At 36.3% G+C, this 407,987-nt stretch overlaps 1 protein-coding gene across 1 annotated transcript; it reads left to right on the forward strand.

Moving 5' to 3' along the window:
- The first annotated feature begins 9,926 nt into the window (after window positions 1-9,926).
- On the forward strand, window positions 9,927-397,626 carry LOC145672642 (adenylate cyclase type 10-like). Its single transcript, XM_081741804.1, has 17 exons — window positions 9,927-10,340; window positions 18,896-19,201; window positions 21,493-21,630; window positions 31,607-31,741; window positions 39,365-39,579; window positions 47,560-47,629; window positions 59,058-59,183; window positions 68,746-68,828; window positions 74,636-74,781; window positions 88,047-88,243; window positions 111,792-112,026; window positions 145,259-145,781; window positions 196,090-196,376; window positions 234,324-234,642; window positions 281,608-281,692; window positions 287,404-287,544; window positions 397,481-397,626. Exons 2-17 carry the CDS (start codon window positions 18,901-18,903, stop codon window positions 397,624-397,626), a joined length of 3,147 nt encoding a protein of 1,048 aa, XP_081597930.1. The 5' UTR covers window positions 9,927-10,340; window positions 18,896-18,900.
- Window positions 397,627-407,987: the final 10,361 nt, after the last annotated feature.

Here is a 407,987-nt window from a genome sequence, read left to right on the forward strand (position 1 = left end):
ATATATATTTGTAAGATAAGCATATTCCAGACACCATTTGGAAGTCGGTTAAAAATGCATCATATTCCCGCGACACGTGAAGTAAGATCTAGCGTCTGTGGCGTCGCGGGTGTGTGTCGAATATCAGTGACGCGATAACACAGCCGTGGCGCGTCTTCGACACAGGAAGTAGCGTTTCAACATAACAATAATTTCTTATCAATAGGTTGAGTTAGGTTAGGTTAGAAATGGTTTCTTGCATTTATAAAGGTAGCCTAAAAAATTCTATCGCTTATTCACTCACCCCCTTCGAACATCGACCTGTCACCTAAGACATACCTGGAAGATCAACAATAGTCCCCATCAGCATCGACAACTTTCTGCCAACGTTCTGGAAGGCAATGGATTCCATCGCGGAAAAACTTGGTGAGCCGTGAAGCGAAGAAGGTATAAGGTGTATTTTCCATCTCTAGTAAAGATTTGAAATGGCGCCCTCTAAGATAATTGTCCAAGAAATGAAACAGGTGGTAATTGGATGGTGCTATGCCCGGAGAGTATGGCGGATGAAATAGTGTTTCCACCCAAGGCGTAGAATGGTGTCTCGGTTCATCCTAGAGACGTAGAGCTTAGCGTTGTCCTGTATCAGGAGGACCCCTTTGCGATTCAGAAGTGCTGGCTCCACTTGAGTTTCGAGTTTTTCTTGAACACGGCTGAACTGCTGACAATACACAGTTGCATTGACCAGCTGGTAGATGTTCCCAATGCACGATACCGCGAACAGTCCACCAAACACACAGGATGACCTCCTTGTGGTGCAGTGCTGGTTTCGGCTACTTTGCAACCAGTTCATGGGATGCTAACCAACAATGATGGCGCCATTGAGCTTCGTACAGGACCCACTTCTCATCACATGTCAACAATCTGTCCAGAAATGGCTCCTTCTCCAGAGGAGACAGCAAAGAAACATAAGTGGCTGCTCGCGTTGCCTCCTGGCCCGGAGTCAAATCATGTGGCATCCATCGACCCAACTTGTAGTGCTTTCCAACTGAATGAAGGTGCTGCCGAACAGTTATCCACTCACATAGAATTGTAGTTCCAGTTCCTCACATGTCTGGCCACTATTCGCCTCAATTTCTGCCAGAAGATCTTCATTTTGTACATGTATTGGTCTTCGTGTGTTTTGTCATCGTCCTTAAGCTTGTTAAACCACCACTGCAGTGTCCACGTAATTACAATACCCTCACCAAGGGCCTGGCATATTTTCCGCCCCAGTTTGGACTCGTACAGCATACACGTCCTTATGATGCTCTGTGGAGATCCCATGTTTACTCTGTCCTTATATAACTTCACGGTGTAACTGAACTGCCACAACCAGGTAGTATGTTGGATATGCCCACATCAACAACTGACCTTCGCCTTATCTCCATTCGCATTCAACACAGGGTGTGAGGGCCAATTGAACACGGACCCCCACAAAAAGGGACAGAACCTTCTTAGTTACCTTTATACTTAGTACATAGGCTTTGCCTGGCTTGGCTTATCGCAACTTAAACCGCGATATCAAGTTATTTTTGCACTACCTTCGTCGCTAACGTACCTGCTCCCTGTGGACTCACCACGTGCAGTGACCCTCCTGCATTCCTTCTCTAACACAGTTAGATAGCATTCTCGTTATGTGTCAACCTGGCACAAACTGATTTGAGTTTTGCAAAGTCGTTTTTATAGCATAGACTATGTCCGGATGCGGTATTTATATCCTTAAAGAAAAGCCCTCTTAAAGTGAATCTGCACCCATCAATGCAACTCCTACCCTAAAGCCTGTCTCAGACGGGAAAGAAGTCAGGCTGCGATTCACGATCTAAAACTCACGACCTTACTTAACGATCGTGTGAGAGGTAACTTGCCCTTAGATCAGGTCGAAATTTTCTGCTGTCTTTATTTGGATCCTCACTTGGAAGAAATAGAAGCAGTTTCTATTTTCTTCTGGACTTCCATACAACTACCAATCAGAAAAGAGTAGCGCCTGACGACATTCAACTTTTTCTCGCTGTAGTTTCAAAACGATGCTGCCTTCTCAAGAGAAACATAAATAGTATTAATAGAATCATATGAAAAATATGAATTTTTTAGATAATGCGAAGCACGATTTATATTATTTTTAAAAACTGCAAGAATAAAGACCTTAGACAAGGTATGCAGTTAAGTAAGTAGTGTCCGCCCGAACACAACAGGAGTGAACAAATGTAATTACATCTTTTAAAAGAATAAAAATAGGTTATTTAAGTATGTTGTGCAACTTGTATACCAAAAAATGTAACATGTTTTAAAAAAGCGTGCAGGTTTACTTTTGGCGCACCACTCGAAATAATTGTTCAAAAATTAAAATTCCTTTACTAATTTCCTTCTTATTGCTTTCTGAATGATTTGTGCTGGGCGACATGAAAATATCCATAAAACATAGTTAAAATTCAAGGGGGTATCGTAAGCAATTGTTGAAAAATTATAATTCTTTTACTATTTGCCTATAAATACAGCGTACGGATGCATACATAAAAACTACAGCCCAAAAAACACATAACAACCTGAGCTAGGTCGCCACTAAAAAGCACGAATGCTATCTAACCGAAGCTGGAGGGCCCGAGTGTTAACAAGGGGGTGCGTCAGGGAAGATGGGTATCCGCATAAGCGAGGGTAGTGGAAACGAATGGGTTTTGCAATGATACGAGCTTCAATAGCATTTGTCATGGTTTCATACTAGTAGCGTTTCACTTCTTAAAAAAATACAACTTCTGTACACTTGTGCAGAAATTCACCGCCGGTGGAAAATAGTTCCTATACAGGCATCTTTCATATGAACTCACTTATTTTATCCGTCGTAAAACATTTGTAATAATTTTACACTAGTAATTCTACACATATAAACATGGGCGGCGATTAGGGGGGGCAAGAGGGGGCAGTTGTCCCCCCACTTTTTTGAAGTGACGCCCTAATTTATATAATTTCATTTGGAAATGTAAAGAGGGTGTCCATCCAATTTGAAGAAAAGATCTCTGACTATTCCCTGACTTTCCATGACGAAAGTTCCAGATTTCCCTGGCCCCTGAATAACTTAAAAATATAGAAAAAAGAAAGAAACCCCAGCCTCCACACTCCTTAAATTTTGCCTTGTTCTATTCCACTTCTGTTTCTTTCTTTTTCAATTTTCTTTCCAAAGGAATGTAAATTTACAAACATGTGCATTAGGCCGCTATTGATTAGGACTACATATTACACAAAATGTAAAGTTACAAACGAAAGTGTGCAGTATACAGAGTACTTAAGATATGAAAAAAATTATACATTATAATACCAATTACACAGCATTATAATATTGACTATAGTAATAAGCAGTTCATATATGATTTTACTGATTACACTAGTTAACAAATTTAAACTTTTTGTTTGTTACATGAGAAAAATCACCTGATCTTAAAGGAACTTTTTGCGCTGAATTCGAATATGCACTCGGTTTCTCTCCATCACGTACAGTTTTCCCGTAACAGAGGGATTTTCGGGAAATTCCCTCAAAAATTTCCCTTTTCAAATATTTTATTACCCTAGCTCCTGTCCCCTTACATATAGTAACATAGAAATTATACCTAAGTATACCTTGATTTATATTTAATAAACCCTAAAAGTTTCGTAAAAATAGCTTTGTTCTTTCTAGAGAAATAAATATATTTGTATGTATACTGTGTGCACTGTTTATTGCACCTGATAGTAATGCTTTCAGATCTCCTGAGTTGGGGTAAAAACGATTTGCTTTATTACTACAAACACAGACATAAAAATGAATATTTACAATAGTCAACAACACACTTGTATTGCTCTCTGTAAATTAGAAACGTGTATAAAAATAGAATGTACTTCCAAAGTATATATTTTTTAAACGTACAGTATATGTATATCTTAATACATATATATACACAATTCTCCAAGTTTTTTCGTTTTGTTCATGAAATGGTTATCAATATTTGTTATCAAATGTAACAGAATGCAAAAGAAAGAAAGAATGGAATACAGAATGCAGAAACGAACATATCAGTGTACAGGAAATGATGTTCAATTTCAAGCTATTTCTCAATGCAAGATAATGTGTGTGTATGTACGGATATAAATGGGTTGATGGCGGAGTTAGGAATTCCTTACGTTCCAGAAGAATGGAGGTTATTTATCGACGCGTCAAAGGTCAGCCTTAAAGCTGTCCTTTTACATAATGGAAATAAAAAACCTTCTATGCCACTTGCGCACTCAGTGAAGATTAAGGAATCCTATGACACCATGTCAACTTTGCTAAATCTTATAAATTACAAGGACCATTGTTGGCAAATATGTTGTGATCTCAAGGTAGTTGGTATTTTATTAGGACTGCAGTGCGGTTACACGAAGTACCAATGTTTATGTTTATGGGATAGCCGAGCTGATGACAAACATTATGAAGTGAAGGAATGGGATACTAAAGTGAATTACGTACCTGGAGAATGCAACGTCAAATACGCTCCTTTGGTAGATCCTAATAAGATATTACTACCGCCACTTCATATCAAGTTAGGACTTATGAAAAACTTTGTCAAAGCCATGGACACATCTGGTGAAGGTTTCAAGTATTTGCGAGATAAGTTCCCTAACCTGAGTGATGCTAAGATTTCAGCGGGAGTGTTTATTGGTCCCCAAATTAGGAAATTAATGCTTGATGATAGCTTTGACAGCAAGTTAAACAGTGCTGAGCTAGCTGCCTGGACAGCATTTAAGTGTGTTGTGCGCAACTTTCTGGGCAATAACAAAGCTGAGAGTTACACAGAAATCGTACAGGACATGATACAGAAATACAAAGAGTTGGGTTGTAGGATGTCTTTAAAAATCCACTTTTTGCACTCGCACCTCAGCTTCTTTCCTGCTAACCTAGGTGCTCTCAGCGACGAACAGGGGGAAAGATTCCACCAAGATATAATGTCAATGGAGAAAAGGTACCAGGGACGATGGGATCCTTCAATGATGGGGGACTATTGTTGGGGTCTTGTTAGAGAATGCAACATTTCTTACAAAAGAAGGAAGTAGTGTACGTTTTTGTAACCCAATGGAAGTTTCATATATTGTGATAGTTTTGATTGTCTTTTCATGACCTTTTGGTACATTTGTATTATTGTTTATTGTAAATTGTCACACTTGTAAATTATATTGTATTATATTTTATATATGTGTTTGTGGTAATAAAGCAAAACGTTTTACCTCAACTTAAGAGATCTGAAAGCATTACTATAAGGTGCAATAAACAGTACACACAGTATACATACAAACATATTTATTTCTCTAGAAAGAATAAAGCGATTATTACGAAACTTGGATGGTTTGTTAAATATGAATCAAAGTACAGTGAAAGTCATAAGTATTCGTACACCGACTGCAAGCTATGATTAAATGCTTGTAGCTCCGACTTTGTTGGAGATAGAGCATTGAAACAAAATGCATTGCATTTTCCATTAACTTCTTTATTATGTACAAAACCAACATTCCATGAATGCGAAAACATAGACACATAATGGCAAAAGAAACCAAAATGAACATGGTTTTGATGTGTCAAAAGTATTCGTACACTGAAATTAAAGGCAAAATCGTCCAGCTGTTCGAGCTGTTGTTCACGCCCTCTGACGGTTAGAACGCCCTCTGGTGGTTTACAAAGCTAAACACAACCACAGGCCAGCAAAACATCATTCAAGATCAAAGATTGATTTAAGACGAAAGACATAATGGGTCGAAAAGGGACAGAGACAAGAGAAGCAGAAAGAAAAATAATTATAAGGCTTCATAACGACTGCAAATCATTACGGGAGATATCAGGTATTATCGGAAGACTACGTTCGACCGTGCAGTCAATCATAGATGTATACTGCGAAACAAATACAGTCAAAAATATGCCGCGAAGTGGACGTCCACGGAAGATCACTGGACGATGTGAGCGGATACTACTGAATGAAATTAAGAAGAACCCAAGAATCAGTGCTCCGCAGATGGTGGCAGAAGCAGCCAAATCAGGTATGTCAGTTTCTGAAAGCACTGTGCGTCGTGCTTTCAACAAACAAGGGTATAATGGGCGTGTTGTTCGAAAGAAATTTTTTGTTTCCGAAGTGAATAGGAAGAAGCGGCTCCAGTTTGCAAAAGCTTACGTGAACAAAGATGTGGCTTTCTGGGACAAAGTGATATTCTCAGACGAGAGTAAATTTAATGCTTTTGGTTCCGACGGTAGACAAATGGTGTGGCGGAAGCCAAATAAAGAGATGGACCCGAAAAATCTGCAGCCAACCGTCAAGCATGGAGGTGGGGTAGTGCTAGTTTGGGGATGTATGAGTGCTTCGGGAGTGGGAAAGCTGACAATTATCGACGGTACTATGGATCAGCATATGTACATTGACATCTTGAAGAAAAATCTACGTCCTAGTGCTGATCAAATGGGCCTGCAAGATAACTTTATGTTTCAACAGGACAATGATCCCAAACATACTGCACACAATACAAAGCTCTGGTTACTGTACAATGTGCCAAAGCAACTGGCCACTCCTCCTCAATCGCCTGACCTCAATCCGATTGAGCATTTATGGCACTTACTCGAAAAGAAACTCCGCAAGCGCAGCATTACGAGTAAACGTTCTTTGTAAATTGAACTCGAAGAGGAATGGGCTTCTATAACAGTCGAAGATACGCGACGTTTGGTGCAGTCGATGCCGAAGCGCCTTCTAGCTGTAATTAGGGCCAAAGGAAACCCAACCAAGTATTGAATCATGCGCAATAATTTTCTTTTTGGACGTTTCGTAAGTGTACGAATACTTTTGACACATCAAAATCATGTTCATTTTTGTTTCTTTTGCCATTATGTGTCTATGTTTACGCATTCACAGAACGTTTGTTTTGTAAATAATAAATAACTTAATGGATAATGCAGTGCCTTTTGTTTCAATGCTCTATCTCCAACAAAGTCGAAGCTACGGGCATTTAATTATAGCTTGCAGTCGGTGTACGAATACTTATGACTTTCACTGTATACTTAGGTATAATTTCTATGTTAGTATATGCAAGGGGACAAGATCTTGGGGTGTAAAATAAACGAAAAGGGAAATTTTTGAGGGATTTCCCCGAAAATCCCTCTGTTACGGGAAAACTGTACGTGATGGAGAAAAACCGAGTGCATATTCGAATTCAGCGCAAAAAGTTCCTTTAAGAACAGGTATTTCCTTTTATGTAACAAAACCTTTGTTAACTAGTGTTATTAAAAAAATCACACATACACATTATGTAACACATACTTTTGCTGGTGCAGTTGTTAAATGCAACAAATTTAGAAATTTGTTTTCATACTTTCTCGCATAGTTTTCTTCTCATTGATCTGAATATCCTTGTCTGCGCAGGTTAGTTTTTTTTTCTTCCTCTACGCTGTTCCTGAATCCTCCGTTTCTCTCTCCTCTCCTCGTCTCCAGCATTATTTATCTTTTCTTTTCCAAATACACCTGATATTGCCTCATTGAACTTCTCACTGAATTTATCGTACCTCTTGTAATTATTAATCCTGGTGATCCACATATTCTCATCACAGAATCATATATGATCCGTTGAGCCACCAGAGATTCTTCTTGTAAGTTGTCAACAATGAGAATTTTATTTATTGTGAGACCACTTTCAAAAAATGGGTTTTTGTGAAAGAAGATAAAACACATTTCATAACTGTCCATAAGTCAACGAAGTTCTTCCCATTTCCTAAGACTAAGCAAAAACTCATCAAATCCAATACTATCTCTATCATTGGCTATGAATTCATTCGAGTGTGAGCTGGAGATACTATTTCTTCGCGTTCTCAGCCACTTGTCCAGATATCCTCTTGGCACCATGGAATTCTTCTAGAACAGCGTCTACCCTTTTGAGCAAATATGCCAGGATGTAGTTAGATGTGTTTTTCGCAGAAAATTAGTTTCAACACTATATCAGAGAACACGGACTCCCTCAATATCATCATTGAGAACACCACATTTTGCATCCAGTAACAGTAAAGAAATCAACCCTATTTCATAAATTCAGTAATTGAACAATGGACCTAAATCGATTTTCCCCTGACTTTCCCTGACCAATCTGCCATTTCCCTAACTTCACCTGATACATTTTTAATTCCCTGACCTTTCCCTGACTTTCACTTATTTTCCAGAATTTGGACACCCTGGTAAAGGTTTTGTATGTATTACTGTTTCATAGAAAGAAATTGTACCATATGATATTTGTCGTTGCGTGAGTACGTATTGGTTATTTGTCTTCGCATGGAGTTAAGAAAGCTACAGGAATTGCGTTTTAATTGCAATTCAAAGCAATTACTATTGCAATTGCATATTTCTTTAAATGTCATAGCATATGCTTGCAGTACTTACTGTATTTCATTTTCTAAGATTAAAAACATTCATTTAATGGCATGTGTTGAATTAGAAGTATAAATTTTTCATTAATTCCCAGTTTGAATTTAACTTCTGCAAAACAGCCGTCATTATTCATTACTATGATTAATATTATCCCTTCAATTTATTTGTTTTGTAAATTTATTAAATGATCTGATCACTGAATTTTCCAGACAGAATTTTAAGATGTTCATGAGCAAGAACTCAAATCTCTTCTTAGACTTTAGTTCTTTAAGAGTATAAAGGGCTAGTACCTACCTGTATTGCCCTTATGAATTTACCTAATAAAATAGAAATACTATATACGGTATTTTAAGTGAAAAAAGATACTATCCTATTAGTTATACAACCTTTCATCAAACAGTGTTAGAAACAACCAGGGAATCTAACATTGATATACAATTGTTCAGATCATGTCTTGCCCCCCCACTTCTAACGTCCAACCGCCGCCACTGCATATAAACACAAAATATTTAAAATTCAGGTGTGGTACGCGAAAAGTAAACCAGCACCAGAAACAGAAACAATGATGTGTGGCCTTCGTGCAATTTTACGGAACAGTTCTACAATGCTGACACAATACAGAAAGTAAGGGTGTTGTGCATGAGAGGAGCTCCCGGCGCGGTATAAGTTTACTTTATGGGTTATATGGGCATTTTTTGTGGGTAGTGAGCTGAGCGGATATACTCAGTATCTATACTAGAAAATTGCTCTATCTTTCTTTTAGCTTTCCGCGCCTGATAACTGTCCTCATTTGCATATGTGGACAAGTCCTTTGATTTTCAGTTCTACAATCTGGTGGATAGAAGGATCTACAAACCGTTTTCCAGCTGATACAGACTCCCTCTTGTTCGGAGATACCGAATTTTCGGAGTTACTAATTTTGAATACCGTATGGAATTCTGAATAGTCCACTCTGTAGTTTTTTTTTTCTAAGAACGAGGATCTTCTGTATGTAGTTCATTATTCACCATTGAAAATACGGAGCTTTACTGTGCATTATTGGGGCGTAGAATTCACTCCCTGACCAGCAGCTTCTCTTTACTCTTTCTCTCTCGTTTTTTGGGGGGAGGGGAGGGCGGATTTTTTGTCAACAACGGAGCAGATATCACTGCTACGGCTATTTCATCTTCGGATGAACTCATATTCTGAAATAGATAAACAATAATATTTACAATTACGACAGTTGATTGCTCTGTGCGTAACACATTCTTCAAGTGTTTTTGTCTGTTTAATACACCAACCACGAGAGGCTCTGCTGGTAAAACATACCTAGTTTTAAGGATCATCTGAGTCCCCTACATCACCTCAGGATAAGAGAAATTGTATGGAAGTTTGAGTTAAGCAACACTGTTAAGTTGTAGCCTGAATTGAGGACTTAGTTCAGATCCGTGTGAGACGGGCTTAATGCTTCAGGAGTATGGTCAACATCATCTTCTATCAGTTTCTAAGGAACTATGAGTGAATTTTGTGATGAAATATGGGACAAAAATAACGTAATAATTTCGAGTCTACATGATTTGCACGCATATTAGCAATCTGTACACAATTATTAGGGCATGTGCCAAAGTAATTACGATCTAGAACGTCTTTGAGAATCATTTGAAGCAAGAAAAGCAAACCGACTAGTCTGTACCATGATTCTTAGTTGGAAAAATTCTCTGCATCTGCATTTTATTTGAAATCAATGGTAGAGTCTTTATTAACTCGGAAACGTTAGACCTCAACAGTTCAAAAGCAGGGACTTGTGCCTTTTATCCGGGTGAAAAATGATAGAAGCTTGTATCACATTCTGTATGTTTGAAGAAATTTTTAAGAACCTAAGAGTTTAATCAGATTAAATTTAATTAAATTCCTAATTACGTTCCCCATTGCATATATCCGTACAAGGAGGTAAGTCTTCTTGAAATTTGTAATAAGTCCATATCATATTCGCAATAAGTAATGCTAGTATAAAAATTAAAACCTTTAACAAATTTTGTTACATATATTTCTAACTTGAGCACAAAGTATAATACGTTTCCCTGTTCGCTTTTACATACTTAAAACTTGTATGAAGTTCGTTCCCTTATAAACCTAAACTATCTTATTAATTTATAATTTTTAAAGCAATCATTGCATCCATATGCGATCACTTCTTATTACACAGTAAATACGGAAACCATTTTGCCACAGGAAATGGTAATTCACTCCATTCTGCTGTAAGTAGAAATGAAGCTATTGCAATATATTCTGTTGTGATTAACGAACTATTAAAAATAAAGTACAGGGTGGGCACTAAGTCTTCTAACTCGGCATTTATTCCGAAGTTGGTGGTCCGCCTGGTTTTATACAGAAGGGGTACTAGGTTAGTTTAAGTTAGGACAGAGATAAATAATCATGTTCAAAAAATGTTCCCTTCCTTGATGACTTCCGCCAGTAGCACTTTTCCCCATGTGACGATTACATTTCAAAGGATAAGTCTCTGTACGTTTCTATGCAGTTAGTTGTGTACCACACTTCCTGCAAGTAGTTAGATTTATTAATCCATGACTTTCACACAGCTTCAAAAGATTTTCCTTATCACCATATTGTCTCACAAACTATATTACTATTAACTAACATCCACGACAACATCTGTACACCTGCAGCTATGTTCAGAATACAAATGCTACTTACTTTCGCTTAATTCAACCATGTAACCTTGCGCCAAATAATTCTCCCCGCTTGCCAAATATTTCCATGTTTATAACCGATTATATAAAAAATAATCACAACTTCCGCTCTCCTTACTTATTATCAAGAACGCCAACGAGCAAATTATCCATTTCTCTCCGGCAAATTTTCAAAATTTTGCAAGAAACGAACGACCAAATTTGGAATTTAACCCCCTTGAAGTACTAAATATTCAAACTATGCAAACGTTAATTATAACTGTAGAAGTATACAATACAGAGTCAGTTTTATGTGTAATGGACACATGTTGCTTAAAGTCTAAATGTTTAACACACCAGTATGGGCTATATTGTGCTTCGGACACAAAATAATACGTCACCAGATTCTGTGGAACATTCTTTTCATCATTTCTGGATTAACCCGTTTGTAAGCAAGTAGAAGTTTCTTTCTCAATCTCCTCGTAGAAATAAGGGATTTCCATCGAACAAAAGAAAACATTTCTTTTTGGAGCTTCACTCCATGGCACATTAATCAATGAAAATATTTTTTCCACAAGATAGTGTCAAACACCTGAAAAAGTGCGTCACATACTTCCACTCTTCGGCTTGATCTTTCCACTTACACCGCGACTTCTCTGCATTGTTCCTCTCTTGTTAATGGGATACAACTTCGTGGTTTATCCTTAACAATGCCTATAGAAAACAGTTTATGTTCCCAAACCAAAAATGTTCTCTTTGGAGAGGGCTTTCGTCCGAATCGTAGCTGCAAATCCATACGCACCTGTTCCAACGCTTTTCTTATTTTGGGCCTGTGAACCCAAGTGCTTGTAACGATATGTTCTTCAATGGTATAATCACTTGTATCAGCCATTGTTTATACCTTAAATAAGAAAGAAATACATTGTAATTCAGTCACATATATTACAATTCTATTCTCGTTTCAAGTGCAGTGAATTACTGAAGTAGGGAAGACACTCGCAAGTACCTAGGACCTTCATCATCAATTGGAAGCGTCACTTTGAAAGGGAACGACAGCAGCGCCCTGTGCAGCCCATTTCTTAAATCTCTGTGAGTGTTACTATCTTGCAACATGGGAACTGTTTTTGGAGGACAGCGCTTAGACGCCGTGGAAAGATGGCGTGGCTGCTGCTGAAATCCATAGGCGACTTATGGCAGTTTGTAGAGAACATGCATCGTATCGGAAAACAGTGTACAACTGGGTAGAAGGTTGGAAAGTGGTAGCATCCCGACGAAAAAGGGGAGCAGCTCTGGAAGGAAAGTGACAGTGGCAACACCAGTCATTATCGCTGTGGTCAGAAAACAATTCAAGAGAAAAGTACATCACATTCAATGAAATAGCGGCTGCTACAGGAATAACCAGAAACACGTTATTGTGCACAACCACTTACAGTTGAGGAAGATCAGAACAGATGGATTTCAAAACTTTTGTTTGCAGAGCAAAAAGAATTGTGGACGTGTGAATGGAACTTTGTAATGCTATGATCATGATTCTGAATACTTCATGTCTAGGCTTGTGATTAGTGATGAGACTTTAGCTCCACTACCGTGAGCCAATGACCAAGCAGCACTCAATGCAGTGAAAACATCATGGCAGTCAACCGCAAAAAAAAAAAAAAAAAAAAAAAAATCGAACAACACCTTCAGCTGGGAAGCGTATGGCTAAAGTGTTCAGGGGAAACGAAAAGCATTATTCTAGTCGACTGGTCGGAAGGTGCACAAGAAACCGCGACTCTTACAGTTGCATTTCAAACTTACACACTCAAGTTTCTGATAGCTACACGTGTTAACTCTAAACAAGCCTTGGGAACAAGGGTGCCCATGTTGTGGTTTCCAAGGGGGGCAAGTATAAGCGACGTTTCAAAAATAGTTTCAAATTTTGCTGTAACTAATGTAAAAATTCTATTGGATTTTCGATATTCTGAAGTACAATTTCCTCTAGGGGGGCAAGCGCCCCACCTTGCCTCCCCTGATGGGCGCCCTTGTCTTCGAGTGTTTTCAAAACTGGCTTCAGAATTTGGTCCTTGAAGTACCACCCGGAGTCTTCTGGCCTTGGTAGATCGACCTCACACTCATCAACGTTTTCCCAAATTGCTGTGTGGTAAGGTAATGGGATCTCATTATATGTTATTTTAGCGCATCACTAGTTGGAGGTAATCTCTCCAGGCTGCATTTTCTTAAAAGAAGGAGGCTAGCTTCATCACAGGTCTTCGCATTAACCATGAGGAGCTTCGAGAAAAACAGTTCTACAGATTCAATAGCGCTTCCTGATAAAGGGATCTGTACTAAGGAAAATAAAAGGGCAGTTTTCTGACAAGGGATGTATGCGAAACGTGATAGCTAGATATTTATGAAAATTGATACCCTGACTAATCGTGGATCGCTAATCATCGTGGTGATATTCACTCAGTGCGGAAATGGCTTGTTGACCCGCTACGTAGACCGGATGACGCTACGCGAGTTATACCCCAAAAATGCCGGAAAAACGCAGAAGATAAAAAATGTATGCAGGTAACCTGATACCTACCGGAGGGGGGGACACAACCAAGAATACAGCAGTAGTGTCAGCCATCCTAACACAAAGTTATAGATTTTCAAATATAACGTATATCATTTTATGGCATTAAAACAATTGTCATAAAACGTGAAAGAAAATAAGCAAAAAGGAAATTATCAGTGTTGCCAAATATGGAAGATATGAGGTTCTGAAGTTGAGAAATTATGGAGTCCGTACAATGAAACAAACAAATGTATAACAACAACAAGACTGCAAAAGGTCCAAATATACAGTAGGGAGTAAGCCACAGCATGCACAGCATCCAGGGGCTTGATACGTCATATCAAGTGTGCGGCAAGGGCGAGAAATGTACTTATTTTGCGATACTATGTATAGCTTTTCTGTTGTATGTATTGGTGTATTATATTAAAATATTTTGCACCTTTATATTACTGGTAACCTGAATGCAGTATGTTTTATCTTCATCGTTGTCTCACATGCTAACTATACGTTCCTATCCTCTCGAGTGACAACTATCACAGTTCATTAATATTTGCGAATCGATTGTGACGTACTTTCTTGTTACAGACTTGTTACCTTTCGTGCCACAGCTTTTCTGTAGTTTTTTCAGGCGCTACGCCTTCGTTTCTGTAGTTTGGAAGGCATGCAGGATTTTATACAGTGTTGCAATCCCAAGAGAGTTCATTTTATTATTTTATAGCTCTGGGGAATGGTTCAAGATATAGATACCACAGAAACGCAATTGGATTTGATGCGCTACAGAAAGACTTGTTGTTGATATTTCCGGGTAATGTCTCATGGAACTTTTTCTTTCTACGGCAACTCTACCATGTGCCCTTTTTGGCTGAATCCTGTATCAAGCCGGATAGTCACTGGATGCTGTGTATGCTGTAGTTTAGTCTCTACTGTACATTTGGTCCTTCTGCAGTCTTTCTCTTCTTGTACATTGTTCATTTGTCTGTACGGACCATATAAAACTATAAATTTATATTAGGATGGCAACACTGTTTGTGTGAAACTACTGTCGTGTTCTTGGACACGCGTCCCGCTCTCGTAAGGAACAGTTTATCTCCATACATTTTCCATTTTCTGTCTTTTTCTCTCATCTTTGGGATAGAGCTCGGCATCGCCTTATCCGGTCACTGTTAGGTAGACCTATATGTATTATTTATGTGTATCGGATAAACAAGGCATTTTCGCACCGAGTGACTATCACCACGATGACAGCGATCCACGATTAGTCAGGGTACCAATTTTCATAAATATCTAGCTGTCACGTTTCTCATACGTCTCTTTTGAGTAAATACATTTTTGTGATCAGTGATGGGTATATATTAAAAAAAAATATCGGATACCAAATTGTTACCATGATTTGCCTTTAAATTTGAAAAGGAGAGCACTTTTGTCAAGTTGATGTCTAGACTAAAGGGAGATTATGTTGATAGGAGGACACATTAGTTGCTGTTAAACCTGTATAACTGTGTCTGATAAAATAAAAATGTAAATCATTATAGTGCACCCCTCGTAATTATGGGTAAGGTGTATTAATATAACAACAATTAATTAGTAATACAGAATTGGAAACGTTCATGTTAGTCTCATCCGGGGGCTGTCATCTGTGGAAGATTAACCCTCATGATTTCCCGGTGAGAATCGAACTCGGATCTTCCATGACGGAGATGAATACACTAACTATATAGCTACAAGGATCTCTTTTCGTAAGGAGGTTATCTGAATGATAGTGTAGGAATCGTCCAAGAACACTGGATGAACAGAAGAAACAATCCAGACTAAAGTTAACTACAGGGCGGGTACAAAGTCCCGTCACTCTCCTGCTTAATTATAAAATAAGCAAACTATGTCAATTGTAATTATATAAACTATAAATATATACGTAAACTATAAATATATGTGACTGAATTACAGACAGGTTGTTTTGATCGCTTCTGCCGTACTTCAGGACGCGAGACTCATAACGCCAGAGGACAAAAATCTTGTTGTTGACAGATTTAAGATACGAAGACGAAAAGATAAACTGGGTGAGAAGATTCAGAAAGAAAAGGCTCACTTAGGCCGGGCGATTACAAGTATCTACTTCGACGCAAAAATATACGCAACTCTTGTGCAAGAAAAAATTAACGGCAAACTACGAAGACGAGGGGTTACAGAAAAGCATATCACAGTTCTATCGGAGTCCGGTTTAGAATACTTGGGTCATGCCACACCTAAGTCAGGCACTGGCAAGGGTATTGCCTACTCTATTTGGAGCTTTTAGAGAAGAACCTGTACGACGTGTCAAGTCTTGAGGCAGTCGGCAGCGATGGTGAAGCCAGATGGGTTTATACCTTTTGCTTGGAACCATTTAAGTTTTTGTAGCGCCAACACTGAAAATTACAACGTTGGTTTCAAGCCTTCCATGAGTCATCCAATACCGCATCATGGATTGATTGTAGTATATTATAATGTGTGTAATATCTTCCCATGCTCAACTCACGTTATTCCATCTAACAATCGTACCTGGAAAGTGAGATTCGGTTCTTCCAATCTTAAAAGCATGGAAATCTGCAAAGTCAGGAGCTACAGACCCATTGTTCTCACCGTTATTTGTAAGCAGAATGCGCGTGGTGATCAAGCACCTAGTATGTTATTCGGAGTCATTTTCTTCGTGATCATATGGCTTAAATTTTATCTATTTTATTTGATGAACATTATTTCAGAGTGTGTGTTTTCTAGTCTCTCAGGCCCATTTCAGTAGGAAAATTTTGTTCTCCATGATAATATCCTTAATATAATACTACTTGTTGTTGCCAGCAACAGTGTTTCTATCTCAGATTCAGTCTTCTCTATGTGGCCTACTTTATGTTGTCAATCTAATCACTTATTACTACTAAAGATACCTTTGTAGTATTGCGTGTCAGCTTCAATTTACATAAAAATGTCTTCTTCACTTGTCGAATTAGACATGTATTTAATTTGTTAATCAAAATACTGATTGTGTGTATTTCTGTCACTAACGAACTTACTTATTCTGAACTTGTCCCTCGGTGGCACTCGCCTCTTATTTGTTACCACGGTCCGATTTTGAAGTTTAATCTTTGATCATTGCTGAAATACGAACCTTTCGTTACGAAGACGCGTACGGTAACTTTGTAGCTACGGCGGAGCTTAACTAAAACTAATCTATATTAAACAAAGCTTACGAATACTTGGAGCACCTCTCCTCCATGGTAGGGATTCGATAGTCCTAGTTCCTATGTAATTGATGGTACACGTATTACTTCGACAGTTCTGTGAATATATCTCTCTGCTAGTTATTTAGAAAATTCTTACTGTTACGCAAATGAAATTTGCGCCTAGTTGCTGTAAAAGTGGCAAACGAATGGAAATATCAAGTGTTATAATTAATATATCAACACATGTTAAGCAAACAACAAATATCAAAATAATTTCTTCGAATGATGATTTTAGGGGGTAATCCAGGCGAAACCCCCGAGGCTTATCTCCGATCATGCTTTAATATGGATTACCAGTACTACTTTTCAACTCCCGTGTATTGAAGGTCCTTCCCAGGTGAAATCTTTTAAAATCACCAGATTCCTCACATTATACTTACTGACTTTACGAGAGAAGAAGAAATTAATAGCGATTGGTATACAAGTACATACCATGGATATTTTTGACATAGTCAGCATGGATACCCAGACATTTTTGGTAGCATGGTACAATTCTGTATATATCCTCTATGTAAAACATTTGCAGCCCTGGAGCGCAACCAGTCCAGAACTGATATCTTGAGCACTTCACTTCAATGCAAGTCACTTTTTCGGCTGAAGAAAAATACATGAATCGCTGGTAGGGCTGATTGAATAGTTCTAATCGAAATCTTTGAACTGTCCCAACAGTATGCAGCTAGCTCTGCAAGGCGAACGTTGTCATGGATCAGAATTCCAGAGCGTGGCATTCCTCTACATCAATTTTTATAGCATGTCGCAGATTATTCAGTGCTTGGCAATACACATCTACTGTAGAACTTCGTCCTGTTTCCAAGAATATCATAAGAATCACACCCTTTTGGTCCTAAAACATGGTTGCTATGATTTTGTGAACTGACAGTGTTCGTTTGAATTTCTTCGCATTAGGAGAACCATTGCATTGGTCTGCTTCCACTCCTCAGTGCGTAAGATATCCAGATTTCTTCCCCCTTTCACTATGTGAGGTGAGTGGTCATCCTCCTCCTCCTCCTCCAAGCAAGTCAAAATTTACGAGAAACTGTCATTCCTTGCTCTTTGTGAGCATCTGTCAACAGCATTTTAGTACCCACCTTGCACATAGTCTGTGATAACTAACCTTTGTTAGTCACAATTCATTGCACTATTTTCACAGACACTTTTGAAGGTTCTTTGACAGATTCAGTTATTGTAAATTGACTATTGGATCCTATTTTCTCGTTAACGCGTATCACCAGTTCGTCCGTCTGAACACTAGGCCTTCCGCTAAGCTCAACGTTATGAACATTTGAAGGTCCTTCTCAAAATACTCTGCACTATTACTTTACCTACACTTCACTCATTATTTTCGGTCCGTAAATAACACACAATTCCGAATGGATGTCAGCTGCATTCTGTCGTTTGGCATAATAATTGGTATGACAGATCTCACTTCACATTTGGCGGGATTTTGTGTTATGGCAGCCATTTTACTCTATTGCTACTTGCACGTACGTAACTCCACTCAGACCATTCTACGTCTTACAAGCACAAAACACTAGGCCATGTAACTGGGCTTGCTGAACTCCATCAGTGTAGCCAACTCCTCTAAAAAAAAATATCGGATATTTTTTGTACGTGCGCCTCGTATAACGCATATACAGAATAAGGTTGTAGAAACTCAAAATATAGGTTTTAAGTTTGTATCGGCTTTCAAGTTTATAAATGTAATTTGCGTGTATTATAAAGGTTTTATATGCAATAATTAATACTATGAAAATTGAAATTCTTTAAAAAGATCAAGATTCTTTGGGTACAAAGGAATTTTTAAATTATCTGCAAAATTGACATATTAGAGCTACAACAGTCTTTTCTAAGGATAGATCTATGATAAGATTTATTAAATTATTAAATTTAGTAAACTATGTATTAAAATATGAAACGTTTGCCTGTTAAAACATGATAACGGAAGAGAATAACTTTCCGATTAAAGAGCAAATATTAATTATTATTGTTCTTATTACTATAAATTAGTTAATATTAATTTTGCAGACAAAATGAAGAGATGGAGTTTAAAGAAACGAAAAGTGTCTTCTCCAGAGAGGGAAACTGTTAGACAATCTACGAATCTTGATGGGAGTGGCCAGAACCCAAATGAATCTCAACTTTTATTTATGGATATTGACGTGAATGCTCCGGGAGCTTCTAAGCCTCAAGGGCCTAGGCTAACTATAGCTATGTATAGGCATGCTCACTGTTTGGGAACGCTACTGCCAGATGAGGTTCTCATATATTCCAAAATACAGGATAATCTGTCGCGAACCATTGACGTTGTTCTCCTTTTTGCTGATCTATCAGGTAATTTAGTTTTTTTTTTTTTTTTTTTTTTTTGTAATTGTGCAATCAGTTTACCGTTCTATAATGTAAATGAGAGCATGTTTATGACTGACAGCATGTTGACGACTTACAGTAGGACTCACGGGTATCCGGTCTAGTGTGGCGGAAGGGCAGATTGGATAAGAAAAATGCCGGATAGGCCGGAGTTCACTGTAGTACACGTAAAAAGAAACATTAAACCAGTGGCGTAGGAAAGGGCGAGCAGAGGGGCTAAAGAGGTCCGACGATGTACTTTGGTACTTTGATGTTTGTAATTTTTTACATATTTTTATGTTTATATATTTTTTGTTTGTAATTTTTCTATATGTACCTATAACAGCACTTGGCCTGCCCCCAAACACACATCTACGACGCTACGCTACTGCATTAAACATACCCTACGAGCAATTTACCAATACAGTACTGTACGTACTGTTCAGTTATAATCACGAATAGTGGCAAACGTACTGTATTGAGGTCCGTTACACACTGACGAAACAATAAACAAGGAGCGTAGTACGCTGCTCTTTTCCTGCCACAACTTGTATTTTGCACACGACACGTAGGAGAATCGTAGCAGACGCCCTCTTCCAATGCCTTGGCAATGTTGCCAATGCAATGCCTTGCCGTCCTCATTTAATTACCATAAAAGAATACTAGGCCGGATAGTCGCGATCGGATACTCCGAAATCTAATTTAATTCCCCTTCCCCAAAAAGGCCTTTAGAATAGCATCGACCTATTTTTTTTTTTAATCATGTTGTGTTTATAATACCTGACAACAAGAAGGAGTTGCATTCTTCAACATAAATATGTTCACAATCTATCCTTGGTAGTTAACCTTTTAAATAACTATACTATCGTACTATGGTATAGTTAGTTAAAAGGTATAGTTATTGTTTTTATAATTAAATAATAATGCTTTATAGTATTCCTTTCATTTCTTGAGACAATGCAGAAAATTGATTGGTTTGTAGAGTGACAATTCTCATTTGCTTTTATCTCTTTTAGTTTGCTTCGTCGTGAGACTTTCAGAATTCATGAATCTCTGTGTGAAATGCTCTTCCTATTACATTAAAATATACCTGTAGCTATTTCGGCCAACGGGTTTGTAGTCATGGCCAAACGAATTGCAACCAGGCCATTGAGGGCTAAATAAATTTTGTTAAACCTATTTAGGATAATTAGTAGACGTTCTCGAGTCCTAGTCACTGAAATGATCTTGGCAGATTTGCGCATCGCGCGCTCTCATCTTACGCATTCATTTTCAATAATGGCATCAACCCTCCTTATTGTGAAGATTGTATTGTTCCACAGATTATTCGGCACAGGATATTGCCTTAGAGAATATTGCCTTCTAATAATATTAGTCAGGTTTAGGGAGATAATCATGTCGCAATGACCGAATTCTCTCCTTTGTAGTGAGAATGAAATACGAGTAGTTAACTTTTATTTCGATATTTTGTCTGTTTTGTTTTATTATTACATTAGGAGAATAACCGTTCCTCGCACGGGAAGAGTATTTTCATTTTGGACATAAGGGCAACAAAACTCTCACCCTCTACTTAGGGACCCCTAAAACTATGAATTCGACACTAATATCGGTCATTTTTAATTATTTTTACATACCATTCCCTCTTAGGAGTACTAATGGGAGCTGCTTTTGAATTGAAACCGCATCGAAATGTCACTGGTCGTCTCAACGACCCCAAAACCTATAAATTTGACACTAATATCGGTCATTTATATCGTTTTTATGTATCTCCCCCTCCCCTAAGTTACACCGTCAAAGTGTAATGATAAAAAACATCCCAGACCCGAACCTCATTTATGTTGAAAATTTGATCGTGATCGATCGCGTTGTTCAAGAGCTATTATTTTATTTATTTTTATATATCTCCCCCTCCCTCCCCCTAAGTTGCATCGTGAAAGCGAAATAATAAAAGCCATCCCAGGCCCAAACCTGGTTTATACTGAAAATTTGATCAAGATCGGTCGTTTAGTTGAAGAGTCATTGAGTCAAAAAAATATTCAGTTTCATATATATATTAAAATTATTTTTCTTATTATATGGTCTCTATTTTCGTCGAAATTATATTTATTTTAGGTCATTGGCCTCATCGTGACGGGGATAAATAACTTGTAAATTTTTGAATTAAAGGGGGAGTCAGCGGGCAAGTATCATAAACAATCACTCTTCCTTATAGTTTATTATAGTATGTCAAACTTATATAATAATTATTAAAATGCTTAATATCAAATGGTTATCCTTAGGTTTTACAGCATTAAGTGAAAAGTACAGTAATACGGGGAAAGGAGGAACTTACCAGTTGACAGCGACTCTCAATTCTTATATTGGAGCTCTTGTCCAGGTCATTCTTTCACACGAAGGTGATGTTCTCAAATTTGGAGGTAAGTACCTTCCAAACCAGTGTTTTTTAACGTGCGGGTTAACACCCCGGAGGTGTGGTGGAACAAAAAGTGGTGATTGGCGTGTTACAGAATATTTAGGGGCGTTTGAGATTTCAAAGCCTATTAGATTTTCTCCTTACTGGGCGAAAAGGTTCATGCATTTAAAAATTAACAAAACCTTACACTGTTTACAACAACACACAATAATAATAATAATAATAATAATAATAATAATAATAATAATAATAATAATAATAATAATAATAATAATAATAATAATAATAATAATAATAATAATAATAATAATAATAATAAATGTCGGTCAAAGAAACATTCCTTGGTTCCTTTCTCTTAAAATGTGAGTAGGGCAAGCTTATGTTTTTTAAAAAAATGAAAAATACGCATTTTTCTGGGAGAAACTTTAGAAACAAAATTTCCTTTCAAGCCTTCAATTCTTAAAATAAAACCAACCTGGAAAAATGTCAGCTTGATTTTTAAAACTGATTTTTAAAGTTTAAGCTTGACTTTTAGAGTTTAAGAACTGAAGCTTTTTTCTGGTTCTTAAACTACTTCGTCGAAGTTTTATGCTCAGCATTGTGCATGAATGGATTGGGTTAAGGTGACGGCGGGGAACGCTCAGAGCAATCGCATCCACCCAAGAATGATATTCTCGAAAAGGTTGAGAACCACTGTTCTAAATACACAATTTCAAATCTTAACTTCGTTTAATAGCTGCAAAATGTCTAACAAATTATGGTAGCTTGTACTGTTATAGTCCTGTGTGAAGCCTTAAATGAAACAGTTGTTTTTAGTGGACGAATCTGTTTATATTAAAAGAAGAAATGATTACTATACGATACAAACTGCTGTGACACGTCTCATAATCACACAATTTAAGCTAAAGGAGCTGGATGATTAATAAAGTTAATGATTCTAAAGTTTTTTTCTGCATCTCTAGCAGAACTCGAACCAAAGACTCATGTGCTAGGCTAGCCACTAGCACGTGCGACCTCCTGTGACACATGTAAACTAACACATCAGTTATCTCTGCTCTGCTTGAGATGTGACCTTATTGGAGTATCTCACCATCAATACAAGAAATAGGAGCGTGTTTCTAATGTCAAAATTTATGAGCAAATGTTTAAGGGATCCCCAGTACGTCCCGTTTTGCTGTGCAGAAAATACGATATAATTCTCTCACAATAGTATTGCCTGACTCCGAGCGATTTTTTTACGTTGTTATATTCTGATTATGACAGTATTATTGTCAATTTATCCATATTTATTATATTTTGTTTCGTTGTTCATACGAAATGCATATCGATAATTATGTCCTTCCTTTTATTACTTATTTCGGGTACAATATTTTCAAATTTTGTTTGTTTCCTACTAGTTGACGCAAAATTTTCTGTCCATAAATAAAACTTATTCGTTTGAGGTTGACACTCGCATTACCACGGTATTCTGACTACCCCATTTTGATTTTTTTCTTATAATAATTATATCCTAAGAGCTACATACTTATGGTTTCATGACTTTGTCCTAAAATGATTGAAATTGTATTCGCACTTATGACCAGAGATGGTCATCCTCCCTCATTTTGCCCTGATGAGGGCCGCCCTCACCCTCAGTTTAGTAGTTGAGGGTGAGGGCGATAAAGTAATTGAGGGTGTGTGTGAGGGAGGCTGAGTGTGAGGGCGTCAATGGAGGGTGAGCGTGAGGGAGGGTGAGTGTGAGGGAGGGTGAGTGTGAGGGTGTCAATGGAGGGTAAGTGTGAGGGTGTCAATGGAGGGTGAGTGTGAGGGAGAGTGAGGGTGAGGGCGTCAATTGAGGGTGAGGGTAAGGGTTCATAAAATTAATTATCTTGCAATTCTTCATTTCTGGAAAATATGTTAGAAAATGTAATGTAGTTTTTTTTTTCTTAGAATTAATCGTCGTTCACAGAAAATCGTCATATCAATATTCCATCAGTTTCATACGCTTTTCATGCGCGAAAACAAGATGTTTCTCATAGCTTTATTACTTTTCTATATTTATTTATTTTCACTTTATAGAAATAATAATTAGGATATATATAAAAATATCTACTGCAAGTTTTTGGCTACAGAAAATTTCAAAATTTAACGAAAGTAACCCATTAAAAATACTAGAAGTTCTCAGGAAATAATGTTTTTTATTTATTCGTTCAGAAGAGAAACTAATAAATATTCATATATTTATTCATTCTGAAATTGTAACTAAGAAAAAACTTTATTTATTCTTTTAAGTAAGAGAAAAATATATAAAAAAGTACAAAGCTGCAAGCCGCAATAAATAACTTTATATTTAATTATGAAATAAAAAGATATTTCCTGCTTTTGGCTATATACGTACTTTTAGACTTCCAAACTACGCTATGCATACGAAAGAGAACGGCTGTGTCCGTCTGTGTGTCTGTCTGTCAACAGGTATCACATGAAAAACGGTAAGAGCTATTGACAAGCGGTTTTCGGGAATCGATTCAGCATCCCAATAATAGGTTGCACCTCCTTCAACAACCTCCTACTTAACAGGTACCCTCAAATCACCTTGGCTGTTAATCTGTTAAACCGGGAGTGGTAGAAATCGGAAGTTTCCGGTTTCAAATTAAAGACCACGAGTAAAAAACGGTAATAGCGATCCTCCTGCATTTCTACTAAAACTGGAAGTGGTAGGATCCACTACTACTTCAGGTTTTAACTTTTATTTTCATAAACTTAAAAGGGTAAGAGCTATCGACAAACGATTTTCGGGAATCAATTCTGCATTGCCAGAATAGGTTCCATCTCTTTCAACAATCTTACTTAAACGGGAAGTGGTAGAAGTCGACCATATCTGGTTTCAACAAACATATTCATAACTCATAAACGAATATAAAACATAGCTAGCGATAAAGAGTTTTCAGAAATCGATTTAAGGTCTTAATGGGACATATCACCTGTACTCTTGTATTTCCACTAAAATCGGAAGTGGAACCGGTATAAATTCACTACTACTTCTGGTTTCAATATTGGTTTTCCTAAACCTAAAACGGTAAGTGCTATCGACAAGCGGTTTTCGGAAATCGATTCAGCATCCCAAGAATAAGTTCCATCATTTTTACCAATCTTCGAGTTAAACCAGAAGCTATGTTGAACCACTTCTGGTTTCATCAATATTGGTCATAACTCAAAAACGGTAAGCACGATTGAGAAAAGGTTTTCGAGAAACGATTCGTCTTTCCAATAGTAGGTCCCATTTCCTTCGACAACCTAATATTTAAACCGTAAGTAGTAGAAATCAACTACTTCCGGTTTCTACTATTTCCAGTTTTACTATTGAATTTGTATAGTTTGGAAGTTTACCGTAGTTTCATACTGTAGAACGATACTCGCTTGTTCTATCATATAATTCTTGTGTTATCAAGTACTAGGTTTATTAACAGGTACTCAATAATATTTATATAATTTCCAATTATAGGACCTAGAAAGTTGGAAGATTATCATTTACTGTAATGTCGTATTTCTATTCATAAATTTAGTCAATATCATGGCTTAATGTGGAGTTAATACTTGATAGTGAATATTTGTTTAGAATGGAAAATTTTCAGAAATGGGAAGTTTTAAGCGGAAAATTTTCCACTTCACATCACTAGTTGCAGGGATGGTTTCAGTAGAGTAATTGTTAATATGTACATTTAATGGACGGAACAATGCAAAGGAGATTCTTTCTTCTAGGGTAGAAAATGTTTTATTTGTAGCTGTACTTTATTTGAAGGAGCGCCAAGTGAACTTTGTGGTGGACAAACACCGCATACGGTGGTTTTCTCTGGGATCTTCCGTTCCCTCCCACTTTCTTGATTCCACCATTTGATTCATTTCTCATCATCATCGTCTCTCTTAGCCTCGGAGCATACTTGTGGGACGTTAAACTGAATATTTCATTTCATTTTATTTGAAGGAGAACATTTCTAACCAGCGATTATCTGAAGCAGAGATCCCTGGGTTATCCGGGTTCGATTCCGTGCCAGACATAAGTTCCGCGATAGGGAGAAGAGCTCCATTAAATATAAAACATAATTGTATTTATAATGATTTTCATATACAATTATAATCCTAAATTTACACAGTTCAACTTTATTATTATTATTAAATTAAATATTTCCCTTTGTCTTTCGTGACTGGTGGCTTGTTGGCAGTGGCGTCACTAGGTCTAATTTGGGGTGTTCAAGCCTTCCCAATTTCTTACAAGCTCACTTAAATTTCACTATGTTACATACTTTTAGAAAAGAGGATACTAACAAGGCAGGGTACCTCGGTGTAACACGCCGATTTTGATAAGATTGCACAGACATACAGATCATCAAAAAAGAAGCGACACGTATTTTTTTATATCGGCCAACAAGCGTATTGAAAGGGTCAAATGGGGGCATAAAAATGGGGTCAAAATGAGATTTTATGCAATATAGCGAGAACGAGAAGAGATATCGGAAAAGGTTAAATGTACGAAATACTACCCATAGTTGACGCAAGCCATTGAGGTAGAACTTACCCATGTGAAGAAAGCAGAACATCCGGAAATGGACCAATAACATGTACAACATATTCATAATGTGCTACAGAAATGAGTGAAGAGGGTGGCAAGGAGCAGGAAGAAAGAAAACACGAAAATGAAAAATACGTTTTTTTGCTTTGGGTGCATACGTTATCCATATGCGAAAGAGACGCAAATTTATCTCACTGCACGAAGATTCATCTCTACAAGCATAAAGGATGCAAACGCCGTTCGTATAGGCAGCCAGTGAGACAATACTGCACAGTGGGTTGCATATATTGTGCAATGGGAGCAACGGTGAGATACATATTGGAAACGGGAATGTTTGTAGCTAGTAACACACACACACACACAAAATATTGCACAGTAGAATGTAATAGCAGGTGGTCCACATGTAAGATAAAGAGCAACAGTAATATCAGTTCTACGCATGAGTATCTACATTATATCATGAAAATACGCGTACATATGTACGTACAACATAAAAGTCAGCAGAGGTGTATGCTGAAAACAAGACGCTTACTCCTGATAAGTAGCACAAAAATGATATTTCAGGAAGAAATCGTCCAAACAAAAACAGTATTTGCACCACGAACACTTGATGATGGATAGGTTCTGGCACTCTGCTTCTTCGTAGACCAATGACGTCAACTGATGAAAACAAAACTCCACTGGATTTGGAAAATAATCTGGTCGTGATGAAAGATATCCAGAACAAAACCATGCGTATTGGAATAGATGTATGTACCTTGGAGATGAAAGTTGATTATGCACAAGGGATTGAAGTTTCAGTATATTGTCTCTGCTGTATAGATTGATGTTGAGTTGCTGAAGGCGTACCGCATCAGATACTTTGCGTACGAAGTTCTTCCAAATTCTGAAACCATACACATCCAGAGGTTGTATTAACCCAGTTGTGTGTGTAGGTATCGTCATAATGTTGCACTGCTTGTCCTGTGGCATTATTGTTGCCAAGTCGGATCGATCATAACCCGTCCACGAGTCGACTAACAGTACCGTTTGCTCATTGACTTGTGGAAGGAACACTGATTGGAACCACGTCTTAACGATCTGTTTTGTCACTTTCCCAGATGATGATGCACAAATATATAAGTTTTGTGGGCGGAACATTGTTTGCTGAATCCGTGGCCCAAACGTACCATGAAGTTCTTTCAAGACTATGAGCATGGGCGACAGCAATCTTCCACTGGCAGATATAACAGGCTGTATTGTGTAGCTATGTGTGATGGCAGGTAGAGATTGCATTGTTGCTGTAATATGCTTCTCGCCTCGCAAAGCCAGAGAGCGTCCAGAGTGAAATTCTAAAGCAAAGCCACTCTGATCTGTGTTATATACGTTATCCTCGCCATGAGCAGTAATGAGTGATTGTACATTTTGGACGAAGGTTTTAGCGCTTTCGTGCACTTGTGTGGCCTTCCTGTAATGCTATGTGTTACAAATTTTGTAACCTTGCGTGAGACGATACCGTGACGTGTTTTAAAGCGCCATAACCATTTCTTCGAAGCTTTGAAATTAGCAACGGCTGTTGTTTGGTTTGCTTCTAACGCCCAACGTTGCAAGTCTGTGTCATGGACAATTAAATGCCGCTGTTTTGCTGTCGCAAATTTTTCATACACAGTTCGGTCTATCACGTTTAGCTTTTCACGTTTGGTTCCACCTTCTGTGATCTGTTTCTCCCATCTATATAGATCTGTTCTGCATTTGACACGCTTGAAGTGTTTCTGTACAGATTTCCAGGACATCTTTCTCTTCTTCCCTCGTTTCCACAACGATACTGCCTTCCGCTTGTATCCCATGTCCACAATATCTCTGCTCTTGACTCCAGTTGTATGTACGTTGGAGGTCGTTGGGCCATCCCACTCATCCATCTCATCTTCACTTGCCATACTTGGGATGTCTGATCTATTGCTGCATAATAAGTCTTCTTCAATCTCAACATACATGTGCCCATTCGTCTTGAAACTTTCTAGGATGTTAAAAATATAGTCCTTGAGCTCCATTTCCGTTACCGTTCGTGGTGTCCGGACATATTGTATTGCCTGATATGCCTCCACTAGCATATCCACCACATTCAGGGGATTCACATAGACCATCTTGCGACCACAAACATCACAAGCCCACTTACACCTCACCTGAATTTTGTGACACACGCACAAATACGCACAAGCACACACCACCAGTTACACAACAATCAAATACCACTCCAGCTACCACACTGTCCAATGTTCACCACTAGGTCTCACAAGCAGTTAAACGTCGCCTTGCTTGTCTTGTTGAGAATAGTACCTGTGAAAGACACAAATGCACATACACTTTGCTGGCTCTACACCTCGCGTTTGGCAACTTTGTATACTCAAACCAGCTCGTATTGCATACGCCGCGTCCAATACTCTCACTGTTAAAACTGATTTTGTGTACAACGTCAACTTGCTCTTTCTTTCCTTACAGTACCTGCACCTGTCATAATGTGCTACGTCATCTGACCTCGTATTCCTTCATCTATTAGTCGTTTCTACCACTCAACTTGAGGTTTTGATCTTATATGCAACCCGCTGTGCAGTACTGTCTTGCTGGCTGCCTATACGAACGGCGTTTGCATCCTTCTTGCGTGTAGAGATGAATCTTCGTGCACTGAGATGAATCTGCGTCCCTTTCGCAAACGGGTGACGTATGAACTCAAAGCAAAAACACGTATTTTCCATTTTCGTGTTTTCTTTCTTCCTGCTCCTTGCCACCCTCTTCACTCATTTCTGTAGCACATTATGACAATGTTGTAAACGTGATTGGTCCATTTCCGGATGTTCTGCTTTCTTCACATGGGTAAGTTCTACGTCAATGGCTTGCGTCAACTATGGGTAGTATTTCGTACATTTAACCTTTCCCGATATCTCTTCTCGTTCTCGCTATATTGCATAAAATCTCATTTTGACCCCATTTTTATGTCCCTATTTGACCCTTTCAATACGCTTGTTGGCCGATATAAAAAAATACATGTCGCTTCTTTTTTGATGATCTGTATGTCTGCACAATCTTATCAAAATCGGCGTGTTACACCGAGGTACCCTGCCTTGTAAGAAAATCTACCGAAATTACAGTATTGACGAATTTGCACCCAAATGCAACAGAAGGTGCACACACTAGAGATGGTCATCCTCCCTCATTTTGCCGTCATGAGGGCCGCCCTCACCCTCATTTTAGTAGTTGAGGGTGAGGGCGATAAAGTAATTGAGGGTGAGTGTGAGGGAGGGTTAGTGTAAGGGCATCAATGGAGTGTGAGTGTGAGGGAGGGTGAGGGGAGGGCGTCAATGGAGGGTGAGTGTGAGGGAGGATGAGGGGAGGCCGTCAATGGAAGGTGAGTGTGAGGGAGGGTGAGTGGAGCGCGTTAATAGTGGGTGAGTGTGATGGAGGGTGAGGATGAGGGGCGTCAATTGAGGGTGAGGGTGAGGGAGGGTTAGGAAAACTGACCATCTCTGCTTATGACTAACTCATTTCTTTGTTTCTATAGTTATTATAGACTGTATATATTAACGGGGTTTTGAAGCTACCCCGCTTGGTAAGAAATGTCTTATTTTCTTATTTGTCACAAATGAAGGTTTTACGAAACATTTCTCTAATTCATCTTTATTGTTTATCTTTTTCACTGTTGAGTTTTACTATACATCCATTGTTTAGCTCAAATAACATATATTGTACAGTGTTGAGCTGAAATTATATGAGTCCAGATTTCAACTTTAAGTAAGGATGTCCAAAGGACTATGTAGAGAGGGTATATTGGAAAGTCTAGACAATTCCGATGACAGTGACAATGAAAATGAGTAGGATATTAACAATGAATTGAATAAATATATGGAACCTCTCAACAAAGACTATATCACAGTAGTAGATGAAGTTAAAGATGAAATATCACAAGATAATACACATTCACGTGAGCAAGTAGAGAAAGAAGCTAAAGACATTGGAGATGTTTTTGTTTCTAGAACTAGGCTAGAATTGTCCAGTGAACTACCAAAAGTTGGGCGGTGCCGACTTCAATATTTTGAAAATTACAACTGGCCCAATGAATAGTGAGAAAACGTCCAGAACAATAAGAGAGTCATTTCTGTTATTTATTTCACCAGAAAGTGTGAGCATTATTGTCGAAATAAACAGGAAAGCAAAAAGAGAAACTTCTATTTGAAATATAGATTATTAGTCCAAACTAATGTCATGGAATGATGCAAGTACAACTGAAGTGTATGCTGCATTAGCAATTCTTATTGCGACTGGTCGAACTTCCGGACATCGCACAAGCGCTTCAGATCTGTGGGTAGGTAACGTAGCTTTTCGACAGCCTTTCTTTTCTGCTGTCATGTCAAAGTGCAATTCATGTGAACTGCATTTTGTGCTAAAATGTACCTGAATGAACTCTTCAAAAATATTAGGGTCTATTTGTTATTTTGAGGATAAGTACTAGTTTACTGCAACTACAACCAAAATGTATACATTTTTTTTTTAATTTTAAGTATGTCCAATACTGAATTTATCTTGTTTATGATATAAAATTTACTGTATTTTTCATCTCTGATCAGCTTAAATATTTTTTAATAATTTGTAACACTGTATTTCAATGCTAAATAAAGCTATTCATTGAAAATATCAGAATCTAGAAAGAAATCTTACACTAAATCGTATTGGGTTAGTCAAAATAACACGCTTGGTAAAATAAAGGTGTCCAAAATCTTGATAACGAGAGGGTTAAAATCAATCTTATGCTTTAAGTCATCTAACGTTACTTCAATATTTTAATTGTAAAATTGACATTTACGAAACCTTGTGAACAAATGTTAAATGGTTTCAAACTATTATTATTATTATTATTATTATTATTATTATTATTATTATTATTATTATTATTATTATTATTATTATTATTATTATTATTATTATTATTATTATTATTAGAGAAGAAAGTATGTAATTATATATTTACATAAATATTATTCAAATTATTAAATGCAATACTTGCAGTTTCTTGAAGTACCGGTACTGTTGAAAAACTCTTCTGTGCTTTTCATTTTCTTTACTAATAACAGTAACTATGAGTTTTTACCATGACCATACCACATTGAGCTATTTTAGTAATGTTCAAGTTACTTCACTCCGAAGATAATTTTATTATGGTTCCAAACAGAATTGCGCCAAAACAGTCTTTCATTCCCTGATACTTTGATTCATATATTATATATTACAGCTTTTTCTTCATTCTTGATATTCCATCATAGTAATTTCTTTTAAGCTCAGATTACATTTCGGTTATTCAATATCAACATTATCTTTACTTAATGTGATATCTTTATGCTAAAATAAGTATTACATGTTCGAGTATATTAAAAACACTTAATTTTATAACACTTATTGATGGTAGGCGATGCATTACTTGCTATGTGGAAGCTTAAGAGTCCTGGTACCTCAGATGTGGTAGACAAGGTGATCGCTTGCGGACTGTGTATTCAGAAATACTTGGGCAGTTTTAATACAAATGTTGGTGTTGAATTGCGAGGTAAGTAATAATGATATAATTAAACTTATTTTCTACACTATTGTCTCCTATGAAAAGTGTTCGACTTCAACAGGTAGACACTTACAGAAGGTAGAGTATTTTGAAGCAAAATCTTTGTAGAATATAATATACGTATTTATAATACAGTAAGTAATCAAGGTGATAGTTTGTATCTCATAAATAAAAGAGGGTCTTCAAGAAAGAATGATGAGGTTTAGTGGATTATGTTATCAAATAATGATAGAACTTGAGCTGTTGAATTATAACTGTTTTCTTTTGTAACTGAAATACATTGTTCTCTTATCATGAACGGCTTGCAAGGAAAGTAGGTAGCACCGTGACGCAAATTCTCCAAAACAAGTGGAACGGCAAATTCGTACCTCGACATATTGGAACTGTTTGTTTTCTCACAAATCGAGGCCATGCAAACATTTACGTTCAAAATTAGCCTATTGAATCAATTTATAGTCAATGAATTTCAGTAATTATAAAATTGGCTTTACAATGTTGTTTAACTGAGAAACACCTAACACTCGTTAACATATATTCTTCAGTGTTTTGCCACTGTGAAGATATGTACTTATTTATTTATTCAAGACATTGGTTTCTACGCTCTCTTACAGCTTCCTCATTACTGTATACATATATTTGTTCACATTTTAATCTTCTTTAACATTTATATATTTTCTTTCCAGCATAACATTCTTAAGTTTATTCTTATATACTGTCTCCGACATCCCAAAAATTTTTATCAAGCAGCCTTTCAATTATATTGTAGGAACCACTCATCCTTCATATAGTTAGGAGAAGAGGGTTGTCCTTTTGCACCAAAATACTGGATATTATTATTTGTTATCCTATATTAATATTTAACCTGACAGAACATACAATTAAACTGTGGAAGTATAATAAGGTAGAGACAATCAATTTTACAATAACACTTTGTGTAAAAATAAATATTCCGTGTGTTCTTTCCCCTGTTTCAAAGTGTGCATATTGAAATTTTGTATTATTTTTGGATATGATTCGTATTTAAAATAGACGCCAGGTTTTTTTTTGTAATAATTAAGCAATTATATATTATATTTAATATATTAGTAATTATATTCGATTACTTTGACGATTTGCTGAACACGTAGCCAAAAACTAATGTGCATAGAGAAAAGAGGTATACACCGCAGAATCGTATATTCCAGAACCCAACCGAATAGAAGTAGAGATCGCTATAAAAAAATTCAAGAAACACAAATCTCCGGGTATAGACGAAATTCCGGCTGAGTTAATTTTAGCTGGAGGCGAAAAATTGTGGAACAAGATACACAAACTCATTCTCCTTATCTGGAACAAGGAAGAATTGCCACAAGAATGGAAATAATCAATCATTGTTAAAATTCACAGGAAAGGTCACAAAACTGACGTAATAAGTATCGAGGCATTTCTCTTCCGTCAAAATCCTATAAAATCCTTTCAAATATTCTATTAGCAAGATTGACTCCATACGCAGATGAAATTATTGGAGATTATCAGTGCGGATTCGAAAAGAAGTGGGAATACAATACCCCGGTACATCAACTATTTATTGATTTTAAAAAGGCTTACGACTCGGTTAAGAGAGAAATATTATACAACGTTCTTAGAGAACTTGGAATACCGAGAAAGCTAATTAGATTAATTAAGATATGTTTAAATAGATCCCAAAGTAAAGTCCAGGTAGGAAAATTTTTCTCCGAGCTTTCACGTCGAAAATGGCCTGAAACAAGGAGATGCGTTGTCACCATTATTATTCAACTTTTTCTGGAATACGCTATAACGAAAATCAAAGATAGCAACCAGGGCCTAGAGTTAAACGGTATTCACCAGGTTATGGCATACGCTGATGGTGTAAATTTAACAGGGAATGATAGGAGAACAATAGAAAGAAATGCAGTTATCTTATTAAACGCTTGCAGCGACATGGGTTTAGCAGAAAATGCAGAAAAAACTAAATACGTGGAAGTGCGTCGGGACCTAATATGGCAAATTATGGATGAGTTAAAATATTAAATAATACTTTTGATAAAGTGAATACTTTCAAATATCTAGGATCAATATGATCAGACGAAAATCATATTCACGAAGAAATTAAATGTCGACAAAAAGCAAAGAATTCGTGTTACTGTTCAGTTCAAAATCTCTTGTCATCGCGAATTCTGTCGAGGAACTTGAAGCTTAAAATATACAAAACGGTAATCATGCCTGTTGTTCTGTATGGTTGCGGAACATGGTCACTTACTTTGAGGGAAGAACATAGACTGAAAGTATTTGGGAACAAGATCCCGAGACGAATATTGGGACCCAAGAGGAACAGAGATGGGGAATGGCGGAAAATTCATAATGTAACTGCTCCAAATTTATGCTTGATATATTTTTTTCGCTTCAACGCAAATTCTGCGTTAGTGTGCTTTGGTGACGTTCATTTGGTTATCGTACAGTGCGTGATGTGTGTTCCTTCCGCTGATTGTGCTACCATCTGGTAGTATTGAAAGAAAGAGGAGTAGAAGAAAAGGAAGAGCAAAATTGAGAAAAACGTGTGTAGAGAAGCTAAGAATTTCTACGAATGTGTTGGTGTGTGAGATGAATCAGCAAAATTTTGTTGAATGTAACTATGTCTTGATACCATACCTCTATCCAAGATGTGAACTACGTAACATCTTTAAAAAGTTAAAGTTATATTTAATGTTTTACAAGTCATTTACAAAAGTGGTGATTAAAAAATATTAACGTATTTTGAAAGTGCTTTATCAGCTATTACTAAAGTAAAACTATATCACAACGCACCTCGCGATAAGAAGTGGTGGAGGACAAGATAATTTTTGGTGAACAAAGTATTCGGCGGGTGAACTATGTGAAGGAAAGGTGTATGATAGACAAATCTCCGTCAAAGTTACTGAATTATTCGAGTTTCTTCGACCTGATTGTGGAATAACACAATTATCATGTTTCTTCGAACGAATCGCTTTATAAATCGTCAGATGTGTCGTAAAGAACAGTTATTGTGAGAAGATTCATCAGATTTAGAAAATGGACTCACACCGTCTGATCACGAACGTTCGCGTGCTTCATCGGACTAAGACTTTGTTCTTGCAAGAAATTTCGAAGTATTTCTACGAACCTCAAATTGTCATTCTGTTGAATTACTCTGTATGTAGTAGTTTAGGTGTCAGCCCTGCTAATCTTCATTTAAATGTAAAACCAAATTACTCTGTGTTGAAGCATTTTGGTATTGTAACAAACGAAAGTTATGACGAAAACGAACCTGTAAATTGGGAAAATAAACTCATAATGGCTGACGATCGTCGGAATGAAAAAGTTAGAAACAGAAACGAGAAATATAATGCATTCCAGGAAGGAAAATATAAAATAAAAGAAAATGATTTGGTATTTTTGTTTGAATCACATTTGTGTTCAGCTGTAGACAAAAAGATTCGTAAGTTCTTTATGCTCTATAAAAATCCTCTGTTGTGTAAAAGTAAGACTTCGGATAAAGTATTTGAACTTGTAGATCCTTTAACTGAAGAATCTTGTGGTGTACACTCTATTGATCGTATGACAGTGTGGAGACCCACTCAGAAAAGTAGGAGCATCTGGTTAGAATTAGCTAAGAAACATATTCATGAAAAGGAATTCAATTCTGTAAAACAAAGCAGCGAAAAAGTTGTTTCTTGTGAACCTAAAACTTTGGTAAACGTGAATTTCTCAAAGGTAACCAAAGTTAGATTGTCTGTTTTCAACACGAGTGAAAGTAATAAGATCAATACTCAGTTGTTATTCAAAGAATTATTAAAATGTGGCACGTATTTGCAGTATTAAAATGATAAGCTAGATTGTCGATGACGTACACTTATATTGGCTTTAAATCATTTGTTAAATTCGAAGTTAAATAGACGTGACGTGTTAAAAAAAAAGTCACGAACATGATTGTACGTTAAGTGTTAATGTGTATGAAAGTATTGTTCAAAAATATTATTACATAAAAGAATTATGAGCTGAAAACTCTCGTTTACGTGAGTGGCCATATTGTCTCGCTGATATTTTTGCGACAAGTTATTGCAACTGGTAGTAAGATCTTAAACCACTCTCAGTATGAGGTGAATCGCTTAGCGTTTATGTAATGTTATTAGTGTAAACGATGATATACTCTAATTTTATTAGAGTGAAAGTAAGCTTTTGTGTGTCAGTGGAATATTGTTGTATAAGTATTGAATTATGAATGGCAACTCTCCTCCTCATTTTGTTTTTAACCTTAGGGTTCATTTTCTGTGTTGTTTTTATACTCATGCCTCACTAGAAGGTCTTGCTGTCATTCCAAATGAGTGGGAAAAATCTTTGAATGTATGATGGGGAAGGGAGACTTATAAATTTAAGTGAATAGGCGCTGATTAGCGTAAAAGTGTGGCAGACTTACTTCTATCTGGCCTCACTCTTATCGTAACAGTACGAAACAGTGGTAATAAACCTATTTCATGTAGTTATTATATTTAAATAATGTGTAATCCTTGTATTTGTGTGTAACAATTTTGTTTTATGTAACTTTGTTAGAATGATATAAGAAGTTCAAGAATGTTTCGTCATCAATATGCAAGTTTAAGTATATTATATGTAAAGTAAGTTCGTTTATTTCCTCTTGTGGAATATTGAAATGTATAGTTCTAATTAACGTGTGTTTTATCTATTTGTCCGATAAACCCAATAATTCGTAATGTATATTTGTCTGTGTTCACATTTTCTAGTTTTTGCATTTATTGTTGGAAAATTATTATAATTATAATTTATTTCCGTAGATTGTGTATTTCATAATAGTAAAATAGATAATTAATTCAGTTTACAGAAATGTTCAAACGTATTCACGAACTTTAATGAAGGAAATTGAAAATTTTCCTGTGTAAATAAAATAATAATAAATAAACAAAAATAAAAATTGTGATATTGTAAAATAAGTAATGTTAATACTTTATGCTTAAATAATGACATATTTCTGTATAATGTTTGTGTTATTATTGATAGTAAAAGCGCATATAGCAATATTGTAAGTAAAATATTAAAAGCATATCATCAGATTCATTTGGATGTTAAAATATAAGTCATTGCACATGTGATTGTTTAATTTAGTAACAGTGCCAAAAAAATGAAAAAGGACTTTACATACAAAAGCCCCATCAATTTTTATGTATGTGTATAAATGCTCCACGAGTTCGTTATTTTTCTGTGCTAAAATGAGACATTTTCATCTGATGAAGTCTTCGCCGAGCGAAAGCTCTTATAGAATTCCCAGTGAACTTGTGTTCTGATTGATATTGGAACACTGTTTATTACTTAAGTGAAATCACAGTGCAGCGTTCTTGAACGTTTATTATTGTTCAATAATGTACTTACATTCCTTTCGACCGCCAATGTAACTGCTCCAAATTTATGCTTGATATATTTTTTTCGCTTCAACGCAAATTCTGCGTTAGTGTGCTTTGGTGGTGTTCATTTGGTTTTCGTACAGTTCGTCATATGTGTTCTTTCCGTTGATTGTGCTACCATCTGGTAGTACTGAAAGAAAGAGGAGTAGAAGAAATGGAAGAGGAAAGTTGAGAAAAACGTGTGTAGAGAAGCTAAGAATTTCTACGAATGTGTTGGTGTGTGAGATGAATCAGCAAAATTTTGTTGAATGTAACTATGTCTTGATACCATACCTCTATCCAAGATGTGAACTACGTAACATCTTTAAAAAGTTGAAGTTATACTTAATATTTTACAAGTCATTTACAAAAGTGGTGATTAAAAAATATTAACGTATTTTGAAAGTACTTTATCAGCTATTACTAAAGTAAAACTATACCACAACGCACCTCGTGATCAGAAATGGTGGAGGACAAGATAATTTTTGGTAAACAAAGTATTCGGCGCGTGAACTATGTGAAGAAAAGGTGTATGATAAACAAACCTCCGTCAAAGTCACTGAATTATTCGAGTTTCTTCGACCTGATTGTGGAATAACACAATTATCATGTTTCTTCGAACGAATCGCTTTATAAATCGTCAGATGTGATGTAAAGAACAATTATTGTGAGAAGATTCATCAGATACAGAAAATGGACTCACACCATCTGATCACGAACGTTCGCGTGCTTCATCGCTCTAAGACTTTGTTCTTGCAAGAAATTTAGAAGTTTTTTACGAACCAACTATAATATTGAGGCAAAGCAACTTTTTTAATTTATACAGTGTTTCAGGTACGTTTAACTATTATTAATAAATGGCAGTGAAAGCATTTATGTTTATTTGTTCCTTTTCCAGGAAGCATGACTTAGGTAAAACGAGACTGAAATATTTCATGTAACTGATTTGTGAAAGTGATGATGCTCTCACCTATTTTCTTTATTACATCTTAGGTCTTCTCACACGCGAAACCGTCCGAATCTGGACCGTTGCGATAAACTGGATCGTTGGACGATTGTCGGAGAGACGAACCAATGGAGAGCTTTCGTGAACGCGGCATTGAACTCCGGGTCCCATAGGACATAGAGTTAGTTAGTTAGTTAGCTAATAATTTAGTAATTTGAAGGATTTTGGTTGTATCCTTTTAATTACGCCAATATGTTTCTGTGTTTCCGGTGTTCAAGAAAGATTCAAGTACTGTAAATGCATCCTCACAAAACAAAAGTTCAGTTTTATTACTATTCAATAATTTTTAATTGTTTTGTCTAATCTTGCAATAAAACTAATGTTTGTATATGGTTTACTTAAGTTGTTTCAATATGGAGGGTGAAAACTAATTTAGGATCACATACTACTCTTAGATAATTAATTTAGGTGACTCTAAATAATTTCTTTCAACAGGTTAGTCATGTTTAACCTCTTGCGTTCCAGTGACATCAATATGAATGTCATAAAATACTCCGTAGGAAATACCAATGACATCCATGAAAACGTATGCCTTATTAATGGTGGCATTAATCCTGGAGATGATTTTTTTTTTTTTTTTTGGTGCAACGGAAGAGTTAATTCTACTATTTCTCCTTTGGTTACAACACCTTACAGACAGAAAAAATGTTTTGTCTCAGTAGATGGCAGGCTTAAGGAAGTCATGTGTGTTTTTGATGATAAACGATTGGCAACACATGTGTTCAATTACGACACACATTTGTTTGTTTTGACTAAGCAATATGCAACTTTCTCTATCGTGTTTCGAAATGAAAGAAAAAAACCTTTGTCTTTTATATCCGGTCAGTGTTGCCAACCTGAAGCAGCATAAAATCCCTTCAGAACATCAAAATTTCCCTTTTTCAGTACAAATGTTCCGCAATGAAAATAATTGTTTTTATCAGTAATGTGAATTCTATTCTCATGCTCGCACAATAACTATGCCCTATATAACAATGTAGACAGTCTTTTAACAGTCAGTGTAAACCTGGTATTACAGCATGCACATAGGAAAATGACACCTGGAACGCAAATGGTTAATATTTTTTTCTTTAAATGTGAAGGGCAGAGTTTTACATTTATTCATATTCAAATTAATCTTGTTATTGTCACAGCACTTCTTTAGATGTGTCTCTTATTTTTCCAAAATGTATTTTTTATTATTTAAATTTGCAGTGAAAATAGCAATTGCAGCTGGGAAGATGACTTTTGCCTTCGTTGGCTCTGAGAAGACCCGCAATTACGTTGAACTTGGGAAGCCCGTTGTAGATGTCAAGAGAGCGGAGAGGTTAAGTACTTCAGGAGAAGTAGTAGTTTCACCATCTGCATGGGCTATGTGTAACTGGAAGAGGTACCAGTATACCCTCAAAACTGACAAGAAGCATGTTAAGGTATCAGTAATAAAATAATATTTAGTTGCAACTTACCTGTATTTTTGTTAATCCGTTACCTAATAAAAGTTGGTGGTCGAGTATGTGGAAAACATTACTATAATTAGTGAGCTATGAAGGTTCTTTAAGCGTTAGGTACGAATTAAGTTTAGGTTAGATTGGGTTGTAAGATTCAATTAAGGGTTCGGTGCACATTGTTGAATGTACTATATCTCCGAGCACAAGCGTAAAACAGATTTTTTAATGTGTATTTTACTGTCAGCTCAAAAAATAACAGATAACTATATATGTGAACAAAGGGGCCTAATGGTAATATCAACAAATGCAGGAAATGTTGTCAGGTCACAATTAATGCAATGTACGTAATGTATTAAAATAATTAATGCGGGTGTCTGAAAATTTCCCGTAACCATAGGTGTGAGATAAACCATTGTCAATGTAATTTTAGTTAGAGTATTGGTAGGTGACAGTGTCTTCATGGTTACAGATAGACTGTCTGGTATTCCTACGTTCAAGATGAAGTAGAGCATATCAGTTATGAAACCATAGTTGCAGTTACACAGCTGAGGAACGGTTAGTGGCATGTACAGTATGTGAGTGTACGAACAATAACACACAGGGCAAACAACTGCACAACTCGTAGAGCAACCATGCTTTACTAGGATAAACGTGTGTTGGCTGCTGGATATATCAAAAATGCATAATGGAAGTAAGAAGACGTGTTCTCCGATATCGTTAACTAATTTACTTGAAGAAAGAGCAACTGAACTGAATATAATGCGTTCATCCATACATAATGTGATACTCAAACGTAGAAGTACGAAGACTTCTTGTTTGAACACCCTGTATTGTCACTTAAGTATGAGACATTGCAGGCTCTTATGTTACTTGAAGACTGCACATCTTTTGAGTGGACAAAAATGTTTCTTGGTGTATTGTAACACTTTAGTTTTTCTTGTTAGAGAGTCAACGTATCGCCACATGTTCATTATTAAACTTACATTAACTTTTCTGCAACCAAAGAAAGATCTTACGATCTGTGTGAAGGTTATTAAGTGGCAGTGAAAATAAGTGCATTAACAGAAGACCAAACTAAAATATAACCAACAGAACAAAAACTGAAAACTGCTATGAAGAAAGAGAGAAAACGAGACAAAGAATCTGATGAATCCATATTACTCTTTTAATCTCCAGAATATTATAACATGCCCGAGGGCTAATATTAGTTCATTTTTTTCCTACAGGAACTTAAAAATATATAATATTACTGCTTATTATTTCATGACAAAGACGATGCAATCTGCAATATAACCTAAACTTATCGCTGGTCGTGGAGGTAGTGACCATACTAGAACAGTCTACGGAAGGTGTTACCATAGAAGAGAACGAAGTTAATGAACTTATCATCTGGTCGGACTCAAAATCGAAACTCTTAATTGTGGGTTTTTCAAAAAGAATGCACTATCACAAGTTCCAATGAGGTATTCTGAACCTGGTCACTCGTGTCTTAGGGAAGTAATTAATGCATACAATCAAATCAAGAAATTAATGGATAAAGAAGAATTTTGTTCACCTGTAAAACTACTACGATTTCTTAAGATGTTGAACTATCAAATACCGTTTAGAGTGATACAAATGCAAACCTTGGGTTTTAAAGAAGCTGCTGTTACAACTAAGTTACTCGATTACAAGCAAATCACCTATAAAACTATTTCTATCCTTACTTTTACTCGAACTTTACATTTTTCAGCTTTACCCACGTAGGTACATAAAGATCTTACCAGATGAACATCAACCTCACTGTGAAACCTGCTCAAAAGATCAGCTCTTTAAAAAATAGTTTCCTTCATAAGCAAAGTGTGCTGAAAATTAAAACAAAAGCACATAAGAAAGGAAAAAACATTTTACAGCTGAAGAAAAATAACGTCACATCCACAGCCTTGCTGTTGACAGTACCATTAAACTATAACCATTCATTCATTTTCCATAAGTGTTAATAATTATTTATATACATGTTTTTTCTTAACCGGCCACGAATATTATTCTGACAATAGTCCATTTTTTTTGTGTGTGTGAAGTGCTAGCCATAGGTTAGCTCCCTTTTAGAGGGCTACACCCTCTCTTAGGTGGGAGAAGTGAAGGTATTATGGTAAAGAGTAAGGCATGGTTGGGCTAAGAGTAGTTTATTAATTAATTTATTTGTTTATTACTAGAACTAGGACATTATGATCTTTTCGATCATAATCATACTTGAATGGTAGGTGTAGTTTTAATAACATAGGAGCTGTAACATAATAACAAGTATAATTGGACACAACATAAATATAAATATGGTAATCGTAGAATATATATAAGTGAGAAAACAAAGCAAAACATGAGAACAATAGAATTGCGAAAGTTAAGATGACATAGATTATATAAATAGATGAAAACATTACATATATATGATTGTTATTAATAGGAAAATAAATAAGTAAATAATCAGACAGTATATTATAAGCAAAGAACATTAATGATCATAACGAAGGATTAGGTATAGCATGCACGATAGTATGATATAGTAATGGGCGTGAATGATGTGGCGAGGTGCATACACAGGACAACACGTGGGTGATATTAGTTAGACAAATGAACTTATCTTCAGCCAAGGGGCGGCTCTAGGCAATGATGAAAACGAATGTGGCCCATGTTAGTAAATAATGGTAATCACTGTGCTGGAAATGATGGGTGAATGAGAGGAAGATGTTCATGAATTACGTAATCGGTGATGATAAGTAAAGCGGGATCTAGTGGTGGTAGAGTATAATGATATAATGTGAAGAGAAGCGAAAGTGGAGGATGATAGTAACGATGAGGTTGGATGAAATGCTAAGTAACGCATTGTATCCTGAAGTAAAGGATGACGAGTTTCGAAGCGCTTGGTGATATATGTGAGCCTCAGTTTTTCAATGTAGTACTGTAAGGTCGGAAAGGTAATTAGATTATACAGATCTTGTGTGGGACTAGGTAGCTTAATACGGAATGCTGTACGGAAAGTATGGCGTTCTAGGATGAAAAGCTTATTGTAGAATTTTGTCGGGGCAGCTAACCAAGCAGTAAATCCGTATGTGAGGACTGGTCGTAAGAATACTTTGTACGTATTTAGTATTGTGTGTGGTTTAAGGCCCCAAGTGGTACCAGTCCAGCGTTTCAATGGATTAAGTCTATTATAGGCTTTAGTAGTAACGATTTTTAGATGTTGCGACCAGGTAAGATGACAGTCATATGTAATCCCAAGATATGTAACAGTATTACTGAGTTGAATAGGCACCCCATCAACGTGTAGAGAGAGTTTACATGGATTTCTACGGAATTTGGAAGTTCGTCTGGGTGGTAAGAAAACTATCGCTTGAGTTTTAGCTGCGTTTATAGCAAGCCTTCATGAAGTACACCAGGTGTAGAAGTGATCGATAGCAGTCTGTAAGAAAGTACTGATCTGCTGAATAGCTGTTCCAAGTGCTAGTAGGGCCGTGTCGTCCGCATACTGGAAGAGAATGGACTTTATCTGGTAATCGGGGCATATCAGCTACGTATAGAAGATATAATAAAGGGGATAAAGCCGACCCTTGCGGTACTCCAGAGAAGAGAAGGATAGGATGTGATAAACTGCCTCGTACTGAGATATAGGTGATACGATTGGTAATGAAGTTGTATATGAGGCGAATATATAAGATAGGGAGCTGGAATTTGAGAAGTTTGTATATGAGCCCAAGATGCCAGACCTTATCGAATGCTTTCTCCAAGTCAAATAATACTAAGCAGGAAAGTTGAGCTGAATTATAATGTTGTGTAATGAGCGTTGTGAGTCGGAGTAGCTGATCATTGATAGAGAATCCTGGTCGAAAGCCTGCTTGTGTCACTGGAAGTAAGTTATGATCGGCGATGAATAGAAGTAATCGTTTAACCAGAATACGCTCAAAGATCTTACTGAAGGTGGAAGTAAGTTGGATAGGTCTATAGGATGTAACATTCTGCGGAGGTTTGTGTAGTTTATGAAACATAAGCGTCTTAGATGTTTTCCAAGCTAAAGGAAAGTAGCCAGTGCGCAGTATGAATGTGTAAACATTCGCAAGAAGACGCAGTAGCGAGATAGAGCATTCTTTGATATGGCGATATCTTACGTTATCGAGACCAAGTGCAGTATTTCTTTTATTATTAAGAACTTGAGTGATTTCGTTAACAGTGATGAGAGCAGAAACAGCAGCATTAGTAGGTAAGATATGAGTAATATTTGGTTGAAGTTGCGGCGATGAGGTATTAAGCCTGTCTGCAGCGTGAGTTGCGTTGTCAGATGAAGGTGTGAAAATTTCTTGTAAGTGATCTGCAAATGCATTTGCTTTATCTCGATCGATAGAAATAGGTGTGTCACCTAATAAAATAGGGTAGGGCGTAGTACTGAATTTCCCACACAATGCATTAAAGCCAGTCCAGAATTTAGGATGAGATGTTTCGGAAAGATTGTTGCATGTCTTCACTCAGGAGCGAAGTTTATATGCTTTGACGTAGTTGTGAACTGTACGTTGAAGTTGTTTGTGATGTCGGAGTGCTTCTGGATTGTGAGTGCGAAGATATTCTCGATAGAACTGGCGTGAACGTTTGATCATAGTGATGTATTGAGGCGGAAGCTTGGGTTGATAGGGAACGGATTGTGTGGTTGGAATGTATAAGTTGCTGGCTTCCTGGAATGCAGAGGTAATGGTGTCTACAGTCTGATATAAATCGTCGCTTGTGGTGGGGTCGGTTAGATCTCCGGTGAGGTCTGAAATATGTGTACGATATTGATTCCATTTAGCTCTATCATAACGCAAGCTCACTCGCAATGGTAACGAAGAACTAGTTGCAGCTAAATATGGTTTATAGACTAGCTTGATGGGTGCATGATCGCTGCCCAGAAGATCAAGGATTTCGACATTGCAGTGTGAGACAAGATTTGCTGACGCGATGACTATGTCAAGCTTGGTGTTTGAGATGGGGCGTGTAGCTTGCGGAAGATCAAGAATGATTCCAGTAGTGCGAGTCGTTATAAAGTTAACAAAATTGGTCCTGTCGCCATCGCTGCGGCTATGCATATTGAAGCCAGCCATAATAATATATCTATTGAAAGTGTTGGAGATATATTGTACGAACTGTTCAGGTAATGGATGGTTTGGTCTGATATATATAGTTGCCAGTGTGATTATGATATTTTTTAAATAAACAGTGGCTATGAGGTATTCGGGAACAGCTGTTGCAGTATAGTGAAGCTGGCGGAAAGGGATGTGAGGATAAATCCCTATGGCCACTCCCCCATTGACTCGAAGTGCAGGTAGAGGATTTTCAGAATGAAGCATGGTATATCGTGGTAAACGACAAGAGCGAGAGCTGGTAAGAAATGTTTCATTAAGCTGGAAGACTGTTACATGCTGCTCGAGAAGAAGCTGTTCAAATAAAATTTTGTTCCTTGGTAGTGACCGGATGTTGAGAAAGAGAAAAGTTAAAGCCATGATATTAATCGATAGCAGTAGCATGTGATTTATGGAAATGGAGAGTATTGCCTGAATATGTTGCAGTAAAATTGACATGAAAGTTTGTTTTTGCTGCTATAATGATTTGTTGTAGAATATGAGGCCTAATGAAAGGATGAATATTTTGCAGAGCTAGTGTTAGTAGCTGATCCAATGAAACAGGAGCGTGAATTGGATGTGGATTGGTTTGAACTGGCGTCGGTGGTCGCAAAGGAACGATGAGTTCAGGATGGTCCTGAATGGGGTCCGGCTTTGCCTTACACTTATAACTGTAGGCCGGATGCTGCTCATTACAAGTGGCGCATTTTGGTGGCAATTGCAAGTTGTTGCAAGTCCGGGTGTTATGCGGACCAGCACAGTAGCCACATTTACTTGTGTTTTTACAGTCTGATGTCTGATGAGCATTGTAAACCTGGCATCTCTCACAGCGGATAGGCATAGGAACTGGTGTTCGTGATGGCTCTACTCGGTGTCTATGATTATAAATGTAGGCTCCTGATGCCAATAGCTCATCGATGGTGTCTTGGTGGTTTGTAAGAGCACGAACCATATAGGTAGGGCCTTGGTCGTTTCAAATTCGTAGTACTTTTGTAATAGTATGGCCTTCTAGCTTGAGCTCCTCTTGGACCTCTTCATCTGTATAAGAGGGGTCAACCCCCGAATCACAACAGATAACAAAGGGGATCGTTTCGGTGGTGGAGGCTGCTTACATGTGGAAGAGTTCAGTGATTGAATCTTCGCATTGGGACCAAAAGTGTCAATAGGCACTTTGTTTTTTATTGTAGCGAGCAGAGTTGGGTCCGGAGTTTTTAAGATGATACCATTCCTCGTATGGACGATTTCTGATATAGCTGCCCGAGGGAGGTACTTGCGTAGTTGTATGGCGACAAACTTCGCATTGCTGAATTTTACGTCGAAATTAGTTAGTAACATTGAGTGAACGGAAGGTGAAGTAGACCCGTCAGAATGATGCGAGGATGTAGCTATGTCCATTGGAACTTGGCTTACATCTGGATTTGAAGAGAGATGTTGTTTATTCGTAGGTGGAGATTGTTGAAGCCGTTCGGCATAACTGTGTGTCTCTTCTGATGCATGTGGTGATCTGCTGTGAACAGAGCCAGAAGAAAGAACTGAAGTGCCAGAGGCAACAGGCTTGAGAACCTCGCCGCTGCTGAGATTTACTAAGAGTGGGGGTGACGTGGCTTGCATCCCTGCGGGTCCTGACCTTCGTGTTGTTCTCGGTTGGTCCAGCTAAAACTGGCGGTAATCCTGTATGCTTGCCTTTCATCGTTTTGCCTGATCCTATCCGTGGGTCCGCCATCAAAAAATCCGCCCTGGGCTGATGCCCAAATGAAAGGATATGTTACGCTTGTAGATGTGTAGTGAATAATGTGATGATACAAGGTGTAATGATGGTAATGATAGGTTCACCCTCCAGCACTGAAAAGCGCTGTCAATCCCAGTGAGAGCGTATGCGTGCTGGTCTCGATTGTGCGTGTGCTACACAATGTCCTCGAAGGCACGTTAACACTTCTCAGCTAGGCTAGGTTTTATACAAAAGACAGCTTATGACGTTTGGTACGTGTAGCTGATGAGAGAGTATGTTGAATAGTCCAAACCTGTATAAGATAATTAAAATTTGTACACTCAAATTCGTTCGAGAGATTTTATTTTGTGAGTGTGGTCTGCTATACACTATACGATAGATCGTAAGAAATCTCTTACAATTTATCTTCGGCAATATGTTACGACATATCTATTAGGAAACCCTACACTTTTGTGCCATACACATCAAGATTTTTCCTGTCTGACCTGATTACGTGCTTGAGAAGCTCAACATGCATTTCTCACGAAGTACTTAACTCAGGTGCATCGCCCACATATTTGGATTTTTGTGAAATACTCTTTCAAAATTATGTTACATTTCACAAATTTGTGAGACCTAAAATAATATAGCACTAGGATAACTACGCCCATGTTTGTCAGTTGTTAAATTGCTCACCTCTAAGAAAAGCATAGTTTCTCTCACGTGATGTCGCTTAAATCATAACCTTACGAATTTGCTTTCCGAAACAGAGCGTTCTTTAAACAAGAAAAATTTCGTAGGACCGTTCAGAACAGGACATGATGTGCGATGTTACGCCATACACGTTGAGATTTTGACTTTAGGAATAATGGTGAAATATTTCCTAATATCTATTCTAGAGTATATAGCGGCCTAAGTATCTTTTTTTTTTTAATTTAGGGTCTTATTCCGTACCAGCTTTCCAAAATCTGCGTGTAGTAACTGAACGCAAAACATGCAAAAATCAATTATAACCGCTATGCCTATTATCGCAAACTAAAACGCAGATTTTGTGTTGCGTTGACGCAAACTGTTACGGAATATGAAACACTTAATTTCTTTATTTATTAATATTTGGACTATTAAATGCAGGTAACTGGAATTTCAAGAGAATTTGCTATATCCAATAAACATGAAGAAATTAGAAACTTGTCAGAACTCGGTAAGTACAGTTCCGCCTTTGATATTTAAAAATACTGAGAATAGCCTAGATCTCAAAAATTATTTCAAATAGAAACACAATACTAGAAGTAAAACCCAATTGAATATTATTTTTTATTTTTTAAGTATTACATTAGAAAGACAAATGTAATCGTCAATGGAACACAGTAAGTTGTGACAAGTATACAACTACCGTATTATTCGCCACATCTAGGAAGTTTAAGGGGAAAAAGAGATAATAGTTTCAAGGCACTGCACTAAACTTATTTCCTCCAATTATTAGTACCTAAAAACGATCATGTCACATTGAAGTTATTACTGAAAAATTGTTTATGATCAAGATGCTGTAATAGGCATTCTCGGAAATCTTCGTCCTAAGAAAGCTCAATCTCGGACGTAAACCACCCTTTGTCAATCTTTTCATAGGAAGTGGTTAACATCATTTTGTAGAAATGTTAATGAAATGTTTCTTAATAAAATATGAATAATACAGGGTGCGGCACGTAAAACCGACCCGTCGTAATATTCTGGTATATTGTGTTTTTGGCAACACTTAAATAATCTACCTTCCTACCAAGACATGGCGTGTCGAGGTCGGGTCGACTTACGTGACCTGCAGCAGTCACGTGCAGCCGCAGCCAGTGAAACTTGTCGAAACCAGTTGAGAAAAAGGCCTCGTTGTGTTAAGCCGGGTGAGTGTCAGTGTGTGATAATGCCGTATTCGATACCCGAGCGTGTTGCCATTGTTGAAGGGTTCATTCTCACTGGATCTTTTGTGAAAACAAAGAATTTGTTTCGGGAGAAATTTCCAGGACGTTCTGTGCCAGCAAAAAGCACCATTCAGGAATTGATTGAAAAATGGCGGCGTACAGGATCGATTCAAAATGCTCCCAGGAACAGACGACCATCTGTCTGCACACCTGAATTAAAGATGCAGGTGGAGGAGATAATGACAAGAAGTCCTCGAAAGTCAACCAGGAGATTGAGTCAACAGGTTCATGCGAGTGAGAGAAGTTGCAGACGTGTTTTAAGGGGATTGAAGTTAAAACCGTACCGGATAAGTGTTGTGCAAGAACTGAAGAAGCCTGACCTGCAGAAGAGGGTGCATTCTGTTCATGGCTGTTGAGCAATGTTGCCAGTGGTTTCTTGGATCCACTAATGCTCATAATGAGTGACGAGGCATGGTTCCACCTGTCTGGGTACGTAAATTCCCAAAACAAACTACCGGTATTGGTCGACAGAAAATCCACACGCAATCCACCAGGTACCCTTGCATGATGAGAAGATTGGTGTTTGGTGTGCCATTTCCGCCACACGCGTTATTGGGCCCATATTCTTTGAGACAACAGTGAACAGTAACGTGTATATGGGAATCCTGGAGGAGTTTTATACACACTTGACCGAAGAGGAGCGTCAGTTATGTTACTTTCAGCAGGACGGTGCAACATACCACACATCAGCTGCATCATTGTCCCTTGTGCATGAGATGTTTACACCAGAGAGGACAATCAGCAAAGGCTTGTGGCCTCCTCGGTCACCAGACATGTCCACGTGTGACTTTTACTTATGGGGACTATTAAAGGGAAGAGTATACGAAACAAATCCACACACAATTGAAGAACTCAAGACCAGGATCCAGGATGTCACCAATAGCATTACAACACAAGAACTGACAAGAGTATATACGAATCTCCTCAATCGTGCTCACATGTGTGTTGAAGTGGGCGGAGGACACTTTCAGCACCTGCTGTGAAGGTGAGTAGTCATATTCAATACATTACATTTCATTTATGTGTTGTAATTAATCATATTCAATACATTACATTTCATTTTATGTGTTCACTTTACGGGCCGGCTTTACGTGCCGCACCCTGTATTACATGGCTTATAATTGAGAAAATTGCCTATTTCTCATGAGAAAAAATACAAGGTTATTATAGAAATATTTATGAAAAATGAACAAAACTGTCTGAGTCGTTTGCGAAGAAACACTTTCCAAAAAATTCAGCCCCAGGTGTAAACTACCTTTGTGTTCTTCTACGTGTAAAGTAACTGTCATATTGTGCGGATGTTAATAAAATATATGTTTATGAAACACGAGCAACAGTACAAGAGTCGTATTTATGAATATTATCCAGAAATAACTCAACCCAAATAGTAAAGGATTTCATGTAGAGAAATCATCATCACACTGAAGAGTTATTAATGAAATGCATCCTTTTGACAAATTAACAAATTGCCTGAGTGGTTTCTGAGAAAATTGGGTGAAAATTCGGAAAGAGTAACCTACTTCGTCTAGATTTTCTCGTGACAAATGAGTTACACCATACTATACAGTTCTTAATAAATCCTTGGGTTAAAATAAGAAAAATTACTAGTATGTTCCGATAATCAGTCGCTTTTTACTATCACTGAAGCGCTCTCTGATAACGGTCATTTTCGATCATATATATATATATATATATATATATATATATATATATATATATATATATATATATATATATATATATATATATATATATATTAACCCGGGAATCCTAGGATGGGTTAAATTTCACCCAATGACATTTTTGACTAGTTGCCACTAGATGGCAAGGTAATTTAATTAGTTGAGCAATTGTGTATTTTCATTCCAGCTAATGTAGATTCAGTCAATGTCACGTGCAGCTGTGTTGTGTGCGTAGTATACGCTGTGTCGGTAATTGTTGGGTGAAGTTTCACCCATTCTAGTAGTAAAGTAATTGTAATTCTCTAACTGTTTTGTCTGAACATGGTTTCTTTGCGAGGTTTTACAGAGGTTGAAATTTTAAAAAAATGTTAACGGATGAAGCAACGGAAGGCAGTTAAGACATAGACGAGGAACCAGCATTTGTCGTTGACTCAGAGAGTGATGTCGTTGAAGAAGACGACGTAGAAGACGACGAAATAGATGGCATTGATGACAGTGATATTGATCTTGACTATAAACCAAGTGATAGTTCTTCGACTGACAAATTAGATAGTGAGATAGTGGTGGCAGCAAAAAAAAAAAAAGAAAAAGAAAAAAAGAAAAAGAAAAAGAAAGAAGAAAAAAGAAAGAAAGAAAGAAACTTGAACTGCGTACTGGCGGTCTGGGAAGTCCTTCGTCTGAAATTACATCTATGTTTAGTGATAGTTATTGTCCCAGTGACGATTTACATAGCGAAACTGTTGTGATAGCAAGTAGGAGAGATGAAATGGTAGATGCGGAGAGAAGTGGTTCAAAATTACTTTCAGTTCTTACTATTTCGAAATCCGAGGTAAAAGGTAGGACTATGCTCGATATAGATACGATTTGCAAACCAAAACATAGTAATCCAAACATTCTTGAACTGCATAAGAAGGTTATTGTAGGCACGCTCTGCAAAATGGGCAAACACTGAACCGAAAAATAAGGGCAAAACTCCTGCAAAAAATACTGTTAGGAAAATGCCGGGTCCGAGAGGAGATGCAAGAAAATATACTTCTGAGTTGGATTATTGGTCTCTCTATTTCGACGATGATGCTTGAATCCATTGTGTTGCACACATATTAGGAAATGGCCGAAAATGTAGAGGTACAACTTGTTCCTGGACTTCCAGCACGAACGTCACGACAGGAAAGATGCCCCTTGTGCCGCCGAGGTCTGGACAGAAACTACGCTGTTCGCTGTTGTAAGTGCCAATCATTTGTTTGTGGTGAACACAGGGAAACAGTGTGCAAAAGATGCAAGTGACATTATATGAAAAACCCGTTGGTAGTAGTTCTCTAATGTTCCACTATTTCAACTGTATTTTTTCATCTAATGTTGTAAATTGCCTTTAAAAATCGTTGTAACACGTACACGTGGTATTTTATACTGGTTGTATCATAAAAAATGTAACTTATTCTACAAATAAGCCATGATGACAATTAGCCAAAATGCATTTTTCCGGAATTTTGTTTTGTACTATCATGAAAGGAATATCTACATTAAAAAACTTTCTGGACTATTGATTAGGACATATAAGAGAAGGTTATAGTATGGAAAATATAAGAATGTATTATAATAAATATCTTTAAATGTGCAGGTAAACCAAGATCATATGTACACGAGAAAAAGTAAGTGATTGAAATGCATTGATTTAACGTGAAATACAATTTATTTCTAAAATGTTTATAATGTCTAAGTGGAAAATCACATCCATAGAAATAAAGCTGTATTATTACAATTCGGTGTTTTTATATAAACGTAATAATAAAAATTATAATTAAATCAACGGGAGTGAAAATTCACCCATATCACTGAATTAAATTATATCCTAAAGCGTGCTTTGGCCAGCATAGACGTGCCTTCAATTTTAGAACCATCAGGCTTATCAAGGGATGATGGGAAAAGACCAGATGGCATCACGTTAATCCCTTGGGAAAATGGACAATGTCTAGTATGGGATGTCACTTGTGTTGATACTTTTGTAGCTTCTCATATCGTATCAACATCTAAGGAAGCTGGAAGTGCGGCAGAAACAGCGTGCAGACGAAAACATTTAAAATATAAATGCTTAAAAGAAGACCATTTTTTCATTCCCTTTGCTGTTGAAACAATGGGTGTTTTCAGTAATAGGCAAATAATCTAGTGAAATAAATACGTTTACAGTTGGTTGCGAAAACAGGATATCCGCGGAGCAAACAATTTTTGATACCGAGACTCAGTTTAGCAATTCAGCGGGGAAACGCAGCTTGTATTTTTAAATCATTCCCCTCTGCTCCTATTATGGAATAAGTTTTTTATCTTAAATAGTTAATCCGTTCCACGCTAGCCACATCTACCATCAAGTACTGCTATATGAAGGTTCAATTATATCACATTGCACAGCACAGTGTTGCCTGGAATTTCGTATATTATGTAATGCATTGATTCTTTGTACATCATTTTCTATATTTCGGTTAACTTTTTATTTATGACAGGTTGAGGATATTTCTTTTAATGTTTTGCATGTCTAATTTATATTATCTTCTTTGGTTTGTCATTTAATTTACATTTTTATATTATGTATGTCCGTTTATAAATTTCCTTTTTGTTAAATTCTAAATATAAAATAATTAGGCAAAAATTATAATATGTTAAAACATATTGTTAAATAAATAATATATCAGTGGTGCCCACCCCCCCTTATGTCCATGACGCACCCCCCCCCAATTGTCTATCCGTAGGTGTTCTTCCATGAAAAAATCTTCTTTTCGATTAATTTTACCCCCCCATCAAACATATTTATATAGATTTTTAACCCCCCCCAAATATTTCAATGACGCAGTTTGCGTCATAGCCCCCCCTTGTGGGCACCCCTGAATATATGGTGCCTTCCATTTCAATTCAGGCAGAGCATGTATCATCACCATCTCAGATATTGTTGAAACTTTTTTTATAGCAACTAGACATGTTTTTAAGAGACCCATATTTTTTTGTTTTGTCGAAAAAAAATTTCCCGCCAAGTAATGGGCCATCAAAGACGGGGAGTACAATTTATGAATTGTAGAAGACATGGAAAATGATCAATTTCGGAGCCTCACCATTCGGCTATGGAGACAGGTAGAGTTATAATTCTTGTTGTGGTATGTACATAGGGATATAAATAAACTATATTTTATTATAGTTTGGTTTGCGCATGCGTATCTTTTTGTACATAAATTAACAAATGAACGTCAATTTATCTGAAAAGTCGAAGTTTGCGAATTTTTTTCGAGCACTTCCGGTTCGAATTTTAAAATTCTGTTTTCACGGTTGGTAAGACCTAGTTACCCGCTTTCCCAAAAAAATTTTGTATCGCTTCTGTGGTCAACCGTTTTGTCGCAAAAAATTCGAGAAATTGTAAAATTTTCAAAAATCGCCATTTTTGGGCGCCATTTTCTCGAAAACACCATTTTTTAAAATTCTGAAATTTTGTCAGATGGTTCAACTTTACCTGAATAATAAACACACCAAATACCATTCTCGACCAATGCTTCATGGATTAACTGCAGCCTTTTAAAGTTATCGAAGTTTCGCTAATTTTGATGTCACAGTTAGCAACACTGGGAACAATAAAAGTGCAATGTTTTGATGATGTTTGTGGTTCATATTCATTAAATGAAGAATAAAAGGTTTTCTTGGCTGGTTTTTTATTATTTTGAACAAAGAGGCTCTTTGAAATAGTAAAATGAGCCCCCCCCCCTACTCCGTTTTCTTAAACTGAAGTAATCTGAGGTGGAAATTACGATTACGAAACACACAAATTTTAAGTTTACTTGAAATGGCCATCCAATGAATTCTGATGATCTATAAAAGGCTTAAACTATTACCTCAGTATGATTTGGAATGCTCCAGACAAAGTCTCAATTAAGTGCGATGTCATTACAGTGATCGAAAAATGACAAAAAGTTAAAAAAAAATCGAAACATTTTCTTATGCGTTCCAAAGAAATTTACTGAATTTTTAAACAGAACAATCCCAGCATAAAAATGGGTCACTCGGAATTTTATAGTATTCGACTAAAGTGTGTCGGTCCGCAACCTGAGAGGGAAGTGTGTGTGTGTGTGTATTGTGCAAAATTTAAGTTAGCTGCTACTGCGTTGCTACAAATCAAAGGTGCAACCTGTATTGAAGCTGTCATGAGTGACCTATTTCCTTTAGAAGTATGATCCGTAGAAAATGACAGCTGTCTTCTTCAAGAATGTGGAGAATGTCCTGGAGTGGAAGAAATAAGTGTGGTGTCTTTAATTATTGATCCTGATGAAAATGAAAGTGGTTACGTATGCCATATGGGAGAATAATGATCTCGTTACAAAAAAAAAAAAAAAAAAAAAAACTGTGCCACTTTCTGTTTTCGTATTGTACATTGCCGGTTTAACTGAAAGAATTGTAATTCATGACTACATCAAGAAAATCCAAAGAGAATCAATTGCTACCGAAAACCACCGTATAAAATTTCAAGATACAAATTCTATTTTACTTCATGTGGACTTCGTTGAAAACTGGACTGTTATTCTGCAAAGTGAAATTCAGAGTTATCACCGAAATATGAAACAATTGACGGCTCATGTACTCATAGTCATAGACAAAATTCTAAACATACTCGAAGAAAAGCGAAAATATATTTTATAGAAAAAGGTTTGAATACGTGAAAATAGGTGTCTACAATTTCCCAAACCGTGTCAGTGATTTCTGATGGTGCTGCATCCCACTTTAAAAATCGCTTTCAGATGTTCGAGATGCAGACAGGTCCGATAAAGCAGTGTTTTTGCAGTGAAACCGGCCATGCAAGGGTCTCTGCGACGGTAGTGGGGAAGGGGGGGGAACAAACAATGTGGCAACGCGCCATAGCCTTAGACTAAAACAGATACACAGTATTAAAACCGCAGTAGAAAAAAATGAAATGAAATCTTTAAGTTTTACGTTCCACGCTTATGCCGGTTAGGCTAAAGGAGACGGTGATTATGAGAAATGAATGAAATGGTAAAATTGCAGAACGTTACGAGCTGGGATTGAACCAGGGACCCCAAGCACCGGAAGTGAACGCTCTACCACTGAGCCACCAGGTCTCCACTAAAACCGCAGGAGAATTCGTGAGTATAGTGCAAGTACAAACTCCGGGTATTACTCTCGTTTTGTTACCTGGAACTGAATTCGACGACTTCCGGAAGAAAAAAGGGAAAGTATGCGACCAGTAACTGGTATTCAATGAAGTTATCTTTGGCTTTCGGAAAATTGCGAAGTTTTTATGGCAGTAACGGGTCACCATGAACTAACTTCATACTTCCCCCAAAATCGAAATTTTGCAATTCAAAGTGTAGATTTAAGAAATCTGCAAAAAGGAACTTTTGTTATATACATATATGTATGATAACCAGTGGTGTGTAGCAGAAATATTATGAATAAATCATGAATTACGTGAAGTGCTGTTTATGCTTCCACATGAACCTTCAGCAGGGTACAGGTTTCCAGAAGAGCATAAGAGAAGTGAAAATAAGTGTTTTGTGACTATCGACAATGTGCTACGCAGGGGCGTATCCAGGACAGACTTCTGGGGGGAGGGGGGATTGTAATACTGCTACTTAGAGCTACTTTTAAGAGCTCCAAACTCTGGGATGGGTTTTATTTATATATAAATAAGAAAGTTTCTTCTTCTGGGGGGGGGGGGCGCCAATCGTCCCCCTAGATCCACTCCTGGGTGAGTTATGAGTGAACCAACATCTATCGGAGCATCTGCACGGTTACATGCTATTAGCAAAGAAGACAACCACCAAGCAATAGATTGGTCCATGTAAAAAAAAAAAAAAAAAAAAGTGAAATTTTGTTTTCTAAGACCATTTTAAGTAAGTGAACTTGAAATTTGTGTGTTTCGTAATCGTAATTTCCACCTCAGATTACTTCAGTTTAAGAAAACGGAGGAGTAGAGGGAGGCTCATTTTACTATTTCAGAGAGCCAGGGGATATAGTTCATTTATATCCCTATCAAAATAATAAAAAAAAACAGCCAAGAAAACCATTTATTCTTCATTTAATGATTGTGAACCACAAACATCATCAAATCATTGCACTTTCATTGTTCTCAGTGTTGCTAACTGTGACATCAAAATTAGCGAAACTTCACTAACTTTAAAAGGCTGCAGTTAATCCATGAAGCATTGGTCGAGAATGATATTTGGTGTGTTTATTATTCAGGTAAAGTTCAACCATCTGACAAAATTTCAGAATTTTAAAAAATGGTGTTTTTGAGAAAATGGCGCCCAAAAATGGCGATTTTTGAAAATTTTACAATTTCTCGAAATTTTTGCGACAAAACGGTTGACCACAGAAGCGATACAAAATTTTTTTGGGAAAGCGGGTAACTAGATCTTACCAACCGTGAAAACAGAATTTTAAAATTCGAACCGGAAGTGCTCGAAAAAAATTCGCAAACTTCGACTTTTCAGATAAATTGACGTTCATTTGTTAATTTATGTACAAAAAGATACGCATGCGCAAACCAAACTATAATAAAATATAGTTTATTTATATCCCTATGTACATACCACAACAAGAATTATAACTCTACCTGTCTCCATAGCCGAATGGTGAGGCTCCGAAATTGACCATTTTCCATGTCTTCTACAATTCATAAATTGTACTCCCCGTCTTTGATGGCCCATTACTTGGCGGGAAAATTTTTTTCGACAAAACAAAAAAATATGGGTCTCTTAAAAACATGTCTAGTTGCTATAAAAAAAGTTTCAACAATATCTGAGATGGTGATGGTACAATTTTATATTTTTTTGCCTGTGTTGAAATGGAAGGCACCATATATATATATATATATATATATATATATATACAATTTGCAGGACTGAATTTTTATTTAAACGGAATCAGAATGTCACTGTTCATCTCAGAGACCCCGAAAACTATGAATCATTTTTATGTATATCCTCCTTTCCCTCCCCTAGGTTGCTCCGTCAAAGTGAAACGACAAAATAAAAACTATCCCAAGTCCGAACCTAATCTACATTAAAAATTTTATCGAGATTGGTCGAATGGTTCAAGAGTTATTAAGTCACAAACATCCAGGTCAGATCACGGGTCGCGAGGGATACCAAAAGAAGCGTATCATCCGCAACGTCTCCCCCTAAACGTGAAATATGGCAGCACCTCTATGATGCTATGGCCCACAATATGCTGGTTTTCAGTGGGTTTTGGGTTGATGCTTACCGGTCGCGTCACTGTTCGTGATTATGTCGTCATTTTGGAGGACCATGTGTATCCTATAGTCAAGAAGATATTTCCGCTAAATTATGCCATATTATAGGATGATAACGCAACCATTCACCCAGCTGGAGCCTTGTAGTATGGTTTGAGGAACAGTAGGGATGAAGTTAAATTCTTCCTCTTGCCTTACCAAAAGAAGAGGAAACGTAATTATTGTCCTCTTTGGAGACAAAAATCGGACGTAGATTTCTGTCTCCATTCTTTCTCATAGAAATGAATGATGCACTCCATGTGAAATGATATCCCATTTACTACCATTCATGACCTTTATGACTGCATTCCACGAAGTATCAGATCTGCGCTTAGGACAAAAGATGATAGAACACCTGATTAATCTATAAAACTTGCACCTTTTCAGATGTTTCCATTAAATTAGTAAGTGTATGTACCTTTGAAATGTTTTATGAAAAGGAAAGTGACAAAACTCACAATAAATTCACTTAAACTGAACAAGCGATGAACGAAACTTTGCTTAAAGATAATTTTAATGCTTAGTCAGAGCCGTCACTCCATGCCGCAAGCATCGCCAAAACCTACTGGCCCACTTGCCAGTAAATGCTGATCGTCGATATTGCGACTCATCGAAGGATTGCCACTGGTGTCCCACTGGCGGCATTCTTTCGTCAAGAATCAGGGTGTTGAAGTTACTACCGCGTAGCAACGAAGATTTCATTTTGATCCGCGCTCCTTCGATTTGTTGCGGAGAAGCGCGAAGGGAACAACACGAACTATCGCCCTTCATGTGCATGCGATTATTATTATATATTATTTTTCCAGACGAATTGTTCTTAAAGTGAGATCCAGGGGTAGCCCCTGCCTTTACATCATGCAGTGAAAAATCTTAAGTTGAGCGTATAGAATAGTATAAATTTAGATGGCAACTGTTGCCGATCGTTAGAAAGTGAATATGGGAGAACTATGAAATAAAGTAAAGGGAGAACTATGAATATACACGATAAAATGAGTACTCTGATTGACCAAATTAAAAAGACTTCAACTATTTGTGCCTCTACAAGCGAGGTTTTCTTCATCTCCTCGTAATGTCGCCTAGTAATCATAAGGTTGGTGGCTCGCGCCAAAATCGGGGTACTTTTTCTAGTGCTTTTTAGGCTCACTTTAATGTAAACAAATCACGCATATAGGCGATTTAACATATTTTGGGGGAGTTATTTTGTGGTTCATTGGCGTTTCTTCGCGTCTACCGTTGGTGGTATAATTTTCATACCGGAAGTGGGGCCACCGCGGATCGTCGCTGCGGCGCTGGCAATTTTTGGCGAGAGGTCGCTAGTTGCCCATCGGTGATCCACCGACGCTTACGGCATGGGGCCGTACTTTATTCAGTGCTGAGAGTATCTTTCGGAAACACACCTCTAATGTGTAAACAGCTTTGTGAAAAATATATCGACATAATATCGCAATAGATAAGTACTTAATAATGAAACATGTGCTTACACCACGTTGATTTTCAAAGAAATTTTGATTCAGCCCGCACAAATCCAATGTGACACCAAAAATATTTTAATCAAACTTATGAATGAGATCTAGGAAAATCACTTTTATGCAAGAATCAAAAATCATAATGTACAGAAAAGTCCTTGTTCTTAAGTAAGAAAAAAACGTATTCCTAGGTGTTTAGCATATGTAATTTACATATTGTTTTATTTTACAGAGAAACTTCTTCAAGAATTCAAAGAAACAATGTCTTTGACAGAAAAGCCAACTCCAACGAAAAGAAGAACATCAGGATTATCCGACATATATATGCGAATATCGGGATTTGCTCTTGAATCTAAATGTAAGTCCTATGAAATGGTTGATTTCTTTCTCAAAGTACAAGTTATATTTTGAATTAGTTAACAATCAAGAATATGAGTACGTTACTAGATCTTGTCACCGGGTTCTAAACATGTTCTACTGGTTTATTGGCCAACGAACCAAATCTATTTTCTTAAATGTTAACTTACCTGTAATTAATTATGTATGCCACTTATGTCTTATGATGAGAGACCGTCAAAATACAGCTCTTACTTTCTTAAAATATATCACAGCAGAATGGCTCTAAAAATTTAAAATATAGCTTTTATATGTAGCTTTTATTTTCTTGTTTATTTCCAATGCTTAATACATTTAGGTGACCATTTTCCAATCCTCTAAGACCTCTAGAAACAATACTCACAGATTAAAACTGCGAAGGTGCATTTTTTCAATAAATATTATTGTTCATTGAGTTTGTTCAGTATTTACTCTCGGCAGACACATTCTCCTGTTGTTTAGTACTTCAACTTTCAAAAGGAACGCTGAATGTCTGCTAATATAATTTTTATACATTTGCATGGAAACATGGGAAAACTTGTTCAACTACTTGGAATTGCCCCACAGTGTTGGTTCCTGTTAGTGTGTGAGGCACTACTCGCAGGAATTTTCACACACAATTTCGCCTCAGTTTTTTCCTTACAGGGCTAGTCCATTTGTGCGATGTGAACTCCTCCACTATTGAGATAGCTGTGGTTAGTTAAATGGACTGACTCTACAATGCCTTTATTATTTGTGCGATCTTGAAGTAAATGTATTCTGATTGAGATGAGCTGTCACTGAAGGAGGAGATTATTCTGAAAAATAGTCTTAGCTTTCTTCACACATTCAACATTATCCTCTAATTGTTCCACAACCTGCAAAACAATTGGACATATTCTAAGTTTATCTTCCTTTAGGAGCTGTTAAAATTCGACTGGATTCCAACATAACAATGAAAATATTTCTCCCTTCATTATTATCACTTCAACGTCATTGAGATTCAGTGTTCTAAACTGCCGTAGATTTGATTAAGCAACCAGAAAGAAGTGATTTATGGCCACAACTCCTCATTATTTTATGTGCAAATTCATATTGCATTCGGAACATTTAAGCACACAACTTGCAATTAACACCACTAGAAAATGATTTTTGAAATTTTGTACATTGAAACTGGTAAGAGGAAATGAGAATTGTCTACGCTCGTCTGTATTTTACAATTCCAATAAGAAGAAGAAAAAAAGTACAGAGGAAATAAGAATACCTTATATGCAAATTATTACGAAGTTTATTTTACCAGACTAGGAGCAGTAGTGTTTCGTTTTCATTCTCTAGCGAGAAGTGGAAACTATCTACATGTTCAAATTTGCCAGAAAATCGTCAAAATTGATTTTGCGATGATATTTTTTAAGCTGAGAACAAAGAAAAGATACCTGTAAATAAGACAGTAATAAATCTTGCTGACTGCTAGCATTTGTTTTGCTAAACGAAAAAAAAAGTCGTTCTACCACAAGACGTGATGTAGCTTCTGCATCTACGAAAGTTTCCTAGTCTGTGTGTGTCAATTGAAAATTATTCTCAAAAGTGTAATTATTATTTACAGGTGGAGTATTTTAACAGTTTTCACCTCTGATTTTTTTTAGATGTTTAGCATAATATGATCTCTCCGTGGTATTTCCCCGTCGTAGTAAATTTTGTTGGCTAAAGGTTAATTTCGTAGGCTTTTCCCGAAAAAAGAATGTTGTCCTGGCTTTTCCCCACAAGAAAGAATCGAAAAGAATCACTCACAGGAGAATGAAATTAATACACCTTAGGATAATTTTGCATAATATCGGCAATAAAAGAAAAACGTTAAAATTTCTCATAGATATTAAAATATAATTTAACAACAAATATTTACAGTAATGTAGACTGATACTTTGTATTTACCCTCATAGAGTTGGCTTTAAAAAATATTTGAATGGTTGTCGAGAAAATTAAAAATGCATACCGTACTGCAATTGCCCATATTTAAGAAAATGTGTGTGTAATATGGGCAAGCATTATGGATAAAATGAACAGTTGCCTTTTATTGGTATTTAAATTATCCCTGAGAAACTAAGAGCAAAATATAACAATGGATGAAATTGTAATAAAATGCTGACCAAATTTAAGCCGCACAATAACACTATAAAATACATGAAAACGTTAAAAAGAAAATACGCAATGTGCATTGTAATATTCTTAGCTACTTGAAAACTACAATGTTAAAACGTATAACTAAATGTGGTAAATGTAACTAAACGTAATAAGTTGTGCGTGATACAATGCAGACTAAATGCTCATATATTTCACTTTATTTCCAACGTAAACGTCATTTGCTATTGCATTAGGGTTACAAAGGCAGAGCGCGGAACGCGTTGACTGCCTTTGTCATATTTGTCGATTTTCACCACGCTTGTGATAAAATGTGTCAAAACCCACGTATAGTTAAAGGTCGACCATTGTGATCACGGATTTAAACACTTGGCTCAAATTTGTAATGTGCGTTCTTTCAGTGGTATTAAGAGAGATTTGTCAGTTGGTTGAAGCCAGTTATTTGAAGCCAGATAGAGGAGTACTTTGAAATAAAATATAATTTCTCCTTTACAATATTTTCAAAACATTATCTTTCAACATGAAAAAGGTATGTATAATATGAAAATGTTTCATTGTTTATCTGATAAGTGTTTAGTGCATGTTTATTATAACTGTCCATTTTGTACAAAATGAATATGCCCATATTATACGTAACGACAATGTTTAGGAATTTACAACACTGCAGTTAGAATGTAATCGGGCAGCTCCATCCTTTGTTGTGTAGTGATAATGCAATGTATTTAGATTATTATAAATGAGCTGACTTTTGTATTCAAAAGATTATAGTGCATGAATTCCTTATATCCATAACACTGAAACTTACAAACAACAAAAGGTGCAAATCAAATAACACATACTCACCTTTATTTTACAAAATAACAACACAACCGTCGTGCACATTTGTATCCAGCTTTTAACTGGTGTACACAATGTTGTCAACTAACAAATCCAGTTTTAGATTAATTCTGGTATTACTAATACTCTGAAAACCCTAGTTCTGCCCATATTACCCAAAATTTCCCTACGCGTATATTGTACAATATTAATTATCACTGCATTTAAATATTGTACTATTAACAGGAATACCGAATTGAAGTTAAACTAGAGCAGTAACATGTAAATAAAAAATTTTGAATATAGACTACACCTTAACTCAGTGGCGGCGGTTGGACGTTAAAAGTGAGGGGGCAAGACATGGTCTGAATATTTGTATATCAATGTTAGTTTTCCTGGTTTTTCTAACATTTTGTTTGACGAAAGGTTGTATAACTAATAGGATACTATATTTTCAGTTATCGTATATAATAGTTTATTAAGTAAATTGAGAAGAACAACGCAAGTAGATACTAGCCCTTTGTATTCTTAAACAACGAAAGTGTAAGAAGAGATTTGATTCCTTGCTCATGAACATCTTAAAATTCTGTCTGGAAAATTGTGTGATCAGATTATTTAATAAATTTGCAAAACAAATAAATAGAAAGGATAATATTAATCATAGTAATGAATAATGATGCTTGTTTTGCAAAAGTTATATTGAAACTGAGGATTAATGAAAAACTTAATATTTAATTCCACACATGCTATTAAATGTATGTTATTACTCTTAGAAAATGAAAGACAGTAAATACTACAAGCATATGCTACGAATTTAAAGAAATATTTGCTTCTGCAACTTCTTGAAATATGTTCGTTGCCATTAGGTGCAGTTTTCACTTTCTTGGAACACATCAAAACACAACAATACTTAGAATCAATCCACACTTCAGTTATAGAAAATAAACTTAAAACCTAGAATTATGTTCAATTTACTAAATTTTATTGTATATACACTCGTACATCCTTAAACACAACACTTCACTCGTATATTACACTACAAAACAATGGAAAAGGTAGAAGTTGTTTCTTATCACGCTCTTTTTAATCGATATTCCTTACTTTAGAAAGAAGAAAAGACATTTTAGAAACTGTCAATTTTTGTGCAATTAAAGAATAACTTGTGAAATAGGCCCTACTTTTTTTGCATAATGTTCTTTCGATTAGCTTCAAAGCGGCTCACTAACATATCGAGCCCTTGTAACAAGAAATGAAAGTATGCTGAAATTGTGCTCCAATAGGTTATTTTTTGGGGTTATTTTCTGTGGCGATTAAAACGCAATTACTGTAGCTTTCTTTACTCCACGGGAAGACAACCAATACGTATTCACGGAACAGCAAATATTATATGGCAGCATTTTTTCCTATTAATCAGTAACACATACAAAATCGTTACATTTCCAAATGAAACTATATACATTAATTGGTTACTTCAAAAAAGTGCGGGGGCAACTGCCCCCCTTTGCCCCCCCTAATCGCCGCCCATGCCTTAACTATATAAATCACTATTAAATGCAAATACACAAACTATTCAGTAAGTAGTTTGCAAATGAGGTAATACAGAAATGTCAATATTGAACTCAACTTTCCTTCACACTTTACCCATGTTTATAGATATAGACATGTTTAGAAAGCTGCTAATGAAGCTCGTTGTCTGATGTACTAGTTCATAGTTCTTCTAATTCGATTTCCATGCAGGGAACTAACAAACTCCTTTGTCACTATATACACAAAACCATTTGTCAACTGCTTATTTATCGAAAATATTATTCGTCATTATTCAAACTTCTGTATGTACGTTAATGCACGAATACACATATCCAAGTCTTCTGTTTCTTCGTAGTTTTGCAGAATTTTCTTTATGTTGTTATCCACACACAATTACATCTTCTTCCTTTTCTTTGGAGATATCACACTTACACCTGACTGAATTGCAAAATAGCTGCTACCTGCTTTATTTTCTAGATATTGAACTAAGAGGAAGGTGTTGGGGGTCTTACATCCAATTAGAGCTTTTAATTTTCGTATCCAATCCTGGAAAAATTATTGGGTTTGTGACCTAAGCAATTCGACTGAATAGTGGATTTTCTAACCACTATTCTACAAAATAGTAAAAAAAAAAAAAAATAGTTAATTTTTCACATTTAGGAGATATAGATACTAGTTGCAACCAACCATCCGAAACCTCTTCTAGGGACAAGAGGGATAAGCTTAAACACATCCTCCATGCGAACCTGATAGTTCCAGATTATTTATAATGTTTACTTAAATCAATTTCTTGGAACTTCCTCTATAGAGCCTGGCAGAAATGAGTTGCAATTGTTGAATCAATTTTCAAATGACTTAGTCTCAAGTTAGATCGTTAAAGAAAATTGTATTTATAACTGACAGCTTTTCTGTACTAAGAAACTATGAATGTTATAAGTGGATGGCCCCCCATTACATTTTGTCATTTATTATATCCCCGTAGTTTTCGTCTCGTATGGAATGATGCTCTTAAGTTGCAGCGCAGAATTTTCGTTAGCAACACTGTTCTTGGTAGCACAACAGCACCCTGTTTCGTAGCACCCAGCAGAAAGGATCAAGTAGGTGTTGCCGTGTCACACCCGAAACAAAGACAGTGTGATGGTGTGAGTAAGAGGAAGATAATAATCCCTAAAAATCTATTATTATCTGCAGTGAATTGAAGATTTTATGTTATGACAATTTCTAAAATGAATGAAAGACCGTAGTTAGATTGGATTATATCCATGTAGTGTGACAGTAACAATTTTTATTGGTAATTTAATATGAATCAGCATTATGTACTGAAGTGGGAGTACAAAAGGTGACATAAGCTTTGCCCTCGAGAAGAAGCGTGGTTCGCTACCAAGCAATGGTGTCGTAGGACGATTTTCAACGAGTTCTCAAATATTTAATTGTATAATATTTAAATATATCATCAAATATTTAATTGGTGAGTGTGCATCCAACATCGTGAAAATGAAAATATTAAGTACAAACACTACGAGATTAATTTTCAAATACAATCGTCCAACGATTGCATCTATTCATCGAAAATGATCGCCAAAAACTTAAACTTATTCACATTTACGCATAATGCCATGAGAAAACTGGAATAGAAAATTCTCATCATGTCGTCTTAAAATAAAAGTGCTTTAATAACATATTGATCCACAAATTGGATATTATCGTCTACAATTCCACTATTCCCCGAATTGTTATTAATGCGTGTGAATTAGTGAAGTAGGATTTTTAGGAATTTCGCAAGATCAAATGGAAGTGTTATATTCACAATTTAAAAATTCAGCACCGGGAATGCAACTTATCACAACCTCGTCAGCCTTTCTACTTGGTGCAGCCCTTTCACCTGAGGCAACACGTAATTTGTTAGTCGAGAAAACTAAAGAGTTAGATTTTTTCTTGTCACGTCTGGCCCTAGTCTCCGCACATTCAGCTTTTTTCTCCTTCGTGCGTCGTTCTCTATACCAAGAATAATCTATTGTTTACGCTGTTCTACTTCTTGGCGTGAGGTCGATTTACTAGAGAAGTTTGACACCGTTCTGAAATGTGGACTGGAATCGTTACTCAACTGTAACCTAAATCGCAACGCAAGGATAAAGGCCTCCTTTCCAGTTGATTCTGGAGGTCTTAGTATTCGTTCTAGCGTTCTAGCATTCTAGCGTTCTAGTATCCATTTTTAGCGTTCTTCTATGGCCCCCGGCATACTATTGAGATACTCCTCCACCAACTGAATGAGCCTCACATAGAATCCGATGTTCAAGACTGCATATCTGACTGGTCTAACCTAGTTGGTTTAAGGCCTCCTGAAATAACGAGCAGAAGTTCGCAATCAATTTGGGACAAGCCAATCACCAAATTATATCAATCAGTGTTATTACAAGAAACAGACAGTCAGGAGGGTAAGGCTAGACTTCTCGCCTCCTCATCATCAATTTCAGGTTCTTGGCTACAGGCATTACCTTCACACACCCTAGGACTGCACCTTCCAAACGAACGTTTTCGTATTGCAGTTACACTTCGCCTAGGAGTAGACATCTGTGAATCACACAACTGCTCTAAATGTGGTGCATCAGTCAATCAGAATGGTCTACACGGTCTGTCTTGTATAAGTAGCTCCGGAAGACATGTGAGGCATTCGAACGTGAATGACATTATCTGGAGAACACTCACATCGGTGGAAGTTCCATCTGTTCTTGAGCCTGTGGGGTATAACAGATCTGATGGCAAAGGACCAGATGGCGTGACGCTGGTACCATGGAAGATGAGAAGGATTCTTCTCTGGGATTTCATCTGCTCTGACACTTTCGCGTCATCTAATCTCACTCTTTCTTCATCTCCAGAAGGAGCTATTGCAGCTCGCAGAGAATGCAAGAAAAGAAGAAAATGTAAAGATCTGCTCGATAGATACATGTTCGTGCCCGTAGCCATTCAATCGAGCGGCATTTGGGGCCTCGAAGGGCTCAATTACATCAAAGAAGTAGGCCAACGTTTCTGATACAACGTATCAGCATAGCAGTTCAGCGAGGAAATGTAGCTTCCATTTTAGGTACATTACCTCCTGGAAAATTATTAGAAGAAGTTTCCCTTTTATAACTGACTGCTGTTCAGAATTTACTGTTTATCTATCTGTAAAAAATGTCAAATATATTATCATCTGCTATCAATCAATCAATCAATCAATATATATATATATATATATATATATATATATATATATATATATATATATATATATATAAGAAGCAAAAGCCGAAGTGAAATGTGTGCAAATATATTCGCGTAATTGAAAATATAAGTCGGCATTTCGATAAAATATTTTTTTTTTTGTTATTGAGCTTTTATTTTCTTTGTAATATGGGCTATCGGAAATATAACAATTTCAATATTCTTAAGCATGGTACGTAAGTATTTCATAAATATGTGAATTTAAACTCTTGAAAAATAAAATATATCGATTCATCCCACGTCTAGGCATTTGATTCAAACAGCAAAATCTCATTTCAATAAATATATTTTGAGTGAAATCATTATACATATGTGTTAAAGGTAAATATTGAGTGATTAATTTTTATGTTAGTGTTTTCCTAAATTGTTTCTTTCTTCAATCACGAAGTCGAAGGCATTAATCATACAACTGTACAATGGTTCAAATCCTGAATTCTATATGCAGCACGCCCAGATTTAACTTGAGCGAACGAACAGTGGTAAGTAACTAGTACGAGGTATAACGTTGGATTGATCTGGTGAATGCTGTAAGCCGAACCGACTCAGGTTAAAGAAATGCTGCACTAAACAGGAATCGAACCGAATCACGTAAAGAAAAAGGCGTACCGAACAAGAACGAATCCCTACCAGTTAAAATGTAAACTGAACTCAATGTAGTGCCATAGTAAATTATCTCAGCTACTCTATCGTAGTGTTTTGGCTACGATATACCATGTCACAAGTAATGATTATCAATATATATAAGGGAGGAATTATAGGAATTATATTATCCAAAGAAGCATGGAACAGACTATAGACCAATTAAGATGGTTGAAAGTTATTCTTAGATATCCTTAAAGATGTTTTTTAGTATGGATTAGAAATTACCTTATTTTTTGTTCCGTTGATTATTATGAAATGAGAAGTCAAATTGTTACAAAATGTTACTAGTGACTACCGTCAGACTGAAACTCGGAAAACCAAAAAAACATCACTGCGAGCATCTAAGAAAAGAGAAAGCCGTGACATTTTTATTTTTTAAGAAATAATAATGTTTTGCCGACTGAAAGGTGTAAAATCTATTTCTTAAACTACTAGATAGGCCTATCTACATAAGAGTATAAGTTTCATTTAACATATTTTAATCAAATTTAGCAATGCAGTTGGCATCACAGTGACATTATTAGAGTGTGAACGTATGCCTTCTAAGCAAAGATGAGCTCCTTCGTGGCTAAGCGGTTAGCGCACGTGCCTTTGTGTAGAAGACCCGGGTTGAATTCCCGGCGGAAGCTCATGTGTCTCTGGTTCTACGTTACTCACTAGGTCCATGTCGTATATAACCTCACTGTTGAAAGGGGTATTAAACTCAAAATCAACTTAACTCTGAGCAAAGATGTTAAATTACGTTGTTTATTGGACAGTAACAATTTTTAACAAATTATTAATAATGCTATAGGGTCTACATAATGCCAAAAGTGTAATCCAGAAATAATCAAAATTCAGAAAATCAAAAGGTGTTAATCTGTTGTTATATGTAATTTAATGTTGTTTTCAATAATGTATCTGTTTGAAGTGTAACTCCTCAGCTGCATATGGGATTAGATTCCAAACAGTATACCCAGCTATTTTACTTGCGCCTCGCACACAAAGGGACCAGCCAGTAAAAATGAAGAAGTTATTTAGGAGGTATATAATCACGACAGTTTCCTTCTGTAATGTAAAAGACCTTTCAATTCTACAGAAATCGTCACTATTATTATTATTATTATTATTATTATTATTATTATTATTATTATTATTATTATTATTATTATTATTATTATTATTATTATTATTTTCGTTTGTAGCTAGACCAAAATTGGAAGAAGCAGCCAGAACTGCGGACGTAGAAAATCTCAAAGTATTCCTCTTTCCGCCAGTATTAGACCAGGTAAAAATGAATTAATAACTTTAATATTATTAATAGAAAACGATTGTTTGCATTACATTGGATGTTTTCCCTTTGGTTTCCAAAAAATATTAAATGTGTAAGTGTTGTTTAAGCGTAAGATACATGATACAGATAAAGTCAGTAGTTTCAATTTTTTTTATTTTTCTTAACTTTTTTTTACTTTCTACTGTTTGTTTCTTCTAATTTTAATATTTAGTTACATATATGTTTTGAGTGGATGAATAAATCATCCTCATATGGAATACAATAAATGCTCTCACAGCATTATTTGAACAATGCACATGAAGTTATCTTCTACTGGGGGAAATTTGATTCTTGATTGGAAACAACATGTGAAATGTTAATTTAGTGGAGTTCTTCACTTTGCAAATGATAGATAAATTTTAGAGTGAAGGATATGTAATTGATAAACCTAAAAGGTATGTTAATCAGGATGAGCTCATGCGTCATATCATAATTGGAGATATGAGTTTACAAAGAATTATAGCGATACTAATCTTGCGAGTTTTGGAGTGCATGCTTATTGCAGACCCATCTTCACTCCTTGTAGAAAGGCCTTTTAAATTCTAGTGAAGATACCAGATTGAAAACGTGCACTTCTTGCACTTGTTTCAACTAAACTATTGAAAATACTACTTTTATTGATACTTTTTCTTTTAGTTTCAAAATATGATTCCCAGTTTCAATAAATTTCAAATCAAATATTAGTTCTAATTATTTTACAATATACAGGAATTAAGCCTAGGTGAGCTTAGACCTTAACCTTAAGGCTGTGTCCAACCCTCGGAATGCGTTGGGATTTCCCTATATAACATGGCATATTTCTTTCCAAAATATTATGAAAACTATTTACTTTGTACATTTCAAAATTCGTCCAAATGTTTGTTAGTATTAATATTGCATGTTTACTTTTACTTTTTCTTACTAGGGTAATATTAGAGAGCGCTAATTAAAAATTAATTTTCTTCCATTTAAAAGCTGTGTAAGATAATGGCTGCATTTTGCAACAGCGCAAACAGCAGATAGGAGGCTAAGCAGGTAAGTTTCTTTCATTCTTTGTCCCCCGCTAGGTCACGTGCGCGAACTTTGGGTTGTCTCCGGAGATGAAGAAACCAATGGAATGCAGATTGACAGCACATAAGAGCAAAGTCTGTTTTCTCTTTCTTCATAGATTTTCCAGATTCCATTGATTCTACATAAACATCTGCACGAATAGTTACCTGTAGAGGCCTATTGGAGCTAACGACGTACGAAAGTTTCAGAAAATATGTCTATGTTCCTTTCAAGTGAGGGAAGTTTTCATTTATAAAAGTAGTTTTGAACTGTATAGTGTAGAGTAAACTAGCTTATTTGTCGCATCAGTGATAAACGTTTACACAGAGATCGAAAAGGATTTATGCTGTTGTGATGTATAGCGAGCTGCAAAATAGTTAATATATGTGTAAGAAGAAAACGACCGAGAACTGCTTTTCGATATATCGTTTATGCTCTATGAACATCAATATTGAAACCGGAAATAGTAGTAAATTTCTAGCAGTTCCGGTTTTCAATAGAGAGATAAGATTGGAGATGGTACATTTTCTAGAGACGTTGAATCAATTCCCTAAAACCGCTTGTCGCTAGGTAATATAGTTTTTCGTTTATAGCAGTAAGTGGTCCATCTCTGTTACTTCCAATTTATGTAGAAGATTGACGGAGGAGATGGAACATATTCTTAGGACGGAAAAACCGATTCCAGAAAACCCTTCTCGATATCTCTTGCCACATTTGGTGTGATACCTGTTAACAGACAGACGGACATAGCCGTTCTACTAGAATAGTTTGGAAGTTACTAGAATAGTTCGTTTTGCATAGAATAGTTTGGAAGTTTAATAAACCCACGTAGAAGAAATAATATTCATCAAATCTATTTTCGTGCAGATTAAAAATATGGAAATTTCAAAAATTCTTTTACATAAGTTATTATGCCCTAAAGAATAACGGGGACCGCGGTGTCTCAGTGGTAGAGTGCTCACCTCTGGTGTGTGTGTGTGTGTGTGCTCCCGGTTCGATCCCAGATCGCACCAAGTGGGCTTTGTGCTGGATAAACATCATGTTCGTGAGTTTTCTAATTTTCTTCCACTTTCTTCACTCCATCATTTCATTCATTCTCATCATCACCGTCTCCTTTAGCCTAGTCGGCATAATCGTGGGACGTAAAACACTTCATTTCTAAATAATAACCTAATGCATTCTACAGTGTTCTGTTCTTGACTAATACCCCAATACTAGCACCAGATTGATGAAACACTTGCAGATTGATATGCCACAAAATCGATTATTATTCATGACAAAAAAGACGTTGTACCAATATCTGCCAGGTAATCACTACAATCAAGAATCTATCTATTTCGTTCAAATAGTGTTCCCCATGAGACGAGACGAGAAGTAAGGTTTTCTCGTCTCGTCTCCTAAATTTAATAGGTCTCATCACGTCCCGATCCTCGAAGACTTCTTTCGCTCTTGTCTCGACATTTTATTGTTCTGTTTTGGTAATTTATGTTTTTAAGAAATTATGCCCTATACACACGCACACACACACACACACACAAATATATGTATATATATATATATATATATATATATATATATATATATATATATATATATATATAATCCTGTAAATCAAGTTTTCAGTTAAAATCAAGTGAAAAAATTTCACTTGCTTATCTTTGGAATACCACTATCGGATCCAAATGATCTAGACTCTTAGAAATATTGTAACATTTATTTATCTCGTATATGCCTATTACTGTTATGCACATGCATGAAATACCATGATTTGTTCTTTCATCTTCCCAGATATTTCTTTTATTTTTTAAAGTTATATTTCTTATTTTGGAAAGCAAAATATTGATGATAATGCTTTTAGTTTTGCGATTCCTCTGACGTGTCTCCTTTCTTCACCACGCAAGAATCAAGATTTAGGATCAAAAATAGTTGAAATAGGAAAATAGAGAAAGCGCCGCTGTTTGACAAGAAGGCTTGTTACAAAATACAACTAAAAAGATATACAGATAGATAAGATTGTCTCATTTCTAACAGCAGCCAGTCTTGCCTCCCGCAACCTTTTGTTCTTCCGACTATATGATCAGGTTGTCAACGAACGTAACTTCGAAGATATGCACTCTCCGCATTTTTAGATAAACGATCTTCTCATATTTCGTAACTTGTTTTCCTTCCCTACCAACTTTTTGAAGATCACTGAGGAACAATGGTGTGAATGGATCAGGTATCTGCACCTCCATGAACAGGAAAAGAAATCCTGCTATATGCTTTTCAACGCTGTCATATTTATTTGTAAAAAGTAATATTAATGAACTATAAGAGCTAGATTAAAAATAAAAAAGTGATCATGTAGTACTGGGGTAGGCTAACATCTGGAGAAATTTTGAATTGCATAAGACAAATAGTTTTCATGATATTTTGGAAATAAGTTCACCATGTTATTATATAGGGATTGATGATCTCAGCTGAAAACGTTAAAACGTTAAACACGGCCTTAAGTAGTGACGCAATATTTGATATGCGACTTCATGCCTTCAATGCTTAAATGACAAATGTTCGCGTCTTATTACTGCTGTCCTTTAACTTCCATTGATTACAGCAGGTAGAAAATAAAATAAATCTATTGCATGCCGTTTGACTTTTCTGCTGAATTTCCAGATCCTAGTAGACAAGTATAAACCTCAAAAGTAAAAGTCGAGGTGCTGAATACGATTCTTGGATGCGTGAATTACATATAGTAAGGATTACGAATTGGATTTCTAGGCTTTCACCAGTGCCGTACCATGGATAATCAGCGCCCGGGACGAGAGTATACGACGGCGCCCCCCTTCCCGTATATATGAGTGAGGTCATCAGACCAGCCGCGAAACGCCACCATGGTTGGCGCGAAGCGTATGAAATTTTTTTTAGAAATAAACCCTGCTTTCCTTGGTTTTGACCACTATTTATTACTTTTTCCTTCCATTTTATATACATCTTTTCTTTTTTCTCCCAAATTTTGCGTCCCCTTACTTCGGCGCCCTGCTCGTCCCCCCTCCTGCACTGCACGGTACTGCTTTCAGCATCTATGTCCATGTTAGCCCGTCAAAACTGAGGGATGACGTTCGTTGGCGATCACACTACGCGAAGAAAGAGAAGGAGACGACCTGAGATCTCTACGTTAGGCATCATCCCAGCATTTGCCTGGTGTGAATGAGGAAAATACAGGAAAACCTTACTCAGGATGGCTGGCTTAAAAAGGCTTTTACACTTTATCGATCGAGTGCCCCGACCGGGATCGAACCTGGGACCTACATATGGTAAGTATTTACTGTAAGGACAAGTGTATATGAGGTGCATATAGCTTGCTGGTAGTTAGATGAAACGAAATTTATAAATTAACCTATTATGTCACAAACTGCCGAAGGCTTTCTACAAATCAAGTAGTAGGAAACAATATGAATGTTTCTTATTATATATATGGCAATCGATGTTGAAATTAGAAATTGTTAATATGTACTTCTTCTGGTTTGAATAGAGAGTTAACGGGGAAAATGAAACATATTCTTGAGACACTGAATCCATTCCAATCTCCACTTATTCATATCTATTACCGTTTTAGCTCTGCTGATAGATAGACAGATATTGCCGTCTATGAGACTTTTAATATTTATGCATATCATTGGTTTGGAAGCCTAAAAAAGGACCCGACAAAGGAATCAAGAAAACAATCAGATACTGATGCATTTGAAGGAAGACTTTACTCATTGTCAAAACATCTAGTTAGTAAAAAAGTATTGCTTTACGGAAGGAGTCATGTCACTAGAAAAATAGTGCGAGAGCATGTCAAGGATCATAGAAGAAAGCACGCCCATATACAGAGGTATATTATCAGTGGCGTATTTACGATTTTGGTTCGGGAGGGGCTTTGCTAACTTTCGGGGGGGAAGGGGGCTTTGCCTGGAAATGTGAAAATTCTGCAAGATATTTCATTTACTTTACTATACTAAGTAAGATTTCGGGGGGGCTTAAGCCCGGAAGCCACCCCCTTAAATACGCCACTGTATATTATATACGTTAATTTAGTCTAATTGAATTGATAAATATTGAACCTATGCACGAAGAGAAATTAATTTTATAATCAAAGATTTATCAATGCACCTTTTTACATTATTTTGTTTCATTTACCACAGATACCTCAGTAATGTATTTTTAATCAAACGCTGTCAATAATAGATGAAACAAATTACCGGAAATGTGTGATTGTTTCAATAAAATTCTAAAAATTTCATTATCCATCTGTTGAATTTGACTGAATTAATGATGGATAATTTTATCACTTTTAATATAGATGAATGGGACAAGACAAGGACCAAACTGTTACATTTTCGATTCAGTGCAATATGGTAGTTGGGAAAAGAAAGCATAGACTGGGTTATGTTTTATTGTTTAATGGTATTGTTTCCTTACCTTTCATTCATTCATTTCTTATAAGTTCCTCGTTTGAAAATGTAATCAAAATTTTTCTCTCATTGTAATATGTATTTATAGATTTGTCAAAACCATTTCCTTCCAATCCACCGGAAACACGGTTTATAGGAAGTAGCGCCGAGAGTTATATTTGACCCACCCATTCATATAGATGTTGTTACTTCTAGAATAATAATAATAATAACCATATGGATTATTTTTTGCAATTGCTGCTCCTTCATATGCGTCTTATGGTAAACTTTATGCATTAAAATGTTTGTATTTCCTAGGTGGAAGCTGAACAACCAATTGAATACCTGACAGAACTTCGTCAAGTAGTTATTGTGTTCATCAATGTCATTCCTGCCAAGGAAATTCTCAACGACTCTAACAAATTGGTTAAGCTCGCAGGCCAAGCTTATTGCAAAATATACAGGTAAGCTACTTCATTCTGAGTCAACAATTTGCCATAGTTCATTGTTTTTCAAATTGTGGTCTGCGGACCACAAGTTGTCCTAGAGGTATGTTTTTGTGCTCCTCTTATAATGAATATTAGTTCAAAAGAAACAGGAAAAAGACCAAGTGAATTGCGTACCATACTATAATTGGGTATTTCAAATATAGGTACAGATCATACAAGTAAAGTAGACGCCCGATATAACGAGGTTGCTGGGGCATGCTTTACTCCCACGGTGTATCGAAGTGTGACCGTAGAAATGACGAAAATCAATCGGTCCCGTTTCTTCTGAGAAATTCTTTGGGGTGCAGGGGTCGTGGTTAACGAGGGGATGTGGTGAAAGCGAGTCTAGCGGTAAAATTGTACTGAAGAACCGTTTTTTGCGGAATATTTACTGCAAATTGAACTTAACTTTCGAGTGTAAATTTTATTTCTTTAAAAAATACTACGGTATTCCTTATAAGGGAGCATACTTTCTTCCGCGTTATAACCGAATCTGGACCGTATATCGGACTTCTACTCTAATAGACTATACAAATTAATAGTTTAGAGATTATACCTATTGTAATAGTTTATGTAGATGTATTATTATAAAATATTCTTCATAGCCTTCCATTAGTAATCTCCATGCTTACCAGTAACATTCATGTGGATGTCATATAAACGCATCCCTTATTAAGGGTCGTATTAATCCTGAAGATGCTGAAATTTGTTAGCGTATGCAAGGCAAGACTTAGTTCTACTATTTCTCCTTAGGTGACAGCACCTTACTGACAGAAAAGGTAAACAAAACAAAACATGTCTCTGTAGATGGCAGGTCTACAAGAGCAATCAATTACAACACGCATGTGTTTATTTTGACGGTAAACAATTAGCAACTTCGAGATCGAAAAGGGAAGACCTGTGTCTTTAGTCTCTGGTCAGTGTTGCCAACCTGAAGCATCATAAAATCCCTTTAGAACATCAGAATTTTCCCTTTCAAGCCCAAATGGTCCACAATGCAAATAATTGTTTTTATCAGTAACGTGAATGCTGTCCTCACTCGCGCACAATAACTATGCCCTCTATAACGGTCTAGACAGTCTTTTAACGGTAAAAGAAAACATTTTATTACAGCACACACATAATGAAATGCCACCTGGAACACAAAGCGTTAAATAAAAAAAGTTTCATCTACAATTTTTTCTATTAATGCCAATATAAAATTAGGAATTTTTTTATTAACAATATTTTTGAAATATGAGTGTACTAATATAGTGGTATATGCTAGTAATATAAATAAAATGCGCCAAGATGAGATGGTTCGTACAACATTGTAACTAAAAAGCAGTCACAACTTACTAAAAATTTGAGAAATGTGTCCTATCGTTTTAAGAAATCTCGGTGTTATATTGGTTGATTGGGATAGAACAGGCAATGAATATAATCGGGTAAGACATTCGAACCTTCTTTCCTTATTTGTCTGAAGCAATACCTAATATTCCAATAATTTTATTATAGGATAACTCCTATAGATATGACTAAATAGTACACAATAAATGTTTCACTCATATAATGTATAAATGAATCATGCCAGTACAGTTTTTCAGTTTATATGAAGAAAGAGAGTTCTTAAAATTAAGTAACAAATTTTTACATACTGTTCTGGCTCCACTCGAAAATAAATCACACCTTTACAAGTCTAGAAGATAAATACGTGTAAGAACGCCAATGCCCGAATATAAACATGTCCCATATAATGTAAGAGAGAAAAATAAAAGATCAATTAGATTTAGGAAGAAAAATTTGACTTCATTTTACCATGTAGCATACTTGCATATCAAGTATTTGGACATCCACAAGACGTCAGTGTGATGTGAGAAGGTGAGATATACGAGGATTGGAAATTTAGTTATGGCAAGTATTTAACTCGTGATGTTGTACCAAATTTCTCAAAAGTAAATCCCCACTTTGAGCGGGTTTGCATCTCCAGGCTCCTAACTATGAAAACATTTACGATCACTCCAACTCGAATCATTTCACAGATTCAACCTGTTGTACATAAGTTATTAGGACGTAAAATTGAATATAATTTATACGAAAAAGACTTTTATGCATTGCAAGACCTGTAACTGCCAAATATTCACCACAAACTTATAGTCGTATCAACATAAACAAAAAGAAGTGTGGAGCAGGAAACTACTTTTACCCAAAAGTCAAAAGAGGTGCACTGAAGACATACGAAATGGTCGAGCGGTTTGGGTCACTAGTCTATCAATTACAAGTTTATGTGTTCAAAGCCTGAAGAAAGTATTAGTTCTTTTTCTTTGTTTTTTTTTAAGTGAGTTCCTATTTTCATCAGAGGACTGAGAACATTTCTTTAAATAAATCTTTGGCAACTACTTTTCTCTCAAATTCCATTAGAAGGGAACATTATATGAATTACAAATCTAAAATCCACAGCTGAGAACAAAATATTATGTTCAATATTTCATTATTATCCTTTGATTTGTAATGAAAAACTAATTATAAGCATTGACGATTTCAGAAGATTCTCCCCCGGTAATGGTCAATATATGAATGAGAGAAAACTGATAAAACATTATTAGTCCACTTTGAGCATGATCGAAGATAACTTATGGGCACGAAGGGGGAAATTTATGTCGACAGAGTCCCAAATTCTCCCACAGGTCATGCCCTGAAATCATCACTGTTTGAAAGGTTTCCTTAACAAATAGAATATTACATTTATTTCTCGTTCTACGTTTTGAAATGGAAAAATCATAATTTTAAAGTGAATTATAATACGATAAGCAAAAAGATTTATAGAACTAATGAAGTAAATATTCTTGTGTAGGTTATCGATTTGTAATCGGATTAAAACTCGAATATCCGTTGGCATCGCACTTTAAAGTAAATCCTCTCTCTATATAATTCTTACTGGAAAGTATGTTTAACTCCAATTACTTAATCAAAATTTTTAATAATATATTTTGTTGTAATACTTTTACTATTCAATGTTGTATACACTACATTTCCCAAAGCAAAACCTCGCAAATCTATAGTGGACTAATGAATATTATCAAATAAATTATCATTTTGTTTACGTAAATACTGCATCGCCTCATTTGAAACTTCGTACTTTAAATAATACAGTAATAATAATAATAATAATAATAATAATAATAATAATAATAATAATAATAATAATAATAAAATCATAGCGATACCTTTATCAGAATTTCAGGCTTAGTCAATAAATGAATTCAACGTGGTCTCGATTCGAAGTTCTATTTAATCGAATGCGATAGAAATACAAAGAGAAACTTCGAGAACAGGTAAAAGAAAAATATTACCTTGGTGTGACTTGAACTAATCTTTAAGAGTTCCTTTCAATTTACAGACAATTGCCTTAGGCACTTTGTTTCTTTTCTTTAAGTTAACTGATTCACCGAACGTATCTGAGTAACTTGTCTCTATTTTCTACTCGGTTATATACGTTTTTCAATCATTTCCGTTAATCTTGAACGACAGGAACACGAATACAAAAACACTTAAGAGAATTAAAATCCAAACTCCCCCACCGGGAATCGAACCCGGGATTCCATACACCTTAGGCAAACATGCTAGCCACTAGACTAGCGGGGAAAGGAAGTGGAATGCATTTTGTAGTATCTGAAGTTTACACCTATTTCATCCTGCTGTAATAATGTTTACCGTATTCGTTACTTTGAGGAATGATATATGTTATTCATATAGGTTCTATACGTATTCGTCCGTAAATATTATATAAATTATCAGAATTATTCATGATCTTCCATGGAAATTCTCTGGCGCATGCACATTAGACAGACAGTGAAATTGAAAGGTGAGTTCAACAAATATTATATATTTCGCCGACATTATTTAATAGCTATGTAGAAGGGATAGCAAAAATGAGTTTTCATAATGAAGACGGAATTTCGGTAGGAGATAGAATGATGAGGTGTATACGGTTTGGGGTTGATATGATTGTTGTTGCAGACGCTAAAAAGAAAATTAATAAGATGTAGAAAACTTGAGAAAGGCTTCTGAAGAATATGGGATGAAAATAAATGTTAGAAAGACAAAATCCATGGTGATTGAAACGAAGCGATCGGTGTCAAATATAGAAGTAGAAGCGGAAAAAAAAACAGGTGACTACTTTTTGATGTCTGAGTAGTATTATTAGTGATATGACATGCGAACGTGAAATAAAAGCAAGGATAGAAATGGCGAAAGAAGCCTTTAGGATGAAGAAAATACTATTTTGTGGGGCCTTAGAGTTGAAAAAAAGACTTATAAAATGCTTCGTGTACTGTATTTTACTGTATTTATAGGACAGAAACATGGACATTACGCAGAAGTGATGAGAAACAATTGGAGGCTCTCGCAATATGTGCATGGAGAAGAATGGAGAGAAATAGCTGGGTCGAGAGGAAAACGAATGAGAGGGTTGGAAATGGAAGGAGAAAAATATTATTAAGAAGAGGAAGAGAAACTGGTTGGAATATTAGTTAAGAAGGAACTGTATCATGAGGGATGTGCTAAAGGGTATGGTGGCAGGAAAGAGAGGGATGGGACGAATTAGACTATATAGAAACATAACTAGGCTATTGGCGATATCAAAACAGCAAAATCGTATGTGAAGATGGAGAGGTTAACAGAAGATTGTGGAGCATGGCAGCTTCTGAGCTGCGGTAAGTGACTAGTTGGTAATGGCGGAATACTTCTGATATAATGATGCTGATGATGCACAGTAGAAACAGAAAGATCCACTTTACTGTCATTGCTAATACGAATCACAATGCAAATTTCTACAAGTTATCAAAATGCCTAGCTCTAAGGGCCGTAGAGAACTATCTGTTAGTCTGCGAGGAGAAATTATAATCGAGTAAAAGTGGAACAAACTCTCATTCAGATCGCTTGGGTTTTGGGCTGTGACGAGTAAGCAGCGAAGAAATTGATTTAGCGGTATGACAAATAATAATAATAATAATAATAATAATAATAATAATAATAATAATAATAATAATAATAATAATAATAATAATATATTTCACAATTCATTTCTGCCAGTAGCTTTCGGCCCCTTACTCCCACTTCATGCTTAATCAGGAGGAAGCTGCGCGACCCCAGGTTGGGAACCACGACCTTCCATTAAGGAATTCTGATAGCCTGTTAGAAATTTTCATTCTGACTAATATCAGTAAACTGCATTCTTCTGTTTCTACTGCGCATGCACCAGTGAATTTCCATGGAAGGTCATGAATAATTCTGATAATTTAAATAATATTTATTAACGAATATGTAATAGAACCTATATGAATAACATATATCATTCCTCAAAGAAACGAATACGGTAAACATTATTACAGCAGGATGAAATAGGTGTAAACTTCAGACAATACAAAATGCATTTCACTTGCTTTCCCCCCTGGTCTAGTGGCTAAGTCGTGTTGTAGCAGCGGTGGCGAGGAGACCTGCGGAATGCGCTGTTGCTTGTTTATACGGCATACCTTCATACTTAAAGTTAGAATTCTTCTGATCGTCTAAATGGTAGTGAAACGAGTTAATACTTTGCGTGTAAACTTTAGTAATGTGCCTACTCGCCCAATTACTTATAGAATACATGAATTCATATTTGACAATTTCAAGTTATGCAATGACCAAGTTGTGAGTATTGAATTAGACAATTACCGACGTTGTGTGTTCGTTAAGTTAATATCCCAGCTTTTGTGTGAACAGATAATTCGAGATAATAGTACTGGATTACGATATACTGATGAAAATGGAGTGTATGAAGTGAGTGTGGAAGTTGCAGATAAGCCTGTTACTTTAGTTAAATTATCTTTAGTGCCAAGTGAATTGGACGATGAAGAAATACTAAAAGTGTTGACACCATATGGTAGTGTCAAAAATATCAAGGACGAGTTTTATGATAGTAGTCATCGATACCGGGTGCGTACTGGGCGGAAACTGGTGTACATACAGTTAGATAAGGCCATTCCATCGTCTATTGAAATCCAAGGTCAACGATACTTAGTATCTTATTTTGGTGAGGAACGTACCTGTTTTGCTTGTAATAGCCCTCAACATTGATATGACCAATGTGATAGACGTAATGTAAACTCTAAACCCATAGTGCAATCTTCAACCGAAGTTAACCTAGTCCGGACACTTAATTCAGTTACGAGTGTACAACCTGTTGTTTCATTACCTTCGTCTTTTAGTGACAAGGATTTTCCCCCATTAACTAGTGACAGTGATAAAGTTGTGTCACCTTCTTGTGCGGAGATAGTGAATGCTGACACTGCTAATGTTCCATCGGTAGCTTCGGCTACTTCTGAATGCAGATCTAATCCAGTACGTGAGCATACTTCGGATAATCAGCCACCTGTCGAGGTTCTTTGCCTCCCGCAATAGGTTCTGTTTCATCTCCAGTTATAATCAGTGTATCCGACTCGACACCTCCAGCGCTTTCTATTGCTGACGCTGCTGACTGTGTTTCTGACGATATAAGTGATGTGGCAGATGTTCCTATTACTATTGACAGTGGTCCATCTGAGAGTGAGAAATCCATTTCATCTTATAATCATACCTTCGTTTTAGCCTCAGTTCCCTCGCAAAGTAGTTCTAAAGAGCGATCCTCTCAAGATAAGAAGAGACGGAAAACAGTGAAAGACGGTAAAGTTTCTTCATCTGCTAGAAAACCTGATAAACCAGCTAGTGATGCTTTGTACAGGATAACTAGTGCTAATGTTTCCAAACAATTGTAGCTTGTTGCAACAACTTCGGTAGAAGACAGTTCTTCTGGATCTGTAGAGTCTCCACTTTCTGGTGTCACTGTCACCTAGTGATTCTTGTGTGTGTGACATGATATGTTTCCTAGTGTGTTTCCGAGTCAGTCCTCCCACTTCGTATCTACGTCATCTCATCATGTACTATCAAGTCTGTCTACTTCCCTACCTTTTCATGACAATTGTTCTTACCATTGCTAGTATTAATCTAAATGGAATATCTTTACCCACACAGTATCATGCTCTGTCTGATTTTTTGTTGAAATCTGAAATTGAGGTGGCTTTTCTGCAAGAGGTAGGTCCGGAAGTGGTGAATGTACATGATTCATATCACGTTTATAACAATTCAACGTATAATCGTCTTGGTACTGCGATTTTGGTTAAAGATGGGTTACCGTTTACGAATGTACAATGTCACCCCAGTGGTAGAATTATACGAGGTGATTTGTTTGGTATGACTATGATCAATGTGTATTCCCCATTTGGAACTCATAATCGTGGTGCGCGCAACACATTTTTTGCGACTGATGTTGCGACATCGTTTAGTTGTGCCTCAGACAATGTCATTTTGGGGGTGATATGATTTGCGTATTGAATAGAGCAGATATGGACCCAGGGTTTAATTATTGTGCTTCTCTTGATGAACTCATCTCTCGTTATCCCTTGTATGATGCATGGCAACTAAGGAACAGTGATCTGTTGGGGTACACCCTGATTCGCCAGAATAGTGCCTCGAGAATCGATAGATTCTATTCGACGGAATCTCTTAAATCTCAGCTTTTGATATATACCGTTATCCTGTTTGTTTTAGTGATCATCTGTCTTTAGTGATGAAAGTTAAGATTCCATGTGATAAAATTGTGCGTGGACGTGGTTACTATCATATGAATGAAACACTATTAACAGATGAGGGATTTCTTACATTGTTTCAGAGTAAATGGGACTATTGGAGACAGCAAGCAAAACGGTATCCAAATATCCTCATATGGTGGACTACCTATTTTAAACCTAACCTAATACGCTTCTGTAAATGGTACTCTGGTGAACGCTTTCGTTATCGCCTGAAATTGTATAATTTTTATTACTGATGTTTATTAGAGGCTCAACGAGATGCTCTTTCCGACAGAACATTGTTGTCCCTTGTTAAAAAAATATAAAGCAAAACTCTTAGATTTTCATAGGATTCAAGTTCGAGGTGTAAAAATTAGGAGTAAGGCTCTTATGTTTGATGTTGCTGAACAGTGTTCTTTTACTCACGTTTTGCAAGAAAACCGTCGTGGCAAGCGCCGCCTGATCAAGACGGTTCTTACTCCGGATGGAGATCCCTGCAAGAATGTTTTTGCAATTCAAAAGGTATTTTATGATCATTATTTAAAACTTTTTGGTGAATCACGAGGACTGGATGTTGAGAATTTTATTTTTGAAGTTATTCCTAACGTCATAACAGATGATGATAATATGTCCTTGACGGCGCCCTTTACACTCGAAGAAGTAAAGTTGGCAACATTTGCTGCAAAGCCAGGAAAATCGCCCGGACAAGATGGAATATCGGGTATATTGTATCAAAAACTTTGGCCCGTCATAGGTCAGACACTTACTGATGTGGTCAATGCTTGGTTTTTTGCTTCCGAACATATCTGTCGACCCAATGCTGCTGTCACTATTTTTATACCCAAAGTGCCTCAACCAACAATGGTTGAACATTTCAGACCAATTTCCCTTTTAAATACTGATGTTAAAATTATTAGTCGTTGTTTGGCTTCTAGATTAGCTCCATATATGAATAAGTTGCTGGGTGATTTGCAATATGCTGCAGTTAAGGGTTAGACTATATATCAGATTTTAATGAATGTTAGAGATTGTATTACAATATGTCAAGATTGTGAGATTACCGCAGCTATTGTTAATTTAGATTTTCAGAATGCATTTGATAACATTGAGCATTCCTATTTTTGGAGAGTTTTGACTGGTTTTGGTTTTAATGCTCACATTATACAATGGTTTAAATTCTTCTATAAAGACGCTGCGACTAAATTAAATATTAATGGTCATCTTACCCTTCCCATCAAAGTAGTTCGTAGTATTCGACAAGGAGATCGAATACTACTAATAGTCGAGTGAGATTATTTAATTTGGCTATTGCACCCTTCTTATATGATATAAACCGCAAAATTCAGGGTTTTGATGTTATTGCACGTCCTCTACGTGTGTGTGGATATGCTGATGATGAAAATGTTTTCTTGCATTCTGGTCATGACTATAACCTTTTAATGCAAAGTGTTGCTAATTATCAACAAGTGTCTGGAGCTCTCTTGAATAGAAAAAAATCAACCGGTCTTATAATATATAATTCTGAGGAGTTTAGTAAAATTCAGAACATTGCATTTCAATCGAGGATTAAAATACTAGGAATATCATTTATGAGTAATCTTGTTGAAACAGTAAAATATAATTATGACCTTGTCATTAATAAAATCAGGCATTTAAGTTTCTTGCATAAATGTAGGTCACTATGTTTATTATCTCGTGCTCGACTTCCCAACGTTTATATTTTGAGTAAACTGTGGTATGTTGCTAACGTCTTTGCCCTGCCTTCTACAGCAGGCAAAAAACTACAAAGTGTTTGTGGTTGTTTTTTGTGGAACAATTGTGTGTTTCGTGTTCGCTATAATGACATCTGTTTATCGGTAGCGAACGGAGGCATTGACATGACTCACGTGCAGTTCAAGGCTGAGAGTTTGTTTATAAGACGTAACTTGACTGCCTTAGTTGAAGATGTACCCTCTCCCACTAGACATTTGCTGCGATATTTATTGGATACGATCGATACAACACTGCCGTTGGCGATCGCTTCCTTCCCCTCCAGTTGCTCTTACTTAACTAATATCTTGTGTGCCTATATCTATCAATGTCATCGAACTCCCGATGTTTTGACTTTAACAAGTAAACAATGGTACATGCACCACCTACAACAGTTATCACCATGCAAATTAATAGAAAGAGAACCAGAATACAATTTGCATATAATATTTCGTAATATACACTCAAAATATTTAACAGCAGAAAATAAATCCTTTTGGTACATAGTAGTGAATGACATTGTAGATACGAAAGTAAAACGAAATAAATGTGGGTTTAGTGCTGATATAATATGTTCTTTCTGCGGAGCTGCCGATTCCTTGAGTCATAGATTAACAACTTGTGTGAACGGCAAACAAATCTGGTACCAATTGCAGCGATTTTTGGGTCTTATTATGCGCCAACCTCGTCGCTCAATCGAGGTCAATCTCCTGTTACGACCGGAATATTCTCTGTATACCAAAACGAAACACAATGCTGTTACCTGGCTTATAGCACAAACAATTACGTATGTGCTCTCAGTGGAAACTGCAGGTAATTCTTCGTTTTATATTGAATTTCTTCAAACTAATTATGACAAAATGAGCTCCATTATGAAAAGTTGTACTTTTGCTCGTTTTCTCGACAATACCATATATGCGTAATTAATTTGTACTCCTTTGTTATTCCAATGAGTTTTTAGCCATTTGTAAAACTTGTGCATATGCTACATACGTTCTTAAAAAAAAACCCGCACAAAATGTTCAACTTGTATCTATGCTACATAAGCAGTTTTTTTTCTCTTCCCTTGTGTTACATTGTGCATTATTAGCTGTATATATATTTATATTGTTCTGCAGTTGTGTTAATGATCGTATGTATCCAACTCTATTAGTTAATAAAAACGTTGTTAAAAAAAGTGGCTAGCACGTGTGCCTAAGGTATATGAATCCTGGGTTCGATTCCCGGTGGGGGAGTTTGGAATTTTAATTCTCTTAAATGTTTTTGTATTCATGTTCCTGTCGTTCAAGATTAACGGAAATGATTGTAAAACGTATATAACCGAGTAGAAAATAGAGACAAGTTACTCAGATACATTCGGTGAATCAGTTAACTTAAAGAAAACAAAAAAAAACTGTCTAAGGCATTTTTTGTAAATTGTAAAGAACTCCTAAAAGTTATTTCCAATCCCACCAAGGTAACATTTTTCTTTTACTTGTTCTCGACGTTTCTCTTTGTATTTCTATCGCATTCGATTAAATAGAACTTCGAATAGAGACCATGTTGAATTCATTTATTGACTAAGCCTGAAATTCTGATAAAGGTATCGCTAAGATATTATTATTATTATTATTATTATTATTATTATTATTATTATTATTATTATTATTATTATTATTATTATTATTATTATTACTGTATTATATAAAGTACGAAGTTTCAAATGAGGCGATGCAGTATTTACGTAAACAAAATGATAATTTATTTGATAATATTCACTAGTCCACTATAGATTTGCGAGGTTTTGCTTTGGGAAATGTAGTGTATATAACATTGAATAGTTAAAGTATTACAATAAAAATATATTATTAAAAATATTGATTAAGTAATTGGAGTTAAACATACTTTCCAGTAAGAATTATATATAGAGAGGATTTACTTTAAAGTGCGATGCAAACGAATATTCGAGTTTTAATCTAATTAGAAATCGATAACCTACACAACAATATTTACTTCATTAGTTCTATAAAATTATGATTTTTCCATTTCAAAACGTAGAACGAGAAATAAATGTAATATTCTATTTGTTAAGGAAACCTTCTAACAGTGATGATTTCAGGGCATGACCTGTGGGAGAATTTGAGACTCTGTCGACATAAATTTCCCCCTTCGTGCCCATAAGTTATCTTCGATCATGCTCAAAGTGGACTAATAATGTTTTATCAGTTTTCTCTCATTCATATATTGACCATTACCGGGGCAGAATCTTCTGAAATCGTCAATGCTTGTAATTAGTTTTTCATTACAAATCAAAGGATAATAATGAAATATTAAACATAATATTTTGTTCTCAGCTGTGTATTTTAGATTTGCAATTCATATAATGTTCCCTTCTAATGGAATTTGAGAGAAAAGTAGTTGCCAAAGATTTATTTAAAGAAATGTTCTCAGTCCTCTGATCAAAATAGGAACACACTTTAAAAAACAAAACAAAGAACAAACACTCCATTCAGGGTTTGAACACATAAACTTCTAATTGATAGACTAGTGACCCAAACCGCTCGACCATTTCGTATGTCTTCAGTGCATCTCTTTTGACTTTTGGGTAAAGTAGTAGCTCCACAATTCTTTTTGTTTATGTCGGTACGTGGTGAATATTTGGCAGTTATAGGTCTTGCAATGCATAAAGGTCTTTTTCGTAAAAATTATATTCAATTGTACGTCCTAATAACTTATATACAACAGGTTGAATCTGTGAAATGATTCGGGTTGGAGTGATCGTAAATGTTTTCATAGTTAGGAGCCTGTTTGTGTGAGTTTGTGCGTGTAGAGGAAAACCAAGTTGACGTCTCATTTTTGACCGACTTCAACTCCAGCATTGGGAATTGTGTAAGCGCTTCAATAACCATACAAATCATATTTTGTTGAAATGAAATAACTATTACATATGCAATCTTGCTACATATTGTATCTTTTAGGGGCTGGGGGTAGTTCAGTCCTCTTTTCAAGATTTATTATAAATCCAAGTAGTAAGGATCATTGTGGACCTCAAATATCCGCCATATTGTATCAAATTCAAACGTATAAATGAAAGTTCTCGTGGAACATGCTTTTCAACCGGAGAATTTATCTTACATAAGAGACTACACTTCTACTCATTCCTGTTTTTAATTTCTAATACTGATAACTGAAGACCATGGATAATGTTACCCAACAGACGAGACGAGACAGCCACAAATCCCGGCAACACAACTTTGGAAACGTTTTGAAGAAAACTTTCATAATACTCATCAAAATTGAATAACTTTTATGAAAATTACCGAGGAACTTCTTTTCCAAAATCTAGTGGAGTGTAACCCACCCTTTACTCTTCAATGAATTTAGTCCATCCAGATGAGAAGCGTTAAAGAAAATATTCACCATATTGTATCAAAGTCAAACAGTAAACAAATTATATTAACGAGAAACTTATGTATTAAACTTGGAGAAGAATTAAATTCAAACTTCCATTATCGGCCGATTTAAACCACAAGTTGTTGGCAACATCGGAATATCCTTTAAATAAACTTCACATTATGTTTTCTCGAAATCTGTCGAAAGTATCAAACATATACATTTCGAGACTCAAATAAAATTTACAGATTACTTCTGAATGCCCTTTATTCTCCGGATTTAAAATTTTCGTGAAAATTAGAAACCAGAGAAGTTTCAGACGAATTTTCTTTCTATAAAGTGTAGCAATATTTGACTACACGAATTAAGATGTTCAGGAAGATAAATATAAATATAAACCGGTATATTGTAGAATAATATATTTATTTAATCGTAAGATATTGTTTCCTAGCAGGTGTTCTTTTATATTTTATTTATGTATTTATTTTTAAATAGAGCTACTCATTCATCTAGAGGCTATCTGAATAAATTGTCGATGTTCGACAAAGATCTGATGTTTCTAGTGGTGTACGGTTTACGTGGGTATAAACACGATAACGAATGTCAAAGTGCCATGAGGTCTGCCTATTCTGCAAAGCAATCGCTTAAACAAGTTAGTGGAGTCCAAAATGTCTCTATTGGAGTAACAACAGGTGATTAATTATTTTATGTGTATGCAGTTTTAGATTTAACGTAAGAATTTACCCTACAGAATAAACAACTAATTATCAAAATAATGAACACCTATAGTTTGCATCACGTAAATTAGATGAAGTGTTAACCCTACGGAATCATGTACGGCCCCTGATCATTGTGAGTGGTGATAGGTGGTCATCTGTAGTATATAAGGCGGGGTACGACGTTGGTGTGTGGTTAGTTGGCCCAAATGTATCTAAGGTTGTTGCGTATTAAGTGTGTCGCGTGGCGATAATAGCCTTCAGGATTCATAGAAAAACGGATAGATGATTGTTGGAAACTCGTAATATAGTCCAAATAGTCATCTTTCCACTTAATTCTAACATCAGGCTGTGTTTATGTATGGCAGAAATCAAAAGAAATTTATATATTGAACTCTTTTATTCCTATCATGAAATACGGCTACTGCTTTGTGACTCTGTAGACTGCAATTTCCTGGTATTCAGCGGGTCCTTTGAATACGCTTACAAGGTGCCACTGTGTATGTGGATACTTTAGGTGGCTATGTGAATCCTATACTCCGTACATTGTTTTAGACCAATGAGTAATTTACCAAGAAGACAGTACAATGATTCAGAGTGCTGCTTTCATAAACATCCGCATAAACTAAAACAAATTTCCTCGCTGCCCGATCATCAAATCTCAAAATTTAATATTAAACTCCTGTGATCAGTTCTTGGCGGTGGATCAGAATTGCTCCAGGTAGCCTATTCTTCTCCAGATAGCCTACTCTTCTCCATCCATTCTAGTTCTCGACCCGAATTTTCAAGTCGAGCCGAGAATACTCGTAAAAATCTCGACTCGACTCGAATGTCTCGAAAATATTTCTATACTTTTTTCAACAACAGCGACGCGTCTTGGTATGGACGCAATGATCCTTGGTAGGTCATTGGAGAGAGTTGGAACCACATATGCACACACAGGTAACCTAATTCCCGTAAATTCCGGGGGGGGGGTCAATGCGCTCTGATGTCACGTTCAATCACATCCCAGATGTGTTCGATTGGTTTCAGATCCGGCGAGTTGAGGGGCCAGCATATCACTTGGAACTCGCCCCTGTGTCATTCGAACCACTCCATCACACTCCAGGCCTTGACATGGTGCATTATCTTGTCGAAAAATGCCACTACCGTTGGAAAACATGGTCGTCATGAAAGGGTATACATAGTCTGCAATCAGTGTAAGCCTCGGCAGTCACGTTTCCTTGCTCGAGCTCCACTATACATATGGATGCTTACGTGAAAGTTCCCCAGAGCATAATTAATCCGCCGCCAGCTTGTCTCCGTCCCGCAGTACAGGTGTCAAGCTTTTCCGTCCTTTTAAAAAATACCTATCTCTACAAGTGAAAGGTACCTATCTGTACTAGTTCTTAGCATCCAGGCAGTCCATTTATTGTAATATACTATGTAAAATAGTCTCGTATCATAATAAGTGATGTACAACAAATGTTACATTATACGAGGGCGGGTCCAAAATTATCTACACTTTTGTCACAACATTTCTTACATTGCGCACTTTGTCTTCTGTCCTCGCATATTTCATTGTTATATTGTTGTGGTAATGCTGTGAAAGTGAGATCCTAATTCGCCTTTTTTTCTTCCTTCTTTTGCAAATATAACATGGCTGTTCCATTAGAAGTTTACACCAAAGAGGAACAACGAACAGTGACTCAATTTCCCTGTCGGAGGGTGTCAAAGAGTGAGACATTCATCGCAGACTATAGGAGCGGATGTAAACGCCAAGTATAGTGGATCTTTCTTTCTATGAATTCTGGAAGCCCTCAGAACTTTCCCTGCTAGGAGTTGCAACACATAGTAGTTTATATAGGGATTTATGACACCTCGTTGCAGAAAATCAACCCTGCTTTCCTTCCTTTTTTCTGATTTTTTTTCATTTTATATTTTCAAATATTGAGTTTTGGTCATTTTGTGAAGAAAACGCAGTCAGTAACAACGTATACTCCGATGTGTTTTGTTCCAAAGATTTCGTGTCGTGTCGATGTATTAGTTTATCGATAGTATTGACAGAAAAAAATAAAACATTATTATGGTGACGTGTTATGGTTTCAGTTTCCTGGAAGAAGAGGAGCGAGAGTTTTAGTGAAGTGTTTGTTTCATATACTCATTTATTCCTTACTTGCGGGTAACTAGTGTTAACTGAATATTTGAAAAATGGATCGTTTTATATTGAGAACGAAAAAAACAAAGTGCAAAATGAATCTTCTATTTCAGTGATTGACAATATTGATAGTAGTGCTTCTATTATTGAGGGAAAGCAAGAGGAAATTTCAATGCTGCCTTCATCTACAGATAGATCTATATCAAATAAAAGAACCTTTCAGGTACATTGGCGTGAGAAGTTTCCCTGGTTGTTTTACGACGCTAAAGTAGAGGCGGCATTTTGTAAAATTTGCAAAGACGCATGCAAGAAAAAACTTTTTCAAGTTCCCATCAAAAATGGAGTTAACCTTTATTGAAACTAGAATTAGTAATTGGAAGAAAGCGCTGGAAAGAATGAGAAAACATGAAAGCTCTGATTGTCACCGAGAGTCGTTTTCAAAACTTCAAGTTCTGAACAGCAAGATCAGTGTATCTTCCCAGGTCTCTGATGGTAACAGAATTAAAATGGAAGAGAGTAGAATTGACCTAACGTCCGATCTAGAGTCCATTGTTCCTATATAGAGTAGTTGAGCCCCCCAATGTTTTCTTCGTATCGGCGCGTATGCTTAGGTTTATGGAAAGAATGCCTAAAGAATGTCTTGAACACTTCTTGGGTGGTGAACATGGACAAGGAAGTTTTGCAAGTACATACAACCCTTAAACCAGTAAATGGCCCTGATGGATTAGTAAATATTGTATCCGGAAAAATACCTTCGCACGAGGCAAATGTAGACAATGCTTACGAAATTGAAAAATCTGTGGTCTCCAAATTTGAGCAAAGTTTGCCAGATGGATTTTATGCACCTCTCCACAGAGGCGTTATCAAAATCAATGAAGAACCAAAAGTACCGAACCTAGAACATCTGTTGCAATAGACACATCGTTATTATATATATTCTAGGGTTATAGCCCTTCAGATACACAAAGATAAAAATACGCTTGACATTAAAATATGAACTTGCTGCAGTACCTCCATCGATGTTTACAGTTGATGGCCGTATTCGAGAAGCCAATGCCAAATCTGTTTTAAAGACTAGCATGCCATATCCATGTCAGCCAGAGTTTGTGGAAAACCTTCACTGATTGTTATTGATGGTTGTGTATACCTATGGGTAGTGAACTTTCAGCGAGAGGAACTGTCAGAGATTTCTAGGAAAACTTCTGTGGTAAAGTCATTGCACATTTGCCAGAAGCAGATATCAATTTTCGACAGATATTACGAATACAGTATTAAATCTCACGCGAGTTCTGCTCGAGAGACGCAGTCTGTAAGGAGGTTTATTTTGACAGAGGGAACGCTATTTCCTGCACAGAAAGCAATCTTAATGAATAGTGGCAATAAGAATCAGTTAATTCAATTTTTAACCAGGTATGTTGCCGACAAAGTGGAAAAATTGTGCCTAGGAAGCATTCTCATCATTACCAACCAGGGTCTATCACACACATCAATAAAATGTGGTATTATCGTAGATCGAATCAATTTACAAATCTTTCATGAAGAGGCAGATATCATAATGATGAAACTGTTGGTTGTAGAAGTGAAAGAAAGAGGTAGTCAAACGTCCATCTTATTTGTGACAACACTGATGTATTTGTCCTTATAATCTATTACTACTACAAACTCTAAATATGAAATCAAATCTATATTGTGTCACTAAGAGAAGCAAAAGATGCAGTTCACATAAATGCTACAGTTGATAAACACAAGAATATCATTTTAATTTTACCTGCAGCCCACATTCTTTCGGGATGTGACATTGTTGCTAGCTATTATGGAATAGGAAAGGTTCTAAAATGTCTCAATGCTGGCTATAAACTTCAGAAATTCGATCGCATCGATACTGTAACAGACGTAATAAAAGAATCTACGAATTATTTCACTACTTGTTATGGATTTGAATTTCTTGACGTGACAAAATGCAAGATAGTGCTGTGGACGATAAAAACTAGCCAGACACACCTTCATGCTCTTTCCTTCTCATCTATTCTACCAACAACTGAAAGTTCTGTAGAAAATGTTAATGTGGATCACTAGGTGTTCTCTGTGCTATGCTAGACACTGCTTGAATAGTGCGTCATTGCCAGATAGTGTCGAGTGTTTACTGATTTCAGATAATAAAGGGAGTAATCATGGAATTCTGCTTATATACTTACTGGAGAAATTATTTTTGGACCCTTACCGCGGTTCCTCTTCTCGAAGTGCAAACCTAGAATCCAGGAATTTTCTTATTGTGACTACTATAGTAAGCGTACAAATTTGACAAGAACGCATTATGGCGTTCTGTGCAAATTTCGTCTCAAAATCTCTGGATCACCTTCAAGTAAGCTCGTGGCTGTCGGTAAGTGGCGTGATTTTGCCAGATATCAACCTCGTTTGTTTTGGATGGTTCAGAAACGAAGAAGATAAGGAGCTGATTCCCAATACCATTCCAAAAAGCACTGCTATAGCTCCACAAGACATTTTGGATATGTTGAAGAGTTCCTGTCGATCAAATAAACTCTGCTCAACAATGAGATGCAACTGTAGGTCAAGCAATATTTTGTGCAACATTCTTTGTCACAGCATACCAGTCAGGAGATATTTATTGTAATCCGCATACTTTGGGAGAACAAGAAAGGATGGGTGATAGAGATGATGATATAGTGATCAAGAATTAATTAGTTATTGTTCAGGACATGTTAAAAATATAGCTGATAAGATAGAAAAATAGAATAATATTCAAGTTACAAATTACAACTTTACTTTACTGTTACACAATTACAGTGAAAGTATTCATTAGAAAGAAGTACTTCAGTATTTGGAAAATAAAAGTTACTTTTTAACACTTAATAGACTTGATTTTTAATTCTCGACTCCAAAAACATAGGAAATGACACTTTGTTTACAGAAATGGCTTTACAATTACAATATGCATATTTGATCCTCCATATTGGATGCTATCTTTAATATTTATATTTCTGTTGCTTCGCTTAAGAAGGGGACTTCATTTTTTAATTCCTCGACCCAGAAAAAATAGAAAATGACACCTTATTTAAAGAAATTGCTTTACATTTACAATATGCATATTTGATCCGCCACATTGGGCGACAACTTGAATATTTAAATTTTCCTAATGGTGACAAAGTGGCATCAAGTGGTTTCGAAATCTACATATATTAAACTATCAAAATCAATCATAAAATTTTTGCCATGCTACGGAAAAAGGTTTTCTGTCTGGTACCCGGACTAAAAGTATCCACTTACAAACAGCCTTGAAAACAATAGCTCTACCAGCATTTATTACTTTAGAAAGGTACAGAACGCATAAACTTAAAAGTTAATCTTTCGATATCAAGATTTAATTTTCAGTTCAATTCAGTTAATTAAAAATAATAATTAAAGTCGTGATATTTGACTGTATATGAAATATAACAATAATAATAATATTTAATTATCTAGTTTGTATAAAATTATGGCGACAAAATGAACTTCATAAATTCTCTGGATGAGCAATTGGCAGTCTATGGTAATTTAGCATAGTTATAATCATAGGCGCCCATACGAAGAAAACATTGGGGGGGGGGCCTCAACTACTCTAAATAGGAACAATGGATGTAGGGTTAGTTGGTTGAAATCCAACTGGCTTTAACCATGGTGGATTTAGTCACCTTGTAGCCTAAGTCCCCCCCCCCCCGCGCTTCGTTCTGGTTAACAGTTTTCATTCAATTTCTCATTTTTTACGTTCCACACTTCTGTGCGTCAATAATGGACAACTGACAGCTCATCACAATGTAGTTGCAGCCCTCTCCGCTGGTCTAGTGGCTAGCGCGCGTGCATTTGGTGCACATAGTTTCGTTTTCGATTCCCGGTGGGAGAACATTGAACTACAGTGGGTCGGATTTCAGCTTAAACTATAGGTCCACGTCTCATATAATCTTGCTGCTGAAAAGAAGCGATGAATGATAATCAAGACAATTCAACAATTCAGAAGCGATAGTGGCTAAGAATTCACTATAACCAATAAACTCTTTAGCCTTTTATCGCATAATAGGTTCAGTTAATTTCTGCAAGTATAATAAAACCCTTCAATAACGGACATCAATGGGACATGACTATTGTACGTATATGAAAGGTGTCTATAAAAGGGAGTGCTCTCTCCCGTAACAATACACACATTTTTGCTGGGAAGCACAAAAAAAATGATTCCCAATGTTTGAATGATACAATAAAAACATGAAATTAGATGTAAGAATAAGAGGCGTCTACAAAATTTTAAATTTCTTATTAAATTGTAATATTATGTTAATATTAACTTACTTGTATTTAGTTGATTTTCTTCTATCCAGGTTCAGGTTTGTAGGTGGCAAACGGAGAATTACTTCTTTCTCATAGCAAAGGTTTGCCTGCGAATTTCGGTGTGCATTATTAATTCGTCTGCAATAAGCTCAAGATCGAGTACTGCAGAAAGTTCTCGATGACAATTTAAAATTGTTAACGCGTTGAGCCGTTTTTGTCCCATGGTAGATCGTAGACAGGACTTTAGTCATCTTAAAGCAGAAAAGGATCTCTCCGCTGTGCAAGTAGTGGGTGGTAGTGTCAAAAATAATCGAACGAACTTAACGATTTCTGACAACATGGTTTGAAGATAAATGTTTTTCTTTAAGAAGTCAAGAACACACGCATAATTTCGGAAAGGTTGCGAGCTAGTTTGTGTTTTGCGAATATCAAGTAACATATCAGGATGTAGCTTGAGCCGTTCGATATCTGTATCGTCTTTGTAAAATTTATCTATGGCACTAACATCATTTGTTTCACCAATGATAAACCGTTCACAGAGCCCTAGAAAATGTTTTATTTTAGTATCAAACCGTGATTCTCAACACTGTACTGCTGTGTCAATAGTTTGAGAATATTCTTGACGATATAGCTGCTGTGGGTTTTCATATTCATGGGGATTATCACCTTGACTGATCCGTTTTGGAAGTTTTCTTGGTCGCGGGAGAGCTGGTTCTGAAAGCCCAAGTTCGTTTGCTTTTCCTACTAAATCTGCCCAGAACGTGTCAAAGGCAGTATCTGTTCGGAAATTCTGCAAAGTGAGCTGTAGACTTGAAATCATATTTACAGCATCTTGAATACATAAAGTTTTCTTTTGTAATGCTGTATTTGCGCTATCTATGTGACAAAACAGCTTCATTAGCAATGCGAGATGAAAATATAAATCGAACGAGTGCATTTGAACCAGGAAGCTATGTGCTTTGTCACCAGCGTCTGACTTATCCGATAAAAATTGCTTTGGCATGAAATCCATAACCTCATGGTAGTTAAGGTAACACGACTGAAGAGAGATTGCCATTCTTGTTGGACAAAACAGTCGTAAATTAATCGACTTATCATTTTCACTTTGCAGTTGATGAAAGAAAGCCAGTCTCTTAGGGGAATGTTTCACAAAAACAATTATTTCCCTAACCAGGTTGAGGACATTTCGACAGCCTGTCACATTTCTTAAAGTATCTTGAACAACCAAGCTAAGAGAGTGAGCAAAGCAATGTTCATAAGAAGCCCTCGATTCAAATTGAGAAATTTTTGCTTGAAGTCCTCCACGCACGCCAGCCATATTGGAAGCGCCATCATTACACTGGCCTTTACAATACGTTATTTCCAGACTGAAGCGTAGGATAACATCTTGAGTAAAAGTAAAAGCGTAGAAAAATTTAATCGATTTCAAGAAAGCAGAAGATTATTCTAAAGCAAAAGGAAATCTGTCTTTTACTAAGATATCTGCTGTTTCGTCAAGAGTCATAGTGTATTACTTTGTGGATTTTATAGTGGACACAAGTTGCATCACTACAGCATTACTCATAATTGATAGCATTTCGTTACATATATCGTGTAATATCCATTTTTTTCTCTCTCTCTCTTTCTTTCGTTCAAGCCTCAACTTAGGATAGGGCTGTCTTCACTTCTCAATCGGAGCAAATTATTAAAATTGCTTTTGTCGTCAGTATGACCCATTATAACAAGTCCTTGAACAGTCAAATAACGCAAAGAAGAAAGTACGTTCAGTAGGTCAATTCTACTCTCTTCCATTTGAATTCTTTTACCATCAGAGAGCTGGGAAGATACACTGATCTTGCTGTTCAGAACATGGAGGGAGCGGAGTGGGCTGCAACTGCATTGTGACGAGCTGTCAGTAGTCCATTATTGACGTAAATAAACGGGGAACGGAAATAGTGGGAAAGTGAATGAAAACTGTTAACCAGAACGAAGCGGGAGAGGGGGGACTTAGGCTACAAGGTGTCTAAATCCATCATGGTTAAAGCCAGTAGGATTTCAACCAACTAACCCTACATCCATTGTTCCTATTTAGAGTAGTTGAGCCCCCCCCCCCCAATGTTTTCTTCGTATGGGCGCCTATGATTATAACTATGCTAAATTACCATAGACTGCCAATTGCTCATCCAGAGAATTTATGAAGTTCATTTTGTCGCCATAATTTTATACAAACTAGATAATTAAATATTATTATTATTATTGTTATATTTCATATACAGTCAAATATCACGACATTAATTATTACTTTTAATAAACTGAATTGAACTGAAAATTAAATCTTGATATCGAAAGATTAACTTTTAAGTTTATGCGTTCTGTACCTTTCTAAAGTAATAAATGCTGGTAGAGCTATTGTTTTCAAGGCTGTTTGTAAGTGGATACTTTTAGTCCGGGTGCCAGACAGAAAACCTTTTTTCGTAGCATGGCAAAAATTTTATGATTGATTTTGATAGTTTAATATATGTAGATTTCGAAACCACTTGATGCCACTTTGTCACCATTAGGAAAATTTAAATATTCAAGTTGTCGCCCAATGTGGCGGATCAAATATGCGTATTGTAAATGTAAAACAATTTCTTTAAACAAGGTGTCATTTTCTATGTTTTCTGGGTCGAGGAATTAAAAAATGAAGTCCACTTCTTAAGCGAAGCAACAGAAATATAAATATTAAAGATAGCATCCAATATGGAGGATCAAATACGCATATTGTAATTGTAAAGCCATTCGAGAATTAAAAATCAAGTCTATTAAGTGTTAAAAAGTAACTTTTATTTTCCAAATACTGAAGTACTTCTTTTTAATGAATACTTTTACTGTAATTGTGTAACAGTAAAGTAAAGTTGTAATTTGTAACTTGAATATTATTCTATTTTTCTATCTTATCAGCTATATTTTTAACATGTCCTGAACAATAACTAATTAATTCTTATCACTATATCATCATCTCTATCACCCATCCTTTCTTGTTCTCCCAAAGTATGCGGATTACAATAAATATCTCCTGACTGGTATGCTGTGAAAAAGAATGTTGCACAAAATATTGCTTGACCTACAGTTGCATTTCATTGTTGAGCAGAGTTTATTTGATCGACAGGAACTCTTCAACATATCCAAAATGTCTTGGGGAGCTATAGCAGTGCTTTTTGGAATGGTATTGGGAATCAGCTCCTTATCTTCTTCGTTTCTGAACCATCCAAAACAAACGAGGTTGATATCTGGCAAAATCACGCCATTTACTGACAGCCACGAGCTTACTTGAAGATGATCCAGAGATTTTGAGATGAAATTTGCACAGAACGCCATAATGCGTTCTTGTGAAATTTGTACGTTTACTGTATTAGTCACAATAAGAAAATTCCTGGATTCTAGGTTTGCAGTTCAAGAAGAGGAATCGCGGTAAGGATCGAAAAATAATTTTTCCAGTAAGTATATAAGCAGAATTCCATGATTACTCCCTTTATTATCTGAAATCAGTAAACACTCGACACTATCTGGCAATGACGCACTATTCAAGCAGTGTCTAGCATAGCACAGAGAACACCTAGTGATCCACATTAACATTTTCTACAGAACTTTCAGTTGTTGGTAGAATAGATGAGAAGGAAAGAGCATGAAGGTGTGTCTGGCTAGTTTTTATCGTCCACAGCACTATCTTGCATTCTGTCACGTCAAGAAATTCAAATCCATAACAAGTAGTGAAATAATTCGTAGATTCTTTTATTACGTCTGTTACAGTATCGATGCGAACGAATTTCTGAAGTTTATAGCCAGCATTGAGACATTTTAGAACCTTTCCTATTCCATAATAGCTAGCAACAGTGTCACATCCCGAAAGAATGTGGGCTGCACGTAAAATTAAAATGATATTCTTGTGTTTATCAACTGTAGCATTTATGTCAACTGCATCCTTTGCTTCACTTAGTGACACAATATAGATTTGATTTCACATTTAGAGTTTGTAGTAGTAATAGATTATAAGGACAAATACATCAGTGTTGTCACAAATAACATATACGTTTGACTACCTCTTTCTTTCACTTCTACAATCAACAGTTTCATCATTATGATATCTGCCTCTTCATGAAAGGTTTGTAAATTGATTCGATCTACGATAATACCACATTTTATTGATGTGTGTGATAGACCCTGGTTGGTAATGATGAGAATGCTTCCTAGGCACAATCTTTCCACTTTGTCGGCAACATACCTGGTTAAAAATTGAATTAACTGATTCTTATTGCCACTATTCATTAAGATCGCTTTCTGTGCAGGAAATAGCGTTCCCTCTGTCAAAATAAACCTCCTTACAGACTGCGTCTCTCGAGCAGAACTCGCGTATGATTTAATACTGTATTCGTAAAATCTGTCGAAAATTGATATCTGCTTCTGGCAAATGTGCAATGACTTTACCACAGAAGTTTTGCTAGAAATCACTGGCAGTTCCTCTCGCTGAAAGTCACTACCCATAGATATACACAACCATCAATAACAGTCAGTGAAGGTTTTCCACAAACTCTGGCTGACATGGGTATGGTCATGCTAGTCTTTAAAGCAGATTTGCCATTGGCTTCTCGAATACGGCCATCAACTGTAAACATCGATGGAGGTACTGCAGCAAGTTCATATTTTAATGTCAAGCGTATTTATATCTTTGTGTATCTGAAGGGTTATAACCCTAGAATATATATAATAACGATGTGTCTATTGCAACAGATGTTCTAGGTTCGGTACTTTTGGTTCTTCATTGATTTTGATAACGCCTCTGTGGAGAGGTGCATAAAATCCATCTGGCAAACTTTGCTCAAATTTAGAGACCACAGATTTTTCAATTTCGTAAGCATTGTCTACATTTGCCTCGTGCGAAGATATTTTTCCGGATACAATATTTACTAATCCATCAGTGCCATTTACTGGGTTTAAGGGTAGTATGCCCTTGGAAAATTTCCTTGTCCATGTTCACCACCCAAGAAGTGTTCAAGACATTCTTTAGGCATTCTTTCCATAAACCTAAGCATAGGCGCCGATACGAAGAAAACATTGGGAGGGCTCAACTACACTAAATAGGAACAATGGATGTAGGGTTACTTGGTTGAAGACCAACTGGCTTTAATCAAGGTAGATTTAGTCACCTTGTAGCCTAAGTCCCCCCCCCCTTCGCGCTTCGTTCTGGTTAACAGTTTTTATTCACTTTCTCACTTTTTACGTTCCACACTTCCGTGCGTCAATAATGGACTACTGATAGCTCATCACAATGTAGTTCCAGCCCTCTCCGCTGCTCTAGTGGCTAGCGCGCGTGCATTTGGTGCACATAGTTCCGTTTTTGATTCCCGGTGGGAGAATATTGAACTACAGTGGGTCGGATTTCAGCTTAAACTATATATTTACGTCTCATATAATCTTGCTGCTGTAAAGAAACGATGAATGATAATCAAGTCAATTCAACAATTCAGAAGCGATAGTGGCTAAGAATTCACTATAACCAATAAACTCTTTAGCCTTTTATCGCATAATAGGTTCAGTTAATTTCTGCAAGTATAATAAAACCCTTCAATAACGGACATCAATGGTACATGACTATTGTACGTATATGAAAGGTGTCTATAAAAGGGAGTGCTCTCTCCCGTAACAATACACACATTTTTGCTGGGAAGCACAAAAAAAAATGATTCCCAATGTTTGAATGATACAATAAGACAATGAAATAGATGTAAGAATAAGAGACGTCTACAAAATTTTAAATTTCTTATTAAATTGTAATATTATGTTAATATTAACTTACTTGTATTTAGTTGATTTTCTTCTATCCAGGTTCAGGTTTGTAGGTGGCAAACGGAGAATTACTTCTTTCTCATAGCAAAGGTTTGTCTGCGAATTTCGGTGCGCATTATTAATTCATCTGCAATAAACTCAAGATCGAGTATTGCAGAAAGTTCTTGATGACAATTTAAAATTGTTAACGCGTTGAGCCGTTTTTGTCCCATGGTAGATCGTAGACAGGACTTTAGTCGTCTTAAAGCAGAAAAGGATATCTCCGCTGTGCAAGTAGTGGGTGGTAGCGGAAAAAATAATCGAACGAACTTAACGATTTCTGGCAACATGGTTTGAAGATAAATGTTTTTCTTTAAGAAGTCAGGAACGCACGCGAAATTTCGGAAAGTTTGCGAGCTAGTTTGTGTTTTGCGAATATCAAGTAACATATCAGGATGTAGCTTGAGCCGTTCAATATCTGTATCGTCTTTGTAAAATTTATCTATAGCACTAACATCATTTGTTTCACCAATGATAAACCATTCACAGATGCTTAGGAAATGTTACCAGCGTCTAACTTATCCGATAAAAATTGCTTTGGCATGAAATCCATAACCTCATGGTAGTTAAGGTAACACGACTGAAGAGATACTGCCATTCTTGTTGGACAAAACAGTCGTAAATTAATCGACTTATCATTTTCACTTTTCAGTTGATGAAAGAAAGCTAGTCTCTTAGGGGAATGTTTCACAAAAACAATTATTTCCCTAACCAGGTTGAGGACATTTCGACAGCCTGTCACATTTCTTAAAGTATCTTGAACAACCAAGCTAAGAGAGTGAGCAAAGCAATGTTCATAAGAAGCCCTCGATTCAAATTGAGAAATTTTTGCTTGAAGTCCTCCACGCACGCCAGCCATATTGGAAGCGCCATCATAACACTGGCCTCTACAATACGTTATTTCCAGACTGAAACGTAGAATAATATCTTGAATTATTTTGCAAAGAGTTTCTGAATGTGTGTTATTTGTTGAGTAAAAGCGTAGAAAAATTTCATCGATTTCAAGAAAGCAAAAGATTATTCTAAAGCAAAAGGAAATCTGTCTTTTACTGAGATATCTGCTGTTTCGTCAATAGTCATAGTGTAATACTTTGTGGATTTTATAGTGGACACAAGTTGCATCACTACAGCATTACTCATAATTGAAAGCATTTCGTTACATATATCGTGTGATATCCATTTTCTCTCTCTCTTTTTTTTTTTTCTCGTTCAAGCCTCAACTTAAGGATAGGGCTATCTTCAGTTCTCAATCGGAGCAAATGATTATAATTGCTTTTGTCGTCAGTATGACCCATTGTAACAAGTAATTGAACAGCCAAAAAACGCAAAGAAGAAAGTATGTTCAGTAGGTCAATTCTACTCTCTTCCATTTGAATTCTTTTACCATCAGAGACCTGGGAAGATACACTGTTCTTGCTGTTCAGAACATGAAGTTTTGAAAACGACTCTCGGTGACAATCAGAGCTTTCATGTTTTCTCATTCTTTCCAGCGCTTTCTTCCAATTACGGATTCTAGTTTCAATAAAGGTTAACTCCATTTTTGATGGGAACCTGAAAAAGTTTTTTCTTGCATGCGTCTTTGCAAATTTTACAAAATGCCGCCTCTACTTTAGCGTCATAAAACAACCAGGGAAACTTCTCACGCCAATGTACCTGAAAGGTTCTTTTATTTGATATAGATCTGTCTGTAGATGAAGGCAGCATTGAAATTTCCTCTTGCTTTCCCTCAATAATAGAAGCACTACTATCAATATTGTCAATCACTGAAATAGAAGATTCATTTTGCACTTTGTTTTTTTCGTTCTCACTATAAAACGATCCATTTTTCAAACATTCAATTAACACTAGTTACCCGCAAGTAAGGAATAAATGAGTAAATGAAACAAACACTTCACTAAAACTCACGCTCCTCTCCTTCCAGAAAACTGAAACTATAACGCATCACCACAATAATGTTTTATTTTTTCTGTCAATACTATCGATAAACTAATACATCGACACGACACGAAATCTTTGGAACAAAACACATCGGAGTATACGTTGTTACTGACTGCGTTTTCTTCACAAAATGACCAAAACTCAATATTTGAAAATATAGAATGAAAAAAAAATCAGAAAAAAGGAAGGAAAGCAGGGTTGATTTTCTGCAACGAGGTGTCATAAATCCCTATATAAACTACTATGTGTTGCAACTCCTAGCAGGGAAAGTTCTGAGGCCTGTCAGAATTCATAGAAAGAAAGGTCCACTATACTTGTCGTTTACATCCGCTCCTATAGTAATAAAACGACGGCAGTTCTCTCTCTCCCTGTTTGTTTTGATGCTCCAGTACGACAATGCTCACCAATACAGTCACCAGTAAAGAATTGAAGCTGGGAGCGGGAGGGAAAAAATATTCTATTTCCTCTTGTCAATTAAAGTTCTCAAACGGAAAATACTTCTTTGGCGACACTAATTTTACTAAAGAAAACTAAATATTATATTCTGAAAATGAAAACGCACCTGAGTAGTAATTTTCTAAAACTAAATCTGGAAAAAGTACTTTGAAGCCCCCAGGTTCCGGCGACTATGGTTATAATTGTTGTGTTTTCGTTCCCATGAACGCAGTAGGGCTACATAACTTCTGGATTATTTGATTCCCCAACTATTTTGAGGTTTTAATGTGTTGCAGCATATCACGAGTTAAGGATAATATACGAGGGCAAGTCAAAAATTATTTACACTTTCCATTCTACATTTTATTTACATGAAGTAAAATAGTATGGACATAGTATAGTATGGTTATAGTATGGACATCATTTTTCTACGTAATCTCCCTCCTTATCAATCCACTTAGCCCAATGATCAACGTGCTTGCGTATTCCTTCCAAATAAAAGGTTTTCGGTTGGTCGTGAAGCCACTTTTGCACCGTATTTTGCAGATATAAATCTCAGGCAAATCGGCGACCACGCAAAGCATCCTTGAGTGGCCCAAACAAGTGAAAGTCAAATGGAGCTTGGTCTGAGCTGTAGGGAGGGTGTTCGAATAACCCAAATTTCAGCTTGTTGATGGTTTCAATAGTGTGATAAGCCGTTTGTGGCCGTGCATTGTCATAAAACAACAAATCTTACTTCAACAACAAACCTCGACGTTTGTTGCAAATTACCGGCTTCAGGTTCTTTTTTAATATTTCACTATAACTCGCACTGTTAATCGTCTTTCCCTTTTCCATGAACTCTGCCATTATGAGCCGCTGCGAGTTCCAGAACTCAGTTACATAACCTTTCCTGCGGATGGCTCAGTCTCGAATTTTTTCTTTGTCGGAGATCCAGGGTTTTTCCACTACATACTCTGGCGCTTTGATTCTGGTTCGTAGTGATGAACCCATGTTTCATCGCCGGTGACTATTCTGCTTAAAAGTGCATCATCTGCGTTGTTGAAGCGAATGAGTAAGCGTTGACAGACCCTAACACGCGTGAGCTTGTGTTCTACAGTATGCTTTCTTGGTACTGACCATGCACAGACTTTATGAAGACCGAGCTCGTAGTAGATGATTTGATGGACAGAGCCATGACTGGTGTTCAAAGCAGCTGCTACCTCATAGATAGTGATTTGCCTATTCGCCAGAACCATCTCTAAGCTTGCTAAATGTTGCCATCTTTAGTGGAGGTTGATTGCCGTTCTGCTCCTTCTTCATGGGTTACACTTGTTCGACTACTTTTAAACTTCTCGAGCCACAAAATACAGTTTTACGTGATAGTGCATTTCTCCCATATTTCGATGATAGTTTGCGATGAATGTCTCACTCTTTGACACCCTCCGACAGAGAAATTGAATCACTGCTCGTTGTTCCTCTTTGTGCAAGCTTCTAATGGAGCAGCATTATCACAACAGTATAACAATAAAATATGCGAGGACAGAAGACAAAGTACGCAATGTAAGAAATGTAATGGAAAAAGTGTAGATAATTTTTGACTCGCCCTCGTATAATGTAACATTTGTTGTACATCACATATTATGATACGAGACTATTTTACATAGTATATTACAATAAATGGACTGCCTGGATGCTAAGAACTAGTACAGATAGGTACCTATCACTTGTATAGATAGGTATTTTTTAAAAGGACGGAAAGGCTTGACACCTGTACTGCGGGACGGAGACAAGCTGGCGGCGGATTAATTATGCTCTCGGGAACTTTCACGTAAGCATCCATATGTATAGTGGAGCTCGAGCAAGGTAACGTGACGGCCGAGGCTTACACTGATTGCAGACTATGTACACCCTTTCATGACGACCATGTTTTCCAACGGTAGTGGCATTTTTCGACAAGATAATGCACCATGTCAAGGCCTGGAGTGTGATGGAGTGGTTCGAATGACACAGGGGCGAGTTTCAAGTGATATGCTGGCCCCTCAACTCGCCGGATCTGAAACCAATCGAACACATCTGGGATGTGATTGAACGTGAGGTCAGAGCGCATTGCCACCCCTCCCCGGAATTTACGGGAATTAGGTGACCTGTGTATGCATATGTGGGCCAACTTTCTCCAACGACCTACCAAGGATCATTGCGTCCATACCAAGACCAGTCGCTTTTGTTATCCGTGCCAAAGCTGGAGTTACTGACAATTAGATAGGTAATCATAATATTTTGACTGATGTGTACGTATATTTTAACTCGTATATTTTGTTTCTACTCGAATTTCGAGAAGTCTCGTCTCAAATTCGAGTCGAGTCGAGACACGAGTCGAGACAGCAACATATTTTTGAATCGAGACTCGAGTCGAGACAACGTTTTCTCGAGACGAGTCGAGACAGCCTTAAATCTCGACCCGACTCGACTCGTGCGCATCCCTATCCACGTTAAACCAGAGTTGTTCTTTAGGCAAGTGGTTCTCAACGTAATTCTTATCACGACTCTCATTTTATCACATCCTTATAATTTCTGATTTGTAATAAGCTTGTGTGCAATTTTTAATTTACCTATTGCGGAAATCTCACGAGGTCCCTTTATTTTTTAATAGTAGAATCCAATTCTTGTATATAGTGGATATAGTAATTTCCATAAAAGCGAATGGATTAAAACCAAAGGTCAGTTCATTCGTGTTATCGAATCTGATACGTCACACTGTTTCAAAATGGAGACCATTTGAAAATTTAAAACTTCATAACTCCCTTAATTTTGAGTCTTATGATAAAAAAATAAAGCGATTTCTAATTTTGGTTCAAAAACACTTGGACAATTGTTTGAAAAGTTATTGAATACTTTAATTTTCGAGACGCTGCCACTTTGAGTTACCTCATACTGTTGTTGATTTTGTACATTATGTATGTGTTCAGTGTCACAAAGAAACTGTTAATAAAATTTAGGAAACAAATAAAATTCTACATCAAAAAATTACCTTCATTGTGGCCAGCTTGCTGGACAATTCGCTTACACACATATGCTACTTGTACAATTCTGCTACCTGCACCTCTTGAAAATGTTTCGTAGACCTATTTCTTTTTGTTCTTAACAGTATATATAAAAATAAAAATATACCTGTCAAAACAAAATTCAAAATAATATTTAAAAATATTTTCCGGTATTAGATTCTAATTATATTTATGCCTTCCGCTTATCATCGAGACCTCCAAGTTAAGAAACCCTGCTTTAAGTTAACGGTATACCATCAGGTATTAATCAAGTAAGTTTTGTTTTCTTCTGGTGTTTCCGTTATTTTGATAATCACCTGTATGTGTCACGTCTTTTAGTTTGAAACTGGAGAACTCACGGAAGTTAAATATATAGTAGTTAAGATCTTTTATAAACGTAGTTTCTCTTACTTTTTTTTAAAGTTATGTTGGCTCTATTCTCCTACAACACTTAATGAAATGATAGACATCTGCACTTTAGAAGACATGACAAGAGAATACGTAGTAATGTCACCCAAACAAATCCTTGAAACAAAATCGGAAAGCATTCATAGTACTTTATACACCCCGTTACAAATAGAAGAGTACTGAAATATGCAAATTTTATATATGTATACAGAGATAGCTAAAATCTTCAAGGCAATAACTCTAAATATGCAAATACTTTGTAGGTACAAATTAACGTTCATAATATGGATTAATTTTCACTAAATATTTAACGAAAGCTCGAGCATGAATTTCAACTGATCACTTGAACCAAACAGTTGCTTGCACATCCTTACTCTAATCATTCAATATAGTGCAGAGTCATACTGCTGGCGACTGTAGCACGAAGGTATATAGAGAATTTCTCTTCAAAACTTGTTTCCTATCAATCTAACAATAGTTTTTAGCTTGGGTACGTGTTTCTGGTATGGGGAAGTTTCTCCCAATATGGCCGAAAATCCAAAGTGCAACGTTGGAGAAAAATAGCCTATATTTTCGACACTATTGCTTTTAGCTCAAAATTTGAAAGGACCAAAATTGATCATCACATTATTTTAAATTGGATACACCATCTTTGCATGAATTACATAGTGTTTTAATTGGCAATGAATTTTTATGAAACCATGAATTAAACTATAAATAAGGGAGATGACTTGATTTGTTTTATGTTTTAGAATTTTAGAAAGCTGCATCTGTAAACAGATAAAGATCATGAAAGGAGTGCAACTTATTTCAGCACCAACGCGTCAGAAGAAAAGCAGCAATTTTGAAATATGTATTATATGTAAAGAGGATAGCGAGAAGAAAACACATTTGAATATAAACACGTGATAAATAGAAATTAATTGAAGCCTCTAACTTCTGTGACGATACCGAATTGAAAAAAAGAAAAAAAATATTAGAAAGTCAAAAAAGTGTATTATCATCTACACTATCAGCCCATTCGTCACAGGACACCCATCCAAAAGTGCTTGGGATCGTCTGTGCACGTGACACTAGCTATAAAAGGTGTTGCCGCTGGAGAATATACTTACATTAGCTACAGCAACCAATATGGACAGACGACGCGAACTTGGAGAAGCGGAAAAAGGGATGATCATTGGAAACACAGGTTTGGGCATTCGACCCGTGAGATTTCCAACAAATTTCAGATACCCCGATCGACAGTGAGCGATATTATCGTGAAGAGGAAGCGGGAGGGGGTCATGAAATGCCGATCCAGACCAACTAAACCGACAACATTAACAGATCGTAACCTCGAAGCTTGAAACGTGTGGTGAAGTCAAATCGGAAGGCATCGCTACAAATGGTGGCACAGGAGTTTCGATCGTTTTTCGGAAGTGTTCCAAGTGATCGTACTGTCCGCCGGAGATCATCGCACTTAGTTTTCATGGTCGTGCTGCAGTTCACAAACCGCTTTCCACAATGCGACCTGTCGTTTACAGTGGTGCAAGGAACGCCGCCATTGGATTCTTGAGCAATGGAAATCAGTCCTATGGAGTGGTGAATCGCGCTACCAGATGTGGCGGTCCAATGGACGTGTGTGGGTGTGCCGTATGCCCGGAGAAAGATGTTTACAAGAGTATATCGTAGCCACAGTAAAATTCGGCGGAGGTGGCATCAATGATGTGGTCGTATTTCTCGTGGTATGGTCTTGTTCCTCTTGCTCTAGTGCCGGGAAACATGAATGTCGATGCATATCAAACGGTCCTGGACAATTATGCGCTACCGACACTGTGGGCACAATCCGGTATTGGTCCATATCTGTTTCAGCAAGACAATGCTTCGTGTCATACTGCAGGTGTTAAATACACGTGGTTCGAGGACACGGGTGTGCAAAAACTTCATTCACCAGCCCAAAGTCCTGATATCAACCTTAGTGAACATCTTTGGAACGAGTTGGAGCGCCGCTTGGGAACCAGTTCATGCCGCCCAAAAAACACTGGAGACTTGTTCGCCGCTTTGTAAGAGGAATGGAGCAAGATTCCCGCCGAAACCTATCGCAAGTTGGTGGAAAGTCTTCAAAGGTTGCGAACGTAACTGCGGCGAAAGGTGGCCCCACAGGATACCGAAGGACTGCTGAAACCAGATTAACGTACTAGTTAGGGGTGTCCGGTGATGAATGGCTAGATAGTGTAGATTGCTATAAAAATATTGTCCAAGGATGAAAACATACAAAAACCTTAAACTTTCGTTTCCATGAATGACAGCAAAGATACTGAAAATGTGCAAAAACGACACTGTAAGAGGCAATGCTGCAGACATTATGTACGAACAAAAAATATATAGGTGATCCTAAACCGTATCGGATCTGTGAGAAGGATAGGACAGATAAATTTTCTTAGCTACACGATACTTTCAAGATGAAGTTCTTTCAGGGTGAAGTATACTGATGATGTTAATACTGTATATTCAACAGACGTTATATACCACTCTTCCTCCATGAGCTGTTACTTATTAGAGTACACAAGAAGTGCTTAGCAATTTGAAACTCTTTCTAACAGTACCTCAATTACAGAAGAGATTCAAAAAATGTTTGATAATCTAGACTTTCACCAAAACGAATATGAACTATCTGAAATTACTTCTTTTATGAGTTCAGAACGTCAGGTGGAAAATAAACTTTCAAATAGACAATGAAAACACTTCTCATGAGGCATTTTAGTGAAGGCATATCATTTGCATATTGAAAAGAACGATCAAAGTCCCAGAACTAAATGATGCTGCAGAGTAATTAGCAAATTAGCTCAAATTCTATGACTTTAATCTTGACAACAAATTCTGTGATGCGGAAGACATAGAAAGAAAAGTCTTTCATTCTTCGAAAATAACAGATCTATGCTTTGGGATAACTTTTTTAAGCAAATGACGGGATTATCATCAAACCAAGTTGACAAGAGCCGTGAGTGAAAGTGATACATCCTATCATATACTGTACTTCATTTCCATAACGGCGGAAAGAAAATCCCAGTTCATGTCTCTACAGCACAGGCAAATCTAAAACTTTAATAACATCTTTGAACCTTGAACCACTTTGGTGTATGCAGTTACTATGATACTGTTCCAAAAAATGCATCATTGTTTTGTAGCTTGAGTTGTGGGACTAACGATGGATTACTGTGTCACATTGCCAACACATTTAGCCAGAGGCATTCCACTTCGAGTAGCCATGAATAACTTTGAACAGCAAGATAATACAAAATCAAGCATTGGTACTTCGCATGACACAGTCCTAGTACTATTTCAGAATGTACATCATAATACAGTAATTCAAAGCTTGGTTTGTCTAGTTTTACATTCGATAAACACAAGAAAAAACTGAATGATGTTTTCAGCTGCCAAAAGCTCGTGCCAGTAAGAGGGAACACTGATCATAATTTCTGTCCAGTAACTACGTCAGGCACGCAAACACCACTTTAAAAAATAGATCTTACATGGTCAATTGCACAATTTTTTCTAAATCAACTTGTATACTAACAGTTTCTGAGATAATAGCTATTTGCCTTCGTGGAGCCCTTTTAACTCACTTATTATTCAAAAGAAGCTTCGGAAAACTATCCCCATTCTTCCATTTGCGGTCACCAATCAAGCATGTATATACACAACTATGATAAATTTTCAGGACGTATTGATACAGGTAAATCAAGAGTGTGGGGCTCTGTGAAGTGAAGAAGGAGTATACCATGTAGCTAAGGAACTACAGTTGCAGTTCCTGATAAGTTTGAAAATATATATTTAAACTGGTTTCATTTCACACAACTAAAATCTTAATAAGCTCTCTTTGGCTATATCTCAAAAATAGTGGAATCTTTGAAGCATTCATGGAGATTGAAGTATTTGTCCTAAAGTAGTGGAAAATTCATTAGAAGGTAATCATTACTTAGAGGAGTGCTATACAACGAACTCAGTTTCAACAGTTTTTCATGAAATCTGAAAATGTGAAGTGCCAGCCAGCCATTCTTTGTTCAATTCAAAATTCTGGAAACTTTTTGCAAAGACTAGGATCGTATTAATTCGAAAAAGAAAACTGAAGATGTGGATTGTCTTCTACAAGACTTCCATACTGATTTTCTTACCTTTATCAAGCAAGGTGAAGGAAAGTCCAAACTTTTTCGTTAAAACGTTTTTCTAATCTATTCCCAATATTGAGAAACATAATTAGAGCTGATAGAGAGGGGAAACTGGTGTGTCATTTTATCTGCATTCGGCAGAATTTTACCTTTAGTAAATTCAATCATACAGGACTCAGTTTACTATGAAGACTGTTGGAAATTTCCTGATATAGTAGAATCTTCAAAAAGAGGCAAATCTGTTGTTCAGCATGGAGAAAGGAAGTTCAGCAGTGTAGGTATGAATAAGGGCTTGCATATGTGCTGCAAAAACAGCTAAAGGGGAGCGGTATTATAGGAATTCCCCGGAGGAAAGTGGCTATAGTATTACAAGACATAATCAAGCAACCCTGTATCATCGAACGAAAACTTTAGACTTCACGAGACTTCCACCATCATCTGATACGGCACTACATATCAAAAGGGCATATTTACAACTTAACCGGTCTTAGTGAATATGGATAAGCAGACTAGCTGAATATGGACAGTTAGTCTGTTAGATCTACTGATCTTAGTGAATATGGATAAGTAGAATGTGGAACAGGATGGATTCCTCAAATTATCGTAGAACAACTTTCTTCTGACTTCTCCCACATTTGTACTTGTCAGACTTGTGCACGGGCAAACACACACATATATATATATATAGAAAGAATGTAATAGTCTGTACCAAATTTTGTGTTTGAGAACTTTCAAAGTGCCACAATAATTGGAATCAGCCTGTATTATATTATATATAGAGAGATTAATCCTCAATAATAGCCATTTATTGTTTTTACTGTTTAATAGTTATAATCACTCCTACTTTTAAGTTTGTGTATGTTATCAAAACGTACTTATTTTCTTAGTAATGTTGCAAAGGATACAGTGTTTACGTTAATAAAACTTTCGTAACCTTTAAAACTAGTCTCTCTCTTTTAAAACTGCTTTACGTTACCCAAAAATTTTTACTGATAAATTTTGGTTCTTTGAAATTTTGAGGTAAAAGCAATAGTTTCGGAGATGTTGGCTATTTTCCACCAGCGTTGCACTTTGGGTGGTCGGCCATATTAGCGGCCATATTGGGAGAAACCTTCTCATATCAGGAACGTGTACCCAAACTAAAAACTATTGTTAGACATGTAGGAAACAAGTTTTGAAGAGAAATTCTCTATACACCTTCGTGCAACAGTCGTCAGTAGTATGGCTCCTACACTAATATTATATATTCATTATTATCTGTTACTCATTGACAGGTACTGCATACTGTGGTGTTATAGGACATCCGTTACGGCGAGAGTATACTGTGATAGGTGCTGCAGTTAACAAAGCAGCCAGGCTCATGATTGCGTATGTGAACCAAATAACTTGCGACGAAAACGTATTTGCCTATTGTAAACTGCCGGCTCAGGACTTCATACTGCAAGAACCGAAGAAGCTTAAGGGATTTGAAAATGTTGCAGCAGTCTATCAATACGTTGGTGACGAAAGGTAAAGTTCTCGCTTCTATCCTATACTTAGAAAAGAGGGGATGATTAGTTGGTTATTTCACTGTTTCGGTGCTTATTGTCCTTATATGAGAACTCAACCTATAACTTAATGTGTGAGCTTCCATTGAGAATCGAATCTATAATTTCCGTTATTAAGGTATATATGCTAACCACATAAAAGCAAGGAAGATCGGTATGGAGGGGTGAAAATCTGGAAGGAGAAGATGTAGAATGAATTATATTTAATTTTGTGAGAACTAAAAAACTGAAGCAGAAGTTGACTTTCATATAGACACTTAAATTTTCATATGTATATACAATATGCATTTGTGTGTGTCTAAGTTTTTATAAATGATAAGTAGGCCTGGATGTATATGCATTAAAAACCTGAAAATATTAATGCATAGGGCCTATATTCAATTTAAAGAAAAGAAAAAAATGGGTATTCTATATAACATAATATGCACTTTAGAAGCAGCTTACTCGTTTCAGATTTACTTGTTTTCGAGGAGAGATCCAAAAGTAATTATAATCGGACCTTTGTAATACATATAAAAATGTAAACGAATGAATTTAGCTTCTCTCTATCCTCAATAATTGGAGCACCCTGCCGAACAACGATGTATGTTACATTTATCGTAACATATATCGTTGTTCGGCGGGGTTCTTCAATTCTTGATATATATATATATATATATGAACAGATCATAATTTCTCAATGGTGTGTTCATTTGAATACGATCAGTCAGAGTGATAACAAAAAAGTCGAAAATGACAAAGTGAGAGCTGCCATCAAACACCTTAGCTTGAAAAAAAATGTCAAGGAAATATATACACTCTGAGTTAGTGGAAACACGGGTAATTGTGCTCCATATTCCGCAGTTTCACAATGGTGCAAGGAGTATAAGCTGGACAAAACATCCATGGAAGACGAACATCGTGAAGGTTTCCTTTCGAAATCAATCATCGGAGATACGTTAGAAAAGTCTAAAATGTCTTGGCAGACCAACGCGTTACTATCAGCCATTTAGTTGAGGTCACAGGGATCTCATATAGCAACATTCAACGGGTCCTTATCAATTTACTCCACATGAGAAAGGCCTATGTGAATTGGATACCAGCAATGTTAACCTAAGAGTAATAGAGGAGGCGACTTGACAATTCAAGAACTAATCTTAAATGGTATCAGGCTGACGAGGAAAAAAAATTTGTAACGATTTATGACTAATGTAGAAAAAACGATTTGTATTATGACTAATGTAGAAAAAAATATTATCTAATCAGCGATGTGGCAGGACTATGCTCCAGACCAGGAAGGAGAAAGCTTCAACGTCTCAATAATTACATAAACCACACTGTTAAAAATGGTTTCTTAAATTCGAGAAAAAAAATCCTTGTATTTGAGAACACCTGTTTCTTACTTGTGCACCGAGTAATGCATTCTTAAAAGTGAGATTTCGATTTTCTCAAATCATTTTGAGAAATAATGGCTCAAATGCGAGGAATTATGTCTCATTTCTGAGGGTGCAAATGCTTTCTCAAATTTGAGTAAAAATGTATTTTTTCTTAAAATTGAGAAAGTAACATTTCAGAAAATGAGACGTATAACCCCAATTTTGAGAAACACATTTCTCAAAAAAATTTGAGGAACATCTTCCTCAAAAGCGAGAAACGGTGCACAGAAACGGGGTTCTCAAATACGAGAAGACGTAAAAGGATATAAACAAAATATAAACATGCAAAAAAAATCAAACTATTAGTACACCCAGAATTTATATTAAATAAACACCTATAGTTATAGATATTGTTTAAAACATACCACATTTAAATCTTCACTTCAACTCAAGAAAATTCCACGAATACCACGACGACTTGTACTTTACATGCGTTACTTATTCCAATGCATCAGACAGTTGAACATTTTCTTTTTTATTACTGTCCACTTTCTCAAGACTTTTCTTTTTCATCGACGTGGTTTACTCAAGATTTTCCCGTTTCCTCCAACATTATACCAACTTCTTGATAATTCAGATTCAAGAATTATCCGTCTACTTCAGAAAAACGGCAACAATTTCTGCTGGTGTGTAACGTCCCACGCTTATGCTACGAAGCTCAGGGAGACGTTATGATGATAATGAGCGAAAATACTGTAATGAAAAAAGTGAGGTAATCCCGAGAAAACGCACCTAAGATGTTTACTCACACTGCCCAGTTGACGGAGGTGGAATCAAACTAGGGACCCCATGTACCGGAGGCTACTGCTACCACTGAGTCTTCGCAGTCCAATGTGCCTACTTCTCTACCATAAAAAATTTGCATACATGAGAAAACACAGTGTTTGTGGGCTTTATCAGGGTTCTTCAGTTTTCTCCTACAAGAAACGTTCACATGAATTTTTTCGGAGGGGTTCCAAGTTGAATACGAGGACAAATTGTATTAAAATATGTAAAATGGCCACTACAATTAGATAAAATTTACATAAAAGTAGCGATTTCGGGGAAGGTCAGGAGTTCCAGGACTCAGCCCCTACCTTCCACCTTCTTCATTACGGCAGGGGCATGCGACAGTTTCTGCCCCTTATAAATGTGCTGAAACTCCACTGCTAAGGATTCAATTCAGATTGGAAACAATGTCACAAACTCATGCAAAATCTGCCAGAAACGTATGTCCACATTTTCATTACACCATTATTATCCATCTCTATCACTATCTCTCTTAGCTTTGGAGCACAATCGTGGGACGTTGAATTAAAAAATAAATGAAATCTTTGAGTTTTACTCCCCACAGTTGTGTTGGGTAGGCTAAAGGAGACGATGATGATGAGAATGATAAAGGTAGTGGAATGAAGAAAGTGGGAAGAAATGGGAGAACCCAGAGAAAACCTATGCACACTGTGTTTATCCACCAGAAAGCCCACTTGCCGCGAGCTGAGAATCCTGGGATCAAAGCAAGGACCTCATCGCACCACAGGTGAACGTTCTACCACTGAGCTACCGCAGCCTCTACGTTAAATTAAGAGGAAATGCGTACAGTACTATGCCACAATTAACCTGCAAATGTGTGTCATTAAAACGATTACTGGTGGTAAAAAAGGAGGCGCCAATCTATGCTGTGATCAGTACAAAGTACCTTTGTATTACAATTCAATAATAATAAATCGTACTTTGTTTTGTAACGTCGTTTCTAACTACACAAATGACTTATGTATTCTTTGTTTCCGTACATAAGCTATTTTGCACATTATAACGCATGGCGAAGGATGTAAAACATTGACATGCCTCCCCTTTCTATTGTAATATAGAAAACAACGTGCCCTACGGGGCTCTAACCCGCCTTCACTTGTTATTGCTGCACTCGTTATTATGTAAATTGAGTACTGAGCTTTGATACATAAAGGAACCAACCTGTCTGCTATAGCCTATATAAGCTGTATGAGGGGGGTCAGCGTTCTACACCCCAACGAACGTACTACAGTAACTTTTAGTCCATGGTTATATGTTTACAATTCACCCAAACTTACGTTTGAATGTTGATATGTGTGCTGCTCCTCGCCGCTGTCACATGACATGTACCCATACGCCACCTCAGCTGCATCACCTGCTGCGTACGTACTCATATCCATTCGCACTCTGCTACAACTGAAATCCTTTATTTCGTTTCCTGAATAGTAATTAAGCCCTAGAAATATTACTCCCTAGTAAAACATAGTAATATTATTTCGGTAAGATTGTTACCGTTATTTTTTAATCATCCATGATATTGCAAATCACGCACTATTTCATTCTCATTTTTAAGAAATGAGAAAATCTCATAAATGGGAACCTGAAAATTTGGCTTGAGCTCATAAATGAAAACACATTTGGAAATAATGAGACACTTTTCCTCAAATATGAGTAAACATTACTTATTTTGTTTTGAACGTGCATTATTCTCGTTTCTGAGCAAGGAAATTTTTAAGATTGTATTCTATGTAGTCAGAGAATTTACATTACATAAAATTGTGAGTCTGTAGAATTGTTTCTATCCTATCCATGTGCTGTCACAATGACAACCACTTTTGTATAAGTTTTCACTTTCTTAATCCCATTCCAAATTTTCCCCAATGTCATCATGCACTGGTACTTCATTACCAGAAATGACATCCTCTGGGAAGAGCAATCTACGTCACGCCACACAGTGGGGTCAAACCAGGCAATTTTTTGCAAAAACCAGATAAATGAAGTAAAAGATTGAAGCGAAATAATTTGCTATAATGAAAATTTAACAGTGTACACATAAGATAGTGTGCAGGAAAGGAAGTGATAGCAGCTTACAAAGAGCTCATGGCACGCTCAAAAATTGGTTATCCGCCGAAGACTAAGAGGCGCTGCTTAGTGACAGAAGATAGGGAACTGAATTTGAATATTACTATCCCTACAGCGAGTATAGATATTCAGCGGCTGGTAAAGATAGTGACACGACCCACAGGTATGTATCGTTTCGTATATTTAGAATCTTGATGTGATGTGTAGTAATACTACTTAATATCATATTTGGAAAGTGCAGTGGTCCTGAAACCAATAAACTATGGTCACACAATATAATTTTATTTTAATAGAAAACATGACACATCATGTGTGTGATTTTTTAATATATCATAGCGCACATATTGTTCTTACTGTGTGCAAAGAAAAACCAACACATATTTGCACTTTTGGGAAATATAGTGCATTAAAAAGTGTTTAGGAAAATTGCATTCTACATGTAGTGCTGCCTTTGAATTGAGCTGGGGTGAATGTGAGAGCAAGTGTTAGGTTATTAGACGTCTGGTCCCCATGCAAGCTCAGACAAAGTTGAATATAAGTCGATTCTGGGAACTTTGCCCAGCACACATCGTTGGGAGTTTCGCCCACTGGCCCCATCTTCTTCGCAACATCTAGTCATATTTCTCGGGCATTCATACACAGAAATAAACTGTAGTCAACCATATTTGATTATTGATGGCGACATTTTAAAACAATAAGCTACGGACCATAAGGTAGCATCATATTAAAAATAGTATTGATCAATATAGTGTTTTTATTTTTTTGATGATGCGTCCACAGAAGTGAGATTGGAATCAGCTATATTGAGCCTCTGCTCGCTCCAGCTCAGAGTGTTCCAATCCAAGTCCTGAAATGAGCCATGTATTGCATGATGCAAGATATGAAACAAACTGAACAGATTACCGATGCGTGTAAATCATAATATGTTTAATATATCTGATAATGTATACATATCGAGAACTCGTGATGAGATTATTTTTATGTATTGAAGCATCCTTGAATCACAATTGTCATAACGAAATCCTCCACAAATTTGAAATAATTTTAAGAAGCAAGAATTTTCTTTAATTTCTATTATTCTTCACTTGTGAATTGTATAATTATACCTTTTTCTTTCACGTGCAAGAATGTAAGCCAATTGTAAATTGCCAAATCAAAGCACATTCCTTACGCCCGTGTTTATGCCAATCACATAATCTGTTATATAATTTAGGTGAGAATATAAAGAATATTTCCTCTTGTGATATAAAATTCTATATTTTTTATGAAATAATGTCGAAATAACATAAACATCTCAATCCACAGATTTTCTTTTACAACTTCAAAGACTGCTCATATAATGCACCTTGCTGCGTGCCACCTAAAAAACATTTCTTTGTTGTTTGCTTGTAAATTTATTTTATATCCAAATCTTTCTTCCGCATAGAAAGCAAAACCATCCTGATTATGGTTTATTATATCTTCTGTGCATACCTAAATCGTTAGCCAATTTGTGGTTCACAACCTTCCACCCCCAAGCAACTGGCCCATATTTTCCTTTCTCAAAATCGTATGAAACTGCCATAAAGAAATTTTATTTGCCGCATCTCAAAAACTAATTTGCTCACAAAATACGTACGTGTCAGGACTGCCAACGCCTAAAGAAGCTACCACATAAGAAACAGGCCGAACTACTACTTCACCCGGTGGAAGAGATAGCCACAACACGGGTATATGACGAACTCGGGCCCTTTCCAAGTAAGGAAGGAAGAAATAAATGCATATTAGTAGCCACAGAATTAGCTACACGTTATGTTATTGCAAAAAGAGTGGACGCAATAAACGCGGATAATATAGGGAAATTTTTGGAATATGGTATCATTATCAAATTCGGAGCATTTACAACTCTGTATTGGAACCAACATCCAGTACATTGAGTGGCTCATTTGCAACATTTAGCGCAGAAGTACGATTTCACCTATAAGTACTCACCCGCATATAATCATGATTCGATAGGGTTAGTTTCGCAAACCAACAAAATTATATAAAATTGTCTTAAATTATTCGTACAAGAACACCATACGGATTGGGAAAGATGGTTACCGCACGTTATTTTTATCATCAACACTTACGTACAAGGAGAAACCAAATATTCAGCAAGCTTCTTATTATTCGGATACGAACCTAGGATCCCGACAGAATGTACACTCGAATCAAAACAACATATACAAGTTGACAAAGATAAATTAGCAGCCATCAGGAAGAAAGTACAAAATAACAGACAAAAGGAGTTTTATGACAGACGCCACAGAGAGACAACTTATAATCCAGGGGACCTCCTTTTAGTATATTACCACAAAAGAAAAATTGGTTTACCTGAACACTTTACTATTCATTCTCGAAGGACCAGCACGAATCTTGGAGAAGCTTAATTCAAATTTATATCGAGTCAAATTATCACCTAAATTCAAGCACAGAATTCAGGAAATCGCGGTGGACCGTTTAAAACCATATTACCAGGACCAAATAGAGGGAACACAAAATTAGGAAGAGAGAGGCACAAATCCAAGAAGAAGAATTTAACAAAATTCCAAGTATTTACCGGGAACAGAAGAGGGAATAACAACAGAAGAAACGGGAAAAAAGAGAAGATGCACTGACATAACATCGCACTTCTTTATTTCAATTATAAGCTGTATGTCAGTCTGTTATTTATCTTCGCTACATTAGTATTTTCGTTCTTCAAGCAAAATGCAAGGTCAACATTTTTTCTCTTTCTTTTCAGTTTCAAAGTCATTAATCCTTGCAAGGTCGAAATACAATACTCTCTTGTTACTAGCATCGCTTCTTCAATACGAAGTACATGAATGCTTAATACGTCATTTTTTCTCCTGATACAGGATGTTCATAAAATCAGGCCCCTGATAACATTATACAAACTGACCAGAAATTCACATTCTCTATTTTTCCTTTTTTTAAAAAAAATTTTTCAAATCGTACTACCGAGGGACCTGGCATCAGTCGACCAACTCATCATAACCTATCCTAAACCCTGGAGGCTGCTATGAAGCTGACGGGATCACCTCGTGAGGGCTGCTATGAGCGGAGGTTTCCTACTACCGAATCCTTGAGAACCCTGGAGGCTGCTATGAAGCTAAGGGATTACCCACACAGAAGATTATAACCTGCAAACCTTGGTCATTATAGAGACACTTCGTTGTTAGAACTTTTGTAAACACAAAAGACTTAACTTTATAATAAAATTGGTGAAGGGATAAAATCTTGGTCCATTATTGACTCTACCTATAAGTCATTACAATATATTTATTCATTTATTATTTACTTCATTATTCAAGTTAATTAATTGTTAGTTTAAATTAGTTTATTTAAGATTGTTATTTTGTGTTATTGGCAACAATAGGAAGCCACTATATAGAAATTTAAAAAAAAGTATACTGGTAGGGGATAGGGTGATGAAAGGAGCCAATCAGAAGCAAGATGTCTCAGCGGTTGTTTGTATACAAGATTGTACATTATTTCTGTGTATCATAATGTCTGATGAAGCCAAAAAGTGAGTTGGCGAAGCTGTCACAAGTTTATAGTTTTTGAAAATAAATATATTGTTTTGCCCAGGAAATAATAAGTTTGTATTTAACAGAATAAAAGGTTCAGGCCATCGATCAGAGACGGATAACATAGCCCCAAGGTAAGTGATCACTTAACGAAAATCAACCCAAAAGACAATTTGACGTTTGTTACTTGTGTATTTAAGAGTCGATTTTGTGGACGTCATGATGACGAGATGTAGATTGCTAATCCCAGAGGGTGTCATTCCTGGAAATAACGAAGTATCAGGACATGCTGACAGTGGAGCTTAGCGAGAACCACAATCAGAATAACAGGTTCAGACCATCGACGAGAGATAAATAACAACAGCCTCAAGGTAAGTGGCTATTTCACGAAAGAAACACAAAAGACCATTTGACGTTTGTGACTTCTGTATTTAAGAGATGATTGTGTGGGCGTCATGATGACGCCAAAGCACTGAATTCTTGGCGAAAAGCAAAAAGGTGCAATATGGAGCAGAAAATTGTAAGAAAACCAAATAGTTCGGTGTGTATAGTGGATGCCGTCTTTAAGACAAAAAATCTTGTTGATTTAACTGTAGAGATCTTGTCCGGTTCTTTCCGTTCTAAAACAGAAATGTTGTCCTTGTAATTCTCGTTCTTACGTTGTTCTCTTGCGATGTTTGGGGAAGGCTGTTATTTTCTACGTGTAGAGTATTAACTTGAAGGCTATGTGATCCAAAGTCATGATAATCTTCGCCTTTTTCGTCGCTATTTTCTTCTTTTTCTTCTTCCTTCTTGATATCTTGCGTTTGTTCGAGCTTTGTGGTTATAACTGATGGATGTTTGGACCCTGGTAAATACTGTATATCTATATCATAATCGGCCAAGAATAGTTTGTATCTGGTATATTTTTCGACCCTATCAGGTGTGTTCATCGTCGCTATGAACTTTGCGTCAGCGTATAGATTGAATCTTCTATTTTAAAAAATAGTGGAATTTATGCAAAGTATATATGAGTGCGTATAGTTCTTTTTGCCATATGCTAGCTTTCTGTTAACTGTTCGTCAACCTTCGAGAACAGTAGGCAACAACCTTCTCAGTGTCAGTTTTTGGGTCATAGCAAGCGAGTATTCCAGCTATTTGCATTTGACTACTATCGCTATAGACGCGGATTTCTAGTGAGTCGTCAAAATGCGCGAGTGATGGGGCGTTTAATATGTCTCCTTTCAATTGTTCAAAAAGAACATCTTGCTTCTCTGTCCATATAAATTTAGATTTAGAGGTTATTATTTGCTGGAAAGACTCGATTTTTATCGTAAAATCTTTGATATGCGTTCGATATAGTCCGATATAGCTTTTGAGAATCCGCTTTGTAGTCGGTCTCTTGAAATTTTGTATTTTCATGACAATCTTTGGAGACATTTTAATGGACAATCCACTAGCGAGTGTTCCAATACGTTAAGCATTGTGTTAACTATGTGTGTCTTCTTGGGTGATGCCCGAAAATTGTGTTTTCTAAGCTTCTGAAACAGTAATTCTAAATCCTGCAATTGCTGTGGAAATCTATATGCGCTGCTGAAAAAATCATCCGCAAAACTTTTAATCCTATCGGATAGTCCCTCCAAATTCATCCTCGTCGCGATTTTGATAGCTCGTCTTGCGCCCCATTGTGCACTTCAAAATTCGTATGATTTTCTGTTATGATTGAGCTCGAAGGTGATATATTTTCGGCTCTTAGGATGCAGCACAATTTGGAAGTATGAACTGTAAAGATTTTCCTCTTTACAGAGTTTTGAACATCCTCTGTTGATTGAAATGGCATCAATAAATACTTGGTATAACTGTTCCACTTCTGCAGGTAAAAACTATCCGGAATTCTTGCGTGTTAGGTTTCCTGAGCACCAGAAGTAGAGAGCAATGTTCATATTTGTCTATGAGTTTTATTATTTTTGCTTTGATAAGCTTCTGAATCTGTTTGTCTAACTGGTTCCTGGTTCCTGATGGGGAACGTCGTGAAATACAGCAGACTTACAAATCCTAATTTTATGAACATATCCCCTAAAATATCCTATGTCGTCAGGAGCATACTAAAAACATAACTATATTTGAACAATAATTTATAAACTGCTTCTTTATGCTTTTTGTCTAGGTTGGGGTTGACGTAAAAGAGCTCTTTATTGAAAAGTTTCTCTGTGTATTTTAAGCGTTCTTCAGTTTCTTATTTTGTCTTAAACTGGTACGCTGTTTCTAGAAAATTTGGTTCTTCTAAGGCGTTAAAAAAATTTCGTGCCCTTCCTCAAAAACCGCCACTGGGGTATTCCTTTTTATAGTGACGCTATTACTATTAGGATTTGATATTAAAATTTCATTTTGTTTGTTTCTATTTTCTCGTCGAGAGCATTTAACCTATGTTTCTTGAGTATTCCAGGAAGCAATGATATATATACAAGAATTCCGCATCAGCTATTTCTTTCATTCCTGCTACTTCAATGAACGTATGCGAGGGTGGAGGTAAAATTATTTGCTTACTCATGTACAAACAGTTTTTGTCTATCTGCCATATTATCTGAGTTGTAAAAGCTGACAGTGTACGTTCTTTGCTCTCAGCTGGTAGCTGTGGCTTCCGTGGCCGTTTAAAGAAAGATATTATATTCTCGTTTAAGTCGATGTTGGAATACGAATGTTGGACAAAGTCCATTCCTATAATTATTGGCGTTGTCCTGTTCGTTACTCGAAAGTAATGAGTAAGTGCTGTTTGACCTATTTTAAATTTTACCAGTGCTATTTGACTTGTTGTTTCCCGAAATTCCTTTTACTTTCTTCTGAAATGGACTTAAACTTGTTTCAGGGTGCAACGAGTCGGACGGCCAGACAGATATCACACTCCCGGTATCAACTATTGTATTCTGAGGACCTGATTTAGTTTTAATTGTTAAATGTGACCTGTTATTTTCACCCTCTAAGGCAATGTTTTCCCTTTTTTCTGCCACTTGTCTTGATTGCTCTTCTATCACAGCAATTTCGTAGGGCACAGGGGCAGCCTTACACGTTTTTTGGACGCTTATAACAAACGGATGCACCGTGTCCCCGCTTCCGGCATATCGCGCATACCAAAACTTGATCTTCCGTTGGTATAGCCTGCTGACTGTTCTGGGCTTCTCCCTGTTTTTTCCTTCCTCTATTATTGTTATTTCTTTTCCTATATCCCTGACTTCTGTTCCTGGGTTGCTTTCTATAACTTGTCTGCGCTTTCACCAGCGATAATTCTGCCATTTTACTTTCCAAGGTAGATAGGTCGTTTTGTGGAGGATTATGCTCGTGGTGGGGGACGGTCTTTGGTTCTTGAGTCGTGTTCTGATATTCTTGAGGATTAGGTTGAGTAGTCGTGATAAAAGTAAATTGCTGTTGATATGTAGGCACATAACTGTGCATTGGTTGTGTGACAGATTGCATTTGTACAGGATAGGTATGGTGACATAACTGTTGTACAGAATACATTGTCTTTGGTTCTGTTAGCAATCAGTAGGATATAATCTGTGTGTTAGGTATATGATTTTGGTCCTATAGCATGTGCAGTTTCTGCGATAGCTCTGAGTGCTCCCTTTTTCTTAAAAAGTCATTGGCGGCTTTCAAGATGTTTAACTTAGTCTGTAAGGCGTCTACTGTTGCAAACCTTTCTAAAGCTATCTTGTTAAGGAAATCCTATATTAGATGCACCTTCTGTCATATTTCTATTATTCTCTCCTGATCTATATGTTTGTTTATCTGATCTAGTTTCCGGCATAAATCGCACTCGGGAAAGGTAAGAGAAAAGAGATGAGGGATACCAAAACTTAGATTGATTTTGGTACTGACCTTATCAGTGCATGCTAAAAAGTTAATAAAAAGAGCGCCCCGTATCAAACTCCGGTGCCTATCATCATGTAATGACTTATAGGTAGCCAATAATGGACGGAGATTTTATCCCTTCACCAACTTTGTTATAAAATTAAGTCTTTTGTGTTTACAAAAGTTCTAACAACAAAGTGTCTCTATAATGACCAAGGTTTGCAGGTTATAATCTTCTGTGCGGGTAATTCCTTAGCTTCATAGCAGCCCCCAGGGTTCTCAAGGATTCGGTAGTAGGAAACCTCCGTTCATAGCAGCCCTCACGAGGTGATCCCCTCAGCTTCATAGCAGCCTCCAGGGTTTAGGATAGGTTATGATGAGTTGGTCGACTGATGCCAGGTCCCTCGGTAGTTAGGCTTTTATCTGTCATCTTCGGGTCCTTTCGTGAGGTCTGTCTTCTTTCGGCTTTCCTCCGTGTCTTTCGTGTCGGCTTCTCGTCTGCTACACTGTTTACAATCAATAACAGGTGTTGTGCTGACATATACTTTTGTCGTGATGTCGTGATCCTTACAACATAAATACTCATATACATAAAAATGCACACATATACACATACACATATATATACAACATGTACACTTCTCCAAGATATAATTGCACGTCCGATTTTTCTAAGTCCCTTAAGATTGTAAGTTTGGCACCAACGCATTCTGAGCTAGAGGAGGGGAAGGAATGAAAAAAAGAAACAAGACTTCTGAACACAGCTCACAGTTTGCTGTTTGAAATTCTCAGTTCCTCTTTTGCTTTTCTAATAACGGTACCTCCAGTAGAAAACAGTACCTTAGCGTTAATGCAGCAAACATTTTCCTTTTTTAAAAAAGAAAACACACACACTTCTCGAAGAAAAACAATGATTGTCATAAAACAAGGGTAGTTAAGGAGTTCGTTCTCTATCAGTGCAACTGAAGGAGAATTCTCTAGTTGTTCCGATAGCCATACATGTTAAGTAGTCTTTTTTTGTGTTGATGCAAAATTTCTGACCCTGGTTCGATTCCCACTTGATGTTTTTATTATTTTTTTTTTTATTTTTCAGTTATTCTTCCTCTATACATTTTATAGTATATATATTACAGACTGCTTTCTAATTTATCCAAAAATAAGAAGGTGTACAGCCGTAAAACCTTTTCTGTATGTCTCAAATGTGATTTCTCCTTAGTGCAATTCACTTCTTGCATCGATCCATAAGATTTTCGTAAACCTGTAAATAAATACGGAGTTCTAGTGTTCAGAAAATCACTATCAGACCTAATACTTCCTTCACCACTTCCAGAACGTAGGTTTATTATTATTATTATTATTATTATTATTATTATTATTATTATTATTATTATTATTATTATACGCTTCTTAGGTTTGGGAGACCCGTGTTCGATTCGCGACGAGAGTTCATGCGGATCGGGGCCTATGTTAAACTGTAGATTCACTCCTCCTATAGCCTCGCTGCTGAAAGGGGCACTAAACTCAACATCAAATATATATATATATATATATATATATATATTATACGCGCCTTTGGTGTGAGAAACCCGGGTTCAATTCCCGGCGGAGTTCATGTGATTCGGGGTTTACGTTAAGCTGTAGGTTTACTTCTCATATAACCTCGCTGTTGAAAGAAGCATTAAACTCAAAATCAAGTTTATTATTATTATTACTATTATATTATTATTATTATTATTATTATTATTATTATTATTATTATTATTATTATTATTATTATTATTATTATTATTATTTGGTCTAGGAATTAATTCGTGCGGGTGGACAAGAGATGGCGCAACGAACGGAGCGTCCCACAGTTCCGTGTATCCACACATGTGTTGCAAACCCCTGTCATCGCGTATCGTTCGTAGTATAGGGCAGTGGATTAAAGCGTCAACAACACCAGTTTGTAGTTAAGTGAACATGGCGCAATTTGTGCCTGATAAAGTGTTTTTGCGGGGTGTCCTGCTGCATTACTTTAACATACAGAAAAGTGCGACTGAAAGTCATCGTATTTTGGTGGAAGTGTATGGTGACCATACTCTAGCTGAGCGAACGTGTCAGAAGTGGTTTGCACGGTTTAGAAGTGGTGATTTCGGCTTGGCAGACCAAGAGCGAGCTGGACAGCCAAAAAAATTTCAAGACGAAGAATTGACAGCATTGCTCGAGCAGGATTCGTGTCAAACGCAGGAACAACTTGCAACAGCATTAGGCGTTGATCAAACAACAGTCTTCAAACGCTTGAAAGCCATGGGAATGATTCAAAAGATGTCACATTGGGTTCCACATGAATTGAAAGACAGAGACGTTGAAAGACGAAAAACCATTTGCGAATTGCTGCTTCAACGACAGAGCAGAAAGGGGTTTCTGCATCGAATTATTACGGGTAATGAGAAGTGGATCCATTACGAGAACCCTAAACGAAAAAAGGCCTGGGTGAAACCAGGTGAACCAGGTCCATCACAACCAAAACGAGATATTCACTGTGCAAAGGTTATGCTGTGCATATGATGGGATATGAAAGGTGTGGTGTACTATGAGCTGCTGCAACCGGGTGAAACTATGAATGGAGAACGTTATCGACGACAATTAATGTGTTTGAAGCAAGCTCTGGCCAGAACACGACCAGAATGGGAGAACAGACATGATAAACTTATTGTTCAACATGATAACGCTCGCCCACATGTCGCAAAACCGGTCAAAACCTATTTAGAAAATGTCGGATGGGAAGTTTTACCCCACCCGCCGTATTCACCAGACGTTGCTCCTTCGGACTACTACTTGTTCGATTGCATGAACAACGATTTGATTGGACAGCGGTTTACTTCTTCAGAAGATATCGAAACATGGGTCTCTGACTGGATCGCTTCCAAGGATGAGGACTTCTTTCGCCACGGAATCCGTACATTGCCTGACAGATGGGCGAAAGTGGTGGCTAGCGATGGACAATATTTTTCTTAAGGTATTTATGTATTTTGTGTTTGTACTACAGCTTCAATGTGTGCGTACCAACCGCACGAATTAATTCCTAGACCAATTATTATTATTATTATTATTATTATTATTATTATTATTATTATTATTATTATTATTATTATTATTATTATTATTATTATTATTATTATTATTATAAGTAGGAAATAGAAAAAAGGTTTTTAGGGTACTAAATTTGTTGAGATATTTTATTTCTTCCCAGTATGAACTTCATTGTTGTCGTGGTGTATCAGAACCATTTTAGATATTCTTTCACGACGATCTCACACTTTTTTTCACTTAAAAGTCTCACCGCTTGCTTGAGTCAATTGCATCGCACAAAAATGCATATACAAGGAGAAGGCACACTTTGGTAAGTGAACTTCGGGGCCATTTTTGGCGAGGTGGTAGTGCACATTTAAAGAGTTAATATTACAAAGTGGGAGAGCGCAATGGGCAAACATGACCGAGAAAAACCGTCTTAAAAAATTTGTACTCGACGCATATATCGTACAACGCGCAAACTTATCAAGTGATGTCGTGGCAGAGTGAGAAGAATCAGCGACTCCAGTGCAAAGGGTCACGGATTCGATTCTCGTTCGAGTCAAACTAATTTTATTTGTTTTTTGCTTCAACCAATAAAGTAGGCATTTCTAACTATAAGTAAAACATTAATTCACCATATGTTTATAATGAATAAAACAATAGAAATTTTCAATCACTTATAAATTCTTTTGATGTTCCATGTTAACTGCGAACAAAATTTAACCTCTTCCGTAAATATTATTGTTACTGGTGTCGTTGTGTAAAAAATGTTCTTGAAGCTTCGTGTCTACGTCTGTTGACAGTGTGAGAATTACAATGGGAATGAGGGGAGGCCGGGGGCCCCATCCCCCCAAGCTCATGTCGGCCTCATGTATTTTTATGAATATGTATTTTCATATGTATTTTTTATTGTTACATGTCTTGTTGTATGTATTTTTTATGAATGCCCCCCCAAAATTACAGGGAAAACGGCGCCGTCGACTGTCGTAATCATAATACAACCCATGATATCAGTATATTTACCAAATAGATTAAACTTTCTTGCTAGTTAAAATGAAACATTGAAAGATTTTACAAGTGATTTTAAAATTTCTATTGTTTTATTCATTATAAACATATGGTGAACTAATATTTTATTTATAGTTCCAAATGGCTACTTTTTTTAGTTGAAGCAAAAAACAGAACAAGCATTGACGCGAACGGGAAGCGAACCCGAGACCCTATGCATATGAATTGCACACTTTACTCAGTCTGCCACGCTGTCACTTGATAAATTTGCGCGTCGAACAGTATATGTGGCGAGCAGAAAGCTTTCGAACACGGTTTTTCTTCCTAATTTTTGCCCATTGCGCTCTCCCAGTTTGTAATATTAACTCTTTAAAAGTGCACTACCTCCTCGCAAAAACTTACCAACGTCTTCCTTCTCCTAGTTAGATCCTGCGCAGTGAGATGTTTCAACTTCGAGGAAACGTGCACCTAGAAAAAAAAAACACTGAACTCGCTGCTAACTGTGTTCAGCATTCAGGTTTGACAACCTGTCTCGTCAATATTTTCTTCATCCTCTGCCAGATTTGCATCTTCAAGACTTCATCAGACGATGTTGTATCTTCTGATACAAAATGCCTATAATTTCTATAGCACACCAAAAGTTTTGATTTTCCAATACTGTCATGGGTAACACCACTGTTTTCTTTGTCAGTATTATTGAAGATACAGTGCAGCGAAGTTAATTAAAAATATCTCTCACCTTTCAGAAATGTGCAACTCAAATTCTCACAATAGCATTAGAAGTTGCACGGTTCCTCAACAATTGACACATATTTAGTTGGATTTTTCGGGTGTTATCCTTCTAGTAGAGGTACCCAATAAAAGCTCGGTAATGCACATCACAGAGCCGGTTAGGTTGCGATGAGCTATCCGCTCTGTTCGACTCGGCTCAGATGAACCATAATCTCGATTCGGCTCGGTTGAGGTCCGCCACATCTCGGTAGACGTGATATATAAGCGGTCTTTCTGAGCTCGGCTCTGTAGTGAACAAGCCGCGAGCCGACCAATTTAAACCAATTGCACAATTAGAGTCGGCACGTTTCATTCAGCGCATTCAAATGGACCGAGTTTCGTCGCTAGAGGTTGGATCGGTTTCGGCTTAGTGAGTCTTCCTGTATCTGATCTCTCCTTAAAGACATCATTGGTTCGGCTGTGAAGAAGATTGTTACAAAACAAAGTTCTTGTAAAGTCAGGTGTAAATTTCTTACTCTATAAATTTCTTGTATAGCTATCTTGAAGAATTAATGGATTTACTCAGTGTTCAATAGTTTTTATCAATTCAGCTGAGTAGGGCCATGGTTTTAATTGGACATTTGAAAAACAAACCCTAAAAAGAACGATTTTTTTATTATTGAAAATAAAACTTCACAGGTTTTGTTTACAACACCATGTTTCGCATCCATATTACACCGCAGGGTTTTCATTGGAGAAAACATATTCAAGTGACAATTAGCTCACATTTTCTTTACTGTTTATGCACTTCGTTGTTCTGTTGGAAATATCAGTAAAAGTGTTTAATGAGTATCAATTTGGGCAACAACGACACGCTGATGTTCTCTCATGCTTCACAGCGTAAGCGTGAAGATTCATGAATCATCGGAAATGAATTTTCTAAAAGGTAGTCCAACTTTTGAATATATATATAGGGTAATTTTGAATAGGCCTAATATAGGCATATTAAAAGCAAAATGATGATACATAAATATAACTTGACAGAAACGTGAAATATCTTGTCTAGAGTTCAATCTGTTGTTTAAGTTACTTTTAAAATGTATCGAGTTACTTTGTCATCAACTTTTTCTTATACACAGTATATGACTAGACTAGGTGATAGTTGTTATTTATATATAACTCATAGTCGGTTCGGAACTAGCGCGCTATTTGTAGGGAAGCTACAATAGCTAGCTACAAATTTCGTAACTCTAGATGTAGCGGCGCTACAAGTCAAAACCTGTAGCTTGTAGCTATAGCTGAGCCACATATTTTTATATTGTGTAGCGAATTTTGTACTAAAGCTACAAATAAACCTTATCCAGGACGCAAAAATATTTTGTGATTCCAACATTTCCTGAATTTTTAGTAAATTTTTATATGATGATAGGGAGAAAATGTGATTGTTTTCTGATTCCTATCTCCAATTATTTTGCAACAATATTAGAAGAAAATTTTCTGAAATAAATTGCGCACTGCCGATCGATCAAAAGGATAGCAATGACTCTTAAAATAGACCTAAAAGCCATTCTAGCAGCGAAAGCATATACACTTTTGGGGGAAGGGGTAATATATATATATATACTTTTAAAAGAGCAGACAAAATGCATACTTTACTGTGAAATGCAAATTGACAGACAAAGCTTTTATGTAATATTTTAACCAACCTATAAATTCAGTTACGCATGTAGATGCCATGACATATATTATAATGCATGATGCCAAGTAAACCGTATTTGTGACAAGAGCTTAAGTAGCGAATACGTTTCTCAAAAACTAACTAATAGTTGTAGCGAGCTACAATTTTTATTATGTAGCTGTAGAGCAGCTACTTTTGAGAAGTAACTTTCCGATCACTGCTCATATTAAAATAATGTTGGCAAATCGTGAATATACTATATACTTGCCTTCTACGTGTGCCTCTGGGGTCTACTCTAGGCGATCTTGCGTTCCTCGATTACAACAAGCGATAGAAGGAAATTTATCATCTTTCTCGGTTGGTTTTCTGTATGCTCAGAAAACTGTTAAAGTTATAAATATGATTTAGAGTACTCGGGTCATAACCAAAGAAGGGGCATGAAAACCATGGCCCTACTCACCTGAATCGATGAAAACTACTAAACACTGCTTAAATCGATTAATTCTTTACGATAGATATGCAAAAACTTTATCGAGTTGGAAATAGTGATTCAACCGGCTCGGTTCGAGCCCTGAACCATCGGCGCAGCTTGAACTCCGGCTCGGTTAAACTGAGCCAACAGCTCGAGTCGGGATGATTGGAATGAACCATCGGCTCGGTTCGGCTCGGCTCAGGTGAACCATTGGCTCGAGCCGGATCAGTTGGAAATGAACCATCGGCTCGAGCCGGCACGGTTGGAAGACCTGTTGGCTGGGCTCACTTCTCAGTTCGGCTCGGTTGTGACTGAGCCGGGAGCCGAGCTGCTCTAGCCGTTGACAAAACTACTACTTGGAACCTGAAAAATACCAATTTAAAAGCCGTACAGAAAACACCTCATCTCCACTCGCAAAATACTCCTGAGAGATTGTTCGGGGTAAGATGATGACCAATGCTTCACGAAGCTGAGGGCCTTCTTGTGAGATAGAATCTAGCAAATGTGATACTATTGAGAGCTATTGAGACATTTAAGTAAAAAAAAAAATGTGAGATCGTCGCGAAAATCTATCTAAAATGGTTCTGAAACACCAAGATAACAACATACAGTCCATAGGTGTAACCAGCGATGTAAATTAGGTTTTTTCGGGAGGGGGGCAAGCATTAAGATGTGAATTAGGGTCCCATACAAAAGTCATTTTTCTAATTTTTGGGCCCCCTCTTTCCATCTTACTCTTACTTTTTATGGACCCTCGGAGAATGTGGGCCCTCCCGCACGGCAAGGTCTGTGGTTCATTTAGTTGCGCCCCTAAGCCCGTTTCATACATGACAAATTAATTAAGGGTATAATATTGACAAATTTCAAAGCCATAGACTACTAATACATATTATTTCTAGAGCACCTAATAGTAGACATTTTTTACTGAAATGGGTCTCAGACTCATTTTTGTTTTATTTACCTTTTCTGTGCTGTTTTGTTTATATAATGTAGTGAATCTGTTTGATGCTTCATTTATAATTTCATCTTCGTATCTTATATGGAGTAAAAAAAATGTCTTAACATGGGCCTCCATCGAACGGCGGGGAGCTTCTCTGGAAGGGGCAGTTGTCTGATGGCCCCCACAAGTTATGACCCTAGGTCAACAAACTGGGAGGAAATAAAATGTGTCACCAAATTTAGTACTCTAACATTTTTTTCTATTTCCTACTTATACTAATAATAGGCCTAATAATAATAATAATAATAATAATAATAATAATAATAATAATAATAATAATAATAATAATAATAATAATATATTTGATTTTGAGTTTAGGGTCCCTTTCAGCAGCGAGACTATATGAGAACGTACGACAACAAGAACCTACTTCTTAACGTAGGCCCCGAACCACATGATCTCCCGCCGGGAGTCGATCCGGGTCTCCCACGCTAAAGAAGCATATAATAATAATAATAATATGAACTGCGTTCTGGTAGTGATGAAGGAGGTATATGGGCGGACAGTGATCTTCTGGACACTAAAACTCCGGATTTATTTTGAGGTTTACGAAAATCTTACGGATCAATGCAACAAGTAATTTGCACTAACAAGGAATCATAATGGGTTATGTAGAAAATTTTTTTTACCTGTACACCTTCTTATGTTTGGATAAATTAGAAAGTTGTCCATCACCTCCTTGTTATACATATACTATAATAGTATACGGCAAAAATAAATAAAAAATACAAAATGAAAATGTAAGAGCATTTAGTGGGACTTGAACCAGGTTCAAAAGTACTAAATCCGTACAGAAGGCAAGAAATTAGCTAGCATGGCTATCGAAACAACTATGAAGTTCCATTCCTATTTCATAAATAGAGAACGAATTTCTTAACAACTCCCCCTCCCTTTTTTATTGAATATTGTGGTCGAAAAGCGTTTGTGCTTTACTTACAACCAAAGTTTTCTGCATTTACCAAGTACTATGATGTTCTAACTGTATCATTACATTAAGTTATAAAAAGAGAACTGAGTATTTCAAACAGCAACTGTGAGCTGTGTTGGGAAGTCTACTTTTTCTTTTTACTTCCCCTACCATCACGTCGACTGCGATGCTGCCAAACTTACAATCTTAAGGGACTTAGAAAAAATCGGGCGTGCAATTATATCTTGGAGAAGCGTACATTAATCAATATATATAAAAAACAACCATAATAAATATACATGTTCATTTCTTATACTTTAAGCTTTTTTAATAACTTATTCCACTGTTGGTCGATGTTAAGTTCTGGGTTCCAGATCATTGTTTTATTTCCCATTTCTATTCAGCGTGCTTCCTTACATTTTCTGACTATGCTTTTATCTCCTTGATCTAGATTTTTTTCTTCATTCCATTTAACTGCATGTCCCATGTCCCTTATGTGTTTATAGACCGCATTTTTGTTCATCTCTAACCTCTCATCATCCATATGTAGTTTTATACGTCCTTTTAATCTCTTTCCAGTATCTCCAATATAACACATAGCACACCCGCTGCACTGAATTTTGTAGATTACTCCTTTTTTCTCCATCAACATTTCTTGCTCTTCTTCTCTTTCTTCCTTCTTTCACCCTTATTAATTTCAGTAGTCTCTTGCTTCCTTTCCTATGTATTGAAAAAATGAAATGAAATCTTTAACGTCCCACGGTTATGCCGGTTAGGCTAAAGGAGACGGTGATAATGTGAAATGAGTGAAATGAAGAAAGTGGAAGGAAACGGAAGAACCCCGAGAAAACACACGAGCACGGTGTTTGTCCACCACAAAGTCCACACGGCGCGAGCTGGGATCGAACCAGGGACCCCAAGCACCGGAGGTGAACGCTCTACCACTGAGCCACCGCGCCCCCTCCTATATGTTGATATGCCTTCCATCTTCCTAAGCATTTTTTTTAATAATTTCTGTTTCTTCTCCTAAACTTTCTATCCTTCCACATTTTTCTTTATCCCATCCCTCCTTCCTTTCTTGAACTTCAACTCCCTCCTTCCAACTTCAGTGCTTCCTTTCCTATACTTGAAAAGTTTTGGTGTCAATAACACAATCAGGTTTTGAAAGAGGTCTCAATAAAGAAGGTAGCACATTGGTAATGAAAGGGTTGCAAAAGTTTGTGAGGAGAAGGTAAAACTAAGACCAGTATTAGATTGCAGAGGAAATATGTTTGAACCACTGCAGGAGGAGTTAAAGAAGATATTAGAAATGTTAAGGAAGCAAAAAGACAGCAGCGGTGTGAAGAACTCAGTTGAGTTAAAATGGAAACTAGAAGAAGTAGAACAGAGCAAAACTAAAACAATGATGTTTAGTGTTGAGGTAAGAGCTATATTTCCAAGTCTAAAAAGGAGAAACATTCTTAAAATCGTTACAGAATTGATGAAGGATAGGATCAATGGTTGAAGTGGAGAAGGAGGCCCTGAAGACTCTATGGAATAACATTTATTGTGTTATAGGTAAAAAGTTAGTAAAAATTAAGGAAGGAATAGCATAGGTTCCAAGTTAAGTCCGGTGCTGGCACAAATTGGAATGAATGACTAAGAGATGAAAGTGAGGATGAAAGGAAATGAGAAATTAGTGTTTTTTAGTTAGATACGTTGATGATGGGTTGAGGGGAGATGGAGAATAGAAAGTTGCGAGAAGAAACAGAAATTATTTTTAAAAAATGTCTAAGAAGATGGAAGGCATATCAACATATAGGAAAGGAAGCAAGAGAGTACTGGAAGTAATAAGGGAAAAAGGAAGCAAGAAGACAGAAGAAGAGCAAGGAATATTGATGGAGAAAAAAGGAGTAATCTAGAAAATTCAGTGACGCGGGTGTGATATGTGTTATATTGGAGATACTGAAAAGAGACTAAGAGAACGTATAAAAGAACTTATGGATGATGTGAGGTTAGAGAGGGACAAAAATGCGGTCTATAAACACATAATGGACCCGGGACATGCAGTTAAATGGAGTGAAGTAAGAAAATTCACTTTTCAGTTTTTCTATTAAAAGAAACATGAGCATCTTTGTAGTTCCATTCAGTCATCGTAATAAAGGACATAGCAGCAATTATAGTCTGGAAAGAAATCATATGGTGAGAAATGATGAGTACAGCATAAATGTTCACAACACTAACACAGTTGATAGCAGAACAGTCAAGGCCAAATGACGTAAACAAAGCAATGTCGATGTAAACAGAGCATCACTAAGCACAAGATGTAGGTGTGGTAATCACAGGTACAATGTCCTTACACATCACATAAAGTTCATTCAGTACAAGAAGATCATAGGAGTAGGGTAGACAGGTTTATAATAGTAACCTCACAAAAATTAGAGTATACAGTCAATGAGTGCCTAAAACACGTAAGATATGAGAGTATGGACAATAATTGGATAAAATAATGGAGTGAATAAAAATCAACAAAAAATCATTGGAAAAAAGCAAAAGTAATAACTAAACTGTAATCCATACGTATTTATCTATATATAGTAAATAAAACTCAAATTCCAATAAAATATTAACTCTATAATCAAAATAATCATTACGCGGTAGAAGAAAAATTAATCTAGCTACCCATAGAAAGAATAGATAAAACAACACAAAGGAATGTTGATTTCAGGATTTAGAAAACCGAATTGTGGAGAATTTAGTTCCACAATGACCGACGTATTGGCAGAGTTATAGCCCTCTGCACTGGCTATTAAAGCCTTAAAGAAATCAATATGACAGACTATCACAAAACACATTCCTAAATCCCTAACTAAAATATGCGTTAAAAGTTAAAAAAATCATCTTCTTGTATGAAAATAAAAGTACGTATACCCACAGGAAAATATGGAATCAAGTCAATTCTTCAAATATACAGAAATACATATCATATAAGCACAAATCTTCTTCATACATAAATCCCAAGTCTCTTCATGATGCAAGTTCACTATATACACTGCAGGCAATGAAAAATTGATCATTCAAAAAGATCACTAAAATCACATAAGAGGTTAAAACAGTGTATATTCCTTTTAAAAGAATACATTGACTGAGTATGTTCCCAATAACTAATAACAAATCGTAGGATCAAATCAAAATAATCCAGGAAAAGAAAACTTCATTCTTCTTTTCATCCACATTTGGGTCATAAAATGCATCTTGAAAAATGCAAAGAAAAGCCATAAGAATTTCTTCTTCATTACTATCACAACATAGATGGCGTACAAATATCAATTCACAGTTGCATCTGTCTCCCTTGTTTTCTTCTGCTAAGCATAGTGTATCAATGAGATGTTGATTTGGCGCTAAAAATACTAACTATTCAGTTTATAAGCTGTTGATAAAATAACCAAGAAAAATAACGTGTTCTACAAAGTTAACCAACAGTTCTAAGTGACTGAAAAAACAATGATGTGTATATGAGTGCTCATTTTTCTCCTTCTTTTCGTTGTAATTGTTATTGCCGGCAAGACTTAGAAACACAAACAAACCAAAACAAATTCCATAATGACATGGTCAGTGTCAAAACAAAATTCGTCACCAACTTTACAGATGTTCCTAATCCATCAAATCTTCCTTTGAGAATCGTCTTCTTCTTTATAAAAAAACAACTTCATTGCAGAGGAACAGCTAGCGCTTCTTTTCCTTCTTCCAAGGGAAAATACACAGGTAAAAGACGCTGATACAGATCACAATTCTCCTTGTCGAAAACTCACAGTACAATAGGGTCTACGTTGATCCTCTAAAAATGTTCATGTATTTAACAACGCCATTCTCGCAGCAGATTCCTTAGGGAAATGAAATGTAGGGAAAAACCACAGTTGAAAACTGATTTTTCAATACAAAATCAAAACAATTGTTATAACAATTCTCCAAAGTTTGCTTGTTCGCATCTCTGAGACCACACGTCAATAATACATGATCAGCGGGGAGATTATAGCCTGAAGCAATTTTCACTTGTCCTGGTTTTAAAAAAAGTATTTTCTCACAATCTTTACGAAATTCTTCTGCAGCTTCTTGGATACCTCTATCTGCTCCTCCTAATGGAATAAGTAATTCATTCATGGGGTTAACAACAGCGTGAGCTTTAATCATAGCGATATCTCCCCGAAAAACACTAATTTTCTTGTTGATTGCAGAATTGACACCTAACTTCGGTTTCAAACCGGACCAATTCCTCCCTGTCTCAGCCCAAGTGGTAATTGGTTGGCAATCACAACCTCACGAAGATTCACAGATAAAATATCTTCTTCTTTTTCTATCATGTTCATCGCAAGGTTAAAAACAATTTCCCAATGTTCTTCTCTTTTTTCTCTTCTGTTCCTCTTCCTCTGCTTCGGCACGGCAGGCATTCGCAGTAGCATTCTCAACAACGTCTTGTATATCCAAGTCAACGTCATCTTCTTCTCCCTCTTCCTCGTTTTCCTTCTCCTGTTTCTCGTAATACTTCTTCAGTCTTTGTACTGCAATCGAATCAACCTTGAATCTTCCTCGCGCAGTCCTGAACTCAACAAAATAGAAATTTGGGTGGTCAGTATCATGAATGATTCCTGGGCCAAAATAACGTCCACTAAAAGCTCTGGTGGATCCTTTCTTCATGGTACTGTCTAAAATCCATACCTTGTCTCCCACTATGAAATTGGGTTTCGAATGGCGTTTGTCATAAAATTTCGTTGCCGTCTTAAGTCTCTGGAACTATTTATCACGGGCTTTGTCTCGTATTGCACCAAGTTGCCGTAAACGTTCAGAATTGTCCTGAAATTGACAGCGGGTGTCCAAAATTGCTTCGTGTAGCATTCTACATCTGAATCCATGCAAAAGTTAAAAGGGCTGCATCCAGAGGATAAATTGACAGTTAAATTGTGTGCTAACACGACAGATAGCAGCAGTTCGACCCATTTTCCTTGATCTTTATTACACAACGCAGATTTCAGTCTCAGTTCAATGTTTCGGATAGGTATCTCAGCAGTCTCGTTAGCGTAACGAGCTTGAACATTTGCAAATCGAATCTTAGCTCCAATCATTGCACAGAATTCCTTGAATAGGTTACTTGTAAAGCATGGACCTTTGTTTGTGACTATTTCTTTAAAAATACCGTATTTCAAAATTACATTTTCATAAAGAAAACTACTTAGAGAAGACGCTGTTATATCTGCTAATGAACCACAAATAGTATAATGAGTAGCAGCATCGACAACGAGAATCAAATATTTGTGTCTCAAAAATACTCGGGAAATACACCCCTCCAATGTCTACGAAAACGCGATAGAAAAGCGGCAGTTGAAGATACGTTTGCTATGTACCATAAGCAGAAACAGGTTTATTTTTGCTTGACTGACAAATTAAACATTCCTTACATTTCTGATAAATATATTGTTTCATATTAGGGAAATACACAGATTTCACTAAAACGTCATATGTCTTAGAAAAGCATCCATGACTTGAACCAATGGCAGAAGTATGAACCGCATCAAAAACTTTATAGCGTAATGAAACAAGTAAAGCAACTAAAACTTTCATAACACTAGATGTTTTATTTGTTTTCTATACAAAATTCCTTCTTTAACCGTGAAATAAAATGCTTCTTTCAATTTTCAGATTTTTCTTTTCCTTGTTTTCTTACCAATCAAAAATATCCTTATAAAACGGACCCTTCATTTGTTCATCTCTAATAGAAGGCTCGTCACTTAGCATATTGTTACACTCAGTAAGAGTGGACGAAAATACTCGAGGATCTTCCTCATTCTGTTGCTTGTCAAAAATGTCCCTGGGGCCACGAGAAAAACTTGAAAGAGCGTCAGCCTCTATGTTAGACAACCCAGATACATGTGTCACAGTAAAGTTATATTGTACAATAGAACTAAGCCACCTTGCACATTTACCTACATTTTTTCTCTGTTACACAAACAATAAACTCTTACAATCGGTTTTCAAGAAAAAGTGACGTTCTAGTAAAAAATAACGAAATAATCGAAAGGCGTATATAATGCTCAAAAGTTCAAGTTCATAGGGATGTCTAGATTTTTCACTTTTACTTAAGCTACAGCTACAATAAGCGATGGGTGCTAACTCTGGGTCATCTTGAGAAAATATAGTTTGTTTAAGCACGCCAGCGAGACCGCGAGTTGATGCAACAGAGTAAGTATACAGGGTGTTTCGGATTATAATGCATTAAATATGGCGATTTTATGATAAGGTCTCTAATTTTCTCAAAAGCATCTTGTTGTTTTTTTTTGTACACTTAAACGTACATCCTTTCTGAGAAACGAGTTCAAAGGCTCCGCGATTTCAGAAAAATAAGGTAAGAATCGTCTTACAAAGCTAGCTAATCCTAGAGAACTTTTCACATGCTTTTCGTCTTTGGACTTTCATAATTACTAATGGAGTCAGTTATTCTTTTGGAACTTCGCAAGCCATCGTACAAAATATCGTGTCCCAAAATCGTTAATGAAAAATAAGCCAATTTCGTTTTTTTGGTACAAGTTTAAGATTACGTTCTCTAATTCGTTTAAATAACTTCTTGGCGAGATTGATAACATCCTCAAAAGTGTTTCCATCCCAGAAAAAGTCATCAAGGGACCCAAAAAGTTGTTCAGATTCTAATCCTTCCAGTGTCATTTTCATTAATCTGTTTAAACCAGCGGAACTAGTGATAAGACCCTGTAGGAGGGCTGTAAAACAAAAAGAGCCAATTCTTGGGATTGAAAAGGCAGTGACATGTTGATATTCCTCAGCGATCTTCACCTGGAAGAAACCGCTAATAAATCGGAGCAGTACAGGTAGCGACACTTACTAAGACGTGAAATAATGTCTTCTATCGGTGGTACTGGAAAACTGTCTGGCGCAATATGGAGGTTAAGGAACCTGGTATCCAAAATAAATCTGAAAGATCCAGACTTCTTTTTCACGAGAAGAATGGGTGAATTGTAACTAGATATACACCGGCTAATGACCTTTTGTCTGAGCAAAGTATCAACTTGTTTGTTAACTTCTTCTTTTAAGTGGAAGGGAATTGGAAACTGATTGGTGTGAACTGGGACGTCATCTAGCATTTTAATTTCATGTACGTAACCCTTGGTTACCTCCAAAATCATCCTTTGACCAACAAAAACAATCCTTATATTCCTCTATAACAAAATAAAACATTTGCTTCTGATCGTCAGAAAGTTGAGGGTTAATATCCACACGCTTGACATCAAAACCAGCAGGAAAGTTACTGTTGCCTTGTTTACTGGCTAAACCATTATTTTGAACACTATCTGTATCATTTGGGCAATGTGCACCCGGCCTAATGTCAATAGCTGCACCTAAATGAAGTTTTTTTTCTTTAAACACAACTTGTTTTGGTTGGGTTGACTACTCTAATCACAGGATTAACAGAATCGACTCTAGAATCATTGACAAAAATTTCAGCTTTAGAACAGATTTTCTCATTGGGATGTAGAATATTCTTAACTCCCACTAAATCATTAATTTTACGAACAGGTGCTGAATCACTAGAATTTGGTGGTAAAGTAACAGATTTCGCTGTTATGAAATACGCTTGCATTAATTTCGCTGTTTGTTCGGAAACTGTGCCTATAGGTAGCGCGTAATCAGTGGGCTTCCCAAACCTAACTCTGTGAACTACATGAATATCCTGGATAATAGTAACATGTTGAGGAAGTAACCAATCATTCCCCAACAAAACAGAAGATGGAAATTTGTCTACAACTCTAAAAGTATGCGTAAATGAATAGCGTTCAATTTTGTACTTCAGCACAGCTAACTTGTTAGTTTTAAGTCCTTTGCCCGAGATGCCACGGATGATAGTACGTCTTTTAACAAGTCTGGTGTTAGGAGGAAGAAGCTCCCTAGCGCAAATAGAAATTTGACTACCAGAGTCCAACAACGCTTTATACTCTTTATTTCCAATAGTAATTTTGATACAAGGTAGAATCCTATCCCTAACAACATGCGTAGTTATTGTATGGGTCTTAAAAGCAGATCTTCCACTATTCCCTGAATTATTTTCGCTATTTAAAACATTACAATTATCACTTCCCTTGAATTGTGCGATATTGCACACTAATGTTTTAGCTTTACAGTGTATATTATTATTCGCGTCAGACGTACTATGATTCTCTTTGGGCCTGTTCTGTTTGTTCTTAGCAATAACAGAAGTATTCGTTGTAGAGCTCATTCTATTGTGCATATTATTATTATTCATGGCACTCTTACATTCAAAGGAACAAAAAGAAAAGAAGGGTTACATTTCTGTTGATGAAGCGGGATAGAATCTGCAGACTGTTGATTATCGCATTCTTTCCCAGCGCATAAGATATCATGGTGCAAACCTGCAGGCATTCTTTTCTCTTCTGTTGTTCTTCGAGAGGAAATGAAACATGAGAATTATCGCGCAATGAAACATCAGCTATCTTAGCGATAAATTCCGGTGTACTGTACTGCAAGATTTGATCTTTGAACTTAGCTTTAACAAGCGTCTTATAATTCTCAAGTAACTCAGCTGACTGTTCTTGTAATGAAAATTCACACAACGCATCAACGGATGAAAATGACTTATTGCATGTGAGCTTAAATGACTGAGGCAATAATCCTTCAACTAGGAAATTGATATGTTGCTGTATAGGCATAGCTTTATCGAAACTAAGCATGAGATCTAGCTTCTCATAAATATATGTCATAATAGGTTCTCCTTCTTTTTGATCTCTAGACCGAATGGCGTGGTCAGTAACCTTCTTAACTACAAAACTTCCAAATAATGTATCATACGTCTCTTTATGTCTACATACGACAAATTCACAAATTCGTCTGTCCTAGTTAATGCTAAAAACCACGCCAAGGCCCCGTCCCATAATAGATACGGGAGTAAATGACGCTTCTTCACTGCGTTAAAATCATAAATGGGGCAGTAAGATTCAAAATACTCAGAAAACGAATAACGTCTTCCTCATGCTTGCGGTGAAAAATTGTGGGGCCCACAATCGAATCTAGAGATGTAAGGCGAGCGTGTGCCATAATGCTAGAATTCACCATTTTCTCTAAATATCTGTAAATAGTATGGCTAAAAATGCACATAAAAACAAAATAACACAACAAATTGAGAGGGTAGAGGGAGGGTTGTAAACAAATATTATTTCAGCAAATTCTAACGGTGGGCGGCGAACAAACTAAAGCAAAAAGAAATCTTAATTATGTTCAGCTAGATGAGAAAAATCGAAGGTCACAGATATGTGTGCATCCACGCGAGTTAAAACCACATCTCTGCCATATGCAGCGCACAAGATTAAGGGCTATAAATAAGGCGTAAGCCTCACAGCATTCCACCATGGGCAGGTGAGGACATGTAAAATATTTGAAAATTTTAGGATCCTAAAGCATCTACCACCATGTGCAGTCGCCCCTTGTCAGTCTGAGAGCTCAGATAATGCGCTTATAGATAGCACAATTGGGGATGTCAGAACTGACAAGTTGCGCCCAGGATTTTGTAACCATTGTATTTGGCAGAACGTAAGGTACGGAATCTGACCTGGGTTGCATGTAAATAAAATCAAACATATGCAAAAAGAGACAGATCGTGATGTCAAAGCGGTTAAAGGGGGTGAAAAGGGAGCAACTTTAAAGACTGGTTAATCTACTTGCACTTACTTGTAAATCTTGGTGTTGTCTTCTTGATGATCCTTCCAGTGGATTGATGTCCATCCATTCTTCTATTTGGTCGGCTGGTCGTTCAAGTAAGTGAGAGTTCAGGGTTAGCGAAACCCGGGCAGGAAAACCAACGTTGCTAATACAGTAAATCTAATCAAGGTCGAAATAGCTCTTTAACGGATTTTCCATCGCAACTGATAGTTACAACGCTAAGGCGAAGTTCTCTCTGAGTTAGAGCAAGGTAAATTTCTTGTAAAAACGAAATCGTGGTTCGCGCTCCTACATGTTGATCTGTTTCTCTCGCGATCCGGACTACCTCTCCAAAAGTGTCAAAGGTTTTCGTTCGATTTTTCTTCCGGGTTGATATCCTCGGTCGTTGACTATGTCTTCTGTCTTGATGAAAAATGCGTGCTCATAGATTAACCTAGGTGAGGTGAGGATAGGAATACGGACAGGGAAGCAATCTGCTGTTTTTATTAATTAAGAAATTACAAGTGTAAGAAAGAAATGACGGACAGCAAGAAAACTTCCTGGTAGGAAAAGCAAATGAACTTAGAAAAAAATCGAAAATTGATTCAACATTAAATGACATTAAATAAACGATTATGTTTTTCACTGTAATGAGTTTTAAAATAAAATGTCCCATAGTCCGAAATAAAATGTTTCGTTATATGTCCAAATACACATATTTTCACAGTAGATTCTGCTGTTACAACTTCGCCTAGTCCTAAAAATGGATAAATGATGGAGATGCTGGATAGTCTGTAGCTTTATTACAGATTATAAAATACATAAAAGAAACGAAAAAAAATCATGAATCAGCATTATAGTATTTATGTTAGTTGGTCACAGCTTTCATGCAAAGAAAGTTCCTTGCTTGTTTTACTGTTCGTGAAAATAATAAGAAATGAGTAGAATAATTAGAGCAGGTTGAATCATTCCAGAGCTTTTGGTTTCAATCGATAATTCATCAAAAATCGAAGGTTAATCGCTGTTTATAAATAATGCATACATCTAGATCTTAAAAACAAAAATAAACACTTTCCACGTAACAGTCACTAATTATCGTGTATTGGTAATAGTCAATAGTCATTCGATAGTTGATTACTTTGATTATGTGAATCACATATTCACATACTCTTTACACTATGAATGAATCATGCATTCATCATTCTGATCCTGAGACCAAACATCAGTCGATGACTTGGAAGAGGTCGTCTTCACTGACGCGGGAGAAATTCAAAGTGTCAAGGTCAGCGAGATAGGTTGTAGTGCCCATTAAGGGGGATTCTGAGGGTACAATTATAGTGGAATATTTGGAAAAGGGAGTTATTATTGTGGGTTCCTACTACGAAGAACTGATAAGAAGATTGTGGGAGCTCATTAAAAAACAGAAGCGAGGCAAATTGAGAGCAAGAGTCCTATTTCACCACGACAACGCATCCGCATACATAGTTGAAGTTTTCATAGCTGCTATCCGAGAATCAGTCTTCAAACTGCTGGAAAACCCTCTCTGATATTTAGGACCTAACCTCCAGTGACTTTTACGTCTTTCACCATCTGAAGAGAAGGCTCAGGAACAAGAAATTTGAAGATGATGGCTAGGTAATAGCCGCAGTGGAATCATTTATGGAGGATCAAAATAAATATTTTTTTCTAAGGGTAAGGGACAAAAGATAAATTAAATGCATAGACTTGTTACAGATTATGTACAAAAAAATATATATAATTTTAACTATAATCTTTGTAATATACACTTGTTATCATTACTTTTGAATTTCTCATACAAATTTTAGTGTTGAATGCTGAAGTCAAAAATGAATTTCCACACTACCTAACAGTTTTTCAAGGATTTCCATTGCATATTAAAATAAGCTTACAGGACAAAATTGATTTTCAACACTTACTAAAATGATTGCACAATATTTGTAGAATGGCACATACAGTTCGGAATATTAATATGACAAGAATTTACTGATCCCACGCATACACTGGTTGATTGACTCGATGCTACCTAATCCACAATTTCATCGAAACACTATTCACTCTCGAACCTATTTCTTTTACATTTTCACCTGGGAAAGAATTTAAACAAAAAGTTGTTTTCCTAACAAGTTCCAGTGATTCATAAGAAGATACTCCTTGAATTTTCAGACACTTGTCACAAATGTACCGTAAGGATGGTTATTTTGTTTGAAAATAATACTAGAAAAACACTATTTACATTATTCAAACTGTGGGGTAAAGGTTGTCCAATACATTGGAATTTCCATATAATTTATAAAAAGTTTAGAACACGCCACTATTAGAAAATAAGGGTGAACAAAAGTTACTCCGCACCTCCTGAACATTTGATACTAAGTTTAGTCTTAGTAAATAAACACAACATTTTGCGTTAAACAATATTAACATATGCATACATGTTCCAAATAATAGGTATTGCAAATGTTCTAGACACGCTTTATCATATTGACAAAACTATCTTAATTTCAATGTCTAGTTTTACAAAGTATCTGGGTCAACCGCTGCACTGCATTTTGATATGGCGCAGCAATATCAGGAACCCTTTTGATAACTATACTTTTTCCTCTATATCGAAAGATTTACTCCACCAAAAATACACAAACCTCGTCTATCAAGACCATTATCAATATACAAAATACTATGCAAACTACCTTTATGTGCAATTAGAGAGCAGTTGAGTAGTTCAGTTCCTGTCCATTTACAGCAAATCCCGGAAAACTCAGAATATAACTGGGAATATTCTACGTTCTGTTTGTTTTGTAGAACTGGGAATGCTTCAGTGTGTTCATGTGAAAAACTTAAACATCCTCAAATATTTCCTGTTCTACAAAACGCATCGATCCTACAGTTTTCTCAATTTTATGGGATTTGATAACAGCCGTTTTGGAACTGGACGACTCAATTTATGATTTCTTACTTTATTAACGTTAGTTGTCCAATTTGATTTATTCTGAATCTTTCTCCATGTTACAGTGATGAGAATGTAACTACCGTATATCCACTTCTTGGAAGGAGAGCTCAGTTAGCCACCATCTTAGATTATCTACATCTATTGGCAAGGAATCGCAAAAGAACCGTTAGTGGGTCGTCTATTCGTATCCAGAAGCCTTTGAGTGACGATAGACTTTGTATGGTTTTGGTGACAGGAGAAAGTCGGGTGGGCAAAACTAGATTTCTGGAAGGCGTAATGTCTGAACTGTCGCAGATGGGTATCAAACCTGCTTTCGTGTCAGCTAATTCTGGGATTATGAAAGAGGCATATGCTGTGATACGTGAGCTCTTAAACCAAGCTCTAAGAGTTGATTATTATACAAACATCAATGAAAGGGAGGAGAAAATATTTCAAGAATTTTACACTTTGAATGGTTCTGATAATCTTTGTTATTTGAATCAAGTATTGGAAGTGAAATTCCCAGTAACTGATGAATACTTGCGGCAAACGCCAGGTGAAAGAAAGGCAGTAATGGAATATTTAATTTCCTGTTTAATTCGCAAGGTAAGGAAAATCGTAGAGATGCAATGAACTTATCTAACATTTTTATAGTCCTGCGTATACTCACGTCAAATTTATGAAAGAATAAATAGACCATATACACTATATTTTACAAAAAAAAAAAAAAAAAAAATCAAAAGGAAACGATCGAACTTACATCTACCAAACATTCTACCATCGCATCGCTGAAAATATAGAAGCGATGTATAATCACACCGCTAAAGGGTTAAACAAAGAGTAAGACAATATTATTCGTTCAATTTGGGATTGGTGCTCTAAGAAGTACTAACGATGCGCTAATAAATGGCACTAATTCTTTCCTTAGTGCTTGAAGTGTGGAGCAGCGTGTACGTACCCCTGCTATTGTTTTGGCTCTAGAACCTACCCTAATGAAGCACTAACGTTAGGTGTTGGTGCACTAAGAAGGACTAATGAGGCACTAACGAATGTCACTAATTTTTTCGTTATCGTTTTTAACGATCGCTTGAAGTGGGGGCAGTGAACTTGCCCCCCAAAGGCTTTTTACTTGTAGTACATACACTAATGAAGCACTAAGGTTAGGGGTTTTTGCACTAAGAAGCAGTAACGATCGAGACTAATTTTATCGTTAGTGGGGTATGTGGAGGGCTAAGTACATGCACATTATTATAACCGTGCATGAACTCAACTCCCCTTAACTCAATTCCCATTTATGTCATCTGAATACATAATGCATTCTGAATATTTAATTTCGTCTTGTAAATAAGTAGGTAAGAAATAATAAAGTCCGAATTAAACTCTCATGATATATCATTATGTGATTTAGTGATTCACGCTAGGGTGACTAGCTTCAGAAAATCAGAAAATGAGACAGTAGCCAAACTCTCATATATTTGTCACTCCACTTAGATGCGGTTATTCTTATGTTGTTATTCATACCAGGAGAAGAAGTTTCTGTCTTTTCAAAATAACCAACTTTATTGGTTTAATGATAGAACGTACAAGCCTCTGTCCTGTCGGAAGGCTCTTCCGGAAAGACTCATGTACTCGAACCGCCGTCCTGCCGGCAGGATGCACCTCCTCAATGAAAAAAATGTGAGTTTGTCCTTCCAGAAGGATGGAAACCTTTCAGCAGTACGTATTTTAAAACATACAATACACAATATAAGAGTAGGTTTAGTGTTTCCCAGTTATCACCGATATTCGCTCAACTCCACACATTATTGCTGTTTGGTGGATCAAAATAGGGAGCGTAAACTATACACGATCACCTTTATAAAACACCTCTGGTCTGGTCACTGTAGTTAGTCTTAAATTGTTTACATTATTAAACTAGTTAAACCATTTTTGTAATATTCACTTATTTTTTATTTCTAAGAGAATTATTTTAATGTTAAAAAGTAACGCAACCTACTATCTACATGAATTAATTTTCAATAGAATAGTTTTCCTAATATTTGATTAATTATGTATTATTATTTATGTTAAATTAAGTATACTTGTAGGAGATCAAAAGTGTAGCCGATATCTTCGTATTTCACAGGTACTCTGAACATTTTGCTTGTTAAAATACGTTACAAGTAGTTTTACGCTGTGAACGAGCTTTATGTTCGTTTGGTTTAAATATTGATTAAGGAACCAGGACGACATGCAGCTTTTTAATTCATGCTAATTATCCAAAAGTTATTCGTATATAGCATTTTAGTTTCCTAATTATTAAGTGCAAAATTATAACGAAACTGCTTCCAAGTCAAGCACAAAGACTTTCGGAACGAGATGAGAGCGGGAAGAATCCTTGGAGAATTGAAAAAGCTTCTACAAAATTTACGATACGAGGTCAGTGGCATCATTTCAGATTTTGCCAGGAGGCAAAATTGACCATTGACATATGAGTTCCACGTTTTTGTTGATATATTACCTATAATGCACAAATCATTAAGAAAGGATGTGTTTCTTAAACTCAGGGGAAAGAGTCCCTTTTCTCTCCCCAAATGACGCCCATTGGATGAGATAGGAGATTTTAATTTCTAGTCTCGTCTCATATCGTGGAAAGGAGTACGAGGCAGTGATAATTCGGGGTTAGGAATTGTCAAGGGGACCTCTATGTTGCTACTAGGAAGCTAGTTCAATTTCTTAATTTCCTGCATAATTGTTATGATCAATAGAAGAAAACTGGTAATTTTTATGTACTGGTAATTATTATGATTAATAATTAATTTGTACGTTCAATACGATTCTTAACTTCATCTTTATAGTCTTATATACCTGTCTGAAGAGTAAGTTACTTAAGACTGGCTTAATACAAAGTTTACAGCATATATTTCGATTACTTCACTTTTCCAGGGATTTAATTTGTGTTTCACTAACAATGGAACTACTTGAAGTGGTACGCGGGGATCTGCATATGTTATACATACCTATATCGCTGGAAAGGTCATACCGAGTACACCTCACATGTGAAATATCTCGCTTGAATAGGACCTGTAGGGAAAGTGGCGACCAGAACAAGGCACGCTCCGAAACATCAGAAAACAGACAAAATAGGAAGCTATGATATAATTGTTTTAAGACCTGGTACATATATGTTTAAAAGGTAGCTGAATACGAATCTAACATCAAATGTTTACAAATCAAAATGGCGGATCCAACATGGCGGACATAAATTACCAAAACACAACAACAACAACAACAAAACAAGCTATGAATCTGAAATTGAATATAAAGAGATATTCGTCATCGTTATGTATGAATTATATACCAAAAGTGTAAAATTCAAAGTGGCGGAGGATCCAAGATGAGGACAAAGTGCAAAATACTGCTATGGAACTGAAAGCCGATAGGTATGAGTTTTCGTGGTCGCGCAGTACGAATTCAATGTTACAACTTCAAAATGCAAAATGACGGGACCAATGTGGCGGATGAAAAGTGAAAAAAAAAATGAGTGTACAGAATGAGTAGGGATAAACCGACACCGAGACTAGTCTCGGTCTCAACTCTAATGGACATATCCTTTTTGACCAAAGGTTGTAATTTAAAGACACCATCGTGTAGAACTAGTCTTCAATATACCAGATACCAAAAATCTCAGAAAAATATTTCTTCGTTACGGACATACAACGCTTCAAACAATGAAAAAACGAGCTGCTTACGTCAGGGCAGCACAGACAAGGATTTTAGCGTGACGTCACAGGTCCGTATCGCTGTGTGAGTTGCATCGGAAACTTCAGGGAATCTTTTCATATTACAGTCTCTTACTGCAAACTACAAATAAATTTAGTAGAATAGTGAAAGGAAAAATGACAAAATAAGTAATACACTTACTGTATATAAGCGTAACGTGTTAATAAGACCTATTTTCCTAGTATGAAATATATTAATGGTCATTTGTAATGTTCTATCATTACAAATTTTTTATATACTTATACACTTAAGCAGGATTACTTTACTATTGTATTACTCCAAAAACATTAGTCTAAGCACCATATCAGTTCATGCGCAGATTGGGAATATCTAGGCCATCATATTATAGCTTTTCTTTATTTTGAAGATTTGTCGTCAATCTCCATGGTATTATACTACGGCTACAAATAAGCACTTTCAGCACCAAAAAGCTCATAATATCTTTAAAAATATTCGTATCCTATTACATCCTTTCATTTTTTTCTACTATTTACTCTGCATATTAGCAATTGGTCACCCCACACCATTGATAGAACTATTCTATCTTAATGCTACAAGAATCGTATTATATAGCGCTTTATTTTCTTACTATATTTCTGCAAGGGAAATGATTTCGTGGTCACCGCGGTGGTTTGAAGCTCAAGAAAGCTGTAGCGAATAAAGGCAGACAGATGATTGGGCTTCCGAAAGACCATCATAAACAAGATAAGTGCACGAGAATTTTTTTTGTGACTGAGGCGCCGGTTCTCAAACCTAACCAGCATAATAATACAATGTCGTACATGGGCCTTCATAATTTTATTTTTGATTTAACTTATTGAGAAGCCTGACTCCTATTTACAATCGCAGTAATTACCTGGCGTTCAGGATTTTTCGAGCCTGAACAACAAGAATATTGACAGAAATTTATTATGTGTTACTTATGTTGTTACTTTGAAACTTTAGCTTTTTCTTTTCAATAACCTCACACGAAATAGTGTTCTAAGTATACAAACATAAGTTTATTTATAATCTTTCGCCCCTTCAGATAGGCCCGTATCCATGGGAAGCAGCCCCCCTAAATGTTTACAGCACCCTAAAATTTTCAAGATAGGCTTGCAAATAAACTATAATATGATGATGAACTATAATATGGTTGGATTAACCCCTCCTAACTTCTGCCGTACCCTTCTACATTTTTGGAGTGGCTACAAGCCTGTCCTCAGCTCTGAGATGATTTATGTTTGGTATATGGTGGTACATTTGCAAAAGATTATATCGTGAATGTTGCGATCTGTGCTCTGAGGTCCACAAGTTAAAAAAAAAGTCATAAAAGCAAACGTTTCAAGAGTTCAGCCGTTTGATAAATTTCGTCCAGTAGATTAATTTATCTTATATTGTTTCACTCACTGGAACAGAATATTGTGTTCATTAGTGGAGCGCTCACCTCTCGTGTGACGTGGTTCGAATTCAAGCTATATGGATTTGTGGTGGACAACATCGTGTCTGTGGGATTTCTCGCGATTCAGACGTTTCCTCTCACATAACCATCCCACCGATTCTTTCATAATCATTCACTCTCATTAATCATCCATCTCCCTTTCCCTATTCGTGGAACATAAAAGTAGAAATTTCATTTTATTTTATTCAGTAATAAGCCACTGCAACTTGTTTGTTATTACACTCTAAAAACTGTGACGCTTAAATAAGCGTAAAAAAATCGCGATATTTTACATATAAAATGAATGTAATATTGTTACTTATAAATGGAAGGTCTCATGTTACATATAAACTGAGCACAATATGACACTTAAATGAACGTAACAAACTTGATGTATGTTACATATAAGTAGAAATGACCACCGTTACTCATAAATAGAATGCACACCGTTACATATAAATAGAAGGGACCTCATGCTGGTATATAGGGAACAAAATTTAGGTATATTTACCGACAATGCGTATAGTAAATAACTCACATTATTAACCCCTTGCATTGAAATGACGAGTCTAGCTCGTCATGGCCCCCGGTGCAAAATCGCAAAATGACAAATTTTCGATAAATTTAAACTATTGTAGCATCACGTAGGGTTACTATATTGATGTTTTGAAAGTCATATAATTATAAACCATCTATAATACACTTTTGTAACTTATACTTTAATTATCAGAATTGAGAAAATAACTCGTAATGGAAGGGGTTATGTATAATGTAAATAATCCGAATATTATATATAATTGTCTACTTTGTTTTGTTGAAAGTTCAAAAGAGGAATCTAACTTCGGAGAGAAAATTGATTGGTATACCGTTCGCCCACTCAAAAAAAGAAAGAAAAAAAAAAAAGATCGACCAAGCGATACCAATCGAAGGTTAGTTAGATTTCTCTTGGGACTATTCCCTTTCAGCAATGTGGCAAAGAAAGGTAGACACGTACACAAAATTTAGATTATTTATTATTTTATCTAAGAATGGTATTTCATACAGGCAGTCACCTATGAAGTTCCTACTAATTTATTATTAGACGTCATAAGTAAATCTCGACAATATTGTAGGGACCACGGTGGCTCAGTGGTAGAGCGTTCACCTCTATTGCATGGGGTCCCTGGTTCAATCCTAGCTCCCGCCAAGTGAAGTTTTGTGGTGGACGAACACCGTGTGCGTGGGTTTCCTCAGAGTTCTCCCGTTTCTTACCACTTTCTTCATTCCACTATTTCATTCATTTCTCATCATCACCGTCTCCTTTAGCCTAGCCGGCATAACCGTGGGACGTAAAACAAAGATTTCATTTCGACCAATATCTGTGGTAATTAAGATGTAATGCTGAACTTAAAGATTAATTTAAAAAGGAAATGTGGTATTCGGGTTCTTAACCTTGAGAATGTTGTAATATTCAGAAAACAAAGCCTCTCACACTCCGAAGCCACTTTGTTGAACTGAATGAAACAGCAGGAAAAAAAATTATCTAGCACAATAAAACAAAATAGCTGCATTGCCCATATGAACCAAGTTTACCATTTGTTGAAAAAAAACTCTCGAGACTGTTGTTTGTCATCTTCGTGATAACAACGCAAGATACACCCATCCCTCGCGGTCACGGGCACAAATATCGGGGTGGGGGGACATGTCCCCTCCAATCTCGAAAGTGGGAAAACTGTCCCCCCCAATAGTCCGATTTGAAATGTGTTTTTCGGGAAGAAATGTGATGATTTGTGTCCGATTGCCACAAAGGAAAGTAAGATAAAATTGATATCCCGCCCGCCTCCTAATGTTGAAGACAACTCTGCTCTCCTGATTCTCCACAGCATTGCTTTTCAACTTCATAATTATTTTGAACATCGCAAAAAAAAAAGAAAGAAGAACAGTCTTACCCGTCCCCCTCCCCCAATGTTGAAGACAGATTTTCGCCGATGCTCGCGGTCCAGGCAGTGACATTCCGTAGTACTGAGCGGCAGTGGGGGAGGTCTATCTGATCGAATCCCACCGCCAACCATCCTGACTTAAGTTTTGCAGTGTTTCCCTCAGTTTAACCAGGCGAATGCAAGGATGGTACCTTAAGAAAGGCCCTGACCGATACCTTCCTTGCCTTATACATTATCCTGGCCAGAGACACAGCTACTAAAAGGATTTAAAAATAAATTTAAGAAACTGTAAAAAACACAACTTTTCTTCCCACAACATTGTAACATCACACAAGATCAGGTTGAAACTGCCTTGATCATTTTTACACTGGTAGAAAATGTATGATCAAAATACTAAACACATAATACTAGCTGCTTCTACGAAATGTAAGCTATAGAGAAAAAAGGGACAATAGGAATCTGCTAAAATAAGCATTAACGTAGATAGTATTTCCGTCAGTGAGTTGGTCAATATTGCGGGCATATTAAGAATTACACAGGATGCCTGTTTACATGAGCGATTAGAATTTACAAAATTTTTACAGTACAGTTTCGTATGAGCACTGTTTTTTTTTTAACCTTCAATTTAAGCATCTATCCGTGTATAAGTTTTCAAGGGCAGTTTTGACCTGACTGTTAAAATTTTTCCTTGTTAAATATCGTTTAAAAAATTAGGTCATTTACTGTTAGGAACAATGAAACATATTAATCGGATACACATTAAAATAATACACAAGCAATAAGTGAAACACTGTATAAGTGAACTATATTTCAAATTGATATTTTTATGCAAAAGGACACTTTTACAAACTCGCAGAATATCTTGAAAACTGTTTACAACTTTCGTCACGGCCTTATTTCTACACATATGATTTCCTTCTAAACACAAGTTCACAATTTTCGCACTTTGTTTGTTTACTCTAAACCCTTTCTCGAACTCATTTCTACATGTATGCTATTAACATTAGTATCACCAGATCCAGTGGCGTATTTAGGGGGGCTTCCGGGCTTAAGCCCCCCCGCAATCTTACTTACTGTAGTAAAGTATATGAAATATCTTGTAGAATTTTTACATTTTCAGGCAAAGCCTCCCCCGAAAGTTAGCAAAGCCCCCTCAAAACAAAATCGTAAATACGCCACTGACCAGATCTATGTTAGATTCCACTAGTATTACTGTAAAAGCGTGTAGGCTCACAAATACTATTTTTAGTGTCTGAATAATGAGGAACGAAATTTGAATTTAGATTCACAACAACTGCACTCACACCGCAATGCCCCTTCATGCCTCTCTACATGGTGTGACAATTTATCAAAATTGAACGTACTAAAAGCACAATGATCACATCGATAAATTCCCTCGGTTATCAACTGCACCTCGTTACTTTCGACGTGTACACTTTATTCCTTACGGTCTGCACCTTACTCTTCTATGTGGGGACGACTGCTCTTTGTACGTACTGTTTTCAATCGTTCGTTCTACACTTAGTGTCAATCTTCCAGCTGTATCTGACAAAAAAAAAAAAAAAAAATCAGTGCCGAAAGTGTGTACAGACTTCTCAGATTTAAAATTAGCACAATTAGAAAGTACAAGATATATCTCACGTTTTGAATTTACACTTGAAGAAAAAAAAAAAAACATAGGTCCGTATTTTATCAGTAACAACAGGCTAATGCTGAAATGTTATCACAAACTTAGGTCTTAACGACTTCGTTTGGAGGCTGATCTAGAGACCTGCACGGGCCGGGCTTGGGCGGGCCGACACTGTTATTCCTTTGGGCCGGGCCGGGTTTGGGCTGGCCGACAATGATTTCTCTTCAGGTCGGGCCGGGCTGGGGCCGATCAATTGCAATTCCTTAATAATTTAATAATTAAACGATAATTGAAATAAAGCCAAACGTTGAAGAAGTGTGTCCGTGGAAAATGTTACAAAGAATGCAATAGCTATTTACAGTTTCTGTTGCTTAGCGGCTCCACTTCCACTATAGAGGATTGCAGGTATTATGCGGTAAATTGAGCTCTGACCTTGATTTTCACTGAACTCAATATATATATATATATATATATATATATATATATATATATATATATATATATATATATATATATATATATATATATATAAGAGGTGGGAATGTTTTGCCTGTCGCTAAACAATATTGCCATCTTCACTTTATGCTAAAAATCAATTAAGTTAGATATTTGTTACAGGGAATGGAGTTTTTTTTTTCTCTCGGTCACAGGCAAAGTTCTAGGAGGCAATGGTACCATTCGGCAGAGTTTAGAAAATGTTTCTGAGGGTTAGGTCAAATTTAGTACTAAATTTTGAGAAAGATTCGAGCTCGAGCTAATTTTTTAAAAAATATATCGGGCCGGGGTCGGGCCAAAAATTTTTAAAATTTATCGGGCCCGGGCCGGGCTTGGGCCAAGAATTTTGAAAAACTCATCGGGCCGGGCCGAGCTCGAGCCGAAAATCTCCAAAACTTTTCGGGCCCGGCCTGAGCCGGGCCTAGGTTCGTTCGGGCTGGATTGGGCTCGGGCCGAAAAACTCGGCCCGTGCAGATCTCTAGGCTGATCCTCCCATCTTCATACAAAAAGTGGTTGCTCGGGATATTTCCGAAGTTTCTGGCGATGTCACTCACTTGCGAGTGAGCTGGACTCGTAGTGAATTTGTTATTAGTCCCAAGTCTTATCCACTTTCTGCTGCACTGCCGTGTCGTGACAAAACGCTGTAACTTTGGCGGAGAAGTTTTGCGAAAATGAGCCGTAAAGTTTTCATCCGAAAATGTGATCTGTATCGTGTAGAAATAGTGTAACTAGGCAATAATGGTCAACCAATCAATTTTCACCAAATTTAATCACACAACATGCATTTACGTAACATTACATGTAACCACGTGTTTCCAAAGTCAAGATACACTGGTTCTACACGACACAGATCTCATTTTCTGATGAAAACTTTACGGCTCTTTTTCGCAAAACTGCTCCGCCAAAGTTACAGCGTTTTGTCACGACACGGCAGTGCTAGAGTGTAGTGCGTGTAACCGTAAAATGACCCAGAAAATTAACTTTGGCGCTTTCCCAAGAACATTTATAACATTACCAAATAGTTTTGTTTTAAGTTTAAAGTTCCCTCAATTTGCTACTATGACTGAAGGCCAGGAAAGGCTGGACAAAAAATAAGAAGAAATCGATCACGGTCTTATTATTAGATGCCATTCCAGCATTAACCTGGTAGGACTGACAAAAAACACTAAATTTGGATATTGAACAACGTGTGAAATATCGCCGTCCATTTTTTTTTTTTAAAGGCTTTAACTTTTGTGGTGAATTAACTTTCATGAAATTTGTGCTGTTACTCACAAAGCCAATAACAGAGCAGACGATCGAGGGGTTTGAGGCACCAGGCCACCATAGTGGGTATGGATCTTTGTGAATATTAAAAAATTAACATCTAATAGCATCGTGACAACCCGATTGGTGGAATGCAGAAAGTGGGAGAAAACGGCAGAAACGTAAGAAAACCCACGCCCACAGTATTTATCCACCAGAAGGCCCACAGAACATGAGAGGGGATCGAATCGAGGACCCCACGCACCAGAGGTGAATGCTGCAACTAATAAGCCCTACTGCCCCTCTACCAATATGAGTTAGTAAACTTGTAATGCTAATTTACAAAACTGCAGCATACCGAAACATGCCTTGTTCACGTTTTTCTTGACAAATAAGTTCGCGACTTTAAACTTTGCGGTTGGATGCTAGCCAGGGAGAAAATTGCATAAAATTCATTTATCATTAGCCTCTTTCTCATGAAAAAAAAATGAAAAAAAATCACTGCCAAAACAAAATACTTTCCATTACTTTACATACCTACCATACCTGATGTGTCTGCTCCCTTTGGACGCACCCCCGCGCGCGCCCACTAATTTTGCCTACATGACTCGGTTAGATAGCATTCGTACTTTTTAGTGGCCGCCTTGAATTTTATCTATGCCGAGTGAGGCGGAAATCAGAAGTAATTGTCGAAAAATTACAATTCTTTTACAATTTGGGTATATAGGCCTATACGGAGTTCGGATGTATGGCATAAAAACTACAGTGCAAAAAGAAACCAACATGTGCTAGGGGACCACTACAAACACCAATGCCACCTAACCGTGTCAGGGCAGGGCGAAAATATGGGCCAAGTCTTAATGTGTATTGACAATGATACGAGTTGCAATAGCACTTGTCATAGTTCATACTGATAACGCTCCACATGTAAACTTAAAATACTGCTTCTGTACACTGTGCAGAAATACTGGGTTAGAAAATGGTATCTAATACAGTCGTCTTTCATATGTGCTCACTTACTTTATCTGTCGTAAAGCACTTGTAATGATTTTACAGTGGTAACCCTACACTAGTAAACCTAAAAAAACAGGTTTACTAGTGCCATTTTGCATTTAATTCTATCGCCTGCAAAAATTTGTTCTTTATAAATATGTCTTTTCATGCAAAGTATTACGTTTTACCTGTAAATCTTCCATAATGTAGTACGCTAGAAGTAATCCTGCACGGGTTGTTTTCTATCTTTATTACAGCTCAATGGGAAGAGAGGGGGGCAGTAATCTAGAACCTTGCCCTTAGAAGACAAGGAAAACGTTCTTGTGTGTTATGTTCACGGAATACAAACTTATTTTGCAGTTTTATTTTAATAATACAAGAATGACATCCATGAAAAGAGTGTGAAAAAATGTGGGGGGCATTACTCGAGCAGACGATTCTACCAAATTTTGACTCATTTCATAACTTCTCAGGTTAGGTTAAAACTTTGTATTTCTTTAGCACTATAATCAGGAGCTCCATTACTACTTGCAGATAAACTTCAGAATGGCTCAGTATAAATACAGTGTGGACGTATGGTATAAAGCTACAGTGCATGAAACACGAACCAATATATGAAATGAAATGAATGAAATGAAAATATCTTTATTGAAGCGGGAGAGGTTCAGCCATGGCTGCTCTACCTCCTAACCCTTGTCAAAAGAATACAATATTAAACATTACACATCAAAAGGAACAGAAAAAAACTAAAAAATATACAAGTAAAAGAATAAATCAGAAAATAAACAAGTGTCATATGCAATAAAAAGTATCGATATTGTTGGATTTAGCTAAGTTGTTACATAAAACTGTACATGTCGTAAGTGCCAGAGGCCAGTCGCTGGGATTTCATCAAATGTGATTTTATTGAATTTCGAAATGAATTAAATGACTTTATTTCTGTGAGAGCTTTTGGTATCGCATTCCATACTCTCGGACCTGCTCTAGAAAATGATCCTTGCACTATCTTAAGTTTAAGTCTTTGTACATTGAATTTCTCACTGTTACGCGTAACGTGGGAGTGAATTTGTGACCGCTTTGTAAATTTACAATATAATATTGTGTGGATTGAGTTTTAAGGATTTTATATATCAGACAACTATAGCGTAGGTGTCTTCTTCTCGACATTTTTAAAGTGTAGTTTCTATTTAGCACTGGTAGGATATGTTCCGATTTCTTTAAGTTAAAGGCAAACCTAATGCACAAGTTCTGTATTTTCTGTATAGTTTTAGAATTGTAAACGGAGAGAGATGGTCCATATACAGCGTCACAGTAGTCTAATAACGGTAAAACAAGAACTTGTATGAGATATAATTTCATAGACTGAGATAGAAAGTCTTTGGCTTTGTAAAGTCCATGTAATAAAGTAATAGCTTTATTACACTGAGTAGATATATGATTATGATAGTTTAGTTCCTTATCCAATATGAGTCCTAAGCTTTTCACATGGGTAGAGTAAGTAATATAAGTGTCCATAATTTTTATTTTTAGATCCGGTGCCTTGATTTTACTCAACTGTTGTGAGGTTCCTATAATCGTAAATGTACACTTACTTGGGTTGATGACAAGACCGTTATCGGTACACCATTCAGATACAGAGGTCAAATCTCTATTAACAAGTTCAACAGTTTGTTCAATATTTTGTGGTGATGACATGATGCAAAGATGTGTGTCATCCGCGTAGCAATGCACAGTAGAGTATTTAATGGAATCTATGAGGTCAGCAATGTAAATAGAAAATAAAAGGGGACCCAAGATTGATATGCTATGTGGCCACTGAAAAACATGAATGCTATCTAACCGAGCCAGGCCAGGATCGCAGCAGGGAGGCCCGAGCAATAGCGAGGGTGGTGTCCGTAGGGAGCAGTCGCATCAGCGACGGGGATTTACGCATAAACGAGGATAATGGAAGAACACACATATACAATACTTTTACTATCACTCAAAATTCATTTCAATATGCTGTGCACTGACAGTACTTATATTCACACTCTCATTTCTGCACGAAAAATGTTTCACATTGTATTTTATTTGGTAGAACCGTCTGCTCGAGTGAACCCGTATGGGTTAACTTTACAATGCTCGCTCCAGCTGGTATACTCACTCAGAATCAAGACATTAAAGTCTATTAATTTTATGAAAATGGATTAAAACTTCCCTAACCTTAAGCTAACCCGTTCCTATTCCTATCTTACTCTACTTACTCCTACTCTATTATATCCTTTTAAAGTGCCCTACTTATCAAATCTCAGCAGGAGCATGTATTGTAAAGTTTACCCAAATGTGCATCCCGAAATAATGTACTGAACATAGTGATTAACCTTCTGGGAGAGATTCCAAAGAGAATTCCTACATCTATTTCACCATTTTCAGTAACTCCTATCAAACGTTATTTTCACATACTTTTATTTAATATAACAGGTGTCATTAGATCAAGAGAAGAAGATATACTTTGAAATCACCAATAGACGGCGGAAGATATCAGATAGACTATGTTATGATTCAGGACAGGTATCGGAATAGCTTAAAGAACGCGAAGACCCTTCCCGCGGCTGACATTTTCTCTGATCATAATATTGTGCTGGCCGAAGTAGATGTTCAACTGAAAAATGTAGGCAGAAGAAAAGTATGTAACAAAGTGTTGAATACTGAAAAGTTAAAAACGAGGAAATAAGAAATCTTTTCGTTAAAAAATTCGAAGAGAAATGTTCAAACGAGAAAAGAATAGGTGCAGGTACTCACGCACGGTGGGAAAATATTAAACGTTGCTTACAGCAAGCCACAGAAGAAGCAGTAGGTTACCGCGAACACAAAACTGCTAAGAAACCATGGGTTACAGAGCAGATGTTACAGAAAATGAGGGAGAGGAAGATGTGGAAACAGGTTGATACAGAAGAGGGCAGAAAGATGTACAGAAAGTTAAAAAATGAATTACGAAGAGAAACAGACCGAGCGAGGGAAGAGTTTTACAAAAGAAAATGCGAGGACATAGAAGAATTAGAAAGAGTTGGGAAATATGAGGAAATGTACAAGGAAGTGAAATCTATGGAATTTCGGAGGAAGCGAGGGGGTATTATGATGGCAGTAGAAAATAAGAATGGGAAGGTAGTCAGCGAGAGAAATGAGGTCATAGGAAGGTGGAAAGAATACATTGAAGACTTATATGAGAACAGGGATAGACCGTGTAGCCTAAATGTTGAAGTAGAAAATGAAGTAGGCGAGGATGATAAAGGATTTAGTATTCTTAGGGATGAGTTTCAAAAGGCTATATCCGAGATTAGGAATGGAAAAGCAACCGGAATAGATAACATACCAATCGAATTCATTAAAAATATAGGAGACAAGGGAACGAAAGAATTGTACCGACTATGCAATGAAATATATGAAACGAGAATGGCCAAAAGACTTTCTGAAAACGATCATGATACCGATGACTAAGAAATCGAACCCAAAGAGATGTGAGGATTATAGAACTATTAGTCTCTTATCTCATGCAGCTAAAATTCTGCTCCGAATACTGAACAGAAGGTTGTATGGAAGAACAAATAAAGATGTTGAGGAGGAGCAGTTCGGGTTCAGAAGAGGCAAGGACACAAGAGATCCTATTGGATTATTAAGGGCGATCGGTCAAAGATTCATAGAAAAAGGGAAAGAGGTGTATGTTGTATTTATTAATCTAGAAAAGGCTTTTGACCGCGTGAATTGGGAATTGTTGTTGGGAGTTCTAACAAAGATAGCGTTGGAATGGAAAGATAGAAGACTCATAAGAAACTTATACTGAACCAACAAGTAAGTGTTAGGATAGGGGAAGAACTGATGGAAGAGAGTGCAATTGGAAGGGGAGTTCGACAAGGATGCTGCCTCTCGCAAACACTATTTAATGCATATCTAGAAGAGATTGTGAAAAAATGTTTACATGATGAAGATGGTATTTCGGTAGGAAGTAGAACGATTAGATGCATAAGATTTGCAGACGATGTGGCACTTGTTGCAGAATCTGAAAAGAAAATCAATAAAATGTTAGAAAAAATGACAAAGGGCTTTGAAGAATATGGGATGAAAATAAAAGTTAGAAAGACAAAAGCCATGGTGATTGGAACGAAGGGGTCTGTGTGAAATATAAAACTAGGAGGGGAGAAAATAGAAAAACTGAATAGTTTTCGATATCTGGGTAGTATTCTCAGTAATAACATGAAGTGCGAACGTGAAATAAAAGCAAGGATAGGAATGGTGAAAGAAGCCTTTAGGAGGAAGAAAGGTCTGTTTCGTGGGACCTTGAAGAAAGAGTTGAGAAAAAGACTCGGAGAAAATAGAACAAGTGAATAGTTTTCGATATCTGGGTAGTATTCTCAGTAATAACATGAAGTGCGAACGTGAAATAAAAGCAGGGATAGGAATGGCGAAAGAAGCCTTTAGGAGGAAGAAAGGTCTGTTTTGTGGGACCTTGAAGAAAGAGTTGAGAAAAAGACTCGGAGAAAATAGAACAAGTGAATAGTTTTCGATATCTGGGTAGTATTCTCAGTAATAACATGAAGTGCGAACGTGAAATAAAAGCAGGGATAGGAATGGCGAAAGAAGCCTTTAGGAGGAAGAAAGGTCTGTTTTGTGGGACCTTGAAGAAAGAGTTGAGAAAAAGACTCATAAAATGTTTCGTGTGGAGTGTTGTACTGTATGGGGGGGAAAGGTTGACATTACGTAAAGGTGACGAAAATCGACTGGAAGCCTTCGAAATGTGGGTGTGAAGAAGAATGGAAAGAATTAGTTGGGTAGAGCGGAAAACGAATGAGAGAGTGTTAGAAATGGTGGGTGAGAAAAGAACACTTTTAGATTTTATTAGGAAGAGGAAGAGAAACTGGTTGGGACATTGCCTAAGAAGAGATTGTATCTTGAGGGTCATCCTAGAGGGTATGGTGGCGGGAAAGGGAGGGAGGGGGCGAAGGAGACTACAATTAATGGATGATATAAAAACAGAAAGATCATACGCGAAGACGAAGAAGTTAGCGGAGGACCGTGGAGCATGGAAGCTTCTCAGCTGCGGCAAGTGACCTGTCAATAAAGGCAGAAAAATGAAATGAAATCTTTGAGTTTTACGTCCCACGATTATGCCGGTTAGGCTAAAGGAGACGGTGATGATGAGTCCAATAAAGGCTGAATACCTATGATGATGATGATGGTGTTATTAGAGGATGGTCAATGCTGATACTAAAGTGTATCTTCTTCTCTGGTACTGGTATAATAAACACAATCTCACAATTAGCCTCATTGCATCTTCTTCTTGTAATGCCCGTAGAGTCTGGTAGAGTTCATTGACGCTTAATACCGATATTATATCATAGAAAATAATCTTTATACATAAGACATAATTTTGTAACTTGTCCAATGTATATGAAATAAATTGACAAACTACAAATGGTTCCTGTTCGGGTTCGGGATCGACTTCTTTCGGATTTTCACAAACATTTCAACGTAACGACATGTGATTTATAAAATTTTATACGTCACCGTAAATGCAACGGCTTGACACATAAAATATTCTTAGATTGTCGTGCCTCTTAAGTCTAGATTGTTACGTTTAAACTTTACTTCTTGGTGTTTAAATGTAACAAAATTACATAAATTTTTCCCAGCAAACCATATTTATACATCACATTCCATTTTACGTATATTTTTTCTACGGTTAGGTCTATTTATAAGTCAAACATGTGAATGAACGTCACAATTTTTCTCTGTGTAATGTGAGTCCACATCTGTTTATTTGTTTGTCTAAATGTTAACTCATGTTCTCAAAACACTTCAGCCAATTTGTAAATGTTCACATGGACTAATATAAGCAATTTACGAGTATATTCCATGGGCTAAAGAAAACGACAGTTGCGCGAAAATATTATGATGAAATAACATTGCTAATGTGTAAAGTAGTTCGATAATTGCATTGATAAATTATCAGAATGCTCATGAGTATAATTATCATCGTAAGTTTGTGCGTCCTTGTGTTGAACCCAATAAAGAAATTGGATTATTTTTACTTCGAGAAAGCTAATTTCCTTGTGCTTCCCCTGAACGCATAAGTATCAATTCCTTGATGAACTTGTATATAAGAAATTAGCACTCTACTATCAAAGAACTATGCTTTTATATTGTTGATTTTTTTCTTAAGAATGAATAAAATTCGCTTCTTAAAGTCGGTGGGTGAACAAAACATGACAATATTAATTAGTTTCTTACCTCAGGCTGCAAACAATGTCAATAATAAAGCAAATTAGTACACTTCAACTTTGTCCTAAGATATTCAAGTATATTCAAAATTGGTAATAGTAGAAATGGACAAATATCGAAATATTTATCAGTGATTACTTCGGGTGAGGTAATGTATTTCTGGTGTTGGTATACACTATGTTATAGGCCCCCTATGATTTTGATCACAGTGATTTCCGGATGTTGATAACGATGTTATCCGGATGAAGTTGAGGGGTGAGCTTATGTTGCAGATAAGTAAAAAAAAAACGATACATGTTATCTGGTTGTAGTGGAAGGGGACTGAGTAGCATATAGATAAAAATAAGAAATTATACACAAGATAAGACTTCCGGTGCCGGAAAACGAGACGCAGGGGTGCGGGCGCCGACGCGCGAACGGATAATACACGCGGGCGCAAGCGCGTGACGTCATTAAAAATTTTCATTAAATATTATTGTTGAAATTTGAGTGTATAGTTTTGTTAGCCATAGAGAAGCATAAGGTGGTTGAAGACGTTGAAAAGCAAAAGTCTGACAATAAGAATGATACTATTTGTAAAAAAAAAAAAAAAAAAAAAAAAAAAACGCAAAGATAGAAGACCATCCAGATTCTCCGGGTTTATTATTTAATGAAAAGCTGTTTGAAAGATATGCAAATAATCAGATAGTGAAGAAACTGATGATTTATCCGATGACGAAGTGTACGAGTTTTCGGAAGATCAGTTGAATTCTGAGGCGGAAATACACGAAGCCCTGCTATCAAATTTCGGCAACATCACCTGTTCCAACGGAATTAGCTTGAAACTGTGAATGTTGTGAAAACTATGTGGATATAAAGTGTGTTAGGGATTGTATTGTGAAATGGATTCCCAATGGTTATGTGATATGTTATGCATGTTATTGGAATAATGCATTTCAGTGGGCTCATGAATGTTTTGATTGTGACGATGATATTTTAGGTATACGTGCATGGTCTCTGCTGGTGAGTCCTCGTGTACAGGAGGAATTGTTTTATATTTACGGATTAACTCATGCTATTGGTCCATTAATAAGAGATTATTTTAATATTACATATGATGAACTGACGATTGATATCAATGAAAGAAGATCTCGTACGCATATTACTTGAAAAAGACAGATTTAATCCTCACAGCGAGTGTAACTGAACTGTGTCAACAAAATGTCTTGCGAAAATAACATATTTGTATTCTGTAGTGAAGATCAAATTAGTGAACTGTGTGTTTTGAAAACTATCAAAGTATACTTACTCTCTAATCCAATTGTAGTGTATCCTGAGAACATTGGCGATTATGCAGTGCAGTATTTATCCAATGAAATAATTCTTATTGATTTGTTTGAAGTGTCTGCAGAAAGACATAGTGAAATCTCAAGTATAAATTTATAAGAGAAACGCGTGAATGTTTCAAGAACACTGAATTTGTTGGACAAATTATTGCATTTTTCCTGCAACGTTGTAGCGCCCCAGAGGATGGCCCGGAACTTCTGAGTGCTACAGAGCGGAAGGCGTCTAACGTACTTAGAACGCAGACTAAAGAAAATCCAGAAAACTGAGTATCAAGGGGTCGCCAGTCTGTGAAAGATGATATGGCAATGAAGTATAGGGCGCACAGACAACGTCCGACAACACGAGGCTTGCCCACACCAGCTCTACGAGAAGGCATGAACAAACCCCCCTTCCTCTTCTTGCTCCTGCGTATACCATAATTTAGAAATAGCTAACCTTAAATTAAACTTATCTAGCTACTAGGGACTTGCACTTGAACAACAACACTTAAAATGGAAAAGATTATTTATTATTTGATCAAAAGTTGGTATTAGGGCCATGGAAGCTTGATATATAACAGGTACATATACTATCATGCACGAGAACATATATTCGTATATTTATAAAAACAATAAAAAAGTCATGCGTGAAAATATTCAGTTACTGATGCATGATTACATCAACATTCTTGCAGCTATAAACAATTGAGGAGGGACAACCATCTTCACCTCCCTTGTATAATGATTGAAACATTAACACACTTCATAATAATTTGCAAGTTAGATTCTTACCAAATTCCAGAAGAATTGTCACTTCTGAGGATAATGAAAGAAATAGTTTAAATTTATTATGCAAAAGATAATATCGTATCATAATTGTTAATTGTTGTACACTGCAACTAGACTTCAAGGATAATAATATAGCTATAAGGTACTAGCCAGCGTATACCCACCATCGGGTGCGCGCCTACATGTGCACTATCCAAACATAAGTGCAAAACTCAGTATTAAAATTGTTACCACTAAGAAAAGGTATGCAATAAAATTATACACATTCATCTAATAACCCATTGAGACTGATTACCTGTTACTATGAGATTTACATTCCACATATGGGCATTCTGTGCCCTTTTCTTGATTGAACTGGCAACATTATGCTCCACCCCGGTGAGAGTGAAGCTGCCATGAACACATGTAGCGTTAAGCTTGTTCATTCAACATTGTGATTCTTACCTGAGAATATGCACAAAGCATACTTACTAATGAATGATGCATGTATTCAGGATTGATGCTCAATAAGATAAGATAAGATAAAGACACTTTTGTGTAAACAACAACTGCACTAAAATGCGAGTGGCCAACATTATATGGAGATTATAAGGGACACCTAGCACCGGTGAGAACACAAAACAGCTATTCGTGAAGTAGCACTGACAAATAGTAGAGGATACAGCTTACTGCAGCTATGAAGCAACATAAAAACAAGATAATTAAGTAGTGCACCACACTTGTAAACACAGTTCTTCAAAGAACACCATTGAAATGAGCTTGGAGAGATAGCTGGAGGATTCACTATTATTATGAGAAAGCACTGGCTAATATGCCACTTTCACTCAACTCAGAGAGCACTGAACATTATAAACACTAAAGAGGGCTTAGAAAAAGTAAGCTTTCGAAGAGCTTAACTGGGCCTGATAAATTAACAGGCTATATCAAAGATGAGCTTTAATACGCACAAACATGCTCAAACATAATTGAACATAACTAAAAACAACATACTCATCAAAAATGACGAATGTGGTTGCTACGAAGGCAACCTTTATCAGGAAAACACCTTTAAACTGCCCATCTTCATATAAGAAACACTAACACAACAGCATCTCATCTCACTACCAGTTGATCCTGAGCCAAGGCTGGGCGGAGCTAAACCAAAGGGGGCTCCAAGGTAACTCCTTAATAATGGAAAAAAGTATGAAAAACTCCAGAGAAATGTATTGTGGTGTAAAATAACATGTCCCAGAACTGCATTGTCGCTCGACTAAACACTGAGCGAGCGGCGGCGAAAATAACGGGTGGATTCTTCATGCTGCTCATTCACCTGGGCTATGGGCCACTAAAATGCCTCTAAATTATTCCAACTGAATATGCGTTTGGCATAAATCCTGCACCACTCTACAAGCTGCTTGTTAATAGACTAATACTGCTCACTTAAGAAACTGCACTGGTTCACAACAACACATATGAAAGGATATTGGTTTGGAATAAACATGCTACTTGCTACTAAAATGCCATAAGTAGCTATAGAATCCAATACTTGGTACAGTAACAAGTACACTAGAATGTAAAGAAGCCACATTTTGTTGAAGTACATGTTTAAGTTCAAGGAAGTAGTGTTGTAGCAAATATATGAATGGGAATCAGCATTTAAGTCGTTTGTACGTGAAAACCAAGTTACTTCCTGGGAAGGTACATTGCTGATTCGTTACAATCCTTGTAAAGATCTGGACTCTTGATGATTCTGTGCTAGAGGTTGAATACATTGCTTCCTTCACTGATATGATACCGGACAGAGCGTGCATGGGGCGGGTTCCCACAGAAGTTTTTAGTGCTTCATTATGATTTCATACATTATCACAACTAAGAAAAACTTCACGAAAATTGCCATTATCGTATTAAATGGAGAATGTCACTAGGACGGACACAGAAACTTGAAATATAATTAATGGAAAAGCACACACTGACAGACAAAAACTTGTAGCTGTAACAAAACACGTGGGAGACCACTTGCTCTTCTTTATAAATTCCTCTTGGAAATTGCACACCAAAATTATGATGAAAAAGTAACCGTAAAGCTTCACTTACACTCAATGTTGCTCTGTCAAAACTGTTGATTACTAATAAAAGGAGGATGGCTACGAGAGGCCTAGATTAACTATAATTTTAGGCTTCATTTTACAGATATCGAGAAGCCATGCGGTACACCATCTCTTTCTTCGTAGTACAGCGGAAGTCACCCGCTCGTCTTCCCTCCACAGAAGCGGAAGTATCAATGTTGCCAGATCTTACAAAGAGAGTTAACAATACTACTTAAAAATATTACCATTACAAAATAACACAATTACTAAGGGCACTACAACGTAAACATGAAGTTTCACTGTCTTAATGAATACATTATTGACATAGAAGATTTTAAGATTCAAATCATATTGTAAGACTGTTCATGGCTTTGGATTGATTGTTTTAACAAAAGAGACACTGACCAAAGCTTACAACCCACTTTATTATAAATTATAATTTGTAACTGTTTTCGGATATCTAGCATATCCTTCTTCAAACACTATCGAAATTAATGTATTTTCATTAATTTCGAAAGTGTCTGAAGAAGGATATGCTAGATATCCAAAACAGTTACAAATTATAATTTAAAATAAAGTGGGTTTTAAGCTTTGGTCAGTGTCTCTTTGTTAAAATTCAAATCATGAATTTATTATTCGTGTATTTTGTTTAACTGCATGAAATAATAGAGTAAATTTGCATTGCTTAATAAAATCATCAGTAGAATATAATTTACTAAAGTTAGGTTGTCAAAAACAAATCGATTGGTTAACATTAAACTTACACGGACTAAGTTGTAATGATAAATTCGCTTATACTGTGTCACACATACGTAGCATTGTATATCAACTTTGTAAACAAAATGTAACATTTTATTGCAAAGGTGCAGAAAGTTCACCTTAGATTAAAAAGATTTTTGCAATAGATAATGTTATTGATTTTGAAAGTAAACAATGTCCATCATTAAACACATTGCATGCGAACGTATTTAATAATTTGTGTTGGTTTCATGAACTAAATATCGAACTTGAAAAAATCAGGATATGCATTTCGTAATGCACAACAATTATGTTTTTGGTGGAAACATGTAAGATCAGTAGTATTAACTAATGTATTTTCAACAGTGTAGCTTTTTTGTAAATAAAAAACAAGATTTAAAATTGTAAATAAAAATTTTATTAATCTAATCTACTGGTTTTTTTTCTTTTTAATATTTTGGTTACATGGTTGAATACAATTTTATCATTTTGTTTAAGATTACTATTATTGAATAAATTTATGCTTCAAAACTTTTCTTGCATACAATATTATGAAGAAAGTATAAAACAAAATACCCAAACAAGATTCAATTTCCATCTTGATGTACGGAACTGTTTGTAAAATATATTTTACATTTTACATTTAAAAAAGTTTTTATTTCTTTTGGAATTGGTAATGCCACGCTATCAAAGTAATAGCCTCTGGGTCATTCCATATCAAATCATCCACAGAAACAGGCATTCTGCACCCGACCATCTCAGAATTGAATGGAAATTGGTAGACTGATAGATTGTTGGATCCTGATTCCAACGAGCCCAACGATTTTGAAATCGGTCCACTGGTTCAAAAGTTATTAGCTTTTGAAACTTAAGCTTAAACTGCAAAAAAGCAGTCGCGAATCGCGTTTTTTGCTTCAAGGTCATAGAGGAAAATGGGTATAACTTCCTTTGTAATAAAGATAGAGCCATGATTCTTTTTTTGATTTTGAACTCATGTAATATACTTTCAGGTAAAGAAAAGATTGAGTTGTAATTCCTTCAGTGGAATTTATTATGAGTGCTAATGCACAAAAAAAGGAGAGTTGAAAAAGACTAACGTTTTTTAATCTTTAAGTTCCCATAACTCATGAGCCCCACTTCCAATTTTTATGATTTTTTTTAAAAGATAGCTGACAACATGTACAATAATCTCAATGAAAAAAATTGATGGGATCTCTAAAGGAACACACAGAAAAAAATAAAAACTAAAAATTCCTTATTTTTTGATAATGAGATGAATATAGGCCTAGTTAATTAACGTAAAATAGACCTAAATACTACATTGCTTGTTAATAATGCATTAAAATTAGTACTAAATGTTCTTAGCAATGTCCACTACTTACACATCACACTGCAAGAAACTTGTAACACACACACGTAAATGTTGCTAAAAAAAAAGTTCAAAGTGTAGGCTACTTACACTCTAATGCCTTTGCACATATTCTGCCCATTTTTTTGCCACTAATTTACTGGAAGTATCTGACAGCTTATACGTTCTTCCTGTAATGGTAGTGATATCCACAGGTGTTAATATGTTGGTGAAAGGTACAGGCCATGAGTCGTATTTGACGGCCAGTAAAAAGAAGGAGATGGCCCATGAGAGTGCATGAACAGGACATCAGCATCTCCTTCATCTTCCTGAACTTTTGTTATGATTCCAATAAACCAATTACCCATATAAACACATGCGCAATAGCTATTTACTGACACTGTTGGCATAGGAAGGTCTACTGACAATGTAAAACTGGATGTAACACTGAAATTCTCATCACTGCTTAACATTTTAGCACCTATCTTCATCTCTGAAATGTGTTGAAAATAGTGCAGACTTCTAGTGCCAGGAATTGTTCTTGCTGATGTGAATCGCTTCTTCAGTTTTTCTCGAATGGGAGGCATATCTTCTTTTGCTACGTAATAAAACAGAACACCTTCTATGTGATCTCGACAGTATTCATACATGGCTGCTGTATTCATGATATGTCCACTTACAGTCCTTTGTAGACTTGCTTTTGTGACAGAACGCTTGATAGTTCCTCCAATGCCATCGCAAGGCGATTTGCCTGCGAAGAATGACCACTTTGCTTTCAAATTAAAGTCTTCCTCATGATGGCACAGATTCAAGAACGATTTGCAGTTCTTATACTGATCCGCACAACCGTCTGTGAAATACTCAACTTCCACCACTTTTGGAAGTTCATTTCTGATATACACTGAAAGTAGCCGTTGTGTCTCGAAGTCCACTGGAACATCATGTTCCAAATCATCGCTGAGAATGGAGATATTCTTGTGTTTGACAGTTCCGTCTTCATTGTAATAAATAACGCATGTGTGTAGAGTATGTAGAGTAATATGGGATGAAAACAAATGTTAGAAAGACAAAAGCCAGGTGATTGGAACGAAGGGGCCTGTGTCAAATATGAAAGTAGGAGGGGAGAAAATAGAACAAGTGAATAGTTTTCGATATCTGGGTAGTATTCTTAAAAATAACATGAAGTGCGAACGTGAAATAAAAGCAAGGATAGGAATGGCGAAAGACGCCTTTAGGAGGAAGAAAAGTCTGTTTTGTGGGACCTTGAATAAAGAGTTGAGAAAAAGACTCATAAAGTGCTTCGTGTAGGGTGTTGTACTGTATGGGGCGGAAACGTGGACATTATGTAAAGGTGACGAAAATCGACTGGAAGCCTTCTAAATGTGGGTGTGGGGAAGAATGGAAAGAATTAGTTGGGTCGAGCGGAAAACGAATGAGAGAGTGTTAGAAATGGTGGGTGAGAAAAGAACACTTTTAGATAGTATTAGGAAGAGGAAGAGAAACTGGTTGGGACATTGCCTAAGAAGAGATTGTATCATGAGGGACGTCCTAGAAGGTATAGTGGTGGGAAAGAGAGGGAGGGGGCGAAGGAGACTACAATTAATGGATGATATTAAAAACAGAAAGATCATACGCGAAGACGTAGAGGTTAGCGGAGGACCGTGGAGCATGGAAGCTTCACAGCTGCGGCAAGTGACCTGCCAATAAAAGCAGGATACCTATGATGATGATGATGAATTTACTGAATATGATTTTTTAAAGTAGTTGTGCTTTAAATAATGAATTAATAATACTGGTGGTCTAGCATTGATTTACATCCCATAAGCCTAATTTCTAACACCATATTTCTTTATTTGGGACCTATTCCTGGAGAACAGTTCTCCTAATGGAACCTCTTTAAGACATGTTCTAACATTTTCTTCACACACATTGCAAACATGCTGTTTTGGTAGCAAAAATTGTAAGAATTTTGTATGCTATTGGCTTTTCTCTGATTGGAATTCTGAATTTAGAGAATTTTATTTTTTTTTCTGTGTGTTCCTTTAGAGATCCCATCAATTTTTTTCATTGAGATTATTGTACATGTTGTCAGCTATCTTTTAAAAAAAATCATAAAAATTGGAAGTGGGGCTCATGAGTTATGGGAACTTAAAGATTAAAAAACGTTAGTCTTTTTCAACTCTCCTTTTTTTGTGCATTAGCACTCATAATAAATTCCATTGAAGGAATTACAACTCAATCTTTTCTTTACCTGAAAGTATATTACATGAGTTCAAAATCAAAAAAAAGAATCATGGCTCTATCTTTATTACAAAGGAAGTTATACCCATTTTCCTCTATGACCTTGAAGCAAAAAACGCGATTCGCGACTGCTTTTTTGCAGTTTAAGCTTAATTTTCAAAAGCTAATAACTTTTGAACCAATGGACCGATTTCAAAACCGTTGGGCTCGTTGGAATCAGGATCCAACAATCTATCAGTCTACCAGTTTTTATTTAATTCTGAGATGGTCGGGTGCAGGGGTGTGGATGAGGTGATGTGGAATAACCCCTCTGATTTTCATCAATGAATACACACACCCAATGTGAACCAGTAGGACTAGAAGTTTCCAAGCTTATTATATGTCCACCCAGTGGTTGACACTTTTAAGTATTCTATCAATTGCATAAATACCATGCAAGTTTGCACCAGTGAGTTTAACACGAAAAAACACTTTTATTATGTCATCCGTGTACATGACTTTTTTTCTTGAAACATCACATTTTATACAAACGTGCGTATATGTTGGAAGACTTTGTAACGTGTATGAAATATTCTCATGAACTCAATTAACATGCTGAAAATATTATTGACAGATACTTTTACAAGTTTACCAATAATAATCAATGGTGCCAAAGCCAGGAAAGTACTTTTGACACACGTCATGGTATAACACCTTGCAACTCTTTTAACAATCAGGCAGTACATTACAATATAGTTTATCTAACGCGCACTTTGTACCAGTACCACACATGTATTTAAGTGATTGGAAGTTAAGTTATACTTTTTTTTTAGTAAAATGATGATTTTAAAAACATTATCGGTATATATATCACTATCTTTATCAATTTAAATTAGGGAATCAAATTGTGCATATACAAATTATCGGTTCAGCTAAATTTTCAGAAAAAGAATCATTAACATTTACAGGTGCATCACGCACAAGATCCCAAGTGCAATCATCTAATGTTAATGTAGGTTATATGATAAATGCATAAAAAGAATAGCCGTGTGGATATTCTTCAGAAATAATAGTATGTGCATCATCTTTATAATATCAACCAGTACCGGAAAACAGAATGGTAACTTAGAAGGTACAAATCATTTTTAAAATCGGGTGTAAGGGAAGAAAAAGATTTTGATCCGACCTGTAGCTAAAGTTTGTTAACGTTAAAGTGTTGTATATGAAATGGATTTAGTTCAGATTTTCCACTAAATGCCGAATTAGAAACGAAACCAATAACGACACCCTCAGGTACGTTACCCAGGAAAATATTATCAAAATTGTATAAATTAACATTTGCAGAAATAGTATAAGATCCTGTTTGAACTATTGTGAGAGGATACTTCGTTGTTTCACGACCATGTTAGTATTAATTTCCATTGCTAAATGGGGTGCAACATCTATACGTCGAATATGTATAGTTACATGTTCAAGTTTTACTTCATAAAAAGTATCTGAAGGAGACATTAAAAAAAGCATCTTTAGTACGATGTAATTTTACACTTAGACCTACTTTATTTACAATTGCTCGTGGCAATCCAGCAGTATCTCTATACAGCCGACCATACATTTCAAACGATTTACTATTTTAATAGAATTAGCACGTTGTTGGAAACCTGTATTATCAGCAGTTAATGTATCGAATTGTTTAGCGGTATCTTTGAACCATATACCTAATTTCAAATGTGTATCAGTAGCATCATGGATATACATTGATCTTTTAATTTTAGCGAATGATTAATGTTAATTTAATTTTTATTTTTATAATATTTTATCATGCGTACATGTTCGGGAATCATACTTAAAATAGATTGAATGGAAAAATAATATCCCGGTGTTATATCAATATCATTAATTTAGAGTTCATCATCAATGATGTTTGAATTAGAGTGTTTTCGTTTTCTCGAACAACATGACAGCTAAATCGTATATTAAATTATGTTAATGCAAAATACCATTCTTCCTCACTTAAGTGAATAGGTTGTGCAAGCTTTACTATTAATTATGAAGTTTTATTAATACTAAAATTCTCACTACTAGCATTTGAATGTAGAGTAACATAGAAATCAATTTTTATCGTTGAACTAATTTTGAAGACTGAACAAAATTTGTTTTAATCCACGGATTCATACTTGAAGGATAACCTAACCATTTACATATATCATACCCTTCTTTCGTTTTAATATTGTTCAATTAAAATATTGTGTTTGAATTAAGATTTATTCTTTGTAATTCTTGTGTATAAAATATACCTTCAATTTCTTCCCCATTCCAATCTTTTAATACGTAATATGATTTCTCGGAATACATTTATCAATGATAAAAATCTACTGTGACCATTTTCGTAAATACCTTTTCCAAACTTATGTTTATATTTACTAACAGGTACATAATCAAGCGGATGAAATTTACATGTTAGTTCTTTTTATTCATTTTATCTCGGTATATTGTATTCTAAACTTGATCTACATTAGAATCGTATACATTTGCAGGTGCCATTTTAATACTTCTATGATACGTGTTATTGTAATTTTTTAGAAATTGATCTAAAACATCTATATAATGATATGTATTTTAGCAGTAAAATAAGGATACAATTTTTTCTCTTAATGTTCCTATAAACCGTTCTGCTGATGCACATTTAATTTCTGAATGCACACTATAATGATTAATTTCATATTCTTTAAATAAACGTTTTACATTACGATTATAAAATTCTGTACCTAAATCAGTTTGTACATGAAACACGGGTAGTTTAATTTTTTAAAATTTTTTGTGATTGCTTTATCTATTTCAGGACCTGTTTTTGTTTTTAAGGGAACGCAATACACTTATCGTGAAAAAATATCTATACAACATAAAATATATTTATAAGTGCTGCTATACTTTGCGATATTTTCATATGTGCTAAATCCATTTGTAATGTTCATTCGGCGCGCTAACATAATATTGTTTACGTCGAAACACTTTACGTGCTGGTACATGTAATGTACAGGCATGTTGAGATGCTAACGAATCTTTTTCTTTTTTTGATAATTTGGCTTTCTGTTGTATTGTTTTAGTACTTGATAAAGAAGCACGATTTGTATAATCATAGTATAATTTTGACAATTTTAATTTCACATTTTATAGTCTTTCCAATTTTTTAAAATATATGCTACTATTGATGGACTTCGTAAATTTTTAAACTTTACTGTGTGATTTTACTATAGGTGTAGAAATAAATTCTCGCGGTTCCTTTAAGATCATCTACTAACATTTTAAATTCATGAATACCTTTTGGATTTCTTGAATATTTCCATGTACGCACATCATTTATTAAATCTATAATATTAGAACCTGGCATTGTTTTTCGTTGAATACACACTGTTCTGGATTTTCCCAATGAATTTTATCTGAATTTCTTAACTGTTTTAATTATAGATACTTCCTTCGTTGCGTTTTCGGTACTGATTGTAAAATACCAGATACAAAGAGTAAAATAGAATTATTCTTTTCTTCAGTTGTCGTTCTTTCATGAACATTTTTTCAATAATAGGTAATGTGATAGGATTTTGTGAAACTGCTGAAGTAAAATTTAAATACAGTTGCAATTCTAGTTGATACAATTTCCATTTCTCTTTAATACTAACAAGGGAGATCACTCAATTGTCTGGATCCGATTTCAATGAAATTTTTCAATTGAAATTTGTGATGAGAGGAATTTTTGCCATGCTGCATGTTTTCTATTTTTTATAATTTTTCTGAGTTGTGATGTGATTATTAGAGATTACTGCTGAAGTCCCTTACTAGCATTTGTAAACGGAGAGTTAATGAAAAAACAACCTTGTAGATACATAGAAGGTCTAAGGGGAAGTCGTATGGTAGGTATGACCTTGACGGCAACCATCTTGAAATCCGCAATTTTGAATTAAGGTCAAGCTTTTTAAATACGAATAGTGTAATATAATACATAATTTCGGGCCAGAATTTAATTGGGAAGACAATGGTGAAGTTAGGTTTGAGATGCACGTATTTGGAGAAATGTTACAGGCATTTAATTTTTCACTTATTACATGCGAAAGCCCCTGACCTCAGATATAACCCCGTATTAATGACAATAAATGGATAAAACCTTCGGTAATACATATTATACCTTGAGAGAAGTGATACTGTAAGAGTATCCTTGACGGTAGCCATCTTGAAATCCACCATTTTGAATTAAAGTTTGAAAAATGAAAACCATAAAAAATGAAAAATGACACCTCATTTTAATAGTGAATTTTCCCAAAAAGCCAATCGTATGCTTATTTTTGTTGTATAGTTAACCAGTATGAATTTACGACTGCTTCTAATTTGCACCAAACGTCCATTATTCAACTCTCACCGCATGTTTGAAGATTCTAACTGGCACTTTGTAATTGTTGCCATGGCTCGTTTTCTAAATTATATTTTTATTATATTTTTTAAGAGTTGCGATTTTTCAGTTCGTGAATAGTGTTGAAATAAACATCCAGCAAGCTTTCTGAATTTTGAAGACTTGCTATGTAATTATTTATTTTAAAAGAGAATATATAAATAACCCATGGACCTATGTAACATCAAGAAATACAAATGAAATCATAACAAATTGGTGTTATACGAACACAAAATTATCAGGGAATGTAAACTACATGTTGCGGAAACGACAAACAAAATATTTTAATAAATTCATCTTTAAAGAAAATATCGAAGATAGCAGCAATGATAGAAAGTATCGAAAAGGCATAATATGAACGTTCCCAAAACATTGTTTGTACCATGAACATGATATGGAAACAGTTAACTTGTTTATAAAGAGGTGTAACTTAATTGAGTTCCCGACAAATACTGATTATAAATCTTACAAACATGAATCATCGGCTACAATCGCTACAAAACGAATGACTTTTTTGACTAGCTAAGAAAATTGCCATACAAAATAAATAAATAAATAAATAAATAAATATACAATAAAGAAATAAATATAAAACAAAACAAAATACCCTTGATTTACACAACACTCATATTTCGTTTTCCTTTTTGAAGTAAATTTTCATTTGATTTTTCGTCTCATCTATTCCACAAGCTACGTCTGCGGTATTACGTGAATGCAAAGTTGGAGTTGTTTCGTTGTGCGATGATTCATGTCAGTAAACAAGTTTTTGAAGGGCAGGTATAGGAAATAAATAATTACACGGCAAGTCTTCAAAACTCAGAAAAATTGCTGAATGCTTATCCGAACAGTATTCACGAACTGACAATTCGCAACTCTTTAAAATCTAATAAATTTAGAAAACAAGAGCCATGACAAAAATTCCAAAGTGCCAGTTGGAATCTTCAAACATGCGGCGAAATTTAGGAGTGTTGCCAATTTGAAAGATCGAATAACGGACGTTTGGTGCACATTAGAAGCAGTCCTAAATTGATACTGGTTAATTATACAACAAAAGTAAGCATACTTTTGGCTTTTTGGGAAGATTTTTGGGAAAATAAGGCGTTACATACTATAGTTTTCATTTTTCAAACCTCACTTTAATTCATAATGGCGGATTTCAAGGTAACTACCGTCAAGAATACTCTTAACGTATCTCTTCCCTCTTGGCATAATATGTATTACCGAAGCCTTTATCCACTTATAATAATTAATACGCGGGTTAGAAGCGGAGGTATGAGATTTACGCACATAGTAAGTATAAAGAATTAATATGCCTGTACCTTTACCCAAATGGGTGTATCTCGAAACTAGCTTTATCATTGTTTTCCTGATTAAATTTTGCACGAATTTGAGTCATATTACACTATTCCGGTTTAAAAAAAACTTGACCCTAGCGGATTTTAAGATGGCTGCCGTCAAGGTCATACCTACCATACGACTTTCTCCTAGGCTTTTTATGTATCTGCATGATTGTTCTTTCATTAACACACCATTTGCAAATTCTCGTAAAGGACTTCTGCAGTAATCTCTAATAACCACATCGCAACTCTTAAAAATTATATTAAAAAATAGAAAACATGTACCATGACAAAAATTTGTCATCACAAATAATGAATACATGTCCTCTATGAGGTAGAAAAATTTCATTGAATTCGGAGCCGAACAATTGGGTGATGTCCCTTGTAAGATCATTACATTTTAAAATATTCATTTCTTCATCTAAACGAGATTGATGTGAACCTACTAATTTCATATTTGCATGCATTAGTTGGATAGCATTTTGAGGAAGTAATAACATTTTACGAAATTCCGACATAACTACATTCCAAATAAACTACATACTACTGGATAAAGTAATGGTCTTACAAATATTGGTAAAAGTGCACCACCTTTTTGTAATAAAGTTTTCTTTTTCTTCTTAAGTGATGTACGTTGCGAAGATCGTCTTATGTCTACGTAAACATTACTTTTGACGCGAATTCAAGGGAATGTTTCCTTTTATTGAGCCTTTAGCAACCTGTAAAATAGTACTATTAAATCACCAGACGCATGTTGTAGCACTTGTTTTTTTTTTTTTTAATTTTTGCATTTGCAAGAAGCACGGAAAGTGTCAATGTGTTGTTTCACCTTCAACATCTTGAACTAAACTAAACGTAAACTACTGAATTACTGTCTCTTACATTTGCATGCACATGCAGTGTTTCATCAGGAAAAATATTTCTATGTAATCGTAATTCATCAATTTTTGTGTTAAATCATATAACAAAGAACTGTGAGGTTCACGTGTTACATGTTCCAACACATTTACGATTTGTTTACTATACCGTGTCATGATTTGTTTAGCTAAATATTGTATTTGTAATTTATCATGAGGATTTTAAATACTATAATATAATGTGCATTTAAACTTCTATCACGTGGATGTTTTCCTTTTGGAAATTTTGTACAATGCATATACCGGTTAATTTTTTATGATGTGCATATTTTCTTTATAAGTTTTAAACATGATTAGTTTCAGACATTAAGTCATCTAATAATAAGAATTTTCTTGTTTTTCAAAATTATTCATATCTGGGATTCCTTCTACGAATCGAATTTTTGCACTTGCATTCAAATTTGATATTACTGCACCGTAACACCATACAATTTTATTAAATTTTATAGTAAACATTTCATTACTTTCATTTAATAAATGATTCACAAAACAGGATTTTACTTGCAAGTGAAGGAACAGCAATTAAAATTGTAGAGGGATGTGAAACTTTAATTTTTTGTTTTAAAATGAATGCATACAACAAATACCTTACTTTACATACACACTCATTCACACAAAGTAAATTAAGGAAATAAATTATTTTTTAATAATTACACTCATACATTTAACGAGTTTCTATAAGAAACGATCCAATAAATAATTAATACCGTGCGTCCACAGGAAGCGAACCAGTAACTAGTTAACCGCGAGCTTCAACAAGAATTTTAATATTCTCGGAACTATGTTGCTCGTAGAGCTTCCATACGATGCGATCCGTCAAAGATTAGAAACGAATGAATAAATACTTAACAAGGAGTTTCTATAAGAAACGATCGAATAAATAATTAACACAGATAGGTCACTTATAGGTCAGGCTAAAATTACTGTACATAACCATGAGTTAAACTCCGTGTCTTTGTTATAGGTCCAATATAGTGTATGTCTTCAATTTGTTTTCGTTTTTTGTTTACCTCTTGGTGGATTTTCGTTTCTTTATGTGAAATGATCCTGAACCCCAAATATACCCAACCGTTTCGCACAATACTATTTGGATTCTCTATAATTGTTGAATTCATTTCACCACTGACTAATGCATAAAAACTCTCAAAGTTTATTTTTAAGAAGTTCAATCATTTACTATAATTACCCTAATTTTCTGTATATATCGAAATACCTCAGAATTGCTTTAAAGCGTAATAATGTAATTTTTCGCCCCCAATCCAATAAATGTTACAAATTCCCACCCATCTTCTAGTTCATCAGTCCGATCACCCAAACAGTTTCCAAGCTTTAAAGGAGGCTCCTTATTTTTTCTGCACGTAAACATACTGTCAGTGTTACAATAAATTTCATTGTCAGGTCCTGCCGTTACAAGCAAGTGATATAATTCTAGCCTGGCCCATGAGGTAATAAACCCGGCAGGTATGACGTTGAACAATTCCACTGGCACATTCTCACTTTCCAAGTCTTTATGTGTGAGAATAAGATGTTCGTCACCAACTGGAATAACACTATGAACCTCATTCCGCGGTGTTGTAAGATAGCTATGGAACTCTGCGCCACTATCAACAATTATACATTGCGTCATATCTGTGCGTTGTGCCCCCTTTCCGTATAAGGTATTGAAGTACAACTTCGCGCATTGCCTAAGGCCAGGGTTCGTCCTAATATTTTCTTTGTTTAATCTGATGCATAATAATCGTCAATGTACTTTTGTTTGTTTTCAGTTTTGCGCCAAGTAGGATAGCCTAAAGCTTCCTGCTTCATTTGAATAAACGTATTCCCATAGTCCAGGAATAAACTAGGTGAATTCCTGTTTCAGATTCCTAACTTCGAATTCCCACATTATATATTTTTTGACGATCTTATAACCATTTTGAAGAGCACGGCCAAACTCTGGTGTACAGAAAGTTCCAGTCATTGCGCGTTCAGAATCGCTATGTGTGCAATTGTCAATATTTTTTCTTCTATACGTGACCTACAAAGTCCGAATATTGATCGGGTTTGCACCACGTACGGCAGAACGGGTAAAAAGAGTTGTTTTGGCTCCAATACGGTACATTTTACAGTCCCATGAATTTTTCCCACATCTTTGAAAAGTGGCCCCTTATGTACCTTAGGTGGTCCCACCGGAAGAAGTTTCCTTGCCATGACATAGGAGTATAACGATGAAATATCGTCATACTTAATGGTTTGATTGTCCGCACAATCCACACACGAACGAAGGACTTTTGTACGTCCACCGTTGTAGCAACTCTTAATAATAAGAAAGTCGCATGCATTAGGCAATGTTCTTTAAGGAACTTTTGCAACTCTACATCTCTGCGTAGTTTGTCAGCCCAAGAGCACTCCCATATCTCATACAAATTCATTTTTCGAATTTCCTTGAAATATTTACGACGGGGTTCTTGCCATTTTCCGAATCTGTTATACGGACCATGCGCATTATCTACTACGGCATTATCGTTATACGGGAAACAAAGCTTACAGCTGTGTCAAAAACAACCCATAAATTCAAAAACAGTGTTAAGATCTGCGTGGTATCCGTCAACATTATATCTTTCAAGGAACATACATTGAATTGTTATTCTTACTATTCGACGTATTAATGTACATCCCAACAAAATCATTAGGTCTCGCATCAATAAGTGCATTATTTAATGCGAAGTTCGTTGTGTTTTCAATATACGGCGCAGGATTTCTGATGTATTGATTTCCCGTTGGCCTAACCGAAATTTCATATCCTAACGAGTTAAACTTAGTGAAACTTTTCCTGCTTTCATGCACCATTTCGAAGTTAACTTCCTCTGTATCTTGAACATCTCATTGGGCGCTACGTTGCCCCATAGGGACATAATTAGACGTCCCGGGCGTGGAGATCTCATCCCGTAACACGAATATCGCGCGAACATTGTACACTTGATTGTCCTACTTCTTCAGCTACAATGTTAACTTGATTTTGTCAAATTACAGATAGTTCATTAAACAAGGCCTGCACATACTCACATTTTTCGTATTCATCGCGATCAACAACCGCGGAATTATGATTTATGTGTGTACCATCTAACTCGGTAAGTAATTCTTCATTAAGAATTTCATCAATTAAATTAAAATCTTCCTCTTGAAGTGTATTTTCCAAGGGTTGACTTTTTTGGTGACGAAGATTTTGAACAGGAGATGGCACCACATTATTAACAGAAATAAATCGCGAATCATAATTACAAAATTCAGCTATCTTCGCTGAATTTATCTTATCAACTTGTCCCTGATTAATTAAATTGTAAAAATTTATCACGTGCCCACCTGTACATAACGTTTCACGAAAAAAAAACATGTGTGGACAAATTAACAATATCGGCACTAGACATTGAGTATTGTAATATTACAGCCTGATCGTTTTGACAAAACTGAAAAAGAGTCAAAACCAAGGTATTATACCTTTGACTTTTTGGCGTTGCTTATCCATGATTCGACAGCAAGTCTCCAATACGCGTTCCTCAGTGTGCAAGCCTTCAACAACAGCTAGGTAAATCTCATCAATTTAATTGAAGTCGTTTACCAACGATGTGCCGAGCAATTCCATTTGTAAGTATACATAAAATAATTTTAAGTATTTTACAAAGAAAATAAATAAATACAACATATACAATAGAATTTTTTCTTGAAAAATTTATCAAAATAGCTGTGCTGTGAAAATATTAAAACATTCTTTACAAATTTTCTTAGTATGTTTCCAGCGCCCCAATAACTAAACTTGAAAAATATTAACAAAAAGTAATAATAAATACATATGTTCACCAATCGCTATACATAAATGAACTAAATAGAAATACTTTTATTTCATTTTTAATTCTTTTTTATTATTCAAAATACTTGCATACATACGAAAATTAAGAAGTATAATTTTCAGAAAGCTAATCGTTGACACTAATCTAAATATTTCTTTCAAAATCATCGTTAATGACAATTCAAGCTTAAATGATCAAATATAATATAAACGTGTTTACGATCTTCTAATTTAATCTGTAAACTCTGGTAGAAGTCTCACAAAAATTTTTGTTTTCTGTTTTTGGCGTCTTCTTTCACTACCTGTTGGGTTCTCTGCTGTTAAAAATATTCGTTATGTATGTAGAACTGCAATAATACGGTTGATATTATTACTAATTTTTTTACTCTTATGCTACAATAGTTTTTTATGCATTAACTCTGATATCTTTTCACAATAATAAAAATACTAGCTCAGATTTGCACAAGCAACAAAACATAATGCATCTGTCCTCACCAGCAAACATATAACATTCCCTGGACAATGCGGTATCTATACACTACGACATAATAATTTGGTTCAAACAAAAAAGCAACTTCCAACACTGATAAAGAATTTTCAGAACAGTCGGGGCGAGAAACAAAGGAATACCGCGTCAATAAAAAGCTTTACTAGCGATAAGGGGAAAAATACCGGAAACAAACAATAGTTTAACCGTCAACCAAAAACTTTAATGATGGTAGGGAAAAACAAACTATTTATTTCTTCACAGTGCATAATTTTACTGGATCACAATCACAGATTGTTCTGACCTTCCTATGGAATTTTAAAATAATCACACTCATTAAGTGTTCTATTAAGAAAAATAAGCATAGCTTCTCCAAGGAGCGAACCAATTAATATTCCTATGAAATTCAAATATGATCATGGCGTATAATTCTATTGGGTCCCAACAAAGTTGGCCCATTTAAGTAACTTATTAGGAACCGTTAAACATAACAAATTATTTGTAGGTTCACATCCTATAATTTTACTGGGTCACAATCATACATTTTTCATCGAGTAATCATTACGAGGGAATGAAAGATACGATCCAATGAATAAACACAGCTTCCGCTGGAAGCGAACCAGTCAAGAAAAAGATGAGTTTGCACAGCAGACGAACGAACTGAAATTTCTATGGAATTTTAATATACTCGCAACTATTTTTTACAATGAGTTTCCAAAGGAAACGATCCAGTGAATAAACAGACCTTCCTTTGGAAGCAATCCATGAAAAATAAGAAGGGACAGTAAGATGGTATGCATGTTAGAGTAGTTTATCGGCGTTAATATTTTATTTGAAGTTCCGTAAAATAATAAAACTGTGTTAAATAATTAACTGGATTAAGATATGTAACACATAGTATAGTGTGCGCGACGTTCACATTAATACTAACTGCTAACCGGTAGGTATCCTGTCCACTGCACCTACAATGTAGTAATATAATCCGGATACGAATTAATACGCAATGTACTTCCTAACCGCAGCATGTTCAAAAATCAAACTAATATCAAAATGGCGGGCAGTTTACTAATTCATACAATGCGTATGCCAAGCACTACGGCTATTTCATATACGTACAATACATAAAAACGAATTAATATAAAATGAGGGGACCCTAATACTTATTACTAACCAATATGTTTATTAAGTACTGCGTCTATTTGCTGTACTTACAACACATAAACACGGACGAATATTTATTTGGCTTGAAATTTTAACATTTTCAAAGTATTAGACAGTACATATGTTCAACGGTGCCAATATTTCCAATACTTCATGATGTATAGCGGATAAATACGCAGTATAATAAGTTTTGCTGAAAATGAGCCTGTAAGGCTGATACAAAGTGCTGGTTTGTATACATGCAAAGGCATACTAAAATATGTTTAGCAAAAAAATGAGACGGCAGGCGTCATACGAAGTGCTAGCCGACCACTGCGTATATTTCCTATGCTTTAATACAAAAAGGTGTAAAACGTACAAATATATGATTTCTGCAAAAACTATAATCATCTGAGCCTAATATAAAGTGCTAGTGCTATATTCAATGTACATTATTGCATACAATATATCAATGTCGGACGTTTACTAATTTACATGGTACATGTGCGAAACACTGCGCTTATGTGCTATGTTTTATTACATACAACGTATCAAAGGTGGGAAATTTTCTCATTCATATCAATACTAAGTGCTAGCTGGTAAATATCCCAACCAGTGCGTCTATGTGATATATACAACGCATAAAAGCTATCATAAAAATGGCAGAAAATTTTCACGTTTACTAAATGGTAGCCGGGCACTGTATATACGTATAACTAATTTAACTAACTAACTCTATGGCCTGTGGAACCCGGAGGTTGAATGCCGCGTTCACAAAAGCTCTCCACTGACTTCTGTCCTTAGCTAATTGCATCCAGTTTCTACTTTGTATTCCTATCTCTGCGAGATCCATCTTAATATACGCAGTATACGTACAATGATCTACTATAATATGGACGACGCTAATACTAAGTGGTATATTAGTTCTATACTTTATTAAATACAAATATAAACCGTTCATGGCAATGCTAAATAATATTCAATATGCTCGCTTTGCATTATGTATATCTTCCAGACCTCAATTCATACAACGTACAAAAAACAAAGTAGTATGAAGATAATGAAAAAATGTCCCATTAATACCAATACTAAGTGGTAGTTTTCATATATACCGCACAGATCTATACTTTATTACATACTAATATAAAGCGTTCATGCCAATACTAATATCCGGTTTGTTTGCTATGCATTATGTATGTCTCCTATACTTCAATACGTACAACGCATAAAAGCAAGGTAGTATAAAAATAATGGAAAAATGTCCCGTTAATGCCAATACTAAGTGGTAGCGTTCATGTATGTCATCTAACATACTATTTGCTATACATAAACAAATTCGGATTAAACTACATGGTAGCCGTCAGCGACGCCAGCCACTGCACGCCATTGCCTTACATTACGTAGGGTCACCAAATTTTATTTTTATTATTGCACATAGTGTATATTACGGAATTGCTGACGCTATTGTTTTTTTATGCAGTACTTTTACTGATCATCCATAGGAACTAATCTATACTGTGTAAAACATAGCATGCCTTAATGTTAGCTATTGCATTTACTACGCACTGTACCTCTATTTTAAACAACCTTAGGCAGTATTCTGTACTGTGTAAAACACAGCATGCCTTGCAGCTAATGCTGTATCATTCATAGCGTTTACTACTCACTGTGCACCCATACGCAGTATTATATATTGTCTATAACATAACTTCACTTAACATTGCCAACAAATGCTTTTACTAGCCGCTGTGCAGTCATATGAAGTATTGTATACTATGTGTAACATACGATCCCTTCCCAATGTCATCCTTTGCATTTACTATCCGCTGTGCGTCTATCTTAAGCATCCATAAGCAATAATATGCGGTGTGCAAATAACGTCCCTTCCCGCTGTCACCCATCGCCTTTACTACCCAATGTGCATCTATATGCAATAATGTATGCTGTGTATAACACAGGAGTCGCTCACGTTGTCATTTATTGTCATTACTACCCATTAAGCATCTGCTATGTATCCATACGTAATATTATATACTGTGGGCAGTGCAGCCTTTCCCAATGTCATCCTTTCCGTTTATTGCCCGCTGTGCGTCTCGTATACATCCATAAGCAATTATGTACGCTGTGTATAACACAGCAGCATTTGCTGCTGCTCTTTTGTTATCCAATGTCCTTACTACTTGCTATACATCTATTTTGCGCTTCCGTAGGCAATAAAGTATGGTGTGTATAACATATCATGCCTTGCCGTTGTCATCCATTGCATTTACTACCCGCTGAGCACTCATACGTAGTATTGTATGCTGTGTATAGCACAGCATCCATTGGCGTTGTCATTTGTTGCCATTACTACTCACTGTGCATAAAACTTGGCACTGTCGGCCATCTTTGTTGTCAACCTGCGGGTTAAAATGCCATAGACGGTCCAATAGCGGGCATTTTAGTAAATATCTCCTACGCACGGTTCAGCATAAAACGACATCTAGCAAAATATAATACAGTGTGCATAGGTGCTGTCAAAAGCCACAGGTGCACAGGTGTCGTGAATCTTTTCAATGTACCACATCCTAATGAGCAATGGCGGACTTATTCACCGCCATCTTTCACTCAGGCTGGCATTTCCTTCATCACGGAATATCCGAGTGTCGCTGCTTACTTTTACACAAGAAAATGGCGGACGGTTGTGTTCACGCAAACAAATGCCGCTACCTCACCTACCGTCGCGGCCCGTACACTACTTCGTCATCTCTTTGCATTAGGCATTTTTTTGTATCTGCCGTGTTTATTTGTTTCTCATACACAAAAGTATATTGCACATATTTCATACATATGTAATCATTTAGTGTGACTCAAGTGAGGTTCTGTGTTTTTTCATTCAAAAACAACGAGTGGAATTTGTGCTATACATTAGTATCATTTGCCGTAGTGTAAAATGTGTTAACCCAACAATTCAGCAGTGTGCTCTGCCAAAACACAATCATGTCGCCATTAGGTGAGTAAAATGTTTCTTTTTATTTCATTCACATTATATATAGATGCTTTCTTATGTTATTAATATTCATAATATTAATATTCATAACTCGGACAGACGGACACATAGACATAAATACAAGGATACATATACGGTCTTCAAGGTATGATCATCAAACACAACGATATAGTAACTTAAATTTCATCAAACACCATAAAAAATACGTTACATAGTCATTCTCATTACACCCATCCTCATTCAGTTACTTTAATCATACGTCTCCTTTACTCCGTTAAACTCAAAATAATAAACAATATCGTATTCTTGCAGCTTCTACGCCTCTGGTACTTTTTTCATTGTGTTCCTAAATATTTAAATTAGGCAATCTCATTTCAAAACTACTGTATCTATGTGAATCCTCCCCGATAAACACCACCTTTACGAAGACACTTATGTGTCGGATGGGGAGGATTGCGTGCTACAGTGAAATTTAGAGCTGTGTCGGTGGTAGTTCACTACCAGAAGGGCCACCCCTGCCGAATTGGTCTAAATGGAGTAGCCAGACAAAGAGTGTTCTGGGAGAAGGCAGCAGTTCTCCAGTAGTCAAGTTGGCGGAAATCATAGTGATTGGTACGGCAACTTGGACATTAGTCCTTGGCGTTGTCAGAGTGAGTTTAACGGCTGGGAGGCCCCAACGGGAAACCACTACTCTATTTTCCCTAGTTAGCTGGCAGCGAAAAGAGAACATATGAACAATGGTCTTTCGCAGGTCAAAATGTAGTTCCGGAGGTATAATATCCCCCATTCGGATCTCCGGGAGGGGGATGGCTTGAGGATTATTGGGCGAGAAAGTAATAATGGGGGAAGACAGACAGAGAAAGAAAGGCAAGGAAGAGCAAAAGGTTTAGGAATTCGACATGGAACGTACGTACTATGTTACAGGGAGGAAAATTAGAAAATCTTAAAGAAGAAATGAAACAAAATAATTTAGATTTAGTAGGCGTTTGTGAAGTTAGATGGGAAGGCAATGAGGTATTGAACAGCGAAGGATATAGAATATTTTTCTCAGGTAATGAAAAGGGCGAGAATAATGGCGTAGGAATAATTCTTGGAAAGCGCTTAAAGGAGAAGGTAGTGAAAGTAGAATTTATTGATGATAGAGTTATGATGTTAAGACTTAAATGGAAAAGGAAGAATCTAGTGGTGATACAGACATATGCACCGACGACTTCGCATGCAAATGAAGAAGTAGAGGAAAATTATGAGAAAATAGAAGAAATTATAGATAGGGAGGAGAAGGGTGCGTGCATAATTCTAATGGAATATTTCAACGCAGTCGTGGGAGAAAAACAGGAAGGTAGTATCGTAGGCAAATATGGTTTAGGCGAAAGAAATGAAAGGGGAGAGGGACTGGTGAATTTCTGTAGACAGAATTCACTAGTAATTGGGAACATTTGGTTCAATCAGCACAAGAGAAGAAGATATATATAGAAATCATCAATAGACGGCGGAAGATATAAGAAAGACTATGTTATGAATCAGGACAGGTATCGGAATAGCTTAAAGAATGCGAGGACCCTTCCGGGGCTGATATTTTCTCTGATCATAATCTTGTGCTGGCCAAAGTAGATACTCAACTGAAAAATGTAGGCAGAAGAAAAGTAGGTAACAAAGTGTTGAATACTGAAAAAATGAAAAACGAGGAAATAAGAAATCTTTTCGTAAAAAATCGAAGAAAATTGATCAAACGATGGTATTATGATGGCAGTAGAAAATAAGAATGGGAAGGTAGTCAGTGAGAGAAATTAGGTCATAGGAAGGTGGAAAGAATACATTGAAGACTTATATGAGAATAGGGATAGACCGTGTAGCCTAAATATTGAAGTAGAAAATGAAGTAGGCGAGGATGATAAAGGATTTAGTATTCTTCGGGATGAGTTTGAAAAGGCTATATCCGAGATTAGAAATGGAAAGGCAACCGGAATAGATAACATACCATTCGAATTCTTTAAAAATATAGGAGACAAGGGAACGAAAGAATTGTACCGACTATGCAATGAAATATATGAAACAGGAGAATGACCAAAAGACTTTCTGAAAACAATCATGATACCGATGACTAAGAAATCGAACCCAAAGAGATGTGAGGATTATAGAACTATTAGTCTCATATCTCATGGAGCTAAAATTCTGCTCCGAATACTGGACAGAAGGTTATATGGAAGAACAAATAAAGATGTTGAGGAGGAGCAGTTCGGGTTCAGAAGAGGCAAGGACACAAGAGATCCTATTGGATTATTAAGGGCGATCGGTCAAAGATTCATAGAAAAAGGGAAAGAGGTGTATTAATTGATCTAGAAAAGGCTTTTGACCGCGTGAATTGGGAATTGGTGTTGGGAGTTCTAACAAAGATAGCGTTGGAATGGAAAGATAGAAGACTCATAAGAAACTTATACTGAACCAACAAGTAAGTGTTAGGATAGGGGAAGAACTGACGGAAGAGAGTGCAATTGGAAGGGGTGTTCGACAAGGATGCTGCCTGTCGCCAACACTATTTAATATCTATCTAGAAGAGATAGTGAAAATGAGCCTACATGATGATGATGGCATTTCGGTAGGAGGTAGAATGATTAAATGCATAAGATTTGCAGACGATGTGGCACTTGTTGCAGAATCTGAAAAGAAAATCAATAAAATGTTAGAAAAAATGAGAAAGGGTTTTGAAGAATATGGGGTGAAAATAAATGTTAGAAAGACAAAAGCCATCGTGATTGGAACGAAGGGGTCTGTGTCAAATATAAAAGTAGGATGGGGGAAAATAGAACAGGTGATTAGTTTTCGATACCTGGGTAGTATTCTTAGTAATGACATGAAGTGCGAACGTGAAATAAAAACAAGGATAGGAATGGCGAAAGAAGCCTTTAGGAGGAAGAAAAGTGTTTTGTGGGGCCTTTAATAAAGAGTTGAGAAAAAGACTCATAAAATGTTTTGTGTGGAGTGTTGTACTGTATGGGGCGGAAACATGGACAAAAATCGACTTACGTAAAGGTGACAAAAATCGACTGGAAGCCAGTGATGAAAATTTTCCGGAAAATTTTGAAACGGAAAATTTTCCGGAAAATTTTCCGATTCATGAAAACATACTCCACTTACATTCCCACATCGTTGTTTAGTTGAGATGTGAGGTGGAAAATTTTCTTCCATATTTTTCCGGAAAATTTTCCGTTCTTAACAAATATCAGTGATTAAGTAACAATTCGTCAATATTCATAAAATTGATTGAGTTCATGTATAGAAATGTTAAAAAGTGAAAGGTCGTTTAAAGAATCTGAAAATTTTCATGGCTCAGACAATTTTCAGTACGATGTAGAACTAGTGGAACAATTTTTCTTGAATCGAAAAATTGTCTGTCCTGTACAGTGATGAAAATTTTCCAATTCATAAAAACGTACTCCACTTATTCCTACATCGTTGTTTAGTTAAGATGTGAGGTGGAAAATTTTCTTCTATTTTTTTCCGGAAAATTTTCCGCTCTTAACAAATATCAGTGATCAAGTAACAATTCGTCAATATTCATAAAATTGATTGAGTTCATATATAGAAATATTAAAAAGTGAAAGATCGTTTAAAGACTCTGAAAATTTTCATGGCTTAGACAATTTTCAGTACTATGTAGGAACAAGTGGAATAATTTTTCATGAATCGAATGAATAAGTGGAGTATGTTTTTATGAATCGGAAAATATTCATGACTTTTAATAAATTTAAATTTTAAATAATAGAATAGGATATTTGTACTCTACCAACTCGAGGTATGTTTTCTGCACATTGCATAAACACACACACACACACACAGAAAGAGAGAGAGAGGGGGGTTGAATTGAGTTGATTTTGAGTTTAACGTCCCTTTCAACAGCGAGATTATATAAAACGGTACCAACTGATTAACGTGGAATCCAAACTACATGAGCTCCCGCTGGGAATCGATGCCAGGTTTTCCATGCCAAAGGCGCGTATGCTAATCGCTTAGCAACTAAGGAGCTCGCAGAGCAAGAGAGAGAGAAACACTGTAAAATTTTATTTCCCAACTTGAAATAGAAAATTTTCCGGTTCCCGAAAGCTAATTCGAAAATTATAATTTGTCGCTGACTAACTTTCTCCTACTGAAATTCAATTTTGTAGCTCTATGTGCAGTTAAATTCAGTGGAAAATTTTCCACCTAACATCACTATACATAATATCCAAAATTGTCAGGCCTATGAAAAGCGTTTTCTATTTGTTTCTACATCGTGATGAAAATTTTCCGATCTATGAAAATTCCTCTCACTAGTTTCTACAGAGCAATAAAACTTTCCGATTCACAAAAAAGTTGTTTTACTTCTTGCTTCAAAATAAAGAAAACTTTCCGACTCATAAAAAGTTCTTCAATTTTTCCATATACGGCAGAAAATATTTCGTTCATGAAAAATTGTTTAACTTGTTCCTACATAGTGATGAAAATAGTCTGGGCCATGAAAATTTTCAGATTTTTTAAACGATCTTTCGCTTTTTAACATTTCTATACATGATTTCAATCAATTTCATGATTGCTGAGGAATTGTTACTTGATTACTGATATTTTTTTAGAACGGAAAATTTTCCGGAAAATTATAGCGGAAAATATTCCACCTCACATCACTACTGGAAGCCTTCGAAATGTGGGTGTGGGGAAGAATGGAAAGAATTAGTTGGGTAGAGCGGAAAACGAATGAGAGAGTGTTAGAAATGTTGGGTGAGAAAAGAACACTTTTAGATATTATTAGGAAGAGGAAGAGAAACTGGTTTGGACATTGCGTAAGAAGAGATTGTATCATGAGGGACGTCCTAGAGGGTATGGTGGCGGGAAAGAGAGGAGGGGGCGAAGGAGACTACAATTAATGGATGATATTAAAACAGAAAGATCATACGCGAAGACGAAGAAGTTAGCGGAGGACCGTGGAGCATGGGAGCTTCTCAGCTGCGGCAAGTGACCTTCCAATAAAGGCAGAATACCTATGATGATGATGATGTATCTATGTGAATGAATACACCAGTTACTCAATGAAAAACAAAAATATTTCCTTCAATTTAACTCAGTGAAAGAAGATTGCAAATACTCATTTACGGCCACGTAATCTCTTCTAAGTGCCATGACAAAGCAACAACAACAAGGGGCCTGATTTAACATCAAATCCCCGCTGTTTCAATGACCATTTTCCCTTGTAGTGCTAACCACCACCCTACGTCGCGCTATCACTCTGAATGACAAGAGTCCCTCCTATTGACGCTGCTACGGTCATTCTTTCAATACAAGATCTCCTCTTATTCCCAAAGACCATTGTCTTCAATCCCCCACCAGTCCATTCATTCATTCGTCCGTTTATCTCTGTCTAACAAGCTTTCTTACCCATGTTAAAAGAAGCAATGTTCTACCCGTTTATGGTCCTACCACTAAAACCAAGATAAACATTATTCACTATTACACAAATATATTCAGTAAGAAAAAAGGGCATTTGTCTCATTTTATATTTTCAGTATTCGCTACTTCACAAATATATCCAATAAAGAGTTAAAAGTGTCCCCACCTCATCTTATATTTCTAATATTCACTTAATATGCATAGTTTCTTATCTTCAATGATGAAACAGCCTTCAAACCAACACAACAAAACACAAAATATAGCCACAGACAACTCAACAATCGTCAGCACAAAATCAAAATTACACAGTCTATATGATTACAGGTTATTTATAAAGGGACATTTTCCACTTAAAATCAATATTAAGTTCGCTTCTTATCCAGACAGGAGCTATTTCTATTTTTCCGTTCCAAACTTACGTGTTTAGTCCCATGTATTTTTTATATTCTTAAATTATTGTTTCCCGTTGATACTTCAATCGTTACCAAAACTTCCGTGACACCACACAAAACGAAGTCAATATCTAATTAAGTTCCCCTCACTTCATATTCACACTTTAGTTAATTGCTTTTCCTTTGATACTGTAATCGTTATCCAAAACTTCCCTTTGTCCACGCTAAAGGGAGTTATCTATAGGAGGAAAAAAGAGATCATTCTGTTTCTATCAAATCAACATTTCCGGGAAGTATGTTTCGATGAAATTTATCATGCTAGAATTTCTTGTAACACGCTTAATACACATATCAACATTTCCTGTATCATTTTTATATATCCCCCAGGAGCAGAAAATAACAGTGATAATTAAGAAGGAGTCACAGTGATAATATTCCGTGCATACCATAGGTCTTAGTATAAAAATTACAGTCATATCAACAGGAAAAACACTGATAAATATTTTGATCTTTGTCCCAATCTACTGGTAATAAATATTAAGTCAATAGCTTGCTTAAAAAAAAAACTTGAATTCTGTTACTTTTCTTATTCTTTGTGTTATTAGCAATGTCATATACATTTGAAAAAGATGCATCGTATCTCTTCCTAAGCAGTTTCCTTAGTGAGCGGCGCTGAACCGACCTGGGACGGACAAACATGGTGTTCGTTGTTTTAAACGCACGAGTAGCAAGCCGAAACTCAATCGCAAATTTCGGCATGTTAGAATCGTCGCATGAGCGAAAGAAAGTGTTCTCCATAATCAGCTAGCTTTAAAGTTTTTTTTTTGGTTTTTTTTAAAGCAATAAACAAATCAGTGGAAATTTCCATTTGAGATGGAGATGTGTTTTTCCAAATTGAGTGGAGACCGAGACGGAGCCCAGGCTCATCTCGATATACATTTATGTTCATTCTCAACTTTTGCATATTATCCTTATAAGATAGTCAAAAACAGATTTTTACACAAATATACTTAGGCTTGTCAGATATCCCACTTTGACCGGAACAGTCTCGATTTGAGGGGTCGTCCTGGCGTCCCGGTGGGTTTCGCACTTAGTCCCAGTCGAACGAAGACGCAGTTATTTAACAAGACTTAGCGCTTTTTCCATTGTAGTAGTCTAATGATACTTTATATCTACGATCTGACAATCTTTTCACCTTCTACGAATTGACTAGTCTATGGTCGTACATCGGGAATTTAGAACACCAAATTTGATTTACTGAATAGTAAATTTTGACACTAAAGCACCTCAGACAGATTACTGCACTATTATTATCATTATTTTTTTGGTACCACACATAAAAATACTGTTTTGTGCATACTAATATTTATGCAATGTAAGTTTTTTTGAATTCTGAGTAGCATGTACAAATAAATCTTGCATTACAATTTCGAGAAACATACACTATAAATTTCCATTGTGAATGAGTCTTGTAAAGTTGAGAATTTATCACGAATTTTTTTGATAAAATACTGGAATTAACAATATCTCGGTTTAGGGCTTCAGAAATCTGACAAGTCTACAATCACTCAATATAGTAAATATTGCATGCCAGGTTAAATAATGTTCTAAATAAGTGATTCCCTACATTTGTAGACTTCTGAAGGAAATAAGGAATTTCGCCTCACACTTTTTTCTTTATGTAATTATTTATTTTAGAAATACTATCTTGCCAGAATCTTTGAAAGGAACATTAAATATATCTAGATTCATTTGAAGTATTTTAAATACTTAATAAAATTCAAAACACACACATTCACTTGTGCCTTACTCTGTACCAGCCTTCGCAAAAATTGCAGAGCATAACAAGGCAAAACTTGCAAAAAAGTCGATGATAAGGCAGTTATATACTATGAGATAAATCCTAGGAAATATCTTACGATCTATCTTCGGAAAAATGTTATGACATATCTCGTAGAAAATCCTGCCGTTTTGTGTCATACACGTGAGGAGTTTTCCTGTCTGACCGAATCACGTTTTTTGAATATTATGAAATAGCTCTATTTAACAAAAGTACAATATTCATGAATTCCTATGCTAACTACACTGCACATCTTACTAATCCTCGTATTAATACCAGGCCCTATATTGCTAAATTGGATGCCTCCCCCCTCAGAAAGGTGCTGGTGTACTTTTGGAGCACCACATTTTTAGAAGATTTATAGCTAAAATTCGATATTTTGCATGAAAAGACATCTGTAAGCAATAGAATTAAATAAAAAGTAATATACCTATATTACTCCGTGTATAATAGTTGGACCACTTCTGCTAAAATAAGTGAGGGACAATGTCTAGCAGAAGAGGTCCAACAATTTTTTCTAAGAAATGTTACAATTTAGGTAGTTTCTGTTCACATTAATTTAGTTTAGGTTAGTTCCGGTTATGTTAGATTATATGAAGGGTAAGGGGAGAAAACAAGGGATTTCGCTTTTCTCTATTAATATTAGGTTAGTTTAGTTTCAATAGCTTAGTTTTAGTAAGGGTGTGTTAGGCCAAAGTATTTGCGTCTTCCATTTCTCCTGTAAATTTTGTATTTTCTACGTTCTCCTGGACCGCTTCAGTGAAACATTTACCTAAGTAAGTGCATATAAAACATGACCGGTGATACTATTTTCCACCACCAGTGTATCTCAACACAGTTTACAGAAGCTGTAATGTATGTTTACAAGTGGAGCACTACTAACATGATACCATGACAAATGGAATTCAAACTCGTATCATTGCAAAAACCTACTCGTTTGCATTACCTTCGCTGTGTGCCTGCTTCCTTCGGACGCACTGCCTCACTATCAATTGGCCCCCGCTTCGCCCTGCGCTGACTCGGTTAGATAGCATTCGTGCTTTTCAGTGGCCACCTAGCACAGGATGGTTTTGCAATATACTTCCTATACATCCGAACGCCGTATTTATAGATATATTATAAAAGAATTAGTTCTTCAATATTTGCTTTTGATGATCCTATTGAATTTTTCGTATGTCATATTAGATATTTTCATGTCGCTCAGCGAAAACCATTTAGGAAATAATAATGATAAGGAAATTAGTGTCAAATTATAATTTTCAACAATTATTTCATGTTGTGCACCAAAAGTAAACCTGCGCGAGTAGAAGATAAATTAACAAAACATACCGCATCTATTTTTGTTTTCAGTTGTTTTATTTACAATTTCTCTCACCTGATGTTGCTTAAATCGAAACCTTGCGATTTTTTTTTTCGAAATAGAGCCTGCTCTAAACAAGAGAAATCTCATACAATCGTTCAGAACACTGCAAATGACATGCGATCTGATGCACTACACGTTGAGATTTTGACTCTAGGGGAAATCGTAAGAGATATCCTAGGATCTATCCTATAGCGCATAGTGGGCCTAACTGCTATGCCTATTGTCCTAATCTAAAATGCAAAATTTGCGTTGTGCTGACGCACACCGTTACGGAAAGTGACCCTTTGTCATTTAGCCAACTTCAATTAGATATTGAGGGAAGCAGAAAGACGAGTTATCGAAGACAACTTATAATTAAGATATATATATCATTTCGCGGACCGAAAACTGGAAGCTATCCAGAAGTGGATTGTAGAAAATTAAAATTCCCGCTCTTTTTTCTGTGTTTGTGCTGTAAAATTAATAAAAATTAATACAAGATTTTCGAAATTAGTAGAAATAAATTAATAAACAAAAAATGAAAATACGGGTATCATGCGCATTAAATTTATCTGATATTACTATTTTATTTTTATTATTTCAGCTTTCAGAACAAAGGATATTGGTCTTTCTTGTTGACGATGCTCAATATGTGGACTGCCCTTCATGGGAACTGTTCAATTGTATCGCTCAGGAGGGTTGTTTGTTCACTATTATGACAATTAACGATCGAGCACTATCACTGCCTACTAAATTTTGTAACGCTGCTCAGAATATCACCAATGATCTGAGAGTTCGGAAAATACGCTTGCCTGGCCTTGAGAACCAATATTTATCTGCATTTGCTTGTCAGATCTTGGAAGTAGAAGCAATTCCCCAAGTTTTGGAAAGGTAAGTCTTCACTTTTTTAAAATCATTTAGTTATTTTTTTTATTATTATTTTAAAACTAGATGAGCCATGAACCTATAAAACCAAACATGGAATCCGTAATATATCTAAGTCTATATACAAAACTGAATAATGTGTTTGTAATTATTAACAATAACAATGTTTCTAAAATTTATAGCTGATTTGGTCATAGCTGCTAAACTTATTTAACGCTAAGTTTGAAAGATGATATGTCCTTTTTTCTTCCGTCAACGCTGTCTTGATCAAATCGCAATTCGATCGCTCGTCATATACTGATGTCAGGAACTGATAAAAGCTACACTATGAACCAGCTAAAGCTGAACTTCTAGTAATTATGAATTTCGGTATGTTCTGCAACGATTATTTGAACGTATAAAAAACAGCGTAGGAATCATGATAAATATGAGGTCTTCATTAAAAAAGAATTAAAAGGCAATAAAGGATTTTGTAATATCGTTGGTTGGTTGTATTTGAGTTAACGTCCCTTTCAGCACTGAGGCTATATGAAATGACAATCTACAGCATAAAATGTGACCTTTGATGAATTAGTTCCAACTGGAGATTGTAATATAGTCTTTTTTGTTTATGTACTGCAATTATTTTAAATGAAACTGGCCAAGTTTCGTATTAAAGTTACTCTACGTTACTATGTGAAACTATTAGACCAAGGGCAAAGGGGGTGATAAGTCACCCCAGGGGTTATACATATAAGTGCAACACCTGGGTCCTGGGACCCTTAACCCATTAGCACCTGTGTATATTTACAAACATCGATGGGATCTTCAAATGACCGTACATCAAACCCTTAGTGCAACGCCGAAACAAGTTATACCCCGATCGATTTGTAAGATTGTAGGCAAACAGTTTACGTTATGAACGGGACATTTCTGTGTATAAGGGAAAACTAATTGAGGGAAATTTAAGAAAATTTCCCCTAAAAACGTTCCTTCTTGTGATTCTTTTACTTATTATGTGCCAACACTGGAAACTAGGTGAACAAAAAATGTATTTAAGTGTTCTCTTTTATGTTCAACCTAAACTGAAAATTTCGTCTTGATCCATCAAATAGCAGCAGAGGAAATATGCATTTTATAGTCTTCACAATTTTCATAATAATTGATTTTCATCAAAGTATGAGTATGACTTTGTGTCAATGTTCCGCTTTCTTTTCTATAGAAAACAAGTGATACAAATTATTTTATTTGTTTTTATCATTCGTTATATTATGACAGAATCCCAGTGCCGAGAAATCCCCCCGGAAGGTTTTATGATTTGTTCGTCCATGGTATAATATAAATAATTTCAAAGCAATAATTTTACTGTTGTGCTGTTACATTATGTTCCTTTGAAAATACTTGTTGTTCTGCTATTCTGCAATGAATACACTTCCAAACATGTTTGCTGATATGTGAAGTTATCAAACAACTCTCGAAGTTATTGCATAGAGCATGTGTTCCTATTACATTTGCATACAGATAATCGCACTTAATCAGTGGCGGCGTAAGGCAAACTGGGGCCCGGGGCTGGTGAAGTAGGTTGGGGCCCCTTTTCAAACAATCGTGATTTATACAATTCTATTTTTGACATTCATTTACATAATCGTTCTTTGTGTTCGCTCCTTCCCCTTTCCCGTTGATGTGTGTGCAGGGCTATATTAAACAAATGGGGTTGACATTCGGCATCCCTGTCATTTTTTAAAATGCTTAGAACCACCTTCAGGCTGGTATCTACGAATAAAACTGGACCACGATTATCATTGCATATTTTTTCTTTTTTTTTTTATTCATTTTTAAACAAAGGACACGATAGAAAAATTATTAGGGATACAAGTGTAACGGAAACTACAACCCACAACAGAAATAACAATCTTAAGAACAAACAAAACGTAACAATCAAGAATCCAGAATTTATCCTACACCTATATTATCGTAGTATCAACGCGTACTGTAATTAGATGGAATAGTGGAAGTAATGCTCCTAATAATACAGTTAGAGACAAATTTACGCACAAAATATAACAATGAGCTGATATCGCAAAAATTGCAAATATTAATGTAAACGATGCGATTTTTAAATGTAAGCTCTTGTTTTCTAGAATATTTTTGTTCTTTTCTCGTCTTTGGTGTTTCTCCTGCGCAACTTCTCATATGGTTAAGTTTATTCATGGTTTCGTACCTGTCTGAATTTACGTTAGATGGGTTTTATTTGATTAGATTTTTCTTCCTACAATTAGCTCCATTCACTTTAACATTCGGTTTCTCTCCAATGATAACACTGTTCAACAAATTTTGAACAAAAGTATGTAAATTCTTTGAAATTGCGATTTTTAAATTCATTTAAGCATAATATGAAAGGAAATGATAATAGAAAAATTTTCTTAGCTCAGGTTGTGAAAAAAACGCCCTTGTACAACAGTAGCTGTATATATGCAAATGTATTCATATTTATAGAACATTTAAGCAAAATCCTTGTAAAAACCTACATTCCACTTTTTTTTTATCTATTTCACTGTGATCTGATAAGCTGGGGAGTTAAGAGGTACCCTAAACCTATAGCTTTCTATACCCTTGTACTTCCTTTTTCAAAATTGCGCAAATACCAGTTTCACAGCGATACAGAAAATAAAGTAACCGTGGTCAAGTTAAACATTAACATTCCGTAATAAAAATCAGTATTAACATCAAAACATGAAAAATATGTACAAATACCTTTTTGTACAAGAACTACACTGCAATGTAGACAAAAGTTTCAAGTGATCGCTTGTACAGGATTATGTTTATTTTAGTTTGAGCGTCTTCGCTTGGCTTGCCTTTTGTAGGTTACATCTGGAGCATCCCTTGCAATAATCCAACAGTAGTCGGCCAATATGTTAGAAATCCACTTTCCCTCATATCTCTTCTCCATGGCTGCAATATCTTGATGGAAACGCTCACTATGTTCGTCACTTGCTGCTCCACAATCTTCGGGAAAGAAGTCTAGATGTGAATGAAGAAAGTGGAGTTTCAGAGACATATTGCAACCAAGTTTTTCGTAGCACAATAACAACTTTGCTACCAGTTGTTTGTAATTTGTTGCTCGGTGTCTTCCCAAGAACTGTGAACAAACACTCTTCAAGCTTTCCCACGGAGCTTTCTCCTCACCTTGGAAAATTTCGTCGAACTTGTGATCTTTGAATAGTTGCCTAATCTATGGCCCTATGAAAACACCCTCTTTAACTTTGGCAGCACTTAATCGAGGAAATTGTCCTCTTAGGTACTTATAGCCCTCATCCTCTTGATTCATGCTCTTAACAAAACTTTTCATAAGACCTAATTTAATATGTAGAGGGGGAAGCAAAATTCGGTTACGATCTACCAGTGGTTCATGCTGCACATTTTTCACTCCCGGCTGAAGAGTTTCTCTGGTACTCCAATCACTTTTGCGGTAATGAGATCCACGATCTCTACTGTCCCATTCACATATAAAGCAACAATACTTTGTATACCCTAACTGCATACCTAGCAACAGTGCTATTACTTTAAGATCACCACAAATGAGCCACTGAAAATCGTAATATGTAATGGCTTGAAGTAAACGTTTCAAGTTTTCATAAGATTCCTTCATATGAACTGCGTAACCTACAGGAATTGAAGGAAGTTCATTTCCAATATGTAAAAGCACTGCCTTTAAACTCACCTTGGACGAATCTATAAAGAGCCTCCACTCGGTAGGTTCGTAATTAATTTTAAGTGCCCTCATGAGACCATTTACATCTGTACATGCCACAAGTGTGTCTTCCATAGTAAAAAATGAAGTGAACATCTTCTCCCTATTCAGATACACTGAAATATTTACTTTTTCATGCAATAAATTCCATTGCTTTAAGAGTGACGCTAAAATTTCGGTTTTGCTTTTCGAGAGGTCCAAGTCTCTGATTAGATCACTTAGTTCCTCTTGAGTAAGTCTATGTGGTTCACATGGAGGTTCTTCTACAACAAACGTAGGGTCCTTCGAAGTACTTGATTCAGGAGCTTCAACTTCTTGATCATCATCAGAAAAAAGATCGTATTCTTTAGGTGGGTCAGGAACAGGTAGTCCTTCTCCATGTGGAACAGGGCGCATTGCAGAAGGAATGTTAGGATAGATCAAGGCCCGCTTCTTTTTCGTGGAAATTCCCTTCTTGACGGAAGGAACCATACAAAAATAACAGTCTCTGATGTGGTCGCTTGGCTCCCTCCAAATCATGGGCACCGCAAAAGACATTCAGCGCCCCTTCCCATTAATCCAATTTCTTAGATTGCTGGCACAAGTGTTACACATAATGTGGGGTGCCCAAGATTTATCTTGGTCTCCAATTTTACAACCAAAGTAATATTGATAGGCTTTTCTTATTGGTGGTGTTATAGTCTGCTTTTGTGAGGAAAATGTCACTTCCCCACACACGTAGCAGAAGCTATCCGCACTGTTTACACAATTTCGCGGCATTTTTTGTTTATTGAAATCCTCAAAATGTCACTTGAAATAGTTCCGACAACTATTTAAAAATATACATTCGAAATACCAGTATTTTTGCGTACCGGGTACTTGTAGTTGTATTTTTATGTCCTGCACTACACAAACGTCATACCTAAAACGCTCATAACTGCACTAAACCTGTCTTTTCTAACAATAGCAGAACACTACTGAGATAAGGAACACAATGAAACCAAGCGTTCATATAGTTTCTCCAGTGTTGCCGAATCAGTGTAACATTTTACCCCAAACGAAGCGAATATATTTATTTCTAAAGTGTTATTATTAGACATGCCTGTAAAACGAAAAGTAGAGATAATATTCGAAAATAACTTTCAAATTCGTGATCAGCACCACAAAATCAATAAGAATTAGCTGATTTTGTTCAATTTACATTTTCGTTGTTGAACAGTGTAATGTACGATTTGTTTAGCCCCGCTGCTTTTGCCGAAATATCAATGAATAGTTAAGCACTAGAATATTTCTCTCCTGCTTGTCTTTTTTTACTATTTTTTCCAAATTTATTTTGTTATTATATTATTTTGTATTTAATAATTCAGTCATGTTTATATTCTATCACTTATGACTATTTCCATTACCATTTACTAACATACTTAGTATTAGAATACATTATAACAAAAAAATCCTGAATATATTGAATAGTTGGGAATTAGATTAAATATGTGAGCACAGAATTCTACTATGGGTTGTACCATCTTACTTTTCATTACCACCTTTCACCAGTCAATTGACAAATCTTGACAGTTTTTTTTATCTTTTGGCACTTTTGGGTGAGCGGTGGGTCAGTGGTACTTGGGGTCCCGGACTTTGTGGTGGACAAACATCGTGCTCGTGGACTTTCTCGGGGTTTTCCCGTTTCCTTCCAATTTTATTCATTCAACCTTTTCATTCATTTCTCGTCATCACCGTCCCCTTTAGGCTAACCGGCATATCGTGGGACGTAAAACAAAGATTTCATTTTCTTTTGGTACATTTGTATTTTTATTGCCCTTACTTGAAACATGAAACTATTTTCGACAGTAGTTCCACTACCATAATAGCCTATGTTCCACCAACATTCATAATGATACCTTCCTTGCTTTGGTAGCAGCGAAAGCCTCAACTATATTATCAGAATCCAGTGGATGCTATTTCATTTTCGATAGAAAGAATGGCTAGATTCGTGAATCTTTCCTGACTCATTATGGAATGCAAGTATGATTTTATCACTTTCATTTTGGTGAAAAACCTTTCACATGATGCGACAGATACGGGCAGTGTTATCAAAATATGAAGAGCGGTTGCCAAACTTTAGTAAATTTCAAACCCCATTGAAGATACATATTTCAGGATACCTTGTGGTGAAAAGTCAAGTTGTTCTTTAGCTTTCTGAGCACACCTTAGTGAACGGATGAAATCCTTACAATCCTGAAATAATATGCCATCCAGGTCATTCGGGTAGAACAAAACCAAATCAGAGGAACAAGCTTTTAGCCTTTCCTCGCTCTCACACTTCGGCCTGTGAAGTAAGGTTTCATTCTTTGCTTCTCCAGGCATGCATCTTCTCCTACTGTGTGTACTCTGCCCTGCAACTTCTTTCAGCTGTGGATAAGATTTCCTTGCCCAGCTCAAGTCTTCAGATGTTAATGGTGTTAACCAGGCTCTGTAACTGAACAAGAGTTTGATTTGAAACTCATATCCTAAGATTAAAGCATTTTTGGATCCGATCAATATATGAGAGATTTGCAGACCAGAAATATATTAAAGCGATGAAGTTAAATGACTGGATGCTTGCATGAAGAAGACCAGCATTTCTTCTAGTATCAACCGTTTCAGTCGAAGTGTCACTCAGATCTTCCAACAGATCAATTACTTCATCCAATTGACTAGAAAGTGCCTTTAAAGCTTATGCTTTTGAACTCCATCTAGTGTCATTTTCACGTTTCAGACCAATCTTTACGTGATTTTGCAGCCATTCCATCGGTGAGTAGATCTAGAGAAGAATACCAACAAACGTTCCATTGCTCCCAACAAAGTCACCGCCAGAACGTTAATGTGCGCAGCATGTAAGCCACAAGGTTCAATGAATTATTGTTACAAGGAACGAAAATGGCCAAAAGACATATTCCGTATCAAAGTTTGAACTCCAGAATATTGCCCGGCCATTGTAGCCTGATTATCACAAGACTGGCCTCTGGAATCTTAATACCAAGCCTATCACATTGAAGTTTCTTCAGTATTTCAGCAGAAATATTCTCAGCAGCCTTTCCTTCGACAGAGATGAAATCAATAAATGCTTCCCGAACTTGAACAGAATCACGTTCTATGACAACAAATCGAATGATTTGAGACAAGTGTTCCATATGAGAACAATCAGGAGTTGAATTAAATATACTGTATTTTGATTATTTGAACACTTGTTTTCTTATTGAACATTTTCTTCACTCTAAATTTGAGGGCTCAAATGTAAATTCATACGCCAAAACACAAGAGCAGAAATGGGGAAACCAGCTAAGCAAAAGGGTTTCGCTCGCTGAAAATTCGACTTGTAAAGGACAAATGAATAAAGACAGAAGGAAAACAAGTGAATCAGCGACTATAGCGCTGCACCAAAGAGCTTTTAATTAGGAACAGAATGCTAGTATCCTAATCATGGGCGGCGATTAGAGGGGGGCAAAGGGGGGAAGTTCCCCCCCCCACTTTTTTGAAGGAACCCATTAATGTATATCATTTCATTTCGAAGTTAAAGTTTTCGCATGTATTACTGTTTCATAGGAAAAAAAAATGGTGCCATATAATATTTGCCGTTGCATGAGTACCTATTGGTTGTCTTCCTGTGAAGTTAAGAAAGCTACAAGAATTGTGTTTATTTGTCACGGAAGATAACCCCAAAATTGACCTATTGGAGCACAACAATTCCAGCATTCAGGGATTTGGAAGCAAAACTTGTTAAATCCATTTTTCAATTTTGTTAAATCCATTTTTCAGTTTTCTCAGGAAACGAAGTGACGCCTTTTTGTTTCAGAATAGTGGAAGTTTTTTTTTTGTTTGTTTCTTTGTTTCGTGGTAACTACTTAATACAAATGAGTGAAATCAACCACTAAACAAACAAACAAAAAAAAAGTTGTTCAACAATTCTGAAAACATGAGCGTGTCACTTTTTTTCGTTCCCAGATAAAATTCGAAAATGGACTTAACAGGGTTTGCTTCTATACCCCTTTCTTACAAGGGCTCGATATGTTAGCCGCTTTGAAACTGAGAGAACGTTTCGAAGAAAAAAATATTTCACTAGGTATTCTTTAGTTGCACATAAACTGACAGTTCCTAACATGTCCTTTTCTTTGTAAAGTAAGGAATATTGATTAAAAAGAGCATAATAAACAACTTCTACCTTTTGTTAAATCTACCTTCTACATTGTTTTGTAGTGTAATACACGAGTGTGTGGTGTGTTTAGGGGTGCACGAGTGTATATACGATGAAATTTAGTGAATTCAACACAATTCTAGATTTTAGGATTACTTTCTATAACTGGAGTGTGGAGTGATTCTAAGTATTATTGTGTTTTAATGTGTTGCAGGGAAGTGAAAACTGCACCTAATGGAAACGAACATATTTCGGGAAGCTGCAAAAGCAAATATTGCTTTAAATGTCGTAGCATATGCTTGTAGTATTTACTGTATTTCATTTTCTAAGAGTAATAACATACATTTAATAGCATGTGTCGAATTAAAAATTAAGTTGTTCATTAATTCCCAGTTTCAATATAACTTCTACAAAACAAGACTCGTTATTCATTACTATGTTTAATATTATTTTTTCTATTTATTTGTTTTGTAAATTTGTTATTAAATAATCTGATTACACAATTTTGCAGACAAAATTTTAAGATGTTCATGAGCAAGGAATCAAATTTCTTCTTACACGTTCGTTGTTTAAGAGTGCAAAGGGATAGTACCTACTTGCGTTGCTCTTGTCTATTTACTTAATACAATATGAAACGCGATATACGGTATTTTAACCGAAGAAGATAGTATCCTATTAGTTATACAACCTTTCGTCAAACAAAGTTTTATAAATAACCAGGGAAACTAACATTGATATACAAATATTCAGATCACGTTTTGGCCCCGCACTTTTAACGTCCAATCGCCGCCACTGATCCTAATAAACCATTATATACGTTGATCCCTTCTTTCTACCCTTCTCTTGAACCGATATATGAATAAATAAATAAATAAACGGCGATAGTTTAGGAAGCAGGCTAGCAGACGGGGTCCCATTACTTGCATCATAAGACCTTAGAGTGTAAATAACACAATATACTTTGACTTTCATTATATTTTAATCTACACTCAGCTTTTACTTTAAATTTCTCTGTGGATGTTGAACACAGTGACACTTTTATTTTATTCATATTTTAATCCACATACATTTTTCCTTTAAATTTCTTTGGGGACCCAAGAAGGCAAATCTTTTATTTTATTTATTTTTCACCTACATTCAACTTTTTAAAAAATTTTCTTTGGGGCCCCAAGAAAGTGAAACGTCTGTTTTATTTTTTCGCCTGCATTCAGCCTTTTCCTTTAAAATTCTTTGGGGGACCCCAAGAGTATGAAGCATTTACTTTATTTTTTACCTATATTCAGAGCTTTTTCCTATAAATTTCTTTGGGAGCCTCCAAGATAATGAAACTATTATTTTATTTATTTTTAATCTACATTGTCTTTTCTTTAAATTTCTTTCGAGTCCCCAAGAGAGTGAGGCCCGAAGCTTATAGTTTGTTTAGCTTATACGGAAATCCAGCACTGATTAGCTTTATTAGACAGATATTTCGGTTGTTTCATCCGTTATTTGGTGTAATATTGATTGACAATTAATTGCGCTTACATTTAGGGAAGGTGTGGATTGTAAATCTTGACGGCCCTTGTACGACTCATGCTAACAAGGTTCCTTAGTAATTATTTTTTACTTACCGTCGGGGGCCCCCACACAGTAGGGCCCGGGGCGGGGACACCGCTCGCCCCGCTCTTATGCCGCCACTATACTTCATATAGTATATAATATGTACTTTTTAAATTGTCGTAATATTAAATAATTTGTTATATTCTTTGTGTTCCTGTCTGTCTGTAAGTTGATAATAGTAGCACATTCGCCCTGAAATCCACGTGTTCTCAGTTATTCTGGAAAAGAATGACAAACAAATACAAGCCAGTCAGACAGAAGACCATTGCAACAAGGAAAAGGATTACTGTTGTGAAAAATCGAAAATTCTGCGCAATACACTACGCATAAAACGGAACTGAAACGACGACAAATCTCATTTAAAAAAAAAAGAAAGAAAGAAAAAACTTCCTTAAGAACTTTCAGGTCAAACTACTGCGGCAAGAGACTGACACTGCAAAACCGCACTGCTTAACATCAAATTGCATCCAAATTCCTACAGAATACGACACAAACAAACAGGGTCTATCCCTGGGACTACCAAAGTTTCATAAAATTACAACGATTGCTAAGTTCATCTGCTGAATCATGTGTGGTAGAAAATTGTACACTCTTAGTGGATAATTCACCATATTTGGAGCGTACTGTTATACAGCAGTATGTAGCAGATATCCTGATTAACGAGGAGCAGTGAGTATTTACCCAGAAATAGAGCTAAAATTGGGATCACGAAAAAAAAAAGAAGGGTGTTCTATGGGAAACTCTAGTAACATGTGTTACTAGAATAGCTGAACGTGTGATTAAAAGAACACCTATTCGATAGGAAGACAAATCACTACTGTTACAGATTCAAGAAGTGGATTTCATAGTAGCCGAAATGAGGTACCACAACTTGTACCAGATGGTCGAGCTGAATTTGTTCATGGAACAAACATACGTGGCTGCCCACGGCGGGAGTGCTACGTTCCAAGAACTCAGATTTACTTAATCTCTCATGCAGTTTATATTTACTCTTTTAAGTGGAAGTGATATGCAAATCCTCGGAAATTATCACATCAAAAGGGGGAGAACACAGATGAATCTTTTACGACTGATGGCTGCAGGTCATCACCGCTTTCTGCAACACAATCACGCATTGTTGTTTATAATCTAAATGTTTGTGAATATGAAGATGAATTGCACGTATGGTTGAGTAGAGTTATTAATTCTGTTCTGCTTTAAGATATCTGACGGTTATACCTAAGAACATCTTTTTTTGACATCAACCATGGTAAACCTCAAGCAGCTCAACATACATCTTGCGTTAAAAATTTGGAGACACGGGTTTTCCGAAGACTTGGACCTGTATTACTTGAAGCTAAAAGGGTACATATAAAATTACAAAGAATATGATGTAAATCTAAGATCATGGCATGTAGCAATTTTACTGTGGTAAGCCACGAATGATGTGACGCTTGTCCATGGTGAATAATAAAAGCTCGCATTGTCAATAAAGCTGCTTCAATAACTAAAACACAAACTGACATACCTGCACAGACTGTGCCTTCAAATGAATTCATCTTTAGGTATGTTTCTTCCATGAACAATTTCAGCTCGATGATCTGGTACAAGTTGTGGTATCTCATTTCGGCTACTATGAAATCCACTTCTTGAATCTGTAACAGTAGTGATTCGTCTTCCTATCGAATAGATGTTCCTCTAATGACACGTTCATCTATTCTAGTGACATAAAAAACCCTTTCCCTTTTTTCGTGATCCCAATTTTAGCTCTATTACTGGCCAAATACGCACAGCTCCTCGTTAAAAAGGATGTCTGCTACATACTGTCTTATAGCAGTACGCCCCAAATATGGTGAGTTATCCACTAAGAGTGTACAACTTTCCGCCACACATGATTCAGCAGACTGACTTAGCAATCGTTGTAATTTTATGAAACTTTGGTAGTCCCAGCGATAGACCGCGTTTGTTTGTGTCGTATTCTGTACGAATGTGGATGCAATATTATGTGAAGCGGTGCAGTTTTGCAGTGTCAGTCTCTTGCCGCAGTACTTTAAACTGAAAAATCTGAAGGAAGTTTTTTTTTATGAAGTTTGTCGTCGTTTCAGTTTCGTTTGCTACTATTATCAACTTACAGACAGACAAGAACACAAAGAATATAACAAATTATTTAATATTACGGCAATTAAAAAACTACATATTACGTGCTATATTAAGTGTGATTATCTGTATGCACATGTAATAGGAATGCATGCCCTACGCAATAACTTCGAGAGTTGTTCGATAACTTCACATATCAGCAGACATATTTGGAAGTGTATTCATTGTAGAATAGCAGAACAACAAGCATTTTCAAGGGAACATAATGTAACCGCACAACAGTAAAATTATTGCTTTGAAATTATTATTTTTTTTATACCATGGACGAACAACCCATAAAACCTTCCTGGGGTATTTCTCGGTACTGGGAATCTGTCATAATATAACGAATGATAAACACAAATAAAATAATTTGTATCACTTGTTTTCTATATAAAAAAAAGCGGAACATTGACACAAAATCATACTCATACTTCGATGATCAATTATTATGAAAATTTTGAAGAATGTAAAATACATATTTCCTCTGCTGCTATTTGATGGATCAAGACGAAAGTTTCAGATTAAGTTGAACATAGAATAGTACACATAGATACATTTTATTATTCACGTAGCTAGCAGTGTTGCCACGCAACAACTGCACATTGACACAAACTCATACTCCTACTTGCATGAAAATCCATTATTATGAACCCTGTGAAGACTATAAAATAGATATCTCCTGTGCTGGTATTTGATGGATCAAGACGAAATTTTCAGTTTAAGTTGAACATAAAACAGAACACCGAAATACATTTTATTATTCACCTACTTAGCAGTGTTGCCACGTAATAACTAAAAAAAATCGCGAGAAGGGATTTTTTAAAGGGAAATTCTCTTAAATACCCCTCAATTATTTTTCCTTCGTACGCAGAAATGTCTCGTTCGTTACGTAAACTGAAAGCCTACAAGTAGTAGAAAATGGATCGATCTGGGCCATACTTGCTCAACTCAGGAGCCCCTGGAAAATCGAGCACCTTGAACCGTCCACCCACGGTCTTTTACGACCTCCATTTTAGGGGTGTATTTGTTCCCTTTTATGAGCACTTTTTAGGGGGTGTACTCGTTCTCTTTTATGAGTACATTTTTAAGGGTGGACTCGTTTCCTTTTATGATCAGTTTTTCAACCCCTATTTGAACATAGCAGATAATACATAAGACAACGAACACATAGCAGAGCAGATAACACATAAGATTCATTCCCTTTTATGAGCCAATTTTAGGGGTGTATTCGTTCTCTTTTATGAGCATATCTTCCAACCCCTATTTTAACATAGCAGAAATTACATAAGACTACGAACACATAGCAGAGCAGTTAATACATAAGACTACGTAACATAGCAGGGATGTATTCGTTTAAGGGTGTATTCGTTCTCTTTTCTGATCACTTTTTCAACCCCTATTTGAACATAGCAGATAATACATAAAACTACGTAACATAGCAGGGATATATTCGTTCCAACCCTTATTTTACCATAGTAGAGAATACATGGAGACTACGAACACATAGCAGAGCAGATAATACATAAGACTACGTAACATAGCAGGGGTGTATTCGTTTAGGAGTGTATTCGTTTTCTTTTATGATCACTTTTTCAACCCCTATTTGAACATAGCAGATAATACATAAGGCTACGTAACATAGCAGGGATGTATTCATTTCCTTTTATGAGCATTTTTAGGGGTGTATTCGTTCTCTTTTATGATCACTTTTTCCACCACTTATTTTACCATAGCAGTGGAGACTACGAACACATAGTAGAGCAGATAATCTTTAAGGGGTGTATTCATCCCCTTTTATGAGCATTTTTTCAACCCCTATTTTTAATTATAAACGATTAATATCGCAAGGACCATTTCAGAAAGATTTTCGGAACTTACAAGGACCATAAAGTCTCAATGTCTTTTTTAAATGAGTATAATGGTAAACACATCAATCTTCACTAATAATTGTTATTCACATTATTTCCTACACAGCATATCACAAATTTAATATACTATTACTTTTGTTTAATCCTTTTCAGTAATACTCAATATTATTTAACATTATGTATTATTATTTAGTATGCACTAACTCAAACACTTAAAATAATTATTAATGCATTACAAAATACTTAACACTATTACATCACACAATTACTTATATAACATCTAACTCGATTGTAATTAGTTTTTTTTCATTTTTTATCCCAACTTACTAAGTTTACGATTTACAAGATGGTTTAGTGTTAACGACAAAGCATAACTGGAACAATTAAGTTCATCTGATAAATATTTCAAATGTTTATCACATTCTATCAATCTTTTCACTAACTTTTCGATGTTTTCGTTCCGACTCTTGCTACGGTTAAATACAGGTAAATCTACTTTCACAACATCATTAAAATTCACATGAATTGTTGTTTCAGGTTCACACGAATCTACATTTAGACAATTTGGAGTTATGGACTCTAATTCTTTTTCATGTACATGTTTTTTTGGCAAGTTCTAACCAAAGTTGTTTAATTTTTGAAGTGGGTTTCCAAACTTTCAAACGATCTATTGAATAAGCTCCTAATGATTCACCAGTAAGTGGATCTATCAGTTCAAACACCTTATATGTAACCTTTTGTTTACAAAGTAAAGGCCCTTTGTACAGATGAAAAAACTTGCTAATTTTCTTATCTACAGCTGAACTAAGATGACTTTGAAGCAAAAAGACCAAATCGTTTTCCTTTATGACATATTTACCTTCTTGGGTTTTATTATATTTTTCATTTTTTTTAATGTTTTCTTTTCTGCGAAAATCAGTCATTATAAATCTATTTTCCCAATTTAGAGGTTCATTTTCATCATATTCATCATTTATAACTATTCCAAAATGCCGAAACACAGAATATTGCGGTTTTACATTGAGATGAAGACTTGCTCGACTTACTCCTAAACTGCTACACACAGAATAGTTTATTAAAATAACAATCTGGCAAATATACTTCACCCAAGTTACATGGTTATCATGGCACAACAATTTAAATAAATGATTAGTTTCTCTATGAATTTTCTCCACAAAAGAACTCTTTGGATGATACGGACAAACAAAATGGATTTTAATTCCATATTCTTTTATTTTTTCCTTGAACTTACTAAAAACAAAACAACTACCATTATCCACTAAGACTGACAACGGAACACCCAAAAGTGGAAAATAATTTGTTCTAAACATTTTAAAACACATCTCGCGGTTACATTTCTCATAGGAAACATTACGTAATATCTACTAAAAACATCTAACACTGACAAAGCAAACATATTTTCATTCTGAGAAGCTGGATACGGCCCTAAAATATCAATAGAAGCATATCTCGTATGTTTTTACTGTTACAGTCTGCAAAGGTTTAGCCGGAGGTGATGTTTCAGCTTTTGTTAATTTACAATCCATACAGTCGCTTATGAAATCAATAACGTCTTTTCTTAATGACTTCCAATAACACACCTCTTTAATAAATGATATTGTTTTTCATCACCAAAATGACCTTGTTCATGAAAGTACTTAACAATTTCGGGAACCATGGAAGGAGGTATACAAATTTTCCAAGAGTCTGGAAAGTGATAGCTTTTATTTAACAAAACATCATTACTTAATTCATAAAAACTTTCAATGTTTCTATTTTTCACTTTTACATACGGGTCATTAGAATTACGCAAAAACTGAATTATTTTTTATACTCTGACTGTTCTTGTTTGATTCTCAATTCTTCGACAGTATGATTTCCAAAACAAGAAAGCAAAAACTCAAATTTATTAATTTCATGTTCAACTTTTGTTTGTAATATTACCCGTGAGAGAACATCACTCGCCTGATTATCTTTAGCCTTGATATAAATTATTTCTTCCTCGAATCATCGAACTTCAGTACTCCATCTCGCTAAACGTGAATTACAATTTCTTATGTTATGGAGGTATACTTAAGAATGGTGATCGGTGTAAATTTTTATATGTCTACCATACATCAATTGACCCCATTTTCTTAAAGCGACAACAATCGATAAAGCCTCTTTTTCAGTCGTTGTGTATTTTTTCAGCTTGTTTTAAAGTTCTACTATGAAACCCAAGAATATGGCGTTCGCCATTAATTTCCTGAAACAAAATATTCCCTAAAGCCACTAAACTACAATCTGTAATAATACAAACATCATGATCTAAACGTGGATGAGCTAACAATACTTCTTGAGCTAAATCATGTTTCAACTGTTGAAAACTAATTTCACACTCATCATTCCATATCCATTTTTCTTCTCAAAAGAGCAAACAAAGGTTCAGCTTTATGTGCAAAGTTACTAACAAATTTAGAACACCATTAAAACAAACCAAGTACTCGTTGTAATTCTTTCAAATTTCTAGGTCGTGGAAGATCCTTTATACATTGTACGTACGATGGATCTTTTGTTATGCCTTGAGAATTTACATTAAAACAAAAAAAAATTTTGTGTTACAAAATGAACATTTTTAAAGATTCAACGTCTTTCCTGCTTCATGTACTTTAGTAAATATTTAATCTAACAAACAAATTTGTTCTTCGAAAGACATTGTCGGTACTGAGACGTCATCGACATAACAGACCAGTTAATCATACAATCCCTAACCTAACACTGTTTGTAAACAACTCATAAAAGCTACAGACCCATTTAAGTATCCAAAAGGATCACGTGTAAATTGATACATTTTGCCATTCCAGTAAAAGGTTGTGTAAGGTCTACATTTATCAGAAAGACTGACTTGCAAGTAGGATCCAACAAAATCAAGACAACTAACAAATTGAACACCTTCAAATTTTAATAATAGGTCATCAATGTTGTTTACTTTTAACTGTTTAAGTTTTACATGCTTATTCAAAGAGGTCAAATCGACTACAGTACGTAGTTTTGATGTATTCTTCTTTGCTACACATAACAACGGATGAGCGTGAATAGACCCACACTCTTCGACAACTCCGTTTTCAAGCCATTCTTTTGTTTGTTTTTCTATGTTTAAATTTAAATGGTAAGGAATATTGTCTCTTAACAATAGGTTTGTCAGTGTCAACTTCGATAGTGTATTCGAAACGATTGCATTTATCTGGCACATCTATGTTTAATTAACAAATTATAAAGTTTTTTGTTTTTGTTGGTCATCAACATCAACAATTTCATTTAGTTTTTCTTTAATGTCACATACAGAAGGAAAATGTTCAGTTTCTGGAATATTGTTTTCTACTACAATTCCTGGACTGGTTTGATTTATAAAATTGATTTTGTACGTACCATGAGATTCTTTTATTTCATTTTCAATATCGCTAATCTGTTTTCCATACAACTCATACAAAAATTGTGATTCCTATACTAAATCGAAATTTAATTCTTTCAAATATTCATTATTTACAACTGGATTCTGGTATCTTTCACGTAAATGCTCATATATTTTATCTCTTTCATTAATTTCGTTTAACCATTCAGTCATACAATGTTGTTTTTGCTTAACCAAATTTTTTATTACGGGACATTTACTTTCCAAAGGGTGGCTAACATCTTCAGACTCACTTTCACAAGAAATTTCTGGATCATCAAAATTAGTGACTTTTACATTGTTTACTAACTCAAACTCCTGACCTTCTTCCTTTTGCCTTGTCAAAATTTTAACTTGGTTACTATTCCCAGAAGAAGGCGAATTACAATCGACTCTGTCAATTCCTTTTTTCATAGGTAACCTAATGACATTCTAGCCGTGGCCCAAGAAAACTATTTTCTCAGCAAAATTTATCTTCGCCTTTGCTAAAGTAAGAAGATCTCGGCCTAACAAACAAGAACAATTTAAATCATTTACAACCAGAAACCTTACGTCATACATCAAGGGCCCTATTTCTAAACAGAGGATAATTTCAGCTTTTACTAATTTCATTCTTTTACCAGAATAATCAACAAGTACAATACGGGAAGAGGTTTTTAATTGAGCATTAGAAAGAATGACAGAAATAGATTTCCACAATTTAAAGCTGAGTAAACTAGCAGATGCTCCAGAGTCGCACAAAGCGTAAAATTCTTCATTAAATATTTTACCTTTATTTCTGCAGTAGCCTGTGACGAAACAATTTGTTTACAATTTCTATTACTTTCCCCTTCATCCTCAGATGAATTTTCATCACTGTCCCATTGTACAATATTTAAAAGTTTCCTTTCAATAGTAACATACACAGTATGACAACCATTAGTGAGTGCATTTACGTTATTACCAGAATTTTTACTGACTTCCCTGTGATGAGCACCCTCCACACAGGGAGAATTTAGTTTGGGTGCGGAAAACAAACTTGTCCGTTTGAATTAAAAGGAGTAGAATTTACAAAGGGAGGTCTTGGAGACCTAAAATTTCCTTGATTTACAAAATTTGGAAAATCAAGTGAATCTCCAGGCATTTGGCCATTAGGAGAATGCATTCTAACATTACCATTCGTATTTACAGGTTGATTGTTCCCATTTGAAGAGTGATAAAACTGATTACCCACTGGGGAATTCATTCTAGGTGGGATTTCCTGACTACAACTGCAAGAATGCGCATCAGAATGAACTTCATCATTATTATTGTTATAGCGTTTGTTTTTCTTAAATCCACGTCTACGCTTGTTATTTTTATTTTGCTGAGTATTTTCGTGTAAAAATTTATTACCGTTTCCATTATTCTTACGTTTCTTTTGATTCTCATTGAAATTACTATTAGTGGACGTCACATGATTAATTTTCGCAAACTTATAGTTAGATCCCCCTCTAGTGTCAGATCTAGGAATGGCTTCCAGTATCTGAATAACTTGTAACACGGTCGACAAAGTTAAAGTGGTAAGAGTTGACGTCTGAAATAAGGTGGAATTAAATTCAGCACCATACTGATAGCAAGTGGTTCTCTAATATCAGGATTGATTTCCTGTATTTTATTGCATCTATGAGACAAAGTTGTACACACTGTTTTCAGATCATACGGTTTATTTTGAAGCACCATTAACTATCTTGCTTGCACTTGTTCGTTCTCAAATTCAGCCCTAAATTTCTTCTTTAACTTTTTGAACGTATCAAAAGAGGAATAATTGTTAATATACCAATTGTACACGGATCCCGTAAGTAAAAACTTTATAATATCTAAGTATTGGCTACCTGGAATACTCATAATTGAAGCCTGAACTTTGAACTTTTTCAAAAATGCAGTCGCGGTAAGTTCGTTCTCAAAGCCTGAAAATTTTGCAATTCCTTCTAAATCTCTTAGATTCACAGAAACTTTCCTATCTAATTCTGTTTTTTTTTCTTTTCCGCCGGTTTTGAAAAGAACGTGATTTACCTCCCTCATTAGAACTACTAGATTCAAGAGTACTGCTACCAGAATCAGAATACATTGAAGAGCCTCTACGCGTATCTTTGTAGATGTGATCGTGTTTAACTCGAACGTTCGGAAAAACGTGATTAGAATGTGGGAATTTTTTACCTGACTTTCTACAAGAGATTGTTTTATTTGTTCTACATCGTTAACAATTGCCTCAACTCTGCTACTAATATCTGCGTGTGCTTCTTCCGCTGATTTCTGCGATATTACCATAGTTTCGCATGCAGTAATACTAGAATCAACTACCTCCTGAAGTTTTGACATCCAATTTTCAAATTTATCCGTCTTTTCAACTAGTTCACTATGCACACGATCTACCTGACTTTCTAAAGATTCTAGTTGACCATTCAATGTACCTATTCTGATTTCACACTTATTTTGTCTTTGATTAAACGCAACTAAAGAGTCATCAAAAGCGTTTATACATTTTGAAAATTCTTCGTTTTGTTTTTCCGTAACGTTTAACTTTTCGACAGCAGACTTTAATTCTACGTCACATTTATTGATTTCGAATTGTATTTGTTCTGTGTATTTCGCAAAATTTTCTTCGCAAGAACGTTTTACTTTACCTACCTCAATTTGCAACTTTTCCTCAAAGTCGGAACGTAAATTCTCTCTCTCTTCCGTAACTTTCTTGTTAATAGAAACAAAACCGACTTTATTTTCTTCTATAGTTCTATCTAACCTATCGTGTAATTCCGCGTTAGATCTTTCAAATTTTTCTGTCAAATCTGCATTTGATTTTTCAAATTTTTGATCTACATTCACTGACAATTCTTTAATTGCCTGATGCAATGTTTGTAAATTGAGGTTTTCACTCTCAGATATGTTGACAATTTAAATACACACAATTATGGAAAAATAACACTAATACTAAAAATACCGTTAGTGCATACTAAACCAACTCAATATTTAACCCACACGAAGCTACATATAAACACAATATATGTAACTAAAGGTTACATCAGTTCCGTTAACGAGCGCCATTTCGTTTCGATTATTACACTTTGATGCATTCCGCTACTTTACTATTAAAATGTACGAAGGTGGGTGAGTGATAATGCAGTGCTTTTGTTTCGGTACTTATTTTGACTTCAGTGGTTAGGTACATAATACCCTTGCATTATTGTTTACTTTGCGGGTCCCCAAAGCTACACCCCGCCCAGATCCACCATGCAATAATACCGTCTTTATTGCATACCGGACCCGTGCACATATACACCTAGTGGCACCCACAAAATTAACCTGTCACAACCACCACTTCCAACCTACTTACCCAGAATTCGGAGAGTAGAATGTGCTCGTGTAGCTCAGTGTAAGGGCACAATATTAAGCTGTATTTACAACGTTAACGCTAAGTATTTAATTACACTTATGAACGAACCATAGAGTTACTAGTTTACTTAAAACGCTTCATTTTCATGCATACAGGAGATCAAAGAAAACGCAAGATATCATGCATATCTAGAAATTCATATATATAATTCAACTAAACATTGTTAACACTTGTGTAATTATTTGTGTTCTAATCGTACGATTATATTTTTACCGTAGTAGGCCCTGTTTTTCTTTTCCGCGATTCACGATTAAGTAAACATCTTCTTAGAGGGAAAAACCCTTTAAGTTTTTCTTATCTGTCCTATTGTCATTGTCCAACCTGTTTTCAGGTAAGAAATGTTGCACTGTTAGTAACCTTCATGATATTCGATGAATTTCGCTTTGAACTCATTTTTCGTTAGAAATAATATTCTGAAGAACTTCTTTTATCGATACATTTAAGATATTTTTAAAAACTTTTTTCCAAGACGCACACATACATATACACTTTTGTCTGTTTGCAAAGATAAATTTCTCAGAGCTGCCTTCGTACGAGGTTTACTTAGAAAGTTACACACACACACACACACACACACACACATATATATATATATATATATATATATATATAACTAATAATAAATGAGATATCCTTTAATGTTATACCACTTGAAAACTTGTAGACCCACAGTGAGATATAGTCTGACATTGGAAAAAGATTCATGCTTATAGCAGAATGATGTAGTATGTGGAAAAGCAGGAGAGTACGGTGACTCAGTTGTAGATCGACATTCTCCGATGTTCGTAATTCAAAACCAACCAAGTGAACTTTATGGTGGATCACATCTTTTTTTCCTGGTACTTCCATTTCTTACAAAATTCATTCATTGGCTTAATTAGCCTCTCTCTTAACCTAAAGGACTTCTTTCAGTAAAGATGCCATCATGTTTCATAATATACAATGTAACAGGCACGATTATCGTTGTATATATGTTTAATCCTCAAGCTCCTCGACAGAATTTTACGACAAAACATTTTGAATTGAACAGCAATACGATTTCCGTGCTTTTAGTTGACATTTAACTTCTTCCTAAATATGGTTTGGGAAGATTTTATCGAAATTATTATTTGATGTTTTAAATCATTTTATAATTGTAACATTACGATTTGACGAAGTCTGATATAGTTATTAATAAACTCATGTCCCAGCAAGCTTTTAATAAGATGTGACTGTAGAAATAAAAATCAATCTTTGAAACAGGTATATTTATTCTTTCAAAAATATTGATTTAGTTTTAGCTGTATATAAATCTTTTTAATTTGATCTTTCTCTCTTGCAATAGAATCATTACGATGCTATGATCATTAGGGTGCATCGAATTTCCACTTTTTTTAAAATCAGCTTACCCTTAGTGATATTTTTTTGCGAAATGGGCTCCATATAACATGTAAAAAAATTGCAAGTCGATTGGTCAATATCTTTAGGTGCCACCAACGGCCGAAATTTTTAAATTTTTTTAAAAAATAAATGTTATTTTAAAAATGTAAAATATGTACTTTTATGAAATATGGTTATCCTATGTGGTTTTGTTTCTGTAAAAGGTCTATATTTTACGTGAAAAAAAATTCAGCTTGATGAGTCAAGTCATTCAGGTGCCACCAGTGGCTTAAAATATGGACAATTGTGTCCCTACTTTTGGTTCGTTAATTAAATAAGAAAGATTTTGTTTTACATCTGCAGCTCTTTGCCTATTTCCAAACATTAATGATGGAAATAACCCAGAACTCACCATGAGGAGGTGGCTGCAGTTCGAGTTCCGCCAACTCGTATATACTAATGTTGCATATGGTAGTGCAAGTTCATATCGTTACTCATTTACCTCAAATTGTTTTTTTTGTATTAAATTCTGGTAGGTTTTCTATTGATTGTAGTGTTGCTAGGACAAATCTATGTCGTGCTTCTTGCCCACATACCGCTGAAGCCGCTTCTGTCTCCAACTTCACCATTCTTTCTACAGCGCGAGTGTGACAGGGTAAGGATGTAGATTCATCAGCCATTAGAGCCGTCTTTACATTTTCTCTTAGCTTCTGCAGGCGCAAGTGTTTCGTCAGTGGTGGCTCCATCAGCGTGCATATTGACCAATTAATCATATCAACATAGTTTTTCGCTTCTAAGTTGATTTCAGGGACGACGAATTCTCGTACCGGTACGTGATCACCAGATTGAGTCGTTTGTCTTGCTTTTAGGACTCGCCTCCAGCCAAGCTCTCGTACTTTAGCATCTTGGTCAGTCAACATTGATAGAAGTAGATTCTCAGGATGGCCGTACCACGCATTTCTAACGATCACTGAATGGATTTTTCTGTATTTCGCTTCTACGTGGCGAGAAGTCGTGAAAAGGTGCCACAAATGACGAGCTCCTTCTGCACACGATGAATTACGAATCACAGCAAACCAGAGTGGCGCGTAGACGATCATGATGTACTGGACGATGGTTTTAAGTTCATTAGTGGGTTCTTTTGTTCCTACGTACAAACGTAAGACTCTATTTGCTGTAGTTAGCCAACTCACTTGATGAATTTTACCATGCTTCATGTGAGCTAACCCAACGGGGCATTCTCCTGAAGAAACCGCTTGGAAGATATTCAGCAAATATTTTTAATCCGTGCTTAATGCATCCTCAGTGAAGTTGAGGTCCCAGTCTACTGGAACGGGCTGAAAATTCCGAAGTGGCAACTCTTCGCAGGTTGGAAGTGCTGATCCTATTGGGTCTCTAAATGTATTTGGTCCAGTAGACTTGCCGTCTATAAATACAGTAAAATGTCGAAATCGGAGCTCATTCGTGTGTATCATACAGACGATTCCCTTAAGGGCTTCGTTCAGGAAGACTTCAATATATGCCATCGCACCATTCTTTCGACCAGTGTTGGTAGCAGTACCGTCGCAACCCAAAAAACAGACCGGACAGGGGGATATTTTGATGAACAAAGAACTTTGTGATGGCAACCAGTATGCTCTCTCCTCTTCCAGATGAAGGAGAGACGTGGCCAAGATAGTTCGATCCTGGCTCCTGTAGCAATACGTAGTGATCTCCTTTTTGCATTATTCGGTGGTTGATGCCGTCTTTAGTCTCAAGGGTGAGAGTCTGATTCTTTCTTCCGTCGAAGTATAATGCTTTTACTTTGGTCGATTCAAGCGATGCACTCGCCTCTTCAACGATGACATTTCCTAAGGATTTCTTCTCTCTCTGAATCTTGCTTTTGCCGATCACCTTCTGCTTATGAACTGGGTTAACCAGTCCGATATCTGCCAAAAGCGACGAAGTGATAATTGGGGTCTTGCGGTCTGATATATTACATCTATACTCTAACTATCATTTGTTTGGAAGGGCTAGTCTTCTTTCTTTTAAGCTCAGGAAGAAACTCGACAGTGGAAACTGACTCTTCTCACGATTCATTTTGTAAAGGGACACTATCGTTTTGTCTTCTGGAACTACTAATTTCATTGGGCTTTGGTTGATTTTTCTGACCTCGATTTTTTCGCAATAAATGTTTGACACGTTTCTGTGTCTCCTTTCTATAAAGTCCTACCATACCCATCTGTCGGGTGGTTCTCTGGTCAATTAAAAATTAAACCTTCAATTTAGGCACTTTCTTCTCTCTCGCAGAAGTGCAAGCAACCGGATCGATGCATTTGCAAGAAGCGATATCAAACATAGTTTTGGTGGCGAACTCCTGGAATTCTGCAACTTTGGAAGCAAAAAAAAAAAAAAAAGGTTTGTCCTTGAACTTTTGCAGCTGACGGACCTTTTTTTTGATAATGTAAAATCAACGCTATAACCCGTTGCTCGCTCAAAATAGCTGCACCGCTGATTGATGCATTTTCCCAAATTTGAATTACTTTCCTTGCCACTGAATGAGCTAGCACCTTAGCAGAGGGGTCCTTCTGAAATGCTGCTTCCCATTTTATGTCCTCTCTTTCCCACAAGAATTGTTTAAGAACACCAGTGATTGTTGGAAGCTGATTAAAAGTGAATTCCACAGGGGATCCAATGACATTATGGACAAAGTTCCTCACATTCAAACGTGACTTCTTCTTAGGTGACATCTTTACGGACACTTGATATTTTATTCACCGAAACCAATTTTGAACAGTTAGACACTTTTGTCAACGCAAGACCTCAACAAACTTGCCGCACCATTGGAATGACGAACTGACACAATCAATGACTGCCGACAAGCAGAAGTAGGACGCAATCCTTAAAAAACGCACACAAATGCACACGTATTTTCACTTAAACACAATCAGCAACGTAAACAGTTTCCACATCAAACACCAGTTTTTCTGTCTAGAAGGCAACGCAAAATTACTCCTAATCTCATCTCCAGACACATTAACAAGGAGTCATTTTTTTTCTTTTCTCTCGATGCTACTCCACTTTTAATTTTACGACAAACTAGCTTTTGGGCGACTTCATTCTATGCAGTGCAGGTGTATTATCGAAAGGAGTCTTTCTACAAAAATAATTAGTTGTTTTTTTTTTTCGCGCTACGAACATAAGCTGGACAACTACCGGTATGTGTCTTATTTGATAACATTCAATCTACTGTAAAGTCTGATTTTTTAACCTTGATTGTCCCATTTTTTTTACCTAATTAGCTGTTTATAAGAGACGAAAACTCGATTTTTTTACAAAACACCGAATAAAATATATTTTGAGGGGGGGTTGTCCAAATTTTAAGAAGCCGGTAGCACCTGAAGGACTTGACCGATCAAGCTGAAAGTTTTTCACGTAAAATATGTACATTTCTGCCGAAAATAACTACTAAGGGTAAAATGTTTTCGTAAAAGTAAATACGTATATTTTTTTAAAAAAAAATGTATTTCTTAACAAATTTTTGAAACTTTAGGCCGTTAGTGGCACCTAAAGAAATTAACTAATCGGCCTGCGATTTTCTATATGACATATAGAGACCATTTCGCAAAAAAAAATTTCGCTAAGGGTAAGCTGATTTCAAAAAAAGTGGAAATTCGATGCACCCTAATGATCATACCTTATAATTATTATTAAATAATGTTTATTGAAGGTTTAATTTACTTCGCGATTTCTTTGGAAACAATAAAAAACTTACTTGAAATGGATTGATATCTCAGGGAGGAAATGTGAGAAACCTTATTTCAATCCCAGACCATGAAAATTTGTGATGGACAACACCCTGTGGATTTTGTCGAGGTTCTCCATTTCCTCCCACTTTCTTCACTTTTAACATTTTGCAATCATTCACCTTTTAACGTTGCTTACTCCTAAAATGTCTCGAGTAGATGAGTATATAAGACTCATTCCAGAATAAGTATTGTCACTTTAATCTCAAACACGAGAAACAGATACTCGTTTCCACGAAACTCGTAAAATTTGGCGAGTAGCGAATGTTTTTCCCATATCCGACTGTACCTAACTGTGGGTCTACAAGTTTTCATGAAATTACCATACAATGGTGTTCGCTAAATCAAAAAAAGTAAAGCGTCTGTGTGTCAATTCGTTATACGCACGTTTTCTACTGGTTACCTAAGAAAAGAGTTGTGCTTCATTTTCAGTCCAGGGTAATTATTCACAACAGTACAATCTTGTCCTTTACTATTAAAAAGAAATAAATATTTCACGTTATCATCTCAATAAATTTTTTTTTTCCTGTATACTCCTATGCATTTCATAGACATTTTATCCTTTACCTCAAATTATTGAGCTATATAAGATTTATTCTTTTTAAAAAGCATATACCAAGTAAGAGTCTGCACACCCTGAAATGTGTTTGGAAGGGGGGATCCAGCACTAACAGTCACTGTGTTTAAGCATTATTGAAGTAGCATTATTCTACTTTCAATAAAACGATACGTAATTTTAAAGTATTGTCACCTATATTCTCAGCAAAATACTTCACTAACTTCTTTTTATAAGAAAAGAAACATTACAAGGGTAGTGTAACATCAACTTTTCTACAGTATATCACGCATTTCTCTCCTATCGCAACCATAATTCTCTTAAGGTGTTGAAATGTTTGCTGGGTTTGCTGGGTCTTAAATGTGGTCCGAATACAATGGATCCCTCCTTTGGATGCGCCCTTGAATCAGTTCATTCTGCATATAAGATTATATGTTCTTTTTTTCTTTTAAAGTAATTGAGTAAACAAGAATTTTAAAGTCTTCATATCATAAACTAAACACAATGTATCAACCTCAGTTACTCTCGTTCAATGGAAGAACATTTTATCATTCTCTTACGTTGGTAATGTCTATAGAAAATCTAAAAATAAAGTATTAAATATTTTCAGTTTTCTACCATATTTTTCGAAACAAATATTTTGTTTTATAATGCAATGCTGCTTAAACACCAGTTCCTTCATATAGTATTCAAGAACAAGTAAGACTACGTTTCTAATATGAATGTATTTCTTTTATAAGAGAACAATACGTTACTCTCACTAACAATTCAGTTGCCACTAATTCCGTATTTTAGCTCTAACTATTGTTTACATTTTTTAGTTGAATATTTGTAACCTATTGAATTCTAAATGTTACAATACTACGGATTAATCCATTTATAAAATAATATTTACAGTTGAATGTTCAATTGCCTGTAACCCTTTGTACTTTCACAACTTACATCGAAGTATTTAGCTCTAATATGTGAGGATAAAATATGTTTTATTTATACACAATCGAATGCAGATGCTACAGTGTCTCAGTGTTCATTTACATCATTAAATAATTGTTTATCTTTCTCCAAAAACATTTCTACTAATTCTTTGATATAACAAACACACGCTGGGATGTACTCATATACCAGAATAATTTTTTTCTCCAGAGCATAAGTGTTCTAGATATTACAACTTTTAACCTTTGGGGTACTTATGGTACAATTTGAACCATACGGGTGTTTCATGGTACATTGCGTTATAACTCTCCTATTTGAGCTTTCTCGTCGATTTTTTTTTGTTTTTCAGGTCTAGAGGCATTGTAGAAGACCTTACGTATGGTTTCACACCTTCCAGCGTCGAGACATATGAGGTGATGACGTCATAATTGTAAAATGTATATTTTCTTTTATAAAGCCTATGTTCATTATTTTTGGCGGGCTTATTTTTGCACGTAGAAGATTGAAATTTTACACAAACATTCAGCTCGCCGAATAGTATTTACCAGATTTCTCAGATTTTTGCGTTAAAATAGGGGGATCCAGAGGGGCAAAAAGTTGAAAAAAGGGATTTTTTTTACCAAAAATCCATTTCTTCGGGATTTTCCCCGCCTTAAATACGTGATGGAGACATGTGAATGGTACCTCCTGAAAGGCAGTTCTATTCTGAAGAGAATGATGTGCAAACCATGATCCTATTGTAATTAGCGGTCTCAGGAAATTTGTACAATATAGTTTTCTGTATACGGGAATATGGGACATTGTCGGTATATTTTTTTTGGCGGGCTTACTTTTGCATCTAGAAGATTGAAATTGTGCATAAACATTCAGCTCACCTATTAGTATTTATCTTATATTTTCAGATCTCTGCGTTAAAACAGGGGGTTCCAGAGGGGCTAAAAGTTGAAAAAAGAATATTTAGACCCAAAATATCCCTTTTTGGGGATTTCCTCGCCTTAGATACATGATAAAGACACATGAGTCATACCATCCGAAAGGCAGTTCTATTCTGAAGAGAATGATTTGCGAAACATGACCCTAGGTTAATTAGGGATGTGTCAAGGATTTTTTATGAAAATATACTTCTGTATGCGGGAATATGGGACATTTTTGGTATTTTTGGCGGGCTTATTTTTGCACCTAGAAGACTGAAATTGTGCACAAACATTCAGTCTACCAAATAGTATTTAACATATTTTTTTTCAAATTTCTGCGTTAAAACAAGGGTTCCAGAGGGGCTAGAAGTTGAAAAAAGGGATATTTAGAACGAAAAATACTTTTCTTCGGGATTTTCCCGCCTTAGATACATGATGGAGACATGTAAATGGTACCGCCTGAAAGGCAGTTGTATTCTGAAGAGAATGATTGGCGGATTATAGTCCTAGGATAAATAGAGTTGTCTCAGGAAATGTTTTACCTGAGATCATGGCGTTTTGCGGTAATTTAGGGCATTGTGGGGATTATTGATAAAATTTCTCCCGCCCTTAGTATTCAAGATAGAAACTTGAAATTTGGCACACACATTTAGTCTACCAGGTACTATGTACCAGATTTTTGTGAGATCTCTACGTTCACACAGGGTCGTTCCAGAGGTGCCTAAAATGAGAAAAAATTCCCCCAAAATGTTCACTTTGACATCACTTCGCCCTCTCCTGGTATACGGTATGAACATGCAACTGGTACCATTTCAAAGCCAGCTATATTCGGAAGAAAATGACATATGAACCATGATCCCAGAGTAAATAATGACGATTCAGTAGTTGCTTGACTGAAAGTCTAAAAATTACCCTAAAAACCCAGGTACCCGAAAGGGTAAAAATGCATTTTTAAATAAAGTTTATAGATTTTCTCTCTCATTTCATGTTTTATTAAGAACGTCCACACCTTTTCTAATAATTCGTAATCATACTGCAGCAAACAGTTGTATTCTTTTTCATTTTTATTATGTTCAGGACATGTTTTACATAATAATACTGAATTTGGTGTATACTCTTTAAATAATAGCATAATTCATGTATCACCAATACTTTCACTAATACTTTCACTACTCGCACTCATTAGATTCGACTTCAAAACAGTTAATATTTCAAATACTGTCATCACCACTTTCCGGATGTATTTCATCATTACATCTACTATATCGTCTGAAATAATACACTTCTTCTATTTCTTGTAATGGACATGATTCTCACTTTACCACGTAATTCATTTGGTAAATTTGGGTCAGAAGGGTGAATTAACACTATAGCTTTTTCATTTTCAAGTTGAATTTCATTTTCTCTAGGTGAAACAGAAGCAATGTCCCTGCTAGTAATTTTTCTGCTCTATAACATAAACAAAACAAGTACATTAATTTTTCAAGTGTGATACACCTGTGTATATACCTACAATAGAAGCTTGTGCGCATATGTGAAACATTTTTTCCCTTACAATTAATAAAGTGTTCTATGCATTCTCCGTCTTATATTACAATCAAATAATATTTTATTCGAATTCGCTGTCTAGTAATATGTTTCAATTCGATATTAAATAAATAATTCCCAAGAAAACAATTTGTTATTATGATATCACAACGTATGTTCTATTATTTTCCAAATATACTCCATGAAATTATATTCCGTTATAATAAAATACATTAATGTATAAAAGTAAAATATAAAATTATATATTTGTCTCATTATTGTTATTGGCAATAACTTCTACACATAATGTGCAAACTCTAATTCAAGATAAAAATCTTTTACTCACAATAAGGTTACCTTTAACGTACATTCGTACATTCTTCTTGTACATTTTACACAATATCAGATATATTTCCCAAAGTCTTTCTCTAGTATAATTTTAACTAATATAGGCCTATATTCAAAGTCACACGCAAGCTCTTGGAAACGTCCAATAAAGTTCCATGTAGTCACAAAGAGATGCCTATTCTTTTTTCTATAAATTGATAATAATTCATTACGAACCTCAACTTTTGTTACATCTACAGCTTTTCGTTTAAGCAATTCCGTATCCAACATCAAATAATCATGCTTTAATTGTCCACCTTCCATAAAACTGCCGGCAATACAGATACGTACATCGTCTGGTTTCCAGTATATTATACACTCTTTTATACAATCCAATGATGTACGTTCCACAGTACACTCACATGGTAATTTCAAAAATTTCTCCAAGTACCAATTCTGCACCGGAGAATTACTCACTGTTGGTGAAAATGTAGGGGGATACTGTTGTTTTTCATGATACGCGCACAATACATCAAGTGATGGAGTAACTTCTGTTTCTCAAGTGGAGGAGGTTGCGAGCTCACCACCGGTTAAATTGCCCCAATTAAGATGTCTATACATCCAACCTGGCCGGGGTAACTTCTGTTTCCACTGGCGGTGATTGCGGGCTCACCAGCGGTTGGAATAAAAAAAACTCTGTCCTTTGCAAAACTGACGACTGTGTAAAATCAATTTCATCTCTTGTACAAAGATCCAAAGGTTTCAGTGAATCCATGTTTTTGAGCCAACCTATAACTCATTTACTCTAAAAACACAGCAATATTTCAACAGCAAACAATTCACGAAAATAGGTTTTATTATCCAGTGTTTTTTTTTTATTATATCACATTCTATTTGCTTCAGCACCTAGAACAGAAAAAAAACATTTAGGTACTTACCGTATTACAACCTTTCAAATTACTACAACAAAATATAATATTCAAAGTAGCACTAACGTTCCCAACCATATTGTCTTTGCATGTGGAAAACACAAATTCGATTCCCCGTGTGGATTCTGCTGACTTCCTGTTAAATATAAGTTTGTTCCTACACAGTAAAATTTATAACATTTACAAGTGAAAATTCCACAGTGCAAGCATAGAAAGGATTAGTTTACGATTCTCCAGGTGCAAAACCCCTTGTTCAATCCCGGCAGTGTCATGACTGCCTGTCCAATATAACTTCCTTCTTAACATATACTTTAAAAATACGGATTACACGTCTTACACAATTCACATATTTAACAAAACCTGCTAAGCAAAATTTTTATCGTACGGTTTTCTAAGTGATAGACCCCTGGTTCGATTGCCGGCGCGGATTCTTCTGACTTCCCGTTCAATATAAGTTTGTTCATACACAGTAACGTTTATAGCATTTATAAATGAAAACTCCACAATGCAAGCAAAATATTTAGCGTATGGTTCTACACGTGGTAGAATCCTGGTATGAGTCGCAGTGCAATAAACAATGTTGATTGCCTGTAGCCTCCATATTACATTACATATCTTAGTTATTTTATAATTACATATAAGTATACCGGGTCATATGGTATTCAATGCCGGAAAATTTGCAATCAATTCCCGGTAAAAGACAAACACTTCCGTCCGCTTATACTCCCGACAATTACAATATGGTTTACGTGTATTTCATTTTCAATGTCACTTCCCATATAAAAAGGAACAAGTTTAAAACAAAAAACTACAAAGTTAGTACTTACCAATAATTTTCTCTTCCAGTGCTTTCTACGTGTCGATTTTCTTCTTCGCAAACTTAACACTTGCTCTTCATACGTTCTTCTTCGTAATCAAATGAAAATGAATCGGTATTTACATAACTCTAATAACCTTGAAACCAATCTGGATACTTCCAGAAGCTTCTTTCCCCTATTCCAACGATAATAACCTTGAGTGCCACCTGCAAACTTCCTAAAACGTTTTTCCCCAATTCCAACGATCAACATTCCAGAATATTCTCCAACGACCAACGTCCGCTGCCGTTCTAAATGTCATGTACATGAATGAAACAACAGTGTATTACCTTGTTATACGCGTGTGATCTGCATATTTCATTTTCTAAAGGCGTTTTTTATATCCTGCTTGTCAAATTAGCATTTCTTAACCATAAAACATATATTATACGTGACATTGTCTTTCCCTATACAACCTCCCTAAGCTTAGTAATTCATAGGTGCATATATTACTGTATTTCTTCTCTGTCATTTACAAGATCATTCATATGCGGAAAAAAAGGTGCATCAATTATTTAAACTGTCGACAGCCCGTGAATACAATTATTATATAGCATTAAGAACTGCCAAATGTCAAGAATCTCCACGGAATATATAATTAAGAACTCTTACAATATTAAAAATGTGGACACTTATGAATATTTAAGAGTGTCGATAATTATATAGGACTCTACTGATTCCAGCTCGCGCCGTATGGACTTTGTGCTGGACAAAGACCGTGCTCGTGGGTTTTCTCGTGGTCTCCCGTTTCCTCGCACTTCCTTCATTCCACCATTTCATTGATTTCTCATGATAATCGTCGTCTTTACCCGAATAGGCATAACAGTGTGTTATGTTAATATAAATACTAGACCAATTTTTTTTAGCGTTTTATTAAACAGTTAATTTTACAAGTGTCTAGAAAGCGAATTCACGGATATTACTTGGATATAAACCAGTCTTAGAAACAAAACAAGTTGAAGTGAAAGGGAAAATATAAACTATTTGTGAAACAGAAATGTATACTTTTGTCAAAATATTTGAAAAGTTAGTTACACGCAGTGTTTTTTCCAGACCGGATTTTGGGGGCACTGCCCTCCCGGAGCTCTGAGAGTGACCAACCGGAAGAGACCAAAATAATACGTCTGTAATATATTAATAAATGGAAAAGAACCGGCAGTGCCCCCCGGAATACTAAGTGTGTCCCCTGAACCATTTTTTCTGAAAGAACGACTGGTTAAAATGACTTCCGTATTGACGTTACACAAAACAACTTTTTGTGGTTAGGATAGTCCAAAAATAGAGAACAGAAAGATGAAAAGTAAAGAACAGATTGTGTATATAAACTGGTAAATTGTACCAGATGGATGTTGCCTTTAATCGACGAGACCTTGCTAGTCACGTTAACTGACTCGTTAGTTGCGAGTCCATTATTTGTCTGGTTTTACTATTATTGGATTGCTGTAAGAATATAATCATATATGTTGGTATACTTATTTATTGTTTTCTAATAAGCACGAAATGATTACCAGAGGTAGCATTAGTCCAATTTGTATTTCCACCGCACCTTAGGCCTTTATGCCAAGACTCATATTTATTTATTGAGATTTGTATTTGTTGTCTCAAATTAACTCTTGCACTAAAATTAATAGAATCTTATTGAGAATGACCGGAGTTGATTAATAACTTTGATTGCTAATTGATTTATGTAAATGTTCATGTAATTACGTGAGCTGATTGGTCCAATTCTCAGGCAGACTATCATGTCTTGCATTTACGTAAATATTCTAATTCAGTTGTAAGGACCAATCCAGCCCAATCTGTCTAATTTATTAAGTTGTTGAAATACAGGGTGCGGCAGAATCAGCTAATCAGTTTAGGGAGCAATAAAAAGTAAATCTGGATATATAGAGAAAAAATGTTTTTATTTTCTAAATTAGTACAATATATCATTTTATATTCATTTAGTTTTGAAAAGAATGTTCTCAGCATGGCAGCAGTTAGCATCAATACATTGTTGTAGACGATCCCTGAAGTTTCGAGCAGCTCTTGCACACATATCGCGGGGTATGGCATTCACTTCGTCAATAAATCTGCAGTTTTAACTCTGGTAGGATGTGAGGGCGGCTTTTGAAAACCTTTTCCTTCATATATCGCCAAACAAAGTAGTCACAAATGCTCAAATCTGGTGACTACGGCCTGAAATCCCCAATGCAACAGCATGTCATCGAGCAGAACGTTGCGACGATTGTTGAACTGCTGTTCTCACCCGCTGCACATTTTCTGTCGTTCTGATGGATCTGCGTAGGCCATGTGTATCTATTTTTAGTGTGCTACCAGTTTCCTCCAACTGTCGAACCCAGGACCGAATTGTGTTTGCATTAGGAACGGCATTGTTGCGAGGAATGTTGAACTGTCGCCGAAAAGCTCGTTGGGTAGCGATCACAGATCTGTTGTTTTCATAATAAGCGCCAACGGCAAAACCACGATGTGCACCGGCCCAGACCATATTAGCTACTGAAATGGAGTCAACGACTGAACAAAGGCAGACCACGTGCAACTGCCTACCCCCACCACAGCTCTCGCGGTAATTGATAGAAACTTCTTAGTCGGTTCTGCCACAACCTGTAAAATCAATAAACTAGGAATAAGGGAAATCATTAAACTATATTGACATTAATAAAATCCCCGATCTCTTTCTCGCGTGATAAAATAATTTTCATGTTAGATATAAGTACTACCGAGTTATTGCATCAAGTATTATTATTATATGTATTGTACCACTATTTAAATCATTTAAACACGTATGATCACGTGTTAAGTCGGACGTAAAACTTAAAGATTTCATTTTCATTTTTTGAACTAGTTTTTAAGTTATTTCTCAAATTGACTTGTTGCTAGGTCCGGCTCGTCCATATGGGCAAACCAGGACATGTCTTGGGTTGGCCGGCGGGTGTTTTTCTTTGTTTCTTTGTGTAGGTTGTAACATTAATAGCAGTAGCGTACGCAGGAGTTTATTTCGGAGGGGGTCCAAACTCAATATGAGGGTATTTTTTATTAAAATTCCTAAAATTGGCCCTAAAATTAGGCTATTATTATACAAAAGTCAAAATTTCGGGAGGGGTCCGGACCCCCAGGACCCACCTCCTGCGTACGTCCCTGATGAATAGGATGAATAACTCTTGCAACAAGATATGTAAAAGCATTAAAATTATCATATATGATAGCAAGCTTCACCCCTTTCTTAATGGAAAACAAAATGACATTAACTACTGTTCATGTCCAGAATGTATTTTGGGGGAGTAAAGGTCCTTTACCGAAAGGAGAAAGGTAATACCACTAGATCAAGTGGAGGAATATCACAGCGGGTAGTTAAATATTTCTCGTCTAGGGTGTCAAAATACCTAAACATTATGCTGCTTCTTCCTTAAGCTAATAGGAATTGTCAGTGTTACAAAGTTTAGTATTAAACATGCAGGTAAATATAAATATACATTTAAGCTGTTGAGGCTACAATTAGGTTGGTAAGAATTAAATATTTCCATTAGCATTTGTTGGGAAAGTCATCTGAGTAACCGAACATAGGGATGGACTTAAATGACATGTCTAACGTCACAACCCCTGTACACATATAACAAATAGGCTGGAGTACACAGCCAACTAGGAAGCAGTGGGTTGTTGAACAGAGTCGTATAAAATTAGACTTTGGAGAGCACATAATTATGTAGAATTTTTTTTCCAAATTCAGAGTGGGAAATTCTGGACAGTAATATCACTCACTAACTTCATGTTAGGGATTAGTTTCTCTGAAACACCGTGAAGGAGGAACCTCAGTAAAGTGTTCATGCCATTGCAGATGAGTTAGACAAACATTTTGTTGCTGTGTTTGGCGGCTCCATGCAATCGGTAAGCTCAAAAAGGCGCTTTGGTGGCTCACAAGGCAAACAGAAATCGCCATTTGGAGCTCTGTACTTCGCTTGTACGGAAGGTTATCTGCATCAGATTGTCACTTCAAATCAAAAATCCATTTCAGAATTGTCAATTGAGGTGGGGACAATGATTAGATTATGATCAATGCCCAAAAATGATTTCTAGAACCCGAAGAAGATGTTGCTTATGGAATAGTGGTCTGCGGTGGAAGTGATTATGTCATTTCTGAGATTAGATGAAATCACCAATGCAGATTGATAGAGTGCTAAACTTATGAAATGCACCGTAAAATTTCCGAAACCATTCTACAATGATCAATAGACATGGAGTCTTAAGGTTGCAGGCAATATTCGTCCATGTCATGCAAATACGGTGCGTGCTTTGAGTTGCAGTACGAAATCTCTCCTCACTCTGTGCATTTCCTGAATATCTCTCTCACTCATTAATATCTCTTGCATTTCGATCATTCCTTGGGAGGAAAATCCTTCCCTGATGTTCGGGCGGTATAACGGTTGTGCGTTCGTTGCGAACTAGGCCTACATTAGACTTCAGAGTTAATTGTGAACATGGTCTGGTGTCTATACGTCATTACCTTTCAAACGAGGTACCACACGATGGAGGTTGCTATTTAAAATTTTGTAGTTACCCCTCGTAACTCCCTTAGGCGCCCCTTATTGGGGGACTCTCATTACCAGCATAATGTTGTTTTTTATGTCCCTTGAAGGTTACGAAAGGTTTCATGTTTCTATCTGCCTTGGTTTCTTCAGAAGAAGGCCTTAGTGTTATGCGTGGAACGCACTTCGACCGTACTTTACGGATGGCCGCATGTTGGATAGGGACACACATATATAATAGGCTGTTATGAAGTTCTTGCTATAAAACAAATGCTCATAAATTTACTTAAAATAATTATATTGCAATGAAAGAAATGTTAAGATATTTATTGAGACTTATATTCTGTATCATCATTCATAGAACACCGCCGCCATCATCGCCACACCAAGGGCTCCGTTGACATCCACACATTCCTGCAAACATCCGCGAAATCCGTGAATGCTATTTTGTTAAAAATGTCATTGATCACTTTAATAATTTTAGCTTTCAGGTCTTGCAAGTCCTTCTTTGTTTTTTCTGTATACAGTTATGTCTCAACGTGGCCCCATAATCAAAAATCACATTCGTCAAATCGAGTGACCTGGGAACCAAGAGGTGGGGCTTTTGTGTCCAATCCACCTGTCAGGTAGCTCACGGTCAAGGGGGAGGGCTCCGTCTTGCTGCTAGTGGATCCAATCCTTGGTTCCCAACCTAGTCAATTCGGGCACCCGGTAATTTGGAAGCATTTGAATAGTGTCTCCCCTGTCACAGTGTTTTCGACGAAAAAAACTGTTCTATGAGGTGGTCCATTGATATGCACACCACACATTTACTTTCGGGCTGTCTGTTTCTTGCGTTTCATATTCATAAGGGTTTTCAGTTCCCCAAACAAGACAGTTGTCCTTGTTTATCCTAATTGAAACATGGAAAGTTACTTCATCTGAGACCGTGAGCAACTGCAGAAGTTCCCTGTCGTCATAGAGTTGTTTCAGCATCACAGAACTTTAGTATCGTGTATTAATCTTCTGTTAGTTCATGCACAAATTTAATCTTGTATGGTTTGTTTTTCAAATGCTTACGCATTATCTTGCGCGTTGGTGACTGAGGGATTCCCAACTCCAATGACCGCCACGTAATTGATTTTCTTGGACCTCGCTCCAAACTGTCGGCAACTCTTCGCACCATGTTTGCACTCACTTGGCGGCTGATCACTTCTTTGCATATCACAAACACTCCCCGTAACCAGAAACTTACTGTGCCAACTCTTTATACTAATGACATTAGGAAGTACTGTTTTGTATACTCGTCGCAAGTTTCGGTGCACCAACACACCTGATTTCAGTTATGCATACCAACACACACACACTGTCCTTTTCCTTGTACCATCGTCAGTTTCATGATCTTTGTTGTTAACAATGTTACCAAGCTCATCATTGTGATAGGGTTGCTAACCAAAAATTTACAGACCATCGAATATATATATATATATATATATATATATATATATATATGCAGGGTCGGATTTAGGGAGTGCACCGGTGCACGTGCACCTCTCTCTCTCCCTTCGTTGCAAATATACACTATCTAAATTGAGAAACTAGCAATGAAAAAGTAACACTTACTGAAACTTTTTTCAACACGTTTCCGTTTGGGTCTTAAAAGAAAACAAAGCTTTGCAAAAGCAATACTTTAAGTCGATTTTCTGAAGGTTGAAGGAAAAGGATCCACCAAGCAAAATAATAAAACATTTGTCAAGCCAGAAAAAATAGAAGCCAGGAGGAAAGAATTTTTTTCCTGCGGAAACCAATGGTCAACCGAAATTGTTCCTAATAGTGATCCGCAACTCCTAATTCCAGCCCTGTAGTGCCTCTAATGCACAACAAAGTTTGAAATTCTAAAAATAGATGCGTAAGAGTAAACAGTACATTACTAAAGTAAGATTTTACATTCATTTAGGATATTGGTTGAAAAAGGTCAAGGGAATCCTGGCTGTTGTGAAACCTTCCTCGTAGACCTCGTTAAAAAAGGTTCCCTATTAAAGAAAGAAATGTACCAAGATGAAGCCTTGAAGACAGGAGATTTTGTGTTTCCAGCAAAGGATTATTTAGTGATGGAACTGCCAAGGAAACGAGCTAGAGATGAAAGGCCAATAAGAAGCTCATCTCCAATGCCACAAATCCATTACGTTGGACTCCAGCAGCCACCAGTGAAGTCAGATGAACAAAGTATTGTCCCGTATTCAATCGAATTTCTTTGGAATAACATTCAAATCAAGGTAAACAGTGTAAAATTTTGTTATATGCATCTTTTGTGCAATTTATCTTCAGCAGAGACAATTCAAGTTTCAAATCAATGAATGTGTATTGATTAATTTACAGTTTTATACAAATATATAAGTGGAATACTACTTCGGGGATGCAGTGGCTCAGTGGTAGAGCGCTCACTACTAGCATATAGGTTCTCTTTCGTTTTATCCTATATTCCGCTCAGTATGTTTTGTTGTGGATGAACACCATATACGTCAAATTTTTCAGGGTTCTACAGCTTCTTTCTCTTTCGTCATTACTCCATTATCATCCATCTCATCATCACCATTTCATTTAGAGTTCTCTCGAGGGTAAGCAGTTAGCATAAGCGCCTTTGGCGTGGAAAACCCTTTTCCGATTTCCTGTGAGAGTTCATGTGATTCGGATCCCACGTAAACTGTAGCTTCACATCTGATATGGCCTCGCTGCTAAAGGGGACGCTAAACCGAAAATCAAATCGAATCAACGGTTTCCCTTAGCCTCAGTGCATAACCGTAGGTCGTTAAGAATATATTTTTCCATTTTTACATTTTAATGTACTTTGAGTTTCCCTATTCTTACAATATATTAAAATACTTATTTTTTCGTTTGTGAAATTTTTATTTCTCGCTTTATGTCACTCGAATCGATCTCAAAGTATAATTTCCAAAGTATAAGATGATCAAAAGTATAATTTCCAAAATCACCTTATAGTAGTTGAGCACAATATGGTTTCCTTCCTAGTAGCTCTTGTTTAACACGAACTTATGAGTTCTATTTTCTCATACTATAGCTGTAGACCGTATCTGATGACTTTTGGTCGCTTTGTCAGCAAATATGTAGAAGTACATTGTCTCGGATCCAATGTTTCCCTACCCCGGTCCAAAATTTGGGAGGATTACTTAATTTTGACTAATTTCGGGTTTTAATGGTCAAAGTCAAATTTTTGTAAGTGATTCTTGGCCCAGATGTGCAAGAGGGGTGCCTAATTGCCAAACAATCAGAGCGTATTGTTCCACCTTGACGGAGTAAATTGATTCTCTAAAAGAAGGTTGTCCATGACCTTCTAATACCTCTTTATATTTTCGTCAGTTCATATCATTTCCTTTTATGGATAAAATAAAGCATGCAAAAGGCTTCTTTTTGTGTTAATTTACTATAATATGTTTTTAAGACAAATGTCAGCGTTTCTCTTTTTCAAATGAATCAACTACTATCATTTACCATCCATCACATCACATGTCATTATACTGTTTTCCAAAAATGTATAAAGTATAGCGCCATTGGTTTCCTTTGTCAGTTTCATTCATTCGAGAAATTAGTGAGCTTCAATTCACAAAAGAACTGAACATTTGACATTCGTTCCTTATTACCTACTCAAGACGAGCTAATTTAATATTCAAATTAAATAAATTCTAGTAAGTATCTTCATTTTAAAGACATTCTTATAAAAGAATTAGATATTTAAAGATAAAAACTAGTTCATCAACTATGACGTCAGAAGTATTTCTCACCAGTGGCGAACCGTGTCATGAAAAATTGGGTAGACTCAACATCAGACACACACACGCACACACCAATATCTATCTATCTATCTGTATATATATATATATATATACAGGGTGTTAATGAACTATACCGACAAACTGTGAGTGGTGATTCCTTACATCAAAATAAGACAAAAAGTTCATATGGACCTATGGCGAAAAGTGCAAAGTTTCAGAGCTAGGGCTGTCCAAAAGCCAAATTCCAAGAGGTCCTATTTCGAATTCTAGAAACTGTGAATGATAGTCCTTATCTGCGTAAAGGAAGTCACACATACGCATTCCAAAAATCATATTTCATTGATGTTCAGTGGGTATACAGAGTACTCCATTGAGGGTGAAATTCACGGACATGCTATCAACCAAATTCTCAAATATGCTCTGACTTTATGATTATTCCGAAGTAGGCAAACGATAAGCTTTGATAGCAGTGAACATGGAATCCTTTGGCACGATGTCGGAAGTGTTAAGGATCGTCAGCAGCATGATTTCTTGTACTCAGGAGAACGCATTCTACAATTTTCTTTCACGCTTATAAGTGAAGAAAACGTGAAATACATCGTCACAAAATACATCATATCACACGCTATTCAGAACACAAAAAGACATGGAGCTGCTGGTTCCTAACACTTGCGACTTTCCTCCAAAGCATTGCATGTCCACGGTTGTGAAGGCTTATGTCCCGTCTACTTTGGGACCTCCTTGAAATCAGTGTACACCTTGTCTCAAAAAGGTTGAGCGCATTTTTCAATGCTGTTTTGAGGCAAAAATTTTCTAAGTCCAACTTCGGGTATCTTCGGGAAAAAGTAAACCAGGTTCGAATCTCGAAGCCAACCTTTGCAATCGGGAAAAATCTTGGAGATCTGTTTTCTTCTTTTAAATATAATAAGACTTGTTACCAATTATATATAAAAAGCAACATTGATTGAAATACTCAGTGTTGGGTAAGTTACTTGTAAAAATGTAACGCGTTACAAGTTACTTTACTTTCTCTTAAAATGTAACGCGTTAGTAACGCGTTACTTGCAACAAAAAGTAACTGTTACTTTACTTCGAAAGTAACGCGTTACTAACGCGTTACTTTTAGGTCTGAAACTTTAAAAATGTGAAAAAAATTATTACTTCAATTTTCCGTACTACTATTACTACCGCTATTATTATTATTATTATTATTATTATTATTATTATTATTATTATTATTATTATTATTATTATTATTACTATTTATAACAACGCTGTATATAAACATGAAAGGCGGTTTGTATTTGAATACTAAAAAAGTAGTTGATTGCCAACCTCGATAGTCGTGAAGTCTAGGAGTCAAGGACATTGTTCACGAGATTCTGAATTTGGGTTGAGGGTCTTGGTTGAGTATTCGGGCTCGAGCCAAACACTATTAAAAGTTACAGGGCACTGGCCAAATATCTTCAAAACTGCTCGGGCCGGATTTAGAATTGTCAACGACTCGAGCAGCTCGGCTCACACCTCATTCACTATCGACCCGAACCGAGAAGTAAGCCGAGCCAACAGCTCACTCAACCGACTCGGCTAGAGCCCTCGGCTCAGTTGAGCCGAACCGAGCAGATGGCTCTCCCTACCAAGCCAGCTCGAGCCGATGGTTCACCCCAAGTGAGCCGGCTCGAGCCATCTTCTCAGTTGAGCCGAGCCGAGCTGAGATTGTTATAAAAAATCTCTTGTGGTCTCGCTATCGAGACGAGACGAGATGCGAGCAATGTCCCATCTCGTGAGCAACACTAAAAGTATTCCATATTACTGTTTAGCTTACATTTCTCATGGCTTTCGTTTTCCACTGTAATCAGGCCACGATTTCAAGATGAGTTAAAACGAACGAGCCATTTATCAAACTCGACTGGACTCGAAACTCGACGCGAAAAACTGAATCGGCTCGGAACTCGACTCGAGGTTATTACCTTTGACTTGACTCGAAACTCGACTTGAATTCGAGTCGAGTCGAGTTTTAGTTTGACTCGTGCTCATCCCTATGCGCTAGAAAAAATGGTTGCTTATTATTATTCTGCTAAACTAATTATATAATAATAACAAAGTGGTTATGTAAAATTAAAAAAACAGAATATAGAGAAACATTACACTACAACTAATAAAATGAGAACATATGACCTGGGAGTGAGTTTAAACGTGCCAGTAACTCTAAAATCGATACATGCTTTTTAAAGCTAGTGTCAAACTTTATGATCAACGGGACTCTAAGACAAGCAAACTGATCTGAAAGAACTCCAATATTACATACCATCAGCAAACAATTTTCTAGTAATAAAGTAGGCCTGCTCATCAGAACACAGTTTATTCATATTAATCCCTTACTATACATCGTTATCGTTAATTATGGCACCCTAGTTGTTGATAAATATTTTCCGCCGGGGTACTTCAGACACTTTACTTTTAAATTCTGTCCACCATCATCCTCAGTTCTTAAGAAAAAAGTTCGAACGGTAAAATATTTTCGTTCTCCATCTTTATAAAAACAACACCAATCAAAGTAAAATAGACTACCGGTTTCATTGCACTCCTAGTTCACTCACTGAATGTATTGATTTGGAGCTGTCAAAATCTACGACGAAATCTTCTAGGTGCTTGCAATCAGTACACGTGATTTCCCTAAGGCTGTCCTCATCTTCCAAAAACAGCAAGGGGCACTACGAACTTATCTGTTTCTCTGTCTGTGACTGTCGGTCACTGACATACGTAGTTCATGCTCGATTGTTTCATTCTGAGAAATCCACTTACAGGAAAGAAACATTTGTTTCCGAAAAATATACATATATTGTAGTTACTCATCCGAAATGTAACGCGAAAAAAAGTAACGCAAACTAGGTACGTTACTTAAAAATTTGTAACGCGTTACCGTTACAGTTACTTTGTAGAAAATGTAACGCGTTACTAGGAAACGTTACTTAAAAAGTAACGCGTTACAAGTAACGCGTTACTTGCTTTACGTTACTTCCCAAGACTGGAAATACTTAATGATACAATATTTCGAAACTTTGTATTAATTTCAGCACATGCTTGTTTGTCATTTTGCTCTCCATACTTAATGGAATATTTAGATACGTAGACGAATCTTTCCATATGTAAAAGAATGGTGAAAGTTAAGACATAGAACGTTATTCTCTCCTGAGTACTAAAATAAAAGTCAAAGTAGAACAAAAACGGCGTTTGCAGTGGATATGAATGTAATTATTATCTTTAATACAGTTATATATCGCTAGAAGTATTTTCCGAAGAGCGCTTGTGTTAGCTCAGTGGTACGCCGTTGGATTTCAAATCGTAGAGTTGAGAGTTCGATTCCCATCTGAGTCAATGCTTTTTAATGAAATTCTATTTTCCGCAATGCATGAAAAATTATATAAAATAATTACATTAAAATACGTCAGTTGTATATATGTATAACATATAATCATTGCAGAACATAGTGATTATTATGTTTAAAATATTACAGGTGTTCACAGTACGTTGGTATTCTATGATATATGTGAATGTTAAATACAAATTAAGAAAATAATATCATCGTAATGAATAAATTATGTAGTGTATTTATTTCCAGCTATTTGTCATATAGAGGTTACTTCTCAACATTCGTATTACAGCATGTCATTGATATTGTTGAAAAATTATCCGAGGCATAAAACAGGGTATAAACAGAGAATCCAAAGTCGGAACGCTCGCAAGAAATTCATGAACCCCAAAGGTCACGTGAGCAGACTGGAATTGTCCTTATGAAGCATGCCACAGCAGAAGGTCTTTACAACATAGATTTTCAATTCAATTCCTGATATATGCTTTTGGAATGTGGAAGTGGTGATGCCTTTGGTCGCTCTCTCTCACTTTTTCGCTCGCTCACTCTGTATTTATATATATGAAAGTGGATGCATGTGTGTGTTTTGACATAATTCTGATATGTCTAGAGCAATTTTAACCATATTTCTTAGAATCTGGAAAAGAGAACTGTCGGGCAAAAATGCTAGAAAAGGATCGATATTAGTATCGAATCCATAGTTTCGTGGTCGCTTAAGTAAACATTTCTACTTTCAATTCAAGTCCAATTAAGCTCCCATTAGCACCCACGGTGGTTACGTAGCGACAAAAAATATCGAAATCAACCGATATTAGAGTCGAAGCGTAAGTTTTCTGTGCCGCATTTCCCATTAGTCCAACTAGGCCCGTGCCTAGAGGGCAACATATTTGAAGAGCGCAAAGTTTAAAATTTTAATTTTTTTCCTATGAAAAAGTTTAAAAAATCGAGAGCAAATATACTATTTCATGAGCAATCCTCTTTTACTATTCTAATATATTTAATGATAGCGTAATAAATCTGAAAATAATTTAGAACATGTTTCCCATTTATTTTTTGTTACGTAGTTGTAGCTGTAGCATCTAGTGAGTGGTATTTAACTGCAATAAATTCACTAATTAAGCATATTCGAATTAAGTTTTATTTGTAAGTTAGGAATCAAGGGGCGAGAAATATGTAGTTATTGGGGGCGCCGAGAGCAAAAGTGCGTAGGGACGTCGAGCTTCTAAATGCAGCACTGTTCGCTAAATTAATTGGTAGAAATTTTAATGCCATTTAAGACCAAATTTAGTCCTAGCGGTGGCAGTATCCGTTTGCTGTCCTAGGACGAATGAAAGGGGCTGACATCAAAATTATAGAAAAAGACCTACGTTAGTGTCGAATCTATAATTTTGGGGGGTCTCTTATATGAAGAGTGGCACTTCAGATGGCATGTAAGTTAAGCCCTCATTAACACAATGAAGGAGTGTGTGAAATTTGTGACGTGTAGAAATAATTGAAAATGACCAATGTTAGTATACAACCCATATCTTTCGTGGTCGCCAAGTTCATTGGGAGCAGTTCTGATGACCTTTAAGTTTAAGTTCAACTTCAAGTAGGAGTAAGATCCCCCAGCACATCTAATAAGGAGAGTCGAAGGGAGTAACATATACAATGATTCAAAACGACCGATATTAGAGTAGATAGTTTCTAGTTTATTGTTTCATTTCATAGTTTCGTTATCACCGAGATAAATAGCAATACTTCTGAACGAACATGTCAGCCTGATTTTTAATTTACAAGGGCAGCATCCAAGGCATTGCTCGCACTGCTCTATGTATTTTAATGTTTCTGTATAAATGAATATTCCAGCGTATTTCTGGAATGCCTGGGATAACCTTTACCAAACTTGGGGGACATATTACTTTCAATCTAAGAAGAAAATATTGTAGTAGTATGAAGTTATGGAAGTTGGGAGGTGTGATATGTAAAAATAATGTAAAACGATTGATCTTAGTGTTTTATCCATAATTTTCTCGGTCGTTGAGATGGATAGTGATGCTCCCAATGGAGTTACATCCAAATTCATCCCCATCTTCACAGAATGGTGGCCTGGGAGAGCTAAAAATAAAATCTCAAAAATTACTTAAATATTTGTCGAATTCATAGTTTTCGGTGAGAAAGCGTTTCTAATAACTTTGGAAGGTAATTTTCCACTTCCAAGATGGGCTTTTTAATCATATTAATTTCTCACCTTAATAAATATACTCCATGGTTCTGGATAATCACAATAACACTTTAAAACACATTTTTCTGACCAGAACAAAATGAATTATTTAATAATTATACGATTTTTGTTACAGTTTCAAGGACCTAACGTCCTCTTCATCAAACATTGGGAAAAGACAGATGACAGCAAAATCTTATATCTTCCTCAGCTGTTAGTTAGCATGTGAAAGAAACGGAACATGGAATAGATTGGGAAGGGGCTAAAGGTTTAGAAAGAGAAAAAAGAAAGATTATTAGGAAGTGGAAGGAAGCGAGAAGAATAACGAAAGAACAAGAGGAGAACTTAAAGAACAGGACAAGTGGTATAAATATACATGAGCAATCGGAGAAATTATTAGAAGTGATAGAAAAGAAAAATGCATAAGACTATTAGTGCAATTTGAATATTTCCAAATTTCTGTTATTTTATTTCATTTTATATAAAGATCAATAGAATTGTAAATTGCATTGACAATTAACATATATTAACAATGTAATTATATGATATTGTTACATACACCGGTGTATTACAAATTTTATATACATAAAAACAACAATTAAAATTATATAAATGAAAATGCTAACTAACGGCTGAGGAAGATATAAGATTTGCTGTCATCTGTCTTTTCCCAATGTCTGATGAAGAAGACCTTAGGACCAAAAATCGTATAATTATTAAATAATTCATTTTGTTCTGGTCAGAAAAATGTGTTTTAAAATGTTCTCACCTTAAGAAGAAATTACCATTACAACTATGATATTAAACCAACCTTCGCAATTGATGGAAAAATTATGTGGATGTATGTTTCGTCTTTTAAATGAAACAAGACATGTTAAAATCAAAGATCTAGTGGGTCAGTGGGACGGTTGGTAAGTGGGTAAAATGGGTCAAGATTTGTGTGTGGTTTAGTGGATCGTGGGTCAAAAGGACGTGACCTACTGCGAAACACCATTCACCGTGACTCACACTGGCCCACCGGCCATCCTTTTAGTCCAAGGATATTTCGTCCAAAGAACATTTCGTCCAGAGACATTTAATCCAAAGACATTTGGTCCAAAAGAACAATTCGTCCAAATGACATTTCGTCTAAAAGACAATTGGTCCAAAGGACATTTCGTCTAAAGGAGAATTGGTTCAAATGAGATTTCGTCCAAAATACAATTGGTCCAAAGGACATTTCGTCCAAAAGACAATTGGTCCAAAGGACATTTCGTCCAGGGATGTTTAGTTCAAAGCACATTTCGTCCGGTAACGCTTGGGGGTAAAGGTTTGTTTCTATTAGAAGAGTAAAAGTGATTCATATAACATTATGACTCAGTAGCTTCTTATTTCTAAAGGAAATTTGAAATAGAGATTTATTCCGCAATTTTCGTTTCGATAGAACAAATAATGCTGAGATGTTCAGAAAAAAGTAAACGCCTGAAAACAATATGGCCGAACAACAGTAGTTAGAAAAAGGTTGCAGTGTGAAGTATGTTGCTGTAATAACTGCTAACATGACATCTAAAATTTTCATGTTGTGAATGATATAGTTCTAAAGTAAGTACTGGTAACTAAAATTAATGGAGTTTAAATTTGAGTAAGTTAAATATTAGGTATTCAAACCCTTGTGTTAGAAAAGTGAAAAATTATGTGTCAAGTATCTTTGAAGAAATACTGAGAATAGAAAAATACACATGTGTGAAATATATTCTTATTGTCCAAAGATAATACTCTTAAACAGTCACATACTTGGCTGCAACATTGTGAAAAGTGATTGACAAATATAAGATAAAAGTTGGAACATTTCGTGTAGAATATACGTATCTTTTCTGGTTAACCACAAGTCTGGTTTCTATTCGTAGACTATTGATAGTGTGTAACCCCGGCAGACGTTTCTACATAATTAGTGAGTTCTATGACAAACCAGAATTGTTAACTTGTCTTGTATTTTTCTTTCAGTGTTACTCCTTATGCAAATATAGTATATACTTTTGCTTTCATATTAATTATCTCGGTACAGCATATACATTTAAGATATCCATTGCAAAGTCTCAAACCAAATACAAGATTCACATGACCATGCGGTGGCAATGTTGTCCGCAAATGAAGGGGGAGTATGCTCTTCGAAGGGTTGTTTATCATTTAGGGAGGTGAATTCCTTAACCAACGAAGCTACAACTGTATTTCTGCGAACCTAAAACTATATTTTTGTAAAATTATTAATGAAAGCAAAGAAAGGTGGCCATTTAGTTTTCAGGCGTTTACGTTTTTTCTGAATATCTCAGCATATATTTGTTTTATCGAAAAGAAAATTGCGGAATAAATCTCTTTCAAAATTTCCTTTGGAAATAAGAAGCTACACAAGTAACACTTCCCAAGTGTAACACTCCAATTTTGATAAAAATTTGGCAGGCAGATACTACACATATATAAATACGTGTTTCTTTTATTTTCTGCAGAAAAACGGTTTTAGGGGGCAAAGGCCCCACCCAGAAGTTTGATAGTTGTCGCCCGAAAGACAATAAGAAGTGGACCGAAATGAATGAAATCGTGCACAAATATTGTAGACGAAAAATGAGGGAATACGGGTTTCGTGTTTTTCTAGAAAGAATGGTTGGGTGGGGCGCGGACTTCTCCAAACCTTTGCTCAGGAAATATCAAAAGTGCTAGTAACAGTATGTCAGAAGTGCCTATATGTACATGAAGAATTGCAACGAAACTTTGTGTATGGACAATACGCAAAAATAAATGAACACGGGTTTTTTATTTTCTGCGAAAAAAGAGTTATAGGGTGCAAAAACTTCCACCCAAACTTTTGAAATTTGACGCCCGAAAGCCAAGAAGAAGAGGACCGAAGTGAATGAAATTGTGCACAGATATTGTATTTTCCTGAAAAGGAAAAACTGTTGAGCGGACCGAGGCGTTGAGTGGCGGAAGGTTTGGACCGAAGCGAATGAAATTGTATGTAGATATTGGATACGTAAAATAAGGCCTTTCGTGTTTCACAAGTGTCTCCTTCTGATTTCTTCAAATTTGGCAGATCAACAACAAGCACAAACAGTATAGTGTATTTTATAGCATTTCAGGAGGCACCTTTAACCCTTAAAATGTTTTTCCGCATAAACAAAAAGACGTGTCGATTAATTTCCCATTTGCTGTTGATGTGCCAAATTTGAAGCAAAACGGATAGGGATACTTCAGAAAAACGAAAGACCTTAGTTTACATAGGGTCTCTAAAATGTCTACCCACAATTTCATTTGCTTTGGTCCACTACTTCCTGCGCTATTACGGTAATATTTACCTTTTTCCGAAGGAGGCCTAGCGCCCAAAACTGCTTTCCGCACAAATTAAAAAACGTTTCGTTTATTGTTTTGCGAATTGTCCCTATACGAGGTTTCGTTGCAATTCTCCATACTCTTTAAGAACCTCTGACGTATAATTATTTGCACTTTTGACATTTCGTAATCAACAGTTTAAAAAGTCCGTGATATACGCAACCGTTTTTTTTAAGGAAAATACGAAACCGGATTACCTCAATTTACGTCTACAATATCTGTGGACAGTTTCATTCCATTCTGTACACTTCTTCTTGCCTTTTAGACCTCAAATTTCAAAATTTTGGGTGGGGGATTTTGTCCATTAAAACCGTTTTTACTCAGAAAATAAACTCGCATTCGTTTATTTTTGCGTATTGTACACAATGTGTCGTTCTAATTCTTCATGGCCTTTAAGCACTTCTGACATACTGTTATTCGCACTTTTGATATTTCACGATCAAAGTTTTGTAGGGGTCTGTGTCCCACCCAAACCTTTTTCTTTTTTTTCAGGAAAATACGAAACCAATATTCCCTCATTTTATGTCTACAATATCTCTGCACAATTTTATTCACTTTTGTTCATTTCTTGTGACCTTTCAGGCCTCAAGTTTCAAACTTTTGGATGGGGGCTTTTGCCCCCTAAAACCGTTCTTCCGCAGAAAATAAAAAAAAACTATTTATTTATTTTTTGCGTGTTGTCCCTACTCAAAGTTTCGTTGCAATTCTTCATGTTCTTTACACACATCTGAATACTGTTATAAGTACTTTTAATATTTCGTGATCAAAGGTTTGGAGGGGTCTGTGCCCCACGTTACCATTTTTTCCAGAAAAATACGAAACATGTATCTCCTCATTTTACGTCTGCAATATCTGTGCACAATTTCGTTTACTTCGGTCCACTTCTTCTTGCCTTTCAGGCGTCAACTTTCAAAATTTTAAGCAGGGGCTTTCCCCCCTAAAACCACTTTTCCGCAGAAAAACATATATTCGTTTATTTTATGTGTAGGATCTACCTGCCTATTTTTTTCAAAATTGGAGTGTTACACTTGGGAGGTATTACTTGTGAGTCATAATGTTATGTGCATCACTTTTACTCTTCTAATAGAAGCAAGTTCTTGACCCCCAAGCGTTACCGGACCAAATGTTCGTTGGACGAAATGTGCTTTGAACATCCCTGGACGAAATGTCCCTTAGACCAATTGCCTTTTGGACGAAATGTCCTTTGGACCAAATATCTTTTGGACCAATTGTGTTTTGGACGAAATGTCCTTTGGACCAATTGTCTATTGGACCAATTGTGTTTTGGACAAAATGTCCTTTGGACCAATTGTCTTTTGGACCAAATGTCCTTTGGACGAAATGTCTTTTGGGCGAAATGTTCTTTGAACCAATTGTGTTTTGGACGAAATGTCCTGTGGACCAAATGTCTTTTGGACGAAATGTCCTTTGGACCAATTGTCTTTTGGACAAAAAGTTCTTTGGACAAATTGCCCTTTGAACCAAATGTCCCTGGACCAAATGTGTTTGGACTAAATGTGTTTGGACGACAATCCTTTGGACGAAATATCTTTGGACGAAACGACCCCCAACTACCCAACGTCCCATTCTGTTCAGCGGATTGTAGACAGCATCTTCTGACCACTGGTGAGCTTGTCTACGTTTTACTTACAAGATCTCCATTTTTCTTCTTTTTTAATTTGTTTCTAATGAAAAAAGCTCAGGCATTTTTGGATTTTGATATTTGCAATTGTAAGAGTGGCAATAGCAATAGGAGTTACAGCTTGTGAGCTTTTAGAGACGCTAACTGCTGGAAAAAATTTTGAATCACCTGTAATATATGAATTATTATACCTAGTATAAAAAACTGAAAGTAACTATGTCTGCGTGATTATCACGGTCAAATTGCAAAGTCAAATGAAATGACATTTGGTATATAATCAGGCCCCAATCCCAACTGGGAAGTTATCATACGCGTATCACTTTCATTATAATAGATATCCTTAGTGGGGAGTAGGTGTCCGAATGTTTGCGAAAAACTGAGTATCTTACAAGCCGTTCAACTTAGAGAGCTGAAATTCAGTGTATAACTCTTTATTAAAAATAAACAGAACGTGTCCTGGCATTTTTAAAAATGTGTTTTATGAGCGGGGGAGGGGGATTTTGTATATATTGGAAATTGGTAGTGGGTTGATTTGTAAAAATTATCGAAAACGATTGAAATTAGTTGAGAAACTAATTGAGGAATGAAAACTACAGTCCTTTGCATTTTATACCCACTGCTTTCAATTATAATAATTGCTAAAGCTGGTGTTTAATATATGGATCGTTCAGAGCATAAGGCAATCAAACCATAAAGTTGTGAGAAAAATGGACATAACATTTGTATTCCAAGCTTTATTTCATGGGCATTTTAAATTAGTTCGGCATACTTAATTATATGGAAAGCTAGTTTTCTTTCTTTTTTCTTACGTTGGTCTACTTTATCTTGATTTGGTACTTTCATATTTCATCCTGTTTTCTACTGAAATGTATATGTAAGCCAAGAAAGAAATAATTATATATGATAAATTTAAATTCACCTTAATTTGGAAGATACCATTGTATATCGTAAAGGTCAGATCCACCGGTATTGTAACAGAGCGGTGCTTGAGCGATTGACGATAGGAATTCAAACTCCGATAAGTGAAAATTTCACAGTCTTGTTTTATTTCAGGTGTAACCTCTTTAGTCAATGGAGAGAAGGGCGTGGATCATGGGTCAGAGTTGATTACGTTGGTGGGTCGGAGTTGGTCACAATCGTTCAGAGTGCTTCATAGTTGGTGGTGGGTCCATCCTGTATTCTACCATTAATTTCATAATTCGCAATCATCCTGTCCTTTAGCTTAAAGACACAATCGTGGAATGTAGAATTTAATATTAGTGATGTAATAAACTCATAATGGGTTGCTTCTTGTTTTACCTTGGTGTATTATACTTTTGCAATAATGGTAAGACAAGTGTTTACCTCTTCTGGGTAGTTTCACAGTTTCGTATTTGTAGAGGTGGTCACGGAGTTTTCAATGAAGGATTTATTACCATCTTGAACGCTCGCTATTTTGCACAAGTTAGCATAAAGACTCAAGACTCTTACCATTTTTTAAAAAATTTTTTAGTAATACTCTTAAATGACATACTACTTGATTCCCCTTACCATTTTAAAATTTTGAGTAGTGCCCCTCCTGAGACCCTCCGGGGAACTTTGGGGCAAATCTTTTTCCTTGACACGGGGTACCTTTGAAATTATAAAATACATGTTTTCCGGTGTTGACATCTGTTTCATCGTTTCAGACTTTTATTAGTGTCAACAAGCTTCATGGATACCATGCTTCTTTATTCTCTTAGTTTCCAGATGCAAGCCCCCATGCCGTAAGCGTCAGTGGACCACCGATGCGCAACTGGTGACCTTTCGCCAAAAGTTGGTGATCCCGCAGCTACGATCCGTGGTAGCCCCACTTCGGTTTTGAAAATTATACCACCAGTGGCAGAGACTCGACGAAACGCCAACGAACCACAAAACTCCTCTCCCAAAATATGTTAAATCGCCCATATGCTTGATTTGTTTATATTCAGGTGAGTGTAAAAAACACTAGGGGAAAGAAGCAAGTATCCCAAGGTGGGCGCGAACCATCAACCTTAAGTTTACTTGCCGCATATTCTTCTGACTTCGCCACGGAAACGATGAAGAAAATCTCGCTTGTAGAAGGATAAATTATTGATGTCTTAATTTAGCCAATCAAACAAATCTCTCTATCTCGAGTTCTGTGAGATGGTACTGTGAACCGTTTCGAGATTTATTGCTTTCTGGTGGGGTACTACCTATGTGCAAAATTTGAGAAAATCGCCGACGCGCACCTTCGGAAACTCTCCTCTTTAGTGCAATGTTGACCAGAGAGAAATCTTGATCCACAACATACTGACCCACCACACATCGTGACCCACAGTGACTCAACACCCAACGTGACCCATTCACCCACCATGACCCACTCTGACCCACCACCAACTATAAATAAACTCTGAACCATTGTGACCAACTCCGACCCACTAAAATACATCGTCATAAAGTTTGATCCATTATCCATGCCATCCTCTCTACTGACTTAAGAGGTTATATTTGTAATAAACCAGATTTTTCCAGTAGTTAGCTCCTCTAAAATCTCATAGCCTGCATCTCAAAAGCCAAGTAGTAAGTCCTATTGCCATTGTTACAACTGGAAATATCAAAATCCAAAAAAGCCTGAACTTCTTTCTTCATTACAACCAAATGAAGAAAAAAAGAAAAATGGAGGTCTTGAAAGTAAAACGTAGACAAACTTGCCAGTGTTCAGAAAATGCTATCTAGAAGGCACTGAGCAGAATGGGTTGGTGGGTCAATGGGTCAGTGTGAGTCACAGTGATGGTGTTTCGCAGTGGGTCACGCCTTGTTGACCTACGATCCACTGACCCACTCACAAATGTTGACCCATTTCTGATTTTACATTTAATATATCATTTAAAAGACGAAACATACATCTACACATTTTTTCTCGATTGCGAAGGCTAGCTTGATACATATACTAGTTGAGATGGTAATTTCTTCTTAAGGTGAGAAATTGATATGATTAAAGCGCCCATCTTGAAGAGGGTACACACTATATTCCAAAGTTATTAGAAACGCTTTCGCTACCCCAGAAAACTATTACTTCGACAAATATTTAAGTAAGTTTTTACATTTTATTAATCATATCTCCAAGCTCCTCATCCTGTGAAGATGGGGATGAATTTGGATATAACGCCATTGAGTGCCTCAGTACTCATCTCAACGGGTTACATGCACAGGACCGACACTGCGTAGGGCCGACACGGCGTAGGATCGACACGGTGTAGGATCGACACGGAATACGACCGAAACGGCACAGGATCGACACGGCACAGAATCGACACGGCATAGGACCGAAACAGCGTACGACCAACATTCTTTAGGGTGGTCAACACTTTCTGAATATATCAATATCGCATATCCCTCACCTTGAATTTGGGGATATAAAAAATTGTAAGGATAAATAATTCTAAACGGTCTATTTAAAAAAAATTATATATATATATATATATATATATATACAAATTGCATAAAAATACTGTTCGTAATATATTCATGTCCCACACCTTTAATTTTGTGATATTAAAAGAATTGACGCTAAATAACTCCAATAGTTGATTCGAGGGTTTCAATACCGAATAAATAATATTATTTGTCTGATGTTTTTATAATATTGTATTTTTTATGTATAATAAGTTGAAGTATGTACATGTAACTGCAATTTTAAAGCTGTAGGCTTAGAATTTGTGTTTGGAAATTTGGAATTTTTTAAGCGAAGCAATGCGCCTATGTGAAGTTGCCTCCTTTCAAATTTCGACTTGAAATCGGAAGCCAATCGTTTGTTTTTCGTTTGTTATTGACTTTTTTAAAGAAAAAATCTTAAAAATCTTATTTTTCTTAAAACATAAACAGATGTTTACAAAATAAAGTTGGTATATGGCAAATTTACCGTTGTTCCTCCACTTAAAATTTTGATTGAAAATCAAAATCAATTGTTTGATATGCGTATGCTATTAATTATTTTGAAAAAGAATAGTCTGTTTCGAACAACATAAAGTCTTTTCAAGAGAAATGGGTGATGGAATTTCATATTGGCTCCACTTTAAAGTCTCGAATCAAAACCGAAGCTAAGCGTTTCTTATTGGTTGTTTTTAAGAGCAAATCGCTTGTTTCGAAAAAATAGAAAAAGAGATTTACAAAATAAATTTAGAATGTGATCAAATTCAATCTGATTCCTTTACTTACAAAAATTTCGATTCAAGACCAAAATCAATCGTTTGATATGGATTTGTTGTTGCTTGTTTGGAAGAAAAGTAATTTGATTCAAAAAACATAAGAATATATTTAAGAAATAATGTTGATGGTGATTTGTTTCGGGGCGGGTGTCTTATTTTGAAGAAAAAATCACTTGTTTCAAAACAACCAGTAAAATATATCTATTTGCAGGATACATTTGGTGGTCAACTTCATACTGTTTTTTCTGCTTTTAAATATCGATTCAATACTCAAGCTAATAACGTTTTTTCCTTTCTTATTGATTAGTTTGAAGAGAAAATAGTTTGTTTTGAAAATTATTAAGAGTCATTTACAAAATAAGGTTGGGTGGGCCAACTTTTTGGTGGTATTTCAAATTTCGATTCAAAATCAAACTCAATCATTTATTTTTCGTTCGGTATTGATTGTTTTGAAGAAAAACTGAGAAACAAAGAAATTTTGATAGTAAAGGTGGTTATCTTCACAGGGTCCCTGCACTTCAAATTTCGTTCAAAGCATAAAACGGTTAAAACAATAAGAGAAACACAATCAGTACTCTACGCAAATGTTTAGGGGGTTCACAGGCTTTAGGAACATAAGTTTATATAATATCAATTGTTTATATATATAAACGTGCTAATATGATAAACGTGCTTACTTTTGCATAATACCTTGCTCAAGGGGGGTTTCAAAGACCGAAATCCCTTTCCTTCAGTACGCCACTAAACATCAATTGTAAATCATTCGTTATCCAAATTGTACTTCTTGCACTGATTCAATTCTTAATTTCAAAGTTTAAAATTATATGAGCACTTATTATGCTATTGGAAAAGAGCACATATTTTATGACAGTGCAAGGAAGTTTCTTGTTTTAACAATTGAAAGAAAGGAAAACACCAATAAAAGTAATAATAATACCTGACACGAATTCCGATTCGATAGTAAATCATATTTCATTATCTTATTTGAAACTTTGAGAAAATTGAAGCTCTACACCGAATACAAATTGGATAATAAGCAATGATTGATAATTGCTTGATACATTACAAATTGAGAACAAAGAGAGTAATACTGTTTAAAAGAAAGATTGGATAAAAACAAGAATTTTAGGAATGATCTAAAAAATAGGATCAAAATATTATGATCTTGGCTAATATTAATTTTTGGATCAGGTACCATAAACTATTCGAACGGTCTCTAAATTGTTTTCTCCAGATATGTAGTTCTCCAGGTATAAGAAGTACAAGAAAAATTTCGATTTAATGAAATATTTTGGATTTTTTTATGACGGGCCACAAAATTTTTGGACGGTCCCTAAATCGAGTTTTCATATTTTTTACGCAATAAGCATATCACGTTGAGTTAAGTGATATCTTGGGTTGGGTTACACTATATGTAGTTGTCCATATATAAGGCATACAATAAAATTATTGATTGAATGAAATATATTGGACTTTTTGGATCAGGGGCTACAAACGTTTGGACGGTCCCTAAATCAAGGTTTCGTATTTTTCAGGCACTAAGCACATCATACTGAGTTCAGTCATAGTTTAGGTTTGGGTACACTATATGTTGTTCTCCAGATATAAAGCCTACAAGAAATTTTTTGTCTGAAATATATTGGATCTTTTGATCCAATAATAGTCCTTCATCCTCCATTTATACATTAAGCAAGTAACAGTATAACGTGTACATTACGTGATACAGTTTGTATTTTATGGTGTGATGTTTGATAATAAATTATTAACAGAATACCCGTTCTTCGCACGGGGAGGATACTTTCATTTAGAGCATAAAGGGAAATGGAAGCTGAGTATGGATTTAAACTGCATCGGAAGTGTTACTGTTCGTCTGAGTGACTCCAAATAATATTTCATTGACACTAATATCGGTATTATTTTTTATCATTATATATATAGGGTGTAACTTATTTAATGTAATGAACGTCTGGAGGTGATTCCTGGACTCGGAAGAAGAATTTAAATGAAACGAAGTCTTTAGCGTATCACAATTATAACTTCTATGCTAATGGTAACGGATGATCAATGAACGGCTTCCTGTTCAACTTAAGAGTGTGTAAAAATGGAAAAAATAACTTTGATCCAGAGTAGATTTATAACGACTGTGCATAAGACAGCCAGGAGCAAAAGATCATGTATGATGAACTAGAGTATAAGGGATTCTTCACATAACAACAGTGATTCCCACAAATTATGTGAATATAATTTGAGCGAAAGTAAGCTGCATTAAAAGATTTCCTCCCCGTAATGCGTAAATCCGTGGAAGATAATGACTACGAGTACAGAAGGAATTAAATTCGACGATACTCAAGGTGTTGCGCGTGTTGCAGAAGGAAAGAAAGAAATACAATTTCAAATTATCTATTTATTCTGTTTCGTACAAGGTAGGATAATTGTAAAGTGCTCAGAGGTACCTTGTACAGTATTTGTGCAATGCAGTATGTGTACACGAGACAGCTGTGAAGAATAACAGTTCACAGTATGATATTGTCCACCGTTGACAGCATTGCAAAGATGACATCGGCGAAGCAAATTTTTCCGCGTGTGGTCAAGCACATCTGAAATTTCGTAGATGATTGTCGCAGCTATATTAAATCGAGCTACAAGTTCTTCGACTGTCGTGGCCGGAGTTCCATACGTATCCCCGAAATAAAAATCAAGCAGCGTAAGGTAGAATGAACGAGGTCATAACACAGGTTCTTCTCTCCCAATCAAACGATCTGGGAATGTTTCATTTAGGTAGGTCTGCATATTCCTGTCAAAATGTGCAGGTGCACTGTCATACTGAAATCACATTTGCTGTCTTATGTTCAAGGGCACATGTTCTATCAATTTTGGGAGAAAATTACGTAAAAATAAAAGATACGTACTCCCACACAGGCAGGCCGGTAATAAATAAGATCCTACCACAAAATTATCCAACATACCACACCAAATTTCTGCTGCTGATCGTTTACTAGAGTTACATGTGGATTTTTACGCCATACACATGATAGTTTCAAGACGGTCTCTGATCATTCGACGTACGCTGTCTTCAAGTTCAGCTGTCCATATGGGACTATTTCCTCCGATTTCACGTACGAGAAACTGAAGGGACCCCTCTCTCGAAGTCGAATATGGAGGCGTGGAAAAATACAAGGAACATTACTCTCTTTTCAGGGGGGCCGTCACGATATAAACGCCTTGCCTCTGGGCTATTGCCCATTGCTTCTCCATAAATGAGTTGCATATCTGGCAGCTCGTGGACAGGGTAATCTGCCATTGCGTAGGCGTGTACAGGTTAACACAATCAATTTTACTTAAACACCAACGTCTACACTTTTACACGACCGTGAATACCTGGACACAACCCTCTACCGTTGAACGCAACACTTCCCATCCTGTTACACAGCAATTACACGTGTACCAGTAGAGCATCTGACTATGTATATCACTCACAAGTTGCGTAGATGTTTATTACAACTCAGCCATGTTAATTGATGCCATTCCACAATAAAACTGCAAGACAGCCTTCTGGAAGCCACTCGCAATTGGCACACAAGGGACGATAGTTCCGTAGGTATTCCTCCGTGTAGGTATTCCATGCAGATCCAAGGTACATTAGAATGTCGAAAAAAGACTATCCTTTTTTTAAATGTACTTTCAACGAGCTTTCTTTTAGAAAATTTCTCCAGCAATGACAAAATCAAAATGTAAGTGACACTATTTTAAGTAACACTAGGATAGTATTTTGGTATATTCACAATAGCAATGAAGTTTTTCGTAGCTCAGGGAAAAGTTGAGGTTTGCCAACTCGAAGGAAGGGGAAAACGCCATCAAAGGTATTCCTGGGAGAAGATTCACCTAACGGATAAATCAAGTATACTGTTCCAGCGCACTTCTTGGTATCGTTATGCAACGTGTACAACATCCCTTCTTTCTCCACTTTTGTTGCTTCTGCGCACAGAAGTACCATATTCCACGGAATTACATATTACGAGGAGGAGACCGTTTAATGCAGCTTACTTTTGTCCCATATGTATTCACACAATATTTGGAATCCCTGGGTCATGTGGAGAATTCCTTGTACACTCGTTCATCACATATGATCTTTGCATTTTTCGATGTTACATTTCTTTACATGCCGCCTGACTGTCCTATGCACAGTCGTTTTAAACCTAATCTGGATCAAAGTTATTTTTCCTTTTTCACACACTCTTGGACAGGAAGCCGTTCATTTATCATCCGTTACCATTACCCTAGAAGATATAAGTGTGATACGTTATAGACTTCGTTTCATTTAAATTCTTCTTCCGAGACTTTATTCTGTACTGAGACAAAATAGATGAATCACACAAGTGTATCTCTCTTTCTTTCGAATTCTGAGTGTTCTTCTAACTTGAACGATGCACTATTATTTTTTAATGTTAAATCTTGAACTTGATTTTTCATTTCTTCATTCAACGTTTAATAAAATACTCAAAGGAATACTCCAGTTTCTTTGGAAGTCATCCTTGCATCGCCACTGTACATTAATCGAATCTACGACTAAACATAATGGACATTCTTTTACCCGACTTCAATCCGACGTTTTGTTCATGAGTTATGGCGGTTTATACATTTTTCCGACACATTTTCGGGTGTTACACCCAGGTTGTTGTATAGTTTTCGTTTTATTTCGGTGTCAGGAATCACCTAACGACATTTGTTATATTAATTAAGTTACACCCTATATACATACGGACGCCATTTTATGTATTAAAACCACCAAATCTGTTTAGTAACGTAAATAGCTAACTATGAAAAGGTCTTTACTAGAGAAACACTTTTTAGTTCTTGTAATAATTTTCTCTCAAACAAACTGAAGGTAAATATATACCAATAAATCAATGCAGCTATATTTTAAAAATACAATAGGCACTGATTATTCGAACACTGCTCTAATACATAGGAACAACCAAATTTGTAAATAGAGAGTTTTGTTTTTAAATAAAACACACTGAATTGCTCAAACTGCGCTATATCGATTGCGTTTAGCATCTGATTTTTTTAAAAATAAATGAGTAGCAGCACAAAAAATTCCTATATTATCTTCCCAAATACACCTACATGTTAATTGCTTTACTGGCTTTATACAATTTTTTTTTCTTTTTTGAAAAAGTGATTGTAGGGGAAGGTGAGGCTAGTTGCAACACTTTTCAGGTCTGTTTTTTTACTCGAAAACTGTTACAGATATAAAAACTATATTGAGTGGACTAAAAGGGTACATGCCTTAACTACATACCAAAAAAATAGAAGTGCAAAACATCGAACGGCAGTTTTGATAGCATCCACTTTTTGAACTAAGTCTGACTGTTGACACTTGCCCCACCCATGGGGTAAATTGCAACATCATCTGGGGTAAGTTGCAACAATCGGACTTGGTTCAGAAACTTAATGCTATCAACTCTACAGCTTCAACATCGCTTCACTCACTTTCACTGTGGCAGTCAATGTCTATAATCTATACAGATGTAGTACGGATTTCTCTCGGAACACGACCAATGAGACCACTTCTCACAACATAAACACTGTACCCAGTCTTCTTCTGCATGCTGTTCTTCGTACGGTTCTTCAGAAACCAAACAGACGAGTTGAGAATAAATTCTTCTTAGCTGATGATTTTACCTTTTCGGTTGTTTTTAGATGCTTCTTTTTCATTTTTTTCTAGAGTGTCTGTGAGAATTGCACATCTCTTCCTTTTCCGAGCTGTCAGTTTTCTAGTGCCAGATTTTGGATAGAACCATACATGTTCAGGAGAGAAGTCAGGTTTGTCTGAAAGACCACTTGGCCCTGGTATTTGATCATCTGAAGGATTCTACACTATCTTCTTAGATGCATTAGCAGGTTATCCATGAAGCTCACTTTGACCTGCAATCTGAAGTTCTAACTGAGGAGATGAAAGGAAACAACTACTACTAGGCACTGCAACCAATAAGCCATCATTGTTGTCCTATAATAATAATAATAGGGACAATAATAATAATAATAATAATAATAATAATAATAATAATAATAATAATAATAATAATAATAATAATAATAATAATAAGCTCAAAACCAGCTTTTTAGTTTTCCGCAAGGAAACTAAAATTTTCCGTTTTTTCCAGGCCTCAACAGCACTAACTGCAACACAATTTCTTTGGCTTTGTACATTGTAGCTGCCCCCCCTAAAAAACGACGGGTCCCTCCTACATAAAACTGCTGGCTACACCCCTGTGGTGAAGGTTTTTTTTTTTTACATAACACGCAACTGATTTTTATTTGCCTGATGCAATTGTTTAGATTATCCACAGACCGTTTTTCAAATTATTTTGTATGAATTATCATTAGATTGAATTAACAAATTACTTTTATGCATATTTCCAACGTGTGAAATGATATAGTGGAATTATGCAGAACCTTGGAAGCTCAATCCTCGTGGCTGGCAATCGTAAGAATTTTTTATTCACACAATCCTTTTTATCTCGTCTAGGTAATAACAAATTATATCGAATGATAAAGCTATTATTGGTTCCTTCTCTTCTATGGTAATTTTAAAAACAGTTAATGAGGGATAATAATTAATAAAAAGTTATTACTTATAGGTATTTAGAACTCTTGGGGATTTTTTTACGCGTAACAGTAAGTGGAGTATTTTGTTACATAATCAGCCTAATCCACCATGAAAATTGGCAACACTGTACAAATCAAGCTACAAAAAAGTTTATAGTTTGCCAGGTAAAACTTCTTTCTGACAAGGGAGGGTCACGAAGTGGCTCAGCTGAGATCCGAACGAGACTATTGTGTTTGCATTTGATATGTTATAACTAGAAGAATGCCAAAGTTATACGTGCCACCGGGCGGAATATCGTGAGTTACAACACATTTTGTAATGTAAAAGCTGCAAAAAATTACCTGGCAGAATAGTTTGAACCGAGTCATTTCTTCGAAACGTTGGATAAATGGAAAACTCGGCGAACACGTATCTCATCATTTTCAAGGGCACACTTATTTGGGATAAAGTTTGCCCCAGGGTCCCAGACGGGATCCAACTCAAAAGTTTCAAATGACACGAGAAGGGGGGTTAAGTACACATTTTTTGAAAGTTGTAAAATGGAAGAAAGTGGAGCAAGTCTCTACTCTCTACGAAAAACCTGTGCAAAATGGTGGCGGGGCAAAATGTAAACAAAAACTTAGTTGAAAAGTCCATGGTTACCCCTATAAATCGGAAACGGTGAGACAAATGTGAAAACAGGAAAGGACGTGTAGCATTATTTTCAAAGTACAACGATTTAAGTTAAAACGTCTTGTCCCAAGACCCCCACAAGGTCCCAGGTAAGGTCCAACTGAAAAGTTTCAAATGGCACGGAGAGTTAAGTAGCACATCGTTTGAAAGGTGTTGTTAAATGAAAGAAGTTGGAGCAAGTCTCGACTTTCCACGACAACCCTGTGCAAGTTGGTGGCGGGTCAAAATGAAAACAAAAGCTTAATTAAAAAAATCTGTGGCCACCTTAAATCCAAGATGGCCGCTTAAAACCTATGCCGAGAGGATAGGGATACCAGACTGTGGAAGGTAGGAAAACCAAATTTGGCATGAACGTTGATCATTAGGTGACGAAAAGAACGAAATGTTCAAAAACGCGTCATCTTGAGTTCAAAATGCCGCACTATGTATCGAATGCATGTCCAGTTCAAACAGTGATGTTGGAAAAGCGAAATGTGATATTTACGTTTATGGTCAATAGTAGATATCCACAAAATATAAAGAGTAACACCTACAATCCAATATGGGTGCCAGCGTGAAAAATGAGTTTGTATATAAATACATTTTTTGGAATATTGTGACCAAACAAACAAAGTTTGGCGCAGCTCGATGTACTGAAATGATTTACACGTTGGTTTGGTACTGCTCGCCAATCTTGCAAGTGAACGTTTATTGTATATATTTATATTTGTTATTGCTTTAAATATTGCGATCAAACCAACGAATGGCATACAAATGTAACCATCACGAATACGTTACAATATAGCCACCAACCTGACTAGTGCAGAAAGTCCTTTATGTATGATCTAGTGTATGATAAAATTAGAAAAATATCCGTATGATAAAATATTCGACTTTTGTTTAGCAGTATGAATAGGAAATCAGAGTTGTGTGTTCATCACATATTCATTATATTAACACAAATGATATCGAGAGAACCGTGACGAACGTGCATTAGGAACAAAACGTATATGTGTTGTTACGGAATGAAATAATAGTTGAAGTGAATCGAAATTCAGTTGTTATTTAGTCTTCCTATTGTTTCTAAATACATAGTTAAAAAAGATTTAGATTTGTACTGTTATGAGTGATATAGGTTTCAAGCGGCCATCTTGGATTCAAAGTAGCCATAGACCTTTCAATTTGGTTTGTGTTTATACTTTAACCCGCCGCCATGTTCCACAAGATTATCGTAGAGAGTCGAGACTTGCTCCATCTTCTTTCATTTAACAACAGCTTTCAAATGATATGCTACTTAACCCCCCTTGTTATTTGAAACTTTTGAGTTGAACCCTGTCTGGGACCCTGTGGGGGACCCTGGGACATACTATTTTACCCCAAACTGTGTGCCCTTGAAAATGGTGGGATTCGTGTCGCAGAGTTTTCCACTTACCCAACCGTTTTCGAACAAATTACCCGGTTCCAACTATTCTTGTAGTTTTGTAGCTTTTACACTAAAAATATATGGTAACTCACGATATCCCGCCCGGTGGCACGTGTAACTTTGGGATTCGTCTAGTTATTATAACATATCAAATGCAAACACAATTGTCTCGTTCGGATCTCAGCGGAGCCACTTCATGACCCTCCATTGTGGGTATAAATTCCCTTTAACTAGTTTTCGGGATAACAGGAAGTGCTGATGCGTCGAACATGGCCGCCTGCACAGGTGTGCGATAATTAAGTAGGCAAAGACATTCGGCGAAACTGAAATAGGCGAAACAGGAAAATACAACATGTTGCAAGAAATGTAATTTCCAATTATTTGTCGCAAATCTATAGTATCTGGCTGTGGAACAGAAAACCACTTTACACAAAAAAAACTAAAGTAGCGTACACAATAGTCCAAAAGTTTGATGAATAATTTGTTAATCGTGTGTTCAAGACATGGAGAAAGTCATATTTGATTTTTTAATTTTCTTTCTAACTTACCGGGAGACTGAGAACAGTTTTTAAAAGTAATTCTTTTTTGAAGTGTTTTCGTTTCAAATTTGATTAGGAAACCATATTATAAGAACTGTAAATGTAAAATGCCATAGCTGAAAACAGAATGGTAAATATCTTCACTGTTTCAACGGTATTACTGTAATTTCTTACTCGAGGCACCAGATTTCGATTATAGGTAGAAGCATATGCGGTGCGGGTCCCACGTTGAGTTGTGTTTCCATATCTCAAGTAGGCCCGCTGCTGAAAGGGACGCTAAACTCTAATTGAGTTGATTTTGAGTTTAACACCCCTTTCAGCAGCGAGGCTATATGAGACATGGACCTACTGGTTAGCGTGGAGTCCTAACCATGGCTAAACTCTAATTAATCAACTATTACTTTCTGATTTGTAACATAAAATCATTCGTCAATGCTTTCTTGATAAATAGAATAATTCACTGGTTTCTTGCTATACATCTCGAAATGGCAGAATTATAACTTTTGTAGATAAAACAAAGAAATATTTAGATTATTCTATTACAATTGACATATAATATCGATTTCAGCGGAAGGAAGGTATTTCAACATGTTAAAATAATTAAAAGAACCTAATTAATCAGCCACTTTGTACTCTCGTTTGCTTAACTGGATGAACCGAGGCCTAAAGGAAAACAGTTTTCTGCCCAAACCTCATAAGCAGTGGGATATTTTAATATTATAGAAATTGACCCTCCATTCCTTTAGAAGTGTAGTTTTCAAGACGCTGAAACATATAATATTTTATTACTTTTAGTTAAAAGTTCAAGTACCGAGTTTCACGCATCTAGCTTAAACAAATCCTTCCTTAATTTATTTACATATTTTCTGAGTAAGTAATGGGGAATTCGAACATTAAAAAAGTGCTCCCTTTGCTCTTTCCCTTTTATGCGTTCAATTTTCAGTTTTTTTTAAACAGGAAAGTTTATATGCCAAGTTTCATTTTACTAGCTTTAGAAATTTGCAAGATGCACTACCCTTTAAAAAAAATCTTGCCCCACCCTTTTTACGATACTTATTTCCAAAAATTCTTTCTTATGTCCTGCTTTCATAAGAAAATTATATTTTATAATTAAAATTTAACGACTCTATTTGTAGTAGTATGCCCAAAAATCACTCATCTTTACTATTTTATATAAGAGCACAGAAGATAAATACAGTCAAACAAATGGACTTCCATGAACAGTTTCCGATTTCTTATAACTAACTTATTCGTACATTTCCCACAAGCTGTGGTTTTAAATTTACTTTCTGTCAAGGTCCAGGTTTCAAAAAGGAACTAACTGAAAATATAATAATATTATGTATTTATGTACATGTGTAGTATGTATAAATGTATTGTCTTATTGAAGCTTTCGTAATCTGGAAATAAACTTTTGATTTGCTTTTAATATATAAAAATCATCTTCCCCTAGAAAAATTTGCAGGCTACATCCCTAAATGACTATGTAGTAATTTCTGCAAAAATGGAACAGGTCTAGTGCCTATATTTTTAGGACTTGTGCCGGTTAAGACTTATGAATGTCACTCACTGTATTGCATAATAAATGTTCTTTGTTCAGTTTTAAATTTACTGTGTTCTTTATGTATACAGTTGGTATTTAATGTTCACTCGTGAAATGTCTAGTGAGCTTTTGTCCCAATTAAATAAACTTTGGTGGATTTTTGTCCTACTCTTAATAAAATACGCTTCGCACAGTATATATTGCAATTCTGAATGTTTGCTTGGTTTCAGAAGGCTGGTAAAATATGCTTTTTAAACATTTTTTTAATTTTTGTTTTAGGAATTTGGCTTGGGATTCTCGTGTCTCCATTCGAAAGAAACGAATTTCTTAATTGATTATGTAATTAATTCTTAGAATGAAATAGGTTGTATTATGTAATTCGTGTATAAGTGCAGAACAGATAGTGATAATAATAATCTTAGTAGTACAAATATAGCTGTTATTGTTGGAATTAGCTACGTTCGTAACATTATTGCCAACTAGTTGCTGCATCGTCGCAATTTCGTGTGGTGGTGGCGAATTTCAGAACTAAAGCAAGTGAATGAAAAAGGCACAAGACCTAAACGGCACAAGTCCTAAAAGGCAGAAGTCCTAAACGGTAGAAGTCCTAAAAATCATACCGCGGCACAAGTCCTAAACTGCAGAAGTCCTAAACTGCAGAAGTCCTAAAATTTAGGTCTAGTGCCTATATTTTTAGGACTTCTGCCCTTTAGGACTTCTGGATGACACCTGGCACATCATGCTGCCTCAGTGATGGCTTGTGGGGAGTGAGCTACTCAAGCACAACCCAGCTGTATTTTTGCGAACAAAGTGTTAAAACATCTGCCGGTATACCGGGACACAGTGCTAACACCTATAGTGTAACCACTGTCTGCTACCATGTTCCCTGGAGAAAGGTGGACCTTCCAACAGGATTCCGCTCCAGGCCACACAGCGAAAACAACTTAGGACTGGCTGGCACGGAACGTCATTCACTTCATTTCTACCACTGATTGGCTTTCTAGCAGCCCGGACCTTGACCCGTTGGACTACAAACTTTGGACAGTCCTTCAGGCAAAGGTCTTCATAAACGGCATCCATCTGTCGACAGTCAGAAACAATCCTTGGCCCGAGCAGTGAACAATTTTCCCATGGGCAGTGTTGGGTAAGTTACATGTAAAAATGTAACGCGTTACAAGTTACTTTACTTTTTCCTAAAATGTAGCGCGTTACTTGTCCCCAAAAAGTAACTGTTACTTTACTTCGAAAGTAACGCGTTACTTTTAGGTCCGAAACTTAGAATATGTGAAAAAATGTTATCACTTCAATTTTCCGTACTATTATTACTATCGCTTTTATTATTATTATTATTATTATTATTATTATTATTATTATTATTATTATTATTATTATTATTATTATTATTATTATTATTATTATTATTATTATTATTATTATTGCACGTTCTGAATTGCTTTATGTAAATGCAAGGACAAATTTTTACTTGACAGCTATAAGTTATGAATATTTTCATATAATGTAACATTGGCTAAAATGCCATACTGCGTTACTCGTAGGGATGGAGTAGGGTAACCAGACGTACTGATTTTCGCAGTACAGTACTGTTTTTCAAAGAGCTGTCCTGAGTGTTGCGAAGATGCCTAGGAAATCGAGAAATATCCTTCTTCTTTAAAATGTCCTGCGAAATGTCCAGAGTTAATCTATTTGCAATATCTTAATGTTTTATTCTTTATTCACAATATTTTGAATCAAACACACTGTTTTCCTGAATGATGAACCGCTGTGTTTTTCAACACTCCTCAAAAGACTAGGGATGGAGAACAATCAACAAACCATTTTTTACAATACATCGCTTTTACTGAGAAGGGCTTGTTGAGATATCGGTAAAGTAGGAAAGGTTTCTTTTTGAACTTATGAGAGGACTTCTCATAAGTTCAAAAAGAAACCTTTCCTACTTTCCTAACTTCAATTTAACTTGGTTGATGCTAACCAAGTTAAATAGAAGTTCCCTTGTGCCGGTCTAAATTTGATCTCATTTCTTAAAATAATACCGCACTTCGAAATTTATTATTTTTTTTAGCCCAACACGAACTTTGACTGTACGTTCATAAAATAAACCAATTTGTTATTCATCAAAGCATTTGGAGTTGTGTTTAATTCCTTTAATACTTTTGTTCAGTGCTTTTTTTAACAAAAATGTTTATTAACTTAAGGTTAACATTAAATGAAATAATGATATGCGTATTGCCGACGCAGTAAGATATCATATACTATTATACTTGTGACCTACTTTTCGATTGTTAGAGTGTGGTCATCCTACGATGGGCACGAGCGAGTATTCTTTGAAACTCAATTCGACTAAAAACAGACATCTTTTGAACTCGATTCGAAAAATTTCCTCCAACTCGACTCGAATTCTGGTCGAGTCGAGCCAAATCTGGTGTGTAGTTTCGAGTATTCTCTTCAAGTATCTTGCATAGACAATATAGGTTATCAATGATACTAGTACAACTTTTATTATTAATAATAATAATAATAATAAATAATAATTATAACAACACTGTGTTTAAACATGAAAGATACGCGGTTTGTATTTGAATACTGAAAAACTAGTTGATTGCCAACCTCGGTAGTCGTGAAGTCTAGGAGTCAAGGATATTGTTCACGAGCTTCTGAATTTCGGTTGACGGTTTAGGTTGAGTATTCGGGCTCGAGCCAAACATTGTTAAAAGTTATAGGGCACTGGCCAAATATCTTCAAAACTGTTCGGCCCGGGTTTACAATTGTCAACAACTTGAGCAGCTCGGCTCACAGCTCACTCACTATCGACCTGAACCGAGAAGTGAGCCGAGTCAACAGCTCACCGAACCGAGTCAGCTAGAGCCTTCTGACCAGATGAGCCGAACCGAGCAGATGGCTCATCCCAACCAAGCCAGCTCGAGCCGATGGCTCACCCCAAGCGAGCCGGCTCGAGCCATCGGCTCAGTTATTACTTCCCAACTGAGCTTCATACTAAAAAATCTATTGTGGTCTCGATATCGAGACGAGAAGACATGCGAGCAGTGTTTCCTCTCGTGAGCAACATTAAAAGTATTCCATATTACTACTTAGCTTACATTTCTCATGGCTTTCGCTTTCCAGTGTAATCAGGCCATGATTTCAAAACGAGTTAAGACGTAATAATAATAATAATAATAATAATAATAATAATAATAATAATAATAATAATAATAATAATAATAATAATAATAAATATAAGTATTCCATACATATAGAAATGCTTTTGACCAAGCACACAAGAAATTACATTTTGTCCATTTAGCACTATTATTCTTTTGTCACTCACAATTATTAATATTCATATAGTAAATATCTTATAATTCTTAAAATCAATTGGCAGAGCTCTGATTGCTTTTATGAGAAATACATCTTTGGTTTTATAGATCCTACGCAGTGGCGATGATCGTGCGTCATTTCGGTCCTTGCCGTTTCGGTCCTGCGCTGTGTCGATCCTGTGCCGTTTCGGTCCTATGCCATGTCGATCCTGTGCCGTTTCGGTCCTATGCCGTGTCGGCTCTATGCCCTTTCGATCGTACGTATTCTATGCATATAACTTGCACAGGCATAGAATCGACAGGAGTTTATAATTTGTAAGAGCAAAGATTAAACAGATAATAAAAATATTATTTTTTTAGGCACATGATTAAAAGTTAAATTATTTCAGAGCAGCGGCGTAAGAGCAAAACGGCACAGGACCGAAACGGCATAGGATCGCCACGGCATAGGACCGAAACGGCACAGGACCGAAACAGGTTTCTGAGCTGAATTGTCGGTCGTATGCCGTGTCGATCCTGCGAAGTGTCTGTCCTGTGCCGCATCCCCAATCTCAACGACTCAGAAAACAATGGATAACACACTACAATCAGTCATTTTACACTATTTTTACATGTCACTCCTCCCAACTCCCTTGAGGTATCTGAATTCCACAATATTTTTTTTCTTAGATTGAAAGTAATGTCTCCCACGTTAGGTAAAAGTTGCTCCAGACATTCCGGAGTTTCCCTGGAATATACACGTATACATACATCAAAACACTTAGAACTATGTGAGCAATGCTATCGATGTTGCTCTGTAAATTCAAAATCCAGGTGGCATAGCCGCTCATATCAAAACGTAGTATTAAATGACATTGTGTTTGTAATAGTGTCACGAACTCAAACTATGGATTTGACACTAATCTCAGTCACTTGAAACATTTTATTTTTCATCCTTTATCGCCCGCCATAATAATGGGTTTTGAATCGATTGAATTGATTTTGAGTTTAACGTCCCGTCAGCAGTGAGGCTATATGAGACGTAGACCTACTAATTAACGTAGAATCCGAACTACATGAGCTCTCGCTGGGGGTCGAATCTGTGTCTCCCACGCCGAAACGTGTACGCTATACGCTTAACCACAAAGGAGCTTTACGATGAGAGTTAAATTTCTGTTCTGCAATGATTATATGTTATATATATACAACTAACGTATTTTAATGTAATTATTTTACATAATTTTTCATGCATTGCGGAAAGTAGATTTTCATAAAAAAAAGCATTGACCCACATGGGAATCGAACCCTCAAGCGTACGATTTGAAATCCAACGGCGTACCACTGAGCTAACACAAGCGCTGTACGGAAAATACTTCTAGCGATATATAACTGTATTAAAGATAATAATTACATTCATATCCACTGCAAACGCTGTTTTTGTTCTACTTTGATTTTTATTTTAGTACTCAGGAGAGAATAACGTTCTATGTCTTAACTTTCACCATCCTTTTACATATGGAAAGATTCGTTTACGTATCTAAATATCCCATTACGTATGGAGAGCAAAATGGCAAACAAGCATGTGCTGACATTAATACAAAGTTTCGAAATATTGTATCATTAAGTATTTCAATCAATGTTGCTTTTTTATATATAACTGGTAACAAGTATTATATTTAAAAGAAGAAAAACACATCTGCAAGATTTTTCCCGATTGCAAAGGTTTGCTTCGAGGTTCGAACCTGGTTTACTTTTTCCCGAAGATACCCGAAGTTGGACTTAGAAAATTTTTGTCTCGAAACAGCAATAAAGAATGCGCTCAACCTTTTTGAGACAAGGTGTACATCTGAAAACTCTATTGAGAGCATACGTGAGAATTACACCCTGTAGGGAATGGCCTGTACACTTATTGAAAATTGACGAAATATGCACTTTTGGATTGTGTATGTGTGGCTTTCTGTACGCTGCAAAGGACCACCATCCACAGTTTCTGGAATTCGAAACAGGACCTCTTCAAATTTGGCTTTTGCGCAATTTTAGAGAGCCCTAGCTCTGAAACTATGCACTTTTCGCCATGGGTCCATATCAATTTTTTTTCTTATTTTGATGTGAGGAATCGCCTCTTAGAGTTTGTCGATATAGTTCATTAACACCCTGTATATATATATATATATATATATATATATATATATATATATATATATATATATCAGATGTTCTAAAAATGACGCCCATGGACCACAGAACACTATTCTATACGTCAAAATAAAAAGAAAATACTATATGACGAAATACCCTTCTGGGCCTCCTTAAGTCGCTACGGAGAAGTGAAAATTTACAATGTGGCAACGTTCTAGATTAACTTTGAAACATTAGCAGTTACTCTACGATTTCTTCACGTAGTTACATCGATTATCGCCAGGGGTTATAGGGGTTACACTGGGGTTATAGCTGACACGCGCAGTGTAAACGGAAATTATATGATATATTTCAAAGAGTAATATTGAGGATAACAGGGGATAATAACGAAAATGCTGGTTGCCTTGTCGTCTGTTTCATCGTTTTTCATTGGTTAATCCTTTCTCAATTGCAGAATACTTTGTCATTGCTCGTACTTTTCTTTAGTCTGATAGACGTTGATAATAACGCCATCTCTTAGCATTGGTAGTATTATTTCATGGTCTGAGAAAAGTCATAACTAGAGTAATTTATATTTGTGTGTGTGTTTGTGTTACACAACTTACGCATCGGTTTCATACAAAATGAAGTCTTGTGTTACTAAGTTGTTTAACTTATTAACAATAAAATGCATTTGTAGATACTTGTAGTATTAGCAAAAAAAGACAATCCTCAGGAATATTTCGATGCAGAATCGGTGTTGTTTTCGGTTTTTTTTAATCAGTAGGTATCCTTTTGTAAGTAATGGTTCAAGACCGGATATGGATACCACTTACAAGGTACATTCGCGAAGTGTCCCCTCGGGATTCGTCTAAAATTTATTTAAATGCAATGTTCTCTGCGGCCCAAAGTGTATTGTACTAATTTTAGCGGATCATACGGGTAATTTGCATATTTATTTGCCTTCATATATCCGGAATCCATACACTACTATAACGCTTCGTCACAAAATTGCTTTTAGTTTCTTTAGATGGAAGTGAATATGAATGTGGGCGTATGCAAAACAAATTGAATCAAGTACTGCTTCTCTGACACGTATTATCACACTAGCCACATCTATATATATATATATATATATATACAGTGCGTTCCATGAATAACACTAAGGTCCACCTCCTGAAGAAACCAAGGCAGATAGAAACATGAAACCTTTTGGAACCTTCAAGGAACTTAAAAGCAACATTATGCTGAGAAGGAGAATCCCCCACGAGGGGGTCTAAAGGGGGTTAATGGGGGTAACTCAAAAATTTTAAATAGCAACCCCCATCGTGTGGTACCTCGTTTGAAAGGTAATCACGAGTAAAGACCACTTGTGAAAATTGTAAGTCGCTAGCATGTCCGTAGCCAACATGGCGGCCATCCGTAAAGGACGGTCGAAGTGCGTTCAACGAATAACACTAAGTGCGTTTGCACACGGCAACGATAATATCGGTGAAAGCCCCGATAAAATCGGTGTCGGTGTCGGCGTACTTTGCACACGTCGCCGACAATATCGGTGGAAGCCCCGACAATATCGTTGCCGGTGATGAGCGAAGTAAGCGACACACACAAAAAAATCTCATATATGAAAACAAATAAAGAAAATAATAATTGGGAAAATTATTTTTTAAAACAAGGACTACAAAAACTGTTCTGAAGAGATGTAGAGGACGGCACAAAATTTAGAAAAAATAGCCCTATGCGTAAACATGTTTAGATTTAACAGCCCCCATTTAAATAGATGCTGTAAACATATTATTTTCGTTTCGATGAGAATTGATACTGCTGTACATTGCAAACTATATTAGTTTTAATTTTTGTTCTGTTACATATTGTATGTATATTATTTTGTTTTCCATGCAATTAACATTAATGTCATAGTAGATTAAATGATAAGATTCGAATTAGTAATTCTGTTTTACATTGCTCCATACATACACTGGCGCCAATCCCGGGAGGATGAAGGGGACATGTCCCTTCCAATCTAGGAACTGGGGAGATTGTCCCCCCAATAATCCAATTTGAAATGTGTTTTCTTGGAGATGAATTTGATTGTGTCCGATCGCCAGAAAGGAAAGTGAGATGAAATTAATGTCCACTCAGAATAAGCCTCAAATCTGCCCGCCTCCCAATGTTGAAGACAACTCTGCTCCCCTGATCCTCCACAACATTGTTTCTCGACTACAGAAATAGTTTGAAAATCGCTATATATTTATAATATGGGAACGATCTTACCTCCCCCCCCAATTTTCAAGACAGATTTGCGCTGTTGCATATATACCTGTCGTTTCTCGTTTCTTTTTGTCCATGAACTCAAAATCCTGGGCAAGGCTTTCATAAACTTTTCGCCATGCTTTTTGCCTTTCACTTCTGTCCTTGAAAGAGTCTGTTATCTTATCCCATATGCAAGGTCTACATTACACAAGTTCAATAAGGGTTAAAATATCGAATGGAAAAATTCCTGCCATCTCTAAAAATCTAAGCAAAACTAGAAAGATACGAATGCAATAATACACAACCTTTTCATTCAGTCACTGTAGCTAAACTTCAGAACTCTATCAGGGGGTCGATCCCGGTACAAAGGGGAGAGAGAAAACTTGGATACATAGCTTTGGTCTTTGTTTTCAATTGCCATTCCACAAATTATTTTTTAAAAGGGGGGATTTGGGATAGTTTTGGAAATGAGAGAAAAAATCTGCAACAAGTGAAGCATGAAGTCACATCCCTGTTGTTGAGATCACAATCAAGAAAATGCCAAATGAGTAACTTGTCCTTGGAGCTTTGGAAAGAGTGTTTGATTGTGCTGGTTTCGTTTCAAAATAATAATAATTCTACTTTGACTTGTCAACAAATATTCTATTCAATCATTGCTTATTGTGTGGAACCGGGAAAAGTGATCTGCACACAATTCTGATGAAACCACTGGCGTCTCTGGCATGTAAAATCTGGGGGGGGGGGACATCAAAGAAAGTGATTTAAATTGTACTACCTAGCCTAACCTATTTATTATCTTCGATTCCATTTCTGCTTACCTTCACGGATCCCCTGAGGTATACCAAGAACTATGTTATAATCGTTTCACAGCCTGAATATTGTATTCCAAATAAATATAATTATTATAATTTATATGTTGTTCTGTCGTTAGTAAATAAATTAAATTAGAATAAAATTTGAATATTTTATACTTCAAAATATTGGGGGGACGCGTCCCCCTCATGCCCCCACCAGAGAAGCCCGTGGATGAAAATAAAAGAAAGTAATAATAATCAGGGTTTTTTCCATATGTATATGTTCACAGTGTATCAAACTGAAAATTACGCTTAAATTAATTTCCAGAATGTATTAAAATTTAAAAGCATTAATAGATTAAAAAATATACCATCAAAGAGTGTGCGTGTGAAAGAGAGAGAAAGAACAAAAATATAAAAAGGAGTGGAAAATAATCAAGAAATTGGTTATCCAAATTTCCTATATTCTATTTGGTAATAGCTATTTAGAGGGAACCAGTACTCTTCAGACTTCCAACATTTTATATTTATTTAATAAAGGGGATTAGCTACTCCAAAACAGAGACTGTAAAAAAAAAATAATAAGCTGTTCCGACGTTGTTTATAGGACAAGATAATAATAATAATATTATACAATTGTAATAGACAAAATGGAAACAACAAAATTCCAAAAACAAGAAACGAAACAAAAATATACAGCACCTTGTCACCCACTCTCTTCATCTAACCCGCTGGCCGGCCGACATTATCGGTGGCGTGTGCATCCAATCATAAGAAATCATTGCCCCCGACAAAATCGGTGCCGGCGATACCGCCGACAGTATCGGGGGCTTGGCCGACAGCATCTGCGTGTCGGAGGATCGGCCGATAATATCGGTGACGTGTGCAAGCTACGATTTGAATACATTGAAGTCGATTTCACCGCCGACATTATCGGTGCTTCCACCGATATTATCGTTGCCGTGTGCAAACGCACTAAAGCTCGTCTCCAGAAGAAACGAAGGCAGATAGAAACATGAAACCTTTTGGAACCTTCAAGGAACTTAAAAGGCAACATTATGCTGAGAAGGAGAATCCCCACAAGGGGGGCTAAAGGGGGTTACTGGGGGTAACTCAAAAATTTTAAATAGAAACCTCCGTCGCGTGGTACCTCGTTTGAAAGGTAATTACGAGTAAAGACCACTTATGAAAATTGTAAGTCGCTAGCATGTCCGTAGTCAACATGGCGGCCATCCGTAAAGGACGGTCGAAGAAACATTGCATACCTGTAAGCAGAGAGTAACATAGTATGATTTGGAACATACCTCATTAATGCAGGAGATGCTCGAAGTGTGCACCTCCCACTTCCTGGCAGTAATGTAAACGTTGGACGAACTCCTCTCGAACACGGGTAAAAGTCATTACCGGTATAGAATAACAGGCATCAACTATGCGTTGGCGCAACTCCGCAATGCTGTGCGGCTGCGTGCGGAACACTATAGTCTTCAAATAGCCCCAGAGAAAAAAGTCGGGTGGAGCAAGGTCTGGAGAACGGGCTGGCCATTCAATCGTGCCGCGACGACCAATCCATCGTCGCGGAAACTCACTATCTAAATAGTCACGTACAAGGCGGTGAAAATGGGCAGGACAGCCGTCATGCTGAAAAACGGGCGGAATCTCTCCAAATTCTTGCGGATTCTCTTCCATTGCCTCGACAATCAACGGTGCAATAAAGTCTTGCAGCAGCGCCAAGTACTTCTCACCCGTTAATATTCCATCGATGAAGAGGGGCCCGATTATGTGATTACCTAAGATATCCGCCCAGACATTCAGCGACTCTGGGTGTTGAGTGTTGCCTTCACGAAATACATGAGGGTTTGTGTCACACTAATATCGGCAGTTATGTCTGTTGACCTTGCCATTCAAGTAGAACGTACTCTCATCGCTGAAACACACGTTTGTCAGCACAATGGTCCCACGTGCCAATGCCTCACACATCTGCTCACAAAACTCGATATGCATATCGGGATCATGTTCACTTAACTCCTGGACTATATGTAGTTTGTATGGATGGAAGGTATGTTTTTTTAAGATTTTGTATGTCATTGTGCGTGACACACACGTTTGAGTCACAGTTGTTATGGACTGTTGAGGATGCACATTCAGCTCCGCCAACACTTGTATCTGTGTTTCTTCCGTAGCAACACTAGGGTTTTGAGGCTTTGGGGCATTGGTCACACTGCCTGTCGTAAAGAATTTGATTAATAAATGGCGTACAGAAGAAACACTAATTGGGTTGCGCACATTTTGTTCATTGAACAACCGTGCTGTTGCACTGCACGAACGATTCGTAGCACCAAAGAGTAACACAATTTCAATTCTCTGTTCAAGAGACCACATTATGTATGCAATGTATGATGGTCAAACGCACCAGCACAAACACACGTCTACGTCCTTCAGACCTACTGTTCCGGGTTGTAATGTAGCGCACTGTTGGTCGGAAAAGCACATCTGATAGTGGTGCACGAGTAAACAGAGTAGCTTTGCTTAAGTACGTGTGTCCAACACCAAAGCGCCACCACGGGCAACTCGTCATGAACTACATCTCCTCGTCCGTAAGAGTAGCAGTTCGACAGTAGCGCAATGGTGAAGTGTTGGTTCAGTACACGGGCGGTCCGGTGTTCGAGCCTCGGAGGGTTCAGATTTTTCAATAATATTATGGTACTCTCTTTTCTATCGGTTTCAGTTCAATTTGCATATTTTGTATTTGCAATACTGTTATAGTGTTAGTTGTGTGGTATGTGTATTGTGCATTCGTTCCGAACTAGACCTACGTTAGACTTTAGAGTTTGTTGTAGACACGGTCTGGTCTATATACGCGATTACTTTTCCAGCGAGGTACCACACGATGGTGGTTGCTATTCAAAATTTTTGAGTTACCCCCAGTAACCCCCTTTAGTCCCCCTTGTGGGGGATTCTCCTTCTCAGCATAGTGTTGCCTTTTAAGTTCCTTGAAGGTTCCAAAAGGTTTCATGTTTCTATCTGTCTTCGTTTCTTCTGGAGACGAGCTTTAGTGTTATTCGTTGAACGCACTTAGACCGTCCTTTACGGATAGCCGCCATGTTGGCTACGGACATGCTAGCGACTTACAATTTTCACAAGTGGTCTTTACTCGTGATTACCTTTCAAACGAGGTACCACACGATGGGGGCTGCTATTTAAAATTTTTGAGTTACCCTCAGTAACCCCCTTTAGCCCCCCTTGTGGGGGATTCTCCTTCTCAGCATAATATTGTGATGATATATATATATATATATATATATATATATATATATATATATATATATATATACACCCTCCATTCCAAAAGAAACCGAACTTTTTAAAAAAACAAAAAAGTAATGTACATTTTGGAACAAATCATTTTTATTAATCAATGTATTCCCCTTCTGCATCGATACACATATTTGCACGCTCCAACAAGTTGTCAAACGACTTCTCCATGTCCTTTATTGGAATGGTCTTTAGGACGGCGGTCGTCGCCTTCTCAATGGCATCAATCGATGCGTGCCACTTTCCTTTCATCGCCAAATGCAGTTTCGGGAACAGATAAAAATTGCATGGAGCGAGATCTGGTGAATAGGGCGGATGATGCAACCGAATAATGTGATTTTTGACCAAAAATTCAGTTACAAGTCGCGAACGATGTGATGGTGCATTATCGTCCAAAAGAGTCCAACTGCCGATTTCGCGATATTCGGGTCGAATACGACGAATTCTTGCCAGCAAACGCTTCATGACGCCTAAGTAAAACTGTCCAGTGACTGTCTGTGACGATTTTTTGTTATGTTTGATGAATTCACGCACTTTTTCGATGTTTTCTTCCGATAATCCGGTTCTGGGACGGCCTGATCTTTCGTCATCATCCAGCGTCTCTCTACCCGATTTGAATCGCCTGAACCACTCATAAACTTGCGTACGGGATAGACACTCATCACCATATGCATTTTGTAGCATTTGGTGCGTTTCACTAAAAGTTTTACCCAGTTTAACACAAAACTCAATTGCAGCTCGTTGTTTGAAACTCATTTTCCGACCGATGTACACAACACACTGACAGTTGAAACGCAATAACTTTGTTGCCGTGCATCCAAATGTCATGACATTTATACCAGTTGTCAATGAGGGACTACGCCATCTACCGGTAAAATATTACAACAGATGGCACTAGTGGTACTATTTGTTTTCAAAAGTTCGGTTTCTTTTGGAATGGAGGGTGTATATATATATATATATATATATATATATATATATATATATATATATATATATATATATATATATATATATATATATATATATATGTGTGTGTGTGTGTGTGTATGTTTGTGTGTGTGTGTGTCCTCTATGATATTCCAACGGAGGGTGTGGGAAAACGATGTCCCTCATTTGTCTGAAATGCGGTGCTATTCCGAAAATACAGACTTTGGAGGAATAACATACTACAATGGGCTCGATTCCTATTCAGAGAGCGTTGAAAATTCCAACACATTACGGTGGTTCCAATTTCACCTTAACCTGTAACTCCACCTATTATATAAACTTGTTGCTAACATGGGACGCTAAACTTCACAGGAATGTTCGAAGCATTGTACGTTAGGGATTTCTAATACAGCGTAATGTAAACACACATTCAGAGAGAGAGAGAGAGACAGAATGAGAACACTGTAATCACCTCACTTCTACTTGTCATTCTCGCGAAATGCACAATAATGGCAGAGTTATCAGTGCAACATCTGAACTTTCCGCTAGTTTCTTTTTTAGAGTATTAGTCTCGGTTCAGACGTGCAGAAAAGTCTGTTGCGGGCCCGCAACAGAAAACTCTGTTGCGGACCCGCGCGAGCCGGAAATACATTGGTTCTTATCATTCATGCCACACGTGCAGACTTTCCCGCACGACTCTGCTGCGGGCCCGCAGCGGGCGAAAATTGAGTTGCGGGGACTGCTGGCTCGCAGCGAGTCCGCACAGGTGTTGCGGGTCGGAAAACCATTGCTGGCAATGAGGCAAGCCACACGTGCAGACTTTCCCGCGCCCGCAGAAATGGAAAGCGAAGAACTGAATGAAGAACTATTCATTAACGAAATACAAAAGTATCACGAGATATGAAATTTAAAGTGCGAAATGTATAGAGATAGAAATAATAATAATAATAATAATAATAATAATAATAATAATAATAATAATAATAATAATAATAATAATAATAAAAACGAGATGCATGGAATAAGGTGTGTGAAACCTTATGTGAGAAATTTAATGTAAAAACAGAAGAAGAAAAAAACAGCATTGGTATGTATGTATTATTATTACTTTTCAATGTAAAAATCTAATATTCATGTAATATTTACACTTGATTTTCGTCGAGCGTCCCTTTCCAGCAGCGAGGCTATGAATACTTTTTTGTAATAACAATAAACAAATACGCTTGGAGAACAAGCCTTTATTGTTAATACAGTTTCTTTGATAAGATTTCTTGCAACTCACTCCGGAATGAACCGACTGTTTATAACGTACGTTGCATTATACTTTAGGTCAAGGTCACGTATTATATAGCCTCTGTGCTCAAAAAGGACGCTGAAGTCCAAAACAACCATCAACATAATTGCAGAACAGAAAACAAAGAAAAAACATCGTTTTTCGGCTGACGATTGTTGTTTTTATTTGTTAATGTACTATTTTTTTTTTAAATAGAGTTAACACGAAAATTGTTGAACATCAGGGCACTCATGTGGTTAAAAAATAAAAAGCATGCTCAATATGTAACAGAAATATTTGTGTTTCTCGTACAATTCATAATATTGTGCACGTCGTTACTATTCTAGAGGTAACAACTGAATGTTTTCTTACATAAAGAACAACCTAAACAAAGTTATCTTGCCATAGAACTCTACCTCTGTCGCTTACAAAATAATCAACCCATCTGTTTCTGCTTCCGTTTGCTGCATTGCCTCCTTGTGGTGTGCTACACGTATTGGGGATTTCCTCAAAACCTTCTATCGTTAAATGTCACAATTATAAAAATGATTCCTTTTTCTCGCCTTAGACATGGATTATTCGGAAACACTAAATCCATTATTTTTATTTAAGAGTTTACATTAAGAATTTCACATCTCCAATCTAAGCGAGTCCTCATATTGAACGCTTTCTCAATATATAACGGGAAATGTCAGTACTATAGTAATGAAATGAAATCCTTGAGTTTTACGTCGCACGATTATACCGGGTAGGCTAAAGGAAATGATGATGATAAATTAATGAAATGGTGCAATGAATAAAGTGGAAGGAAACGGGAGAACCCCGAGAAAACTCACGTACAATGGTGCTTCTCGCACCACAAAGCCCACTTGACGCAAGCTGGGATCGAACCAGAGGTGGACACTCTATCACTGAGCCACCGGACCCCACTACTATAGAAATCCCCCATCTCCCCTTCAAGAGAAAATTTTCAAAGACACTGAAACCTGTGCTCCATTACTTTTATTATGAGTTTACATGGCGAATTTTATATCTCTAATTGAAACAAATTCTCACATTCGGTAATTTTTGAATAAATAAAGGGAAATTTTACTATTATTGAAACGCCTCCTCTTGAGCGGGATATTCGGGAAGTCTAAAAAAATGTCTAATTTTTAATTTAAAACCACCAACTATGTCAAAAAATCGAAATTAGTCACGCAATTGTTAAACTATGCCAGTGGCCGCTAATAACATTTGAAAATGTCAATGAATAGGTCTCCGAATGTTTAACTTTCTGTGCTCTTACAAATGATAATTAGTTAACATAATTAACTTACCTTAATGTAACAGCCAGAGCTTCTCCGTGGCTAAGCGGTTAGCGAACACGCCTTTGGCGTGGGAGGCGCGGGTTCAATTCCCGTCGGGACCTCATATGGTTCGGATTCCACGTTAATCAGTAGGACCACGTCTCATATAGCCTCGCTGCTGAACGGAACGTTAAACTCAAAATCAACTCATTAATGTAACAGTCAACATTTCAATTGGTGGTATCGCTAGTCTCATGAAAGCATCTTCTGCTTTAATTTTATCACTTATTTTCTATAAGAGTTCATCACATGAAGTGATGCTCATGCGAAAATAATTAAAGAACTTTTCTTCGTCATTGCGCAAGTCGATAAACATGGAAGAAAATTCACCTTTAAGCAGTCGTGAGCAGTCGTGATACGGATGAACCCAGTATCGTCTCTGTTTCTTCCTTAGGAGTTTACTGGCTAAGTGTACAAAAACAGCACGTTTTCTTCTTTCAGTTTCCATCTTTATTCAACTGCAGCTGAAAATAAAATGAGCTCTTTTCTATCTCTATGTGAAGTGGTTGGGCTGAGACGCCCGCACGAGTCTGCTGCGGGCCCGCAGCAGACTTTTCTGCACGTCTGAACTGGTTGCTCTGTGACGCCCGCACGAGTCTGCTGCGAGTCTGTTGCGGGCCCGCAACAGACTTTTCTGCACGTCTGAACCGAGCCTTAGACAGACACACAAACCGACAAAATGAGTAAAAAGAAATCGTTCTTCAACAGCACGTTATAACAATTTAACATTTTATACAGGGGACTCGAAGGTGATTTGAATTAAACAAGAAACTAGCATGTATCTGGCACCATGACATCTTACAAATCTATGTTAAAATAAACTAAACTGCAATCTCTGAAAAGACGGAGAGGTCGCCGTCTTCTGAGAGGTTCTAAAGGCTAGTATTTATCTGGCTCTTTAAACGCTAAGAGCTCGTACTTCTACGCTTCTATAGGTTGATGCAAGGAATATGGATCTAACACAGGGATAATGTTCACGATTCCGCTAGATGGTCAACGATCTGTCTTTGTGAATAAGGATCTATCTACTTTCATCTTAAAAAAGGAATAAATTATAGGAATTTTTAAGTTAGAAAAAGACCTAAACTTAATGTACATGAAATTCTAATGGGTAGACATTGTCTCCCCTGTCTTCTCTCAAGCCTCGCCACTGTTTCTCACCTCTAAAATTCAATGAATTTCAGCAACTTTTTTCAGAAATAAGGCATAATTTACCAATGATGCTATTCTAACACTGGCAATCGAAAAGTAAAATTAATGACGTCATGATAGGAGAATTGCATGTGAACAGAAAGAATTATTTTCTTTCTACATTATGAAATTAAAGTTAGGTTTGCAAATATCGACATATTTTATGTTGGTTTATGACAAGAGCAATGTAAGATTTCATGGTAATTATGACTCATCTCTCACCTTTCCTCCACTCCCTTCCCAACACACATGTGTATTAAGTTGTTGAACACCTTTTGAAGACATGTTTTTACCATGTATGCTGAACATAAGGTCATGATACTTTTTCAGAAGTATCTTGAATTTCTGGGATGTATCTTGAATTTTATGGGAATATATGATTTAATAATCAAACGAACGCAAAGCATCATAAATGGGAACCAGTTCGCAAAATGGTGAAACAATGTTAAAAATGTTTAAGAGCATACTTTCTGTTGGATAATGCTTTCACGAGTATATAGAGACATACTGCAAAGAAAATTATCCCAGCGTCACACCAATATCTTATAGTCGCTATTGACAATTCTTGAAAGTTGGTGTCCCCGGTTATCATGCATCCAAGGAAAGTAATGCTTATTTTCTACATCGAAGCAATGCAAGATAGGAAAATTAACAATACACGTATGTTTGAACACATTCCTAATTTACTTGTTGGTGTTCGAGTACTTCCTAAAAGATTACTATGGGCAAACGGCATGACGTCACGCGTTCCCCTACTTTTTCAGATCCACTTCCACGCCTGTTTGAATGCCATAGTCAAGTGGAAACCATGTATTATTCTAATGGAACTAAAATGTATGTTGTAATTTATGCTGCAATTTCAAACATGGGAAATTCATAATTTCTGGGAAAGTATAACCATTGAAATAACTACAATAAACCTTAACATATTCAAGAGAATTCAAAGCAAAATAACGGAACATTTAGAGGAAGTGTACTGATAAGAATTAGCTGAGTCGAGTGGAAAACGAATGAGTTCGTGTTAGAAATGATGGCGGAGAAAAAAACAATTTTAGATATTATTAAGAAGAGGAAGAGAAAGTACTTGGGGCATTGGGTAAGAAAGAATTGTATCATGAGAGACGTGCTAGATGGTATGGTGGCAGGAAAGAAAGGGATGGGGGCGAAAGAGACTAGAATTAATGGACGATATCAAAACAGAAAAATCGTACGTGAGGACGAAAAGGTTAGCGTGGAGCACCCAGCTTCTGAGTTGCAGCAAGTAACCTGCCAAGAATGGCAGAATACGTATGATGATGATGATGACTAATAATGATGGCGGGTGGTGGATCTTGGTGGATCGAGGTGGGTGGTGAATCGGAGTGGGTCATAGTGAGTGGTGGGTCTAAGTGACTCACGGTGGGTGGTGGGTTATTTGTTCGTGGGTTACAAAGGGTGGTGTGCCAGTAGGTCATGAGTCAACTTTTCATTGACCAACGCCATCTCTGGTCCTACACATTCCTCATAAGACAAATGATCATATACCATGCTCAGTACAACATTTACAAATGCATGACATTCGTATATAACATATCTCCAACTAGCATGTTTGGTGTGAGAGACGTGTAACGATTTGTGGTGGAAGCTTATGTGGTTCGGATCCCATGTTAAGCTATATAATGTCTCATACAGTTTCACTAATGAAAGGAATGCTAAACTCCAAATCAGCCAACTGATCAAACTCGTATTTGTAAATTATTATAGGTTTGCATAAGAGCTCAAAAATCTAATTATTCCCAACTTTCAATGCCTAGTGCTCATAATACACATCTCGTTTATAACGGCACTGTTCCAGAAATATATATATATCTTGAAACCTTGATGTCCTTATAAATAAGTTTGACTGTAATTATAACCTGAATCTCCCCCGCAACCAGTACGATTTCTTAAGGGGAAGGAATGAATGCTGAAGGGCAATGACAAAGACATGAAGGAACACAGTAAACTGTTTTATTTATTTATTTCTGGCATCTGTATCCAAGCGTAGTTCCTGTTTCAAATGATATGTTGTACCGACAAGTAATACGGTACACCAATCCAATACTACAAAGATCCACCATTAACTGTAAATATTAAAAAATATAGAATTCAATTTATTTTATGTGTTATGTGGTATGTTTGGCGTATGTAGCAAAAAGCACAATATTTTCTGCAAAAAAAGTAAAGTATGCTTTATTGAATTTAATTTGGTATATATAGGGTTGCCATATTACCCGATCTTAGCGGGTACCACCCGATTTTCAGGTCCTACGTTCGTTGCCCGTTTAATCATCTCTTAATCACGAAAACCCACCCACTTTTTTGGATTGGAGAGAAATCTAAGACGACTTGGTTGATAAAGTGTTGTTATATTCAACATAAACCGCTACATTTCTCTGTTAATCTCAATCGTGATTGAGTTAAGTTTAGATTCAAGCCCAGGCTGAACAAATCTATATTTTTACCTAGTCTATGTGTTCACCTAGTCTTTATATATTCAGAAACGATTGCAAATTGAATTACGGTGTCCTTAGCATTTAGGTTAGATTTATTATTAATATTTTTTTCCTTTAAAATATTTATGCTGTATTTCATATATTGTGAAACCGTGGTTAATTTATATGTTAGTTCGATTTCAAGTAGCAAAAATCCTTTAAAATGATTAGAAATTTTATGAGATGAACCAGACTCCTAAATATATATTTTCTTTCTTATGAAAACAATTCGAAATTATTTTGTGTTCCTTGAGAAAAAGCCGTATGAGCAACATGTCATTCGCTTGCTTTTTTCTTTCTTTTCTTTTCTTTCTTTTCTTTCTTTTTTTTAAATTTTACCTTACAGATATCTTACTGTAATACTTATTTTACTTACTTTACAATTCAAGACTCAGAGTTGTTGAACTTAATAAAACATTAAAGACAAAATCTAAATTTGTTTTACTTTAATTTCTTTAGAAAAGTCCATTGGAAGGGTCACTTAACAAAGAAATCACTAAAAAGGAAAAAAAATGGTCCGAAGGATCCCAGGTCACTATTTGTAATACACAAGTTCACATCAGTACTTACGGTTTAGAATCCCTCGCTTTTCTTAGTTTAAAATATGGCAAACCTAGGTATATACAATTGCAAGATATCATACCTAGGTTTCAGTCAGTTTGAAAATTCTTTTCGACGCTCTGTGTTACAAGAAGCAAAAAGTAATTTAGGGCATGGGGTGGCTGCACGCGCTAGTCCCTTCTAGACTACGGGCTTGAGAATATCTGAAATTAAAAAGGTACTTGCATGTCAATTGGGAATAAATTATGTAAATGTAATGTAATGTTGTGTAATGTAATATAGTATATTTACATTTCTTGTTGCAGGAGTCTACACCAACAACTGTGAAAGTTGCTATTTTTTCGAGCACCTATGATATTTCAAGTGCCAGCTTGTCAAGTAAATATGATGGTAAGTTAAAATTTAAATGTAAGGGAAAATCATAAACTAACCGAACGTTTAGGCAAATAGCCAACTCACTTAGCAATGTTACCCTAGTATGACAACTTTGGAACGACATTTCTTTAAGTTTCTTATTAGTGTCGATTTAAACCAGTTTGATGCAATTTGTATCTGGGTAAGAATCAGAGGTGGAAATGGAATTCCAGAACTAAGAGGAAGGACTGTCATTAATAGATACAGTTTCATTAGGTTCCGTCATAAGGGCACAAGCACAGGAGATCGGTGACACATGCAAACTTTCATGGTTGATCAATTAAAGTGTCAGCGTTAGGATGTAGAATAAGTAGCACCGGTGATCAAACAAAATCAAGAACACCGATTACTCCAGTACAATATCTGAAATATCCTTTAATATAACTACGTTGAATATGAGACATAAGTTCCATTTATGAAATCTCAACATGAAGATGTAGAGCAGGAGTCGAAAAGCGGGCTAAATATATTCCAAATCTTCTTTTTATTCGCCCTGTGTGTTTCATTTTGGTGTTAGGTAGCACCTACCTCAGTACCGTGCCATGAAAAATCAGCGCTCGGGGCGAAAGTATACGACGGCACCCACGTACATATGAGTGAGGCCAACAGATCAACCGTGAAGTGTAAGAAAATTTTTTAAATTATATTCTGCTTTTCCTTAATTTTGAGCACTTTTTATTACATTTTCCTTACATTTTATATATATCTTTTCTTTTTAACTGCCGAATTTTGTGCCCCATTACTTCGACGCCCTGGGCCGTCGTTCCACTCACCCTCCGTTCCTCCCGGGCACAGCACTGACCTACCTGTAAATTATTTACAATGTGACACTATTAATTTCTTCTTACTTTGCAGAACGGACTTCTTTCCGTGTGTAGGTGGGGAATTATCCTCTTGCTATTCAGACGTTTAAAAAAAACTGAAATAACAAGTCATTCATCGAAATTTCGTACAACTATTTCACATTTAGAGTACACCAAAACCATTTTAACTTTGATTCATTCCGTTTTGTGACATTCAACGACTTTGTTGGGAACTGGATCCTCATTGTAAGAGGGGAAAACAACAAATAAAACTAAAAGTTCTCTGAGTGTCCATATCTTCGTGTCATTCTATACATTTTTTCCTGCATTCATTCTTGATATTTTACTTAGCAGATGCCGTACTCTCGAGTCTCCCTTGATTTTCATCCCTGGTAAGTGTGCAAAGAAACAAAAAAAAAAAAAAACATACATGTATATATAGTCGTACAAAACTGTTGAACGCCATGTTACATAGCCCACAACAGTGCATTTGAGGAAGTTTTTGTTCTGTATCTGGTAGCCATCCAATCCTAGCAGCTTTTTCTTATTGTTTTTTCTCCTGTTCTGTCAAAAAAACGACATTCCTCAAAACAAGTACGCGATTTGCTCATTTTTAGATCCTTGGTTAAATTAACCTAAACCTTTCTTCCTTTATCTGAAGCATGGTTGACAGTTTCTGCATGCTTACATGACTATCAGCTCTCACTAGTGTACAAGATTTCTTCATATTTTTCTTATTATTTGATGTTCAAGAGAAGTCTCGCTTTGAACCTCCTACGCATTTTTGCTACCATATTTGAAAAGGTTGTATCTTTGATACATTTGAGTTCTTGATAATGGCGGATCACCAAATCTTCAACATTTCACTAAAAGAATTATTGCATTTGTTACAAAACTTCATAGTAAAATGTTTGATTTCGATGCGTGAGTTTCATATGACAACCTCACACTATATGCGTCTGTCACACGTTTACCCTACATCAAACAGGGTGAACCATCAAATCGGTTTAATCAGGCACTAATAGGAAGCTTAGAATAGGTCCTGTCAGTGTTGTCTCACTACGGTAATATTTTTCAAGGAGTTGGCTGTTTCTGTAAGAGTTCGGTTACTTTATAGGCGTAGCCCTACCTTATATATATATAAATATATATATATATATATATATATATATATATATATATATATATATATATATATATATATATATATATATACTAGATGAGCACAAAGTCTGTGCTGTAGAAAATATCTGTGGCATCCCCCACTTTCTAAAAAGTTACAATGGGCAAAAATAGGCACGGGCACGGCGTGACGTCATGTGCCCCTACCTTTCAGATCCACTTTTACTCATTATTCCTCAATAATTGAAGAAATATTTGTTTTGTGTTGGGGAAAGCCATTTTGCCCACCCTGCATACCAAGAGAAGAGAGAGGAGTACTTATACGGGTACTACTTGTGATTTCGTTCCCACCTTTTGTTGAGTATTGAAACATACAGAATGGGAACATACAAAGAAACATTCATCCAGTTTTAGCTATAAATTTACGAGTGCTCCATATAATGTCCACTAGTCACACCGCATTATTAGTATCATTGTACTTTCATCCTTTACAAAATCTGCAAATGTAGGATAAAACCTTTGTCCTTTATGTTGCATTTTTGTAGTCGAGTATACAGGCTGTAACAAACTTCATGTTACATTGATTGAGAGAAAATTCAATACATGGAAACAAAGAAAAATCCATACGACACATTGTGGAATCCGATGACATGGACGAGACATGCATGAAGTGGACCGAAATCCAATAAATGGCGAATGATGGATGTGCGGAACATATCGACCTGATATGGTCAGTGACGCTAGTATAGAAGGCAAGAATCATTTGTCCTCCTCTTAAAACTTTTATTCCCATATTGAACAAGATTGCAAATGCCATCAGTGTGTCAAGTCCTATCACAACGCAGTGTTGGCCTCGAGAGAAACGCCACCGATTCCATTGGGCGGACAGTATGTTAAACATACGCCAAGACACAGTTTACGTGACACCACTATTTACGCATAATACGAAGGAAGATTTTAACTTCTAAAATAGATATTTTAACGGGTTCTCAAAATGGCCTCCATGAATGTCCGTGCACTTACTATATCTGCACAGCAAGTTCCGATACACCCAGTCCCACATATCAGGCAATTCTTTACCTTGTCAGTGAGTATGTATGAGTTCTTGAAGAACTAGTAGACATGAAATTAGTGTCGCATTCACTACATGCTTGAGATGATTTCGCAATATGAGATGCAACGGAATGGAATCAAGTGACCGCAGTGGCTATGCTGAAAGGTCACCACAACCAATCCGTATTTTGTGAAATATACAATTCAGTGGGGCAGGTACCATGCTTGGAAAGTGCACAAAAAGTTCCATGGTGTTTTTGAACCACGTGTGTGTGCGTAAACAGCGGAACATCCTCTAGTGAAGTGAGTAACTAGTCTAATAGCAATTGTAAATAAGTAGGCACATTGAAGTGAGGTAGATAGGAATGTAAGTGTAGTACATGATCATTGATTATGCCAACTCAGATATTATTAGCGAACCGTCATTAGTAGCCATGGGCTCTAAGTTATTGGGATTCTCTTTAGCCTATTTATGTGGCTGTTACGGATATTAGACATAACTCCTCGAGTGAGTAACGCAACATTGGTGAAAAATACCAGCCGACGAAAGCAATAGTCTTCCATACAGCGTTGCAGAAATCTTGCACCAAAAAAGTCACTGTAAGGTGTAAAATAGCCTAGTCCTATATTTTGCATCTTCTGTAGATAGTACAGGTGAAGCCGCTGCTCGTAGAGCCAGATCTTACGTGAACTGCACCTGTGAAGTCCACGACACGTCCTTGTGGCACCGTAGTTGCTCCTGTTTATTGTAAAGCTATCGGTTTCCTACAGATGAACTTGAATTCTCGGAAACATGGTTGAGCTGTCTGACAACGACTCGTAAAGAGTTCTGCATATAAGCAACAAGCAGCTTATGAACATTGCATGAACTTTCACCATAAATCAGAAGCATATTTGTATACTCGCTAAACGTATATTCCTCCATATTGTCTAAGTCAACTGCAATGACAGCGTGTGTGAAGTATCGCCGAGAACTTCACACGGCACATCCAAAAGGAGAGCCAATCGCAACACAAAGCATTGTATTTGTCAATGTTTCTTGCATGGCACATTACCTATTGAACGATGTGTATTGAGTTTGCGGAATAATGTATGCGGTCAATGCAAATGTACTCAGGGAATCCAGATGAGAGAAATACCAAGAGAGGGTGATTGAGCGCGAGCTTTCTTCCTGAGTTGCGAAAGCAACAAGACCAGTAGTCGGGCTGGTCTGCTAGAAAGGGCTGGTCTGCAAAATGAAACCAGTGCCTATGAGGTAATACTGCCTCACGGAAGATTACTTATGTCTTGCTCCTCCCCTTTCAAACTTACAGAAGCGGACGAGGAAGTTGTTCTCTTATCACAATAGAAAATCCAAAGGAAGTTACACGAGCGTTTAACAGGTTTGATTTTGAGGGAAATAAGAGATTATTCTGTCGGCTTCTTTTGTTTTATTTCTACTAGCTTCATCTCATAAGTAAGAGTTGTGCGAATAACAAGGACTTATCAGAGAGAAGACGTACGTTTCATCATTGTCGAATTTTCTGCGGGAGAAAACACTATAGTCGCACTTAAGATGGCGTAACTGAAACGTGGCAAAGTGTAATAATGTCCCTAGCTTCACCAAGTAAAATCGACACATAGCAAGGTAATATCGTAATGTCGGGGGTGTGATAATGTTGCTCACTGCTACCTTGCATTGTTGGAGATTTCTGACATTTTAGGATACTTTAAGTTACACTAACGCCCCTCCAGATTAAAATGCTGATGGAAACATTACGGAGTATTTGAAAGATGTAGCAAGGACTTATCCAGGGAATGTGTTGGAAGTGTCATCCTAGCATTCATCTCCTGGGACTTACCAGTGAGGAGGCACGCACGAAAACCCAGTCGGACAGGCAAATTGTAAGATTTGAACATATGGCCTCCCGACATGGATGCTTTTCGACAGTACTCCAGCATATGTTAAAGTATCATAAGCTATGGTAATCTAAAGAATGCAAATCACCAACCTGGAGAGGACCAGCTTTGTCTTGTACATACGTTGTTGCTGATCCATTGGCATCAATGACACTTATCAGGAGGACAAGACAGCTTTTGATAAGAAAGTATGCCTTGATGGCGTTTCCAATCTCCTCCAGTAAACTGTGTTGCACGTAGCGATATAAGTGTCATGTAGGAGAATGCAGCTTGCCTTCTTTAGGAGCACTACTGATCACATCCAGTCGTTATGTGCTGCAATCCATAATTCTCCGTTTATCAGCATTTTCTCCACCTGTTGCACGTCACTGTCTGCATTAGGTACACAGACCCCTGACTAATGTACTCGCTTTGTGAAATTACTTCCGCCGCGTCTCTAGCACCATGCTTCTTCCCCATTAAATCATTCAGGTATTACCTTCTGAAAACTGTTTGGGACTGCTTCTTGTCCCACGTCTTGTTTGTTTTCCACAATGCAATATTCAGGTCATTTTCCAACTTTTGTCACTGCTTGTAACTCAGCCATGACTTTAAATTTCACTGTGTATCAGATGCAATTTTTTCTTTGTTTTCATGGTAGAATATTCCTCCAAGCGTTGTAGCATTATTCGGTTACTAATTGTATATTCAGTTTATCGTCCATCCTTTAAATTACGTAATTCATTCGCTGAACCCAGTTTGGGAGCCTCAGTCGCAGCTTTTACGTTGCTTGTCATCATTGTACAGAAATTCTTTTTTTTGTAATTTCAGAAAGGATATTAACGACGTACGACCAGTTGGACCCATATGAACAACTGCTATTGAAGTGTGGCTCTGTACTTGGAGACGTATTTACTAGAAGTATGCTGGTGGCAATCATGCACAATCCTTGTCCAAAGTCTACAGTGTTAGGTAGGTGGACATACCGTATATTTGGATGTGAAATACTCTAGGATATAGGGTAGCTCAAATAGGTTAGTCAAGTTGATTGTCATAAGATCAAGTATAAATAGTGGGTTTCCAGTTATCTCTTGCAGGAAGCCTTAATATCCAGTATGAGTCTGCTCGCACAACCTGTTGAAACTACGATAGCCTTCTGTGTGTCTTGTTACAACCTTCTGACGCAAATTTACACTAACCAATCACAATGCACATAAATGTCTTAAACATATAAAGTATTTCCGTGACTACGGACGAACTCAGAGTGATGATAGACGATGACGAAAGGTACAATTTGAGAATAGGAACAGTGCCCGGAAGTGTGTTGTTTCGGAGATACAGGCCACCTAAAGTTTGTTGCAACGGAGAAAAATGTCCATAACCTGACAACCAAATGTCGGATTAATTTCTCGTCAGATGCATTATTATTCGTTATATGTATTATTCGTTCACTCGGAGAAAGAGTTTTCCTTTTGCTTACGCATATCTGCTCAGAATAGTAAATCTACTATTTTCAACACCGCTCGACTATGCAATTGACCTTCTCTTCCCTCCCTATCTTGCCCAGCACATGAACCATGTACAAGCTTTTAACACAAATGAATAGAACGTCAAGAAATGAAGACTCTTTTAAGATACAAATGTTTTTTAAGAATGTTTAAAGACATGTTCTGCCTAAGAAGATTACCTGCCTGAAGGTGCTACTCAAGCTCAAGTGCGAAGGGAGGAAAGAATATCTTTTGTTTTTTTTAATTATATTTAATACACGCTCTTTTCTTCTTGCATTAGATAGATAGATAGATAGATAGATAGATAGATAGATAGATAGATAGATAGATAGATAGATAGATAGATAGATAGATAGAGAAATTATTCTTAAATTTATTATGTAACGATCCAAATCTTGCGTATCTGTGAATATTTCATTTACGATATTACTTGAAAAGTTTCACACATTCGTAATGTAAGTGACCAGTGTTCCCAACGAAATCGACTTGAAAATACATGGGTCCATGGTAATTCGAAGCAAATGCTTTATGTGAGCATCCTCTTAGGTTTCACTCCCTGTAGGTAATTAGTAAGTTCGTTCATTCGAATTTTAGGGTCCTTTTTCACATTCCAACTTGTATAATCCTGTACTTCATTTACCAATAATAATAATAATAATAATAATAATAATAATAATAATAATAATAATAATAATAATAATAATAATAATAATAATAATAATAATAATAATAATAATAATAATAAAATTCACCCTCGAATTATATAGTCTACCAAATGACTTTCAACTGAGTGATATGTAGTTAGCATATCGATCTCTCGACACGATTGTTATTGGATTTCTAGGCTAATCCGATTGTATTTAGTTGTCATTTGTATGGTCCCCATATTAACCGAAATGCTATTGTTACTGAGCTTCTAGGCCTACCAGATATCTTTTAGTTGAGTGACGTGTTGTCACCACATTATTTATTTATTTATTTATTGAACAAATTCCCGGATACAGCGTAATTGTACCATTTTACACAGGGAAATGTTAACTACCTGGAAAAAACAAAAGGATAAAAGGAATAAAAAATAAAGAACAACAATTAACATCAATAATATCAACAAAGAGTGCACAAGTAATATTATTCGGCCAGCATGTGTTTTATTGCTCTATCAAACACGGGACAGCTCGAAAAAATGTCCAGATTATTACAATAGTTCGGTAATCAGTGAAAATGAGACCTCTGTATAATTGTCAACCTAGGGCATGCAAGATGGAATAGGTGGGTATTCGGGGTTTTGCGGGAAGGGACATGTAAGGATAGTTGTTGGATTAGGGTTCCTGATCTTAGGTTCTAATTAATTAAGATCAGAAACCCTAATTCAACAACTATCCTTACGTGTCCTTGGTCCTACCAGACTCTTATATAAGGTAACCAACGAAGTTCTGTCGCTTTTTCACCCACCACCTTTGAACATCGATATGTCACCTAAGACTATCTGGAAGATCAAATATAGTCTACATTACCATCAACGACCATCTGGTAACGTTCTGGAAGGCCAGGGATTCCGTCGCGGTAGAACCTGGTGGGCCGTGAAGCGAGGAAGACATCGAGTGAATTTTGCAACTCTACTAGGATTTTGAATTGGCGTCCTCTAAGGTAATTGTCCAAGGAATGGAACAGGTGATAATCGGACGGTGCAGTGTCCGGGCAGTAAGTCGGATACAATAGTGTTTTTCATCCAAGGATTGGAATGGTGTTCCGGTCATCCTATCCACGCTCTCCTGTAACAGGATTACCCCTTCGCGATTCAGAAGTGCTGGCTCCAGAATTTTGAGTTTTTCTTGAACACGGCTAAACTGTTGGCCGTACATAGTTGCATTGATGCTCTGACCAGCTGGTAGCAGTTCCCGTTGCACAATGCCGCGAGCAGTCCACCAAACACACAGGAGGATCTTCTGATGCAGTGCTAGTTTCGCCTGTTTTGGAACTGATTCATAGGATGCTAACCAATCATGACGGCGCCGTGGAGCTACGTACAGGACCTACTTCTCATCACATGTCAACACCGTGTACAGAAATGACTCGTTCTTCAGACAAGCCAGCAAAGAAACACAGATGTTTGCTCGCGTTGCCTTCTGGCGCGAAGTCTAATCATGTGGGATCCATCGACCAAACTTTTAGTGTTTCGCAAGTTGATAGAGGTGCTGCCGAATGGTTTCTCCACTCACACTGAATTGTAGTCCCAGTTCGTCACACCTCTAGCCACTTCTCCTCAATTGCTGCCTGAAGATCTTCATTTTGTACGTGTTGTTCTTCCGGCATGTAGTGCGTCTTCGAGTGTTTCGTCACCGTCCTTAAACTTAATAAACCACCACTGCACTGTCCGCGTATTCACGACACTGTCATCAAAGGCGTGGAATATGTTCCGCCCCGCTTGAGCGGCGTTTGACTCCAGTTTGAGCTCGTACAGCATAAAGGCCCTTATGACACTTTGTGGAGGTCCCATGTTCACTCTCTCCTCACGCAAGTTCACGTTGTAACTGAACTGCAACTACCAGGTACTATGTTGGATATACATACACCAACAACTCATCTTCGCCTTATCTCCATTAGCATTCAACTCACGGTGTGACGACCAATTGAACACAGACCACGACAAAAAGTGACAACGTTCTTGGTTACTTTTATAGCTAAGGGATATGTTGTCAGCATATGAACCCCAACGCGATTGTTACTGGGGTTTGTAGGTATAAGAAACAAGTTTTAGTTGAGCAATGTATAGTCACTACATCGATGTCCAACATGGTTGTTACTGGATTTCTACGTCTACGAGAATAGTTTTAGTTAAGTGAAGTGTAGTCAGCCTATTGATCCTAAGGTGTTAGTTTGCTTCCAAAGCCTATCAGATTGGTTTCAGTTGAGCGATGTATGATCAGCAAATTGGCCCAAATGCGGTTCTTACTGGATTTTTAAGCCAACCAGACGGCTTACAATTGAATAATTTGTGGTCAGCCCATTGATTACAACGTGTTTGTTGCTATTCTTTCCAGGCATAAGTAGAGGTCCCGACGGATAGCTGGATTTGACCTTTGACCTTAGGCCCGACGTGGAAAAGCACCCTGCTGGCCTAAAGCGGCCTGAACTAGTATGTTAGGATGCATTCACTCTCTTCGACGGCTACCGTATCTATAAACAAGATAAAACATTAAGTTTTCCTCTTCTTCTCGTGAATTTGATTGTTGCTAGGTATATGTGAGCGTCGACCTATATTGCGCCCGTCTTCCTCCTTCGAACGGCTATCATGGGAACAGGTTTTGGTACCAGACTGTATGAAATTTGTTCTCTGATCGAATTTGAATTAGTTGCTATGGCAAATATCGTATTTCATGATTTTCTTTTGAAAACGCGGGGGCTGCAGGTGCCCCCATAGACATTGAATTGGCCTTAGGTTCTACCTGAAAAGCTGTTGCAGCAGCAGTAGCATCGAAGTTTAGCCTTGGTCTTATTCCCCTGAGACACCTGTATAAACAAGATGAAACATGTCTTATTGGTCGTTGCTATGTGCAATGGTCATTTCCCAGGCTTTGAGTGAATAGCTGAGGACCACGTGATGAAAAGTAGCGAATGAAAGGACGATGACGTCGGAGACGGAACGTGGAGCGTACACGTATTTGGTTTGTGTAGATCATTTCATTATCAGCTGTTGCGAAGGAAGAAACGTCAAATTAAAGATGGAAATGTCAATGAATTTATTAGATAAGATTAATATGCTATCATTCGTACCCTTTACAAAAATGAGAGATTTAGAGACTGGCGTACCATTTCGTATTGTAAACGTTGAGATAATTACAACGATATATGGCAAGAAAGCATGTGTAATATTTGAGTGAGGCGAAAACGTGATTTTACCTGGACGCTGTACTGAAAAATTAGAAGCAGATAATGATGCATTATTAACGTATTTACAAAGGGGAAATGTATTTTTAACATATAAAGGAATGTATATTAATTTATCTGGACGTAACATGCACGATCTTTAATTTACTGAATTGGTATCTTCATCGTAAGTGTATGAGGGCATTATAAATAAGATGAAACATGAATTGTGCTCTTCGTCCTCCCCTTCATGCATACACAGACACCTGTTTGCATAGTGCCGTATTTCTGTGCTGATCAGCTACTGGAGTAACATCTCTTTGAGTGCCTGTGCATCAACTATGGCTACTAAGAAAGAGTACTTGTTAAATGTTGAATATGATCATAATTCATTGCAAACCAAATTATTTTGTATTGGACTGGATAGTGATACATTTGATTCGTATTGGTAAAGGACTTGTGTTTGAAGTAAAGTTAAATTTGTCAGAGTGGGAGAAACTTGTACATTTGACCCCGTTTGTTTCGGACTATTAAAATTCTCAAGTGGACTATTAAAATTTATAAAATTTCTTGGACGAAAAAAACGAACTGGTTGTGCGAAAAATAATGGGCGACAAATTAGTGATGTCAGAGAAGAAAGAAGCACTTCATTCTCCTCGAAACACTGTGCAGTTAAATTCAAGTGATTGGCTTTATTTCTTGGAAATATTACCGTGTATTGAACATGCTGTGAAAAACAGTAAAACTTGCAGTGTTGTGTTACGTAGATATTTTATTTGTGTACAGATACTATTATCAATCATGTAAAATCTCAATGTCTTACATGTAGAGGACTTGCCGGAATTAATACATGTGTGATGAACAAAGTAGTATTAATGGATTGAACATCAGTTTTTCAAGTGTATCTCTTGATAACAACAGTGGTGTAAACATTTTGCAAAGAAAAACTCATAGATTCAATTACGGCTGATTTATTTGATAGTGTACAAACACAACCATGGTGGGGGAAACCGATACTTAACCTTCGGAGGGTATCGACGAAATGGACTTCTATTCATAAAGAAGAAAATCGATTTGTTTTTCATTTATACTGAACAGTGTAGTAATAAATTTGAAAATAAAAAATATGGTGAAAGTGAAATATTTTATTTACAAAAAGTCTGGTTTGCGTTCGTTTCATACACTTCAATATGATAGGATTGCTTTTATTAGTGTACTAATGTTTTTTATGAGAAGAAAATCCTATAATATTCTTCCTTCTATACTATAAATATTATGAACAATAATAAATTCACATACTTGAAATTTTTGATAAACAAAAGAAAAAAGTTTGTTTTTGAATTCATTATTATTATTTACTAATATGATTACATCATTGACTTAAAAAAATCAGTTGTGGATTCTTTTTTAAATAATACGAAATTCTTTAATTCAATAAGTTTAAAAAGGGCACAAAATTTGTTTTATGATATATTTATGCAATTATATAATTGATCAAAAACATATTTATTAAGAAATGGAAGAAAATCATAAAAACCTTTTTCAAAGACATAAAGAACAATGCAAATTATAAATTGACGATGATAATTATATTTACACAAGACAAAATTATGGTAAGTGTACTACATCTTTAAAAAAACGTTTTTAACAGTTTCTTCATGTCAACTGCGTGAATTTTTAAAAAGGCCCCTTTTACACACATACAGTATAATAATAGTCTTTAAATGTCCAAAACTTTTATATTGATGATGACTCCAAACTAATTTTCATGTTGATGATGACGATAGTGATCGTGAAACGTAGCTAGAAGACATACTGTACAATGATGCTGCCCATACACACGCTGACGATCTTTTATTCTCTGAAAGGAAAAAAATTGACAAACAATTTAAAATTATTTTATTTATAATCATGCACAAATAAAATATATATACAAAACAAACCAAGAAATGATAACATGTTTACAAAACAAGTTTTAACAAAGAAGAATAAATGACTGCCTGCAGTAATAGATAGAATTTAAGGTTTGTTATCTATAACAATAATGAACAAATAATGAAATAAGAATAAGTATACAAAACAAACGAAGACATAACAGTCATAATAATGAAGACATGACAGTATGTTCACAAAAGAAAGAAGAAGAAATGATTACTTGCACTAATAGATAGAATAATCGAAGATCATTTTTTCGGGTGTCGATAAGAAGGAACAATGAAAATCGTTTACGGACTTTCTTTTTGCTTTAAAATATAGGAATAGCTATGAATAATTTCCACATAGGGAAGATTTCACACTTTGAATTTGTTTATTATTAAATATATAAGAAAGTGAATTTCTACGTAGAAAAAATGAAATGAAATCTTTGAGTTTTACGTCCCACGGTTATGCCGGTTAAGCTAAAGGAGACGGTGATGATGAGAGATGAGTGAAATGGTGGAATGAAGAAAGTGGAAGGAAACGGGAGAACCCCGAGAAAACCCACGAGCACGGTGTTTGTCCTCTACAAGTTCACTTGGCGGGGGCTGGGATCGAACCCGGGACCCCAAGAACCAGATTTCTACGTAGAAATAGAATATGTTGCATTACATATGGAGGAAATCTAAATGTATCGAAGAAGTCGGCACGTCCATCAGTATTAATATATATATATATATATATATATATATATATATATATATATATATATGGATACCCAATGAGTACCGATTTTACCTGGCTATCATGGTTTTTATCTATTTATGATGATAGCTGGAAGTAGTGGAACATATATTGGTAATTCGTTAGTTGCAACTCTCATCATCACCGACTCCTTTAGCCTAACCGGCATAACGGTGGGACGTAAAAGTCAAAGATTTCATTTTTTTGTTTCTTCAGACTCTTGTGCTTTGTTATACAAACGTATGGCATTGACATGTTCTCTATAAAAAGCTTGAAGAGGATTCAATGTAGTTTTCTTTGTGTATGGGTGATTACTAACGTACTTCTTCAATATTTAATTTCCTGCCATTTTTTTAAATACACACCCCCATATTTTGAGAATAACGTCCCGTTCAGGAACGAGGTTATCCGAACCACATGATTTCTCACCGAGAATCCCACGCCAAAGGGAGTACGCTAACCGCTTAGCCACGAAGGATCTCCAAGTTACATGCACTAGCGATTGTAATATATTCAAGTAAGAGATTTACATTCTTTCCTGACTCAAATGTATTCATAAAGGAAATACATGCTTCGTGTAAAACTACGACATCATGTACACAGTACTTTATGAGTTCTTATATTTTAAAGGTGTTCGGTGTTCAATGTTCAGTATACCATTGCAATAATTTGAGTCTTTCGTCTACTTTCATGTTATCTACTCCATAATCCCTAGTGTCTGGAAGTGTACCTTCATACGTCTTGTTCTAACGTCCATTAAAAAGTGTGGAAAATACCCTTTGCAGGATTGGAAACCAAACGCACCAGTTATTTTACTTAAGGGCATAGGAAGAAAACTTAGTGAATCAATGGTTACGTTACCTACTTTAAGAGATAGAATTTACGCCCCATTCATGATCACTTCTGGAGTCCAATTCTACTTCTTAACCATGGGCTTTATAATGAAATCTGTATCATAACCTTTCGAATTATGTGCAATGGATTTTATTGTGTCAATATTTCGTAGTCGTTTTCGTAAATGTGTTAGAAAGTATTCTATTACATTTTCGCCATCAAATATATTTTCTCGTTTTCCGCAAACGATCTAAATATTTTTCATGTTATTATCTTCATAACAACGGTAACATGCATGCGGACTAAGCAAGACATTAGGTATATGCTCATATATGTTTGCGTCATCCTTCTCTATTTTGGTATGTTGTGTACATTCAATATCATACCATACAATCATAGCTTTCTTCTCCACGATAATCTTTTGATTAGCTTTTTTGATCTTTCGTTCACTTTCATGTAACATTGCGATTAGGTGTTACTATAGTATAGGAAATATTGCAATATGTTTCTCCACATACGTGCGATCCTTCTTCCACCACATAAATGTTCAAACACTGGGCACAACATTTCTTAATTGAACATAAAATCTTTCTATTTTTATAAGGAACTGACTTGTCATATTCACGGCATGACTGAAAATAAAATTCTCGAATACAGTCATTACATGTATTATGACCTTCTTTAAAATCAAATGGTGGCTTCTGATGACAACGGTAACAACAGCTGTACAATGTTTCAAATGTTCATGCTTTTTTCATATTTCTTATGGCAGCTTTAATAAAAACTGAAACTAAAATATGCTGTCAAGTTTTCAATGACATTGTAATGATTATCTATGAAAAGGAAATTTAAAGATCTCTCGTTATCGCTTGGTGGTGCTTCACTGCACTTCTGCTGAGAAATTTCTAGCTTCTCTGAACGATAACAAAAAACGGCGATGTCCTTCGCTTTCATTTGTGATTGTTATTCCTACGGAGCCCGTAGACTTGTTTCAATTGCCGTAAAAGGATTTTCATCTGCACACTCGGGGTCTAAAGGGATTGTTAGCATTCTACCCTCCATGTTGTATCTTTTGTACTGTCTTCTACTTTCTTCTATTATACGAAATCTATTGCCATCATAATTACGACTGTTATTTCCAAATCCCAAATCTTCATTTGTGTTTCGTTCTGCTTGAAATTCCTATAGCAATTCATCCATTCTTTCTTTTATTTCGTCTAAATCAACTTCTATTTCTTCATGTTCAGTATCAGCCTCTGTTAATATTACCACAAAAGGCAGATATATTTCTTCTTCCTCTTTTCCAGGATTTGGAAATAAATTGTTAAGCCAATTTTGTAATTCATTTTCGTAAACCTCTTTTTCTTCTGTATACTTCATTTCGTACGTATTCTTCATCTTCTTCTATGTCTTTAATAAAGTCTGCAATCTCTTTTAATAGTTCTTCGTACTCTTCTTGCTTTTAATTTTATTCCCCCTATTGTACGAGTATATAATTGAAAAAGACATTTTCCTATATGTATATATAAGTATTTTAACACAATAGATGGGTATGTAAAAGTATATATATATATATATATATATATATATATATATATATATATATATATATATATATATTTACATATGCTTAGAGATGCAAAAAAGCCGGCTTTTTTGAATCGATGGTTTTTTCACATAAAAAGCCGGCTTTTTTGAAAAAAACGAGAATTTTGGAAATTTTGGCTTTTTTCAATTTCATGATTTTTCTATCTAAATAGCTTTCTTATAGTATATTCTGTAGTTAGATAAGAATTCCATGACCTGAATGTGATATTTCGATCTGAAATTCACCATCAAGATGGATGCAGCACATGTTTTACGAATTAAAGCTAACATGAAAAATGTAGTATTTGAGGGTAATTTTAGAGGCTATTTAACTTTATTTTAACTTTTGAGTAATCGACATCTTTTTTCTTCTCTAGTTTGTCATCCGTGTTTCATTTCTAAGAGCTTTTAGTACTCTAGCTTCTAGCGCAAAAGTTAAACTTGCCCGTTTTTCTATTTATCCGTCAAAGCGTACGTTTTTCAATATATCCGTCAAACCGTACTTCCACATTTCTGTTATACTGTAGCTGTGAAGTGATTTAGCAATAATTTTCCGGACACAACCTTGAATACCAATTTATACAAATAATCAGTAGTGGATTTAGAAAAGTACTTTAGGAGGGGTTTTTCTGATTGTTTCGTTTCCTAAAAAGTCCTAATTTTATTTGGGAGGTGCTTGAAGTTTATGAGTACAGGCATAACTGATATTTCGTTTCGCTTACATGTTTAGCAATAATCTTCCGAATACAACTTTAAAAATCGTTTTATACTGAGAATCAGTGGCGGATTTAGAAAAGTATTTTGGGAAGGGTTTTTCTTACTAATGTTTAGTTTTTTTAAACATTCGTAATTTTTATTTGATGGAAGCTTAAAATTTATGAGTAAAGGCATAAATAATAGATATTTCGTTTGTTGCAGACATTCCGTAACTTTGGGGAACGGGTTTCAGTCCGAAAGACCTTAAGAATGTTATTCTTAACATTCTAGTAGAACTGGAAATGGTAGAAATGAGCATTTCCTATTTTAACACTCATTACTATAGAGCAAAAACGATAATAGATAACAAGAAGATGTTTCTGGCAATTAAAGAAACTTTTCAAGGATAACCTTCTTCACATTTAACAAGCTAGTAAATTCTGAAAGTAACAGAATTGAGCCATTTCCTGTTTCAACGTTGATCACTATAGAGCGATATATAGTAAGAAGCAGTTTTCGGCAATCAATAATGCGTTCCAGGAGTAACTTTCATCTTCGTACTTAACACCCTAGTAAAAAGGAAGTGTCGAAATCACCTATAACTTCCGGTTTCAATTTAATTAACATAGAGCATAAACTATAAGATATAGGGAGAAGCAGTTTTATTGAATCAATTTAACGTTGTGGGAACAGGTAAGTTATTATCTCTCTTAAACCCCAAACCGGAAGTAGCAAAATCCAACTACTTCCGGTTTTAGTGTTGATCGCAATAGATTAGAAAAGATAACAGAGAAGGAGAAGCGGTTTTCTATAATCATTTAGTGTCCCAAGAATATGTTCTATCTCGACTCTAACATTTATACTAAAAGCAGAAGTGACATATATCAATCACTTCCGGTTACAAATTGAGTGTTATAGATTGGAGAGCTAGAAGGGATTTTATGTAATTCATTAAATACCTCAAGAGTGTATTCCATCTCGACAGTAATCTCTGTATTAATACCAGAACTGAAAGAAATACGATACAAATTCCGGTGTCCATATTAATTGAGAACATATTACATAAAATCTTCTTTACGGTTTTTACTAGAGTTTATTTTTAAATTAAATACTAGCTGGATGTTCACTAAATTTTGTGAGCTACTAGCCCATTCCCTAAGGAATAAGTACTGGCATATTCTGTGGTCAAACTCGGCCAAGAACAGGGTGGACGCGGGTTGCATTTCACACCTTATTTCTCGATAACTACTTAATTAGCCAGCAGTATTTTCTTGATAACTATTGGCCGAATCGGAACAAAATTCGGTGGTGGGCAGCCCTCAACCTAATTAAGATCTCTACATTTGCTGGTCGAGTTTGGCCAAGTTTTGGGCTTGATTTGCGTGTGGTAATTTATTTCTCGGTAAACTCTTGTCAGATCCAATCTGAAGGATTTGCCATTTCAACCTTTCCATCACGTGGCAGGACAGCAAGCATGGAGTCGCTAAAGATGGAAACGACAGTTATTTCATGGACAATTTTATTCATGGACTTGGTCTAGGTCAACATAATATGCATAATACCCGCAATAATAGCAATCTTGACTACATTCTTTCTAACTTAGAACCTCGTTGTGTTGTTCCATGTAGAAATCTTTTTCCTTCGGATCACGATTCCTTGGATGTTTCTTTCGATTTCCTCCCCTCCACTACTACAAACCAGGCCCTCAAAAGTAGGTCACAACTTCTATGGAAGAAAGCCCCCTGGGGTGACATCTGCCGGGCTATTGAACTGTTTCCTTGGTGTTTGTTAGAGGTAGGAACTGTTGACGACGCTGTGGACTTATTTACATCCGTTGTCCACTCAGCCATAAAGGACTTTGTGCCGGTGAAAGCATCAAAATCGAACAGGTTTCCGGTCTGGTACGACAATGAACTTTGTGACCTTCTTAAAAACAAAAAGCTTGCCTGGGCTCTATGGAAATCACATCCGAGTGACTACACATATAAAAACTTTGCTAGAAGTCTTGCCAAGAAGGTACAGCGACGTAAATATTTTGAATACATGGACTCAATTGGTGATTTTACTGTTAGTAACCCTAAAGTCTTTTGGTCTGTAATTAAATCTAGAACAAAATCTCTGGGCATACCGGCAACAATTCAAGATGAAAATACTGAAGCGAGTGATGATCAAAGACCAGACCTCTTCAATAACTACTTCTGCAAAACATTTACTTCCCTTTCCTCTACAACCCATCTCCCCCCTCTCCACCCCATCTGTTCGGACACCTTATCCATTCTCTCTACCACCCCGGGCGAAGTTCTGGCTCTCTTGCTATCGTTATCTCCACATTGATCACTTGGTCCTGATAAAATTAGTCCTCTCTTTCTCAACAAAACTGCTTCAGTTATTGCGCTTCCTCTATCTATCTTATTCAATAGATGCTTCAAGGAAGGGTATTATCCCACCAGTTGGAAACTGGCTCACGTGACCCCAATATATAAATCAGGACTTAAAGATCATGTATCCTCCTATAGGCCAATATCTCTTCTTTCTGTAATATCAATTATCTGCGAAAAAATAATTAAAGACAGGCTACTTAAATTCACCTCACCTTACATCCATAGTTCTCAGCACGGCTTTCTACCGAAAAGCTCAAGTCTCTCAAACTTAAGTACTCTTCTTTCCTGTGCAGTCAAATGTATGAATAACAATACTCAATTAGATGTTATCTACTTTGATCTCTCGAAGGCCTTTGATTCTGTCAGTCACATTCATCTTCTTCATAAACTCTCCAATAGATTTAATGTACATGGCAATTTTCTCTCTCTAATCACAAGCTACTTGAAGGACCGTAAACAGAGAGTTGTTCTTTCAGGGGCGACTTCTAACCCCCAACCCGTGATCTCAGGGGTGCCTCAGGGGAGTGTACTTGGGCCTCTACTGTTTGTCCTGTATATGGATGATCTCTACACGCACTTATCAGCTCAACCTAGTTGCCTTCTGCTTTTTGCTGACGATTGTAAGTTATACAGAGAAATATCGTGTCTCCATGACACAATTCCTCTACAGGAAGACATAAATTACCTTACAGGCTGGTGTGAAATGTGGCACTTGAAACTCAACAGTAAGAAATGTGACAGTATTACTATTACTTTGAAAAAGTCTCCTGTTCCCTCCACATACCATATCAACGATTCCCCTATCACACATTCTGCTAGTCATAACGATCTTGGTGTCATCTTTGATTCAAAACTCACCTTCTCTGACCACATCTCCTCAATACTAAAGAATTCAATGCGCATGTTGGGACTTCTTTATCGATTCACCGAACTACGCACTGTTTCTTCATTAGCAACTTTTTATAAGACTTTAATAGCGCCCAAGATCGAATACTGCTCTCCCATATGGGCCATGGCAGCACCTACACATCTCTCCAGACTTGATTCTGTTCTCAATTTCTTCATTGCTATAGTCCGATTTCGTGTTCCTGCACTTCGAATATTATCTAAGAAGGAGCTCTTGCGACATCTTAATATTCAGACTCCTGAAGTACGCAGAAATATCTCTGACCTGAAATATCTACATAAAATAGTTAATGGAACCTTAAGATCGGAAATATTACTTCAGGAACTATCCTTACGTGTCCCTTCCCGCATCACTCGGAATACCCACCTATTCCATCTTGCCCGTCCTAGGTTGGCTGTTATACAGAGGTCTCTTTTTTATAGAATACCAAACAGTTATAATCAAGTAACAACTGATGTGGACATTTTTTCGAGCTACCCAGTGTTTGAAAGAGCAATTAAACGAGCTTTGACGGAATAGTTTTATTTTTACACTCTTTTTTTTCTATGTTGTTGTTATTGTTGTCATGTTTTTTTTTTCTTTCTTTTGTTAGCATGTCCCTGTGTAAAATGGCAAAGTTATGCTGTATCTGGGAAATTGTTCAATAAATAAAAAAAAAAAAATAAAAATAAATTACAGAAAGCCGCTCGTAACTATTTATCGATTTTGCTTTATAGTGTTCAACGTAAAACGGGAAATGCTTTATTTCTACCACTTTCGGTTGGTAACGAAAGGAGATGAAAAATATTCTTGAAATGCTTAATCGATTGCCGAAAACCGTTTTTGTTTTATAGTGGTCAACGTTAAAACTTGGAAAAGGTTGATTTCTACCACTTTCGGTTTATGGATCACTTCAATTAACTAGCTCCTCCGAAATAATTACTCTACCCATAGATCGCAAAAAAATAAATAAATAAATAAAATAAAATAAAAATTTGCTTTCTTTCAAGAGCTATCGTGCGCAGTAACTTAGTCGCAGCAGCTATCGTGGTCTGTTATTATTATTATTATTATTATTATTATTATTATTATTATTATTATTATTATTATTATTATTATTATTATTAAGTATTCTACCTGCTGGCAGGTACTGGGACTAATAGGAGATGTGTGTGTGATTGTGTGTTTTCTTAGGTTCTGGTCTTGAAATTCTTCTTTCACCTTTCTCGGTCTTCAGCTTCCTCTTTTCATTCCCAATATTTGATACCATTTTTCAAATCATCGACCAACTGCATTCTTCTTCTTACTATTCCTTTCTTACCTTTCATCTCTTACTTTAAACTTTTATCTTCCTCAGTGGGTTGAGAAAAGCTAATATGTTTTAATCTGGTTCCTCATAATTATTACCAGACTGCAGTTTCCTCTATCTATTTTTGAATACTATTTTTAAGAAATTCAATTATTATTATTATTATTATTATTATTATTATTATTATTATTATTATTATTATTATTATTATTATTATTATTATTATTATTATTATTATTATTATTATCGCGTCTATGTTCTGTTATTCTTTTAACTGTTAGAGGAAAGGTTCATTTTTTCTACAGTCTCACTTTATCTATAATGCTACTTCGGTATTATACTAGGGTGCAGCGTTTTACCACTTTTTTCTCGGAATGAAATGTAATACCTGGCAAAAGTGGCCAATCCACATGGACATTTCAGGTATAGATTTTTTTTCAAATCAGATAATATCTTCTGTGAGAACTATTGCATCAAAGTTTCAAAATTTACCTGAAAATTACAGAAAATACCAAAGTTGTTCATTAATTTTAGTTATGTTAAAGGAAACATATTTTTGGTTAAATACATGTCAGTTGCTATGAAAACTGACATTCAAGTATAAAAATGCCAGTTATATGCCCTTGGGGGGAATAGGGGTGCCTCCTCTGGGGCCAGAAAAGGGGACAAATTCAGTACAGTTAAGCGGTTGTGCAGCTCCTCGCTCACCTGGCAATATAGCTTGGCCAAGTGACCCAGAGCCCACCATGTAGAGGTGGCTGCACCTAGGGCTCCTCTGCTAGGTCTATCCAATCAACCAACCATATGTTGGGCCGGATGAACCGATCCGATTAGTCACTGTCAGGAAAAATTGTCACAAATTGGGACTTTGATTGAAATTTAGACGTAGCTTGCCTAGAAAGTAAGGTTGACCTGATTATTCCGCCTTTAGCATCACTGGCACATACTCGGGAGGCTTCTTCAGTGACAAATTCACTATCCGTTCTACTGCCACCGTGTGGCACGGATGGACGGTGAAGGACTATTCTGGCCCAGTGTTGTCAGGAAGTGAAAGTTTGACCATGAGCTGTTTGTTTGGTACCGTCCATAGAACTTACTGGTAGTACAGTTATTGAAACATCAGTTCTTTCCCAAAAGATCATTGCAGTGTAATCGTTTGCCTTAAAATTCAGTCTGGGAATGATTTTATATCTAATGGAGTTATGGAGATTCGCTGCTTCGTATTCTCGAGCACTAAGAATCTTATGTAATGCATCTTATCGGACAGCAAGTCGACCATCAGTCATCATGGCGAGAAGAATTTTTCTGGGAGTGCAAAGAATGCATTCGTCTGAATGGATGAACGGATTACAGCCTGGTATTCCCTTGGTAAGTATCTAGACATTGAATGGCCTCAAAGACGTGAGAGGACCATCAGCAATGGAAGACCGTGTTCTGATACGGCATTACATAACCACACAGACTCTAAGTATGAATATCGCAATTTCTATTAATTTCTTGGTAGGTTTTTTGTTGCAATATACAATGTTAAAATTCTTTTTGCACTAATCAACCAGCTAGCTTCGTTTAGTTTGCCAGGGAACATAGAAACAAGCTCTTCCGGGCATGCTCTGGAATCAATGGCTTGAGATATCTGGAACAATCATCTCAGGTGCTTACTGAGTTTTCTGTGCTCTTCTGGACTATGATGAGGTAAGTCACATTTTATTGGTTTGAATAGCAACACTGAAAGCTTTTTCACAGTTAGATAGTTTTGAAACTATGAGACGTGTGTAAGAATAGGGGCTTGAATAAGCGCCGTCAATATGCGTGAAAAGAGCTTGGAACAGCAGTTCATTAAAATGCAAGAGACAAATGGCCCATTGCATTTGTTTTCCTGTTAGTTCCTCTAATTTTCGAAGAACAACTCCATTCCAAGCATGTTAGTGTATGTTCCATCACACCCAAGAACCTCAACTTTATCAAAGCCAACTCTGAGTTGGTTCATGATGTATTCGAAAATAGCTCTGGTCTCGTCATGTGCAGAGCCAGAGAATGGTGTCACGTGACCAACGTATTGAGAGTTACGTTCAGCCACAAGTGATGAATACTCTTCTCTAACGATGTCTGTGTGTGTTTTAGTGTCATCCCTTCTATCATCGAAGTATAGGATTTTAATGGGATCATCATTTCTAGAACTTTCTTTTAAATTCCGAGCGAGTTTAAGTTTCGCACGCCTTATTTTGTTCCTGTCTATAGTTAAAGCAGATGTTATGTCGCTAGATTTTTGAGAAGTTATAATTCCAGCCTTTGAAGCTGCCTGAAGCACAGTTGTTATATGTGCCGCAGCCCTCTCGCTTACATTGTATCTCTGAGCAATCATAACAGTTTCAGTCAAATCTACGAAAGTCGTTCTTAAAGTAATGCATATTTTTTATGGAAACTAATGGAGCTAACTAATACTAATACTGTAGCTGGTTCATATTTTTTTTATAATTAACAACAGCACAGCTAAACAGAGCAATATTTCAGCTACAGACTCATTTTTCCACATAGTTCTCACCATTTGTTATGCACTTTTGCCAATGATGAACCAGAGCCTGCATGTCGCGCTTGTAAAAATCGGCATTCCATGGACTGTCTTCTGGATTCCGGCTCGTAGTGATAACACCATGTATCATCTCCAGTGACGATGCTATCCAAAAAATTGTCACGTTCATCTTCATATTGGTCCAGCAGGTCCCAAAGGAAAAGGCAAGGACGAAAAAGCTGTAGAAACGCTTAATTGTACTGAATTTGCCCCCTTTTCTGGCCCCAGAGGAGACATCCCTATTCCTCCCAAGGGCATATAACTGGCATTTTTATACTTGAATGTCAGTTTTCATAGCAACTGACATGTATTTAACCAAAAATACGTTTACTTTAACATAACTAAAATTAATGAACAACTTTGGTATTTTTTGTAATTTTCAGGTAAATTTTGAAACTTTGATGCAATAGTTCTCACAGAAGATATTATCTGATTTGAAAAAAAATCTACACCTGAAATGTCCATGTGGATTGGCCACTTTTGACAGGTATTACATTTCGTTCCGAAGAAAAAGTGGCAAAACGACCCACCCTAGTATTATACTTAATGTTTAGTTAACTCAAGAAAAAGCGGATGTAGTTGTGTGAATCCTCCATTTCATGTTAGCCTTCGGTGATCATTTAGTACTGTTCAGCGAGGTAATTTAACAGAAGTACAATGTTCTTATAGAGTATTCGTTGTAGAGTTATAAAGTAGGAAATGATACAAGACGGTGTGTTTTGGGATCTTCTAGGGCAATTATTCCAACACTTTCAACAAGCGCCCACATTCTTAAACCCTACATACTTCACGCCTACATCATTCGCGATGTCTTTGACCGTTTCTGCAATTTTAGTTGCAGCATTGTATTCTCAAATCATCAGTAATAGCAACAAAAATAATAACAATAATAATAACCTACACTGTATATAAGACAACATAAGTGAGTTACTCATTATCGACTAAGCCATAACGCTATAATTAGCAAGAATACTCTTTTTGACGAAAGGAAGAGATAAAGAAGGATTTTTGGAAATATAACCCAACTGCTCCCGAACCCGAACTGCTCCTCCTTAGGGGCGTAAATAGGATAGTGTATCTTGCTAATCCCTGAGGTAAAAAAGATGAAACTAGGCATATAAACTAACAATTAAAAGTAACTGAACATGTTTCTCTCAGTTTCTGAAAATTCCGCACCTAAACAAGAAAGGAGTAATTCGTATAACATTAATTTTTCAACTGTATTTTATTTCATTTATTTTTAGAAAATGATAAATGTCATCATCATAGGTATTCTGCCTTTATTGGCAGATCACTTGCCGCAGCTGAGAAGCTTCCATGCTCCACGGTCCTCCGGTAACCTCTTCGTCTTCGCGTATGATCCTTCTGTTTTTATATAATCCATTAATTGTAGTCTCCTTCGCCCCCTCCCTCTCTTTCCCGCCTACGTACCCTCTAGGACGTCCCTCATGATACAATCTCTTCTTAGGCAATGTCCCAACCAGTTTCTCTTCCTCTTCCTAATAATATCTAAAAGTGTTCTTTTTTCACCCAACATTTCTAACACTCTCTCATTCGTTATCCGCTCGACCCAACTAATTCTTTCAATTCTTCTCCACACCCACATTTCGAAGGCTTCCAGTCGATTTTCATCACCTTTACGTAATGTCCACGTTTCCGCCCCATACAGTACAACACTCCACACGAAGCATTTTATGGTCTTTTTCTCAACTCTTTATTTAAGGTCCCACAAAACAGACTTTTCTTATTCCTAAAGCTTCTTTCGCCATTCCTATCCTTGCTTTTATTTCAAGTTCGCACTTCATGTTATTACTAAGAATACTACCCAGATATCGAAAACTATTCACTTGTTCTATTTTCTCCCCTCCTACTTTTATATTTGACACAGACCCCTTCGTTCCAATCACCATGGCTTCTGTCTTTCTAACATTTATTTTCATCCCATATTCTTCAAAGCCCTTTCTCATTTTTTCTAACATTTTAATGATTTTCTTTTCAGATTCTGCAACAAGCGCCATATCGTCTGCAAATCTTATGCATTTAATCATTCTACCTCCTACCGAAATGCCATCATCATCATGTAGGCTCTTTTTCACTATCTCTTCTAGATAGACATTAAATAGTGTTGGCGAGAGGCAGCATCCTTGTCAAACTCCCCTTCCAATTGCACTCTCTTCCGTCAGTTCTTCCCTATCCTAACACTTACTTGTTGGTTCATGTATAAGTTTCTTATTAGTCTTTTATCTTTCCATTCCAACCCTATCTTCGTTAGAACTCCCAACAACAATTCCCAATTCACGCGGTCAAAAGCCTTTTCTAGATCAATAAATATAACATACACCTCTTTCCCTTTTTCTATAAATCTTTCACCAATCGCCCTTAATAATCCAATTGCATCTCTTGTGCCCTTGCCTCTTCTGAACCCGAACTGCTCCTCCTCAACATCTTTATTTGTTCTTCTATATAACCTGTTCAGTATTCGGAGCAGAATTTTAGCTGCATGAGATATGAGACTAATAGTTCTATAATCCTCACATCTCTTTGGGTTCGATTTCTTAGCCATCGGTATCATGATCGTTTTCAGAAAGTCTTTTGGCCATTCTCCTGTTTCATATATTTCATTGCATAATTCGAACAATTCTTTCTTTCCTTTGTCTCCTATATTTTTAATGAATTCGATTGGTATGTTATCTTTTCCGGTTGCCTTTCCATTTCTAATCTCGGATATAGCCTTTTCAAACTCATCCCTAAGAATACTAAATCCTTTATCATCCTCGCCTACTTCATTTTCTACTTCAGCATTTAGGCTACACGGTCTATTCCTACTCTCATATAAGTCTTCAACGTATTCTTTCCACCTTCCTATGACCTCATTTCTCTCGCTCCTTCCCATTCTTATTTTCTACTGCCATCATAATACCCTCTTGATAAATGTAAGAATTCTTTATATTGGAGACGTGAAATTTCAAAATTAAATTCAATTAGAAACGAACCAATACATGTTTAAGTTTTCCGAAAATTTTGTCCTAAGATGAGAATGGAGGATAGTGTCTACCTATTAAAATATCTGCATTTGCTTACGTTTGAGGTGTGAAATTTGGCTTTGATTTCTTAACTATAAATAATTGAACGTATGTTTCCGGAAATTCCCCTCTTAAAGATGGAGAAAAGAGACGATTTCTATAGTATTAAAATTTACCACTATTTATTCAGAAAATGTCATGAAATGTGAAATACGCTTAAATTCGTAATGTGAAATTTCGTAAACCAACTCTGAACTAAAAAGAATGGAATACGTATTTCAGAGTTTTCGAAATTCTCCTTTTAAGCAGAAGGAGGGAGGAATTAAATTACTTATTTCTCGACATTCAAATCAGCGTTAGCTGTCTCATCATCATAGAATGTTCGAGGAGAATTACTGAACATATTTAGAACTACTCTAGAGCATGGTTTCATCATATCGCTTTCACTGAAATGCGTATCCTAAGGGGAGGGGTCAAGGTCTAAAATATTTGCTAAAAATACAGTATCTTTCAAATCTCTCATGTACAAAGATGAAATTTAATATAAAAACCAAGTAGACACGCAACCCAGCGTTCTAGGAAATTCCACTTCCGTCTCATCTCATGAAAAATGATTGAGAATTTTAGAACATAGCACTTGGTTGAAGCCATTTCTTAACCATGTCAGTTTCATTAAAATTCGTATTCTAAGAGGGTGGAGGAGTTAATATATACGGCGAAAATTAAATATCTTCCAAGCCAAGGAGATGAAACTAGGTATATAACTTTTTACTTAACGAGGTCATCATGTGGACATGCCCCAGCGTTTTCGAAAATTCTGCTTCCAAAAGAGGTTACAGTGTGGCAAAGTGTTTGAAACGTCTGAAATGAATTTTTAAACATATTTAGCGTGACATTTCTATTTTATCAACTCACTTCGAAATAAAAGAATCGTAAAAGCAGAAGAGAATTTAGATTTCTTGCAAAGAATAAATACTGCATCGTATGAAACACATTTTTGAACATGGTCGAGCTAGGGGTTTTATTTCACTTTTGTTCAAATAAGTTACGTAATGGGGAAAGAGTGATCAAATATAACTTTCAAATATTTCCCATAAACCTATTCTACCCGTACGAATAACGGGCTTGTATATAATAATAGTAAATAATAATAGCAATATTCTCACAAATTTATATTTATTTTCAGCAAGATTCCTGCATAGCATTGTAGTGCAGTGGAATATTATATTTTACCAGTTTTGTCAATGAAACCACAGTTCTTACAGAATAGTTATTTCGTTGTTAGATATTTAATTTAATGTTTTTTACAACATTCGTAATATTTGTAATTTTAAATTTAGTTCTGTCAGAGACTCGCACCCCTAGATTAGGAGCCACTGCTCTAGGGACTACCTAGAAACTTTGAATTTACACCTACATAGGGTTTGTGACGTGGGGTACCAGTAAGAAAATATTTTGAAAATTCACGAAAAGAGGAGGGATTGTGGTGAGAGTTATTTTAATAAGATACCCTCATCTTCGAAACGTATAGGACTGTGAACTTAAAATTTGGTATTTGGATTTCCAATTTAAAATAATTTAACACATGTTTCACCATTTCTTTTATATCTTAGTAATAAAGGAGAAGGAAAAGGTGAGAATAGGAATTATTACTCATATAATAGCATATCGGTATCTCAGAATCTCTGAAAGTTACAAACATGAAATTTGGCTTTAGGACTTCTCATTTAAAACAAAATCACTTAAAGACAGTAAACAGGACCACCCAATATTTTTCAATTAAAATTGAAACCAGAAGTTGTAGTAGATATCTACCACTTAGTGTTATTTACTAGTGATTATAGAGAAGATGGAATATATTCTAGGGGCGCTTAATCGAATACAAAAACCGTGCCTATCTATTGCCGTTTGTCATATACAGTCTTGTTCAAGAAAACTTTGCCATTCATCTCTCTTTGAAAAGGCCTGTGGTCTTACCTATAGTTAGAATTAAATCAAATAAATGTGAATTTTGTTTGGTCGATTAAGAAGTTTATTTAGAGCCACAGCATTATAATTTCCTTTTGCGGTTGCAAGAGGAAATAGGGTGATTGGTCAAGATTTCTTGAACAAGACTGTACACCGATGAACGTTAAAACCGGAAGTGGTTGATTTCTAATAATTACGTTTGATTACAGGGTAAAAGAAGAGATGGTATTTTAAGAACGCTACCTATTTTAAGAACGCTAACTCATTAAAAAAAAAAAAACTCTTCTCGCTGTCTCTTATAGGTCATGTTCTATGTATATTACATTGAACCTGGAAGTCATACTGGATTACCAGGGTGTCTATCGGTCACGAAAAGGATTGAAGAAAGTCACGAAATCAGAAAATGGTCATGAAAGTCAAGAAATTTTGCTTTTGGGTCACGATTCATTTTATCTGTACAAATATAAGTACATCCTTGTAAATGTTGTTCTATAAAGTGTCAAAATTCACCACCAAAAACGCATATAGTTTTGGACGCTACCAAATCACAAGTAAAGCACGCTTCTATCACGTGCGTGAAAATTGGCCCAAGTCGCACTAAAATTCGCTTTTGAGAATGTTACTAAATTTAATGGTTTGTTAAAGAAAAGGTCATGAAATTTCATTTTGGAATTTTAGTAGACACCCTGCCATTTCTGATTTTATTAGAGTGTTATGGAAAGACAAAATGTATTCTTGGGATGCTCCGTCGATTGTCGAAAACAGCTTCTCGCTATCTATTACAGCTTTTGCTCCACAGTAATGAAAAGTAAACCGAAAATTGTTGATTTCTACCGCTTCTAGTTTTATCAAAGTGTTAAGGATAGAAATGAAAGGTGTTCTTGGGATCTTTTAGTCGATTTCCCAAAACTGCTTCTCTCTATATATTACAGTTTTTCCTCATTCAATGTTAAAGCGGGAACTTGTTTATTTCTGCCACTTTATATTTCAATACAGTATTAAGGATGGAGTTGAAAGGTATTCTTGGGATGCTAAATCGACTGCCGGAAAACATTTCTTGCTATCTATCACACTTTTTGGTTTACAGGATCAACGTTAAAAGCAAAAAATGGTTGATTTCTACCACTCCTGGTTTCTGATCCACAACCTCCTGGTTTATGATCCTCTACTAACGAACTCTTTCGAGATAATTACTTTAGCCATCAATTGCAAAAAACAGAAGTCAAATTCAGTTTCGTTCAAGAGTTTCGTGCGGAGTAACGGACGGGATGGACCAAAGTACTTATAAATCTTATTATAAATCTTACCATATTATTATAAATCTTACTCTGTAATCCCAATAAATAGATACATATTTCAGCGTTTTTGATTGTGATCTAGAAAGAAAGAAAAGGGTTTGGAAGAGAATAAAGATGGATATTACAATTATTATTATACTAAGATGTTTATATCTCGGGATCCCGTAAAGTTGAAGACATGAAACGTGGTATTTGAACTGAAATTGGTATGCTTCCTGATATATAAAGTGCAAGGCAGGGACGGCGCTAAGGGTGGGCGGGGGTGGGCAACCGTCCACCCGATGGATGGCCTCGCCCACCCATCCCCCACCCCAACAGAACAGGGGTGTCATTAAGGGGGAACAGAAGGGGGCAATTGCCCCCGCAAGATTTTGAGGAATACATATACTTTATCGATTGTCTACTAATATACTAGTACAAACTGTGAAAGTCTTATGTTGTTGGTGTTCTTGCCCCCTCAAGCGAAGTCTGAAATGACACTCCTGCAACAGAAGTAGAATAATGAAGGTGACCAGTGCCGGATTTAGGTTTGATGGGGCCCTAAGCTATTGAAGACAATGGGGCCAATTTATTTCTAGCATTCTTTTTCAGCGACAAAATTTCGCCTTTTCTGTTTGAGTATATGCTATATGGTAATTTATGGACCTAATACATATCTATTAAGTAAATACGTTTTCGTGTATATTTCGTTAACTTACAGTTTTGAATACATTACAGAAAAACTAAAATTTGTAAAATTAGCGGTAGTTTAATTTGGTACCAATAAAGTCCCTTGCCGATCTTTTTGCACCAACTATGATCAACGTTCCACGCCATCCTTCTACAATATGTGGAGACCGCATCATTTCTCATTTCAAGATGTTTCTATTCAGTTGGGTAAAGTTTGAAACGTTTCCAGGGATCCGTGTAAGTAAATACGGACTAAATATAATCCAGGGTTGGTAATTACTGCCTGAAGCTCAACTAATCGTGTGAGCTTTTTCCAGGTCAGGTTACTGGAGTAACTCAAAATGGAATGCAACCCTCGAAGATTACACAAGGTGTAATACGACACAAATTCGCTGGAACCAGAGGCGAACTTAGAAGGTTAAAACTGGAGAAGGGGCAACTAAAACCCAGATTATGATAGATATATCGTAAGTTTACTCTAAACTTTCAAAAATATGTAAGTAATGGCTTCAATTATTTTTGTCACTCAAAAAAATGGGATCGTAGACCTCCCCGGCCCCTGCCTAGATACGTCTCTGGCTGAAAATCATAAAAACATCGTTAAAAAACCTAACTGTTGCACTAAAATTATTATAAGACCTATAAATGAAGGTAGCATCTTTTTACTGCGACGTGAAATAATGTTGGTACCTTGCGTTGCTATGTAGTAATCACTGGCGTATCTAGGGGTGGCTTCCGGGCTTAAGCCCCCTCGAAATCACTTAGTATAGTAAAGTAAATGAAATATCTTGCAGAATGTTCACATTTCCAGGCAAAGCCCCCCCCCCGAAAGTTAGCAAAGCCCTTCCCGAAACAAAATCGTAAATACGCCAGTAGAGTGGGGATACCTGACCCCCGGTAGCTGAAAAATCGCCTTTTTTTCAAGGGTCTCCTGAGATCAAGGACTCAATTTTCCAGTGTCTCACGATACGCTATGACCCACGCACCGTCCACCCACGATCTTTTACGACCTCCATGTTAGGGGTATATTTGTTCCCTTTTATGAGCACATTTTAGGGGGTGTACTCGTTCTCTTTTATGAGCACTTTTTAGGGGTGAACTCGTTTCCTTTTCTGGCCACTTTTTCCACCCTTACTTTAACATAGTAGATAACACATAAGATTACGAACACATAGAAGAGCAGATAACACATAAGACTCGTTCCCTTTTATGAACATATTTGCCACCCCTAATTGAACATAGCAGATAACACATAAGATTACAAACACATAGCAGAGCAGAGAATACATAGCAGAGACTAGGTAACATAGCAAAGGTGTATTCGTTTTCCAACCCCTATAAGACTACAAACACATAGAAGAGCATAAGAGTATGTAACATAGCAGAGCTAATACAATAGTATGGCTTATTTTCCAACCCCTACTTTAACATAGCAGAGAATAAATAATATTCATTCCCTTTCATGATCACTTTTTCAACCCCTATTTTAACATAGCAGATAATACATAAGACTACGTAACATAGCAGGGGTATGCTCGTTCTCTTTTATGAGCACTTTCTCAACCCCTATTTTAACATAACAGAAATGACATAAGAATACGTAACATGGCAGACCTAATAAAAGACTATGGCTTATTTTTCAACCCTTATTTTAACATAACAGAAATTACAAAAGAATACGAACACATAGAAGAGCAGATAACACTTTTTTCAACACCTATTTGAACATTTTATCATAGCAGAGAATACATAGAGACTATGAACACATAGCAGGGATGTATTCATTCCCTTTTATGATCATTTTTAGGGGTGTATTCGTTCTCTTTTATGACCACTTTTTTCAACCCCTATTTGAACATAGCAGATAATACACAGACACTACGAACAAATATTTTAACAGCACTTATATGTAATAAGGGGGTGTACTCGTTCCCTTTTATCAACCCCTGTGTAACTTAGCATTCGTCAATTACTGCATGTCCCAAAAGCACTGACCATCGAGGTCAAAACTCAAAATACTTAAAAACCAATAACTCGAAAACGGAGCCACATTTAGTAATTGGTCATCAGGTACTACAAGTTCCAAAAATTAGTGGCCATCGAGGTCAAAGATCAAAATACTTAAAACCTAATAACTCGAAAATGGAGCCAAATATTGAAGTGGTGTTTCCAAATCTAGTAATTGGTCATCAACTACTACAAGTTCCAAAAGCACTGACCATCGAGGTCAAAAGTCAAAATACTTAAAACCTAATAACTCGAAAACGGAACCACATATTGAGGTGGTGTTTCCACACTAAGTAATTGGTCATCAACTACTACAAGCTCCAAAAATAATGACCATCGAGGTCAAAGGTCAAAATACTTAAAACCTAATAACTCGAAAACGGAGCCAAATATTGACGTGGTGTTTCCACATTTAGAAATTGGTCATCAACTACTACAAGTTCCAAAATTAGTGGTCATCAAGGTCAAAGGTCAAAATACTTAAAACCGAATAACTCGAAAACGGATCCACATATTGAGATGGTGTTTTCAACTATAGTAATATGTCATCAACGACTACAAGTTCCAAAAATAATGACCATCGAGGTCAAAGGTCAATCTCGATAACGGAGCAACATTTTAAGATGGTGTTTCCATATTTAGTAATTGGTCATCAACTACATGTACGAAAATAATGACCATCGAGGTCAAAGGTCAATCTCGTAAACGAAGTCACATATTGAGATGACGTTCCCTCATTTAGTTAATTTGTGTGATCTATTCAATTTTGTACCAAGCAGAAAAAAAGTGAAGAAGGAATAAATTTGAGTGGCTTATTTACTTTTGTATTAATGAGAAAGAAATCAAAGGAACACAATTTTAACTAGCGCAGAATTTCTATACCGTTTGGGGCTATTGAAATAAACGCAAGAATTAATTTGGATGGACTAACAAGAAAGAAAGCTAAGATATGCCATATTAACTAGCTGAGAATTATATGTCATCTTGTATTATTTAAAAAAAACGAAGGGTTAAATTTGAGAAAGCGAACATGGATCATTTTACTGAAATTTGGATGGAGTATTTAGCTTTGTGTGAACCACATAGAAAACGGAGGACGGCCCATTTTAACTAGTTCAATATTTCTGTACAATTTTGTACTACCCAAATAAACGAAATTTTATTTTTGTACCAATCAGAAGAAAATCAAAGAAGGGTCATTTTAACTAGCTCAGCATTTTATACCTTTTTGTGCTAAGGTCTGTTTCAACTCTTCTTGCACTAATTAAATAAACGAAGGAATATTGTACCGATGAAAAATGCCATTTTTCTAGACCATGTTCTTATATTTAAACAAACGAAGCGGTGAATTTAAGTGACCTATTCAATTTTGCACCAACGAGAAATGTCATTATAACTAACTGCGTATTTTAATTCATTTTGTACTATTTAAATAAACAAACAATCGGATAAATTTAACCGGCTCAGAAGTTCAATACTATTTAAACAAACGAAGTTCTCTTGAGTGAGCTTTCCAATTTTGTAGCAAGAAGGACTATTTTCTAACTAACTCAGAATTTTATTTCATTTTGTAATACTCAAATTTGGATGGAGTGTTTAGTTTTGTTCGAACCAGAAAAATTTGATTAGTTTATTTCCTTATGTACCAACTGGAAAAACTGAAGGGTCATTAATCAAATAAATAAAGGAATAAATTTGGGTAGAATATTTAGTTTTCTACCTAGCAAAATAAGAAAATAAAGTGAAGAACGAATAAAATTTGGATGGACTATTTTCTTATGTACCAACAAAAATGGAAAAATTTGAGTGGCATACATACTTTTGTACCAACGACAAAAAAGAAAACGAAGGAGGAATAAATTTGGGTGAGCTATTCAGTTTTGTACTAAGCAGAAAAAGTTGAATAATGAATAAAATTTGCGCTAAAAAAGCGAAGAAGGTAAAATTTAAATAGCTCAGTATTTATGTACATTTTTGTACTACTAAAATAAACAAAGGAATAAATTTGGGTGTTCTACAGATGAAAACGGAGAAGGGCCATTTTATTTAATTTTGTAGTACTCAAAATATACAAAGATATAAATTTGTGTGACCCAATCAGTTTTGTACTAAGCAGAAAATTTGTTAGCTTTTCTAGAAAGACCATTTTATCTTTTGTATTACTCAAATAAAGAAACCTATTCAGATTTTCCGGCTACTTTTTGTGCTCTACAAATAAACGGAGGAAAAGCAAAGAGAGACCATTTTTAACTAGCTTAGAATTTATGTGCCTTTTGTAACGAAGGAAGAAATTTGAAGGAGGTTCATTTTAACTAATCCTGCTGCGAATAGATCAATTAGTACATAGATTAAAAAATAAAGCAATATGGCATTATTGCGACTTTTATTTTCGAATACATACGGATTAAACCACTATGGCAAAAATACTACTCTCTCATTATGCTTATTTGGAGCAGAGTTAAGAGGACCAAGCATTATTTTAAACTCGTATTCTAGCCAACAATTAGAAACCCGCTAGTAGGGCGTCGATTCAGTAAACCCGTTATGCTTTAGAAAACAAAATCCATATTGGAGTATACCTTTTATACAACAAACAAGCTTCTTACCCCACTCCAGAAATTAGAAAAAAAATTTCGGCATGCATATCTAGCATTTTAGACCAAGAGCAGCAAGATTAATATTCCCTGCTTTAAATAACACTTCTGCTGGATAGAAATTGGATTCTCTTGATCTTCTGTTTTATCTGGCAACTTTACTTGGAAATTATTCACATCTTAGACGAAGGAATAAATTTGTGTTACCTATTCACTTTTATAGCAAGCCGAAAAAGCCCCTTTTTGTTTTATACCAACCACGAAGGTCCATTATAACAAGCTCGGTATTTTTATACCATTTTGTATTATTCTAATAAATTTGGGTGGTCTATTTCATTTTTGTAACAATCAAAAGAAAAGCTCAGAATTTTATACCTTTGTTGTATTACATTTTGTATATTTTTGTGTCATCCAGAGAACAATTTAAATTGACTCTCACTGACAATTCAGTTCCCGGTAATTCAGTATTTTAGCTCTAACTATTATTTACATGTGCTAGTCCAATGTTTGTAATCTATTAAATTCTTAATATTACAATACTACAAACTGATCCATTTATAAAATAATATAGTTAACAGTTCTATTCTCTGTAACCCATTGCAATTTTAGCCCTAATATGTTCTTCTATTCATACAGAATCAAATGCATATGCTACAATGCCTCAGTGTTCATTCACAGAATTAAATAATTGTTTATCTTTCTCTAAAAACATTTCTAGTATTTCTTTGATATAATAATCACACTCTGTAATGTATTCATATACCAGATTAATTTTTTTCCAAAGTATAAATATTCTTAATATTACAACCTTTAAAAGGCTTCTTTAAATAAAGTTTATAGATTTTCTCTCTCATTTCACGTTTAATTAAAATCGTCCACAGCTTTAGTAATAATTCGTAATCATATTGCAGCAAACAGTTGTGATCTTTTTCATTTTCATTATGTTCAGAACATGCTTCGCATAATAATACTGAATTTGGTGTGTACTCATTAAATAATTGTATAGCATATCTATCACTAATACTTTCACTATTACAATCGCACCTATTAGCTTCCACTTCAAAACAAGTTATACTTGAAACGCTGTCATCATCACTTTCCGGGAACATTTCATCATCATATCTATTATAGCGTCTAAAATAATACACTTCTTCTATTTCTTGTGTTGGATATATGATTCTCACTTTATCACGTAATTCATGTGGCAAATCGGGATCAGACGGGTGAATTAACAGTATAGGTTTTTCGTTTTCACGCTGAATTTCTTTTTCTCTAGGTGAAACATAAACAATTTCCATGCTAGTCATTTTTCTGCTCTTCAGCAAAAACAAATCAAATAAATAATTTGATATACCTACAATAAAAGGATTCTATGCATTCTCCGCGTTTAATAATATGTTTCAAGCAATACAAAGAAACAATTCGTTAATATAACATCATGATGTATGTTCTAATATTTTCCAAATATACTCCATAAACTTATATTCCATTATAATAAAATACATAAATGCAAAAATATATATCTGTCTTTTCGGACTTAGACGAGGAAGGAAAGTTTAAAAAATAATTCCATTAAGCAAATATAATTGAATCGTTGAGCAATACTCAGTACCTTAGGACCCTCACTATACTAGCAATACAAATGTTAGGTAACACATTCGTAACGTTGATTAAATATCTGCAGCACTCTTTATATATGGTATGGAACATGGAACTTTGAAAACTTTTCTTTTCCTTGGTGAGCTGATTTTTACTTTGATATGATTCCTTCTGCTGTGATCCAAACTGGCCAAGTATGCTGTTATGATTCGTCGTCAGTCATCAGTTTTCTTTAAAACGCTAATTGCTATGTAGCTTGTTCTACACAATTATGACGCAACTCTGGTTTGTTAAATCTCACGTTCAAATATTTTATGAGCCTTACTTAGTGACGTGAGAGGACGACGTTCTAGTCAGTTTGAGCGACGTAGGTCAGGGGCTACACTACCAAAAACATGATCCATTTTAGGAAACAAGTGCCATAATGGATTATTCTGTATGTATAGCATTATTGTGACAAAAACCATTTGTTATTCTTTTTCACCAAGTATCCAAATACTGCAAGGTCCAACAGATAGGTATCAGGAGATACCGCAAAAAGACTAGTTTTACCACATCGTGTAAAGCAACCAAGTAAATCTGCAATCTGAATACTTGGCCTGAACTCGCACCCATCATTCCAAAACTGTAGTAGCTCATCCAAAGTGTCCTGTGTTCCCCCATAGCGAAAGAAAGCTGTCACAGTATAGCTATTACCCTTAGTTTTCATGGCCAAAAAAAATAGCTGATTGGAAAAGAGAACTATGCGCAGTTAAACGAGTAACCAACGACAAAAATCTACCTGCGATAATCTTAATATCTACCTGCGATAAATGCTTAACAAATTCTACCATATACCATTTGTTATAGCGACTATTAAACAAATATCTATCCATCAAATAATTGTCTACCACATCGTTATAGTGGGCATTTTCTTCAACAAAACATGGCTGTATACCATTATCCAACCAAAAATATCTAACTGTAGACCTAGAATAAGCGGGGCGACCATTACGTTGTACCGCAGGGAAATGGAAAACTTCGGCCATTGTAAAATAATACCAAACAATTTGTACTTATACTCTAAAATTCAAAACAGTAATGCACACAACCTATGTGTTTAAGTTTTTAGTCGTTAATACAAAAGTAAAGAAGCCAAGAAATTTCTGCTTGGTACAAAACTAAATATTCTATACCTTCATTTATTTGAATGTTTTTTTTCTCGGTGGTACTAAATAGTACAAAATACTCAGTTTGTTACAATGGTGCAAAACTAAATTCCTTCACTTTTCCCAGCTGGTACAAAAGAAAATATTCCATTCAAATTTTATTAATTCTTCACTTCTTTTTTTGACCGGTACAAAACTAAATTCCTTCGTTTATTTGAGAAGTGCATTTCTCGTTGCTACACAATTTTTCCCTACATTTGTTTAAACAGCACACAAAGTATAATAATAAAAAGTTTATTAAAATGGCATATCTTGCTCATACATATGCCACTCAAATTCATTTATTCTTCCTCTTGACCTCTAAAATAATAATAATAATGATTTAAAATTTAATTATCCATTTTTCACACACTCTCTCTTTATCTCTACTTAATTAAAAAATATCGTTTCTACTAATACTGTATTTAGCCATATGGAACTGTCTCAAAATTATATATTCGTTTTCTTTTACTAGATGTAACCTGATAAATTCTAAGATGTGGAAAATTTCCAAGTAAAGTTGCCGGATAAAACAGAAGATCGAGAGAATCCAATTTCTATCCAGCAGAAGTGTTATTTAAAGCAGGGAAATACAAATATTAATCTTGCTGCTCTTGGTCTAAAATGCTAGATATGCATGCCGAAATTTTGTTTTCTAATTTCTAAAGTGGGGCTAAGAAGCTTGTTTGTTGTATAAAAGGTATACTCCAATATGGATTTTGTTTTCTAAAGCATAACGGGTTTACTGAATCGACGCCCTACTAGCGGGTTTCTAATTGTTGGCTAGAATACGAGTTTAAAATAATGCTTGGTCCTCTTAAGTCTGTTCCAAATAAGCATAATGAGAGAGTAGTATTTTTGCCATAGTGGTTTAATCCGTATGTATTCGAAAATGAAAGTCGCAATAATGCCATATTGTTTTATTTTTTAATCTATGTACTAATTGATCTATTCGCAGCAGGATTAGTTAAAATGAACCTCCTTCAAATTTCTTCCTTCGTTACAAAAGGCACATAAATTCTAAGCTAGTTAAAAATGGTCTCTCTTTGCTTTTCTCCGTTGATTTGTAGAGCACAAAAAGTAGCCGGAAAATCTGAATAGGTTTCTTTATTTGAGTAATACAAAAGATAAAATGGTCTCTCTAGAAAAGCTAACAAATTTTCTGCTTAGTACAAAACTGATTGGGTCACACAAATTTATATCTTTGTATAGTTTGAGTACTACAAATATAAATAAATAAAATGGCCCTTCTCCGTTTTCATCTGTAGAACACCCAAATTTATTCCTTTGTTTATTTTAGTAGTACAAAAATGTACATAAATACTGAGCTATTTAAATTTTACCTTCTTCGCTTTTTTAGCGCAAATTTTATTCATTATTCAATTTTTTCTGCTTAGTACAAAACTGAATAGATCACCCAAATTTATTCCTCCTTCGTTTTCTTTTTTGTCGTTGGTACAAAAGTATGTATGCCACTCAAATTTCTCCATTTTTGTTGGTACATAAGAAAATAGTCCATCCAAATTTTATTCGTTCTTCACTTCTTTTTCTTATTTTGCTTGGTACAAAACTGAATAAGTCACACAAATTTATCTCTTCGTTTGTTTAAATAGTACAAAATGGTCTAGAAATTCTGAGTTAGTTAAAAATTGATTGCTTTATTTGTGTAGCTTTTTTCTGTTTGGTACAAATATTACAAAAAGGTATAAAATTCTAAGTCTGTTAAAAATGGTCTCGTTGGTACAGAAGGAAATAGGACACCACCATTAAATTTATTATTTTTAAAATGGCACAAAAAGTATAGAATGCTGATCCTTCTTCGCTTTTCTGATGCAAATTTTAGTCATTCTTCATTTTTTCTGCTTAGTACAAAACTGAATAAGTCACCCAAATTTATTCCTCCTTCGGTTTTTTTGTCGTTGGTACAAAAGTATCTATGCCACTCAAATTTGCTCCATTTTTTGTTGGTACATAAGAAAATTGTCCATCCAAATTTTATTCGTTCTTCACTTCTTATTTTGCTAGGTACAAAACTAAGTATTCTACCCAAAGTTATTCCTTCATTTATTTGATTAATGACCCTTCAGTTTTTCCAGTTGGTACATAAGGAAATAAACTAATCAAATTTTTCTGGTTCGAACAAAACTAAACACTCCATCCAAATTTGAGTATTACAAAATGAAATAAAATTCTGAGTTAGTTAGAAAATAGTCCTTCTTGCTACAAAATTGGAAAGCTCACTCAAGAGACCTTCGTTTGTTTAAATAGTATTGAACTTCTGAGCCGGTTAAATTTATCCGATTGTTTGTTTATTTAAATAGTACAAAATGAATTAAAATACGCAGTTAGTTATAATGACATTTCTCGTTGGTGCAAAATTGAATAGGTCACTCAAATTCATCCCTTCGTTTGTTTAAATATGAGAACATGGTCTAGAAAAATGGCATTTTTCATCGGTACAATATTCCTTCGTTTATTTAATTAGTGCAAGAAGAGTTAAAACAGACCTTAGCACAAAAAGGTATAAAATGCTGAGCTAGTTAAAATGACCCTTCTTTGATTTTCTTCTGATTGGTACAGAAATAAAATTTCGTTTATTTGGGTAGTACAAAATTGTACAGAAATATTGAACTAGCAATTGGATGGAGTATTTAGCTACCGAATTTGGAAATATGGATCTTCGGTTTTCTATCTGGTTCATACAAAGCTAAATACTCCATCCAAATTTGAGTAAAATGATCCATGTTCGCTTTCTCAAATTTAACCCTTCGTTTTTTTTTAAATAATACAAGATGACATATAATTCACAGCTAGTTAATATGGCATATTTTAGCTTTCTTTCTTGTTAGTCCATCCAAATTAATTTTTGCGTTTATTTCAATAGCCCCAAAAGGTATAGAAATTCTGCGCTAGTTAAAATTGTGTTCCTTTGATTTCTTTCTCATTAATACAAAAGTAAATAAGCCACTCAAATTTATTCCTTCTTCACTTTTTTTCTGCTTGGTACAAAATTGAATAGATCACACAAATTTACTAAATGAGGAAACGTCATCTCAATATGTGACTTCGTTTACGAGATTGACCTTTGACCTCGATGGTCATTATTTTCGTACATGTAGTTGATGACCAATTACTAAATGTGAAACACCATCTCGAAATGTTGCTCCGTTTTCGAGACTGACCTTTGACCTCGATGATCATTATTTTGGAACTTGTAGTAGTTGATGACCAATTACAAAATGTGGAATCACCACTTCGATATTTGGTTCCGTTTTAGAGTTATTAGGTTTTAAGTATTTTGACCTTTGATCTCGATGGTCCTTATTTTGGAACTTGCAGGGGTTGATGAACTATTACTAAATGTGGAAACAGCACTTCAAATTTTTGACTCCGTTTTCGAGATTGACGTTTGACCTCGATGGTCATTATTTTTGAAACTTGTAGTAGTTGATGACCAATTACTAAATGTAGAAACACTATCTCAATATGTGGATCCGGTTTTGAGTTATTAGGTTTTAAGTATTTTTTGACCTCGATGATCATTATTTTGGAACTTGTAGTAGTTGATGACCAATTACTAGATTTGGAAACACCATCTCAATGTGGATCCGTCTTCGAGTTATTAGGTTTTCAGTAATTTGACCTTTGATTTCGATGGTCATTATTTTTGGAACTTGTATTATTTGATGACCTATTACTATATTTGGAAACACCATCTCAATATGTGAATCCGTTTTCGAGTTATTAGGTTTTAAGTATTTTGACCTTTAACCTTGATGACCACTAATTTTGGAACTTGTAGTGGTTGATGACCAATTAGTAAATATGGAAACACCATCTCAATATTTGGCTCCGTTTTCGAGTTATTAGGTTTTAAGTATTTTGACCTTTGACCTCGATGGTCATTATTTTCGAACTTGTAGTAGTTGACGGCCAGTTACTAAATGTGGAAACACCACCTCAATATTTGGTTCCGTTTTCGAGTTATTAGGTTTTAAGTATTTTGACCTTTGACCTTAATGGTCATTATTTTTGGAACTTGTAGTAGTTGATGACCAATTACTAGATTTGAAACACCACTTCAATATTTAGCTCAGTTTTCGAGTTATTGGGTTTTAAGTATTTTGACCTTTGACCTCGATAGTCAGTACTTCTTTAAGCTTGCAGTGGTTGATGACCAATTACTAAATGTGGTAGCACCACCTCAATATGTGGCTCCGTTTTCGAGTTATTAGTATTTTGACGTTTGACCTCGATGGTCAGTAGTTGGTGACCAATTACTAAATGTGGGAACAGCACCTCGATATGTTGTTTCGTTTTTGAGTTTGACCTTTGTTCACGATGGTCAGTAGTTTGGGGACATGCTTATGTCATTTCTGCTATGTTAAATTAGGGGTTGAGAACGAAATCAGTGCTACGTTAAAATAGGAGTGCAGAATGTGTTCATAAATTTCTGCTATGTTAAAATGTTCAAATAGGGGTTAAAAATGTAATCATAACGAATACACCCCTAAAAGTGTTTATAAAAGGAAACGAATCTTATGTATTATCTGCTCTGCTATGTAATTTCAATTAGGGGTGGAAAAATGATCATCAAAGAGAATGAATGAATACACCCTCTAAAATGACTATCTGTAGACCTGGGTGTTCGATTGTAATCTTTGCTCATTGTCTGCTATTTCTATTATGTTGAAATAAGGGTTGGAATGAGTACACCCCTGCTATGTTACATAGTCTTATAAGGGTTGAAAAATAAGCCATAGTCTTTTATGAGCTCTGCTATGTTACGTATTCTTATGTCATTTCTATTATGTTAAAATAGGGTTGAAACGAGTACACCCCTGCTATGTTACATAGTCTTATGTGTTATCTGCTATGTTAAAATAGGGGTTGAAAAAAGTGTTTATGAAAGGGAACGAGTTCACCACTCAAATGGAGGTCTTAAAGGGAATGAGTACATCCCCTATATGTTCAAATATGGGTGATCCGCTCTGCTATGTGTTCGTAGTCTCCATGTGTTATCTGCTCTTCTATGTGTTCGTAATCTTATGTGTCATCTGCTATGTTCAATTAGGGGTTGGAAAATATACTCATAAAAGGGAACGAATACACCCTTGCTATGTTACGTAGTCTTTGCTATGTGTTTTCTGCTCTTCTATGTGTTCGTAGTCATATGTGTTATCTGCTATGTTCAAATAGGGGTTGGAAAACGAATACATCCTTGCTATGTTGCGTATTCTCTGCTCTGTGTTATCTTAGGGGTTGAAAAACGAATACACTCTGCTATGTGTTATCTGCTCTTCTATGTGTTCGTAATCTTATGTGTTATCTGGTATGTTCAATTAGGGGTGGAAAATATGCTCATAAAAGAGAACGAGTTCACCCTTAAAAAGTGCTCATAAAACAGAACGAATACACCCCCTAAAATGTGCTCATAATAGGAAATGAATACACCCCTAACATGGAGGTCGTAAAAGATCGTGGGTGGACGGTGCGTGGGTCATAGCGTATCGTGAGACACTGGAAAATTGAGTCCTTGCTCTCAGGAGACCCTGGAAAAAAGGCGATTTTTCAGCTACCGGGGGTCAGGTATCCGCACTCTACTTGCGCCACTGGTAGTAACTAGTGCCGATAAACTAATGGATTCAGCCTGTTGCATACTAACTTACACAAGGTAAATTCGGGCAGTTCTGAACGTAACAATACATAAAATACTGTTAATATATACAAACGAACGACTCATATGCCTAGAACGAATGGATGAAATCACTACGATTCGTGCTCCTATTCTTTCCTTTAGTCAGCGTCGGATCCATTCTGAATGTTTAGGGGGGGCAGTCGTTCGAAGTCAATAGGTTTTATTTTACGTTTGTAATACAAAGGTGAAAATTCTTAGGATAGGTTTTATTTTTAAAATAAAAACATATTCAATTCTGGGGGGCGATCGCCCCCTGGATCCGCCCCTGCCCTTAGTGATCCATTATTGCACTCTATAGATCACTATATGAGCTCCTCCGTGGCTAAGCGGTTAGCGTACGCACCTTTGGCGTGGGACACCCGGGTTCGATTCCCGGTGGGAGCTCATGTGGTTCGGATTCTACGTTAATCAGTAGGCCCCGTCTCATGTAGCCTCGCTGCTGAAAGGGACGTTAAAGTCAAAATCAACTCAACTCTGTAGATCACTATGAAAATCAGTGCCAAGTTCTGAAAGTTATGAAAATACTTCTGCAAACTACTTTTCATACTTACGTACAGCGAAATAAAATAGCTATAATTTCGCGATGTAAAGATTATTGCCGCTTAGGGCTGAAATTCCTTTATATTTTACTATTTATTCGCGAGCTTGTCGTTTCATGCATTCTTCTTAAGCATCCACTGTTACCAGACTCAATTTCTTGTCGAATTGCAAATAGTACAATGTTACGGTACAGCTTTGCGCTGCCCGGTACGCACCATCCTTAACCGGCTACCGCAGAGAACTCTCTACTCTTTGCCCCCAAATAATATAGCTTTGCACTATATTACTTGTGGGTTCAGAAAGTTCGTCCCCGCGACAATCGTTCAAGGAAGGTACGATACACCTCACCGTAATGGTCCAGATTCGGACGGAATCATCTGAGAGGAGACCTAAGGCGCGTTATAGAAAATAGATGAGAGCATCACCTACTTTCGTAGATTGATCACAAGTAATTTATAACCATGTTCTCACCTCGTCATGCAATCTGAAAGAAGAGAGAACAAACAGAACTAAATGTTTCAGTGCCGTTTATTACAAATAGATGAACGTACCTGTAACAGAGTAAGTTTTTTTACATTTCATTGCCCCAATTACGTAGTAAGTTCGTAGATATGCTTTAAAATTACTCACAAGAACAGTCTAGTCCATAATGGCACGCTTCAGTTTGCGATCACATTTCTAAGTCAATGCACGAAGAATCCGACGAATCTTCTCATAGAAATTGTCCTTTCTTCCAGTTCAAAGAATTTACTAAACTGACTTCCAGGGAGAACATATAGATCGCGTTATGTTGCGATTTCTATTGAACAAAATGACTTATTCAGAAATTGTTTGTGTCAGTCCATAATCAGACGTCCATTACCTTCAGGTACACCTTGTCAAGTCCTTTGTTTCACTTATAGTCTTGATCACACACCTTTTTAGTTATAAAACACTTTGTGGGACAGCTTTAATCTACTAAAAGCTTACGTAATATTCACTAAAACATTTATATTAGCAGTACGATTTTTGTTGATCATTTATATGCTTTTGGGGATATTGATGTCTCTTTTAAAGTATATCATTATTTATATATTTTCAAAAGTACGTTGGAGTCAAGACAACTTCGTTTTAGAATTTTGTCAAGTCATCGTTCGTACACACACACTTACACCAAAAACCAACTTTTGCGTCTCAAAATTCTCCTTTCTTTCCTTTTCCTTTTCTTCTACTCTGTCTTTTAGCACCACCAGGCGGCAGCACAATCAACGGAAAGCATACACCACACAAAGTGTACAAATTCAGATGAACGTCACATAATGCACTAACGCAGAATTTGCGTTTAAGCCAAAAATATATCAAGCAAAAATTTGGTATAGGTTCATTGGCAGTCGAAAGGAATCTACGTGCACCATTGAATAATGGTAAACGTTCAAGAAACCTGGACTGTAGTTTCACTTCAAAAATCATCACTGTTCCAATGTCAATCCGAACATTAGTTCACTGGGAATTTTATAAGAGCTTTCGTCGAGTTACACTTCATTAGATGAAAAGTCTCATTTAACGTAGAAAAATGACGAACGCGTGGGGCATTTATACGCATACATAAAAGTTTTTTTTTTTTTTTTTACAATTGGCACTGTCACTAAGTTAAACAATTATACGTGCATGACTCACAATTGATATACAAATAATTCTCATGATATACTTTTGATATTTGAATTACAATATTGCTATATGCGCTCTTACTATTAAAATAACACAAACATTATACAAAATTATGACATTATTTATGCATAACATATTCACATTACTTTACGATATTAAGCAATAAACTATAGAACATGAACAAATAATCATTATGAATTACTTCACTTATCAGACAGAAAGATAAAACAAATATTATTTAGAATCATATATTTCAATATTTCACAAAAGGAAATAAACAAACTTATTCTACACATATTATACTTAAAATTGCATAAATGACGAAGCATACTTCCACTTCTTATGCTATTCTAACAAAAAAGTTATGAAAAACAAAATCGTTATTCACAAATTCAAGGATTACACACAATTTAAATATAATAACTACAAGAAATAAATTTATTACCACTCTTTTGTACTGTTACAATAAGAGTGAGGCCGGATAGAAGTAAGTCTGCCACACTTTTACGCTAATTAGCGCCTATCCACTTAAATTTATATGTCTCCCTTCCCCATTATACATCCATAGTTTCATCCCACCCCTTTGGAATGGCAACAAGACCTTCTAGTGAAGTAGGAGTATAAAACAACACAGAAAAATGAACCCACAGGTTAAAAATAAATGAGTGGGGGAGTTGCCATTCATAATTCAATACTCGTGTTACAGTATTCCACTGACACACAAAAACTTACTCTCATTCTAATAAAATTAGAGTTTATTATCGTTTACATTAGTAATAGTACATGAATGCTAAACGACTCACCTTATACAACTGGTGGTTTAAGATCTTACTGTTAGTTTCGATAACTTGTTGTAAAACATCAACAAAACAATACGATAATTCACATAAATGAGAGTTTTAAACTCATATTTGTTCTTTTACATATGAATACTAATGAACAACATTTTCATACATATTAATATTTAGAAAACAATCATATCCGTGACTTTTTTTTACACGTCACGTCTATTTAGCTTAGGATTCAGCAAATGATTTAAAGCTAATATGAGAGTACGATACCGACAATCTAGCTTATCATTTAAATATTGCAAATATCTGTCACATTTTAATAGCTCTTTCAACAACAACTGAACATTCAATTTATTATTTTCACTCGTGTTGAAAACGGACAAACTAACTTTCGTTACATTTAAAGAATTCACATTTACTAAAATTTCAGGTTCACAAGAATCAATTTTTTCACTATTTTCTTTTACAGAATCAAACTCTTTTTCATGAATATGTTTTTTAGCTAATTCTAACCAGATGTTCCTAGTTTTCTTAGTGGGTCTCCACACTCTCATATTATCAATAGAATGTACACCACAAGATTCTCCCGTTAAAGGATCTACAAGTTCAAATACTTTGTCTGAAATTTTACTTTTACAAAACAGGGGACCTTTGTAAAGCATGAAAAACTTACGAATCTTTTTGTCTACTGCTGAACTCAAATGTGATTGCAACAAGAATACCAAATCATTTTCTTTTATTTTATATTTTCTTTCTTGGGATGCATTATATTTTTCGTTTCTTTTTCTAACTTTTTCACTTCTGCGATAGTCAGACATTATCAGTTTATTTTCCCAATTTACAGGTTCACTTTCATCATAGCTTTCGTTTGTTACAATGCCAAAATGCTTCAGCACAGAGTAATTTGCTTTTACATTTAAATGAAGGCTAGCAGGGCTGACACCTAAACTACTACACACAGAATAATTCAACAAAATGACAACTTGATGTATGTATCTCTAAACGACAATTACAAAAATAATATTAAAATTTCGACAATTCCAAAATCATTGCAAATATCACATATTCCAAATAATCAATTCGGCGGAAGGTAATAATCTATTTAACCTACGCCTACTTTCGGTTTCTCTAACTCAGGAGTAATTTTGTACGGCTTCATTTGCCAAAACATCATGTACGTAAAATCGCAAATGATCAAGTGGTTTCTAATCATGACTTTACTTTTAAAACACACCATATTTATATATGCACTTTGTTTATCAACACTGCAGATGGCAACATTGCATAAAATATTGCTCTTTCTTTTGCATTTTAACACACTAAACTGCTTGACTTTCACTTTATTAGCATTAAATTTGGCATCTTTTAACTTTTCATTCATTATGGCAACACTGCGTCGATACTTGGATCGCATACCAAGTTGTGAATTAAAACACTGATTCACGTTAGAAGATTGATTCACTAACTTTTGAACTATACCACAATCTCCACAATTTCTTCCTGTCTTTCGAAAACTTTTAACACGCTTTCGAAATTTCAATTGATCACTGATTTGACTTTTTATTTTAAACTGGATTTTTGATGCACCTGCATGTTTGGGTTTTTTCATTGCAATGACGCAATTAGCATACGGGTTTTCATTAACAAATATCTTTGACCTACATTTTGTTTTGCATTTATTTTTATTTTTAATTTTGGTTCTCACTAGTGCGTGTGATTTGCTCAATAGCCTGACGGACATCTTCTGAAAAATTTTACAATTCTTGACATTTACAAATGATCTGCGGTCTGCACCTAATGCAAGAGCTGATTCGATACTTAATGATCTACTATGATCGCTAGATTTCAAATTACTGTCATTCGTGCAAGCACTTTCGGAAGACAATTCAGAGACATAAGCAGAATCACTTTTGCGTGTACCATGCTCTATTATTACACTACGATGGTATTCAAATCTACTTTTAAGATTGGAACGCAGGACCTTCTTTAAGAATTTATGAAAGTTATGCAATAAGCGGAATAATTTCTTCACTTTCTTACGGACTTTATGCAACTTTTGTTTATTTTTCTTACTGTAAGTTAGTAAATAAACGCGCTTTTAGACAAGTTTGCTACACATATGCTTTACGCTACTGAAACTTTCACGACAAATTAGACTCTTTTCTTTCCAGGAGACAAAGTTGTTACTACAATTGGGAAGCTTACTGAAATCAAAACTATTATCTTCAATTTTCGAATGTACAGACATCGTGCATACGAGTACAAAGAAAGTTATTCGTTTGACTTGTTTAACTTGTACTTGACTGACTACTAACTCACAACAGTGCAGATTACTTTCAACATGACCTAGTTTAACAATCGTTACATTAACAAAGTAAAAGCAACTAGTGCGGACGGGGATACATTCTAATTTATTAAGCGGTACACTACCTAAGACACTTTCAAATGTTTGCGATAACAAGCTACCAACGCGCATTGAGGTCTCTTTGCCTCGAATTTCATTACAGTAAATGACGACATTAGTGCTGTTTTTCGCTAAACGGTATGCACACAGCTCATGAATGTTATTCAACCCTTCACATAACACACAATTTTCTCTTACCTGTCGCTTTTCAACTATTTTCAGACTAGGTATGTCTGGTACAGCAATCTGACAACAAGAAATTTCGTCAATAACTGGACTACGAGTGTTCACATATTCTTTATCTGTACCAGTACTAGTAACTACAACACTATTTATTTCATTACTTTCTTTCTCTTGTGACTCAAACTTATCATCTAACTGTATCGAAAATTGCTTAACGCTATCTCAACCTGCACGATTGATTTTGTCTACACTTCTTTCTAAGCTCTTTTTCAATTTAACAGAAGATTCCTGTAAGGTTGATACTCCAATTGTAATACCGCCAAAACATTTTTCTAACCGTTGTTTGGTTTTGTTGTAACATTTTTCTACTTGTTGGTGGATTTTACTGTTTGTCTCATTAATAATATCATTGAGTTGTTCTTTGGTGTCATTGACAGCATCGTTAATTTTATTAATAGCTTCAAGCAAAGTTTGCAAATTTAAATTTTCACTTTCTGCCATGACTACACGTTACAAATACACAAACACAATAAACACCAATTATACTTTCAAGTTAGCGCATATAGTATATCATGAGAAATGAAACCTGTCAAATATTACAACACCTAGATCCTCTCCCAGATGCTACATCCGTTACGAATCAGTTAATAATAACATGAATTATTATTAATTGATCTGTCCCTGTTCGGGCAGCGCAAAGCTGTACCGTAATAACAAGAAAGGGTAGCACTAGAGTTCTATCCGCATACAAGATACTGTATCACTTATGCTGTGAAGTCTTATTAAAGTAGCTAATGTAATGGCTGGAAAACAGGGTCCCGATTACAAATGGAGCTCTGAAACAAAATCCCCATTACAAGCGGAGCTGGGAAACGAGGGTTCCATTATAAGCGGGGCTGGGCAACAGAAATCCCATTGCAGGCGGGTTGGAAAACAGGGCCCTATTACTTGCTTCATAAGAGCTTAATACATAACAGTACAGAACACCGTTGTTGTATGTGCGTTTTATCTTATTTGCTTTTTCTTATTATTTGGAAATGACATTACAGCCACTTTTTCTTTAAAATTTTTGGGGCCCCCAAGAGAGCTATAGCTTGTTTATCTTATACACAAATCCGGCACTGAAGGTGACATCCTGTACTACACAAGCAATAGGTATTACTTTCGATTGTAATGTAATAGGTTCTATGACTCTGTTTAACTCTGCAATGGACAATGATTTTAAGACAGATACTTGTAGTAATATAATGATGCCAAAAGTCGTGATTAATGAATTGAATTTTAACACACACGCACAATCGTGCTATTGAAACGCCAGTGTTTTTATGTGCTGCACTGAAAAAAAAAAGTGCTTTTTAAAAAGCCAACTAAATAATGGTCAGAGCTGGCCAGTATTATCTATTGTCTCATTTTCAGAAAGAGAGGGAGGAGAGTAGTGCTTTGTGTCAAGGGCGCCGATTCTGGGGGCCCAAGGGGGCCCGGGCTCCCCCAAAGCCCATGTGCGCCCCCGCATTTTATTTATGAATATACAATATTTGGCATAATTTGAATTCAATTTGTCTTAAAATCCTCGTGCATGCCTTCTGCATCTGAATGCCCCGCCCCCCCAAATTTGCAGAGAAATCAGCGCCCTTGCTTTGTGTTGGCGCGATAGCTTCTTATAAGAGGGTTCCAACTTGCAATTGTTTACAGCAATGTACCACATGTCTTACCCGTGTGGCATTAAACAGATTTGTAAAAACCCTTATTATAGCATTGTTGAGTTGATCTCTGTTGCGTTCAGAAGTCTTGGCGGTCGGTGCTTGTTCAGCTAATATGTCGAAAAAATTTAGCGATTTCTTCTCAGGCTCGGTGTCTTTCTCGTGTTCAAAGAAGCGCGATTATCAATCCGTTGATGTTAGTGATAATCCTTCTTCTTCAATGGGGAAAAAGACAAAAAATACAAATAGTCCTACATGTGACAACCAGGATTCGCAATTTGAAGTGTTCGATTTCGAGGAAAGTGAAAATGAACTAGATGGTGGAGAGAGCGAAGACGACAGCATTGCTTCTGAAGTTACTCATTTATATTTTTTGTCTCTTGCTTTCTTGTAATAAATACTTCAAAGATAAAAATGTTTGCAGCAGCCTATTTTATCCTTGTTTTACTTTACCTACTTATTGTGTATTTTATGTTGTTAACGAAAAGTAGAGTATTATCTGTTAGTCTGCGTTGTTTGAATCTTCCTTTATTTCTATGCATCCATGTGCATTCTTGAAGGGAGAGGAGGTAAAGCAGTTTTGAACTTCTTCGACTACACAGAACACACCGTTATTATTGTTTTAAAAGCTGAAAGTAGAGGTAGTGTGTGTGTCACGCGGAATTCGGTAGGTCGAGCATATTGCCACAAACTCCCCCAGCCCATCCTAAGTCCTGCATTTCTTCAGTCTTACCAGGTGAATACTGGAATGGCACCTTCTATAAGGCCAACACAGCTGTTTTCCACATCCTTGTTTCTCCCCTATTTCGGTCTGAGCCTTAGCTAACTAAAGAATATAAAAATTGAAATTTAATTATTGTCAAAAAATGTCTACATTGCCCAGTTCTCATTTTCGTTGTTCGCCCACCCAGCAACTAGGTCCTCCTCTTTCCGCCCACCCCATCAAGCGTTCCTGGCGCCTCCCTGGTGCAAGGTCATAGGCCGAACAAACACGGTGGCCTGGGAGCAAAGCCCCCAGGTATTTCAACTGAAATTCAGTATACTTGCAGGTATGTGAGGTGCGAGGCCGTAAGCTTAGCAAACACTGATGATTGCAGGTTTGAGATGCAAAGCGTTAGACCGAACAAATTTGCGAGTCTGAGGGCAAAGCCTTCAGCAAGACGAAGGCTCTTATTGAGTAAACTCTGATGAAGACACTAAGGAGGCTCACACAATATTTTCTTAATTAATAATGAAATAGGAAGTGATAGTAGATTTATACCACTCCCAGTGTTAGTAGAGGGATTGGATTTGTGACACAATTATATTCTTGGGGTGCTTAATTGATTGCAGAAAACTGCGTCTTGCTACCTACTTCCGTATAGAGGTTGATATCTACCAGTTCCAGTTTTAGTAAAGGGTAAAGGATGAAGATGAAGTGTATTCTTAGTCGATTGTAGAAAACCGGGTTACGGTTTCTGCTCTGCAATGATCAACATTAAAACCGGAAAGGGTTGATGTCTACCACCTCCGGTTTTAGTATAGGGTTAAGGATGAAGATGAGAACGGATGGTTAATCGATTATGGAAAACAGCGTTTTGTTATCTATTACAGTTTTTCTTCCATAGCAATCAACGTTAAAAACATGAAATAGTTAATCGCTACCACTTCCTGTTTTACTTGTAGGTTAAGAACAGAGATAATATGCATTCTTAGGACGCTTAATCGATTTTCAGAAACAGCTTCTAGTTTTCTACTAACGTCTTTTGCTCTACAGTGATCAATCTTAAACCAGAAGTCGTTGATTTCTGCCACTTCCAGTTCAAGAGTCACCTCCATTAATTTTAAAACATTTTTCCTACATATTTATGTAACACTTGATTTAATTCCAACTAAACTTGATATGTCATACAATCTGGAAAGAAATACGCAGGAGGGTAAAGAACCCCTAACATCCCAAGGAGTGGGGATGGGAGAGCTGACATTTTAAAATAATTGTAATGATCGATATTCGTGTTGAATCCATAGTTTTCGGGTGAGTCTCTGATATGGATAATGACTGTTTCCATGCCGTTCAAGTTCATCTATGAAGAATCAGGAAGAGTGATATTTTAAAAGTAATCGAAAATGACCGATATTAAAGGCGAATCCATAGTTCTCATTAGTGCTAAGACGAATAGTGGTACTTTTCATACAATTTAAAAAGAAGTTAGAATGCAACTTTTGAATTTAATTAATGTAAACTTATGCATTAAGAAAAACTAGACTATTTGCCATCCAATGTTGTAGGTGCGACTGTAGAGTTTTTTATTATTATTATGTTTAAAGTATACTTTTAAATAGCACCACGACATGGGAGGGAAAGAGATTGAGAAATTTCTGGCCTTTTCGACATATTCTTAAACGTTTATAAAGATTTTATTAAGATTTTCTTATAATTTTAATTTATGTTTGTTTCTTATAATGCAAGTACATACAACTTGTAAGATGTCAATACAACTTAATTTTGAAGAGACTAAAAAATGGTGACGCCATTTCCGGTGTTCTAGTAGCTAGCACGCGCGCCTTTCGTGCACGTAGTTGCACGTTCGATTCCCAGTGGGAGTCTCTTACAAAATTTGGACGATTACTGTGTTTGAGTTTCATCATAATCTTTGAGTCTACGTCTCATATCGTCGACAGCGTCACAAAGTGTCGTATCTCAAAAAAATCGAAAATTGAGATATTTTACTATGTAGTTGCATACACTGACTTCTACAATTTCCCAAAACGACACATCTGTAATGTGCGTTGTTTTGACGGTAGTGATGACGTCACTGTGTCGTATCTTAAGATGAAGCATATAAACCATTTTCACAAACAGTCGTATCTTGAGTTACGACAGTTTGTGAGCAACAGATCTTTCGCAACTGGACAGATACGCCTATATTCAAAGCAATTTGTTTATATATACAAAGTGGCCCAAAAGTAGGTATACAGTCCTGTACTGATAAACTCATTGCTTTTTATATCATTTCTTATTGTTATCCATCAGGTAGACTTATTTTCTTTATCGTTTGTTCCTAATGTATTTTTACTTATATCTTATGCTCGGAACAGCCGAAGCAAATAAACATATAAGATAGAATGTTATACTTGTTCAATGCGGGGCTGTATACATATATATTTACATGGCATGGGGCGTCCTCAGGTTGTGGATCGACATGACATGACATTTTTGAGTTTTACGTCTCACGGTTATGCTGGTTAGGCTAAAGGAGACGGTGATTATGAGAAATGAATAAAATGATGGAATGAAGAAAGTGGGAGGAAACGGGAGAACCCCGAGGAAACCCACGCACCCGCTATTTGTCCACCACAAAGTTCACTTGGCGGGAGCAGGGTTGAAACCCGCGACCCCATGAACCAGAGGTGAACGCTCTACCACTGAGCCACCGCGGCCCCAGGTTACGGATCGAGAAGAAGGCCTTTAGATATAGAGGTTAGCTGCGAAGATACTGAATAAGCAGTCGCGGGTAGACAAGGAGTGGCCCTCCAGCTTGGGGGTTTGGGTGAGCCTAACAAACTCATCCTGTAATAGAAAAAAAAGGACACTTTTTCAGAAACAATCACAGAAGCCTCGGACCAACACTGATAACATGGCACGACATCAGCAAAAAAAAATGGACATGAGATTTGGAACATGGAATATTAGAATTCTTTATAGGGAGGCGCGTTAAAATCCGTAAAGAATGAGTTAGAGAAATACAGGATGGACCTAGTAGGAGTTCAGGTTGGTTGCTATGATGGGGTATGCGGTGCAAACACGTAAGAACATCAGAGAAATTTCTCTCCGATTCTTTGAATCTAGGCATGGACAAAATGAGGGAGATTCAGTCCACAGTGCTATAAGCACATCTATTAAGCACTGTGGCAGTAATTTTGTACCCTCGAAACTTGAACCGATTGTTAAACTGGCAAAGAAAAAGAACCCATATACCGTTCATTGTGTTGACAGAAGCGATGAGACTAGATCTCTCTCCCAATGTCTTTGTGTTCTGTCAGTTAGACGTGACGAAAATGGAGATCCAATCAATTGGACGGAAATGCGCGAAGTGAAAGTGAACAAAGACTATCCAAACGGCATTCAGTTTAAGACAAGTCATTTTGAGGACACTTACATAACTATTTCCCTGAAAAGAACGCAGATTGAATCCACCAGATAGAAGTTACTACTTTGCAGACTTGTCAAAAATTATCGCTCCAGAGAAGTACGAGGACTCATTTTGATTGATTGATTGATTGATTGATTTTTAACGTCCCTTTCAGCAGCGAGGCTATATGAGACGTGGGCCTACTGATTAACGTGGAATCCGAACCACAGGAGCTCCCGCCGGGAATCGAGCCCGGGTCTCCCACGCCTACGAGGACTCGTTATCATTGTGTTCGGGCCCAACTCCAATCATTCGAAATCCTGAACATGTTCAATTTTACAGAAACTTACCACATTAGCCATCCTTGTCAAGTGCAATATCAAAGCATGCAATTTGCAAATTACTTTGCAAGATTTTATATTCTGGCAATGACAACTTGATAGCATTATTTTATGTTATGGTCAGTACGCTCTTAATGTTGTGTTTCTTGTGTGTTCTCAGGAATTTCGTTTTACCTTCAAGAATCTCAGGAAGCATTTGTTAAATTATTTTGCGTAATAAACACGAAGTTTTTCAATAAAAGTGCAATATATTCCGATTGTTCATCTATTAATGTAGTTCTCAGTATAAAAAAAATATGCGTCGTATCTTTCATACCATCGTCACAAACTGTCGTATCTTTTTCCCGCCAAATTTTCCACAAGCTTTTACAGGCAAATTCCATAAAACCTTCTACGCTGATTTCTTATGATTTAAGTTATAACTTAGTAAATTTTCTCTCCTTTCGGTAAAATAGATTTTGAGTTATGGTTGTTCAAAGTTGTGTGAAAACCTAAAAATCGCTCTCCTGAAAAGTTTAGAAAACTGAGATACGACAGTTTGTGACGCTGTCGACGATATAATCTCGATGCGAGTTCAAAACTCAAGGTTTCGGCAGAAAACTAGCACAAAACTTTGGAATAGAAAAAGTATCAAGTATCAAGTTAAAGGGGGAGGGAAAGGATGGGAACACGGACATAAGACCATAAAATACATTATTGAAATGGCAGTCAGTGATGATTACAGAGGTGGCTCTTGGGCCTAGAGCTTCGAAATTCCCTCTAGGGCATTTTCCGAGCGTGCTCAATCTGAGTTACCAGAATTTTCACAGTACTGTATTCACCCATCGTTTATTCAATCCCCCCGCACTGGAAAATCTGAAATGAACATTGTCTTCTATCGTGCTCAATATGAATTACATGTAGTTTTGCAGTACTGCTTTTCACCTATAGTGTAATTAAATTCTTCCACGAGAAAATCTGTAATCAACACTCAGGCACGTAGCCAGGGGGGTCCGGACTCCCCTTCGAGACCAGAAATGAAAAAAAAAATAAGGAAGGAAAAAACAAAATGAAATGACAAAAAGAAGGATCAGCGTTAAAAATTAAAAAGGAAACTACAGGAAGCTTTTGCTTACTCTTTCTTGTGAGGAGATTTGTATTACTTGCAATATGGTGGCGAGGTAAGAGAGGTATTCTGGAAGAGTCAGAGAATTTAAAAAATCAAGAAAAGTCATGGAATTCTCAGAATTCCTGCTACTAGTCAGGGAGATTTCAAGCTTTCGAAAACGTAAGTGCCGTTGTGTAACAGCGTGGACATTTTTAATCATAACTTTTCGTCATCGCATCCTTGCAGTATCAAATATGTCATTTCAAGGAAAATTTAATGCTCCTTTAACCTGTCATTTGGAACCGACAGTAGTTGAGGAATAATAAAAACAAAAAGTTCTGTTGAAAGAAAGTTCGGGCCTAGGACAAATCTGCCAATGACCAAATGCGCCAATCGTGAAAATGGACAAATCTGCCAATTGACAAATCCGCCAATGGACAAATCTGCCAATTACCAAATGCGCCAAAAGCGAAAATGACCAAATGCGCCAATTGTGAAAATGGACAAATCTGCCAATTACCAAATCTGCCAATTACAAAATGCGCCAAACGCAAAAATGACCAAATGCGCCAATTGCAAAAATGGACAAATCAGCCAATTGACAAATCTACCAATTACCAAATCTGCCAACTACCATATCTGCCAATTACCAAATGCGCCAAACGCGAAAATGACCAAATGCGCCAATCGTGAAAATGGACAAATCTGCCAATTGACAAATCCGCCAATTACCAAATCTGCCAATTACCAAATGCGCCAATTGTGAAAATGGACAAATCTGCCAATTGACAAATCCGCCAATTACCAAATCTGCCAATGGACAAATCTGCCAATGGATACGTCACCGAACTATCATTTTACTTTAGATGTATTCTTCAATCATCGTCCCACAGTATTACAAAGAAGAAGAGGAAGGAGAATTTATGAAAGAGCGGAAAAGGGTATTTTAATTTTAATGTATGTTACTTTTATAAATTCGCAATTATGTTTCAAAATGATTGTTTACTGATGTTGGCTTTTGGAGTTTAGTATCCCATTGTTGTACTTAGGTTATATGAGACGTGACGTAACACGTTTGAATTTTAATGCCCTCTCACTGGGAATCGAACCCGAAAAGATTAATGTTTGTTGAAATTATTGGATAGCCAACAAGCCTATTTGGTCTTTCACTTAAGTAGCTATTGCTTCAATTCTGTTTATCCTATTATCTTGGTTCATATGCCATTCACTTCAGAATAAACCAAGCTTGCAAATGGTACTATGCGCATGTGTACATGATGTATAAGAAGAAGGAAATTCAAGGTAAAATTGGGAATTTCCCGTCTAAAAGTCCCTTTGTTCAAATGTAGCACCCCCTGGTACGGCCCCAACTAAAGGCACCCAAATATAATATACCTTTAAAACTACTGTAGTTTATAAATAATATATGTGCCAAGTTTTATTGTAATACCTACAATAGTTGTAACGGAAAAAATATTTCTCAGTTCTGCTAGACAATACCAAATTTCATATAGAAAGAAAGTGAGATAACTATAAAATCAAATTAGTCCGAACAGTATTATTTATTTGAAATGAAATGAAATCTGTTATTTTCCGTCCAACGGTTATGGCGGTAAGGCTAAAGGAGACGGTGATGATGAGTAATGAAAAAATGGTAGAATGAAGAAAGTGGGAGGAAACGGGAGAAACCCGAGGAAACTCACGCACACGGTGTTTGTCCACCACAAAGTTCACTTGGCGGGGACTGGGATCGAACCCGGGACCCCAAGCACCAGAGGTGAACGGTCCACCACTGAGCCACCGCGGCCCTATTATTTATTTGAGTATCATGACTTATACGTCATTCTTTTCAGAATAAAACAAGCTTTCAAATGATATCATCATAATATGTGTGTGTGTGTTTTGTACGAGAAAAGGGGAAATTAGGGTAAAATTGGGAATTTTCCGTCCAACAACAATCGGCAAGAGCAGAGTTGCTCCAGTAGCCCTGATATCGTTTCTCCATCATAGATATAACTTGGTAGAAATGTTTCCCATGTTCATCAATGACTGCTCCTCAATTTTCTGGGAAGAAATCTATGTGAGAGTGGAACATATGTACTTTTAGTGATACATTACACCCTATTGCTTGGTAGAAGGTATTAGGTGCAACTCTACTTTCTTATAGTTCTGAGACCGCTCGTTTTCCAAAACATTCGTCACCACTTTTCGGAAAGAATCTCATGCAATCCTCTCTTCATTTTCTAACACTGCATCAAATTCAGGATCATTGAGGAGTTGAATTGAGGAGGCGAATTTGAGTGCCAATAAGGATTCTTACCTGATTTTAGTTTCAGCAATTTGTGGATGTTTACGCAGAATATATTTGAAGAATGTTTTGATGCGTCCATGAATAGCCGCCATTATTTGAGATTATCGTCTATGTTAAGTTTACTCATAAGACCAGTTAGGCCTACATAGTACAACGTAATATGTCACTTTCCACTGAAACTACTGTTTGGAGATTCTGACCTGTTCAAAACACGAACACTTTTAGATCTTCAGAATAAGCTCCCCACTTCTTGAGTTTGAATGCCAGCAGTCCTGCGCCACTTTTTGAAAACCCCAGATAATTTAATTCAGGTAGAGTATCATATGGTGAATAGATAATGATATTTTGGTTTTGTGAGGTTAGAATCGTTGGAAGACGATGAATCTGCAGCAGAATTTGACAATGTGGGTCGACATTGTTCACCTTTTGTTCTTCATCGGGTAAAACACTGGAGTAAGGTACGAGAAGTTGTGGAACCTTTAGTTCTTCAGTGTAGTTCAGTGATGAACATTTCAAGGAATATTTGAATTGAATAAGTAGCAGTCCACTTTTTTCTTTTTTGGATATACCTTTAATTGGAAGAACTATGCAAAAATAGCAGTTTGAAGTATGATCTGTGTGTTCTCTTCATATCATTGGAACTGCAAAAGGCACGCATGGCCTTTTTCCGTGTAGCCAGTCCCGCAAATTTGTAGAACAAGTATTACAACATATATGTGGTGCTCAGTTCTTGTCCACATCTCCCACTTTACAGCCAAAGTACAAGTGATAGGTTTTCTTTATGATAGGAGCGAAATACTACTTTTCGCGTCACTTCGTTAAAAACAACAATTTGCTCTTCACTGCAAACACATTTACGCGACATGTTTCTGCTTAGTATAGTCATAGAAAGATTAATAATAATAATAATAATAATAATAATAATAATAATAATAATAATAATAATAATAATAATAATAATAATAATAATAGCAGCACCCACCCTCCCGCCCAATATACCACCACCACTACGTCCGAGCTGGCAAATTGTAACTACAAAATAACGTTACACAACATGTTTTCTCTGTCAAACTCTTCAATACAAACTAAACCGTGAAGTGGTTGATATTTCTTTGTCAGCGATGAAGTGCGAGCAATATGAATAGGCAGAGACTACACAGGAATTTATTTCGGGAGGATCCCTAAGCTTTTCGGGGGTCCAAATACAATTTGAGCTAAATTATATTAAAATTTGTAAAATTTCACCTGAAATTAGACTAAATTTACAAACAAGTCGGGGTGTCAAGACCCAGAGGACCCACCCCTGCGTATGTCCCTGAGGGTAGCAATGAAACTAACCGTCAAACAATGGAAGTTTATTGAAATAAGTAGACAGCTTCTGTTGCTACGAACCCTTAATTTGCCCAGCACAGCACATCGGATGATAACGTATGTCTTTGAAACCCGAACCAATCTTCAAAAACGAATTCCATATTCGTTATCAGCACCCTCAAATTAATGAGAATTGATTAGTTTTATCTCCGAATCATCTTCACTGTTGACCAGTGTTTTCAGAGCAAAGTTTCTCTTTATGTAGTTAATACTTTTAATGTGGATTAAATATGATCCAAGATTAGTTGATATAAAAGGAAAATTAGTATAATTGAGTTAACTTTTCATCTATTAGTAAATCCACATTAGCAACTAGTGTTTTGTAACTTGTATGCTTAGTGCATAAAATAATTTTTTGATCTTGACAACAGATTCCTAAAGTGAAAAATATTAACTGTTAACAATCGGATTGTACCTTTTGTAGCTTGATTTCTCTTAACACTGACACACATATTTCCAAGAATGATACGCGTAGTCGTAACAGTCTTCCAATGACGAGACATATATCATTCCATTGATAATATTGAGGTAAACAAAATGCCATGTAAAAACCCGTGTAAACTTTTCTAGAACATGTACTAAAACATCCTATTCGTAGATATGAAAATTGATGCTTTGTTACAGCTACTTACTGATATAAAAGTGAAACTGAATTATATCGTCATTAACCATGCGCGCTGATCTTGGGGATTGGCCTCCCTGGATGTAGATATCTTTATTCGAATTTGTGACAAGGAACTACACATATTTCAATGCCTCCCCAAAGTTATATAGAAGTCGTCGTCTGTATCATTAAGATCTTTATCACACCAATTCTAAGACTACATTACACAGTTAATGAAATATAGTCCAGAAATATAGTGACAGCTTTCATTCATTGTCCTTTCAGTAGCGAATTAGCAGCTTGCTTGTCTTTTCGTAAGGTGACACACATATACGTTTTCGAACATGCTAGTTGTAATCGTAGGTAATAACAATCAAGTTAATTAAGAAGTCTTGGTAATAAGTATTTTCAAATTGGTTAAAATGAATCCGAACCTGTTTTCGGGACGGTTAATTTGAATAGGGACATCAAAATATAAGCCGTCACTTTAGAATCTTTTTGAAGAAAATTACAAAAGTTTTTACTTAAAATATTTACTTTATTTATTATTTACAAGGCTATAAAAATATTTATTCACATTCTTTCAAATATTCACAACTTTCACAATTACAAATTCGAATTTCTCACTAAATACAAGGTCGTACAAAAAATAAATACCAAAATTTATAGTTGTAAAACAATTTCTTCTATTATAACTTTCGGTTTTAAATTTCACGACTGTAAATCAGGTCAAGAGGACAACAGTTACTTGTAACATGGGCAAAGTTCCTACAGTCTAAGAACCCACCAAAGCTGACTCTCAGTGAACTATAGAAGCTGCTGGATGTATAAACTAACGTCTTATGATAATATAGCCAACTACGAGTGGGGTGAAGCTAGAATTAGAATCACAATGTTGAAATTCTTTCTTCTTTTTTTTTAAGAAAAAAAATTAGGATAAGTGCTTCGTAGTTTACCGTACTTAGTACAGCATTACATAAATTGTGTTACATCAACTGGAATTTTTCATGTTACAGAAATAAAAGTATACTGTCACTCATGTGTGCCCGAAGCAGGGGCAGGGGGTCGCTCCCCTAGTTAACGAAAACGTATTAAATTTCTTAATACAACTAAAAAATATCAAATGTAATAGGGTATATAGTAACCAGGGAGATGAGTTCCCTAGAAAATTTTCATCGGGCGCCCATGCTGTCATTATTTTTTTCTGGATAAATGAATTGTTAGATTTGAAAAATATTTCTGTAAATATTTTTATCTTTAATTTTGTTCTGAGTACCTACAATCTGATCTGGTGTCTTGTTAGTACATTTGAGCGTTTAATAAACATGCAAAAGTTCGATACTCTGGAAGTTTGGTGACTTTTTTCTTTCTTTTTTGAGCATTGATGCCACTGTTACATAATTATGCAAACAGGTATTTATTAATTTGGGATAGCGGATACTGGATACTGTAGGCAATGTTGTGAGAAGTCATATGGTTTTACACTTGTTTAGTCATGGTTCTGGCCATTCTAAGCTATGTTGTCGGGTGCCTGCTTGGTTATCTGAAACCGTAATAATGCGACTAATCGAATGAATCGCTAATTGGAATATTTGAGGTCTATTAGTCTACTGGTACTCATAGCGAAAATACATGCGATAAAGCTAGTCTTAACACTGCAACAGAATATCGATTTATGAATATCTTAAAAGGACATGGATGTTTGTTCCAACTACATTTTCAAAGCGTGCGAAAACTCAGCTATAAAATTCAAGAAGTAGTTCTTTTTTTTTTTTTTTTTTTTTTTTGTATGTAATATCGAATCCCCTTCTGGTGTTTTGTTCAATACATGACAAAATTGGTAATTTTGAAAAGAAAAAGCAATGTATGTTCAAGATGATATCAGAACAAGGGCTCGATATTACAAACTAAGAATTATTTTCAATTTTATTCTTATGAATATTATGCACGTCGTAGGTGCAACGCTTCTTTTATTCACTTTTGTGTTTTCTTTAGTTAAGTAGTCTTTAACACCAGTGGACCAGCGTACTCTCTAGTTGCATCCATCCAGGAAAAATTATTGCTAGCTAGTGTGTGTACTGATACAGTTTCCAGCAATTCGATGAAACTTGGGTCAATATATATTGCCCAGCAAGAATTCTTACTGGATCTAGCAAGAGGGCACACTAGACCGGCAAGGACCTCTAGATAGGGAATCGGTGTGATAATTACCGTAAATCTTATACGGCAATAACACACTTGTGCTTTTTTTTTTAAAAAAAAAAAACGATCTCTAAATTTTACGGTAAATTACCGTAAAATATACGGTACCAAATTTGTTTCTAAACACGGTCAATATTATTTTGCTTCTAAATATACGGTCTGCCGTTTTTATGAAAAAACGGTGGTCTGTAAAATTTAGGGTAATCGGATGGCAGCGAGAGTTGACGGTAATCGATCAGTAAATTTAAGGCTAAATTTTTTTACAGTGTATATGAAAAATATCTAAATATTCTAAACTTTCTAAATATAGAACTCAAAAAAGATTTCAAGATACGTGTTTGTAAACAAGGCATGATTATACTAACTACTGCTTACTTATTAACGATGTTATTATTGCTATAATAATTACATTTCTTCTTACTTTCCTTATCCATTTTCTGTTAAAGATTATAGCTTCTTATTGAAGACTTTTTATTATTAACTGATTACCAGCTGCATTCTTCTATTATAATAAGGAATACATATTTTGTTTTATTTCGAAAATATAAAAAAGAAGCTGACATCCGCTTAATGAATTAGGTCAGCCATAGACAGGGCTGCTCGTAGATTTTATGGTCTTCTACACAAATTCTATGAGAGGTCCAACCAAACTTGTGAAATTTCCATCCCCGTAAACGTCGTCAGCACAGTTGTAACTTTGTTTTTGTTGAAATAGTAAAGTAACAATATTTATATGGTTCAAGTCCTTTTTTATTATTTCTTCCACTACTTTTAAAGGGCCAATGACACATCCATAAGGTGTCTGGGCCACAACACTCGATTTTGATGAAACTTGGTAGATTAATAGGACACTTTGCAAAACTAATGTAATTAGCAGCAATTTGTCGAAAAAGCTGTAGTTTCTGAGATTCGATTCAGAGCCAGTCGACTCATTAAATATGACATTTGTCGTGATATCTCGGGAACGGTTCCACCGAGAACAAGCAAACTTTGCAAGCCATAGTAGATACATGATACCTTTGAAACGAAATTAAAACGAATTGTCAGCACCTACGCAGAGCGTAAGGATACACTTTCAGGCCTATGATCGCGGTCTATTGGAACAAATCAGGGTGATGCAGGCATCTATGCATCAAAGAAACATGCCAAAATCATAGCCCATAGGGTTACCTATATATAGTTAGTGTTGCCACGAAACGAAACCTTTTTCATGTCTCGTCTCGTCTCGACAACGAGCAAACACTTCGAGACGAAATCTGTCTATTATTTGCAAGACGAGACACGCGATAGTGTTGTAAGGAGACAAAATGCGACTGCCCCAATATCCCGCCTCGTCTCGTAGCAATACTACCCAGTTGTATAAAGCAAAGGCTGACGTAAGAGATCCGCGACGGTAGTTACGCAGGCTTGTTTGGGTCACGACTAGCATATAGTCGGTTTTCCCTTCAATTTTATCATGAGTTTTGTCTCGTAATGTTCTACGAGACGACACGACACCAGGCACAGGCTTCGAGACAAAGACACGAGACGACACCAGCATCTCATGTTTGCGACGAGACTGTTTCACGCGACGAGATGAGACAACACCAAAAGTTTCGTCTCATGGCCACACTAACTATATATAAGTAAACCCTATGACCTATGATTTTGACACTTTTCTTTGAAGCATAGATGCCTGCATCACACTGATGTGTTCGAATAGACTGCGTCTATAGGCCTGATAGTGTTTCCTTACGCTCTCTTAATACTGTGTTACTGTTGTGTAACATTGAAGACTTACAGTACTTGATATCACTACACCCGCCTATGGCGACTGTTAATGTTAACTATATGACTTCTACACAGGTGTAATGGAAATGTATGACTGAGAAGCCAGACAAAGTGCGTAAGTAGACACGGGTGTCCGGGGCCAGACCACCTTAACATCTTCTCACCTGAATTGGTTGAAAACGCTCACCTTTGAGTCTAGTTTTTTTCTTGCATTATGTTATACTTGTCATGTAGTTCAAACTAAGCAAGAGAAAAATATATCGCAGTCTTCACGTTTTCGAGATATGCGAATGCGCACAATTATTTTCGCATTATGCGCAGTTTTGCGCAGGTGCAAACAATTCGTTTTAATTTTTTTAAAGTTATCATATATCTACTATGGCTTGCAAAGTTTTCTTGTTTTCTGTGGATTCGTTCTCGAGATATCACGACAAATTTGGTCTTTAATGAATCGACTGTATCTCAGAAACTACAGTTTTTTCGACAAATTCCTGCTAGTTACAGTAGTTTTGCAAAGTGTTCTATTAGTCTACCAAGATTCATCAAAATCGGTTGTTGTGACCCAGATACATTATGGAAGTGTCACAGGCCCTTTGAAAATTGAAAGAGCTTTTGTGTAAAGTGTATCCCTCTCATAGTGGGCTACTTACATGATGTTGCACCACAGGCACTTCGTCGGTAACTTCAAACTTGAAATACTCATAACTGAATAAACAAAATAAAGAAAAGAAATAAACTGGCTCCCAAAAGACTTGTCCAACAATATTTACTACGGTTACACCCTTTGTGGTCATATTAGTAAAGAAACGTAGTTTGTCCTTTAGAAGATAATATTTCCTCGACATACATTTACATTCTTTTTAAGATTAAATAATCGTCTCTACCGTGACATTTTTTAAAAATGCATTTTTTCGCTTATTGAATCACTTAAGTTACATTCTTGCACCTAGCAAATTGATGTAAGTTAATTCCCAATAAAAACGGATTCAAAGTTTGGAAGACATGTTTCACAAAGTTGTTCATGACAGGAAGGTTTATGTTCACTTACGAATTTATGTCAGAAATATAATATTCACATTGCAGGAAACGTATATCTGAGCGTAAGTACAATGGATGGGCGTAAGTTGAATTCAGATCCGTATTAAAGCAATTGCGACTTCAAAATAAGCCACATTACGTTATATATGTTTTCTCCAATGCTTTATTGTAGGTGGTGAATAAGTAAACTAAATAATGTTGCAGTTTATGGCATTATTGGCCTTTCTTAAGTTTTACAGTGTGTATGGATCTTGTAGTTGAAATGAAGAGAGTGATCAGGTTGGACGGTATTTCGCTATCGGATTAGGAAATATCCAGGCTTTTGGAGACAGACGACTCTGGACACTCCGTTACTGATATTAGACTATCGTACGATAGCGATGCCGACTTGGATTTTGAGGTGGACAAATGTGAAAGTACTTCAAATGATGAAATGCTAATAGAAATAAATGTGGCCACAAAATCATCACATGCATCCAAAGCAAGGGACATACGAATCCCATGAACTGGAAGAAGAAAACCAAACTTAATCGTAATTTGTGTAAGAAATATGTTACCAGTGCTGGCAAAATTCGTGATTCGCGCAGAGTACCCAATTTTTCATGTAGATGCGTGTACAGTTGGTAACAAATTATCAAAGAAAAAAACCTGGAAATTTGTGCATCGTTTATACTGGAAACTAGGAGACATACATAGACAGAGAGATTATCTTCTGCGTCACATGAAGCGAAGGTTAAAGTTACGCGGAAAATATAACACCACTTCCAGAAGGCAATACACAGTTGACTATTATTTAACTATCGATGGGAAAATGATACAAGTTTGCAAGCAGTTTTTTCTTTGTACTCTTGACGTTAGTGATAAAGCGTGTCGTTTCGTTTTGCAGAAAGGGCTTTCTTCGGGAAGTACAGGTCACGAGCTTCGAGGGAAACACAAACCGAAATACAGTTTAACATCAGCAGTCAAAAATATTGTAAAAGAGCATGTGCTATCGATGGCCCGAGTTGACTCTCATTATTGTCGATCTTCAACAAGCTATTATTATGTTGAGGAGGACTGTCGTATGTGAAGCTTTACAACCTTTATAAGGAATACTGCAAGGAGAAGAAAGTCCCACCTGGAAATGTGATGGGGCTTACTTCATACTGGAAAATTCTGAAAGAAATGAATATCAAGATACACAAGCCGAAAAAAGATCAATATAAAACTTGTCAGTTTTAAAAATTTGTCTTCTGAGGAAAAAGAAAGAGAGCAATTGATTTATGAATAACATTTGAAAAGAAAAGAAGCAAGGTAAGAAGAGCAAAAAGACAAACAAAAAGCAACAAAGGACGATACTCATATAGCTATGTGTTTTGATCTCAAACAAGTCTTGACAACGCCTTCACGTAAAATGGGTGTTATGTATTAAGTTCGTAAACTTAATGTTTACAACCTCACCATCTACAATCTAGCCACGCGCGAAGGGGTTTGTTACATATGGGATGAAACAAGGGGTAAGAGAGGCCCTGATGAAATTGCCTCTTGCATTCTACTCTACTTGCGAAATTTACCTCCTGGAGTAAACAAGTGACGATGTATTCAGACTGTTGTAGTGGACAGAATTTGAACAAGGAAAATGCAGCAATGTGTATGTATGCAGCCATAATACAAGTGTAACCTGTATTGACCACAAGTTTCTGGAACCAGAACACACTCAGATGGAAGCTGATTCCATGCATAGAGTCATAGAACGCGCAAAGAAGAACATAGATAATTATACACCTTCTGATTGGTGTATAGTTGCTAAGATGGCAAGACGAAAGCTGTAGCCATTCACGGAACATTCGATGACCACAAAATATTTCTATAATTTTGATGCAGCAAAAAGCTATTATAAGTTAGCTACATTCGAAGATCAGAACGGTGTTACTTTTCCATGGCAAAAGTTAAGATGGCTGAGATTCACAAAATACGAAAATAAGATTCTCTTCAAGGAAAGGATGACAGAGCCTTTCAGAGAATCCTCACATTCAAGATCCTTCCTAACACCTAGAAAGAAATACAATCCTTTTCATCTGTACTCAGGACTGCTACCAATTTCCAAGGAAATGAAGAATGATTTAATGAAACTCTGTAACACTAAAGTAATCCTGTAAGAGTATCACAGCTTTTCCATAAATCCTGTTACATTCGATTACGCTAAGGACTACTTAGAGATTTCCTACTCGGGCACTCAGTAAAAGTACTTGTGCATAATCTGAAATAGCTAATGAAGATTGGAATTAATCTTGTTATGGGTAAAAATTAATCAGCACTATTGAATCTCACTATTGCATCTCTATGTATGAAAAAAAGTATTGAATATTCTCTTTCGTTATCTTGGTTGTGTAAACAGAACGTGGTAAAGTCCAATCTAAAAAAATTACTATTCCTCTGATAGAAAAAAGTACTGACGGAAAGGACTACTGTTATAATTGTGTTTTTAATTCATTGTGTATACTGTATCATTGTGTATACTGTTTTAATATTACGTAAGTAAACAACAGCGGTATGTAGAAATTCATTTAAGTACTTTGTTGGAAATAAATTGTTTATGACATAAGGGCGTATGTACGACACTAACATGTAGAAATTCAATAAAAATGTTATGTATGAAAATGCACATGATAAAAGGATGTTTCGGTGTAGGACATTTCGCTGTAGGGTGTTTCGGTGTAGGACGTTTCGGTGCTGAACATTTCGTTGTAGGGATGTTTCGGTATACGGACGTTACGGTGTAAGGACGTCTCGGTGTAAGGACGTTTGGCTGTAAAGGACGTTTCGGTGTATAGCGTAATATTTGATTGCATTAATCATATGCTTGTAATGAACAGTCATGAAGTGTCATAGTGTAGTCACTCTGCAACAGCGTAAACTGATTAATATTGTAATTGAGTCTCATTGTTATTGCTAGGTCTCTTCGTAACATCAGCGTATTAATTTTCTTTTTTCTGACTTCATGTCCGCTAATTAACTTATGTGTTCCATTTGAACAACACTAACAAGGAGACTTACGGAAGTGTAATTTACTGATTTGAATGAAACTTTGCAAACTTTGCAAACGTCTATTTTTTTATTTTGGCAATGGTGCGGATTTAAGGGTAGAAACCACCCTTTTAGAGGTGGCCTCCAAGCATAAACAGAAAATAATCATTAAAATAGAAGATTAAATGATACAGCCAGCTTACTGCCAAGGGGGTTTTAGGACAGGTGATTCAGAACCTGACGTTAAAATTACAAAATTCAAATTGGCGGATCCAATATGATGATTACTATTACAAATAGTCTTCTGGTTTGAAATGTTCTGCAGTTAGCCAAGAACAATTATAATTGGCAGGGACTACTGAGAGAAGGTGCACACTGACGCGAAACCCCTTTCTGTACTTATTTTAACAGGACGTTTGATTAAATCTATAGCCCAAAAAGTTAGAAGCCAGTACCATTGCATTTGTCGCGAAGAAGAAGCAACACATGTTATTGGAAAAGGAAATATTTATAATTCTGATCAATATGGTTTCATTTTTAAATGTAGACGGGACGTACTCTAGTGTTTACAGAGACACAAACAGTGGAAAGTGTGGCGCAGTCAGTAAATTCTATGACTCATAGCTACATCATACAGCCTATAATTTCTGTAAATAGTGTTTTGTTATCACCACTGTTAATTGTTTTGTAGGAAAACAATGGAACATTTGGTCTTGTAGTCCAACACAACCTCTTTAAATTTGTAAACATCCTTGTAAAAACATCAAATCCGGAAAAATTAACATCAAGTCTTGTGAGATCATGGTTCCAAGAGATTTTTCTTCAAGCGTCTAATCCAAAGTCCATTTTGTTATTAGATTCGTGGAGTGGTCACATTTCATCAACTTTGAACCTATTTTAAGAACAAAAGATTAACTCATAATGTAAACCATTTCTGCGGGAACAACTGGTAGGATTCAGGCTCTTCTTGTGCTCTTTAGCCCATTAAAAAATTTTCTTGAGACATTTATCTGACATCAATTTACATCTCCGTAATAATATAATTAAGATCCCAACACTGATTCATAATCAGTTTTTTCTCCTAGATTTGCTAATCTTATTCGGTATGCATGGTATAAAAGCGGTTATTTTGAAGAAAAACCTCCTGTGTTTGAAAATTTCCTTTCAAAGATTGTGCAGCATTTTGCGATTTGTGCACAGTTATTGCCGTAATAAGGTGTGTGTGGTGTACACAATGTTTATACATCACACACTTTTTTTTACTATATATCATTACCGTAAAACGTTTTCCCAATCAATTCATAATTATAACATTTGAGGATATAGAGTGACATAGAGTGAAGCGAGGGGACCCACTATAAATAAGTAACCCCTGTCAATTACAGCAGCATTTAATTTTTTTATTTATTAATTTATATTTTCTACTTCATGAATTTATTTCTCCGTAACGAATAATTTTCATTTTGAAGAGTGGACATTTCGATGTAAACATTGGAACTTTTACACCGAACCAGCCTCACACATAAACGTCCTTACACCGAGTCATCCGTGCACCAAAACGTCCTACATCGAAACGCCCTGCACCAAAACGTCCTACATCAAAACATCCTACACCGAAACAGCCGTATCCTCTCAAATACGATATCTGAAATATGTAACTCTTTATTTAATAATAATAATAATAATAATAATAATAATAATAATAATAATAATAATAATAATAATAATAATAATAATAATAATTATTATTATTATTATTATTATTATTATTATTATTATTATTATTATTATTATTATTATTATTATTATTATTATTATTATTATTATTATTATTATTTCGATTTGCTTCAGTTGAAGATTAAAGAAAGCAATTCCAAAAACTTTTCCGATTCATACATTGTACTTGTATGATATTCTAAAAGACACTGTTGATGATATTATCGTGACAAAATTTTCGGTGACGAAATTACCTATATGGTAATATTTTGGTGACAAAATTACCAGTGACGAAATTACCGTGACGAACTTTCCGGTGACGAAGTTTCCGGTCACAAAATTACCGCCGCCCGTTTTCTCTCGACGTTTCTCCCATTGTGACCAGAGAAAAACAAAAAGAGGGAAGGAAGCGAAACCTTGCATGAAGCAACTGTAGGAAAGGGGACACCTAGCCACGTATGGGTTAATATCACCGAATGTAAAATGTTGCCAACTCAACACAAAATTGTATTTTTTGAATAGCACTACGTTAAGTTATTACAAATTTTAAGTCTATATACAAATCGAAAACAAACAATACCACATTTATTGTTCAGTGTTGTAAACTAATTATGCTATAATATCACAAAAATCCAGAAACATCCCAATTTTGGAGGTCTCTATAACAGTGATGACGCAAGTGAGACGGATGGTGCATCGCACATTCAAAGCACCTTAGTGTCGAATACTATGGTCAGCATATGATGTATTTCTATCAAACAGAAGAAAAAAGCTACAAGGAATTCAAAACTTGACTTCTTGCAAAGGGCTTTATTTCGAAAAAGAGCTGAGATAAGTATCACTTCTAATTACGTAGATTATTTTCAAGAGATGTAATGATCATAATGCCGTTTACAGCAATTTGATATTTTTCACCGTTTAGGAGATATAATAATGAATGTTAAAGTTGACAATACTACTAAAAGTCGCGAAAGTAGGAGAATATGTGGTAATCACAACTATCAAAAACTGTTGGTCAAGTATTATAGGTGCGAAAACAAGCAACGATCGCTTTATAAATTTCTTGCAACTGCGTCATTTTAAAAAGTATTGCCAACTGTAACATGTATATATGATGTCTAGTGATGGGTAAATTCCCGGAAAGATATTTTTCCGGAATATTCCCGGGAAGATTCCCCAAAATGGGAATTTTCCGGGAATTTATCTACAATCACAAATAAAATTGCATTCTATTACCATATTATGATTTCAAAGTTAAATTCGTTTCTATATCACAGTATATTATTACTCTTGTTCCCAGTGGAGCCTTTAAAATGTATATTCTGAACGATGTTATTTTATAAATATTTTATTATATTTAGAGAGTACGCATAAATCTATATTTATTTACAAAATGTTCTACGAAAGTAAATATGTTTCAAAAATGGTATAGTAAGCCGACATAGTTTTAAACCGCTAAAAAGTTTAAATTTACATGTAAGTGGATTATCTGAACTTGACTCTACTACTGATATAAACATATTAAATTTTTAAGTGTTATAAACAAATTAGGTTGGATAAGTGCCAGAAGACACATGTCCCACCATTTTGTCAACATTTGCGATTGCAAGATATTTTCTTATCTTTATAATTTTGCATGTAATATTGCCATACACGACATTTTTTCCTGCCCATTTCTCAAAATTTCATGCTTTAATTCACATGTAAGAGAAGTCCGAGTACCTCTTCAGAAATTCGAGTCAGAGACAGGAGACACACCGACGTCTATTACTAACGATGGTTCAGGGTTTATTAAGAGTACTTCATCTCTATTTCTACATAATTCTACATTACTTTACAAAATGGATTCTTTTCATCATTTGTAAATTAGTACTTTGCTACTTTTGGCTATTGTTTAGTTTGGTAGGTCCAGATTTTGCACCTACTTTTTTTGCGATATTCTATTCCGATGCGGTTGTTTTATGGTTTCATACGTTAAATTACGTTACCAACATTAAATTCAGACAGCATTGCCGAGCGAGAGTCAGCGAGTGAAGGCGGGGTAAAGCCCCGCAGGGCACGTTGTTTTCTATCTTCGTTACCAACAATTCACTTTCTTTTCTCACATAAATCACTTCCACTTACCTTTACGGTTTGTACAAATCCCCTACTGCCCTAAACAATATTGTGTTCAATACTTTCTTGACTAATTGAACACCACTATCAACTCATTTGTTCCGTATCGTCCTACTTTTTGCTAGTTTTGGGCCCCCAATACTAAACAATTACCCTACCTTTTAGTGCAAATGGAAATGGTACTTAAAAACTCTTATTATTAATTATGTCAAGTACAGTCACAAAAATTTTTAATTTTTTAACCTCCAAATTCTTTAAAATCTAGAAGTAAATCATAATATATTAAAATAATGTAATTAGTCATACGGTTCTTATAATTTGGAAGATAAAGTAAAGAAATGGATATAAATTCCTTACCGGGAATTTATAGGCCAGGGTAAAAACCCGGGAATATTCCTATTTTTTTTAAATCCCTTCCCACTGGGAATATTCCCACTGTCCATCACTAGTAATGTCCAAGAGGTCGGGCGCCCCAAACTATAACTTCAGTGCAGAAAGTGGCCAATCACTTCAGCAAATAACAAAAACATTCATTTTTAACAGTTATAAATTCATCGAAATTAACACATAATTACAAGCAAATTATCTCTCATTGCCTTAGAGCATGTACGATTTATTGAACTTTTAATTCTTCCGAAAGGGGACCCGGACAAATCTGCCAATTACCAAATGCGCCAAACGCGAAAATGACCAAATGTGCCAATTGTGAAAATGGACAAATCAGCCAATGGACAAATCTGCCAATGGACAAATCTGCCAATTGACAAATCTGCCAATTACCAATTCCGCCAATTACCAAATCTGCCAATTACCAAATGCGCCAAACGCGAAAATGACCAAATGCGCCAATCGCGAGAATGGACAAATCTGCCAATGGACAAATCTGCCAATTGACAAATCCGCCAACTACCAAACCTGCCAATTACCAAATCTGCCAATTACCAAATCTGCCAATTACCAAATCTGCCAAACGCGAAAATGACCAAATGCGCCAATCGTGAGAATGGACAAATGAGCCAATTACCAAATCTGCCAATGGACAAATCTGCCAATTGACAAATCCGCCAATTACCAAACCTGCCAATTACCAAATCTGCCAATTACCAAATGCGCCAATCGTGAAAATGAACAAATCTTCCAATTGACGATTCTGCCAAACGGAAAACACCCAACTCTGTTTGTATTATCATCAAATAACTGGATAATCTAGTAAAAACATAAAGAAAGAAAAGTATCTATGAATAACAAGCAAGAAACTAAGAGTAATTAAGAGAAAGTAATCAAATCATCGCCCAAATATTTGAGGATTTGAACGAGGTAACCATTTACAATAGCATTAACATTTACTTATTGGGGAAGATCGGGGCTGGTTGACGAACTGCATATAACTCCTTCATTAATTAACATAATGAGCTGTTGCTACTGTCATAAAAGAGCGATCTATGGATGCAGCTGCCACCTTTATATGGAACTTGTAACTTGCGGATTATGCTGTCTATTAGATAAAGAGTGTTTTGCCAGTCTGAAGTATTTTTTTCAATTCTCTGTTACATTACAGAATCGTCACTACTTGGGGTACAGAGGTAAGTAATATAGCATTAGTTAGATCTGAACTTTGTTTTTATGGATATTCAAACAATAAAACGTGAATGCCAAACAATTGCTGAGTAATTACGACTTTGTCGCACAAAATGGGCTTGGGGTTAGTTGGCGTATAACATTTGGGGTTGGTTGGCAAGTGCGCCAAACAACCTCATGTGAAATTTTATTTCATTTTATTTTTATTGTTACATTGTTTGTTTTATTGTTATATAGTTTACAGTTCTACCAATCTTTTACTTCAATGTTATAGAATAGCATGCAGATATTGGATTGCTGTCAAAATTTAGAAATCGAGAAAAGACTGTATGCCGGACTCTGAATTTTCTGAATAGGCCTAATTCTCAGCATCAAGAATATTTTGCATGTGCTCTTTTGTTACAAAAATAAAGGCCTAGCTATTGCTTTTTCTTTCTTTGTGGAAAGTAGGAAATAAATTGCATTTCTCGATAATTTAGCTAAAACATATCTTAATTTCTCTTAGCTACTTTGTGAACAGCGGGAAATAAACTGCCTTTCTTGATAGTTCAGTTATTTTAATTACATTTTGAAATAATATGAAGAATTAACCTACACCAAATCATATTAAAACTGATGAGGTTTGATAATCTTGTAGCTTTCAATGTCATGACAACCAAGCTAGAATAAAAGAAAGAAGTTTTCATATTTCATAATGCTGATTCTTTTAAATGTTGTTAATAAAAGTAATTTCAAACTTCAAATAGCCTACTTCATTGCAATATATATAATAGAATTCAGAAAAATAACGTATATTTCTAATAAATCCATTTTTTTGTGTGCTTTGCTATATTTAAAAAGAATGCCAACTAGCCCCACGCTATCAGCCAACCAGACCCTCAGTAGGGGTCGGTTGGCATACTCCGTTTTAAAAGAAAGAAAAATTATTTCTCGAAAACTGTAAGCAACAAAACAAAAACAAAAATGGAATTTATTAGAGGAAACATTGGTCTGTCCGTACACATCCATTACATTGCAATACAGTGCACAATCTGCTCATAAAAAAGAATGAAAAGTTCGCCAACCAGCCCCGGTCTCCCCTATATGTTTAAAAAGTTGGTTATTTTGTGAAGACCGGAGAGACATATGATGTAAAAGTTCAATAAATCGTACATGCTCTAAGGCAATGAGAGATAATTTGCTTGTAATTATGTGTTAATTTCGATGAATTTATAACTGTTAAAAATGAATGTTTTTGTTATTTGCTGAAGTGATTGGCCACTTTCTGCACTGTTATAGTTTGGGGCGCCCGACCTCTTGGACATTACTAGTAATGGGCAGTGGGAATATTCCCAGTGGGAAGGGATTTAAAAAAAATAGGAATATTCCCGGGTTTTTTCCCTGGCCTATAAATTCCCCGGAAGGAATTTATATCCATTTCTTTACTTTATCTTCCAAATTATAAGAACCGTATGACTAATTACATTATTTTAATATATTATGATTTACTTCTAAATTTTAAAGAATTTGGAGGTTAAAAAATTTAAAATTCTTTTGACTGTACTTGATATAATTAATAATAAGAGTTTTTAAGTACCATTTCCATTTGCACTAAAAGGTAGGGTAGTTGTGTAGTATTGGGGGCCCAAAACTAGCAAAAAGTAGGACGATTTACGAAACAAATGACTTGATAGTGGTGTTCAATTAGTCAAGAAAGTATTGAACACAGTTTTGTTTAGGGCAGTAGGGGATTTGTACAAACCGTAAAGGTAAGTGAAAGTGATTTATGTGAGAAAAGAAAGTGAATTGTTGGTAACGAAGATAGAAAACAACGTGCCCTACGGGGCTCTACCCCGCCTTCACTCGCTAACTCTCACTCGGCAATGCTGTCTGAATTTAATGTTGGTAACGTAATTTAACGTATGAAACCATAAAACAACCGCATCGGAATAGAATATCGCAAAAAAAGTAGGTGCAAAATCTGGACCCACCAAACTAAACAATAGCCAAAAGTAGCAAAGTACTAATTTACAAATGATGAAAAGAATCCATTTTGTAAAGTAATGTAGAATTATGTAGAAATAGAGATGAAGTACTATTAATAAACCCTGAACCACCGTTAGTAATAGACGTCGGTCTCTCTCCTGTCTCTGACTCGAATTTCTGAAGAGGTACTCGGACTTCTCTTACATGTGAATTAAAGCATGAAATTTCGAGAAATGGGCAGGAAAAAATGTCGTGTATGGCAATATTACATGCAAAATTATAAAGATAAGAAAATATCTTGCAATCGCAAATGTTGACAAAATGGTGGGACATGTGTCTTCTGGCACTTATCCAACCTAATTTGTTTATAACACTTAAAAATTTAATATGTTTATATCAGTAGTAGAGTCAAGTTCAGATAATCCACTTACATGTAAATTTAAACGTTTTAGCGGTTTAAAAGTATGTCGACTCACTATACCATTCTTGAAACATATTTACTTTCGTAGAACATATTGTAAATAAATATAGATTTATGCGTACTCTCTAAATATAATAAAATATTAATAAAATAACATCGTTCAGAATATACATTTTAAAGGCTCCGCTGGGAACAAGAGTAATAATATACTGTGATATAGAAACGAATTTAACTCTGAAATCATAATATAGTAATAGAATGCAATTTTATTTGTGATTGTAGATAAATTCCCGGAAAATTCCCATTTTAGGGAATCTTCCCGGGAATATTCCGGAAAAATATCTTCCCGGGAATTTACCCATCACTAGACATCATATATACATGTTACAGTTGGCAATACTTTTTAAAATGACGCAGTTGCGAGTAATTTATAAAGCGATGGTTGCTTGTTTTCGCACCTTTGATACTTGACCAACAGTTTTTGGTAGTTGTGATTACCACATATTCTCCTAATTTCACGACTTTTAGTAGTATTGCCAACTTTAACATTCATTATTATATCTCCTAAACGGTGTAAAATATCAAATTGCTGTAAACGTAATTAGATGTGATACTTATCTCAGCTCTTTTTCGAAATAAAGCCCTTTGCAAGAAGTCAAGTTTTGAATTCCTTGTAGCTTTTTTCTTCTGTTTGATAGAAATACACCATATGCTGAACATAGTATTCGACACTAAGGTGCTTTCGATGTGCGATGCACCATCCGTCTCACTTGCGTCATCACTGTTATAGAGACCTCCAAAATTGGGATATTTCTGGATTTTTGTGATATTATAGCATAATTAGTTTGCAACACTGAACAATAAAAGTGGTATTGTTTGTTTTCGATTTGTATATAGACTTAAAATTTGTAATAACTTAACGTAGTGCTATTCAAAAAATACAACTTTGTGTTGAGTTGGCAACATTTTACATCCGGTGATATTAACCAATACGTGGCTAGGTGTCCCCTTTCCTACAGTTGCTTCATGCAAGGTTTCGCTACCTTCCCTCTTTTTGTTTTTCTCTGGTCACAATGGGAGAAACGTCGAGAGGAAACGGGCGGCGGTAATTTTGTCACCGGAAAGTTCGTCACGGTAATTTCGTCACTGGTAATTTTGTCACCAAAATATTACAATATAGGTAATTTCGTCACCGAAAATTTTGTCACGATAATATCATCAACAGTGTCTTTTAGAATATAATACAAGTACAATGAATGAATCGGAAAAGTTTTTGAAATTGCTTTCTTTAATCTTCAACTGAAGCAAATCGAAATATAATAATAATCATCTTTATTTTAGTGCCGCGAACAGCTTTTGGCAAAAATACAGCACTTGGTATCAGAGTATGCGATGGCATAATAATACTACTAAAAATAAATAATAAAACAATAAAAGAAGGGTACTAATATAAAACACAATGTAGCTAAAAGTCAGCTAAGCAGAAATAATTCCTTGTCAACGCAGTAAAACTTATCAAGTTTTCCATTTATCTAAAACAACAAGAAGCTAAGAACAGCAGTCATAAAATTACATTTGGCTTAATGTTTCTAAACGTCATTGATTAAAAACTATCAGTCAGATCACATAAAACTTTCACATTGTTTGATACAATAAGTCTAAAATGAGCTTAAAGAATATGTCAATCTTTTTAAAATTTCACATTTCCAATTCAGAGGAACTAAAATCATGGTATTTCTTGTGCTATGATTTGGCACTTTAAAACCTATGTTTTGTAAACAATATTCACTGATATAAATGTTATCTAGTATTTTTTGCATGCATACTCTGTCGAAATTTTTTCGTCTATTCATAAGGCTTTCTAAACCCCACTATTCAGTCCAATATTCATAACTATGTGAGTAATAGCTCATTTTCATTTTAAAACATAGAAGTCGAATAAAACATTTTTGCACAGATTCAATCTTGTTTGTCAAAGTTTTAGAAATGCTGTTCCAAATTACCGAACCAAATTCTAATTTTGGTCTTACAAGTAATTTATATAGAAATACATACGTTTTATCTCTTTGAAATACAGGCCACTGTTTAAAAATAAAACCCATTATCCTTCTGGCACCTTGTACAATACAATTTATATGATTAGGAAACTTTAACTGACTGTCAAATGTAATACCTAGGTCTTTAATAATACTTACTTTCTCAATTTGTACACCATTGACCTCATATTTACTGACATAATATTGAGTTTTATTGGTGTATGTCATAAATTTTGTTTTCTTATCATTAATTTTTAGAAAATTATTTCTACACCACGTTTCTACACCACTATAATAATAATAATAATAATAATAATAATAATAATAATAATAATAATAATAATAATAATAATAATAATAATATTTTATTATTATTATTATTATTATTATTATTATTATTATTATTATTATTATTATTATTATTATTATTATTATTATTATTATTATTATTATTATTATTATTATTAAATAAAGAGTTACATATTTCAGATATCGTATTTGAGGGGATACGGCTGTTTCGGTGTAGGATGTTTTGATGTAGGACGTTTTGGTGCAGGGCATTTCGGTGTAGGACGTTTTGGTGCACGGATGTCTCGGTGTAAGGACGTTTAGGTGTGAGGCTGGTTCGGTGTAAAAGTTCAAATGTTTACATCGAAATGTCTATTCTTCAAAATGAAAATTATTCGTTACGGAGAAATAAATTCATGAAGTAGAAAATATAAATTAATAAATAAAAAAATTAAATGCTGCTGTAATTGACAGGGGTTACTTATTTATAGTGGGTCCCCTCGCTTCACTCTATGTCAGAACTTCTTATATCCTCAAATGTTATAATTATGAATTGATTGGGAAAACGTTTTACGGTAATGATATATAGTAAAAAAAAAAGTACGGCAATAACTGTGCACAAATCGCAAAATGCTGCACAATCTTTGAAAGGAAATTTTCAAACACAGGGGGTTTTTCTTCAAAATAACCGCTTTTATATCATGCATACCGAATAAGATTAGCAAATCTAGGAGAAGAAAACTGATTATGAATCAGTGTTGGGATCTTAATTATGTTATTACGAAGATGTAAATTGATGTTATAGTTGTAGAGAAGGACAGTGTCAGATAAATGTCTCAAGAAAATTTTTTAATGGCCTAAAGAGCACAAGAAGAGCCTGAATCCTACCAGTTGTTCCCGCAGAAATGTTTTATATTATGAGTTACTCTTTTGTTCTTAAAATAGGTTCAAAGTTGATGAGATGTGACCACTCCACGAAGCTAATAACAAAATGGACTTTGGATTAGACGCTTGAAGAAAAATCTCTTGGAACCATGATCTCACAAGACTTGATGTTAATTTTTCCGGATTTGATGTTTTTACAAGGATGTTTACAAATTTAAAGAGGTTTTGTTGGACTAAAGACCAAATGTTCCATTGTTTTCCTACAAAACAATTAACAGTGGTGATAACAAAACACTATTTACAGAAATTATAGGCTGTATGATGTAGCTATGAGTCATAGAATTTACTGACTGCGCCACACTTTCCACTGTTTGTGTCTCTGTAAACACTAGAGTACGTCCCGTCTACATTTAAAAATGAAACCATATTGATCAGAATTATAAATATTTTCTTTTCCAGTAACATGTGTTGCTTCTTCTTCGCGACAAATGCAATGGTACTGGCTTCTAACTTTTTGGGCTATAGATTTAATCAAACGTCCTGTTAAAATAAGTACAGAAAGGGGTTTCGCGTCAGTGTGCACCTTCTCTCAGTAGTCCCTGCCAATTATAATTGTTCTTGGCTAACTGCAGAACATTTCAAACCAGAAGACTATTTGTAATAGTAATCATCATATTGGATCCGCCAATTTGAATTTTGTAATTTTAACGTCAGGTTCTGAATCACCTGTCCTAAAACCCCCTTGGCAGTAAGCTGGCTGTATCATTTAATCTTCTATTTTAATGATTATTTTCTGTTTATGCTTAGAGGCCACCTCTAAAAGGGTGGTTTCTACCCTTAAATCCGCACCATTGCCAAAATAAAAAAAATATACGTGACGATTAGTTTTTGATATTCTACAAGTTTGCAAAGTTTCATTCAAATCAGTAAATTACACTTCCGTAAGTCTCCTTGTTAGTGTTGTTCAAATGGAACACATAAGTTAATTGGCGGACATGAAGTCAGAAAAAAGAAAATTAATACGCTGATGTTACGAAGAGACTGAGCAATAACAATGAGACTCAATTACAATATTAATCAGTTTACGCTATTGCAGAGTGACTACACTATGACACTTCATGACTGTTCATTACAAGCATATGATTAATGCAATCAAATATTAGGCTATACACCGAAACGTCCTTTACAGCCAAGCGTCCTTACACCGAAACGTCCTTACACCGTAACGTCCGTACACCGAAACATCCGTACAACGAAACATCCAGCACCGAAACACCCTACTGCGAAATGTCCTACACCGAAACATCCTAGACCCGTATTTGAGATAAGAGATAAAAGTTTCCAGTAATTCTATCACAGAAATATTATCAACTCGTGTACAGCATTGCTTTTTTTTTTTTTTTTCACCTGACTCACTCAACGTGGAGAAAGGTTCAAGAGATTGGATTCACAGAACGGTGCAAGAGCAATGACTATTATGGGAGAAAATGAACGGATTGACATTTCTTCCCGCAACAGATGTGCATCAGGAATACAAGAGGCTTCGGAGGAAGAGCTGGAACTTCTGGACTATTTTGATAGTACTTAATTCAACAAGTTGAAGAAACGGTTTCAACTGAGCTGCATCAAGATGCTGTGGGTCAACCACAAAAAAGAAACTAAAAGAGTGTTTCAGATTTTGCAGAAACGGCTCCAGTCTTTGTGCATAACGTATAACACTGGAACTAAATGTTTGAAAAAAATTGCTTGTTGTTTCCTATCATGTTATGAATAGTAGAAAGTCAACCTGTAAAACACTTATTGCATTATAACAAGTTATATTTTTTTCTATTTTCTGTTCTGAAATTTTGAAAATTTAATATTTGTAAATAGTGATATATAAATCCATTAGCTACACAATTTGCCTGTGCTTTTAACATTTTCTGAAGCTGACATTATGTTCTTTTATTATTGTTTGTTCTTGTGTCAAGTATCCGAAACTTCGATTTTCCAGAGTCGAACACCAACTGAATTGTTTTCCAAGTTTGATTAAGATAAGATTAGCTGTTTTGGTCGTTTACTTTGTCTCTACTTAGTTCAACAAAGGTGAAAAAATGACCATGACAAAATTTCCTACATTCTAATATTTTGGTGACAAAATTACAGGTGACGAAATTACTATGTCAAAATTTCCGGTGACGAAATTACCTAAGTTCAGAGGAAACACCTTGGCATATTTCTTCCTCGTTGGCAGCAACACGGTCGCATTACTAGGTGAAAGTCAGATGGTGCGAGGATGTTTCCTCTCGACGTTTCTCCCATTATGCGATTGTTTCAATGGAGGCACAACCAACCCCTGTTTCCATGTCAAATTTTGCAGATGACCCCCGTTGGAGATATTCACGATACGCCACTGGTGTCGCTACTATTTTTATTGCATTCTACACATACGATTTAGTAGTTCATTTTTTTGTTTGACGGCTCTATGTGCATTATTAGCTGAGATAAAGGCCTGCTACGGGTACTCAGATACAAGTCTGCAACAACGCCTCTAGCGGTTAAATGGAAAGGGATATAACAAAGTCTGTCCTCTAAAAGTTGTATGGCATTTAATGTCCTTTTGAACGATTTCAACAGTTATACCACTTTGCATTGCAAATTTCGAAGTTGCTCCCCGTTGGAGGTATTCACGAGAAGCCACTGGTCACGCTATTATTTTTATTGCATTCTACACATACGATTTGGTAATGCAATTTTTTGTTTGAAGGCTCTACGTGCAATATTAGCTGCGATATAGGCCTGGTACATTCTTATTGAATCACCCGATATATATATATATATATATATATATATATATATATATATGCAAAATGGTGTCTAGTAGTAGTAAACCAGAAGGAGACCCGCACGCTGAGAATTAGTCGACAGCGTATGGAACCGGCTGGGCTAGCCACTTATGTCCTATCCGTACCTCCTAGTGGTGCAGACTGGTAACTTCCTGTCCACGGTGAAACTTACAGGTTTCCCTAATGATAGGCAGGCGAACATGGAGGGCTATGACCAACATGCCTGCTAGGCACGGTGATTTTTGCCAAATACCTTCAACTTGTCTAAACAATCATGATAGGACACAATAAGCCAAGAAGACCTTTATTCTCCGGAAGCCGAACTGTGTCTGGGCAAGGCAACGTTCAGAATCACATGCAGGCAGAGGGTGCTAAGAATCCCCGGAGCTACGGACTAGGTTGCTATTTAAAACTGACCATGGCTACATACAATGCAAAATCCCTGGCTTCAGAAGCAAGATTCCAGGAGCTGGAAGAAGAGCTACAGAAAGTCAACTGGGACATCGTCGGATTGAGCGAAGTAAGAAGAAAAGGAGAAGAATTAATCGAATTGAAGAAAGGACACTTATTCTACTACAGAGGATCAGAATGTGGCAAGACTGTCGGAGTGGGATTTCTTATCAACGAAAAATTGAAAAACAAGGTCCTTGAGGTAGATAGTACATATATGTAGTCGAGTAGCAAGGCTTGAAGTCAAACTCTCCCAGAGATATACACTACAAGTGATTCAAGTGTATGCACCTACTACAAGCCATTCAGAAGAGGAAATGGAAGTGGAAATGGAAATGAAATCTTTAAGTTTTACGTCCAACGGTTATGCCGGTTAGGCTAAAGGAGACGGTGATAATGAGAAATGAGTGAAATGGTGGAATGAAGAAAGTGGGAGGAAACGGGAGAACCTCGAGAAAACCCACGAGCACGGTGTTTGTCCACCACAAAGTCCACACGGCGCGAGCTGGGATCGAAAGAAAATAATGTATGTAGGTGTGTCTGTATGTATCTATATATTGGTTAATCACGATATAATTCAGTTTCACTTTTATATCAGTAAGTAGCTGTAACAAAGCATCAATTTTCATATCTACGAATAGGATGTTTTAGTACATGTTCTAGAAAAGTTTACACGGGTTTTTACATGGCATTTTTTTTACCTCAATATTATCAATGGAATGATATATGTCTCGTCATTGGAAGACTGTTACGACTACGCGTATCATTCTTGGAAATATGTGTGTCAGTGTTAAGAGAAATCAAGCAACAAAAGGTACAATCCGATTGTTAACAGTTAATATTTTTCACTTTAGGAATCTGTTATCAAGATCAAAAAATTATTTTATGCACTAAGCATACAAGTTACAAAACAGTAGTTGCTAATGTGGGTTTACTAATAGATGAAAAGTTAACTCAATTATACTAATTTTCCTTTTATATCAACTAATCTTGGATCATATTTAATCCACATTAAACGTCTATTAACTACATAAAGAGAAACTTGCTCTGAAAACACTGGTCAACAGTGAAAATGCTTCGGAGATAAAACTAATCAATTCTCACTAATTTGAGGGTGCTGATAATGAATATGAAATTCGTTTTTGAAGATGGGTTCGGGTTTTAAAGGAATACGTTATCATCCAATGTGCTCTGCTGGGCAAATTAAGGGTTCGTAGCAACAGAAGCTGTCTACTTATTTCAATAAACTTCCATTGTTTGACGGTTAGTTTCATTGCTACGCTCAGGGACATACGCAGGGGTGGGTCCTCTGGGTCTTGACACCCCGACTTGTTTGTAAATTTAGTCTAATTTCAGGTTAAATCTTACAAATTTTAATATAATTTAGCTTCAAATTGTATTTGGACCCCCGAAAAGCTTAGGGCCCCTCCCGAAATAAATTCCTGTGTAGTCTCTGCCTATTCATATTGCTCGCACTTCATCGCTGACAAAGAAATATCAACCACTTCACGGTTTAGTTTGTATTGAAGAGTTTGACAGAGAAAACATGTTGTGTAACGTTATTTTGTAGTTACAATTTGCCAGCTCGGACGTAGTGGTGGTGGTATATTGGGCGGAAGGGTGGGAGCTGCTATTATTATTATTATTATTATTATTATTATTATTATTATTATTATTATTATTATTATTATTATTATTATTATTATTATTATTATTATTTATCTTTCTATGACTATACTAAGCAAAAACCTGTCGCGTAAATGTGTTTGCAGTGAAGAGCAAATTGTTGTTTTTAACGAAGTGAAGCAAAAAGTGGTATTTCGCTCCTATCATAAAGAAAATCTATCACTTGTAGTTTGGCTGTAAAGTGGGAGATGTGGACAAGAACTGAGCACCACATATATGTTGTAATACTTGTTCTACAAATTTGCGGGACTGGCTACACGGAAAAAGGCCATGTGTGCCATTTGCAGTTCCAATGATATGGAGAGAACACACAGATCATACTTCAAACTGCTATTTTTGCATAGTTCTTCCAATTAAAGGTATATCCAAAAAAGAAAAAAGTGGACTGCTACTTATTCAATTCAAATATTCCTTGAAATGTTCATCACTGAGCTACACTCTGAAGAACTAAAGGTTCCACAACTTCTTGTACCTTACTCCAGTGTTTTACCCGATGAAGAACAAAAGGTGAACAATGTCGACCCACATTGTCAAATTCTGCTGCAGGTTCATCGTCTTCCAACGATTCTAACCTCACAAAACCAAAATATCATTATCTATTCACCATATGATACTCAACCTGAATTAAATTACCTGGGGTTTTCAAAAAGTGGCGCAGAACTGCTGGCATCCAAACTCAAGAAGTGGGGAGCTTATTCTGGAGATCTAAAAGTGTTCGTGTTTTGAACAGGTCAGAATCTCCAAACAGTAGTTTCAGTGGAAAGTGACATATTACGTTGTAACTATGTAGGCCTAACTGGTTTTATGAGTAAACTTAACATAGACGATAATCTCAAATAATGGCGGCTATTCATACACGCATCAAAACATTCTTCAAATATATTCTGTGTAAACGTCCACAAATTGCTGAAACTAAAATCAGGTATGAATCCTTATTGGCACTCAAATTCGCCTCCTCAATGATCCTGAATTTGATGCAGTGTTAGAAAATGAAGAGAGGATTGCATGAGATTCTTTCCGAAAAGTGGTGACGAATGTTTTGGAAAACGAGCGGTCTCAGAACTATAAGAAAGTAGAGTTGCACCTAATACCTTCTACCAAGCAATAAGGTGTAATGTATCACTAAAAATACATATGTTCCACTCCCACATAGATTTCTTCCCAGAAAATTGCGGAGCAGTCATTGATGAACATGGGAAACATTTCTACCAAGTTATATATATGATGGAGAAACGATATCAGGGCTACTGGAGCAACTCTGCTCTTGCCGATTGTTGTTGGACGGAAAATTCCCAATTTTACCCTAATTTCCCCTTTTCTCGTACAACACACACACACACACATATTATCATGATATCATTTAAAGCCTGTTTTATTCTGAAGAGAATGACGTATAAGTCATGATACTCAAATAAATAATAGGGCCGCGGTGGCTCAGTGGTGGACCGTTCACCTCTGGTGCTTGGGGTCCCGGGTTCGATCCCAGTCCCCGCCAAGTGAACTTTGTGGTGGACAAACACCGTGTGCGTGAGTTTCCTCGGGTTTCTCCCGTTTCCCCCCACTTTCTTCATTCTACCATTTTTTCATTACTCATCATCACCGTCTCCTTTAGCCTTACCGCTATAACCGTCGGTCGTAAAACTCAGATTTCATTTCACTTCAAATAAATAATACTGTTCGGACTAATTTGATTTTATAGTTATCTCACTTTCTTTCTATATGAAATTTGGTATTGTCTAGCAGAACTCAGAAATATTTTTTCCGTCACAACTATTGTAGGTATTACAATAAAACTTGGCACATATTATTTATAAACTACAGTAGTTTTAAAGGTATATTATATTTGGGTGCCTTTAGTTGGGGCCGTACCAGGGGGTGCTACATTTGAACAAAGGGACTTTTAGACGGAAATTCCCAATTTTACCTTGAATTTCCTTCTTCTTATACATCATGTACACATGCGCATAGTACCATTTGCAAGCTTGGTTTATTCTGAAGTGAATGGCATATGAACCAAAATAATCGGATGAACAGAATTGAAGCAATAGCTACTTAAGTGAAAGACCAAATAGGCTTGTTGGCTATCCAATAATTTCAACAAACATTAATCTTTTCGGGTTCGATTCCCAGTGAGAGGGCATTAAAATTTAAACGTGTTACGTGACGTCTCATATAACCTAAATACAGCAATAGGATACTAAACTCCAACAACCAACATCAGTAAACATTCATTTTGAAACATAATTGCGAATTTATAAAAGTAACACACATTAAAATTAAAATACCCTTTTCCGCTCTTTCATAAATTCTCCTTCCTCTTCTTCTTTGTAATACTGTGGGACGATGATTGAAGAATACATCTGAAGTAAAATGATAGTTCGGTGACGTATCCATTGGCAGATTTGTCCATTGGCAGATTTGGTAATTGGTGGATTTGTCAATTGGCAGATTTGTCCATTTTCACAATTGGCGCATTTGGTAATTGGCAGATTTGGTAATTGGCGGATTATTCAATTGGCAGATTTGTCCATTCTCACGATTGGCGCATTTGGTCATTTTCGCGTTTGGCGCATTTGGTAATTGGCAGATTTGGTAATTGGCAGATATGGTAGTTGGCAGATTTGGTAATTGGCAGATTTGTCAATTGGCTGATTTGTCCATTTTCGCAATTGGCGCATTTGGTCATTTTTGCGTTTGGCGCATTTGGTAATTGGCAGATTTGGTAATTGGCTGATTTGTCCATTTTCACAATTGGCGCATTTGGTCATTTTCGCGTTTGGCGCATTTGGTAATTGGCAGATTTGTCCATTGGCGGATTTGTCAATTGGCAGATTTGTCCATTTTTACGATTGGCGCATTTGGTCATTGGCAGATTTGTCCTGGGCCCTTGGTATCTCACCACCCTCCGGTAACCCCCGGCCCGGAGCCGAATAGCGTGAATTTGGAAGTTAATGCAACTGGAGTTTCACCATTGATTTCAGCGACCGCGAAAATAAGAATTCGACATTAATAGCTTAAGTGGTAGAGCGTTGGCTTCGCATTCGGGAGGTACTGGCTTCGAATCCCGCTGCCTACCATCCTGACTGAAGTTTTCCAGGGTTTCCCTCAGTCCTACCAGGCAAATGCAGGGATGGCCCTGGGCGATACCTTCCCAAATCCTTTCCATTGTTATGTTGTTGGATATTCAATGCAAAATGGCCTCTGAGCTGTATCTGGTGATTGTTAAATAAATAAATAAATAAATAGTAAAATATCGGTCATTTTCTACTACTTTTAAATGTCCCGGTAAACGCCCCCCTGAGACCCCCTGGTTCGAATTTCGACAAAAACGTATACTCTGGTCTGGAGCCTTGACCAAGGTATTCGTGACTAAAATTTGGTAACGCTCGGTCAATTTGTCTGGTTCCCAAGCCGGTTCCGGTAAAAGACCCCTGAGACCCCACTGCTTCGAAATTTGAAAAAAATCGCTGCGTCTTGATCTGGGGCCTGGTCCCTGACCAAAATTTGGTAACTCTCGGTCTACTCGTCTGGTCCCCAGGCCGCACACAGACAGACACAGACAAACACACAAACAAACTCTTTATTTTATTTATATTAGAAGATAGTTTACAAGACAGTATTCAGTATGTACTTTTTATAATAATTGAGGTCATAATGAAAGGAAAATTGTTATATTTGAATAAACAGGAGAAGAACGTAAATATTGCAAAATCTTTTTCAATACTTTTTCTATTATTTTGCTCGAAATTTCTTCATAGTTTGTTATTAAAATACTTGCCAACATATCCTCATTTTATTGTCCTAACAAACCAATATATGTTGATAGTAAAATAGTTTAGATTGATCGAGGTACTGGGTCTTCAGAATTTCATGTCACTCCCCCTCACCGTTACGAAATGTTGGCTAAACGAACTAATATATGTTCCAGTAAAATAGTTTAGAGTGATCGAGCCCCTCTTATGATGACCACAGTATTTCATGTCACGGACCCCCTCCCCTTCACGAAATCCTGGCTACGTGCCTGCAACACTGTCAGTAGCTACGTCCTCGACTAATATACATTTACCAGTACAGCTTTATTTTCGTATTTTTTTTTCAACAGTTAACGAATTTAAAACCGTATTATAATTCAAAGTACTTATATTTTTATCGCAAAATAAGAATATGTAGTTAACTTCTTAAATACTTTGCTCCGCAGGAACTCGTTCAGCGCGTGCAACAAGCAAAAACAACATGCTTGGCGTCTCACAAATGACAAAGGACAAAAAAGAAAAGCAAAAGCAGCACAGCAGTGCCTTATCGCAGTCAGAGCTGACAACATAGTTTCGGTCGTCACTTACGCCAATAGACCTACAAGCCGTGTACAAGAGTTATACAGTTACAATATACGTTGTGCCACAGTAGCGCTACAGGCGGAATGTGCACGAACTACAAATGAATATGTTTCTTACAAGTATCAATCACTGTTGAACCCTCTCTACATTCTACACATCAATTTTTCTTCCACTTTTTGACCTTGACAAGCAGAAGTACCAGGCTTTCCGAGTTCACAACCACAACCTGTTTGTGTACAGAGTACGTTTTCAGTTCTTCGAATGACTCTGCGCGCGAAGAACAGGGTTGATGATCGGGCTACCGAATACGGTAGGCAGAAACACCCGGTTGCAACTTTAAATGTAAAATACAAATATAGAGCCTTGACAATGCCGTGAGGATGAAGATATATATATAGATAGATATAGATATAGATATAGATATAGATATAGATATAGATATAGATATATAGATATTGATATAGATATAGATATATATACAAGCATTTAAAACCGGGTATAGATATTTAAAAAGGAATAACAATATCTATAAGGATAATGATAGGAGTATACAGTATTTCTTGTTTATTTGTATTCAACTTAAAATAAGAAAAAGAAATTCATGTCGTTACTTATAAACACATTCCAAATAGTTATAAAACAGTATATATACACATAGATTTCAGTTCGTTATAAGGAAAAGGTAAGACAGAACTTTATGATGTCAAGGAAACATAAAGCATACCTTTTCCATATCATACGTGTACCAAATTTTTTTTTTTTTTTTACTTCTGCGATAATGAACTTTTCTTCGTATTCCACGTGAGCGAAACAAATTTATGTTCACAGTTTGCTTCAAGTGTGTTGTCTCATGAACAAACGGTCTGTACGTGTTTTTTAAATACTTATTCTTCCAAAGTTTCACCATTAGTTTCAGCGACCACAAAATATATGTATTTTACACGACCGTTTTACATATCCCGCTATCCCTATTCCCTCCGGTAGTCGAATGCAATGGATGCACGTGAAGTTTCAGCATTGATTTCAGCAGCCGTGAATTCAATAGTAATATCAGTCATTTTCTACACTGTATTACAGAATACTCTCGTTTCCTCTCACTTGCTTTAATCATTGTCTTCTTTAGCAAAATGACATACTCATACGACGTTACATCAGCATAAACTTACTTGCGAGAGATCGAACTTAACATTATTGACTTTACGCCTGAAAGCCGTCACTGTATGTGTCCCCTTAGCGTAAGAAGCATATTTGTGGAACGTTAAACTCAAAGATTTCATCTCTTCCTTACGGTACACGATGTACTGATGATTAGGGTTCCTAATTCGATATCCAAGCGAGTAAATTTGTGGTGGACAACATTTTACCCTTAAGTTTTCTCGATGTACTCTCTCTTGTTCCATATTTTATTCCATTATCATTCACTTGGGTCACGGTGGTTCAGTGCTTGGGGTCCTTGGTTCGATCGCAGCTGGCGCCGTGTGGACTTTGTACTGGACAAACATTGTACTGGTGGGTGTTCTCGGGGCTCTCCCGTTTCCTCCCACTTTCTTATTTCTTTCTACCATGGGACTATTGTTCAATGTTAAAATAATTATGTTTGGTGGTCCCCGAGCATATACTATAGACAGACAGAAAACACTTTTATTTTATTTAGATTACATAGGTATAGGAATGATTGTTCAATGTTAAAACATTCATGGGGTGTCAAAAACAATCACTGCATGTGTGCTCTGGTTTGACCTAAAGCTACCATTTGATATTATCAAAACTAAAACACATAAACATCTTCATTCGTAATATTATTGAAACATACAACTACTTCTGATACGTCTTTATCGTTTAACGTTCAGCATCTGCTCTACAGAAGACTTCAGACATTTTCCCACCACAGCTGTAAACGAATTGAAATACGAATCATCAACACACATAGTCAGGCATCTTATCTTTTATTCTTGAAACTAAACACCTTTTAACGCTGAATTCAATGTACAACGAAGAAAAAGAGCACGAAACATTCCCAACTCATTCAGGTTCACTTGTATGGGTTTTTTTTTTTTTTTTTTTTTTTTTTTAAATGTTAGAATTCATTGTCATCACCAAGTACGAAACGGCTATGAGTAAATAAGCTTTATTCCTTTATTCTTTAAACTCTTTTGTAAAGAAACAAAGATATACAGTTTTAGTGCTTCAGGACATATTCATTTGACGTGTAACTTTATTATTATTATTATTTATTTACTACTAATATTTCTAATTTCTTTTTTACTTACCTATTTTAATAAAAACAGCAAGTAAACTTAGATATTGACTTCACCGGAAGACAAGGTACTGCACACATCTACACTGTATCACTTATCAATTACAAATATTTTTTCCCGTCCTATACAGGCTTTCGTCACATCCCCCCCCTCCCCCACACACACACGGATACCTTCGACAAAACATGTTATAACAAGAACCTGGGCTTTGTTATGAGATTTATGCATAGAGTATACGTCTATTCCTTATCTGGGCATCCCTGTCTGCTAACATAAAGTCATTCTCGAAATTAGCTAACAATGCATTTTAAAAATCGGAATAGTTACCCAAACTACCTCTAATTGATTTGTATCATACAGAACAGGGTTGTAACAAAATATGCGATAAGATTTTAAGTATATTGGCCTTACCTATGCCAATTAACTCACATTCTTCGTCAAATTTCTCTAGAAACGTACTTCCTGGGATGTCTTCTAATCTGCCACTGAATTTAGTTAATGACCTTATTTTACTGAATTTCACCCGATTCTTATTATTATTAAAATGCCTTAGATGTCGTTTTACGTGCGTGTGATTCCTGTGAGGCCACCTTCTTTCTTTATTCTCAGTATTTGAGATGGTGTCCACCCTGTCAGAGTAGATTTCTGACGAATTGTCTTCTTCGCAGTGTCTTAACTCAGGTCTCCTATATTCACCATGGACAACATTGTGGGTAGGATCAGGATTACAGTTGACCGCACTGATTTTCTCTTTAATAGTATGGATTTCTTCCTGCAGTCTTCGAATTTGATTGGCATGTTCATTGACTTGGGTTTCAATAGCGTCAACAGTACTTTTCACCAATGCAAAGGTATGAACAATTTGTTCCATACTATTGTCAGTTACTTTCAATTTGATATTTATCTGTTCCAATCTGGAATCCAACTAATGTCCTATTTGTCGTGTTACTTGTTCCGATCTGGTGTCCAATTTGGAATCCATTTGTTGTCCTATTTGCTCAGCCACTTATTCCAATCTGGTGTCCAATTTGGAATCCATTTGTTGTCCTATTTGCTGAGGCACTTCTTCCAATCTGGTGTCCAATTTGAAATCCATTTGTTGTCCTATTTGCTGAGCCACTTGTTCCAATTTAGCATTCATCTGTTGTGACATGGAATTCATTTGTTGTCCTAGCTGTTGTAAAAGTTTAATTACATCTGTTGAAGTTTCCCTTCCAGGAATATCAACTTCTTCAACTCCGGTATTCACATTCATTGTAGGTCTTCTGTAAATTTTTCTTTTATTACGAAGCAACAGGTAATCCGTGATGCTGAGTGATAGTATACTAATACTTCAAACTGATCTCCAAGGTCCCGGGTTTCGGCACCATAAAATATGTAACGTTAATTCTGTCGTCAGCTACGTTACATACTCCCTGATTCTAAATGTTTATGCAATACACAAGATTATCTAGAATAACTCAACACAGTTATGCACTTCAGATATATATTATTTTGTTTTAACTTATATCTCGTTCGCCACATTAAAATATTATTCATTCAGAGTACACAAGATGGTTCTTCGTTACATCCAATATTCTTTTAGTTACCATAGCAACGACATTAAACCGATAAACAAATCGTCATAGCGACGACAACAAGAAAAATCTCAATATAATACAAAATATTTAAATTATTTCTTTAATTGATTTCTTCTTCTTCTTGATAGCTTGTTCCTTTTAAATAGCTCATTTTGCCGTAAATGAAAATGATACGTAAAAGCACATAAGAAATCGTATCGTTTAATCGTTGTATCGTTTAATTTAATTTTACAATTTAACCTATTGTTCAGATTCAAACAGGGGTCGAATCTGCGAGCCCCAGCACTAGAAGTGATCGTTCTAATTAAGAGCGTCACCTCTTCCCTTAGTTTTATTTGTTTACTTGTACCGATTTTTAAACACTTTACCTTAGGAACAATTGTTGCGAGACCATGTCCTAATGAAAATACTTATAATTATATGTATTTAAGTAAGCTGCAATAACATATATGAAATCCATTTTCGAAAGAATAGTGTGGTCAATGGAGAAGTGTAATTGGATCTGGATTCAGGAGAAGATAATCTTCCAGAAACAGTTTCTTTGTTTTATGCGTTTTTTAAATATATACTAGTGTAATAGAATGAAATAATACCACGCAAATGGAGCCCGCACTTACACAAAACCTTCGCCTCAACTTGTTTAAAACAAATAGAAAAGTGACGTATAGGACCATGTTTCTTTCTTAGAATTACCGGCGATCTCTGTTCATGTATTCAGTTCTCCGCATTCATTTTTCTAGTTTGAGGTTATAAACTCGTTATCGGACAGTAATTGTAGAAGCATGCCCATCCAGATCCTAATTAAATATTATAGTCATTGTGCCGCACAAACTCTACTGTGACTACGCTATATATTCAGGAATCATTCTCACTTACGGTTCATTTCCGTCCACTATTTTTTTCTCTTCTGATATACTACCACGAATTATGAGGGCGGGGTGAAAAGTTCTCGGCCTGACCCAGAGATGGCACCCCAATCAGCAAAATTTTATTGTTCTAGCCTAGGAGCGTTTTTCAGTAGTTCGTATAACAAGTGTCAACTGGTTCTCTCAAGTAGTTTCTGTGCAGGCATTGTTGCAGTTAGACTTCTAGCGTGTTAGTTGTGAAAATGGATAAACTTTAATGTCGTGCGGTAATCAAATTTTTAGTTTTGGATGGACTAATCCCTACGGCAATTCATCCGAAGTTGACAAATGTTTACGGGGACTCTGTTCCTTCCATGTCAACTGTTAAAAAGTGGGCAGCTGAATTTAAACGTGGTCGCACATCCCTCGAAGATGGCCCACGTAAAGGAAGGCCGAAAACAGCAACCACACTGGAAACAATCGAAAAAGTGCATAATATCGTGTTGGACGACGGGGAGTGAAGGTGAGTGAGATAGTTGAGAGTGTGGGGATATCGAAGGAACGGGTGCGAAACATCTTGCACAAAGAACTAGGGATGCGTCAGCGATGGGTGCCGCATTTGCTGACTTCCGACAAAAAGCAAATGCGAAAACGATTTTCGCAGCAATCTTCGGACAAATTCAAAAGGGATCCGACCGATTTTATGCGGCGATTTATGACAATGGATGAGACATGGGTTTACAGTTACACGTCAGAAATGAAACAGCAGTCCACGCAGTGGGTGAATGCCGGTGGTGCAGCGCCGAAGAAAGCGAAGGCGATCGTTTCGGCCGGAAAGGTCATGACCAGTGTGTTTTCGGGTGCGAAAGGGCTGTTAATTGATTACCTTGAAAAAGGTAGAACAATTACAGGCGATTATTACTCCAAACTTCTTGACCAGCTGGATGTCAAAATTCGCGAGAAGAGGTCTGGCTTGAAGAAGAAGAAAAATCATCTTTCACCAGGACAACGCACCTGTGCACAAGGGTGCGTTAGCGATGAAAAACTGCGGGATTTGGGATACGATTTGCCCGGCCATTTCCCGTATTTTCCTGATTTGGCACATCGGACTTCTATTTGTTTCCAAACTTTTAGAAATTTCTTGCTGGGAAGCGCTTCACACTGAATAAAGAAGTTAAGAGGGTCGTGGATGATTATTTTCACAACCTTTCAGACTCTCATTTCCGGGAAGGAATACTGATGTTGGAGAAACACTGGACCAAGTGTATTGAAGTTAAGGGAGATTATGTCGAAAAATAAAATCATTTTTGAACTGAAATTCGCAGTCTTTCCTTGTCTGGCCGAGAACTTTTCACCCCGCCCTCGTAGGTATGTAGTCAATAACTCGTAGACACTGTTGCTATCGGTATGCTTTATACACTGCAGATCTTGGATATATTTTGATGTAAGTAATCGTCGTCCTACAGTTTGTCCTGTTTGAATATCGGAAATATCTCCAATTTTCACTACCTAATTCAGGCCTATTATAATATGATATGCTTTTACTGGGTTGCTTCTATAGGGTTAGCCAAATCATGTTTATATTTACGTTACTAAAAGTGAAAGCATATCTTTCAGTAGTAATAGTGTTAGTATCCATTACCTTAAGTAGATTGAGAGGAAAATGTAATTATCATTGTTCATCATTTCTTGCAAAATATTTAATATGAAAATTGTAGACTTGCAATAATAAGCAAGAATATGTTAAATAAGAAATATGTGAAGTGCACTATATTTTAACTTAGTCTGCATGATTAACAAGTATTTTGAAGTTTCAAAAATCATATTAATCAGAAATTAAGGTAAGCCTTAGGAGACCACTAATTGAGGTACAATTCTCAAAAAGAGAAATCAATAAAGCCAAGGTAATAACTTACAAATTGAGTAACGGTTTCTTAAGTTCTCTCATGTCTCTGAATAACAAATGTCCAGTGAAACTGATTGAGAGAGAAGCGTCCATGTATGTGTCCACCTGAGCCGTAGTTCCTCAAGAGAGTGAGCGATTGAGTGAGTCCCTGAGTGAGTGATCACCTGTGTAATTTTTCAAACTATTTGTATGATTTTATTTTTCGAAAATATCACTTTTCACCTTGATAAAATCCAAGAGCTTAACTACGTCAAAGTTATTTTGTACAGTGTTTATGTCCTTGGATTTGTTGTTCACTCTTGCAGGAATAATTTTGTTTTTCTACCTGAGTACCTGCTAAAGAAAAAGTTCGGATTCACATACGTACATAGTAAAAAGTTTTTTAATGTTACAACTAGATGAAAGAAAAAATGTAATTTGCTAATTAAACATCACAATAATATCTCGGATAAAACTGTACTCCCATAGCGCAACTGTGAAATATGCGACTTAGTTTACTTAAAGGACTGGTAAATTTTGCAAAATAATTTGTTATATAGTACTTATATTGATCGGGAATTAAAGAGCACATCTGTATAATTAATGTTCTGATTTGCATTATCATCATCATCTCTGAGAAAAGTCGAGTTCCCGGCTTTGCGATTTCTTATTTGATGCATTAGGCTAACTACCTTACATGTATCAGCAACAGTGTGTACAAATCATTTCTGCAGCTTGTTTGTCAGATTTGTCTCCAGAGATCATGTACACAGTAGAGAAAGATCTTAATTCAAACCAATTTTAGAACAAGCATATGATCCCACCTTGATTACCACCTATGGGTGTTATTTCTTAATGCCAAGGGTACGATGTCTCGGATAACACAGGCTTTGTGTTGCGATTCGAGCAGAACTAGATGAAGGAACGAGACAATAGGAACACTGCAAAGGAGGTCAGTACATCTTCTGTTGTTAATAACAACATTCTTTCAGACAAAATTCTTTCTTTCTCCTTCAAGGTATTCTCCATTAGATGCGATGCAATTCTCCAGTCTTCTTTCTCACTGTTTGAAGCATCTCTGGAACTCTTCAACTTCGATATTGCGCAGTGCCCTCTGCTAAGCTCCTTTGACACCCTCCACATCACCAAAACGCCTCCCTTTTAGATTTTTCATTCTCGGGAATAGAAAAAAGTCTTACGGGGTAGTTACGTGTCAAATACGGTGGGTAGGGAACGATAGCCTACTCGTGAGAGCACAAACATCCAGATCCTGTGTGAGCAGGCGAGGATCAAACTTAACGGCAACGCGTATCTTTTGAAAATCCTCATTGAAAAACCGCTGACACGAGCCCCAACTCACTCCTGTCTCTTCTGAAATTTCTTCGATCGTGAAGCAAACGATTCTTGTTGATTTTATGGCGGATTTTTTGGGTTAAATTCCAAAGTTGGGCGTCCATTTTCAGCAAAAGTTTTAAAATTTACAGGAAAGATATGGATAATTTGATCGTTTGTGTGCTTGATAATATAGAAGAGTCTCGAAAAATTTCTTTATTTGTTATATATAAGCGGTTACAAACATGGGACTATACGGCGAGCGGAGGGAACTACTTGGCGCAAGGTAACCGAACAGTTGCATTGTGGGAAGGAAACGAGCATTTATGTTATCAACATGGCGAATGTACAAGGGCAATGAACTAACAGATTTAACATTTGTGAAGCAATACATTGATAACGAGCAAAATCTTTTAAAAGTTTGTGAAGAGCACGGATTAATGAACCTAATAACAAATTGCAGAAAGTGTGGAAAGGGGATAACAGCGAAAAAACGTGGCGAAAGCAGACGCCCAACTTCGGAATACATGCCGATTTTCGATGCTTTGAGATGATGAAGAGCTCCCAGAACGAGCATGATCTCCAACACTGATCTCATCATGTTTAAACCGTTCAAACCACTCAAAAACTTGTGTGCACTCATAGCATTTTTCTTGAAAGCCTGTTAAAGCATTTGGTATGCTTACGCTTCAAGCTGGATGCACGTTGTCTAATATATTTTCTGTTCATTTAAATATCTCATAATGATTTCGCAGACGGCAAACGAGAACAGTTGAGAAAAACAACATTAAAATCAAACTCAACCTCCTACGCAGATGCCGCTTGGGCAACGGATTTGAGAAGGTCTCTACTAGACTTACGTAGAAGAACTCTCTACTATGCCTAGGAACGGCCGTGCGCTTTCAGTCCGGTTTCTTTTGAGTACCCCTCCGCCCCCGCCCTTGTACTTTGATCCAAAGTGCGAGGGAGGCGAAATAACAACAATTTTGTGTTAACACGGATCCTTCAGTTGAATTAACCCAATCAGTTTTACTATGTAAAGAGAAGAGAAAAGGACAACACGTACACCATTTATTTGATCCACTAGACAACGATGGAAATGAAAATACTTGCTTTACAAGACATAAGAGAGCGAAAGGCGATATACGTATCTAAGCTTTTCTAATCATTGTAGAAAGAGACAAATATGATTAAAATTGTCAATATAATTATATAATTTCTCTCTTTTTCCATATATTTTAATATAGTTATTACAAAATCCCAACCTTTTCATCTAGGCTTTCAAAACAAAGGAAACAGAAACATCTCTTGTACAAGATGAAAGTAAAAAAAAATCACATTGTCTAATTACACATCTAATTCGATTGTGAATCCAACATTGTGCTGCTAAGCTAATTGTAAATACATATGATCTACAATTAGAAAATTAGTATTCCTGTTACGTGTAGTGCTGGATTGTTAGATTTCAGGTATATACCCTTACCCATACACAATATATATAAACGACTGTCTCAAGTCTTTACCGTCACAAGGCAGCTGAGTTTTTCTTTCTGCAAAACCACATATTAGGACGGTTGATAAATATTTTAAATGTATATATATATATATATATATATATATATATATATATGTGTGTGTGTGTGTGTGTAAATTTTATATATTAGGGTGTCCCTTATTTAGAGTAATTTCGTGTTACGATACGCACATCCGCTCAATGTATTCTATGTGACCATAACCATGCATTAGTCAAATAGCAGCTCCGTACGAGAACGTTAACCCGTGCCGACTTGACGACAAAATCATGAAACGACGTTTCCACATTATAATATAATTTAGAATGTCCAACCGTGATAACGGAGAAACTAAAAGAGACACAGAAACTAAACTTTGCACGAAACAAGTAGAAAAAGCAGGGCATATGCCCGTGTACTGGCGAACATCACCGGGTAAGCAGTGTTGCCAACTCAAGAGAAAATTGTACTTTTGTAAACCGAATGTCCTCAATTGGATATCATCATTGGAGACAACAAATTAAAATAAAGACAAAAGAGACGGCAGATATTTTGACCAGATTGTTAGGATTCCAACTCAATGTGTAGCGTTGCCATCTTTTACAAACCTTACTTCTCAGCTTTGAAAAGATAAAGAATATATCGGTCAGTACGTGACTTGCCAATCTCACGTAACCACGGTATTGCTCCTCATGCTAAATTTTCAACCATACTGCACCAGTGACCTTTTCCGAGTTATTGCACTTTTTCCAATCTCAACTTTTCTCTTCCGTTGATGGCAACACTGTTCAATGCACCCTGCTAAACTTGGAATAATCGTAAAGAGTTCTTGTCAATGTTTAATTTAAGGTGTACAAACTATTAATACCTTACTCCGTGTGTACGCCACGGCGTTTGCGTTTAACACATGTTTCAGGTTATTTCTCGAAAAGTTTGCAACACTGGTCTGTTTGCGTTTACCATCTCTTTTGTCTTTATTTTCATTGTTCTTTCCAATCATGTTATTCTATTTAGGTCATTCGGTTTACAAGAACACAATTTCTCTGGGGTTGGCAACACTGTTCATCCGATCATATTCATCAACATACGGGCAGATGTCCTCCTTTCTCTACTTCTTTCATGCAAAGTTTCGTTTCTCTGTCGTTTTTAGTATCTCCGTTATCACGGTTGCACATTCTAAATTATATTATGATGTGGAAACGTCATTTCATGATTTTGTTGTCAAGTCGGCATGGATTAACGTTCTCGTAGGGAGCTGTTATTTCACTAATGCGTGTTTACGGTCACATAGAGTACATTTCGCGGGTGTTTGTATCGTAACACGAAATTACCCTAAATAATGGACACCCTAATATATATATACAGTTTGTTCTATTAATGTATTAAAAAAAGTTAAGGGTAGATAGCTGATGTCAAACCAAAAATAAAAGTTCTCTGCAAATTTGGCCAAAAATTCATAGTTTCGGAGATATAGGGTGCCGAAAGCATGGGGAAATGAACTTTAGAAATCTATATCTTCACTATCCTAACTGATAGAGCAAAGACGGTAAGGTCAAGTCAAAGACATCCAACGTGCTCTATCCAAAAATGCTTACGCCGCAATCGTGAAACCCGTGTACAAGAATTCTTCAAACGAAGTGGGGAATCCTCGCTAATTCTCTTGAGAAAGAGAGGTCTAAATTAGCGTGGTTCGAAGACTATAAAAACAGCAAACAGTAATTCGTTGTCGGCAATGTGATATCTTCAACGAATTCAACATGGCGCGGGAATTTTGTAATTAGCTATGTGGAGTTGCATAACTGCAACATCAGTAAGAGTTGAAAACATATGCTTTAGTTACCATAAATGAGAGAGGAGGGCCATTCGAGGTCAATAGCAGCAGCACAGTGTGTGTATACCTGCAATAGGAATTGGCGTGGGAACATGAATGAAAAGAAGGTGCAATAACCAAAAACATAGGGAATATGAGAAACTACTGAAAAGAACATGCACATGAGGAAAAGTGCATACTAATCAGCATGCAAGTTGTACAACAGGAGTGTGCAAATTGGAACAGTGAGCGGGTCAATCACAGACCACTAAATGGCATCACGGGCCTCACTGTATGTATATCATTTTTACGATAACTGAATATTATAGTATTAAATGATGGAACATGTTCATCGTAATTTACATCACAATAACACAAAACAACTGTTATACTGGTAACCAAAAAAATTACTCACTAAAGAGGAGCAGAATAATGTATTTAGAACTTTGTCGCTACATCTAGCAATCCTTATACCAAGGAAAATTTCCCCCAAATACCTGCGCTTGCCAAGTGCTTGTCTTCAGGGCGTTACCACGTTTCGCACTGTGTGATCGATGGAAAATTTCCAGTTCACTCTTAACAGGTTTTGAAAAAAGAAAAATTATAATAATTATTGTTTTCAATAACTGACCAGCGGGACGGAAGACAGGGTTAGGCGGGCTGCATATGGCCGGTTGTTGCACACGACTGTTGTACAGATGAAACAAAATAACGTTAAACTGTGATTGATGTAACTAATAGATGGATGGAAATAAAAAGAAGCTTGCTTTCTTCGTATGCAGAGAGAGAAATCGTTCAGGCAACCCAGAAGATAGTGGCACCGAAATACCAATTCATTTCGTTCGAAGAAAATAAAGCAAGGAAAGCAAGCATTGATATGAGAACACCTTTCCTAAAACACTAATTTGCTTGAAATATAGTTATAGGTGGTACTGAAAAAAACTTGCGAGGAAAGGCAACGAAACTAACGAAATTGTGAAATAATAATAATAATAATATAAATAATAATAACAATAATAATAATAATAATAATAATAATAATATAAATAATAATAATAATAATAATCACAGATTCCTTTTGCTTAGTTTTCGGTTCCCGGCGGGAGCTCATGTGGTTCGGATTCCACGTTAATCAGTAGGTCCACGTCTCATATAGCCTCGCTGTTGAACGGGACGCTAAAATCAACTCAACTCAACTCCTTTTGCTTAGTAACATTACACACAACTTTATACACATACAGAGAGAGCGTCTGTTCCAACCAAGATTCGAATACGAGGCTCTGTGATTGGAAGTCTAGTGACGTAAACCTTCCAATCTCACAGACTAATATTCAACCACTCGGGAATCTCACAAATGTGAAGTTGTGTTTAATTAGGGTAGTGTCTTACAAGGTTCGCGACATAGTTGTGGCGCCCCTTTTGGGGCCAAACCTAGTGGATATTGTAGACCTTGACTCCCGATGTGTGGAATGGGTTGGCATTCGCCAGACTAAAGCCTGATTTAGGAATAAACGTCGTTGGACCTTTTGTAGAACTGTTCGATTTTGACCTCCCCAGGGTGGTTAGGGTTCATTTCTATATATCCACAAATAATACTCTATGAGTACAGTAATGTAACCTCCAATTTGACCCCGTCCGACTTCCGGTTCAGGTGGAGCAAGAATAAATGCGGAAGAGTTCTAACCCTTCGACTCCTAGAAGGCGCAAGTTAACAATGTAGGTTTTATAGGATGTAGTACACTATAAATAACCAACACGACCATTTTGGTTACTCTGGGCCTAACATAAACCATTTATTTTCGGTTGCAAAGAAAATTAGTACAGGATTTCATCCAGTAATTCTACTCGGCATAATCTTCAAGATTGTCATGGTAATGATGATCACAATAAAAATGTCTGAAACATAAGTTCTTTTTACACCAAGCACATACAATAAAAGTAGCTACATCACAAGTGAAACATTCACCTGTAATTTGATCAAAGCAGAACTTTTTGGGAGTGATGAAAACCCCAGCATCGCTGACGTCGAAGCCAGCCTTTGTCCAAGCCGATCGATTCATTTCACGAAATCTAGGAGAGCACAGTTGATGATGTATTAAAGATTGCCGTTTCATTATTTGATTCCGCTGTTTCAAATCAATGTCAGGCTCGTCGCACAAGATGTGGTCCTCGGTGTATCGTTGGAATTCTTTACGTTGACGAAAGTGGCGAGCATCAAGCAGCTGTCCTTCGTCCGTACATCCTTCGGGAACTTGTTGGATGTCAACAGTCATTCCAGTTGGAAACATGCTATCAATGTCCGCGTATGGCTTCCACGAGTCGATGATCAGACACGACACTCGATTGCGAGGTGCTGCGTTGAGGTAAACATCTTTGCACCACTTTTTCTGGAGCTCCTTGGTCATTTTCCCGGACTTTGAGGCGACAACGTAAAGATTTACAAATGTTGCGAGGGGTGGTATTGGATTGGCAGGAATTTTGCCAGATGTTTCCTGGAGTACGATGAATAACATTTGATGTAAAGTTCCGTTAGCACACAATCGGTTGAATTCTGTAACTGTGCTTTGTAGAATCAACGTTTTGGACACCGACTTCGATGTGCCGTGAACCTTTGATTGCCAAAGTACGACCTGTGTGCATTTCCAGTTGAAAACCAGACTGATCCATGTTGAAAACACTATCGAAACCGTACCGCTCGATCTTGCCATTGACCCGCACTCGGAATGCTTCCAATTCCTCGGTTCGTTTAGGTTCTTTGACCAGCTTTGAATGTGTGATGATTTTCGTGATTTTACTTGATGTCAAGTCGTAGGTGCGCTTGAATCTTTGAATCCAGCGGTCGCTTGCTTTGAAATTCGGAATTCCACCGAGTTCTTTCGCTGTTGCATTTGCCCAGTACTTGATTCGAGTGTCATAGATGATTTCTCGATTGTCTCTGGCTTTAATGAACTTGTCATAAATATGCTCGTAGACATCTCGCAGCTTTTCCTCCCGACTACCTCCTCTTTGATGTGCTTCGAGCCAACAGTTTAGTGATTTTCGAACCGAGTCTTCATTACTGCCAAGGAACGAGCATTTTGACATGATGTACTTGACAGTTTTCCAAGTCTTCTTGTCTTGGTGAAAATTGTTCGTCCTCAAGGAAATGGCTTTGACCTTTTGCTTGGCAGTAGGACCTTCACTAGATGCTCTACGCCGCTTTGTAGGACGTGACTTGTATGGAGAATCGACAGAAGTTGCTGCGGTATGCGAATCGTCAACCACAATTTGGAAATTCTCATCACTGTCACGCCCAACAGATCCAATGTCCAATGTTTCCATGACTTCAACATCATAAACATCACTGCAGTTTGCAGCCAAGACCGTGTCCCAAATAATATTAGCCAGTTCGATTTCCTGTTGATTCCGTCATGTCTGCGCAAATTCCCGTGTGCGCAGGCGCTCTTGGAGGAGGTGAATAATGTTCGCAGGATTGATTTTATTCGTCACTCGGATAGCCATGCCGCTTATTCGGGATCCCGCACAAGTCTATCTGCCAAACATATTACACTTAAAGGAGAGTCCACTATAATCAGTCACTCTTGATCCACACTCACAGGATGCATAGTCCACACGCACTGCTAATGTAATACATAACTCTCTTCCCAGCCGTTCCCATACGACTACAACAGCGTTAAAACACAAGCTTGCAAAGAAACAGCAAGAACCAGCGCGAAACAGCACAAAACAACGCTTTCACAAACTAACTCTATGATCAGTTTCTCTGTAGCCACAGGCATGCTGGTCGGCCTTGGCGGACAGCTTGGCTACGTTCCAACGGCGGTTACTGCTAAACCAGGCTTTAGTCTGGCGAATGCCAACCCATTCCGCACATCGGGAATCAAGGTCTACAATGTCCACTAGGTTTGGTCCCAAAAGGGGCGGAACAACTGTGTCGCGAACCTTGTTAGTCCTCTTTTCACTTTTGTTGGATTCAAGTACACAAGCGGTTAACCTGTGACGTGCAACATACAAGAACACCGAGGTGGCAGAATTTGTTCTGAAAGAAACAGATTGCAATTGTCGTATATTGTTGTTACACACGCCTAGAATAGAAGCGATGTATGTCTCTAAGATATTAGTGAAACATTATCTTTAACTACACGAAACATAAAGTGTGCCTGACACTAACTGAATCATGTGCTAGTATAATAAGTACCGTTTTGGCCCGATTACAGTGCAGTGCTGTGGTTTCCATTGTGTGAGTGGTGTACGATTTAAATTTTGTGATTCGAACGAAAGGGTAATGACGTATTCAGAGTTCCAAGATAAATGAGTACTCGTTTAGTAAGCTAGCCGATATGCACCTGATTTATGGAGGCGTTGAAGGTAACTCGTTGGCAGAATAACACTTATACCGTGAGTCGTTCCCAAACCGTCGGGTTCCAAATGATCGGATATTTGTTTCCATTGATAGACATCTCAGGGAAACAGGTAGTTTCCATGTAAGCGCTGATCGTGGAAGACCACGTGAAGTGCTTCGACCTGCCGACGAGGAAAGGATTCTCAACCAAGTTGCACAGCAGCCAGAAATCAGCACACGTCAAGCAGCTACAACAGAAGGCGTATCCCACAATATTATTTGGCGTTTATTTCGTGAACAGCTGTTATATCCATGACACTTACAACGTATACATGCTCTTGAAGTGATAGACTATTCCCCACAACGAAGATTGTGTCGGTGGATACTGAGGAAATGCACGCGCAACCCAATGTTTCTATCCTTCATTATTTGCACAAATGAAGCTGGCTTTACGAGAGATGGCGTCGTAAACCTACACAATCGCCAATTCTGGGCTGAGGAAAATTCGCATCAAATTGTCGTAGGCGCCACCAGAGACAATTTAGCGTAATCGTGGGGGCAGGCATAATCGAAAACCAACTTTTAGGGACATATTTCTTCCCCAGGGTGTTTAATTGGCGAGCTCTATCTCAATTTTCTACAGCATGAACTTCCACAACTTCTGGAAAATGTACTTCTAGAAGCAAGACGTTCCATGTGGTTCATGCACGATGGGACTCTTCCTCATTTTGAGAGGCAAGTTTGGGAACATCTTGATGTTGCTTTCCCAAACAGATGAATAGGAAGGGGTAGTCGATATACATGGCCTGCTCGTTCTCCCGATTTAAATCCATTGAATTTTTATTTGTGAGAACATGTTAAGGAAGTAGTTTGCGCAAGGGAAATGCATGATATAGACGATCTGAAAAACGTATATAGTTGATTCGTGATACACCCGAAGTACTCGATAATGTTCGTCAGTCATTCCTGCGTCGTGCCCATGAGTTGGTGGAGGACATATTGAGAACATACCACGAGTACATAGGAACGACTAAGGTGGATATTGGAAACATGGAACAGCAATTTGGCAAATAGAACCTGCTTATGGTAGCTACAATGCAGCTATAGTTTATCCCTATTTCATTTGTTTATTTTGCCACATATTGGATACACATTTCTTTTCATTTTTGTATTTACTCCGGTGTTCATGTGCACGTTCTTTTTAGTAGTTTCTCGTATTCCCTATGCTTTTGGTTACTGCGCCCTTTTTTCATTCATGTTCCCACGCCAATTTCTATTGCAGGGATACGCACATTCTGCTGCTGCTGTTCACCTCGAATGGCCCTCCTCTCTCATTTATGGTAACTAAAGCATATGTATTTACCTCTTACTGATGTTGCAGTTATGCAACCCCTCATAGCTAATTACAAAATTCCCGCGCCATGTTGAATTCATTGAAGATATCACATTGCCGACCACGAATTACTATTTGCTGTTTTTATAATCTTCGAACCACGCTAATTTAGACCTCTCTTTCTCAAGAGAATTAACGAGGATTCCCACTTCCTTTGAGGAATCCCTTGCGCTCGGATTTTACGATTGCGGGGTAAGCATTTTTGGATAGAGAACATTGGATGTCAAGTTCATTTTCCCACGCTTTCGGCACCCCATATTCCCGATACTATGTACTTTTGGCCAAATTTGCAGAGGACTTTTATTTTTGGTTTGACATCAGCTATGTACCCTTAAATTTTTTACGAAATAGTAGTACAGTCTGTTTATATATATATATATATGTATATATATATATATATATGTATATATTGTACCATAAGTCCGCTTACATAGGCCATCTCGGTAAATATTGAAGATACGAAGAAAACGATAAGAGAGCAATATTCTTGGAAAGTATGTGTTTCCAATCTAAAATATTGGAATTCTCGGAGTCGGACCAACCGTTTGGGCTCTACTTTGGTATAGCGCCAAATGGTAAAAAAAACACGCAACGTTGCCATATCTTTGTTTTATAACAATGAAGGTAAGTGCGTGTGGTTTGAAGTATCCTGAACTAAGGAGAATAGAAGGGACGGCCGCAATGAAGAATATGAAGAAGGATCAGACGGAACGTCATTCCAAGTCAGTTTCAAGACGAGTTCAAACGACATAAAATAATTATGTCGTACCCAGATGCTGGTGTAGGTGTAGCGTGACTATATGGCACACGGCCGACGGGACATTTTATTGATGTTTTTACTGATTTTCCTCAGTACCTCGGGTGCATGCCGGGAAGGTTCTTTTTTCAGGCCAGTGTCACTTACTTTTCAATCAGTTCTAGACCATTTTCCACCTAAAGTATCGATGTGACCTTGGAGTATGCACCCGATCTCTCTTCGTGCCGTTTCTCTGAAAAAAAAAATAAAATTTCTCGGCTGGTGAGCATCATTATTCATTTGTAGGTCTCGACTCGTCTCGTAAACATGTCTCATCTCAGTTCGTTGAATGATTGTCTAGTGTTGTGCATGAGTTTTCTAAACGAGGCGAGACATGAGGATGTTCTGGCCTCGTCACCAATACTACTTATGTCATTGCAAAGGAATTTTAAAATGTGGAAGCCAGCTATTTGAGATGTACCATTCCAGCATTCGTCTGATGGGCTACAATGGCATACCATCCTTGTTCCTTTGACAAATGAATAATATCATAAGAAAGGACTGCGACATTCACACAAAGGATACTGAACGTAACCTAAGTCATTCACTTCAAGTCACCTACCTGTTGGAAGATCCTGAATCGGGTAAAAGCAATGCTGCAGCTGTGCTCAGCATAGACGTTGTTCGAAGTGATATACATCTTGTTGTGCACACATTGTCATACAATGTCGCAAACTGACCTTAACTGACCGTTGCAGAGTCTAAGTGGTAATAGCAGCGCAGACCTTGCGAATATAGTGTTGTAAAACATTAATTGTACATGGGAGATCCTGTAAACAACGGATTTTAAGTGGCTCCACAGAACAAATCTAGCAGTGTTAAAACAGGCAATCTCGGTCGCCATTCAAGCAGACCTCGACGCCCGATCCAATGTCCACGAACTGCTGCATCCAACCATTGTCGAACATTGACACTGAAGTACGGTGGCGCACCATCGTGTTGGCAGTAAAATTGCTGACGGTTCGCGAGAGGCAAGTTGTCCAAATAAGGTTCCAGTTAGGGGCACAAGCAAGCTCCAGCACGAGCGAGTTCGAGCGAGTTTTCTTTGAAACTCGACTCGACTCGAAACAGACATCTTTGAACTCAACTCGAGAACTGGGCTTGAGAAATGTCCTCCAACTCGATTCGAATTTGGTTCGAGTTTCGAGTCGAATCGAGTTAAATCGAGCTAAATCCTGTGTGTAGTTTTAAGTACTCTCTTCAAGTATCCTACATAGACAATATAATTATCAATGATACTAATACTATAACTTATTATAATAATAATAATAATAATAATAATAATTATTATTATTATTATTATTATTATTATTATTATTATTATTATTATTATTATTACAACATCGTGTATAACTAGGAAAATAGGCGGCTCATATCTTAATGTTAAAAACTTATTGACTGCCAATCTCGGTCGTCAAGAAGTCTCAGGATACAAGGACATCGTTCATGAGGTTCTGGGTTTGAGTTCCGAAGGAGCAAATATTCTCGCTCGAGCCAAAATTGTTTAAAGTTATAGGGAGCCGGCCAAACATGTTCAAAACTGCTTGGCCCGGGTTTCGGGTTTTTAACAGGTCGAGCGAATCGGCTCACAGCAAATTCACTGTCGAACCGAACCTAGAAGTGAGCCGAACCAACCCCTCATCCAACCGAGCCGAACCAAACCGAGCCAGTTTGAGCCATTGGTTCGATTGAGCCGAGTCGAACCGAACCGATGAACTCGTTTCTACAAAGCGGGCGGAGTGGGCGCTCAGTTGAACCGAGCAGAGCCGGTTGACATCACTAACCTGGTTGGGCTTTTGCTTGGCCTTAAAAATTCGACAGTGCAGGTCTCAGCCTTGATGGTAAGATCTACAGTATACACTTAAATTGATGCTCAGAATATTTGAGGTTGTCTCGTTATAAAAATCTATTGTCATCTCGTTATCGAGACGAGACTAGATGCGAGTAGTGTCCCTTCTCGTGAGGAACACAAAAAGTATTCCACACTACTGCTTACATTTCTCATGGCTTTCGCTTTTCAATCTAATCAGGCCATGATTTCAGAACGAGTAAAATGAGCTGAACTAGCAAACCAGTTATCAAACTCGACTCGACTCGAAACTTGACCTCAAAAACATTGTCTCGGCTCGGAACTCGACTCGAGACAATTACCTTTGACTCGACTCGTGCCCATACCTAGTTCCAGTGTCGCTTGTAGCAGGTTTTGATAGGTTTTACCTGTTAACCTCCCCTCTAGGAACACAGGGCCCACCAGAACATAATCGTGAATTGCAACCAAACATTCAGTGATTTATCCACACCCCTCTAACACTCCCAGCAACCAACTAGGGCGGTGCAATATTAAAAATCTTGCTATTTTGTTTTTTGAAAGATTTTGAATTCTCAGGTGCCTCTTATGCTGGTTTCATCGTATCTGAGTAGAACATTTTTTTAAATTGGGAGGAGTAATAAATCAGGTTTCAGTGGCATGATTTTTCCTTATCTACGCCTCCGAGCATAATTATAATATTATTCTTCCATAGATGTAGGCTATTTTATATGTTGTGTCTAGAAGTTTGATAATTTGCTTATCTTGGAGTGTATTGTTTTTAGTATCAGATTTAGAAACCGTAACAGTGCCTTTCAATGTAAATTTCAGTAATAGCAGTCAGTTTGTCATATTATGCTTACAATCAACAGCATTATGGCAGTAATATTTTTGGTTTGAGTAATGTCAATTAATCACTGATATGAGTATACTTTTAAAGATGTCACCTATCTCACATATATAGTTGTATTTAATTATGTGTGTGTGTCAAGGAGTGTTGTATTCTTGGAAGTGTCATGACAAAAGATCAGAGAGCATTTGTCTCTTGTGGTAATTATAAGGCAGAAAAGTACATTTTTTGTTCATTCTTTCATTTGGCTTATAGCTTAGTTACTTTAGATAGATTCCGTTATGGTTTATTTTTCTTTATTGTATTTGACCACCGTTCTTAAGATCTTTCTTCTGTTGGGACTTTGTCAGTAGAGCCTGGATTCTTTCTCAGGGCAGTGAAAATGTTCTATGCATTTTTTAGATTATCTACTCTTAAAATTCGTAACAAAAACAACATGGTTAAAGACACAATAATAGTATACAACCTTAATATGAGATTTCAACCCCCTCCAGATTTTTGGAACCCCCTTAAGTTAAAAATTCTGGATAAATCACTGCACACATTTGTACGAGGCTCAACTTGATTATGGGAAACTTCGGCAACATAAGAGTTGTCCAATATATGTAGCTATATTATGTCTGTTAACAGTTCCATTAAGATTAAATGTGACCTCGTCGGAAAACATGATGTTAGCCGCAAGGTTAGGTTGTTAATGTTGTGTGCATGTAAACCATTTACAGAACTCACGTCATCAGTTGTCATCATCTCCATGCAACTAGTGCACGAAATGTACCTCGAAGGATTGAAAATTATGCTTGCGCAGAATTTGTTTTACAGACATTCGGCTAGTATTACTTCCTCGGGCCACACTTCGTATCGATTGCGTTGGACTGCACGTAATTTTTGCCAGAATGTCAACGAGTGCGCCGTCGTCGGGTACGGATTGCGTTCTGCCAGAGCGAGGTCGTTCAAAGACACTGCCAGTCTCCTTGAAGCGTGTCAATGACTTACCAGTCATTGTATGTAATGACAATGGAGCTGTGGATGTCGGTGATGATGTATACTCAAACGGGATGCGTGAAGGACCATTGCCGCTTTATTTGCAGGTGCATACATAGTCACTATTCTTCATGCACACGGGAAGGTACGGACGCCAATTCAACACACCACTTGATTGCAACACACAATTTAACACACAAGGGCACAAACAGAACTAAACGGAAAATGAAAGATGAGTGGCGTGTTGCTCGTCTTGATTACGTGAGACACTGCCACTCGGACTAAATAGGGCTATCATGGCACTATGCTCATTAAAGAAAAACGCTCAGCAGCGTTTTCTGCAATATTTGATGGTTTCCTCCACTCCTGCTTCTGTCTACCTTCAACGGAATTTCCCTTCAAATAACGCACATTCGAACACCTACTGTGTCCCAATTCAGGCATCCCCTTTTCCTTTCTCCATTCATTTCATTTTGACTATTTCCCAGTTCCTATACAGTTCGCTGTAGCTCAGTCTGACTATGATACAGGATAATCGTGCGATCATGGTTCAAACATCGATCAGAACTTTGGTTCAATTTTAAGCGCTCTCAAGTCTGTCGGCGACACTGAGGTGAATTCAACCCCCTATTAAATTGTGTGACACTGATTTTTGAACCAGTACCTTTTCATTTTCTTCCATTTATTAAACAAGTAGATGACGAGCGCTGGTACTCCTTGCATGACTTTCGTTCTCTTGATATCATTTATTTGTCAAAGGAAGAAAGATTGCATGCCATAGTCGTCCATCAGACGAATGTTTAGATGCTACATCTCAAATAGTTTCTACATTTTAAAATTCCTTTGCAATGACATAAGTAGTATTGCTCACGAGCCCAGAATATTCTCATGTCTCGTCTCGTTTAGAAAACTCATACACGACACTAGACAATCTTTCAACGAAGTGAGATGAGGCAAGTTTACGAGACGAGACGAAACCTGCAAATAAATAATGATCCTCAACAGCCGAGAAATTTTATTTATTTGTTTGTTCAAGGAAATGGCACAAGGAGAGATCGGGTGTATACTCCAAGGTCACATCGATATTTTAGGTGAGAATGGTGAAAAATGAATTGTACTGGGCTGAAAGAAGGGACCATCCCGGGATGCACCCGGGAAGACTGAGGAAAACCGGGAGAAACGTTAGTCAGCATGACCCATCGGAGCAGGTTTCGAGCCAAGTTCCACCTACCCAAATGTCGTGAGGCAGGCAGGCACGCTATCTCTACTCCAGCGTTTGAGTACGAGATAATTATTTTATGTCGTTTGAACTCGTCTGGAAACTGGCGCTTCTGTTTCTAGACAGACAACAATTGAATAATAAGACAGGATCTAAGTGCCGCAATAAGTAGAATTGAATTGTGTCGTTCAAACTTGTCTTACGAGGGAACTTTTTCTGGGGTCTCACTAAATGTGGAACGAGACTATGATCAATCGATTTACGAGGGCTATCCAGAAAGTAGATTACGTTTTGGAATAAAAAATCAACAAAGTATAGGAAACAAATTTTATTATATACAGATGAAAGCCACACACAAATACTACTTTTCGACATAGTCACCATTCAAATTAAGGCATTTATCGTAGCGATGTACGAGCTTGGAAATTCCTTCGTCGAAAAATTCGGCCGCCTGCGACTTCAACCACTTCGTTACCTCTTCTTGCAGCTGTTCGTCGTCATCAAAACGCTGCATAGCCAGCCACTTCTTCATTGCTGGGAATAGGTGGAAGTCGCTCGGTGCCAGGTCGGGACTGTACGGCGGATGAGGAAACAACTCCCACTGAAAAGATTCAAGAACTTCACGCGTGACATTTGCCGTGTGGGGCCGGGCGTTGTCGTGAATCAACAAGATCTTAGAGCTCAACATTCCTCTGCGCTTGTTTTGAATTGCTCTTCTGAGGTTTTGCAGAGTTTGGCAATACCTTTGAGCGTTTATTGTAGTGCCTCTTTCCAGGAAGTCCACCAAAATCACACCTTTTCTGTCCCAAAAAACAGTCGCCATCATCTTCCTTGCCGACATTGTTTGCATGCATTTCTTGGGTTTTTGGGGAGAACCTGTGTGCCCCCACTGCATTGATTGCAATTTCGTTTCACAGTTCACGTGTTTCACCCATGTTTCGTCACCAGTAACGATGCGATCGAGTAAAGAGTCACCATCCTTATTGTAGGCGTCCAAAAAGTGCAACGCTGCAGCCATTCGCTGATTTTTGTGATCCTCTGTCAAGATTTTTGGAATCCATCTTGCACAAAACTTGTGGTAACCAAGCTTTTCGCTGATGATTTCGTGCAACAAACTTCGCGAAATTTGTGGAAAACTCAAAGAAAGTTCCGTTATTGTGAACTTTCGATTTTCACGGACTTGAACATCGACTTTTTCGACAAGTTCGGCAGTCACTTTGCTGGGTCTCCCACTTCGATCTTCGTCGTGAACATTGGTTCGGCCATTTTTAAATCTTATGACCCACTGTCGCACTCCACCTTCAGTGATAATGTTGTCCCCATACACTTCACACAGCTGCCGATAGATTTCTATCGGTTTACAGTTTTTTGCTGTCAGAAACCTTATTACTGCACGCACCTCGCAGCTCGCGGGATTTTCAATTAACGCAGACATTTCAAACCGTCACAGTATCTTAACGGAGCACAGCACGAACCTCTCACTAGCACGGCTAGATGCCGACTGAGCTGCGCAACGCTCTGACCCCAAGATGGCCGCGCTAGCCCCGCCCCTAGCGGACACAGACGAAAACGTAATCTACTTTCTGGATAGCCCTCGTATGTTAGTGAACATGAAACTCCACAGACGGGAAAAACCATAACCGTTCCGTACTTATGGGAGAAGAGTAGGGGCATTGCCAACACAACACGTTGTGAATAATGAGACGAAATATGGCGCGAATTTGGATGAATATATGCATAGAAACACAGCTAAACATATACTACAATGCGACATTACATTCGACAATACTCTGACAACTGAAGGCAGAGGCGTAGCACATAACGACAGAAGAGGGGGCGGATAAGCGCATGTAAAATGTTCATATAATTGAGGAAAACGGAGAAGCAAGACGTCAGTGGAATGGTACAGTAATAATACATGATCAAGTAATCAATCACAAACTATAGACAGCCTGTAGACTTCAACATAAAGCAGAAATAGAAGAGAGCTATGGAGGGGATTGACCGTAGAGTCCGGACCCCCTCTCCTTGTAATGTCTGATGTGTATAGACTGTTGTATATATGTAGACATTCATTTTCATGTTTATGATTATGATGATGATGATGATGATGACATAAAAGTAAGAAAACAATATATGCCCCTGTGTATGCACAGCAAAGTCCAATACACCAGTATATATTGAAAGATCAGTTCAGGAAGATTGGGACCGTTGCCCTCTTGCATTTCTTCTCTCCACCCATGTACTTTACCATGTCCATGATATATTGCTATGCTGTTCCCTTCAAATCCAGCTCGTATGTGTTCATACCTTCTACGGAATTTCTTCCCTACGCTATACTCCACGCTACCCGCCCTCCTCCTCTGTCTTTACGTTCTACGCTCTGCCCTCAGTTGTCAAAATATTGTCGAATACAATGTAACATTGTAGTTACTGCTCTTAAACGGATCGGGTCAATTCGGGTCGGGTCATTCGGGTCAGCTCGAGTCAGGTTACGGGTCGGGTCGGGTTGTCGGGTCGGGTCAGTCTGGTCAGCTCAGGTCGGGTTGTCGGGTCAGGCTACTCGGGTCGGGTTGTCGGGTCGCGTCAATCGGGTCAGCTCGGGTCGGGTCAGTCGGGTCAGTTCACTTTGGTCAACTGAGTTTAGGTTGAGCTTAAACTCGGTTGGAGTCGAAAGCTGCTGTTTTTCACAAGCTGCCTAATTAAAAATAGCAATTTTCAATTGATTTTATAGAAGCCATAAATCTATTTTGAATACTTGCAGCTAGTGTTTTTATGGTAAATGCTTATTTTTGTACTTGTGTGTACTTTAATTTTTAAGTGTGGAATATTGATTTTACCAATCGACTGTAATATTAATATCTACGCCAATATGGAGTCTGGATTTAGAACAAAACTAGAAGTTGTTTAAGCAAGGCCAAAAGAAAGATTGGATATGGACGACCAAGCCCAAGCAGGGCCGCGGTAGCTCAGTGGTAGAGAATTCATCTGTGGTGCATGGTATCCATGGTTCGATCCCAGCTTGTGCTGAGTGGGCTTTATGGTGGAGAAACGCCGTGTAGTGGATTTTCTCGAGGTTCTCATGTTTCCTCCCACTTTATTCATTCCACCATTGCATTCATTTCTCATGGTCATTATAACCCTTAGTCTCGGTGCAGAATCGAGGGACATTAAACTGAATATTTCATTTTATTTCACCAAGCCCAAGAACATCGATACAAAAATAAAATAAAGATTGGATATGCAAGACGGAGTGCATAGTAATCTTGCTCTTGGCCTTGTATTTGTGATCACCAGGTAGCGATGAGCATATTTTCTTGCTTTCCGTATAGTATCAAAGACCATAATCAAAATCACACTTAGTCTTCATTTGTACCGATGAGGCGAGCATTCTTCCTCTTGTATAGCATGAAAGACCACCAAGACTACGAAATGCAGGATCAAGACTTGACTGTGCAAGACAAAGAATAAGACGCAGTATTGATGACCAAGACCCAGGGTGCGAATTGTTTGAATTTCATTTGTTGGGCTGAAAGTGATTAAATAAAATTAGTACTTTATAATTAATTATCATAGTGTATTTTTAAATTTTAAATTACAAAATTCAGATTATGTATCTTCTTACTTGCAACTATATATACTATAAAATACGTTTTAATTACCGAGAAAGAAAAACAAAGTGGCGCGGATCCCGGAATCATAAGAACCTATTTTGGAATGAAAGTTGAAGGGTTGGAAAAATCACAGGTGTTCTCCCGTTTCCTCAACCCTTATCATTGTAGTTAAACGATTTCGTTTTGTCTCCGCCAAGAGACTCTTGCTACTGCCTTCCGAGAAGACCCCCTGCCGTCCGAGCAGGTGAGAACACTGACCTTGAATAAAAATTTCGTCACATAGAACTAAAGCAGAAAAAAAATTTTCTCCCACGTCGGACACTGGTATCAGTTATACAAAGAAATAACCAAACCTCAAAAGTGCCAAATATTCATTAAGATGCATATACAAATCCCCCGCTTGATCTAGCTTGTGTTTAACGTGTAAGACTTCGGTACACGTGGTCCGGGTTTAATTCCCAATGGGAGTGCATTTTGGCGTTCCTCAATCGCGCCTTTACAACTCAAATACTCCATGACACTTTGAACCAGCAAGAACTCTGGCTGTCTATGTGCATGAAAGCAGTTTTCCAATAACATAACTAAAATTACATTTGCATTGTTCTCTGTGTTACTTAAAGCAGATTAGTGTATTTTATTTCCTGGACACAGTTTGATTATTTTCCGGACAAACCTTGTGTATATATACACAAGGGCGCCCATCAGGAGGGCAGAGCGGGGCTCTCGTCCAGCTAGAGGAAATAGTACTTCAGAATATTGAAAACCCAATAAAATTTTTACATTAGTTACAGCAAAATTTGAAACTGTATTTGAAACGTCGTTTATACTTGCCCCCCTTGGAAACCACAACATGGGCGCCCTTGTATATACATATTGGACATTTGATTAATTTATTAATTAATAGAATGTTAATTACGATTATTTGATTGCTTCTGCAGCAGTGAAGAAGTTGTTTGAAATGGAGATTTGGCAATGTGGTAACACACCTGCTTATGTTGAGCCAAGGCACTTAACCTATTTCCAAAGCGATACAGATGCCCAGGACAGATGCTTCTGTGCTGATAATGTTCTAGAAGGCAAGTAACTGCTTTTGTTAGTATTCCTTTTGAGTACCACGGTGGAACAAAATACTAACCAATACTGCCATTAATAGTAAAACCTACATCAAAAGAGTAGGTACGCCAGAGTTCTTCAGAATTTCAAGAAGAGACAAAAGAAACTTGAAACCAATCCTCTTTAAAGCATCTATATATAGCATATATATCCCTTCAAAACGGCGACAAATCAAGTGAATGATTTCACTTAAAATTGTTTATTTCCGATTAATATTGACCCAAGATATACAAAAATTACAATGATTTTCCCATGCCATTGTAGCTTTGGCAGGGGTGGGGTTGCACAATTGTGCGGGTTAGGTTTCTGCTTAGTACTAAAATAATTACTTAAATATTGAGCGGCGCAATATTCGAGCAGTTTGTGGAAATAACATGCTCATAATATAATTCACATGATGTTAAAATCCTACGAGCTATTATATTTAACTTCAGGGACTAGTAAAAAGTAGGGACTAGTAAAGAGTTCTTTGAGGTCACCTTTAGTATATATTTATTTCTGTATTCTTTTATTCAGTATAAGATTGTTATAAATAATATTATGATATAACAAAACGATACGTTCAATTGTCGTCGACATTCATGCAAACTAATTGCCCGTGGAATTTCAGAAAACAATTCTCTTTTTTTTTTTAAAAAAAAAAAAAAAAAGGGCAAAGATAGCAGTCACATTTCACACATCGATAAGTCAATTGTTCTTCAGGTACACTCTTCCATTCGACAAAATCTCGCTGATGTCCGATTGTCAATTTCTGGCCAGTGGTCATAACCGTCATATATCTTGTTCTTTATTGGTTTATTAGATGGCCTGTAGATTCTTTGTGCCTGTTGTTGGGTGGAATCAGAACAATCTTCAATCTCGCCAGCCTCTTCTCATATTCGGTTGCGATCTTCTGTTGATAATAACGCTTCTTTCAGGTCCGTTCTGAAATACAGTAAGTCGTCTATCTTGTTCCTTTGAATTCCATTTGCTCTACAGTCTTCTCTGTACTGTAACCACGAGTTCACAATGCACATATCAAGGAAATCAAGGTGAGTTCCAGTGATCGCATACATCTACGGCCCCATGTTTGCATTTGCTCCGAAGGAACTTCTTGATTTTCCTCTGTTATTTCATCCTACTCGGGTTCCAAGTGATTACACAGAGTTGATGCATGTCTAATACAGGCTCAGCTCTTGTGGGAGGTGTTTCTTCATCTTCGTCACTAGACATCTTCGATATCTGAGAATTCTAAAAATTTTAAAATATATGCTGACAATTCTGAAAAGACAAATACTGTATATGATGTTAAATACCACTTGTACTAGTATTAAAGCTTTATTAACTATAGATAAAAATAACACTCCTCTATATTCCTTCTGTTTAGGACACCTTACTATTTTAAGTAATCATTTTAATGATCAACTGTTAGGCTATAGGTTCTTGAACTGGAAGCCAGTACTAACAATGAAGTAATAAAGGTTTTGTCATTGCCTTCAAGGAATATTTCGGGCAAGATAAGCCCTTTGCACCCGACTTCCCCCCCCCCTTTCGCTGGATGGGTACCTGTTGTTTCGTACACCGGATTTCTGTGTTCTAACTCCTATACTTCGATAATCTACTTATCAACGTTTTACTCCACAATCCATATTTCTATTTTTTAAAATAAATACTTACTAATCGATCATACTACAAAATATATTCACTCCGCATCAAAAAAAATTACGACAGCTAACGCCGTGCAGTTAGGCGACCCATACGCCGTGCAGTTAGGCGACCCATACGCCGTGCAGTTAGGCCACCCAATATACACATTCTTATCCCATAATTGTGTCAGGTAAAGAGACCCTCCTCTCCCCTCCTATCTTTTCTCCCATACAAAAATTAGCTAGCAACATGAGCGCAATTCTAATTTCAAACTACGCATGTATTAGTTTCGATAAAGTGAAATAACAAAACCGAAACGAAACAATTTTCATAAGTTGATGTAGGGAGAAACTGAAACACACACAGTAAAAAATTGAAAACAATGGACGTCTATTACACAGAGATTCAGAAATGAGGCAGAGAGAGAAAGACAAAGAAAGAGATTGAGAGAAGAAGGAAACGAAAAGGGAAAACAAATAAAAATGTGGAATTCAAATGTAGAAAGAAAGAACCAAATATTATAAAGTTCCATTTCCAGAAATCCAACAGTAATATAGAAATAACGTTTATTTTTACTTATTTTTTCAGAACTATTAGAATATATAGAGGGGATGCTATAAACATTCATTAAGTCACTTTCATAAAGGATAGCATACCTAACTTCCAGTAGAACTGTAGATCTCCGAAACACATCTAGGATAATGTCAAAAGTTTAACAAACATCCTTTGTTTCCGCGTGTTTCAATTGCAAATTCGGTAGAGTTCATTGGACGTAGTGATCCAAAATACATTCTAATAAGCCCAGTAGGTAGCGTTGGTCATATCCTCCACTTCAGACTACTAATGCAAACTGAACAAAACAAAAAAAGAAAAAGGAACGAAACAAAAAGATAAAGAAAGAAAGGGGAAATTGAACGAGTGCTATTTTACTGCCAAATTTCTATCAGAAATACGTTATATTAGAAGTCCAAACTTCATTGTAATGAAAAGTTACAAATGTTTTAAAGGAAAAGTTGATGTTCCTCATAGATGTAGCATGTTTCAAATTTCAACGTGAATAATACACATTGAACTATAGGATGGAAACAAATATTGTGTCGAACTAGTATAAATAAAATTTTGTTTTCAAATAACCAAAGAGGTCACCATTTTATAGTCTTTTCCGAAGATTTATCTGTTCCGAAAATCCAGCATCGATTTCCTCTCTTGCGGATATAACGTAATTTGCACAGGTAGAATGCACAGAGCTCGAAGGAATCATCGTGTCCATCAGATGATGTTGGTTAGGTTATAGACCATCATTGGGTCGAGGATTCAAACCCGTAGTTACGCGATAATTCGACTGAGACTCGGTAACCCAGATGATAAAAAAGATATTTCACTTATTCCCTTGCGTTTGAACAGTATTTCTGTCACAGATGACCAGGACTTCAGATGTTATCCGCAGAGTACGAAAAATACGACGCCGAAGTTTCCAGTTAATTAGATTTTCCAGACCAGATATATTGTGGTCTTGCTCCGTTTTAACTTTGGTGAAGACACACGCATATGAAGTGCGTATGTATGAGAGGGAGAGAGGGGGGAGAAGTGAAAGATACAAAGACAGGATAGGGAAATGTCAAGAAAGAGGGAGAGAGGGGGGACGAATATAAATGTGAAACATACTTATTATTGCAGTGTATGATGTAGAACGCACACACTGTTTACTAGAATAATCGCCAGTGATGCTTTCTAAGTTCTCCAACAGAAGATAAATCTCTGTTTGCAGCCATTATTTTATGCGAAAAAATCAAACTACCTGATGGGGAATCGAACCAAGATTTTCCATTTGGAAGTCTAGCACTTTACCACTACACCCTGATTGATTTTCCCAAAATTTGTTTAACAAATGGTGTAGTGTTTTTTTGTGAGAACGATAACACGTAAAGTGTAGACTGCAGATCGATTATGTGTTTCGAATGTCCTGATAATTCCCTTGCTCCTTCCCAACAAATCGTCTCTATCGCGATACAGGTATTTGCTTCCACATTATTATGTATTGCTTGTCCAGTATGATAAGTCGGTTCTTCAGAATCACTATGTAAAAAAATCAACTTTCGCGTGAACAGGATTTGAATCTATGTTAGGTGTGGTATTATTCATAAGGCTATTACCTTACTCCTACTCTATCATTACACCTTAAATTACAAAACAAATATTACTAACCTTAGCTCTGGTCTTTGGAACGAATCGGCTTCTTCCTGTAAGGTTATTTACACCAAAGTATAACGAAATTATTTTATTCTACGGCCTAAAGAGAAATTAGTGCCCACTAATAAACGAAAAATGTACAATCCAGGAAAAATCACGGAAATAAAACATATTTTGCAATAATTTCGCCGTGCAAGTTCAAATATACGTGAATAATAATAATAATAATAATAATAATAATAATAATAATAATAATAATAATAATAATAATAATAATAATAATAATAATAAACGTTTACGTTTACAGTATAGTTGTTAATTATTATTATTATTACTAGCATCAATTATCCGTTTCGCTGTGTTAAATTGAGAAAAAATAGTAATATATTCCGTTACTCAGTCACTTTTTACTATTATCAAAGCGCTCTTTGATATAAGTCATTTTCGATGAGTTTTAAATATCCCCTCCCCACTCTATTTTGTGGGGCACGGCATCTGCAGTGTCATTGTTCATCTCAGCGAGCCGGAAAACTATGAATTCGGCACTCATATTGGTTATTTCGATCATTTTTATGTCTCACCCTCCTCCAATTTGCAGGGCGGAATTTAGATTTAAACAGCATCAGATATGTCACTGCTAATCTCAGCGACTCCAAAAATTATAGATTCGCCACGAATACCGGTCATTTTTCGTTACTTTTAAAATGTCGTTCCCCCTCCGATTCCCTTAACTTACACCCTCAAAGTGATATCACAGAAACTATATGAAGTTCAAATTTCATCTGGGTTGAAAATTTGATCGAGATTGATTTGGTGGTTCAAGAATCATTAAGTGTTATTTATTTTTATATATCTCCCTCGTCCGTTCTCCTTCCAAAGTTCTCCCATGAAAGTGAAATGATAAAAGTCATCCTAGGCCCGAGCCTCATCTATTCAAAAATTTGATCGAGATGGATGGTTTGGTTCCAGATTTATCAAATTTTATTTATTCTTTTTAACTTCTTCCTCCGCTCACAACTAAGTTATATCGTCAAAGTAAATAGATAAATACCATCTTAAGCCCGAACCTCATCTATGTTGAAAATTTGATCGAGATCTGTCGGGTGGTTCTAGAGATTAGGATCCACAAACATAGCTACTTTCAATTTCATAATATAGGTTATTATTATTATTATTATTATTATTATTATTATTATTATTATTATTATTATTATTATTATTATTATTATTATTATTATTATTAGAGTACTTTTGAACTTGCATGCTGAAATTACTGCTATTATGCTTTTATTTATGTAATTTTTCCTGCATTCTATGTTGTTTCCTTTCTGAGTGGGCACTAATTTCTCTCTAGGTCGTCGAATAAATGAATTTCGTTACACACTTTGGTGTAAATAACCATACAAGAAGTAGTCGATTCGTTTCAAAGATCAGGGGTGGTTTATAAGTAGGGTAGGTAATATCTGGATTAAATTTGCATGTGGTAGGTAGTGTTGGGATAACGTAACGAACTTGTGAATAGTAAAGCTATCAAACTTAGGTTCAAATCCTGCTCACGCGAAAGTTGATTTTTTTCAGAAAGTGATTGAGAAGAATCGAATTATCATACTAACGAGCAATACCTAAGACTGTGGAAGCAAACATCTGTGTCATGATAAAGATGATTTACGAATGTTGGTTGGGAAAGGGCAAGTGAATTACCAGGACATTCGAAACACATCATTGATCTGCAGTATAAACTTTACGTGTTATCGTTCTCAGAAAGAAACACTACACCAATTCTTAAAGAAACTTTGAGTAAAGCAATCGGTGGTGTAGTGGTAGAGTGCTAGACTTCTAAATGGAAAATCCTGGTTCAATACTCCATCAGATAGTTTGACAATTCGCATAAAATAATGGCTGGAAACAGATTTATCTTCTGTTGGAGAACTTAGAAGGCATCACTGGCGATTATTCTAGTAAACAGCGTGTGCGTTCTGCATCATACACTGCAATGATAAGTATGTTTCATATTTATATTCGCCCCTGTCTCTCTCTTTCTTGACGTTTCCCTATCCTGTCTTTGTATCTTACATTTCTCCCTCCTCTCTCTCTCACTTTATGTGCGTATACGTGTTCCAAATTTTAAACGGAGCAAAAAAATCTAACTAACTGGGAACTTCGGCGTCGTACCGTATTTTTCGTGCTCTGCGGATAACATCTGAAGTCCTGGTCATCTGTGACAGAAATACTGTTCAAACGCAAGGGAATAAGTGAAATATCTTTTTTATCATCTGGGTTACCGAGTCTCAGTCGAATTATCGCGTAACTACGGGTTTGAATCCTCGACCCAATGATGGTCTATAACCTAACCAACATCATCTGATGGACACGATGATTCCTTCGAGCTCTGTGCATTCTACCTGTGCAAATTACGTTATATCCGCAAGAGAGGAAATCGATGCTGGATTTTCGGAACAGATAAATCTTCGGAAAAGACTATAAAATGGTGACCTCTTTGGTTATTTGAAAACAAAATTTTATTTATACTAGTTCGACACAATATTTGTTTCCATCCTATAGTTCAATGTGTATTATTCACGTTGAAATTTGAAACATGCTACATCTATGAGGAACATCAACTTTTCCTTTAAAACATTTGTAACTTTTCATTACAATGAAGTTTGGACTTCTAATATAACGTATTTCTGATAGAAATTTGGCAGTAAAATAGCACTCGTTCAATTTCCCCTTTCTTTCTTTATCTTTTTGTTTCGTTCCTTTTTCTTTTTTTGTTTTGTTCAGTTTGCATTAGTAGTCTGAAGTGGAGGATATGACCAACGCTACCTACTGAGTTTATTAGAATGTATTTTGGATCACTACGTCCAATGAACGCTACCGAATTTGCAATTGAATCACGCGAAAACAAAGGATGTTTGTTAAACTTTTGACATTATCCTAGATGTGTTTCGGAGATCTACAGTTCTACTGGAAGTTAGGTATGCTATCTTTTATGAAAGTGACTTAATGAATGTTTAAAGCATCCTGTCTATATATTCTATTAGTTCTGAAAAAATAAGTAAAAATAAACGTTATTTCTATATTACTGTTGGATTTCTGGAAACGGAACTTTATAATGTTAGATTCTTTTCTTACTACGTTTGAATTCCACATTTTTATCTGTTCTCTTTTTTCTTTTCCTTCTTCTCTCCTCTTCTCTCAATCTCTCTCTCTCTCTTTCCGTCTCTCTCTCTCTCTCTCTCTCTCTCTCTCTCTGCCTCATTTCTCAATCTCTGTGTAATAGACATCCATTGGTTTCAATTTTTCACTGTGTGTGTTTCAGTTTCTCCCTACATCAATTTATGGATTTTGTTTCGCCGTGGTTTTTATATTTCATTTTATCGAAACAAATGCATGTGTAGTTTGAAATTAGAATTGCGCTCATGTTGGTACCTAATTTTAGTATGCCCGGCGGGAGCTCATGTGGTTCGGATTCCACGTTAATCAGTAGGTCCACGTCTCATATAGACTCGCTGCTGAAAGGGACGGTAAACTAAAATCAACTCAACTCAACTAATTTTAGTATAGGAGAGAAGAAAGGAGGAGAGAGAGTCAGTCTCTTTACCTGACACAATTATGGGATAAGAATGTCTATTTTGGGTGGCCTAACTGCGCGGCGTTAATTGTCGCAATTTTTTGATGCGGAGTGTACAAGGAAATAATGTATCTGCAATGTTGGAATTCATTACTAAATTACACTGCATATTTCTATTATTTGAAATATGTACCATCATTAACTAAATATAATAAAATTCTACTAAGCCGCACAATTGTGCTACCTACGAAAAGCGTCCTTAAACAACCATATGGTACGTATTTTTTTAAATGTAACATTTTCATAAGAATCCTTGTTATATTAACACACGAAGTCAAATAAAATAATTGAAAAACACTTAATAAACGGTATAAAAACAGAAACATTACCTTTAGACGTTATCGGTCAGTTCAGAACACAAATTTTCTTTCTTCTTGTTCGCGCTAAGAATGAAATCACAAGACAAAATAACTGCAAATTGTTAAAAGAAACCTACACAATCACTGCACGCCGTTTCAAAGCACAAAAGTAATAGGGGGCACTTCTACATCGATTTTAACCAACACGTGCAATTGTGTTTTCCCGTTTTGAAAGGGATATTTTACTTATAGTTTATTAAATATCCGCAAGAAATATTTATGCTGTAAAAGCTTAAGATAAAATATATTGTGTTTCAGACTGAAAATACTGTGCAGCACAGACTCACGCTTGTGCATATTTCTGTTTCCAGAGAACTCCCGGATGGAGTTATATTCTCTTCAGCTTTGGGTGACCTGTGGGACATGATACTTCGTAGTGTGGTGACGCCTTCTGACATCATAGGAAATGAAGGTTGTCTTAATGTCCCGCTGGTAACACTGAATTTGTCAGTATATGCCCCTAGGCAATAAATATAACTGGAAAATGAATTTCGGTTGAACGTTCAATGGGTACATCCCATCATTCCTCTTTAGGAGAATGTTAGCATACAACCCTGAAGACTGGAGATTTGTTGTAGACAATCTTTCCATTCTATCCTTGGTTGGGTAGCAGAATGGCTATACATTATTAGGTGGCCATCGTAGTAGAGACTGAGGACTAAGCTTACACATTCTTTCAAAGTCGTACTCGAGCCTAATTTGGACACAATGTGAGAATTACTTGTGATGATCTAATTGTAATTTTATTGACGTAAGAAAAAACAAGTGAACATTAATTTCCTTTCGCATTCACTTCACATACTACATACATGACCTGCGCAATCACTGTCTGGGACCTACACATGCACACTCATGTCCAAAATTATTGTCACATGTCCAAAATATGTTGTTGTAAGAGTATAATTTGATAACGAATTCTTCCGGTATTTCTTATAATGTTAGTATGTGTGCAATCGGCAAAGACAAGTATGTGGGAACTTTCATGTCAAAAGAGCAATAAATAAGAACAATAAAACGAAAATAAAACTTTCTTGTCCATTTATCAACATTTTGTTTTATTCATTCTAATTTTCGTATTTATAATCCTTTTCCTATGAAATTTGCCACAAATATACATTTTCAGATTATACACAGAGTATCAGTATTAGAAATACCATGCAAAATCATTATCAAATTATATTATCACAAGACAGTTATAGATATGCGACAATCATTTTGGATCTGAGTGAACAATGGGCCATATAAATTCTTGAGGTAAAAAAAAATCCGTGAGTTAAGCAACCCAACTGACGCCCTCTCCAAGATGAATTACACCTCGTAGAGCAGCTAGAACAGCAGCATTAAGTTGCCCCCACCTGTTAAAAGAACAAACCGTAAAGAGTCTTTTTGTGCAGGAGTAGGGCAAAACGCTGACTGACGAAATGACAAAAGGCAGTCATTGCATACTTGTACTCACAGTACCAGAAAAATATACCGGCACCAGAAGCGCCGATGAGAAGATAACTATCAGGGGACTTATATAATCATATAATTAACTCAAATGAGGGCTTATATTAACAAGTGAATTTACTTCAAATGACTACATATAAGCGTATCAAATAATATAAGGATGGATTATGCGGTATATTTATTAGGTAATCGTTTGAAATAAACACAAAGCCTTGCGCAAAGTTTTGAAATTATTAGCAAGAGTCCTACCTGCAAATCAACTAAAGTATGGATGGGTCATTCGATAACACGCAAACGAGTTGGAGAACTTATACGTACTAAGCTTATTTCCCCTTAGTTTGTAAATATAATTGAGAGTTTTGATTTGTATAATATATGTGAAAAATTACACATTGAGACATAAAGAGAGAAGAGGAGAATATAGCATCAATAAATAACAATTTAAAAATTCACGAAATTAACGGTTAATATCAAATATAGAAACATTAACAGAATTAACTCTGTGACTCGTTTTCTCCATTCATTTTTTCCCTTTATTGTCAAGGTTACATCATCACTGAATTTCTCCACAGGAAATTCTTTCATTTAGTAGCATTCAACTGGAGCTCAGCCTTGTAAACGAAACATTTTAAAAAGTGTAAATGGTGAGGAGGAGAATCGAACCCGGACCTCAGTATTAGAAAACCACAATGGTAACCCCTCATCTAAAGCGTTAATTACTCCGGTTCACCTAAATAAAGAACCTTTTGTGTTTGCTCAAAACAGTAGCTCGGTAACAATCAAATTGATTGACAAAACACAGAAATATGTGATTAAGAACTCGGAGGGCATTATATTACTGTAGTCACTAAATTATTAACATTTCAGAAATTTTAAAAGCAAAATACAAAACTCCTTTATTTTGAATCAAATATTATACTCGTAAACAAACTAAAGACGAATCAATTACTGCGTAGTAATAGTGGTTTACTGGCCAAGGCGCTCGACCAGTAATCTGAAGATAAACATGTCGGATCCATGAACGACCAGTACTTTTCTCGCATTAGAATTTTTGGTGGAGATTGATCGGTAATG

This window comes from Thermobia domestica, chromosome 16 (assembly GCF_964235325.1).
Source record: "Thermobia domestica chromosome 16, izTheDome1.hap1.1, whole genome shotgun sequence".
Lineage (NCBI taxonomy): Eukaryota > Metazoa > Arthropoda > Insecta > Zygentoma > Lepismatidae > Thermobia > Thermobia domestica.

What these genes read in the sequence shown, in the direction of transcription:
- LOC145672642 (XM_081741804.1), top strand. Translation starts at nt 18,901, where the DNA reads ATGAAGAGATGGAGTTTAAAGAAACGAAAAGTGTCTTCTCCAGAGAGG. An exon ending in CCTTTTTGCTGATCTATCAG is followed by an intron (nt 19,202 to 21,492) that starts GTAATTTAGTTT and finishes GGTTATCCTTAG; the next exon opens with GTTTTACAGCATTAAGTGAA. An exon ending in ATTCCCCAAGTTTTGGAAAG is followed by an intron (nt 196,377 to 234,323) that starts GTAAGTCTTCAC and finishes ACATTCATTTAG; the next exon opens with GATATTGGTTGAAAAAGGTC.